Source organism: Saimiri boliviensis, chromosome 14 (genome assembly GCF_048565385.1).
Source record: "Saimiri boliviensis isolate mSaiBol1 chromosome 14, mSaiBol1.pri, whole genome shotgun sequence".
Lineage (NCBI taxonomy): Eukaryota > Metazoa > Chordata > Mammalia > Primates > Cebidae > Saimiri > Saimiri boliviensis.
In genome coordinates, this window is record NC_133462.1 from 73,471,694 (window position 1) to 74,048,409 (window position 576,716).

A 576,716-nucleotide genomic window follows, 5' to 3' on the forward strand; every position below is an offset into this window, starting at 1 on the left:
TTCATAAGCCACCGTCCTTGGCCTCCCAAAGTTCTAGGAGCAACCACACCCCACCATGTTGTTTTTGAGACAACCAGTGAGAAGTGTGAAGTCCACACTTCCCCTCAGTCCTAGATGCTAAATCAGGTACCATCTTTCACATAATGCTTTATAGCAGCAACATTAAGGGTATGGACAGAGATATTGCCTCCCAAAAGCCCAGAAAAGAAGTTAGGGGAAAAGGCATCTCTCTGGTGTTTAGGTTTCAATCAACAGAAGTTAAGATGACTGGTTTTGAACCTGAGACCTTGAGAGCTCAGTTTACAATGTTACCAATGGGAAGGAAAATTGACGTGGTAAATACATTAAGACATTCCTCTCGCTTTGGGTCATGAAACCTCCAGGGCTGTTTTGTATTCTGAACCTGCCTGGCTCATTACAGTGACCAACAGGTCTCTAAATACCATCAGTTTAAAAGAGACTGTTGGAAAAATTCATGATTCATTCGTGCAATGAATCCCCCTTTTTGCTGGATTTACACTGCATGCAAAATAATCTTTTCCCTGCACTGAGCATCACATTGTTTCACTGAGGAACACATTTTACCAGCCATGGGGTGGGGAAAAGCAATATGTTTTTGCATACACATATGATTTCTATATTTTTTTTTTAAACTGAGTTTGACCTAGCTCTCTGATAGCGACAGCCCGATTGAGGATGACAGGCATGCAGAACCCACCTCTGTCCCAGGGCAGGGGAGAGCCTGGGCTTGATTTGTGGTCCTGGAAAGGGGTCTGTGCTGCATGAGGTGGGTTTTTTTACACTCTTCCGCTGTGCTGACTGACCTCTCTCAAGCTGCTTTTCTGACATGCCAACCAACGGCATATGCTTTCAAACTGGGTGGTGAGCTGGAATCCACAGAAAAAATACACATCCGAGGAAAAGTCCCCTCTTTAAAATGGAAGCCAGAAACTTTGCACGCACGAAATGGAGCCAGAGTCCCAGAAGCCTGAGGTGTGTCCCTGTGAGACAGCATGGTGGCCATTGGAGCCTACACGGGCAGGTCACACAGCGGAACCTGACATACACAGCTCCCAGAATCCGGTTCAGAAGGGTTGAGTACACTATGGAGTGCCTCTCCGCCTCTCATCTCCCTCAGCCTCCTGAGCCCTGGGTGGAGACAGGCTATGTATGGAAAGAGGATCCACACACTTGGGAGAAGTTGGGTCAAACTTGGGGAGGCCTGTGCCAGCGCCCCCTTCTGCTGTGCTGCTGCATTGCAATGGGAAAGGGCTGGCTCGGTCCCCCTTTAGACTCGGCAAGACCCTTGAAGAAAACCAGAAACACACCAACATCATGATAGGAATGCTGACAGAAGGTGACTTTTGTTTCCAATGTTAACTTTTAATTCACCACTGATAATTATGGGGAATGATGTTTTGATATATGTTTGTAATGTGGAATGAGTAAAACAGGCTAATTAACAAATCTGCCTCCTCACATACAATTTTTTTGTGGTGAGACGTTTAAATTTTGAAATACAGAATGCATTATTATTTGTGATCATCACCACCTGTGTAATGAATCACCAAAGCTTAGTCCTCCTAACTGAAAATGTGTATCCTTTGACCAAGCCTCCCATTTCCCCTAACCCCCCAGCCTCTAGTAACCACCTTTCTACTCTCTACTTCTGTGAGTTCAACTTTTTTAGATTCCACATAGAAGTGAGATCAGGTGGTATTTGTCTTCCTGTGCCTGGCTTATTTCACTTAGCATAGTGTCCTCCAGTTTTGTATGTGTTGTCGTAGATGACAGATGTCTCCTTGACTCCAGCACCCGCTTGAATTTCCCGCCCTGCTTTCTTGTCCACTACCCACTCTATCAATGGTTCTTTTCCCCCTGTCTGAAATGTTGTTTCCTCCAGATCTGCACACAACAGGCTTCTTCTCATCAGGCAAGTCACACACCCCTCCAGAGAGGCCACCCTCACACACGCCGGCAGACCTCACCCTGTTTCATTTCCTTCATTGCGCTATCCCCATCTGGAAACACTGAGTCCCAGAAAGGCAGGAACCTAATGTGTCTTGTTGACCACTGTACCCCAAGGACTGGCACATGGTAAGCATTTGGTAACTACTTGCTAAACGAGTGAATGAACCCTGAGGTGATTTTCAACGGGACACTATTCCAGTTTCTCTTGAATAATTGGGCCTGCCTTCTCATAGGGCCGTAATTGCGCAGAGCTAAGTAGTAGCTTTCCTGTTTATGATCTCGTTCATAAGGTTTTGTTTTGTTTAATTTAGGATCAACCCAGCCAACTTCAGTCATTCTGGGTGGGCCTTGCCTTGTTTGCTGTCTTTATGTGTTTGTCTCATGCATCACTACCGTCCACATGACTTAGTGCAGCGGCTGCACTTACACAGTGCTTCGATAAGTGAGCACGCTGGGTGTTGACTGTGTTTATGTTCACTAGCACTTTTTCTATGTGAAAACAAAAGAAGTAATGAGAGAAGAGGCTCCAACCAACCAATCTAGCAATGTCATGCCAGCTCTGAAAAATGCTTTAGTGGAATTAAAAGATTAGCCTTACCTTGGACACCATTTTACCATCACCCAAAGATCAAAAGAGGATAGAGGTGCTGAGTGTTCATGCCCCTTCACAGATAATGTGCTTGAAGTGAGATCTCTCACAGCTTTCCCCATGTGCATTCTCAGCATGACATGCTCAGAATCTAGGGTGAAAATTCTGTTCAAGTGAGACAAAGTCATAATACCTATGATCTCATGTGACATAACCAACATAGTACAGGTTTAAAGCATTAAACTCTTTCTGGAGCTTCCTGTGTCACTTCTGTTCCAGCCCACGAGTTCTCCTCCAGGCTGTAGTTTAGGGGAGTCACAGTCCATCTCATTCACCCCTTCTCCCCGTGCCCACTTCTTTATCTGGAGAAGTGAGAACTTTTGCTTCTGACCCTGAATTCTACTCACCTTTGCCTCCAAGTTAAAATCCTTGGCACAGGCAGTGGCCCACCTGGCTCACCTAGATGGGGCTCTCTGTCACTGGGCACCCCCAGTTAGGGCCCGTCTGCCCCTTCCCAGCTCCCGCAGCAAGCTCTGGTTCCCTTCTGTGCTTTCATTCTGTCTCTGAACCACATTTTCTCCACGTAATAAACCCCAGAATGAATCCTTATTCTTCCCTGCTGTGAGTGCTCTGACCTTCTCTCCACCCGCCTCCCCCTAACCCTCCATCTAGCAGCAATATCCCACTTATCGTTAAAAGGAGACAGACTCTTTTTCGGACTATGTACGTTAATAGGGCCTTGGTATCTCCCCAGACCTGACTAAACACCCAGACCCATGATTTCTATGGAGATTCTTTAATCATATATATTTTTTGTTTTTCCTTAAGTAATTTGGAGGGAAAATGGCTAGAATAAAGATGAAGGACTTCATGGATTTTAGTTATACACTTTGCTCCTCTATCCCTAATCATGAAAGATCAAGGGTGGTCTTCACGTATCAGCAATGCTGTGGTCCTGAGAGAGACCCTCTGTCATAATTAGCTTCATCCTCCAGCTGACCTCTGCCACTCTCCATCTCCCAATCCCATTCACACCTCTCAGAACTAGAGCCAATAAGCTCGATTTCAGCCCAGAGAGTGTACCTCTCCATGCATCTGGTTTCTGTTTGGGGTTGGTTAGGGAATTCGCTGTTGGTTGAAAGAGTTTTGTTTTCATTCACAACTTTTCAGGAAACTCTTCAGAGAGTTCAACTCAATGGAGATTCTTTTCCAGGTCCTCTTCTGACCATTTCTTTTGGACAGGATAGAGGAAATACAATGTTGTGATTAAGAAAACAAAACCCAGTTGCTGAATGGTGAGAGGAGGCCAGGAGGCTCTTACACTACCCCAAACAGCATTAAACAGACCTTACCAAGGAAGGGGAGGGGCGCCTTTTTCTGATGGTCCAGGCTACTGTGGAATTGCACTCCTACGCGCCATCTCCTCCTCTCTGCCAGTCCTGGGCAGCAAACAACTGTGGGAACACTTTCTGCCCAGCATGCCTCTTCCTTTAGCTCTAGCCCATTTCTCCCAGCAGTTTGATACGCCACTTGCTTCCCTGAGCATGTTTTTCCCTCTTGTGATCTTGACTTTCTTGAAAGTAAAAGGCCCTTCCCTGTAAGGCTATCAGCACTGCTTGCTTCCCTCAGACACACAGGCCACAGATTTCTGCTGCATGCACACAGCCATGCTGCCACAGTCAAGATTTACTGCTCTGGAAATGCTGCCTCTCTGACAGATTTATTCTTTGAAAACTGAGAGATTCCCCTCCTGGGATGGACCTGAACGGGGTTGATAGGGGAGAGAGAAAGGCCTACATTGCCAGGAAGCCCACCCATGCTCCAGGCATCTGGCAAAAGGTGGCAGGGAAGGTTAAGAAGGGGGCCAATAAAAAGGGGAGAAGCAAATATAAATCGCAGAGGCTGGAGGGCTAGAAAGGCCACTTGTCCTTGTAGAGAGCCAAGGCTTTAGAGCCATTGCAAAGATTCAGATGCTTCAGGGAATTTTTAACATCCGGTCCATCTGCAGGTGGATTTTTAGTACCTAGGTAGAAAAGCTCCTATTTCAAGAAACAGAAGCTGTAGAGCAGTGAATCTCAAGGTAGGGACAATGGCCTAGTAAGTTATCTGGGGAGCTGTACGAACTATATATGCCCAGATTCTAAGAGGCCTGTCAGAATCATCCAGGTCAGCTTGCATAGCTTTAAAAGCTCCCAGTGTTTTCATTATTACTATAGACTATTCCTGGTATATATTTTAATTCTACAACACAGGCTGACATACACAAGTCCATGAAGGAAGAGAGCTGGCTCCGACGCATGCAATATTTGGTTGATATGCAGCTCCAGCTGCCTGAGCAAGAAAATCTTGAGGAAAGAGAGCCCAAAAATCTCCATAGATGTCTGGGAAAGAGTCAGGGCAATGTTTCAGCAGACCCTGAAGAGCTCTAAATCTTCTTGCTACTTATAACTGCAGCCTCTAAAGCTGTCAAAAAGCAAATGCAATCTGGGAGAGCATCGCTGAAGAGTTTGGTATATAACCCAGAAAGCAGTGCAGTTCTGCTGCCCAGGCCCCATCAGACCACCCAGCGATGGAAGCCTGTTGAGTTCTGAGTGCATCTTTGTAAGAGGGATAGTGATGAACTGGAACTCACCCAGAGAACACTGAGCACACTGCAGGTACTGGAGGGCTGTGACATGAACAAAAGAAAAGATCATCAACAAGGAATGTAGAAGGTGGAGAGGAGCAGCACAACAGCCTTCCGAGCACTAAAGGGGCCAGGCTCACGCCTACAGTCCTAGCACTTTGGGAGGCCAAGGCGAGCAGATCACTTGAGATCAGGAGTTCAACACCAGCCTGGCCAGCATGGCAAAACCCTGTCTCTACTAAAAATACAAAAATTAGCCAGGCATGGGGGTACACACCTGTAGTCCCAGCTACTGGAGAGGCTGAGACACAAAAATTCCTTGAACTTGGAAAGCAAAGGTTGCAGTGAGCTGAGATCCTGCCACTGCACTCCAGCCTGGGCAATAGAGCAGGTCTTTGTCAAAAACAAACAAAAAACACCTCTGAAGGGCTGTGCAGGAAAATTGGAGGTTATTCTGTTTAGCTACAAAAAGGAAAAAAGGGGAAAGAAGAGAAAAGCACTATGATAAGCATTTAACAAATGTCACCTGTCAGTCCTCACCACAACCCATGAGGTAAATGCTACCATACCCATTTCTCAGACAGGAAAACTGAGGCTTAAAAATTTAAATCAGACATGGTAGGGCACACCTGTAGTCCCAGCTATTCCAGAGGCTAAGGTGGGACGATTACTTGAGCCTGGGAGTTCAAGTTTAGGCTGGGCAACACAGTGAGACCCCGTATCTAAAAGAATAAGAGTAATATTCTAAAAAAGTTTTTAAGTTAAAGAATTTATCCAAGGCAGCCAGTTTTCAAAGAATAACAATTTGATTCCAGTCTGTATCTAGGTGACTCCCAGGCCTATTCTCCCCATTACTCCATTAAAAAAAAAATGCCCTTGGGAATAAAATTTAGAGAAAAGATGGTGACTCCACATAGGAAAGAACTGTAGTAAATGCATTTTGGTGCCTCACTCTAGCCCCTTTGCCTGGGTTTCCTCTGGCACTGCATCCACCTCCCCCGCAAGTGAGTTAAGAGTGTTGGCTGGTAAACCCTCTCAACCCCATTCTTGGGAGAATACTCATCAAAAGACTAGCTCCCTGCTCACTCCAAACCTCCCCACGCTGCAGACCGTAGCCAGTGACTAGCACAGAGGTACAAAAGGCTGGACCCTCTGCCTCGCAGAGGCACCAGCTCCGTAGTGCACTTCATGCTCCAGAGCCCCCTATGAGATCAGACTGTAGCTAGTGGCCAGCGGCAATCTCATATTACATAGTCATTTCCTTGCCCTGTTCATTCTCCTGAACACACTCCCCTACTTGCAGAAGAATCCTCATCTTGGGCTCTGCTTCTATGGAAACTCTGAGGTGCTCTACCCTCTTTGATTTTACAATTCAAAGAGGATAAGTCACCTTAGAGGTTTCATAGCCTCTTGATTTTACAACTCAAGGTGTCTAAAGGGTCTAAGTTTACAATGAAGAATGAAAAGAAGGAATGGGAGATTGTATTAGTCCATTCTTGTGTCACTACGAAGAAATACCTGAGGCTGAGTAACTTATTAAAGAAAAGAGGTTGAACTGGCACACAGTTCTGCAGGGTGTACAGCAAGCATAGTGCTGGCATCTGTTTGTGGTGAGCACCTCAGGAAACTTACAATCGTGGCAGAAGACAAAGAGGGAGCAGGTGGGTCCCACAACCAGAGAGGGAGCAAGGCAGGAGGCGGTGCTACACAACTTTCAACAACCACATCTCCTGAGAACTCACTATAGTTCACCAAGCCATTCATGAAGGATCTACCGTCATGACCCCAAAACACTGGGGATTACATTTCACTTGAGATCTGGAGGGTACAGATATCCAAACTATATTAGAGATGAATGATAAAGCAGGTTGAGAAAGGGGGAACTCAGACTCCTGCACTGTCCTTGCCCTGCAAAGATGTAATCCTCAAGACTCCTAGAAGAAGTGTGACCAAATGAACCCCCACCCTAGGCCTCACGCCCATGGCCTGAGATGATTTATAGTTACGGCACAACTTTATTTTCAGATAGGGTTTCTACTTAAATTTCAGAGAAAGTTTCAACCTGGGGTTGAAAAAGAGAAAACAATTTTAAAAAGGAATACAGTCAAGGACAACCATTCCTTGTGAATATAAATACCAAATAGAAATTGTCTCCAGTTCCCTTTCTTCCTCTCACTCATGGAGCAACAGAATTTGCTACTAAGCCAAGCCTTAAGTCTATGGTTGTATGCAGTCTGAATATGGAATGGGACTCAGGGTGCACATCAAGATATGCATCTCCAATCCTCCTTCAGTGAAGAACTTACTTCCCCAGCTTCTGGAGGTGCTATTATCATTCTGCTTTATCATTCTGCTATTAGCAGAAAGCCTTGGACTGGCAGTCATCAGGGACTGCCTCAGCTGCAGACAGCTGCTTCACCCAAGGCCAAGTATCTGTCCACGTGGCCCACGTCCAGTGACTGATCCACACAGGGCTATAAAGGCTATCTCAGCCCAACTGGGATTCAGGCCTGTTTGGAATCCCCTGTGGGCTGGAACTAGTAACTTGTTCCTAATAAATAGAATGTTGCACACATGACAGAATGTCATTCCCAGGACTAACTTACAAAAAAGGTGACTGCCATCTTGCCTCCTCTCACCTTCTCTCTTACTGACACTCACTTGCCCTTCTAACAGTTCACTGTGTTGTGCGATGCTCTATGGTGAGGCCTAGATGGCAAGGAACAGAGGGGAACCTCCAGCCAACAGCTTGTAAGGAACTAAGTCTTCCAGCCAATAACCTATGAGGAAATGAAACCTGCCAATGACCACATGGGTGAGCCTGGAACAGATCCTCATAGCCCACAGCTGACACCTTGATTGCAGCCTTGTGTAATCAAGTGCCTGAGACAGAAGGCCCAGCTAGGTTATGCTGATTCCCGACCCACAGAAATAGTGAAGTAACTTTTACAGTAAGTGTTATTCAGCAATAGATAAGTGATACAACCATGAAGAGCCATTTTAGCTCCAGAGGTCCCCAAAGGGTCAGCTGTGGCTGCTGTTGGACCTATATGGGAGTCTGACATCTTCTGACGTTTTCTAACCAAATATGCTCCCTCTCCCCTTCCCTCTGCATGGTGTTGATGCCAAGAGCATTCTGTAAGAAACATCCTGAAAGCCAAACTCCATCTCTGTCTGTTTCCTGGAGACTCCAGCCTGTGACAGAGTTCATCCAATAAACATCTCATGGAATCACTGCAGCCTCCAAACACAATTTCCATTTAATGATAGCATCCCTAAAAGAATGAAACTCAATTCAACAAGTACAGCGATTTATCAAGTACGGCAGTGAACAAGCAGACAGATGTTGTGGGAAGACTGTCATTAAACACATAAAAAGATATGAGCACAAGCCTTCAGCTTCATGAGGGAAGACGACCAAGAGTTAGCATCTCCTCTTTCCATTCCCCTTACCTTTCCCCTCGTACAGCTCAGGACTCGGAACAGGCAACCATCTTTCTCTTTGGTCTCAGATGTCCTTTCTACCATGGCACAGACCTGGGAAGCTTACCTTCTCCCAGGGTCACCCTCCCAGAGTGAGGCTGGAACTTCTACCCTTGACTTGGAGTATACCAGTCAGACTCTTGGTTTGTGGTCAATCTGTGGAAATGCTCCACAAAATTAAATAACACCCTGGCGATAAAGAATCGGTCAATCAACAAGCATGCAAATGGAATTACTGGACCCTGGTGTCAGGGCAAAGTTGAGCATGGCCACCCCCAGAAGGGACACAAAAAAGAGAAGAATGATGAAGAATGTCCCAACCAAAATACCAGAACATAATCCCTTACCATGAACCAAATAAAAGTTATTACCATTTGAGGAACTGTATTGTTCACTATTTTCTTCATTGTTAGTATTCATTTTTTTGTCCATTATATGTATCCCCTTAAATCCTAAGTTTCTTGAGGGCAAGGATTTTGTTTGTCCATATCGAGTGCCTGGAACAATCCTACCTAGTAGGAATTCACTGAGTATTGGTTGAATGAAAGAATTAGTGAAGGAATGAGTGAATTTATTTTGTGTCAGTATTCAGATCCACAGATTCTGCTACACTTTACTAGTGAGAAGCTCTAGAGGAGCAGGGAGAAGGGTGCCCCAAATAACAGGTGTTCAGTCCAAAAGAGGGCAGGGGATGTTTTCATACTCAGCAGTTTTTTTATTTATTACTAAAAACAAACATGAGGAAGTATAATGTTGTCCATTTTGCAGATGAGGAAACTGATGAACAGAGAAGTCAAGAAGCTTCCCTAAAGTCACACAGCCAGAAAGTTGCAGAGTAGGAATTTGAACTCAGATCTCTCTGACACCAAAGTGTCATCTCTTTTCACTTACTCTACAGATATTGCATTTACAGAGACATACCAGTAGTATAATCTATTTGTTTCAACAAATGTTCATTGAGCAGTAAGGGTGCATCAGGACCACAGCCTCTTCAAGAGCAGGGACCAAGTCTGCCTTTACTCACTGTTGATCCCTACACACCTGGAACCATGCCTGGCATAAAGTCAGTGTTCAATAAATATTTGCTGAGTGGAAAAAACAACTGTGCTAGGTGCTCAGACTACGTAAAACAGCCATTGTCCCTGTCCACAGTGTTTAGAGTATGGTGGGATCAAAGCCACATGGAACATACCAGAAAGAATGATAATTATAAGAAAAATTTATTGAGCATTTGCTACATATAAAGTGTTCTTCTAAGCATTTTCCATGGATTAATTTATTTAACACTCCCAAAAACCCTTTGAAGTAGGTACTACTATTATCCTTATTTGAAAAATGAATACACAGAGGCCCAGAAAGGCTAACTTGCCAAAGATCACAAAGCTAGTGAGTGGCAGAACCCAGGCAGTTCAGAGCCTGCGCTCCAATGCGTGATCACTGTTGCCTCTATGTGATAATTATAATCATAACAATCAACATGAATACCTGAATGCTGAAAATCCCTAATGTCGTTTGACAGCATAAACCAGGAAAGGAGTTAAATGACCCTGTTTGAAATATAGCACCACCACAGGCACCTGAACTCCCGGCTTCACATATCCCCAGTGAAAGTTTCCACAAACCCTTGTCAGCCCAGGCACAACCATGAATCAGGAGCCAAGGTCATTTCTCTGTACTGATCTTATCCATCTGCCCCACTGGCCTTCTTCTGAGATCTTCCCACCCAAGGGTCTGGCAATTGGACCACATGGCTCCTTGATCCCACCCACAGCTTTACAAACAGGCCATGTCTTTCTAGAGCCACTGTTCTTATGAAGACTAGGAAGTACTGGTGTTCTGATGGTACCAGGCAGGGGCTGTCTTAACCCCAAGAAGCAGAGGTAACCACTCAGGGCAGAAAGTTTCTGGAGACTCTGCTTCCTCCAGCAGCATCTGCCTGGAGTACCTTACATGAAGGACATATGCTCAGTTTGTAGGCATAGAGATTCTGTTTCAAGTTGATGAAACTCATTCTTAAAAGGCTGGAGAGGGAACTCTTAAGCTGGTTTTCTGTAGAAGTCAGGATATGGTCATGAACTTCTTTGAACATCTCCAAGGTTTAGGTATGGAGGGAGCTGTTCAAGGAAATGAGCTTTGAGAAGTTGTCTATCCTGTGCTCCTGGCCCTCCAATGGTATGGCTCCTACATAGCTCCACAGTAATATAGAACTGCTGGTGTTTGTAAAAAACTTCTAGAAAATGAGAGGGAAGAACACACCACTGGATTTTGGTCACACAATTCTACCCGACAACCAGCAGCCACATCCATCCAGAAGAGTAACACATCCACCCATGACCTACCTGAGGTGCCACCCATAGGACAAACATTTGACCATGAACTGATGGAAGGAGTGGAATATAAGGACCTTTTGTCATTTTCCAGATGGAAATGAGAATTATCTAACAGCACTCTGTGAAATTTAGTTTGCTCATTCTCCCCATCACCCTGTGAAACAACTTTAATTCTGACCAGGAGAACTGTGGATTAAAACTAACACCTCCCAAGAGCCAGCAAGGAGCCACCCCTGCATACAGAGCACAGATGCAATGTGGCCAGCATATATCGCTGCATTGGTGATTCACTCAGTATCTAAGACAACAACCTGCTTTTCACAGCTTCTTTTCTTCTATAATCTCCAAAATCAAATTAAATCCAAATGTGATGTGTTGAAAGAGAGATCTTTAACGAACATGGAGAACGAATAGAAAAATTCAGTCTCTTTTTTAACTGCATTAAAGAGAAGTGCATAATTAGAATAATGAATAACTGAATGTTAATTCTGGGGAGGGGAGGCACCTTCAATAAGGTGTGTAAGTTTGAGAGTCTATGTGACAGTGAAGATTCAGTAAGAAGGGGACTTCTGGCTAGAAAAATTATTTCAAATAACCACAATGGTAAAAAGCACTAAAGCCTCTTTCCCTTCCAAGGCATGGCTTACAGATGGCTTTGTCCTAGACTGTGTGAAAGCCAGGGCTTCACATTTGTCCAAAGAAATGAGTAACATCTTTCTTACCTTTTTTTTTTCTGAGGGGCCTAGAATTCATACAGTTTCAGCATTTGCCAACACCCAAGTCTTCTGACTCCCAATCCTGTTCTCTGTTCTCAGCTCCATATGGTCACTCAGAAAAGGGGAGTGCAGACTTTATGAGTCTTTCCCCACCCTGCAGAGAATATGCCCACTTGGCCAGTCAAAGAGAGGCAGCCACGGAGAGGTACCCCTTGCACATCCCCCTGTACTACTCACACAATACACACACACACACACACACACACACATACAGTTGTAGTCAGAGACATGGAGATAAAAATATAGTTTACTAAGGGGGTCTCCCAGTCCTGGTCCTAAGGTTTTTTAATCTTTCACCTTAAAAATCGTAGGGATAGTGGGTGTTTTAGCAATGCACGTAGCAGAAGTATCGTTTTAGATAGACATGGATAGAAAGCCACCTCAGTGCATATTTTCCCGCCTCTACACTCTCCTACCCCTTATTCTCTTCAGACTCCATACAGAGAGAGAGAAGCAGTTCCAGAATATTTAAGAATATTCTTAGATTTTGTAAAGGTGCATTTTAACAGACGTAATTATGAAACCATGTTTCATGTCTAGTTTTCCTTAAGTATTACAAATCATAATATTTTTCCCACTTTAAGTATAATTGAAAATAAAATTGCATGTATTTAAGGTAAAAAAAAAAAAAAATACCACCCCGGCAGATGGGACCACAATTACACACACACGAACACACACTTCCTCCCCGTCCTCTTACTCATCAGCCTGTCTAGCGAAGTCCCCTGCTGACATCGTAAGTGGCTCTCTCAATGGTTCAGCCTGACCAGCCTCCACACCTAGATCACAGATGGACTGAGACGCAGAAAGTCAGTGCCGCCCACTCCCACCCATCAACACTCAGAACCACCCTTCATGGTGAAGGGACAGCATGGGCCGCAGAGGCTCAGAACAGAACTTAGGGTCAGACGGAGGTGAATTCATACCTCGGTTCTGTCATGCTTCAGGCTACCGCACAGCTCCAGTGAGTACCATTCGCAGTTTCCAGTGAGGGCTATTCACACTTTTACCTCCAGTCATAAGATTCACAGAGAATACAGTATGAATGATTACCCTCTCCCTCAGTGGAGTTGTGGCATGATATGGCCCTATCCACTAGCTATTAGCAATGAATTAATAATATTACTTGAGAAAAAGCTTGTCCATCTTAGTCCTCAGTTCTATTTGTAAAGTGACCATTTAATGTCTACATCTCCATCTTATTCTAAGGTTCAAATCAGATAATATATGAAAAGTGCTCAGCACAGAGCTGACACATTGAAAACATCAATAACTAGTAACAATGATTATTTTGCAAGTCACCAAATCTATGACCATGCTCACACAAGAACCATCGAGGTACTCGCTCTAAGAGCTTCATGGATGTCTGTGACTCAGAAATTCTCTCAACCTTACCTATGAGCCTTACTTTATTTCCCAGCCAACCCCAAATTCAGGTAGCCTCTTACTCTACAAATGCACATGGAAAGGAGTGAATCTGGGGAGAATGAAGCCACTATGAGACACTATGAGAAGTTTCTAATAGAATGATAAGGAGCAAAGAGTTCCTCACAGTGTACCACCCATAACCTGTCCCCATGGACATAGTGTTATACCACCTCATTCTTAGAATAAGGAACCATCAGACCCTCACCCATACTCTCCAGGAAGGGGATTTGTAGATATAATTAACAGTGATTAACAGTTGGATACAAAGGAAAATTAGCCCTTACATTTCTATCATTGCACATGTTGTCAAGTGTGCTACACAATTGATTGTACAGTGGCCTTGTTCAACTGGGATTCCCAGGAGAAAGTTATCCCTAATGCCCTAAGGGAAACGCCTTCATACATATGTTCATGCATATAGTTAATACATGACGAATTAACTCTCTTCTGTGTGTGGTACTATCTATGTACCACCCTTAAGAGAATTGAGAAAATAATCGTTTATATCATTTTCTATGCTTCATGATTCAGATGAGGGACTCAGGAGGTAGAAGGCAGACATCATTACTCTCCATTTACAGAGGAGAAAACCGAGTTAAGAAAGGTGACTCTTCCATGGTGACAAGACAAGTGGCACAGGTGGCACTCAGTGTTCCGACTCTAACTCAAGTACTCCCTTCTCACAAAGAGGTGGGTCTAAGAAGCATCTAAATTTAGCATGTGTATCTTTAATCACATAAGCAGAACACCATCAACTCAGAGACTTTCAAAGAGGAAGGAATTTAAAGTTCAACTACTGCAATACTCTCATTTTACAGATGAGAAAACTCATTTTAATAGATACCATTATACTGTCCACTTCTCCCTAATGAAGTTATTTCCACATTCCACTTAATAGTCCATATTAATATAACATTGCTAATGTAGACACAATAGATTCTGCTAAATAAAAAAAGGTGAAGTGTTAACAGATGGATTCACAAATCCTGTCTCTTCAGTATCATATTTATGTTCAGTACCCCAGCTGGCCACAAACTAGCAGTGTGACCTAAAGAAAGTCACTTCAACCTTTCTGGGCTCAAGTTTTCTCATTTGTATAATGAGAAGATTGGATTAGAGAATTTATCTTCCATTAAGGTCCCTTCCAACTCCAAAACTCTTATCTGTGAAAGTACTTTGCAAGGCCGTCTACTCCAGCCACCACCTCCCTGCTTAGAGATAGCATCTCTCTAAACTATTATTTGCTAAAACCAGTTTTAGTCCCAAACCATCCTGCGTGTCCATCATACTGCAGATGTCTTTGGTGAAGGCATTTATTTAAACTGATTAAAGCTCAAGCAGAGTTAGCTCCAGACAAACCCTTCAGACATGAAAAAGATGTTTCCCATTCTCCAGACCCAGCCCTGAAATACCCCAGAAGCTTTGAGCAAGTAGGAGTGATGTCCACACTCACATATCTACACTCACTGAGCAGAACAGTCTTCCTTAGACACCTAATATTTGCTATGAATTTTGTTCCACTGAACCCATGGCTAGAGTTGCCCCAAAAGCAGTGGCAGTGGAATCCTCACAAAAGAATGCCCCAAACTGTCCTGAGATGGAGTTTGTTTGGATTTCAGAGAAAGCAGCAGTGAACAATAAGGTGATCAATCCAAAGTATTTATTAGGGGAATTTACAGAGGTCTACAGCAATCCTGGCAATGAACACTAAGAGAAAAGTGGTGTTCTATTTAGATATGTCTGCAGCATGGGGTCAGGGTACAGAGTATACATGAGTGTTTAAGGAATTTGGCTCAGGTTCGGGGTCAGAGTCAGGTTTTTCTTCTAGTAAACCTAGACACCTTTATCAGTGCCTGGGAATATTCGAAGCCTTGATTTGGGTTCAAGCCTGCTGGGAAAATTCTGCAGCTGGCTGAGTCACAGAGCAATCAAGACATTCCATGATTTTTGTCAAGACACAAAAAGAAAGCAGGGGCAACTGAGGACTCTATGCTGTTCTAACCTGAGGCAGCCACCTGCCTCGGAGCCTCTCCATCTTCTGGAAAGGAAGCTGGGTGCAAGGCCTTTCCACAAACTCAGTCTTACAGGGCCAAGTCTTCCCAATGCTTGAAATTCCTCTAAAAGACAAAGAATGTCCCAAGAGGTCATTCAAAAACAAGCACAGGAAGGCAAGATATGGAGTCAAATGGATACAGGAAGCTCTAAGAAGGTAACTACAGCAAGTAGCAAGCTGAACAAAACACAATGAATATTTAGGAACACAGTTATGTCATAATTGAGGTTTTCTGTCTTAATTTTTATTTGAGGAAATACAAAAATTTTTACAATTCTTTAACTATATAAGCCATTTTGTTATAAGCGACTCTAAAAGGAAAAAATAAAACAGAATAAAAGATAAAGTGCCTTTATAGGCAATCTCCTGCCTACCTCATTCGCTCGAGACACCCCTGTGTATTCTCACACATACATCCAAGCACACATGCACACACAGGCATCCTTAGTCACAAGACCATTCTCGTGAATTTAGGGTTTAATCTTTCCATTCATTTCACAACTCAGGTTTTCTACATATGTTTACATATCTAGATCAAGTCTATTTAGGGGAGTTTGAAATGCAAGGATAATATGTAGTAACTAATCACAATCTCTTAATTCTTAATGATTTGTGATGTCTCATGAGGATTTTTGTACTTAGACTGCCTTTTGCTTATTCCTAGTAGTTTCCATTATACAAATATATTTGAATATATATCTTATATCTCTGCACTTATCTGATATGCCTACTTGTTCTATTCATAAGGTATTTGCAATCAGAGGCCCACTCACAAATGCCTAGGTACCATGGAAATTTGTTCCTGCACTACTCCTTTTAGCACCTCTTGGGACCTCTGTGTCTGCTACTCCAGGCCAAATAGGCAAGACTCCGCAGTGCCTACTTATATTCATGGCTTGTCCAGCAGAAAAAGGTTACATTAATATTATATAGGGTTTGTAACTGGTTTTAATATTAAATGTATACACTCTTGTCAGCCTTTCAATGTTTCCTTAAGATAGAGGAAGTAGTCCCATTATAAAGATAGGGCCGCTGAGACAGTGAAAGTTTAATGTCATTGTTATAAGTAGGTAAGGGTTGAGAGGTACGAGGTCCAAAATGTTTAAAAAATAAAAATAAAAATACAGTCTGTTCTTGGCTTTAGTCACCAGATGGCCTCCTTTGAAAAGCAAACAATCACACAAACAGGTAAAACACAGTCCCCAGAAGACTCTGCAGGAACTACTTCCGAGTCTCTGAAAACTACTTCCGGCTTTCTGAGAACTGCTTTCACTTCGGGTTTTTAGTGGTGGGGGCCACACGGGGCCAGGAATGTGCCTAACACTGTGGAGGGGAGTAGGAAATACAGTTCCAGAAATGGGGTACTTGACTTTAAAGTCATATGAGGTGAGTAACAGACAGCTGGGAGTTAGCAGCAGATTGCAGCCATAAATCTGAGAGGCGGGGCTTGATTTTCACAATGCTCCATGTAGAAAAATCTTTTCAGCTGTCTCATCAGTAACCTGTGGGAATGAGGAGGAGCCTGGAGTGCTCCAGAGGCTCAACCTCAGACTTCAACGGAAGCAGTTCCACCTTTACCATAGGTTTCAGAGAAGTTTTGTTTGAGAAACTTTTAAAGTATGTGCCAACTTGATCCACTGGTAGTGACTGACTGAAGCACTGTGTTGAAATACTGAGGTCATTTCCAGGCTCTACAAAAAAATTCTGGGATCAATTACCAATGTCTGCCGTTGGCACTGAAGGGGAATGGCATAATGCCATTTATGTGCAAATCCTGTATTAGAAGTAAATATCAAAATAATTTTATATTCCTATTTAATACCAGGCAGTTGGTTTCCTTATGATGTTCTTCAAACTTTCATTCACATGCTCCCTAAAAGATTTTTGAAAATCTTTGTATCCCTTCACTTTTTCAGTTAACATCTAAAATTCTTCATCATAAGTTCCAAGAGTCACAAAGGGTGTAAATTATGGGGTATTATAAATACCAATGTTCTAAAATAACTATTACTCCTTAAGTGTAGATAATAAATTTAAATATCATTTCATACCCACCATTATCCATTTTTAACATAAGCAATTTTTTTTCAGTTATTTGCATATTTATTTAATCAACATTTACTGAGTAGCTTTATTTTCTTGGTGCTAGCAGCATAAGATATGCAGGATGAGTCCTATATATATATATATATATACACACATATATATGTATATATATATCAATTTCAAAAATATGTATCAATATATCAATTTCAAAAACAGGCAAAACTATACTATTTTGTTTAGGGATGACTATGTAGGTAGTAAAATTATATGTGAAAGAAAATGTCTATCATAAAATTCAAGATGATGATTACATTGAGGAAAGGTGAGGGAAACATCACCTTCATCATCATGAGAGGACACACAGCCAGAGGTGTGCAGGCTTGGGCCAGGTAGCCCATCCTTCTACACATTTTTAGACTGCCTGAGTCTCTTTCACACAGAAAAAAGTGACTGCATAGATGTGAACTGAAAACATGCAGGGTGTGCCACAATAGGGGAATTTTTGCACTTGAAGGATGCAAATGATGTGCATTCTTTTTTTAAAACAATGATTTTATATTTGCTTATTGACTAAAGATTTGGTTCTTTTATGTCTTCTTAGATTTCCCTTATGTCATACAAAACGTTATTTTAAGTTCCGGGATACATGTGTAGAATGTGCAGGTCTGTTACATAGGTATACATGTGCCATGGTGGTTTGCTGCACCTATTGACCCATCCTCCAAGTTCCCTCCCCTCATCCTTACCCCCCCACTAGACCCTGATGTGTCCCCTCTCTGTGTCTATGTGTTCTCATTGTTCAAGTCCCACTTATGAGTTACAATATATGGTGTTTGGTTTTCTGTTCCTCTGTTAGTTTGCTGAGGATGATGGCTTCCAGCTTCATCCATGTCCCTGCAAGGGACATAATCTCATTTCTTTTTATGGCTGCATAGTATTCTGTGGCGTGTATGTATCACAATTTCCTTATCCAGTCTATCATTGAGGGCATTTGGGTTGGTTCCATGACTTTGCTATTGTAAATAGTGCAGCAACAAACACACATGTGCATGTATCCTTATATTTACATTCCTTTGGGTATATACCCAGTATTGGAACTGCTGGGTAAAATGGTATTTCTGGTTCTAGATCCTTGAGGGATCACCAAACTGTCTTCCACAATGGTTAAACTAATTTACATTCCCACCAACAGTGTTTAAATGTGTTCCTATTTCTCCATGGCCTCACCAGTTTCTTGACTTTTTAATAATCACTGTTCTGACTGGCATGAGATGGTGTCTCGATGTGGTTTTGATTTGCATTTCTCTAATGATCAGTGATGTGTAGCTTCGTTTTCATATGTTTGTTGGCTGTGTGATATGGTTTGGCTCTGTGTCCCCATTCAAGTCTCATATTGAGCTGTACTCCCATAGTTCCCGTATGCTGTGGGAGGGTCCCAGTAGGAGATAATTTGAATCAAGAGGGCAGTACTCCCCGTATTGTTCTAATGGAAGTGAGTAAGTCTCATGAGATCTGATGGTCTTATCAGGAGTTTTCACTTTTGCATCATCATTTTTCTCTTGCTGCCACAGTATAGGAAGTGCCTTTCACCTCCCACTATGATTCTGAGGCCTCCCCAGCCCTGTGGAACTGTAAGTCCAATTAAACCTCTTTTTCTTCCCAGTCTTGGGTATGTCTTTATCAGCAGTGTGAAAATGGACTAATACAGTAAATTGGTACCAGTAGAGTGGGGCATTGCTGAAAAGATACCCAAAAATGTGGAAGCAACTTTGGAACTGGGTAACAGACAGAGGTCGGAACAACTTGGAGGGCTCAAAAGACGACAGGAAAATATGGGAAAGCTTGGAACTTCCTAGAGACTTCTTGAATGGCTTTGACAAAAATACTTATGATATGGACAATGAAATCCAGGCTGAGGTGGTCTCAGATGGAGATGAGGAACTTGGGAGCTGAAGCAAAGATGACTTTTGTTATGTTTTAGCAAAGAGACTGGTGGCATTTTGCCCCTGTTCTAGAGATTTGTGGAACTTTGAACCTGAGAGAGATGGTTTAGGGTATCTGGCAGAAGAAATTTCTAAACAGCAAAGCATTCAAGGGTGGATTTGGGTGCTGTTAAAAGCATTCAGGTAAACAGAGCATAAAAGTTTGGAAAATTTGCAACCTGACAACTGATAGAAAAGAAAATCCCATTTTCTGAGGAGAAATTCAAGCCAGCTGCAGCTATTTGCATCAGTAACAAAGAAGCAGTTGGAAATCCCCAAGACAATGGGGAAGACATCTCCAGGACATGTCAGAGACTTTAGCAAGCCAACATTCAAATCCAGGAAATACACAGAACATCACAAAGATATTCCTCAAGAAGAACAACCCCAAGGCACATAATCCATCAGATTCACCAGGGTTGAAATAAAGGAAAAAAATGCTAAGGGCAGCCAGAGAGAAAAGTCGAGTTACGCACAAATGGAAGCCCAAACTCACAGCAGATCTCTCGGCAGAAACCCTACAAGCCAGGAGAAAGTGGGGGTCAATATTTAACATTCTTAAAGAAAAGAACTTTCAACGTAGAATTTTATATCCAGCCAAACGAAACTTCATAAGTGAAAGCGAAATAAAATTCTTTACAGACAGAAATTGCTGAGAGATTTCATCACCACCAGGTCTGCCTTACAAAAGCTTGTGAAAGAAGCACTAAACATGGAAAGGAACAACCAGTACCAGCCACTCCAAAAATGTACCAAATGGTAAAGAGCATCAATACAATGAAGAAACTGTATCAACTAACAGGCAAAACAACCAGCTAACATCAAAATGGCAAGATCAAATTCACACATAACAATATTAACCTTAAATGTAAATGGGATAAATGCCCCTATCAAAAGACACAAACTGGCAAACTGGATAGTGTCAAGACCCATCAATGTGCTGTATTCAGGAAACCCATTTCATGTATAAGGACACACGTAGGCTCAAAATAAAGGGATAGAAGAAGACTTACCAAGCAAATGGAGAGGGAAGAAGCAGGAGTTGCAATCCTAGTCTCTGACAAAAAGGACTTTATACCAACAAAGATGAAAAGGGACAAAGAAGGGCATTACATAATGGTAAAAAGATCACTGCCACAAGAAGAGCTAAGGATTATAAATATATATGTAAATATATATATATATGCCCCCAATACAGGAGCACACAAATGCATAAAGCAAGTTCTTAATAACCTACAAAGGCACTTAGACTCCTACACAGTAATAGTGGGAGACTTTAACACTCCACTGTCAATATTAGATCAACAAGACAGAAAATTAACAAGCCAGAGCAATCAGGCAAGAAAAAGAAAGTGTATTCATTTAAGAAAGGAGGAAGTCAAATTGTCTCCATTTGCAGATGACATGATTGTATACTTAAAAGACCCCATAGGCTCAGCCCAAAATCTCCTTAAACTGATAAGCAACTTCAGCAAAGTCCCAGGATAGGAATACTTTTACACTGTTGGTGGGAGCATAAATTATTTCAACCATTGTGGAAAGCAGTGTGGCAATTCCTCAGGGATCTAGAAATAGAAATTCTGTTTGACCCAGGAATCCCATTACTGGGTATATACCCAAAAGATTATAAATCGTTGTATTATAAAGACACATGCACACATATGTTCATTGTGACACTGTTTACAATAGCAAATACCTGGAACCAACCAAAATGCCCGTCGATGATAGACTAGACAAGGAAATGTGGCACACATACACCATGGAATACAATGCAGCCATAAAAAATGATGAGTTCATGTCCTTGTAGGGACATGGATGAATCCGGAAACCATCATTCTCAGCAAACTGACCCAAGAACAGAAAAATCAAACACCGCATGTTCTCACTCATAGGTAGGTGTTGAACAATGAAAATATATGGACACAGAGAGGGGAGCATCACACACTGCCTCCTGAGATTTTGCTGAAGTTGTTTATCATCTTAAGGAGTTTGGGGGCTGAAATGGAGTTTTCTAAATATACAATCATGTCATCTGCAAACAGAGGCCATTTGACTTCCTTTCTTCCTATTTCACAGCGCTTTCTTTCTCTCTCACAATTTCCATGTTATTGTGTGGTTTTGAGTGAGGTTCTTAATCCTGAGTTCTAATTTGATTGCACTGTGGTCTAAGAGACTGTTGTTTATGATTTCAAGTTCTTTTGCATTGAGTGATATAATTTTATAACCGAAAACTTATATCGCTCCTTTTCCTTCTTTTTTTTTTTTTTTTTTTTTTTTTTGAGACGGAGTTTCGCTCCTGTTACCCAGGCTGGAGTGCAATGGCGCGATCTCGGCTCACCGCAACCTCCGCCTCCTGGGCTCAGGCAATTCTCCTGCCTCAGCCTCCTGAGTAGCTGGGATTACAGGCACGTGCCACCATGCCCAGCTAATTTTTTGTATTTTTAGTAGAGACGGGGTTTCACCATGTTGACCGGGATGGTCTCGATCTCTTGACCTCGTGATCCACCCGCCTCGGCCTCCCAAAGTGCTGGGATTACAGGCTTGAGCCACCGCGCCCGACTCCTTTTCCTTCTTGACTAGCTTCTTTCTACTTGTTCACAAGATTTTATCCTAATGTAATTTTATTTGCTTAATTGTCTTCTATTGATCACCTTCTCTGTAATAAAATATGTATATTATTTAAATTATTTTTAAATATTTGGTAACTTTAAGTGTTTAAATTTTTTCTCCAGAGTTGGGTTATCCTTATAATTATTGACATAAAATTTGTCAAAATAAATATACTAAAGTTTTTACCTATTATTAAACAAATGCTTGTTAAAAATAGAAATGGCATCTTGCTACATTGCTCAGGCTAGCCTCAAACTCTTTGGCTCAAACCATCCTCCTGACCGCAGCCTCCCAAGTAGATGGGACTATTGCACCCACTTCATAAATGCAATTTTTAAAAAAGAAACTACATCTCTTAATGAGATTAGTGAAGCTTTTAAATTGCTGAGATTTTAATTTCAATTAGTTCATCTATCTTTGGATAAAAATTACTTATTCCTAGACTAAGACAGTTCAGGAGCTGTTAAGCATATTGTAAAAGACTGTGACATGGGTAAGGAGATTCTTTGGTTTCCTTTGAATGAAAAGCTGGGTGTTGTCTAGCAGGACTCTCCTCCCACCAGCAGGTGTTCTGATTCTATAAGGGTACATGCCTTTGATGGTCTTTGACAGTTTGTTTTATAACTCTGTAAACTGTAGCAAGTTGAAAGTAAAGAAAATTATGCTTGTCCATGAAAATATAAACTAGTTTTGTCTGATAAACAATTGACCCCTGCTCTTCAGAAAACAATTCTAAACATCAGATTTCTTTTCCCTTTAACGACCAGTTCTGCGTCTCTTAGCAGATTCATTTTAGCATTCGTGATTGCCTATATACATGTAATATTTTTCCTTTATGAAAATTATCCTGTAACAATAAATTATGTTTCTACCTTTTATTGTTATAGACAAAAGCACTAAGTAACTTTGTTAAAACATCTGTGGTGATGGGAATGGAAGGGGTTTGGTTACAGTGATGACACAGTTCTTTAACTTTTTAAATTCTAAATTATATGTCAAATTTCATATTAAATAATCTACAATCAAAATTTATAATGATCTTACATCTGAAAATTCAATTTAGTTCTCCTTCAATTTTGAAAGCAAATAATTGGAAACCTTCAAGTCAACAAAGGTGTGTTGAAAAAAAGAATTGGAAGCCATCTGACTCACATCTACTAGCCATTAGTCATTTGCTTTCTCAAAGTCATTATTTTGAAATCTCCCGTTGTTTGGACACTGGAGGTGTTGATATCGTGAGACAATATACCATAGTAAGACCTAAAATTGTGACAAATTCATTTATTTTGTCAAGTGGGAGACGGCTTATTAAAAATAGAGAAGTAGAGAGAAGACCACAAGCTTATTTTAAGAGGGAGAAATTTTAGGAGAGAAAATGTTTGAGTTGAGGATGTGGATACTGATTCCCTTAAAAGTACCCTGGAAAGTCTTTGTCAGCTATCTTGACTGTGTATGCCCAGTGTGAAAAGCATTCCTTTAAGTCGTAAGGGAGAAAAGCCACCCCCTTTAGAAGCAGTTGAATTCAACAGAACCAGTGGAAGAGTTCTCACAACTTGACTATGCTTCCCAGTTCCCAATCCTTTCCTCTTTTCCAGTATCCATTCTGCTGAACTCCAGGTTTCTTCCAGCAATGCCTGTACACAAGCCTTAGCTGCTTTGCCTCTGGGATATGGAGTAACTTGGTTTTTGATTCACTGGTTCCCTGAACTTACCCTGACCCTTTTGGTTTGCCTTTCTGTGCAACCTCCCATTATGCCAGAGAGTTTACAAAATGCTTTTTAAGCTTTGCCCTCCAAAGCTTTTATGGATAAAAACATGGGAAAGTAGAGGTCACAGCCCAAAATACCTCCACAAAGAGCACAAATTTATTAAATCTTATGTTTTAACATACTTTTTCATTTGAACTTTGCATTTTATTTCATCATTTACCAACATTCATCTTAGTTTTCCAGGATATTTTAAGTTAGTTGCCACTGAATAAAATTGATGGAAAAAAGACATGTCAGGATTTTCTGATGCCTTAGCACATTCCTTTGCATTCTACCAGGAAGATTTGTTTAACAAGTGTATAATGAAGACATTTAAAACAATGACCAACACCCACTGGATCAGCCTTAGCAGAAAGCAGGCCCCAAGAGAATAAAGCACAAGTTAGGTAAGTTTTGAAGTTGGGAAGAAGAAAAATAGTAAAGTTGGAAATATACAATCCTGCCCATTCCAAATGGACATTGTAGTGCAGTCCTGAACAGCTATTGGGGAAAACATCCTGCAGCAACAGGTGCTGTAAAAAAGAAAGTACTAGAAAACCATGAAGAAAGAAAAAAAAGCAAAGGGTACAAAAGAGGTATACAAAGGATACACTTCGATTATTCACAATTTTGAACAGCCATCCTCCAGAACTACTGGTTGTTGTAAACAGCACATAAAACAGAGGAGGCAAAGCCAACACTTTGATTCAGACTTCTAAGCAGCGTAATGCTCCTTTGAAATGATAGCTTCACTCAGACAGCCCGAGTCAGTAGAGCTTAGGAGGTAGTAAAAGAAACATTGAGTCTTCCTCACCAAAAAAGACAATGTCAGAGCCAGGCATGATTGTTCACGCCTGTAATCCCAACACTTTGGGAGGCCAATGCAAGAGGATCACTTGAAGCCAGGAGTTCAAGACATTCAAGACAGGCTTGGACAACATAGCAAGACCACATCTCTCCAAAAAAAAAAAAAGAAGACAATGTCAATCTCTCCTTTCTATCACAGGCAGAGATGGAGCCATATGTTCACTGTTTTCATGGTTTCAGAGGGAGAAATAAAAACCAACCTATTATTTTCATATTTCATTTGCATAATGAACAAGCAGAAACACCTAGCCCAAAGGAGAATGGGCATTCTTTTCAGGGCTTGGACAATATAATCTCCTACATCCTTTTAGACCCAGCAGAGTGGGCAGGCATGCTTCCACAGGATCACTTGCAGTGGGTGCCAAGTCCTTGGCCTGCTTTTTTTCAGTCTCTTCTTAAAACCACTAAATCATGGGGCTTCTAAATAATACACTATGAAGAGATGGATTGATCATCCATCAAAAGTTGCCAATTACTGATGCAGGGGCTATCTCAGGTCAACTGGGTGGATGCCACATATGGGTAGGAGGCTCTCTTGCTGCCAAGGGTCTATTTCTAATGCACACAAAATGGCCAACAGCCAAGTTTATCAGATATGGATATGGCACATAGAGGATCAGTCCCTCAGTACTTACTATTTATCTACTGTGCCTCAAGCACCATGCTAGACACTATAAGAGAGACCCAAAGCAGCAAAAAATTTGGGCCCTGCCTTGAAACCATTCACAAACTGCTGTGGGTTAATCCCATTTGCCAAAAGAGACAATTACTGAGCAATAAAGAGTTAAAATGTTCCAGTTGCAGAAGGTTTTATGGGGACAAGAAGATATTTAGCCAAGCCAGGCGGGCAAACAGTATATGGATGGGCCTGAGAGATAAGAAGGCATCCCTCACAAAGTCAGCCTTCTGGGCAGAGGCACTGAGGAAAAAGACACCATAATAGGGATCAAGGGCAGGGAGGGAGAGGTAGGGAGTGGAACAGCAAAGACAGGGTGTTACTGGCAAGAGCAGTCTCAGGAGCATTGGAAAATAAAGCCAGATTAAGGAAAGACAGGCAGAGAAACGTGAAGCTTAACAAGGTAATGGAAAAGAGGTTATAACTGGTTTGAGTTTTCCTTTGAAAAGGGCTTTCAATTTTTTTCCTCATTTTTTATTACATATGTTTAATGTTTACAACATAATATTTTGCTATACATATACATAGTGAAGTGATTACTACAGTCAAGTAAATTAGCATATCCATAATCTCACCTAGTTTTCAGGGGTGTGTGTGTGTGTGTGTGTGTGTGTGTGTGTGTATAGTAAGAGAACCTAAAATCTATACTCTTACCAAATTTCCAGTATATGATACATTAACTATAGTTCTCGTGCTGGACATTTGATCTCTAGACTTACTCATCTGATACAACTGCATCTTTGTATCCTTCAACCTATGTCACCCTATTTTCTCTTTCCCTCCACCCCTGGTAACCACCTTTCTACTTCTGTTTCTGTACAGTTGATTTTTTTCTTTTTAGATTCCACATATAAATAGAGCATGTAGTAATTTTCTTTCTCTATCTGGCTCATTTCACTTAGCATAATGTCCTCTTGTGCATATGTTGTCACAAATGGCAGCATAATCTTATTTAAGACTGAGTAATATTCCATCATATATATATATATGGAAAAACAATTCTTCAATGTGTATGGAACCACAAAAGACCCTGAGTAGCCAAAACAATATTGGGAAAGAAAATGTTGGAGGCATCCCACTACCTGATTTCAAATTAATCACAAAGCAATAGAAATAAAAACAGTATGGTACTGGGCATAAGAACAGACACATTAACCAATGGAACAGAATGCAGAGCCCAGAATGAACCCAAGCATATATGGTCAACTCATCTTTGACAAGGCCACTAAAAAGATACAATCTTTTCTTAAGAAAAAGACATGGAAAAGCAAAGTTCTGGAAAAACTATCTTGAAATAAGCATTTTAATCTAGTTGAATATGAGTTTTATAGATCTGAAAGCCTAATTCAGAGAAAACTCTCAGAGAGGTAGACCCTGAACTCAATTTATAATGCTTACCTCAGTGCTGAATGCAGGGTGGTTGGTGTTAATTCACTCATGCGGTCAGCAAACATTGAGCACCTACTGTGTTTTAGGCACTATGCTTGGGACCAGAACAACAAATACAATGAATGAAATACTGTTCTTGTTATTGAATCTACAAGTATCTCACCCTGGCTCTACTGTATTGAATTATTGGTCACAATTCTTTATTTCCCTGGAGGAAAGTTAAGAATCCTTGTTATGATCTCATAGGACAGGGTATATTCATGACTTTACCAACTTTGGCCTTCGCCATGCGACTTTCTCAGGTAAATGGTATGTTAGTAAACACAACTCAAGCACCAGCTTGAAGTGTGCCTATGCAGTTGGACAAACCCTCCGGGGTTCCTGCCACTGCCAAGGGAAGAGTTGCCCCTAGAGAGCTCCTGTTCCTTCAGCCTGGCCCCCAGCCTGTATGGAGCAGAGCTGCCCAGCCAACTCACAAACCTGCAGCCTGAAGAAGAACCACTGCAACTGACCAGCAGATGTGCAAGAAATACAGGCCTGCTGTTATGTGCCATTAAGGTTTTGTATTTGTTATGCAGCAATAACTAACATACTTGTTCTCAAGGCCTTTCCTGCTCAAACCTGTCTACATTTCTAGTATTCTCTCCCATTCTCCTCTACACATATCTTAGAGTTAAAGCGAAGTGGACTGACTTCTCAGTGTGAGTGTGCCCTCAACCAAAACATGCCTTTGCTTGATACAAATGTAAGTACCTACACATCCTCTCTATCTCTGCCTGTCAAAATCTTGCCTGTCATTTTAAGTGGCATCTCATAAATCTTCTCTCTATAGCTTTTCCTAATCCTAACTGTATAGATATGGAACACCCTGGATTCACACAGCCCTGTCTCCTCACTCCCAGCCTTAGCTACCTGCCTTACTCCCAGGCCAGAAGGACCTTAGTGACAGCTCATGTTGTTTTAATAATCATAAATCCCAAGTCACTGCGGCTCCCACCACAAACAAAAAGGCACCCACAGACACCAACTGACCATCCCTGTGCATGGGACTGACTGGACCAAATGAGGATCTGGCCTCCCCAGAAACCTTCTAGAGGGCTAACACAACTCAAAACTGAAGAAGTCAGTGTCCATGAAGCAGACTTCAATTAATGAGAGACGGGAGAGAGGCAAGAGCCGGCAAACAAAATGCTCCCTCTTCCTTGTCTATGACAGGGAGATAACCATTCCATGCAGTCTCTCTGGAGATGGCCCACGTGACTGAGAAACCATCTGGTTTTATAGGAAGCTGTAATCAGCTTGATGATATACTGCCTTGCATTTTCTCTCCCTTCCTGCCATTTTTTTTTTTTTTTTTTTTTTTTTGGCCTCACTGTTACTTCCTTGATGTTGCACTCCTAGTAAACTATTAGCATGCAGAATTCTGCCTCAGGCTTTTCTCATCATCCAGCTGAAACACCAGGTAAATATGATCTCTTCTTCCTTTGACCCCCAGTGGTTCTTTTAGCACCTCTTATGGATGACACTCACTTATAATGCTCTGTATTAAAGCTGTTCTGCCATCAGAATAGCTCACCCACAGCAACTCCCATGTGCTTTATGCACAAATGCTTTAATTAAATGCAATTGAGTCCGTCTCATTAGATTCAACTCAATAAGTAAAAACAGTCATTCCAATGATCAAAATCTATTTGGCCCATTGGTCCCATGAAATATATTACCACCAAAACTCTAGTCCAATTTCTACTTTTCCCACAAACATCAACACAAACCAGGTTTTTGTTCCACTGTACCTCCCTACAAAGAGGAATACAAATACTTGCAACAATTCTCTGGAGATGCAGAAAGGCAGAGAAAGAAGATGGCTAATTAAGAATCCAGGGGCACAGTCTCTATTTCTGAAGTCTTAGTAGAGTTACCACCCCCTGGCCACCATCATGACAACCTCCTTCTCTCACCCCTGTGTGAAGAGTTTACTTCCAGGCCCTTCTAAATACATTATGTTCTCATAAATCACAGTAGCATTACTGAATCTGCTTAGACTTACAATCTATCACTACAATGATAGCACCAGGGAAAATATTGCAAAATCCAGTACATTATTGATGTCCTCTGTAATGAATGGTCATTCAGTAATTACACTCCCTCCTATTAAAAATGCAGGAATGTGTATGTGGCAAGAATTAAAATGTTTCCTAAAAGCTATAGAAATTAATTTGAGTATTTTCTGATTTGAATGCTTTGTGGCTGTAACAGTGGGAATTCTTACACGAGGATTCTTGCAAGCAGCATTGCCTTAGTGTAAGTAGTGATTCCCTGAATGTTTCTACCCTGTGTAACCTCCTTCCCAGCCTTTCACCACCAAATCCCTGCTTGTGGCCCATCCTCAGCATAGGAAACAGCCAGAGGCTTAGTCCATGACAAAATGAGTAATGGCCAGGTCAAGGTCCCAAATAAGACAAAAATCAGCAAGACTTCCAAAGTGTTGCATGTACCTCTGTGGAAAGAACCATGAACAGAGTAACAGCAATAAGACAACTAATGGACAACAGCCCGTTAACTATTAAAGCTATCTGCCTAGCCAAGAGTGGTCCACTCCAGAAGCCCATGATAACCTTGACTATATTTTGACTATTCCAGCAGAAGCTGGATGACTGTTTATTGGAGGTAATAAGGTTATAAACAAGATTCAAGGGTAAGGAGATCTTTTTCACCTATAAGATGTTCAAATTACCAATATAATTGGAATCCATGCATATTTTGGAAGTCTGTACCTATTTGGCCTTGAAGTACTTGTGCATTCAAGGTATTTGTTAACATAATTGTATTTCTTTGATGTTGTTACTGCTTTTGAGACAGAATCTCGCACTGTCGCCCAGGCTGTAGTACAGTGGCACAATCTCAGGTCACTGCAATATCGGCCTCCTGGGTTCAAGCAATTCTCCTGCCTCAGCCTCCCAAGTAGCTGGGACTACAGCCATGCACCACCATTGCCAGCCAATTTTTTTGTATTTTTAGTAGAGACAGGGTTTCACCATGTTGGCCAGGATGGTCTAGATCTCCTGACTTCGTGATCCACCCACCTCAGCCTCCCAAAGTGCTGGGATTACAGACAGGAGCCACCATGCCCAGCCCAAATTTGTATTTCTTATGTTGTCTTGTTATGCTGGTAGTAGGATAGGTCTGCATTTCCTAAGTCCACAACAATTTGATTTTACAGGAGGAAATGCTGGAATATGCTGCTATTAATGGAAAATGGTATCTGGTTTGCAGATATATAATCAAGTTGAAAAAAGAAAAAAAAAGAAAACCTCTGTATCAGGACACAGGAGACCAAGAGCTGATTCCCCACAGGATGCTGTTTAATCCGTGGTCAGATTGCTTGTATGTCTTCCTCTAACAATTACTTAAAACCAGTCAAGATTATTCTTGGCATTTTTCTGGTTGCTTTTTCCAGCTTTGAAATAAAATGCAATTCGCATTCCTTGAAAATCGAAGCAGTGAGAAAGAGAAACATGTCTTAAAATTAATGAGTTGCATTTAAACGCTGAGCAGAAACTTTTGCATGAGCTCCAAGTCTGATATATCAGGAGGTCTTAGAAGTGAAATTGTTATTCAGAAAGGATGTGTCCTTGGTGGACCCTGGTTGAGGAAAGTCAGTGGGAAAAAAGAAAATTATGAAAACCTATTACTGCAGTTTGTACACCAGGAAGGACTGTATTTGATCCATGAGCAGAATGCCCGAGTACAAATGAAAAAATAATGGCATTAAAGTGGTTTGCCATCATTTTTGCTCATAACTTTTCACAAGTATCAAAGGGCATAGGATGAGAACAAGCGAGGGCAATGGGGTACATGGTAACAGCCAGATATTCCCACTCTAACTGGATATACTGCAATATAATTCAATTCTGAGACTAATCACTCAGAATTGGCACCAGACTTCACAGGTATAAAGCCTCAGTCCTCCACAAGATTGCCCTTTCTTCCTGAGGCAGCCACAAATTCTGGGAATCCTTGGGCCACCCACACTTCTGACGAACTGACCACAAATTCAAGCTTCCCATGATCTTTTCACATTTGATAATTTGCTAGAATGACTCACAAAACTCAGGAAAGTGCTATGCTTATCAATACAGTTTTGTTACAAAGGATTTGGATAGGGTAAGGTCTGGGAAAGAGTGCAGGAATTCCATGTTCTCTTCCTCTGGAATCGGGGCACATCACTCTCGGCCTATCAGTGCATTCATCAACCAGGAAGCTTCATGAGCATTAGTGGCCATGGTTTTCACTGGAGTTTGATTACAAAGGTATGATTGACTAGATCACTGGCCACATGACTGAACTCCATCTTCAGCCCCTTTCCTTCCTCCATGATCAAGCTGTTCCAAAGCTCCAACCTCCTAACACACATTCTAGGTCTTTTTGACTAGTCTCCACCTTAAAGTTATCTAGCACAGAAAAGACATGCCTATCACTCAGGAAACTCTGAAGGTTTCTGAATCTCTATGCCAAAAACTGGGGACAAGAGACAAGGCCAGATACATTTTATTATGTCACTAAGTTTTTCCTCGATCTGATGTAAACAGTTTGGAAATGCCATCCACCTACCTTCACAACATCTTCTACCTTACTAAAAGACAAAGTGGTTGCCATCTGTAGTCATGAAGGGGAAAAAGGCAGAATCACTGAGCCTGAGTTCTGTCATCACCTGTCACTTTAGGCTCAAATGAAGGCAGACCTAGAAATAAAGCCCTGAGTTTATTCTATCTATAGACACGTAGTTCTGACAGAGCTCAAGTGTAGTCATTCCTCTTTATTCATAACTGTAAAAACAACATTTATTGAGCATTTAATATGTGCTAGGCCTCATCCTAAGACCTTACATGTATTAATCTTAAAGCCCCTCAACAATCCTATGAGATGTTAACCCATCCCTCTTGATGGACATGTAGATTGTTTTCAATTTTATTCTTAATAAAACAATATTACAATGAAAGATAAGGGTAAACCCAAAGGTTTGGGTGCCATGAACCAACATCCTGTTCACTCCTCATCTCTCATCTAAGGCATGGTAGAATCACAGTTACCTTTATGATTTTGACCATGAGATAGCATTAAAGATTCTAATCTGGCATTGTTAATGATGTTATGTGAGAAGCTTCCTGGGTCTTGTGTTTCTGTCCAGTGCAGGGGCTCAGACCCCAATCAGGAAGCTGTTCTTCCCACACAAAAAAAAAAGTGGAAGATAAACCTTCACATACTGTAATGAAACAGAGAACACAGAAATGAAACAATCAAGCCATTGGCCAAAACTCAGAATACTTACACTGAGATGAAGTCCAGTATTCTAAGACTTAGCCTGGGCCTTACATAAGGGGAGGAGCATCATGCAGGGATAAAGGTAAGTGTTTCAGAGTCAGAAGCCATATGCAACTCTGCCTTTTACTGGTGGTATGACCTCAGCAAGAGCTTCCACTCCTGATGTGTAAAAGGCAGGCACGTATAATAGTTTGGGACACAGAAAGGAAGAATCCATTTGAAAATATTTCATAAAATACTGTGAAATATCAACTAATTATATCTCCCAAATATTCCCTCTTACATGCCCAAGCAGCCAGAGATGTTAGTTACCATCTTGTCCGCCCAGTAGCTCCTTCATGTGCTTCACGTCTACAATCTGGCTCATGCGTCCTGTTAGAGAGGATGAAGTCCAGGCTAATTATCCTAATTTTACAGGTGGGGAAAGCAAGGTGAAGCAGAGAAATGCACAAAGGATAGATAAGTATAGTTATAGCTTATAATTATATAAGACCCTTGGCAAGGAGAACCAGAATTCTGCTGACTGCCAACTCAAGGCTCTTTCCAGTCATTTACATAATTGTTTTTAAGGTGGTGTGGGCATCATCCAGCAATATAATGCCATGTTCTATCATTTTTGGTCTGGAGTAAAATATGTAGCATTATGTATCATTATCATTATTATCATGTTCCTGTTATTTGTAAATCCATTTTCTCTTTTGCCCATAGTGGCTTCATTTCCCTGAAGTACTGTTTTCATTCTACAATAATTAGCTGCACACACAAAGTCCATGGAGTATAGAACCACAGTAAAGAGTCATAGTAAATGATGCTCCTGTGTTCCTGCCTATTCTGGCCAGGGTAGCTCATGGTTTGCCAGAAACTATACCCCAAGGCAACAGGCTTCACATCAGATCAATGAACCCCTCTCACTGTAACGCGGGGCACAACTGAGGGATGCTCAGTGCTGATGAACTGGATTCTCCATCCAAAGACTATGATCAGCAAGGGAAGAAATAAAGTTGAAGGGTTCCAAAGCATTTTGTAGGATGATTTATCAGCCTTACAAAGCACCTGGCAGGACCCCTGCATTGTTACAATACATACTTCTGATGCAGAATGGTACCACAGTGAAAGAATAGACAGATTTCTAAAAGTTGGTTTCTTTGAAAGCCATGACACTTCCTAGCTGTGAGAACTCAAGCAAGTCTCAATCTCTTTGGGCCACAGTTTATTTATCTGCAAAATGAGGATAAAGGATGCCTAACCTGTCTACCTCTGAGATTATCAGAAGAATCAAACAAGATCACTCACATAATATTGTTTTGTGAACTTTGAAATGAGAAATAAAGTGGTTTCAATGACATGATAATGATAATGATGGATTGACTGATGGATGATGTCCTTCACAGACCTGGCAGTCTCGTTACCATATTTATTTTTAGTGAGCAGAATAATTATGATTAGAACTTTGTGGAACAAATTTACTTCTCTCATGAATTTCTTTTCTGTAAATCAGATTGCAGTGTATGCCCACAGTCAACTCTCATGGTGGGAAGAGACTGGATTCCAGAATCTCCCACTTCAAGGCCTAGTCAAGAGGCAAAAAGGAAGTTAAATGCAACGTTCTGTTTACTAAAGGTTTATGTCTCATCAACTAGTAAAGTTCAGCTAAATTTTCAATTAAAAAGGACTTATAATTAGGACTGTTAGCTCTGAAAGTATGCTTGCTGAACTCAACTCCCTGCACTGATATGCAGCATCTCACAAATTTTAATGTAACTGGAAGAATTAGAAGTATAATTTTATTTCCTGAAATCTATAAAGAAGATGAATACCCTTGTTTTAGAAAACAGTTATAGGCACTATAAATTTTTTAATTGTTCCTCCCTTAACAGAGATACTAGCTCCAAGAGGTTGATGCAATTCTATCTCCTCTGACAGAGTTATATGGGACAAGTTGCCAGGTTGCCGCATTATTCCATTCCTTGGGGCCCAGGATAGGGCTATGGAGGACAGGAGAAAGTGACAGAGGTGAGGCCGACAAGGAGATTCACATTTCTTGTCCTTGGGGTATGGAGGGAGGGTGGTGCCCGGACCCAGCTAGAAATGGATGTCAAACCAGACTGTCAGTCCCGAGGCTTCAGCCAGCAATGGAATAAAGGTTTCAAGCCAAAAACCTGTTACTCATCCAGAATACATCTTCCAGTGTCTGTACCTGTGAGAACATCTGGTCAATTACTAGTATACATTTGCCAATATGAGCCAGGTTTACTTAAGTGGATTAGGACAATATAAATAGTTTACTAGTTGCATGGCCCCAGAAATCTGCTCATTTAAATATTTTTAAATACGTTGTTTAAAATGTGCAGCTTTGCTCTTTAATATGGACTCAACTGGGTACAGTGTGAAACCAGCAGTCACTCTCCCTGCCCAAATGTAAGCTTCCTTCATTCATTCCAAGCATTCATTCCAAGTCCGTCCTCAGAAAGTCCAAAGAAAATGTGCTCACAGCTTTCTGAGGGATTTTCCTAGAAATTGAACTGTGTTTACTGAAGGGGGCGGGGGGGAAAACACTTGTCCTTCCAGAGTTTGTGCTTCCCAGTTCCAGAATCACCAAGCCCATATTCACCTTATTCCACCATTGTGCCTTGATCCCTGCTATATGATTCTAGTGATACCATTCCACGAAGCTTTTCTAATACGGCAAATTTGCTTTTCTTATTTCCAGAGACATCAGAACAGGAATTATACACTTAAAAATGTATTCACTAGAGGCTATGCGAACATTCAGATCTAAACATCACTTAATTTGTTTATCAAGCAAGAAAATGGAAGCTCCTTTGCATCTACGTAGGACAGGTGCACTATTAGAAGTGAAAGCCATGTCACATGCAGTACAGCGGGACATGTGCCATTGCTTAAACCAGGAAGGTGAACAGTAAAGCCCCTTCACAACTTGTAACACAAGAGCTCTTATAAGAAGGCCTAGCACTTAATCTCCCTTTCAGCAGATCACAGACCTTCTGCCAACCACTCTGATGCCTTCTTCTCCAAGCCCTTCTTCAAAGAGCGAGCTAGGGGTACTGCCAAGGGAGCCATTATCTTCCCTGAAAAGTGGATCCCAGTGGCATTTGTGCAATGCTACTAGGATTGGATTATTTCTCTAAGTCAGTTTGAGAGAACTCCTGCAGTGCCAGACTTCTAAAGTGTGTCTTAGAGGAAAGAAACCACTCTCAGCCTCTCAATCACCTTCCTGTCTCCCCAAGACCCTGTCCACACAAACACACACATATACAAAAGCTTGCCAGAATACGTCCTTTAGACATAACCCTAGAGGAAGTCTGGCCCTGTGCACAACACTGCAGAGATACCGTTTGCATTTTGAATTGGTTTTTAAGGCAATAATTTATTAAGAGTTTAGCATACACATATTAAACATCCCTTGCAGGCATTGCCTCTATTGTGCAGATTCATTTATTGAATAGAGTGCTAATAGTACCAGTAGTAGCTAATTGCTGCCATTTATTGGATACCTCCTCTGTATCAGATATTGTTCTTGGTACTTTACATCCATAATTTCCAATCTTCACATCCACGTTTTAACTTGCGTTTTTGCTTTTTGTTCTACCGATGCTGAAATGGAGGTTCAGAGAAGTCTGAACACATGCTCAAGGTCACATTGCTCACCAACAGCACCACAGTCAGAATGTAGGCTCAATTCCATATTGATTCAAAGCCTGAACTCTTCACACTGCACCATCTCCAGCCCCTTTTCACAGTGAGAACAAGGTGGGAAAAGGCACATAGGTTCCAAGTCCAATGTGTCAGTTAGCGAAATCTCCTTAGAAATAATTTATGACCCGGGATACTTAGTTGAAATAGAGTTGGCTTCTTTTATGACTCTATTTTCCTTTGCAGACATTTTGGCTCTCCTCTGTGAGTGCTCCTGTTTTCTTAATTTACATTTAGCAGGTGAATATTTGCACATGCAAATATGAATACTTTCAAATAACTATCAAATATGAATACTGAGAATGCCCCCCGCCATTTACATCCCATCAAGGCACAGTCAAAATCCTCTTGGGTGTACCATTCATCTTTCACTATTTGTTCTCCTCTGCTTTACCAGTCCACGTCTTGTCTTTTGCAATTCAGCCATGTAGAATAAAAAAGCACTTATTCTATAATTGAAAAATGAATCTGGCGAGAAAGGGCTGTCATGCAGTGTGTGAGGAAGACAGGTCCTGGGGACCATTTCCTCTCCTTCCTCACAACAAATGGTTTCATAATCTGTTGTGAATGTAAGTATGTGGAGTGTAGCCCCCAAAAGCCTGCATTACATTTTGAAAATTAAAAATATCATAGGAGGGACTATAAGTGAAGAGGATTACTAAGCTATAGACTATTTTATTTAATAATAGGCTCCACATCTGCAGATTAGCTTTCATTTTATGAACCTAGGCACCTTATAAAACATTCATCTATTGAATGTTCTACTTTATTCTATGCAATAATCCTGTCTCATCACTCTCCTCCCTGCTCTGCCTCTCCCTCCCCTGGTTAACCTCACTCATCTTTGGGGGTTCAAGCTAACTATCTCTTCCCTAAGTCTGACTTAACTCCCAAGTCTGAGTTAGGAGGCCCACTTAGGGGCCCCCAAAGCACTGTGTGCTCCCCATGTCACAGTTCCTTGAGACCTCAGAGTCCTTTTCACTCTTACTCCTAACCAGATCCTAGGAGATAAGCATGTCCGTAAAGATAAATCACTCATGTGATGACCCTTCCAACAATGAGTTCTTGAAATTCACACATCTTCCTAACTATTCACAATAACTCTACTACAGGGATCCCCAGTCCCCAGGCCATGGACTAGTATCCGTCAGTGGCCTGTTAGGAACTGGGCAACACAGCAGGAAGTGAGTGGCAGGCAAGCAAGCAAAGCTTCATCTTTGTTTACAGCCACTCCCCATCACTCGCATTGCCACCTGAGCTCTGCCTGCTGTCAGGTCAGCAGCAGCATTGGATTCTCATAGGAACACGAACCCTATTGTGCACTGTGCATGTGAGGGATCTAGGCTGCATGCTCCTTATGAGAATCTAATGCCTGGTGATCTGTCACTGTCTCCATCACCCCCATATGGGACTGTCTAGTTTCGGGAAAACAAACTCAGGGCTCCCACTGATTCTACATTAAGGTGAGTTGCATAATTATTATATATTACAGTATAATTGTAGAAATAAAATGCACAGTAAATGCAACATTCTTGACTCATCCTGAAACCATCCCCATCCCTAGCTCAAGGAAAAACTGTCTTCCATGAAACCAGTCCCTGGTGCCAAAAAGGTTGGCGGTGCTGCTCTACTGCATTTGGACCATCCCTCATGGCAACATTTTGGCTGGGTTTTGTCATGATCCAACAATCCTGAACCCTGATATTCTACTTCTTGGCCATATTTTCCAGTCTTCTGAGTTTTTTCATTTCCTTATTCCTACCATACTTGCTTCCTGGACTCACAGGGTATTCTAGCTTCTTGGCTCCTCCAATTTCTTTTTCTTTTTTTTTTTTTTTTTTTTTTGTAAGCACCAGCACTTTTTCTTTCCTGCCAATGCTACCTCCCTGGGTGGATTATCTGAACTCTTCTCTGTCTTCTAACTTTAATTATCTTGAATCCCTATTTTCCTACCATATTCCTCAGGAAAATCCCAATCCTGAATCAATGCTCCAATTCTCATCCCTGTATCTATCAGATACACTGCTGAGAAAGACCCAGTAGTTCACAGGATTGGCTCCACTGCATATTCATGGATTCCACGTGCATCTGAGCCCCTGGAATTAACCAACAAGCCTTTGATTTATCCTTGGTCAATACCCTCTTCTAGTCCCCAGAAAAATTTCAAATGTTTACCATCTATTTCCTACTCAGCCTCTAGATTCCTCTGTTTCCATGGATGATCTTGCCTCAAGCTTTATCAACAAAACTGGTATTATAAAATGTGCTCTCCCCTGCCTTTTTTCATGACTATCTATTAACTTATTTAGAGAGTATTAGTCAACTCAAGCTATTATAACAAAGTACCACAGACTGTGTGGCTTAAACAACAGAATTGTTTTCTCGTAGTTCTGGAGGTTGGAAAGTTCAAGATCAAGGTTCTAGCATGGCTGAACTCCTGGTGAGAGCTTGCTTTTAGGCTTTCAGGTAACCACCTTCTCGCTCTGCCCTCACATGGCCTTTCCTCAATGCATGTGCACACACAGAGAGAGCACGATGCTTTGGTGTCACTTCTTATAAGGACATTAATCCTATGAGATAAGAGCCTCACCTTTATGACCTGATTTAGCTTTAATTACTTCCTTACTCCAAATACAACCACACACTAGGGACTAGGGCTTCAACATGAATTTGATGGTGAGGGACACATATATTCAGTCCATAACATACAGCCAAAGCAGTTTTGATTCCTTTCTCCGAACTCAGAAAATCTGGTATTCCTTCTCCCCAGTAATAGTCAACCTTCCATCTGGGACCTTGCTCCCATCTCCCTGAACACCATCTCCTCCAGAAGCCTGCTCCAAAAGTTTTCTCCATGCTATGTCTACTCTATGGAGAACATGGAAGAGGCACAAGGCAGCATCCCAGACCTTAATTGTATATTTGTTTAAAGAGACAAAATTGAGACATTGGGCCAAACATTAAAACAGACAGGCAGGAAGGTAAAATCCTCAGCCTAATATAGCCTGGTGGATCTACCACCTAATAACAAAAAGTCAGTACTGGAAGGGACTGCAAGGTCATCCAATACTCCCATCCCAGGCAGGCAGCCAACTAAATGGGCCAAGAAAGACAGTTGTCTAGCCTTGCATTAAAAACCCCCCGAGAGAAATTCCAACAAGTTTCCATCCCAAATTGGCAGTTGCACTGCCCTTAGGAGCATTCTGAAGGGATATATTTTGATGGTGAGCCAATCCTTTCAATTTTCTCCTCTTTCTTAAAATGCCTTATTCAAAAAGACCATAAGGCAATCAACTAAAATTACTTTGTGGAAATGAATGATGTGAAACTCTGGGAAAGTGCAGTCAGCCCCAGGACTATCAGTGTTCTGACAGCTCAATTTCTTCTTGGAGGACTTGAAGGCCTCTAGGATATAACCATCAGGGACATATACTCTTTTAGAGTAGTGTGGCCTTTGCCTGGTTGCCAAAGGTAACCTGAGCATTTCTAGTGAGGAACACACACACACACACACACACACACACACACACACAGAGAGAGAGAGAGAGAGAAAGAGAGAGAGAGAGAGAGAGAGAGAGACAGACAGACAGACAGACAGACAGACAATTTATTGGCCCAAAAAGAATCTCTGGTATCCCTCCTTCTACCTTTTGTTTTTCTCCCTAAGAGGCACAGTCTGGAGCTTTCAAATTTGCCTGGTCTGCTTGATGGAAGTCATCCAATCCTGTCCAAGTGACTGACAGAGGCTTTGCAACAAGGTCATTAACCCTGAACAGTCAGACAAACCCAACTCAGAAGTCACTAAGCTGATGCTCTCTATTGGCAATGAAGCAACCCTCCTTCTCTTCTAGCCTACAGGATCACAGAGAGATATTGGAGCCTAAAAGTGAAGACCCCTGCACGAGGCAGTCAGAATTCCCAAAGACAACCATTACCAATGAATGTGAGGCCTTCTATAACAATCATTAGGGTAAACTTCCTGCTCATAAATATTTCCCTATGTTATAGCCAAACTTTATGTACAAGATATATTTTCCCCAAATTTTCAACTTTAAAACAGTTTTTCTTCTTGGAAGGATTTGGTCACTAAAATGCATAAAGGCTTGAAGTTATTAGAAAACAGGGAACAAAATTAAAGACAAGACTAAGAACCTAGACTTATCTTCACTACTAATTATACAACAATGAGCACAAGGCTGAGTCGGTTGTATCCATGACCCCAAAATAGAGGAATTAGGAACACAGTGCAGTTCAGTTAAAATAATGCATATATTTATGACATTATTACTATGCTTCTTTTATTAAATTGGTCTATAGGTTTAATAGAATCTAAAATAGTTTATTGATATCGTTGATTCATTTCAAATCATCAGTTTCTCCCATCAACTTTTAGAGCCATAATGGCATGGAAGAAAAGAGTTTTATGGGGAGTCATTTTATCTCATTTGACTAAATGAGAAATTCAAGGCCCAGAAAGATTAAATTACTTACCCAAGATCTCTGTTTTTAAAAGGCTGAGGCCAAACTTCCGCCCAGGTCCTCTGATTCTAAAATATTATTTACTCAGCATAAACCTTACAAGTCACAAGTGATCAGGGTCCTATCTTTAGCCTCCTTAAACAGAATAACTGTCAGCAAAAAATTTTCTATTCAGCAAAACTAGTCTCAAATGAAGGAGAAATCATCCTTCTTCAGACAAGCAAATGCTAAGGGAATTTGTCACTATCACACCAGCCCTACAAGAAGTGATAAAAGGGGTTCTAAAATCTTAGAACAAAAGGTTGATATGCACCACAATAAAACTTTTTGAAAGCATAAAACTCAGAGCCTATAAAGAAATAACACAATGAAAGAAAAAACTAACTAGGTAGCAACATAACTGGAACAGCACCTCATATCTCAATATTAACACTGAATGTAAATGGCCTAAATGCTCTATTTAAAAGATAAAAATTGCTAGAATACAGTTTTAAAAGTCACAAACCAAGTATCTGCTGTCTTCGAGACTCACCTGAGGATTTTTTTTCTTTTTTGTGAATATATATCTTGTATTAATTTTTCAACGTAAAAAAAGTCAAATATACAGTTGAATGGATTTACAAATACTTATTTGCCATTTTTACATAACAAGAGGACACGGATGGGTTCAACTTTCAGCCTCTAAGCCTAGTTATGCTGATCTTGTGGGACTTAATTTTTTTTATCGTACTTTAGGTTCTGGGGTACATGTGCAGATCATGCAGGACTGTTTCATAGGTACATACATGGCAAGGTGGTTTGTTGCCTTCATCCCCCCATCACCTATATCTGGTATTTCTCCCCACATTATCCCTCTCCACCCTTCCCATCCCCCGCTGTCCTTCCCCTAGCCCTCCAGCAACTGACTGCAGTATGTGATGCTCCCCTCCCTGTGTCCACATGTTAATTGTTCAACAACCACCTATGAGTGAGAACATGTTTGGTTTTCTGTTCTTGTGTCAGTTTGCTGAGAATGATGGCCTCCATATTCTTCTTAAAGACTCAAGGTAAAGGAGTAGAAAAAGATATTCCATGCAAATGGAAACTAAAAGCAAGCAGGAGTAGCTATTGTAAGATAAAGCAAACTTTAAAGCAACAATGGTTTAAAAAAAAAAAGACAAAGTCGTTATATAATAAGAGAATTAATGGATTAATTCAACAAGATATTACAATCCTAAATACATATGCAACTAACTCTGGAGCTCCCAAATTCATAAAACAATCACTGCTAGACTCAAGAGAAAGCAACACAATAGTGAGGGATTTCAGCACTAGACTGATCATTGAGTCTAGGGATCCAATGAGAACACTAATCATTGAGGCACAAAGTCAACAAAGAAACACTGAATTTAAACTACACTTAGAACAAGTAAACCTAACAGATATTTCCAGAACATTCTACCCAAGAACTGCAGAATATACATTCTTCTCATCAGCTCATGGAACATTCTCTAAAATAGACCATATGATAGGCCACAAAATTCTCAATAAATTTTTTAAATCGAACTCATATGTAGTATCTTTTCAGACATCAGTGGGGAAAAAAAATAGCAATTAATTCCAAAAGGAACCTCAAAACTACACAAATATATGGAAATTAAACAATCTGCTCCTGAATGATTTTGGGGTCAACAATGAAATCCAGACAGAAATGTAAAATTTTTTTAATGAATGGCAATACTGGCACAAGTTATCAAAACCTCTCAGATACAGCAAAAGCATGCTAAGAGGAAAGTTTATAGCACTAACCGCCTCCATCAAAAATTCTGAAAGATCACAAATTGAAAACCTAAGGTCACACATAAAGGAGCTAGAGAAACAAGAACAAACCAAACCCAAAACTAGCAGAAGAAAAGAAATAACAAGGGTCAGAGCAAACTAAATAAGACTGAAACAAAACAAAACAAAAACAGTGGCTCATGCCTGTAATTCCAGCACTTTAGGAGGCTGAGGTGGGTGGACCACCTGGGGTCAGGAGTTTGAGACCAGCCTGCCCAACACGGTGAAACCTCATCTCTACTAAAAAGACAAAAATTAGCCAGCCATGGTGGTGCATGCCTGTAATCCCAGCTACTTGGGAGGCTGAAGCAGGAGAATCGCTTGAATCCAGAAGGTAGAGATTGCAGTGAGCCAAGATTATGACATCACACTCCAGCCTGGGTGACAGATCTACACTCCCTCTCAAACAAACAAAAGATCAATGAAACCAAAAGTTGTTTTTTTAAAAAGATAAACAAAATTGATAGATCATTAGCTAAGTGAACCAAGAAAAGATGAGATTCAAATAAGTTCCATTAGAAATGAAAATAGAAGCATTAAACCAACAGCACAGAAATACAAAAGATTATTCAAGACTACTATGAACACCTCCATGCCCACAAACTAGAAAAACTTGAGGAGGCCAGGCACATTGGCTCCCATCTGTAATCTCAGCACTTTGGGAGACTGAGACAGGCATATCAGTGAGACCAGGAGTTAAAAGCCAGCCTGGCCAACATAACAAAACCCCATCTCTACTAAAAATACAAAAAAATCAGCTGGGCATGGTGGCACATGTCTGTAATCCTAGCCACTCAGGAGGCTGACACATGAGAATCACTGGAGGTATCATGCATGAGAATCACTAAGGAGGTAGAGGTTGCAATGAGCCAAGATTATGCCATTGCACTCCAGCCTAGGTGACAGAGCAAGACTGCCTAAAAAACTAAAAATAAAAGGAAGAAAAGAAAATCTAGAGGAAATAAATTCCCGAAAGATACAACCCTCCTAGCTTGAATCATGAAGAAATAGAAATACTGAACAGACCAATAGCAAGTAGTGAGATTGAATCAGTAATTTTAAAAATTGCCAACAACAACAAAAAAAACCAGGACCAGATGGATTCACAGCCAAATTGTAGACATTATAGATGACACAAACAAGTGGAAATATATCCCATGCTCATGGACTGAAAGAATCAACATTGTGAAAATGACCATACTGCCCAAAGCAATGTACAGATTCAATGCAATTTCTATCAAAATACCAGTATCATTTATCACAGAATTAGAGAAAATAATCCTAAAATCCATATGAAACCAAAAAATAGCTAAAATAGTAAGCAAAAGCAACAAATCTGGAGGCATCACATTACCTGACTTCAAATTATACTACAAGGTTATAGTAACCAAAAGAGCATGATACTGGTATAAAATTAGATACATAGACCAATGGAACAGAATAGAGAACGCAGAAATAAAGCCAAATACAATCAACTGAGATTCAACAAATCATACAAAAACATCAATTGGAGAAAGAATACCCTATTCAATTAATGGTGCTAGGGAAACTGGATAGCCACATGTAGAAGAATAAAACTGGCTCTCTCACTGTATTAAAAAAAAAATCACCTAAGGATGAATCAAAGACTTAAATCTAAGACCTAAAACAGTAAACATCTCTAGAAGAAAACCTAAGAAAAATTCTTCTGGGTGTTGGTATAGGCGAAGAATTTATGACTAAGGCCCCAAAAGCAAATGCAACAAAATAAGTAAATAAGACCCAATTAAAAGGCTACTGTGTGGCAAAATAATCAGAGTAAACAGATTTCCCACAGAATGGGAGAAAATATTTGCAAGCTATGCATCTGACAAAGGACTAATATCCATAATCTACAAAAACTCAAAGAAATCAGCAAGAAAACGCAAATAATCCCATCAAAAAAAAATTGGCAAATGACATGAATAGACATTTCACAAAAGGTGATACACAAATGGCCAACAAACATGAAAAAATGCTCAAGATCACTAATCTCATCAGGGAAATGCAAATTGAAACCACAATGAGATACTACCTTACCCCAGCCCGAATGGCTATTTTTAAGTCAAAATACAATAGATGTTGGTATAGATATGGTGAAAAGGGAACAATTTTCCACTGTTGGTGAGAATTTGAATTAGTACAACTTCTATGGAAAACAGTATGGAGATTCCTTAAAGAACTAAAAGTAGAGCTGTCATCTGATCCAGCAATCCCACTACTGGCTATCTACCCAAAGAAAAGGAAGTCATTGTATTAAAAAGACACCTGGATGCATATGTTTATTATAGCACAATTCACAATTGCAAATATAGGAAACAAACCTAAATGCCCACCAACCAATCAGTTAATAAAGAAAATGTGGCATATATACACCATGGAATACAACTCAGTCATAAAAGAGAACAAAATAATGTCTTTTGCAGCAACTTGAATGGAGCTGGAGGTCATTATTCTAAGTCAAGTAACACAGGAATGGAAAACCAAATACCATATGTTCTTACTTACAAGTAGGAGCTAAGTTATGGGTACACAAGGACACAGAGAGTGCTATAATAGACACTGGAGACTCAGAATTGGGGAGGAAAAGAGGGAGGTGAGGGATAATAAATTACATGTTGGGTAAAATGTAGACTACTCGGGTGACAGATACACTAAAATCTCAGACTTCACCACTATATCATCCATGTAACAAAAAAAATCACTATGCCCCAAAAGCTATTGAAATAAAAATATATATAATAAATTTCAGTACTTATTTATTCTCCATAAATGGAAGACACTGCTGGTTCTGCATGATTTATCCATGAGACCCACCAGTTAATTGTCCAAGAATACTCTTCAAAATTACTATACCACCTGCCTCTTTTTGCACATATGCTACATTAAATTTAAGTGTCCATGATTTCTCGAAAAAGTGAAAAATTTAACTATTATATGATCCAGTAATCCCACTACTGGGTATTTACCTAAAGGGGGAAAAAAAATCAGTATATCAAAGGGATAGTTGCACCCCCTTGTTTATTGCAGCACTGTTCACAATTTCCAAGACATGAAATCACCCTAAGTGTCCATCAATGAGTGAATGAATAAAGAGACTGTGCTATATAAACACATCAAATATTATTCATCCATAAAAAAGAATAAAACCCTGTGATTTGCAGCAATGTGGAAGGAACTGCAGGCCATTACATTAAGTGAAACAAACTAGGCACAGAAAGACAAATACTGCATGTTCTTACTCATATGTGGAAGCTAAAAAAGTTGATTTCATAAACGTAGAGAGTAGGATGATAGTTACCAAAGGCTGGAAAGGCAGGGCGGGAGGGAGTGAAGAAAAGTTGGTCAATGGACACAAACCTGCAATTAGATAGAAGGAGTAAGTTCTAGTGTTTGATAGCATAGTAGAATGGCTATAGTCAACAATTTGCTGTATATTTCAAAATAGCTAGATCAGATTTGAGATGTTCCTGACACAAATAAATAATGAGTATTAGAGGTGACAGATACCCTAAATACCCTAATTTGATCATTACACATTGTATGCATGTATCAAAATATTACATGTACCCCATAAATATGTATAATTATATTTCAATATTTTTTAAAACCTCCCTGAAGACTGCCATATTCTACCTGTTCTAGCCACGTCCAGTATCTCCAGCCTCAGCACTGAATATAGGTAACTCTACAAAATTATTTACATATAGATAGCTATTCAAAAACAGGACTCAGGGAATTGCTAGTACAACAGGTATAGTTCAGTGTTTTTACTCATAGCTCAAAATGCATATAGGGACCTGGTACAGTGGCTAACACCTGTAATCCTAGTACTTTGGGAGGCCTAGGCAGGTGGATCACTTGAACTCAAGACCAGCCTGGGTAACATGGCAAGACTTTGTCTCTACAAAATATACAAAAATTAGCTGAGCATGGTGGCATGCACCTGTTCCTCAGCCAGGGGGAGGCTGAGGCATGAGAATTGTTGAACTAAGGAGGCAGAGTGTATTAGGCCACTCTCATGCTGCAAATAAAGGCATACCCAAGACTGGGTAATTCATAAAGGAAAGAGATGTAATTGACTCGCAGTTCCACATTACTGGGGAAGCCTAAGGAAACTTACAGTCATGGCAGAAGGCAAAGGAGAAGCAGGCACGTTCTTCACAAGGTGGCAGGACAGAGTGCAAGCGGGGGAAATGCCAGACTCTCACAAAACCATCAGATTTCCTGAGACTCACTCATTATCACTAAAACAGTGTGTGGAAACTGCCCTCATGAGTCACTTACCGCCACCTAGTCCCACCTGACACATGGGGATTATGGGGATTACAATTCAAGGTGAGAATTGGGTGGGATCACAGAGCCAAATCATATCATCACAGAGGTTACAGCGAGCCAAGATCACCACTGCACTCCATCCTGGAGGAGAGAGAGAGACCTTGTCTCAAAAAAAAACAAAGGAAAAAAAATGCAATGAGGAATGTGCTTTTTGCATTAGCTGCGACAGCTTTGGTGTGGTTTTCAAAAACAAATTCTCAATTTTCTAGGCCATGATACTCAGATAAATTTTCCATGGAAAGAGTTTCAAACAAAATACTTTTGCTACAGAAATAGATCACTGATTTACTAATATTTACAAGAAGTTATTAGGAGTATAATGCACCATTATAAAGAATGGATTACAGCAGTGTTGGACCATACAAAATGATGCAGGTAACTTTAAATCTTCTAGTAGCCACGTTTTAAAAATAAAAAGAAATAAGTAAAATCCAGTTTAACAACAATATTGCATTTAACTCAATATATTGAAAATATTCTTTCAACCAATAATCAACATAAAAGCTATCGTCCATTATTTTTTATTTTCACATTAAGCCTAGAGATCAGGATTGGCTATATTTCAAATGCTCAATAGCCACATGCAGCTAGTGGCTACTGCATTGGACATGACAGAGTTAGAGACATCTATTCATTCAGGGATGCCATGGTACATTTTTAGGGGGAAAATGGAAGGTGGAGGATATTATATAGTAAGAGCTCATGTTTATGGGGGAAACCTAGGCATGTATGCTCGTATGGTCCTATATGAGCATGAAGGAGGATGGTGAAATATATACACACTGGGTATTAGAGGGGCCTGGGTACTAGATAGACTATTATTAGCTTTTAAAAATAGGTATCTTTGTACTGTTCCATATGTTAAAGTGGTCAGTAGTAGTTTTGTAATTTTCAGCTGGGTACAGTAGCTCTTGCCTGTAATGTCAGCACTCTGGGAGGCTGAGATGAGAGGATCACCTGAGTCCAGGAGTTCAAGACCAGCCTGGGCAACATAGCAAGACCCCACATCTACAATTTTTAAAAATTAGCAGGGCATGATGGCATGCACCTGTGGGGCCAGTTACACTGGAGACTTAGGCGAGAGGCTAGCCTGAGCCCAAGAGGTCAAGGCTGCAGTGAGCCATGATTTCATCACCACATTCCAGCCTGGGCGAAAGAGTGAGACCCTGTCTCAAAAAAATCAGATTGTAATTTTCCTTTAACCTACTGAATAAGTTATTAGAAGTTTATGAAATTTATTTAAGAAAAGAGATTCAGTTGCTCTAACAGTCAGGTAGAGCACAAGCTTTCCAGAAGAGAAATTAAAGACATTTTGTCTTTTACTCAACACTCATAACAAGTTTAGAAATTACATAGAAAAATAATAAGTTATCTTTCGAATCTTAGAATCAAATATTAAGGAATTAGAAGTCACCTCCTACCCTGCCCCAACTAAAGACTCCTACCTCACCTTGTCTGGTGTCTGAGCTGCATGTCTTCCTGACTCAAGTTCTTCTCTCCATTTTAAATAAAAGCATTAGAACTTAAAGAGTCAATTAATAACAGGACCGAAGTAATAAGACAGAGTCCTAGGCAGACCAAGGCTACAAACTGCTCTGAGGGATGTGTAATAGACAGTAGGGTTTTGATGCAGTTATTCTGAAGGTAGATGAAGGTGCTAGGCCAAACCCACCTACAGCAGAGAGCAGCCAGGAGCAGGTGGGAGAAAAGTTTTCACAAAGGTCTCAAGGGAGATTCTTAAGATCACCTTCACCACCACTCCCTGACCATTCTACTTCCTGTTCCTGCAATTCACCAAATTATGACATAATCTTTGCACAGGATAAAGGGACATACAAACCAGTGTCAACAATCTTGACCAAAATACCTTAAACTTTTGACCAAAATACCTTAAAACACACCAATGATCACCTATATGATTCAGGGAAACTGGAAAAACGAGTTGGCTGAGTAACTGCTTCCCTAGTCCCTGTAGATTAGAAAGCAGTTCCCCAAAAACGAGATGACATAACACAGCCATTTCTTCACTCAGCCGGAGCCCTTGTCCATAGTTTTTTCCTGGAGAATTATGTTTCATTTCCTGATATAATCAACATAAAAGACTTCCATGGACAGATAGATTTGTGTAAAGGCCATATCAATTGGTGAGCTGTTGTTTCACTGGCTGACTCCCATACTAACATATGTGAAAGAAACTCCCACCATGATGAACTCAAGATTCGGGTTCAGAGTTCGGAAAGGAATTAATCAGCAGGCACTGATGATGTTTTTAAGACAGTTGTATGGAATCAAGGTCTAAGAAAAAGAAGCAAAGAAAAAAGGTATGGATAAATACGGCAGGAGAAGTGGGCAGTGAGACAGTAACGAACATGCTGTTCGCTGTGTGCAGTTAGCCACAGCTCTCTGCTGTTATGTGGCTTTCTTCAGGAAGTAAGAAACAAGAGTTCAAGAGAGTGTTTGTACAAACAAAAACACATGTCATTTAGGATACCCACTAAGGGAAAGGGCATCGTAATTTTGGGTCTCCTAATCCATCTCTGCCAGTGTCTCCCTCTGATAGTTCATTGAGGCATTTTAAACCTTCCATGATGTCAAAACTTAATAATGTGATTTATTCTAAATAGCCCTAGATTTCCTTAACAGCCTATTATGAATCCATCAGACATTTTGTTTATCCAAGGTCTTGAACTTTATTATAATTTCAGTGTGTGATACATTTTAGAGAATAAAAGTGCCAAAAAATAAACTTTCTGAAGACTTTCCTTGTATTTGTTCTTAAAACATCTCAGGCTCTAAGGGTTGCCTCTAAATTCGGTTATTGTTTGGTTTGACATTAGGTTAACGCTGGTGCCATCTATTTCCTCCATAATTTTTGTAACGTCTAATGTACCACCCTTCACCTGTATGGAGAATGGCTAGAAAGTTAGATTTCTCTTACTGTTTCTACTTGGGATTTTGTCTTAGTCCATGTGGGTGGCTATTTAAAAAATAACACAAATTAGGTAGCTTATAAAGAACAGAATATCATTTCTCACAGTTTCAGGGGCTGGGAAGTCCAAGATAAAGGTTCTAGCAAATATAGTGTCTAGAGAGGGGCTCCTGCTTCCTGGTTCAAATACCCATGTTCTTGCTGTGTCCTCAGATGGCAGAGGCAAACCAGCTCCCTTAGGACTCTTTTATTAGAGCACTAACGCGCTTCATGAGGCTTTGCCTTCATAACATACTCACCTCCCAAAGTCCCCACTTCCTAATATCATTTCTAAAGCATTACCTCAGGGGTCAGGAATCAACATATTAATTGGAGTGGGGTGGGGCATAGCGGAGGTTTTCACAGTGAATGATTTTTCTACCAGAAATGATTTTAAACACTGTATCACTAGGTGGCCCAGGCTGGAGTGCAGTGGTGCAATCACGGCTCACTGAAGCCTCAATCTCCCAGGCTCCAGTCATCCTTCCACCTCAGCCTCCCGAGCAGCTGGGACTACGGCTGTGCACCTCCACCCATGGCTAATTTTTGTTCCTGCTGCTGTTTGTTGGTTTTATTAAAAGCAGTGGCTCCCTATGTTGCCCAGGCTGAGTTCACACTCCTGACCTCAAGTGATCCTTCTGCCTTGGCCTCCCAAAGGGCTGGAATTGTAGGCATGAGCCATCTCGCCCAGCCTCAATCCTTTTCAGTCATCAACCAGCTGCTCTGCATCAGTAGCTAGAGGAACGTGAACTGAGGGGAGAAAAATCCCTTCAAGGCCCATTAGATGCACCTGAGAAAAGGCTCGTGCTCCACCCACCATGCAGCCCAGAGGATGCACACCTTCCTACGAAAAGTGCTCACTGAAGGATGTCCAGGCCAAAGATGATTTTTTTTCTATTCTTTCCCATGAAATTCTCCTTGCACAGCCACCCTCTTTGCCCCCACTGGCTCCTTCTCCCCAGACCTTGCTCTGCTTCTCTTCACCACTACGTGTAAGATAGAAAAGATTCACTGTAACTTGCATTTGCCCCCCCTTCACCCAGCCCTATAAATACAGTCAATGCTTCAACCTGGGATGCACCCTCCTCAGAAAGCACAACCATCCATCCAAAATAAGGAAGTTGCCCCAGAAACATATTTTTAGGTGGGAGTTTACAGAGGGTAGGGGTCCTGTCCACTTAACCAGCCAGACCAATTCCACGTGCAGTCCACCTCCCGGGCCTCAAATCCGGGAAGACTGACTAAAAGAGATGGCATTTTCTTCCGAGGTTCCTGTGATAATCATCTCTTTCCTCACAAGAGAGAGGGAACCAAGGTCTGAGCACAAACTGTTTTTAAACATCTTTCAATACCTCCTACCAGGAAGACGAAAAATACTACAAATGCTAATTGTCTCAGTCAAGTTTCCACCAGAGAAGCAAAACCAGTAGAAGATACACATATTGGAAGATTTATTACAAGAAATCACTTACACTGTTGTGGAGGCCGGCTAAGCAAGTCTGATATTCCTAGGGCGGGCAGGCAGAAAGGAAGATCTCAGGCCAACGGCAGGAGTACACGCCAAAGTTGTCGTCCAGAAGCGAAATGCCTTCTTTTACCTATGGAAGACTCAGCCCTGTTTTCAAGACCTTCCACCCAATTCAGTCAGGCCCACCCAAGTTATGCTGGGTAATCTCCCCCACTTCAAGTCACCTGGTTAGGAGCACTAATTACATCTGCAAAACACCTTCGGAGTAAGACCTAGGTTACTGTTTGGTTGAATAACTGAGAACTGCAGCCTCACCACTGAAACAAAGAAGCCATCACTATAAATAAGAACCATAAGAACCAGCAGCACTTAGGGAGGTCCCATTCTAAACACTTCACATACGTTAAGTCCTTTACTTTGTACAATCACCCTATATGATATTATCTCTATTATACACAAACTCTTCAGGCTAATTATCGGTTAAGATGCCGTTGGAAGGCAGCAGCCTCTATCTCGATCCATTTTATTTGGTTTATTTTATTTTTATTGAAACAGTGTATCACTTGGTGGCCCAGGCTGGAGTGCAGTGGCGCAATCACGGCTCACTGAAGCCTCAATCTCCCAGGCTCCAGTCATCCTTCCACCTCAGCCTCCCAAGCAGCTGGGACTACGGCTGTGCACCTCCACCCATGGCTAATTTTTGTTGCTGCTGCTGTTTGTTGGTTTTATTAAAAGCAGTGGCTCCCTATGTTGCCCAGGCTGAGTTCACACTCCTGATCTCAAGTGATCCTTCTGCCTTGGCCTCCCAAAGTGCTGAAATTTTAGGCATGAGCCATCTTGCCCAGCCTCAATCCTTTTCAGTCATCAACCAGCTGCTCTGCATTAGTAGCTAGAGGAACGTGAACTGAGGGAAGAAAATTAGAGGAACGTGAGCCGAGGGGAGAAAAATCCCTTCTTCAAGGCCCATTAGATGCACCTGAGAAAAGGCTCGTGCTCCACACACCATGCAGCCCAGAGGGTGCACCTCTTCCTACTAAAAGTGCTCATCGAAGGATGTCCAGGCCAAAGATTTAGTGTAGAGATTGAGCGCAGACCAGTTTCTAGCAGCAATACTATCGACATATGGGACCGAATAATCCTTGTATTTGCCGTTGGGGGCTGTCCTGTGCACTGGTAGGTTTAGCAGCAGCCTGACCAATAACCACTAGACTCCAAGAGCCCCACAACCCCTCCACTAGCAGCAACAAAAATATCTCTAGGTATTGCCACATTTCCCCAGAGGGAAGGGGTGGAAAAGGGGAGAAAGCAGCAGAATTTCCCCAGCTGAAAACCGGGGGAAATTATTTTGAAGCCGTTAGCCTCACATAAAGCTCCAACTCCATGTCAAGGTACAAGGTCCATATGAAACTTCCAACAAGGGAAATATCTAAATAGAAGAGTGATAACAAGCCCGTAGAAACATAGCATCCATTCAACAGGTTGCTTAGTAGACTAAGGGCATTAACCACGTTTCTAGCTCATTAGCTTCTTACCTCCTATTCAGCCTCCAGTTCAAAATAAGGCATCAGTTCAGAAGTCTCCATGACCCCTCGGGTCCAGGTGACATGCTCTCATGGCCCCCACAGCTCCCTCTAACCTGCCTTTTCATCACACCACATTGTCATTGTCTGTTATTTATCTGTATCCCGTTTCCCAAACCAGACCATAATTCCCGTGGCAGCTTGTTTTCAGACACATACCCTGTAACTAGCACAGCCCAGGACAGTGCAAAAACAAGGAGTGCATGAATGAGCTACTTTATCATAAGGAAGCATTTTTCACTGATGAACCAAAACTGTGTAATGAATGTGCCTCCTCAATGGTTTTCTAGGCCACAGGCACCTGGGTCCCACGGGAAGCCTCTATCATACCATACACTTACCTTGCAGCAGGGCTCTACACTTTAATACACACAGAAGTTGATCAAACTTCATAATTTAATAAAAATATTTTAGTGAAGATCACATAGGCACATGGGAAAGAAGGTTTACATTCTTATACCAAAGCAGAGCTTTCTTTAAAATCCCTTGCACACTTTCTATTCTTTCCATGAAATTCCCCTTGCACAGCCACCCTCTTTGCCCCCACAGGCTCCTTTCTCCCCAGACCTTCCTCTGCTTCTCTTTACCACTACATGTAAAATAGAAAAGATCCACTCTAATTTGCATTTGCTCCCTCCTCACCCAGCCCTATAAATACAGTCAATGCTTCAACCTGGGATGCACCCTCCTCAGAAAGCACAACCATCCATCCAAAATAAGAAAGTTGCCCCAGAAACATATTTTTAGGTGGGTGTTTACAGAGGGTAGGGGTCCTGTCCACTTAACCAGCCAGACCAATTCCACGTGCAGTCCACCTCCCGGGCCTCAAATCCGGGAAGACTAAAAGAGATGGCATTTTCTTCCGAGGTTCCTGTGATAATCATCTCTTTCCTCACAAGAGAGAGGGAACCAAGGTCTAAGAACAAACTGTTTTTAAACATTGTTTCAATACCTCCTACCAGGAAGACAAAAAATACTACAAATGCTAATTGTCTCAGTCAAGTTTCCACCAGAAAAGCAAAACCAGTAGGAGATACACATATTGGAAGATTTATTACAAGAAATCACTTACACTGTTGTGGAGGCCGGCTAAGCAAGTCTGATATTCCTAGGGCGGGCAGGCAGAAAGGAAGATCTCAGGCCAACGGCAGGGGTACACGCCAAAGTTGTCGTCCAGAAGCGAAATGCCTTCTTTTACCTATGGAAGACTCAGCCCTGTTTTCAAGACCTTCCACCCAATTCAGTCAGGCCCACCCAAGTTATGCTGGGTAATCTCCCCCACTTTAAGTCACCTGGTTAGGAGCACTAATTACATCTGCAAAACACCTTCGGAGTAAGACCTAGGTTACTGTTTGGTTGAATAACTGAGAACTGTAGCCTCACCATTGAAACAGAAGCCATCACTATAAATAAGAACCATAAGAACCAGCAGCACTTAGGGAGGTCCCATTCTAAACACTTCACATATGTCATGTCCTTTACTTTGTACAATAACCCGATATGATATTACCTCTATTATACACAAACTCTTCAGGCTAATTATTGGTTAAGATGCCGTTGGAAGGCAGCAGCCTCTATCTCGATCCATTTTATTTGGTTTATTTTATTTTTATTGAAACAGTGTATCACTTGGTGGCCCAGGCTGGAGTGCAGTGGCGCAATCACGGCTCACTGAAGCCTCAATCTCCCAGGCTCCAGTCATCCTTCCACCTCAGCCTCCCAAGCAGCTGGGACTACGGCTGTGCACCTCCACCCATGGCTAATTTTTGTTCCTGCTGCTGTTTGTTGGTTTTATTAAAAGCAGTGGCTCCCTATGTTGCCCAGGCTGAGTTCACACTCCTGACCTCAAGTGATCCTTCTGCCTTGGCCTCCCAAAGTGCTGAAATTTTAGGCATGAGCCATCTTGCCCAGCCTCAATCCTTTTCAGTCATCAACCAGCTGCTCTGCATTAGTAGCTAGAGGAACGTGAACTGAGGGAAGAAAATTAGAGGAACGTGAGCCGAGGGGAGAAAAATCCCTTCTTCAAGGCCCATTAGATGCACCTGAGAAAAGGCTCGTGCTCCACACACCATGCAGCCCAGAGGGTGCACCACGTACTTCCTACTAAAAGTGCTCATCGAAGGATGTCCAGGCCAAAGATTTAGTGTAGAGATTGAGCTCAGACCAGAGTTTCCTAGCAGCAATACTATTGACATTTGGGACCAAATAATCCTTGTATTTGCCGTTGGGGGCTGTCCTGTGCACTGGTAGGTTTAGCAGCAGCCTGACCAATAACCACTAGACTCCAAGAGCCCCACAGCCCCTCCACTAGCAGCAACAAAAATGTCTCCAGATATTGCCCTATTTCCCCAGAGGGAAGGGGTGGAAAGGGGGAGAACGCAGCAGAATTTCCCCAGTTGAAAACCACTGGTGTAGACACAGTTCCTCTAAAGGAAAGCATCGGGCTATAGCAGGGTCATTTAGAAACAGAGGGCAGTGGTCTCTCTCCAGGGGAATCACCACTCTTTTGGAATATAATACTCTCTTTCTCACCTTCAGGCAGATGACACACACTCCCTCGGCCACCCCTCCCATTTGCCTAGATACCTATTGGTCCTTCAGATTCCCTGAGCCCCTCGAGGCACTCATCGCATGGTTTTCTTGCCTGTCGCTCACACCAGACCTACGTTCCACGCCAGCACTGAGTCCTGCTCGGCACTCCTGCACCTAATCATAGTGCCGGGACTCTTGGTGAATTCATGCTCTTGTCAAAATAATAAAATCTAGGCCGGAAGCAGTGGCTCACACCTGTAATCCCAGCACTTTGGGAGGCTGAAGCAGGCGGATAATTTGTGGTCAGGAGTTTGAGACCAGCCTGGCCAACATGGTAAAACCCTGTCTCTACTAGAAATACAAAAAATCAGCCAGGTATGGTGGCACATGTCTGTAATCTCAGCTACTTGGGAAGCTGAGGCAGGAGAATCACATAAGCCCGAGAGGCAGAGGATGCAGTGAGCTGAGATCCCGCCACTATTCCAGCCTGGGCAACAGAGTGAGTGAGACTCTGTCTCAAAACAAAAAATAATAATAAAATCTAAATGTTATTGATTGTGTACTATGTGCCAGGCACTATGTAAAGAAAGAATGAGTTAATTATAATTAATAAATGAATAATGTTAAATGAAAACAAGGTAAGCTACATATTATTCATCATGGCCAAAATTATAGTGATTAGCTCAACATTTTGAGTATTCCTAAATATGCAACACAAAGAGTAACAATTTTCAAAGATTTGGCACTCTATGAAATGCATTTTACATTAACACTTTAATCAACATAATTTGTCCATCTGTGGTCCTGCAGAGGCTTGTTTAAGATATTTCTGTGTTGAGGAGTCATTATTAGGAATAGCAGTGATCACATTTCTGCTGGGTGCAGTGCCTCATGCCTGTAATCTTAGCACTTTGGGAGGCCAAGATGGGAGGATTGCTTGAGCCCATGAGTTCAAGAGCAGCCTGGAAAACATAGCAAGAGCCTCTCTCTACTACATATATAGAGAAAATACATATTTTTTAAACTGTCAGATTTCATACCTATGGAAAAGAGTCACACAAGATTCAGTTCTTGTGGACTGAATAACAGATACACAGCCTTTTCTGTGGCACAGACATGGCTTTTACATAAACTCATTCACTTTTGAAGCCCTGAACCATAGTGAAAGGGTTAACAGATTTTCCCTCCCTCAAGAGGCAACTACAGTGGGTCCAAGAAGACATTTCTATTTGATACTTAGCCTGGATTTTACACAAGGGACTAAAATGTTATATTATCTGAGCCAGATCCATCAAAGCTAACGAGCCCTCTGCACTTTATGGTCCTTTCTCTACATCATAGACTATTATCAGTGACCCTGTGAGCCCTTCCCTTCTGAGAGCTGCCCAATGGCTCAGCTGCAAAACTCGGATATCACCAGCTCCTAGTTCCTTCTACAAGCAGCCCTGCATTTCTGTGCAGATGGCCACCTAGGAATCAATTCATCACACGGCTCCAAAGAACTCAATACAATTAAAAATATGCAATCTGGAAAAGTCCCAACCCCAGACCATTGGCCCAGCCCTCTCTGTTCAGGGTCAGCCCTGATCCTCCAGTGGTCAAGGAGTGACCTAGAAGGAGAGCGACAAGCTTGCTCCTGTTCAGCACTCAGTGGCCATTTTGAAATTGCAAGAGAGCAGATGGAGAAGTAACCTCAAATGAATATTCATAAAAAGAAAATCAATTATCCACCTTCTGTGCCACCTGCCCTCTCAACCCAACTTAGCCCGCAGCTGTGAGAGGCAGGGGGGCATTCACCCAAATCATGGCCTTACCTCGAAGGCATCCGCAGAGGCCAAGAGTCCAATGCCAAGCCTGGGACGTGCACACCTGACCTGAAAAGATGGAATGTTTTGTGTTTGTGACCTTTAAAACAGGAACCAAAGCCATAGGAAGATGGCATGGGGTGGTGAAAAGAACAAAACCTTCCGAGTAAGGCTGCTCTGGGCTCAGATCCCAGCACTGAACCTTTTTAACTCCTGTCCCTTAACCTTGATTAAACTGGACAGGTCGCCCACATACTGAGCCTCATTTTCCACACCTGTACCGTACAGAAAAAACTGACCTGCATGGGGGTAGGGTACAGACTGGGCAGAGGAACTAAGATAAGAAATATGAAGACATGAAGCACCCAGCCATGGTAGAAATAAACAGTTTCTCCTGCTCCAACGATACCATGTCACGGGGGAGAGATCAGATTTGCATCAAAACCATTTTAACAGACTGCTTAGTGATGGATGGAGAGAAGTGATTCCTAGAAGTTTTATGACTCATAACATAAGACTTTTCAGGGAGTTAAGATATGTTTAAGGGATTTGCTATTAATATAAAATGTTTCTGAAATATTTTTCAGTTACGTTAAATAATATAGCTCCCTTGCATAAATCCTGTATTCCTGCGTCCAAAGCTGTAACAATGACAAAGCAACCAGGACTTGCCCAGCACTAAAAAATTTTAAAACGTCCCAATTATCAATTGTACTTTTAAAGGGCAGAATGGTAGAAACGAACAGAAGGGAAGGGCCAACGTCAAGGGCAGGGAGGCCCATTTGTCCAAGGGCCTTATTTTAAGCTGAGGGACTGAAGTCCCTCCTCTCCCCAGCCACATACTTAGTTATTAGCTTTCTTTTCCTCCCCTCGCTTATCCCCGCTTCCCAGTGGGAAACAAAGGAACCAATTCTGTCTCTGCTGCCCCCAAGATGGTATTCCCCTAGCCTAGACCAGCTCACCTTTTCCCAGCCTTCTCACAAAACCATCTCAAAAGTGGGACTCCAGCTTCCTACAGTGAAAATTCAGCTTTCAATATAGTCCCTTTAATGTGGAAAGAGGGTGGGGAGGAGGGGCATTGGCAGTCAAGACAGAGAAGAAAATCACTTTTATTCTGAGTGCTTATGATTTGCACCCAGGCTATCTCCTTTCTTGTCTTTTGTTGGTTTTCCAAGTTTGTTCATCTGAATGTGTGTTTGAAAAAGCAGAAGGTGAAAGGAAGCGGAGAATTTGGGCGATCGATCACCCCATTGGATACACAACCTGGGCTCTTGATTTAACCGTGCAGAGAGAGCAGTGAATTATTCTAATCAGGGGCTGCAGAACAGCTTTCCTTGGTCAAACCCTAGCAGGAAGCAAGTTGCTGGAGGCAACTGGGCCTGCCTTTCAGACAGCCAGGTGGCCATCACCATGATACTCCAAGCAAGGACAGACCACAGACAACCCAGAGCCCTGTACAACCTGGGATTCTACTTTCACATCACACCTTCTCACCCACTTCACAGGGAGTGGGACAAAAGCCTGACTCAATGTGGCATGTGACACACCTGCCCTCTCTCCCAGTGGTCAGTGACATTCACGCCACCCCCTTTCAGCAATGGCTGTGGCTGCTCCTCAGTTCCCGGACTCCCCCAGCCCTTCATAACTAGAGACTGACAGCTTGGAAGAGAAAGGACAGGGAAGAGAGCCTCTAACCCATCCTCACCGCCTCTCCTAGCCAGAGTAGAGAAGTGCACTCACTAGCCCATCACCAGAAACCTTAAGTTGTTCACATCAGAAACTCAGCATTGAAATAACAAAACCTCGTGTTTAGGGGTGGAAAACAAACCTGGAGTTAGGCAGGAGTGCCAGAAAGAGTGGGGGCAGAGTAGAAGAGGAGGGAGAGGGAAGGAGGAGAAAAAGAAAAGCTTGGATCGTAGAGCACTGCTGATTTGGGTCAAGCCCCCAGGTGGATCGTTTCTAAAGGTTCATGGCCCTCCTCCTACACTATAGCCTGACTTCTTCTAGGGGCTTTGAAAAGGAGCTCTAAAGGAAAAACTACTTCCTTCCCTACACCTGCTCTCCCGAAGCCCCTGGGATAACATGAAGAGCCTGGCCCTCACCCGTGATGTATATTTCCAGTCTCCTTTCTGCACAGCCACATGGTACCCAAGACCTTTCCTCTCTCCCACCCTTTACTCCCAGGCCCGTGTGCTCATTTGTTCTACTCACCTAGTCATTCTCAATCTATCTCAGCCCCCAGTTCCACCCATCGGAAACACCTGCTCACCCCAACTAGTTCAAAAGTCCCTCCCTTCTAGGAGGATTTGACAAACAGCCTCTATTCAAAGCACATGGAGGAATCCACTAGGCCACAGAGCTGATATTTGTCATCACCATCCCCTGGTTCTCTTGTATAACATTTTTCTACTGTTATTATTCCACAGAAACCCTGATGAAAATCGCTGGGAGTGATTAAGACAAATAGAAAAAAGCAAACAAAGTCCTCATGCATTCTGCTCTGAAGATGCAGAGGCCTTGTACGGCAGGCAGAGCGTCTCATGTGACCTGCGGGCTTAGGCCCAGTATTTATCAGCAGAGCTTCACCCAGCTGGAATGTCAATGAGAGACTGAAGGATTATATAAGGGAAAGACGGATGTGCCCCCAGTGAGTAGTATGGAGGTCAGCAAGTCACCTTAAATCTGTGAGGTGTGACATCTTGGCAGAACTGGAGATCTCCCTTGTTTTCTTTTTGATAGCAACTCTGGACATAGTACAGCATGGGTCGCTGTATATATTCAGGCCCTGACAGCTCCACAGAATGCCTTTCCCCCACACAATGGGGACATTCTCCAGCACAGTCTGCAACCTGAGGCTGGGATAGAGCTGGCATTCAGACCCCAGCAGGAAGGCCACTCAACCACAGCTGAGAAAAGGGCTCACTTGTCTGCCCCAAAGGTTCAGGAAGAAGGAAGGATCCTGCCACCCCCTCCAAGCTGCCTGGTTGGGATGGTGAGTCATCATGTCAATGTACAGCTGCATGAGCCAGTGCCTGCCTTTGTGAAAGGCTGAGCAGAGACCCCATCGACCCTTCCCAAGTGTCATTCCAGGAAAAGAGATTGAGGATGAAATTTTAAATCCCCCACGCCGTACACAAAGCCTAGCCCAGGATACTCTCCCAAAGATAACCTGGTTCTCCTAGGGTGACCCCAGGTGACATCTATGGTAGTAAAGGTATTTGCATGTGCTAAGATGCTTTCCCCTACCCCTTAGTTCATGGCCTGCGGCCTTCCTTTCTCCTTTCCAGTCCCCACTGCCAGCCTGCATTCAGTAGCTAGTGTTTTCCATCTAGGGGAAGCGCCTCTCCAATTTTCACTAGCCATGGAAATCTCCTAATTGCTTTTGCACGCACCATTACCCCTGCCTGGAATGCCCTTCTCTCCCTCCCTGCCCTTTTGTCCACCAAGAAGTTCCCACTTCCATCAGCGGTGACACGGTCTCAGACCCTCACTCCCTGGTCTCACTGACCACCCTCTGCGTTCCCAGTTTGGAAGTCCCTCTCATAAAGCATTTGCTACACGTGTTCTCATGCGTCCTCCCAGAAGGCTAATCTTGAAAACAGGAGTCTTTTATTTTGTTCATCTTTACTTTATTGGTCTCTGAGTCCCAACCAGCACAGCAAGCATCTTAGATAAATTGCATGTGTTGATCAAGGCCAGGGTCTTTCTACTCAATTCTTCAAATCTCTCCCGAGACCAGGATCATTCAGCCAGAGGTGTGTGGTCCTGCTCCGCTTTTCAGAGCACAGACAGAAGTCACGAAGGATGCTTTTCACCCCCTGACTATTCTCTGTGAAACCTCTCATTTAAGATAGGCTTTTATAGCAGGCCACATGAAGGAAACATTTTAAACTGTGAGATGAAGCCAGGTTTGGTGGCAAAGCCCCTTCATGACACCAGGAAGGCCAACAACAGGCTGGGAGGGAGTCAGAAGGATAGAGCATTCCCTGCACTATAGCCAGGACTCTGATCCTGACTTCTTGTGAGTGGTGGTGTCCTCATCTCACAGGCCACAAGCCTGAGAACCGCAGCCCTGTAACAAGCCTCCAAGCCCTGAGGGCCTTTAGGCAGAGGCAGATCTGTGGGGTACCTGAGGGTGGGTGAATACAAACCAGGGCTAGCCACAGGGCATCAGATGCTTCACCAGACACTTTTATCCTGCTGGTTTCTGTGGCAAACTCCTCTTTCATATGAGCAGTGTGATGCCTCCAGCTCTGCTGTTTTTGCTCAGCGTTGCTCTAACTATTCAGGGTCTTCTGTGGGATACATTTCATAACCCACCAGAGCTGCAACAGATGAGAAGGGGGACAACTTGATGAAAGAATTACTCAAAGAGGAAGGATCCTAATAAAGGCCGTGGGCCTCTGTTAATCCATCTAAACATCACCGTGTTCCAGGCCCAAGGGCAGCTGGCTCTTCATCACAACCATTCTCGAGTTTATGGAGCCTGGCTACCTTTCAAGCATTTCTCTTGGCAGAGAGAGATTCCTACAAGCTGGAAGATCTTGACTGCATCCACAGGGAAGAAAAAAAAAAGTATCAAATTTGCACCTGCCTGGCCCTCAAATTAAGTCCCTGAGTGTTTCCCACCCACCCCTTCCTGCCTCCTTGGTTAAAAATGGGAGAGGCATTATGAAGGGTGACATGGTGAAAAGGGAATGTAATTGGAAGTCACACCTTTACCAAGATTCAAATCTCAGCTCCACCACTTGCTAGCTGGGTCACCTTGAACAAGCTCATTGACCTTGCTAAACCTCAGTTTCTTTATCTTTAAAACGGGATGAAAATACATAGCTCAGAAAGCTAATATAAGAACAAAAGAAGATAATGTCTGTAAAGCATCTGGCAGAGTTCCTGAAATGGAAGCAGCTCAGTAAATGCTGACCCCTTCCCTTTAACCCAGGTTCTAAAGTGTAGGTGTAACATGCATTAAAAGAGTTTCATAGTCAAATAAGTTTGGGAAGTACTTGGATAAACAAATGTAAACCTATTTATTCTCTGCAAGACTTCTCAGAGTCTTTAATCTGCTAACATGAGCTGTAAATCTCTAAGCGGTACTACACTTCTCAGGCTTCCCAGGCCACCATGACCACAAAATCCTTATCATGGAACAGCACTCAGGAGTGATTTACCATTTTAAAAAATGATGCTTTAAAATAAAGAGAATATATCAATTAGATGCCACAGCTACTCAAACAATCTCTTCCTCTGGAGTCTATAAATTCAGCCATCATTTCCCTTTAGGAAAACCATCACCAAAAAAAGAGAATCCAAAATCAATTTTCTTCCCAAAAACTACTGCATAAAAGGACCGCTTATCTCAACCCTCACATTCTCCTAGACAGGGACTTCCAAGCTCTAGGCACTGCCCGAGCCTTTGCCACGCACATCCCTGCCGATATTCCTCGGCACTTGCTTCTCTGGAAGGCATTGAAGCCAAAAATAAAAGTAGAGGGGTAAATGGCCAAGCACTTTTTAGGTTTTGTCTGATTCTATGCCCCACATCGGAATTTACACTGCATAGAGATTCCTGGGCCAATTTGTAGCTGCAGAGAAATTTTCAGCCACCTTATTAACTTTGCATGCCCTTGTTCAAAAAAAAAAGCAGACTAAAGATTTCCATCACCAATTGGCAAAGAAAGGAGCAAAGGACCAGAGCTGTTATGCCAGAGAGCAAACTACCATCAGAGGAGGGCACAGCTTCCCCAAGCCTGTAGTTTAGCCCAAAAGTGAATTCTCTGACCATCACTTCTATTCATCCATATGGATCCTGGCCTTTTGTGAAACAGGCCAATACTGCTGGCAAGTGGCTTTTGTTTTGTAGGGGAAGGGAATTAATATGCACACTCAGTCTTTCCAAAACTATCTATCAGGTATGAAGAGCCCTACAGACACTTCTGTCCAATAAAGTCCTGTCTAGAGTCCCGCCTAACAGCTTTACGCTTTCATTTGCAGATTAGATTCAAGGACAGTTTATCCCTTCATGCAGAGGAGAATGTCAGACGGCTCACCTTCACCTCTATGCCCTAAATCCAGGGCACACTTAATCCTGGTGCTGAGTCAGATGCACAGCACAAGTGTGTCGACCTGGAGAGGTGGATGAGCAGGGGAAAGGAGCTTTGAAAATAAGGGTTAATGTTACCAAGGCTCGGCATCAAAAGCCCCCTTGCACGTCTTTGTTCCCCCTGCCAGCTCTCTCCAGCTGCATTCTTTGACTCTTAGTGATTCCCCAGGGTCTAGAGCAATGCCAGTCCTACTAGAGTTGAGAGAACAGGATGCGGGTAGCTGGGGACTCTCTAAGGGACCCCCTCACCAACTTCCTCATAACAATTCCAGGGAGGTGGAAACCAAGCTCTAAGCAAGACTCTGGAGACAAGGGCCCCATCTTCCTTGGGTCACTCACGCCTGAGTCCAGCCCTCTGCACCATGGGACGAGGAATAAAACCACCAGGATCACCTGACCCTTGGCCCATGGAGGTTGAGTGGCGGAAAGTGGCAAGAGTCATGAGGAAACTGTGGCATTCAGACTACAAAAATTGTGATAAATCTGTGTCTGAGTATCTGCCTTTCCCCCAATCACTTCACATGTAGAACATCATACCATCCCAAGCAGACCCTTCAAACTAAATAGTAAATCCACTAACACAACACAACAATCACATGGACCCATCTGTGTTGGTCCATTTTGCATTGCTGTAAAGGAATGTCTGAGGCTGAGGAACTTGCAAAGAAAAAGGGTTTATTTGGGCTCATGGTTTTGCAGGCAGTGCAAGAAGCCCAACGCCCAGCACCTGCTTCTGGTGAGGGCCTCAGGATGCTTAAAATCATGGCAGAAGGTGAAGGGCAAGCAGGTGTGTCACAAGGCAAAAGAGAGAGTAAGACAGAGAGGAGGAGGTGCCAGACAACCAGCTCTTGCATGAACTAATAGAGCAAATCCTCACTCATCACCATGGGGATGGCACTAAGCCATTCATGAGAAAGCCACCTCCATGACCCAACACCTCCCACTACGCCCCACCTCCAACACTGGAGATCACATTTCAACATGAGATTCGGAGGGGACAAATATTCAAACCGTATCACAATCCTTCAATGGCGAGCTCCTCTCTGCAGCCATCTCAGCCTTCCCTCCCTCCTCGTGCCCCCTCATCTGTGTTCCTGAGCTCCCCATACCCACCTCTGGGGCAGCCCTTGCACATGGCAGCATGAGTCATACGTTTATGCATCTATCTTTGCTGCGAAGCTGACTTCCCCCAGGCAGGGTCCAAGCCTCAGGCATGGATAGCGCTCCAATATCTTGCCCTATTCCTGGCATATGGTGGGTCCTCGTGTTGGTGATCACTGCTAAAGCCCAACCATGAAGCCTAATGGAGTGATGTTACCAGACCTTAGATGTCAGAGGTCCTTGAGCCTTGACACAGGTTCGGCCTAGGCTGTTATGTTACATTCCAAATACATGGGACCCTCTTAGGTTCCATTCCCTTTCCCAGACACAAGTCCGTGGATACACAGTGTTGTTCCTGTTGCTTCAGGAACAACCCCACTCCCAAGTTCTGACCTGCAGAAGTATGATGAAGCATTTTCATCTCTGTGGTGAATCTTATGAATACCAGCACACAGATTGGCCTATTCGTCCGTGCACATAAAAAAAACTAGACATGGAAAAGGAAAGACTTGACCATAGGCCAAGGAGTTTGCAGAGCTTATATTTATCCAAATTATTTTGGCATTAACATCATGCTGCAAAGTCTACAAAATCAAAAACGCGGAACTCTGGAAACAAGCAAGGTTAAACTAAGACCCGTTGCTGCAGTTATTTGCAATTACCATTCACTGCCTGAGTCTGCAGTGAGCTGCCCAGCAACAGCCTGTGCTCCCCTGGGATTCTGTCCATGAGGTCCCTGGTGCCACCTGCAGCCTCCCAATGCCATCACCAGCCTCGGAAAGAGAGTGAGCATAGGCATGGGAAGCCTGAACAACGGAGAGGATGCATGCGATAATGAGATCAAAATGGAGGTGAGGCCTTGTGCCTTCAGCTTGGTGGGTCAGGCTGATGACAGCAGGCAGAAGTCTAAGAAGGATGCTTACTCCTTAGCATCAGTCTTCCAACAACATGGCCTAGAGTCGAATCTCAGCTCACCACTCACAAGCTGTGAACATTTGGACAAGTTTCTTATTCTCTCTGGGCCAGTTTCCTTACCCATAAACTTAGAAATCATGGCCCCTGTGTCATAGAACTGTCACAAGGATCAAGTTAACAATATATAAAAGTATGTTTGAACAGGGCCTAGGGCATGACATGTGTTACAAGTTTGTTGTTATCATTATCTGGACTTGCTCCTTCTTTCTAATCACCTCACTAGGTGACATCAAATTTAGTTTTCATTCATTCATTCAATAAACACCTACTGAGTGCACCTAGACCACACTTTCCTCCGCATGGCCAAAATGAAACTCTTTCAAGGCCCACCTCTCCATGACATCTTTCCAGTTATCCTCGGTGGACGTGACTGTCCCCTCGATCACTTCATTTTTTCCTCTCTTTCAGCACTTTATACTTTTGAGTTCAAATCATAGCTTGAAGCTTCCTGGGGACAGAACCAATGTCTGATTCATTTGTACGTTTCCCACAGCATCATCTCTGACACTGAATGTGAAGTCAATAAATAGTGTGGAATAAATGAAGGAAAACTTGGGATGAAAAGCAGGAAAAAGTGACTCTCTGGGCTTCTCAACACCAGAGCCTGTTTTTAAAAGGTAGCTAGGAGACCATAAATTGAATCCCCTACAAAAATTATTTTTTGCTTAATTAATCCACTGCACAAAACAACACAAAATTTTTTTAAATGAGAAAGAGCCAATGTCTTCACCATCAGATCTAATAATCAAGAAAAAGGGAAGAACACAGTGCCCATTTGCAGTCCCAAACTCTGCTCCCCCAGCCCTCCTCCAGGGTCACCAAGATTCTGGGAATCCAAGCACTCAAGTGCCACCAGACTCCCTGTGGCTCTGCTGAGGCCTTCCCACTGCCCGCAGTGCCAGGATCAAACCTGCCTTGCCCTCCCTAAAACTCTCACATTCTCATAAAGCCTACCATCTCACCTCACATTTCACCATGATTTGGGGCCACAAGAATGAATGTTGTCCCCATTTCCTCCACTTTACCCCCCTCCTTTCCCTTCTACCACATCTGAGAAGATCAACCACTCTCCCTTCCAGAGGCCCCCTTTCCTGGGCTCAAGTTACCCACCCCTGGTTCTGACTTCCCCAATCTTGCTTCCTCCCTCCAATGCTTTCCCCTCCTCAACTTGTTAGTCCAGCCTCTACTCCTGGACAAACTTGAGCAGTTTACTTAACCTCAACTATAGAAGCTAATTTTTTTTTTTCGTTTTTTCTTGATTTTCTGGAAAAATAGGCAGGATCTTGCTCTGCTGCACAGGCTGGAGTACAGTGGTGCCATCATGACTCACTGCAGCCTCAAACTCCTGGGTTCAACCAATCCTCCCACCTCGGCCTCCCTGCGGGGAGGGGATTACAGGCATGAGCTGCTGTGGCCAGACAAAAACTAAGATAATGACAAAAACTCATCTCTCAGATCACATGTGAGAAAGGATTTGCAAAGCAAAGGGCTTACAAAAAATGTTAGGCGTTCTCATGTCTTCCCGTGGACAGAGATCACCATTTTTTTTCCTCTTTGGATCATCCACAATGTCTTGCAATGGATATGGCATATAGTAGGAATTCAATAGATGAGGTACACATTGGCTTAATGAGAAAACCCCAGTATGAATGAATCAAAACTCCCACATCAATTTCACTCATCAGTTTAGCTCTAAGCGAAAGTGTTTGGCCTTAACACCTTACTCTTGATCAAGTGAGAAAATTCCTGCTGGGTATATCCACTCTGTCAGAAAAGAGTCTTTTGAGTCAAATTGATCATGAAGTCGTAATCTGAAACAGTTTCACCCCTGAGCTTCTAACATCTCTAGGAGAAAACTCAGCTGTTGGGTATGGCTAAGATTCAAAATGTCATCAATTTGTTGAGAACTTAGATTATGATCAATCATAGAGCTAACTTGTTAGTTGCAGAACACTGTTTGGGGGGCGGATTTTGGTTAGTGGTTTTGTTTTATTGAGACAGTATCCTGCTTTGTCACCCAGGCTGGAGTGCAGTGGCATGATCATGGTTCACTGCAACCTTCTTGGGCTCAAGAGATCCTCCTGCCTCAGCCTCCTGAATAACTGGGACCACAGGTGTGTGCCACCATGACCAGTTAATTTTTTAAATTTTTTTGTTGAGATGGGGGTCTCACTATGTTGCCCAGGCTAGTCTCAAACTCCTGAGCTCAAGTGATATTCCTTCTTCACCTCCCGAAGGATTGGAATTACAGGCGTGACCCACCACGCCCAGCAGAACATTGTTTTAATTCTGTGGCATGCAAATGTGTTGATTTCTTTAGGCAGAATATAAATATTATTTGTTGGTGTAAATCATCTGCTATATGGACTTGTTGGTTTTGCTCATCTGTGTATCCCGGGTCTTCAGAAGCTCTGAGGAGCAGGGTGTCACCGGTACCCAGGCCTCCCCAACATTAAAGGACGCAACACCTTTCCTACCACACACACTACTGCCCCTTGCACTGCTGTCCTCTACCTTGCCTTCTTTCCCTTCTCCACCCCTGTCAGAAGAGCCTGCAATACTCCAATACTGAAACTCCTGCAGTATCATCAGTTCTGCCTCCGCTCAGCTGCATTCATCAATGACCTAATTACCAAATTCGGTGCATTTCATTTGACTTTTCTACAGTGTTTCAAACTGCTAGCCAGCCCATCTTTTCTGAAGCTCTTGCCTTCTTTCCCAAACAAGATAACATCTCTGTGTTTCCACTTGCTCCTCAGCCCCAACCCACACCACATTTCCCCAACTTCACGCCCCAGCTGCTGATCTCCTGGGTCCTAGGGGCTCACCCAGCCTTTGGCTTCAGCCACAACTTTTCTTTTCCTTTTTTTTTTCTTTCTTTCTTTTTTTTGACATGAGGCCTTGCTCTGTCAAGCAGGGTGCAGTGCAGTGGCATAATGTCAGCTCACTGCAACCTCCACCTCCCAGATTCAAGCGATTCTCCTGCTTCAGCCTCCTGAGTAGCTGGAATTACAGGCACGTGCCACCACACCTGGCTAATGTTTGTGTTTTCAGTAGAGATGGGGTTTTGCCATGTTGGCCAGGCTGGTCTCCAACTCCTGACCTCAAGTGATCCCCCTGCCTCAGCCTCCCACAGTGCTGGGATTACAGGCGTGAACCACCACGCCCAGCCCAGCAGCACCTTGATGAGCACTCATATCTCCAACTCAGGCCTCTCCCAGGCTGCAGCCTGGAATGTCCAGTGGCATCTGGGACACCTCCACCTGCGTGTCCTACACAGCTCAGCAGGCCCAACTCGGGATCAGTCCCCAGTTTCCCAAAACAGCTTCTCCCTTCACTCACATTCCTCATCAGGAGCCCTGCCCTGTCCTTTCACATGTCCCACAAGGACAGACTGAGTGCCCACCCTAAGCGGGCATTGCCCGGGTGGGGGGCTGCAGTGATGGGCAGGACAGAGCCCCTGCCCTCATGGATGGAGGAACTCACATAATAAGTCAAAAAATAAACATACAATATCAAGTCAGGGGGTGAAGAGCGCTATGAACAAAACTGCAACAGCTCAGGAGATCATAGCACAGAGGCCTCTGTTTTCTTTTTCTTACAGGTGTAGGAGTTGATAGTGTTTCACACAGATGTTGAATGCTCTGAGTCAACATGAGCACATTCAATAAGGGAACCTGGAGAACAAAAAAGAAGTCGAGGACCTGCCGTTTGGAGACTTGGAGGAGAATGAAACGGCAGCCTGGGCTGGGCGCGGTGGCTCGTGCCTGTAATCCTAGCACTTTGGGAGGCCAAGGTGGGCGGGTCACTTGAGGCCAGGAGTTCGATACCAGCATGGCCAAAATGGTGAAACCCCATCTCTACTACAAACACAAAAATTAGCCAGGTGTGGTGGTACATGCTTGTAGTCCCAGCTACTTAGGAGGCTGAGGCAGCAGAATCGCTTGAACCCGGGAGGCAGTGGTTGCAGTGAGCCGAGATCGTGCCACGGCACTCCAGGGCAGCCAACGGAGCATGACTCTGTCTCCCCACCAAAAAAAACAAAAAGGCAGCCTGGAGACAGAAGGAGCTGCTGCCTGAAAGTTAGAAGAAAATCAGGAGTGCATTTTCCCAGGAGGAAAGCAGAAAAACATCCCAAGAGGAATCAGCCAAGCCCAGGGCCCCAGGGGAGTGAAGACTGAGCATCAGCCATTGGCTTTGGCAACCTGGAGCTCAAAAGAGAGGAGACAACATGAGCTTCAGTGGTCCGTGGGAGGAAACCCATGAGAGAATGAGAGATGAGGGACGAAGCAGAGACAGCAAGAGCACACAGCCCTGCCCAGGAGCTTTGAGAGAAACAGGAGCAGAGAAATGGAGCAGGAGTTAAAACTAAACATAAGGCGTTTACGTTAGGAGATTCCGCATATTTATATGCAGATGAGTATGAGCCAGGGGAGAAGGAAAATGTGAAGATACCAGGGAAAACGAAGTCATTGCAGAAGCAAACCACTTGATTGGAGGCAGGGTTTAGGACCCAGAGCACAGGTCGGGAGTTTGGCTTAGGACAGGCAGAGAGTTCTCTTGAACTCCTCCCTTAGGTGCCCAGTCCCTTACCTCTAAGCTGTACTCGTGATATCTTAAATCTTGAATCAATCACCAAATGTGGTCATTTATCCACTCCATAGTATTGGTCACCTTTTCTCTCTTGATTTTCATTCTCACTGCTGTCACTTGTTAACTAAATTAGCACATCTTGGAGAACCACTTAAACCCGCTTAAACCCGGGAGGCAGAGGTTGCAGTGAGCTGAGATCATCCCACTGCACTCTGGCCTGGGCAACAGAGCAAGACTTTGTCTCAAAAAAAAAAAAATGATAACACATGTTTGCTTTAATTTTCAAACCATAATCACACTGAGCCCTTATCTGCCCAGAGGATAAAGATGACCAGTCTCTCTCCAGAATTCCCCTCTCCAAATACCCTGAGTACAGATACAGTGGCACACATGGTCCATGGATCAGCCCATGAGAGACTCCAATGCTCCCCTTGAAGCTACCATCACTGATGTCCAGACACTGGTCTTGCTGCCTCCTGTCCCTTCTCTGCTAAGGCAAGGGCCTGAGGTCCCTATTAGAGTCCAGAGAAGGAAGCAGGGCAAAGACAAGTCCCCAGCAGCTAGCCACAGCAGTCACCTTGCTCATCAACGTCCAGCAGACAGGGGAAGAGGAGGAGAGATTGCCCAGCGAGATTATGTAAGCCAGGCCTGAAAGGGATTCCCATGGCCACACCTAAAGAACCTGGAATATTTGGTCTAGCTGTGTTCCCAGGAAGAGGAGTAAACACATTTGTTGGATAGTAATGACACAAGAACATGTTATTAACCTGGGATAATACAGATGTCGCACAGGGACTGGCTGAGAATAAGAGATGACAGGTGATACAGAGGTTCTTAGCATATTACTTGGCACTTGCAGGACGGGCAAATGATCAGCTCCCTGAGTCTTGTTTCTTCTTCCCTCCTCCCTAGTCCCTCTTTTCGCCAGTCCTTTCTACCCTTTGTTTCCTCGTTAGCATTTCTTAAAGTTCTGCTTTTCTCAAATCATTACCTACTCCCCACCCCATTCAAAAGAATGCTGGTAGTTCCCCCATTGCCTTCAGAACCAAGTCCAAATTCCAGAAGCTAGCATGAAGGCTCTCACCCCAACTGGATTGCTCTTCACCCCTATTCCCATCACGAAGCTGCTCTGTTCTCAGAACACACCAGGTGGGTTCACAGCAAGGGTAATGTTTCCCGTCTCTGACCCCACCCAAATCTTATTCATGTTTCAACAAGGAATTCATTTCCCACCTTTTCCAGGAGCTTCCTCTGACCACGCAGGCATCCCTTCCTCAGCTGAAGTCCTGTAGCACACATCATCTCTTCTCACTGGACACGGGTGACATGTCTTCATGTTATTCATTAACTTCCATCTGTGTGAATCTTTCTCCCACAATTATTCTGGAGCTCCCTAAGGGTGAGGACCATCGTCTACACTTCCTTGCCTCACACTAGGTTGCCTAGCACAGTTCTTTTTGCAGAAAAGATGATTAAATAAAGGTGTTAAGGCATACATTTCAAGAGTAAGATGTACTAGGAAGAGCTCAGAGCTGAGCTTTAAATCCCAGGTGCAATATTTGCAAGTTGCATGATTAGAAACGAGGTCTCCCTGGAAGACATCTCTAAGTCAGAGCTAACTACAGCTACCTGACAGGGTGGTTCTGAGTATTAAGTGAAATAATGTATATAAGGCACCTGATAAGTACCTGAAGCAAGGTGGGCCCTCAACAAATTCCCTTCTCCTGCCACCCTGCCTGAAACTGACATAGAATGACAAGGGACAAATCTGTTAGGAGACAGGCAAAGATGACAAAGGTACTTACCAGTCCACAATCAGAGACTGTTCCAGGAAGCATCTGTGTTAACAAGATGTGAGGACTCTAACAGAGACTGGAACTCTAAGGGAGACAGTGAGATGCTAATGAGCTGGAAACCAGAGTCATTTCAAGAACCATTTCCACCCCAACAGTCTGACCTAAGAAGGGCACTAGAGACTGCCCACTGCCCTGTGCTGTAGGAAGGTGAGTGCTCAGCCCTAAAGAGGCACTGGTCCAGAAAGCCCAGGTGCAGTATCCCAGTGGCTGGGGTCTGGCCTCTAGCCTGTTCGGACCCAAATGAAGGAAGATGGGGGCATCACTCAGGCCTAGACTAGGAAGCAAGCTCATATCCCCCTTACTTGTTGGCAAATTTCCTAACTGTTCTTTAGAAGAGTCACTCTGTGGAACACCCAGTTGAGTCCATGCTATTAATAACATGATGAATGTATGCAACTCAGGATAAAAATAATGCTCTGTGCCTATGTCAAGGGATGTGCACATAGGCCTGTATGTCCTCTGAAGCATCATTAATGATTGAACAAGAATTCATTGCGCCTCTTTTCCAGAGCAGCCTCTAACACTTCACAATCTGAGAAAAACAGGCAGCACTTCTGCGTCTTAAGTGGAGCAGCTGAGTTTCCTGCCCAACCTTTTTCTCAGATAAACCCGAGTCAGGTTCCCTACTCTCCTGCCCACCCACCCAGGACTTCCCGCAGGGATTTGCCTTCATTTCCTCATCTGTGCTCCGGGGTGATAATACTTAACCTTGCAGGTAGTCGTGAGCGTTTTAATCGAGGAAGCTAATCTTCCTAAAGTGCTGGTACCACGCTTGCTGTTCCAACCCTGATAGGCATCACTATATTATTACAAGTCAAGCTGAATAAATTGTAAGAATGTATTACGCATGGGTAGGGACCAAGTCTGGGCAACCACAAGCAAAAACGAGGAAGGGATTTGCATGGTGGGAATGGCATTTGCCCATCTCTATTTTCGAGGCCTCTCTCTGGGTTCAACAGTTTTTCCAAGATCACGTGTACTTGTCTGGCCACTTTATGTGTAAGCTTTCTCCAAGGGATGTGAACTCATTTCAAGCAGCTCATTGGCAGCCTCCTGCCTATTTTATGCATATTTTCCCGAGGAGAGCTTTGAGGCTTAAGCAAAATGGCATTTGCAAGGTCGCAGGGCTCACTGGTAGCAGAGCTGAGATACAGGACTACTGGAATCAGAGCCCCCCACCCACCCTGCACCTCTCTCTTCTTTCTAAAGCAATGACCCACTGGAGCTTTCACAGTGGGGGCTATAGAATGTGGGGAAAAGTGGCAACGTGATGGTGAACTTGCGTTTGATCCCACGATTCCAAATCCCCTTACCATCGAGGCAGAGACTCTCCCAAAGGGACTGGTGAGCCTGGGACTGGCCCCCATCACCATGACAACACTCCTGTTCCAGCGCCTCAAAGAATCGTCACTGTCTTACCTTCTCACATAGATGGGAAAGGTGCTGTCCTCACCTACCTGTATGGCCGGGGCTCCCATAATTTAAGAGGAGCCAGCTGGATCACTAAAAGGGTCTCCATGCTACATGTTACAATTGCACATCGCAGTACCCAGAGCCTTCACTGGAAAGAGAAAACTGTGCCTGAGTGACTCGTGACTCGACATTCGCTCTGGACGTGTCAGTACAGAGGAACGTGGGCACCGGATCCCAGAGATGCGGCCCAGCCCAGCTGGTTCTCATTCTCTTCTGGGGCCAGGCCTGCTGCGTGGTTTCATTTAATTGAATACTTTGATTGTTTGATTTCTGTAGCCAGAAGCCTGTAGGCAGTAAATGCCCTTTTCCATCAGTTCAAGAAAGAAAATGTACCTGCCGTGGTAGTATTTGCTTCGCTGAGCTGCTGCCTTATTTTAAGAACTAAATCTTTCCTGTGACTCTATTTTTCACTCCGGGACGTGTGCGCTCCAGCACTGACCGTGACTCAGGTCTGGGGCAGAAGCGTCCTCTCGGCGATGACGTAGCGCCACCTACTGACCACTCGCTCCACAGCAGCCGCGTTCGGCAGTTAACGGTGATCTGGACAGACACGAAAATGCTTTGTGCTCTCAAGAAGTCCTACATGCGTTCTTCCCTTCTCACACAGCAGAGCTTGCCTGGCAGAATTGCTCTCCTTTTATTTTTAATATAAATAAGATAACACACGGGGCTTCAGCAAGAAAGCTGAGCAAGTTCTCCGCTTGGCAACTGTTTCATACTTCCCAAGTTTGGAGGCTGTAATTTGTAAGTGATGAGCTCATGAGAGAGGAGGCGAACGCAATCCCCAGGTGCCCAAAACACAAGCGTGGAGAAGGTAGCCCTCCTGTGGGATCTGATGCAACCGTCGTCTGTTTTTAGCCTTTCATGCCGTTGTTTCTAAATTTTGGGTGCAAGATTATCCTCACAGCACCTCTAAGGTGTATAAACCTCAGAGTTATTACTTACAGGTTGCCACAGCAACTTACATATGAAGAGTTGAAAAGTCGTTCCAGAGTAGAGGTGAGCTGTTCGCAACCCCCTAAACACATTGCCCCCCTTGCCACACAAGGGAATAATTGAGAATTGTCATTCTGTTACCACCCAATGGCTCTGACCCTCAAGCTCCCAATTCCTTACAGATACCTACAGCAAAGTCTCTTGACCTTGGCACCACTGGGTCACATGGGTCTTTGTTGTCAGGAGGCTGGCTTCCTGTGCATTGTGAGCATTTAGTGGCATCCTTGGCCTCTGCCCACAAGATGCCCCTGGCACCCACCACTGTCCCCAAACCTCCACCCCTGTTATAATAATCAAAATACCTCTAGACTTTGCCAAATGTTTCCTCGGGGTATAAAATCACCTCTGGTTAAGAACCATTTGTCTGGAAGGCAAATACACGGAATCTAAGAAGAAGAACAACAGTAATAATTACTACTACTGCTCTCATTTAAAAGGTTCAATTGCACCAGCAGCTAATGGATAAGTCACTGGCTTCCTAAAAGGCACGAATTATGTACCGAGACTTTTATGGCCTTATCTTTTTTAATCTTCAACCAGTCTGTGTTGACAAAGCATTCTCATTACAAAGAAGCTGAATTTCAGAGACGCCAAGTAACTTGGCCAAGGGTGCAGAGCTGTCAGTCGTTGAACTGCCATTTGAAACCAGGCTTTCCTGACTCTAAAATCTCAGTCCGTTACCGCCTCCAGATCCTGAGACCACATATCACAGATAGTTCTGGAACAGTCCTCATTCTCAAAAGTCCATCCCACACGCCTATGGTACATGTATGTTGGAAACTTCTACCAAAAGCTGTAAAGAGCAGGGGACATGACAGAAGACAGCTGTGTCCACGGAAAGATTATCTTCTCCTTGGCCTCGTTGAATGCTTGCCCTGTCTGACTTTAATAAGGTTAATTCTAATCTGTGGTTTTTTCCAGAGGTGAGAGAATCACCCCTTTCTGAACATGACTCACTGGCTTCTATTTCAGCTTCCAACGAACAGCGATCATGTCTCACTCAGCAGGTGCCTGAGAGAAGCTTGGCCCTAATGAGCCCCATGTTCTTCATCTTTTTCTATGCCTGTCACCCCTATTTCTACAACAGGAGAGCTTCATGCAGCACTCTAAGATACAACTAACAATAAAAGTAATTTATACCAGTTACTACTCTCCAGATGCCAGGCTCTGCATAAAGTGTTTACACACATCATTTCGTTTATTCTTCACGAGTCCCCAGATGAGATGATATTATAGTGATTATCATCATCATTCCCATTTATAAATGAGGAACCTGAGTTGACTTACTGCCTGTTCCTCTGCCTTAGCGCCGGTCCGCACAGTCCACCCACTATTTGAATAATGTCTGTTTCCCCACCAGTCTGCATGATTGGCAAGAGCAGAGGCCACATCTGGATTGGCTGACCACTTAATTCCAAAACTGGCAGGAGCAAAGCCAAAACAGACACCGGCAGGCTGGCCCTCAGGACCGTGTGTGCTCACCCCCTGCTCTCATGGAAGGTGAGTTTGCAAAGCTGAGAAGTGGGTTCCTGGGAGGTTTGCAGGCCCTCGGGGTATGTATGGGTCAGGAAGGCAGTGAAAGAGAGAGTTTCAAGAGGAAAAGCAGTCACTGGCTTCAAGTGCTGCCAAGACACCAAGGCTTCACACACACAGAGCTTGCCTGGTACCAAGGAGGGTCATTTGGTGGAGCGGTACAGCTAGAAGACACATGGGGCCAGTGGAATGTGTGAAGGGTAAAGGTCAGAGTGAATGTGTAGGGACAATTCCCTGGAGTTGGGGGCAGTTTTTTTTTTTATTATTATTTTATTTTCCCCTAGAGAGACATGGAAGCAGGCAGGAAGGATCCAGCTAAGCATGAGAGGTTGAATGTCCAAGGGATAAAGGGCATAGTGGGTCCCGCAGGGGTCCTTACAGGGAAGAGAGGGCTGTCTTTGGGGACAGGTAAAGCTCCTCTACCATAATCGAAAGTCAGGCAGGAAAGCAGACCCAGCCACATAGGTTCAGGTGTGCAGTCCATGAAGGAAGGCGAGGCTGGCCCTGTGCTGACCTCTTTGCACCCAGCAGCACATTACACCCTGAAAGTGCGTACCCTCCTAGCCCCACTTCCCAGATGAAGAACAAGAGCTTCAGAAGTTAGGTAATTTTCAGAGGCTGGGAACCGGGATGGGGTTGGGGGAGGTGAAGAGAGGTTGGTGATATGGTCTGGTTTTGTGTCCCCACCCAAATGTCATTTGAGTTGTAATCCGAACTGTAATCCCCACATGTTGGGGGCGGGACCTCGTGGGAGGTCACTGAATCATGAGGGTGGTTACCCTAATGCTATTCTTGTAATAGCGAGTGAGTTCTCATGAGATCTGATAGTTTTATCAGGGGCTTTTCCCCCTTTTGCTCAGCACTCCTCCTTCCTGCTGCCATGTGAAGAAGGACGTGTGTGCTTGTTTGCTTCCTCCTCTGCCGTGATTGTAAGTTCCCGAGACCTCCCTCGTCCTGCGGAACTGTGAGTCAATGAAGTCTCTTTCCTTTGTAAATTACCGAGTCTCGGGCAGTTCTTTACATCAGCATCAGGACAGACCAATACAGTTGGTCAGTGGGTACAAACATACAGTTAGATAGAAGGAATAAATTCTAACGTTTGACGGCACAGTAAGGTGACTATAATTATCAATAATGTATTGTATATTTCAAATTAGCTAGTAGAAACGATTAAAACGGTTCCCAGCACATCATTTCACACATGATGGAATGCAAGTTCCTTCTTCTCATGAAGTTGCAGCTTTTTTCTGGCACTAGATAAGCTCAAAGGTTCCTTCTGGCTCTTACATCCTCATGCCCTCTGACCTTGAGTCTGACTTTGGACAGTGCAGTAGAAGATCTGCTCCCAGGAGAAAAGGATGCGCGGGTGACAATGATTCAGAGGACAGCCAGAGAGCCCCTACACCAAGTGGGCAGGAGAGCCGTCCGGGCTGTCTCCTGCTTCTTCACCACCTCAGGGATACCAGGGATTCAGTGGAGAAGGGGAGAGGATGTAGGCAAGGGATAAAGGGGAGAATGAGGGTGACGGAGGTGAGAGAGCAAAGGAAACTATCTTCTTAAAGCAAAACCAAGTCCCTTCAACACAAAAAACAGCTGAAGGTTGTGGCTGGGACAAACCTGGACCCTGAGATGCCTTTCCTCCTGGCAGTGCCAGAAGTTGGACTCTCTCCGCACGGTTTCCTGCTCAGGGTCGACCATAGACCAGAAGTAAATGCAGAACATTCCCTTCCATGTTAGTTTCTGGCACTTCACGGTTTCCTAGTACTCTCAAGTTCACTATTCTGTTGAATGCCTCAAAATGCACTGAAACAGGCCAAAATATCACCTCCACTTTACAGTTTTTATAGGATGTCTACTTTCTGTTTCTTTATTTCATCTTATCATTGAACTTTGTGTCCTTTTTCCTACCTTACAGACATTAGAATTAAAAAGAGGGGAGGTTCCATTTGCCTTATCAAATGCCACCCCTGCTGCCAGATCACTTGCATCAGTACTGGGAACAGGGATGGGGGTGGGGGTGCTGTACCAGGTCAAGGGAGTGGAAGAAAGGAAATTCAAGCTGTGGTCCTGCTTCTGCCTTAACTGAATGCCTGACCTCTTTGTTACAGGCTGAGGTATGTCTCCCCAAAATTCATTGTTGAAGTCCTAACCCCCAGTACCTAAGAATGTGATCTTATCTGGAAAGACTCTTTTCAGAGGTAATCAAGTTAAAGCGAGGTGAGTAGTGTGGGCCCTAACCCAATATGACTGGTGTCCTTATAAAACGGAGGACTTTGGATACAGGCTATACATAGAGGGAAGATGATGGAGGTGAGAAGACACAAGGAGAAAATGGCCATCTACAAGCCTTCACTGCTCTCAGAAGGAACCAACCCTATCAACACCTTGATTTCGTGCTTCCAGCCTCCAGAACCAGAAGATAACACAGTTCTGCTGTTTATGTCACCTAGTGTGAGGTACTTTGTTACAGCAGCCCCAGCAAACTAATACACTCCTCAAAATCACCTCTATGATGCAAAATAAGCCAGCTCTCTAAGGCTCTTCCCAAGACAACATAAGACATTAAAATCAGGCTTAGATGTTAGGTGGAAGGAACCATGTAAGATGAGAGATGAAGGTACCAGCGGGTAGCTGAGAGGGAGGGAAAGTTTGTATATGAAAGATGAAATTGACTGAGTAGTTCGGCTTTTACCCTGAGTACAATGAGAAGGCACTGAAGGTTCCCAGAGCTGAAGAGAGAGGAGAGCCAGGCATTAGGCAATAAATCTCAGAGCAATGGGCTGGGGAAGCAGGACAAGGAGGAAACCGGATAGGCTGCAGAAACGAAGAGTGGTGCAAAATCCCAGCGTGGATGGAGGGGCAGCAGAAGTGAAAATAAGGCAAATTGAGAAGTCAGCTCCCAAAGCACTTCCTGATTTCTCTTCTCTCTTAATTTACTAAATGAACATCATCAGAGATGTCATTCATTTCAACATTTGTTGAGCATCTACTATGTGCCAGACACTATTCTAGGTGCTGGGAAGACAACAGTGAATAAAACAGATCAAAGCACCTGCCCTCAAAGAGCTGATATTCTAACAGGGAGAGATAGACAAAGAATAAAAAAACAGTAAGCACATTATCTACTGCAAAAGAAGTTTAAGCAGTATGGAGTAAAAAGAGCAGGATGAGCAGGATGGTGCCGCTTTGGGGGATCAGGACAGCTGTCACTGAGAGAGTGGATGTAAGCAGACACTTGGAGAGGAGGGGGAGAGGCTGCAGCCCACTTGGTGAGCAAGATCTTCATTCTCTCTTTCACGCAGTAACGGATCATGTTGTGGCCATGACCTCATTCCTTCAGTAAATGGTTCATTAACCAAAAGGGAATGCAGCATAATGATCCCAGCCATTAAAAAAAGAACAGGGGCAGGGTGCGGTGGTGGCTCACGCCGGTAATCCCAGCACTTTGAGAGGCCAAGGCGGGCAGATCGCGAGGTCAGGAGCTCAAGGCCAGCCTGGCCAAGGTAGTAAAACGCCATCTCTACTAAAAATACAAAAAAAAAAAAAAAAAAAGCTGGTAGCGAGCGCCTGTAATCCTGGCTACTCGGAAAGCTGAGGCAGGAGAATCGCTGGAAACCAGGAGGCGGAGGTTGCAGTGAGCCGAGACAGCGCCACTGCACTGCAGCCCAGGCGACAATGCGAGACTCCATCGCAAAAAAAATGCAGAGGCAGAGCTGTGCTTGTTCACTCTGCCTCATCTAGCATTATTTGAGTACTCAATAAATATGTGTTGACGCCATTAATTCGTCCAAAATGAATAACTTAGTTTATGAGAACAAAGACACCCCCGTAACTCCCCACCTCCCTGAAAATATCAAACTTGATACAATGTATCAAGGAAGCAAGATTGAAAGGTGAATTCAGAGTAAACATACCACTGAGAATCTGACCGGAGCACGACTTCATTTCTGCGCTTTCCCTCCCAGCCTTTCTCTGTATGAATAAATTAGGTATGATTTAGTGTATTGTCATCACAAACATAGGATTTGAGGCTTCAGTGTTTTCCACTTGTCGTCATGCTGTAAGCATTTTTCTTTGGCATGTCACAGTCTTTGTAATTACCACTGATAATAGATGCATGGGGTCAAATTCTCAGATCGCCAGGTAAAGCAGTGTTGGCGGTAAGATCTGAGAATTGTAGGAGACATGGCCACACGTGGGCTCCATAGCTCAGTGGTTAGAGCACTGGTCTTGTAAACCAGGGGTCGCGAGTTCGATCCTCGCTGGGGCCTCCTGGGAGCTCGCTTTTATTTTAATTCATAGTATTTAAAAACAGAATAGAGACTCCAAAACGGAAAACGTTGCAGAGGTAAACATTAGTTCTCCTGAAATGCAAATGATGAGCATCCTTAATATGCTTTGGAAGTGACCCGGAAGAGAAAATTCTGGACTCCCCCCTCCCCCCCCCCCCCCCCACCCAACGAGAATCAGGCAAGGGCCGGAGGAGGGGAAACTGGCCCGGCAGCCCCAGTATTACCCGGACCTGCAGGCCGGAGCACCGGAAATGGAGGCTTGAGACTCCATGGGCTTGTATGCAACGCCCTGCGCACAGGCACGGTCCCCTGAGTTAAAACGAAGTGGAGGCGGCGGCCCTGGCTGTGAACTGGGCAGCTGGCGAGCACCGCGGGCCGAGACAGCTCCGCGCCTGCAGTGACGGCACTCGGCCGGCGGGCGGCGCTGGGGCACCACTCCCCGTCGCGTCCCCGGAGGAGGCCGGCGGCTGCGCTTCTCCACGCCCTGCCCGGGCGAGCGCGCGGCCAGCGTGGCCCAGACGCGAGCCGGCTCCGTGGCTGACACGTGGCAGCCCAGGCCCCACAGCCCGGCCTGGCTCCAAGGGCCCGCCCCTTCCGAGGCGACTCCCAGAAATAACTAGCCCCGGGCTGCGTGGGGATCCAGCGTTTGCAGCCTTTCTGACTCTCTGCTTTTTTCCTCAATGCCGCGTGACTACAGAGTCACCAGAGAAAGTGCCAAGAGCCTTTTTTCTGAACACATGAATTTTTCCAACCCAGGATTTATGTTCCCAGATCTGAGGGCCAGAGCTTGATAAAGGACTGTGTGTAAGGAAACCACAAGCCTCATGTGACCGCTGGGTGCCTGAAATGTGGCTAGTCCAAATGGAGATGACCTGAAAGAGTCAAATACACACAGGATTTTAAAGACTTGGAACCAAAACAGGATGCCTTTTTTAATTTTACATGTTGAAATAATATTTTGGATAGATTGGATTATATAAAATATAGTATAATTACAATTAACTTTATCTGTTTTTTAATGTGTCTACTAGAAAATGTTAGATCACATTTGTGGCCCGCTCCCATCTGCAGCTCTCATTATCCTTCTGTCAGATGGTGCAGGTTAGGGAGTGAGAGTCCTCTGACCTTGCCTTTAAGTTAATTCTTAACCTGGCTCACACTAAGTAAACTGTAATAGCCAGAGAATCTCTCTTTCATGTCTTGATTTCTCCAGAGCCAATACAGTGCCTGACAAGCAGTAAACTCAGCCTTCGTTTAGAGAAAATTAAATCTTTTCAGAACAAGCTCTACAAAGCAAGGGAATGTATTCCCTTTTTTAAATTTTTTTGAAAGGGAGGCTCCCTCTGTCACCCAGGGTGGAGTGCAGTGGCGCTGTCTCAGCTCACTGAAACCTCCACCTCCCACGTTCAAGTGACTCTCCTGCCTCAGCCTCCTGAGTGGCTGGGATTACAGACACCCATCACCACGCTCAGCTAATTTTTTGTATTTTTAGTAGTCATGGGATTTCATCATGTTGGCCAGACTGGTCTTGAACTCCTGGCTTCAAGTTATCTGCCCTCTATGGCCTCCCAAAGTGCTGGGATTACAGGTGTGAGCCACTATGGGGAATGTGTTTCTTAATCTGAGTTCGCTTTGGGAGTGATGCAACTGTAACACTTTCTGGTCTGGCTTGCAATATTTCAGATCTAGGAAAACACACTCAGCACCCTCACACTTTGTGACTTGTTTTGGCCGCCTGTGGTCAGGATATCTGCTGCTAGGAACGCTGTGGAGGTGAAGTGCTCACAGTGCCCTGAGGACACACTGGCCCTTTACTAACACGCTGAATGCCTCTTGGCAAAGCCATTTGAGATCCTTGAATAACTCAGTACCAGGACTACTACTCAGACATCAAGTAACAAAGTAGTAAGAAAGAGAAGTTTTGGAAGCGCTCTAACCCCACCTCCCTCCAGTCATTGCCAGTTGTCATCATGCCTCCCCCTTCCCCGACACCAGCTGATCTCTAGAAAGAGCAAGTACCTGCATGTGAGTATTTTTCAACTTTCCTTAGGCTGTAAGGAAGAGGAATACATTTTGGCTTTTCTATGCCCTAGAGATTGTTTTCTAAGAGTCTCAGACCCTTCCAGGAAGGCTCACCGGCATCACCAGGCATCTTTTCAGAAAATAAAGCCACTTGCTACAGAAAAACTCTGTCTCTTCCCCACCTTTCCAGCATTTCAGAGATCCCAGTTTCCCATTCTAGACCCACCCACTACCCTCCAATGCAAAAGTGTCCCAAATGCCTTGAATTTGGTGTGTGCAGCCCTTTATGTTGAAACATGAATTTCTAGCACTTTCCCCAGCTCATTTTCAGTCCAGATTATATTTTTGCCACGTGTTTGAAGAAAGACCATATAAGCAAAGAAAGCAGAGTGGGCTCAAACGTTTAGTCCAGAGGTTAGATCCAGTCTCCTCAAACTGGCCTGGGGTTTTCAGCTCTTTGAACAAATAACTCTGAGTTAATCCCTCCATCTTTATGTTACTCTCTTCATCTGAAAAGAAGCTAAAAGTGTGAAATATCGAGTTGGTTAGAATCTGAAGTTTATTTCAATCTGAGAGAGTATTCATAAGAGCTACAAAGGTGAACAAGGGAAAACTATATGAGAAAGATGAAGAAGACTTAAAGATGATCAAAAAAATGATCTGCAGAAAACAATGAGTAGTGTTTAGCATCTTCAGTAAAGACGGAACAAGAGAAAAACAGAGGTTTGATGGATTCCTTTTAGGTAAGGTTACCTAAAGTAAAAAGATAGAACCTGCTGCTATGAGAGTCTTTTTAAAAATATATTTATCCAGAGTATGTCCAACCCCATCTAAAACAGTGATCACATGACTTTGAAAGTTAATAACCATGGTATTTTATGCTTTTGTTCTCCTTAAACCAAATTGCCTACACTCTTCTGGATGTTTTGCATAATATGAAGAACTTCATGAAAATAGGGACCATTTCCTCTCTTAGTTCTTCATTCCTCAAATACGTAGGTCAGAAGTCACAATCCTTCACTGAGGGCCTCCATGAAGGCAGATTGCAAGGGGGCACTGGTTCTAGTCCCGCTGAACTGTTCCCTGTTCCCTCACTCCACTGCCATCCAGTCACTTAATCTCATAAAGCTTCACTTTTCTCATCTTCAGTGGAGGTTATATGGCAACAGAGAGAGCAGGGCTTTGAGATTTCAAGATAAGTTATAACCTTGGCACATAGCAGGTATTCAAATAAAATGTAGTTAAGTTTATTATGCTATGTGCATGATAAGGCCAAACAGTGGAACTTCCTTTGCAAAGATGATGACGGTGAGAGAAGCCTGGCATGGCAGACTCCCTCTTGCTCCTAGCCTCATGGGCTGGCTGTCCTCACTCATTCCTGACATATGCCAAGCTAACCATGGAAGGAATTTAGTTTACAGTTTAACTTTGAAGCAAGAATGATAACAGTCCCTCCCTAAAATTAACTCCGTCCTTGCTCAGGGACTGAAGCTGCCTTTGTAAAACTGTTGAAAGGCCACTACATTATAGGAGGGATCTGAATTCTGCTAAAATGTAAGCAGAGTTTCTATAATCCCTTACTGCTCAGGAGTCACGTGGTCAGAGGTCACAAGATATGTGACTTCTCCAATTGCTCCTGTAGATAATATCACTATTGTAGCACGTAAGATTGGTCTTTTGAGATGTTTTCAGATGGTTGCATTCTGGCAGCCAACGAACCCTATCCGGATTTGTGATTCATGACTCAACAGGTCCTGTGGCCCCGATTCAGAGGCAGACTCAGCACACAAGGAGTGTTCCTCACACTCCTATGATTTCATCCTCAACCAATCAGCAGCACACATTCCCTAGCCCCTCCCCTATCAAACTATCCATAAAAACTCCAGCCTCTGAGTTCTCTGAGACTGATTTGAGTAGTAACTCCAGTCCTTCTACTTGGCAGGTGTTGTGTTATTAAACTTCATCTCTACTGGAATACTGTGGTCTGGGTGAATTGGTTTTGTCTGTGCACTATACCGGAAGGACCTGTCAGGCAATTACGATAGTAAGTGCTGGAGGTATAGAACTGAACTTGCTCTTGTTCACTTCATGAGCTTTGGGCTGGGGAAAGGAGATAACACAGTTAAACTGTCTTTCCTTGAAAGCTTGTCACAGGCTTCTTCTTAGAACTGGATGAGGCAGGAGGGTGATATATGGTTCTTATGCAAGTGTGGTATACCATGCTAGATTTCCTAATGTCAAACAAACATCCAGGCTATCAAAGGATATGTGTCAGTTTGAGCAAATGTTGATTTATTATCGCAGGTTGCAGGCATTCATAAGACAAAATGGAGATATCCAGTGTGATTCCAAGCAGGCTTATGGACTAGTACACACAATAACCCAGGTGCACCGGCGATCTGGGTACAGTCTCCTGTAGAAGCACTGCATACAGAGTAGGTGCATGTGGTCACTCAGCAGACAGCAAGATTTCCCAAGGAGAGGAAAACCACCCTGCCCCACCTCCACCCTGGCTTTCCAGACTTCTAAGGTGTTTACTCAGCAGTGACTTTCATTTGATGAGGTGGCTCTCCTCTCTCACGTTGCCCCGTCAGCCACCTTAACCAACAGGTCAAGGAAGACTTCTGCCAGCTCGCCTCTGCTCTGCTGACGGCCTCATCCTGCCACCGTGGCTGTTCAGGCTCTTCCTCCTCTTGCCCTGGGGGCCCTGGGGCCCCACTCTGGCTTTCTTCTTTGTACCCAGCCCTCGCAATGTTTCCTTGCCGCTTGCCCGAGAAGCCAGCTTCTTGGAGGAGCCTTTCTCAGACAAACCCTGGGATGGGCCGGAAGCTAAGGCTGCATTGGAAGATTTTCTAGCAGCTTTCTCTGACTGCTCCTTTAGCAAGTCCAAAACTGTCTCTGAGAAATAAGCATTTATTTAGTGAAAAATGTAAGTCCCAGAAAGTAGCTATAAGAGAAGCACCAGTCAGGAAACCTAAAACTGCAATAGAGTTCTTTAATATAAGTTCTTTTTATTAATACTTTTTAATTCCCTAACTGCCCTTGATCTAAATATATCACTTTTTTTTAAAAAGGGTCACTCCAGTGATACATGGCTCTGTAATAGTTTCCTTAAGACAGTATCCTTTCTTGAATAAAAGTGCACAAATTAAAAAGCAAGAAAAAAAATTAAAAAAAAAAAAAAAAAGATAGTATCCTTCGTCTGTAAGTCTTCCCTGACTCCCCACCCTACCCCAAGGAAGCATTCCTCATTTTAAGTGTCCTCTCAGTTCCTGAACCTCCTTCTATACCGGAACCTTAGTGCTACATTTCTCTCTTTATTTGCCTGCACTTCCCATCCTCACTCCTATTTAACTCCGAATTCCTACACATCCGAGACTTTAAGTGTTCATGCTGTATCCCTAGGGACTGGCATAGTTCCTGCCACAAGGTAAGTATGAAATGAATGATGCCAAATGAATGAATACATGAACGATTAAATGAATGAACCAACAAATGAATGAATGAATGACTAGAGGAAACTGGTCACAGTAGAAACAGGTATCCTCGCACTCATAACTCCTCTGTTATACAGAAGAGATGTATAGACCTGGCCAAAAGTACCAGTCCTTATTTAAAAGACCACCCCTCAGGGGGAAACTAAGACTCCACGGTGGGAATTTTAGCTTGCTTGCTGAGGGCACTGCCTTGGCCTCCGCCCAAGGCCTGACCCTAAGACTCAAAGATGGACTTACTGGCGAGTGGTCTGAATGGGATCCGCTTACTCTTGGTTCTCACCGGCACTGGCTTGTATTTGCACTTGCCTGGGGGTGCTCGCCTAAAAACACAGAAAGCGTGAGGATGCAAGACTCTACAGATGCAACCAGAAGATCAAGGTCACCAGAGGGTGTATATTTGCAAGATTTGGGGTCAACTTTTCCTTATCCATGCAGATGGGGTAGATATAATAGGAAATATGCTATGAGTTCAGAAGGAGAAGTAAAAGGGCACAGACGTCACAGGGTACCTCAGGCCTTTGAGAGGCAGTGCAGAGGGAGTTAGGAGTGTGGGTATGGCGGCGGTCAAAACGGGTTCATATCCTGGTAACCAGGGGCAAAAAAAAACCTTGCTAATTCTCAGTCTCGACATTTTTTTTTTTTTTTTTTTTTTGAGACGGAGTTTCACTCTTGTTACCCAGGCTGGAGTGCAATGGCACAATCTCGGCTCACTGCCACCTCCGCCTCCTGGGTTCAGGCAATTCTCCTGCCTCAGCCTCCTGAGTAGCCGGGATTACAGGCACGCGCCACCATGCCCGGCTAATGTTTTGTATTTTTAGTAGAGACGGGGTTTCACCATGTTGACCAGGATGGTCTCGGTCTCTTGACCTTGTGATCCACCCGCCTCAGCCTCCCAAAGTGCTGGGATTACAGGCTTGAGCCACCGCGCCCGGCCTCTCCACATCTATAAAATGCAAAAACTAATAGTACCTACCCATCTTTCAGGGAGATGTGAAGATTAAATGAGAGCTGTGTACCTGACACACTGTGACTGATAAAGAATGAGAGTTTAAAAAAAAAAAACACTTGGAACAGTGCCCAGCACATAACAAGAGCTCAGCAGATGAGGATGATGAGGATGATTCTGCTGCTGCTTCTGATGGTGATGCTCTTGATTTCCTTTAAAGAAAATATTTTCAGAAACTCAAGGCACAGCCCTTAGGCAATGCCAGCTTCTCTGCCTAATAACACATACATTCTTATACTGCTTGTCTCCTGGATGCATCTTGTGAAATAAAAGGAACTTTGAGGACAGAGAGTAATTCCACTGTAGAGAGCAGAGCTGGAACTTCCCAGCCAGTCCCCACTGCCTTCTCTGCCTTGCTCCAACTCTCTCTCTCACCACCATCCTCCCAAGTCCAGGTGGGAAAAATAAAGGTAATTGTATTTATTTAACAAACACTTATGTAGTGCTTAGGCACCATTCTAAATACTTTGCAAATATTAACTCACTGAGTCTTCCTAACAACCCTGTGAAGTAAGTACTATTGTTATTCTCATTTTACAGAGGGGAAACTGAGGCTCACACAGGCTAAGAAACAGGCCCAAGGCCACACAGTTAGTCAGTGACAAAGCCAGGATTCTAAGCCCAGGCTCAAGTCCATGTTCTCAACCATTGTATTTAGTGACCCCTAAAGGAAGGGTAGGAAGAAAAGACGGAGGGGGAAAAGGACACATAATTAATCAGGTGCCCTCAGAATGCTGGGATTGGTGCATTTCGTGCAAAGATAGGCTGAATAAGTGATCAGAGCAGAATCTGGTCCACTTACAGAAGCTTTAAAAAGTCTATGTGATTCAATGTAGTTATAACGGAACAGAGGGGATAGTGCTGAAATGACCAGTCCACAAAGAGAACCGAGTCCCTAGTCCAGGCTCCTCTTACTAGCTGTATCTGGGGCAAGTAATTTAACTTACCTAGCCTTCAGTTTCTTTCTCCATAGAGTGAGGGTGTTAACCTGCCTGGTTGGAATCCTGTCAGCAGTAAATGAAAGCCCACATGCATGGCACTTAGCACAGTGCCTGGCACACAGGAAAAACTCCATAAATGTCAACTTAAAAAAACAAGGTGAACCAGTAAGGTTGTCTTCAGTGTGAAAATGCTTTATGGGTGCTTTCTGTGTGGCTTCTCACAGCTGCTCTTGTGAAAGTGGGGAGTTCAATTATCTCCCAACTAAATCAGAAAACTGCCAAAGGAAAGAAAAATGGATTCCCACAGGAAGCCTGTTAGTGGAAAGAGAACTCCCCACCAAGGCATCATCCACATCAGAAGCACTCTAAAGATGCGGAGCCTGCTCCATCCCAAGCCCAGGAGATGTGCACGAAAGCAGACCTAAAAGTGGAAACGGCCCAGTATTAAATTCGCCCCTCGGCTATCCATGCTCCACCATCCGCAAAGCACCCTGGGCACAGCCTCAAGGACTGAGCCTCTTCCAAGAACTTCCGAGAACATACAAACTGAGAGCCCTGCGGCCAAACGGAAGCTGAGCTAGAGCTGGCCCCTGAGCGCTAACCAGTGGCTGGACCCATAAATGCCTCATGTCTACTGAATGCCAATCCAGATATGAGTAACATAAGCCTCAGGGGGAAGTTTTCCTCTACAGGTCTACCAGTAAGCTAATTCATGGAGAGATTTTCTTGTTTTGGCAAGAATTTTTAGATAAATCTAGAGCACTGGGGCAGGGTGCATGGTGGCTCACGCCTGTAATCTCAGCACTTTGGGAGGTCAAAGCAGGTGGATTGCTTGAGCCTAGGAGTTTGAGACCATCCTGGGCAACATGGCAAAACCCTGCCTCTACTAAAATACAAAAATTAGTTAGGTATAGTGCTGCATGCCTGTAATCCCAGTGATTTGGGAGGCTGAGGCACAAGAATAGCTTGAACCCAGGAGGCAGAGGTTGCAGTGAGCCGAGATCGCATCACTGCAGACCAGCCTGGGAGACAGTGAAACTCTGTCTTAAAAAAAAAAAAAAAAAAAAAAAAATCTAGTGCACTGCCAAGACGCCTCAGGATGGATACAATGCATCACCCTCCCTGGGGCAGACAGCCTGACCCAGATTCAACAACCTCTCAAATGAGAAGTGATATTGCAGCTTTTGCCCACGCTGGTGGAGGTTGGTCAGCCTCTGAGAGAGATGGGCAAGGAAGCAGAAGGAAACAGCATAGAGCCCAGCAAGTGAATAAACACTAAACTCCAGAAAAGATCAGGTGCAGCTACTGAGGAAACTGCCAGTTAAACATATTTGCCAAAGACCTAGAGATCTGTACCAAGCCGAAGGGACAGGGGAGCAGTACTTACTCAGGTGGTCAGAGGTTACACATATTGTTAGATGACCTCACTTCTAGAAGCATATTTTTTTCAAAAAACAAAAAGAGCCAGGCACGGTGGCTCACGCCTGTAATCCCAACACTTTGGGAGGCTGAGGAGGGTGGATCACCTGAGTACAGGAGTTCGGGACCAGCCTGACCAACATGGGGAAACCCTGTCTCTACTAAAAACACAAAATTAGCTGGGCGTGGTGGTGCATGCCTGTAATCCCAGCTACTCGGGAGGCTGAGGCAGGAGAATTGCTTGAACCTAGTAGGCGGAGGTTGTGGCGAGCCAAGATCATGCCATTGCACTCCGACCTGGGCAACAAGAGCGAAACTCCATCTCAAAAAATAAAACAAAAAAAGCCACAGACCTAAACCAACCCTAGAAAGGCTCAAGGTCTTCATGTCCAACTGCAAAGAGACAATTTCCCAAATATTTCATAATTTCTATAGACCCATTGTCCTACACCATTATCTGTCCAAACTGCTTTTTGCCTAGAATGTGGGTTTGATTCATTGATAATTTTTGGTTATTTGAGGGACAGTGAGGACTGTTTTTATGGCCTGCCATTGAGTTAAGAAATGAGAAAAAAAATGGCCAGACATGGTGGCTCATGCCTGTAATCCCAGCATTTTGGGAAGCCGAGGCAGGTGGATCACAAGATCAAGAGTTTGAGACCAGTCTGGCCAACATATTGAAACCTCATCTCTACTTAAAAAAAAAAAAAAAAGAAAGAAAGAAAGAAAAATACAAAAATTAGCTAGGAGTGGTGGCAGACGCCTGTAGTCCCAGCTACTCAGGAGGCTGAGGCAGGGGAATTGCTTGAAAAAGAAAAAAAAGAAATGAGAAAAAATGCATTTGAGAAGAAAATGACATCAAATCTCACCTTGAGGGGTCAACAAATTTGTAAATAGATCCATGTGGCGCATAGGCACTTGGGTAAGAGGTCGCCAGGAAATACAGCTCCCCTAGGCAACAGAAACGGACAAGCAATAATGGGACATTAGGCAGCGCTGAGACACAGAGCAAGATGCACAGAAAACAGTCAAAATGAGTTTATGGCCCTAAAATCCAGCAAGCCCCAAGAACGGAATCCCAGAAACCTGACAGGCATCAGCTTCGCTGGCCTGTGAGCTCATTGAGAAGTGCATCTTTGAACCCCAAAGACTAGCTCAGTGTATGGACGACCAGAGGTAATTTCTCATGTATGTCATGTATGCTTATTTATCAAACCAAACAGGTTTCTCCTGTTTGCAGAAGACCCCTTTTGCTTGGCTCTCATTTTCTCTCTTGTCTGTCACCATGTAAGATGTGCCTTTCACTTTCCACCATGCCCAGCCACATGGAATTATGCGTCCACTTAACCTCTTTTTCTTTATAAATTACCCAGTTTCAGGTATGTTTTTATCAGCAGTGTGAAAATGGAATAAGACACTCTTAGCGCCCTGCTCCTTCCCATTTCTCCCAGTTGGAACTCTGGGAAATGTTCTTTTCTCCTAGTAACTACCTCATTCCACCTTGCTTTCTAGTTATCTATGCTTTTAGTTATCTATGAGGGACAATATGCTATGAAGTCAGGAGCCCCACTGGAGAGTCCCAGAAGTCTGGTTTGAATTCTGATAACACCAGTTCCTCTCTATGCTATCTTAGGAGACCTCTTCTCCTGCACAGCCCTCAAGATATTTATTCACTTGTAAAACGGAGATCACAATGCTCAAATGACTATTAGGTATTCTATTAGAAAGTGTTAGATAAGGTCAGGCGCAGTGGCTCATGGCTATAATCCCAGCACTTTGGGAGGCCAAGGCAGGTGCATTACCTGAGGTTGGGAGTTCGAGACCAGCCTGATCAACATGGAGAAATCCTGTCTCTACTAAAACACAAAAAATTAGCCGGGTATGGTGGCACATGCCTGTGACCCCAGCTACTTGGAAGGCTGAAGTAGGAGAATCCCTTGAACCTGGAAGGTGGAGGTTGCAGTGAGCTGAGATCGCGCCATTGCACTTTAGCCTGGGCAACAAGAGCAAAATTCCATCTCAAAAAAAAAAGAAAAGAAGAAAAAGACAGTGTTAGATAATTGGGCTGGGCATGGTGGCTCATGCCTGTAATCCCGGTACTTTAGGAGGCCGAGGCAGGTGGATCACATGAGGTCAGGAGTTCAAGACCAGCCTGGCCAACATGGCAAAACCCTATCTCTACTAAAAATACAAAAATTGCCAGGCACAGTGGCTTATGCCTATAATCCCAGCACTTTGGGAGGCGGAGGCCAAGGCAGGCGGGTCACAGTGTCAGAAGTTCGAGACCAGCCTGACCAACATGGTGAAACCCCGTCTCTACTAAAAATACAAAAGAATTAGCCAGGTGTGGTGGTGCATGCCTGTAATCCCAGCTACTCAGGAGGCTGAGGCAGGAGAATCACTTGAACCTGGGAGGTGGAGGTTACAGTAAGGTGAGATCGCGCCACTGCACTCCAGCCTGGGCAACAAGAGTGAAACTCTGTCTCAAAAATATATATACATATATCTGGGCATGGTGGCACATGCCTGTAATCCCAGATACTCGGGAGGCTGAGACATAAGAATCACTTGAACCCGGGAGGTGGATGTTGCAGTGAGCCAAGACCATGCCAGTACACTCCAGCCTGGGCAACAGAGCAAGACTCTGTCTCAAAAAAAAAAAAGACAGACAGACAAAGAAAGTGTTTGATAATTGTAGTTAATACTACTTTCTCATCTCTGGCCCAATGTTGGTGCCATTACACTAAATTAAATTCACTTGCTGTTATGTGCCTTATACAACTCTTTCTCAATGTTATGAAAGAAAATGTTTATTAAGTTGCAATTCTGAGAAGCCTAGAGCTTTATACAGCTCTGAGTTACTTAACAACTGATTTTTTTTTTTTTTTTTTGAGACAAGGTCTTGCTTTGTCGCCAACTGGTGTGCAGCGGCACAGTCACAGCTCACTGTAGCCTTAGCCTCCTGGGCTCAAGCAAACCTTCCACCTCAGTCTCTCCAGCAGCTGGGATGACAGGTGCATGCCACTACATCAGGCTAATTTTTTTAACTTTTTATAGAGATGGGGTCTCCCTCTGTTGCTCAGGCTGGTCTCAAACTCCTGCACCTAAGCAATCCTCCCACCTCTGCCTCCCAAAGCAGTAGGATTACAGGCATGAGCCACCACACAACGGCTCTAAACAACTGCTTTTTGTGGAGAACAGAGGCCAGGGTTTGTCTTGTGCCAAGTGTGAGCCTCACGGTCTTTGCATAGCCCCTACACAGGGTAGCAGCTGCCTAACAATCTATGCTTTGTGTACTGGCAAACTAGATTTATAATCTCCCCCATGTAAGAGGTCTAATGAATTAGAACACACCCTCCCTGAGAGTCAGTTTGTTCTGTCTGAATGGAAACCCCAGGGACCATCCAGAGTGATTCTACCATTAGATAAATGTGGTGTCTACCAAAGGTCCACATGTACACAGGTCACTCTCAGGCAGGGGACCCTCGAAACCATGCAAAGGCCTTCCCAGTCTAAAAAGAAAATTGAAAATCCTGCCTATACGAGACTGCAGTTTGTGTAAATTGTATGTCTTCCACATTCCATAGACTTCCCATTGTATTTTTAGGAGAAGACAATGCTAGAGATGAATTTCATCTGTAGCATCCAACTGATAATTCTAATATATGTCTTAGGGGAGAAAAACAAAAAACTAATATATGCCATGCTATACAAATTGACTGCAAACATAATTCATTTGACCAGCCCTCTTGGGAATGTGCTTCATTGACTGACTTTCAGAAATCCCATCAATCAAACCTCAGCATGGGTGGCTCCACACCAGCCATTCGCTCAGCAGCAATTCATACCAGCTATCAACTACTCTCAGGAGTCAGGAGGTGAACTGTAGCCAGAGGTGAGGCAGAACTCAAGTTCCAAGTAAAAGATGACTTACCTAAAGCCAGTGGACTGATAATAAAATAATGAAATTGGCCAGGCACAATGGCTTATGCCTGTAATCCCAGCACTTTGGGAGGCCAAGGCGGGCAGATCATGAGGTCAAGAGATCGAGACCATCCTGGCAAACATGGTGAAACCTCATTTCTACTAAAAATACAAAAATCAGCTGGGCATGGTGGCGCACACCTATAATCCCAGCTACTCAGGAGGCTAAGGCAGGAGAATCGCTTGAACTCAGGAGGCAGAGGTTGCAGTGAGCCAAGATAGCACCACTGCACTCCAGCGTGGCAACAGAGCAGACTCTGTCTCAAAAAATAAATTTAAAAAAAAATGAAATAATACTCAGATCTAAAAATGCCTCTAACACAAAAAGAATATGCCAACAGCAGAAAATATGAATCGGTTTATGCAAAACACAAGAAGCAACTCTGGAAAAAAATAATAACTTGACTCAGGAACAGCCTCATTAGCGTCAGGGCCGCCCTTGGGCAAAGCCTTGGGAAACTTTGCAAGTCTACTTCATAAAATTCAACCAAGGGCGCTGTTTTGTTTGCCAGATGTACCATGACTGTTTTTTTTAACCGTCTGTTTTCTACTGTGAGACGTCTACAAGCACAACAAACCAAGCCACCAAAGCCAGGATTTCTGTGGCCTCCTAAAGAGGAACAAGCCACAGAAGACAGCAACCCAGGCCTGCCTCTGGGGGTCCACCCTGTTGGGTTCCCCCCTTGGGAGCGTTCAGCAGAGGAGAGGCCCCACCACCGCCTGTAGCTTTCACTCACCACTTCCCGCTGGGCATCATGCTGCCCGCCTGTGGTTTCTCTCCTTTTTCATATGTTTGAACTTTCAATTTGGAACTCACATAGACATTTTTCCTGTTAAAAAATACTTGAAGTTTCCAACATTTTTGAAGTTTCCTTTGCTCCTATAAAACATTCATCTCAAACTATCCGTTCATCAGCTAACTGAGAGGAAAGGGTCCAGTAGGTGACTGGGTCTCTTTATATCCCACTCAAGTGAAAGTCCCTGCAGCCACCCCATGGTCCAGAGGAGAAAGAAACCAAATACTTCAGAACCCTTTGAGACTCTGGCTTACACCTATAGAGAATCTTTTTTTTTTTTTCTTTTTTCTTTTGGGGTGTGTGTGCGCGCGTGTGCGCACGCGCGTGTGTGTGTGTGTGTGTGTGTTTTGTTTTGTTTTTGTATTCTGTTGTTTAAATATTATTTTTTTTCCACCTATAGAGAATCTAGATGTGGAAGGACCCTGAGAGGTCACTTTATTCTCTCTGCCTCTAAACATGACTATATCTAGTGCCAAATACTGAAATGTTCACTGTCCTCACATAAAACAAAAAAAAAAAATTAAAATTTGAATATTTTTCTCTTTCTGAGTGAAACATAACTTATGTAAAGCTGAAGCTAAAAATCAGTTTTCTGATTATAAAATTTTTGGAGGCCAGGCACGGTGGCTCACACCTGTAATCCCAGCACTTTGGAAGACTGAGGCAGGCAGATCACCTGAGGTCAGGAGTTCGAAACTAGCCTGGCCAACACAGTGAAACCTTGTCTCTACTAAAACTACAAAAAAAAAAAAAAATTAGCTGGGCATGATGGCATGCAGCTGTAATCCCAGCTACTGGGGAGGCTGAGGCAGGAGGTTGCAGTCAGCCAAGATCGCCTCACTGCACTCCAGCATGGATCACAAAGCAAGACACCATTTAAAAAAAAAAATCAGAACTGTATTAGAGCTGAGTCTTTCCGTCTCTTGCTCATAAGTACATGTGCACATCATGCTTCACGGATGCCCTTAACATGTGCCTCATCTATCTATTGAGTAACCTCCTACCCAGATGTCTACCTTCTTCTCAGATTTCAAAAAAAAAAATTCTGCTTTGCTCACAAACTCTTGGCAAGGTCAGTAAAGAGCCTGGCCCAACCAGCGAGACTCCCACCAGAGGTCCCTTTCCAAGACAGCACCAGCAGAATAAACACCACTGCTTATTTAGTCTGGCCCACTGTTGACCCTTTTCACATTCCTAAAACTGCGGTTCAGGATAGATCTTCCCCTCACAATGAGATGTGTAGTTCAACCAGGAAGGAGCAGGTTGGCATATTCAGTCTGTTCCTTCGTTGGTGAAATGAGTATTATAATTATATCATGGGACTGGGCGAAGAGGCTGACACCTGTAATCCCAGCCCTTTGGGAAGCTGAGGTGGGCGGATCACCTGAGGTCAGGAATTTGAGACCAGCCTGACCAACACAGCAAAACCCTGTCTCTACTAAAAATACAAAAATTAGCCAGGCATGGTGGTGCCCGCCTGTAATTCTAGCTACTTGGGAGGCTGAGGCAGGAGAGTTGCTTGAACTCTGGAAGGAAAGGTTGCAGTGAGCCGAGATCACGCCACTGCTCTCTATCCTGGGTGACAGAGCAAGACTCTGTCTCAAAAAAATAAATAAATAAATAAAACATACTTAAATAATGGGGGTGTTGTGATTACAAAATAAGGTGAAAAATGTGAAGTGCTTAGAACAGTATCCAGTACATCATAAAAGATGACTAAATGATAATGATCCTAGAAGTGATAATTACTATTTAAAATAAATGTTCACTTGATGCCTGTGATTATCCAAGTTCCAGTAAGCAGAAATCAAACAACTGTATACATTTGTTACCTGCTTCATCTTCAGCAAAGGAGATGATGAACTTGCTATGGGTGCTGATCAGCCCAGGGAAGGCACAGGATGTGGTACTGCCCAGGCAAAGATCCTGCTTCTTCCATTTCCTGGTTTTTCTATCTTCCTGCAAAGCCATAAGTCGACTAGATGAAAAGTAAAACCTTATGTTTTAGGAATCCATATATCCACTCTGCAGAATACTTTTTCTCCTAGAATCAGGGACGCATGAGTACTAGGACTGCGTCCCCCATTAAGAGATGAATAACTAGCCTCCCTCCAAGCACCCAAAAAGCTGCTTCAGAGTTACTTCAATCGCCCACTTACCCTAGATGTGGAAGTTCACATTCTACCATAAAAGGAGTTCAGGTCAGGCCCAGTGATTCACACCTGTAATCCCAGCACTTTGGGAGGCCAAGGCAAGCAGATCACTTGAGCTCAGAACTTCAAAACCAGTCTGGCCAACAGGGTGAAACCCTGTCTCTACTAAAAATACAGAAATTAGTGGGACACGGTGGTGCACGCCTGTAGTCCTAGCTACTTGGGAAGCTGAAGCACAAGAATTGCTTGAACCCAGGAGGTGGACATTGCGGTGAGCCAAGATCATGCCACTGCACACTCCAGCCTGTGTGACAGAGTGAGACTTCGTCCCACAAAATAAAAAAATTTAAAAAAAAGAGTTGAGTGCCATGTGGATTGCATAGGCTGCACCACTACAAAAGACTGATCTGATTTTTATTACTTGTGTGACCTTTGGATCGTTGTCCAATATCTCTAAGCTTCAGATTCCTCATCTGTAAAATGGGGAGTGATAACATAATTTACCATAGGGGAGGATTGCAAAGGTTAAATAAAATAATATACATAAAGATATCATCAATGTGTGTGACACATAGTAAGGGCTAAAAAAACTACTAGCTGTTATTATTATTGCTATTATTATTTATGTCTATATAGTAGCAGAAAGATGCTTCATGTCCCTCTATCATTGATCTGAACTAAAAGCAGGTTTTTAGAAGAAAAGGGAAAGGTAGTTAGACCCAAGGTGCTCATCAGAATCACCTGGAAAGTTTTATGGAAACAGAGATCCCAAACCCAGGGGATTTTGATAAGTACACCTCAATTAAGAATCACTGCCCATTGACAGGGTGCAGTGGCTTGTGCCTGTAATCCCAACACTCTGGGAGGCTGAGGCAAGCAGATCACCTGAGACCAGGAGTTTGAGACCAGCCTGGCCAACATAGCAAAACCCCGTCTCTACTGAAAACACAAAAATTAGGCAGGTGTGCTGGTGTGCACCTGTAGTCCCAGGTGCTTGGGAGGCTGAGGCAGAAGAATCGCTTGAATCTGGGAGGCAGAGATTGCAGTGAGCTGAGATTGCACTACTGCACTCCAGCCAGGGTGACAGAGCGAGAATCTACCTCAAAAAAAAAAAAAAAAGAATCACCGCATTTTAACCAAATGATGTGTGTATAGGGGCAGGGTGGTGAGTGGAGGTTGTAGGGAAAAAAAACATAAAGAACAACAAAATCCCAGAGATCTAGTAAGTGATGATAAAGGACCTGAATAGAAATCAATAGCAGTAACTTCACTCCATCTCCATAACCCAGAATTGCAGCATGAAAATAGAACACCTTTTCTAACAGGGACCAGACTTACTCTCCCATCTTAAGCAGTCCAAAACCTGCACAAGGTAGAATAATAATGGCTTAAAAGATTCTGAAGTTCAGGCAGTATAGTAGTGTGCTCTCCGAGAGATAAGAAACAAACAAGGTAAACCCTATGATTGTTCCAACATACTACCTTGAGAGTTTCCAGCACAGGGAGGGAAAATACAGGCCAAGCCCAGCAGGCTCCTTGAGCTGAAAAGACATTGCTAAGAGTCCAGGAAGACCAATGCAGTAAGAGATTGCAGGACAGGTACTGGAGAGAAGGAGTCTGCACAGAGAATGAACGCTGGAGGGCTGCAAAAGGTTCCCTGAAGTAATCATCAGTATACTCGACAGCAGGTACATGTGAGAAAGTATTTTAAAACAAAGGAAAGAATGAGAAGAAAATACTTGGTACTTACTTGGGATCAGGAATAGCATAAGTATCATAGGGCATAGGTGGAATTCAGTAGTGAGGAATAGAAAACTCTAGAAAAGGCACTATCTTCATTCTATTTAGCAAATATTAATAGCAAGACCTGAAAAAATCATGCTACTTCCAGATAACTATGTCTCCAAGAGAAATTCAAAGTCATTTACAGTAATACAAAAATATCCAGTACCTACTGAGTTAACTTAATGATTTCTGGCATCAATCAAAAAATATGAGGCAAGTAAAAAGGGAGAATATAACCCATAATAAAGAGTAAAATCTGTCCATTGAGACTGACACAGAACTGATAAAGATGTTAAAATTAGCACACAAGAACATTCAAACAATGATTCTTAACTATATTCCATATGTTCAAAAAGTTATATAGAGATATGAGAGATGCAAAACAGACCCAAATCCAGTTTCTAGAGGAGAAAAATACATTGAGATTACACACACACACTCAGTGGGATGAATGGCTGGCTAGACATTACAAAAGAAAAGATTCATGAACTAAAGACATAGCAATGGAAACTACCCAAAATTAAACACAGATTAATTTTTTAACATAAATAGATCATCAGTGAACTGTGGAACAACTTTAAGCAGCCCAATATACATGTAATTAGAGCCTCTGAATAAAAGGAGAGAAGGGGTGGGAGACAGAGGAAAACATATTTGAAGATATAATGGCCAAAAATGTTTCAAATTTCATGAAAACTATAAATTCACAGATCCAATAACTTCAACAAACTCCAAGCACAGGAAATATGAAGAACACCAAACTAAGGCACATCTTAATGAAACTGCACAAAACTAATGATAAAGAGAAAATCTTAAAAAGCAGTCATGGGGGAAAAAAATGACATATTACGTATGAGGAAACAAACAAGTCTGACAGCCAATTTCTCATTGGAAATGATGCAGGCCAGAAAATAGTGGGGCAACCTCTAAAGAATCAAAGAAAACAATATGTTAACATAGACTTCTATACCCAGTGAAAATATCTTTCAAAACTGAAGGCAAAATAAAGACTGCAAATGAAAATAATTCATCACTATAGACCCCATTGACAAGAAATGTTACAGGAAGTTCTTCAGACAGAAGAAAAATGATATCAGATAGAAACATGCATCTACCCAAAGGTACTGAGAGCACTAGGAAGGGTAACATTCTTATTGCCACTATAACAACTTTCCACACTACAAATTACCACAACCTTGTGGCTTAAAACAACATACACTTATTCTTTTACAGTTTTGGATGCCAGAACTCTGAAATGGTCCTCACTGAGCCAAGATCAAGGTGTTGGCAGGACTGTGCTCCCTCCAGACACTCTGGAGGACAGTTGGTTTCCTTACTCTTTCCAGCTTCTGAAGGCTGTCCCTACGCCTTGACTCAAGGCCCTCATCTTGTCACCTTTTCTCCCTCTGCCTTTGTTGTCACATCACCTTCTCTCTCTCCCAGCTTCAAATTTCCTCCTACCCTTCTCTTCTAAACACACTTGTGATTTCATTTAGGACCCACCCAGAAAATCCCAAGATAGTCCTCCAAGTCATATACAGTATGTTCTAGGACCACAGTAAATAGAAAATAGAAATCAATAGCAGGAGGATCTCTGGAAAATCTTTAGATATTTGGAAACTAAATAGCACACTTTGGAATAACTCATGGGACAACGAAATCAAAAGGTAAATTAGAAAATGTTTTTAACTGAATAAAAATGAAAACACAATATATCAACACTTACAGGATGCTGCTAAAGTAGTACTTGGGGGTAAATTTATAGCACTAAACACATGTATTAGAAAAGATGAAAGTCTCAGATCAGTTACCTCAGCTTCCATCTTGAGCAACTAGAAATAGAAAAGCAAATTAAACCCAAATCAAGGAGAAGGAAGGAAAAAGAGAACAAATCAATGAAATAAAAAAAAACATTAAAATAACAGGAAAAAAATCAATGAATACAAAAGCTGGTTCTTATAGAAGACCAATAAAATGGATAATCCTCTAACCAACTGTACCTAGAATAAGACAAACAACATCACCATAGTTTCTATAAATATCAAAATAATAAAGGAATATTATAAACAACTGAATGCCAATACACTTGACAACGTAAGTGAACTGGACAAATACCTTGAAAGGCACAGACTACCAAAGCTCACTCAGAAAGAAATAGATAAACTGAACAATTAACTCTAATAAAGAAATTAAATTTGTAATTAAAAGTCTTTTTACATAGAAAACGTCAGGCCCAGATGGTTTTCCTTGGAAGGAAGAACACGTAAGGAAGAAATAATACTATTTTACACAAATTCTTCCAGATAATTGAACAGGAGTACTCATTCTATAAAGCCTGCCTACCCTGATTCCGAAGTCTGACAAACACATTACAAGGAAGAAAAACTATAGTTCACTATTAATTCATGAACATAGATTTTAAAATTTCAAACAACATGTCAGCAAATCAAATCCTTCTATATATAAAAAGGATGGGGCCAGGGCAGTGGCTCATGCCTGTAATCCCAGCACTTTGGGAGGCAAGGTGGGAGGATATCTGGAAGCCAGGAGTTCAAGGCCAGCCTGGGCAACATAGGAAGACTCCGTCTCTACAAAAAAAAATTTTTTTTTAAATTAGCTGGGTGCCACCACCTACTTGGGAGGCTGAGATGGGAGGATCACTTGAGACCAGGAGTTTGAGGCTGTAGTGAGCTATGATCGTGCCATTGCAGTCCAGTCTGGGTTACATAGCAAAACTTGTTTCAAAACATAAGATAATGCATTATGACCAAGTGGTATTTATCCTCAGAATGCAAGACTTCTCTAACAATTTTTAAATCAATCAATAAAATTCACCATATTAAGAAACTAAAATTTTTTTAAACCCACATGATTCAGCAAAAGATGAAAAGAAGCATTTGACAAAATCCAACATCGATATCGAATACAAATTCTCCAAGGACTAGAAATAAAAGAAAACATCCCCAGCCTGATAAAGGGTGTGTAGAAAACACCTGCAGCTGATATCATATTGGTGTGATGTCACACAGTAACATCACACTAATACGATGGTAAAAATGAATGCTTTCCCCGTTTGTATTCAACACTGAACTGAGATTAAGATAGAGCAATAAGCCAGTTAAAAAATAAGAACAGGCTTCCAATTTTTAAAAAAGAAAGTAAAAGTATCTATATTCACAGACCTTCTAATAAAATGACCTTTCACATAGAAAATTCAGTAGAATCTACAAAAAAGCAATCAGAATGAACAAGGAATTCAGGAAGGCTGCCAGATATAAGCTCAATATAAAAAAATTCTATATACTATGAATTATCAATCAGAAACTGAAATTTTACAAAATAACATTTACCATAACGTCAAACACTATGAGATAAGTAAATATGCAAGATCTCTACACTGAAAACTACAAAACACAGTTGCCATGTTATTCACAACATGGCTCTAACTGGGAATAGCCAAAATGTTCATCAGTAACACAGAGAATAGATGAATAAATTGTAGTGTATTCATACAATTGAACATTACGAAGCAATAAAAAAGACGAATTACTGATACATGGAACAACATTGAGGAATCCCACAGACATTACTGAATTTAAAAAAACCACGCACAGAAAGAAGAGTACATACTATAATGATTCCATTTATATATGAAGTCCCAGAAGCAAAATAAGCTGTGGTGAGCATGCTTATCTCTGGCTGACTGGTGTGAGTGTGTGTGTGTGTGTGTGTGTGTGTGTGTGTGTGTGTGTATGTGAGAGAGAGAGAGAGAGAGAGAGAGAGAGACTTCTTTTTGGCCTGGATGGCTATATGTACATATTCACTGGGAATGGGGAACAGGCTGGAGACAGACAGACAGATGTTTGGAAATGCTCAGAACAAGTAAACTAGATGGAAGCTGGGCCCCTGCTCCTTTAAAGTGAGCCCTGGTATGTGAGAGAGAGACAGAGACGGGGGCAATAGGCAAGAAGAAGCCTTCTAGGGTGATGAAGTGTTCTACATCTTGATATGGTTGGTGGCAATATGAGTGCATACATTTGTGAAACATCATACAACTGTGCTCTTACGTGATTGTATTTCACCACATGTAAGTTATACCTCAGTAAAATAAAAAGAGGAAGAAGGGACATCAGTCCTTCCTTACCCACTCATGAAGTCTCCAAAGATATACAGGCCATTGAGGTTTGGGGATTCACAACCCCGATAGACATAACCTCCAGTGACTGACTTCCCCACTGCATGGCCATAAGCATAGATTGGCAGAACATCATCTGTCCAGGAGAGAGGAAAGAGAGTGAATGCCGTGGCCTAAAACTGAAAGCTTCAAGGAGGAAGAAGGGGACTTTTTAACACAGTTGCCTAATTCAGTGAAGAACACTTTGTAGGACAGGCAATTAAGTGAATCATGTTTATTGTTCTCAACAGACTAGCCACAATATTTGCAAGCTTCATATTTAACTGCTATCTGCAGGCAGAGAGGAAGCCAAAAATTTCCTCCATCTATGAGGCAGTGACCTGGAAATCCGCACAGCTAAGTTTTCCCCATAGGTTGATATGGCAGATATCCAGGTTTAAGGATATGGAAAATGTCACAGTCTGTAAGACTGTTTTGTAACTTAGAGGACAAAAAAAGACTAAGAAGTAATGATAGAGTCAGAACAATAGAATTTTGAGCCAGGTGGAGTTTCAAGCATGCCTCGATTATTAGTGTTTAAAAAATGTCCTCGGCCGGATATGGTGGCTCATGCCTATAATCCCAGCACTTTGAGCAGTTGAGGTGGGCAGATCACGAGATCAGGAGATCGAGACCATCCCGGCCAACATGGTGAAACCCCGTCTCTTCTAAAAATACAAAAATTAGCTGGGCGTGGTGGTACGCGCCTGTAGTCCCAGCTACTTAGGAGGCTGAGGCAGGAGAATTGCTTGAACCCAGGAGACGGAGGTTGTGGTGAGCCAAGATCGTGCCATTGCACTCCAGCCTGGGTAACAAGAGCGAAACTCCGTCTCAAAATAATAATAATAATAATAATATGCCTAAAATTAATGTGGGTAACTTATTTAAAATACAGATTCCTGGGTCAATCTCATTCCTCCAATCCACTCAAAATTCAAATCCTTTAGGTCTGAGGCAGAGTCTGGGAATTCACTTTTTTAAAACAGCCACTGCCAAGATGTCTCTGGTGCCAGTGAGTGGCTGGAGGACCACTTGGAGAAGTACTATGCCACAGGACACAAACAAGGCATTATGTAAATGACCTGCAGGGCAGGACATTCAGGTTTTATTCCCCACCTCCACCTCCAACCCACTCAACTCATCCAAGAAATCAGCCACAGAGCTTCTTTCTTACCCAAAGAGGCATTGTGACAAAGTTTTTTGTCGTAACACGCAAATCCTTCCTTTGCTCTCCAGCCATAGTTTCCGCCTTTCACAATGAGGTCAACCTCTTCAAACCTGTTCTGGCCCACATCCCCGCAGAATATCCGGCCTCGGCCCTGGCGCGTGACAGGGTCCCCTCGGTCCACAGCACAGCGCCACATGTTCCTGATCCCATAGGCATAGATGGCAGGGTGGGCCCCTGGCTCAGAAACAAATGGATTGTCCAAGGGGACTCGGTACCGCTTACCATCTGAGCCCGCCCTGTTCACATCGATCCTTAAAACTTTTCCCAGCAGGGAACTTCTGAAAGAGAGAAGGCCCAGAAACAGAATCAGGTAAATGAGGAAAGCCACAGGACTAAAGAGTCCACCCAGAAGGGCCGACTCAGTTGATGCCAAGAGACTGCTGAAGATCACATGGGAAGAGGTGACATCTTATTTTCCTTCTTTTTTTTTTTTTGTATCAGCAAGAATGAGCTTGAAGATTTTCTTTTAAATCTATTAAGATATTTAAGACTGCCCCATGTTTGGCTCAGAAACAACTACTAGGCAAAGTTTGATGTGATCCTGGCCCATGGGACCCTGAGCAAGTTGCAGCTTCCATTCTTATTTTAATGATGAGGACAGCTTCTTATTTTAATGATGAGGACTTGGGCCAATATGACAAATTTTTTTAAAGAAGCTGGTTATATTGTTTGTTCTTTATTTAGCAACATGGTCAGTTAAAAAAATAGAACAGAAGCTTTTGAGAGGCTCTGCCCGTGACTATGGTCTCTGGGGCTGACTTTCCTCATTTGTAAGGCAGAGGAGAGTAACTGATACCCTTATGCCACCACTTCCTGCGAGGATGAGAAATTCCACACTCAAGTCAAGGGTCTGGGATCTAACAGACACACAATAATCAAAGGCTGCTATTATATTTAATGTATTGGCCAGGTATGTGGCTTATGCCTGTAATCGCACATTTTGGGAAGCTGAGGTAGGAGGACAGCTTGAGGCCAAGAGTTCAAGAACAGCCTGGGCAATACAGTGAGACTCCATCTCTATTTAAAATATATAGCTAGATAAATATTATTTACCTTGCAGTGTGGTTGTGATGTAAGGGTTAAGTGTTATTGTGTATACAGCGTTTAATGCAATTCTTGAATCACCGTAGGTATTTGACAAATGTTAGCTTTGTTTTATTTATTTATTTATTTTAAGATGGAGTTTCACTCTTGTTACCCAGGCTGGAGTACAATGATGTTATCTCGGTTCACCACAACCTCCGCCTCCCGGATTCAAGTGATTCTCCTGCCTCAGCCTCCCGAGTAGTTGGGATTACAGGCCTGCGCCACCACGCCCAGTTAATTTTGTATTTTTAGTAGAGACGGGAATTCTCTATGTTGATCAGGTTGGTCTCGAACTCCCAACCTCGGGTGATCCACCTGCCTCAGCTTCCCAAAGTGCTGGGATTTTAGGCACGAGCCACCACACCCAGCTAGATTTGTATTATTATAACCTCAATATTTTTATTACTAGGAACACTAGGGGCCAAGTGCTTACTGGGTGCAAAGAGCAGAAGGACCACATGACCTTTATTTAGGCAACTCATCATCACTGGGCTCTGACGCCATATCATGTGGGTGGGATTTGTTTTTTTCCCACTTAGTCACTGTATGACCTCTGTGCCTCCATTTTCTTGTCTGTAAAATAGATATTATATGTATACTTCATAGGATTCATTCATTCCATGTGTAATTATGGGGTGGCTCCCTTGTGCCAGACACTGTCCTAAGTGCTGGTGATACATCAACTAACAAAATAGATACAAATTCTTGCCCTTGAAGGTTTTTAGAATTACCTTCTCAAATACATGTAAAGTATTTAGACCAGTGTCTGACAAGCTGCAAGCACCCAATACACATCGGCTCTCAGTATTTAATTTCTTATGTGTCTCCAGGGCCTAGTGCAGTGCCTGGAACACAGTGTTCAATATTATTGAGTTGAATTGAATTAAATGATTAATATGGTAAATAATGACCTGCTAATATATATTTAAAATCCTGAATTCTCCTTTACATAACATTCTGACGGTTATATTGAGCATCAGTAAGATTACCAAAATATACTATGTGTGAAAGTTATGCAACAGAAAACCAAATAGTCCTCCCATTGCCCCATCAGAGTGGACCACATCTGGCAGTATGTGATTTGAGTTTGATGCCATCCCTGCAAAAACGTCATAGCAGGGTCTCACTCTAAAGGGACAGGGGCCCAGCCTCCATCCAGCTTACTTGTTCTGAGCATTTCCAAACATGCCAAAGGGATCACCAGCCTGTCCCCCATCCCCAGTGAATATGTACATATAGCCATCCAGGCCAAAAAGAAGTTGTCCACCATTATGGTTTGAGGCTGGTTCTTCGATCTCCAAGATGACCCTGGAAGAGAAAAAAGAAACCATGCATTAGGCTTTGACACAAGCTGAAGCTGCATCATCTTGAGATACCCAAAAATGACTGGCCCAAGCCACCAAAATTTGCCAAGCCAGCAAGACTTGCTTCTGAGTTTTCAAGGATCACAAAGTAGGTAGCTTTGGGGCTCTGAGATGCCCCTTATTTCCCGGTATAACTCTTTCATGGCTCATTTTTGTTTTTCTGTTTTTCTTTTTTTTTTGGAGACAGAGTCTCACCCTGCACCCAAGCTGGAGTACAATGGTACAGTCACAGCTCACTGCAACCTCTCTCTCCAGGTTCGACCAATTCTCTTGCCTCAGCCTTCCTTGTAGCTGGGATTACAGGCACGGGCTGCCATCATGCCTGGATTTTTTGAGACCTTGCTCTGTAGCCCAGGTTGGAATGCAGTGGCGCAATCTCGGCTCACTGCAACCTCTGCCTCCTGAGTTTATGCAATTCTCCTGCTTCGGCCTCCTGAGTAGCTCCTGAGTAGCTGGGGACTACAGGCATGTGCCACCACACCCGGTTAATTTTTGGTAGAGACTGGGTTGGCCAGGCTGGTCTTGAACTCCTGACCTCAAGTGATTCGCCTGCCTCGGCTTCCCAGTGTTGTGATCACAGGCATGAGCCACCATGACCAGCTAATTTTTCTTTTATGCCATGACTTACTGAGCGGTGGACCCGGCCAGGGTAACAGCCATCCTTTTCTAGGGCTTGCCTTTCCTGTCTGCCCTATCAGGTCATTCAAACCCGTCCTTCGAGCAACTTAAGAGGGTTAATCTATCAGTTCTTTATGCTTTTTGCAATCCCCCAACCTGTCTACAACGAGAAAAGAGGCAAGAGAGAAAGGAGAAGGAAAAAAAAAAAAAAAAAAAAAAAAAAAAAAAAAAAGCAGAGCGGTAGAGCAGAAACAGCACGAGCTTTGGATCAGTTACAACAGTCCTCACCTGGCCATGCATGCAACAGCTTGATGGCCTTGTTATCACAGCTTCCAGTGAGAATGAGAAATCCCACATTCAAAGTAAAGGGCCTGGGATCTAATGGCCGCATAATAATCACAGGGTACTATTATGTTTCACAGGTTGATACTATCTATCATCTTTTCTCAGATTCCTATGGCTGCTGGTCCTTGCTTACCCTTCGTTTTTTTTTTTTGTTTGTTTGTTTGTTTGTTTTGTTTTGTTTTGTTTTGTTTTGTTTTGTTTTGTTTTTTTGAGGCGGAGTTTCACTCTTGTTACCCAGGCTGGAGTGCAATGGCGCAATCTTGGCTCACCGCAACCTCCGCCTCCTGGGTTCAGGCAATTCTCCTGCCTCAGCCTCCTGAGTAGCTGGGATCACAGGCACGCGCCACCATGCCCAGCTAATTTTTTGTATTTTTAGTAGAGACGGGGTTTCACCTTGTTGACCAGGATGGTCTTGATCTCTTGACCTCGTGATCCACCCGCCTCGGCCTCCCAAAGTGCTGAGATTACAGGCTTGAGCCACCGCGACCGGCCACCCTTCATAAAGACAGGCAAGCATGGCTTCACTTAGGGTAACTGTAAGGTGACGGCTACACCCCATTAAACAGCCTTGACTCAAGACTCTAACCTGGGCCTCCCGCAATCAGCAGTGACTCCTTTCTCAACAGCTGCAGCTAGTGCTGTAAAACCAGGAAATTGCCGCCTGCTGTCTCACGGGCCTGGCATGACTTCGGAACACAGCACAGCTGCAGGCTCTCGTGAGTATGTCTCACCTCTCTGATTTCAGGTCAGCTTTGTTGGGATCCGCCCGAGAGACCTTCATCTCACTAATCCGGATCTTCTCTACCTTCTTCTTGTCCAGGCACGAATAATAAATGTAGAATTTGCGGTTGTGGCGGAATCTGGGGTGAAAAGCCAACCCCAAGAAGCCTCTCTCGTCCCCGATCCACGGGGTGGTCAACACGATGTTCTTGAGGTCCAGAAAGGGTCGCTCCAGGCGACTGCCATCAGGGAGGTAGACCCACACCACTCCCACCTGCTCGGCCACAAAGAAGCGATGGGTGCCGTCCCCGGCGTGGACCATGGAGACGGGGTTCCTGAGTCCGTTGGCCGCCTCGCTCAGGCAGAGCTGCAGGCAGCCGCGGGGGTCCCGGGCCACCACGCCCAGGTGGCGGTTGAGATGGTCGTTCCTCAGGACGTGGGGGAAGCAGTAGTCCTTGTCGGGAAGGTCCAGGAGGTGGCAGAAGCGGGCGCCGTCCGTCCCGGGGGGCTCCTGGAGGCCGCGGTCGCCGGTCAGCAGGGAGATGGCGGAGTGGCAGTTCGAATGGAAGGCGGAGCAGTAATCCGAGCAGAGGCCCGGGAGGTTCCGGAGCGGCGTCTGCGGGTTCTCGGCGTCGTAGAGGTGCGCGGCGTAGGGCGAGCACTCCTGGAAGGGAACGCGGAGCTCAGGCCGGGCCCCAGACCCGCCGCCCCCGCGCTTCTCGCAAGTGTTAAGCAAGCAGAAAGGAAAGACGGCCCCGGGGGAAGAAAATCAGGATTCTGGAGTTTTTGTTACCAGCTGCTGCTAAATCTCTTCTTGTGATTTTCTGCCCAGTTTGTGCTCCTGGAAGTCAGAAAGCGGGGGAAGTATCTCATATTCACTATATTGTCTCTAACATTTCAGCTTAGTTTTTGATATTTAAAGTTTTATTAAATGATGTATGAATGTTTTTTTCAAAAGGATGTTACTAAATTTCTCAGTCTTTTTTTATTTTTTAAGGTTTATTTTATTTTTCATAGAGACAGCCTCACCAGGTTGCTCAGGCTGATCTCAAACTCCCGGGCTCAAGTGATTCTCCTGCCTCCTCCATCTCCCGAAGTGCTGGGATTACAGACACGAGCCACTGTGCCAGCCCAGCCTCCTTTCCTTATGGATGCTGTATCTACCAAGATTTTATTTCTCTATACAAATCTGAAACAATTGGAAAAAAAAAAATTCACATTGGTTCAAATCCGGTTGTTGGACATACAGTATTATTTTTTCTGTGCTTTTCCATGTTTTTGGAATATTTTACAATGAAAAATATAATTATCCAAATGGACATTGGATGTATCACTCTCAAAGATTAGGTGGCTAGCAATGTCTTCAATTATTTATTTAAAATACTTCAGTGTTTAATATACGCAAAGTACCATGCTGGCACCTATACACATTTGAATTGTGACAATAGGGATATATGGCTGCTCCTTACACAGACATATGAGGACTATTTGCCCAAAGGAGTATCTGCTACTGGGACCTCCCTAGACTCTAACATTTTTTAGGAGGAAAATGTAATATTGTGAGCAGACAAGTGACTCCCAGTAGTGATGAAAGACAGAGGCAACTGAGATTAGGAAGGTAAGAAAGTCCAATTCAAGGCTTGGCACAGTGGCTCATGCCTATAATCCCACCCAGCACTCTGGGAGGCCAAGGCAGGCAGATCACCTGAGGTCAGGAGTTCGAGATCAGCCTGGCCAATATGACAAAACGGCATCTCTACTAAAAATACAAAAATTAGCTGGATGTGGTGGCGGGTGCCTATAATCCCAGATACTCTCAATTGCCGTGAGCTGAGATCACGCCATTGCACTCCAGCCTGGGTAACAAGAGTGAAGCTTCATCTTAAAAAAAAAAAGAAGAAGAAGAAAAGAAGAAAAATCCAATTCAAAGAGTGTTGTTTGGAGCCATGCATTAGATCAGAGTTCACCCATCAGCCCAGGAGCCCCCTTCTGATCACTGAGGACTCTCCTGAGCCAGCCAGCCTCGACTGCTGCAGAGTCGTCTCCTTCACCTCTGTACTCCCATCACTTCACAAAAGGACCAGCAGCATTTTTCATGTATGTGGGAGTTCCCTGTTCTCTCTTACTTCCCCTGACTGTAGATTGCAGAGCCAGCTTTCAGTCATTGTGCAGAGGGGAAGAAGGAGCCCAGAGATTTACAGCAGCTCCCCTACGGCTGTTTCCATTTAAGACACTTATCACAGCAGCTATCGAGGCAACATGACCCGCTCTGAAGTGTCCCCTCGCTGATTCTGTGCACTCTCAGAGAGTGGGGAAAAGAGAGAGGGGAGACTGAAATAAGGATGCAATACTAGAGAATAAAAGGGAGCTGTGGAAAGAGAACCACAACTATGGTACACTCTTCATGCAGCCATTTCGAGTTTGCAAAGTTGCTTCTACTCAATTAGCTCAGTAACTAAGCAGATACTTCCCTACTTTAAAGGGAAGAAAGATCAAAGCCCATAGAGTCTCTAGCCAAGCGCAGTGGTTCACACCTGTAATCTCAGCACTTTGAGGGGCTGAGGCGGGTAGATCACCTGAGGTCAGGAGTTCGAAACCAGCCTGGCCAACATGGTGAAACCCGGTCACTACTAAAAATACAGAAAAATTAGCCAGGAATGGTGGTGCACACCTGTAGTCCCAGGTACTCAGGAGGCTGAGGCAGGAGAATTACTTGAACCTGGGAGGCAGTTGCAGTGAGTCAAGATGTGCCCCTGTACTCCGTCCTGGGCAACAGAGGAAGACTCTGCCTCAAAAAAAAAAAAAAAAAAAAAAAAAAAGAGTCCTCTGTGACTGTCCTGTTGAGTCTCTCCTACATGCCAGGCACTGTTCTCTGCATTGACTGGGATGCAGCAGTGAGTGAAATGCACAAAATATGTCTTCTAATGGAGCATATATTTGGGGGAGCCAGAAAACTGTTAAGTAAACAAGCCAGTGCTGCTGTTCCTATACTTTAGCACGGTGTAATCTAAAGGGTGCAAGACTTGGAGCCTAAGCATCTAGTTCTGTGCCCCAAGACTGTTTTACCTTGGGTAAGTCATCTAAAACTCTTGAGCCCTCACCAGTAAAATGAGGATCGTAACAACTGCCTGCAGAATCATTGTACCCAGCAAGGATTCTACAAGTGTCGAGGAATAAAGAAGACCTTACAAATGTGAACAAATAAACACGTGAAGGATTGCTTGGCTGAAATTGTTATTATTCCTCAAATCCCTAAAACAACTGAGCTGCTGACTTGACTTTCTGAAGCCTCACGCAAGAGGGAAGGGTCAGGTGTAGACAACTTTACCGGGGGAGATCTCAGAAATAAACATTCTCAGTACTGTTCATAAAAGCTCAGCTTCTACCCTAATGGGTATCCTAGAGTTAATTCTCCAGGAAACAGTAGAGGGGTGGTACCTAAGAGTACAGCCCCAGGCGGTGCCACCCAGGTGGCTGAACATTCTGAACCAGGCTCAGCTGTAATTCTCTCCTGGCCTCTGGGAAGCTTGGTTAACCACTCTGCACCCTGTGTGGGAGTTACGGTGGTCAGCAAGTTCGGGAACAGTGGCACCAGGAGTCATGAAGAGATGCCTGTGGATAACCAAGGCATTGCATTGAGAAGCCCAGGAGGGTCTCAGATCAAAAGGCTGCCTGGACTTCCTCCCTCTCCCCCGCATCATCATTAGAGAGGTCCTCCCCATGCCACCTCTTTCATCAGCTTTCCAAATGCTGACCTCTCCCCATTCACCCCCAAACACCCTCTTCTTACAAAGTCTGTGTGTGCAGCCTGCGCCCGTCTTGTTTTCAGGCTGAGCTCAACCAAAACGATGCCTCCCAGGGATGTGGATTTTGGCTGTTGAGCAGCCAGGAGAAGCAGAAACTGTGAGTCACTGCTACTCAGCAGCTTGTATCTCTCTCTCCCAGCTCTGGAGTGTTGGACAGACAGAACTCTGGGGAGAGTCCCCAACCCCTGCCGCTGCCACTGTCACACCAGAGATGACCTGGCACAAATCACCCAGAAGAGAAAGGACTGAACCCCAGCAGATGCCACCACCCCCTCCCTTAATGCACTTGGTAAATGCCATGGGGATAAGTGCCTAACTCTCTGAGCATGGCAGAGGATGCAAATAATTATTTGCCATGCACCGCAGAGGGTGCATGGCAAATAATGGCTACTCTGAGAACTCCAGGAAGAGTATCCCTCTCATTCTCCTGGAGGCTGGGGGAGAATCAAGGCCAGCAGAATTCCAGAGGGAGAGCTTTGGGGAACCCATAGAGATCAAATTCAGCACACCTTCATGTCAGTGTGCCTGTCCAAAGCCGGCAGCTCCAAGGTGAAGCACCCGGCACGTGAACTTCTAAAGGCCTGGGCTCCCAAAGCACCCCTCCCCTCAGTACCCACACCATGCAGCCCAGCACACAAAACCCTGGGGCTGGAAAGCACTTTTACTACCTGGCAAAGGATGTCTTTAATGTAATCTCCACACAGCTCATGTCTCTTCAAATCAAAGTATTCCATGATGTCCCAATACCGGGCAGCGATGCGGCGGTCCTTGTCCTGGTCACAGCAGCCGAAGGACTCATAGTCAGAGCAAAACTCAAGGTGCAGAAGGGGCCGGAAAGGGGGCCCATAATCCAGGCACTGGGGGTGTCCCTGCAGCAAGCCCACCTGGCCCAACAAGAATGTGAGGCAGAGGCAGAGAATGCCAGAAGAGAGCCAGGGGGCCCAGCAACGCAGACCACCATGCACACTAGGAGTGGTCGTTCTCAGCATTTTGGCCTTGGGAACACTCGGGCTGCTGTGTTTGCTCAGGTTGGCTTCCCCGCTCTGCCCAAGGTCCTCCCTCTCCTCCTCCCCCCACTCCACCCCGTTTTCCCTTCCTTCCTCTTCTTCCCCTCCTCTCCCTGCTGAGGTGGTTTCTGAGCAGTGTCCCTTCTGTGGGCTCTCTTTGAAAACAGTGAGAGGTGTCCCTTCCGCCTTAACCCCTCTAAACAGGAAGCCCCACTCTAGGCTGCTAGTGTTATGGGGTCACACATTTGCTTAGCCAAAAGTGCAGTGGTGTCAATGGCAGAGGTGCTTTGATTCCTTAAAACTGCAGAGAATTCCTGCTGTGTGTGGGGAGACTCGGAAATTTACACTTTTTTACTGTTTCTTCACAGGCTGAGGGCCCAGAGTCATCATGAGAACACCATATATTACATCATCCCAGACTTCACACTCTGTGGAAGGAAAGCTTCAAGCATTCCTACAGTGCTGAAGGGCACCAAGGGGGTGGGGGACATGGAGGGACCATGGCAGGAGGCAGGGTGTGCTGCATAGCTCCTCAGATCTGGCAAGGTATGTATTTGGAATGGTAGGAAGAGAGGGCATTTCATGAATCTTGCATCCACAGTAAGGACCAAGGAGAGGAAAGAGGGAGGACACAGTGAAGGAAAAGGAGGGGTCTTAGTCCATGCTGCTGTAACAAAACACCACAGAGTGTAATTTACAAATAATGGAAATGTATTGGTCACAGTCATGGATGCTGAAAAGTCCAGAATCAATATGGCAGTAGGGACTGGGTGTGGTGGCTCATGCCTATAATACCAGCACTTTGGAAGCCTGAGGCAGGAGGATCACTTGAGCCCAGGAGGTTGAGACCAGACTGAAAACTTTGCGAGACCCGATCTCTACAAACGTAAAAAGAAAATTAACCAGGCATGGTGGTGCATACCTGTAGTTCCAGCTACTTGGGAAGCTGAGTCAGGAGATTGCTTGAGCCCAGGAGTTTGAGGCTGTGGTCAGCTATGATCACGCCACTGCACTCCAGCCTGGGCAGCAGAGCAAGACCATATCTAAAAATAAAAAAGAGATGCCAACAGGTTCACTGTCTGGTGAGGGCTCTGTTCTTCATTGATGGTGACTTGTTGCCATATCCTCCCACGGTGGAAGGAACAGAAGGGTTCAAATCCACTCCTTCAAGACCTTTTATTACGACCCGAATCCTACCCATGAGGCCTCTACCCTCAAGACTTAATCACCTACTAAAGGCCCCACTTCTTAATACTATCACATTGGCGATTACATTTCAATACGTGAATCTGAGGTAGGGAGGGACACATTCAGACCATAGGAGAGGGAGGGTGGTCCAGTGAAAAAAAGGAGTCAACAAGGAATGTTTGCGACAATGTCCCCAGGAAGCACAGGACGACTGACTGCCTTCCTTTGCCAAATCTATACCTGCTGTAGGGACCCTCCTCCTCACTTGGTGTATGTTCCACATTACTATTTAAAATTGTGTTTTGTGGCTGGGTGTGGTGGCTCACACCTGTAATCCCAGCACTTTTGGAGGCTGAGGCAGGCAGATCACAAGGTCAGGAGTTCAAGACCAGCGTGACCAGCATGGTAAAACCCCATCTCTACTAAAAATACAAAAAAAATTAGCTAGGCCTGGTGGCACACGCCTGTAGTCCTAGCTACGCCGGAGGCTAAGGCAGGAGAATTGCTTGAATCCAGCAGGTGGAGGTTCCAGTGAGCCAAGAGCGCACCACTGCACTCCAGCCTGAGTGACAGAGAGAGACTGTCTCAAAAAAATAAATAAATAAAATTAGTCAGCCATTGCGGCGGGCGCCTGTAATCCCAGACACTTTGGAGGCTGAGGCAGAATTGTTTGAACCCAGAAGGCAGAGGTTACAGTGAGCCGAGATTGCCCCATTGCACTCCAGCCTGGGCAACAAGAGCAAAACTCCGTTTCAAAAAATAATAATAATAAAATAAAAATGTGTTTTGCTTTGTACACATCCCTTGCACATGACAGGCTTTGATAAATATTTCTTGAATGAATGAATGAATGCAGAACATGGAGTCCCAAACTCACACAGCCCCAAACCCAAACAGGCATGAGCCGGGCATAGGTCCATGGGGACATTTGGCACTTGAGCTAACTCTCCTTTCAGCATTTTCCATGGTTCTGGTCCACCTTGAATTTCCCTACTGGCAAAAGCTTCCGTTTGAAATGCAGATGAAGTCCAAATTTCTTCTTGTTCCAGATGTGCTTTACACAGGGCATCCAACCTGGCTGCCCAACTCATCACCAGGAACAGCATTTGCTGGGATATCATCAAGAAGGGACAGTGAACCTCAGTCTAGCCAAGTCTATATTCACAATGTTCTGGATTATGAAAGCCCCAAATAGCATTTAAAATACAAAAAATTGGCCAGGCGTGGTAGTATTAACTACTGTAATCCCAGGACTTGGGAGACCAAGGCAGGAGGATTACTTGAACCCAAAAGTTTGAGACCAGACTGGGCAACACAGCGAGACCCTGTTGCTATAAAAATTTTTTAAATTAGCTGGGCATGGTGGCATGTACCTGTAGTCCTACTTACTTGGAAGCCTAAGGTGGGAGAATTGCTTGAGCCCAGGAGTTCGAGGCTGTGGTGAGCTGCGATCACACCACTGCACTCCAGACTAGGTAACAGAGTGAGACCCTGTAGGTAGGTAGGTAGGTAGGTAGGTAGGTAGGTAGGTAGGTAGATAGAAGGATAGATAGGTAGGTAGGTAGATAGATGATACATGATAGTAGATAGATAAGAGGCAGTAGTCAGAATGATTATCAGCACAGTCTTGCTTTCTTATTTGTACTGTTCAATATTACACCTAGTTAGCCAGAAGCAGTGGCTCACACCTGTAATCTCTTTGGGAGGCCAAGGCGGGTGGATTACTTGAGGCCAGGAGTTCGAGACCAGCCTGGCCAACATAGGGAACTCTGTCTCTACTAAAAATACACACACACCAAAAAAATTAGCTGAATGTGGTGGCACACACCTGTAATTCCAACTACTCAGGAGGCCAAGGCAGGAGAATTACTTGAAATCAGGGGGTGGAGGCTACAGTGAGCTGAGATCACACCACTGCATTCCAGCCTGGGTGACAGAGTGAAACTTGGTCTCAAAAAAAAAAAAAAAAAAAAAAAAAGCATACCTAGTTGAGTGGTGTTTTTAAAAACATGGATCACACCTATAATCCCAACACTTTGGGAAGCCGAGGTGGGTGGATGGCTTGAGCCCAGAAGTTTGAAACCAGCATGGGCAACATAGTGATACTCTGTCTCTACAAAAAAATAAAAATAAAAAATTAGCCAGATGTGATGGTGCATGGCTGTGGTCCCAGCTACTTGGGAGGCTGAGTACGAGGACTGACTGCTTGAGCCCAGAAGGTCAAGGCTGCAGTGAGTCATTATTGCACCACTGGACTCCAGCCTGGGTGATGGAGTGAGACCCTGTCTCAAAATAAATAAAAAACAAAATAAAATAAATATTGTCCATGATTCACTGGTAACTATGCTATTTCTTCTGGGTTGTTTGCTCAAATGTCACAGAAAGTCATGGTTCTGGAAGCCTTGAGCAGGAGGAGTAACATTGGACTAACTTCAGCCAGTGAATTCACCCCATTGCCTTCTCAGAACCATCTAACCCTGGGATATGTAAGAATGAGTGCATTCTCTCATTCATATGGGACCTGGGAGTGTTTTCTAATCTTCTCATGAAATTCATGTCTCCGTTTTCCCTTTGCCATGAAAAATATGAAAATCTTATTGTTTCGAGCAGAGTCACTGCGAGATTAGCAGGGAAAGATCGGCAGGCAGAATCTGATCAGACATAGTGACAGCATGAGTTTCTGATTATTAAAATATGTAACATTTCAGATGATGCTACATTTTAGATATAATTGTCTAGTATGTATAATTATATAATAATTATGCAATAATTTTGCAAAAGATTTTGTGGTGTTAATTCAGTAAATACATATTATTTTGTCTGAAGAATGCCGGAAGAGAAATGTTTAACAGAAAACTAACATATAAAACATTTTCAAGGAGTTTGTGCTCTGAGAAAAAAGGATTAAAGTATCCAAATAATACAAGGCAGACATAAGATTAAGATAACAGCCAGGAACAAACTGCTATTAGGGATCACGAGGAGGGAGAGATGACATTAGACTGCATGGGGATTAAGAATATTGTAATCAAAGTTGAGTGGGGCTTTTACATAAGGTATGGATGGAAGAGAACAGAAAACACATTTTCACTGAGTGTTAGGTGAGCTTATGAAATAACTCTGAAACTATAAGCTAGGACCAGACGGAGTATCTGAAATCACTCAGCTTCCACTTTTGAAGCAAACATAATCCTCTAAAAAAAATTATTTAGTTTGCTAGGGCTTCTGTAACACAGCCACAGACTTGGTGGCTTAAACAACAGAAATGTATTGCCTCCCAGCTCTGGAGCCCAGACATCTGAGGTTGAGATGCTGGCAGGGTTGGTCCCTCCTGAAGGCCGTCAGCAACACTGCTCCATGCCTGATCTCTAGCTTCGTGGGGTCTGCCAGCAATCTTGCATTCCTGGATTGTGGATGCATCACCCCGAGCTCTGTCTTCATGTTCACATGGTGCTCCTTCTCCCTGTGTGCATTCACATCCAAATTTCCCCTTTTCATCAGGACACCAGTCATACTGGATTACTGCCTACCATAATGACTTCATTTTAACATGATTCTGTAAAAACTATTTCCAAATAAGGTCACATTCTGGGGTATTGTGGGTTAAAACTTCAAACTTCAACAATTCTTTTTTAGGAGACACAATTCAGCCCATAGCAGTAGCACACATTAACATACACACACACACACACACACAGGGAGAGAGAGAGAGAGGAGAGAGAGAGAGAGGAGAGAGAGAGAGGAGAGAGGAGAGAGAGAGAGAGAGAGAGAGAGAGAGATTCACAGAGGGGAGGGGGAGGGAGAGAGAGAGAGAGAGAGAGAGAGAGAGAGATTCACATAGCATGCACATTTGAACTTTTTTCCCCCAAAGACAGGGTCTCACTTACCCAGGCTGGAGTGCAGTGATGCCAGTAAGTGGAACTGCATGTGTGTGCCACCACGCCCAGCTATTTTTTTTTTTTTTTTTTGTAGAGACAGGGGTTATACCATACTGCCCAGGCTGGTCTTGAACTCCTGCGCTCAAGTGATCCACCTGCCTCGGCCTCCCAAAATGCTGGGATTACAGGCGTGAGCCACTGCGCCCGATGCAAGTGCCTTTTAAAAAGTGATATGAGAGTCAGGTGTTTATCCTACATCACGTCATGGAATAGAACAGAGAAAGTGTACACAGAAATGTTCTAGCTCAGTAGCTTCTCGTAGAGCTTACTGATGTAACTATCTATGTGCCTCCAGACATCTCCCTCTCTCAGTCTAAAGATGAATAGATGTACCTGAGATTAGAGAAGGTACAACTCATTTGTACGAAGCACTACAGTTTACAAAGTATTTTCTCACACTGCGTTTCATTTGATCTTCAATTCTCTCAAGACAATTATGTAAGCAACGTAGATATCATATTACCAGTGAGCATGAGTGAATTAAGTCCAGGAGAGGTTCAGTGAAATAGTTTAGGGCCCCAGTTTAGATGAACAGAGATGGCAACACAATTCAGGTATTCTGAATTACAGCCCAGATCTTCTTTTATTCCATCATGATGTACCCAAAAACAATGAAAGTGATCACTTTTACTTGTTTTCATTTAGAAAAATTTGTGTTGGATGCACCCTACTGAAGCGTATTGACTGAGTTCTTGGTATAGGCACGATAGGAATTGTAATAAAACAACTGGCAGTGGTGTTCACAATGGGACTGATGGGCAGAAACAGAGCTGCCTCTACTCACTGAGCTAAAGGCTACCTTCATAACTCTTAAAACAACATACACATCTGCTCTGTATTTTTTGTGGGACTGAGTAGACCCTTATTTGTTGGTAGATTGGTTTCAAAGCATGAATCTTGGATCGACTTATTCAGATGTTAGTCATATTATTTGTAGACCATCCATCAAGGGTCTTGCTTGTTTCCTTTTGGAATATTTAAAATACAGAGATTCTAATTAAATCTGGCAGGAAAAGCCCTTGTGCTGTAAATATGGGTAAATAACTGGGTCCAAAAGGGCACACCTGTTTTTTTCTTAATTTTTGTTGCTTTTCCTTTTTCAAAAATGTTAGTATAGAACAACATTTCTATTTATCAAGAAAAAGCATTTCAGCATTTTATATCAACCTTTCCAGACCATCCCATTTTACAGAATAAAGGTGAGGCCCAGCTAGGTGAGGGGCTTCAGCCACGCTGGAATTTGAAGCCAGGCTTTTCAGACTCCACAAAACATGCTTTTCTTTCTTTTTATGAGGGGAGGTGGGAAGGGAATGGGGTGTAACAGCTTTACAGATGTAATTCACATTCCATATAATTCATCAGCTAAGGGGCTAATAATCCAAAATACACAAAGAACTCATACAACTCAATACCAAAAATATAACTCCATTTAAAAAATGGACAAAGGAACTAAATAGACACTTCTCAAAAGAAATTTGAATAGCTAACAGGTATATGAATAAGTGCTCAGCGGCTCGAGGCACCAGGGAAACGCTAATCAAACCAGGAGGTAACAGCCTCATACCTGGTAGGATGAATAGTATCAGAGGTCAAAGATAAGTACTGGTGAGGATGAAGAGGAAGCACTTGTACACTGCGGGTGGGGATGTAAATATGGAAAACAATATGGAGGTTCCCCTAAAAAAATAGAAAACAGAAATATCTGGATATATACCCAAAGGAATTGAAATCAAGATTATAAAGAGATATCTGCACTCCTATGTTCATTGCAGCATCACTTGTAACAACTGAAACACCTAAATGTCCTTTGACAGATGAATAAATATGTGGCATATAAAAAAATACAATTAAATATTACTTAGCCTTAAAGAAGAAATCCTGCCATTCTCAACATGGAGGACATTATGCTGAGCAAAATTAAAATAAGCAAGACACAGAAAGAGAAATACCACATGATCTCACTTGTATGTGAAATTTAAGAGCCAAATTCACAGAAGCAGAGGGTAAGATGGTTGCTAGGGGCTGAGGGAAAGGGGAAATAGACTGATATTGGTCAAATGGTACAAAGTTTCATTTATACAAGATAAATGATTTCTGGAGAGCCAATGTACAGCATGGTGATCACAGTTCAGTATTATATTACATACGTGTAATTTGTTAAAAAGATAGATCTTTTCATCACACATATATACACAACACAAACACAATGGTAATTATGTAGAGGTAATGAAGATATTAATTAGCTTGATTGTAGTGATCATTTCGCAATGTATATCAAATATGAAGATGTACATCTTAAATACATACATTCAGAGGTTTCAATGAGAAAACAAGACTTTAAATTATCTTTAGTTATTGCTACTTAAAGTGTCTTAAAGTAGTCGTGATGAATGGTTATAAGTAGTAACCACATAAGCGAGCAGTCCTGTCAGACTGCTCCAGCACAGTAGTTTAGCTCACTGCTTATATACAGGTGGTGGAATTCCCTACAGCGCAAAATCACTGCCATCTTGCTCAAAAGCTGCATTCAAACAGAATCTCATCAAGGTTTGGGTCTAAGAGTACATCTGGTTATGGATTACAGAAGCATAATCACTAATCCCATCAGACATTCTCTCATGTGTAGGAAAAGGCAAAGACTGGGGTCATTTAACTTTTAAGGAATGTAGTGACTCAGGCAAAAGGCGTGGGGGTGCCCTGTGCTCTATGCTGTTTTGTTTTTAAGGCATCTTTCCAGAGAGTTGCATGTCATCACAGGGTCAGGGGCTTTGTGAACTGATGCTGGCAAGCAGAAATGAGCAGACCTGGCTTCTGCTGTTTTGTCTCACTCTACCTAGCTCAGTGCTCTGCACGTAGTCAACACCAACTGCACTGGGAGGTCATGCAGCTACCACGTGAGAGTGTGATCTTTGGAACCACACTGATTGGGTTAGGATCCTGGTGCCAACACCTACAAACTGTGACCTTGGCAAGTTACTTCATCTCCAATGACTTCATTTTCTTTATTGGTAAAGTAGGAATAATTCACATAATTGTGGTGGTTATATGATGAAAGGTAAAACCCAAAGTGCTTGATAAATTTTAGCTATTACTATTATTCATGGAAGCAGCTTAAACATCAATGGACCTAAAGAAGTTTCACAGGTGAATTGCACTACTCTTACTGAACAATTAGATAAGAACATTTGATGTAAAAATTTTAAGAGACAGTTTTGTATGGAAACCAAGAATCGGATCTACTCATTTCTTTTATCCTCACCTCCATTTTCTTAGCGATCAAGAGAAATCATCATCCTGTTTTATAGCTTTTGGCTAAAAGTTTCAGGAAGCAGATCTTGGGCTATGCTTTGAGATTTTTTCCACATCATCTGGGAATTTCATTCCTGGAGTGTTGGTCTTATACAGAACTCCTACACAACCCAATCATGGACTCCCAAGAGTAAAGCTAGCCCTATTTATGTGGCAGCTTTTACTTGGTTTATTTTGGTTCTATGGAACACCTACTCATTTTACATATACTTTATAAGTACTTCTTTATTGATAGACCTTTCTTACTAAGTAATATTGAAATATAAACTGTTGACAAAGCACAATTTGTCCACTAATCTTCTTGCAGATGGTTTAAAATCAGTAGGAATATAAGCCAATGGGAAACATATGTGTCTTGCCATCTAAATATCAGACTTGCTCTGAAGTTAGTGAGCCTTCATGGAACCCGATTACTAGTTATCTCAGCAGTGAATGTGTAACAGCCAAAACATTTCTGAAGCAGCACTATTCTACCAATTATCCCATCATGTTACAAAGCTCAGCTCATGTTCCAGGAAAGTTGCTGTTCGCTTCTGGCCAGGCTTTCCCCGTGGGTTTACTGTATGACTCAGGGACAGTTGTCTCCACTGTTTCCACTGGCGGGTTTTCTCCACTGTCCAGCTACATGCTGCTGCATCCTATTTCCAAGAGAAAAAGGAGAGGGGACACGTGAGTTCTAAGCGTAGACTGCTGTGTCAGGCACCAAAAAAGCCAAGAGCCGTTTAAAGTTAGGCCAGTGCCAGCAGAAAAGAGCCAGACTTCTACACTGCTGTGACCCAAATTAGTCTTCTAGAGTCAAAGGTCTCTCTCTAGCAGGAGGATATTTTGCCCCAAACTGTCATGTCTTTATACCAAAAGAGAAAAAGTCTTTTTCTAAATCCTTCCCTCTTTTCAAAATTTCTCAACAGAACTCATCACCAATATATTTCTTCATGGTGGTATACCTAAAATTGATTAATTAGAATAAAAAGAAGAATGCCAATTCATTTCACAGTATCACAAGTTGTATTTTGTTACACAATAGCCAGAGGAAAATTATTTGCAAACAATAACTGCTGTAGAGCTACATTCTGTAGTTAAAATATTTTTTCATTTAAAGAATTATTCCTTAACAAATGTAACATTTAACATTACAAAAAGGAAAACAGACATATTTACAAAGAGCAAAGGCAGTAATATTGTTTCTCTAGCTATAAATAAATTAAAATATATAAAAATAAGTTTTTTAGACTCATATAAGCTTCTTAATACACTACATAAATACATTCAGTAACTACTGTGCTGCTTACTGTGTAGCTACTACTGTGAAATAACTAAAATCCAGCATCAGAGTCTTGGATTTACAATACTGTATTTCTTCACAGATCTCTTCATCCGCTTAATTTTCTTCCCAAAGATTTGGTGATCTTGCTTTAAAATATACCGGAAATATCTACAACCTAAAAAGTAAAGCAAAATAAAAAGTTTGAATACTCATTATTTTTTCTCAAGTATATTTCTACATTTTTAAAATTTTGCTTTAACTTTGGCACACTAATGATTATGAAAATAAATGTGTAGTATCTACACCAGTATGGCCTAAGCATATTCTCAGCTGTGTCCAGTGAAATATATTTCCTCCTATATACAAAGATGTTTCCAATCTACCTAAAGTGCAGACTTTAATTTGTTTTCTACCCTTCCTCCTACACCCTAGCGATGGTGACAGGCATATTACATACAGTCACGTATTAAATGAGCCTTCTCTAGAAGCGCATTTGTATAGATTCCTTCTCAATGTTAGCTTATAAATCAGCCAAAGTTACATTTATAATAGTAAGAAAGTTCTCTGTAGAAATTGGTGTGAAGGATTAGAATAAACAAATCACAGGTGAGAAATGGTCAGACATTATCTATTCATTCTAGCCATGAAGCAAGCAGCAAAGTAGAGATCATGTATCTGACAGAGGGGCCGCATACTCATTAGAAGTTCCACCTGCTCTTCATAGTCTTACAACACAAAGGACTGTCAAGTATTTGTCAAATACTTCAGACAAATGAATCATATTTCTGTAAGAAAAAGTAAACTGGATATTGAGTTCTTTTTAGAGTTGGTAAATGGATGAGACCATAAATCACATATGAAAAATTAATTTCACTACAGTTTCAGCCTGTAGGCAATATCTTCTCGGAGAAAATGCAAGGACATATACTGTACCTATAGTAATCATTTTTACCATTCTGGAAACTAATTAGTATGCCAGAATTGCTAATATTTTGTTTTATTGTTTTTCCTGAGATGGGGCCTCACTATGTGGCACACTCTGGTCTCAAAACTCCTGGGCTCAAGCAATCCTCCCACCTCAGCTTCCCAAGCAGCTAGGATTACAGGAGCACTGCATGCCACTGCACCAAGCTCAGAACTGGTAATGTTTTATTAGCTGAGAAGCAGTGGTGTCTATAGTATTACTAAAAATAATTTGTGTTTCTAAACATATCATACTCACCTTAGCAAAAAACAAAATACTTTGCACACAGAATTTTGCCTCTACCTACACATAAAACTGGGAATAACTTAGTTCCCACCCCAACAGAGAAAAAGCTTAATAAACCTCAAATATTAACTCTCGAGTCCACCGGAGAGCTGGAATCGCAGGGCAACCAAGTAGTTTCAATCCCAACAAGAAAAGGCCCCTCCAAGGAGAAATGAGCCCAGCTTGCTTTTAGCAGGGCATAGGAAGAAAGATAGCCACCATACCCCACACTAAGCACAAAGCAAAGGCAGACCACGACTAGAATTTGAATCCTATAAAGTAAGGTTGGTAACCAGAGCTAGAAGAAAACCCAGCTTAACTAATGAATAGACTGACTCAACCCCACACTAACAGCTTGAGAGGAGATGTGGCTCTTGCAGGAGTAACTGATACCTGATATTTGTAGAGTACTTTAGAAATTATGAAGTACTTTGATGCGATGTTCACATGATACTTACAACAGTAAGATGGGTATTACAATGCCCCTTCACAGAAAAAGCTCCTAAAAGCTAATTGCTTGACCTAAGTTACACAGCAAGTGAGAGAACTGCGAAATTAACCCAGATCTTCCTACTCTGCTCAAAGAGACCTCTAAATAATTGTGCTAGATGCCTCTCTACTCATAAAGTAGTAGAAAATGACAATCCAAATCACCTTTCTGTTCCTTGTCATCAGTGTATTAGAGAATTTTTCTTTTCTTTTTTTTTTTAGAGATGGGGTCTTTCTATGTTGCCCAGGCTGGAGTGCAGTGGCTATTCATAGGTGTAATCCCACTACTGATCAGCACAGGAGTTCTGACCTGCTCTGTTTCCGAGCTGGGCTGGTTCACCCCTCCTTAGGCAATCTGGTGGTCCCCTGCTCCTGGGAGGTCACCATATTGATGCCGAACTTAGGCAGACATCAGATCGGCATAGTGCACTACAGTCCAGAACTCCTGGGCTCAAGCAATCCTCCCACCTCAGCCTCCCGAGTAGCTGGGACTACAGGCACGTACCACTGTGCCCGGCTTATTTTCTTCCTAATCAAATTTTATTACGTTCACTGAGACTACTAATTCCAAAATAATAGAAACCATGCTCAAAAGTGAATTGGACAATCTCCTCAGCACACCTTAAACTCCATAGCACTGGACCACTTACTAGTGGTCACTGAAGATTCACTTTCTTCATTTCTGGACATACTTTGTGGCAGTTTCATTTCAGTACTGGCCACCTTTTCATTTCAGTGGTACAAAGCAGGTAAGAGTTTTAGCACCCAAAATACTCCTTTTCTTTGAAGAAAAAAATCAATATCCCTTTTCTTCGAAGACGACTTTTTTCATATGCTAGTAGGAGCTATTTTTTTCTCTTAAGTGGAGGAAATGTTTCACACTTTTAGGAACAGATAAGTAAATATTAGTATAATATGGGGCTATTAAAGAACTATGAGGTCAATAAATAATATTTTCATACATTTAATAAAGTAAAATATCTCAGTAAACTCTCTATAAAACCAAGGCTAAATGGTCAATTATTGTGGAAAGTCTGTATCACATATCTTAATGCCCCCTAGCAACACTCAAGTCAGAAGGTGAAAACCAATCACAATCAATAATATGAAATCACTGTATTGGATTCATTCTTTCATCAAGCAGTTATTTCTTAAGTGCCTAGTATTTTTAGGTACCATACTAGGTAAGCTCTAAATGAAGGTCATACTTCGTAATTTCAAATTTAGCCAAAAAACTGTGTCTAGATAAAAAGAAAACAAAAATATGTACCTTTTCCTAACAGTAATCCAGCCACAAAGGCTTTCTCACAGGCCAAAGCTGTGTCTTCCTTCCAATCACTTTTTGCCCAAAAGTAGCTGAAATGAAAGCTTGGCCACCAGTTTTTCCTGGAGTTCCACTCTTCTTGAACCCATGCAAGGTGGTTTCTGGAAAAGAAAAATGTGAAAAGAGGTCAATGATGGGAACAAATCTACATTATCAGAATTTAGACTTAATTAGAGTCTATGGAAAGATGACAAGGAAGATGTTTCCAAACTAAATTCTGAATATGGCAAAAGCATAACACATGATTGGTAACAGCAGGAAAGCAAATCCTTTTTTGTTCTCTTCCATCTCCATATCCCATTTTCCATTTCACTAAACAGACACTTTAGTACAGTAGTTACAGAACAGACTCAAAGCCAGAATCCCGGATTCAAATATCAGCTCTTCCATTTATTATCTATGTGATCCTGGGCAAGTTGTTGAACCTCTCTGAGCTTCAGTGTTCTTGAGGACATTAGTGGTACCAATGTCATAGGATTGTTATTAAGACTAAACTATTCCAGTAGTAGGGTATAGCAGGTCTCATATAAAGCTCTTTGCATAGTGTCTGCTACATAGCAAATATTCAATCAATTTTATCCATTACTATTACTTAAGTAAAACCTTACTTAAAATTATATGCTGCTATCAATTATTATCCAAATCAAGATACCATTATTATACATATACATGAACACATAGGTTTAACTGTTAAATGCAGGTAATGCTATGTGTCTGTGAATAATTCTTTCACTGTATATATTTAAGGTATACAACATGTTTTATATACACATAGTTAACTGTTGTGTGTGGTAGGAGCACCTGAACTCTACTCTTAGTAAACTTCCTATATGCAATACAATATTATTAACTATAGTCTGTGATGTACATTAGATCTCTGTAATTTAATTGAACAAGTACTTACTTAACACCCATGTGCCCCCTATGGTAGAACATCTAGAAGTTCAAAAAAACGAACCTCTTTGCTTTTAAGAACCTTATAATCTAGTAGGAGTTTATTCAGTGCTTGAGATTTAGAAAGTGGTTTACAGGGAATGCATCAACATGTAACAGCAAAACCATTTTATAAACAGCACTGTTCCATCAGGACAAGTTAATTCTGAAGCCTGAAACAAGTTCCCACTGATAATGAATTACCTAACAACTAAAATGGATATAATAAATATATGAAACAATTTTGTGATATCCCTTCGTATCACACACTAAGTAAAAATAACAAACTCGTTTTCTTTTACTCAAAATGTGACACTAATAAGATTAAGATCAGAGGCACACTTTTATATACCCAAGTCACAATGGATTTAATGAGTATTTGTTGAATAAACAGGGTATGATGATCTTGTGAGGTCCTAAGAATAGCCACTGAAAATGATCAAACACAGGTAGGAGGAAAGCTGCTTCTCATGTGATCTTCCAAGTTAATGATGCACAAATCACAAAGAGTCTTTAGCAAAGAGTGATCCCTGCTAGTCTTTATTTCTAATGGGAAAACACGTATGTATTCCTTAGCAAACAGTAGTGCTAAGTATAGTATTTATTTCGATAGCATAAAAAAAATTGATAGAATTTTTCTATGTTTTCCTTATGACTGTATTTCTTTGCTTCAGAAGAAAACGTATGCAGAAAACAGCTGGACACAGTTCAAGTGATTAAAAAACATAGGCAAAGATGTTTAAAAATTGATAAATATTAGCTAAAATATTGGGAAATATTATTTATGATGATCTAGTAATAAATATTTCATGTTTCTTACCCCATTAAGGTCTTCTTCAGATATTTTGCCAAGTATTTCCAAGCAGTTATATTCTTAGTGCATCCGGCAAAATCTAAGACTCCAAATAATACCTCCAACCCCAGTTTATGGTGTTCTTCCTTTTCTGTAATGGTTGTAACAGTTCAAGTTTACGTAAGGTATTAAAGTGTACCAAGCTAAAATATACATGTATATATTTTATCAATTGTATCTGTATATAGTTGATAAAATACTGAATCATAAGCCTTCTAACAGTTTTAAAAAATTCATTATGCTCTTACTCCTGCGATGAATCTTAAAAACTCAGTAACTTCATCCATGTTAATGAGGTCATGGTGATGAGTCTGATCCCAATACGAGTTACACTCCTTTACTGAGAACATTTAAAGTATCTGCCCTGTTTGGGCATTTTATACATGTACTCTTACATTCAGAGAGAAACCTAGGCAGTCCTAGGACCAGTTTGGGCTTAGCCAGTTGATTTCCTTCTATGAAGGAGTATACGCTTTTCTACGGTGTGCTAAAATCTAGGAGGGATTAAAATGGAGTGAATTCTATAAATTGAAGCCATTTCTCTTTTGCAAACTGCTGCCTTCATTGTATAACAGGAGTAGGCAAACTTTTTCTGTAAAGGGACAGACAGCAAATATTCTAGGCTTTCCAAGACATACATTCTCTATCATAACTACACAGCTCTGTCACTACAGTGCCAAAGCAGCCACAAACAATACACAAACAAATGGACTCCAACAGAACTTGATTTATAAAATCAGGCAAGGGGTGGATTTGGCCAATGGGCCATAGTTTGCTGGTCCTTGGTCTAGAGCTTGTCTACACAAGGTACAAAACAAACTTTACTTATTACCTGATTTTCTAAGTAATGTATGGAATTCCAACATCAATTTATGAGATGGCACAATTTGATACAAAATCTGAAAGAAAGAACAGTCTTGTAAGTTTTACATACTTGTAAAAGCATTTCTCAAATTTCAGCTACTTTCAAAATAAAGTTCTTACTGTCTAATACACTCTAAGTTTATTAAGTATTTTTAAAATACCTTGCTTTTTATTCTGGCTTCAATCTAAGTATAGAAAAGCATTTTCTGTAAAACTGTTTTTTTTTAAGTTCCGGCTAACAAGATAGGAGAACTGAGGGAAATAGATGGGGACTTACTGTTTGCCCCATATATACATCTATACTGTTTACCATGCTTAAGAACTTAAAATGATTTCTTTCAGAAGCCAGTACTGAAAAAAAAATATAAAGAAAAAATCAATTATCACACAGAAAATATACTTATTTACTTAACAGAAAAATCACAGGACATTTATATAAAGCAAAAAAACTAAAAAAGCTGGAAGGTAATTTCACAGATTGTGCTCAGGAACACAGTTTACTAAGGGTATGTGAGTAAATATTTTAATAACCTTTTACATAATAAAAAATTTAAAGGTTTTTCTTTTTAAAAATAGGAAGGACTATTTTTATGAATATTCAAACACAGAATTTAAAGTAAAACTGTATTCTTCATTTTAACACATTTAATATTAGAAATGAATTCATTCTGTCTGCTTACTGAAGTACTTTGACCTTACATTGAAATAATTTCCAACAAAATTAAAAGTAAATTTTGTTAATTTCTCTTAATCATTTTTAAGAAGATCAATCAAGATCAATACACCAATATCAGAAATATTACTGAAACTGGGTTCCTATGAAAGTTACATATGTCTCATGATTTTACAGAATTCTGAATATAGCTCAATTCACTTAGTTTTTTTATTGAGATACAACATGTCATAGAAATATATACAAATCATGACATCCAATCAGTTAAGTTAAACACTTAGGCAACCAGCACCCAGATCAAATAATAGCACATCGCCAGAACACTAGAAATCCTCCATTCGTTTTGAAAAATTCTTAGCCATCAGCTCTTCAAATATTAGGGTTTTTAAAAAATGTGTTTGCTTCTGTTCTATTCAGAGGTCCTCCATCTGCGACTCCAATGACAAGTATATGTCAGATCTTTTCAGCAATGTACTAGTATGCTCGTTTCTGCACCTCTCATCCTTTTTGTTCTCCATGGTTTGGCCTGATACTTTCCATGCAGCTTATTAATCTTCTATTTTGCTATGTTCCATCTGCTATTAACCCCATGCATTGAGATTTTAATTCCAAATACTATATTTTTTAAATGGAAAAACAGAATTTCTCTAAATCCATCTCGTCTTGAATAAGTATTCGACATAGTTATTTTCTGTAGCATTTAAAAAAATCTTTTCGAAAACACCATTAGTGATTGATAACCTGAGTGAAAGCACAGTCTTGCTTTTGTTGTAACAATCCTTAATATTTTGTAACATAAATGAATCAAAAGTTATCTTAAGAGAGTAAAATAAAAATAACAACTTTAAAAGTATTATTTAGTCCAGCCTGGGCAACATAGCAAAACCCCACCTCTCCAAAAAACACAAAAAAATTAGCCGGGCGTGGTGGTGTGTGCCTGTAGTCCCAGCTACGCAGGAGGCTGAGGTGGCAGAATCACCTGAGCCGGGGAGGTGGGGGCTGCAGTGAGCTGTGATCGTGCCACTGCACTCCAGCCTGGGCCAACAGAGTGGGACCCTGTTTCAAACAATAACAACAAAGGATTGTTTAGTAAAACAAAGTCTGTTGAAAAATTCATAAAACACAGTTTCCACATCTGAAGGTTTGATAATACCAATTTTGATCATGAAAGTATAAAGATAATCAGACTTCTAAAAGAAAACAGAGATAACTTTTCTCTGTCATTTCTTTAGGTTGAAAAAGATGTTTGTCTTTCACTTCTAAAATATCACGATTAAAAACTGAATACAAAATATACAAAGAACTCCTATAACTTAACAACAAAAAACAAAAACCAAACAACCCAATTCAAAAAGGGGCAAAGGACTTGAGTAGACATTTGCCAAAGAAGATATACAAATGGCCAAAAAGCACATGAAAGGATGCACATCACTAGACATTAAGGAAATGCAAACCAAAACCACAATGAAACAGAGATACCAATTCACACCCACTAGGATGGGGGTCCCCAATCTTTATGGCACCAGGGACTGGTTTCATAGAAGACAATTTTTCCGAGCCGGGCGCGGTGGCTCAAGCCTGTAATCCCAGCACTTTGGGAGGCTGAGGCGGGTGGATCACGAGGTCAAGAGATGGAGACCATCCTGGTCAACATGGTGAAACCCCGTCTCTACTAAAAATACAAAAAACTAGCTGGGCGTGGTGGCGCGTGCCTGTAATCCCAGCTACTTAGGAGGCTGAGGCAGGAGAATTGCCTGAGCCCAGGAGGCGGAGGTTGCGGTGAGCCGAGATTGCGCCATTGCACTCCAGCCTGGGTAACAAGAGCGAAACTCCGTCTCAAAAAAAAAAAAAAAAAGAAGACAATTTTTCCATAGACCAGGGCTCTGAGGATGGAGGATGGTTTCGGGATTACATTATTTATGCACTCTACATTTATTGTGCACTTTATATTATTACATTATAATACATAATTAAGTAATCATATAACTCCCCATAATCAGTGAAAGCCCTGTTTTCCTGCACCTAGAAGATCCCATCTGGGGGTAGTAGGAGACAGTGATAGGTCTTCAGGCATTAAATTCTCATAAGAAGCACAACTTAGATCCCTCACATGTGCAGTTCACAATATGGTTCCTGCTCCTATGAGAATCTAATGCCACCACTGATGTGACAGGAAGCAGAGCTCAGGAGTAATGCTCACTTGCCTGCCACTCACCTTCTGCTGTGTGGCCTGGCTGGTCCATACCAATATTGGTCCAGGACTCAGGGTTTTGGGACCCCCTGCACTAGGATATCAATTATCAAAAAAAGGCGATGGAGAATAGAAGGATGTGGAACTGCTGATGAGAATGTAAAATAGTGTAGCTGCTGTGGAAAACAGTTTGAAAAGTTCCTCAAAAAGTTAAAGAATTACCATATAATGCAGGAATTTCATTCCTAGGTATACAAACAAAAGAAGTGAAAGTAAGGACTCAAAGTACACTAATCTTTACAGCAGCATTTTATAATAGCCAAACAACAGACATAACCCAAATGTCTACCAAAAAATGAATGGATAAGCAAAATGTCATAGGTACATAAAATGGATTATTATTCAGCCTTAAATAAAGATGGGCATTTCGATATATGCTACAACATGGATGAACCTTGAAAACATTATGCTAAGTGAAATTAGCAAGACACAAAGGGACGAATGTTGTATGATTCCACTTACATGAGGTACCTAGAACAATCTAATTCACAAAGATGGAAATTAGCATAGAGGTTTTCAGGGGCTGGGAGAAGCGGGTAATGAGGTGTTATTGTTTAATGAATAGTTTCTACTTGGAATAATGAAAACATTCTAGAAATAGACAGTGATGGTGGTTGCAGAAAATTTCAAATGAATGTACTTAATGCCACTAAATTATGTGATTTAAAAATGATCAAAATGGTAACATTTATTTTTCTACATATTTTCCTACAATTTAAAAATTTAAGCAATATTATATACAACCCCCTGAAACAGGGACAAATTTAACAAAATACATATACTAAAAACTAAAAGTTCAGAGAGAAATGAAAAACCTACATAAATGGAGAGAACTACCATGTTTACACTTCAGAAACCTCAATGCTGTTAAGATGTCAATTCTGTCAAACTGGTCTATAGATTCAAACTCTCAGCAAGACCTTTTTGCAGCAACAGATAAGTCCATTATAAAGTATAGATGGAAAGTTAAAGAACCTAGAAAAGCCAAAAACAATTTTGAAAAAGAGCAAATTTGCATAACTTTCATGATAGGATTCCAAGACTTGCTACAAAGCTACAGTAATCATATTAAGGACACATGAGCTATTACTACACAACCACTAGAATGGCAACAACTCAAATTCAAAAGACCTACAGTACCAAGTATTGGCAAGGATGTGGAGAAACTGAATTTTCATATATCGATGTGGAAATATACATCACTAGAACACAAGGGACTTCATATGTGGCCTACTGGTTTTCAACAAACTTCCAAATGTACTAAATGGAGAAAGGAGAGTCTTCAATATAGTGCTGAACAACCATATGGGAAGAATAAACCCTGGCCTTTGCCTCACACTACCCACAAAAAAATAGCTAAAAATCTACCATAGGCCTAAACATAAAACTATACAACACATCTAGAATAAAAAAATAGAAGAGACTCTTCATTAACTTGAGACAGGCAAAGATTTCTTAGACAAAAAGCACTAACCATAAAAGAAAAAAATGTATAAACTGAACATCAAAATTGGAAGTTTCTGCTCTTTGAAAGGTACGACTAAGGAAACCAAAAGGCAAGGCACAGTCAGAGAGAAAATATTCATAATTCATATTCTTCAAAAAGGACTTATATCCAGATCATATAAGAATTTCCAAATCAATAAGAAGACAATTGATCTCCCCAAAAACAGACTAAGTACTTGGACACTTGACAAAAGAAGATATAGGAATGGCCAATAGACATATTAAAAGATCCTCAACATCATCAGTCACTAGGGAAATATAATTTAATGCCACATGAGGAACCACTACATACACCCACAAGAGGTTATTATTCAAAAGACCTCCAATACCAACTGTTGGCACAGATGTGGACAAACTGAATTTTCATATATTGATGTGTGACTGTCAATGGTACAGTCACTTCAGAAAACAGCTGGGCAGTTTCTTAAGAAGTTAAGCATATACTTTCCTTACTACTCTTAGGCAGCAATTCCTCTCTTAGGTAGCTACCCAAGAAATATCAAAATATATGTGTATACAAAGACTTGTACATGAATGTTCTTAGCAGCATAATTCATAACAACCAAAAATTAAAAACTACCCAAATGTCCATCAAGAAGTGAATGTATAAAAATGAAATACTACTCAGCAGTAATAAGGAACAAATTACTAATATACACAATAACATGGGTGAAGCTCTACATCAGGCGTCCCCAAACTATGGCCCGCGGGCTGTATGCAGCCCCCTGAGGCCATTTACCTGGGCCCCCCGCCGCACTTCAGGAAGGGGCACCTCTTTCACTGGTGGTCAGTGAGAGGAGCACAGTATGTGGCGGCCCTCCAACAGTCTGAGGGACAGTGAACTGGCCCCCTGTGTAAAAAGTTTGGGGACGCCTGCTCTACGTTATGCTGAGCAAGAGAAGTCAGATTAAAATGAATACATAAGATTCCATTTATATGAAATTCCAGAAGAGGTAAAAATCTATAGTGACAAAAAGCATATCGATGATTGTGTGGGGCGGGGGTGTGTGGACAGACTGGCTGCAAAGGGAAATGAAAGGCATTCCAAGGGGGACAGAAATGTTCTATATTACCATGGTGATTCATGAATATAATGCATCCAAGAATATACTTAAGTGTTTACTGTCTGAAAATCAACTTTCAATAAAGTTGATTTTCAAAAAATGTCAATGCAGAGCATTCCAACCAGGGTTGCACAAGATTTCTGAAATCCTGATCCTCTCTCTGGAGTCTCAGCTGGGCAGCAGGGGATAGTATGGATGATACTCAGGTGGAGATGGCAGCTGGAGCCAACTTTCTCATTTATCTCAGTGTGCTGTATATTACTGCTATTTTCTGTGGATACTATAAAAGTTAGAAAGCAATAGCCTAAGAATGTTTTAATGTGGATTACCAACCCTGTTCAAACATTGAGATAAAAATCCTGTACCTTAAGCACACTTATCAATTTTGATCTTGGTGCCTTCTGTCTCTTTAGAAAGTTGTATAAGTAGATATGGGCATTTGGATTTGATGGAAACTTTTCATCATATGCATAATTGGTGAGTACCTCTTGGGCTCCATCTCGATCCCCATAGAATTCCAGCATCTATATAAAATAAATCATATATTAGCTGAATTCTGTAAGACAGCTATATGAAAGATAATACACAGCGTAAGTTTACTGACGGATATTTTTTAAAAAGCACAAAACTGACAGGGCTCCCATTTTTTTCCCTGTCTTTTGTTACTATTAATAAAAAATGCAACACCTCAACATAAATACTCTTCCTATAAAAAATAAGAGTCCTCAAAGCAGGGAATACTAATGCTTGAAAATGTGATGCAACTAACCTCAGTGCCCTACATAACTGCAGCCACAAAGGAGTACACAGGAATTATAGTTCATTTCAATCTGTTCCCATCTTTAAACAGGAATTTCCAGGTTATGATTTTGGAGATTATCTTCTGACAACACAATCATCACGTTAGCACTCATTAATTTTCACAAAGCAAATTATTTTGAAGATGTATTCCTCGTGCCTAGCACCAAGGTCCTCAGTCCTTTTACAATGACTCTGTGATGACAGGACATTCTTATGAACCTCCAAAAAGCCATCATTCTTCATCTCATATATTGTGACCTACTTTCAGATTTTTGTCCTCTTTCCTTCTATATCCCACCAAATCATAAAATACCTTACTGCATTTATTTTAAGCTCAACAAGAATAAGATTGAATTAACATCTACAACTATATTGCTATCTATTTTATAGATATTTGGCCACGATGGGTGATAGAGTGGTGAAAATAAATTCAGAACAAAAAATAGATGCCATATTTTTGTTTTCTCCTAAATAATTTTTTCCATTAGTTTCTTTCTGATCAATAAAGATTAGGTATGCAGTCTCTGTACAGGCTTTTGACAAAATAAAACCAATACATTTTATGAAAATTCTACTTACTTCTACATAACTCTTCACAAAAGGGTCCCAAACTCCAGGAATTTTAATCAATGCAGAAATATTTACAGACGTCTTCCAGCTGTGGTTGAACACATCTTGGGCTACTGTGCTGTAAGCATAATCATCTTTATCTGCCCAAAAATAAAAGATCTTTTAACACTAAGTATTGAGAACTTCTATTAACCTAGGAATATAAAAAACTACCCACAAGAAAAACTCAGTTCCTGATAGCTACAATAGTAAATTCCAACAAATATTTAAAGGAAAATACTAATTCTTCACAAATTCTCCAAGAAAAGGACAGATAGGAATACTTCCCAACTTATTCTAAGCCAGTATTACCATGATTCCAAAACCAAAGACAACACAATAAAACTACAAATCAGTCTCTCTTATGAACACAGCTGCAAAAATTTTTAACAAAATACTAGCAAACTCAGTCCAACATATAAAAAGCATTAAATATCATGCCCAAGTGGGATCTATTCTAGGAATGCAAGGTTGGCTTAACATCTGAAAATCAGCTAATGCAAATAATAAAACAGTGATCTATTGATCTAAACCATACTAAAAGAATACAGGACCAAAACGGCATGATCATCACAAGATGCAGAAAAAGCATATGAAAAAAAATACAAGAACCCTTCATGATAAAAACACTCAACAATTTAGGAACAGAAGGAACTTCCTCAATCTGATAAAAGGCATCTATGAAAAACCCATAGCTAACATGGAACTAAATGATAAAAGATTGCATGCTTTCCTCCTAAAATCAGGAAGAAGACAATGATGTTCTTTTTCACTACTTCTGTTCATTATATTGGTGGTTCCAACCAGGACAATTAAGCAAGAACATAACAAAAAGACATCCAAGATTCGAAAGAAAGAATAAAAACTATCTCCATTTGTAGATGACATGTTCTTATACACAGAAAATTCCTAAGAATCCACTAAAAATTTACTGAACTAATAAAATGAGTTCCCAAAGGTTGCAGAGTACACGATCCATAAGGAATAATCAAGTGTATGTCTATATACTTGCAATGAACAATCAGGAAATAAAATTAGGAAAACAATGCCATTTGCAAAAGCATCGAAAGTAACAAAATGGATATAAATTTTACAAAAGAGATGTAAAATTTTACTCTGAAAATAATATGGTTAAGAAAATTTTAAAGACCTAAATGAATGAAAAGACACCCTATACTGTTTAAAAACTTACTATTGTCAAGTTGATCTATAGATACATGTAATTCCTATCAAAAACTCAGTTGGCCTTTTTACATAAGGTGACAGGCTAATTCTATAATTCATATGAAAATGCAAGGGATCAAAGAAGAATAAAGAATCTTTAAAAAGGACAAAGTTGGAGAATGCACACTATGACTTTAAAAGTTACTGTGAAGCTGTAGTAATCAAGACGGTGTGATATGGACAGATGAGAGACATATGTAGATCAATGGAAGATAATTTAGAGTCCAGAAATAAACCTCCACATTTATAGGTAACTGATCTTCTTTTGTGTGTGTGTAAGACAGGGTCTCACTCTATCACCCAAGCTGGACTGCAGTAACGTGATTTCAGCTCACTGCAGCCTCGCTCTACCTCACAGGCTCAAGTGAACCTCACATCTTAGCCACCCAAGTAGCTGGGACTAAAGGCACATGCCACCACACTCGGCTAATTTTAGTAGTTTTTATAGAGAGGCATTTTTGTAGAGAGGCATTTTGTAGAGAGGCTCATGCGATTCACCTATCTTGGCCTCCCAAAGTGCTAGTATTACATTAAAAACATTATGCTTTAATCAAAATTTTTTGTTAGGGAAAAAATAACCATTACGCTAAGTAAAAGAAGCCATTACAGAAGACCACATACTGTATGATTCCATTTGTTTGAAATGTCCAGAACAGGCAAATCTCTAGAGGCAGAAAGTAGATTCGTGGTTGCCTAGGACTGGAGGGGTAGGGAGAAAGGAGAGCGCAGGGTTTCTTTTCAGGGTCACAAAAATATCCTAAAATTGTGGTGATGGTTGCATAACTCTGTCAGTATACTAAAAACCACTGAGTTGTATATTTTAAGTGGGTGAATTTGTATGGTATGTGAATTATATCTTAATTCTCAATAAAGCTATAAAGAAAAAAAAAATGAGAGATCACTACACCCAACAAATTGGCTGCTATGAAAACTCCAACAATGACAAATGTTGAGGAGAATACAACAAAAGAAAACTCTAATTGGATTGACAGTAGAGTACAAATTGGTAACCTAACCTCTTTGGAAAGAGTTTAGTATATTACATACTAAAGTTAAAGACGCACAAAACATATTCTATGCAAATTCTACTCCTAGAAATGCACATTTATGTATACCAGTATACAGAAATTAATAGGGGTTAATTTCAAAGCATTATTTATAATGGCCCAAAATTATAACCTAAATGGCCATCAATAATAGAAGGAATAGTGTGACTATCACAAAATGTTTTATAACCATAAGAATGAATAAATAAGACCTATATCCAATATTACCTTAAATCCAATGTTGAACAAAATATGCAAGGCCTAAAAGAATATATATAGCATGAATACAAATATTGCATTCAGATATAGGCAAAACTAAATCACACTGTTTACAAATGTATACATAAGTTCAAAGAGTATAAAGAAAAACGAGAGAGTGATTACTGTAAGTTAGGAGAGGGATTTCTTTAGAATGGGAGGAAATGCAATTAGGAAGGCACACAGGGAGAGCTTTCAGGTTAGGGTGACAGTATATTGTGTTCCTTATCTGGGTGGTAGTTCTATGAATGTTCATTTTAAATTTATTCATTATACCTCACATTTGTTTCATATGCTTTTTCTGTATCTATTTCTCAATCTTAAAGGTTTACAAGGCAAGTTACTTAAGTCTTTCAAAAACAGTAGCTATTAGAAGCACAAGATACTGCAAACCAGAGAGGCACTGGTATTTTTTTTCCCAGTGATCAATTAAATATATATCAATATGAACTTAGAAATTAGGTGATAAAAAAAGTAGATTAAACATGATACGGAAATTTTTTTTTTTTTTTTAATAAAAGGGCTGGGAATGGTGGTTCATGCCTATCATCTCAGCAGTTTGGAGACAGGATGATTGCTTGATACATGGGTTCAAGACCAGCCAGCCTGAGCAACATAGTGAGATCCATCTTTATAAAAAAAAAATTAGGCATGATGGTGTACACCTGTAGTCCCAGGTCCTTGGGAGCCTGAGGTAGGAGGATCACTTGAGCCCAGGAGGTCAAGGCTGCAGTGAGCCGCAATCACACCACTGCACTCCAGCCTGGGTGACAGCAAGACTCTGTCTCAAAAAGAAACAGGCAGGTCCCTGAGTATAAATTGAGTGTGAATTTATTATAGAAGGAGCGTCCTGGTCATCAAGTGCATAAATCCCAATCACGACAGAGCAATACGTATAGCAGCAAGATAAGTCCCAAGCTGACTCTGAGTACAAGTTCACATGGTAAATGTCTATGAGTCTGGTTTTAAAGAAGTAGTCCTAACTTATATTCTCATTAAATAGACATTTGAGGTAAATGATCATCTAAGAGTTCTACACATTATTCCATCATCAGCTATTGTTGCTACAGAACTGTCAGCTATGGAAAAGTACTGAATCATCTATCCACAGGAGTAACATTACAAATGCCATGTTCCAACAGCTTTAATCATCAAATATTTGCTTGGAGTTTTACCTAACCATGAGTGAGAAGAAAAGTAAATGCTGACTTTAAAACTAATCAACGAGTGAGCATTTTTAAAAAAGAAATATTACACCAGAAAATATGACAAGACTAACAAATAGAGGATAGATATGACATCAAAAATTAGTCTAAATGGAAAGACATCTGGACTAATAAAATACACATGAAAAAACTTAGCACAGTTAGAAAGCAAGAGATGAAGATCCAAATGATTCAGGCTGAACATGCAGCTGATATATTAGGTTTAAGGTGTAAGAATGAGGGGTTTGGACAGGGATCTAATGAGTCTTGAAGGGTAGGAGCATTCTAGATGAGGAAACTCTACAAAGACCTCACAAGATTATTGTGATGAAGAAGGCATTTAAGAGTATCTTGAAAGAAGAGGGAAGGGAATCGAAATTAGTGAAACTACATGCCCAGAGACCAAGGAAATACTACCTTTTTCTTTCTTTTTTTGAGACGGAATCTCGCTTTGTGAAATACTACTTATCACATAAGGATAATAAGGAAATACTGCTTATCACATATGAAGTGATAAATATTAGGGCTAAGATATAGAGAATAAAAACAGAAAGGGGTTAATTCTAGAGAAAACATGGAGAGAACTATACAAGGGAAGCAAATTGCAAAGAATCACACAGCTCCAAAGAATGCAAATCTGGACATAAATGAAGATGGTAACATGCCACTGAAGGTTAACAGAAGGGGTATCAGTTTGAGAACTGAATGGTCAATGTCTGGTGTAGTCAATAAATCAGGAAAATTGTCCATTATAACCTGCGTACAAAAATGAAATGACCATCTTGACCTATTCTTTTTTTTTTTTTTTTTGAGATGGAGTTTCGCTCGTTACCCAGGCTGGAGTGCAATGGCGCAATCTCGGCTCACCGCAACCTCCGCCTCCTGGGTTCAGGCAATTCTCCTGCCTCAGCCTCCTGAGTAGCTGGGATTACAGCCATGCACCACCATGCCCAGCTAATTTTTTTGTATTTTTAGTAGAGACGGGGTTTCACCATGTTGACCAGGATGGTCTCGATCTCTTGACCTTGTGATCCACCCGCCTCAGCCTCCCAAAGTGCTGGGATTACAGGCTTGAGCCACCGCGCCCGGCTTGACCTATTCTTTAAACATTATTCGGAGAAACAACATTACAAAACACGTTAAACTCCATTCTAAGCACAAAGGAAGAAATGTTTATTGTATGTGATAATGACTGCTGAAGAAAATCTGTAGCCTTTCTTAGAAACTGGCAAAGACTTTCTTCCTGACTAAACTCCAGTCAGGCTCCTCTGTGCTCTCTTCTGGACGAGGTCTCACACTTGGCAAATAGAGACTTGAAGAGGCACTAATATAGTTTGTAACAGTTCAAGGCCACACCCCCAGGATGACCCTAGCCCCTCTTGAAATGCTTGCCTGGGAAAACTCCAGAAGAATTTACTGTGGGTTCTGGTTTCTACTTTTTAAGCTCCCTACTCCCACCCTTTACAACCCTAAGTCACCTCCACAGAAACTGGCATGGAGCTTAGTTCTTTCTCCTACTGTTAGCAGTTACTGAATCAAACCTGTCTTCACTGCTCTAATGTCTGGCTGTTTATCCTTGACTAAATCACATTTAAAACAGCAATGAACCTAAAATGATCATGAACTTAATTATGAACCATCTAAGTGTTTTATATATCAGAAATATTATAAAGGATGATCAAGAATTTAAATCCATAAAAAGTCTGTTCTCCGTAATATCTGGTTGAAGTTGATAGGGAAATTACTAGATTACTCCTTAAGATCTCTTAGCCCAGGCGTCCCCAGACTACGGCCCGCGGGCCGCATATGGCCCCCTGAGGCCATTTATCTCCCCCCCCCCCCCCCCCCCGCCGCACTTCAGGAAGGGGCACCTCTTTCATTGGTGGTCAATGAGAGGAGCACAGTATGTGGCGGCCCTCCAACGGTCTGAGGGACAGTGAACTGGCCCCCTGTGTAAAAAGTGTGGGGACGCCTGCCTTAGCCCCTCAGTCTCATCACAAGAAAAATCTACCTGCATTCACTCACCAAGCTTTGACAATTCGCTTTTCTTTTTAGACCAGGTATAATACTGCAAAAGCCCTTTGTAGGCCTGAATAAGGTTGATTAATATTTCCCGGGAAGACGTCTTTTCACCATGTCTCCATGTCTCTGCCTCACTCAGATTTCTCTTTGCATCTTCAAGCATTCCATGATGCAGAAGATATAATGCGTGTTGTAAGGAGATCTGCAAAAATAGTAAGGGCACACTGCCGTTTAAGCCATTACATAGTCAAAAAGCTCAGTAAATAAACAATACATGCTGGGCTAAGACCTTGGTAGGATACAAATAAGCTGACACTGAAAATTTTGATGTTGGGGACAATCTAGCAAAGAAGTAAGACACAGGAAACAATTAACACTATGTAGATTTGAGCTAAATTATGTAAACTTACCAACAGAAGACAATGTGATATAGTGGGGTCAAAAAGGGCTTTGAAGATAGAGTGTCTTGGTTCATACGCCACTTAAAAACTAAACCAGCCAGGCACAAGGGCTCACGCCTGTGATCCCAGCACTTTAGGAGGCTGAGGCGGGCGGATCATGAGGTGAAAAGATTGAGACCATCCTGGTCAACATGGTGAAACCCCGTCTCTACTAAAAATAGAAAAATTAGCTGGGTATAGTGGCATGCACCTGTAATCCCAGCTATTCGGGAGGCTGAGGCAGGAGAATCACTTGAACTCAGGAGGCAGAAGTTGCAGTGAGCCAAGATTGTACCATGGCACTCGAGCCTGGAGACAGAGTGAGACTCTGTCTCAAAAATAAATAAATAAATAAATAAACCAACAAAATAGACCTAGGTAAATTATTCACCCTTTGTGAGTCTCATTTATTTTACAGAATATTATTGGCCCTTCAGAAGGGTGTTTTCAAGATTAAACAATATTTGCAATCCACCTAAAACCTAGTTTGGCCCACAGCAGACATTCAAGAAATATTACTATTTTATACATTTTATATAAGCTTAGAGAAAATATCTTAATAAGGAATGTTGAAGAATGGCTTCAGTTCACATAGAAAGTGTATCCCTGATACAGGAGAAGCAGGAAGAATAATTACACAAAGAATTAGTACTAGAAGAAAGGAAGACATTAAAGAGGAGAATAACGAGAACTACAATTAATCATTTAGGTAAAGCCAAAATACTGCAATAATTTGTAAACTGGCCTCTCCATTCCTGCATCCCTACAATCCATCTTTCAACGGGCTACCAAAGAAATCTCATCTTGTTAGTCATTTACACAAACTCCTTCAATGGCTCCCACTGACTACAGAATTAAAATCCAAGTTCCTTGAGTATGGGATACAGGGCCCAGCCTACTTCCCCTGACCTCTACCCAAGTGATCTTTAGAGCGACTAAAGTATCGGATATAGGGCTACTGAACTCTTTACAACTCCTGCCATGCAGGACTGCCCTTTCCCCTAATCTGCCTCGTGAACACACAATTACTTTTCAAACTAATCTCAAATACTACTTTCATTCTTTTCCTGGTTCTCCAACCCATTAAATCCTAACCCTCTCTAGTTCCAGAGAACTGGCCATTTTCTCCTTCATCTCATTGTGAGTTGTATTTCTACTATGGCACTCATAACACTTCGTTCCATTTACATGATCTTCCTCTACTGTAAGAACCGTATCTAGCACCTGGACTGGTAAACTGCAATAAGTGTTTTTAAAATTATTAACAACAAAAAAATGTTTTATTATCTATCCTAATTATCATTCTCAGACTCTCATGGAGAAATTAGGTTCCCTTTCAGTTTTTTTACTTCAACTGAGTAGATTCTATCAGCCAAAATGGACCTAACCAACAGTCTAAACTTCAGTACTCCCTCCTCCATCAAATGGCTATCCAGTTACTACCTGAAAAAAGAGATGCAGAACACACATCGGGGTAGGCCATTCTCATTTCCAATTGTTTAGTAAGAAAGCTCTTCTTAGGGCCGGGCACAGTGGCTCAAGCCTGTAATCCCAGCACTTTGGGAGGCCGAGGCGGGTGGATCATGAGGTCAAGAGATCGAGACCATCCTGGTCAACATGGTGAAACCCCGTCTCTACCAAAAATACAAAAAATTAGCTGGGCATGGTGGTGCGTACCTGTAATCCCAGCTACTCAGGAGGCTGAGGCAGGAGAATTGCCTGAACCCAGGAGGCGGAGGCTGCGGTGAGCCGAGATCATGCCACTGCACTCCAGCCTGGGTGACAAAGAAAAGAAAAGGGAAAAGGAAAAAAAAGGTCTTCCTTATGTAGAACCGTAAGCTGCCTCCACTTAATTTCCACTCACAGTACACCTGTCTACCACAGAACAAAATCATAAGAGCACTTGGCACATAAGTAGACACTCAAAACATTTTTTTAAAGCAAAGCATTTACAAACTTGTATTAAAAAAGTACTCTTTTCAGACATACAGGAGATACAATATTTTGAAAATGTCTTAATCCTTCTGGATAAGACTTTTACAAAAGAATATATAAACTTGGAGGTAAAGATTCTACCTAAACATTAGGAGCATTAAAATATTTTCATGTGTTTATATTCCCAACTTGTTTAGCTCTTTCCTTTTCCTAAAAATGCCAACTCTAAGCTGTAATGACTTCAACAAACCTTTTCGATTTTGGCCCATCATCATAATGAAACACCACTGCAATCTCTAAATAACTGGTTTTGACATCCAGAAGAAATATACAAATGAAAGGAATTTTTAGTCCGAGAAACAAGGAGGTGACTGAAAACCAGGAAGTAAATGGTTCTCACAACACTCTTTTCTTTCCTTTCCTCTTATTTAACCAGATGTCTTAACCTTGTCCCACATTTTTTTTTAGACGGAGTCTCACTCTGTCGCTGAGGCTGAAGTGCAAAGGCACACTTTCGGCTCATTGCAGCCTTCGCCTCCAGGGTTCAAGCAATTCTGTCTCAGCCTCCCAAGTAGTTGGGATTACAGGTGCATGGCACCATGCCTGGTTAATTTTTGTATTTTCAGTAGCGACAAGGTTTCACCATGTTGGTCAGGCTGGTCTCAAACTCCTGACCTCGTGATCCCCCACCCTTAGTCTCCCAAAGTGCTAGGATTGCAGGTGTGAGCCACCGCACCCAGCCTGTCCCACATTTTTTACATTATCTACCTTATCACTGACATGAGCAATTAAAAAAAAAACAAAACCACAAGCATAAATTCACAAAGCCCATATTCTCACCTTTAAATAATTCATGATGCCAATATTTTTCATCCGGTCAGCAAAAGTATTGAAAGTCTCCACATTGCTTTTGGGATGATAAAATAGAATTTCACTTCCAAGCTTCCAAATAATCTGTCAAACCAGAAATTACTACCAAAATGTAAAATTCTTGCCTTAACCAACTTCTATCTATTTTTTCCTGATTACAACATTAATAATCTGTGATTCCTTTTCCTAGAGACCACTACCATCAACATTTTCTCTACTTTACCCTATAAAATTAATATTACCTTCTTATGTGATAAAAGTTTTAACCTTTTAAATTTCTAATAAAATATCAGATAGTATAATAGTATCATTATTAATTGAGGAGTTTAAAGAAAATAGGCAGTTAAGATACATATTGAATATAAAATATTTAACTGGTATGGAAGGAAGAATATTAAAGTCAGAAAACTTGGTTCTAATTATATTGGCTTCCTCATTGGTCTTAGCCTCATCTTCATCATCTGCAAAATGAGGGCAACAAACTAGATGTTTCCTGAGACCCCATCAATTTCTACAACTATTGACTACATTTATTCTATATTTAGAATGCCAATTTAAGAATTTTCATCAGCTATGGACAAATCTTAATAAAAAAATAATTTATACTTAAATCACCAAAACTTTGGGGACAGAACTTGGAGCTCTTTTTTCATGAGAGCAAATCTCTATTTCTCTAACCTATATTTAAAGTACATCAATAACACCAACTTCAAAGTAAATTAAACTGAACTGTAAATCAATTATTTCTGTGAACATACACACTGGTTATATGTGTATATACACATACTATCACTGGTATAATTATATATGATACACATATTATCATTTGGTATAATGATCCTCATCTTCCCAACTCAGAGATATCAAGATTTCATTTGTAGAATATCACACTGTAGTATTTGGGGAGCTTAAAGAAAACTTAGATTTTGGACCACCTCCCACCAGGAATGGGTAAATGCAGGGGGGAAAAAGCAGGAAAGAAAAAAAAAAAAATTTCAAGATTATTATAGCTATTCTTACACCCAGTTGTACACAAGAATTACATGGGACACCTGTTAACAATAAATATTCTGATTCAATAGGATGGGGGTGAGTACAGGAATGTATACTTTCGATGAAAGCCTGAGGTGATCCAAACAGAGCCAAAGAAGTGCTTAAAAAAAAAAAAAACACTGATCCAATTCCTTTATTCTATGAAACAAAATCTGGACAAGAATCTGTAACTTGTCCAGTGTTTTACTGGTATATGCAACTTTAGTCCAAAAATTAAATTTTCAATCAATGGTTAAACTTGTTTTGTTTTGTTTTGTTGTTTTGTTTTTGCTCTAGAAGATAACTAACAGATGCAATGGTGACTGTATTAGTAAAAGCTATGGGTAAACTTTCTTTTACTGAACAAATAGAGCAGCATGTGCCAGGCACTGTTTTAATCCTGCCCTGTGACATTTACATTGTATGTAGAGAAACAAACAATAACCAAAAAACATAATTAAATTGTCAAGTGTTAGGGGGAAAAAATGGAGCAAAAGATAAGGAGATCAGAAGTGCGATTCTGAAAGTGCAGGTTGCAGGTGAAGTAAGGCAATTGTAATTTTAAATAGTCAAGGTAGGCCTCACCGAAAAGAGGCCTTGAAGGAGAGTGGCTATAGTGACATCTGAAGAGCTTTCCAAGAACTGGTTAAGGCAAAGGCAATCAGTCAGGAATATGCCTGGCCCATTTAAGTAGGAACAAGGAGGCCAGTGAGGATGGAAAAAAAACAAGCAGGAGAATATAAGTTGAGTAACCCTTATCTGAAATCCTTGGGATCAGAAATGTTTCAGACTAGGGATAGGACCAAAGGTTAAACATGAAATTCACTTATGTTTCATATACACCTCTAGACATAGCCTGACAGTAATTTTATACAATATTTGTAAGATTTTGTGCATGAAACAAAATTGCATACACTGAACCATCAGAAAGCAAAGGTGTCAGTATCTCATGTCAGTACTCAAAAAGGTTTGAATTTTGTAGCATTCTGCTTTTCACATTTTTGAATTGAGAATGTTCAACCTGTTACAGGAGATGAGGTCAGAGAGGTCAAACAAGGAAAAGGAGTGAGCACATCACACAGGAATTTACAGGCAATTATGACTTTGCTTTTACTGAATGAAATGGAAAGCCATAACAGTGTTTTTAGCAGAGGAGTGGCATGCTGTGATACGTTTTAGAAAGCTCACTCTGAATCATTAGTCATTAGAGAAACGCAAATCATAGACAGGATGATGCCACTTTACAACCACAAGGATGGCTATTATCAGTAAGACAGGACAGTAACAAAATATTGGCAAGGATTGGACAAATTAGAAGGCTCAGATATTGCTGGTAGGAATATAAACGGTGTGGCCACTTTGGAAAACAGTCTGGCAGTTCCTCAAGAGGCTAAACAAAGTGTTACCACATGACCCAGCAATTCCACTCCCAGGTGTAGACCCAGGAGAAATTAAAACAAACATCCACACAAAAACTTGTACACAAAAGTTCATAGAAGCATTATTTCCAATAACTGAAAAGCAAAAACAACCTAAATGTCTAACAACTGATAAATGGACAAATAAAACATGGTAGTTCCATATAACAGATTATTTGGCAATAAATACATGCCACAACATGGATAAACCATGAAAACATTAGGCCAAGTGAAAGACACCATTTACAAAAGGCCACATATTATATGATACCACTTATATGAAATTCCAGAATAGAAAGTAATAGATTAGGCTGGGCATAGTGGCTCACGCTTGTAATCCCAGCACTTTGGGAGGCCAAAGTAGACAGATCGCTTGAGACCAGGAGTTCAAGACCTGCCTGGCCAATAGAGTGAAAACCTGTCTCCACTAAAAATACAAAAAATTAGCTGGGTGTGGTGGTGCATGCCTCTAATCCCAACCACCCAAGAGGCTGAGATACAAGAATCACTTGAACCCAGGAGCTGGAGGTTGCAGTGACCAGAGATTGTGCCACTGCACTCCAGCCTGGGCAACAGAGTAAGACTCTGCCTCAAAAGAAAAGAAAAAAAGAAAAAGAAAGTAAAGGATTAGTGTCTGCCAGTGTCTGGCAGCTGTGAGGAGGAATGGGGAAAGACTGCAAGGGGGTACAGGGTTTTGGTTTCATGGCGGGAAAAAAAGGCTCTAAATTTAGAGTGTGGTAATGGTTGGTTGCACAATTCTGTGAATATGTGAAAATACATTGAATTGTACAATTTAAATGGATGATGGTGTATTAACAATGTATTGATAAAACTAAAAAAAGGATCACTTTAGTTGGAAAAAGAATAATTCTTTCCAGAAGTTTTGCTGAAACAGAGTAAAACAATGACATGTAGTCTGTAGGGGAAGTTGGGGTCAAGAGATGATTTTAAGATAGAATAACAAAATTTTTATATGATGATGGGAAATATCCATAAGGAGGGGGGAAAAGAAACAATTATTGGAATGAATGAATATTTTAGTCTCCTTTAAAATAACAGGTAAAAAGAAGTATTCAAAAATGATCCCAATACAAACTCTCCGCCCAAAAGTAGTTTTAGTAGCTTTTAGGAAAATAACTGAGATTCCGTAAAAGCGACTGTAGGTGAAGCTGGAGGCAGAAACTCCTGGGAATCTATCATTTCTTCCAGCAAACTCAAACTTTGTTTACCTCAGGTGCAGCCTGTCTTTTGTAGCTATCTGAATCTTCCAAGGTCTGAAAATAACTGTACATGTATCCTGCAGCTTGCTGCCACTGGTGCTTCAGCAGAGCTTCTTGGATAAAACTCAAACAAGCACTTGTTGTCTGAGCAAAATCCTTCTTCCTTTTCCCTCCAATGGCTATAAAAATGAAACAGAAGAGTTTTCTTCCATAGTGACTCCAGTTCAACTTTGACAAAACTTACTTCTAAGTTTTAACAAGTAAACAGTAGGTATTACTTGACCCAGCCCATTCCCAGTATTCACTTGAAACACACCCGTCCACATTAATTATTTTTAGCAAATAAAAAAATATCCAATTTGATGTTTTGGGGCTACTAGAGTGACCAGATCCTTTAAATCTGATTCAATCATCCTTTTATCCTTGTACTAAATAATTTGGGGAAAATCTCTCAAACAGGCCCCCAAAAGCACAGTCCCAAGTATTTAGAATGGATAAAACGCCAAGTTCATTCTAGGCAAACATGGTCTTTATTACCTTCCCATGTTCTGCAAACTCCAAATGGGCTTTTATTTTTTAAGGACCAAATTCCTAGTAACTCAATGATATTAAATACAAATGAGATTAAAACAGTTGTAAAAATTAGCATTTATATCTCTAAAGTATTGGCAATCCCCATGTTAAGAACAGAATGACTAGTTATAGTGTTACCTCCTCTTCTCTTCCCATATAACTTCCGGCCCCCCTCTAGTCCAGCTGGGTAACTGTACCCCGTAAGTACAAAAAGACCAACAGGTACTTTGCTAAGATCCAACTTGCAGATCTTTGATTTCCTTATATACCCTTTCCAAAAGTTAATCTCCTAGACAGCTGTGCCTATATAGTAAAAGCTTCACAATCAAAATCATTACACATTATCTGAAGGTGAAAACGCAGGTGGTGAAAAAGTAAATGACATCTCCTTTTGCAAGTTAGGCAATTCCCAATTCTTTGCTTATCAAAACTGCAGAACAACATAATTTTTTACAATAAGTCACTATATAATTTTTCATGAATAATTTAGAAAAAGTTCAAGGACCCGATACATGGCTATAATTAAATTCCATTCACTGCCATCTACTTACTTGTGTGACTAAAGTTTCTCAAAATTTATGTTAATTAAAACAAAATATAGCAGAATCAATGCTAAATCTTTTCTCATTCTAGAAATACACAAAAGTCACCCATAAATACATACAAAAATTGGGAAAAAGTGATAGGTAACTTTAAACACACAGAGAGAGAGAGAGAGCGAGAGAGAGAGAGAGAGAGAGACTTGCTCTGTCACCCAGGCTGGACTGTAGTAGCACATTCATAGCTCACTGCAGCCTTTACCTCCTGGGTTCAAGTGATTCTTCCTTTTGGCCTCCCAAAGTGCTGGGATTACAAGCATGAGCCATCACACCCAGACAACACCTTGAATACATATGTTATATTGATCAGCTATGTATAACTATTAATGATGATGTCTCAACCTAGAAAAAATTTTAATCCTTAAAACTTACAGGATATAAACAAAAAAAAGTATGTTGATGCATACTTTTATTGCAAGAAGTATAACAAAAAGGAACACAAAATTTCCACTCTATTAAAAGCTTTTTCATGATTTGTTTTTAAATGACAATGCAAGGCATTACAACCCTATGCTATTCCTATGCTATTTGGACTCCATCACATATAAAGTAATACATATTAATTTAAAAATACCAACATCCTGGAAATTATTTCTTGCAAACATTAAACATATAGTAAAATTTTTTCAGATGATACCTTAAAACTGTGCAAGGTAGTAGTCAATTTTTCAAAAAAAAGTAGTGGATACATAAGTGAAAAGTTTGAAGACTACTGACTGCTTCAAACTAGTGTTCTCAGACTTTTGAATGTACATACAAATCACCTGGGGACCTGACCCTTGCTACTCAATGCGTTCCTGGAACATGAAGCACTAGTATCACCTGGAATCTTATTACAGTGTACTATGCCCAGCTCTCTGAATCAGAGGCTACATTTTATAAGTTCTACACCAAAGCTGCTCAAGATCAGTGGCAATACCAGCCAGCTAGCCTAGGAAACTAACAAAACATCTCATCCTTAAAACATCTTTTATCTACCTAAAGGAGAGAACTGTTCTCAGGCTAAGCTCCCTTCTATCTCTTAAGCTTTCACAACTGAGATTACAAATCAACTTTAGACAACTATACCTAAATGCTGGGAAAATACCCTTTTGTCTTCCAACCTGGCCTAGTTACCTCAGGAAAAGTTCTCCTTTCATTTCATTCTTTAATAAGCAAAAAGTAGTCTTACATGAGCCTGATGACTTTAAGAAAAAAAATTGTCAAGGAAAATACATTTTCACATGGAATAGAGATGTATAATAAAGAACCAGTGTCATCAACCTAACTTCTAATATGCTACTGAAAGAATCTGGAAACTTATCAATCTGTCAACAAATATTTTTTGAGCACCTCTGTGTGCCAAGCACTACTCTAGGTACTCATCACACAGCTTCAATCCAGACTTGTCCCGTCTTCAAAGTTTTTATTATAAGGGGCTTGCTGGGCATGCCCTCCAAAATGCCAAAAGGTATCTACCAGCATAAAAAATAACTATGGTAATTGTCAGGCAATTTTGTTTTCCTATTATGGTTAATTACCAGAACAATGTCATTATTACTTCCAAGTATTTTCTCATTGCAGACCAAAAGTATTTTGAGTTTAACAGACTATCTATGACGTGAAATATTTCTAAGCATGTACATTTTGGTCTTTGGTCTTAAACCCATCTGCTTGCAGACTGACTCAGACTCTCTATAGAACACTGCTAACAGAAACATGCCCAAGTATGGCATAGCTACAGGAAATTTAAATTACTTAGTTCCCTGCCAGGGATGAGGTAGCACTATCCCTGATGTATCATTCATTCAGATCTGCCTTAAGCCATGTGCATTAATTTAGCAAAAATAAAATGAGGAGAGGAAAGGCACTATTATTTTTCAACGCTCACTATGCATGAGGTACTATGCTAGGCACTTTAAGTACACTATCTCATTTTTAAAAATATAACTCAGTGGTTAAAAGTATAGTCTTTGAGATCATACAGACCTGGGTTTGACTCCTGATACCACCACTTAAAAGTGTAATGTCTTTTGAGATTCAGTTTCCTCCTACCTAAACTGTCTAGCACAAAAATTATTGAGGATTAACTTACTGAGATCATTAAATGAGATGATAATTAGATTAATATAAAAAAGTAAATGCGAAATTTTAGGAGCCAAGGAATCTTTATCAAGGGGAGAAAAGGCTGGGCAAAAAATACATATTTAAGGGCAATAAGTAAAATGCTGGTTCAAATGTACTCCCAGGACTATACCACTCAACATGGCAGCATACAGATAATTGCTTCTTTTATTTATATTAAATATATTATATTTATTTTATATATATTCTTATAGGAAAATTATCATAGAAAAACATGCTTGCATTTATACTAGATAAAAATGGGGGAAATTTTATCCCATAGAAAAACATGCTTGCATTTACATTAGATAAAAACAGGGAAAATGCTCTTCTATCTAGGCCGGGCACAGTGGCTCATGCCTATAATCCCGGCACTTTGGGAGGCGGAGGTGGGCAGATCACTTGAGGTCAGGAGTTCCAGACCAGCCTGGCCAACATGGTGAAACGCTGTCTCTACTAAAAATACAAAAATTAGCTGGGCGTGGTGGTGGGTACCTGTCATCTCAACTACTCAGGAGGCTGAGGCCAGAGAATCACTTGAATTCAGAAGGCGGAGGTTGCAGTGAGCCAAGATCAGGCCACTGCACTCCAGCCTAGGTGACAGAGTGAGACTTTGTCTCAAAAAATAGATATATATATTACATGACCAAATCTATTAGAAATAATATCAATGCAATTCAACAGTAACTTCTTGAATACTTCCTAGGTATGTTTTCCTCAATGGCAGAGACTGTATCTTCTTCAGCTGTAACTCTCCAATATTTAGTCAATGCCAGAGATTCAGTAAGTATTACTAAAAAACGTGTATCTAGCATAATACAGACTATCTATTATTAATCCGAGGGCAAAGAATTCTAAAAAAAAAAAAGATTTTTTTTTTTTTGGCTTACAGCCTAAAAATTACCCCACATATTCCTATCTTGAAAATTAGACCAGCCTGATTATTCATTTTGTATCTGTATTGAATCTTACCACTTTCCTAAAGTTAAAATGGTTCAATGTTATTACTTTACTTACCCACAGCTTCTATGTATGTTTGAAGCCAAGGAAAATGCATTCCTGCACCAGAGAGCACAGATGTTTCCACTTGTTCATCATCTGTTACAGGCCCTTTTAATTCTTCACTGAAATCACTCATACCTATTACAAACTGAGAATATGAGTTACTTTTTGTACATCTTAACCCAGTCTTCTGAATTGTACAGAAAAACAGCCATCTTTTTATCTAATAAATATAATTAGATCAGCAAAATGCATTATACCTGTGAGCTCTTCTAAAGTAAAAGATAAATTATGTCAGCAACAGCCAAAATAAATGATACATAAAAAAGACCAAACTACCAGTTTCAAGCCCATACAAAGAAAAATAAGATACTGCCCTGTAATTTAAAAAATGTCAAGTCCAGACGAAGAAACAGCAAAACGTGTAATAACAAAACAATATGAGAAGTACAATAACAGTAGTAGTAGCTAATATTTATTAGGCCCTTACTATGTACCAGAAGTATAAATTATCTAATTTAATTCTCACAGCAATCCTGAGGGGCGTATATTACTTTCTTCCACGTTAAGGTTGAAAAAACTCAGGGGCTCAGTGAAATGATGAAACCTGCCTAACGTTACAAAAAAAGGTGATGTTACAAAAAAAAAAAAAAAAAAAGGAAATAGAACACCAAACTACTTGGCCATGACTAGAATTCGGGGTATGTGTGGAGGAGGGGTGCGGAAGGTGAGAAGCGAACCTAGAAAGACAATCATAAGCCAAGCTGAGTTTAGACGTATTCCTAAAAATGCTCAGGGCCCCTCCCTCATTCCCTATATGAAATCGAGTATTGGTGCCTGATACTACCTCCTAAATTTCCCCAGTTTCCCCTGTTCTCTGCAATCTTACAGCACTTCCCTAGTTCAAGACCCCTTACAACAGTGTCTAGATTACTGCGTTAGCTTTCTAAATAACTACCCTGCCTCCGATTCTACTTCTTTGCATTACAGCCAGAGTAAACCTTCTAAAATCAAATTCTGTGGCTAGGAGTATGAGTTATAAGTAACAACTGAATTTAAATTCGACCCATCAAGTATTCTGAGGAGTAGTTACACAAATCCTCCCTTCCCAAATCCTCAAAATTCCAAATTGGTGTCCCGCAGTTGCCACGGCAACCAAAGCTTCTCCATCCCCCTTCTCTCGTTCTCAGACCCCAATAGCTTCAGTATTAGGAGGAAATATCAGAAGAACATGGATGACTTCTGACACACCCCTTCCCGTTCCATTTAAAGGCAGGAACCATGCAGGAACCGCGGCACTTACCCGCCAAAAGTTAGAGCTCCTCAGTAAAGCTAAACACAGACTCCGACTCCGAAACACGTGAAATGTTCACCGGAAAACGGGTTAGGAGAGCTTTATATGAGCATGCGCAAAACCCGCCTTAGGCGTTCAGGGAGCGCGCGGCCCCGCTCCTCCGGCAGCTGCAGACGTCTCATTGGCCTCTCCTCGACCCCGGAAGTGACTTGTGGACGTGACCCGGAAGTGACGGTAAATTGCCGTGCTCCCGTTGGTTTTGGCTGAGTTTTACATTTTTGTCTGTCTCAGCCAGAAAGTGGAAGACTTTCGTTTCAAATGGAAATTGGGGCAAGGGGTCGGCGGCTGGGTGAAGGGACCATTCGAAAGAGTAGAATGTGACTTTACCCGAGAAATTCACTACAATGGGCTCGGCTCCCAGGGGCACTGCACGAGTGAGTGGAGGCGTGGCTAGCGGCTGTGACGAGATAAATCCATGCAGAGCCTTTTTATTGCGAGCTTGAAAGTTCTTTTCCATTACAGTTTTAGCTTTGGGTTTAATTGGTTCGACTGCCTTCACGATTTGGGCGATAATTTCTTTTGCCTTCTCACGAGAGGTTGTTCTGCGGGCCCGTCTGGGGTCAACTTTCCTGAGGGACATGGAGACCAAGGGAAATATGAGTCGACAGTAAATGGTTAAGCCGTGTGAAATGAGAGACATTTGAGGGATTCTAGGGAAGATGACCCCGGAAAAGGACTAGAGGCCCATGGAAACGCAGTGTGCTGCTCCAATATTTAGAGGGCTGATCCGTGAAAGAAAGATCAGATCCTTTTTCATAGCAGCAGAGAACAGAACTAGGACTAATAAGTGAAAGCTAAAGGGAGGCTGCGTTCAAGTCATAGCAAGAAAGAATTTTGTCCACAAATAAGGATGCACGAATAATAGCATAGGCTGCCCCGGGAATCACTGAGTTTCCTCTTTGAAAGTGAACAATTTGAGTAGAATCAGGGTTTGGGGAAGGTGATTAGAGCATTTAGTAAGAGTTCGAGCCCGGGTGGGGTGGTTCATGCCTGTAATCCTGACACTTTGGGAGGCCGAGGCGGGTAGATCGTTTGAGCTCAGGAGTTTGAAACCAGCCTAGGCAACATGACGAAACCCCATCGCTACAAAAAGTAAAAATAATAATAATAAAAAAATAGCTGGGGTGGTGGTGCATGCCTCTAGTCCCAGCTACTCGGGAGGCTGAGGTAGGAGGATCACCTGAGACCGGGGAGGTTGAGGCTGCAGTGAGCTGTGATCATACCACAGCACTCCAGTCTAGAGTAGGGGACAGAATGAGACTCTATTAAAAAAAATAAATAAGTTTGTACATGGATTTCTTAAAATGCTACAAATACTCGATTCTATGTTGTGTTCAGAAACAATATGAAGCAGTTATGGGCTTGCAAGAAAAGTTCTTTCTGCTGCTCTTTCTGTCCTTAGTTCTTGTCCTCACTCAAGCCTGCGCTCTAACTCTACAGGCAGGGCTACCTAAACGATACGTAGTCCAGGAGAGCACACACAAATTAGCACACATAATTATTACCTTCTAATCTAGAGGCTTAGTCCGTCTACTTTTCTCCCTTTGGTCTGAGGTATAAATTCACCAAAACCAACCCAGAAATGATTTTATATGGCCAAAAGTTTATGTTCTCCCAAAAATGAGGAAGAACTTTCTGATTTTCCTTGAGGTTCTCAAACACCTCTACAGAACAGTAGGTAACAATGGGAAAGTTAAGAATAACATAATATACTCTACCTACCATTTTTCTTTCCCGTGCCACAATTCTGAAAGAAAATATGTTGGAGAGAAGGGATTTTTTAAAAATCAACTGTATCACATCCAATAGCATAAGCAAGAAGGAAGGAGGGAAGGTGTGGTGGCAGGCACCTGTAGTCCCAGCACTTCCAAAGATTGCTAAGCTCAAAGGTTTAAAAGTTCAGTGCCATCCTGGACAACATAGAAAGACCATGTTAAAAAAAAAAAAAAAAAGCATGACAAATATGAAAACATAAAGCTTACAAAAGATTTTTGTATGTTTCAATCTATAAGAAAACATATCCTAAGAAAAATGAAAAATATGTTCTTACAATTGCTTTGTGCTAAAACACAACTTAATATGGTGATGAATTATGGTTTTTTTAAAAGTTGCGAACTGTCATTTAAGGAATATTGTTTCCATGAATGCTTCCTGTACGATCTATTAAAGAACAAACCTCACACAGCCAAACAGTTGAAGAGACCTTGTCATAGACTATCCTATATCACAGCTAAGAATGAAAAAGGAATGTGACATGAAAGCATAAAAACAAAACAAAACAAAAATGAAAGCATAAAAACAAAAACATCTCAGATAATAATATGGAGAAAACTAAAATACATGGGCTAGAATTCCACCCCAGGGACTGTATCCTCAAAGACAGCTTTTTTCCTTTTTTCTTTCTTTTTTTTTATGTCAGTACTCTGAGCTGCTACAAAAAGAAGTCCAGCCTATCCTGTTGGAGAGAGTGGCCACATGAAGAAGAGCCCTTGAAGTATGAAGACCACGTGGAAAGAGAGCCACATGGAACCAACAGTCAGCACCCTGGTTTCAAACATATGAAGAAATTCATCTCAGACTGTGCATTCTAAATCAGGCATTTGCTGAATGCAACTACATGAGTGAGCCCAGTTGACAAAACGTGGAGCAGACGTGAGCTGTTCTTGGTGAGCCCTACACAAATTCCTGACTCACAAAATTGTGAGCAACAAAATGGCTGTTATTTTAAGCCACTGAAGTGTGCAGTGATTTCTTATACAGAAATTGATACATGAAACACAGACATAGATCATTTGCATCTTCTGTCTTTTTTTGACTAGTTTTATTAGAGATTGCCGGTTTATTTCTGCCATGGTTAGAAAACAAACCCTGAAATTTTGATACTTAAAAGTTTTTTTGAGACTTCCTCTGCCAAGAATGTAGTCTATTTTGGTAAATGTTCTGTGAGCACTAGACGAGAATGTGCATTCTGTAGTTGTTGAGCATTGTGTTCATCAAGGTCAATGCGGTTAAGGTGGCTAATAGCTTTCTTCAGATCTTCTATATTGTTATTGTTTTGTGTATAGTGTTACTATTAATTATTGAGATAAGAGTGTAAAACCTAAACTATGGCTGTGAATTTGCCGCTTCCTTTAGTTTTGTCACCTTTTGCATTTTTGAAGCTCTGTTATGAGGCATCTAAACATTATGGTTCTTGTGTCTTCCTGATGAATTGACCATTTTATCATTATGAAATGTCTTTATCTCTGATAATATTCCTTATCTTGAAGTCTAATTCATCCGATATTAGTAAAGCCACTACAGCCTTCCTAGCTTACTGTTTACTGGTATATCTTTATCCATCTTTTTACCTTCAACCTGTGTTTTTTAATTTAATGTGCTTCCCTTATAAGCAAAAGATAATTAAGTCTTTTTATTTTTAATCCAATCTGTTTTTGATATGTTTACTCCATTTATAATAATTGATATTGTTGAGTTTAAGTCTATTCTTTTGCTATTTGTTTTTGATTTGTCCCATTAGTTTTGTGTTCCTTATTCTTTACTTCCTGCTTTCTTTTGGGTTAATTAATGTTTTTGTATTTCATCTTAATTCCTCTGTAGGCTCTAACTATATCTTTTTGCATTATTGCTTTACAGTGTTTTGAATTATGTACAGAATTATATACATGCTTAACTTATCACAGCATAGAGTTAAAATTATGATACTTCATGTAAAATAAAAGAGCCTTGCAAGAGTAAAGTTCTACTTCACCTCCCCGAGTTCTTTGTGCTTTGCTGTCATACATGTAACATCTATGCACTTTGTTATTTTTGCCCAAGTCATATGTATTTCAAAAAAATTAAGAGAAGAAACATATATATTGCCTTTTATATATTTACTTACATTTTTCTATTTCCAGTTCTCTTCATTCCTTCCTGTTTGTGACGAATTATCTTTAAAAATACCTGCCAAAAGTATTCACATTCTCGTAGGTGAATGTTGCTTCTCCCTTTAAGAAGTAGAGTCTGTGTTTCCACCCCTTGAATCTAGGCTGGTCTTTTAACTTGCTGTGATGAACAAAATATAGTGAAAAGTGATGCCATACCAATTCTAGGCCTACCCCCTGAGAAGCCATACACCGTTACTTTTATTCTCTAGAAATCTGGCCACAGATAAATAAGTTTAGGCTAGATTACTAAAGAATGAAAAACATTTGGTGAGAGATAGACCTACCTCAACCATTTCAGCCATACAGCTGAGTTACCAGTCATGTGTCTGAAGCTAGTTTGGAAGTTCCAGCCCTGGCTAAGCACTCGGCTGAATGCAGCTGTGAGCCCAGCCAATAATATCCAGACCAGGAGAATCATCCAGGTGAGCAAAGCCATAGAATAGGAAGAAATAACAAATGATTATTATTTTAAATTATTAAATGTATTAGATTGAAAGGATAACTAAAACATTATAGATTTCAGTTTCTATCTCGTATGTCATCTTTCATCCTGAAGCATTTTTTTTTAGCATTGCTTACACTGGAGGTCTATTGGTGTTGAACTTTTTGTTTTCACTTATCTGAAAATGTCTATTCTCCTTTCTATTTTGAAGGATTTTTTTCTGGGTATAGGATTCTGGATTGGCAATTTTTGTCCATTAGCACTTTAAGCCCTCTGTTGATTTTAACCTGTTGTTTTTGATGAGAAGTCAGCTATCACTTTATTATTTTTGTTCATGTGTAATGTATTATGTTTCTCTGACTGCCTGCAAAATTTTTTTTTTCCAATGGTTGGTTATTTGCAGTTTGACTATAATGTGTCTAGGTGTGATTTTCTCTGTCATTAGCCTATTTGATAGCCACTGAGTTTCCTAGATTTGTCCATTTCTTTTTATGTTAATTTGGGATATTTTCAGCCATTGTTGTCTTAATATTTTTTTCTGTGCAGTTATGCTTCTGCTCCCCTCTGTTGGACTCCAATTATATGAATGTAAGACCACTCCATATTGATGGGTAGCAAGGCTTGATTCACTTTTTTCCTGACTGAATACCTTCTATTATCTATCATCACGTTAACTTTTTGTTGTTTTTGCAGTGTCCAATCTACTGATTAGCCCATCTTGTGAATTTTTAAATTCAAATTCTCTACTTCTTAGTTCTTGAAATGTGTCTTTTTAAAAAAATGTTTTCATTTATTTGTTGACATCCCCTGTTTGTTATGACTCTATTCCTTTAAGTCCTTGAAAGTATTTATAAAAGCTAGTTTAAATTTTTTTTTCTGCTATTCTCAACATCTGGATCATCTCATAGACATTTTTTTAATAGATTGCCTTTTCTCTTACAGTTCACATCCTTCTATCTCTGTGCATATCTGATAAAATGTAATTTTATGCTGGACATTTGTAGGTGATAATTATAGGGAATCTGGATTATGTTGGCTTGTTTAAAGGATATTATGTTTTGTGTGGCATGCAGCTTAATTAATGGTGGATTTTTTTGGGTCATGTCAAACTCGGTATTGTTCATTTTCAGTATGAGTCTTATTTGGTTTTAAATCTAGTCTTAGCATATTCCCCTTACTCTTTGTGTGGTTCTTTCTCCTAAAACTTGGTTCCAGATTCTCAATTAAGTGCTCAAGGTATTAGTGAAATTGCTGCATTGCTGGGCTGGAAATCTAATGTCTCTCAGCACTCCATGGCCTTTAGTATCACTCTCCAGCCTTTCCCCTACAGCAGGCAAGCTCTGCTAAGTCTTGCAAGGTTTCACCTAGCACATCTCTAACCTCAGTGAATTTCCATACTGGCTTTTAGTATTACCACCTTCTCTCTCTCTCTCTGTCTCTCTCTTTGTCTCTGTCTCTGTCTCTCTCTCTCCTTTCTCTCCTCTCTTTCTCCCCTGTCTCTTCTGTCTCTCTGTCTCTCTCTCTCTCTCTCTCTATCTCTCTCTCTCTCTCTCTCTCTCTCTCACACACACACACACACACACACAAAGACAGCTCAGATATTCTAGCCTACAAAATTTCAATAATTTCAAAAACGTGAACTCTGATAATTTCCTCCTTAACTCAGCAAGACCACCACTTAATACTTGAGTTTCTCCTTCTTGATTATAGAGTTCACCTGTGTGTTCTGTGCTCATGGACCAGTCACATGCTGCCTGTTTATCAATGCCTTAAACGGTTGCTTTAAGTAGTTTTTTTAGTTTTTCACTCTTTTGTGACAGGAAGGCAAGGCAAATACCAGCTACTCAATCATGGTTCAAAGTGAAAGTACTAACTTCCTTATACACTTTTCCATCATTCATGATGGAGACAATCATTAAACAGGCCAAACTATAGAGAAACTCTGTAGTGTCTCCTTTATCGTCCATATGAAATAAAGACTGTCAAATATCTCATTAACAATTTTTATATTGATAATGTGTTGAAATGATAATATTTTGCATTGATTTGGTTAAATAGAACATATTATTAAAATTAAGATCACCTATTTTGTTTTAACTTTTTAAATGTGACTTCTAGAAAATTCGAATTGCATATGTAGCTAACACATTTCTATTCTACAGCATCGTTCTAGGGAATCAGTGAGAAATAAGCAAAATCAGGTCATGTTTAGATGCTGTATTTAATCATTCTGGTTGGACGTCATTCACTGATCCTCTTACGTATTCCATACCATTTCACATTCCACATGGATTTAGATAGCAGTTAACTTTCATACCAGAATACTCTTACCTTTTCTGTGTCAGTTGCTCAGTATCCACACTTGATATAGTTTTCATAATGGTATTTATGTTCCTGTTTCTAATTTTATACTACATGTATCAATTAAAATACTGACGATATAGGAGGTTTTATCTTAATGTATGATCTATAACAAATCAGCTGTGATTGTATGATATTCTCAGGAAATCTGTATTTTTCCTTCTCAGCTCACAGTGTCTCCTCTAGGAGGCGTTTTCAGTCTTCCAACCACAGCTTGGGAGGCTGTTCTGGTCTTGCTGACCTTAGTAAGAAGAAACCAGTTTCCAGTGAAGTTACTATCTAAAAATGTCTCCTTTTTGTAGAAATCATTGGTTTGCCATCAAACAATTCTTGTTGCATCATCAAACAATTCTTGTTGCATCATCAAACATCTCTTTTGGCTGTAACAGCTTGCGATTTTATTATTTAATTATTTATACAACATAAATGGGCAATCTTTTTAGGTAGTATCTGATTTACTTCTCAAAGAAACACTATGAAGTTTTGACTTTAGCCTCGCTTTTCTAGAAGAGAGATCTGACACTCAGAAAAGCTAATGGCTTGCCTGTAGTCACACAATTAGACTTCTGATTCCTAGCCATTGCTTTTGACTCTATTCCCTGCCTCCACTGTTTTCCTGATAAGGAAGTAATTCATATCTGAAAATTAAATGGACAAAGCCAAACTGCGGAAATTGAGTTGTATAGGCCTCACCCTGGAATCTGTTCTACATTTGTTTCAGAGTACCAAATATTTGACTTCTGAGGAAATGGTGCCAAGGTAAATTAGGTGGAACCGGAAACAGGAACTTACATATATGTCTGTATGTTAGTAGCAATTTCAGATGTTTGAGTTTCTTTCTTTGTACAATAGAAATTGGAATAATATTTGCCAGGACTAGGCAAATAGTACATGCTGGTAGACTTTACATTATAGATGACTCATTCCCAATAGATCATATCCTTTGACATGACTTTTTAATTGTTAGAAGGGATTCTACCCTACCAACCATGCCCAACACAAACTCCTGTTCTTACTGGCTTTCAGAACAAAATACGTGCATAAATTCCCCTGTAGTTATATCATTCCTTTACTTAAAATCTGATAGCTTTCTATATTTTATTCTATTAAATGTAAATTCTCATGCTTGATTTCCAAGGGGTCTTATAATCTGACCCACCCTTGCTGCCCAAACTTGTTTCCCACTTTTCTAATAAAACGCTTTCACTCTAGTATGGTTAGGTCTCCTTGCTGTCCTTTGAACAAATTGCTTTCTGCTATTGCTATGTCTTTTCTTATCTTGTTTTCTTCATTTGCCCTATCCTCTCTGTTTAGAATCTAAATTTTATGTATTCACTAAGGCTCAATTCAAATTCCATCACCATCACTTACTTTCCTCCTTCTTTTAACTCGTTAGTGCTTAGAATTTGTACGAAAACATGTTTGAGCACTTACTGTATGGCAGGACAAGGTTCTTTGTATGCCCCATCCCCTTCTTCTTACTAAGAGAAGTAACTGGTGTTGGCAAGAGAGGCTTGTTTGTCTTTTAGGAGTTACCACTCTGAGGAATATGGATGAGGATCCAGAGTCCTCCTCCACCTTTGGGGATGGAGCCAAATTTGGGCCTCCTTTGGCACAAGTGTAAAGTTGGACCCATCTTCTGACACTTGCCAAATACACACAAAAAGCAAGACTTTCAGAAGAGGGAAGAAAGGAAAGAAGCATCACGACGCTAAGCGGGAAATGAGATTATGCAAGCTGACCTGATAGAGTAAAGAAATATATGTTTGTTATCATTTTTCTGACTCACTGTATTGTGACCAATCATAGTGCTTTTATTATTTATTTATTTATTTATTTATTTTTTAACATAGGGTTTCACCATGTTGGCCAGGCTGGTCTTGAACTCCTGACCTCAGGTGATCCACCCACCTTGGCCTCCCAAAGTGCTAGTATTACAGGTGTGAGCCACCGTGCCCGGCTTTTTTTTTTTTTTTTTTTTTTAAGATGGGGAGTGTTTTTATTTTTACTGACCGTGACCAGGATTTACTTGGTTTGTAATGCTTCAGTTACCTTTAAGGGTAGCTAAATTTTAACTCTTTCTGTCTAACTTACAGATTTTCTCTACGTAAGTTTTTTGACAACTCTACTTCAGTATAAAGGATATTTAAGTATTTAAATTGTATATTTTTATTAGTTTTGACACATGCATATACACCTGAAGCCATGATCACAATCAACAGGGGGAGGATACCAAAATTTCTTTGTATCTGTCTCTTCCTTATCTTGCCACCCTGCCCCTTCACCAGGCAGCAACTGATCTATGTTCTGTCATTATAAATTTATTTGAATTTTCTGGTATTTTATATTAATGGAATTATGTAGTATGTATTGTTTTTGTCTGGTTTATTTCACTTAGCTCGCGGTTTCTAGTATTGATAGTTCTTTATTATTGCTAAGTAGTATTCTAAAATTTATGATCTATTTACTTGTGGATGGGCATCTGGGGTTCTTAGCTATTACAAATGGAGCTACTATGAACATTTCTGTGTACAAGTCTTAGTGTGGACATATACTTTTATTTCTCTGGAGTGGAAAGTCTGGGTTCATATGATAGATGTGGTTTTACTTTTAAAGAAAATGCCAAACTGATTGTACATTTAATTCTAGCTAGCAATATTATGAAACATCAGTTGCCCTTATCCCTGTCAGTCTTTGTTATGATCAGGCTTTTCAATTTTACCCATTCTAGTGGATGCGTAATAATATTGTGGCTTTGATTTGCATTTCACTAATGGCTAATGATGTTGAGTATCTTTTCTTGTTCGTATTTGCCGTATGTATACCTACTTTGGCGAGATGTCTGTTGAAATCTTTTGCCTATTTTCCCAATTGGGTTGTTTTCTTATTGATAAGTTGTAAGAATTATTTATATGCTCTAATATAATTCATTTGTTGAGTAGATGTTTTGCAAATACTTTCTCCTAGTCTATGACTTATCTTTCCATTTTCATAACGGTGAATGGAGAGAGAGCAAAAGTGTTGTTGTTGTTGTTGTTGTTGTTGTTGTTGTTGTTGTTGTTGTCTGAGACAGGGTATCCTTCTGTTGCCCAGGCTGGAGTGCAATGGCACAACCATGGCTCACTGCAGCTTCAACCCCTCAGGACTGAGTGATACTCCTACCTCAGCCTCCTGAATAGCTGGGACCACAGGTATGTGCCACCCTGACCAGCTAACTTTTAAAATCTTTTGTGAAGAGGTGGGGGGTGGATCTCTCTGTGTTGCCAGGATTGATCTCCAACTCTTGGACTCAAGCAATCCTCCTGTCTTGGCCTCCCAAAGAGTGGGATTGCAGGCATGAGCCACTACACCCAGCCGAAGTGTTTCGTTTTATTAAGTCCAATAGATTAATTTACTTCTTGTAGAGATTGTGCTTTTTTGCATGTATTTTAAAATCTTTGCCTATGTTTTATTCTAGAAGTTTTATAGCTTTAGTTCTTACATTTAGGTCTATGATCTATTTTGAGTTAATTTTTTATATCATATGTGGTAAGGATTAAAGTTATTTATTTGTTTTTTACCTATAGCTATGCAGTTGTTTCAGCACCATTTATTGTATAAGTTACCTCTCTCCAGTTGAATTCTCTTGCCATGCTTGTGAAAATCCGTTGTCTATATATGTGTGTGTCAATTTTTAGACTCTCAGTTGTGTTCCATTGACCTGTATGTCTGTGTTTACACCAATACCACATTGTTGTAATTAATAAAACTTCATAATAAATCTTGGTAAAGTTAATTGGTAATCTATTATTAAGTATATACACATTTTAAAATGTATCATCTTGAGTTGACTTCTTTAACATTATGAAATGACTATCTCTGGTAATATTCTTTGCTCTGAAATCTATTTTGTCTGATATTAAAATGGCTACTTTACCTAATTTTGACTAGTGTTAGCTTCGTTTATCTTTTTCTACATTTATTGTATTTGTGTCATTATGTTTCAAGTGTATTTTCTTGTAGACACCATATAGTAGGGTATTTCTTTTTAATTGAATCTAACAATCTTGCCTTTGACCATTTACATTTTATGTGATTATTGATATGACTGATAAAATCTCGGGTCTTGTTATTTGCTTTCTATTTGTCCCATCCGTTTTTTCCCCTTTTTCTCTTTTAACATCTCCTTCTGAAGTAAGCACGTTATCTCTTTTGTGAGCTTACTAGCTATAACTCTGTGCTTTTCTTGTTGGTGCTTCAGGGTTTATAATATATATCTTTAATTTATTACTGTATACTTTCATGGAATATTTTATCACTTCATCTATAGTTTAAGATGTTTATTTCTGTTTCTCCTCTCCTGCTGTTATACTTTTGTTGTCATTCATTTAAATGTACATATATTATATATTTCATGATATATTATTATTAGTTTGCTTTAAATAGTTAATTATCTTTTAAAGAGATTTTTAAAGTAAGAAACATGTTTTTTGTATTTTAAATAGAAAGATATTTTATGTTTGCTCACATATGTACATTTCTGGCATTCTTTATTCTTTTTTGTATATTCAGATTTCCATCTGGTATTTTTTTCTGCCTAAAGGGCTTCAACATTTTTTGAATTGTAGATCTTACAGTGATGAATTATTTTAGCTTTTGTGCATGTGAAAATGTATTTTACCATATTTTGTCTTGCTTTATTTTACATATTTAAAAATTTACTTTTTGACATGAGAGACTTTTCAAGGGGTACAGCTTTATTGACCTACAACTTGCACACCATACAATCCACCCACTTGAAGTGTACAGTTCTATAGTTGTGAGTATAGTCAGAGATGTGCAACCTTCACCACAATTAATTTTAGAATATTTCTGTCATTCCAAAGAGAAACACTGTACAATTCATCTGTCAATCCTTTATTTCCCATCTCTTCCAGCCCTGGGCATCCTACTTTCTGTGTCTATAGATTTTTCTATTCTGAAAATGTCATCTAAATGGAACATACAGTATGTGGCTTTTTATAGCTAAGTTCTTTCATTTAAAATAATGCATTCAAGGGTCACCTATGTTGTAGTGTGTATCATTATTTCATTCCTTTTTAATTGTCATGGTATTGATATACCTACCATATTTTATCTATTAATTTATCAGTTGAATGAACATGTGGGTTGTTTCCATTTTTTACTTTCATGAATAATGCTGTTATGAGCATTGGTGGACAAGGTTTTGTGTGGATAAAAGTTTTCATTGCTCTTGGTTATATATCTGAGGTAGATTTATTGGGTCATATGGTAATTTTTTGTTTATCCTCTTGAGGAACTGCAAGACCATTTTCCAAAGTGCCTGTACTAGTTGATATTCCTACCAGCAACATATGGGGGTTCCATTTCTCCACATTCTTGCCAACACCTGTTATTCTCCTTTATATTATAGCCAACCTAGTAGGTATGAAGTAGTGTCTCATTGTGGCTTTGATTTATACTTCTCTACTAGCTGATGATGTTGAGTATCTTTGCATTTGCTTATGGGCCATTGAATAGTTTCTTTGGAGAAATGTCTATTCAAATCCTTTGCCCATTTTTAAATCAGGCTATTTATCTTTTTGTTATTGAGTTGTAAGTGTTCCTTGTATATTCTAGATACAAGTCCCCTATCAGATAAATGAATTTCAAATATTTTCTTCTGTTCTTTCTGTCTTTTTATTTTTATTTTGACACGGAGTTTCGCTCTTGTTACTCAGGCTGGAGTGCAATGGCGTGATCTCAGCTCACCGTAACCTCCGCCTCCTGAGTTCAAGCAATGCTCCTGCCGTAACCTCCTGAGTAGCTGGGACTACAGGCATGCGCCACCATGCCCAGCTAATTTTTGTATTTTTAGTAGAGACAGGGTTTCACCATGTTGACCAGCGTGGTCTGGATCTCTTGACCTCATGATCCACCCGCCTTGGCCTCGCAGAGTGCTGGGATTATCATTTTTACTTTTTAAAATTTTCTTTTGACGTAATGTTTCTTCATTTTCTTGATGGTAAACTTTGAAGCATAAGAGCTTTATATTTGATAAAGTCTAATTTATCTGTTCTTTTCTTTTGTTCTTTGTGCTCTGGGTATCATAGATGAGAAACCATTGCCTATTCCAGGATTTACCCCTATGCTTTCTTCTAAGAGTCATGGTTTTAACCGTTACATTTAGGTCTGTGAACTACATTGAGTTAATTTTTACATGTAGTATGAAGTAGGATTCAACTTAATTCTTATGCACGTAGATATTTGGTTGTCTTAACATCATTCATTGAAAAGACTTTACCTCATTTTTGAAAGATATTTTCACTTGACATACTAATTCCAGAATGTCAACTTTCTTCTCTTTCAGAATTTAAAAAATATTGATCTACTGTGTTCTGGCTGACATGGTTCTGAAAAGAAGTATACTGTCTTTTTATCTTTGCTTCTTTCTGTATATTATGTTTATTTTCTGTGGATCCTTTTCAAGTTTTTTTCCTTACCATTGGTTTTAGCCAATTTCATGTGCATTGGTGGTGTTTTTTTTGATGTTCCTTGTGCTTGGGGTTTGTTGGGCTTCTTGAATCTGTGAGTTTTCATCAAATTTGGAATACCTTCACTCATTATTTATTAAAAAATATTTTCTGTCTCTTCATCTCCTTCAGAGACCCCAATTACACGTATATTGGACTGGTTGAAGGTATCCACACTGATGGTCTATTCATTTCTTTCAGTCTCTTTACTGTTCGTTTTATTGTTTTATTTTTTTCTTTTCTAAAATTTTTGCTTTTCTTTTTTTGCTTTGTACATCTGTCAGCTCATACCTCATGAAGAGTTTATATTGCTACATTTTCAAGCTCACTAATATTGTCTTCCATAGTATACAATCTTCTGTTAATCCTATCCAGTGTATTTTTTTTATCTTAGACATTGGTTTTTTTCACCTCCCTAAGTTTGAATTCAATTGTTTTTACATCTTCTTTTTTGTCCTTTACATATGTATGTTTTTCTGTAGCATTTTGAACATACGGACTATAACTCTGTTCATATCCTTGTACAGTAATTTCATCATTAGTGTCATTTTTGATCATTTCTATTGATCGATTTCTCTTCATTATGAGTTGCATTTTCTTACTTCTTTGCATACCTTATAGTTTTTCACTGCATTCCAGACATTGTGAATTTACCTTGTTGAGTGTTAGATATTTTTGTATTCTTTTAAATATGCTAGAGCTTTATTCTGGAATGCAGTTAATTTACTTAGAAGCATTTTGATCTTTTCAAGGCTTGCATTCAAATTTTGTTCGGCAGGACCAGGGTAGACTTTAATCTTGGGCTTCTTTTTACACTTTACTGAATACTTGATGCCCTGTTTATTGCAGTTTTCTACTCTGGCTGGTGATAATACAAACTGTTCTGCACTCTAACAGTTGTCTCTTCCATTATTCCCTGGTGTTCTTTTCCTGGCGTCAGCTAGTTCCTCACACACATATGCTTATCGTTACTCAGTTGAAGACTTGAAGGAAATCCTCTGTAGATCCCTGGAGCTCTCTCTGTACAATTCTCTCTTCTCCATGGAGCTTTCTTTTTCTCTCTTGGACTCTGCCCTGAAAATTCTAGCTACACTGGCTCCCTCAAACTCTCAAATCTGTCTCTTTAACTCAAGAAGATTTCCTATTTGAATTTCTCTTTCCTGGCTGTGTCCTGGAAACTCTCCAGGGACTAAGCGAGGGCAATCATAGTACTCATCTCATCTCTCAGCTTTATCTTAGGGATTAATGTTCTGTATTGCTTATTGTTAAAGTCTGAAAACATTTCATATATTTTGCCCAATTTTTTAGATGTTTAATGTAAAAGGGTAAATCCTGTCCCTGTTACTCCATCTTGGATGGCAGCTATAGTCCTCAGTAAATGTTTTACTACATTCTGCAAACACTCAGTGATTTCATCATTGGCAATAGACTAGGTTCTTACTGGTAAATTCAATGTTAAACCTTCTGGATGTTTGCAGTAGGCATCATGGCAGGTTTACAATGATCTATGTTATTATGTTGTCTCCTATTTGTTTCAGATATATTTCTCTTGTTTTCTCATTTAGACTGCAAATTCCCTGAGGTCAAAAACACTCCAATCTTATATTTCTATATATCCTACACCCAAAACTAGACAAATTTATTTTTAACTCTTACTCAATCTTTACGCAGTTAAAACTCCATTTGAGGTGTTACCAAATAATACACATAGGATTAGAGTTTATGTTAAGCCTCAGTGCCGCATATGCAAATTTTATGAGTAAAAACGAATGCTGATTCATCCCCTAATTTTATATATATATATATATATATATACCTACATGCTAGGGGGAAGAACCACCACCACAAGCTTCATTGTGGTCGGCTGAGAACTGTCTTCTGATTGATTATCCACCAGGCTTGTTAATATCTTTTTTAAAAAAAATTTTTTTTCAAAAATGTAGATAAATCAAGACTCTATAAAATCTACACATTTAAGTAGCTAGTTCTTCAGTAATGGAGAGCTCTGACCTGTCATATAAAAGCATATCTAAGGGCTGGGAGTGGTGGCTCACACCTGTAATTCCAGCACTTCAAGAGGATGAGATGGGTGGATCACCTGAGGTCAGGAGTTTGAGACCAGCCTGGCCAACATAGTGAAACCCTGTCTCTACTAAAAGTACAAAAAAGTAGCTGGGCATTGTGGCACGTGCCCGTACTTGGGAGGCTGAGGCAGGAGAATCACCTGAACCCAGGAGGTGGAGGTTGCAGTGAGCCAAGATCGCACCATTGCACTCCATCCACTCCATGGGCAAGAAGAGTGAGATTCCACCTCCAAAAAAAAAAAGCTAATCTAAATATTAGTCAAAGTAGATATTATTTACTTTGTAAAGTAATATTCTATTAGATCATTTTGGAATTTTGTTTTTTCATCAATTAATTATTATTCTAATCTAAGGAGAAATAAGGTAAATTAAAATCATGTTTTAACTCTGCTTTAATATTCTGGTAGTATATAAGGAAAAAGTATGTGCTATTTCATCCATTCCTTTCTCAATAAATACACCCTCATTCAACAGTAAATACATTCCAGGTTCTGTTCTTGGTGTTAAGGATGTTGCTGAAGGGAAGACATCAAATGCCTTGTTTTTTTGGTATATTCCCTCTTGGTATTATTCATATATGGAAGCTTTATTTAGGTTAATAGCATAATATATCTATAATATGTGAAGATTCATGGGTTTATTCAACAAATAATTTGTTGAGTACCTCATATGTTCCAGACATTGTTCTAGGCACCAATATTACAGGAGTGAACAAAACAGACAAATCCCCTCCTTCCATGGAGTTTATATTGGATGTGTGGTGGAGTAAAGTAGATAAACATAAGGCAGGTGGTAAATGCTCTAAAGAAAAAATAAAGCAGGGTAATGAGCCAGCTAGTGATGAGAAGGAACTTTGTTTCATGTAGGGTGATCAGGGGAGGCCTCACTTGTAAGGCATGGCACTGTTACAGAGACATGAAGATGTCAGGAAACTGGTTAGCCAAGCAGAGTATTTGGGGAATTATTCCATGTTGAGGGAAAATTTCAAGTGCAGATACACAGATGCAGGATTAGGCTTGGTGTATTTGACTGGAACCAACAGAGCAAGGGAAGAGTGTTAGGAAATGAGAGTAAAAGGGGAAAGGAGTAAAATTAAATAAGGAAGTGTACTCCATTAAAAAGTAATTGCATTTTGCTTGAAAATGGGAAGACACAGGAAGGTTCTGAGCAGGGGAGAGACATGACCACATTTATATCATAAAACTATTGCTGTAGCTACTATTGAGACGAGACTTTGGAAGGGCTAAGAGCAGAAGCAAGAAAATGACAAATCTGTGCAGTTATTCAGGTCAGAGATGGGTGGCCTGGTCTGCACTGCTGGCACTGGAGATGGGGAGAAGTGATCAGATACTTTTTTAAAATTTATTTTTATTAAGACAGGGTTTCACCACGTTGGCCAGGCTGGTCTCAAACTCCTGACCTCAGGTAATCCGCCCGCCTTGGCCTCCCAAAGTGCTGGGATTACAGGCCGAAGCCACCACACCCAGCCAAAGTGGTTAGATTCTGAATGTATTTCAAATGTTTATGCTGAGAGAGTCAGACAAAAAAAAAATGTATACTGTATGTCCATTTATATCAAATTCTAGAAAATGTAAACCAATCTGCAGTGACAGAAGGTTGTCTGAAGATAGCTGGGAGAAGGGAGGGAGGGATTATAAAGGAGCATGAGAACTCTTTCAGAGGTGATGAATATATTAATTATCTTGATTGTGGTAATGGTCTCGTGGGTGTAGACTTCTGTCAAAAATTATCAAATTGTACACTTTAAATGTGCAATTTATTGTAGGTTAATTATACTTCAATAAACCTATTTAAAAAAAGACATTGGATTGTCTGATGGATTGGACTCAGGTGTGAGAGAAAAGAGGTCAGGATGGTTAGTATGTTTTTGGCTTGAGCACCCAGAAAATAGGAATTAAATTGTCATTCTTATTCCTATCTCAGATAGGGTAGACCGAAAGGAACAGAGTTTGAGCAAAAAAATAAATAAGAGTTTGGTTTTCAACATATTGTTAGAGATGCCTATTAGAGACATCTAACATAGTAAAACAAATAAATGCACAGTAAAAAAGAAGAATGAACGGAACTAGTACTTGAATGGAAAGTGCTTGTCCATGACCTTACCAAATATATATTTTCTCTGGACAGCACTGGAATTACATTGGCCCAATGTCTTACGGCTCCTGCGGACAAAAATGTGTGAGCATCTGTTTACCATTTTTTCCTTATTCAATATAATGGATTGCTCAGACAAGCCACATTGTTTCTTCTTGCTTTTAAGTAATATGATTTGTTTGAGAAACTAGCTGCTGAGTTTGTTGTTCAAGGTTGATGGATAACCTTAGAGATTGCAATGAGAAGCTCCTGGTCACAGACAAATGCTAAGTTCTTCAATCAGGGCTAGAGCATTGTAGCTACTCTTCCCTGGGCTGACCCCACCCCCTTTTTAATCGCACATATAAATAATCCAGTTATAGTATGATTTAAACAAGATTTTCCTCCCCTACGCAGAAAGAAAGTACAAAAATTGCTTGTTGTTTGATGGAGGCTTTACAGAGTTGTGATTAAAAAGGAGCATACTACCTGCCTTTGAATCTTAGCTTCATCACTCCCTAGGTGTTTGAATGCCTTTAGGTAGTCCTGCCTGAAATGGGGATCAAAATAGTACCTACTACTGTAAGGTGCTATTGTTGTGAAGATTAAATTTAATTTATACCTATGAAGACCCTAGAATAACAACTGGGCATAAAGCACTCAATAAATGTTAGCTGCTATTAACTAGTTTTCCCTGCTCTGACATTTATTGTTTAGTCGTTTTCGTGTCAGTTGGTTTTCACTAAGTCGTGGACTTCTTTAGACAAGGCCCTCTCCCACACCACCCTGGATGCTTTATCCAATGTCTGGCACAGGGTTGGGGAGTGCAGCGTTGGGGGACCCAAGAGCGCAGAGAAGGGTGAACAACGAATGGAGTCACGCGGAGGTTCTATGAGGGACTGGGGCAAAGGCAGGTGATTGGGTGTGGGAGAACAAGCAAGAGTTCTGGTTGCCAAGGCAACGACCAGAGGAACAGACTTCAGAGTGAGGACTAGGCTGCCAGTCCTCTTCTTGGAGATCGCCCTCAGCCCTACTGGAGGTCCCCCGTGGGTGGGTGGGGGACCTTAAAGCCCCTGCTGACGTGTCAGTAGGGAACTGCTCAGACCTTCCTGGGCGCCGCCCCTCGGCGGGGCCTGGCTTCTCACCCGCCCCCGGCGCTCCGCCCCCGGCCTCCTCCTCCGCGTCACCGGCTCCCGGAGGTGACCACAACATGGCTGCGGCGCCTGGGCTGCTCTTCTGGCTGCTCGTGCTCGGGCCGCCGTGGCGAGTGCCGGGCCAGCCGGACCCCAGCACTGGCCGGCGCTTCTCGGACCACAAACTCTGTGCCGACGACGAATGCAGCAGTGAGTGAGCCTGCGAGGCGGCTGGCCCGGGGGTTTCTGTGGCGGCGCCGCCCGGGTTCTGCGGGGGCTGGAGCTCGGCAGCCCAGCGGGCCAGCTTGGGGGTCGCAAGCTGGACGGGTGGGACACGGGGGTGGGCTGGCTCTGGATCCCTGTGTCTGTCTTCTCCAGCTCTGCCGGCGCGCAGCCACTCAGGCCTGACCGTGGGGGCTGCACCTCCCACTTGTTGCCAGCATTTTATTTTCCTCTGCTGAGACCGGGGGTTGCTTGCAGTGGTCCCTGGTTTCTCCAGGAGTAGCTCACAGCGTCCCTTCCCCACCAGCCCCATCCGCCTGGGCTCCAAGGGTAGATGCAGTTGCGCGCGCCGCGAGACTGGGCTCCCCATGCCGCAGCCGAACGCTTTCTTGCTCTCGCCGCGGGGACCTCGGCGGGTGCAGTACCCCGGCAGATGCGCTAAGGGCTCGGTGGGCGTTTTCCCAGTGGCAGGTTGATGGTGGGGCTTCTCTGGAAAGGCTCTCTGGAGCTGCCCCTTTGCCCTTCTGCTTCATTGGAATTTGGGCTGATACCGCCTTTTCAACAGGAATTGGGAGTTTAGGTTTGGGATGAGTCTGGAGTTCAAGCACTCATTGTATTCCGAGGTCTCTACCCCGACTTTGATCAATCCTGTCATTTCTGTGCTTGGAAGCCTTTTTGTAGACTGCTAGGCAAGGCAGCAGGAAGACCAAAAGCTTTCGCTCTGCAAAGAGGCCGAGGATCTGCACCGGCCACCTGGGACCGGCAGCCTCCTCTTCTGTGCGCAGGAAGCGGAATTGCTCTTCAGTCCGGGATTGGAGGTGGGCGGTAGGGAGATCTTCAGGCTCAGATGAAGAGGGTTATTACAGGAATGATAATAAATACCCCAAGGGTCTCAAAAGCCAAGTAGGTTTAGACTTAGCCACTTGTGTGTTGAAACCTCTTCTCTATGTGTTCCCCAAACCAGGATCATTCTTAGAGCCTTTCAGCTGGTTCAAACAACCTTGTAACTTAGCCACTGCAAAAACGGTTTTTCATACATTGTTAAGTAATGCCTGTAGAAAAGTATTCATTTTAGAAAGGCCAAGAACCCTATAATTTAGCTATTTATATTCAAATTTGTTATCAAAACCAAATTTCATAATTTGAACTGCCTATATCTCTACAACACTAATCAAGAAAAGAGATCTCTAATGAGCGTGAAGCCATTCCTAGAGGTAACCCTGTGATTGATGTAAATAAGCTGTCAAAAGCAGAACAACTGCCATGATTTTTTCCTTTAGTTTTCTTGGAGCAAAACCTGGCTGTTATCCATTTGCTGTTGGCGATGGCAAGATAGTTGGTATTCTTTGCTTGCAAGCGTGGCCCTGCCTGGGTTCATCAAAACAGGTTACCTGGAGAATCGTTACATCACTGATGCTTCTTCAGTACTGAGGCCTGATGTTAGAAGAGCTCACAGTTGTAACAGAACTTGAGAAATGGTGTGTGTTCAAGCAGAGGAAACCAAATATAACAGGCATCAACAGGAGCAACCTCTGGATGGGTCTGTGTTGTGTTGTATGAAGTGTTTTGTAATATGAGTGTGTACCGTGTCCTTGTGTGCTTTTCAAATAGCTGTTCCACTTTTATGCTGGCCTCTGATATGTTATTATAAATCCTCTATGATCTATTCTAAGGGAGAGCAAAAAAAACACTGCCATTTCCAATTTTGATCTTATTCCCAATCTTAAATTTTCCGTCACCTTAAACCTGGCCTCTCACTCAATAATGTCTGAACTACAAAGTTGACATGTTGGAAAATAATCAGAGTCTAGCTTCAAAAAACAACTCCCTCCAAATCTATATGTTTGTATAGCCATTTAAAGACACGTTTTAAATATATTTTATTGCAAATTGGCTTTTGGAAAAAGTCTTATTTCCATTTTCCTTCATTGTCTCTGCTATTTAAATATAGTTGTTGTCCATTTTGTCTTACATGGGAAACTGTTTATGTGGCCACAGAAAGAAAAGTACTGCTTTACAGTTTCTAGATCAAGCATGATTTAAGCGTGCATTTTAAGCATGAAGGGAATTACTGACCTATTCTCATAGTTTGCTTAGTCCTGGCCACATGAGATGTCGACTTTTGATTTTGTTTATAGAAACATATACATAAGGGTATTTTTTTTGTTGTTTTGAAACTTTCTTAATGTTAGATGCAGTCAACATTATTTACTTTAAGAAAATATTGTCTTGTGATGTAATTGAATCTATAGTAGGGTGTGATAGATATCCTTTTCCATTTATCTATCCAGACACTGTACAGAGAGAAAAACTTGGCTGCCAGTGAAATTGACAGTGTTTACTGCTACATAGTAGCTGTTACAGCCACTTGAAGGTAGAGCATTTTAATGGTTAGTTCAAGTTAATTGGCCTCTTGGAAGTTCCTGGGTACTCTGGTTCCCTATTACCTCTTCACATAGCCATGCTTAAGCTAGTCACCATCTGGGCTTGCGCTTACCAATTTGCAAAAGGAAGCTTTTTATGAATATGAAACGGAAAAGATTGAGGAACTGGAAAGTTAGAGAGGGAATCAAGATTTTCACTTGGCTAAGAAAAGCCATGTGTGGTAGTTGACACATTGCTTTTTGTTTCTCAGTATTGTCTGTAGAGAAAAATAGAGAAGGTTTTCCTTTCCTCTGTCTACTTGCAGAAGATATGATTTATAGCAGTAAAGCTCTAAGGATTTAAGATACTTTGAGCAAATAAAAGAAATTCCGGAGTACTGGAAAAACTTGGTTGTTATTTATATTGGGATTCTTATATTTCCTGATAAATCAATATGGACTGTGAACATTGAATCTTGATAATCTGGCTATTTTTTCCTCTCTCTTTTTATGCAGTGTTAATGTACCAGGGTGAAGCTCTAGAAGACTTCACAGGCCCAGATTGTCGTTTTGTGAATTTTAAAAAAGGTGACCCTGTATACGTCTACTATAAACTGGCAAGAGGATCACCTGAAGTTTGGGCGGGAAGTGTAAGTAAAATTTTGACATACTTTATTTACTTAATTTTTATTAGCTTGTTTAGCACTGTGTATTTAAATGACTGTGTTTTTTTGAGACCTTTGATGGAATTAACCTGTCCTCTCTGCCAGACTGTGTAAAAAGTTGGCCCTGTGTCCCCAGTGGCCTTGGGTCTGCACATAGTAGGGGCTCAGCAGAGCTTTCTGAAATAGAACTGATTCTAGCAAGTTCCCCTCAGTGTCAACCTCTAGGATGCTGCATACATATTAGAAGTTGAAATGGTAAGAGCCGAAATACTCTTTACTTCATTGCTTTAAAAAGGAAGGATTCATGGGAATTACACTTATTCCTGTAAAGTATGTGTGAGAGAGTGTTTAACATTTAAACTTTAAACATGCAAGTTTAAAGTTGATTTTGGCCAGGCGCAGTGGCTCATGCCTGTAATCCCATCACTCTGGGAGGCCAAGGTGGGAGGATTACAAGGTCAGGAGATTGAGACCATTCTGGTCAACATGGGGAAACCCATCTCTACTAAAATACAAAAACTTAGCCAGGTGTGGTGGTACGTGCCTGTAGTCCCTGTTACCTGGGAGGCTGAGGCAGGAGAATCACTTGAACCTGGGAGGTGGAGATTGCAGTGAACCAAGATCAAGCCACTGCACTCCAACCTGGTGACAGAGCAAGACTCCATCTCAAAAGGTTTTTTAAAAAGTTGATTTTATGTGATTTCTTTGTTTATATTAATATTTATGAAAAAGTGACAGTCTTGGGAATAGTTCCCTAATCATCTGTGTTATTATTAGTCTGTAAAAAAGCAAAATGTGTGTTTCCTGTGTGCTTTCTGGTGTGTTTTTTTGTTTGCAGCTTTGGGGTCATCCTTGTCCTGCTTTTCAGACACTGGGTCTGGAGGTTACCCCAGGGGCTCTGTTCCCAGCTGATTTTATGGGTGCCCTGATATCATGGCAATCAATGACTGCATCACGCTTTGGTGTTTTAATGAGATTCACTGGGAGTGACCTCTGGTTGAGAGGCTTGTTTTATGCGTTATTATCCTTTTCTTTTTAGACAGCGTGATGTGTGGATGGTGTCTTTACTTCAAGTAGTAAGGGTCCTCGATGTCTTTAGGATTGTCCCAACTTAGAGAAATACCCATCCCAACTGTGAAAGTTGTCACTCTCAATAAAACACCAAACAAACAAACAAACAAACAGAAAATAGGCTTGAAATCCCCTTGGGAAAACAGACTCATTTTGTTGGCATTCCAGGTTCCCAGGGAATAATCTTGGGAAACAACAACTGTTCAGGTTCATCTTATTTAGAGAGCATCCCAAGTGACTCACTCCATACCAAGACAAATCCATTCTCTTTCTTTCAAGTCTGCCTAAGGAGATTTGTTGGTAGTCTTTACTCTTGGAAATGTTTTTTCATGTATCTAGGCTGAGTTTTTCCTAGAACAGTTAAGGTTTTTTTTTTTTTTGCCATTCCTCATCTTTGAGCATTTGGATGAATGAACTTGACTTAACATTTTCCTCCCACTGCAGTTTTTCTTATAAACGTATTCAGCTCTGGATGTTCTGTCAGTCTTTCTGGGTCGCAGCTCTCATCCTGCCTTCTTAAGGAACACTGCCTTCAGCACCCACCCAGAAGGGATCTTTGCTGCCTGATGATTGTTTGGGTGGCACTCTGTTTGCACTGTTCATGTGGCATTTGCTTTTCTGCTTTGTATGGCAGTTAATTTGTGTACTGTCTTAGCTCACATAAAGTCAAGAGCTCTTTAATGGAAGGGCTCATGCCTTATCTGTCTTCCTTTTTAGTATTTCCTTATGGGGCAATGACATTTATTTATATTTATCCTGATATTAACTTATCCAGAATTTGTTCTCTTAAGGCAATACTCTACTTACCCCCACCCCCCACAAATGAAATCAACAGTACCTTGGCAGAAGAAAGATTACTTCTTGTCATGTGTGGGCCTACAATTCTGCAACATTTTTTTTTTGTTTTTTTTTTTTTTGTCAAATGATAAGAAATGAGATGCCATCTGTGGTCTCAATTGACAAAGATTGAGGAAGGTAAATGTATCGTGTTTTCCTTTCTCTAGATACCGCTGATCTGCTTCCTTTCTCCGGGTTCTCCCTTAGTAAAATAGTCTCCCCTCTAGTTTGATGAACCTTCTTCTTAAGAAATTAAAAACTCTTTCTTCAGCTTCCAAAATGATTCTTGTTTCTGTTTCTTAGTTTTCATTCTGCAGTCTTTTTTGTTTCTTAGCATTTTAGACTCGATCTGCCAATAACACAAAGTTTAATTGCCCTTATCTAATCTTCATGGCAGTATTTTACTACTAATACTGGCTTCCACATAGTTTTCAGATAGAACAAGAACACTCATCAATAGAAGTGTTTTATGAATTAGCGATAAGGTGGCCTTTTTTTCTTTTTGTGCATTTGATTTACATGCCAGCCTCCTCACTTAATGATTGGGAGATCTACCTCTTCCTTTCGGACAGTGGCTAGTAAAAGACTGTGTGTTTCTCAAGAGGGCACATTTTACATACCTTAGCCACTAGTGCTAAAAATGAATGGAATTATTTTCTATAGAGATTTTGGTTTGCATGAAATGAAAGCTTGGTGTGCAGATTAGTGTGTGTTACACTGTAATTTTGTCTCCAGACACCTGTAATGCCATTTTGGAAAATGACAGTATAACACATCATGTCAGCGAATACGGCTGATCCTAGGGCAACACAGGTTTGAACTCTGTGGGTCCACTTATATGCAGATTTCTTTCAATAAATGTATTATAAATTTTCATGGAGGTTTGTGATAATTTGAAAAAAACTCTCTGACTGCATAGCCTAGAAATATTGAAAGAATTAAGAAATAGGTATGTTATTAATATATAAAATATATGTAGATCCTAGTGTATTCTTTACTATCATAAAACATACACAAATCTATATAAAAAGTTAAAATTTATCAAAACGTGCACACACAAACTCAGGTCTTACATGGCACCTTTTGCAGTCAAGAAAAATGTAAAACGTAAAGATAAAATACTAAATTGTAATTGCATAAATTAATTGTACTACATGCTTTACTGTAATATTTCATAACCACATACTCTTGCTATTCTGGTGAGCTCAAGTATTGTGAGTATCCACTTAAAATGCCATGTGACACTAATTATTCCACGTGAGCAATTCATCTCTCCAATAAATTGTATAGTGCTTAAAAAGTGATCTCTTGTGGTTCTCATGTACTTTTTGTGTTTACTGCAATACTGTAAACCTTGAATAACACTCTGAGACCCATACAGAGTGTCACTAGTGATGTTGGAAGTACTCTCAAGTAGCAGAGAAAAGTAATGACATTACAAGAAAAAGTTGAATTGCTTAATAGGTGCCGTGGATTGAGGTTTGCAGCTGTGGTTGCAAGATTAACAAATCTAGCATAAGGACCATTATAAAAAAAAAAAGAAAAGGAAATCCTTGAAGCTGTTATTGCAGCTATGCCAGCAGTCATGAAGATCTTACACTTTTTGTTTTGCAAAATAGCATTTTAGGTACTATTAAAAATATAACTTTTATGTGGTTATAGGCTTGCTGTTAGAAAAGCATACCTATAGATCCTAATGTGATTTAAGTCAAAGCAAAGTCACTGTATAACAACTTAAAGCAAAAGGAAAGTAAAGGATCTAACACTGGAGAATTTAATGACAGCAAAGGATGGTTTGATAATTTTAGCAAGCAGTTTGGCTTAAAGAAAGTCAAACCAACAGCAGAAGCAGCTTCTGCCAACCAGGAGGCAGTGGAATAGTTCCTAGACACCATTAAGAAAATCATTTAGGAGAGCGGCTATATGCCTAAACAGGTTTTTAATGTTGACAGAAGTACCCTATTTTGGGGGGGAAAATGCCATAAAGGACATTTGTTAATAAGGAAAACAAGTGAGCACCAGGATTTAAAAGAAGAAGGGATAAGCCAACTCCATTGTTTCATGCAAATTCAGTCGGGTTTATGATCAGGACTGGCTTCTGCCTTTATCTGTAAATCTGCTAACCCCTGAGTCTGGAAGGGAAAATTGGATACCAGCTGCCAGTCTTTTGGATATACAAGAAGAAGGTCTGGACAATGAGAACCCTTTTTCTGGATTGATTCCATCAATGCTTTGTCCCTGAAGTTAGGAAGTAACTTGCCAGTAAGGAACTGCTTTTTAAAGTTCTTTTGATATCGGACAATGCCCCCAGCCATCCACAACTTTGTGAGTTCAATACCAAAGGAGTTGAAGTGGTCTACTTGCCCTAAACACAGCATCTCTAATTCAGCCTTTAGATTAGGAGGTCATGAGGAACTTTAAGGCTCATTACACACCATACTTTGTGGGAAGGATTGTCAACACTATGGAAGAGAATGCTAATAGAAAGAACATCATGAAATTCTGGTAGGATTATATCATTGAAGATGCCATCATTGTTATAGAAAAGACTGTGAAAGCCATCAAGCCCTAAAAAATAAATTACTGCTGGAGAAAACTGTATCCAGATGTTGTGCTTGATTTCACAGGATTTATGATACGGTCAGTCAAGGAAATCATGGAACAGATTGTGGATATGGCAAAAAAGGTGAGGATGAAGATTTTCAAGATAATGGATCTTGGAGAAATTAAAGAGCTAATAGACACACCAGAGGAATTAACAGGAGACAACTTGATGGAAATGGGTGCTTCAAAACTAGTGCCAGACAGTGAGGAAGAAGACATAAAGGCCAGTAAACAAGTCAGTATCAGACAGTCTGATGGAAGGGTTTCAGTTATTAAAGACTGCTATTAACTTCTGTTATAACATGGATCAATGTCTGATATGGATACTGAAAATAAAGCAAACAGTAGAAGAAGAATTGGTATCATACAGAAACATTTTTAGAGAAATGAAAAAGCAAAAGAAGCTAGACAGAAATTACATTGTATTTCCATAAAGTTACATCAAGTGTGTGTGCCTCCTCTTCTACCTCCTCTGCCTCTGCTACTGCTAAAACAGCAGGACCAACCCCTCCTCTTCTTCCTCTGCTTCAGCCTACCCAGTATGAAGATGATGAGGATGATTATCCACTTCCACTTAATGATGAATATTAAATATGTTTTCTATTTCTTTTGATTTTCTTAATACTTTATCACCCAAGTTTGAATGCAGTGGTGCCATCATGGCTCACTAAAGCCTCACTGTAGCCTGAATCTCCTGGGTTCAAGTCATCCTCCCACCTCAGCCTCCCCAGTAGTTGGGACTACAGGTGCATGGCACTGTGCTCAGCTAGTTTTTTAAAAAATTTTTTTGTAGAGACAAGGTCTCACTATGTCACCAGGCTGGTCTGGAACTCCTGAACTTAAGTGATCTTCCTGCCTCTGCCCAGTGTGATCACAGGCATGATCCACGATGCCTGGCCCTAATAACCTTTTCTTTTCTCTAGCTTACTCTACTGTAAGAATAAAACATATACCTATAACATGTGAAATATGTCTTAATTGACCGTTTATGTTATTGGTAAGGCTTCTAGTCAATAGTAGGCTATTCGTAGTTAAGTTTTTATGGAGTCAGAAGTTATATGCAGATTTTTGACTATGCTCCTAACACCTGTATTGTTTAAGGGTCAGCTGTATTTGCCTTTTGTTGTAGTTGTCACGTGTTTTAGAAACTTTGTATTCTTTTTACTTATGACATGGCTGTTGTTTATTGTTTAAGAAATACTTATAAATCCTGGATTATGACCAGTGCTATGAAATGTGCAGCTACATTTTTGCTAGAGGTTATTTGGAATTGTGTTTATAACTAGCTTTGCTATGCATAGTTTTAATCATATAAAATATACAATAATATTCCCTTACACAGATCTTTTATCTACTTCTAAACACTAACTTTACATGTCCTGCATTTAGAATTAAGCTGAATGTAATTTAAAAAATTCCACAGTTTTAGAAACATTTGCTTAACAATTTTCTGTACTTAAATTTTCAGAGTAATAAGTAATAATCTTGGTGTAATTATAACAGGAACTATGTACCTCTCTTAGTTATATCTACTTACCTATATAGTTGTATATTTTCTACACTACTAAGAAGTCTCTTGTTTATATTTTTGATACAGAATTTGATTGATATTTGTCCCTTTTGCCCATTCTTTTGTATAGGTTGGGCGCCTTTTTGGATATTTTCCAAAAGATTTAATCCAGGTAGTTCATGAATATACCAAAGAAGAGCTACAAGTTCCAACAGATGTAAGTTGTGGTTTCTGCCTTGTTCTCAGTTATAAGTTGACTTATAAGTGACTACCTAGAAAGAAAGAAAAATTTCCAAAGAATTTAAATGAGATTTTATCATAATCTGATAGTTATCTAATATATTGAAATAGATGTTCTTAAATAAGTCGGTGTACTTTTATACAAGGCTTTTCTTTGCTGCTTTGTATGTGAAAAACTAAGAATTCAATAGTTTTATATTTACTTATTAATGTTAGAAGGTAAATAACTTCATTTTATGAGCAAAAGGAGAAGCTGTATTCCAATTTGAAAACTGTTTATTGGATAGCTGTTAGACATGTTAAGGATATAGAAATCAGGTTAAATTAATCAAGCTCTAATTTTATACTGAGCCAGAAATGCAAACTTACAGAGGTTTTCTTATTATTGACTCTTTAGTGATTTAAGGAATTACGGCTATAGATTTGGGAAAGGGAACCTGAGAGTTTCAGGTAAGGTCCAGTCTCAGATCTCTAAAGCACTGACTACACATTCCATAAAGCATTTATCTATGGTACACAATGGTTTTGTACTAAAAGGATTTTGTTTTCTAGAATCCACATTCCATCTGATTATTATTTTTTTGAGATGGAGTCTCACTTGCTGCCCAGGCTGGAGTACAGTGGTGCAGTCTCAGCTCACTGCAGCCTCTGCCTTCAAGGTTCAAGTAATTCTCCTACCTCAGCCTCCGAGCAGCTGGGATTACAGGCCTGCCACCACACCCAGTGAATTTTTTGTATTTTTAGTAGAGATGTGGTTTCACCGTGTTGGCCAGGCTGGTCTCGAACTCCTGACCTCAAGTGATCCACCTGCCTTGGCCTCCCAAAGTGCTAGGATTATGGGCTGCATAATGTATCTATAACACTGTGCCTGGCCCCATCTGATTATTTTCTGAGTTTTAGAATTTATAGTAATTGATGCCTGTCTTCATTCAGAAGTCTGAATAGCTCTTTGGGGTTACTGCAGAGCATGCAAGCTGCTGGGCTAGGGCAATTCTTAGATGAGGTTGGCAGAATGAAGTCACAGAGCTATCACTATGCTTAACATTTCTCGATGCCCTCAGGGGTTACATAGTCAGTTCTATTGCCTGTTTGGCTTCACTCCTGATGAAGAGACTGCTCAGGATATGAGTATGAGACAGCAATTCATTGGTCACAGAGACCTGACCTGTTTTGGATTCTGTATAGTAATTGCAGTTCCCATAGCATGATTCCCTTGATATTAAAAACAATTGGCTCAGAAGTCGGCCTGATGGAAAGAGGGAAATCATTCATCTCTAGTATACTAGACAGGTCTCCCCCAGAAGACTGTGAATGTTTAGTTAGGGGAAGAAAATTATCTTTGATAGTTTTTTAACTTTTCCATGTTTTATGGCTCCTTGTATGTCAATTTACTTACTGGTGGAGGAAAGGAAAAATATAAATTTAGTGATAATCCTGAGAGCAGATCTTAGTGACTGCCTAGAACCCTTATTTGGAGTTAGGTACCTACCTTACTGAATCCTGTTTTCAAGTTGTTATTGTGGCAGTAACAAAATGGGGAGCCCCCTTTACACCATTATTTGTTCTCTTACATTTTTACATCTCCTGCACCTCTATCTCAGTAAGTTCCTTCTGAGGCTGATTTATCTTTCTCAATCCAAGGAAAATATGATCCCCAGATCCCTGTAGACTAGGAGCCTAACAGCCAGGTGATTCTGCCTGTTTCTGACTGGATGAGCAGAGAAATATGGCATATAGGGCACAATATAGAGAAGCTGATGTTCTTTGAGCTCCTTCCAGATGGGTTATTATGAGGTGAATTCCCAGAACATCAGGCATAGATGTTGGGAGTTGGGGAACCCAGTAAATGACACCTCCCTTTCCCCACCTGTGCTCAAAACAAATTGAGAGACCCAGAAGTTGGGCACATAGAAGATCAAAATGACCCCGTTATTTACTGATAAAGCTGTTTGGAGTATGCAGAAATAATGGGCTTTCTAACATTACAGTCTAAATTAAGATGGACTTACCCAGTCACAAACAGAGCTACCCAACTAGGGGTCTCCCCAAGGGGGACTGTCCCTGTAAAACCGACAGCATGGAGGAACAGAATGTGTGTTTTCTCTCCAGCAGGTCCCAAACAGAAAACAGGAATGGGACTGAGCAAACTCGCAAACTCACCAACCACATGAATCATTCCTCCCCCGGGGAAGAGAGAAGGAAGGGAAGCCAGGAGTATTACTCAGATGGGAAAGTGGGTTCCAGCCTCCTATCCACCCACTGCCCAAGAACAGGTGTCCAACATTGGCACAAAAGCTCCTTTAGAGCCAAACGTGCATTTGGGATTATCTCAGTCATTAACATGGATAAGAGGTTGCTCTTGTGACACTTGATTAGTGACACACTAATTTTTTTTTTCTGCAGGAGACGGATTTTGTTTGTTTTGATGGAGGAAGAGATGAATTTGATAATTATAATGTAGAAGAACTTTTAGGGTTCTTGGAACTGTACAATTCTGCAACTAGAGATTCTGAGAAAGCTATAGAAAAAATGTCACAGGATGTGGAAAAAAAACCTGAATTATCTAAGGAAAGGGAACCTGAGCTTGAACCAGTAGAAGCCAACTCAGAGGAAAATGACAGAGTAGTCTCAGAAAAGGCAAAGGATCTTCAGGAACAGTTTACAGCTCAGAAGCACCACCCTCATACAAACAGCCAAGCAGATCATGCTCAGGGAGAGCAGCCTCCATTTGAAGCTTTTGAAGAAATGCTGCAAGATAAACTAAAAGTGCCAGAAAGTGAAAACAACAAAACCAGCAATAGTTCTCAGGTCTCAAATGAACAGGATAAGATTGATGCCTATAAACTTTTGAAAAAAGAAATGACTCTAGACTTGAAAACCAAATTTGGTTCAACAGCTGATGCACTTGTGTCTGATGATGAGACAACCAGACTTGTTACTTCATTAGAAGATGATTTTGATGAGGATTTGGATGCTGAGTATTATGCAGTTGGGAAGGAAGATGAGGAGAACCAAGACTTTGATAAGCTGCCATTACTCACCTTTACAGATGGGGAAGATATCAAAACTCCAGCAAAGTCTGGAGTTGAGAAATATTCAACAGATAAAGAGCAGAATTCAAATGAAGAGGATAAGCTTGAGCTAACTGTGCACCTTGGCATCAAAAATGACGACAAAAATATACTAACAACCTGGGGGGATACTATCTTTTCTCTTGTCACAGGAGGTGAAGAAAAAACAGATACACTGGATTTAGAGAGCTCTAATTCAGAGGAAGAAAAAGATGATGATGCATTAGTCCCAGAGAGCAAACGGGGGAAACCACAGTCCACAGCAGATTATAGTGACCCTGACAATGTAGATGACGGTCTTTTGATTGCAGACATCCCTAAAACAAATAATGACAAAGGCCCAGAAGTAAACACAGAGCATCACATTAAAGGAAAGGGGTGGGAAGTTCAGGAATCCAAGAAGGGCCTGATACAAGATGAGACAGAATTAGAGGATGAAAAGCAAGAAGGGATGACTGTGTACAGCTTTACTCACAGCAATAACCTCAACTCTATGCCAGCTGGTGAAAAGGGCAAAGACACATTAAAATCAGCCTTCGATGATAAAGAAAACGACCTAAAAGGAGCAGCTATTCATATCTCAAAAGGAATGCCCCGCGAAGAAAAGCCTGGAGAGCAGATTTTGGAAGGTGGCTCAGAGAGTGAATCTGCACAGAAAGCTGCAGGGAACGGGATGAATGACAGAAGGATTCAACAGGAATCCTTGGGTACTGCACCAGTCACGGGAGATAACCACCCTAATGCATCCAGAGACAGTGTGGAGGGAGACGCTTCAGTAAATGGAGCCAAACCACACACACTTCCAGTGGAGCATCAGCGTGAAGAATTTAAAGAGGAACTAGTTCTTAAAACTCAAAACCAACCTAAATTCTCCTCTCCAGATGAGATTGGTTTGCCCAGAGAACTGGAAGAAAAGGCTCCCATCCTGGGAAGAAATCTTTCTTGGCAACAAGAAAGAGATGTGGCTGCCACAGTCAATAAGCAAATAAGTGAGAAGATAAGGCTCTCTGAGGGCGAAGCCAAAGAGGACTCCTCGGATGAAGAGGTTTTTCATCACAAGGCAATGCAGGGTGCCCAGGAAGTAGGTCAGACAGATGAATCTGACAGCACAGGAGAACCAGCTCTCCTTTCAGAAGCAGAAGAGGATGATTATCCCCCTGAAGAACTACTGGAGGATGAAAATGCTGTAAGTGCAAAATGGTCTAAAGAAGAAAACCCTGGAATTCAGGGCAGGCAGTTTGATGTTAATCTGCAAGTCCCTGAAAGAGCAGTTTTAGGGACCACTAATCCTGATCCCGAAATTGAAGAAAGCAAGCAAGAAACTAGTAATATTTTGGATAGTGAAAAAAAACGTGAGACTGCAGCCAAAGGAGTCAAGACAGGAGGCAGGGAACCATATACGATGGTGGAAAAAGAACGCCCTCCAGTAGATGAGAAGGCACACAGACCATCTGAAGGAAGTGACTTTTCTGACAGCATGAAAACTCAGACTCCAGAGTTAGGTGAAGTGTTCCAGAATAAAGATTCTGATTATCTGAAGAACGACAACCCTGAGGAACATCTGAAGACCTCAGGGCTTGCAGAGAAGCCTGAGGGAGAACTCTCAAAGGAGGACCATGAGAACACAGAGAAACACATGGGCACAGAAAGCCAGGGGTCTGCTGCTGCAGACCTTGAAGATGACTTGTTCCATTGGACTCCCCATACAACTGTAGAGCCAGAGTACAGTGACAAGTGGGAGAACTTGCCTATCATAAGCAGCTTCTTTAAAGAACAGCAGTCTTTGCAGCGGTTCCAGAAGTACTTTAATGTCCATGAGCTGGAATCCTTGCTGCAAGAAATGTCATCAAAACTGAAGTCAGCACAGCAGGAGAGCCTGCCCTATAATGTGGAAAAGGTTCTAGATAAGGTCTTCCGTGCTTCTGAGTCACAAATTCTAAGCATAGCAGAAAAAATGCTTGATACTCGTGTGGCTGAAAATAGAGATCTTGGAATGAAGGAAAATAACGTATTTGAAGAGGCTGCAGTACTTGATGACATTCAAGACCTCATCTATTTTGTCAGGTACAAGCACTCCACAGCAGAGGAGACAGCCATACTGGTTATGGCACCACCTCTAGACGAAGGCTTGGGTGGAACAATGGAAGGTGAGATACCTATGGCCTTGTAGAATTGGGCTGGAGAAGTAGGTGGAGCAGGGTTCACTGAGGTGCCTTGTATCTTACTTGTAAAGCTCTGTTGAGTTTCCAGTGTGCCTAAAGGAGGGACAACATAGAGAGGCCCACATATTCCTTCCTGCTTTCTTTTAGGCTGGAGCATGGAGGAGGTTTTCTTGCTGTTTCCCTTGGAATAGTTGAGACTGGTTAGCATTTTCAAAAGGAAACTTTATAGAAAGCTAAAGAGAAAGATATAAACCAGAAAGTAATGTACAAAATACAGATGTCATGTAAAATTATGAAAGGATTTTATTGAACACAGTTTTTCAACCATAAGATAACTGCTTTCTAACCATGGATTGACTGGTATAACTTTTAGATCAATGCCTTGTCTGAATTCCTTTGTTCTCTCCAGTTTTCTCTTTTGTGGATGGCTTGTTCTTCCTGTTTTTTGGAAGCACTTACTCCAGTTAAACCCTCCTGGACCCTAAGGTTCTTGGCATTCACATTCATCAAGGTTGGGACAGGGATGGGAAGCCTTCTAATGCAGCACTTGATGCAGGGAAACCATTCAGTTGAATTGATTCCGAGCCAGTATCTTGACATAAGTGTTCTGATTTCTAGTTCCTTGTTCTATTCTCTGTATCCAGGTTTTTCTCTTTCTTTTCTTTCCCTTTTCCTGGCCACCCTCCCTTCCTTCCTCTTTCTCTTTCTTTTTTTTCCTTGAGACGGAATATCACTCTGTCACCCAGGCTGGAGTGCAGTGGCATGATCATAGCTCATTGCTGCTTCCAACTCCTAGGCTCAAGTGAACCTCCCACCTCAGCCTCCTAAGCGGCTAGAACTACAGGCATGCATCACTGTACCCAACTAATTTTTTATTTATTGTAGAGACAGGGTCTCGATATGTTACCCAGGCCAATCTTGCCCTTTTGGCCTCAATTGACCCTCCTACTTTGGCATCTCTGATTACTGAGATTACGGGTGTGAGCTACCGCACCTGGTGTATCCAGGCTTTTCAGACAGATGCATCTGAATCAAGAGTACCAGGGGGACAGAAAGCCAAAGGCAAATGTATTTCCCCCAAGTGCTAATTTTTCCTGAGAGTTGGGGGAGGAGAACTCTTTTTGCATTTAATTAAAACATATATTTTGGATGAGAATGCAAAATTCAGGTGAATTTTCAGGGTAAAATAGGAGGCTACAAAGAAATTCACCTTTGCTGTGGATCACATTGGACTGTCCCCTGAGCCTTTTAGGGAAGGAGATGAGTTCACTTTCTTTGACTCTTAGAGGTACTTTGAAAGTATTCCAAAGACATTTCAGCAAGCTGCCCTGCCGTGGAATGTCCCTGTCTGCACTAGTTCTGTGAGAAAAAGCATGCTGGTGCATGCAAGAGTTCATGTTACTTCTCTGCAGAAGAGATGTTTTACATTTCTGCTCTTAAGTGGAATTCTCTTTTGCACATTTATTTGTGTGGGCATAGGTTAGTTTGCCAAGGAAAGATGTTACTGAAGTCCCTACCATAAATATATTTATTTATGAAATACTCCTCTGTAGATTTTATTATGTAGATTAGTCATCCTTTAAATGGAATAAAAGAAACTGAAACTCTTATTTCCCTGCCCAGTTGTGCTCCATGGGATGCCTGTGCATGGAGGGCAATGTTGAGGTGCCCTGGAGCTGGTACGGTCAGTGGGATTAGCCAAATACACAGTGTTATCAAGCTGTGCTAGCCCAATGCATTCTTCTCACCTGTAGAGATGCAACCACCGCATGAAGATAATGTGTCACAAGAGAACACAGCAGAATTGAATGTGCAGGTTCCTGAAGAGCCCGCCCACTTAGACCAAACTGTGATGAGGAACACTCATGCCTCAGAAGTGTCACCGAAGCCAAATACTGAGAAAGACTTGGACCCAGGTAAAGCTTGCTAATTTTTTTCTACGAAGTGGTGACATCATAAAGAAGGCCTTCTAGGAGATTCATTGTCAGAGGTAGTAGCTAGAGACATGCTGCACTCAAAGGAAAAGTGGATCCCAGAGCTAACTGAGAGAAAAGCAGGCGTTAAGACAGATGGAGATCAAAAATAGGAAAGACACCAGAGACTGTAACTAACCTACAAACCAGTGTTTGGCTGTCACTATCTTGTGTAAATTATTTCAATCTAAAATATTATTCTTCAAAGGCCTTATGCTCTGAAACAGTAGTTTTCAACCAGACCAACAGCATCAGAAACTCTGGGGGTGGGACCAGCAGTCTGTGTTTAACAAAATACTGATTGATTATCCCTCCAGGAAAGACTGACCTGATGCAAATTAGCAGTGGTTGGAGAATCACTGCTCTAAAACTCACAAATTCTCTTTTCCTTCTACTTTACCCCCTCTCTTTCCAAATAGAGTACAGTGCAATGCAGTTCTTTTTTTTTTTTTTTTTTTTTTTTTTTTGATTTGCTATCTGGACATGGTAAATAAAACTTCTTAAAATATAGTGAAGGGGTCCAGGTATGTTTTTACCATAATCTTATAGGAGACAGTACAGACATTGAAGTGTGTAATAGTCAAGGACAGACTGACACAAAGAGTATTTGACCATAGTACCCGGGAAACATCAGGTGAGAGATGGGAAAGTTTACTTTCCAGGCACAGTGCCTAACATTTAGTTGATACTCAATAAGTATTTTTTTTAAATGAGAAATAATTCTTATTCTAAATCACAAAATATCTTTTTCCTCCCAGTTCTAGGGCCAGTTACAACAGAAGACCCTCCTATGTATGCTGTTGAAGCAAACAAGCAACTAGAGATGGTTGCCGAAGAGCCAGCAAGCGTCACACCTTTGGAAAACGCAATCCTTCTTATCTGTTCATTCACGCTTTATTTAACTAAGTTGGTAAGTTTGATACATTGGGCTTTTTTTTTTTTAAGCTAAAATGTTGATTATTACAGTTTCTAAGTTGATTTTGAGCATGAGGTGAATGACTTAAAATGTTTTTATGAAGATGACTCCTGATCCTGTGAAGAGAGATCCTGAAATGAGCCACAGGTTTGTGGCTTTAATGGGCTCTTAGTTCAGTGCATGAGGAGGCTTTACTGCATGCTGGAGCTAGGCACAGGCACATCTGTCAAATGTGGTTCTTCTCTTCAGGATCCTTTTCAGTCTAGCCAGGAAAGAAAGACATTCACTTGAAATGTACTATGATAATAAGCAGAAAGAGAAGTATTTACCTGATGGTAGCACAATCCATGGCATAAATTGGTTCGCTGTGGTGGGAGAGCGATATGAAAGGCCAGAAGTTTGCTGAGAGATGCTTTAAGCACAGTCAAAAGACAGATGGGAGCTTGACTTGGAGTTGTCGAATAGAAGGGCTGGGGAGGGAGATGGGCAGGGGGGCGGGCAGCATGCAGTCAGGCAGAAGAAATAACACATTCAGAGAAGTGAAGGCATGAAGGAAGGGTTATTTGGGGAAGCCAGGGAAGCATGAGTAGTTGGTGTTTTCTTTCTTTTTTCCTTTTTTTTTTGAGACAGGGTTTTGTTCTGTCATCCAGGTTGGACTGCAGTGGCGTGATCTCAGCTCACTGCAACCTCTGCCTCCTGGGCTCAAGTGATCCTCCTGCCCAAGTCCACTTAGTGGCTGGGATCACAAGTGTGCACCACCACGCCTGGCTTTTTTTTTTTTTTTTTTTTCATTTTTAGTAGAGGTGGGGTTCCGTAGTGTCGCCCAGGCTGGTTTCGAAGTCTTTAGCCCATGGGAGCCGTCCACCATGGTCTCCCAAAGTGCTGGAATTACAGGCCTGAGCCACTGTTCTTGACCAGTTGATGCTGTTAAAGTGTGGAATTAAGATTAGCTGGGCATGGTGGTGTGCACCTGTAATCCCAGCTACTTGGGAGGCTGAGGCAGGGGAATTGCTTGAGCCCAAGAGGCAGAGGTTGCAGTTAGCGGAGATTGTGCCACCACACTCCAGCCTGGACAACAGAGCAAGACCCTGTCTCAGAAAAAATACAAATTAAAAAGTATGGAGCTAAGAGGGAGAAGGCCTGTTGGAGGGACGCAGAAGTCAGAAAATTGTGTGCCATGGTGAGTGGTCAGATCATTGTTGGCAGAGATCCTTGGAAGATTTTAAGCAGGAAAGGGGTTGTCGGGTCTGTTTCTTAGAAAGAGTCACTTATGGCAGAATATTTATTCAAATCTTTCTAAGAGAGCCATGCTTGAAATGAGACATTTAACGTCTGGAAGCTTATCTAGGCTTTTTAGGACTTAGCTCCCCCTTGTGGTACTTGCTGAAATTGGACTTTTTTTCTTGGTGACTTGGAGGAATAAGCAAGCTCTGGAAGATGAAGGCCAGCTTGCCCTTAGAGCTACAGAGAAAGTATGCTCCTGGCCAAGGCAGTTTCTCCTAGGTCCTGTTATTTCAAGACTCGAATAGGAAAGAGGGTTTTTGGTGTTTTTCTGTTAAAATGCATGGGTTTCAAGCCAGGATGATTTGCTTTCAAATCCTAAAGTCATTACTTAGAGGTTTAGGGCAAATTACTAAACGTTGAACCTCAACTTTCTCATCTGAAAAAATGTAGATAATACCTACTCCAATTGTTGGTAAGAATTAAATGATTTAATGATGCCAAATGTGTGATATAGCATCTGGCATTTTAAGATCTCATACCTCACCTAATTCTCATTTGGATGGTCAGAGGGCATATAATGACATTGAATACCTGGGGATTTCAGGAGAAAGACCACCAGAATGGAAAACAAGTAGGAAAACCAAACCATTTTTCAGTATTTTCCATGGGCGTGGTGATGAAGATGTGTATTATCTGTACAATTGGGATAATGAAATTTTCAGTGATTAAGACCGTCTCAGAATTCAGAATTTGATTTTCAGAATGAAATTATCACTTGGAAAGTTTAATAGCCCTGGTTATGGAAGGAATTCTTTATTCATTGTATTTCTACAAAGCCACAGAGCCCTCTTCTAGGCTGGGTTGGGGGGATAGGAGTGGTGTGGGATGTGATCTGTGATTAGGGGCTAACAAGGAAAGACAGACATGAATGGCAAGATAGAAGGGCACAGAGTTATAAGATGCTGACTTGAGAGGGATTGTCCAAAGAGCATTTTGAAGGCTAAATGTGTACCAGAAATTGCTAGGCATAAAAGAGTCTAAGAGATATAAAGTGTAATTCCGACTTTTGAAAGGCTTAAAAAAAGGTTTACCAAATATATGTGAAAATTGGAGCAAATGGAAGATACATGAAGTAGTTTATGTGAAGTATCAAGTAGTTTATATATATAATTATTTGATAGGGTTGGGGAGTCCTGGGGTGCTGACTTTATTAAGAAAACTACACCAGAGGTCAGACTCATAGATCAATAGTTGATTAAGAGTTAGTGGAATTTTAGGGTTGGAAGAGACCTTAGAAGCCTACCAGTCTAACTTCTTAGTAATCGTAACAATTCCTTTTTTTTTTTTTTTTCTACAATGCGGTCTCACTCTGTTGCCTAAGCTGAAGTGCAGTGGTGTGATCATGACTCACTGTGTCCTCCACCTCCCTGAGTGCAGGTGATCCTTCTACCTCAGCCTCCTGAGTAGCTGGGACTGTAGATGTGGGCTACCACTCATAGCTACTTTTAAATGCTTTTTTTGTACAGACAGGGTTTTGCCATGTTTCTCAATCTGGTCTCAAAATTCTGGGCTCAAGTAATTTGCCCGCCTCAGCCTCCCTACGTGTTGGGATTACAGATGTGAGCCACCATGCCTGGCCAGTTATTCTTATTGATGATCGATTTCTCCCATTTTTGAATGGACGCCTGTTCAGCTTGTTCCTGGGCCCATTTGACACCCCTAGTGGTCACTGCTACTTTCTGTGCTTTCTATTAATAGTATGACAAGATGTTCCAAGTACATCTTGTACATTTCCTGCCCAAATCTTGAAGGAACTATTTCTCCAAAGACTTTTGTGTCCTTTTAATGAGAGACGCTATTTAGAGATTACATTCTAGGTACTAAGATTGCTTATTGCTTATGAGTTAGCCATGACTTCTAGGACTTTTCAGAGGACAAAGCTAGGAAGTATGTGATGGTTTTTTATGTGAATATTCATCATAATGTCATATGGATAATTCCAGTAGAAAGTAAGGATGCTAGACAAACTTTTCTCACTTCATCTGTCTTAAATTTGTATCTTGCTTCTTCAGTGTTGGAAATCTCCGTTTCACAGCAACATAGTGTTTTTATTTTACAGTATTCATATAGCAGTATTAAAAATACAAATACTAACACTGCCACCAATAATATGTTACTGAAAATATCTTAATGTTTTGCAGTCTTTTTTGTCTTTAAGATAAATCCCACTAGGCTGTGTTTGAACTAATTCCTTTCTGTGGTCCTTCCACCAAGTCAATACATGAGGTATTTTATTTTTTGTTTCAATTTTTAGGGATTGCCTTTTAAGATTTTTTTGTTTTACAATTATCTAACACAGGGGTGTCCAATCTTTTGGCTTCCCTGGGCCACATTAGAAGAAGAAGAATTGCCTTGAACCACACATAAAATACACTAGCTGATGAGCTAAAAAAAAAAAAAAATACTCATAATGTTATAAAAAGGTTTACGAATTTGCATTAGGCTGCATTCAAATCTGTCCTGGGCTGCATGTGGACTGTGGGCTGTGGATTGGACAAGCTTAATCTAACATATTTACAAGATCCAAAGTCAATTTGTAAAACAAGATCTGTTCAGAGAACCCTAGCTTTTGTTTCAGTTCCATCCACCCCGTCATTATCCTCCTCTATAAGAAACTTTATTTAGTTATTTCTCCTACCATTAAGAAATAAGCAAATGATTTGCACATCCATTCATGATGGCTTTATAGGGTCAGCTTTACCCTCCCAACTGAAACAATTTTAAAAAAACAGACAAATGAAACAATATTTTTCAAAACGTTGAACATCAGGCAACAAAGGACAGTAAGTCTTGAAAGATAAGGAACATACACCATGAGCTCTCCAGTTGTCCCAGATTACTCCATTAAGAGAGTTCCCAGGCCATGGCACAGAAGGAGAGAACCCAAGTGGAGCCCAGTGGACACCCTGAGTTGAGGAGATGGTACTGGGAGTCCAAAGAGACCCAGGTAGCTAGAGTTCACAGGACGGAACTCTAGCAAGAAGAGAGAGCTATGCAGAGAGAGAACTCTGGGAGTCTGTGAAGGGTTCCCTGTGAGGATTCGGCAGAATACTGATTGGCACGTGAGTGTAACAGAACTACTCACAGTCAACAGAAATCATCTAAGTGTTCAGAGGGAATGGTTTTTGGCACAGAGCTAGAAGTAGTGCCTGGAAAACCTAATAATTGTGGAGAGATCCAGAGTACTCAGAAGGGTCTTGCCTCTGACTAAATGCTACTAATGTCTTGCTTGACAAATCTTAAGACTGAAAACCAAACTGTTTCCAAGTAATTGAATTGCATCCTAGTGCAAAGCTCAAGGATATGTGTTCATAAGCATGAGATCCATTCAAAGATTATCAGGCATGCAAAGAAGCAAGAAAATATAAACCAGGCTGAGAAGAAAAATCAACCCATCAAAGCCAACCAAGAACTGCCAGAGATGTTAGATTTAGGCAAGGGTATTAAATCAGTGACTATTCCTGTACTTCAAATGTTTAAAAAGTAAGGAGAGGCAGCTGGGCATGGTGGCTCACACCTGTAATCCCAGCACTTTGGGAGGCTGAGGAGGGCAGATCATGAGGTCAGGAGTTCAAGACTAGCCTGGACAACGTGGTGAAATCTTGTCTCTACTAAAAATACAAAAATTAGCCAAGTGTGGTGGTGGACACCTGTAATCCCAGCTACGTGGGAGGCTGAGGCAGGAAAATAGCTTGAACCCAGGAGGCTGAGGTTGCAGTGAGCTGAGATCACACCATTGCACTTCAGCGTGGGCGACAGAGTGAGACTATCTCAAAAAAATAAATACATAAATAAATAAAGAGAGATATGAAAGATTTGGTTTTTTAAAAAGACCCAAATCAGATTACTGGAGATGAAAACTACACGGGGCCTGAGATGATAAATGCACCGGAAGGGATTCATGCCAGAACAGCCATTGTAGATGAAAAGATGAGTGAACTCAAAGATAAGCAATAGAGACTATCCTCAATGAAACCAAATGGGAAAAAGACCCCAAGAAAAATGAACACAGCATCAGTGAGCTATGGGACACTGTCAGGCAGCCTAATAGATGTGTAACTGGAATCTCTGTAGAAGAGGGGAAGAAAGGTGTTTGGAAAAATATTTGAAGAAATAATGGAAATAAATTTTTCCAAAATTTATGAACTGTAAAGCCACAGGTCCAAGAAGCTAAGTGATACCCACAGCACAAGAAGCATGAAGAAAGCCGCTCCAAGGTCTATCGTAATCAAATTGCTCAAAACAGGTGATAAAGAGCAACCTTAAAAGCAACCAGGGCCAGGCACAGTGGCTCATGCCTGTAATTCCAGCCCTTTGGGAGGCTGAGAAGGGCGAATCACGAGGTCAGAAGTTTGAGGCCAGCCTTGCCAAAACAGTGAAACCCTATCTCTACTAAATACAAAAATTTGCCAGATGTGGTAGCATGTGCCTGTAGTCCCAGCTACTCGGGAGGCTGAGGTGGGAAAATCACTTGAACCTGAGAGGCGGAGGTTATAGTGAGCCGAGACCGCACCACTGCGTTCCAGCCTGCAGGGTGAAACTCCAGCTCAAAAAAAAAAAAAAAAAAGACATTTTACATAAAGAGAGAGGAAGCACGACACAAATGACATTAGACTTCAATAATAAGGCATGAGAGCATACAATGGAGTAATAGCTTTAAAATACTTGAAGAGCAATATTGTTAACCTGCAACATCAAACTCAGCAAATATCTTTCAAAACCAAAGGTGAAATGAAGACCTTTTCCAACACTGACATACAAGGGCTGAAAGAATTCACCAATACGTTTGCACCATAAGAAATGTTAAAGGAAGTCTTGTAGGCATATGCAAAAAAGAAAAGAAATAATGGAACTACACAAAGGAATGAAGAATGGCAGGTGATAGAACACTCCACACAAGAAGAGCATTTACCAAAATAAACTATATTCTCAGCCATGAAACAAGTCTTAATGAATATAAGATGATTCAAGTAGTATAAAGTGTGTTTTCTTCACAGTATAATTAGGTTAGAAATCAATAATGGAAAGATCTGGAAAATCCCCAAATATTTGGAAACTAGATGACACACTTCTTTCTGAACATCTTATGAGTTTAAAAGGAAAAGGAGAAATTATTATTTTGAGATAAAGGAAAATGAAAACAGGTGAGGTACAGTGGCTTATGCCTGTCATCTTAGCACTTTGGAAGACTGAGGCAGGAGGATCCCTTGGGCCCAGAACTTCGAGACCAGCCTGAACAACATATTGAAAGCCTATTTCTACAATACACACACACACACACACACATACACACACACACACACACACAAAGTTGGGCATGGTGGCATGTGCCTCTAGTCCCAGCTACTCAGGAGGCTGAAGTGGGAATATTGCTTGAGCCTAGAAAGTTGAGGCTGCAGTGAGCAGAGATTGCACCACTGCAGTCCAGCCTGGGTGACAGAACGAGACTTTGTCTCAAGAAAAGAAAAAAAAAAAGGAAATGAAAACAAATATGTCAAATATGTACAGTGTCGCCAAAGCACTAGTGGGAAATGTATAGCACTACCTATATTAGAAAAAAAAAAAAGGTCTCAAATCAGTGACTTTATTTTCCACCATAAGAGACTAGAAAAAGCAGAGCAAACTAATCCTCAATTAAGCAGAAGAAAAGAAATAATGAAGACAAGAGCATAATTCAATGAAATAGAAAACAAAAGGAAAAGAGAGAAAATCAATGTAACCAAAACCTGGTTCTTTGAGATTAATAGCCAGAGTGAACAGGGAAAGAAGGGATACAGATACTAATAGCAGCAATCACAAAGACATCACCACAGATTCTTCAGATGTTAAAATGATAAGGGAATATTATGAGTAACTTATATCAACTAATTTGACAGTTTAGATGAAGAAATTCTAAGACACAGACTACAAAAGCTCTTTCAGGAAGAAACAGATAACCTTATGACTATTAAATAAATTGCATTTGGCTGGGTGTGGTGGCTCACGCCTGTAATTCCAGCACTTTGGGAGGCCAAGGTGAGTAGATCATGAGGTCAGGAGTTTGAGACCAGCCTGACCAACATGGTGAAACCCCGTCTCTACTAAAAATACAAAAATTAGCCAGGTGTGGTGACACACACCTGTAATCCTAGCTACTCAAGAGGCTGAGGCAGGAGAGTTGCTCAAACCCGGGAGGCAGAAGTTGCAGTGAGCCGAGATCATGCCACTGCACTCTATCCTGAGCGACAGAGCGAGACTCTGTCTCAAAAGGATAAATAAATACATTGGATTTATAGCCAAAAACCTTTCCACAAAGGAAGCCCCAGGCCCAGATGGCTTCACTGCCGAATTGTATTAAACTTATGAGGAAGAAATAACACGAATTCTACACAAACTCTTCTATTAAACTGAAGGGCAGAAAATAACTTCCCAGATCATTTATGAAGCTAATATTACCAGGATATCCAAACAAGGCATAGACAAGACAAATAAGAAGGAAAACCACAGACCAGAATCTCTCGTAAACATTGGTAAAAAAATTCTAAACTTTAGCAAGTCAAATCCAACAACATATAAAAAGAAAATACTCTATGATCAAATAGGGTTTATAACAAGAATACAAAGTTTGTTTAACATTTGAAAATCAGTGTAAAATTAACCGTAATGACAAACTTTAAAAAGACAATCCATATGTTCAGTTCAATTCACTTTAATGAAAAACTGAAAATGAACATCATACTTTGTAGTTAATGATTGATTGTTTTCCCCCAATATCCAGAAGTGAAACGAGTATCTACTCTCATTACATCTGTTCAACATCATAAGGCAGCAGCCAGTGCACTAAGGCAAGAAAAAGAAGTAAAATTCATCCAGATTGGGAAAGAAGTAAAATTGTCTTTTTTTTGCAGCCAACATGCATAAAATCTGGTGGGATGTAGAAACAAATCTAGATGTACTAAGTTTAGTAAGGTTGCTAGATAAAAATTTACATCTAAAAGCAATTGTATTTATATATACTAGCAATGAACAATTGGAAATTGAAGTTAAATTCCATGTACAATAGTATCAAAAATATGAAGTACTTATGGTTAAATGTGGCAAAAAGTGTGTAAGACATATGCATTGAAAATGGTACAATATTGCTAATAGAAATTAAAGAAGACCTAAATACATGGAGAGATATACCTTGTTTATGAGACAGAAGACTATATTGTTAAGCTCCCCAGTTGGCTCACTTGCATCAACATAACCCCAATTAAAATCTCAGAAGGATTTTTTTTAAATGACAAACTAATTCTGCAAATCAGAGAACATAGCATAGCCCAAGCATCATGTAATTTCAAGACTTACTATAAAGCTCTAGTAATTAGGACAGCAGATGATTAGGCCATTGGAACAAAATAGAAAATCCAGAAATAGGTTTATACATGTATGGCAATAGACTTCTGACAAAGGTGCAAAGACAGTTAAATGGAGAAAGTCTTTTCAACAAATGGTACCAAAACTATTAGATATTTATAAGCAAAAAATTGAGCCATACGTCACATCATGTACATAAATTAACTCAAAGCAGGTTGTAAAATGTTGTTTTACATTTTATTTAAATGTAAAACCTAAAACCATAAAACTTCTAGGAAAAATTAGGAGAAAAATTTTATTGAACTTGGATTAGGCAAAGATTTCTTACAGTTGACATCAAAAGTATGATTCATAAAGCAGAAATTTGATAATTTGGACTTAAAAACATATTCTTCAAAATACACTTATACAAATTACACACTGGGAAAGAGTTACTGCAAAGTACATATCTGATAAAAGATTTGTGTTCAGAATACATAAACAACTCTAAAAATTCATCTAAAAATGTAACCCAGTGAAATAATACTTTACCAAGGAAGATACACTGATTGCAAGTAAGCACACTAAAACATGTTCAGCATAATATCAGGGAAACGTCAATTTAAACCATGGTGAGTTACCAGTACACACTTAATATAATGGCTAAAATTTTAAAAACTGATTATACATTATACCATGTGTTGGAGAAGATATGAAGGAACGGGAAGTATCATACACTACTGGTGGGGATAGCTGTGTGAAGTGATACAGCTATCTTGGAAAACAGCTTGTCAGCTTCTTAAGAAGGTAAACCTATACTAGTCGTATGATCTAGCCATTCATCTCCTAAACATTTACCCAAGAGACATTTACCTGAGTGAAAATAAATTATACATGCATAGAAAGACTTGTAGATCAATTTTTTTCACAGTTTATTTTGGCACATTTATTGGCATTAAACATAAGACCCTTCCCTTCGCTGGTATCAGGAAGCCACGCCCAAAGGATGTCCCTCTGCTCCATTTCTGCAACAAACTCTCAGGCCTTAGCAGTAGCCTGAGCTGCCCCCAGGGCTGTGATCTGCTGAATCTTCTGGCTCATCATTTCCATGACAGCCTGTTTCATGGTGTGCTTCTCCTGGAGAGCTGGCTGAATTTTCTCCATCTGCTTGGTTAGGAAGTCTGTCTCTCTCTTGAAGAAGTCCTTGGCTTCTAGCTGCGGCAGATTCATCTCCGTGATAGTCTTGGCAGTTTTATTTATAAAAGCCTAATTTTTATAAATAGTAAAAAAACAAGTATCCATCCACAGGTGACAGATAAACAGATTGTGGTACACCCACGCAATGAAATACTACTCAGCAATAAAAACAAGTGAACCATTATAGATACGTGTAGCAATGTGGGTGAATCTCAAATTATGTTGAATGAGAGAAGCTAGAGAAAATATAACATAATCATGCATTATTACATACATATCCAACTTTACGAAATGCAAACTAATCTACTAGAACAGAAATTCTGCTTGGGGGCAGGGAAGGGTGAAAAGGAGCAGGAGATTACAAAGGGAATAAAGGAGACTTTTGGGAGGTTCACTATGTTGGTTGTGATGATGGTTTCACAGGTGTGTTCATATGCCAAAATGATCAAACTGTGCACTTTAAATACACGTAACTTACTGAATGTCGTATTTCCTTCAAAGCTGTAAAGAAAAAAATCCTTACTTTGTTAGATAAATGTAGACTTATTCAACGTGAAGATAGACCTCTACTTTACCTTTTAAAAAAATGTATTCTGACACCACACCCTAGCAGTATATAAAATTATTTTCTTTTATACCTTCACAGTATACTTCATTGTATTCAATATGTCTTTCATTGATGACCATTTTAGTTGTTTCCAGTCTTTTGTTCTAAGTAATGCTTGAATAATATAGTTTTGTGCATATATTTTTTCCAGCATTTGTTGTTAGATCCCCAGTATCTTTGAGATAGATCTTTAGAAGTGGGATTGTTGAGTCAGTAGGTAAATAAGTTATTTTGGGAGACGTTGCCAAATCATAGGGGTTGTATGATTTTATATAAAAATCAGCAGAGAATGAGAGTGCCTGCTTCCTCCACATTCTCTCACCTACAGAGTGTGTTGTCAAATGTTTGGATCTTGCCAAGATTAGTGAGAAATTATATTTCATTGTAAGGTTCAATTTGTATTTCTTTTATTATGAGTGAGGCAGAGCATGTTTCTATATGTTTTTTAATTATTTGCATTTCTTTTTGTGGGATCTGCTCATTTCCTCAGCCCATTTTTCTCTAGGTTTTGCTGGCCGCCATCTGCTTATTTATAAAGCACTTTATATTTTAGGAATATTAATCCTTCAAAATGTGTTACAAATATTTTTTCTTAGGTTATCATTGCTGACCGCTTATTTTGCAATTTTTGTAAATTGGGGTTGGGCAATTTTTTTGTTTTTCTGTGATCAAATTTACAAATCTTTTCCTTTGTTGCTTTTGGATTTTGATACATAATTAGGAAAGTCTTCCCCACTCACATTGTTCATAGAGACATTCACACAATTTTTTCTACTACTTGTTTTCATTTTTTACATTCAGGTTTCTGATTCACTTGGAATTTATGAATGATAAGAAAAAGATCCAATTTTATCATTTTCCATATTGTTATCTAGATATGTAATACCACTTATTAAAAACTCTGTTTTTCCCCAGCTGACTTGCTGTATCCCAAATTTCCAGTGCAGCTGGGTCTATTTCTGGATTTTTTATTCTGCCCTGTGATCTGTCTGCATTCTTGGGCCAGTACCATTCTGTGATTATAGATCCCACTCTCCTCTCATACTGCACCCCTCATTTCTCAGGGTTTTCCTGTTTCTTCTTGGTTGATTGTTCCTCTGAGTTGACTTTAGGCTTTTTTTCTGTTTTGAGACGGCGTCTTCCTCTGTTGCCAGGCTGGAGGGCAGTGGCTCGATCTTAGCTCACTGCAACCTCCGCCTCTTGGGTTCAAGCAATTCTCCTGCCTCAGCCTCCCGAGTAGCTGGGACTATAGGCATGTGCCACCATGCCAAGCTAATTTTTGTATTTTTAGTAGAGATGGGGTTTCACCATGTTAGGCAGGATGGTCTCCATCGCTTGACCTCGTGGTCTGCCCGCGTCCGCCTCCCAAAATGCTGGGATTACAGGCGTGAACCACCGTGCCTGGCCAAAGATAGACCTTTAAAGGTCTAAGAATGGTTTCTTTATCTACAGATATCATCTGTTTCCCCCACATATCATATGCCCCCAGTTTCTTCAACTTTTGGAATGTGATTTCCATACTATTCATTATCCTTGTCCTTTTCCACAAGCCATATAACCTTAAGATGTGGCCGGCCACTTGTAGTCCCAGCTTCTCAGATGGCTTGAGCCCAGAGTTCGAGTCCAGCCTGGGCAACATAGGGAGACTCCCTCCTCTTCCCCACAGCCACCGTCCAAAATAAAAAGTGGGACCCATAACTGTCCATGTGCATGGTGGGGGGAGGTGACACGATGACATGACTCCTGGGTAAGGCTTTTTAATAGTGTCAGCAAGAATGTAAGAGAGCGTGTGCAATGGAGGCCTGGAGAAGGAACAGTAAGCAGAGGACTGAGTGGGCAGGGCAGAAAGACCACGCAGAGCAATGGCACCACATCTGCATAGTGGCTGGCACGAGAAGCCTGCCTTTCTCCATTTACCCAGTTGCCGCCCACAATCCTCCTCTGGGTAGCTCCCTGGCCTCCTCGCTCCGGGCTTTTAAATTCCCGGTTCCTGGCGGAAGCGCCAATCACCCCCGCCTCTCTTTACTTGGATTCTTCCGCTCCAGCTCTATTTGCTCTTTTACCCCCGCTCCCTCCACAGTTGGTTCCGTCCATTCTAGCCCCGCCCCCACGGACCGGCTCCTTAGGAGCGGTGACGTGCGCCAGGGGGCGGTGGCTGATGACGTGTTTTATAGGCGGCCTAAAGCGAAAGTGCCGGCGGTTGCGGAAGGCGAAGTTCAATCCCAGTGTCCGCCCCCTGAGTTGTGGCCTTTCCGAAGGAGGAAGCTCTGAAACACAGGGGCCCAGTGCCGTTCCGCAGGGAAGTGTCGCTTGCGTTCAGCTGTTCTACACAATGGACTCAGTACCTGCCACTGTATCTTCTCTCCCCGCTACCCCGGGGGACCCGGAACTTCTGGGACCCCTGTCGGTGCTCTACGCAGCCTTCATAGCCAAGCTGCTGGAGGTGACGGTCCCCATTCCCAGGGAGGGACCCCACCTTTGGCAGGCGGGTGGACGAATTCTAAGCAGAGTGGGTGCACTGATTGTCTATGCAAAAGAGAAACGGAGTGTCAGATCCGAGGAAGGCAAGACGTTTTATACTGTTTAGGGAGTCAGGTGGAAGTGTGTTTGAGGTTTCGTCACTTTTTTTTTTTAATTGAATACTTAACGAAATGACAGCACTTTACGTTCTGGTGTACAGTCATGATCAAAACACAGTCTACAGGTCTTTTCACTATAACCCCCGGCTCTGTTGGGGGATGGGGCCAGTATGATAGTGTGCTTGTAGAGGACCGTGAAAACAGCATAGAGCAGACAGGTGTTTAATGTACTTTCTTCAAGGAAACATTTATAATTAAGGCACTAAATTCAAAGCAGTTTATGTAGATCAGTTATCAGGAGCTATCATAATTTACTCAGCATTTGTTGTTTGTTTATGTAAGAGTTGATTTAAGATTGTAAATCTTAGAGGAATAGCACGTTCTTTGTGGTATTCATTATCATAATATTGGTTTTATTTTTAGCCATAAAAAGTTGATCACTTGTATACCTAAGGTTTTTTGTCTTCGATGTTTTCTTAAGCAACAAAAACCAACTTATTCAAGAGAAAAGTATGATCCAGAGAGATTGTAGCCGTGCTTTAGATAAAATATTGTATCAGGGCCTATTGCAAACTAGAAATACATGCTCAATCTAAAGACATTTAGACTCATAATACTTCGAAACACTACAAGCCAAATAATGAGTGTAAGACTCCCAGTGTCCTATTTTTCTTGAAGCAGTGAGAGCTATGGAAGATTTTTGAGGGGATAGGTATCTGACAGTTGTTTTAGAGTTTCTATGGATGAGTCTTTACGACTGCTTTATGTTAAGTTTCTTTAAGGTTTCTCATTATTTCTAACATGCCCTTTTCAGCTAGTTTCTACATTGCCTGATGATGTTCAGCCTGGGCCTGATTTTTATGGACTGCCATGGAAACCTGTACTTATTACTGCCTTCTTGGGAATTGCTTCAGTTGTTGTTTTCTTCTGGAGAACTATCCTTGTTGTGAGTAAATGAATGTATACTATATCTCATAAATTCAACTATGGTTTTATAATCATAGCCCTTTTGTTTCTTTTTTAGTTACTAACATGAACAGAAATTAACGCTTTTAATTCAAGCTAACCCTGTAAAACAATTTGGTGTATTTTTTGTCTTGGTAAATTATCTTTTTTTTTTTTTTTTTTTTTTTTTGAGACAGAGTCTTGCTCAGTCCCCCAGGCAGCTCTTGGCTCACTGCAACCTCCGTCTCCCGGGTTCAAGCAATTCTCTGTCTCAGCCTCCTGAGTAGCTGGGATTATTGGCGCCCACCACCATTCCCAGCTAATTTTTTTTTCGTATTTTTTAGTAGAGACGGGGTTTCACCATTTTGGCCAAGCTGGTCTTGAACTCCTGACCTTGTGATCCACCCGCCTCAACCTCCCAAAGGTGCTAGGATTACAGGATGAGCCACTGCGCTTGGCCCTTGTGTTGATAAATTCTTAAGTAGACAAGATAACATGTATAATCTCGAACGGGAAAATTTCAATTTATATATCCCTTATATCAAAATTTAAATAATAAGAATTAATTGGATCTTTATATCAACTCAAAAAGGAAAAAAACCAAGAATTAGATAGGTCATATGTACACTGTTAGTAGAATTGGGAATTCTTAGAGCTGTCCTGAAAAGTAGTTTCATGATGTGTGTCAGAAGTCTTAAAAATGGTTATCTCCTTTTATGTTGTATTAATATCATGTCTAGTAATCTATCCAAAAGAAATTACTAGTTGGCCAGGCACGGTGACTCGCACCTCTAATCTCAGCACTTTGGGAATCCAAGGCAGGCGGATCACTGAGGCCATGATTTTGAGACCAGTCTGGCTAACATGATGAAACTTCATCTCTACTAAAAATAAAAAAATTAGCCGAATGTCATGGCGCACGCCTATAATTCCAGCTACTCGAGAGGCTGAGGCAGAGAATCACTTGAAACTGGGAGGCGGAGGCTGCAGTGAGGTCCAATGTGCTACTACACTCCAGCCTACGCCACAGAGTGAGACTCCATCTCAAAAAAAAAAAAAAAAGAAAGAAAAGAAAAGAACCAGTCATACATTAAATATCTTGCATGGCTGGGCCTGGTAGCTCACACCTGTAATCCTGCATTTTGGGAGGCCGAGGCGGGTGGATCACATGAGGCTAGGAGTTTGAGAACAGCCTGGGCAACAAGATGAAACCCCATCTCTACTAAAAATACAAAAGTTAGCTGGGTGTGGTGGCAGAAGCTTGTAATCCCAGCTACTCTGGAGGCTGAGGCAGGAGAATTGCTTCAACCGGGAGGCAGATTGTGCCACTGCACTCCAGCCTGGACAACAGAGTGAGAATCTGTATCAAAAAAAAAGTTTTAAGTATCTTACATAAGAGGATTCAATGGAACAGTATTTATTAGAGTGAAAACTTTGCACAACCTACTGTGATTCACAGTAGGAAAATTGTTAAATTATTTTTTGTTCATATAATGGGATATTAGTCTGCTTTATATAATTCAAAAACAGGAGCACAACAAATACTCACAATTTAACATGAAGTAGAAAAAAAGTAGAAACTAAGCCTTTAAGGTTTAGATAAACCATATATCGTAAATATACATACAGAAAATAAATGCTGCAAGAAAATACAGCAAAATGATAAAAATTCTTTTATCTAGATTAAGTTTTCAGTTTTTAAAAGATGTGTGTTTCTGATTTGATTATGTACTATTTTACTCATAATATTTTTTATTTGGAAATACAGATTATATCATGTGCAAAGACACACCATTATTTTTTTTTAATCTTTAGTCTTCTGTGCAGAATTTATCTTTCAGACTTAAACATATGTATGTGTAAGTGTATATACTCATACTTGTACATACTTATGATTATACTGTATTGCATTTAGCTTAACATATTTGGGAGAATATGTTTTTTAACTTAATTGGGAGAAGATTTTTTTGTATAAATGAGCTTTGCAGATACGAAAAGCTTTTGATTGAAATTTAACAGTTAAAATGGCCAAAATTATTGAATGCAAATCTTTCTAAAACTAAGTATTCTTTTTCTGATTTCATAATTATATCACGTATATCATCGTTAATAATTTCTTTGCTTTCACAGTTGATTGTAAAATCACTTAAAAAGAAGGGTTTTTTTCCTGTGAGACTTTCTCGAACCTCACGGGCCTTTTTCTCAGATAAAAAGGGAGAATTGAAAGGTAAATGGAAGGGGAAAAGGTGGAAATATTTTACGTTTCCCACTCTTGTTTCTCCTATTTAATAATAAAAAAAACTAACACCTTTTTTGTTTTTCAGAAAGTTATATAGACTCTCTGTCCTAACTGCTGTTCCTCAGCCGCAGGATTTGAGTTTTAGAACCGTGATCTCTGCTTGCCTGTTAGTTTGGGTGAAATGGAGCACAGGAAGTTTACTCTCATTAGCAAGGCCATTAGAGAGATAGTAATTTCTTCCCATGTTGGAAATTTCTGAATGCATATTCCTATAATAATAGTATTTTAAGTGAGATTTAGATACTGTAACTATTATGTATACAGTATATTAGTTACTATATATAACAGTATTATTATACAGTGTATTATGTAAACCGTATATTAATTTAGTGAGATTATTATGGGTGATTTGTGAACTGGTGTTAGTATCACATCACCACTTATAACATTTGAAAGGGATAAATATGTTCTGGGTTGCAAAGAAATTTAGTAATATTCTTTTTTAAAAATTAGTTACTGCTTGGCTTTTATTGTCCCATAATTTAGTGCTGTCTTTGGGGGATGATTTGGGTTTTGCCTTTTCAGGAAGATGATGGTTGTCATTTCTCTTGTTGCTTGTGCATTTTCCTCTAGCAATCTTCCCTTCCCTGTCAGGTTCATGAGCACTGTTTTTAGTGGTATAAGAAAGTCAAATGATCTACCTTAGTGTTAATAGAATTGTTTCTAAATTCAGCCAGTAGTCAACTTTGAATAGGATTTCTGAGATATTTTCTGGAAAGCAAAAGAGGTGTATCTTAGTAGGAAGATTATACCTTTAATTTTGTTTCCTCAGAGTCTTTTTGAGTAGTCAGTGTTTTTAGATTTCATTCTGGCTCTTTGGAGTTGTCAAATAAGTGACTTTGAGTAAATAAAATGTTAATATATTTATTATAAAAATATTAGCCATTTCTATTATTCAAGTTAAGTGCTCATTTCATAAGACTGGTGTTCATTTAGATACGTAAACATATCTTTAGCTGCAGAGTAAGATATTTATCTTAGTGCTTTATCTGTCAGACTGCAACATATCACTACTGGTTAAATTTGAAATGCTTTTTAACCTTTTTAAATTTTTTAATCTTGTGGATTTATTATGCTAAAGCAAACTGTTATTAAATTCTCATTTGGTTACAATTCCAACTGTTGTGTTAGGAACTATATACACCTATTAATGAAATGTTTGACATAAAATTTAATTTTTATTTCTCTTTTCTAGGTAAAGAGTAAAGTATATCAAGGTAAATCTTTAGGCTTGTTTTGTTATTTGTACTATTCCCTCTATATTGGTGTTTGATAGGGGTTTTATATGTAAGTAGTTTTAGTAACTTCTGATGTCTGACTGACTTACAGCTTCTGAAAACTTTCCTATTCCTAGATTGCTAGCTTGGATGATAGAATAAATGGTGATACTACCAACTGAGATAGGAGATAAGAAGGAACAAATTGCGTAGGGAGAAGATTAGTTTCATTGGGGGCAGATTTACCTTAAACGTTGATGTACTAGTTTATTACACGTGACCAGTTTTTCTGTGCTAATGATTTAGTACATTAAATATTTATTTAAGTAGATAATTTCAGGACTAGAAATATAAATCATGCTTGCATTTTCTGTTTCTCTTTGCAAATGACATATTTGAAGCGATGCCATTTTCTGAGAAGAAAAAAATGTTTCATGCAGGGAGGAATATTGACCTATAACATTTTACTGTGTTTCCCATCTTGGAAATAAATTTAAATTAGACTCTCATTGAAATAAAGGTTCTTATTATGTTTTTCTTAAATTGTAACAATATTTTTACATGCTTATTTCTATTAGCAGATTGCTTTTTGTACTAATCTGTTCTCACACTGCTGTAAAGAGATACCCAAGGCCAGGTGTGATGGCTCATGCCTGTAATACCAACACTTTGAGAGGCTGAGGCAGGAGGATTGCTTGAGCTCAGGAGTTTGAGACCAGCCTGGGCAACATGGAGAAACCCCATCTCTATTTTAAAAAATACAAAAATTAGCCGGGTGTGGTGGCACACACCTGTGGTCTCAGGCACTTGGGGGACTGAGACAGGAGAATTGCTTGAGCTCAGGAGGTGGAGTTTGCAGTGAGCTCAGATTGTGCCACTGAACTCCAGCCTGGGCAACAGACTGAGACCCTGTCTAAAAAAAAAAAAAAAAAAAAAAAAAAAAAAAAAACCTGAGACTGGGTAATTTACGAGAATGAGGTTTAATTAGCTCATAATTCTGTAGGCTATACAGGGAGCATAGTGGCATCTGCTTCTGGGGAGGCCTCAGGGAGCTTTTACCCATAGCAGGAGGCAAAGCAAGAGCAGGCTGTCTTACATGGCAGGAGCAGGAGCAAGAGAGAGTGAGCGGGGAGTTGCTGCACACTTTTAAACAACCAGACTCCACAAGAACTCAGTCACTGTCACAAGAACAGCACCACAAGGGTGGTGATATACCACTCATGAGAAATCACCCCTATGATCCAATCACCTCCCACAGGCCCCACCTCCAACACTGGGGACTATAATTTGACTTGAGATTTGGTGGGGACACAATCCAAACTGTATCACATTTCAAAACCATAATAGCTATGCTAAGAAGTTCTTTTTCCTCATAGTGCCAGATAACATGTCTTTCTGCTGATACATTGGATAATTCAGTTTCATTTAGTGATCATAATAACCTTACATATTTTCTTTTTTCAGTCACCGAACAGCAGATTTCTGAGAAGTTGAAGATTATTATGAAAGAAAATACAGAACTTGTACAGAAATTGTCAAATTATGAACAGAAGGTATAATTATTCTTTTGTTTTTTTTTTTCCCATGGTCTCAGCTTGAATGATTTTCACCTGTCTTATAGTTCAGTTACTATGGTATTTTAAAATAATATTTATTATTCCATTAATTCCTATAAACCATCCGGAGCTTAAGCAATCATGTGTGTAAAGTACTGTTTTCTTCTATAAGAGGTCAGTCACTTCAAAGTAAGTTCCAATAGCACAATACTTTGTATTTCTGGATTCTGAATGCTTTTTTTTTGTAGATCAAGGAATCAAAGAAACATGTTCAAGAAACCAGGAAACAAAATATGATTCTCTCTGATGAAGCAATTAAATTTAAGGTAAAAACGTCTTTTGGGGATTACATTTTAAAACAAAAGTAACAATTAATGAATATAACTAATCTTAATATCTTTTTTGTAGGATAAAATCAAGACACTTGAAAAAAATAATGAAATTCTGGGTGACACAGCTAAAAATCTTCGTGTTATGTTAGAATCTGAGAGAGAACAGAATGTCAAGAATCAGGATTTGGTAAGAGTTGTGCTGCTAAGTGTTACTAATAATTTGGTTTTTGAACTCTGTAGATGGAGTTGAACTTTTTATTTTCCATAGTGTTCTGTAAAGTAAGAGTGCGAGTCAGAGAAGTTGAACCTACTTCTGTCCGTTTTTGTGGGATTTTAAGTACTTACACAAGAAGTTACTCTTATGGGCCTAGGAAGTATTTTGGTTCTCAACCCCAGGTAATTGTTGTATTGCTTGGCTCTGCCCTCCAAAACACGTGGAGCAGCTAAGAAACCACAACCCAGTTGAACAGTCCTTGTGTTGTGTTTTGTTTTGTTTTGTTTTGCAAAGGTTTTTTTTTTTTTTTTTTCCACTATAAGCATTTTACTTTATTAATAGAATAGTTTCAGAATGACATAAAAATTGCAAAGATAGTAAAGAGGGTTCCCATAAATCCCACATCCTATTATTCTTGATGACCTCACTGAGCTTAGTATTGCCAGGTTTCTTCACTGTAAAATTACTTTTTTTTAACTTTTTCATTATTGTACTCTTTGGAAGAAAGTTAGTAACACAGCCCAGAGTTAAAAAGTGAAGGATTATGCTCCATCCCCTTGAGGAGCCAGGATCTTCATAAATTATTTGGAATTCTTGTATATGCATGATCTGCCTTTTCTCACTCTAATTCTACCATTTTTAATTTAGGCAAGAGAATTTTTAAAGTACCTTGGGGATTTTTTTTTCTCTCTTGCCTCAAGGAAAAAAAAACACACATTGATTTGAAGTGGTTAACTTGAAAGTTTTTTCAGTTTCTTTTCTTTCATCTTTTAGTCTCGCCATCTGCCACATTTTATTCTAATAAGGAAGGTTGTGTATGCCATGAAATATTTATGCCTTTGATTATTTTCCTTTACCTCTTTAAGTTCTTGATTTTTCCCTAGGGCAAAACTGAAAAAGCTGCTTTTACCTGAAACACAGGATGGCTCTGGGATATACTTCGTTGATGTTTCCTCTTTTTAGTGTATATCCCGGTGTTTCTACTGAAATCCTAATATGCATTTTGTGTTCTGTTTTTACATGGCAGATATCAGAAAACAAGAAATCTATAGAGAAGTTAAAAGATGTTATTTCCATGAATGCTTCAGAATTTTCAGAGGTAAAGCTGACTATAATTCCTGCAGGATATTAAACCTATATCATAGTTTTGTTGAGGAGCAAAAATTTGACATGCTAAAATGTGCAAAAAATGAAAACTACGTGCTGTTGGGTTGGGAAAGTAACTTTTTTTTGGTTTTCTTTGGAATTTATTCACTAATAGGAGTGTTTTGCATTAGGTTCAAATTGCACTTAATGAAGCTAAGCTTAGTGAAGAGAAAGTCAAGTCTGAATGCCATCGGGTTCAAGAAGAAAATGCTAGGCTTAAGAAGAAAAAAGAGCAGGTAAAGGAAAGTACATGTCCTGGGTCATGTAAAATAGAGAACCCAGTATCATATCACATGAATGCCTTTTTTCAGATCTGTTTTTAAGGTAATGTACATGCAGGATTCTGTTCTTAGATATGCAAAGTTTATACTTCCAAAATTGAATATAGGTATACATTTTCTATCTGTTCTGGATTTTCTGTTCTGTACAATTTATTTTGCCCATCAGAGTGTTTAGTCTTGTTTTGTCAAACACCAATTACTATTAACTTGAGTAGCCTTAAGTGGGTAATAGATTGACTTTTTAGATCTAAGAATTAGATGTTTTATCACCCTCCTTTTAGTAGTTACTGCTTCACTAGCCAAGGGAAAGTTACATGATTAGGAGTCTAGACTTGAGAGATAGTAGGGTGAGCCCTTCAGTTCCTTCTGGAAGTGAATTATTTGAATTGGCTATAATTTTCTGAAGGATGCAATAAACGAGATCAATTTCCTTGTCAGCTCTGATGTTCTCACTACAGCTCTGAGGATTGGGGTCACTCTCTCCTCCCACTAAACCAAGGTCTTAGCCCATAGTGATAGACTAAGGAGAGGCATGGCTCCTTACCTCCCTGTCTCATTCACTTGGTCTTGTCCCCAGTGCAAAAGCCTAACCTGTGGGAATTATGTGTTTTAACCTTTCAGTTGCAGCTGGAAATTGAAGACTGGAGTAAATTACATGCCGAGCTCAGTGAGCAAATCAAATCATTTGAGAAGTCTCAGAAAGATTTGGAAGTAGCTCTTACTCACAAGGATGATAATATTAATGTAAGTACATTCTCACGAGTACAAGCTTAATTCTTGTGAATTATCATGAAATCTGTTGAACTAAAATGGAAAGACTCTTAATGCCTTTTTACTTCTTTTCTAGGCTTTGACTAATTGCATTACACAGTTGAATCGATTAGAGTGTGAATCTGAATCTGAGGGTCAAAATAAAGGAGGAAATGATTCAGATGAATTAGCAAATGGAGAAGTGGCAGGTAAGATCAGTCTCAAGGAGGATGGACCCCTTTTCCCTTCCTATCTTTAAGTACACTAATGCTACTTTTCAGCTGGCTGCATTTCCTCTTAAGCTTTAGAGTTGTTAACATGTATCACTGGATTTGTGTATATGTCTATTTGCATTGGGCAGAGGTGGATTGCTAGGGTATGGTATAGCAGTGAGCATGCAAGGAACACTGACTTGGTTTTTACATCTCATTGAGACTAGAAGGGTGCACGGGAGCTGCACTGGTCATGTCTTACACCTCTACGTATTGAACATATACAGTAGTAGAAACTATATTTCTCAATTTCATGGAGATAACATTTTAAGACTAGTCATCTCAGGAGCTGTTTGGTTTTAAGGCCCACCACTGGTTTTAAGAGTACTAAGGTGATTGGAGGTATAAACTAAGGCCGTGAAAGAAAACCACAACTGGTTTTAAGAGTACTGAGGTGGTTGGATCCAGAAACTAGGGCCATGAGAGTGGAGGCTATAGGGTAGCAGTGTTTACTGATGAGGGACAATGTTTCTAGATGTTGTCTCTCAAGTTGGATGTTGCTTACGTAGTGAGTGTTTTAAACCACACCTGAGAGCAGATTCTGGAGGAGAATAGGAGAGAATCTTTCTGAATGAGACACTTACTAAGCCCAGGTGGAGGTAGATCTGAGATAGAAGACAGAGCTTTATCTTGCATGTTTCGTCTTGCTCAAGAATGGCATGTATAAGATGTTTATTGTGCAAATGGGAATTCACTTTTTGAATCTAGATTTGCAGTTCTCTTAAAAGTCAGTCTAATTCTGTTCCATTTTTGTTTGTTCTTTAAATGTTTGAATTTGATAATTGTTTAGTTTTGCATAAATCAAGAAAATACAGATTTAAAACGCAAGGGAAGAAAAAGCAATGAAAGTCTTTTGTTTTTTAGGTGACCGGAATGAGAAGATGAAAAATCAGATTAAGCAGTTGATGGATGTCTCTCGGGTATAATCCTTTTTTAGAGTCCCATAAGTGCCTGTGAATGCTTTTACTATGTCTCACTTATATGAATACTTCTCTCTTCTGTAATTTTTAGACACAGACTGCAATATCGGTAGTTGAAGAGGATCTAAAACATTTGCAACTTAAGCTAAGAGCCTCGATGTCCACTAAATGTAACCTGGAAGGTAGGTTGCTTCTTGAGAAGAAATTGCTATGTATTGGAAAGATGCAAAATTGCATTAGATAGATAAAGAGTGGTTTCCTGCTTTCAAACTTCTCATTCCTCTCAGCCCCAAACCCCTAACCAAGTTCTCAAGTTCTTGTGCACACACATAGAGCTCAAATGTTTTACGCTTTACAGACCAGATAAAGAAATTGGAAGATGACCGCAACTCACTGCAATCTGCCAAAGATGGACTGGAAGATGAGTGCAGAACCCTGAGGCAGAAGGTGGAGATTCTGAATGAATTGTATCAGCAGAAGGAGATGGCTTTGCAAAAGTAAGATTTTCATCGTTTACTGTTCACTGTCATGTGACTAAATAAAGGTACTAATACAGACAATGTTATCTTTTTTAGGATTATTTATACTTTTTTCCATCTCACATTAGTACAAATTGGTCTTTCTTCCTATCTGCTTTGTTTCTCATAACCTGCATTTTTCTTGGCTTTCTAAGCAGTTGTCAGAAACTGTTGCCTGTAACTCATGTAAGGGGGAGCAGTTGACTGGTCCTGACAGTTACTGCTGTGGAAGTGCTTCTCTTTTGAAGATCTGCCCATGCCTTTTCTGTGGCTCCACCACTTATTTCACTTTCCTTTCTTTGTGGTCAATTATGTAATTTCCTTTAAAAAGTCTGAGTGATTTGTATGACATGTGTTTTAGTAGAATAAAAACTTCGAAAAAGGAAATTTTACTTATTAAAGGTACATTTAGTTTTGCACTTCACAGAGTCAAATATTCAGACTAAACATAATTGTGGCAAAGATGAGGAGTTTTGAATATAGAACTATTTGGTGTACATATTTAGATACTAATCTTCTGAAATACACATCTCAAATTTTGAGCTAGGTATCTTTTGAAAACTAGGTTTTTATAATTCAAGTTTTTTCTCCACAAAATCATCTGAATTCTCTAAAAATAGGTTGTTTGTGGCAGTTACTATTTCTGTTTGCTCCTATATTTTACTCTGTGGTGTATATGGCAGTGTGTGAGACGACCTCTCTTGCTAAGCAAATTTAACCTTTTAAAATGCTTAGTCTGCGACTGCCGTATGCCATTAAACATTAAAAGTATACCGTTAACTTTTTCTCTAATTATTTGCTCACCAAGCAGCCAGTTTAGATTTTCCAGATTTTGCTAAGGCCAGCTCTAAATGCCTGTCCTGCTTCAGAGAGACATTCCTCATTTCATTACTTTTAAAAAAAAGAGCACTTCTCTGCGTCTAGTAGTCATGTGAATTACTTAAATGGCAACTGTTTTTCTTCATGATCCAGTTAACCCATTTATGTGCCACAATATTCATTCAGTCTCCATGTGTGGTTTGTACTCTGCTGTCCACCCCTAAAGTCACTGTGTGTGTTCAGGCCCTTGTCATCTTTTATGCCAGTTCCCTAGCTAATCACCTGTTTATCTTCAGTCTTTCTTATACATCTGCTTCCAAATTCTGATGGTCTCTAAAGCTGCTAGAGTGAACTTCCTAAAATACAAGTCTGTCCGTGTCATTATGTGCTTAAAATCTATCAAGTATGCTCCATTCCCTTGAGGGTCAATTCCATACTCCTTAACAGGTACAGAGGCCACTTTCCCCTCAGCTAGCCCTGAGCTGCCTCTCCAGGTGCACTTCCTGTGGTTTCTTCTGATGCTTCTTGAACTATAGACACTCAACAGTTCCTCCATGCCACTCTAAACTTCTTTGTCTTTATGTATGCTGTTTTTTCTGCAGTAAAAATGTCCTTTATTGTTTCTGCCTGGCAGTCACCTACCTACTCACATGTTCACACTCCTAAAAATCTTTTCTGGAGTGAGTAGCATAAATAAATAGGTAGCTACACAGACTGAGCACTCATTTGCTTCTTAAATGCAATTCCTAAAATATATTTGAGTTTAAATCTACATATTGGTATCTGCTCTTTATTTGATGGCCTTTTCTGTGTTCCTTTTTCCTTTTTTTGAATTGTTAGAGTATTTTAAATTCTTCTGCTCTTCTCTATTTAAGCTTGGTGGTTACAAGTTGTTCTACTTGTCTTCTAATTACCTTAAAGGCCACAGTATGTATCCTGGGCATATTAAAGTCGGACATAAGGGAGTTACCTCTTTCTTCATAGAGGAGTTACGTTTCCTTTTTTTTTTTTTTTTGAGACAGAGTCTCTCTCTGTTGGCAGGCTGGAATGCAGTGGCGCGATCTTGGCTTACTGCAACTTCTGCCTCCTGGGTTCAAGCGATTCTCCTGCCTCCTGGGTTCAAGTGATTCTCCTGCCTCCAGTAGCTGGGACTACAGGTGCCCGCCACCATGCCTGGCTAATTTTTGTATTTTTAGTAGAGATGTATTTTGTTCCAGAGATGGGGTTTCACCATGTTGGCCACGATGGTCGCAATCTTGACCTTCGCCCACCTCAGCTCCCGAAAGTGCTGGGACTACAAGCGTGAACCACCACACCAGGCACCAGGCCGAGGAGTGACCTCTTTCTGGGCTTTAACTTCCTCCTGACTTAAATGTTATTGTGGTAATGTATTGTAATGCTCTATATAGCTCAAACTCCACAAAATGTTTTATGTTTTACAGTGCTATCCTGCTGATACTCAATTCACATACCTATTTATAGTTACTATCATACTTTATTCTCCTACGTCTTCAGTCTTCCATTTGCAATCACGGTCATTCTATATGAAGAATATACCTTAAATCAGGTTCAGTGAGTTTATTTTTGTAAGAAAATGTCTTTATTTTGACTCTATTTTAAAAGGATCTTTTTTTTTTTTTTTTTGAGACAGAGTTTCGCTCTTGTTGCACAGGCTGGAGTGCAATGATGCGATTTCTGCTCATTGCAACCTCCACCTCCCAGATTCAAGTGATTCTCCTGCCTCAGCCTCCCTGGGATTACAGGCATGCACCACCACGCCCAGCTAATTTCGTTTTTTTGTTTTTTGTTTTTTGTTTTTTTAGTGGAAATGGAGTTTCTCCATGTTGGTCAGACTGGTCTCGAACTCCTGACCTCAGGTGATACACCTGCCTCAGGCTCCCAAAGTGCTGGGATTACAGGTGTGAGCCACTGCGCCCAACCTTAAAAGGATCTTTCTACTGGTTATGGAATTTTGATAGTTGTTTAATACCAGCACTTTTAAGATAACCAATTATCTTCCAGTTTTAAAGTTTCTTTGAGGAATCTATTATTATTCTTATTTTCTCTTTTTCAAATACATCGTGCCTTCCCTAGCTGCCTTTAGTCATTTTTCTTTTTGGTTTTTCAGCAATTTTATTGGGAGGTGCCTCATGTAGGGTTTTGTCATCACCCCTCCACCCCTACCCCCCTGCTTTTTCTTTTGCGTTTATGCTGCTTGAGGTTATAAACATTTCTTGAATTTGGGGCCTCTTTTTTCACATATTAATTCCATTTCATTCTCTCTTGTCCTGAGAATCCAATTAAACATAGTAGGATCCCTCATCCCTACCCCTTGCCCAGTGCTCCTACATCCTGAATTTGCTTCATTCTGGATGTTTTCTTCTGACCTATCTTCCAGTGTGCTAAAATCTCACCTCAGTTATCTAATCTGCTGAAATCATTCATTGAGTTCTTTTTGGATTTACTTACTATTTTTTACTTTTATGGTTTCTGATCCTCTGCTGAAATTCATAATCCTGACTTTTACTTCCTTCAATATAGAAGGCACAATTGTTTTAAAATCTATGTGTTAATACTATCATGTGGATCCCTTATGAGTCTGTTTCTCTTGTCTTTTAGATTGCAATCACATTGTCTTGTCTTATGGAATGCCTGGTTGGTTTTGATGGAGTGGTGAACATTGGTTATGAAAATTGTAGGGGAAATTTGAGGTCTCGGATGATGTTATCATCCTACAGAAAAGATTTGAGATTACCTCTAGCAGGTGGTCATCACTTTATTCCAGTTAGCTATTAAGTTCATTGAAACACGGCTTAGTCTGTTTAAAGGACATCATATTGCCTGTTCAGTACTCCAAGTGTGCAGCTCTTTTCTGGTCTCAACCCAAAGCCTAGGGCTTTTTCTCTGGGGCCTTCTCATTGTCAGCCCTGAACTCTACCTCTTGTTTCTCTGAACCCAGGGATCTGTTGAAAGTTCATCTCAACCTTCGTATATGTCTGGCTTGTCTTTAATGTGTGGATGAACCTGGGGGACAATGGCTTAAAATGCCAGACTTCCTTATAATTCTGTGGTTTTTCCTACTGGATTTTCTTCACTGCCTTATTAGCTTTCTGATGCCTTCAAGCACATTCTTTATATTTTTGTCCATCTGTTCTTATTTTCAGTGTTTGCAGACTAACTCATCCATTATTGGAAGCAAAATTCTCTTGAATCTTTCTTTAAGACTTGTTTTTTCAACATCTCCTCCTAAGCCAGAGTCAGCGAGAGATTGTTCTATTCTTATATGCACCTTTTATACATTGAGCTGTGAGCTCTTTTAGTGCAGAGGTGGTACTTACCATACCCAAACCTTTATCTTAGCCTCTTATAAGGTAACTAGTATGTTATAACCACTCACAAAATATTTGCTGAAATACTAAATGAGCAGTTATAAAAGAATACATACACTTTTTTCTCTTTGGTGTTAATAACCTTTTTTAGTGTAGCTCCTCTATTTTTGCTTTCAATTTATAGAAAACTTTCAAGTATCTTTAGTATCGGAACTATGAGTGAAGAAGTACAAGGGTAACTACAAGTAGCACTTTTAAACCAATAAATGTTGCTGCCTTTACAGTCTGTGTTACAGTATGTTGACATCTTGAGCTTGAAAATTATCAGGTTAAAACCAATTTTCAGTACATAGCACCCTGATTACGGGAGTTTGAATTCTTTTTCTGTTCAACAGACATTGGCAATACTCAGATTTGTCTCTCTGCTTAATCATGATTCCTTTGAAATAGGTAGGGGAGCTCCACATCTGAAGTGTGAAAATGTTCTGTGGTTAACTGTACAGTTAGAAGGCATGTTCTAAAAAGCCCTTTCATTGGCTGTCTTTATCATGGTACCAGTCTTGGATTGAGAAACAGCCCATAAGAAAATTAATTAGTGGTTTTTCCATGGTTAAATATAAGAGAAGTAATTATCCCCTGTTTTATCCTAATAAGCTTAACTGTGTTAGGTTGATCAGCCCTGGCTTTCTACATTGAAGAAAAGTGAGCATTTATCATTTCAACACAACAGTCTTTCCCATTGGACACATAGTGGTTTTTTTAATTACATTTACTTACTAGTGAGGAAAGAATTACGAGACATTAGAAAATGCAGGTGATGTATCAACAGGCCACAGTTGGATTTTTATCCTAAAGGACTGTTTGAATTCCTTCCTATGACTTTGTATAGTCTGTGCATTTTTAAGAATAGGATAGGAAGTGACATTTTAATAGAGCATTCAGACAGAACGCCAGGAGGAAAAGAGAAATACTTTCACTGACAACCAGTTTTATCTTAGGAAATTAAGTCAAGAAGAGTATGAGCGGCAAGAAAGAGAGCAGAGGCTGTCAGCTGCCGATGAAAAGGCAGTTTCGGCTGCAGAGGAAGTAAAAACTTACAAGTAAGTTCACCCTCTAAAGATGGTGTCACTGGCTAATGAAACTAGGTTTTTTTTTTTTAGCACAAAAGCATAAATAAATGGTTAGAGGACATGAATACATAAATTCACACAAAAGAAAAACTAAATTTTAAGTTAACAAATGGAAAAATATTAACATATACCCAGTGCTGGCAAAACTGTAAGGGAACTTGGTTCCTGCAAACAGTTCTGGGGGTAGGGGCGGGGAGGGGTGCAGTTTGTTGTATGATGTATCAAAAGCCATTAAAGTGATTTTGCCATTTGATAGACCCAGTAGTCCTAACTTGGGGAAATTTTTCAATGAATAATTAAAGGATGAAAAAAGGAAAGAAAGGTTTATAATGGAAGATAACAGGATTATTTGAGAAGCATATTTAGGAACAGTTAAAAGTAGCTCTATTAGGGTACAATTGTTAGGGTAAGTGTTAACATGGTCATATTTGGGTTTTTATTTGGTTGTGCTGTAACTCATAAAGCCAACTGTAATTCTTAGGCGGAGAATTGAAGAAATGGAAGATGAATTACAGAAAACAGAGCGGTTATTTAAAAACCAGGTAATGATTCTAGTCTCCTATTTAGTGCCCAGAATTCTTTGATAATTAATACAGGCTATTATGATGAATCTGTAAGCATATTTTGTGATGTATTATCTTTTTCAGATAGCTACCCATGAGAAGAAAGCTCATGAAAACTGGGTAAGATTTCTTTCTTCTTTCCTTTATTTGGTACATAGTCTCCTAGAACTTAATTTGAATGTATTTATTCAATAGCTCAAAGCTCGTGCTGCAGAAAGAGCTATAGCTGAAGAGAAAAGGGAAGCTGCCAACCTGCGACACAAGTACGTGATTTTGTTACCTGTGTTTTCAGTGTTACCTCTTAAGGAATTGGTTTCTGTTTCATATTCAAGTCTTTCTTAAATACTCTTTCTCTATATTCAAGATTATTAGAATTAACGCAAAAGATGGCAATGCTGCAAGAAGAACCTGTGATTGTAAAACCAATGCCGGGCAGACCAAATACACAGAACCCTCCCCGGAGAGGTAAGGAGCACCTTGTAAAGGGCAACAATCGATTTTTGGTGTTAAATGTATATAAATGACTTTTGTTTCTGTGTGTAATGGTTATGATACCCTAGGAATAATCCTAAGAACTTAGGGAAAAAAAGGCTATCTTAAAATGGTAACAAGATGCTGTCATCTTTAGGTCCTCTGAGCCAGAATGGCTCTTTCGGCCCATCCCCTGTGAGTGGTGGAGAATGCTCCCCTCCACCGACAGTGGAGCCGCCTGTGAGACCGCTCTCTGCTACTCTCAGTCGAAGAGATATGCCTAGAAGTGAATTTGGTGAGCATTCACATGTTTCCTGGCCATACTGTTTCAGGTGGCTTTTTCCCTTTTATTTGAGGATTCTAATGCAAACAACACTTTAGAATTTGGGTCTGTCCAGTATAGAAAAGAAAATTTCTTTTTTTTTTTTTTTTGAGACAGAATTTCGATCTTGTTACCCAGGCTGGAGTGCAATGGCGCGATCTCGGCTCACCACAACCTCCGCCTCCTGGGTTCAGGCAATTCTCCTGCCTCAGCCTCCTGAGTAGCTGGGATTACAGGCACGCGCCTCCATGCCCAGCTAATTTTTTGTATTTTTAGTAGAGACGGGGTTTCACCATGTTGACCAGGATGGTCTCGATCTCTTGACCTCGTGATCCACCCACGTCGGCCTCCCAAAGTGCTGGGATTACAGGTTTGAGTCACCGCGCCCAACAGAAAAGAAAATTTCTTAATTTGTCTTGGCGGATAAGTATTCAACTGCAAGATTTGTTTTAGAACAAAAAGCATTTATTATTTCCCTTGAGGTCCTTTTATTGTTTCTTTTTAATTTTTTTACTATGAAGTGTTAAGCCTTTATCTTTAGATTAAAGTTCTGTGGGATTCCTCTCCCAAATACAGCTGACCCTTGAACAACACAGGTTTGATTTGTGCAGGTCCGTTTATATGCAGGTTTTTTCAAAAAATACGTTGGGAAATTTTTTGGAACTTTGCAGTAATTTGAAAGAACTTGCAGATGAACCACACAGCCTAGAAGTATTTTTAAAAATTTATGTATGTCATGAATGCATAAAATATATGTAGATACTAGTCTATTTTATCATATACTATTGTAAAATATACAAAAATCTATTTTAAAAAGTTTATCAAAACTTGCACACACAAACATATACATGACACCATTCACAATTGGGAGAAAGTAAACACATGTAAAGACACAGTATTAAATCATAAATGCATAAAATTAGCTGTTGTACACACTGTACTACTACAATAATTTCATAGCCACCTCCTGTTGCTATGGCAGTGAGCTCAAGTGTGGCGAGTATCCGCTTTAAACACCGTGTGATGTTAATCTCCATGTAAACATAATCTCTCACGGTTCTTGTGTATTTTTTATGTTTAGTGCAGTAACATAAACCTTGAATGACACCATGTAATCTATATAAAATGCCGCTAGTGATGCTGGAAGTATTCTCAAGAAGCAAAGTCATGGTATTACTAGAAAAGTTGAATTGCTTTGCTGTATACCTTAGATCGGAGTGTGCAGCAGCAGTTATCTGTCATTTCTGTCAGATGATTCATCTTGTAAACAGATCCTGTACACTTACAGTATAGACAGATACCATACAGTATTGTACATACATTTCCTCTTAGGATTTCAGTAACATTTTCTTTAGCTTACTCTATTAAGGTAAGAATACAGTATACAATATATATATATATAGAATATGTGTTAATCAACTGTTTATGTTATTGGTAAGGCTTCTGGTCAATAGTAGGCTATTTATTAGTAGGTAGGCTTTGGGGAGTCAAAAGTTACTCGTGAGTTTTTGACTGCACAGGGGATCAGCATACCTGACCCCTGCATTATTCAAGAATCAACTGTATTTGCCTTAGTAACTTTATAGTTTATGAGGCATACATGTTTCCACTTCTCATTACTATAGTATGAAATGCTGTTGAGTCTATTTTGAATCCTAAATATGTCTATAATAGTAAGATATGGAAGTCAGATTACAAGTACACTGAACAAAAATCACAATGTAGAATACTGTATATAGAAGTCTGTAGCTGGAAGTATAGACCAGAGCCATTAATGTGCAGAGTTTATTGTTCTTTCAGTGCAAGGCATTTCTAATTTTAATTCTTTAAGTCCGAGCATAAATTATAAATGATTTGCCTTCATGAGTATCGGGAGATCCATTTTTAATGTTGCTTTCCAGATAGACCTGAACCCTAACCTGTCTACAATTTGTTATTTCTTCTGAAAAATACATACAAGGGCTCTGTTGTTTCTTTCACAAGGATCTGTGGACGGGCCTCTGCCTCATCCTCGATGGTCAGCTGAGGCATCTGGGAAACCCTCTCCTTCTGGTAAGGGAGCAAGAGTGTTTAAAGAGTCTAAAACCATGCAGGAAGTGGGGAGAGGATTTCTTTTATCCTCCTCATAGAGTACACAAGTCAGAATAAGCCTATGTCAATTCTCTGGTCTTTAACAGATCCAGGATCTGGTACAGCTGCCATGATGAACAACAGCTCAAGAGGCTCTTCCCCTACCAGGATGATGGATGAAGGCAAGGTAAATGTACTCATTTTGAATAGTTATTTCAAGAACATTTGGCTTTTTCTACAACTCTCTCTTTGCTTCATCTCCTATTTGTGTGTTCTATCTGTACTGTCTCATTTATTTTTCTAAAAAAGCAAACTGTTCTCCAAGAGCCTGAAGCCCCCTCAGTTCCCAGCATTACATCTTCGGCGGAGCATCCAGTAGCAGTAAGTACTGTGTGGACTGAACTGGGCTATAAGTTGCCTGGCGATATTGATCTTACTTTTGTCCTTGACATGGGAGTGTTGCCGAAATCTGACTGATTTGTTGGCCTTTTCTCCTCTCTCCTGTTTGGTTAGACATTTAACCTGTGTAGAGCGTTTGCTTTAACTGTAATTAATTTAAACAAAAGTGAAAAGTCCCCACTCTTCTGTATTTCAGTGTTTAATGCTCTTATGCAAAGTAAATTCATTGTAAATTGTGTAATTCATTATTATGCCTTCATTTGGAAATGTGCTGTTTAAGATTATCTCCAATCATATACTAGGCAAAACCTATTTTGAATGATCTGAAATTACAGATTGATTTAACAGAAGAATGTTTGTTGGAAGTGAAGTACTGAATAGTGGAAGTCTATAATTACTCATTGAGCCAGTTCTCAGCAGTGTCCTTAAATAGTGTTCACATAAGTGTATTCTCTTGTAACTTGTGTAGCTGTTAAGGTTGGTAAGTCCTCTGATCATACCTCACCATGCTTCTCTCTATTGAAATCAAAGTACATTTATTTTAATGATTGAGAGTTTCCAAACCACTTTCCCATAGGAAATGATTAATCAGTGTCTCATAGTAGACAGCATTACTAGTGAATGAAGGTAGATAGAGTGTGCCTGTGTAATTTGTGTATAGAACATTGTTTCTCTTGGAAAATACTTTGGAGTTCCAGCACATGACTCGAGGAATCCACATCTCTTGAGAAATCTTTTTATCCAAGGGCAGCTTGGATAAGACCCAAGACCCCTTTGAAGTAGAAGACTTCAAAGAGAGTAGAGACTACTTTGTTAGAAGTAGAGGTGGAAAAAACATGGCCTTGGAGTTAAACCTGGCATTGAATTCCAGCCCAGCTTCTTACATGCTGTCTGTAATTCTTACTGTCAGCAAATTATCTAATACTCTCTGTGCCTGTGTTCCTGCATATTTAGGACAAAATGGTCCTATTAGAGATTTAGAGATAGGAGACTTCGAGTTAACATATGTCAGGCCTGTTGAAGGTACTCTGAATAATTGCTATTACATGGTAGAGAATGCATTTTTCATTCCCTTTCATTCTCTGCATTCTAAATATGGAAATTATTCTGATGGGAGGGATGTGCAGAGGGAGTGACTGCCTTAGAAATAGTATTAGTCAGGAGCGACTTCCCTGTATAACCTGCTTTCCCTTCCATTTGCAGATATAAGCAATAATACAATTATAGCAGAAGTGTTCACTCCTGTGACATACTTTTAACCTTTCTAAGCTGTCAGTGGGAACAAATGAGAGCGGTAGTTGTTGCACTAATTCTACTCTTTGGACAAGTGCCTGACATCTGCTTCATTGGGTTTTAGTTTTGACTGGTGTTGGTACTTTTGTCTGTCATACCAGAGTATTTCAAAACTTCAATTCTTCTACTCTGCAGGTTAATATGACTCCAAAAGGGCCCCCTCCTTTCCCAGGAGTGCCTCTTATGAGCACTCCCATGGGAGGCCCTGTACCCCCACCCATTCGATATGGACCACCACCTCAGCTCTGTGGACCTTTCGGGCCTCGGCCAATTCCTCCACCCTTTGGTAAGATGATCTGAACAGTAGTAATTAACTTGTAAAGCATAGTCATCCACTCTCTGTATCCCTTGCTAAAACAACTGCAATTGCAGGGCTTTGCAATGCAGCGATGAAGCTGACTGAGTACATTGTAACTTCTCCCCAAGTTTCTTAAGACACAAAGGGTGCTACATTAATGTCCTGTGATTAGATGGGCAATAATTGTCTCTAATAGAACAAGGAAAGGGGCTATGTATAGAAAGCCAGAAATATTCAGCACATGTTTTTTGAACATCTCTGGCTGTGGACTAGGTTCTGCAATGGATAGCAAGGTAGATAAAACACATCCCCTAATTAAGATGTCCTGTAGGGCACAGTATACACAATCTACAACATAAAGCTTCTAATCACCCATAACAGAAGCATAAGCAGTGGGTCACAGAATATTAGAGAGGGAAAGATAAAACCGTCAACCCTCACCTTGGGGAATACAAAGGAGGGAGATATGAAAGAGAAGGTAGAATCTAACTGCTATCTAATGAATGCTGCTGATTTAATTAGATGAAGCTGAAAGACCTTTTCCAGCAGGGCAAGCACCTTCATTTTTATGGCATGTATTACGCACATGTTGAGCTACTACGTAAATTTTTAATATACAGTAGTAAACAATGGAATTTATCAAAATGTTTGTTGCAATGAGGCCATATTTAGTCTATCTTCCTGTTATGGTATATAGTACTTCCAAGTACAAATCTGTCTCAAGATAAAGATGACAGGCCAGGCACAGTGGCTCACACCTTAATTCCAGCACTTTGAGAGGCTGAGGCAGGTGGATCCCTTGAGCCTAGGAGTTTGAGACTAGCCTGGGCAACATGGTGAAACCCTGTCTTTTCAAAAAATACAAAGATTAGCTGGGTATGGTGGTTTGCACCTGTCATCCCAGCTACTCAGAGTCTGAGGAGGGAGGACCGATTGAGCCCAGGACATTGAGGCTGCAGTGAGCCATGATGACTTCACTCCACTCCAGCCTGGCTGACAGTCAAGACCCTGCCTCCAAAAAAAAAAGGATGACAGACTATATTAACATACCTGGCATTGTCTTAATTTAGCTATGTTCCTAGGAATTTACTCGACATAATTTTTGTTTTCCAGGCCCTGGTATGCGTCCACCACTAGGCTTAAGAGAATTTGCACCAGGAAAACGGGACCTGCCACTCCACCCTCGGGAATTTTTACCAGGACACGCACCATTTAGACCTTTAGGTCCTCTTGGCCCAAGAGAGTACTTTATTCCCGGTACTCGATTACCACCCCCAACCCATGTTCCCCAGGATTACCCACCACCACCTGCCGCAAGAGACTTACTGCAGCCAGGCTCTAGAGAGGAGCCTCCTCCTGCCTCTCAGAGCACTAGTCAGGACTGTTCACCGGCTTTAAAGCAGAGCCCGTAACTATGACCTCTGATGTTTCATTGGAGGAAAAATGGACTGCATTATTCATTACAGTAAAGGATTTCATTGGCTTCAAAATCCAAGTTTATTTTAAAAGATCGGTTGTTAGAACTAAGCTGCCTTGGCAGTATGCATTTTTGAGCCAAACAATTCAGAAATGTCATTTCTTCCCTAAATAAAAATCACCTTTTAAGCTATAGCATCCTTACTACTTTGAAATGTGCAATAAAGAATACTTGTGTTTTAGCTAATGTAGCATTGTAATTGCTAAATGATTTAGAATGTCATGAAAAATATGAACATTTCCTGTGGAAATGCTTTAAGAACATGTATTTCCATCATCCTGTTTTTAGTGTACACCAGCTGAATACAGAGCAATGGTGTTTATAAGCATTTTTTTTTTTTTTTAAACTATCTGGTCCCAAAGACTGTTATGCTAAAAATGTTTACTAAAAGATCACTAAACTTTCTCTCCCCTCTTGCTGAAGTTCTTTGTAGTAATAGTTCATAAAAAGTTGTTTATTAATATTTCCCAAGTGTCTGTTGATTCATTGGACTGTTAGGAGGCTTGTGCCATTTGGAAAACATGTAAACTCAGTCTCCCAGAACTGAACATGGTGGCTGGCAGCACACTTCCGGCTGCTCCCCTCAGTCACCTGTGAACTCTACAAGTGATGTCTTTTTATTTCAAAGAAGTTAGTGGGTTCCCACTTGTGTAGCATTCACATGCTTGCTTTATGACACTCATTGTCTATTTGAGAATGGTTTTCGGAGAGTGAGTTTACGTTAGTAGCAAGAGTTGTTTGACCTGATGTTCTGTTGCTTTTACCATTCCTGTAGAAAGGGTGCACAACAGAAAAGTGAAAACGTGTCATGAAAGTACTGAAATCTTTTTAAATTTTTAAAATGTATGGTCTCTTATCTTTCCCATACCTTGCCACTGATTTTCAAGGAATATAATAAAAAGATTGGAAAAGTATAACGCCATGAGAAAGAATGATGTAGCGCTCTGAGGCTTACAACATGCCCTAGGTCAGCAACCAAGGGTTGAAATTCTTTTTTTGGGGGGATGACAGATTCCAAAATCAATATTTAGACATTGGTGCTTTGATTTAAAAATCATTGACTATCTGGAATTGCACCATACTTAAAAGTCTTATCCATTACTACACAGCGTCTTTAAAACAATGTTTCTTTAAAAACTATGTTTCTAAGAACTCTTCACACATTTTAATTACAATAATAATAGCACTCCTTTTAAGGAGTTTAAGATTTAGATTAAAATCATAAAAGGTTGATACTTTCCTTAGTTGCAAGGCTATATTCTTCCATTCTTTAAAGCCCTATGATGTAATATTTTTGAAACTTAGTGTATGACTTGTCACTGTTTTGATATTTAATCAATTAATACCTTATATAAAGGAGCAAAAGCTTTGACGTGAAACAAAATTTTCTCTTTATACTAAATGACTGAAGATAGTTTAGGAAGATAAGGACCTTTGAAAGAGGCAACTCTTTCACAGTTCGTAAGGAATATATGAATTCTTCAGGAAAAGAGAATTCAGTCTGTATTTCTTCTCATTTAATATCAAGAATAAAAATAAGAGGAAAACTCCATAGAAGGCATAGGCCACTTTTAACCATGTAAAATAAGATTAAGTCACAAATACAGCTTTTGAGTTTACCTGTCAATCTCTTTAGAACACAAAACAATGCTGAAGTTAATAGTTTCTAATTATTATTAATACTTTTTTTTAGACGAAGTTTTGCTCTTGTCGCTCAGGCTGGAGTGCAATGGCACGATCTCACCTCAACCTCCGCATCCCAGGTTCAAGTGATTCCCCTGCCTCAGCCCCCTGAGTGACTGGGTACAGGCATATACCACCATGCCCAGCTAATTTTTTGTGTATTTTTAGTAGAGATGGGGTTTCTCCATGTTGGTCAGGCCAGTCTCGAACTGCCAACCTCAGGTGATCTGCCCACCTCGGCCTCCGAAAGTGCTGGGATTACTGGCGTGAGCCATCGGGCCCAGCCAGTTGCTAATTTTAAATGTCATTTAAATGTAGATTATGCCATCTAGGAAGGTAAGTAGGAAAGGTAAATTAAATCCATTTTTAAAATTCAAAATTAGAGTATTTTTCCCCTCTAAAGCCTTTTTTGGTGATTTTTCTGTATCTGATATCATTGAGGAATTGGTAAATTGTAAAGATTCCAGTGTAGCTTATTTGAAAAGTTGTGAACTGGTCCATAATTGCTTCCTCTCACATCCATCTGATTGCACCATTTCTACAGCAAAGCCCAAGCAGGGTACCAATATGCAGATGGTACAGGGAGTATCAACCCTCAGTCAACTTCTCCATCTCTAAAGTTTCATCTCTTTCAGAAGTCATCGCCAACTAATTGTGTCTGGATTTAGTTGCTAAAATTGACTTATTGATGAAGCAGCAATATTCAGCCTAAAAACATTTCTACTATAGTTATAGTATCATCAGTGGCTGATTTTTTTTCATTGGAAAGTAAATTTAAATAATTTGTGGGATGTGGTATATTCTGTGTCAACTTCAAGACAATCCCTCATTTTTGTTACATTCAGGGCTGAATTAAAGTTAAGCTAATCAATCACACAGTGTTAAATTTCAGCTTCTTTAATGTTGATGAAAGTTATTTGTAGTTCATATAAACCATACTTATGTGAAGGATAGCAGATGCTTCATATAAATTATCACATTGATATACATATCTTATGGTTTATGAGAAAAGAGAAGAAATAATACATCGTTTTTGCTACATTTTAATGGGTTTCTTTTAAGGGACTGTTTTTTAGGTCTTGTCAGCAACATCAAACAAAAGGTACTGAGTACTCCACAGGGTACAGAGTGCTGCCAAGCACCTTAGAAAAATCACATGACATGGAGAAAATGCGCTTCTTGCTCCCTGAAGAGCTTACAGTCTAGGGATTTGACAACTCACAGTCTTGAGAACTGAGTGAACAAAGTAAGGCAAATTCTTCATCCCCTAGAGCTATTGTGGACTGAATCATTTTGGGATTTGGAATTAATCCAACCAAGATGAGAAACAAGACGAAATTTGGCTGAGAATTCTTTCAGGCTCACGTAGTTTTTATTAACATCCATCTAGTAAACGGAATGGACCTAACAGACAACTGAAAGTAAAGACTAGATCTCTTGAAGTGCAAGGGCTAAAACAACTTAATTGTGGTTATTTATTTTAAAAAGCAAACATACTGAATGGTATGACTAGGGTGATTACACTAGTTTAAAAATAGGCCAGGTACTGACACTGCATTCCCCTCATGCATTGCTCATTTAAAATAGTGAATATTAAAATATGTGGGCTTCACATCTAACCCACAGAAAGCCCCCCACAAATCTTAATGTTCTGTGTATCAAATATCCACCTCATGTGTACTATGAAAGTTTTCTTTATGCCCCATTAAGTCAAAAGTAAATAGTCAAATTATAGTAAGCTAATGACCTGCATATTTTCATATGGATGAATGTCAGTATATCTGAATAGGAAATAAATGGCGATCCTATCTACCTATATAAAAAAAATAGAGTATCTTTCCAGATTTTGCATACTCCTCACTATAAGAAGAGGTATGCAGGTTTTAAGGTTTCACAATCAGTTGTCAGAAAAACAGCAGTTACGCCTGCAGTATCTTGTTAGCATCTGACTCAATTATTTTTAGATTACATTATTTAGAAGATATTGTAAACCCATCTAAAAATTTGTAATTCTTTTGAGAGGGTTCCAATGTTAACCCTAGAATCATCATCAGAGAGAGTAATAATGTGATGTAGAAGAACGGCTGGCTAATCAACATGACTAAAAATATGCTCACTTTCGGAAAAACAATCTGGTCATCTGGAAACAATCAGAGCTACAACCTAGGGAACACTCCCTTATGGGATACTGATCTGGCCAAGGCACACTTTCTAAGCAGGAAAAACTATCAGATCAGGGTGAATTTAGGCCACTTCGGAGGAGCAGCCTATAAATATCCAGACAGACCTTCCTAGGCAGCAGAACTGGTCCAATTCCTCTCAAAGCAGTATGACACTACCTTACCCACATCAACCCAAAGCTTGAAGTTAAATCAAAAGAGCATACTGGAGCAAAAGTGAACAGATGTGTAAACTCTAGCACATTCTTATTGCTGTATTAAGTCTGAAGATGAGCACATCCCACAACAGTATTGTTCCAGGAAGCAGGGTAGGAATAGTGGTAAATTAGAAAACAGACTATTAATTGCACAATTAATAGAAAAGTAAAAACATGTTTCAAAATCTACAATAGACCTGTATCCGAAGGAGTCTTATACATCAGTGATGTGCTGGACTTTGATTCTGTGGTACAGGTTTGCAAAGGACTCCCTCTGGCCTACTGGTCTGGGTACGGCTTGCTTCCTGCCTGTTGAAGGGTGAACATGCTACACAGAGCTATGATGGTTTCTACTGAGTGGTAAAATTCACAGAAGTTCCAGGTTCTTCATGTCAGGATCATTCCTTATGCAAAGTTTGATGTAGATGAAGATAAAGTGGTTTCTTGGTCAATAATTGCAATTTCTTTCTTTTAAAGTCAGTGGGTTTCTTGTATCTGTAATTACAACAGAAAGACCATTGTTTAAAATACTAAATTATTCCAGGGTTAAATACTGGATATGGGGGATTAAGAGGAAAGATAAACTAGTCACTATCAAATTAGTACTAATTCTATATGCACATCACTTACAGTTCTATTACAATTGGCCCAGGTTTAATTTCATCCATCTCCATGAAAGCAAAACACTTGGTGCTGGTAAACCGTTTTTTGGGCTTGTAGTGTTTGAATTCAAAGAAGATAGCTGCACCTAAGGAATTAAAACAAGCCACATAAACCACTGGTGTGTCAATTCATTTTCTTTGATCACCAGAAGCATATGAACAGCTACGGCTGGCATAATTTAATAAAGCAACTTGTGCCAGTCTCAATGATTTGACAATAACTTAACATGGTTGTCGCCCCAAACTCTTCTGTATCTGAATAGAATGACATGTCTCCTTATCATCCAATTCTACAAACTATAGCAAAACTTCTTTAGCTAGACTGCCTCAAGCATGTATAACAGTTATGTACACAGGTAGAATCGCAAGCTGCTATAAAACATGAAATACCATAGAAGAACAAAGATACTTCAATACCCATAGAAACTCCTTAGGTAGAAAATGCATTTAAAAGAGTTCCTAAAAAAAAAATTAAGCTTGAATCATTTCCCTTACCCCAAAGCAAAAACTCAAAACTCCAATCATGGGGGTATTTTGGATTTCAAACAACATAAATCACATGCTGGTTCAGCTATAAAATGTTATCTCTTTCCTTAATAACTTTTTCAGTATTCAAAGCACTGTTCTGATGTTTTTCCTGGAATTGCATGTTTGTGTTAAGACAGTGCTGTGGAAGACAAAGGTTCAAAGAGCAAGTCTATTTATTCTACCCCTCTCCTCTGATGAGCAAGTGATAATGAGAATTCAGACAGTTCTGGCCTGGCGCGGTGGCTCATGCCTGTAATCCCAGCACTTTGGGACGCCAAGGTGGGCAGATCACTTGAGCCCAGGAGTTTGCCTGGGCAACATGGTAAGACCCCAACCTCTACAAAAAGTTTTTTAAAATAGCCGGGCTTGGTGGTGTATTCCTGTAGTCCCAGCTACTCGGAAGGATCACTTGAGCCAGGAGAGATTAAGGCTGCAGTAAGCCATGATCGTGCCACTGTGCCCCAGCCTGTGTGACAGAGTGAGACACTGTCTCAAAAAAAAAAAAAAAAGAAATTTAGACAGTTCTATGTCCCCAAAGTCCAACAGATAAACTCTTCCCCCAATCCTGCAGAAAAAAGCTAAAAAGAGAGAAATAAATTGCCTCATCAATGTGGCCAAGAAAAATGAATTTCTAAAGAAGGCATGGAAAGTGAAGGAAGGAAATCGGTCTCACTCTTTACTGACTACTTCTAAATAGTGCCTTACCCAGAGGAGTGCAGGAGCTTGGCTTTCAAAGACAACATACATTCAATGCTTTCACTGATGACAACTCACAAGTCACTAGAAGTTTAGCAATGTTCAGAAATGTATGTACAACACTGGCACTTGGGTCCAAATGGAGCATGTCACATGACAAGGAGGGAAAGCAAAACCAACTGCTCAGGAGACCCTGGGATGTGGGTGAGGGAGAGATGGGCATATTCAGCCATCCACTCCCAACACATTCGAAAGGATTACAAGTTAGGTTACTGCTAACACCTCTTCCCTAGGTGTGTGACCTTGTCATTTCTACAAATGGTGGCTTCTCTTCTCCCTCCCACAAGAATCGCAGGCATTCTGTCATTAGAAAACCTCAGAGATTTTTTAAGATAGCAGAGTCTTTTCCGCTAGGAAACCCATCTCCGCCTCATGGCTGTGTCTTGAGGTTTGAATAAATGTGAAGATAAAGTCACGTTTGAAAACAATGCTAAAGTTCAAATATGTTACCATCATTCTGAGGAAGTTAAATTATTAATCTGCATCACCTGTAAATAACATATTTCCTGTGTCCTTCATCATGCTATTTATAAGAAGAAACAAAATATAAAATAAGAATATCCTGGGAAGATTAAGTTAAAATGTTTGTAAACATGAAAGTATGTTCATTAACACTAATATCAGTTAAAACTACAGTAAGTTTGAAGCTAGAGAAAATTGAATAGAGTCAAATTCTGAATCTAGTTCTACTTTTATTATCTGGCGAGCCAAGCCATTAAGAAAGAATGCAGTGTAATAAAACAGAAAAGTTAGCCCACGAAACACTTCACCTTCTCTCCTCCACATCACAAACATTTCTAAGGCAATGGAGTTAAAGAAATGAAACAAATCAATAGTTTTGTTCAGAAGACATACTCATAACTGAAATTTCTTCAACAATATTTAATAAGCACTCCTACATACACAGTCTGCCAACACAGCCACTCTGGAACTTCGGTGTATGTCAGAATCGCCTAGAGGGCTTCCTAAAACAGAGCCCTAGGCCGGTCCCCATGGTTTTGGATTCAGGCAGTCTGGGGTTGGCATCTAACAAGGTTCCAGGTGCTGCTGCTGCTATCCCAGGGGTCATTATTCTGAGGACCACTGTTGTAACAGAAGCACTGAAAGGTCTTTTAGCTGAGGAACAGAGGAGGCAGCAGAACCAGACTTGAGAAGTGAAATATCAAATATTTCAGAAGCTGAGGCAGTCATTTCAAAAGGCACTTGTATATCCTACAGAGCTTGAAAATTTCAGAAACTGCAACTGAACCCTCAGGTGACAAAAGGGATTCTGAAGCCACCTCTTTGGGGAACACTGAAATTCTCACTGGGCGAAAAGCATGGGGAATTATTTAATCCTAAGAACTGCACTTGGAAATGTAATCTCACTATTTCAGAAATTTGTGACCTTTCCTATTTCCTAACAATTAACTGCAAGTCAAGTTATCGTTCTACCAAATACTAGAAATATTCAACACTTAATCATCAGGGAGCCTTAGGTAGCTCCTGCTTCTCCCAGACCTTTAGTGTGTGAAAAACTTTGTTTTCTTGGTAAAGACAATAAAATTCTATTATTAAAGACTGTTTTACTACATAACAGTATTATAGACAAGTAGATAACACAATTCCTAATTCTCACATTTAAAAAATATGTATATTTTATTGAAATCAATAAACACTATGTGACATTTGCTTTTGCCAGATACTAACTATGCTAGGTCCACCATATGTACAAACACAAATAAGATGAGAATTCTGTCCATAAAGAAGCCAATTATTATTTAAGATTACAAACCTTTGGTTAATTTTTCAACATGCTTCTGGAGCTCAATGTCCACATTAAAATGAACATATGTATCTTCTTTTCTTGAAGCCACAGGAGTATCTTGCACAGGAGTTAAGTCTATGCCATTCAGATCTAAAGAGAAAATAAGTTTCTCTTTAGGAACATTCAAATATACAGACTTAAAAACTGTAAACTAGGTAGGGTGCGGTGGCCCATGCCTGTAATCACAGCACTCTGGGAGGCCAAGGCGGGTGGATCACTTGAGGTCAGGAGTTCAAGACCAGCCTGACCAACGTAGTGAAACCCTATCTCTACTAAAAATACAAAAAAATTAACCAGGCATAGTGGCATGCACGCCTGTAATCCCAGCTACTTGGGAGGCTGAGGCAGAAGAATCACTTGAATCTGGGAGGCAGAGGTTGCAGTGAGCCAAGATCTTGCCATTGCACTTCAGCCTGGGCAATAAGAGCAAAACTCCATCTCAAAAAAAAAAAAAAAAAACAAAAAAACACCCTGCGAACTACAAAGGGTACATTTCCTAAGGATGCCTGAAGAAAGCAGAGAGGAAATTCTTGGGCTAACAGAAATTCCCATTTAGCATGAGTAGGTACCTGAAGAGTTGCTGGTGACCACAGAGGCACTGGAGGGGCTGAGTGAGGGATGGGTGACTTTGCAGTGGGAAGGAGGAAGCCTGTCTCAATCAGGTACAAAAGAAAGCTCGTAGAACATAAAATTTGATCTTTATAGGGAAGAACTTTATAGAGATGGTAACTTTTTGTTTTCCTTAGGAAATAGGCCACTCTATTTTTGGCTGCAATAAATACTTAAAATGTAAATAATATGCCTCAATGGGACCTAATTTCCAAACTTGATCAAGTGCATGGTTTGGAAAGGCCTTTATATCTAACATTATCAAAATCCCCCTGCTGTATTCAAGTCAAAGGACCAAAAAATGGACATGAGAATTGCCAATGAAATCCTTCCATTAATGAATACACTTTTACATATTATCTAAATTCTCATTATATTTGTTATAACATAACCTATTTTATACCAACTAGACAAAACACTAAGTTATTGTGTATAGTTTTAATTTCTTGGATCCAGGAATCTACCAGTTTAATCAAATTCAACATGGACTCATTTAATGACTACTCAAGTGTTTACGTGTTATTCAACAGATCTGTCTTAGAGACCTTAAAACAATATAGTACATTTATTTGATTGTTTTAGTTCTTAAAAGATATTTACAAAAACATATTTTAGTTCAACATGTATGCAAAGGTAACTTAACAGCTACTACACTATCATTAAATATCTTTGTTTTACAGTGTACATTCCTAAATGAGATAAGCAGTTCTGTAAATGACCTATCAAACTATAATGTAGAATATTTCAGGTAGGCTGTATATTTGAAAACTGATAACATCAGAAGTAAAAGTTTCACAGCATTAGTGAATAATAATCCCTCTCTGTGGCTCAGTTCCTTTTTATTTTAACTGGTACTAATAAGTTTTGAATCTGAATTTATTTCTATGACTGACAAAAGTTCTCATTTGGTTTCAGCCCCTATCTGTTTCTTTACTGGCTTCAAATTACAGATTAAAGTAAACCACTTGGATTAGCTGTGCAGATGTTTCTGGATAGAAGTATGACAACTTCATTCTCAATTATCCAGTAATTATTTTTAAAAGACTGTTAAGTACCTTATAAATAAAGTATGAATGGCAATAACGAAAGAATTCAACCAATGTGGTTTCCCTCTGAAAGAGTGAAAAGGTTGTTTTTAAGAAATAATGAACTACCACACTAGATAGGAGGAAAAAAAAAAAAAAAAAAATCCTAAGAATAATCATGCTTCCTAACCATAGTGACATAGTGAATGATAAGAAGCACTTCAATTGTTGAACACTCCACAGGATTCACTCAGAGCATGAATGCTATGGATCTGTTCTAGCTCCCTGTCTTCACTGATGAGTTACTTAAGGCCTGATTCTTATCCACCTCTGTAGGACTCTTCGATGTAGAACTCTCTCTTGAACAGGAAGGAGAGGGCCTAATGCAGGAGGAAAGGGGTAACAGAACACTGGGCTTTGCAAACAAACCTACACACCTTTGGAAGGTGAGAAACATTCTGTTAACCTGTATCCTAAAGGATGAGTCTGCTGTTGAAGACAATGTGTATGTCTAGCCAAAACCCTAGACAGAATCTTAAGAATAAAAAGATACACACAAAGAAAAACTCAAAAGCAAAACTGAATGTAAGTTATAAATAAGAAAATAAGTAACTCTCTCAGAAGTATTCAGTGAAGAAGTGACGACCTCTTTTGCCTCATCACAGAATGAACTAAAATGAGTTGTCATACACATAAGACTCCCTGCCCCACCACCAAAAAAAATGGTCCCAAATGAGCATTATAAAATTCACCAGAGGAAAAAAAAGTAAACAGAGTTACTTACCTTTCACACTAACTGTAATATAGGGATCGATGCACTGCCCAGCATCTTTCAAACCAATTTTCTCAATTCTGATAGTGAGTAATGTCATTCCTGGTTCCGATGGCAACCTTGGTAATAAAGTACCTGGCAACAGAGAAAAAGCAATAAAAGCTCCATGTCATTTCAGAGTAAACATTTTAACAAACACAGAGAAGATACAGTGTTGCTCGTAACTGACTTAGTAACTAGCCAGGCATGATTTTGGTTCCCAAACTCCCAAACACTTGGCATTACTCTTTTCAAATATTTACTAACACACAAGAGAAATCTGCACTTCCATTTCTCACAGTCACCATTAAACCAGAAATTATTCAAGTTTGTCAGAAATTCAAGTCACTCTAGGAAGCCCAATTATAAATTACCACATAATTAATAACTCATATATGCATATACTTTGTATATACTCATTTATAGAATATACTTTGCATCTCAATATGAAGTGCTAGAAAAAAGAAAAAACTTTTAAAATATTTGTTATATTATCATAACGTTTTGAGAAATATAACACTAGAGTTGATCAACAAATCCTTTAGTTACTTTGTTTTTTGACACAGGGTCTCACTCTGTCACCAAGGCTGGGGTGCAGTGGCATAATCACAGCTCACTGCGGCCTCGACCTCCCAGGTTCAAGCAATCCTCCCACCTCAGCTTCCAGAGTAGCTGAGACTACAGGCATTTGCCACTAGTTACTACTGATGGAGAAAATCATTTACAACTCAATAATTGTGTATTTAATTGAATAATTATACAGTCTAATTTCCCATTCTTTTCCTTATTAACATTGAGGCAAAAAAAGAAAAACAAACAAAAAAAATAACCTGTTGGAATTGCAGTGAAGTTCAGATGAATTTTAGAAAGAATCACATCTTTAGAAATCGCTTCTTCCGATCCACGAACTTTTTAAAGATTTCTTAATTTTCTCAATAGATTTTATACTTTGCTTCACAAAAGTCTTATACTTATTTTGTTGGGTTTATTATAAGATATTTGGTATTTTCTGATACTATCATAGACATTACAATATTTCATTGAGCACTTATTGCTTAGAGATAGGATTAATTTTTTAATAATATCTCTGCTGGGGGAAGAGTGATTTTTACGTACAGATTTTATACTCAGGAACCCTACTCTCTTAATGCTAATGACTTATCTACAAGTTTTCTTGCATGTTCTAAATACATATTCATAACATCTGCAAATAAAGAGACAGGTTTCCCCCACCAATTTTTGGATTTTATTTCTTTTTCTTATACTAGTACACTGGCCAGAACTTCTAAAGCACTGTTGAGGAAAGGAGATAATAGTAGGCACCCTTGTTTTGTTCCTGATCTGAAAAGGTCAGTTTTCCATTTTATCACTAAATATGACTGAGGCCCTAAATGTCATTATAGTTACCTTTCATCAGATTAAAGATGTTCTATTCTTGGTCTGCTCAGAAATGTTTAAAATCATGAATGAAATTAGAATATAATTGAAAACATTTTCTGCATCTACTGAGAAGATGAGATTTTTCTCCTTAATCGACTAATGTTAATTACCCTGATATATGTATCTTGTTGATTTAACAATATATTCTGAAAAAAAATCACTCAATAGTTGGTGGAGATTTTCCTAATTACTTTCTGTAATATTCCATATATTGGCTACTTATTCAGCCAATCTTCGTATGGCACTTAGGTGGTTTCTAATTTATTACTATCACCAAAAACACCTCAATAGAGAACACTGTATATATGCAAGTATTTTTTAAAAATTGTTTCCAAATTATTGGAGGTGAACCTTCAGAGTAAATTCCTAGGAACAGGATTGCTAAACTAAGAAAAATTGTCTATTTTTGTTGCTGTTGAGCTATTGTTGAACTCTCCTTTAAAGGGACTATCGCCATTTTCTATTCCCACCAGTGATGAATGAGTCCATTTCCCCACTGCCTCAGCAATAGTAGTTTTAATTTGTGTGTCTTTCATCACAGGTGAAGTTGAGTATCTTTTAATATGTTTAAGGGCTATCTGTATATCTTGAGGTGTGTGTACGTGTGTGTGTGTACTATCTATGTTTTTTGCTCAATTTTCTAATGTGTTTGGAGTCTTTATAGTCATAACTTAAAATTTTCTTTACATATTAAAGATATTAGTTCTTTGTCATTTTGACTTTGATTGTGGTGGTTTCTGACAGACAAGAGAGAAGTTCTTTTTATCATATTTTCTCCCAAGTAAACATTAAAAATTCTTCTACCTTTAGATGAATCAGTTTCATAACCTGTAATTGTTTAGATATTTAGTTGAAATGATGAGGCTGACATTTCTTTCCTTCTTACCAACAAACAACTTTTTTTTTTTTTTTCCGAGACGGAGTTTCTCTCTTGTTACCCAGGCTGGAGTGCAATGGCGCGATCTCGGCTCACCGCAACCTCTGCCTCCTGGGTTCAGGAAATTCTCCTGCTTCAGCCTCCTGAGTAGCTGGGATTACAGGCACGTGCCACCATGCCCAGCTAATTTTTTGTATTTTTAGTAGAGACGGGGTTTCACCATGTTGACCAGGATGGTCTTGATCTCTTGACCTCGTGATCCACCCACCTCGGCCTCCCATAGTGCTGGGATTACAGGCTTGAGCCACCGCGCCCGGCCCAACTTTTTTTTTTTTTTTTTTTTTTTTGCCTGAGACTATAATAAGGTTTAATCTAACTACTAAATATATTTCTAATAATGTAATATGAAGGCAGTGATTCCAAGCCGAAAAAATATTCAGTTCTTCCCTAATTTAGGGTAGAACATAAAACATTTCACTCAATTATGAAGGTTCAGTTTGATCCTTACTAACGAACAGCTGAAGTTATATAATTAAGATGACAGATGATATAGAAAAGTGTATTTTTCAGTAGTTTCTCATGTGCTATATCTCTGCCTCGTCAACTCCTGCACTCCTTTTGAGTCTCAGTTCTAGCTAGATTACCTTTGCTAAACTCCCTCGGCCCTTTTTTTGTTCACTCATAATGTACTGTGTCCACCTCTAACCATCATGGTGTACTTTTTTTTGGCTTTGTCTTACATGGTGAGATCCTGAAAGATGGGTATGAGTAACTGTTCATTTTTGTATTGTTTGCACTAGTAATAAAGAGATCTTCATTGCAGAAATGTTTTGCTGAATGAATAAACAAACTTTACAGCTCTAGAGGTTATCATGCTCTAGAAAACATGTAGCCTGAAAACATCTATCAATGCACTGCCTTATATAATATGCATGAAGGAAGATAAAATACTAGGATAAAATACTATACCATTCCTGGGTTAGAGGAGAAAGTTAACTTATTTGTGTATCAAAGATAAAACCACACAGTAATTAGAAATCAAGGCAATGCATTAAAGGCAAGATTTCTAAAAGAAGAATGAATGCATTCACTGTACAGAGAAATATGAGAATAAGTAACTACATTTATAAAACTTGAAGACTGTAACTGGAGTAAGAAAAGAAATCATATGATCCACAAAAAGCTGTGTGTTTCTAGCTTTTTGTGGAAAATCATTTGCTGTTATATGTAAAGCAAGGATCAGAAATAATAAATGTTCTTCCATATGGAAAAGCTGCATAAATAATAAACAGCTAACTTTTATAGAACATGTTAGAATGTTCCAGGCACTGTTCTAATCCTTTCCATGTACTAACTCATTTAATCCTCCCAACAACCCCATAACATAGGTGCTAATGTTAGTCCCATTTTTTCAGAAGTGAAAACTAAGGCACAGAAAAGTTAAGTAATCTGCCTACAATCATATATCAGTTTGGCACCAGAGTCCATGCTTTTAAACACCACACCCCATTTGGTCATTTTTAAATTGTCCATAGAACCTAAACAGGAGCTGCAGGATAACCTCCCAATCTCAAGGTCCTTAACATAATCACATCTGCAAAGTCTCCGTTGCCAAGTAACGTAACAAACATATGCACAGATTCTGAAGATTAGGATGTGGACATCTTTGGGGAGGTGATGCATTATTTCTACCTCACACTTCTAAATATGAAAAGCTCTGTATGGCTACAACTGTCTAAATCAAGATTTCTCAACCTGGGTTCTGTGGAATCTCAGGATGTCCTTGAGCTGTCACTAGGAGCAAGAGAGTGATTTCTATCAATGTACTGCCTTAAAATATGCACTAAAGACAATAAAATACTAGGACAATACTATACCATTTGTAGCTCCTGCAATGGGCTTTGTACGCTGAGCAATGCATATTGACAGTGATGGAAAGAGACTGCAGCCCCCTACAGCAATTTTATTAAAGGTCTTTAAGCCACATATGGCAGTAAGCAGTAAGATTATGTTCACTTGATTTGGTCTATTTTTTTTTTTTTTTTGAGACAGAGTTTCGCTGTTGTTACCCAGGCTGGAGTGCAATGGCACGATCGCGGCTCACCACAACCTCCGCCTCCTGGGTTCAAGCAATTCTCCTGCCTCAGCCTCCTGAGTAGCTGGGACTACAGTTGTGCACCACCACACCCGGCTAATTTATGTATTTTTAGTAGAGACGGGGTTTCACCTTGTTGACCAAGATGGTCTCGATCTCTTGACCTCATGATCCACCCACCTCGGCCTCCCAAAGTGCTGGGATTATAAGCGTGAGCCACCGCGCCCAGCCTATTTTTTTATTTTATAGGCGACAGGGGAAGCCACTGGTAGCTGATGAGCTCTATACAGCAGTCTAATGTTAGCCTCTTCAGATTTACCTGCCCCAAACTTCCCTTATGCACCACCAGCTGAAGCAAACATGCTCTACTTGTATCAAAGAAAACTGGAGGAAATTTTTCAATTCAATGTGATTTCTAAAGTGGTACAAGCTAGGAGAGAAAGATTCTAATCCTAGGCATAGAGACAATTCTGTCTAGGTAAAAACAATGAATTTCAAGCTTCTGAATTATTTCACTGCACTAATGCACTGGGGAACACAAAAAAGTCAATTTAATGATGAGAACTACTTAGTAATAAGGTTGTACTTGGATGGATAATTTCCAAGTTGCATCATCAGTGAAAACAATTTATTAATGCAGTGATGGATCCAACAAAACTGAAAAAGTCACTTAACTGCAAGTCACAGCCACTGATAAGCAAAGAAACTGATTATTTTGAGATCCTAATGGCCATTTAAAATAGAGTAAAGCTTTTTCTTTTTTTTTTTTTTAAGTCATGTTCAGTTAAAAAAAGGCTCAAAAAGCAAACTACTTAGTAGCAAAACTTAATGCCGGGAGAAAGAAGTCACACAGTGGGCAAGGATCTCATAATGCCTGCATGTGAAATTACGTTTTTTTGGACAAGATACAGTATAAGAAATTTAAAAGTCTCCATGACCAAACAGCACAATAAGTGGACAGAGATGACTTTTCATATCCTAAGAGGTTTTGTGACAAATTGCCCAAAAAAACAAAACAAAACAAAAACCTTCTCACTGAGTCTACAAATTTTACCAATAAATGACATGCTATAGCATTTGTAGGTTATAAATAATAGTGAAATCAAGAAAACTTTTTCTGCTGTGAAGCCTCCAAACAAGCAAAGGCCAAGCTGGATTGAATGCCCTGTCCTCATGTGCACCTCTGAAAAAATGTCCTGCCATGTGCACTATGGGGTCCAACAACAGAAAACTCCGGCACTGTCACACTCATGGCTTTCTTTACTGAGGTGCTGCTGTCAAAATTCTCACCAATAAAATAAAAAGAGATTCTAGGCATCCCAGAAATGGCTACGTTTGTTCGACAAAGACCAGTTCACTCAAAAATGTTTTGAAAGTTGGCTGGACATGGTGGCTCTGTTAAGCCACCATTCTTGAGTGAACTGGAAAGGTGTTTGAGACCAGCCTGGCCAACATGGTGAAACTCTGTCTCTACTAAAAATACGAAAATGAGCCGGCATCGTGGTGCATGCCTGTAATTGAAGTTACTCGGGAGGCTGAGGTAGGAGAATTGCTTAAACCCGGGAGGCAGAGGTTGCAGTGAGCTGAAATTGTGCCACCGCACTCCAGCCTGGGCAACAGGGTGAGACTCCATCTCGAAAAAAAGAAAATAAAAAAGAGAATGTTTTGAAAACTGTAAAGGTGTCTAATCTAGCAACAGGGCAGGCTCTAGGAAGAGTGTGTTATAGCCACTGCCACCGTGGGGAGGAGAAGGTGACTGTGCAAGCAAGTCCTCTCTGTCCATGCTGGACATGTGAATCCCCAGATGACCACCAAGGTGCCCAGCAATCAGTATGACTCTCCCTCCTACAGCTGGTACAGAGAAAAGTTGAGGAGCATCTGTGAGCCCTCACTTAGAACTTCTCTGTTCCAAGAGAAAGCTGATAAAAATGGAGATCCTGGCAAGGAATAGGATCTTCTCACACTGACTAGTTCTCTGTGTGTGGCTAAAGATGCTCTGGACAATGGAGATTACGGAGAATCAGACTATGAATGGATCAGGAGTCTGGGGTTGCATGGAAGGAACTTGAAGTCGGTGAAATCCTTTAAGACCCTGTCTTCACATTGAGAAGAGGAAGGCTGTCATTTCCTTTTTTGTCTTATTATTTCTGAATAAGCTAAAAAATTGCTATCGTTTACATCACACAGCACAACAAAAGGAAAATTTTTCTTGTGGTCCAAAAGGGCAAATGGCATGATGGTCTTTGTTCTAAAATAGGAGGATATCATCACTCAGACCAGAACGTAAAAGAGGCAATGCCTTCTCAGAAAATTACTAAGGATCGTATCTTCTGAAAACATTGTGATTTAAATTTGACTATTAAGTTTGACTTTTTAATCTGCTTTTCAATCTTTATTTTTAATAATAATACAATATAAATTTATAATCATTTTCATGTAGTAATTTCATGAATGTTCATAACTTATTTAATGACTATCTTATTGATATATACTTAGATTATTTGCAGTTTTTGATTATAACCAAAATTATAACCAAGCATTCTTATACCTACAGCTTTATCTATTTGCTTTCTATTTCTTTTTTTTTTTTTTTCATTTCCTTTTTTCTTTTTTTTATTGTATTTTAGGTTCTGGGGTACATGTGCAATCATGCCGGATTGCTGCATAGGTACACATGTGGCAATGTGGTTTGCTGCCTCCATCCCCCGTCACCTACATCTGGCATTTCTCCCCATGTTATCCCTCCCTGACCTCCCTACCCACCGCTGTCCCTCCCTTGGCCCCACCAACAGACCCCTGTGTGTGATGCTTCCCTCCCTGTGTCCCTGTGTTTTCATTGTTCAACACTCGCCTATACATGAGAACATGCGGTGTTTGATTTTCTGTTCTTGTGTCAGTTTGCTGAGAATGATGGTTTCCAGGTTCATCCATGTCCCTACAAAGGACACAAACTCATTATTTTTTATGGCTGCATAGTATTCCATGGTGTATATGTGCCACATTTTCTTTATCCAGTCTATCGTCAATGGGCATTTGGGTTGGTTCCAGGTCTTTGCTATTGTAAACAGTGCTGCTATGAACATACCTGTGCATGTGTCTTTATAATAGAACGATTTATAATCCTTTGGGTATATACCCAGTAATGGGATTGCTGGGTCAAATGGAATTTCTATTTCTAGGTCCTTGAGGAATCACCACACTGTCTTCCACAATGGTTGAACTAATTTACATTTCCACCAACAGAGTAAAAGTGTTCCTATTTCTCCACATCCTCTCCAGCATCTGTTGTCTCCAGATTTTTTAATGAATGCCATTCTAATTGCTGTTCAGTGGTATTTCAATGTGGTTTTGATTTGCATTTCTCTAATAATCAGTGATGATAAACATTTTTTCATATGTTTGTTGGCCTCATATATGTCTTCTTTTGAAAAGTATTCATATCCTTCACCCACTTTTGGATAGGTTTGTTTGCTTGTTTGTAAATCTGTTTTAGTTCTTTGTAGACTCTGGATATTAGCCCTTTGTCAGATGGGTAGATTGCAAAAAATTTTTCCCGTTCTGTTGGTTGCTGGTTTACTCTAATGACTGTTTCTTTTGCTGTACAGAGGCTCTGGAGTTTAATTAGGTCCCATTTGTCTATTTTGGCTTTTGTTGCCAATGCTTTTGGTGTTTTAGTCATGAGGTTCTTGCCTATGCCTATGTCCTGAATGGTTTCGCCTAGGTTTTCTTCTAAGGTTTTTATGGTGTTAGGTCTTATGTTTAAGTGTTTAATCCATCTGGAGTTAATTTTAGCATAAGGTGTCAGGAAGGGGTCCAGTTTCTGCTTTCTGCACATGGCTAACCAAGTTTCCCAACACCATTTATTAAACAGGGAATCCTTTCCCCATTGCTTGTTTTTGTCAGGTTTGTCAAAGATCAGATGGTTGTAGATGTGCGGCATTGCCTCCATGGCCTCTGTTCTGTTCTATTGGTCTATATCTCTGTTTTGGTTGTTTGACTTTTTATATGATATTTTACAGATGCTTGTCACAGGCATTGGTACTTCAGTGAGAGTTCAGTCCTTATGTTGACTAGGTGCTTTGAAAATTAAATGTCATGAACAAGGAGTACATAACTTTTTATCCACACTTTTAGGACAGAGTTCAATCAGGTGTCTAAAATGCAAACTCAACAGATAATATATATATATGATAAAATATACACCTATGATAATATAGGCATTGCTAGTTTTCACTGTTTTTAATTTATCATACTTATAATTAAATTTGCATATCTGTTACATATCTGATTTTCTCTGTCATCCAAATATTTTTTGAGCACATATTTCTTTGTGCTGCCAAAATATAATAAAAAAGATATACTTGATAATGCTTTGCATTATTTTGGGATAATTTTTAACACAATTTAAGATAACAATACTTCTCAAACTGGCTACAATATTTGGTAGATGGTAGATAACAAATAAAATGTGTCTTGAAAATCTTTGCAGTTTGCACTGTACATAGATAACAGGTCATGGTGATACCATCTATTTGCTTGAAATGAATTACATTTAGAGGTAGAAATTGTTGTAAAATATTAAAATACATATACAATTTATTTTAGCTATCAATTGATTAGCAGTTGAGGATTAACGGGTTCCTCCAAGCTTTTAAAAGAAAGACTTTGAAATTATAAGTTTGGCCAGGCAAGGTGGCTCACGCCTGTAATCCCAGCACTTTGGGAGGCCAAGGTAAGAGGATCATGAAGTCAGGAGATCGAGACCATCCTGGCCAATATGGTGAAACCCTGTCTCTACTAAAACTACAAAAAAATTAGCTGGGCAAGGTGGTGCATGCCTATAGTCCCAGCTACTCGGGAGGCTGAGGCAGGAGAATTGCTTGAAACCAGGAGGTGAAGATTGAGGTGAGCTGAGATCACGCCGCTGCACTACAGCCTGGGTGACAGTGCGAGACTCCATCTCAAAAAAAAAAAAAATTTTTTTTGAAATTATTTTAAAACTTTGAAAAAATCTTACAGGCCATTACCATCAAAATAATATTATATGTAGGTCTGCTGACTAAATTAAAACTTAACCTGATTAATGTTGTTTGTAATCATAACCATATACTTTAGATGGTATTAACTGCTTGGCCCCTAAACATGTTCCAGATTTCCATAAAAAAGAATGCCTGATATTCATAGGAAAGCAATAAACATTTGCTGCAGTTTTTGACTTTATCACATGTGTGTGGGCATGAAAAGAAATTACTTCATTTCAGCTGAAAATAAAATCCATGTTTCCTTATCTTTCAAGTTCAACTCAGAAGTGAGTAGTTATGTGGCCAAAAACCAATACAGGTTTGACATGAGATAGGTAAATTTCATTCTTTGAGTTTCAAAAATAATATTTTATGCACACATAAGCCTATGTAGGAGATGAAGAACAAGCACCTGTGTACAATAATTCTGAAACTGCTAGGACTATTTGAGCTTGGATCATGTTAGTAAGAAAGTGTTTTTAAAAGTCTGTATAAAGTTGTGTCTTGGCTATTTTTAAATTTGTATTGCTTTGGTTTATCATTTTAGTAGCTTTACTATTCAAGACTATCAATACAGTTTCAGGTTATAAAATAATAGGTTATAAGTTTATACTTCCTATTTAAATAAAATCTACCAAGATTATCTTTAGAAAAATTACCTACTATTTTGGCTAAGCCAATTATATAAAATAAATGTGTTTACCTTACGAAATTTTAACATTTTGAAAAGGAAGGAGATTAATATCAAGAAAGGTAAGTAAGCTTGACTACTTGTTTTTTCTTTTCCTGAAAGGCTGGCTAAAATGTCATTTTAAATTTTAAATCAGAAAAAACTATTCTTGGTCATACCAAATTTACATACCATACCTCATACCTCATACCTCATTAGCTTAACAGTGGTAGTGGTTAGTATAGGAGTTGGTCAAAATTCATTAAAGATACATATTAAGAGTGAATTTCTTTTCTTTTTTTTTTTTGAGATGGAGTCTTGCTGTTGTCAACCTGGGCTGGAGTGCAACGGCCCGATCTCAGCTCACTGCAACCTCTTCCTCCAAGGTTCCAGCAATTCTCCTGCCTCAGCCTTCCGAGTAGCTGAGATTACAGGCACCCACCACCATGCCCGACTCATTTTTGTATTTTTAGTAGAGACAGGGTTTCACCATGTTGGCCAGGCTAGTCTCGAACTCCTGATCTCAGGTGATTCACCCACCTGGGTCTCCCAAAGTGGTGAGTATTACAGGCATGAGCCACTGTGCGCCCAGCCAAGTGAATTTCATATATATAAATATCCCAGTAAATCTGCCTTTAAATCTTGGGTTCCCTTTACGTAACAAGAAAATTTTTCCTGTTCTATCATTAAAAGCTAAAGGCCATCTTGCTATTTTAATGTCACTTTCAATGAATATAATTTCACAAGTTATTTTTCAATAACACAAGCCCTGAACAATATGATCCCAAACCAAATATAGCTAATTAAACTATACCTACTCTCTCTTTCTTTTAGGGGAAAAAAATTCAGGGACTAGAAGGGTTTAGTAAGGCATCTGTATCTCTAAAATGAAATATCACAAAGTTATATCAGAATACAAATTCAGTTTGGGCTTAATCTTACATAGCAAATGGATTTAATTTATGGTAGAAGTTCCTTTTCAACTTAGCAACCTGAACCCCATAAAGATCGTAATTTGCCCATTTCATGATTTACATCATCTGCTTCTTGTTTGCTACAGAAGTACAGTAAGCAGGCAAACAACCAAATCAGATAGGAATTTATAGAACTGGAAGCTACACCAATTACAGTACGTGGTTTGCAAAGGCAATAAAAATTATCGAGTCAGTGAAATGGCAAAATAATTTACCTCACCATCTTGGCAATCTTGAAATACCCTACAAAAGCAAAAAAAAAAAAAAAAAAAAAAAGCTCTCTCTTCATAAAGCAAAGTAGATTAGAAATAATACCCTTGTTCCAAAGAAACATTATTAACAATAAGAGCTACCATGGATAGTGCCTGCAATATTTCCAGTAACCCTGCACTATAGGTACTGCTATCCCCAGGTAGAGGTGATAATAACAGCCACCACTAATAGTCAGCATATGAACAGTACAATGCTAAATGCTTTATACTTAGTATCTTGCTAATCTTCACAGTAACCTTTAGGCACTATCATTATCCCATTTTATAAAGAAACAGAAGTTCAGATTGGTTTAAGACACAGGTGCAAAGTCATTCAACTAGTGATTGTCAGAGCCCAGATTCAAAAGCCCAGTTAGTTACCTATTGGTCCAAGCCTATATTGTTCCTACTCCAAATGACTCCTCCTCAAGAAGTATTCAAAATACTGGAATATTAATTATGAAGAAAGCTCTCCGAACAGCACATAAATTGTATTTAACTATATGAAAAACATCTAGAATCTATTCTAAAATGTGCCACAATATTACAGTAGATTGCCATACTTCCTAAAGTGAACTAGATTATCTGAAATAAAAACTGTACTTTGTAAGAACAGAATAGAGTAAAGCAGTAATTGGGAGAGGCAAGAAATTTATCCAGGCTGTTTGCTGATGTTATTTACAGGGAGGGAAGATACTCATGGAGAGCTTCTGTAAATAAAAAAGGTTTGCCATAAATTCTTTACTTCCCTAAAACAAGATGGGCAAGAAAGGGCAATTGTTCAGTATCCAGTCCCCATGGATCCAGTTTTAACCACCGCAATTTGATTAATTAAAGAAGCACTTATGGGGCTGGGTGCAATGGCTCATGCCTGTAATCCCAGCACTATGGGATGCTGAGGCAGGCAGATCACCTGAGGTCAGGAGTTCCAGACCAGCCTGGCCAACATGGCGAAACCCCATCTCTACTAAAAATACAAAAATTAGCCAGGCAAGGCCGGGCGCGGTGGCTCAAGCCTGTAATCCCAGCACTTTGGGAGGCCGAGGCAGGTGGATCACCAAGTCAAGAGATCGAGACCATCCTGGTCAACATGGTGAAACCCCGTCTCTACTAAAAATACTAAAAATTAGCTGGGCATGGTGGCGTGTGCCTGTAATCCCAGCTACTCAGGAGGCTGAGGCAGGAGAATTGCCTGAACCCAGGAGGCGGAGGTTGCGGTGAGCCGAGATCGTGCCATTGCACTCCAGCCTGGGCGACAAGAGCGAAACTCCGTTTCAAAAAAAAAAAAAAAAATTAGCCAGGCAAATGACACACGCCTGTAATCCCAGCTACTCAGAAGGCTGAGATCTGAGAACTGCTTGAAACCTGGGAAGCGGAGTTTGCAGTGAGCTGAGATCGTGCCACTGTACTCTAGCCTGGGTGACAGAACAAGACTGTCTCAAAAAAAAAAAAAAAAAAAAAAAAAGAAGCACTTATGACAGTATACAGAAAAGAATTAAGATAGCAGGCCTATTATTAGAAAACCTCCTTGCAAGGTCAGCCCATGGCTGGCAGCTGGGATCTTGGATTTGGGGAGGGTTCCCACTATTCCCTGATAAGAATGGTCACCATGCCTAAACTGTGTAAACAATATGGTTTGTGCTAAACACTTTCTTTCCTTCGGTAGTCTGGAATTTTGGTCTGTGCCAGGCAGGAGGTACCCACATAAGTAGTCCCCAATAAAAGCTTTGGGCACTGACTCTAAAGAGCTTCTCTTATAGACAACATTGTGCATTTCACCTATGCTGTCACGACTCGCTGCAGGGGAAATTAAGCACATCTTACGTGACTCTACTGAAAGGGGATTTTTGAAAGCTTGCATCTGGTTTCCTCCAGACTTTGCCCTTGTGCCTCTTCTGTTTGCTGATTTTGTTCTTGTGTTCTCTTGTAATGAATCCTAGCTGTGAATACAACTACATAGTGAGCCTTGTGAGTCATCCAAGTGAATCACTGAACATGGGGATGGTCCTGAGGACCCCTGACACAGACAGTAAGATACCTTCACATTGTATTTATGAAATAGCTACTCCCAACAAAATTTGCCTAAGATTTGCATGGGCTTAGGGTGGTTTTATTGCCCCACTAGCAAATACCAAAGTAAGCTTCAAACACCCTGACTTTTGATGCAGTTAAGTAATGTGTATTTTTAATAAGGGATACCTACCAGGAACTCTAGCAGGAAAAGAATCAGGAGACCCTGCTCCAGCACCACCCTCTTCTTCATCTTCTTCAAATTCCAAATTCTCTTCTTCACCAGGTGCCAAAATTCTTCTACATGAAAAAGGGCAGAAAAAACAGTAAGTTGAAAAACTAAATACACTAGTGATGCCCCACAGCTACTCGTTTCCCAAGTAAGATGCTGATATTAAAAAATGCTGATATACTGTTAACACTGCTGATGTCAATGACATCAATAATACCAAAGTTGATATTTAGGAAAATCCAGAAATATCTAAAAATGAAGTATAAAATAAGAAAACAAATATAAATGTTTATTTTACCTTAATGGGACAGGCTGAACATCAAATGGGAATTCTTTATTATATGTAAGAATATTCTTTAGGACTAGAAGAAGAAGATAAAGAAACATGAATTCTTCCATGAAACTAAATAAAAAATTATATCTTCAATGACTAATTTCTGATCAATTTTATCATGCATATTAATATATATTTTTAAAATCCCAGCCTTACCACCATTTGAGAGCTACACAGTGCATTTGTCCACTGAAGGTCTTAGCAAAATCAAAACATCTATGGTACACTCTGTATCTTTACAGTAATGTCAGATCTCCAAGAAGAGTAAATTCCAGAGTTTCAGAGCCTTCATGGGAAATGAATCCTATCTACAAGGTCCTAAGTGAGACACGGGATAACAGAAAAAGAGAATGCCTCTCCTCCCTATAGCAGTTTAATTAAAAGATCTGAGCCTGAGCAACACAGGGAGACTCTCGTCTCTACAAAAAAAATTTAGAAGTTAGCCAAGCATGGTGGCTCAAGCCTGTGGTCCTAGCTACTCAAGAAGCTGAGGCAGGAGGATCACTTGAGCCCGGGAGGTCAAGCTGCAGTGAACCATGATCACGCCACTGCAATGCAGCCTCAGCAAGAATGATACTCTGTTTCAAAAAAAAAAAAAAAAAAAAAAAAGTTGTATATAAGATGCCCAGTTAGAGATATTTGAGTACATTTTATTCTCTGTCCTGAGAAGATTTCCTCTCAATCCCATCAAACTGATAGTTTGTAGTAGCAAGGTTATAATTCTTATATTTCTTTCATGATAAAATTTATTATACTGAGTCTTAGCATTCTGAGTCTTAAAAAATTATTATTATCAGCCATGTACCACATAATAATGTTTCAGTCAGTGATAGACCACATATGACAGTGGTACCATAAGATTATAATGGAGCTGAAAAATTCCAACTGCCCAGTATATACTATACTATACTTTTTATAGTATATTGTTTACATAGAACTTACCATATTTACTATACTTTTTATCATTATTTTAGAGTATACTTTAGCCTCACTCTGTCACCCAGGCTAGAGTGCAATAGTGTGATTTCACCTCACTGCAACATCCACCTCCCAGGTTCAAGCAATTCTCCTGCCTCAGCCTCCCGAGTAGCTGGGATTCAGGCATGAGCTACCACACTTGGCTAATTTTTTATTTTGAGTAGAGACAGAGTTTCGCCATGTTGGCCAGGCTGGTCTCGAACTCCTGACCTCAGGTGATCTGTCCACCTCAGCCTCCTCCCAAAAAAGCTGATTATAAAACAGCCTCAGGCAGGTCTTTCAGGAGGTATCCAGAAGTTTCATAGGAGATGACAGCTCCATGTGTGTTACTGCCCCAGAAGATCTTCCAGTGGAACAAGATGTGGAGGTGGAAGACAGTGATATTGATGATCCTGACCCTGTGTAGTCCTGGGCTAATGTATATGTTTCTTAGTTCTTGACAAAAAAGTTTAAAAAGTAAAACCAAAAAAAAAAAAAAAAAAATTAAAACTTTTAAAAATAGAAAACATTGATAGAATAAGGACATAAAGAAAAAACATTTTTGTGGCCAGCACGGTGGCACATGCCTGTAATCCCAGCACTTTGGGAGGCTGAGATAGATGGATCACTGGAGGACAGGAGTTCATCCTCCAGTACTATAGTTTTCAGTGGACTGTAGTTTTCAGTGACATGTAGTGTGTAAGTGGGCATCAATGACTAAAGCTTTATATTCCCTACTAGATGCTATGGCAAATGTTTACCAAAATAATTTTGTTTTTATTAAAGTGAATAAGACAAAATAAAGGCTAATACATATTTAGATGAGGAACCACCTCATATATGCTATAACAAAGGTGAACTCCAAAAATAAAAAATTACTATAAATATTATAGAAGTAACAAAAGCACCCCAAAAAAATCACATAGGACTATATATTAACAGAAATAAATTAAATCAGCATCTTTGTTAAATAGGCTTAACATCTATGATAGATTATTTTTCCAAAGGAGTATCACAAAAAAATATAAACATAAACTTACTTGGTTCTAGCTTCTTCAGGTCCTCTAGTTTAAATTCTTCTTGAGACTGTGTGGACTGAATTTAAAATAAGCATATTACATCTTTTCACTACAAAGATTTCACTGCACCCTTTAAAGCAGCAAAAACCAATTATTCTAAAGTAATCCATTTCTTGCTTTCAAGGTAGAAAATAAAAAGTCCCAAACTGGTTTTTGTTTATTTTTGGAACACTCAGGCCAAAAATAAGAGAAAAAGTTGAAGTCATATCTTTTATTTTATAGTTGACAAAGTATGAACTAAAAAAGTATAAATTTAATAAATGTTGTTATAAAACACTTCTGAGACGATACTGCTTTTGGCATGAATGTCTAATGTTTTACCATAATAATGTAGAATAATTTATTTTCCTTGTATTAGAGAGGGGAAAAAAATCCTTACCTGTAAAGCTGCACTTCGCAATTCCAAGCATGTTGCAATTTTGCCTATGGTTTTCTACAGAAGGGGGAAAAAAGCTATAAATACCAAAATTATCATAATTGTTAATTCAAATCAAGTTAATTTTTATTAATACAAGATCCATAATTCTCTTAAATAAGTTACATTTTATTTCTTTCTAGCATCTTTTAGACATTAGAGAAAAGAAATAAAAGGGTTGGGATGAGGGAAAGAAGGTGAATATATATTTTCCTGACCTAATGTGCCACAACTAATTCTAAATCAACTTTGCTTTGATGACAGCTGTAGATATCATTTAAACGGCTGCCTGATATCTGCTACCCTAAGCTTCACCTTTTCTTATCCATAAAGCCTAAAATTAACCTTCTAAAAGACTTAAAAATATCTGAAAGTTAACACAATGGCATAATTTTGACTTAAGTCCAACACCAACTTGTTTAATTAAATACATAGGCAACACTAAGCAAAATTGATATTTGTGATAAACAGTGGTAAATTTTATAGTAAGATCTGTTTTATATCATATGAGCTATAAAATGGATATTAATGATAGGGCATAGATATTCTTTGCCTTTAATAAGCTCATGTTATATTACGAGAGATAAGACACCTTCAGAATCACTATAAAATAAAGCAGACATTTTGATCATATGAGCCTTAGCAAAGTAAGCCATTATATGACCTAAAGAAACAAAACAAGGTCGGTATTAGGAATCAAGCCCCAATGACCAGGAGGATTTCTAAAATTAAAGAGTTTAGAAAATTGTCATGGTTCAAATGTCTAAAGTCTCAAACTGAAAGCAGAGGGAAAAGTAAAGTTGGGAGAAGGGGGCTGTCATTCTGAAGTGGACCTTCGATAACTAGCTGAGGAATCTGTGATTACTTTAGCAGTAAGTTACACAGAAGGCGTTTTGTTTTGTTTTAATAACATAAACACCTCTTTCAGATCTGCCCTTTAAGAAGAATATCATGGCCGGGCACAGTGTCTCCTGCTTGTAATTCCAACACTTTGGGAGGACAAGGCAGGCAGATCACTTGACGTCAGGAGTTCGAGACCAGCCTGGCCAACATGGTGAAACCCATTAGCCAGGCGTGCAGGCATGATTGCACGTGTCTGTAGTCCAGCTACTGGGGAGGCTAAGGCAGGAGAATCACTTGAGCCTGGGAAGCGGAGGTTGCAGTCAGCCGAAATCACACCACTGCACTACAGCTTGGGTAACAGAGACTCTATCTCAAAAAAAAGAAGACTATTGTGATAAAACTATACATAGGTTGAAGTAGAAAAGGGCAAAGACTAAAGGCAAAATCAATCAGGTTATTTCAGTTGTCCAGGTAAATAGTAATCAGAACAAAAATGCAAATAACTAGGGTGGAAATTAAAGGACAGAGATTCATATAAGAAACATATATCAGGGCAGGCAGCTGAATTATGCCCATCAAGCATTTTAAGTCCTTCCAAAAGCGATACTTCTTAAGTTTTTATCAGGAATAAATCCAGATCATAAAAGTATTTATGCACAATGTCTGCAATGCCTGCACAGTGAAATATTCTGGGAAGGAAAAAAAGCATGTTTTTCTAAATGTATTGATAACTGGCAAACGTTTAGTAAATTGGACTTTCTCTCTTGTCAATTTTCTCTGGGAGATAAATAAGGAGAAAAGGAGTAACAAGTGCTGCGCTGGCCCCTAGCACTTACGCAAGTGGGCACTAGACAACTACTGCATCTACAGTACACAGCTGCTACAACTCACAAAACAAACCACTACTGATCAAGATATTACTCGAAGCCAAAGAACAAGTGACAATATTTAACCATCTCCACAATCTTGCAAAATTCTTTTTAATCCCAATATAAGAGAGTTTAGAAGATGCCTAATTTTATTCTGAAAATTTAAAGATTACATTTGAAAATTGCATTTATATTGTAACTGCAAAAGATTTCATGTATTCATAGATTTACTCACTCTGTCAAACAATTGTTGCATAGCAACCAGCAAAAGCTTTTTCTATATAAAATCCAATATCCTCAAATTATTGTTGTTCAAACATGTCACTCAATTCTAAGAAAACTAATAAGTAATTCTAAACACAAATATAATAGTAATAGTAATGGCTAGCAACTACTGAGTACTTATTAAGTGACAGGCTCTCCCAAGTGATTTACAAACATTAATTCATTTAATCCTCACTATAACTCTGTGAGTTAGATACGATCATTTTAAAGGTGTGAAAACTGAAGCCTACAGAGGTTAAGTAACTTCCCTAGACATCAAAATGCTTTCTCCCATCCAAGTACTAACCAGGGCTGACCCTGCTTAGCTTCTGAGATCATAAAAGATGGGGCACACTCAGGGTGCTATGGCGGTAGACCAGCAAAGCCTTCTATGTAAGACACTTATATATACAACAAAACAACACATTTATATCAATACCATTTAGCTATATTTTTATGTTCTTTGAAAACTGATTTTTGAAAAGAATTTTCTCTGTATTGAAATATATCAATTACTAAGTCTTTTAAAACATTAAACATCTTTTCCTTTCTTTACTATAAAATCCATGTGATTTCATGCTTTTAACATTTAAGGTAAAATGTTATAGTTTAATGATTATGAGTCCACTAATAATCTATGTTATATTTAAATATTTCTTGAAGCAGAAGCAACAGCTTTATATACAGAAATCTACTGAACTATGGCAAAATACCTCAATCGGCATTATTCATAACTATTTTAAGGGACCACACCCAACCTCAGTATTAAAAAGGGAGTGGAACACTATCATTTCAGCTATTGCATTAACTTTAAAACATGTAGAATGTATTGATATCAAAATCAAGTGCTTGCTACTCTAATTGTTTCACTTTTCTTAGAAATAGATGACTCAGAAAAATGATTAGGCACAAGTTCACGTGTCAGATAATACGTATTGACAGTTAAGACTTGAAGTATTAGCACTTCACTCAAATTAACTGCTCATATCCAATATGATATAAAAATGGAAAATACTTTTATTCTCAAAATACTGGCTGTTTAATCTTGTCATTGCTAGGAAAATTGACAGCTCAAAAGATCGGTTAAAGGAAAAGATGGGAAAAAATGGACAATTAAAGAGCTAAGTTAATTTTGCTAAAATGTATTCAATCTATATAAGAAAAAAAATAGGTTTAAAAATACAAATAAAGTAGTATATTCTCACTTAATCCAGAATTATTTTTTTAGATTCAAACAGCCAGTAATCTACTGTCTAGCTGGGAGCTGGAAGTGATGGGGGTAGAACTGGGGAGAAGAAAGGGTGGTAAAGGTGGAAAGGGGAGCCTTATAAAATATAAAACAAGCATATAGTGCTGGAATTCTCATTACCACCAAATTGACTCAAAACAAGGAAGCACTTTCTAAGCATCATGAGACAGAATATTCTTTTCTGTCCAGAAACTTACTTGAGAAAATCTACTATACCAAAGTAAGGAATTCAGTGGAATGAAAGCTTTTGGCAGCTATTCGTTGGCTACTAAACTCTGTTGTTATAATGACAAAACTATCAGGAAATGAAATGAAAGCTAATCATATGAAATAATAAAATGAACTAATTATAAAAGAGGATCAAATAAGTATCATGAATTTTATTTTACACCAGAAATCTCTGAGAATATTAAGAATAAAAAATATATGAAGTTTTCATACTGTTTATCATCAATTAATAAAGTTTAGAGATCAGTAGTTATGCTTTAGAGCTCATTAGACTTAAATATTGTGAAAATGAATGTAAGTTATTCTCAAAAATGAGAATTTATCTAAAAAATCAGAATTTTGTCTTACATAACAATCATATGCAAATAAGCATTAATAACCTAAGACACCGAATAGCATTTATTCATAAAAAAAAAAATTTTTTTTTTGAGATGGAGTTTTGCTCTTGTTGCCCAGCCTGGAGTGCAATGGCATGATCCTGGGTCACCGTAACCTCCACCTCCCAGATTCAAGTGATTCTTCTGCCTCAGCCTCCTGAGTAGCTTGGATTACAGGCGTGAGCCACCACGCCCAGCCCATCAAATATTTTTAAGAGCTCACTGTGCACTAGGCAGTAACAAGTTTCATAAATATGGTTGGCTTTTTTAAAAAAAAAAATCTTTCAAAGTTCTACAAACTATTAAATGGCTGGCATAATTCTAAAATTTGTCACTGCTACAAAAACATTAAAAATAGTAAAAGCATAAAAATTACAGTTCAAAATTAAAATCATAAAGAAAAATTTTACTTAGCATAATGTAAAGAACATTCTCCATTTTCCTCTTGAAGAGAAAACAATCGAGTTTCTTCTCCTTTGGCTTGCATGCTAGGTCTGGCATTTAATTAATTTTGCAGATCCACCAGTTTATATCAAAACTTCCCATAATATGTTTCAGAACACTAGACTCAATGAAATGTTCTTTGAAGGGATAGGGAGACTTCCAAAAGCAAATAAATTTTAAAATACTACCTGTCCAAACTCTTTAAAATATTCAACATACACATGCACATACTAAAGGCTCCGAGAAGTCACAAACTCTATCTGTTCAAATAACACCTATTAATTTTTCAGAACCAATGTTCCCTAGAATACACCCAGAACATCTTTGTTTTCTAATAATTTATTAACTTAAAGCCTCTGATAACTTCCTCCTTATGTGACACTGAAATAAGGCCGACATGTCAGTATGACTTTTTTTGGCCTGCTATGAATGTTTTACTTGCATTTTTAAAGAAAATTAAACTTTTAAAGGCATACAACTTGCCTTATATTCACAATGTAGTAAAGAGTGATTTGGGGTTCCTTCTCCAAGCCCAAAGAATAGGCAGGCAAGCACAAGCTCTCTCTGTAGTCACAACTGGCAGCCACAAAATGCCTCCTAGGCAGGTATCATAAATAAGAGATGCCTCAAAAATCAGGCCTCCAGGAAAGAAGGAGGTGCAGAACACTTCACAGTAGAGGATATGAGAAGATTCAGGGGTACTTTGAAAATCACTTAGCATTCTCTAATCCTTCATTTCATACATAAGAAAATTAAGGCCACAGCCAGACAGAGAATGCAAGACTTCCAATCTTCTGACTCCAGATCTCAGCTCTCTCCTCTAGGTCATGCGGCCTCCTGGTCTTTTTGGGGTATGAGATCTGTGGGTCTTTGTAACCAAAGATAAGCTGAAAAAAGACAGTAGCCATGTGGCTGCTAAGGAATAGGTACAAATTTAAAACTAAATATCATTATCAAACACCAGCTTCAGCCTTAGAAAGTTAAAGAAAATTAAGAAAAAGTTAATTTTTTTTTCTCAGTGTAATCATTATATGATAAGGCTCCATGTCTTGATTGTGTGTTTTTTTTTTTTGAGACAGGGTCTTGCTGTGTCACCCAGGCTGGAGTGCAGTGGCATGATCTCAGGTCCACCTGAATTCAGGTGATCCTCCCACCTCAGCCTCTCAAGTAGCTGGGACTCCAGGCTTATCCCACCATGCATAGCTAATGTTTGTACTTTTAGTAGAGATGGGGTTTCACCATGTTGCCCAGGCTGGTCTTGAACTCCTGGACTCAAGCAATCCTCCTGACACGACCTCCTAAAGTGCTAAGATTACAGGCATGTGCCACTGTGCCCAGTAGTATTTTTTTAAATATAATTTGTAGCATGTTTTAGGTCAAATCACTTTATATATTGAGGTCATGTGGCTCAGAAGTCAGCAATATATGTTGAAAACAGGATGCAAGTAACTCAAACAGGTGATTAAACATTAAACATTTTTAAATTCCCTTGTATTTTCATTGTTTCCATATTCATAACACATTCTGTTAGCTATTAATTCATATATGTGGATATCTGAGATTCTGTTTATCAAAATTTAGGTCCTGTAATTTTCTTTTTCTTTTTTTTTTTTTTTTTGAGACGGAGTTTCACTCTTATTACCCAGGCTGGAGTGCAATGGCGCGATATCTTGGCTCACCGCAACCTCTGCCTCCTGGGCTCAGGCAATTCTCCTGCCTCAGCCTCCTGAGTAGCTGGGATTACAGGCACGCACCACCATGCCCAGCTAATTTTTTGTATTTTTAGTAGAGACGGGGTTTCACCATGTTGACCAGGATGGTCTCGATCTCTTGACCTCGTGATCCACCCGCCTCGGCCTCCCAAAGTGCTGGGATTACAGGCTTGAGCCACCGCGCCCGGCCTAGGTCCTGTAATTTTCAATTCTGTGATGCCAGCTGATCATTTCCTAATCAATTCCTAGAGAAATTTCACACATTTTACAGAGGCTCCTTTCCTTAAGCAAATTAGTCATTTCCGCTGTGGTCATTATTTTCCAGCGTTAAAATCCTAAGACTCCTAATGTCTATTATGCCTATTAGGAACTATTAAGAAAAAAATATATATTCTTTTATTCTTTTAAATTTATTTATTTTCGAGATAGAGTCTTGCTTTGTCACTCAGGGTAGAGTGCAGTGGTGCTATCTCAGCTCATTGCGACTTCCATCTTCCGGGTTCAAGTGACTCTCCTGCTTCAGCCTCCCTAGAAGCTGGGATTATAGGCATGTACTACTATGCCCAGCTAATTTTTGTATTTTTTAATACAGATAGGGTTTCACCATGTTGGTCAGGCTGGCCTTGAACATCTGATCTCAAGCGATCCACCTGCTTCGGCCTCCCAAAGTGCTGGGATTATAGGCATGAGCTACCGCGCCCATCCAGAAAAAGTATATATATATATATATATATATATATATATATATATATATTCTTTTAAATTGTAGTAATGTGATTTTTTTTTGAAATGCAAAATTAAAAAGTACATTATGCCAGGCGCGGTGGCTCAAGCCTGTAATCCCAGCACTTTGGGAGGCCGAGGCGGGTGGATCACGAGGTCGAGAGATCGAGACCATCCTGGTCAACATGGTGAAACCCCGTCTCTACTAAAAATATAAAAAATTAGCTGGGCATGGTGGCACGTGCCTGTAATCCCAGCTACTCAGGAGGCTGAGGCAGGAGAATTGCCTGAACCCAGGAGGCAGAGGTTGCGGTGAGCCGAGATTGTGCCATTGCACTCCAGCCTGGGTAACAAGAGCAAAAACTCCGTCTCAAAAAAAAAAAAAAAAGTACATTAGATAAAGTAGATCCTAAATATTTTAAAAATGCAAATATACTAATTTGTGCAAGAAATATGGCTAACCCTAATCTTTGGGGGCTTTTTCTTCCCAAATTCCTATAAATAAGAATAAAATGAACATGGAAGAATAGACTAAAATGAATGTTGTTAGGCTTACTGTAAAAGTGTGCAAAAAATCATTACCACTCCCTTTGTACAGAAAGAATAAGCAAGAGCAAATTAAGTCACCACAGTTTTCACACTGTCTTTTCTTAAGAGATGGGGGATAGATTGACACATTTTTTTTCATTATCTGCAAGATTAAACATTGACTTAATACTGGATACCCTGAGCCAAGAGAAAATGGGAGTTGTTTCCTCCCATTTCTTCTCACTCTTTTAAAACTTCAGTAGCCCGTTTTTCATAATCACTAACAGTCTAAAGAATCAACTTAACACAAAAAAAATTTAATTCAAGGAGAAAAAGCACCATGGAAACATTTTGTGACCTTATGCATTTATTTTGCAGATGGATTTTTATGCCAAATTCTTGACTTGAACAAATTTTTTTCAGTGGAGAGGTGTTTTTGTTTGTCTTGGTCTTTTCTTTTTTGTGAGTATTTGTTTGTTCTGAGAGGAGGTAGATAAGGAGTTATGAAAGCTCAGAGTCAAATAAATGTTGAGGTGAAATACAATTACCCACAATCTTTCTATTTTTCCAAGTGACCCTAGACACACTCTAGTCTCTGGATTTCCCCAATCTTCACCAAAGTGTGGATTGGGTTCTCCCCATCTTCAGGGAAAGCATGGATGGTCTCCACTAAAGTTAAACAAAGCCTAAATGGCTAAGCAAAACCATTTTTTTTTTTTTTTAGTGATAAGTCATATGGTATCTCTAATCATTTAATGTCAGGCAAAGCATAATTAATATCATTATTTTTACTTAAGTATAACAGTTTTTTCTTTTTGTTTTGTTGTTTCCCATTTTGCTTAATGAACTCAAAAGACAAAACACTTTTCATTTGGAATCTGATGTATCTAGAGATTATTTTAAGGTACCTTTTGTTCTTCTGTGAATTCAGAATTATTGTGTTGAGCTTGGGCCTCCTTTTGTAGATGTCTTGCTAATCTGTAAGGAGAATACACATATTCTTTAGAATGGAAGGAAAGCAAACTACTGCAACAAATTGCAACAATTGAAAGCTTTTTAACAATGTGAAGTATAATTATATTTTGTCCAGTTTTTAAAATATAAATCTACATTACTTTAAGACTCAAATGCTTCTCAAAAAACAAAGCAAAACAAAAAAAAACTCTTTATATAATGATGATGAAAATAAGATACAATATTTTCCAAAGCATTTCACTGGGACAAACTTCAGTTCTAGGCAGTAAAAACAGAGCTGGAAAGAATCTCAAAGGGTAGCTAATCCAACTTTCTTTAGTATGCATGACTTTCTTCTATAATAAGCCAGTAAGTAGTTGTCCAGATTCTGCTTAAACACTTCTAGGGCGCACCAATGATAATACCAACCAGAGATACTTTATCAGTCTATCATTAATTTGCTAGTAAAATTAATCCCAATTCAAATTACAGCAATGACAAAATGGTAATAATCCATCCTATTATCAAAATATACTTTTCAAAACATGTTTCCATGGAAAATAAAGAAAATTCTTCACCAATCAGCAACAGAAGTCATTGTCTGTCCAATTATCATTATACTTAAAAATAGCTGCTAGGTGACAAGGCATCGTGGCTCACACCTGTAATCCCAGCACTTTGGGAGGCCAAGGTGGGTGGATCAACTGAGGTCAGGAGTTCAAGACCAGCCTGACCAACATGAAGAAATCCTGTCTCTACTAAAAATACAAAAAATTAGCTGGGTGTGATGGTGCACGCCTGTAATCCTAGCTATTTGGGAGGATGAGGCAGGAGAATCGCTTGAACCCAGGAGGCAACGGTTGCAGTGAGCCGAGATCATGCCATTGAACTTGAGCCTGGGCAACAAGAGCGAAATTCCCGTCTCAAAAAAAAAAAAAAAAAAAAAAAAAAAAAAATTAGCAGCTAAGCCTCGCATGAGTTTTTAATGGATGGATCTATATTATTAGTCCAAGCTCAAGAATGAGGACCCAAAGCTATTTCTGAGACAGCAAAAACTTGTATAGTTTAGTTTGTAAAAGTCAATCCTCTTACAAACTAAACTATAAAACTATGGTTTCAACTATAAAAAGACCAATTTTGGGTAAAGGATTTGAATAGATATTTCTCCAAAGAATACATGAAATGGTCAATAAGCACGTGAAAAGACGATCAAAACACAGATCAAAATCACAATGAGATGTCACTTCATACCTACTAGAATGAGTATAACTTTAAAAAAAAAATGGAACTGCATCCTTATGGCGGGCAGGGGAGAGATACAGAAGATAACAGGTACTGACAGGATGTGAAAAATTGGAACCCTTATATAATGCTAGTGGGAGCTTAAAATGGTACCAGCCACTGTGGAAAACAATGTGGCCGTTACTCAAAAGTCAAATATAGAGTTATTGTACAACCCAGCAATCTCAAAATCCCAGGTATATACCCAAAAGAACTGAAAACGTATGTTTACACAAAAAAACTGTACACAAATTGTACAGACAGAATTGAAAACCACCAAAATGTCTATCAACTGATAAATGGATAAACAAAATGTAGTATATCCATTCAACGGAAAATTATTCAGTCAAAAAGAGGAGTGAAGTACGACTAACATGCTGTAACACAGATGAACCTCAAAAACATCATGCTAAATGAAAAAAGCCAGATGCAAAAGATTACATTCTGTATGATTCCATTTATATGAAACGTCCAGAATAGATCAGTCCACAGAGACAAAAGGCAGACTAGTAGTTGCCAGGAGATGAGGAACTGGGAGTGACTGATACCAGGTACGGGGTTTCTTTAGGGAGTGACAGAAATGTTCAGGAATTAGACAGTGGGAATGGTTGCACAACCCTGTGAATACACTAAAAACCATGGAACTGTACACTTTAAACTGGTGCGTTTCATGTGATGTGATATTTATCTCAATTTTTAAAAGCTGCAGGGAAAAAACTGGCAAAAGAATTTGAAAATAAAATTCCCAAGCATACTTTGTACTATTCTGGGTGGGCGATAAGAACAGGAATACAATGGGTAGCAAGTGCTAGATCTCCTACAAAGCCAACTGCAGAAGATAGTTCGTGTTTCCAAGTAAGAAGTACTAGATAGCATTTCTACACAATCATGTCTTTAAAGATAAGGAATAAAGTACCTTATTCTTGATGGCCTCTATCCAATTTTTGAAAGGTGTTTGCATCCATCCTACTTAACGTAAAGCAAGAATTAGCTACAAAAAAACTTAATATTTGCAAGATAGCTCCACTGTGTTACTGAGTTGAACTGTTTCAATCCATTTATTTCTTTTCTCTCAAAGCTGGAACCCTCATAGCATTTTTCCTAAAACGTCATTCATAGACCCACTTTGTGGATGCTATATAGGAGGAGGTATAAATAGCCATTGTCTTTGTTCTGTTTCTTTTCTAACTCTTACTGGCCTACCACCACCTACATGGTGTACTCCCGAGGAATCCATAGTCTGTATCCTTGGCAACTATACATTCCTGAACTCAGGGAAGTTACAGTGTGGAATGAGTTTCTTTCTTGGAGTAATTCTGCATATAATTTGCCAGTGGTGGCCATCAACCTAAGCAGAGTCACTGTCAGAATAAAGGATGTAACTCTAAACCCCTGTTCAAATGCTAATCAGCAATAGGGAAAGGAAGGATGCTGAATTCAGACAGAATCCTGCTATTAAAAATTACACAAGCCTGGGCACAGTGGCTCATGTCTGTAAGCCCAGCACTTTGGGAGGCCAAGCTATGTGGATCACCTGAGATCAGGAATTCGAGACCAGCCTTGCCAACATGGTGAAACCCCATCTCTACTAAAAACATGAAAATTAGCCGAGTGTGGTGGCAGGCACCTGTAATCTCAGCTACTGGGGAGGCTGAGGCAGAAGAACTGCTTGAACCTGGAGGCAAAGGGTGCAGTGAGCAGAGATCGCACCACTGCACACCAGTCTGAGCAACAAAAGGAAAACTCTGTCTCAAATTTAAAAAAAAAAATCACGCAAAAGGAGGAAATATTTGCAAATCATATATCGGGTAAAAGACTGTATGCAGAATATATACAGAACACTCACAATTCAATAGATAAAAGACAAGAAACTCAAGTTAAAAATGGATAAAAGACAGTTAAAATAAATTACAGAAGGAAAGGAAGCATACAAAAAGACACTCAACCTCATTAGTCACTAAAGAAATGCAGATTAAAACCACAGTGAGGTGTATACTATACACCTACTAGAATGGCTATAATCCAAAAGACAATAATAAATGCTGATGATATTGAGAAACTGGAACCCTTGTACACTGCTGGCATAAATATAAAATGATGCATTCAGTTTGGAGAATTATTTGGCAGTTTCTTAAAAAGTTACACATAAATTTATCATATGATCCAGCAATTCCACTCCTAAGTATCTACCCAAGAGAAATAAAAATATATGTCCATGCAAAGACTTGCATTTGAATGTTCAGGGTAGTATTATTAATAATAGTCCAAAAGTGGAAACAATTCAAATGTCTACCAACTAGTGAAAGGATACACCAAATAAGGCATGTCCATAAAATGTGGTATTATGCATCCATTAAAAAAAAAAAACAAACCAATGACACATGCTATTACATGGATGAAACCTAAAAACATTAAGCTAAATGAAAGAAGCCAGCCATGTGTGACCCAGCACATGGTAGCTCATGCCTGTAATCTCAGTACTTCTGGAGGCTGAGGTTGGAGGATCACTTGAGGTCAGGAGTTTGAGGCCAGCCTGGCCAACATGATGAAACCCTGTCTCTATAAAAAATAAAAAAATCAACCAGGCATGGTAGCGCACACCTGCAATCCCAGTTACTTGGGAACTGAGGCACGAAAATCACGGAGGTTGCAGTGAGCCGAGATCACCCTGCTCCGCTCCACCCGGGGCAACAGAGGAAGACTGCATCTCCAAAAAAAAGGGCAAAAACAAAAGATCACATACTGCATGATTCAAATTATATGAAATGTCTGGAAAAGACAAATCTACAGAGACAAAATGTACATTAGTGGTTGTCTGGGGCTGGAGTGGGAATATGGAGTGACTACAAATGAACACTAGGGATCTTGTGGGGGATGATGGAAATTTCTAAAATCTGTAATGATGATTGCACATCTTGGTAAATTTCACTTAAAAAATCATTAAATTGTACATGTAAAATAGATTAATTTCATGTATATAAATTATACCTAATAAAGTTGTTTATAAAAGAACTTTTTTTTTGAGACAGAAAAAAACAAAAACTTGCCCAGGCTGGAGTGCAGTGGCATGATCTTGGCTCACTGCAACCTCTGTCTCTAGGACAAGCAATCCTCCCACCTCAGCCTCCTCAGTAGCTGGGACCACAGGCATGCACAACCACCCCAGGCTAATTTTTTTAGGTTTTGTAGAGACTGGGTTTCGCCATGTTGTCGAGGCTGGTCTTGAACTTCTGAGCTAAAGCATTCCACCCATCTCAGCCTCCCAAAGTGCTGGGATTACAGGCCTGAGCCACCATACCCAGCCAACATGAAAAATTAATTTTCTATATCCACAAATAAGTATACCATTTTAAGACAAAGTGACACTTGATTTTGTCCACTGAGGGAAATCCCCAAGTTCTCAATGTTAAATGAGCAAATAAAAGTTAACATTCTATTAGTAAAAGTGAAATAAACCTGTCAAATATTCTTCTCTAGATAGTCATCGCACCCTACAAAGGTACCTACAAATAAAATGGGACTATTCTCAAGGGAGAGTTTTAAACATACTTTAAGCACATATACAAGTAACTGCTGGAAACCCCACAGCATTCCGTGACACAGAAACTAGTGCTTCTCAAACCATCTGTAGTGAAGGATCACTTTTCCCCAAAATTTGTTCTAGGCCAATACAATTTCAAAAATATCATGAAGATGTAAAATTGCTAGAAAGTTTCCACATGCTTAATCTCAATTTCTTTCCTCACCTTACTGCAGAGCAGTAAGTTTATAGACTATCACCAACCTGTGGACCACACTTTAAGTAGCAGAGACATAAAGTACACCTAAAATGACAAGTGGAGCCAGGCATGTGGCTCACTCCTGTAATCCCAGCACTTTGGGAGACCAAGGCAGGTGGATCACCTGAGGTCAGATGTTTGAGACCAGCCTTGCCAATATGGTAAAATCCAATCTCTACTAAAAATTTAAAATAAAATAAGCTGAGTGTGGTGGCATGAGCCTGTAGTCCCAGCTACTCGGGAGGCTGAGGCAGGAGAATCGCTTGAACCCAGGAGGTAGAGGTTGCAGTGAGCTGAGATTGTGCCACTGCACTCCAGCCTGGGCAAGAGACTCCATCTCAACAACAAAAAAAGACAAGTGGCCATTATCTAGTCTTCAGATTTTTTGATTTACTTAGCAGATATTTATTTGTTTGTTGTTTGTGTTTTTAAAACAGAGTCTTGCTCCATCACCCAGGCTGGAATGCAGTGGCGCGATCTCCACTCACTGCAACCTCCACCTACCAGGTGCAAGGGATTCTTGTGCCTCAGCCTCCTAAGCAGCTGGGACTACAGGAAAACACCACCATGCCCAGCTAATTTTTTGTAATTTTAGTAGAGAGGAGGTTTCGCCATGTTGGCCAGGATGGTCTCAAACTCCTGACCTCAAGTGATCTGCCCGCCTCGGCCTGGCCAGTTAGCAGATACTTATTGAGTATCCATGTGCTAGATAAATACCTCAGGATTGATCCTGTGAAATGTCTGATTCTGAGCAACAGTCTCTGTACCACTCTACATAAGTTAGTGGCCACATATCCCCAGATAGCTAAATGCAGTTACTTTTCATTGACCATCTAATACTTTGGATGACTATTTTAGTTTTGACAGAATCCATTTAAATCTTCCAATAGTATTTTGGCATCAACTCCTTAATGCTCCCATAGCATACTCCTAAATTCAACCATTCAATAGAATAATTACATAATATCTAAATAATCAATCACATTTGAATAGCCTAGTACTACTCTGTACACTAGGTATACAGTAGAGAACAAAATAGATACTGCCCCATCTCCCCTCCTCACTACCTTGCAACATACACCAACACCCTACCCTCGAAGAGCTTACATTCCAGTGGGGAGAGAGACAGTAAACAAAACAAATACAGAAAATATATTTTCGATTGTGATAAGTACCATGGAAAAAAATGAAAAAATGAAGCAGGGTGGGGGGTAGGGTGTGTGAAACTGAGGTAGAGGCAGTGGGGGTAGACAAGGGACTTTGCAATTTTAAATAGGGTCTCCAGAGAAAACCTCATTGAGTATATTTGAACAAAGACCTGAAGGAGGTGATGAAGTGATCCAAGCAGATAATGGAGAGAAGAGTGTTCCATAAGAAAATACAAGGGCCCTAAGGCAGAACTACAGTTCAGGAAATAGCAAGGAATGTGAGAGAACTTAACTCTTTTCATACTTCTGTAATTGCAACACCCAGTTACTCTAAAATCTTCCATTGGATTTTCAGTGCTTTTGGGGCAGAAATCAAATTTTATTCATCTTTGTATCCCCAATCTTTACTTGAGTAATGAAATTGTTTAAGCTACAGTATTATGACATTATGATAATACAGATATGTACTCTCTCTCCCCCTACATCCCTCCCATAAACCAGCTCCTGTATGTTGTATGGCTATAAAAAGATTGCTGCTTACCCAATTAGAAATCTCAATTATCTTAGATTCTTCTTCCTTCTACACCCTTGATATCCAGTCAGTAACTAAATCCTGTCAATTATTGTTTACATCATTATAGAGGCCCCCCAATTGGCCTCTTTTGCTGCAGCCTTACATCCCGAACAGATATTTCAAATGAAAAAGACAATTTGCATTCATTTCTGGATATATTAAGTAATTTTAACTCTTGGCCTCATTTTATATGTAGCCTATATGTTTACAAAATTTAAGCCAATCATTACATGTTTTCATTGAAATGTGACCCTGGCAGTTTTTATAATAATTTGAGGACTACCACAATTAGGAAGTTCAATGGTGACTACTGAGGTCCAACAATGGATTTGCACGTGCCTATCACCCTCACCTTCATGTTCCTAGAAATTCAATCTAAACAGCTTGCATATTCAATTTTCCTTTGTAATTTCAATTGGACATGGTATTCTTCACTTTTCATTGTGAAGTCAGCAGCCCAGTGTCAACAGCTGCTAGGTCTTACCACATTGCAAGTAAGAGATGGCTTTCTATTTCAAGCTATGCAATTTTAGTTAATATACAGAATGAGTATACACAGGCGCTTACTGTCTAATTGGCTACAGTAAGTAAGGGTGTGTTCTCTGGTAATGAAGAAAATCTTCTAATTTGCCTAATTCACTTACAAAATTACTCTATCAGTGCATCTTAAGCACTATGCAGTAGAGACAGGACTTGGATTTTCTTTTTTAAATCACAGATTTCAGTGGTATCGGCTTGTGACCTGAGTAATCTGTTTAACCTGAGCTTCAGTTTTCCTCATTTTGTAAAATGAGAACAATTATATTCTCACTGGGTAATTGCAACAGCAAATGAAATCATGTGAAAGTGCAAAACAAATGCTAGTAGTTGTTACACATGGCAAAATGGCCCAGAGCATGGTTGTTTTCAGAGCTTTTTGAAACTACAGGTAATTCAAAGTCAGTACCTACACATTTAAATTATCTTAATAGTCAGAGTAAAAAAAAAAAAAAAAAACTATCGTAGGGGAGGATAAGGGTTTAGATCTTCCAAGTACCAAGTGTGTATTCTTTCTAGAAATCATTGTGGTGGGGGTGGGGGTGGGAGTTGGGTTGGGGAGGCCAGGGTTATTCTACTCATACATGGTTTCATACTCAGTGAAATCTCAAACAATAACTTGCTTTAAACAAAGAATAATTAATGGCAAGTTTGCAAACAATAGCATTTTAGCAGACAGTTCTTATGTCCAGTAAAATGTGCAAAAAACTAAGCAAGGTTTTCTCTGTATACAAATCTTGTCTTTTATTTTTGAAGACATCCCTGAAGTTTCCTGGGGAAACCAAAAAGGGCAAGAACTCGGTCTTAGGTGGCTCAAAGAAACTGGTACTCACTTGTACCCTGCGGCTATACATTATACACAGGAAAAGGAGGAGGGACCCAAGGAGGGAGTGGTGCTCCCGAGCGTGGTCCATTAATTCACATTTTGCTCTCTTCTGTTCACATCCTGCAAGGACTCCACCCAAGGCAACCGAGCGAGGGGGTGGGTGGGACTCACAGCCTACCAAATAACAGTCCCAGAAATCGAAACAAAATCGAGGTGGAATTCTGAAAACACAGCTCACCAGAAAGAGGGGTGGAGAAGGAGTGCGAGAGGAGACCCTTCTTTTGGCAGAAGAGGTATCCCTGGCCCTCGCTGCTTCCTGGGGGGCCCCCCTCCCCTCAATCGCAACCAGTTCCCTCCTCTCCCACACATGGAAGGAGGAAGACACACACAGAGCAAGGCCACTCACTCATCCTTGGAACGTGGGCGGAGAACACACAAGTATTCCTCAGAGAATTTCAAAGGGAAATCGAGGAAGGGCAACTTGGAAGAAGAGGAGGAAAGGAGGAGAGGAAACTGGCTGCCGAGCTGGGGACGGTGGAAAGGAACTAAGTAGATAGCCGGCTAGGGCCGGCGCCCCAGTGAAGAAGCGCTACCTGTTGAATGGAACCGGCCCTGCGGAGGCGGAGGGGGAAGAGGGCGAGTCACGCCAGAGAGCGCAGCCGTTGTCCCCGGAGCAGCCTCGCCGGCGCTGGTGGCGAGGGATCTCAGCCCCAGTGCCTGCGGGGCCCCACCCTGAGAAGCCTTGGCTGCAGACACAGTGATGAGAGACACCGACAGAAACAAGGGAGAGGCGCACGACTGGAGCAGGTCTGGCCCGCTCCCGCGGTTAGTCACTCACATCTGATACTCGTCTATCGCCTCCACCAGCTGGCCCCAAGAGTCGAAGTCGGCGCCTCTCCTAAAACTGGCGCCCCAGCGCTGCAGCAGACTCCGGGTCACCTCCGACATGGCCGGTCCCCACCCCGTCCCCTCCCGCCCCTACCCCAGCAAGGCCGGGTTCTAGGGCGCCATCCTCCCCGGGCCTGGCCCCGACATTAACAGGACCAGGAGGAACCGCTACGGCCACCACCGCCACCCGCCGAGGAGCCGCCCAAGCCCATTTGCCGCCACAGCCAAACTTTGCGGCTCCAAAGCGACCGCCCCGCCGAGACCCCGCCCCCGTAGCCCCGCCCCGTGTTAGGTTGAGGCCGCCCCACTCAGCCGGTGGCCGCCATAGCTATTGCGGCATCCTTCCACGGCTCCGGAGGCAGAGCCAAGTTTTCTCTTCCTGTCTAGGAAAAAGACCATAGCTGAAAAGGAAGGCGGAGGGAGGAGAAGTCAGAAAGGGCTGATGAACGGAGCGTTCTGAGGAGACTGCGACGCCGCGGCAGTCCCCGCCTCTGAGCTGAGCTCACTACCGCCTCGGTAGCTGTCATGGCCGCCGGGCCACGTGACTCCGGCTTGGCGCCGGCCTTGTTTCCCGTCACTCTGGTTCTGTAGTCTCGGTTCTCCGACTCCGTCTTTTTCTCGCTTGTGGACTCCGATATTGCCTTTCTTCCCTTAGAAGAACTGCTGTACCGACTCTGAGAAATTTGGTAAGTATGTCAGAGGATGGGTGTTTCCCAGTAATACCCTCCCGGGGTTTTCCCGGAGTCCCAAGCAATAGGATCACCCCCTTTTACATTAGTCTCCATAGACTCCCGGACAGTCGACCAGAAGGCTCCTTCTAATGCCTTGAAACAAACGACAGAAAGAAAACCATATTGGGCCCCACAAATCAGTGGCGTTAACAGCTAGCCCGCCGCATCCTCTCGCCCCGCATCTCCATTGGTCATGAGAGAGCTTATAATGCAAGCTAAGCTGGGGTTCATTCGGCCGCCGTCTGCCCATCTCTCCGGGGTTGACAGTATCGGCTTTCCACCAAAATGCCTGTTTAGAAAGGGGCACTCAAGGGTTGGCGCTTGCGCACAGTCGCCGCCGCCGTCTAGAAAGGGACAGGGCACGGGAGGAAGAGGCTGGGTGGTAAACAGGAAGTGGGTCCTCAGAGCTCGGGGGCGGCGCTCAGGTAGGTTGCTCCGGGGACTCGGGGCCTCCGGAGTGGGGGTCCCTTGTCAGGAACTGGAGTCCTCTTGTGGAAGTGTGTTAGCTAACAGCTTCGATCCGAACGATGTATTGGTGGCCCTAAAGCCACCCTTGTCCCTGTGGGTGGGTGTGTCGTTTTTCCGTCCCACCCTAGGAACTCCCGCAAACTGAAGAGCACCGAGTCGCAGGAGGGGATATGGGGCAGGGGCAGAAACGCACCCTCTTCTTTCTTGAAGTAGTGACATGCGCAACTTAAGACATTTTCATCCAGGAAGTGGGAGGCCGCTTTAAAAGAAATACATCTGTAGAAGATTTGCTTTCGCAGCATCTAGCGTTCCGTGTGACATTAACGCTAAGGTTTTATTTATAGGCACATAGATGTTGTATTAGGCTATCGAGGTTTATGTGGAAGATGTGTAGATGATGATATTTTCTGAAAGAACTCGTTAAATGTTGTGAGTCCTAAATAAACCTGCTCAGTTTTTCGTTGCATTCTGTATTCATTGAATATGGTGCACGTCAAAGCCGGTTTTGTCATGAATAAATAAATTACATAAAGGAAGCACTTAATGTAGGCATTTCATACACTGCACAGCCCACATTATTTTTTAATAATAGAAAAAGTCGATTGTCCGGCTTGTACAGTGCCTTCAAATTAAGTAAACCTTATCAGAATTTCTTCTCTGGTTACTTCCTGGAATCTAATTGCCATGTTTAAGTCTTCGCCTTGGCTTTCTCCATATTATTTGCTGCACTACCTACCTAAGGACATTTAGACAAGACATATGCTGCTTTTTTTTTTTTTTTTTTTTTAACATAGAAGGCGTCAAACTTTTTTTTTTTTAGTTGACATCTGACTTAGGTAGTTTTTCAAGTTTTTTTTTGTTTTTGTTTTTGTTTTTGTTTTTTTTCCTTTTTTGAGACAGGATCTTACCCTGTCGCCCAGACTAGCATGCCGTGGGGAGATCAGGACTCAACTGCAGCCTCTATCTCCCGGGCTCGAGGGAGCCTTCCCCTTCAACCTTCCCAGTAGCTGGAACCACAGCCATGGCTACCATACCCGGCTAATTTTTGTGAAGAGGGAGTCTTACCATGTTACTGAGGCTGGTCTCAAACTTCTGAGCTCAAGCGATCCAACCACCTCGGCCTTCCAAAGTGCTGAGATTACAGGCGTGAGCTACTGCGCCTGGCCCAGCGTTTTCATTTTTATGATAGAATGTATTTGTCAAGTATTATGTTACATTTTTATTTTAAGAATATTCTTTAGCTATTTTTTGGAAAGTACGTTTGATTATAGAACACATGCTATAACCAGTCCACTGTTAGCAATATTTTAGAAATACAGCAGTTCCCTTAAAACTTACTGCAAGTAGCCTTAGCAGTAGAGTCAGGGTTACCATTTGAACCCCTTTTGGAAATTACATTCATCTGATCTTGTTCCCTTTTACTTGCAGTTGTCCAACCAAAACCTAGTACTTTGCAATTCAGAAGTATAGGCTAGGGACCAGCATCATCAGCGTCTCAGGTCCTACCCCATTCTATTGAATTAGAGCCTACATTTGACAAAACCACCCACCCCAGATGATTTTTATGTGTAGAGTTTAAACATTACTACTCCTAAATAGATATGTCAAGATTGAAGTTATTATAGGCAGATTTTCAAATGCTGTTCTGCTTTTTTTAATAGGCCTGATCTGAACATAGACTGCCATAAATAGTTAAACCAAGATTGAGGCTGGGATTGGTAGTTCACGCCTGTAATCCCAGCACTTTGGGAGGCCCTGGAAGATGGATCACTTTAGGTCAAGAGTTTGAGACCAGCCTGGCCAGCATGGTGAAACTCTGTATCTACTAAAAATAGAAAGATTAGCCAGGCATGGTGGCACATGCCTTTAGTCCCGACTACTTAGGAGGCTGAGGCAGGAGAATTGCTTGAACCCAGGAGGTGGAGGTTGCAGTAAGCTGAGAACAAGCCACTGCACTCCAGCCTGGGTGACAGAGGGTGATTCTATCGCAAAAAAGAAAAAACAAGATTGATTGTGACAATGAAGCATTTTATTTGTATATTACATAGGTATTTTATGCATGATAGTTATATATAAAATGTGCATGTACTGTAAACTTTTAGAAATAACTTTATACTATTTACCTTGTTTATTAAATATTTTTAATTTTTGTACATTTTTAACTTTTTTGTCTATAGAAAACATCTGGAGAAAATGACCCATTGGTTTCATAGGAACCCGTTAAAAGCCACAGCTCCTGTGTCTTTTAATTACTATGGTGTAGTCACTGGCCCTTCTGCTTCAAAAATGTGCAAGTAAGTTCATTGATTGAACCACTCTTAGGTGCAAGGTATTTTTTTTTGGTTCCATGGTCAATACGGAAATATGTAACACACTGTTTCTAACTTTAAGTTCCTTATACATTTATAAATGACATGTGAAGAGTTAAATCAGATTATTTAAACTGTGTCAAGTCTTCTAGGCTTGGATCCTTAATTTTAGATCAGTAAATGTGTCCCAGAGAGACTAAAGCAATCAGAGTAAAACAGTTAATCTATGTATTACAACAGTACAGGAGACTCCACAAAGTAGTATGTGGGCATTTTTTTTTTTTTTTTTTTTGAGATGGAGATTTACTCTTGTCAATCAGGCTGGAGTGCAATGGCTCCATCTCAGCTCAATGCAACCTTTGCTTCCCGGGTTCAAGCGATTCTCTTGCCTCGGCCTCCCAAAGTGCTGGGATTACAGGCGTGAGCCACCACGCCCAGCTGTATAGGTACATTTTAAATTGGCCACATAGTTAACTTGCGGAGTTCAGAGCAGGGAGAGAGATCCCTGTGACCTGAAATGGCCTTTAGAGTATTCATATAGGAATAGGCCTTGAATGAATTGTATGGCTTAGACTAGGGGTTGGCAAACTGTGTCCTATGGATTTGGGCCACTGCTTGTTTTTATAAATAAAGTTTTATTGGAACACAGCCAGCCCCACGTTTATTGACATGTTGTCTATGCCTGCCTCTGGCTGCTTTCCTCTACAACGGCAGAATTAAATAGTCCCAATGGATGCCTCATTACCAGAAAAGCCTGAAATGTTTACTATTTGGTGCTTTCCTAAAAAATATTTGGATATTCCTGATTTAGATTATCAGAGGGACAGGGAGAAGATCATTTCTGTCAGGAAAACCTTTGTGCTAGTGATAGTACGTAGAGCAATTTGGCTGAAACAAAAGAGATAAATGCAAAAGATGTTTTGAAGGAGGAGTCAATGGACTGATTGATTAATTTGCCTTGGGAGGTTGAAGAGGATTCAGTCTATATGAGATACAGAACCTAGATGATTAAGACATTAGTGGTACTAATAAAGAAAAATCTGAAGAGTTGCTGCTTTTATGGGAAGAAGTGATTAGAACTAAAGATAGGATAATTGGCTTGTTAATCTAAACTGATGGTCAGCAAACTTTTTTTTAAGCTACATCATACTGATTTTAGGCTTTGTGGGCCACATACAGTCACTATTGCATATTCTTTGCCCATTTTTATAACCCTTTAAAAATGTGAAAACCATTCTTAGTTTGAGGGCTGAACAAAAATAAGCAGTGGGATATACAAAAAACAGTTACAGTTTGTAGTTTGACAACCCTTGATCTAGACTCCTGGAGGCTAGTCCCAGCTTAGCTGTTTTATGTGTACCATTGGGCAAGTCCCTTCACTTCTTTGGGCCTAATTTCTAATCTATAAAATGAACAGCCTAAATTAAATATATCTGTGGTACATTTTTCTCAAATCTATAAGATGAATATAACTATACAAGTTGAGCTGTAGGTGATGATCAGGCATCTATATGGAAATAGCCAGCAGATTATTTGAGTGCAGAATAGGCTTTAAGGATCAAATTTCTTCCTGGTTTAGAAGTTGAATCACATATTTCCAGCTTCTAGATAAATACCTCAAACAATGATTAATTCATAAGATAGTCAGATTTTTAGTCAGCTATTCGTAATTGGTGATACATGCATACTTTCTTAGAATATGCCTCCTTCGAGGTAGTACCAATGAGTAAGTACTACATCTAGACTGTTCAGGATTTAGTCTGTGCACTCTTCTAAACATCTAGAATTGGGAGTGAAAAAGAGACACAGAAAAAAAATATGAAAAGAACTTTAGAGATAAGGGGAGCACCTAGAAAATTTAGTGTTAATTGGAATCAAAGGAGAAAATAATTTCAAGAAGGAAAAGGCGGATCCACAACATTTATTGCTGTAGAGAAGTAGAGGAGAATATAGATGAGGGAGCAGTTTTAAAACAACTGATGGCCACGTGTTTTACATATTCTTGATGTATTATAGAATGCAGTTTCATTTTTAACATATTTTTATGCAGTATATTTTCACATTTGTGTGTTTTATGTCAGATTTAGAAATTTTAAGGTGATATTAAAATGATACACAGGTGTGTTAAATTTTTATTTTTCAAGAAACTTAATTGTGAACTGCTTAGTTTTTTACTCATTCTTAATTCTTTTCCCGCTTCTTAAATGCATGCATTTGTTTGTTTTTTAATTAAAACTTGCTGTATATTTTAACTATGTAATTGTATTCATTATTTGCTCCTTTAATTGGTCTGAGTTTATTTTAGTACGACTTTTAAAGCAGTTGTTATTAGAAATTTTATCTCTAGATTTAGTCCTAATTAAATTCATTTCTGTATGTTTGATAATCCTTTAGATGAGGTAGGGGTGTGTGTGTGTGTGTGTGTGTGTGTGTGTGTGTGTTTTAAAGCTTTTACGTTGAAACCTGGAAGCCACTTTTCTGTAGATTGATTGCATTACTGCTAACTTTAGTGTCTTTCTGTCTCTTGTAAGTGACTTGAGATCATCCAGGGCACGACTCCTTGAACTGTTCACTGATGTGAGCTGTAATCCAGAAATGATGAAGAATGCAGCAGATTCATATTTTTCACTTTTACAAGGTTAGTTATTTATATGAACTTGAGGGGTTTTTTTTTTAACAAAAAGGTCTAGAAGTTTACAACTTTTCAGATTTGATTAGTTTACTCTTCCAGACTATATTCTTTGGAAAAGGGCAAGAAGTTTTATTCAGACACGTGGAAAAGTAATCTGAAAATTTTTCCAAACAGAACACTCAATATTTCTTCTAAAACATAAATGTCTTGTATTTTTGTATAGGTTTTATAAACTCTTTGGATGAATCTACCCAAGAAAGCAAGTTACGATATATTCAAAATTTCAAATGGACCGATACATTACAAGGACAGGTTCCAAGGTAAGCAACATTAAGGTAGTACTAAATTGGAGCCAGTTTTTTTAACTGTTTAGCCAGTGGTTAACTCATAGCCTCTGTGTCTGAAGAAGAAAAATACAGGTCCGCTCAGCATTTTCTCTTACCAGGAAATTAATTAAAAGCATTTGGCCTCAATCCTAGTACATAGTAAATGAAAATGTAATTTGTTTCTCCCAACCAAATCTATTTTCGAGGTAATCAATACAAATGTTAACGACAGTTGAACAGCCTTGACCTTTAATAACACACAAAGGAAGGTCTGAGGATTAAGAATCCAAACTGATATTCCACATGTGCCTACACTGAAGCTGAGCAGAATTTAAGTTTTTCCCTTACTTATCTTTTGCTGATGGATACTTCATTTCTTCCATTAGTCTTTCTCTATCTACTTCTTTCTCTCCAATTTCATGCTCTCGATTCATAGTATATGTTTTCTTCTTTATCTCTCTTCCCTCTTTCTACTCTTTTTAAAAACTTCCCTTCAGAGCTTTTCTTATCACTTACTTGAAACTATTTATAATAAATCTAATTATAACAGGAAACAGATCATAATGGTGCTTATTTTTTACTTACCTACCGTTTTTCAACACCATTTTGTTGTTTAAATGCCCATATATTTTCATCTCAATTTGCTTTAGAATTACTATTTTATAAAAACAGAAAGGAAGGAGTGGAGGTTGCTGAAAGACCAGAGCAGGCTGTACATTATAGTAGAAAGAGTATGGACATTGGGTTTGTACATACTTAGATGCGGTTTCAGGTTTTTTACTGTATGCAGATACGCTTCTTCAACTGCATGTTGGGGCTATACATAAAGTACTTTGTGAGAAGCAAAACAAGAAATTTTTGTTAAGTGACTGATAATGACTCTAGGCTTATAAGACATTCATTAAATGTTCATTTCCTTCTTTCCTTACTTGGGAGTTGGGTGGGAAGTAGGCAATAGGGATTTTTTTCCAAATTTTAATATTCTGGGATACTCGGATTTTCTAAGACCTTGTTTTCTGTTTTTTTAATATGACCCATTTGTTTTTAATCCAAAATTAATGATTTTTTTAAATTAAAAAGACTTTTGTAAAAAATCAAACCTCTGTTATTATTTTGACAGATTCTATAATGTGTATGTTACGTAAATTTGGCACTTTTCCCACTGTGCCACATTGTGATTCTGTGTAATAGTGAGCTAAGGCCAGGTGCGGTGGCTCACACTTGTAATCCCAGCACTTTAGGATGCCAAGGCAGGCGGATCACCTGAGTTCAGGAGTTTGAGACCAGCCTGGCCAACGTGATAAAACCCCATCTCTACTGAAAAATACAAAAATTAGCCATGCATGGTGGAGGGTGCCTGTAATCCTAGCTACTTGGTAGGCTGACAGGAGAATCACTTGAACCCGGGAAGCCAAGGTTGCAGTGAGCTGAGATTGCACCACTATACTCCAGCCTGGGTGACACAGCAAGAATCTATCTTAAAAAAAAACAGAAACAAAAAACAAAGAAAAAAATAATGAGCTACTATTTAACATTTTTTCAGCAATTTTATGAGATAGTGAAGAATTATGTGATGAAGGCCTTAAGTCATACAAAATATTCAGCACAAATGAGACTTCTACGTTACTTTATTCTTGATTGCTAGTCAGTAGAAATAGTGTTGTGAGTACATCTATTCTGAAAAGTATTTTTTCCATTATAGATACTATGACTACTACTTATATGTGGTGTCATAGAAATGGAGTGTTTAGAAACAAGGGATATTGACATAAATGAAGGATTATAAAGGAAGAGAGTTATTCATGAGACTTCACGTAAATTAGCCAATCTGTCCTATTATTTAAAAGTAAAGTTATAAATTAGACATGTTCAGTAGATCTCCAGATGTAATTCATTTGATACCCTCAATGCAGGAAAGAATAAGCTATTAAACTATGTATTAAATTTTTTTCAGGAGGATAAAACTGTTTTGAGAAGTTTGTTCATAACTCACTTTTTGATATTATGATCTATACTAAACAAGACAGTTTAGAAATTACTTTTTAATTACTACATATTTTATAATACTTTTTTTTTTTTTTTTTCATTTAAAAAGTTACTATACCTCCGTTTCTCTTAAGACAGGGGCAACATCTAACTAAAAAATTATTATTTTGTAGTAAGTATATTTAGTAGTATATCCACCTTTTTGTGAAATACTGATTGGCTTGGCAATTCAAAATCTTTTAGTTTGTACAAGTTTTCTACAAGTGTACATTTCATGTGCAATTGTTCCTTTTCCAGGTGTCAGAATTTTAAAAAAAAATTTTTTTTGAGACGTTCTCACTCTCACCCAGGCTGGAGTGCAGTGGTGTGATCATGGCTCATTGCAACTGCCACCTCCTGGGATCAACAAGTAACTAAAAAATAGAAAGTAGAGTGATAATTCTTGTTTCTTCTTTTTGGGTAGCTTTTCTGGTCTTAGTATTACATGTGTAAAATAAGGACATTCTGCTTTCTTCATTAGTTGAGATAAATGAGATCATGTATAAAACATTTTCAGGTTCTTTTAAGAACAATAGTGAATATACATTGATACGAATATCTTATTTGCTTGATATGCTTTTGCCATCTTTATTTCATACTTAGTAATAGAATCTGAAGGAAACAAGGTGTAAAATATACTTGTTCAGGACATTTTTCTGGAATACTGATTGGCTAGGCATTCAAAATTTTGTACAGTTTGTCTTCCAGCTTGCTTATTGCCCTCTTTTCCTTGATTTCTTTTTTACATACCATCTGCTCCAGCCAAGCTCATTGGGTCACTTCTATCAGAAAATTTTTTACACTCTTATGCGTGGATCGCATTGTTTCCTCACCTAAGATGTCCTTTTGCTTCCCTTCTAGTCATCTTTCCAGGGACAGTTCAAATGTTTATGTACCATCAAACCTTCTTAATTATTCTAGCCTGAAACAATCTCTTCTCTGAATTTCGTTTTTCTAAAATAGTGTATAAGAGCCACACTTTTGAGAATCTACTGAGTACTTCTTAAAAATACAGATTCTAAGCCCCATTTCAGACTTTCTGACTCTGGGATTAAGGCCCAGAAATCTGTATTTTAAATGCTACTCTATGTACAGTAAACTTTAGGAACTCCTATTCCCATGCTTATGATGAAGTACATAGTACCTTCTGGACCATTATACTTAGCCATTTGTAGTTAAATACCTGTATGTCTTATCTCTCCATCTATATTAAACACAACCATTTTCCTCATACATACCAGTTAGCATATACTTCTTTGTAATTTTGAGTTGGATGCCCAGTAGGCTTTATGCTGTGATAGCTTGATAATTGACAGGACTTAATGATCATGTTTATAATTCCAGTGCCCAGCAGGATGCTGTTTTTGAATTAATTTCCATGGGATTTAATGTAGCTTTATGGTATACCAAATATGCTTCAAGACTGGCTGGAAAAGAAAAGTAAGTTAAAAGGAGAAGATTATGTGCATCTGCATTATTTTCCAAGTACATAGAGCTTTATTATTTTAAAAATCTGTTGTAAAAAATACCACTTTGGACAAGTGAAGGGTTACCTTATAATGTTAGTATTTTGGGTATCAGAATTACGGCACCTATTGTTAAAAGGTAAAAGAAATTTTAAGTCTTGTCATGTGGAAGGTCTTGCTAAGACCGACCCCAAATTGAAAAACCATAATGTAAAAGCGTGAGCATTAACTACATAAAAGGATCATAAACAGAGTTAAAAAACAAATGGCAATATTGGTCAAAAACATTGCAATTCGTTTGATAAATTGTTTGCTTTTGTAACATACACTCTTACTAAATCAGGAGAGAAAACACTGTCAAATCAACTGAAAAGCGAAGGACATAAACAGGCAATTCACAGAAGACAAATACAGAAGGCTTATATGATGTGAAAAGATGTTTTGAAGGATTAAAGAACTTTCCCTAGTGTGCTTATTCTTTTTTCTCTTTCACCCTTTGGCTTACCTTAAAGGTAAACAAAGGCAATACAATTTTTTAATAGCTGCAGTAGATACAGCAATAGGAACCTGTCAAATTATGGTTAATCCATATATGGGAATAATATGTAACATTTGAAAATGAGGTCATATTGTATGTGCTGATGTAAAATTACCTCTAAAGTAAATTAGGTGATTAAAAAAAGAGCAGAGTAATGATAATAGCTACCATTGTGTATCGGTGTATTTCTTAAGCATGTGTATGCGTTAAGTGTGTAATATTTTGTCTTGTCTTAGATGCACAAATGTCTGTAAGGAAAAATAAGAAGGCTTTGTCCAGATTTTGTTTTGTTTTGTGTTTGTAGAGGCGAGGTGTCACTGTGTCTCCAAGGCTGGTCTCAAACTCCTGGCCTCAGGTGATTCTCCTGCCTTGGCTTTCCAAAGTACTGGGATTACAAGCATGATCTGCCATGCCTGGCTGCAGATTTTACCCCCAGTCAGGGTCTCTCTTTTTTCATTCGTAATATCTTTTGGAGACGTATTGATATGCTTTTGCCATCTTAATGTTATCTTTGTATCATATATTTGTTTTCAAGATCTTTTTATGGAATACTCATTGGCTTGGCATTCAAAATATTTTAGTTTGTACAAATTTTCTACAAATGTACATTTCGTGTGCATTTGTTCCTTTTCTAGATGTCAAAATTAAATTTTTTTCTTTTTTGAAACATTCTCATTCTGTCACCCAGGCTGGAGTGCAGTGGCGTGATCACGGCTCATTGTAACTGCTGCCTCTCAGATTTAAGTGGTTCTCATGACTCAGCCTCCTGAGTAGATGGGATTACAGGTGCCTACCACCATACCCAGCTAATTTTGGTATTTTAGTAGAGACAGGGTTTTGCCATATTGGCCAGGCTTGTCTCGAACTTCTGGCCTCAAGCCATCTGCCCACCTTGGCCTCCCAAAGTCTGAGGATTACAGGCATGAGCCACTGTGCCTGGCCTCAAAGTTAGATTTTTTTAAAAGGAAGAAAACTAGCCGTGAGAAACATAAATGACTGCTTTGGATGTATAATAATGTATTGGTTGTTGTTTTAATACCAGAAATGGAATTCATTCTCTAAGTAATGTAACCCCTATCTTTAAGTATAACAGAAGATGAAGCAAAAGAAGTTCATCGAAGCCTAAAGATTGCAGCTGGGATTTTTAAACATTTAAAGGTAAAACAGACAAAAAAACATTACTTGTTCTTAATGCTTTAATTCTTGAATCATTTTTCTTTTGGGGGCATACAGAGGAAAAATTGTTTCATTATATTAAAAAAGTTAATATGTGTTCTGTCATCCTTATGTTACGTGTGTTATTGATGAGTGCAGCCAGTTACTAAATATTAAATGTCTCCATTTTTGTTTTAAAAAACAGTGACTTTTACAATTAGAAAAATTAAGCTATAGTGCTCTGCTTATTTTTCTGTCCTTGAAAAGATAGAAAAGAAAGCAGAAGCATTGATGGTTCTCACCCACTTCTCTACAGAAGTTACCAGGAGCAGTTCTGACTCTGCAAAACTGAACTTCTAATTGTAGTCTCTGTATCTCACTGAAAACATTAGAGGGACAATGAGTGCACTCTAGTTGTTTTAAATTGCCTGGAGATGTGATGGGAATTAGGAGAAAGAATATTTGTCTTTTAAACAATTTCCCCCACTTCATTCTAATTAAATCACTTTATTGATGGCCTCCTAGAGGCCAGTATTGAGTTTTTTCATGTTATAGTAAGATGCTTTTATAGTGATTAAAAAGCTGTGATCTTGAATTAGGGGTAGAATTATAGTGAGGTTTTTTTTCCTTTATATCTTTTTTTTTTTTTTTTGAGATGGAGTCTCACACTGTCACCTGGGCTGGAGTACAGTGGTGCCATCTTGGCTCACTGCAACCACCGCCTCCCGATTTCAAGCGAGTCTCCTGCCTCAGCTTCCCAGCTATTACGGGCACCTGCCACCACACCCAGCTAATTTTTTGTATTTTTAGTAGAGACGGGGTTTCACCATGTTGGCCAGGATGGTCTTGAGCTTCTGACCTTGTGATTTGCCCTCCTCGGCCTCCAAAGTGCTGGGATTACAGGCATGAGCCACTGCATCTGCCCTCTTTATATCTTTAATTATTAATGTGAATGAACAATTCAGGCTATCCTGCAAAAAGAATTTTGCTTACTATTTCAGTTGACATTTTTCAAAATGATAGTATGACTTGGATATCTCAGCAATCTATCATGACTTAAATTTTGTTCTTGAATTTCTTGTTCTTACAAAAGCTGAGTTTTAGTATACAGGAACTTTTATTCTTTATAAGCTTACCATTGTTAGTTTTTATAGTTTTTGTTTGTACCCTAAATTTCTGCTAAGTCTCCAAATTGAATGTCTCATAACTTCTATTTTCTTAATCTCTAACAACTGGATTTAAATAAAATTTGGCTGCTTTTTGTCTTTTGTTGTTGTTCTCAGGAAAGTCATATCCCAAAACTCATTACACCTGCAGAAAAAGGAAGAGATTTAGAGTCACGACTCATAGAAGCGTATCTTATTCAATGTCAGGCTGAAGCTCAAGAAGGTATCCTAAATATTGTAAGATTGTTTTAAATGAAAGTCTATATTGGCATTTAATTCCTCTTTAAAAATCAGAGGTTGGGCACTATGGCTCACACATGTAGTCCCAGCACCTTGAGAGGCCAAGGTGGGCAGATGACTTAAGGCCAGGAGTTCAAGACCAGCCTGGGCAAGGTGGCAAACCTTATCTCTACAGAAAATTCAAAAATTAGCCGGGCATGGTGGCACGTGCCTGTAGTCCCAGCTTCTCACAAGGCTGAGGTGGGACTGATGGCTTGAACCTGGGAGGTCAAAGCTGCAAGACCACACCACTGCACTTCACCCTGGGCAATAGTGTAAGACCCTGTCTCAAAATAATTAATCAATTTCAATAAAAATCAGAATTATCCAGAATCAGGTTTTTAGATTTTGAGAAATTCTGGAATGAGGAATAAGTTTACCGTTAGCATTTGCCTTCATTCTTAATTAGCAGGAAACAGTCTTATAGTTGAATGGCTCTTTTTAAGAGGATTTTAATTTCACATCATTTCTGACAGTACAACATTAAGTCTTTAATTCATCTTTTCTTTCTCTAGCATGCTCATTCTTTTTTCTCTTTTATCCTTTGGCTTACCTAAAGTCTTCACCTTGCAATGGCAAGTAATAATGATACTAATGTGAAACAATACAGAAACTTTGTAGGCTTTCGTTTTTCTTTATTTCAAACTCTAGTGTTCCTCTGAAAATGGCTGGGATGGTGGCTCATGCCTGTAATCTCAAATCTCAGCACTTTGGGAGGCCGAGGCAGGAGAATTGCCTGAGCCCAGGAGTTTGAGTCCAGCCTGGTTAATATAGCAAGACCTCCATCTCTACAAAAAAATTATTTAAAAAATTAGCCAGGTGCCATAGCATGCACCTGTAGTCCCAGCCACTCAGGAAACTGAGGCAGGAGGATCACTTGAGCCCAGGAGTTTGAGACTTCAGTAAGCCATGATCACGCCACTGCACTCCAGCCTGGGTGACAGCAAGACCCTGTCTCAAAAGAAAAAATAGAGTTTCCTGTTACATCATGCTGTTTTGTAGTAGTGATTCACTGATGATTTATTTAAAGCAGTGGTGTCAAAACCAACAGGCTCAGTGTTTTCTGTTTAACGTTTGCATTTTCTATAACTTTGCATGTTAAAAACATTAAACAAATTGCATTAAAATCCTAGCGAGATTGTCAGACTGTCTTTTGCTATTATAATTGAATTGAGGATGAATGGAGTGAATTTAATTATAGATTCCCTTTATTATGTTTGGTCACAGTAACAATTGCTCGAGCAATTGAACTAAAACATGCTCCTGGACTAATTGCTGCACTGGCGTATGAAACAGCCAATTTCTATCAAAAAGCTGGTAAGCTGCTAATTCTATTGTTACATTTTTAGTCTTCAGATTTTCAGATTTATTTGATCTTTAATTAATGGGGACAAAACAAAAGATTTCTCAGATTCTGTCATTATTTGCAAAACTGGAGTAATAAAATTTACCACATTTAAAATAGAACTGTTCATATTTAATATGTTGCATAACTTCTAGTGGAAGAGAAAACCAGTGATGTCTAATAAAATTATACAGCGCTTGGCTTAAAATTTTCTTTTGGTCTTTATAGCAACCTTATAGTTACTCTTCTTATTTAGACAAGAATCTGAAATCCAGAGAGTTAACATGACTAACCCATAATTTAACTGCTAGAAAGTGGGAGATTGGGACTAGAACACACTACTGTGATAAGCCTGTTAACTCTTCATTGGCTTATTTAGGAAACATGCACATTTTTTTATGGGATGGTTACTATTTTTGTTGCTAAGGAGAGGCAAGTAGAAAGGATTTGCAATTTAGGGAAGGAGACAAATGTAACCTCATTATTATATCTTGAACTAAGATATCACAGCAGTGAATTAGAAATCTTAACAAGCTGGGCGTCCTAGAGAAGGACTCTAGAAGAAGATGCTTTAGCCTTATTGTGAAGTGTAAAGAAAAGTCGTATGGCCCCTAGGAAGCTTTCAAGTTTGGGTGTAGAATTCTTTAGTAAGTACAAAGATAGGAAATAACTTAGTGCATTCTGGAAACTTCAGACAGTTGCTCTTACCGGAAACACAGGATGAGTAGCAGGAGAAAAGGTTGAAAAAGTATGCATGCTTGAGATCAAACATTGGTTTGTAAGCCTTTGACCTTTCATTCTGTAGATATTTGGGACCTGTTAAAAGATTAGAAGGCTGACTGATAGGATTTGAATTTAAGACAGGTCCCTATAGTTGCAGTATTAGAGATGGGCTTTTTACATGAAGGAGTAATAGGCTAGCTAACTTGACTTGGCACTTAAGAAATTCTTATAGTTTATGAAGGAAATGATGAAAGCTTTGACAAATATAGCAAAGTAGCAAATAGAGAGGAAAAAATAGATTTGAAAGATATTTGGTAGAAGGATATGGAGAGGAGAGGAGAGTATTCTATTTCTGACTTGAGTGACTAAATCGCTGTTTGCTTTGCTGTATTATACAAATTTTTTAAATTAGATAATATAGCAGTATAAACAATATTCACTTTGAAGTTCTTGGTGACAGTCTATTTTTATCATTATCTTAAAGTCGTATTAACCATCAAATCAAAGAGCTGCCATGGTATTTAACCAGTCTTGTGTAACTTAAAGTATAGATTTGGGAAAATCACTTCAAGTAAAGGTGTTTTTTTTTAAAAAAAGTTAATTTCTTGAGTCTTAGATGAATGGCATTCTTTCTGCTTTTAGCATCACAACACATGAACTAAAAGTCTTCTAGTGAATCAGGGTGAAATTATATTTTGCTTTTTAAAATGTAACTTTAGATCATACTTTATCCAGTTTGGAGCCTGCATATTCTGCTAAATGGAGAAAATATCTTCACTTGAAGATGTGTTTCTACACGGCTTATGTAAGTATTCATAATGCTAAAAAAATATATATAAATAATTGTCTCTCCAGCCCTTGGAGTGCCAGGTCTCTCATCTCACCAGAGTCTTCATTAGCGTTTTACAAACAATGGACAGCTAACTCTCATAAATGTTTACTGAGAGTCAGTGCAACCATTGTGAACTAAAGTGTGTGGAAAGAGATAATGTAGCATTGTAGAAGTGGACTATAGCAATAGAATTATTGTTTGTTTCAAAACCCACTTTTAGCATGCTTAGTGAAATTCTTTACATTGTCTCATTCTGTGCATTGAGAAACATATTTATTAAGTCTAATATTAAGGCATACCACACAGTGTATCACCTATCTTGGTGAAGAATCATCAGTGAGCATCATTTTGGAAGTTAAGTATCAGTCTGTTATACCTACCAAACTTAATTGTTTTGTTAATTAGAATATCATATGAGAGATCATAAAAACCTTTTTCAGGTCTAAGTAGGTAATATTTCTTATATCTCCTCTTCCTCTGCATTAGCACAATAATTTCCTCCTTTATCTACTATTTCCTAAATTTTAAATACAGATTTCAGCAAATAAGTTTTGCTCAGTACCTGGTTAGAAGGCTATTTTGGCTCAAGACCTGACGTATTTCCATTTTGAACAAAGGTTGGGGAAGAGCTTAATCAAGTAAAGAAATGTAAGAGATTACATTGATACTTCATTGTATGAAGGTATTAGTTGATCTGATCAACACATAGAACAGTAATAGGGGAAAGCATCTTGAAGGGAGAGAATGAATACAAATGTGTTTATTTCTTCAGGCTTACTGTTACCATGGTCAGACTTTATTGGCTAGTGATAAATGCGGTGAAGCAATCAGGTCTCTTCAAGAAGCAGAAAAATGTAAGTATTCCTGCCAAAATACTAAACTCTTTTAAAAAACAAATGACTTTATCATAAAAGGGAATATGTGCTTAAAGAGATTTTGGCTGTGTTTATGAAAGGGAAATGGGAATGGATGAGAAAAGAAAAAAATGTTTCAAAAACCTAGAACCTGTAGAAAATACTCACCTTCTACTTACAGAATTATTATTGGTATTGCTATTATATTAAGAGCAGTAAATGTCTTACTACCTCCAACTTAAAGCCTTGTAGGTATAAACAGGCAGTGTTAATTATAATCAAAGACTATGTCTCTTTCACATGTAGTATATGCAAAGGCAGAAGCACTGTGTAAAGAATATGGAGAAACCAAAGGACCTGGACCAACAGTCAAACCTTCAGGACATCTGTTCTTTAGGAAGCTTGGAAACCTTGTGAAGAACACCCTAGAAAAATGTCAGAGAGAAAATGGGTTTATGTGAGTACAGCTTAATATTATTTTAGTAACAATATATTGATTTATAATTATAGCAAAATACTAATATTTTAGTAGTATCATTTCTGTTAGTCTCTATTCCCAAAAGTTTTATGTTAAATAGCACTTAATGGGCTAGGTGTGGTGGCTCACAACTGTAATCCCAGCACTCTGGGAGGCCAAGGCAGGTGAGTCCCTTGAGCCCAGGAGTTTGAGACCAGCCTGGGCAACATGACAAAACCTGTCTATACAAAAAAATACAAAGAAATTAGCTGGCCGTGGCGCACGCCTGTAGTCCAAGCTACTCAGAAGGGTGAGGTGGGAGAATCATTTGAGCCTGGGATGTCAAGGCTGCAGTGAGCCATGACTGAGCCACTGCACTCCAGCCTGGGCAAGAATGAGACACTGTCTCAAATATATATAGTATTTACATTTCACATTAGTTTTCTCTTTACATTAGTGATAAAGTTCAATTGTGTAGGGCCTTTTATTCTACTTTGCATGATAATATATAAAAGCAGACTTTAAAATTAAAACATTAGTTATTAACGTAGAGTTCATTTCATTAGGACACTCAGACAGTGTCCTGATTTTCTCTTAACTATCCCTGCCATTCTTTCTCCATGTTTTAATGTATCTTCTCAACCTCCTTTGCATATTCATCTCACTCTGGTTTCAGCTCTCAGTTTTTCTTGTTTTGTTTTTCAAGAGGTTTTCCATTATTAAATCAGTGTTTTTCAAACTGTAGATTACCATCTGTGTAGGTGGGTAGATGCAATCTTATTCCTGCTTTTATTTCCTTACATTCTTCCCTTTATTTTCTTCATCTATACGTACTGAGCTTTTCACTTCCTTAAACATGCCTAGTTCACCTTCAGTTATATCCTTTGGAAAGAGTCACTGAACTTAATTCTGGGTTAATTTCCCTTGTCTGCATTCTTACAGCACTCTACATCCATGGTAGCTCCAATACATTGCATTGTAATTGACAAAGTTTCTTGATTTTGTCACTTACTTATCTATATGAGGCAGAAAAACCTCTTATTCATGATTAAAATGTCATTGTCCCAAACAGGACCTTGAACATAGTAGGCTCTCAAATAATGAACAAATGAATGAATTGCTGTTTAAATTACTTTTTGCAGTTACTTTCAAAAAATTCCAACAGAAGCCCCACAGCTGGAACTCAAAGCAAATTATGGTCTTGTAGAGCCTGTACCTTTCGAATTTCCTCCTACAAGTGCTCAGTGGACACCAGAAACATTGGCTGCATTTGATCTCACCAAAAGACCCAAGGATGACAGTGTATGAGATTGGTTTTTGTTTTGTTTTGTTTTTTGCTTTCATTACCAAAAGTTTAAAAGAAAATTCAGAGTTAGCATTTTGATATTTTTCTTTATTTAAATAGATACATATGTTTGTCTAAATGCTAAGTTAGATAGTTATAGTGCTTAGTATAATCTGTGGTAGAACACTTTCAGAGATAAGACCTCTAGGCCTTATGTCTTTTGAATAATGACATTCTTTTCAACACATTATCTTTCCTCTTTACAACTTGTCAGTGCCGCCTTTAAAAGAGTGTGGGAGAAAAGATTATCTGTGTTTATATTGCTATAGCAATACTCTGTTTTTCTTTTAGCAAATTGCAGAGTGTTTGAGGATTTGGCCTAATTACAGTATTCTATGAATCCAGGAATAAAATAAGAATACTTATTATTGCTACCTAAGTACATCTTGGTGTTCTAAATCAAATGATAAATTAAGTGGCAATTTTGAGGTCTAACTGCCAAAAGACTAGGGATCTGTGATGAATGAATGAAAATTATTTTATAGCCATTGCTCCTTCCTTGAAATTGGGTTTTGTTTATATAATTTCCTTCCCATATTAAAATTTATTCCTTAAAATAACTGTCTTTATATTCTGATCAACTATGAAATAATGCCCTAAGAGAGAGCCTATTACTGTCATAAGTTATGTCTAACCTTTAGGGTTCTACATGTATAGATAGATCACTTAGAAAAGAATATGCAGTAGGAGTACCCTTAGCTTGATTTTTGCCTACCAAACTAGGTTTTGATCTTTACTGAAATGTTGCTTTCCGATTACATCTTAAAATGAATTGGTCTGTAGTTATTGGAATAGCGTTGTCAGTATCCGTGTTATATAATTTAATATAGCATATTTTAAAAGTCTGAAGTGGAAGAGATTTAGTGTTTGTTTTCTCAATCTTCGTTTATGTACTTAAACTGGTTTTTTTTTTCTCCCTAGACTAAATCCAAACCAGAAGATGAAGTGAAACCTGTGAAAGAACCAGATATCAAACCTCAAAAGGACACTGGGTGCTACATCTCCTAAAATACAATTTGCACTTAGAATTTCTCTAGCCGTAGATAAGATAAACCACAGAATTGCAGTGCTTATTTCTCAAAATGATTTCTCTGAAGCTTGTAGAATAACTATTGCATTCAGAGGGTATCTGCCTTCAGCTGACTTGTTCTGATTTTTAATACAGGAGGTGTTTCTTGCTTTGTTTTCGGATTCTCCTTTTTAATCAGGACAACATTTGGAAGATTTTATTGTGCCTCTAAAGGGTATATTTGGGGGTTGGGTCTTTTTGTTAAACTCTAGATAGTAATTAGTTTCAAGTCAATATAGTCCCAAATTGTGGTTTTAGGTATGTTTTTTCTTTTCTTCTTCTTCTTCTTTTTTTTTTTTTTTTGAGACAGAGTCTACCTCTGTCGCTAGGCTGGAGTGCAGTGGCATGATCTTGGCTCACTGCAACTTCCACCTCCTGGATTCAAGTGATTCTCTTGCCTCAGCGTCCTGAGTAGCTGGTTTACATGCCACCATGCCCAGCTAATTTTTGTATTTTTAGTAGAGACGAGTTTCACCATGTTGGCCAGGCTGGTCTTAAAGATTTGGCCTAATTTCAGTATTCTGACCTCAGCTGATCCACCCGCCTCCCAAAGTGCTGGGATTACAGGTGTGAGCCACCGCCCCAGCCTCAGGTATGTTTTTCTATTTACACACAGAAAAATTTATTTTTCCTTCCTCTTACTTGATATCAGAAGAATGACAGGAATCAGTTTTTAACAGATAGTTTTTCCACTTTTCCATTGTGTTAATCAGAGCACAGACATGTTCACAGTCATTTATCTTTTCTGGTGGGTGGAAAAATTGTCACTTACAGTTGAAGATCAGAAAACCATCACACCAAGTCCTTTACCTATATTAGAATCAACAATTTACTCAAAAATCAGTGTTTATAGGTATGTTGGGACCTTTAAGAACTTATCCCTATTCCAGTAGCCCTGTGCTTCATTCTGTATCAGTAACCCTGCACTGATTTTTACGAATATCTTTTCTAGTGGGTTTTTTACTTAGAGGACAGAACTTTGTAATAGCTCTTAATGTTTATATATAAGAGAAGACAGAATGGAAAATGTTTTTTGAAGTCAAATATTGCATGATGTAAAGAAAAAAAACTAAAATGAGATAGGTTGTCCTGAATTACACTGTTAACTCTCTACTTCTTTATTAAAGAAGTTACAGTAAAATGCCTTGGTTACCTGATTTCAGTGTACATTTGTTTTTATGTGGTTTTCTGATAATGTCCTGTCAGAATTATATTTCTTTAGGCCAAAGGCCATAGCAAAAACATAGAGAACAAATATAGATACAATATGATCTTAAAAATAGATTGTAACAGTTGAAACAATTAGTTTAGTGTGTATGCGAATTTGGGAAATAGTGGATGCATAATACTTAAACAGAAGTCACACATCTGTAGGCTTAACTTTTGATTATTCTCTTGGGGCATTAGATAATTTTTCTATTATAAGTGACAGATTGATTCACTTAATATAAATAATATAAGTAGCATACACTAAAAGCTTACTGTGTGCCAGATACTGTGCTGGACACTTAACATAGATAAGCCATTGAATCCATAGCAGCCCTGTGAGAAATAAGTAAAATCTGCATAAAGTGTTGAGATAGGAGTATACATTTCATTATAAAAAATGAGTAGATTATGCCTATCTGAATCGATATTGCATTCGAATAAGTGATTACTTTATATATCATAGTTTACATTCCTTAAAAAAAGGTAGATAAATGCAATGAGGTTTTTTCTTAACATATGAAATACTAAATACTGCTTGCAGTATAATATTAATATTTGAAGCTGCAGTTTCCGGAATAAGTGGAGTAACAACTAAACAGACATTTAGTTTTATTTTAATATCTATGGAAAAAATACTCTATTAAATCTCACTGCATTTTCTGTTGTCTTTTTGACAGAATCACTTGTCTGTTTGTTGTGTGCCACTTATTGACAAAACGTTAAACAGTGCTTGATGCCAGCTCTTCACTCTCTGGCTCGTGGGACCCACTTCTCTTAGATACTTGTGCTTCTTTATCTACTTACTACATTTTCACATTGACATTTTTGGGGATGACACTATCGTATATGAAATGGAAAGTTAATATGTTCAGTGCTTCTGTAAAATGAAGCAGTTCTGTTATTACTTTAAATCAGTAGGCATCTTTGACATGAGCAGGTAAATATTTTGTTGACTAAAGTATCCCATGATATATAATGTTTTTTGAAATGTTGGAAATTAATCAAATGTATAGAAATTACATGAAGGTTACAGAGAGATGTAACTATTTGTATTTGCTATTATATGCATTTCGTACTGGGCAGTGACAACTAACATGTTACTTCTACTCAAAGTGTATAATGGGTTATCTATTTATGAAAATAAAAGTAATTTTACTTACAATCTCATCGAGATCTCTTGTTTTTTGATAAATATTTTTATACTTACTAAGCCAGTAACAGTTAAGACAGTGCAAAATCATTCTTCATGGTAATGTTTTAAAATGACAGATAACCAGGCATGGTGGCTCATGCCTATAATCCCAGCACTTCAGGAGGCTGAGGCGGGAGGATTGCTAGAGCCCTAGAGTTGAAACTAGCCTGGAAAACATGGGGAAACCCTGTGTCTGCAAAAATTAAGAAATTAGCTGGGTGTCGTAGCATGTGCAGTGAACCACAATCATGCCCCTGCACCTTAGCCTGGGCGACCGAGTGAGGCACTGTCACACAAAAAAATAAAATGACAGATACATTTGCATCAATTATTTTATGCTTCATGGACTCATTAAATCTTCCGTGTTCCTTGACTTGTTCAGTGTCTACTTATGTTTATTAGTACCTATCCCTTCTTAATCTCAAAGGATTTTGATTGGCCTGTTTATGTCTCGTGCTTAGTAATATCCAACATGATGCAGTATTTGTACTATGGTATGCTGAGCTAGAGACTTATTATCGCTGTACAATAATCTGTAGAAAACTATACCTTACAAACTTGAGGTGTTACTTTTAATGTTGTATAAATGCATGTAGAAATAAAACGGTATTCAGATTTCTTTTAGAATTAGAGTAATCATGCTTTAGAAAATACTGCATTTTACTGTGTAAAGTAAACTTGGAATGTCACTTTGGGTTACCATAACTTTGTATCTAAAGATTTTTATTTGACATTTGAACAATTTGCTTAAAGTTTAAATTTTTATTTAAGAATCTTTTAGTAATAAAGGGATCTAAATAGTTAATCTGGAAGATAAGTTGACAAATTATAAAACAGAAAACTAGCCGGGCGCTGTGGCTCAAGCCTGTAATCCCAGCACTTTGGGAGGCCGAGGCAGGTGGATCATGAGGTCAAGAGATCGAGACCATCCTGGTCAACATGGTGAAACCCCGTCTCTACTAAAAATACAAAAAATTAGCTGGGCATGGTGGCGCGTGCCTGTAATCCCAGCTACTCAGGAGGCTGAGGCAGGAGAATTGCCTGAACCCAGGAGGCGGAGGTTGCGGTGAGCCGAGATCGCGCCATAGCACTTCAGCCTGGGTAACAAGAGCGAAACTCCGTCTCAAAAAATAAAAAAAAATAAAATAATAAAATAAAACAGAAAACTATATTTGATTGTGCTTATCCGAAAAGCCAGAGCTCTCACTTCAGCATTTAATGTATCTAATGCCTGTGATTTGCTTGAGGTCGGTAGAAGCTTATACAGTCACTCTCAGAGCACTCCCCTGAGAAAATGTCAAACTTGAATTTGCTTCTCTAATGCAGAGCTTCTCAAGTAGTTTGTCTCAAGCTATTGATTGAAGCCTTCCGGGTGGCTAACTGGGCAGGACTTAAGGTGGCTGGAGCTCCCAGGCTGGTCGCCTCCAGAATTCCAAACAAAGAATTTTTTCTGATCTTCCATGATGTAAAAAAGGTTGGGAAACACCACAGTGGGACAGGCATGGGCAGACATGCAGGCAGTGGGGTGCATGTATATGGTTTAATACTGCAAATAAAGATACAGCAATCCTGCCAGGTGATGATGCTCTTTAATTCTCAAGGAGCAGCAATGATTTGTTATTTCACATTTTTCCTCACTCTACTCTTCCCTTCTGACACACACACGGCAGGTCACTGATTGGAGCAGGCCAGTTCCCCCAGGTGAAGGGGCCTAGAGAAATGTCAGTGAGTACCGTGCTATGAAGCTCTGCCTCTGAGGTGCGCAGTGGGGCCTTGGCTCTCTCTGCTCTCACCAGGGGTTTGACCTTTCACCCACCTCAGGAAGAAGGAAAGGTGGAAGCAGGAAGGGGGACCAGCAGCTCCGGGCAAGCAACGCTAATTAGCTCCTGTGTCATGACCCAACGTCAGTTCTTAGCTGAATTTCAACATAGTCCATTTGAAAACATTTCTAGATAAATGAAAATGGAAAGAATTCTAGAAAATGTCATGTTATATACTTAAAATAGTATATTTACTTATTGAAGTTAAATGCCAAGATGTAGCACTAATGTGTTATTTCCTTGGTACAGATTATAATGCTTTAACTTTTCAGTGAAGGAGTTAATCAGAATGAAATGATTGGTATATAGATGTAATCAGAAAAATATTAAATGGATAGTCATTTCTAAAGCAGGAAATAAAGACAATTCAAGTTTGTTATTTTTCCAATCTATTATATACCTCCTCCCACCCATTAACATTAACTAAATGTATGATTCATTTGTTAAACAAATACTGAGTTCCAGCTATGTGTAACGCATTGTACTGGCAGAAGATACAGCAGTGAACATAGAGGTAAAAACCCTCCCACTCTGCCAAGGGGTGGGACAGGGAGAAAAGGGAAGACAGAGACACGTGGAATATGGAGTGTTCGGTGTTGGTAAGGGCTAAGGAGAAAAAACGAAACAGGAGGTAAGATGCAAAGGGCAGTGGTGAAGGCAATGGGAGGTTGCTTGAAAGAGGAGCCCAGCATAGTCTCCATTTGAGTTTTAGACTGGAAATGAGCAATGAACTGCCTGGAAAGAAAGACTAATAGAGCAGCCAGCACAGAGCTCTCTGCAGAGACGGACGGAGGACCTGTGTGGTCAAGGAATTGCGGTAAGAAGGCCAGTGTGGTTAGAGTGATGTCAGTCGGGGGAGAGCAGTACAAGATGGCATCATAAAGCTTATAGGGGTTAAATACACAGCCTTGTAGGCCATTGTGAGGACTCTGGCTTTCCTCTAGGAGAGACGAGAACCCACTGGCGAATTTTAAGCAGAGAAATGGCATGATCCGACTTAGGATTTAACAATTCTGGCTCCTTTTTGAGTGTAGACTGGAGGGGGCCAATTAGGACGCCGCTGCAATAATCTAGGTGAGAGATGATAGAGCAGGCTGGTGGCAGTGGAGCAATGAAAACATGATTCCAGAAATATCCAAGAGAATTTCCTGGCAGATTTGATGTGAGGAGTGATTAAAGAAGAACCAAGAATGACTTTAATGTTGTTGGCCTGAGTAACTGGAAGAATAGGTTTGCCATTTATTGAGATGAGAAGGCTGCCAGAAGAGTAGAGGTAAATGCGTGAGTCTGTGCGTGTTGCGGGGATGGAGTGGGAGTTGCACTAAAAACATGAGCAAAGATATAGACAAATCAGGATTGAGATGTCTATTAGACAACTAAGAGATGGCAAGCAGGTAGTTGATCTATGAGATTCAGTGAAAACGTCTGACCTGGAGAATATAAATGTTGCAATCACCTGTGTGTGCATAGTATTTAAAGCCACAGGGCCAAAGGAGATCATCAAGAAAGCAGATAGAAAAGAGAAGAGGTCCGATTACTGAGCCCTGGGCTAATACAGTATACGAAAGGTCAGAGAGATTATATGTTCTGTTAATTACATTATATACTTGGGTACTATCCTTTATATTTGGGGTTAAGAAACAGCCGGGCGTGGTGGCGCATGCCTGTAATCCCAGCAATTTGGGAGGCTGAGGCAGGAGGATTGCTTGACCCCAGAAGTTCAAGAACAGCCTGGGGGAGACACCACCTCTACAAAAACTACAACAACAAAAAAAAAGCTAGAGGTAGTGGCACGTGCCAATGGGAGGTCGAGGTTGAAGTCAACAGAGATCACACCACTGCACCCCATCCTGGGCAAAAGCAAGATCATGTCTAAAAAAAAGAAAAAAAGAAACTGAAGCTAAAATATCACTTACAAAATATCCACATCTGTGTGAAGCTGGCAGTGCTCCCAAGGTTTTTATAAATAAGTTGATTCCAACCTGTTCACTATCGAGACCCCTCTGTGAGACATGCACTGATTATAAACATGAAGTTCGCATAGCATATTCTAAAATGCCCATTAGGTGGCAGAAAAACATTCAGTAAACCAGCTGTGAGCTAGCTACTGCTCGCTCTTGTGCTGGTTCACGCTTTCTCCACTCCCCTCCAGCCTCTCAGAGAGCCCTCTGAACTTAAAGATGTGTATGTCTGTTAATATACAACACCATAATCAAGAAGAACAGAGACTGGTATTTTCTTCAGAGAGCCAACAGATATCATCAGTCTGTAAGATAATACAGGAGGTGAGCCACGTGTACAGGGATTGAGGGTGTGTCTATGTTTCATTAGGTTTGGAAATGTATGAATTTGGACAGTCTTAAGAGGAGTAAATGGACTATAATGACACTATTAGGCCTTATTTTTAAACTTTTGATATTTAAGCTTTTTAGCTTGGGGCAGGGTGAAGAAGTGTTCAGAAAGTAGAATGTAAGAAAGGCCCTTGGGAAAAAAAAGGCAAGGTGTCTTGCAACTAGCCTGATGTTTAAGCTTTCTGCAATAAACCAAATCACTAAGTCATAAATCTCTTTCTGTTTCAGTTTCAAAGTTTCTTCTTGTCCCACTCTCTTTAGGACATTGGTCCCCAAACTTGCCTGAACACTGGGATGACCTGGGCAGCTTCAAAAAATACTAGTGCCTGAGTTCCACCCACAGAGATTGTGATTTAAGTGGTCTGAGGTGTGGCCTGTCTTTGAAATTATTTAAAAGACCCCCAGATGGTTCTCATAACAAAATGATTTTGAGAGCCACTGGGCTTAGCTAATGCTGGATGTGTAAATATAGACCTTCCCACAACTCAAACATGTTCCACCCTGTAAGACATGCAAGAGAACACATCCACGTCAGCATATCCAAGCGCTCTGTACGGCCTCAGCCTACAGAACCCTTAACTCTTTATCATCTACTGAATAATCCCTAACATCAAAATCTGTGCTACTTTCAACACCAAACGTAACTAATGAAAGAAAAATACAGAGGAATTATGTAAGTTACTTTTTGAAAATGTTTTGATTTTCTCTTGCTTGTTGTAGAATGTGTTTTGTTTCTTATGGCACTGATAATATTTATTTGTGCAACAGTATTGTGCTTAACATACTGTTGGTCTTACATACCAAATTAAAATGGGCATTTTTTTTTTCTGCTCTTACCTATTCCTACTTCTTACTGAGGCTTTTCTATGATACACCATCACTAAATCAGGGGAAACCATGTGTAATATTCAGAGGTCCCCGGAGCAGGGCAGATATCATATCACCTTGCTGTGGATGACAAACGTAACCTTTGGCAAGTCTTTTGCAACTCGGACCTTTGACAAAGGCATTAAGCTCAGCATTGCAGCAATAAGATTTGGTGATTTATTTGTGTATGTGTGTGTGTATATATATATATATATATATACATATATATATATATATATACACACACACATACATATATTTGTTCATGTTTGCATTGCCCATAAAATATTTTTTAAATTCAATCTGCTACTCTTCATTTTAATGGATGGCTGACAATCCATTTGCATTTATTATGATTATTGACTTACTTGGAATTATTGCTAATATTTTATTCAGTGTTTCTTTTGATCATGATTTTTCTTTACTGTTGCTTCTTTCTTGCCTTCCATCAGAATGTTTTTCTTTTTTATTTTCTTCCACTAGTTTTGAAGCTACACATTCTAATTCCATTATTTGTCTAGTTACCTTTCAATTGTTAACATGCATACTTAGCAACCTGTCTTATCCAGCCTATTCCAAAACAATACTTGAAGTCTACTCATATTTTTTTATTATCTAATACTTAATACTCTGTTTTGTCTTTATACTGTCCCCACCAAAATAGTGTTTTTAAAAATCAATACTTCCTGACATTTGTCATCCTATTTACTAATTTTTTAACATATATTTGTTGCATCTTTTTTTTTTTTTCTTTTGAGACAGAGTCTCGCTCTGTCATGCAGGCTGGAGTGCAGTAGCACAATGTCAACTCACTGCAACCTCTACCTTCTGGGTTCAAGCAATCCTCCCACCTCAGCATCCCAAGTAGCTGAGACTGCAGGCACATGCCACCATGCCTGGCTAATTTTTTTGTATTTTTTTTAATTAGCCAGGCATGGTGGCATGCACCTGTGGTCCCAGATACTCAGGAGGTTGAGGCAGGAAGATCAATTGAGTCTGGGAGGTCAAGGCTGCAGTGAGCCATGATCATGCCACTGCACCCTAGCCTGGGCAACAGAGCAAGACTCTGTCCCAAAAAATAAAAAATGAAAATTTGGCCAGGTGCAGTAGGTCATGCCTATATCTTAGCACTTCGGAAGGCCAAGGTGGGTGGATCACGAGGTCAGGAGTTTAAGACCAGCCTGGCCAACATAGTGAAACCCTGTCTCTACTAAAAATAGAAAAATTAGCCAGGCGTGGTGGGGCGTGCCTGTAGTCCCAGCCTCTCAAGAGCCTGAGGCAGGAGAATCACTTGAACCCAGGAGGTGGAGGTTATGGTGAGCTGAGATCGCGCCACTGCACTCCAGCCTGAGCAACAGAGTAAGACTCTGACTCAAGAAACAAACAAAAACAAAAAAATAGGCCAGGCACGGCGGCTCACGCCTGTAATCCCAGCACTCTGGGAGGCTGAGGTGGGTGGATTCGTTGACATCAGGAGTTTGAGAACAGCCTGGCCAACATAGTGAAACCCCATCTCTACTAAAACAACAAAAAATTAGCCAGGCATAATGGCGGGTGCCTGTAATCCCAGCTACTCAGGAGGTTAAGGGAGGAGAATCACTTGAACCCAGGAGGCAGAGGTTGCAGTGAGCTAAGATCATGCCATTGCATTCCAGCCCAGGCAACAAGAATTAAACTCCATTTCAAAAAAAAATTTTTTTAGCCATTACAGTGGGTATGTTATGATATCTCATTATGATTTTAATTTACATTTCCCTAATGACTAATGAGATTAGTCATCTGTAAATCTTTGGTAAAATCTCTGCTCAAATATTTTGACCGTATTTTAATTGAATTGTTTACCTTTTACCTAATGAACTGTAACCATTCTTTACATGTTCTGAAAATAAGTCTTTTACCAAATATATACTTTGCACATGTTTTCTCCTGTCTGTGATGTCTATACTCTTAACCATTTCCTACATTGCTTCTCAATATTTATTGAAATAATTGAGCAACTTCTGCAGGGAAGTGACTCCTTCCTACTAGCAATTGTGGGTTTTAAAGTTAACAGAAGGTAGGAAAACCCTGTTGACACTTTTGTTTGAAGACTGAAAGTCCACATTTTCACTGCTTATCAAATCGCCTCCATGTTAGTAGAGAGCAGAACAGTCTTTTCTTGGATTTGAAGAACTGAAGAGGTCACAAGTGTGATTACCTCTGAAATCTCTGTCTTTACTACCCATTGAAGATAACTAGATAATGCTCAGCTGTGAGTAACTTGCCCTAAGGTACCCTGTTTTTAATTTTCTAGTTGTCTTGTTTCATTATGGAGATAGACGGTTTTCAGCAGTTAGACCTAGAGAAGAGTGTACCTTCCAACAAGACTACTCCTAGAAGGATTATCCATTTTGTTGACGGAGACATCATGGAAGAATATAGCACAGAGGAAGAGGAGGAAGAGGAAAAAGAGGAACAAGAGGAACAGAGCATAAATTCAACACTTGACCCTGTAAGCTTAGTATGTCAATATTAGTATGTCAATATGGTGGGGGAGGTGGTAAAGGAACGAGAAATTGTGCCAGACAAGGTTTTTAAAAATAATAGCTTTAAACTAAGTCCTTGGTCTCCTTTTTTGCCTTCTAGATCCATGTGTAGGCAACTTATAATTTTAATCATCTTAGTCTCTTCATCTGTGTGAGAGAAAATGGAACATACTACATAGAGAGAGCATTTTGAAATCTCTACATTAAAACAAATCTGCAGTCACCATTCTTCTTCTTAATTACTCTATGTTGATTTCTCCTTTTTCCAGTCTAAACTTTCCTGGGGGCCCTACCTACGATTTTGGGCAGGACGCCTAGCAAGCACCTCATTTTCTAGTAAGTACTGCTAAGGTTATTTTTTTTCTGTCCTAAATAGGTAGAAATATCGATAGGCCCTCAGAGTTATGTGGGACTTCCAATTGTGTAAGCCACTCCATCGCATCCTGAAGAAGTGAGATCTGGGCTAGGCTTTAATTTCCAAAGGCACACAACCTCACATTCTGAGGCAGACCCTTCATCTTTAACCAGCTCTCATCAGGAAATTCTTTCTTATCTCGGCCCAAATTTTATCTACTTCTAAAGTTCCTACTTTTCTTTCTTAGAACCATACCAAACCAGGCTAGATGCCTCTTTCATAGGCCCAGAGTTTCAAATATTGGAGGACAATAATCGGTCCTCCTTAGTTGACTCTTCATCTGAATAAACTTCCAAATTAAAAAAAATAATTATTGGCTGGGTGTGGTGGCTCATGCCTGTAATCCCAGCACTTTGGGAGGCCGAGGTGGGCAAATCACAAGGTCAAGAGATTGAGACTATCCTGGCCAACATAGTGAAACCCCATCTCTACTAAAAATACAAAAATTAGCTGGGTGTGGTGTGGTGTCTCACACCTGTAGTCCCAGCTACTCAGGAGGCTGAGGCAGAATAATCGCTTGAACCTTGGAGGCAGAAGTTACAGTGAGCCAAGATCGTGCCACTGCACTCCAGCAAGACTCTGTCTCAAAAAAATATATATTGTATGACACAGTTCTAAGTTTCTACTTCCCTCATCATAATTGCTTTATTATAAAAATGAACTTTATTGATCCCTCCTAGAGACATAATGACTGGGCTAAGTGAATATTTATAACAAAATACTAAATCTCATTTTGTTTTACATTCACCAATTTTTTTAAGACATAGTTGACAACATCTAATTACTCATTTCCTTCTAACTTGCACATCTTGTGAATATGATAGAAAGGAAAACGACTTTAAGAATCTGAGAAAATATAAAATGTATTTATAGCTCTTAGAAAGTGATCTTCATTCATTCATTTAAAAAACATTTACTGTCTACTATATGCTCAGCACTGTGCTGGACCCTGGGACACAAAGATGAATGACAGTCTCTGCTTTCAAGGGGCTCATTGTTCAGTGAATCATGTAGATCAGCAAACATGCTCGTAATTATAAGTTGTTTTCACAATTGCCAGAGTAGGAGTGCACAGGGACTATGACCTGGAAGACTCGGGCATGCTGACATATAGAGGAGACACCTTCAGAGAGCTACGACAGTGTGGCTGGCTAAGGCTAGCTTGAGGACCATGAAAGTGACCAGGGAGTCTTTAAATTACAGTAAAAAGTAAAGATGAGGTGATTTAGTCAGATGATATGAACCTTCAAGAAATAAATGCTTTTACACAAGCACAGAGGGTTAGTGATTAAGAAGTTACATTGAAAATCCCAGTGAATACTAACCCTACCCTGACTGTAATATGTTAACAGAAAACAATGCTGTCTTCCAGAAAGCTCTACACTTCAGTTAAGGCAAAGGGTTTAAAAGGATACGTTTCGGGCCGGGCGCGATGGCTCATGACTGTAATCCCAGCACTTTGGGAGGCCGAGGCAAATGGATCATGAGGTCAAGAGTTTGAGACCATCTTGGCCAACACAGTGAAACCCCATCTCTACTAAAAATATAAAAATTAGCTGGGTTGGTGGCATGTGCCTGTAATCCCAGCTACTTGGGAAACTGAGGCAGGAGAATCGCATGAACCCAGGAGGCAGAGGTTGCAGTGAGCCGAGGTCACGCAACTATACTCCAGCCTGGTGACAGAGCAAGACTCTGTCTCAAACAAACAAAACAAAAACAAAAAAAGGGACATGTTTCAGATGGAGGAAATCAGAGAAGATTAGGTCATGTAAAAGAAGCAAAACTCAATATGGGATTGAAAGTACAGAGAAGAGTGATTTGCATGTTGGGTTTTGATTTGAGATTGCAGGGATAGGATGCCTGGCGAGCCTAGCTTTCTTGTGAGTTCCAAACAGAGCTGCAGTGAAAAAATGCTCCTGACCAGAGCTTCAAGGTTGTAGTGGAGGCATAAAGATGCTAGCAGTCAGGACTGTGGTCTCTCTATACAGATTTTGTTTGAATGGAGTTGAAACCCAGATGACACTGGTAATTAATTTTTTCAAGTTAAAATTCTAGTAGGTCATAAACAGGAAACCTCCCTAAGATTTATTTTAATATTTTCAAAAAAACGTTTCTACTACAAATATATAGAACAAAGAGATAGCATATTTTTGAAAAGATAAGACATATTAAAAATAGCGTCCTTTTGATGCCCTATGTGAGCGATATCCTGAGGCAGAATGAATCAAAGGAATCAGAAAGTCCTCTAATTGGGGCATAAGAGAAGGCTGTCAGAAATCCTCTAATTTTAAAGGAAAACATTTCTAGGGGACATCTTCAGGAACCACTTACTATTCATGCTACAACTTTATCCCTGCCTCTAACAAGCCCAGTGCTGAGCCTGCGAGCCACCTTGCTACCGAAGGCAGACAAGGAAGGCCTTTAACGACTTCTGAGGAGTCTGTCTGGATGCATGGAAGAATTCCTGATGTGGGTCTTGGTAACACTCTGAAATGTAAGCCGGTACACATGGGGTTAATGAGCAGTACCTTTTCTGGTTGCTCAGGACCCATGCTGTACCTGTTGTTAAAATATATTGACAATCTCTCCTGATATATACATGTGGAAAAAATAATCCCATATTAAAAAATAATATAATCCCATATAAAGATAGAAGATTTGACAAATTTCCTTTGAATCCTGGAATTTTTGAGAGGCCAAGGCAATTGAAATCTTTTATCAGGCTTCAAGTTAAGTATATTAAGAGATCACTGGCAGAGTAGTTTAAACTTGGCCCTCAGCTGATGCTAAGCTTTAGTTATTAATTCGGTTTACCCAAGTGCTCATTCTTTCCTTTAGCATGTGAATTCCTTGGTGGAAGGTTTGCTGTCTTCTTCGGTCTTACTCAACCCAAATATCAGTATGTGCTAAATGAGTACTACAGGATACAAAGCAAGGTATGTGACACTCTGATGGGGACAAGGGCCTGAAATAGGAATATTGGTTGCTCCAACTTTAGGTCAGTATAGAAAATTATTTTTTCCACCTGGTAATCATGTACTACAATTTCACCAAACTTCCATAGTCAGCCTGGCTTATTTTTCTAGTTCTTCTCACCTTGGGACACTTCTTCATATTTGCCTCACTCCCGCGAAGTTAGGATGTCATGAGCTGTGTTGTAGAAGAAGGTAGTTGGGTGTGAAGCCTGAGATTGCTTAAAGTAGAAGCTTCTTACATGGGCATCTGCACAGTAAGGGGAGTTCAGAGGTCTTTGTTTGTGCAGTCAAACATTTCCTTATTTCTCTCCAAATCAGAAAAGTGACAACAAAAGTGAAGGGAATGGATCAAAGGCCCTGGCAGCTGAGGTTCCTAATGAAAAGTGTCATTTGGAGGCTGGGGACCGAGAGTATGGGACCATACAACAGGATACAGCAGAAGCCATTCCTCAGTGAAGCACGTCATCCAGGGAGGGTCTGGTGGCAGAGCCCAGCTCATGATGGCAGCAAAGACTATAGTTTCCCTGGATCTCTGTTCCTTGGCCATTGGTTACCATAGCAACAGCACCACAGGTAGCACTTCTGAATCAGATCTGATCCTAATCCCCATGTGACTTAGTCTCAAGCATCCAGGAATTACAAGCAATAATAAGTGTAATTTTGGGCACTTTCTCAGTATAATTTTTATGTGCGAGCCAACCCATCTCAACTCCACCCCAGTGATACAAGTCTCATGAGTACTGATATTTGCACGGTAGCATAAATGCCTTAAAGGAACTGTGGGACTGGGAGTTTTGGGCTGAAATTCTCTGTCATGGGACTAGGGTACAGTAAAGGAGCTCTATTCCTCAGAAGAAAATCTGGGCACTGCAAAATCTAAATAAATCCCCTTTCAGGGTTTGCATAGGTGTGTACTTCCAAACAACCGTCCTGGCTTAGTTGGGAATTGTTTTACAATAAGTAAACATTGCTAATAGCTCTGTTATAAGATCATTATCAAGGTCTTTAAGAATTAGGTACGTCCCTCCAAATTAAAATAATCAATAAAGAATCTAAGCTCTAGAAAAAATATTTTAATGGATTATTTTCTTATTCATTTGTCAAGCAATTTTCAAAACCTGAAAAGGTCGAACATGGAAATCATTGTTAGATAACACAGGGTGTGCTGGCCAGAGTAACTGTGATACATTAATGGTAAAAAAAAAAAAAAAAAAAAAAAAAAAAAAAAAAAAGCACAGGCCTGCAGTAATCAGACTTGAGCTGAGTTTCCCTTTTCCCATCTGCTAGTTGTGTGATTTGAGGTGTCCAGATTTCTGAGCTCCAGTCTCCTTTGTAAAATACAGGTGACTTCACTTGCTCCTCATGGGTTATTTTTAAACAGAATTATGAGAAATAATAATTTAGTGTTGTTTTAAGCTTTGGACTGGTTCGTTAGGCAGCCATGTATAACTGAAATTATAGCTCTAAGGGAAGAGGAAGTTGGGATTAATTTAATATGAAATCAAAGACAGAAGTAGGCCTGGAGCATAAGATGTTGTTAGTTAAATGTAGTAGGATAAGATAGATAATGCTAAACAAAGAAACCTCCAAAATCTTGGTGTCCTAAAACAACAAATTTTATTTCTCGTGAGAAGTCCACTGTCAGTTTAGGTGGCTTCCCAGTGTTCTCCATGTGCTAGCTCAGTGTTGGATGCTTCTCTGATCTTATGTTTCCTCCATACTGTGATGTGCTCGTGGGGCCGCTGGAAAAGGAACAGCATGAAGAGTTAAGTACTGGCAATCAATATCTTCACTAAGAATGAATCATGTCACCTCTGTGTATGTTTCTTTCACCAAAGCAAGTCACGTGGCTGTAATTAATTTTATGGGAGTCTGAGCCTCCTAAGACAGCTGAGAAAAGGAAACACTTTCTTCTAATGGCATAGGAGATAAATAATAAGCTCAAGAGTCAATATGATATCGATTTAATCTCAGCTCTGCTGCCCTGTGCCAGTAGCCCTGTGCAAGTTACTCAACTTTTCACTGTTCTCATCTATAGGAAGCAAATATAATTTGAACCAGCTTTATGTGACAAAATAAAAGAATTTTGGGGGAAGTGCACTGAGTTATCAAATGGACCCCAAAGGTAGATTAGTCTCAATAGGATCTGAACAATGTGACAAGCAAGGCCCCAACAGGTACTCTGCCCATCTCTCATCCTTCTTCCACATGAGGAAGATGCTCACTCTATAGCTCTTCATAACTCTTCTGTTCAAGTGACTGGTATACTAGTCTTTAGGCACCATTTCAAAGTACAGTGGAAATAGAATCTGTTTTGCTCCTTTTTTGTCAAATATCACCCTCTAATTCAATCAGCTGTGGCCAGGGAGATGGAGCCCCATAGTAGCAACAGAGTTATGGGACCTATTTCTGGGTAAGGATGGTTCTCAGGAAAAGGAAATTGAAGTGAGCTAGGTAGGTACCCCATGACTCTTCCATGTTAAAATTGAGGAAAGTATGTAAAGCATGTGGCTCTAATTAGGTGCTTAAGTCATAGTATCAATTACAATTATTAATATTTATGATTATGATGGTTAATTCTATGTGTCAACTTGACTGGACCACAGGATGCCCAGATTAGACATTACTTCTGGGTGTATCTGTGGGGTTGTTTCTGGATGACCTTAGCATTTGAATTGTTGTGTTCAGTAGGTGGATTGCCTTCCCAATGAGAATGAGCATCATTCAATCCACTGAGGGCTTGAATAGAGCAAAAGGCCAAGAAAGGAGGAGGAATTTGCTCCTTTTTTCTGTCTCACTGCTTGAACGTGGATATCTCATCTCATCTTCTCCTGCCCAAGGATGGGATTTACTACATTGGCTTCTCTGGCTGGTTTTTAGGCCTTTGAACTCAAACTGATTTACATCACTGGCTTTCCTGGGTCTCCAGTAGGCGAATGGCAGACTGTGGGACTTCTCAGCCACCATAATCATAATACATTCAATTCCTCATAATAAATCTCATTGTATCTATCTATCCAATTATCTATCTACCTATGTCTCTATACATCTATCCTGCTGGTTCTGTTTCACTGGAGAACCCTGACCAGTATAATGTTGAATGAGAATCCTGGTTCCATGGATTCTGAATGGCTTGTCCCCACTGAAGAGTCAGTCTTAGTTGTTTGTCTGACATGTTCTGTTAGTCGAGTTTTAGGGTAAAGTAAATCTGAAGGTTTAATCCAGGCATCCCCAAACTTTTTACACAGGGTGCCAGTTCACTGTCCTCAGACTGTTGGAGGGCCACCACATACTGTGCTCCTCTCACTGACCACCAATGAAAGAGGTGCCCCTTCCTGAAGTGCGGCAGGGGGCCGGATAAATGGCCTCAGGGGGCCGCATGCGGCCCGCAGGCCGTAGTTTGGGGACTCCTGGTTTAATCATTTTGCAGAAGAAGTGACCAAGTCTAGCAGTTAAGCATTGGTTACTTCAGTCTTAGGTGTCCAATCATACTAAAAATCTATGCCTAATTTACTATTTCGCTTACAAGAGCACTAGTGATGGACTTTTTTTTTACTATTCCACTTTTAAAAAAAATTATCCACTTCTTGAATACCCACTTATTGATGATTCTGAGGAACTAGGTAGGCTTTTCCCTTTCAGACACCCCTCTCTCTCACAAGCAAAAGAGGGCTGCTCTCCTTTCTCTTTCTTTTGCCAGTTAAACCTCTGTTCCTGTGGCTCACAACTGTAATCCCAGCACTTTGGGAGGCCGAGGTGGATCACGAGTTCAGAAGCTCGAGACCATCCTGGCCAACATGGTGAAATCCCATCTCGAATAAAAATACAAAAATTAGCTGGGCATGGTGGCACATGCCTGTAGTCCCAGCTACTCAGGAAGCTGAGGCAGGAGAATTGCTTGAACCTGGGAGGTGGAGGTTGCCGTGAGCCAAGATCACACCACTGCACTCCAGCCTGGTGACAGAGCAAGACTCTGTCTTAATTTTAAAAAATTTAAAAATAAGCCGGGCACGGTGGCTCAAGCCTGTAATCCCAGCACTCTGGGAGGCCGAGGCGGGCGGATCACGAGGTCAAGAGATCGAGACCATCCTGGTCAACATGGTGAAACCCCGTCTCTACTAAAAATACAAAACATTAGCTGGGCATGGTGGCACATGCCTGTAATCCCAGCTACTCAGGAGGTTGAGGCAGAAGAATTGTCTGAACCAAGGAGGCGGAGGTTGTGGTGAGCCGAGATCGCGCCATTGCATTCCAGCCTGGGTAACAAGAGTGAAACTCCATCTGAAAAAAAAAAAAAAAAAAAAAAAAAAAGGTTAAAAATAAAATAAAAATAAACCTCTGCTCCTAAACTCAAAAAGAAAAAAAGAAGAAGAAGAACTAGGCAAAACAAAGTGTGATATTCGAATTGAAGAAGTGGATTTTTATCTAGCAAATATTATACTCTCAATTTAATTTTATTTTCCACTAAGAGACCTATTCCTCCCAGGAGGCATCTCTGCCACGTGTAAATTTATGAATGCCAAACAATATGTCTAGAAAAGACATTGTCCTGTTCTACCTGGCAGCTTCGAAGATTCAATGATATATTGGGAAAGGGGTAACTCTCTTCTCCTTCCAATAACATGTAAGCCCTAGATTCCTGCCAAGCCAAAAATATCCCTGATTAAACAAATTATGTAGCAGAAAGTCTCTGAATTAATAAACTAAATTTGAATGATTATCTGATTCTTGATGTTTTTATTTATTTATTATGACCATACTTCATTGTATGTAATGTGGGTAAATGAAAGTTAATTTTATTATTTCTCTTTCTAATGATGGAGTCATATAAACCTTAACCTTCAGAGTGGAAATTCAGGGAGTCTCGTGATTAGAGAAGCTCTTTAGCAAATGCACCCAGGCAACCACCCCTTTATCTTCGTACATACATTATTCAGTGTTATTCCCTGAATGGGCAGTCCTGCCAAGAATTGTCTGGGTCTTTTTCATCTTTGTTGGTGAGGTGGTTCTTCAATTATCCCTAAAATGTTTCTATCCTCTGCCAAATTGCACCACCGTCAACTGCAAGATGTAATTATTTTCTCTACCTACAGCAAAATGAAGCCAAGTATACCTTGAAACATTTTCATTCTCAGGTACCTTATGTAGGTTTGCCAAGAGCCAGGAAACCCAGTGGGCAGCTTTTCAGGCAAAAGTGGTGAAAGCTCTTTAGGGAAAATCTCTGTAAGTTTTCATTTAAACTGGGACCGAGAGGGGAGCAGCATGGTTCTAGCAATCTGAATTTATTTGGCGGGGGGGGGAGGGGGGAAGTATTTTACTGAGAAAAAGTAAATGAAGGGCCCCCAACAAATTACTCAAAAGGACTCAGATATTATTTTCCTGGAACATTTACTTTATCTGTCATCTTCAAGCCTACCCTCAGGCTGACTGGCTATATAAATCAAGACAAAGTGGCAGAAACAAAATTCTCTTCAGAATTGAGTGAATTTCTGTAGAAAATGTGTCCTAAGATAAGCATTTTATGATGGTCTTTGGTGTCTTGGGGAAAAAATTTGTTTCAGTGACAGAGCAAGATGACCCCAAGGGCAAGACAGCTCCCAAGAATGTGGTGATAGGGAGAGGAACTACTTCTCTTCAAACTGTAAGAAGGTAGTTCTTGAAACCTTATTTATACAATTATTCATGCCAATTTTAAGGGACTGCTCAAAATATCAACTTTTCCTCATTGGCTGATGTGATGGCTAGTTTCCTATGTCAATTTGGCTAGGCTCTAGTACCCGGTAACTTAATGAAACATTAATCTAGGTGTAGAGGTATTTCACAGTTAACATCTACAATCAGTTGACTTTAAATAAAGGAGATGATGCTAAATAATGTGGGTGGGGCCCCATCCAGGTAGTTGAAGGCCTTTAAGAGCAAAACCAATGTTTTCTGAAGAGAAAGAAATTCTGCCTCAAGACTATAGCATCAGCTGGGCATGATGGCTCTTAACTGTAATCTCAGTGATTTGGGAGGCCAAGGCGGGAGGATTGGTTGAGGCCAGGAGTTGGAGATTAGCCTAGGCAACAGAGCGAGATCCGATCTCTACAGTCAGAAATTAGCCTTGCGTGGTGGCACAAACCTGTAGTCCCATCTACTCAGGAGGCTGAGGTGGGAGGATCGCTGGAGCCCAGGAGATTGAGGCTGCAGGGAGCCACGATGGTGCCACTGCACTACAGCTAGGGTGATAGAACAAAATCTTGTCTCAACAAAAACAAAAACAACCCCCCAACACCAAAAAAATCCCTACATCCTCAAGTCTTATATGAGTTTCCAGCCTGCTGGCCTGCCCTATGGATTTCAGACTTGCCAGCCCCCATAAGTACATAAGCCAATCCCTTGAAATAAATCTCTTTGATTCTGTTTCTCTTGAGAACTCTGATAAAGCTGCTATCCAACACGCATTTAGGAAGTTACCACTACCATACTTAGTTAACCATTAGGTGGGCCAGTAGCCAATATATTACCATCATGGAGTGTGCAGGACAGCTGTCTTCTCTGCTTCATCTTAGTTCACACAGTCCAAATTTAAACATGTTTACACTCTTACATTTTTATGCAAAAACCTTTCAAACGACGTTTAACATCCTAATATTTACGAAGAAGTACCTGGGCCTGTGTTCGCTCTTTTTACAAATTAATTGCGATCACAGAACTGCGTAACTGAGAACTAAAGCCTTTCCGTCCAGCTGGCTGTGGGACAGCGAGTAGATAAAAGACAGGCCTAGCAGTTCCCACCAGAGACGGAACATGAATGCCTAGAATCTGAGAAGGGAACTTGGAGATTAAAAGAAAAGCATAGGGAGCATTCAAGAGCCAAGAAACCTAGATTTTTAACTCCAGGGGCTCTAGTCATTAGACCCATACACAGTCCAAGCATCAGGCTTGTCCTCAAAATGAGGATAATAAAAAACCAATGTCCCTAAGAAAGGTAAGAATTAATTGAGATCCTACGTGTGAAAGCACTAATCAAAGCTCTATTCCAATGGGACATCAGTGTTACCTTATCTCCTTTGGTCTCATCAACCCCTATCAATAATATCTAGAAATAGAAAACTGGACAATGAGAACATGTGCTAGAGATTATTCCTATGCCCTTCTCTGCTTTAATTACCACAGGAGATGTGATTTTATGGAAAACGAAATATGTTATATTCACCCCCTCTACCCCATGTTTAGACACAGTTATAAACGGTTCAATTTAGTCTCTATCTACTGAGACATGTCATTGTGTAGGAAACATGTATAATAATATACTCTTCACCATAGGCCAGGCGTGGTGGCTCACACCTGTAATCCCAGCACTTTGGGAGGCCAAGGCGGGCAGATCACGAGGTTAGGAGTTCGAGACCAGCCTGGCCAACACAGTGAAACCCGTCTCTACTAAAAATACAAAAAAAAAAAAAAAAAAAATTGGCAAGGCATGGTGGCAGGCACCTGTAATCCCAGCTACTCAGGAGACTGAGGCTAGGAGAATCGCTTGAACCTGGGAGGTGGAGGTTGCAGTGAGCCGAGATTGCGTCACTGCGCTCCAGCCTGGGTGACAGTGTAAAACTCCATCTCAAAAATAGTAATATACTCTTCACCATATAATAAGCTCTTCATCAACCTTAGGGGCTTGAGGGAGCTTCTTGCCCAGGGTAGAAGTGAGGGAAGAGGGAAGGATAAGGCAAATGGAGTCTTAAACGCTTCGGCTGATAGCAGTTTAGGAAAGAGACACCTATCATCATCTTCATAGCAATTGGAAAATTAGAGAGGTGGGAAGAATGCTGGATAATGAGTCATGAAAATTAGATTTAGCCCTGACTCTGCCACTGAAATGTTATACAACTTTAGAAAAATGTACTGTCTCTGGGCTTGGTTTTCTAATCTATGAAATGAAGGGGGTTGCAACTAAATTAGCTTTACCTGAAGTAGGTTCTTCTGAATATTAATAAATTTTTTGTTTTGTTTTGTTTTGTTTTTTTTGAGACAGGGCCTTGCTTTCTTGCCCAAGCTGGAGTGCAGTGGCACAAAATGGCTCACTGCAGCCTCCAGTTCATAGGCTTAACCCATCCTCCCACCTTGGCTTCCCAAGTAGCTGGAACTACAGGTGCACCATGGCCCTCTACTTTTTTGGTGGGGGTGGGGTTGGGATTTTGCCATGTTGCCCAGGCTGGTCTTGAACTCCTGGGCTGAAGTGATCCACCTGCCATGGCCCCCCAAAGTACTTGGATTACAGATGTGAGTCATTGCAGCAGCCAAGTAAGTTTTACATAAAAATGAAGATCTGGGGAGGCCGAGGTGGGTGGATCACGAGGTCCAGAGATCGAGACCGTCCTGGTCAACATGGTGAAACCTCGTCTCTACTAAAAATACAAAAAATTAGCTGGGCATGGTGGCACGTGCCTGTAAGCCCAGCTGCTTGGGAGGCTGAGGCAGGAGAATTGCCTGAGCCCAGGAGGCGGAAGTTGCGGTGAGCCGAGACTGCGCCATTGCACTCCAGCCTGGGTAACAAGAGCAAAACTCTGTCTCAAAAAACAAACAAACAAACAAAAAAATGAGGATCTGATAAACTTTATTTTGGGGAGGAATTTGGTTAAGCAAAACAAAACAAAAAGTATCATTTGCCTCAGAGCTTTTCCAGGGTATTAATAAACTAATGTGCCTTGTTAAGCTCCAAAAGGCAGATAGTCCCAGCTACTTGGGAGGCTGAAGTGGGAAGATCGCGTGACCCCTGGAGCTCCAGGCTTCAGTGAGCATGTTCCTGCGACTGCATTCCAGCCTGGGCGACAGAGGGAGCCCTGTCTCAAAAAACAAAACAAAACAAAACAAAAATACATACTATACAATGTTTCCCAATGTATTTGGTCATGAAATCACTTGTGCATGGAGTATTTCCAGAAGCAGCAGTCTGAGGAACTTACTTTGAGAAACATGAACCTAAAAAAAATCTATAAAGTGCCTTTTAATTCTAATGTTCTTATTTTATAAAGCTGGGATGGTGCCAAGAAAGTGGACATTTCCCAGTTGTATGAATGAGTAGAGTCGAAAATAGTTTTTATTTTACCAGCATCTCCTTTAAACTTTCTCCTCTTTATTTATTTATTTATTTATTTATTTATTTATTTATGTTTTATTTTTGAGATGGAGTCTTACTCTGTTACCAGGCTGGAGCACAGTGGCAAAATCTCAGCTCACTGCTACCTCTACCTCTCAGGTTCAAGTGATTCTCCTGCCTCAACCTCCCAAGTAACTGGGATTACAGGCATGAGCCATCATACCCACTAATTTTTGTAGTTTTAGTAGAGACAAGGTTTTTTAAAAATAAAATCTACCAGTAGTTTAAAAGTGAGATTTTAATGTCTGTCATCATTCTGCCCCTCTTTGCCTTTAAAAGTTACAAAAATACGTGATTGTTACTTGAGAAAGTGAGAAAGCATGTTTAAAAATTGCAGATGAGAAATATTGTTGTTAGTAATTATGTGCTATCTTAATGTGGGCACTTCATTTGTTAGTATAATATTAGATTATAGCAGCCTAGTTCTTTAGGATTTGATGATTCAATTTTATTTTGTTTTGTTTTATTTTATTTTCTGAGATGGAGTCTCGCTCTGTCACCCAGGCTGGACTGTGGTGGTGCAATTTCAGCTCACTGCAACCTCTGCCTCCCTGATTCAAGCGATTCTCCTGTCTCAGCCTACTGAATAGCTGGGACTACAGGCGTGTGCCACCACACCTGGCTAATTTTTTGTATTTAGCCAGGATGGTCTTGATCTTTTGATCTCGTGATCCACCCACCTCAGCCTCCCAAGGTGCTGGGATAACAGGGGTAAGCCACCACATCCGGCCTCAAATATGTTTTTCAAAAATATCATTATCTTCCTGAGATTTTTAAAGTTATTTTGCTCAAGTGCTTAAGTAGTTTGGCTCAAGGAGTTTGTTTACAATTAAAATGGATATTATAGCATTTAATAGAAGAAATGGTTATGGATTATCAGAAAAGAATATCAGCATGACCTGGCGTAGACTTAAAAGACTACATGTTTGTGAATATTTTATAATGTGGAATGATCATTGAAATATCAAGAATTCTAGTAATTGTATTTCCTGAATAAACGTATGTTTATGAATTTTCTAACTTACATTTTGTTGTGTCTTCTGCCAACAATCTGGTTTTATAATTTTTGTCTAAAGTTTGCTAGTAGTGTTTCTTCAAAGGTTATTCCAGTTATGGTTAAGTAGTGGGGAAAATAAATTATTAATTTTCAAGAACTTTCAGACTAATTTGTATTGACTTGGCTTTTAAAAATACTGGCAAATGCTGGGCTTCTACTTTTAAAATTTGTGGTAATACCCAGAATGTATGTAAAATAACACTTTTTCAATAGATGACTTCATTTATCAATTTAATTCTGATTTTAAGGCTTATTTAAAATAAATTTGTATGAGTTATGTCCTTATTCTTTGGATTTGAAAAATGTTGATGTAACTACACAATAGATAATGTTTGTGAAAGCTATGTATAAAATAACTTTACATAAGATAAAAGGGTAATTCATGGTGGCTGCTGAAATGAAACTTTGAATTTCTGTATCTTGCTTTGTCTTTCATAAAATTTAACTTAAGAAAAAAAAAAAGTAGAGACAAGTTTTCTTGTCTCTACCATGTTGGCCAGGATGGTCTCGATCTCCTGACCTTGTGATCTACCCACCTTGGCCTCCCAAAGTGCTGGGATTACAGGCATGAGCCACCGTGCTCGGCCACTTTTTCGTCTTTTTAATGGCATCACTATTCTTGCTGTCAACCAAGCTGGAAACTTCAGTACTTTAGAGGCCACTTTGACTCTCGGCCATCGATCTATCCATTGCTAAATCCTGACAATTCATCCTTTACGGTGTCTCTGAAACTCATTTCTATGTCACTAATCCAGTTTCCAGGCATTACCAATGAATCTGTATTTTGATTGTTGCTTTTGCTGATGGAAACACTGAAAATTTCTCTGGCAAAGACATGAAAACTCTCCTTTCTGCCCATCTACCCTTTACCTTCATGCCAGAGGTTTTTCTTCCAAACCATAAATCAAATCAGGTTACTCCTGTTCTCAAACAATTTTCAAAGATTCTACACTGTCACAGAACAAAATTTAAAATTCTTCGAAGTCATTCATGGTCTAGGCCTAACTTTCCTTTCTTATCTCTCTAAGCCAAGCTCCCTGCTCCTTAAAGATACATTATTTCATGCTCTTTCATCTCTTTTCACATAACTTTCCGTCCTTGAGATTCCTCCCCCACTTACCTTTTATTAAAACACTTGTCTTCAGCAAAAACATTTGTATCATTCAAGACCCAGCTATAATGCAAACTCATTTTTTTTTTTTCTTTTTTGAAACGGAGTCTCACTCTGTTGCCCAGGCTGGAGTGCAGTGCTGCAATCTTGGCTCACTGCAACCTCCATCACCTGGGTTCAAGCAATTCTTCTGCCTCAGACTCCCGAGTAGCTGGGATTACAGACGCTCACTACCATGCCTGGCTAATTTTTTTATTTTTTAGTAGAGATGAGGTTTCACCATGTTGGCCAGGCTGGCCTTAAACTCCTGACCTCAGGAGATCTGCACCCCTCAGCCTCCTGAAGTGCTGGGATAACAAGCGTGAGCCACAGCGCCCAGCCAACCTCTTCTTTGAAACCTTCCCTTGCACCTTTTTTTAGATGTGCGCTCTCCCTTCTCTGTACTTGGCTAGTAGCTTTCTCATCTAATATTCCCCCTCCTGGTATTATGATGATCTATAAAGTCGTGCTAATCATTCTTTAGATAATAATTTTATTGAACACAGGGGTAAAGTGAATGATTAGACTAGGCACAAAAACTGAAGCTAATTCAATCACATCTGCTCTCATTCATTCAATCAGTCATTCAGCAACTATTTACTATGCACTAGGCACTGGGGAACATGAACATGGTTAAGACCTTACCGTCACCCTTTGGTTGCCCTAGTCTGGTTCCTAGTCATCTCCTGCAGGAGAGGCCCCATTGCAAGTCCATCCCAAATCACTCACATTCTTCTCGAGCCAGTTCACAGTTCACACTCTGTTCACACAGTAACTGCACAAGCCCCAAATGCCACTGCTGAGTGTTCTTTTTGTCCAGGTGGTAAGTGTTCTCTCATTTGAGATCCTTAATGTTTCTTAAAAACTCAACATTAAAAGACACCTGTCCTTTGATCAAACCTCCAAAGCTTCATTTTCAGATTCATCCTATTAAGGCTCTGGAACAAGCCTGCACTAAACCCTCCACAAATCCTGGTTTACTTAGTTGAGTATTATTTACTGTAACCTTCATGAATGTGCAGTAAACACACAGAAGTTCCCAGCTCTGAAAGCTGGAAAGACGTGGCAGGATGATAAATAAGCTTTGATGATGATTTCAATGGATGGTAATTTCTTGCTTCCACAGAGACTCCACAAACACAGCTGTCAGAAGTGCATTGTGTAAATCAGATGCTAATTAAATTAAATTCCCACTGGAATTAAGGCAGCAAAGTATTTTGTCTTGTTTTCTTGCAAACTAGGCCTCTCAATCAAGACAGCTGGAGCACTGGCATTTCAGGTATGTGGAAGCAACAGCTGCAGTGAAGCAAAGCAACTGCTTTCATGATTAAATTGCCATCAGTAAGAGGAAAATAGATGCCATTTTTGACATTAGTAATGCTAAAAATTCAAACAATCTAGCAGAAGCAGAGCTGGACTAGAAAAGAAGAGATTTGGGTTCTGATGTTAGTTTTGGCAAAATCATTTTATGACGCTAAGCTTCAGTTCCCAGCTTCTTCTCCCCTCTTTCCTCCCTTTCCTCCTTCTTTCTCTTCTTCTGCTAAATATTAATTGAATGCCAACTACTGCTAGGCAATGTACTGGGTCCTGAAGACCCAAATGCATAGAACATTTTTTTTTGTTCTCTCGGTGTTCCTGATCTTTTTGAATAACCAGGAGGTGGGACTCTATGATCTTGGCACCTTCTGGGAGTTAGAGTTCTATCACTATACATAAACTTTTTTACAACCAGCATTTAGGTGATATTGACTTCACCCCACTTCTCTGTTGAGGAATACGGAAGATACATCCCCATCCCTGCCCCTGCCTTTAGCTTTTAGTCTAGTGAAAAACCAAAGCACACGTGACCGAAACAACATTTGATATTTCACAGCCAGAAATAAGTGGGTATAAAAAAAGTTGCCTAAATTATGTAGAGAAGTATCGAAGCAGAAGCCTGAGTAAAGAAGCCATTGAATGAATGCTTGTTTTCATTCATTCAATACTTCATGAAACATTTACTAAATACTTACTACAGGCAAGGTTCTGTGCTGTGTGCTGGGGATACCAAGGAGGCAGTCTGCTATCAAGGAGCCTCCAGTTAATTGGACAGGCAAATATATAAAATGTTAATTACAGTAAAATATGGTTACAGCAATGTTAGAATCGTTAGACATTATTACAATAGGACACATGGTGCAGGAAGAGGTTTACTTTAAAAAGGAACTCAAAACACTACTGGAAGTATTCTATTTCATTCATTCTTTCAATTGTCTCTAGAGTTTGAAAACAAATCACTCCCTATTTATTTATTTATTGAGGCAGAGTCTCACTCCGACACCCAGGCTGGAATGCAGTGGTACAATCTCAGCTCACTGCAACCTCCGCTTCCTGGGTTCAGGTGATTCTTCTGCTTTAGCTTCCCAAGTATATGGGATTATAGGTCTGTGCCACCATGCCCTGCTAATTTGTGTGCTTTAGTCTCAATGGGGTTTCACCATGTTGGTCAGGCTGGTCTGGAACTCCTGAACTGAAGTGATCTGCCCACCTCACCCTATCAAAGTGCTTGGATAATGGGTGTGAGCCACCACAGCTGACCTCATTAATATCTCAAGACTTAAAATCCTAGAGGAAAGTAACTGGGTGTTGTGTATTTTCAAAGTAGATCCCAGTATAGGGTAGCAGTATCTCTCACAAATACAGTCTGATGCTAATGATTATTTACTCAAGAGTACATGATGTTATAATTAGAAAAAACGGAAGACAAACTGGCATATTGATAAAATGGAATACAACCCAACAATAAAAAGGAGTGGGCCATGAATATGTATACACTAACAAGAAAAAAATATCAAAAACATTATACTGAGTATACTGAGTGAAAGAAGACTTAAATAAAAGTACATGCTATAGGACTCCATTAACATGAAGTTCTAGGATAGGCAAAACTAATTTATAATAAAAAAATTAAAACAGTGATTTCCTGTGGGAAGTAGGAGAGGGGACTGATTGGATAGTGGCATGAGGGAACTCTCTGGGGTCGTGGTATTGTCTATCTTGTTAGCAGTTTAGATTACAAAGATATACACATTGGGTTACACAATGCATCCTTAAGATTTGTGCATTTTGTTTAATATAAATGTTACCCCAAATGAAATTTTAAAGAGGTATTAAACTCCAGTTAATTGTATGCTGAAGCATTTAGAAGGAAATACACTGATGTCTGAAATTTACTTTCAAATGCATCGAAAATAAGATGGACTCATGGATAGACAGGAGGATGAATAGATGGATAGATATATCATAAAGCAAGTATAGTAAAAAAAATTTTTTTTTGAGACAGTCTCGCTCTGTTGCCCATGCTGGAGTGCAGTGGTGTGATCTCAAGGGACAGTAAGATATTAATGGTAGAATCAAGATGCTATGGATATAAGGGTGTTCGCTATCATATTCTTCCAATTTGGCTGAATTTCATAATAAAATTTGGGGGTGGAAAACACGATGGCCCCAAATTGCTGGAACGTACACCTGTTGGGTGCCCTCTTCCAGAAATCGCGCATCTTCTAAGTCCTAGTGTAAGACAGAGTGCCTGGGATCCTGTGTGGCAGCAGTTCCTAATAACAGGTGCATGTAAGAATCTCTGGCTGAATATGTTGGCTCACGCCTGTAATCCCAGCACTTTGGGAGGACAAGGCAGGAGGATCACTTGAGCCCAGGAGTTTGCAACCAGCCTGGGCAACATAGTGAGACCTCATCTCTCTCTCTCTCAAAAAAAATTAATTAGCTGGGCATGGTGGTGCGTGCCTGTAGTCCCAGCTACTTGAAGGTGGGGGTGGGCTGAGGTGGGAGGATCACTTGAGCCCAGAAGGTGGAGGCTGCAGTGAGCTGTGATTGCGCCACTGCACTTCACTCCAACCTGAGCAAGAGAATAAAGAACTTGTCTTAAAAAAAAAGTCTCCTCCAAGAGTTTTTAAAAATTCACATATCACAGAGACATCCTTGGAGATCTCGATTTCAAGAGGCTTGGAATGGGAATCTGGATATTTGTGTCTGTAAAAGCATTCCTAGTAAGTAAGTTTTATATGAATCCCTGATATGATCTCCTACCACAAGGAATGAAATTCTCTGACTATCAAATGGGCTTTAAATTAAAAAAAAAAAAAAAGCCTCCAACAACAGGATTGTTGAACACCCTCTGGAATCTCTCCTTAGTTTGTAAGCAAAATGATCTAGGTGATGGTGTGACAGCCTCCTCCAGCAGGGCCATCATAGCAGCTTGGGCACATCATTTATACCCAGCAAGGGAAGGGAGGTTAAAAGCACCATGATACTGTGGTGTATCTCTCTTCTCAGAAGCTCTAATACCAGATGAAAGAAAGTACCTAGGCTGTGGATGAAAAGCGGGTGGGAGACTTGGGTGGGAAGTGGTGAACCAGGTACCTAGGCTGTGGATGAAAAGCGGGTGGAAGAGTTGGGTGGGAAGTGGTGAACCAGGCTCCAGGTTTTGGGCAGCTTCTTTCTACCCCCTGGCTTCTAAATGGAAGTAGGATTTTCTCAATTCCCACTTCTTGCCTTTCATTTCTCCTTTCCCCTGCCCTCTTCTCACATCTCCTGACAGCTTTCTCACTTTAAAATGCAAATATGAAGATAATACATATATGGCTTTGTCTAATCAGCTTTCTGCCCCTTTCCCTCCCACTCGGGCTCTGGAAGGCCATTCTGTTCTGTACATTTGCGGTATCCATTACACCTAGCATAGGACCTATGCACATGGAAGGCACACCAATGAATTTAAATATAAAGATAAGGGCAAGATTAGAGGTGAAAGGTGGGTGGAGTCTTTTTTTTTTTTTTTTTTTTTACCTAATCTAAAGAACAAATAAATTTTTTGACATTTCTCCACAGCTCTGAATGTACTATCATAAGTCAATTCTTTGTCATCAGTAGCTATTTTTTTCCTATGTCACAGAGTTTTGAAGGTATAACAATTCAGAAGTTAACTAGTAGTGATATTTAGTGAGCTGACTTTAATTACTATGTGAAGTTGTCAGTTTTTCATAGTCTTTCTTAGTTTCCAACACAGCTGAAGAAAAACATTGTTCCAAGTTGATATTTCTGTAGGGAGAAACTTAAAATTGCCCATATTACTCCAAAGGAAAAAACATTGCACCAATCTGTATATGAAACCTAATGGAGCAAGCCATTTTCAATGGTTAGGCCATTACTGCTCTCCCCAGTCCACTTAAAAAGTATGTTATAATGTTTGTCTTTGCCTAGGCCTCAACCTACAAAAATATTACACTCCATTTCACTGGAAGCTGCTATAGACTGATTCCTGTGGTGAACATCTGGAAATGTGCCCTAAAGTAGGGGAAAAAAGAAAAAGAAAAGAAAAACCTTCCATTTGCCACTGTAGAAACAAAGATTTAAAAACTTAGACTAGAGAGCCATAAATTAGAGAATAAACAATAAGGTAGTGTAAAGGGACAAAAAAGTAGATTTAAAGAAAGGTGAGCAACTTCCAAGAAAGAGACAAATAATTGGTTCCCAAATTAGTAGAAACAACTACTAAGTCAGCATTTCCTATAGTGTGATCCTTAGAATACCAGTCCCACATACACGCGCACACACATCACCATAGTCAAATAAAATTGGGAAATGCTACATATCACAATCCCTTCTTGTAGATTTACAATATCTTTTTTACCTCTGAGATGTCCTGCAGTAGAAAATCCTGTTTCACTTTGCTTAACTCAGAGTGTCGTAAACCTCTCTGATCACCGATTAACAGCCATTCATAGCCCATGGAACTAGTGTTCTAAAGCATTAGTCTCAGGACTGCTGCATCAGTTTGGGTCCAAACGGCAGAGAGAAACCACATGGCGATGTAAACAAGGAATGTTTACTATAAAGAATTATTACTATATCATGGGATTGGCTATTAAGAAGTACAGAGAACGCTAAAGAATATTAAAATAGCAGATACGAGGAGCATCCTCTAATTTCCCTAGGACCGACATCGAGTATACAAAGAAAGAGCTCTCATAATTCAGGGCTTAGATCCAAACCTTATGGGAGAAGGCAAGGCCCTAGGTCACTGGATGGCAGAGAAATTACTATGGTTAATCTTGGTGGAACTTGGGGAAACTTGCTCTCTGAAATTGCTGGAGGATTGCCCTTTAGGGTGCTGGGAAAAGCTGTCCGTGGAAAGGTGTCTCAGTGGAGGCATTCTGTTACAAGACCACCTGGGGGCAGGAATGTTGGGGACACTGCTGTCTACCGGGTGCTGCTGGGGGCACATCGGGTGCAGCTGGGTGCTGTCTGTGCTGCAGGAGTTAGGTGGTAGAGAAGCCACGTGTATGCTGCAGGAGCCACTGGAGATACTATGAACCAGGAAGGAAAACATCCTCCTTATTCAATGTCTCTCTAGCTCCCTTTACTGACAAAGGTTACTACCAACTTAGAAAAGGGAAAAAACTTAAAGGATCCATCTTCATAGAGCAGACAAGAAAGGGCAAATATGGAAATGAGAGGCAACTGATAATTAGCATGGTTGCAACAATTTGAAATTATGTATTCGTATATGACTTAGTAGCTAATGTTCATTGATCATTTTTCATGTGCCAGGCATCATGCTAACTATGTCAATTGTTTAATCCACACAAATCTTTAAAAAGTACTGCTAGTATCCTACCACCATTTTACATATGACACAACCAAGGAATATAAAAATTAAACTTGTTCAGTGTCATAGAGCCAGGAAGTGACATATCTAAGAATCAAACCCAGGTATGTGAATTCAGTCGCTCTCTCACCTGAGATGAGGGAGCAGTTTTGCTTTGTGCGATACTGCGTCTGCTTTGCCTACACAAAGAAAACATTCATAAACATTTATTGAGTGTGTGGTTCAGTGTTTCCCAGCCTTTACGCATCATTGTCTCCTAAGGAATCTTTTCAGGCATCTTTTCTAAATTGTCCCCCACCGTGGAATTTTAATACCGTACATACACTTTATATGTGTACTGCATGTATACATATACTTTACACATAAAAAGAGCGAGAATCCTGCCACCAATCCTGAACCTATTTTTGCTTCCTTGCAGGGAATATCACTGCTGTTGAATATGCTTTTAAAAAATGATAGCTGTACAAGTGGCATGGATTTCCTGATATGCAGATCAGGAAAGGTATGCATGGACTAAGGAATATGAACTTGGGTGGGTCACTTCACCTCTTGGCTTCAATTTCCAGGACTAACAGAGTATTGGTTCAAATATCTACATGGTCTAAGTTTGTCACATAAATATGTTAATTAGGCCAGTGTAACAATAATATGTGGGAGAGACCATGGAAAACTAGAGACACTAAGCCTGGTTAGAGCCATTTGCATTAAATTTTTTAATAACACTGTGCCTGCCAAGCAAAACATTTCTGTAGGCTGGGTTTGTCCCCAAAGGCTGCCAGTTTGAAGTCTTTGGACTAAAGCCCCATTTCAACTCTAAGATTCTTTGTCTGTAATTAAGTAAATACATGGCTCGTGGTACTTCTTTGTTTCTATGAAGGTTGGAGAAGTTGCAGGGCTTCCAGCTTTTTCGTTTTGAACAGTATTGCCAAAACCATTCTTGTACGCATTCCCTGATGTTCTTATGTAAGAATTTCTCTCGGATGGTGTCAGTTGGTCTTAGGAAGTCACCACTAACACAGAGTTTGAAATCCAGGAGATTTCTTGGGGGTAACATACGTGAAAGAGGAGGGGTGTAGGGAGCAGGGAGGCAGGGAGAACCTTCAGACCATGGTTCTAGCCTCACCTGTGAAAGAGGTGTAGGGAAGAGGCTGGGTAGGAAGAGGCTTAGATATTCCTGCAGTGCAGCTCTAAGAAAGTCCTAGCCCAATGAGGAGCTCTAGAACAAAGATTGCCCACGGAGGAGTCCCTTGTTGATGAAAAGTGACAGTTCTCTGGACCAGTTTTTGGCTGGGACTGCCCAGGAAGCACACAGCCTTGGCTTGAAAACTGAGGCAGACCAGGTGCGATGGCTCCGCCTATAATCCCAGCACTTTGGGAGGCCAAGCTGGGCAGACAACTTGAGGTCAGGAGTTCGAAACCAGCCTGGGCAACATGGCAAAACCCCGTCTCTACTAAAACACAAAAAAATGGCCAGGCGCGGTAGCTCATGCCTGTAATCCTAGCACTTTGGGAGGCTGAGGTGGGTGGATCGCCTGATATCAGGAGTTCGAGACTAGTCTGACCAACATGGTGAAACCCTGTCTCTACTAAAAATACAAACATTAGCCAGGTGTGGTGGCAGGTGCCTGTAATCACAACTACTCAGGAGGCTGAGGCAGGAGAATCCCTTCAACCCAGGAGGTGGAGATTGCAGTGAGCTGAGATCACACCACTACAATACAGCCTGGGCAACAGAGCAGGACTCCATCTCAAAAAATAAAATAGTCATTTTTTGTGGTGGTGGGCATGGTGGCAGGCATAGTGGCCGGTGCTTGTAGTCCCAGCTGCTTGGGAGGCTGAGACAGGAAAATTGCTTGAACACAGGCGGCAGAGGTTGCGGTGAGCCAACATTGCACCACTGCACTTCAGCCTGGGGGACAAAGTGAAAGCCTTTCTGGAAAAAAAAAAAAAAAAAAAAAAAAAAAAAGAGAGAGAGAGAGAGACAGCTGAGGCAGCTCCTAGAGACACTCACAGCTGAAGGCTGTCAGTCAGCTGCATTCCCTGTGGTACATCTCTCTTGAAAAGAGTGATGAGCAGCACATCTGCACATCTTTGCGGCTGCCATATGGGTATACAGCTAGGAGTGAATTATGTCTTTTTGGTTCTCTTACTATTAAAAAAAAGTACGTGTATTATATTGTTGAAAAATAATGTAACTTTAAACAGCAACTAAAAAAACAAGCATTTAAATAGTTTTTACAGGAGGACAGGAGACTGAACGTAAGTCCCCGATACTGTCCTGCTCCACTCCAGCTACCAACCAGCTCTCCTGAGTGGATCATCTGAGAGGGCAGCAGGCAGGTGCATTCTGGAGGATAGGGACAAGGCCTGGGGCTCTGCCACAGCAGGGGCATAAAAGCCTTGAAAGAACTCTGTTCCCCTCTGGATCCTACCAGATGTTAAGGATCTGCAGCAAAGCTCTGGGCCAGAGATTAGAGTGTGTGAATTATGGGTTTTCTTAGAGGAAGGGGAGCCACAGCCTGTGTAAGTGTTCTTGGGGGGATCTTTTGGTTTCCTTGGCCCCTAGGTGGGGAGCATGGAGGGAACTGGAGAAGCAGGCTGGGTCCTTCCTATTCCTGAGGCTGGCAGAGCACATCCCTACAGCTGAGGAGACTGGAAGTTAAAGGGTTTCTTTATTGACAAGGAGCTACAACTTACCAGCTGTATGTGTCCTCCTCCCCCTTCTCCTCCTCCCCCTTCTCCTCCTCCTCCTCCTCTCCCTCCTCCTCTCCCTCCTCCTCCTCCCCTTCTTCCCCTTCTCCATCTCCTTCTCCTTTTTCTTCTTCATTTTTTGTTGATTCAGAGTCTTGCTCTGTCACCCAGGCTGGAGTGCAGTGGTGCCATCTCGGCTCACTTCAACCTCTGCCTCCTGTTCAAGACATTCTCCTACCTCAACCTCCTGAGTAGCTGGGATTACAGGTGTGCATCACCAAACCTGGGTAATTTTCTTTTTTTTTTTTTTTAGTAGAGATAGCAGTTTCACCATATTGATCAGTCTGGTCTCGAACTCCTGACCTCAACTGATTTGCCTGCCTTGGCATCCCAAAGTGCTGAGATTACAGGCATGAGCCATCGCATCCAGTTATGTGTGTGTGTGTGTGTGTGTGTGTGTGTGTTGTGTTTTTTGCTTGCTTATTTTTTTGTTTTTTGGAGAGAGAGTCTTACTCTTACCATCTAGGCTGGAGTGCAGTGGCACAATCTCAGCTCACTGCAACCTCCACCTCCCAGAGTCATGCAATTCTTGTGCCTCAGCCTTCGAAGTAGATGGAACTGCAGGTACCTGCCACACCTGGCTAATTTTTGTATTTTTAGTAGAGATAGGATTTTGCCATGTTGGCCAGGCTGGTCTCAAACTCTTGACCTCCGGTTACCCACCTGCCTCAGCCTCCCAATGTGCTGGGATTACAGGCGTGAGCCACTGCACCCAGACGTATGTGTCTTCTTTTAGCTCACTGAATGGCTGCTGCTGAAAGCACACTAAGGGTGTAGATCTGGGTCCCAAGGGCAAATAAAGCCATAGGCAGTTATATAACATTGCACTTACGAACACTGGCAACCAGATAGAAACAACAAGCAAAATACACGGAACAGGAAGCTTCTAGGAAACAGAACCTGAGCAAAAGATGACAGCAAAGTACTTTCTGGAACTAAAAATAAGACCTCTTAAATTCAAAAATTTCGTAGATAAATTGAAGGGAAAAGATAGTTACTGTTGAAAACCTAATTAGTTCCCCAAAAGCTCAAATAGAAGCAGAATCTCAAAGCACAGGGCAAAAAATATAGAGAAGGAAATGTGGTGCAGAAAATAAAAACAGACGGCTTGCTTGAGGCCAGGAGTTCGAGAGCAGCCTGGCCAACATGGCAAAACCCCGTCTCTACTAAAAATTAGCCGAGCATGGTGGCACACACCTGTCAGCCCAGCTTCTTGGAAGGCAGACATGAGAATTGCTTGAACACAGGAGGTGGGGGCTGCAGTGAGCTGAGTTTTTATGCCACCGCACTCCAGTCTGGGCAGCAGAACAAGACTCTGTCTCAAAAATCAATAAAATAACATAATAAAAATAAAATATTGGGATGACAAATCCAAAATATCTTACATGTGAAAAATAGTAGTGGGAAAGAGGGATCAATGGGGAACATAGCGCATTTTTAGAACAGGAAAACTAGTCTGTATGATACTATCACGGTAGATACATGCCATTAAACCCTTGTCCAGACCCAAGAGTGTGTCCTAAAATATGGACTTAGGGTGATAATGGTGTGACTGTGTAGGCTCATTGATGACAACACATGCATCACTGTGGTAGGGGTGTGCAGTGGGGGAGGTCGGGACAGGAGGTCTATGGGAAATTTTTGTACCTTCCAACTCAATTTTGCTGTGCACATAAAACCACTCTAAAAATAGAGTATATTAATAAAAATAAAGGATAGGTAAAGGGATAGATGGGAAAAAGACAGCAATTAAACATCTGCAGAGTAAAGAAGCTACAATTGTCCTATTCTTTTCCATTTTAGTGTTTTATTTCTCCATCAGAAAGATGCGTCTGAAAAGGTAGTACTCTCTTTCAGAGTTCCTCAACCTCAGGGTCAGAACCAAAACATTCTGAAATTGACTAAGTAAGTCTCAAACAGCAATTTGAAAAAATGAAGTGGAATAAAAAAGAAAGTATCAGAAAGCAGGTGGTACAATAGTTTTATGGAATTTTTGTTTTGATTTTATAGATGTGTGTATGTACTGCGGAATACTGCAGAAATGTATTTCTTTCTCTAGGTAAAGGTTAAAAAGTTTGAAGAGCCCTGACTGACAAATTTCACTGCACTGAAATGTACAATGGTTTACATCCAGTGGAAATATGGGGAGTGAATTTTGTGTCATAACATCTTATTAGAAAAAGAGGTCGTGCTCTGTTTCTTTAGGAATATTGCCAAACACGGTCACAGAAAAAATAGATGGTAAAAGATAAGTAGATTGAAAGATTTCCGATCAGATTGAGTTTTCCTAAAAAACCACTTCCCTGAAGATTGCATATCGTGTACCACTTGTTGAAGCTCACTGTTCAAGCATATAGCTAATTATACCTATTCTCATGTCATTTATTTCATTCACTAGTTATAAGTCATTTTCTTCTTCTCTCCAAGGAACCCCTTGCTGTATTTCTTAAGTCTGTATGCAATCAAGTAAAAACACACTTTATAAATCTCTGGAGTGAGGAATATAGTGGGAACAGATAATACAGTTGTGCCTGAATTATTTAAGGCAGCACACATCGTAAGTGCCTAAAATGAGAATTCAATTGGTAGTTTAAAACCAAAATCCCAAGAAAGGTGTAACATAAGCAATGATACATTCTTTGTATTTTGTGTCTGGTATTTTAAAAACAAATACTGACTAGGTTGTTTGTGTAAATCCTTTGCCAACACGAAAAGCAACAGAATCTTCAGAGCATGCAAAACAATTTCTTAGTCTTTTAGTAGGCGTGTTTTGATTTTGAGAAAGGAAAGAAATAGTATTTTTGCAACTTCAAAACAGATTTTCAAGATCTTATGTACCCTGGAAGCTCCAAAGTGCTGAAGTGACCCTGCCATCAGTAAACTGGGTTGAAGATCGTGCACTGCCATCATCTCAAAGAAATGGACAGGAAACCTGAGGTCTGAGAACTGAATTGTGCCAGACACTTGACAGTCTTTTTTCTCTTCTTCCCCCAATTTTTTATTTTCAAACATGTCAAACCGACACAACAGTTAAAAGAATAGCACAGTAAACATCTATAGAGGTGTCTTCTATTTCAGGGCACCAATTGTTAACATTTTGTCACATTTGTTTTCATATATATGTATATATGTATGCATGTGTATAGATATATTAATAGTTGTATGTGTGTATGTGTGTATATATATGAGTGTGTGTGTGTGTGTGTGTGTGTGTGTGTGTGTAAGTTGCAGATATCATGACTGGGTCACAGGGTAACCAATTAGCCATTTCCCAAAGAGATGAATCCCGGCAGTGCAAAGCTACTTAGGTAATCAATCCCTAGATGTTCAAGCCCATCAACATTTATTGTGTACTATAATATACAAGGCACTCTGCTCAGTGCCCGTGGTGGGAGTGTGAAGATGAAGAAGCCATGATGCCTGCATCAAAGAGACAAAAATATAGTAAACAGAAACTCTACCTAAGTAAGATGATGTTGTAACACCTCTAAAAATGGTTCAGACACAGTGCTATTGGTGAACAGAAAAAGGAAAATTTTATTCCACATGGAAGGACTGGCAAAGGCTTATTGAGGCAGGGAGAATGTTCCCAGAACGTTGAAAAGTAGATAGGGTTTTGACAGATAGATAGGCTGGAAAAAGATATTAAGGCTGCTGGAATCTTGGCTGTCAAACTAATTAGCTGTGTGACCTTAGGAAAATCACTTAACCTCTCTGAGTTTTAATTATCTCTTGCTTAAAATTAGGACAATGATGACACAAAATGCTATGGTCTGAATGTTTGTGTCCCTTGATAAATTTGTATGTTGAAATCCCAACCCCCAAGGTGATAATATCAGAACGTGGAGCTTTTGGGGAGGTGATTAGGTCCCTGGGGTAGAGCCCTGTGAATGGGATCAATGCTCTTACAATAGAGGCCGAAGAGAACTTCCTTGCCCCGTTCATCATGACACACAGTCAGGAGGTGCTGTTCTGTGAATCAGAAGGCAGGTCCTCAACAGACACCAAATCTGCCACTCCTTGATGTTGGACTTCTAGTCTCTGGAACTGCAAGGAATAAAGTTCTGTTTTTAAGCCACCTAGTTTACGGCATATTGTGAAAATAGACCAAACAGACTAAGACACAAGGTCGCTCTGAGTAAGAAATGAAACAACATGCATGAGAGCACTTACCTCTGTGTCCAGCACATAACAGGTACACCTAGTCACCTGTTCTGCTGTTCCTACGTAAGAGGAGGAAATAGGGTGAGCAGGTTGAACACTGTGGGGAGAATGGGAAGAGGTCTCATCTGAGAGGAAGGTAGGACAAATAAAGATTGTGGCTGGAAAGCTGGTCTGGGGCCAAGTGGGAGTGGCCCAGTGCATGAGAAGCCCTCAAGTGATGTACTGAAGAGTCTGCCCTTGGTTTGCCATGTAATCGTGGACACAGCTATCAGAAACCAATCAGAATACTGTAAATTATTCCTCAAGTCCAGTTATAATGCAATTTGAATACTCTATAAATATTAGTTTGTAAAGTTTACCTCCCACAAAATTAATCTCCAACGAAGACCAACCACAACTGTTGTTTTAAGAGCAGTGACTTAATACAAATGTTAAATCGGTATTAGAGAACTAAAAATAACTATGGTATCACAAAGGAAGCAGCTTCAGGGAGAAGCTTTGTTCTCTAGGGCTTAGGAAACAAATAGAAGAATACAGAGTTATTAAAACTTGGAAGTATAGAGCAGTATGGCAGTTTCTGAAAAAGATTTATAATAGAATTACATAGGATGTAGCAATTCCCCTGCTAGGTATATATTCCAAAGAACCGTAAGCAGGGACTCGGACATATTTGTACACACATTGTATTCTCACACTGCTATGAAGAACTACCTGAGACTGGGTCATTTATGAAGAAAAGAGGTTTAATTGACTCACAGTACTGCATGGCTAGGGAGAGCTCAGGAAACTTACAATCATAGTGGAAGGCAAAGGGGAAGCAAGATAGGTCTTGACATGGTGGTAGGAGAGACAGAGAAGAGGGGCGTGCCATACTTTTAAACCATCAGATTTTGTGAGAACATACTCACTATGATGAGAACAGCAAGGGGGAAATCCACACCCATGATCCAATCACCTCCCACAAGGCCCCTCTCCTGACACATGAATATTACAATTCAACATGAGATTTGGGTGGTAACACAGAACCAAACTATGTCACCCACGTTCACAGAGGCATTATTTTCAAGAGCCGAAAGGTGGAAGTAACCCAAGTGTACATCAATGAGTGCATAGATAAAATGTTTTCATTACCTACAATTCAACATTATTCAACTCCAAAAGCGAGGAAATTAGGACATCTACTTTAATGTAGATGAACCTTGAGGACATTACACTAAGTGAAATAAGCCAGTCACAAATAGGCAAATATTGTATGGTTCAACTTACGTCAGGTACTTAGAGTGGTCAAAATCATAGAAACAGAAAATAGAAATGGTGATTGCCAGGGGCCTGTGGGGGTAATATGGTTTGGCTCTGTGTCCCCACCCAAATGTCATTTCCAACTGTAATCCCCAGGTGTGGAGGAGGGACCTGGTGGGAGGTGAGTGGATCATGGGGGCAGTTTCCCCCATACTGTTCTTGTGACAGTGAGTTAACACAAGCTCTGATGGTTTTCTAAGTGGCGGTTTCCCCTGCTCTCCTTCCTCATCTGCTGCCATGTAAGATGTGTCTGCTTTCTCTTCCACCATGATAGTAAGTTTCCTGAAGCCTCCCCAGCCATGCAGAACTGTGAGTCAATGAAACTTTTTATTTTTGTAAATAAATTACCCAGTCTCAAGCAGTTCTTTACAGCAGTGTGAAAATGGACTAATATGAGGAGAAGAGGCAACGAGGAGTAATTACTTAATGGGTATGGGGTTTCCGTTTTGCAAGGTGAGGAGAGTTCTGGATGTTGGATGCACCACAGTGTGGATATAATTAACACCACTGAACTGCACGCTAAAAATGGTTAATGTGGTAAGTTTCATGTTACATATTTGCCAATATTGTAACAAAACAAAAACACTTATAAGTTTGGAAGAAGAACCTTGCAGAGATAAAACTCGGTCTTTGGAGCGGTGGTGACTCTGAGCTCAAAGGAAAGGTCCTGTGGGGCTGTGACCTGGACCTCTGGGCATGGTGAGGACGGACCGGCTGGTACCGGTGTCTCTGAAGGAGGCACAATGATCAGGCTGGCTCTGTAAGTGGAACCAAATGCTGGTACTGGGACTAAATGAATTGCTGCTGTTTGGTGAAGAAGAATTACTAGGGTGAGACTGACAGGAAGCAGAAAGAAATTCCTTCGTTCTTCCCCAGCCTTGCAGTCTCCCTCTACCAACCTCTCTTGGCAGAGTCTAGCTTGGAGCCAGCTGGCAAGCAAAGTGGTTTGCAAAGTCCTAATCCCAGCAGCACCAAGCTAAGTATAGAAGAGGGGTTTGAAAATGAGACAGTGGCTGATACAGTGGGCCACTGAACATTTATGAACAAGGCAATGGCATAATCAGAGTGATAGAATGCTAACTCTGGTGACAGAGTGAGAAAGAATTGAGAAAAGAGAGAGACTTAGAAGACTGTCAAATCTATCCAGGAAAGATGCAGTGGGAGCCCAGCCCTGGGTTTGCTCCAATTCTAACTTCAAAGTTTCTGTACTGTTCCCGAATCCTGAGTCATTTTACCCATGTTATCCTTAGTTCTTTTAAGTGGATCCCTTTCCAATTTCCGTTGCTATGCCTGACTTTTTAGCCTACCCAAGACTGCCCATTCACAAGCTGGGGACATCTGAGAACTAGACTGGACAGCCTGCCTGGGTCCCTTAATATGACCTGCTTTAAACAGCAGCATGTTCCAGGAAACTATTTAGATATCCTGCTATTCCTCCAAAATCTCTGAAGCTTACTGTTTACCTAGTCCTACTATGTGCCATACCTAAGTGTCAGCGTTTCAGAGATGAATGATATTCCATACTCAATGGGCCAGGCATGGTGGCTCACACCATGCCTGTAATCCTAACATTTTGGGAGGCCAAGGCAGGAGGATCATTTGAACTCAGGAGCTAGAAACCAGCCAACCTGGCCAACATAGTGAGACCTCATCTCTTAAAAAAAAAAAAGAAAAGAAAAGAAAAGAAAAAAAGAAAAAAGCAACTGAAGTTCAAGGAAAAAGACATAAAATGTAAATAAATAATTAGAATATAATGATAGAAAAATAATTGCTAACACTCATAGGATAGGATAGGCATTTTTAAGTGCTTAAAATATATTAACTCATTTAAACCTCACGACAAACCTAGGAGGCAGGTTCTGTTATTACTCCCATTTTTTACATGGTGAAACTCAGACGCAGAGAGATTAAGTGACTTGTTCAAGGTCAGGCAGTAAGGAAGTATTGGAACTGGGATTCAAACCCTGAAGTAATCAGGCTCTGCAGATCAGGATTCAAGGACTGAGAGTAGGAAAATTTTAAAAGGTTACTGAAGTTCAAATGGAAATCAACAGAGGGGCTGACAAACTGGATTAAGTTTTCCCCTGTGGGTAGAGGGGGAAAGTTTGTGTGTGTGTGTGTGTGTGTGTGTGTGTGTGTGTGTGCGCGCGCGCGTGCGTGCGTGTGCATGAGCGTGAATATATATGTATATATGTGTTTGTATTCGTGTGTGTGTACCTGCATGGCTCTCCTTACAGATACTTCTTTAAATCCCCCTTTTCTTGCCTACCACTGCTTATAACCCACCAATTCTGCAACAAAAGGCAGAGATGGGGGACCTGTGTACACTCTATCATAAATTATTGGAGTAAAACCTGTTCAGAAATCAAACCTTCCTCTTTGGCTGCCCACCACTGTGCTGGATTCAATCACAAGAAGCAGCCCAGACCCCAACCGTCTTCTCTACATCAACCTCAACTTTATTCTACAACAATATTCATCTGTTACCAAATGAGATGAAGTATAGGAGAGCATTTTATAAATTATTAAGTGTCATACAAATATTAGTTATCATCATTACTACCACCTGCAAAACTGGTCAATTTTGATAACTTTTCTTTTTTGCATATCTGAATTCAACAAAAAACTTCACTAAAAAAACTCATTGAAAAATCCTCATGTTGTTTTCAGAACTGATCACTAGGTGTTGCTATTTGATAACACATTATCAGCACCCCGCCCTCCCCCGCCTCCCCCCCCACCACCAAATGCCTGTATTTTTTGCAGAGGTACAGAGATTGATTTTTTTCTCTATTCGATTTTGAGAATTACCTGTTGTATTTCATATAATTTGCAGTGAAATAATTGGAAGTCAAGTAGGACTCAATTGGCCTTATCGCTCAGTTCCCTTTCTTCTCCCCGTTCATGCCCTTGATTTTAACAACCATCTCTTTCACTGCAGTGCCTGCAATGCAGATCACTCCTCAATCCCTATTTCATCTATTCAACAAATATTTATTGAACATTATGTATGTGGCAGACATTGACTAGGAGCTGAGTATACAGGAGTGAATAAAACAAAGCTTTGGCCACCATGCAGCTTACTCTTACGGCTCTTTCTTGGACAACAGACCCACATTTTCAACTTTCTATTGCAACAGGAACTAAACTAACTCACTTGTCTTTTTGTCTCCCAGGGAGCATCCACGTAGCTGAACTGCTCAAACTCATCATATTCATCCTGAGCGCCACCTTTTGACTTGAATGGAAACATCACTGTTTCTCTAAAGTCATAAAGCTCAAAAATCTCAGTTATACTAAGTGAAATAAGCCAGACACAAAAGTCAAATACTGGGCAATCTCACTTATATGTGGAATCTAAAAAAGTAAATTTCATAGAAACAATGAGCAGAAAGATGGTTATGGTTACCACAGGCTGGTGGTGGAGAGAGGTATGGGAAAAGGGAAGGGATGTTGATCAAAGGGTGCAAAGTTTCAGTTTAGACTGAAGGAATAAGTTTCAGTGATCTATAATAACGTATTGTGTATTTCAAAACTGTTAAAATAATAGATTTTTAACATCTCACAAAAAAAGACAAATTGCTGAGGTGATAGATATGTTAGCTTGATTTAATCTTTCTACACTGTGTACATGGATCAAAACATCACATTGTACCTCGTGAAAACACCCAATTAGTTTTGTTAATTAAAAATCAATACATTAAATTTAAAAACCCAAACCTCAGGGGTTTCTTTTGTTTGCTTGTTTGTTTTACTGCTTCTCCTTTGCTTCCATTCCTAATCAGTTGTCACATCCAAGCTTTTGAACAAGTCTTCAGTGCCCCTGGCCTGGGCCTCAGTGACAGACTTTCCTGCCTCCTTTTCCTCTTACCTCCAACAAATCCTCTACGTTGCTGAAAGGGTAATTCTCTTGAAAAGTACTTCTCACTATACAGCCCCACCCTCATTCTTTATTCTAAGCATTTAGACTCCTATATTTAGCATCTAAATCTCTCCATCACCTGACTTCAACCTCCATAGTCTGCACTCTCCCTCTAAATCAACAAAAAGTGGAGGAAGAAATGTTTAGTACCAAGCATTGGACTGAGGCACATGGAGCAGAGATATGAACGAAATCAGATCCTTTCCCTCATGATAAGCAGAAGGTTACTAAATAACTGTTGTGGACTGAATTGTGTCCATCCCCAATTCATATGTTGACGTCCTACCCACCAGTACCTTAGAATGTTTTAGGAGATAGGGCCTTTACAGAGGTAAAGAGGTTAAATGAGGTCATGAGGGCAGGACACTAATCCAGAAGGACTGATGCCCTTGTAAAAGGAGAGAGATACACCAGGGATGCATGCACACAGAGGACAGGTGACGTAAGGACGCAGAGACAAAGAGGACAGCCATCTGTAAGCCCGGAAAGAGATCTCAGGAGAAACCAAACCTGCCAACACTTTGATCTTGGACTTCCAGTTGAGGGCAGTGGCAGGCCATTTGGAGTGACTGCCACCATCACGCTAGCTGCAGCAGGGAGGTGCAGTCAGGATCTGCATGCTCCATGTAGCCAGCAGGAGCCAGGGGCACATGGGAACCCCACCCCTTCTGAGTTGGGGCAGGAGCTTCCTGGATGCTGCTGTAGCCACCCAAGCCACAGCTGCAGACCCAGGCATCCTGTGCTCTTGGGGCCCCAACCTCTGGTGCACAGCTGCAGCTGCCCAAACCCGGGCAGCAAACCCAGGCCCGTTACCAAATTCTCTATAAAGGTTTTCCTTTGTTCCAAACTTGATTTTTTCAGTCTTTTCTCTTGGTTCCCTTGCCACTTTTTTTGTGTGTGTGCATGCCTTTCTGATAGTCCTCATTTTCTGCAGGTTTAATTATGATTCTTTGTGGGTTTTTTGGTTTGTTTTTTGTTTTTTTTCGAGATGGAGTTTCACTTCGCTCTTGCTGCCCAGGCTGGAATGCAATGGTGCAATCTCTGCTCACTGCAACCTCTGCATCCTGGGTTCAAGCAATTCTCCTGCCTTAGCCTCCCAAGTAGCTGGGATTACAGGCATGTGCCACCATGCCCAGCTAATTTTGAATTTTTAGTAGAGATGGGGTTTCACCATGTTGGTCAGGCAGGTCTCAAACTCCTAACCTCAGGTGATCCACCCACCTCAGCTTCCCAGAGTGCTGGGATTACAGGCATGAACCACTATGCCTGGCCAGATTCTTTGTATTTTTAACTCACCTATTTACCCAATTTTAAGTGCCTCAGTAGAGGGAAATGTCTCTCACCCGTTTATATGTACTTATAGTACCTATTACTAGGAATTACGCACAATAGATGCTCAATAAGTATTTATTTAATTTGAACAAAGGGAAACTCCTGCAAGAATACAGAGAATTATACATTTTTGCTGACATTTTAATGAGAATATATTGTTTGTTCTTTTCTAAAAAAGGAATGATGGGGTTATTTTCCATTCTCTTGTGCATTATGGACTTAAAAGAGGTAACTAGAAGAAGCTGGCCATCCAAGTTTCTAAGCCAAGTGTTAGTTTATCCACATCTAGAGGTTTGGGTTAAACAGACATATTCAGAGCTAATCTCTAGCACACTTCTCTGTCTGTATGAAAACAGTTGGGATTGAAGAGTTATTGGAAATTTAACTTCTAGAGAATGGGAACTCAGAAGTTTAACTCCTTTTTCTCCTGTCCCCTAAGTTACGGCATCAGCTTCTGAAGATCTTTCTTCTATAACTTTTGCTAAACTTTATTAATATCTACTATTTACCTTAAAACTTCAGGGGGCTCATAGAACAGCTTCAGGATTCCCCTACTAACTCTCAATACAAACAAGTACTTTTAACCCTAAATGCTGTTTTTTTGTTTGTTTGTTTTTGTTTTTGTTTTAGTTAAACCTTAATTTTAAAAGTGCAAAGACAATATTTCTGACTGGGTGCAATGGCTTATGCCTGTAATTTCAGTACTTTGGGAGGCCAAGGTAGGAGGATTGCTTGCGCTCAGGAGTTCAAGCCCAGCCTGGCAGACATGGCAAAACTCTGTCTCTACTAAAAATACAAAAACTAGCTGGGTGTGGTGGCTTGTGCCTGTAGTCCCAGCTACTTCAGAGGCTGAGGTGAGAGGATCATCTGAGCCCAAGATGGGGAGGCTGCAGTGAGCCATAATTGTGCCATTGGCACTGCCACTGCCGCCCTCCAGCGTTGGCAACAGAGCAAGACCATGTCTCAAAAAAAAAAAAAAAAAAAAAAGGTCTAAAGAACTTCAGCAACTCAAACATGAGTCATGCTTGAATTAAACAGAAAAAAACCTGTGTTGCTCTGTTGAGCTGTTAACACAATAGTCTTCGTATAAACCTAAGCTAGGAAATCCTCTTTTCATTTGCTCAGTGGAATTCTACACAGTAATGAAAAAAAGTAATGTGGAATGAATGAAGCTCCTCAAAAGAATACACACCCTTTCTTTATTACAAAGCTTGAGAATGAGCAAAATTAATATCTAGTTATTGTGAGGATTAAATGAGTATATTAATGAAAAGCCCTTGAAAGAGTAGATTAATTGAAACTAATCGGTAAGTGTGAGCCACTTTTATCACCATGAGGGTTGCTCACTGAAACTCCTCTGAAATAATTGTACTATTAAGTGGTCTTTTTTTTTGACACAGAGTCTCACTCTGTCACCCAGTCTGAAGTGCGGTGCTGCAATCTCGGCTCACTGCAAACTTTGCCTCCCACATTCAATAAATTCTCCTGCTTCAGCCTCCCAACTACAGGTGCACACCACCATGCCCAGTTAATTTTTGTATTTTTAGTAGAGACAGAGTTTCACCATGTTGGCCAGGCTGGTCTCAAACTCCTGACCTCAGGTGATCTGCCCGCCTTGGCCTCCCGAAGTGCTGGGATTACAGACATGAGCCACCGTGCCTGGCCACCGTGCCTGGCCACTCTCCCTGGCCACATTAAGGGTCTTAATGAAGAACCTTAAGCTGCCCTGATGACATGGTGATGAAACCTCCGGTAAGCTAACTCCACTCAGAAGACTGGTCACCTGCATCAGGACTTGTAGGTAGAGGTGATGCTGGCAGTAAAATGAGGCTCACTGAAGGGCAGGAAGCAGAGAAGGGTGTGGCAATAAAGAACAACAGGAGTCACTGCCTGGCTCAGGCAAGAGATCCAGGGAAGGGTGGCCAGCAAGGTATTTCTCAGAGGAGCATGGGGAGGGTGGGAGTAGCAGGTATAATAGAAGCTCCAGAGTGGGGCTTTAATGACACCGCCCCATACAACCGCTTCCGTCACCCTTCCTCAAGCTATCCCAAATAAGTGCAATCTATGGGCAGTACTCTTTATAAGTCAAGAGAAAACCATGGGCTCACTTTCGAAACAGCTTCAGGAGGTGCTCTTTAGCCCTGCTCTTAACCAGATCACTGCAAGGACCTCCCTCCTTTAATACCAAATCTGGAGCAGCCCCTGGGTCCTTGGTCCCTTAATTCCCTAAGACAAGCAGTCCATTCATCCTACCATAAAGCTCCAATGAGGCAGCTGTGAGGGCCAGGAATTCATCACTTCTCTGGTTCCAGAGTTATGTCCCACAGTGGTATTCTTCATTGTACTCTGTCTGGCTACAAGTTGAACCTGCAAAGATGTTGTTAAAACTCTATTTAATGCTCAGTAGTAAGAATGTATGCATGCTCAAAAATGTTGAATGACAGAAATGCCACTTTAAAAATATTTTTTAGTTTACTTTAAGTTCTGGGGTACATGTGCAGATCTTGCAGGATTGTTACATAGGTATACACAGGCCATGGCGGTTTGCTGCCTCCATCCCCCAGTCACCTACATTAGGTATTTCTCCTAATATTATTTTAATGTTATCAATCTCCTAATGTTATCAATGTCCCCACCCCCTGCTATCCCTCCTCTAGCCCCCCACCTCCCAACAGACCCCAATGTGTTTGTGTTTCCCTCCCTGTGTCTATGTGTTCTCACTGTTCAACACCCACTTATGAGTGAGAACATGCAGTGTTTGGTTTTCTGTTCTTGTGTCAGTTTTTTGAGAATCGTGGTTTCCAGATTCATCCATGTCCCTGCAAAGGACATGAACTCATTCTTTTTTATGGCTGCATGGTATTCCATGGTGTATATGTGCCACATATTCTTTATCCAGTCTATCTTTAATGGTCATTTGAGTTGGTTCCAAGTCTTTGATATTGTAAACAGTGCCACAGTGAATATATTTACAATATATTGATTTATAATCCTTTGGGTATACACCCAGTAATGAGATTGCTGGGTCAAATGGAACTTCTTTTTCTAGATCCTTGAATCACCACACTGTCTTCCACAGGTTGAACTAATTTGCCTAATTTGCACTCCCACCAACAGTGTAAAAGTGTTCCTATTGTTCCACATCCTCTGCAACATCTGTCATCTCCAGATTTTTTAATGGTGGCCATTCTAACTGGTGTCAGATGGTATCTCAATGTGATTTTGATTTGCATTTCTCTAATGACCAGTGATGATGAGCCAGAAATGCCGCTTTTTAAAAATTGTAGCATTTCTGTTTATTTCTCTCCTTTTCCATCTATTCTCCTTTTACTCAGAAATTTGCAGATTCAAAGTAACTTAACTAGAAGTTTGGGGTTTTATAATAGATTTTGTCAAGAAGGCTTAGAAAGTACTTTAAAATACTATATTCCTTATATTTCAATCTATAAATGTAAAAATGTCTCCACAAAGAGCCAAACCACTCTTAAACTGTCATTGTCAAATTCAGGGACATTCATAATCCAAAATTAATCATAATCCTCAGTAATTATAATGACACCATTAAGTTCTTCACATCTCAGGATTTGTTCTACATGAGAATGATCTTAACTTGATTATACTTCAACAACCTGAGTTCTCACACAATTTATCTCTGAAACATGAATGGTGACACCACAGGTATTTAACAAATGCTACTGGATTTTCTTATCCTGATCATGTTTCCTTTTTTCCTCACCTCCAAAAACAAAATGATGTAAGGAAGGTACAGGCATGGAAAAGGAAATATAAACTATTCATGACATTTTTCAAAAGAAATGGTAATTCAAACTATGTTTTGGATAATAGAAAAATGGAGGCTTAGGCAAAAGTTAAAGACTAGTTGGCATTCCTCTAGCTACAATAAGAGAAGCCTGAATCTTTGACTCTATACATCTTGAAAGTATCCTAAGGTGAGCAGATTTTGGATTAGTTTAGACAGTGTGGTTTTCTCAAGAAGAGTCCCGCAGGATAGTTGTGATGGCTCAAGCCTGTAATCCCAGCCCTTTGGAAGGCCAAGGCAGGGGGACCATATAAGGTCAGGAGTTTTCGACCAGCCTGGCCAACATGGCAAAAACCCTGTCTCTACTAAAAACACAAAAACTAGCCAGGTGTGATGGTTTGCACCTGTAATCTGATCTACTTAGAAGGCTGAGGCATGGGAATTGCTTGAACCTGGGAGGCAGAGATTGCAGTGAGCTGAGGTTGTACCACTGCACTCCAGCCTGGGCAACAGAGAGAGACCCTGTCTCAAAAAAAAAAAAAAAGTGTCCCACAAACTTTGCTCCCTAATGAACTTAATCTATTATTTTTGCCTAAGGCTTCATTTTTCTGTTATCCAAAACATAATTTGAATTACCATTTCTTTTGAAAAATGTCATGAATAGTTTATATTTCCTTTTCCATGCCTGTACCTTCCCTACATCATTTTGTTTTTAGAGGTGAGGAAAAAAGGAAATCATTATTGGCTTACATGTGCCTTCATAAATGCAGGGTATGCTTTGTTGCTAATAGATTGTGTAATACTTTGCCTATGTAATTCATCAAAGTTTCCCAAGATAAGGGATCATGGACCCAACAGGATCATCCATGAGCATACTGAAATTGTAAGTAAAATTGTGTATGTGAGCTTGTGCTTTTTTTCCTGAGAGAATCGGTGCATATTGTGGATCATATTTTCAGAAGGGAAAACTTCTGAAATAAGGGCAAGAAGCACTGACCTCTGGGTGAGGGCTGGAAAAAATAAACAAGGAGTCCAAAAGCAAAGTCTAATGCTGGTGGTACAAGAAAGCTGCAGGGCCAGGTGCAGGGAAGGGCACAGGCAATGGTTCTGAAGCATCAAACTAGAAAATAGCTGTCCAAGAACGGAAAGCCATCCATCCCCAAACAATAGGGTTTATTTATTGTGAATAGTCTGAATTCATTTGCCAGCATTGAATTTTTTGAGGCAGGCTCACACAAATCATTCAGGTCAAAAGACTCTCCAGCCAAGCTGTAACGGACAGAGGAAAGATGTCTGATGTGAATGGTCGGTGGGTAACTACTTCAGCAAACATGCAGGGGTTTGATGAGGAGGAGGGAGTAGACTGGCTGAATTCACCTTAACTGAGGACCAGATAAAGAGCTCATTATTTACGTTGATCCTTTCAGGTCTTTTCAGTTAGTTGATGATTTGGCCAGAGGTAATTTTTCTCCAAAGTAGCACATCTGTTTTTATTCATTCACTCTCAGGTAGGAATTCAGGACATATGGTGACACTGGAGCTGTTGCAGGGACATGGAGGAGGTGGGAAGGGAGAGGAGGACACAAGGAGAAGAGCACATGGGCAAAGGGACACGGCGGTTCTGCAGGGCTTCACACCTCCCAGGAGGAAGAGTGGAAGGGCCTGGGACCGTAGCACTGTGCTGGTAAACTGAGGCCCTCCTGTTCCATATATCAATCCACGTTAAATTAATGCTTTGTTAAATTAATTCTTAAAGGCTTTTAAAAAAAAATGATTATTTTCCAAGAAAATAAAAGAATACTCCTGGGAGGATCAATGCTTAAGACCTGTTCAGCTTCCACCTCAATTTTTAGTTAATACCGTAACAAGGGGTGGGAACACGGAGGAAATATGAGAGGGCTGATGATTATGTTCCATAATTTTGTCTAAGGAGCCTACCTTTTTCAGTATTTCTGTCTCAGCAGTATTTAAAGTCATTATTGGCTTACATGTCAAAGGTTCAGAGATCATATTTTTGAAATAAAACTTTCCTTAAGTGAACTGAAAAGTATAAATATACTTTCATGGATAATAGGCTAGGATACCTGAGATTATGATGAGCTTTAGTCAAAGGTGGCTGCCTCCCATTTCACTTATGAATTACACCCTTCCCAATCTGCAGTTAGATCTGCTGGCTGGATGCCACATGGAATGTAGGGCAAATTTTTCTTCCCCTTAAAACTTGTAGAAAAATTACTGGTCTAAAGCTTTGGGTAATACTATACTTTTTATCTGGACACTTTGGTTTAAAGACTTTTATTATTTAAAACTCTATTTTATTATCATATGTATGACTGTCAAGAAAAGGTTATTATCAACCATAACAAATTTATTTGGTCAACTAGGGCTGAACTATTCAAAAGCCCCATGGTAGATAGCTTTTGATGTTTTGAAGGATGTGCAAATGTGGGCATTCTGGGAGTGTTTGAGGGAAATTCAGCTTTTAAGACAAACTGATGCTTAGAAAGTATAGGAAGAATATTATCTACCTTTGTAAACTGAGATCTATTTGGGACCTTAAAAAAAACAAGAAAGTTACCTTTCCCTTTAGACTACCAACACAGGAAGAGGAAGGTGAACACTGAGTTGGTTGAGTAATGGAATATTTTAAGTGTTTCATGTTGATTTGGCCAAAACAATTATTTTTGTTATTTAAAAACTACATTTATCAAGACTGAATGATTTTAATATTTCAAACACGTATTTATTTTGTTAAAGTAACAGGAAGTGATTTTATTTTCAGGCTTATTCTTTCACTTCTGTTTCTGTGAAATGATTTATGTTACACTGACATGTAAAGTACTCAAACCTGCACTAGGGAGAATTTTCTTCAACGAAAAGAGGTATTTTTCTAGCTATGTATGCTGCATATTTGTCAAGGAAAAACGTAGTGGTTTTGCTGCTCGACGTTTTCCATTTCATATATTGTTTAAATAAACACATTAATTTTGGATTTGAAACTGTTTGGACAGTTAGCTTTCCTGAGTCATCTAAGACCACTCTCTGTTCACCTTACTGTCAATTATTTTTTTTTTTCGTAGTCCCACTGGCAGTTCTTTAACTTTCTCCTTATAGCACCTGCCTTTCTTAACTCACCATTTTATCATTCTTATTTCTCTATATTTGACTTTCTTTTAGAATAGGAACAAGTCAAATTTGCATTTTTCAAATTGTCCAAATTGAAGGATGACCCTTTATATACAATACAAGTGAAGGTGAGTGAACTTCTGTGAACTTTTCCTTCTTCTGTGAACTTTTGTGCCATTCCTGGGCCAGAGAACCAATTTTTGATGTATTATATATACTGTGAGTGTGTGTATTTAAATACATCTTCTTCATTTAAAAATTGAATGTTATAAAGTAAAATGATAACATTAGAGTCCAATTTGAGTTTATTTATATTATTTATATTAAGCAAAGTACACTAACACATATACACAAACTTTATTCCAGATTCTGTTAGAATTTTAGAGTCAGAAATTAGGTCATCTGGTCCAAACTCTCGCCCACTTGTCATTAAAGCAATGATGGAAGATCATTATTCACTTCTGTGTGGAGATCTCAAATAATAGACAATTCTTTCTGCCTGTTTTGAACGGCTTTTTTCTCCCCGTTGATTCATGTGTTGATTTGTTTATTTCTTTCCCATTTATCAGACACAAACAATGTCAATCACTGGAAAGCATAGTCAGTCACCTTTTTGAGTATATTTCCTGCCCTCCAGAAATGTAAATTACTGTGGGAAGAGACAGCTATGTAAATGTGTAAATTATAGCATAGAATATGGTCATTAACACTGCAGAGATATGAAGTCTCACATGAACCTAGAGGATGAGCCTCATTACCTCCTCCTGGAGGGCATTGGGAGGCTTCATAGGGTCACATTTGTGATGGTCCTGAAGGTTGAGTTGGAGTGTATCAGTTGAAGAGGCAGAATGAAGACATTCCAGGTGCAAAGAAACTCAGTAAGAAGTGACTGGAAAGACAGGGTTGTTGGAGGTCTGTTTCATGGAAGCTCTTAAGAGAAAACTAGATTTTGTCAGAAAAGGCGAGAAGATTGGTAATTTGGGGGAGAGGTAGCAAGGGAAAAGATAGAGGATGAGTCTGGAAAGATAACTGGCGGTTCTGAGTAGGAAAACTCACATCTGTTAAGAAATTGGATTTTATCCCATGAGCAACATGAAGCCAACTAGTGCTTCCAACTGTAATAATAATAGCTATCACTTATATTGCAGTTTCAATGTGGTGGGCACTGTCCTAAATATTTTAGGTATATCAACTTATTTAGACTTTGTACCAACCGTATGAGGTAAGGACTGTTATCATCCCCATTGTGAGATGATGAAACTGAGTCACAGAGAGGTTAGGCAAGTTACTTAAGATCACACAGATAGTAACAGACAAAACTGTGATTTGAACTAAGTAAGGGAGTTTTAGAAAAATAGATGATAGCAACATAGAGTGTGGCCCAGAGCTAGTGGCAAGAAGTCCAGTCTGGAGGCTGTTATAATAATCCAAACAGGAGAGTTTGTATTGAGACAGATGGAAAAGCACATCAAAAAACACAGTCTCAAAATTTTCTCTCTTATTTGTTTGCTATGGGATGCAAAGCATTCTGAAGTCTCAAGAATGATTTCATCATAAATCAGAACTTTGATAAAGAGTGGCAATAGAATAATATAGCAAATATTTATCGCATGCTCATGCATGCAAGGTTCTGTGCAAACTCTTTCTACTTTCAAGTATCATTGATTCATTTTTATTATAACTAAATTTTTTAGTAGAAATATAATCTAGTATTTAAAACGGGGTATGGTATTTCCTTCATGCACAGGTATTCCCAAAGAGATGTTCTTTTATATTTTCTGACCAACGAAAATAAGCCACTCAGTGTCTTGCTATGAATCCCTGTCAGAACGTGGCTCATGTTTTGCCAGAGTTTGGATGGGCAGTGGGCCAATCTCTAATGATTTGAGTAAATCATTTGAACCCAAACACTCTCTTCTTGTTTTAAACTCTCCGGGGACTAATGGTAGCCTGCCTAAGGACGTGGTTGTTCTGCCTGCATTCTCTGTGTGTTCTCTCTTGACCGACACAGACTCCCTCTGTGTGGTTGATGGGAGTGAGGGGTGGAGATTGCTGCTCGTATCAAGGCCCTGACAAGCAATTTTCTGAATACTTAATGGGAAGGTTGGAGTTGGGTGTTAAGTGTCCAGGAAATTTACTTTGCCTGTAAGCAGATATGACATTTGTTCACTATTTATTCAACAAATCTTTATTGAGCTCTATCGTATGCTAGATTTCATTCTAACTGCTTGGAGTAAGAGACAAAACATCATTTGTGACTTCAGGAAGGTTACCTTCTAGCTCCTTGCATCAACAAAAAGAAACCACATTAGTTATCGTAACAAGGCCAGGCGCTGTGGCTCAAGCCTGTAATTCCAGCACTTTGGGAGGCTGAGGCGGGTTGATCACGAGGTCAAGAGATTGAGACCATCCTGGTCAACATGGTGAAACCCCGTCTGTACTCAAAATACAAAAAATTAGCTGGGCATGGTGGCGCACACCTGTAGTCCCAGCTACTCGGGAGGCTGAGGCAGGAGAATTGCTTGAACCCAGGAGGCAGAGGTTGCGGTGAGCCGAGATCGCGCCATTGCACTCCAGCCTGGGTAACAAGAGCAAAAACTCAGTCTCAAATAATAATAATATTATTATTATTATTATCGTGACAGAGTGAATTCAGTATTGGGAATTAGCAATGTGGGTGATGGATAACTGAAAAGGCAAGAGACCGAGCGATGCAGGTAGCATGGCTGGGTCCAAATCGGAAACCCTTAGAACCAGTGAAGTCAATGGCCTCTCAATCTGAGGCCAAAGGCGTGAGAACCCAGGGAGCTGCTGGAGCAAGTCTCAGCATCTACAGGCCAGAGAACCTGGAGTTCTGATGTTCCAGGGCAGTAAAAGAAGGATATCCCAGCTTCGGAAGAGAGAGTGAACTCACCTTTGCTCTGCCTTTTTGCCTCTCTCTAGGCCCCCAAAGGATTTGATGGTACCTGCATATGTTGAGGGGGGATCTTCACCACTCACAGACACATCTAAAAAATGCTTTACCAGCTCTTTAGGTATTTCTCAATCAAGTTGATACCTAAAATTAACCATCACAGCAATAATTGTTATCTCTCTTTTTTTTTTTCTTTTAAGACAGAGTCTCGTTCTGTTGCCCAGGCTGGAGTGCAGTGGTGTGATCTCTGCTTACTGCAACCTCCTCCTCCTGAGTTCAAGCAATTCTTCTGCCTCAGCCTCCTGAGTAGCTGGGATTACAGGCACACACCATCATGCCTGGCTAATTTTTGTAGTTTTAGTAGAGACGGGGTTTCACCATGTTGGTCAGGCTGGTCTTGAACTGCTGACCTCATGATCTGCTGGCCTCAGCCTCCCAAAGTGCTGGGATTACAGGCGTGAGCCACTGCACCTGGCCTGTTGTCTCTTTTGTTCACCAATGTATCCCCAGCATCTAGAACGGTAGACACTCTTGGAATGCTTGTTAAATGACCAGATGGATGAGCTGTTGCTTAGTTGAAGAAGAATAAGAACGTTCTTTTGGGCAACAGGTTAATAAAGCTAATAAGGATAATATGGTGTCTGTTTTTGATTATTGATCTCTCTCCCATATAGAGAGAGGCTGCAGGAAGAAATTGAAGGAGGTGTTTTAACAAAGAGAATTTGGGGGAATTGGCTTTCAGTAGTGACCCTTTGTGTTTAGTTGAAAAAGTATGACCTGGGTAGAGAAAGGACATTTGCAAAGACCTTCACTTTGAGGTCTCAAGAGTTGGAAGCATGGAGGACATATGTAGGCAAGACTTTGCCCCAGGGCAGCAGTGATGTCTCAGAAACTATACTCAGTTTGGCTTTGCTGGAGTGAACATTGATGAGGGTGTGGAGAGAAAAGTCATCAATCTCTCCATGTTTATTTGTAAATGTAATCTCAATCTTCCATTTTTCATCAATGACACACAAATCCCTCCAACATTATTTGGGTTGTACTCCTCCAATACCAAAATTCTTATTTGACTGCCATCAGAAAAAAAAATTGATAAAAAGAAGACATGACTTTAAAAATCTACAGAATAGCAGGCTGGGCGCGGTGGCTCAAGCCTGTAATCCCAGCACTTTGAGAGGCCGAGGCGGGTGGAGCATGAGGTCAAGAGATCAAGACCATCCTGGTCAACACGGTGAAACCCTGTCTCTACTAAAAATACAAAAATTAGCTGAGCATGGTGGCACGTGCCTGTAGTCCCAGCTACTCAGGAGGCTGAGGCAGGAGAATTGCTTGAACCCGGGAGGCGGAGGTTGCGGTGAGCCGAGATCGCGCCATTGCACTCCAGCCTGGGTAACTCCGTCTCAAAAAAAAAAAAAAAAAAAAAAAAAAAAAATCTACAGAATAGTACTTCAAGAGTAATTACATGAAGATATTAGTTTGGTTCAATGGCATTTATCCACTCAGAAAGCAAAGTCCTAGACTACCGTACTAAATAACACCCGATCCATAAGTTACTAATCTTATAGCCATATGGAAATCAGATCAGTTTCTCTGATTCAGTCTTACACACTTTCTGTTTAATTCTTAATACTCACCACAGACTTTGGTCTTGCTTCTGTTTATTTTATTACAAAATAATAAAAGTATACAATGCCAGGTAGTTATATAGTATATTGACAGTCCAATGTTCTTTTCACACTTTTGGTGGGGTTATGGGAATTGTATTAATCATATTTAAGGAAACTTTCCTTTAGAAATATTTAAAGAACCTTACTTGTGTGTAAGTAGGGTTTGGCCAGGTTGAGCAAATAAAAATGCAGGACACCCAGTTAAATATAATTTCAGATAAGCAATGAGTAATTTCTTACTATAAGTATATCCCATGTGATGTTTGGGACATACGCTACAAAATAATCTGAAATTCAAATTTAACTGAGAATCCTACATTTTATCTGGTAACTCTATGTGCAGGGCATTTTTTTTCTGGGCTGCTAGTATTTGCAATGTGGAGAAGGTCCCTCTCAGGCCAAAAATACACAGGAATCAGAAATAACCTGCTGTGGTTCTACCATGTCTACTCAAGGCAAATATAATCAACCTGTGTTTTATCGTTTGATTTTAAAAGTTTTTAAGATAATGTTAAAAATAAAAGAAATTTCTCACCAACTAATCAGCATGTAGAGAAGGTGTATCCCCCTTTAAGGCATGCATCCACTGTTTTTACAGGAAGTTTTGCCTCAACATTCCCAGAGTAGTTAATTCTGTTTTAGGAAATATGTTCCTTGTCACTGAGACCCAGAACTGAAAATTCATTCTGTTACTTACCTACTGGTGAGATTTCCAAGTTAGGATTAGAGCTGTGGGTCTATGTTAGTTACTAACCATGGAGTGAAATTTTTACTGAAAAACAAAGGCTTGTTTTATTAGTCACTGTGGAATTTAGCAGGTGAAGCTTTCTCTAGCAGGAGTATCTCTGCTTAGTTTTGATTTTCCTGGGAAGAAAACAAAGAGAGGCTTGTGCACCAATCAAACACATGGAACACTCATTGCTTTTGCAGAGAAACAAGGAGGACTGGAGTTCAAATGTATTGCCTTGTATAAAAATCCTTACACATCCACCTAGATTTTTAGTATCATGCCAAGTCTCCCTGTTACGTTTCTTTTACACATGGAATTTCCATTGGTTTAGCTCTTAAAGTGGTCTGAAGCAGAAATGCATCCCTGTGAAAATCATATATTTTATTTGGATTCTACAGGAGAAAATAGCTAAATAAGGCACAATATTATTTCAATTAGAAATTTATTTACCTCAAGAAGATATTAATCAGTGCTAAAATATTTTTGTAGGATATACAAACATAAAATTAGATCAAAATCCTGAGGGAAGAAGGAAATGAGTAATTACTGTTTAATGAATACAAAGTATCATTTTGGGAAGATTAAAAATTTCTGGGTTGGGTGTGGTGGCTCACACCTGTAATCCCAACATTTTGGGAGGCTGGGGCAAGAGGATCGCTTGACCCCAGGAATTTGAGACTAGCCTGGGCAACATAAGGAGACCCCCATCTCTTAAAAAAATTATATATATATATATATATATATATATATATATATATATATATAGGAATTAGCCAGGCATGGTGGTGCATGCCTGTAGTCCCAGCTACTTGGGAGGCTGAGGTGGGAGAACAGCTTGAGCCCAGGAGGTAGAGATTGCAGTGAGCCCAGATAGCACCACTGCACTCCAGCCTGGGCAACAGTACCAAATTTCGGGAGATGATGATGGTGAGTAAGACTTGCACATCATTAGGAAGGAAATGGCACTGTAAATTTAGTAATTAATTTTTCACTTTAAGAGATGTTAAGAAATTTATAGAAAATATCTTGCCTTTAATAAGCTGCAGAAGAGTTAGTAATTATTAATTGAAGATCCTTGGCTGACCTTATTTATCATTCAATTTATAATCTGTAATTAATGCAAGTTTACACCAAATGGTTAATATAGCAGGGAGTATGCTATTATGATTGCTCCCAAGTATAGACTCGTTGATTTTGCCACAAATTTCTATATTACAGGATTTGGTAGTAATTTAGTAAATTGGCACTAAATTATAAAGTATGAGGATATGGTTTTAGATACAACTGCTAATGATATTGATGCTTATGTTGGTGGTAAAAAAAATAAGGAAATGACAAATACCCATGTATGAACTAAAGAGAATGCAGAAAGTGTAAATAAACTTTATGAATAACTAACCTTATTAGCTCTGTTAATTAACCCATCTACCTGTCTGAGCCAGTTGGTGAGTATGGAAAAAAAAAAGTAGGACAATTTTCCTTAAAGTTTTCTCTCCTGATTCAGATTAGCTTGCCCATGATCTACTGTCACTCACAAATGGATTCTGAATAGCTCTCAGAGTTCTGCAGTCAGGCTGATGCCATTTATGTGGGTAAACTCCAAAGATCAGGAGCTGAGTGAGAGAAGACTGAATAGTGCACTTTCGGGGATTTCACAGTAGTTTTCTTAGGTGTTGCACTCTTTCTACACTCAAAGGTCAGTTAGCTAACTGGGAAGATCAGGACTGGGAGAGAGGAGATTTTCAACTAGTCCTGTCTCTGGGACTACTGAGCTATTTGGCCTTAGGAAAATCACTATGCCTAGCTGGAAAGACATTTAGACCCTTCCTCTGTTGACACCCATGGTTACCAAAGTCTCCTTCTAGCTTTAGACTCTGATTGCATGATTCTCCCCACCTGTGTGATGTTAATAGTAAAGTCATCAAACCCATGTTAATTGTGAGAGTTTCCCTGGATGGACCACACAGCCATGGAGGTATGCAAATCCTTCTCCTCTTCTTGAAACTGAGGAGAGAAAGTGGCTCCAGAGCTCTGGCAGATGCTATAGAATGAGCAGGCAACCTTGTTTCTTGTGAATTGATGTCTTAGGGTTTGATTGCTAGCAGGGGAAACCTACTAAAATGATTCTTAGCAAAATGGGGGATTTACTGGAAGGACACAGAATTTTCATAGAACTTAAGGGCAAAACATTTAGCTGGATCTCATAACAGACTGGGGAATCAAAAACTGAAAAGAAGGGAACTAAGATGATCACCTCTCAGATAAGTCTTCTCTTTTTCCATCTTTCTCTCCTTATCCTGATTTCCTTTTCATCATTCCTGTTGCTCTCCCTTTTTTCCTATCAGTTTTGAACAACTTATTCATGCCTAACCTAATTCTAGGTTTAGACAACATTTTAATTAAGCATGTAAGAGTGGAGTCCTGTAAGTGCATTGCAAAATACATGCATGTGAGACTTTCTAGACCTGTTTGAGTTTAGTGTTCACACCTGGTCTTGTTTGCTGTGGCAATGAGTATGCTTCATTAAGCTCAGTGCCCATTCAGAAGGGGCTCTGGGAGCACATTACCTTATACAGGGATTGGACATAAATACCCTCCTTAAGATTATTTTGGTTGCAAGCAGCAGCAATTGTCTTTGACTAGCCAAAAAAGAAAAAGTTTTGGAATTATACAGGGATATCTCCTGTAACCAAAGGAAACAGGGCCGGTCCTGGGTCTTTGGCAAAGGGTGTTAATAGGTCTTTTCTATAGGGAACTGGTCATTTGTGTGACTCAGTTCTAATGAGTAACTATATTCTCTTTGTGTTTCTGCCTCATTTAAAATTTCTGGGGCAAAGAGTCTAAATGGTCTGGTTTAGGATATGCCCTCGTCTGAATTAATCTGTTATGTAGACAGGGGACATAATAGTGCAACCAGCTTGTCTCAGTTTTCCCAAAATGATCCCAGTTTAAGCACAAAAATGTCCGGCATCCTGGTATCCCCCTCAGCCTTTAGCAAACCAGAGTAGCTGGTCACACTAGGACATGGTCACTTGTGCATATGTGACCCATAAAAGGGCTTCCTTCTTCCACAGCCATTCCTACAAAAAAAGAAAAAAGGAATTGTGGGAAGCTATAAGGAAACATTTCACAGAGCGTCTACTATATTCTACTTCTTGGCATCCATCGTGGACACACACACACATACACACACACACCCCACACACATCACACCACATACACACTCTTTTCTTCCCATCCTTTCAAAAATATACCTCGCCACTGTGTGATTCAGCTATTTCACGTACCACCACAAAAGGTTATTTCACGTATTAACCTTCTCAATGGGAGAAAACCCAAAACTGTGGCATTTTACCTCACTTAGAGTTGACGTTCTGTCCTTTAAGTACAGAATTTCTACATGATAGCCATTCCTCATTTTCTACTATAATCCTATATCCATATGTTGCAATGTAGGCCTTTTGCTGTCAAAAGGACAAAAAAAAAAAAAAAAAAAAGAAAGAAAGAAGAAGGGAAATTTATGTATTATAGCATTCCTTTTTAAAATGGCAAAGAAAGGGCTTGGTGTGCAAGAGAGTATTAAACACTAGTACCAAGCAAAACAAACAATAAATGCAACAGTCCTCTTTACTGTAGCTGGTATTGATGCTTCCTTCTTGGGCCCATTCCATAGTTCCCTGTGACTTCAGTTAGCATATCAGTTGGTTAGGGTGATTTGCTCAATGGGGCAACCTGAAGGGTATGAACCCTTGTGGTCCTGCCTTTATAGGGTTGTGGTAGCCATCTATTGCCTTTACATCTGGGTATGGCAGTTCGAGAAAGCACCCTCAAGGATAAATCATGCCATTCATAATCTATTGTTTTTCTTTGATGACTGGGACAATCCCCGTAGTCATTATTTTCTTTGATGACTAGGACAATCCCCCCGTGACTCATTGTTTTGTCTATTCCCTTAGATGATCCCACTAATTCCGTTGCAAGGAGTCTCTGAAGTCCAAAATTTTAAGCACAAGGTACAACATTTTTCATGATCCGGTCTTGTCTCTTTATCTGACACTTTGCTAAACTCCTGGCCAGCTACCTGTGCAAGCCACGCTCTCACTCCATAGCATCCTTCTCCTCTGCACGCCCTTCTCCACCTTGCCTGTCCTTTAACTCTTATTCATCATTTACTTCAGTCTCAATTGAAGAGTCATTCTTTCTAGAAAGCCTTCTCTGTCGCGCTCCGTACACCGCACCATTCCCTACAGCATCACCAGAGTGCCTCTAACCCTTGATGGTTTCATTGCTTTTCTATCTGTGTTTCTGTGCATAACCTTCCAGAGGGAGCGGCTGCTGTTTGATTTATTCTATAGCTAGTTCCTCGCCCCGAGTGTAAGCTCCACGAGAGCTGGGGCTGTCCTCTGTTCATTCTATCCCCAGCCCCTACAGCAGTGCCGGGTTGTTCGCAGGCCATATACAGCAGGTGATCATAATCTGAATGACGAAAGAAGATAAACACTGTCTTGCGGCGTGATTTGCTTCTGTTTTTACTTCTGCCACCCTTCGGCTAGATTGTGAGGGCAGAGGTCAGTGTCTGAGTCATCTTGTGCCTCACTGGGCTTGAGCAGAATAGACGCCAGGTCAAGCATTTGCACACCGGTGGATGGATACACTAGAAACAGCAGGAGCGCCCGAGGGGATTCTTTTGGCGCCTACCTCGCCCTTTCAGGCCAAGCCCCCCGCCCGCATCCCTTGCCCGCTGCCCGTCGGCCGTCGCCCGCTGCCGGGCGCTGGCGATCCCTCTCCCGCGTAGCACTCGTCCTGCCAGGCCGGCGGGCCCGGAGCGGGCGGGGGGCGGGACTTCCGGTTCCGCTCGCGACGCGGACCGCGCCAGGCGGAAGCCCGGCTCTGGGCCAGGATTCGAGAGTCCGGACTGGAGGTGAGTTCCCAGCCGGAGCGTTGCAGGCACTTGTTTCCTCAGTGGATGCCTTTCGGCGCGCTGCCGCCGGGCGCCGCGGGCCTGGGAGACCGGGTAGGGACGGGAGAGTCGGCACCTCCGGCGCGTGTGGAGGGAGAGCCGGGACCCCAGGCTCGGGAGAAGGGCCAGGACTGAAAACGGGGAACCAGGAGAGCCCTGAGGGCAGCCGTGAGGGGCTGGGGAGGGAGGCACCGGGAACCCCGAGGCCAGAGAGGCCCTGAGACAGGAGGCTGCGGATGACACGGGGCAGAGCTGCATCTCCGAGGAAAGCAGTCATTCGTGGGGGCGTGTCCCGGGTCCCGGCGGATTGTCTGGGAGAGTGGCATGAGATGGTCAAGGCTGGCTTCCAGGGAGAGGGTCGAGAGGAGGGAGGCAGGTCTCTGAAGGTCCTAGGTGAGAAGGGCGTCTTGACCTGACGAACCAGAAAGATGACCAGCCACCAATGGGATGCTGAACTCCTATTGCTTCAGTTGCAATTGATGCTGGTTTTTACAATTTATTTTTATTTACTTATTTATTTATTTTTAAGAAACGTATCCCGCTCCGCGCGTGTGGATTTCAGAAAAATATTGTACATTCCTAGGGACCGCTTGAACTCTTGCTTCACCCAGATTCTGCGTTTCTTTGTCAAACTGATAGTAGTTGAAAGCCCTCTTCACCCAAGAAAGCCAACCAGTTTTCCTTTTGGACTCTTCTCTACCCTGCAGAGTTTAGCTTGTCTTATTTCCTTTGTCATGGGTTGAACTAAATGCGTTTAGAATTATGGTGATGATCTCATGGAAAGCCAGTGCTGTCAGTGTTTGCAGTTGCAGCTCATTGTTTTTCTGCCTAACTTTCTAACACATTTTTTCTAAAAGTTATTTTGTTGGGTTCATTCTTTTAGTTTAACCAGTAAGGGCAATTTTACATCAGGGTGCAGCAAATTATTAGCAGTTCTTAAGATTTTACTGTTCCTTTTTGTTTCTGCAACAAGGGAAATATATATATATATATATATATATATATGTAAAACATATATATAAGTATTTGCCATTGTCAGTTTTTTAAAAATATTGATAACCCAAGATCTGTTGTTACACACACATTTAGTTTTCCCTAGTGGCCAGTGTTTAGTATGTGGGCTCATTTTTATTACCAAGGGTAATTATTAATTTAGTTATTATTTACATTGTATTTATGTGGATGTGATTAATAAGTGCTTCCTTATCTACATCATATAGTGCCTCACTCAGTGTAATTACAAAGACTCACTTAGCTTTTAAGTAGATGGTAAGTGAATTGAATTTTTGCAACAAAGAGGGCAGCGTACCTAGGAAGAATTGTAACACTGTCTTTGGTGGATCGTGAGATGTGATGATTGCTTTGCTTGTTTCAGATGTTTCACATTTCAAATGTTAGACGATTTTGTTTTAAAAATCACCGTATTAATACAGGTTACTTTTAGGTATGATTTGGCAGTCTGACTTGAACGAATTCAGGAAAAGTAGAATATTTTGTATTTATTGGACTACAGTGACTTGTGAGCTTATAAATTATTGGTGGCCTTTAATATCTACGCTTGAGTGAAATACACGGTTAGTGTCCTTATGTTTAGGAGGACTGCTGGTATTTACAAGTGTAAAACAAGACCTAAACATAAACAGTGCCTTAACATGTAAACAAGCATATTGAATAATTTTTCAAATTACAAAATGAAGAGATGACACTGACCTCTAAAGTAATTAACTGCCATGTTAATTTCTATATATGTCTTAATTTAATCTTATTTCTTTAAGTAGGCAATACTGTTTATCTGATAAGGCTTGATTTTATTTTTCTCCCACCTTTTCCCATGGTTTTTGAGAAATAAAGCACTTGAGAATGCATGCAAGTCTTTAGACTCTAGTTGATGGTTGAAGGAAATGCTCGTTGTTGAAATACAAGTGCACCTGCCTTCTTGGGCAAGTTGGGCTACTTATGCATATGAGTGGTGTGTCGACGTTTGATTGCCCTGTGTTCCGAAAAATCTTTGGAATTATATTCTTTCTTCTAATTGTTTGGTAAATTTAGCTTTCTCTTTATATAAATTATTTTTTGTTATTCCATAGGCTTTAGATGTATTTTACAGTTTAACCAATAATGGCAGTTTTCCATTATGTACAGTGAATTACTGGTTATTCTTATAGATTCACTATTTATTTCTGCTACTGAGAAATATGTACTGTGTCTGTATTAGAAGAACTATCAAAATAGTCGTAACCAAAACACTCTCTTAATATACACATACTAAGACATTTGTCTTCCTTAATCACCAGTTTGTAAAATATGAAGTAATTTGCTAAATTGAACTTGTTGGTTCTATGCCCTTTGGTTATCGATTTTCTTATTGTATAGTACATTCTCAGCTATCTTCATACCCTAGTTAGAAAGCCATTTCCTGCCACTTGATAGAATCAAGAAAATTTGTTACAGCTGGAAAATACAGCTTTTGGGCAAGGAACTACCAAAGAGCGTTGATCCGCTAACTCAGGCGTCCCCAAACTACGGCCCGCGGGCCGCATGCAGCCCCCTGAGGCCATTTATTCGCTCCCCCCCACCCCCGCCACACTTTAGGAAGGGGCATCTCTTTCATTGGTGGTCAGTGAGAGGAGCACAGTATGTGGCGGCACTCCAATGGTCTGAGGGACAGTGAACCGGCACCCTTTGTAAAAAGTTTGGGGACGCCTGCGCTAACTTATGGTCCAGCTGCCGCACTGCCTCTGATGAAGAGCATAGCCCTTAGCAAGGTTGACTCACACAGGGTTGACTGCTTTTAGTATAATTTTCTGTCCTTTTCCTCTGGTGAGTTAGACCTTTTCTCCAATAGTGACCAAAGATGACTAGGACCTCAGAGTGATTCAAAAGCGGATGAGTCACTGCAGTCCTGTTAGTAGGGCTCTCTCCATTCTGCCGAATCTGATCCCATAAATCTTGGCAAATTTTCCAGTCTCTAGGCATGCAATTATGACTGTGAACCTCTTGTTTAGATTATTATTTTAAAAATTCTTTTAATACTAAATAATAATTTGTTGGATTATATAAATAGACTCAGTTTTGCTTTGAGTGAGGCATCATATTACATTATAGATAAACTTTTCTATTAAAGTGATAGGTTATAAATCACAATGGAAAATATTGTAGAAAGCATACCAATTGCCCTTAACCAGGCATCCCCAAACTTTTTACACAGGGGGCCAGTTCACTGTCCTTCAGACCGTTGGAGGGCCGCCGCATACTGTGCTCTTCTCACTGACCACCAATGAAAGAGGTACCCCTTCCCGAAGTGCGTGGCGGTGGCGGTGGGGGGGGGGCAGATAAATGCCTTCAGGGGGCCGCAGTTTGGGGATGCCTGCCCTTAACCTTTGTTGTTATTATTAGTTTTATTTTTGATTTTGAGAACCTAAGGAATAGAAGAACTATTGAATAAATGATTTGCATGGGGGTGGGGGAAGTGGACCACTAGCAGTGACCTACTAGGGGTCTTGATGGCGGGAGCTGTCTGTTATAGTTGGAAAGAGTATTTTAGCACTGAGATTTCGAATTGCCAGCTCTTGGTGATAATACAGCAGAAAGACTTTTAGTTGGTTTTATTATAGTTTTTAAATTCCGCACAGATGATGCACTCCTTTGTTACCTGCAGGGGGCTAGGAAAGGAATCCCTCTCACCTCTTGTGTGAATGACCTGGAGGAGCTTCTTGAAGCAAAATAGTACCAGTTTGATTTTCACTGTGTTAGTGTATAATTATGGTTCTCCAGAGAAACTGAACCAATATCACATATACGTACTGTATATATATTTTTAAAGAGATTTATTTTAAGAAATTGGCTCATGTAATTGTGGGAGTTGGCAAGTACAAGATTTGTAGGTCAGACCAGCAGGCTGGAAATTTAGGCAGAAGTTGATTCTGTAGTTTTGAGGTAGAATTCTTTCTTCTTCGAGAAACCTCAGGTTTTGTTCTTAAGGCCTTCAGCTGATTAGATGAGTTCTAACATTATGGAAGGTAATCTCCTTTACTTAAGTCAACTGATTGTGGACATTAACTGCGTCTACAAAATATGCTTATAGCAACACCTAAATTGGCGTTTGATTAAATACCTGGGTGCTATAACCTAAGCATGTTGACACATAAGGCTATCTATCACAGCATTTAAAATACTTTTAGTGTATTAAACTAATATGTGGCATATACAATATTGTGTAGTGAATAGGAGAATATTGATATTATTTGGCTCTGTGTCCCCACCCAAATCTCATGTCAAATTGTAATTCTCAGTGTTGGAGGTGGAGTCTGGTGGGAGATGATTGGATCATGGGGGTGGAATCTTATGGTTTAGCACCATCCCTCTAGTGCTGTCTCATGATAGGGTTCTCACGAGATGTGGTTGTTTAAAAGTGTGTAGCACCTCCCACTGTGCTCGTCCTTCCTCCTGCTGCAGCCACGTAGGACACACCAACTTCCTCTTTGCCTTCTGCCATGAATGTAAGTTTCCTGAGGCTTCCCCAACTATGCTTCCTGTACAGGCTGTGGAACCATGAACCAATTAAACCTCTTTTCTTTATGAATTACCCATTCAGGTAGTTCTTTAAAGCTGTGTGAGAATGGACTGATAAAAGTATTGAAATTCATAGCCCAGTTACTTTTTAAGGGATTTAAAAACAGTGAAAACCTGGGTTTTCATTCATCTCAAATAAAGAATGGAAAATGGACTATTTAATGGCCCTTCCACTCTCTGAAATTAAAAGTTTCTTTTTGTGGTTTTAATATAATTATATGCACATCTGTATATATACACATCTGTATCTATATAAAATACGCTGTGTGTGTGTGAACCTTTTTTTTTTTTTTTTTTTTTTTTTTTTTTTTTTTTTTTTTTTTTTTTTTTTTTTGAGACCGAATCTTGACCTGTTGCCTAGGCTAGAGTGCAATGGCACGATCTCAGCTCACTGAAACGTCTGCCTCCCAGGTTCAAACGATTCTTCTGCCTTAGCCTCCTGGAGTAGCTGAGATTACAGGCACCCGCCACCGTGCCTGACTAATTTTTGTGTTTTTAGCAGAGATGTGGTTTAACCATGTTGGCCAGGCTGGTCTTGAACTCTTGACCTCAAATGAGCCACTTGCCTCAGCCTCCCAAAGTGCTGGGATTAGAGGTGTGAGCGACTACACCCAGCTAAATGTTGTATATATTTTTTAAATTTAAGTTATCTAAAAATTTTTTCAAGTTTGTAACTTTTTTTTTTTGCTGTTTTTAAAAGTTTATTCTCTTGCTAATGTTTTTGCTTAAATATTTATATCTGGGAATTAGTTTTGTGCTTATTAGTCTGATTCCTCTCACTTATGATCACCAAAAGGGTCCCAGAAAAGTGAAGTGATTTACCGAAGTACCGTAGTTAGTAAAAGAACCAGAATTTGAGGCCAGATCTCCTTGTTTCCAAAAAAGTAGTTATAGTTAAGTGAAGCTAATGAAGGGCAGATTTTCTATAGAGAGAGTGATTTTGAGTCTATTTAAGAGAGTATGAATTGATCGTTATGAGAATGGAAGTGATATTCGGGCTATTCAGTTACATTAGGGGAAGGATGAGCAGAGAGTAGACATATCATAAAATATCTAAATAGACTACATAACTACTTGGGGCACATAGTGATGTGTGATACCCATGGGGCTGGAAGGGATTTTGCAAGTTAGCACAAGCTAGCCATTGGGTGATTCATAGAGGATATTTCAAAAGACCTTAAGGATAGGGAACACGTGGACCAAGAGACATTACTGAGAAGGCTTCCTTTCTGGAGGAAGTTAAAGATAGAAAACCATGGTACTTTTGGAACCTAAGTGCTTGGAAACCCTCCAGCAGAGAATTTTAAGGACTCTTTGGGGGATAGAACATTATAGGACATAAATGGATATTCTAGAAGGTTGCCAGATTTCAGGCATTCATTTGAGCTGAATTGTGGTAATAATAATAACTGTCATTTGTTGCTCACTTGCCATCTCAGCGCAGTTGAGAGAGACCTTAGGCAAGTTACTGAATTTTATGCTTTACCTGCAAAATATGCATAGTAATAACTATAGTACATAGTCATTACAGGAAATACAAGATAATGTGTATAGTGTGCTTAGCATAATACCTGCCACATAGTACTCAAGAAATTATAGCATTTGTTATACTATATCATGGCAACTGGCTGAGGATGTTATTAGAAGATATCACTAGAATGCGATCCCCTTTTCCCCCTTCTCTGTCTGTTATTCCAGCAGCTTTGTGTTACTCCCATAGGTTTTTTATATTTTCATTTTTTAAAATTTATTTTATTTTTTTGTGAGTGCAGAAATACGCTTATTCATCCCACGGGTCTTTGGCATGCTTTTGCCTTCAAGTTTATCATTTCTAAGCAGGTACATATCTCTGGCCATGTATGGAGTACTTCTCTACCTCTGTAATCAGCAGGCCTATTGTATTTGAATGAACTATGCACCTTTTGGCTGTATTACATTGCAGATTCCATCTCTTCAAACTGAAATGATATTCTTAACTACAATGCTATCTCCAATTAATTGTATTACTCTTCCTGCTCTTTTTTTTTTGGTTTGTTTTGGAATATAACTATTCAGATGGGAAGGGGAGTGGAAAGCAGAAGCATTTGAAGTAACTTTTCTCTTTAAAGGGTTCTTCCCTTCAGGTTTTGGGTTAAAAAAAAAGCTATTTGAATAAAAATAAACTATTTTGTCAGATGTCGGCTCTAAAGATAATTGGTTAGAGAAGACATTTTCTGGGATGATGCATCTTAAGTTGTGAAAGCACTTAAGGATTTGATATGGTTTGGCTTTATGTCTCCACCCAAATCTCATCTCGAATTGTAATCCCCATGTGTCACATTCCACCCCCTGGTGGAAGGTGATTGAATCATGAGAGCAGTTTCCCCTATGTTCTTTTTGTGATAGTGAAGTTCTCTTGAGAGCTGATGGTTTAAAAGTGGTAGCACTTTTTGGCTAGGTGCAGTGTCTTATGCCTGTAATTGCAGCACTTGGGGAGGCTGAGGTGGGCAGATCACTTGAGATCTGGAGTTCAATATCAGCCTGGCCAACATGGTGAAACCCTATCTCTGTTAAAAATAATACAAAAATTAGCCAGGCATGGTGGTGGGCACCTGTAATCCCAGCTACTCAGGAGGCTGAGACAGGAGAGTTGCTTGAACCTGGGAGGCAGAGCCTTCAGTGAGCCAGGCTCAAACCATTGTGCTCCAGCCTGGGTGACAGAATGAGATGGCATCTCAAAAAAAAAAAAAGTTGCAATTTTCCCTGAGTTCTCTCTCTTTTCTGCCAGCATGTCACTATGTAAGATATGCCTTGCTTCCCCTTCACCTTCCACCATGATTGTAAGTTTCCTGGGGCTCTCCCTGTCATGAAGAACTGTCAGTCAGTTAAAACTCTTGTTTATAAATTACCCAATCCCAGGTAGTATCTTTATAGCAGTGTGAAAAGGGACTGTACAGGATTGAATGACCTATTTGGGCTCAAGATCCAGTAATGAGATTACTAGATATGATGCATAGATGCATAGAGTATCTGCCTCAGTTTTGTAGTATAATTATTTCTGAACCAGACCTGGAAACCATTTCACTTGTGAAGGTTGTTGGTAGAATTTGCATTAGACCCAGAGTAACTTGGTGTGTTCACCTGTCATTCTCAGGGGCCTTTGCAGTGCTTGAAGATGTATTAGGAAGGGTTCTTTCTGGAACACTTCAAGCTTGACAAAACCTCTCTATATCATTTTGTATACTAGGTTTGCTAGGTTTTAAGTTTAAGTTGAGAAATTCATGTATTTCTACTTTTTTTTTTTTTTTTTTTTGAGATGGAGTCTCACTCTGTTGCCCAGACTGGAGTGCAGTGGCAAGATCTTGGCTTACCGCAACCTCCGTCTCCCAGGTTCAAGCAATTCTCTGCTTTAGGCTCCTGAGTAGCTGGGATTACAGGTGCCTGCCACCATGCCTGGCTAATTTTTTTGTATTTTTAGTAGAGATGGGGGTTTCATCCTGTTGGCCAGGCTGGTCTTGAACTCCTGACCTTGTGATCTACCCTCCTCGGCTTCCCAAAGTGCTGGGATTACAGGCATGAGCCACCATGCCGGGCTGTATTTTCACATTTATAAGCAAAAAAAGTTCAGCAAAGCTTGACAGAGGCTTTCAGGGGAAGAAAGTTTGAATGTTTTCCTTGTAATTCCAACTGGTTTTTTAAAGATATAATTATATAAACATTGAATTTTCGATGATAATGATTTTTATAAAATACAGTTTGATCATGAGATAGAAGAGCTTCATACATACAGACCTCAGTGTTTCAAATCATAATGTTTTCTGTTTCACAATTCTACAGTTGGTAAGTTTTGGTAATCTACAGTAGCATTTGATTTTCAATGAGACATGCTGGCAAATTATTGCCTCTAAAATATCAGAGTGAGTGGAGTGTTGATCATTATATTTGTTCCATAGTCTTTGGTACCTTCTTAAAATCTCCTTTTCCCTGCTCTATTATTTTTTCCTTGGATAATGATGTTTTCTCATCTCCTAAGTGCCCGTGCATTAAAATCATCCACTTATCTTTCTTTTTTCCCTTAACCTCTCTCCCAAAGGAGATCTGTTTCTCTCATAACTGTTAGCTAGTCTGAATTATCTAAGTTAATTCAGAATAAATTGTGGAATGACTGATAGACCTAATCCCAAAGTAGATTAGGATGCAGAGAAAAGGGAACACTTACATATAAATTAGTACAAACTCTGTGGAAGACAATATGGAGATTTCTCAGAACTAAAAGTAGAACTACCACTTGATTCAGCAATCCCAATACTGAGTATGTATCCAAAGGAAAATAAGTCATTATATCAAGAAGATACCTGCACTCAGTATGTTTATTGCAGCACTATTGACAATAGCAAAGATACGGACTCAACCTAAGCATCCATCATGGATGACTAAAGAAAATGTGGTGTACACACACACACACGCGAATACCGTGCAGCTTTAAAAAGAATGCAGTCATGTCTTTTGCAGCAACATAGCTGGAACTGGAGGTCATTATCTTAAGTGAAAGAACTTAGAAAGTCAAATACTACATGTTCTCGCTTATAAGTGCTAAATAACACATACACGTGGAAGTAGAATGTGGAATAATAGTCACTGAAGACTGGAAAGGGTGAGAGGGTGATGGATGAGAAATTGCATAATGGATACAATGTACATTCCTTGGGTGATGGTTACACGAAAAGGCCAGATATCACCATTACACAATATATCCATGTAACAAAACTGCACTTGGACCCCTTAAATTTATGCAAATAAAAATTAAAAAGTAAACAGCAAAAAAGTATATGTATTTCAAAGTGAAGCTTGTAAAACTACAAAGTCCTGTTCCCCTAAAGAATTAGGGAAGTGTTTTAATATATGTAGATTTCTTCCTTGTTTACCTTGTTACTTCACATTTTTTTCTTTCCTTTTTTTTTTTTTTGGACTCCCAGTATCTGAGAACATATTTCTTCCCTATAGGAGTTGAGAAGAGGAGGAAGAAAAATGGGAGGAGACAGGATCTTTTTCAACTTGACAAATAGGTATAGCTACTTCTTGTATTTTTTTCCCCTCTCCAGGTCCTCAGTAATCTCATTACATTTTTTTTGTTTGCTTAAGTCCTCTCTGATGAATGTTATATGCCTCTTAGTTGCAGTTTTCCATCCCCCAACTTGTTATAAGATAAATACTTCTAATTTATATGTTAAGTTACATATTCATTTATGAAACTTATTTTACATTGTTTTTCAGAACAGTAACAAGTTTTATTGACATGATACATTTTTTTCAACAAGGAGGAAAAGTCACCAGTAAATGTGTCCTACTTGTTGAAAGTGCCTCTAATGATACTGGCGTCTATTTATTAATCATATATGCCAGACACTGCACTGGGCATTTAATTTATTACCCATTTCTTACAACAACCCTTATATAATGTAGATGTTTATATTTCACTTTTGGAGAGATTAAGTAATTTGTCTAAGCTTGTGTTACTTGTAAATGGTGGAACATATTTTAAAGCCCTTCTGCTTCTGCTTATACAATGTTTTCTTCTACATTTCAAAAGCACCTTTAATGATTTGGTGCCTATACCTAAAGTACTTTTTAGAGAGGGTAAGCAGCATGTTGTTTCTACATTTTTTTTTTGTATATCTGCATACTTCTAAAAGTGTTTTATTTTCCATTTGTTCCACTTTAAGCATTTGTTAAGTGTAACTCACTAATTTTTTTTCAAGGATGGTACCATAATTAATGTAGCATCTCGCGTAGTTGAAAGTAGCAGATACTTTAAAAATATTTGCTGCATCAATTCAAAACAATAACAAAAAGAGAGGTGGCAGTTGATGGAGGGGGCTGTTCACATAAAATTCATTTCTGTTGGAATGTGAGGCTGGAACCTTTCTCATATTACAGCATGCTTCAGGGCAGGGCTAGAATCCAAGCTTTGATTAAAATCACCCAAACTCTTTTTTCTTTGCTTTACAACCACAAGTTATTGCCAGCTGAAAAGGATAATGGAGGGTAATGATGAATGCATTTCCATCTGCTGCTGCTGCAAAAAATTTTTTTTAGTTTCATTCTTTTTAAACCTAGATAAAAAGGCTGCTTTGAAATGAAGAGTAAATTAGTGGCTACCAAATGAGTAGTTATTAGATTGCTGCCCTAGAAGCCTGTTCAGGTGATGCTGATGGTGGTTGCTGCCAGTTAACAGTTCGGTCTCAAATAGTTTCTTCCCAGGGGTGGGGAATGTAGGGGTGTGGGGGTGGTATAAGAATTCAAGCATTCTTGAGAGTCTTTCCTTTTCATTCCCAGTGGAGGTTTTAGACATGGATGTTACTTTCCCAGAAACTGCCTAGATTTTCATAGGTTGTCAAGGTCAAATATATTGATTTAGCCATTTCATAATGTATACATATATGGAAATATTATATACCATAAATATATACAATTTATATTGTCAACTAATAAATATTTAAAAAGGAAGTCAAATGAAAACTGAACTTTAATAATTTTCTGCAATAGATACTTTTTTACTCACTGGAACCTGAAAGAATCAAGCCATTTGGAATAGCTTGTATCCCCCTTTTTTTTCTTTTGTTTTTGAGGTGGAGCCTCATTCTGTTACCTAGGCTGGAGTGCAATGGTGCAATCTCAGCTCACTGCAACCTCTGCCTCCAGGTTCAAGCGATTCTCATGCCTCAGCCTCCTGAGTAGCTGGGATTACAGGTGCCCACCACCACATTTGGCTAATTATTTTGTGCATTTGGTAGAGACAGGTTTCACCATGTTGACTAGGCTGGTCTCAAACTCCTGGCCTCAAGCCATCTGCAGGCCTCAGCCTCCCAAAGTGCTGGGATTGTAGGCGTGAGCCACCACTGTGCCCAGCTAAATAACCTGTATCTCTAATACATTGTTATCCCAGCCTCCTCACCCCCTCAGCAGTTAAACTATGTGTGATCATATTGAATTGCTTTGCTTATCAAATAGTTGATTTGTTTGTTTTTGAGACTGGGTCTTGGTCTGTCGCCCAGGCTGGAGTGCAGTGGTGAGATCATAGCCCACTATAGCCTTGACTTCCTGGGCTTAGGCAATCCTCCTGCCTTACCCTCTCAAGTAGCTGGGACTGTAGGTGTGTGTCACCACACATGGCTAATTTAAAAATTGTTTTGTAGAGACAGAGGTCTTGTTTCATTGCCTACATCAGTCTCAAACTCCTGGGCTCAAGCTGTCCTCCTGCCTTGGCCTCCCAAAGTGTTGAGATTACAGGCTTCAGCCACCATGCCCAGGCTGGGTTTTTCTTCTTACTATGGTTGATTATTCCTCGTGGTTGCCTCTCAAGATCACTTCAGCAGTGGTATATTATAGAAATATTCCATTAGTCCTTTAAGACCGTAACTTGATTATTAGTCATTAGAGCTCTGGGCTCAATTGCACAGATTAGTAGTCTCCTATACTTTAATACGTTGTTGTTGTTGTTGTTGTTGTTGTTGTTGTTGTTGTTGTTTGAGACAGGGTCTTACTCTGTCACCTGGGCTGGAGTTCAGTGGCATGATTACTGCTCATTGCAGCCTCAACCTCCTGGGCTCAAGTTATCCTCCCACCTCAGCCTCCTGAGTAGCTTGACTATAGGTGTGTGCCACCGTGCTCAGCTAATTTTTTTTTTTTTTTAACTTCTTATAGAGATGGAAGTTATACTTTGCTGCCCAGGCTGGTCTCAATCTCCTGGTTCAAATGAGCCAGCCTCATTTGGAAGGCCTCAGCCTCCCAAAGTGCTGGTATTATAGGCGTGAGCCACTGCACCTGGCCTATACTTTAAGAATTTTTTTAACGATTTGTGATTGTCTGGTATTGGCCTTTAGGTTATTATATCTGCTGAATGCTGTGTGATGGGTATTGAGATTATCCACTCCTATTAGGGGGCTACTAACTAAAATATAGTATCTTTAACCATTGAATTTGGACATTCTGACTTCAGAGTTTTAGCTCTTAACTCCTTTACTATAACGCTGATGCCTCCTGTTTTATAAATAATACAGCCCTTATTTAAGATTCTACATATAACATTCCCCGTGTCATTTTCTATTAGAGTATGTGTATATATGCAAGGTTTTCCACTTCTACTCTAATAGAACTTTCATCTTTATTTTTAGTGGTTGCCAGTTGGTTTCTTGCAAGACATTTTCTGCTTTCAGCATTTGTATTTCAGGTAAAAGGATTGTGTTACCTTGATGGCTTTTTGGCATATATGCTCTAAAGTTAGTCCTCTGTACCAGTAGAGACAAATAGTTAAAGCATGACCAGTATTTCTTTTGGATTATATTATAATTTGGGGGACAGATTTGCCATTTGAAGTTTGTCTTAGATACATAATTTTTATTCTGTAAATTTACAGATGGTGGAATTCTGGAAACATCCTGTGTTGAAGAGAAAAATTCCACTCAGAATTTAAAATTGGCCTTGGAGAATTATAAAAAGGGGTAGGGGAATGGATCATCCATATGTGGGTTATTGAATTAAATTTTTCACATTTTTTTGTTCTTAGAGTCAACTTTTATAACACTGTTACTGGGAATACTTGACTTACTCAGCTTTCACTGAACACTTTAATTTTGGTAGTACAATTTCTAAACTCATGAAATAATCTTCATGCAAGAAGATGTTATTTTATCAAATTTTGATTACATGCTCATTCTTAACTTTGACAGATTTTAATTAACAGAGGTGAGTTATATATCTTTAAGTTTATATAATTAATAATCATTCTTTTATTTCTGGAACTGGGTTCAGGGGTAGTTAGCTATCTAATAAAGTAGCAACTGGGTTTTATATGCATTGTTAATTTTGGTATTTTGGTACGGAAGGGACATTTGTGTTAGATTTAACTTAATCTTTCTTGTGAAAATCTAAACATATTTAAGCATAGTTTAGGAATAATAAACTTGAGGTACTACATATAATTTGATTTAGAAGCTTTTTAATCCTGAATAAGGAAGGAATACATAGAAAGTCAAGGAAAAATTCTATGTAATAGCTGTGATATGCAAGATGAAAATAGTGTGATCCAGCAGCTTCAAACAATGACCTCCTCACTAGTTGAGTATACTTCAGTGTCATGAAATGAAGAGAATGGGAAGACGTGTCTGTGCATCTTTGTTTTAAGACTGTATTGCATGTTAACTCAAATACTAGACTAAAAAGTTTATATTATTATTCCTTGTATAAAGATGAGGAAACTGAAATTTTAAAAGTAGGTTACTTGTCTGTGGTTAGAAGAAATACATGCAGAATTGTGATTTGAGCCCAGAATGTCTGACTCTAAGACCTAAATTCTTTCTACCATATCATATACTTCTAGTTATCTTTTGTTTGATTTTTTTATTCCATTTCCCCCACTTTGAACTGTTTTGAAAGTTTTCTGTTCGATTTCTTTTTTTCTCTGTGGTTACCACAGAAATGTTAATATGCATACTTAACAAAGTCTAAGTGTAAATGCAATTTTTATCCTTATCCTGAACTCCTTCTGACAAGAACTATTTTTTATCAGATATTATAGTTTTGGGATTTGATCTTTCAGCCCCAGAAATAACACAGTGTTTACAATTGCCCATATGCATTTAACCTTTTTTCCCCTGACCATTCCTTCATGTATATCAGTTGTAAGATGAATTGTTGGTTGTAAGATGAATTGTTTTTTAATTTACCCCCCTCAGGAACTTTATGTGAGAGGGTCTTTGCTCAGGCTGTCCATTTTGTGTAGCCCCTCAAGTTTTGCTGCCGATTACCCTGTTTTCTATAGCTCCCCTCCCACATCAGGTTCATTCCACCAGGGCTCTGTAGATTCCCCAGGGGCACTAACTCACCTCTCTAGACTTGTACTTTTTAAAAAATTATTTCTGCCCTTGGAACATTTTTCTTACTTTATTGTTGGCTCTTCTGTACATTAAAAAAATTTTTTTAGGCACTTAATACAACATTTTTAGGTGATCTCCAGCCATGGGGCTGCATTGCCAGAAATAAAAGTCCAGATTGCCATTGTGCTTGATGGGAGTATTTTGTATTGAACCTGTGGGGTGGGGAAATGGGGAGAGGATTTTTTTAAAAATGTATTTTAGGCCGGGCGCGGTGGCTCATGCCTGTAATCCCAGCACTTTGGGAGGCTGAGGCGGGTGGATCACGAGGTCAAGAGATCGAGACCATCCTGGTCAACATGGTGAAACCCCGTCTCTACTAAAAATACAAACATTAGCTGGGCATGGTGGCGCGTGCCTGTAATCCCAGCTACTCGGGAGGCTGAGGCTGGAGAATTGCCTGAACCCAGGAGGCAGAGGTTGCGGTGAGCTGAGATCGCGCCATTGCACTCCAGCCTGGGTAACAAGAGGGAAACTCTGTCTTAAAAAAAAAATGTATTTTAAAATAAATTCCTAGTAACTGATAAAACTCATTCATTTAGAGTCATAAGAAATAAACTGTTTGATGAAGAAGCAAAAGATGACCTCCAAAAGCACTTTTGAAAACTCTCCTTACTGAAGGTTTATATTGACTGCCCTCTTGAGGAAGAAGATAATCTGAGAACAGATTTTTAATGTGACATTAAGTATTGTCTTCCCTTGCCCTTGTACCTTTTTCTATGATAAACAAGAACCAAGGATTACTTGCTCTGTGCATGAGATGCCATGTTGTAAAGTTTAGGTAGCAGATGCTCTATGAAAATTTATAACATTAAGGCTGAAATTACCATGAAAATGACAAAACATATTTGTTTTGGAATTTTACAAAATTTATTCTTAGGACTTAGCTTCTTAATGGATATCAGTAGTTTTCAAAGAGATAGTAACCTTACTTCATCAGTTTTCTTTGAATGGGTTTGTTTGTTTGTTTGTTTGTTTGTTTTTGAGATGAAGTCTGACTCTGTTGCCCAGGCTGGAGTTCAGTGGCTTGATCTCGGCTCAGTGCAATCTCTGCCCCCCAGGTTCAAGCGATTCTCCTGCCTCCTGAGTAGCTGGGATTACAGGTGTGCACCACCACGCCCGGCTAATTTTTTTTTGTATTTTTAATAGAGATGGGAGTCTCACCATTTTGGCTAGCCTGATCTCAAACTCCTGACCTTAGGTGATCTGCCCACCTGGGCCTCCCAAAGTGCTTGGATTATAGTCATGAGCCATTGTGCCAAGCCTGAGTGGGGTTTTTAGTTTGTTTCTAGAAACGTCTTGGGCCTAAAATGGTTCTTCCTTTTTTATAAAAAATAATTTGTACAGGAGAGAGTTTTTTTTATTTGTGTTTTAATTCATTTGTAAGTGAAGAAATCATTATACATTATTTACATTATTAAAAGTGGTACCTATACTATTTTTTTCTTTCTTTTCATTTAGCAATAAATATTAGGAGAGCATTCAGAAATAGAAAATAACTACATATAAATATAAATATATATATGTGTATATATATATATATATTTTTTTTTTTTTTTTGAGACAGCGTCTTACTCTGTTGTCTAGGCTGAAGTGCAGGGGCACAATCTTGGCCCAGTGCAACCTTCACCTGCTGGGTTCAAGCAATTCTCCTGGCTCAGTCTCCCAACTAGCTGGGACTACTGGTGCCTACCACTGTGCCCAGCCAATTTTTGTATTTTTAGTAGAGACAGGGTTTTACCATGTTGGCCAAACTGGTCTTGAACTCCTGACCTCAGGTGATCCACCCACCTTGGCCTCCCAAAGTGCTGGTATTACAGGCATGAGCCATAGTGCCCAGCCAAGAAATAGAAAATAATTTTAGAGCAGTATTTTCTATATTCTATATTTTTAAAATATGCTCTTATATGAATACCTACATAGGATATATGTGTTTTGCTTTGCTTACCTGATAAACACTGTTAAAAATAATATTTTAATTGAAAAGATGCTTAACCCATATTTAATGGGTTAAGTTTAATGTTTTGAGGGTTTTTTTTAAGCAGGTGGTATTGATTTAGTGTTTTTGGAAATAATTTTGTTAGCACTGATAGAAACGATGAGGATTTGAAAGGAAACAATTGCTTGCTTTGTAAGTGGTGATGTGCAGTCATGACTAAGTGCATTCATTTGCACAGCCAGTATAAACTCCAGATGATGTTTTCCCTGCCTGTTCCTTAAGTGGGTCATGTGATTTGGTGTTTATCATTGCCTTGAATATCTTCAAGTTTTACAAACCACATAACTTGACCATGAAATCAAGCAGCACTTTCAAAGAACTCTTTGAAAGTAGATTTTATTTTTATTTTTGGGGTCATTTCAATGAAAAGAAGATTGTGCAGTTTGTGTAAGGATTTTGGAACTTTTTCTGCTTCCTTTCCTTCTTTTTATTCCCTCATTCTTTCCTTCCTTCTTTCTTCCTTCTGTCCTTCCTTCCATCTTCTTTGTTTTTGGAAACATCATGTCACCCAGGCTGGAGTGCAGTGATGCAATCTTGGCTCCCAGCAGCCTCCACCTGCCAGGTTCAAGTGACTCTCCTTTCTCAGCCTCCTGATTAGCTGGGACTATAGGTGTGTGTCACCATGCCCAGCTAATTTTTTGTATTTTTAGTAGAGACAGGGTTTAGCCATGTTGGCCAGGCTGGTCTCAGACTCCTGACCTCAAGTGATCCATCTGCCTTGGCCTCCCAAAGTGCTGAAATGACAGGCATGAGCCTGTCACCCCAATGGAGAGATTTCTATGGTACTTTTTGGCTCGTCTTCCCAACACAGTCTCTGCCATTAGCAGTTCACTTTTAGCTGAGACTGATAGGCCATTCATTTATTTTATAAAATCATTTAGTATGAATGGTATTTGGTGGCTGTCTTTCAGAGATGACAGTGACTTAAGTGTCAGTGAGATTGTGACTGCTGCATTTGTTTAGAGCTGGCCTCTTTTTGTTTTAGGGATAATGGGAAAGGCGCCTAGTCCACAAAGAATTGTATCTAAATTTGTGTAGAAACTACCTAAATTGTTATGGTGGCACATATGACTAATGGATCTTTTGGAATGAATGCTTGGAACGTTTTAAATATATGATTACTATTAAAATTGTTCCTGGGTTCTTTCTTCTGCAGGGTATGTGTATGTATTAGTTGTACAGGACCATTAATATGCTGACCTTTGTGCAAATGTGAAATACTTCTTTAATGGTTCTTGCAAAAATTGGGTTCTATCAATATTGAGAATTTCAGCGTTATTATCTGATAAGAGCTACTACCCTATTTTAACTATTGCATAGTTTGGCATTATATGTATGCACACATACATATGTGGAATCATAGATTAGACAATGGTACATAAAAAATGAGGAGATTATTTCAGAGCCAGTAGGTTTATTTTTGGGTAAGTTTATCTTAAATTCAGTAAATTAAATATATGATAAATGCCCATGATGTATAAGGAACTATGTTTGATGCTAGGTAGATTTAGAAATAGCTGTAAGTTCTTATTTCTTATAGAATAAGGAACTGTGCATAAAGACCCTACAGCTTAGTATTGTTGAATTTAATAAGCTTTATACTACGTTTTTGTCATAACTTTTAATGGTAAAAACTACAGTTAGTTTTGCATCAACCTAATAGTAGTTCATATGAAAGACATCATCACAAGACAAAGAGATTAGAGAAAACTTTATACATAATGACTTGGGGCTGGGACTTAAAGAGGATTTGTAGAGGCGTAGAGGTGTAGGGGACAAAGTACCCAGTACAGGAAGAGTGAGGCAGGATGGGAAGTTGCAGCATGTGTTTGAGGGACCAGTTTGGTTATAGTATATGGGATGCATTTTAGAGAGTAGGGGAAGATAAGATTGGGGCTAGGACATATAGGACCTTGAGTACCATCTTGAAAAAACTCTAAAGTTTGTGAAACAGGTGATTGATGATTATTCTTTTGGTAACGAATTGAATATCAGTTGTGTGTCAGGTACCAATTAGGCAGAAAAGTAGAGTGGGTAAGAATCACAAAGCAGCCGGGCGTGGTGGCTCATGTCTGTAATCCTAGCACTTAGAGAGGCTGAGGTGGGTGGATCACTTGAGGTCAGGAGTTCTAGACCAGCCTGGCCCACATGGTAAAACCCTGTCTCTACTGAAATTGAAAAAAAAAAAAAAAAAAAAAAAAAGGCACCTGTAATTCCAGCTACTTGGAAGGCTGAGGCAGGAGAATTAATTGTATCCGGGAGGTGGAGATTGCAGTGAGCCAAGATCGAACTACCGTACTGCAGCCTGGGGGACAGAGTGAGACTCCGTGTGGGAAAAAAAAAAAAAAAAAAAAAGAATCACAGGCACTGGGGCAACTAAACTTCCAAGTTGAAGTCCCGATTTACTACTTGTTGGCTTAATGACCTTGTGTAAGTTTTTTAACCCTCTCCGACAGGTCTATGTCTGTGATGATAAATTTGTCAAATCATCAAGTCATTAATTTTTATAAAAATTTCTAATGCTAAGGTCTAAGAAATTTTTATAAGAACTTTGAGTTTTGGTTACTGATCATAAGAGATAGAGAACTATTTTATCATTAGTATAAAAAATTTTAGTATTTCACATAGAAGTTTTTTAGTTGAAACCTTTTAAAATGCAGGATTACTTGAGCTAATTTGACTTCTTTTGGCTATTGTTGAATTTAATTTTAAGTCAAATTTAAAATTAAAATGAAGGCTGGGTACGGTGGCTCACACCTGTAATCCCAGCACTTTGGGAGCCCGAGGCAGGCGGATCACCTGAGGTCAGTCAGGAGTTTGAGACTAGCCTGACCAACATGGTGAAACCCCAGCTCTACTAAAAATGCAAAAATATCAGCTGGGCGGGCATGGTGGCTCCTGCCTGTAGTCCCAGTTATGTGGGAGGCTGAGACACAAGACTCTCTTGAACCTGGGAGGTGGAAGTTGTAGTAGTTGTAGTGAGTCGAGATCGCACCTCTGCACTCCAGCCTGGGTGACAGAGTGAGACTGTCTCAAAAAAAGAAAAAAAAAAAGAAAAGAAAAAAGAAAGAAAATAAATGTAAGTCAAATTAGATTATATATTTCAAATTTAAATTTAAATAAATTGAAAATTAAAATTCAAATGCACCTTAAAAACCACAATCCAAACGGTCTCGTACCCATCTCTTCAGCTGGAGGAGGGAATTGAAGCAATGGGGTTTCTGTGTTTGGGTAGATGTTTATTTGTTGTTGCTACTGATGTTTTAATCAGAAAAGAAGTTTGGAAATACATACTGAGTAGTCAGAATTATAGCTTCCACAGTCTGTAATAGACAGATTGGGATAGATCTCTGATTGTCTTTGAGAATAGACTTTTAACAAAGTAGTAAGAGTTCATATCAGTGTAGCAAAAGTGTAGGTAGTAAGTAGGTTCTTCTGCATACTCTACTTTTTGTTTAAAGACATTTCTGTGGGTTCTGATCAATGGTATTTAGTGGTATTAAATATTTGTATGCCCCACAACCACCCTCTAGAACGCTACATATTTATTACTATAAACTAATATTTGAGCTTTCATACTGTTGAATAGTTTAGTTATATATTCAAACTGCATGGCAAGACTTGCAATGGAGAGTATAGGAAATGAGGTTTAGCTTGAAGAGAAGGGAGTAGGAAAGGCCTGGTGCTGTGCCTTATTCTTTAGAATTAAGATCCATTTAATTGCTTTCCTGCTATGACCATTGCTTTGTCATGACTGTGTAAAATATGATATCAGGTATGGGTTATGAGGTGTTCACTTCAGATGTTATGCACTGAGCTCTAATTAACTTGACAGAAGCCAGATTCATTTTTATGCAGAGACTTTTAGTATAGTAGATTTGGAGCTAGAAGACCTAGGCTTGAACCTTGGCTCTTTCTCTTATTATTTGTGTCATACTGAGAAAGAAATGTAGGTTTTTCTTAATCTATTTTCTTACTAGTAAAGAGGAAATAGTAATTTCTGTTATAGCTTGTTGCAAGGTTGTTGCAATAAGGCTTAAATGAGATGCCAAGAAAGCATTTTATAAAATTCTGAAGAGCTACTTAAATGCCCAGTGTCCTTGGTACGGTCTTAAGTATCATTTGGAGCAACTACAACACTAAGGCACAGATTTTTAAGTTGTAAGCTCTGTGAGTACAAGACTTTGTCTATTTTGTACTCCTGCATCTGCAGCACCTCATAGAATGGTATTTATTTATTTATTTCTAAGTTTCAAAACTTCAAAACGTTTTTCTTCTGCTTACCTCCTTTCCTTACAAGTTTGATGATTCTTTTTCATCTTAAAAAAAAAAAAAAAAAAAAAAAAAAAGGTATAAATGGAGCATAGCACCCTGTCCTGTCCTGCAGTTGGATAGATAAGCTAACTCTTCGTGGGCTGGTTCCTAAAAGTAAAGAGGGAGGGAGGTTGCAATGGGATTCTCTTTTAGTTGTATTTCTGCCACATATAAAAAGAAACAAGATAATAGATGGGACCCTGAAAAGAAAAATGTTTCAGTAAAACTTGGACAGATAGGGAGGAATTTAGGAACTGCAGTCGAATGGAGAAGCCAGAATAGGAATTTGGGTTGGGTCCAGAAAAAGATGATCTAGACCATGAAAGAGTACACAAGGTCTTACTGCTGAGACATTCAGCCACAGCAAGGTAGGGCACACTAAGCTTATACGTGAAAATTCAGAGTGCTTTAAAAAATAGTACCCTGTTTATATTTTCATGTATATAAATCAGCATTCCTGTGATGATAGATGATAGATAAGATTATATTTTCAGATAGTATCCCTATAATTCTTTTTAGTAGATTAAATATACCTTTCAAATTACTTTTCCTGTTAGTGAATTATTTGATTCATCCAGGCTCTGTTACACATGAGCTGTGAGACATTGGGCAAGTTACCCAACTTATTTGACTTTTTTTTTCTAAGCTGTAAAGAAGAATAATACTTACCTTGCAGAGTTGTTGTTAGGATGCAAAATAATGCATGTGAAGTACCTAGTGCAGCACCAAGTGCAGAGTAGGGATTCAGTTAATGGTGGGTATTTATATTTTTTGATCTAGGCTTAATGTATAATTATTTGTATATAATTTGACAGTAAGTACCATTGATATGATATGAACATTCCAAATGTTGTTGGTCTTGTGGATTTCAGTGTTTGTTTTTAGACTAAATATATATTATGTTTTCCTTTTATAGATTTCTGAGAGAGCAGACACCATCTTATTTCTTTTGAATTATATTTAGTAACTCAAAAGGCATATACCAAGCTGTCAGAGCAGCTTCATTTAAAAGGTAATTTCAAGTTTTAAAAGGGCCATTTACTCTTTAATTTTATTTGGATTATATTTGTATACTTGACATAATTAATGGTTCTCTTACACTAAATTTGATTCATTCAGGCTGTAAGACAACCCTATTATATCATATTCACTCTGCATTGAGGTTTTCTTTTTCTTTTTTTTTTTTTTTTAAAGTCTTTGGTAATACAGTTGATTTTCCAATCTTGATGAGCACTACTATGCTATATGATATGGACACAGTGACTAATTACATTAGTCTAATAAGTATGCTATATGATATGGACACAGCGACTAATTACATTAGTCTAATAAGTATGTTACATGATATGGACAATGTGAATAATTTGTTTCTTTAGAAATACTTAAATTTTTTTACCAAATGATTTTAAATGTATTTTGTATAAAAGCAAAATAGCAGGTTGCATTTGAAATCATCTCAGTAGGGAATTTGTTTCAGAGTAGGAAGGAGATAAGCTGGAAAGAAGTTGTGTGCAATGATGAATTTTCATACTACTTTTAGGCAACCTTGGCATTGACTTAAATATTAGTTCAACAGACTTTCTAGATCTCTATTTTGTATTTAAGATAGTAGTAGCAAATAGAGCTTGAGGTGGAATATGAATAATTTTGACTTTGAGACAGGAGGAATAAATTGTTTCATTTTCTGAGGGCACACTTGGTACCAGAATCTTTTAGTGACCACGAAATGAAGGTAAACATAATTGGAGTGAAAAAAAACAGGCTTAAATTCTTTTACTCTCATGATGTTTGTAAGTGAGCATGCTAGGTTTTAGAGACACACAGAGAAACTACTGTGACTGTGAAAGTTTCTTCCTGTAGCTTTATGTTAGTCCAAATATAACATTACTTGATGAATTCTCAGTAAATGTACAGAAGTAGTCATGTGTGAGACCAAACTTTAATGTCCACTTGGAACTAGTGCTTTCTTATCGTTTGGAAGAAAAAATTATTTTAAACCATTTAACATCTGGGAATGACTATAATTATGACAGGACAAACTTTATTTTCACTGGAAGATAGAATACGATAGTGAAAAGAGCACTGGAATAAAAATCAGGAACCTAGGATCTCTACTTGCCCTTTTTTTCAGTAACTAGCTGTGGGACCTTAAACAATTTATTTAATCTCTGAGTTTTAGATACTTTTTGTATAAAATGAGAGAGTTAGAATTAAATATAAAGGTCCCTTCCACCTAAGGGAAGGACAATTTGTAATAAATTTTACATATATATATATGTAAAATCTTGCTCAATCATCCAGTTGAACAAGAAAGTAAAAAAGAATATATATATGTATATACACACACGTATATATAGTCATATATTCATTTATATATATATGTGTGTGTATATACATATATATTCTTTTTTAATTTATATATAGTGTGTATATACATATATATAGTATGTATATACATATATATTCTTTTAAAATTATATATATATAATATATATGTATATTCCTTTTGTGATGCCTAAACCCCTGTAAATTACTGCATAAAGGAAGTTCCCAGGTGGCTCAGAGGCTAGGAGTTGGCCTGATTGGGGATGCAGGGGACTACAAGGCTGTGATGGAAGGACTATGGGATGAGGGTGAAACCTGCCAAGGCCTGGAGCTGACTTTATTCTGGACTTGCCTGTTTTATGTGTTCAGTTTGGATTTGGACCTAGGTCCAGATCCTGAAATAAACGATGCTTGCAATGTGACTCCTTTCTACTCCTATACTGTATTTAAATGATGGGACTGGGTTTTGTTGCAAATAAATCATTCTTTTGCTGTTGAAAAACAAAACAAAACAAACAAACAAAAATATATATATATATATATATATATATATATATATATATATATATATATATATATAGTTACTCAGCAATAGTATGGGATCCAGAGACAGAAGATGGAGTTGAATCCTGCCTTAATCATTACTGGCTATGTGGCATTAGGCAAGTAACCCTGATTTTCAATTTTCTTATCTTTAATAGGGATTATACTACCTACCTATGACAGAGACTGCCAAATACACTCCAGTAGCCATTCTGCTTTTCTTCTTTTCAGAAATAAAATTTCTAGTCCTGTCTGAAGTTTAAGCTAGCCGGTGACTACCCAAGTGCAACTGTATATCCCAGGTAGATGCTGGTAGATTGAGCCCAATAAGTTTGGGCCATTGAGATGTGAAAGGAAGAGATGTGGGCAACTTTTTGGGTCATCTTAAAGAAAAAGCCATTTGTCCTGGATGTCCTCTTTTCTTTCTTTGGCTGGGAAATGACAAGAATTAAAGCAGCAGCCTCGGAGCCAGAGATGGACGCCAAATGATGAAGACGGCAGAACTGACTGACTTGTCTGGGTTCCCTGGAGCAGAGCTGTCTCTCCCTACCCTAGGTTATCCACTTACTCTTGCACTGTTATGTGAGAGAGAAATAAATTTCTATCTTATTTAAGCCGTTGGTTTTTTTTGTATTTATTTGTTACAGCTGGATTAGTCTACTTAGTGGCCTAAACAAAACACTACCTTAAAGAGTTGCAAATACTAGAGATTATAAATTGCCCAGTTTAACAGGTGGCACATTAAATATCACTCTAGCAGTGTTATCTACCATTTGTTAAATATTTACTTTCTGTCATTATGGGTGGGGTGCAATGCCAAATGTAATGATCATCAAAATAGTCTCTATTATCAGCATTTACACATTTGTTTCCTAAAATTCCATCATATCAGCTGTTCTTACCAGGCTTTAATAGACCCCATGTGTTGAGGTTCCCTTAATTTCCTTTTTGCTTCCTTTGTTTCTTTTTATTCCTTTGTGATACAAGAAAGCATGGTAGCATCACCTCATTTTATAGGAATGGGGAGATAAGGTTGAAGGTTAAGTGGCTTGTATAAGGAGTGAAAGAAATAAGGCTTTCAAGTGTAACTTAGAAAATAGGAGTTTGGTATTTTTATGGGAAAAAATAATGTCTAATTTAGCAGACTTTCTGAATTAAACTTTTTATACTTGATTGTACACTTAAGTATTAAATCTTTCAAGTATTATCTGTATCAGTACTGACTAATCTGCCTTTAGTTATGTAATAGATAGCCGATCCAGCCTTTCCTTTTAAGAAAATCCTTGATGTATTAGACCATTAGAACAAATTCTAACATTTGGTGTTCATTAGTGTTGTAACCAAAACAAAAACATTTTAATGGTTAATCCCAGAGTATTTTGAAGTTAGTGTAATTTTGCTGGAAAGGTATTTAAGCTTTAGTATCAATTACAAATAGGCCACGATCCAATTTTCAAAGCTGTTTCTAAGTAAGACATTGAGTTTTTCTGAATGCAAAAAATGCATTATGCAGCATTGAGCCATGTGACAAGGAAACAGAATGGAACAATTACAATGAGATTTGTATTGATAATTGTACTTCTGTGTGAGTAGTATAAGATACTGTGAAGCAAAGTGAGGTTTCGAGTAACTCCCCAGCATCTTTAACAATTGCTTCAATTTAGTTGTAGACCATAAAGAGGTATTTTCAGTATAAAAAAAGGATAGAAATTGCTGGGTAACAATTGAAACTTCAAATTCAACAGTTAGGGTTTAGCCAATTGACTTTAATAAAATGGAATGCTTTAACTTTTTGACTCTAAATTTCAGGAAAATTGCTAGTTGTCATTTATTAAGGTAAAATGACTTTTTGTTATGTAGTGTTAAAAAGGTCAAATCTCCACTTAACATACTAGGTTGGTGCAAACATAATTGTGTTTTTTGCCATTGCTAGTTTTTGGCAGTGCTGAAGAGTTTAGCAAAAATGATTTTTCTTCTAAAGAATATTCAAATTAATTTACTTTGCTCTTGGTAAATGCTGAAGAAAGGAACAGTGAAGTATTGTAAGTGCATTCCAAATGGATTCTTCAATTCATTTGTCACCCTAAAGCAAAACAAGAAGTGGAAGACAATAATTACATGGATAGTAAATATAATCTAATGATTTGTATGTTGTTTTGACATGTAACCATAGATACTATTGCTTTAAAGGACTCTTTAAAAAAAAATCTTAGCATATTTTTTATTCAAAGTTGTTTTGACATAGGTACTTTTTCCATGTAAGAGACAAAAATTTCACAAATATTAGATCTATTTCAAAAAGTGCTTTGGAAACACTATGTAGATTTTGCAATGCAGTTTACATTAGCACAATAAATATTTCTTAATCCTGTGCTTTGTGAGTTTCTGGATATTTGAACAATATGTTGAGGTCATTTTGAATTATTTTTATTATTGTGAACTGATTTGTTTATGTGTAGGTATTGTGTGTTTTGGTTCTATCTGTACTTCAACAAGACAGTTTAATTAATATCACCTCTATCACAAGATAATTTACTTTTTTCCCCCTCTATGATAACTTTTTGGGTAGAAATTTGTTTTGGAGTTTAATTTTTGGAAATATATTAGTCACTTGACATACTTTAACATTCAAAATAATTCACAGTGAATCTGGATTTTTTAGTGACTAGTTAATGTCCTTGGCAACATTTTTGTTTCAATGAAGTTCATTTTATCAGTTGTTATTCTTGCAAGGCTTGTGCTTTTTGTATGATAAAAAAATCTTTGCCCAGCTTAAGGTCTTGAAGGTTTCTTTCTAGATTTTATTCTGGAAATTTGATAGTTTTTAGCTTTTTCATTTATGTCTCTAATCCATTTTGAGTTAATTTTTATGTATGTTGACTATGGATTTTATCTGTGTTTTGAAAATGTTTGTATGGAAAGACAACTTTAGTGACAGTGTGGAGGTTACAATGAAAAGAGTGAAAAGACAGGGAATATGAGTTGATAATGACTAGAAGTAGGATAGCAGTTCTGCATATCAAAAAAGGGAAGAGGAGAGTTTTGATGGCATTTTAGAGACAGAATGAATTGGATGGGGAGGGAGCATGGAGGTAGAAGTAAAGATGAATCTAAGGCTTATGGTTCCACCAGAACTGGAATACAGGACAGAGGGAAGTTTTATTATTCTCCATTGTGATGAATGGAGTTCTGTTTTCAAACTCTTGAGTTTATGTGATAGGACTTTCAGTCCTTGTCCACATGTATACATGTTGAAGAATAGCCAGATTCTTAGTTAAAACATCTTTTCTTTAATTCATTATAATTTTTTATGTTATTACAAAGTTTCCGTTGTGTTAATTTTTGTAGCTTTTCAACAGTATTTATAGAGCGAAACTATTGTATCTACTATGTAAAATAATGATTAAAAAAATAATGCCACTAAAGTGATTTCTGCTGTATTTCCCTCCCCTGTTTCCAATACAACTTGACCACTAATAAGGATATTCTGTCAGTCTTTGTCTAGGTATGCAGACATCTCATCTCATTCTTTCCACAGAGGTAAAACTGTATTATCCTTACTCATTTTGGTGCTCATGTTATCCCAGGCATGGCCAGTGGAAATGACACACATTAAGCTAACTATTGTGTCCTTTTGACGTGTCTTATAGTTATTTGAGAACGTTCTTAAATTCTGTTATAATAAGATATTCTAGGTACATCTTATACTCTCCCTGATCTAGCCCTGTACTCAGCCATTTCACTCTGGGGTGCTGGTTATTTTTAGTGGAAAATGATAGAAACAAAGATGTGAATACTAGATGTGCTCATTGCTATGAAGACATCATTTCTTTTAGGTTTTGTCAGTGGACAGAGCTTATATTTACACATATAAAAATGTGTATGTGCATATGCACACAGGAATGTAGATAGTACACGTGATTTTTTAGATCAAACCATCTTTATAAATAACAATAAGTTTACACCTAGACCTCCAATTCCAATCCAGTCCAGTAGATTATTTCTTTTCTGGCCTTTTCCCTTTCCATGTTTGCAATTACCTCCTCTTGCAGTGGAAACCTGGCTTCCATTAAGTCAATATATTTACTTATTTGCTCCATTTATTTGTATGTAACGAATCTCCTGCCTCCACCTGGCCCGAAATTCTTGCTCCAAGACACACCAACTCCCATCCCCAAAAGCCTTGTGCAACCCAGGCAGAAGGGAAAAGGATGAAAGGGAAGGGAGAAGCAGGAAGTTTCACCCAAGAATTTTTTTTTTTTTTTAAATTAGCCCCATGGTTTAAAAAAGAGAAGAAAGGAAAGAGCTATGAAGAATTTTAAACTCATGAATAGTCAGTTTTGTCCATCTTTCTCTTTTTTAATGGTTTCTGACTTTTTTTTTGGTCACAAATAAAGGTTATGAAAGTATAGCTTCTTAGTACTTTTTATGGCTTTTGTTATTTTTTTCTTTTTTTCCCCCTGGTTTCTGTGAACCGATTGTCTTTTTGCATTTTAATTTTTAGTACACCTGAGATTTATTTGGAGAGTATTTTAGGATCTAATTATATTTTATTTTTCTGAATGGATAACTAGTTATTCCAACATTATTTTGACTAATTTATCCTTTCTCCACTGATTTGGAATACCATCTCCATTGTATCCTGTTCTCTGTTGTTCTGTTACTGTACTCTTCTGTTCCACTTATCTGTTTGTTTTTTAAATTGCATGCCTGATAGAGGGACAGTGTAGTATTTATTGCCTAGAGTGGTTGTGAGCATTAAATGAGATTGCACATAAAATAGTCAGTGTGGTACCAGTCATGTAGTATAAAATGGTCAACATGCATTTGCGACTATTAGTATCTCAGGGTAAAAGGAATCAACTTTATAAACAATAGGAGAGTAAATTACAAAAAAGTAAAAATTATAGTAAGTGGTGGCTTTAAAAAAAAAAGACGTGTAGGATATTTTTATACTCTGCGGATGGAGTGGCAAAAGTTTACATGCTTTATATACAGATAAATTATGTTTTAAAATGTGTCCTATATTAGATAAAGTTAAGCTGTTTAGACTTATAGATGCTCTAGATTGCAAGCTCTTTGAGGGCAGAGACTGTCTTATTTCATTTAACAAATAACTTATTTAGCACCTCACTGTGCCAGGGTTTGAGCATAGAATAGGATATAATATCTACTGTGAGCAGCTCACAGACTGTTTGGGGAAACACACATATAAACAAATAAATATAAATAACATGCAAAGGGCTAATATATGTATACCAGTGTACTTAGTTGTCTTCCATTAATGTGGAAATATTTATATCAGAGCTCTACACATTCACTGAGGCATTTTTCTAAATATAGGGATGGGATGAGAATACTTAAATAGTGTTTTTATGCTGACTTCCCATGAACTATGTCCCAAAGTGCTTGTTGGTACCTCACCAAATCCTTATATAATACTAACCACGAAGAAGGCAAAAAATCACATTTTTGGAGTGCATCTTTTTGTATATTTTCTGCTTTTAATATGTATTCCATCTGTAGTCCTCAATAGTGAATATGTTTATACTGCATATTAATGTAATCATGGTCATTTCAGCACTAATATTCTAGTGTTATTTTCTCTGAATGTGTCTTTCAGTTCTTTGACTGCCATCAGGTAATGAATTTATATTTTTATAAGATCAAATTAGTGCATTTTTAATCCAAGCATCTGTTCTCTATTTGTTCCACATCTGTGACAAGATTATTTCAACCATTCACTTATAAAAGAGAAACACATTGTCAAGGGGCAGTCCCGCTTTGGAGCATACATTGTATTTTTTGCACAAGTAACCATGTGAAAAATACCAATTACTGAAAATCTGAGAAGAACGAAGTTACTTCTAAACCTAGTATTCGTACAAAAAAAAAGAGGCTGTCTAAATGAAAACCACGCTGAAGTGCAATAGACCAAATCTGTGTAACATAAACCTTTCAAGATCAATGTAGCTTAAAAAAATGTATCCATGATTTGGGACGGCAGCTTTAACAAAACAGTATTGTAAAAAGTAACTAAAACAAAACAGCTGGCAACCAATCTGACAAACATGTACCTTAGCAGGAGGCTGTGGAATTTGAAGTAGTGAGTATTAGCAAATACTAGTGGACTGTTACAGGCCATATTTCTGTGTATACTTTTGAAAATATTCTAATGTACATGTACATTAAATATTTTGACAAGTGAAATTATGAAATTTCTAAAAATTAAAAACCCAAATAAAGGTACCATTTCAGTTGGAATGAAGATCATAACAGTTTTGGATCTCAATCCGAGTGTAATTTACATTCTGGTACCATATCTATTAAGAAATACAATTTATTCTAGTGTTGCCTTCCTTATCAGCAAATCGTCTTCAGAAGGAACGCAAACAGGAGAGATCTAGAGATGCTTTTTAGAATGTTAGAAAGGCAGGATGTATAGTGGATATGGCTAATAAAGACTGAGAGGCTAGCTTTGTTTAAATCCTAACTCTGTCACTTTTTAGGCTATTGAGCAGTATTTTAAACATTTCTCTGGCTCAGTTTCTTAAGCTGTAAAATGTTAGGCCTCATAAGGTTTCTGTGAAATTTAAGTTTGTTACATAAAAAATGCTTAGCATGTTATTAGCACACAAGAAACTCTTAATAAATGCTGGCAGTAAAGTTCAACATAAGTAGATTTTTTCCTTGTGCATTTTCCCTCCATTTTTCTCTCCTGCTAATCCTGTTTATTAGGATTATTATTGTTTTTGCCTTTCTCTTTAGTTTTTTAACCATTCTATTTTTTTTGTTTCACTAACTCTGTTGTTCTCTCTTTTTAAACCCTCTGTTTTCTCCACTTTACCCCATGTTGTTGTTATTCTTTTAAAATTTTCCGTCTTCTAACTCCTATTCTTTTTTTCCACTGTATTTTAATTTTTTTTAATTTTAGATTTGGGGGTACATGTGATCTGTTACATAGGTAAACGTGTCACGAGGGTTGGTTGTATATATTATTTCTTCACTCAGACATTAAGCCTAGTGTCCAATAGTGATCTTTTCTGCCCCCTTCTCTTCCCCTACCCTCCCCCATCAAGTAGATCCCAGTGTCTATTGTTTCCTTCTTGGTGTTCATAAGTTCTTGTCATTTAGCTCCCTCTTAAAAGTGAGAGTATGCAATGTTTGTTTTTTTGTTCCTGTGTTTGCTAAGGATAATGGCCTTCCGCTCCATCCATGTACCCTCAGAAGACATGATCTCATTCTTTTTTATGGCTGTATAGTATTCCATGAGGTATATGTACCCCTTTTTCTTTATCCAGTCTGTCATTGACGGACATTTAGGTTGATTCCATGTCTCTGCTATCTTGAATAGTGCCGACTCCTATTCTTTTATCTGACGGGCCCAATGGCCACTCTTTATTTCATGTGCCTATATCTCTGTATTTCTGCCACAGGGGCTCTTAACCTGAGATCTCTAATGTCCTTCAGAGGACCTACTAATTTCTGAAATGATACAAAATTTTATGACTATGCATTTTAATTAATTTATTTATTTTGAGACAGAGTTTCTGCTCTTGTTGTCTGGGCTGGAGTGCAATGGTGCAGTCTCAGCTCACTGCAACCTCTGCCTCCCAGGTTCAAGTGATTCTCCTGCCTCAGTCTTCCAAGTGCTGGGATCACAGGCATGCGCCACCACGCCTGGCTAATTTTCTATTTTTAGTAGAGATGGAGTTCTACTAAACTCCATGCCTTGTGATCCAAGCATTTTGGGAGGTGGAGGCGGGTGCATCACCTGAGCCCTCCCAAAGTGCTTACATCACAAGGCATGAGCCAGCATGCCTGGCCGAATGTGCGTTTTTGAAAGGAGAGGTTCCATAGTTCTTTACAGGGTTCCAGAGAATTTCACTAATTCTATGAGTTCAAGAACCATTGCTTGATAGGAGGTAGCAAACCTTCCCTCCCAGCTGATTTGTTGAGCCTCTATGCCATTCACCTTATTGGTATTAGGGAACTTTTCTATACAAGAAAAAGTGTTACTCAGCATATACACTGGATTTGTATCATAATATTAGATTACGGTGTTATGTTTTAATATTTATAAGCAACAACTTTGTTTTTAAAACTTTTTTTGTAATGTGCATTCCCTAAAAGTTCTTTTTCCCAGTTTCAGATATTCATTAACAAATGGCTAGCTCAATTTAAAACAAGGTAGGGAGTTGGGAAGAGATAGCATGGGGAGAAATGCCAGATATAGGTGATAGGGAGGAAGGCAGCAAATCACACTGCCACGTGTGTACCTATGCAACAATCTTGCGTGTTCTTCACATGTACCCTAAGACCTAAAATGCAATAAAATAAATAAATAAATAAATAAATAAAATAAAACAAGGTAAATATTTCTTGTTTTATTTTTTTTCCCATTTCTATGTGAAATGCCCAAGCCATCATGGAACCAAAGCATTCAGTATTTTAGAAGCTAATTATCTAGTAGAAAAATAATGTTTTAAAGTTAGTTATAAATTTACTAGAAAAAGATTCCAAATTGACAGCATTTGGGTTTTTTTTTTTTTTTTAAAGCCTTCTATAACAGAACAGTCATTAGACTTTTAGTATATACTTTTCTAGTTGGTCAAAGAGCCACAGTTGTTTTTTGTTTGTTTTATGGGGTTTTTAAGAAATTATTTTTAAAATTTTTTTGGTAGAGACTGGGTTTCACCATGCTGTTGCCCAGGCTGATCTTGCTGCTGCACTCCACTCAAGTGATCCACTTACCTTGGCCTCCCAATGTGCTGGGATTATAGGCATGAGCCATCGTGCCTGGCACCAAAGTTGTTTTCTTAACTAAAATCATCATTCAGATGAATCATCATGACAGCCTGAAAAACGTAGAACTCCTCTAGGAAAAGGAAATAACCCAGGAAGTCATTCTTTACACATCTTGTTCATGTTTAAATGTCTAAAGAAGGAAACTATTCCTTTGAAAATAGCACTGCTTTAATCTTTGCACTGATAATTCTGACCTCAAAAATAAAATGCCCATTTTTAAGACCTTGGCTCTACAGTAGAATAATCAAACCAAATGAGCAAACACAAACCTTGTGTATTCCCCTTTCCTTTTTTTAACCACTAGTGATGAACCTTGGGTTAGCATGTAGAGCATAGATAACACAATGCCAAATACATATTTAACGAAAGTGAACTGAGTGCCTAGCATGTGCTGGGCGTTGGGTGTACAATAGCAAATAATGACTATTTGAGAAAAACAAATATATTTGTGTATATATACCAAATGTATTCATATGCAAATAATGGTATGCGCAATGAAGAAATAAATGAAGTCTGTGGAAACAGTAAATTTTGCTTTAGAATGCCATTAGTTATTTCATAGAAAAAAGAGAGCATTTTATTTAGTCTCTGTTAATTTGTTTTCTGTGTTTTAATAATGAAGTTGGTGGAAGGCCATGATTTTTGGCTGTTCAGAAAAGAACTGCCAGGTTCACATTGGAGGTATCATCCCATCCATTAGGATGGCTATTAAGAAAAAGATAAAAAATAGCAAATGCTGGTGGAGATGTGGATAAAAAGAACTTACATGTTAATGTGAATGTAAACCAGTACAGCTACTAAGGAGAACAGTATGGAGTTTCCTTAAAAACAAACAAACAAACAAAAAACTACAAATAGATCTACCATATGATCCAGTGATTGTACTACTGGGAATTTATCCAAAGGAAAGGAAATGTTATATCACTGAGACATCTGCACCCCCATGTTTATTGCAGCATTATTCACAATAGCCAAAACAGGGAATCAACCTAGGTGTCCAACAGCAGATGAATGAATAAAGAAAGTGCATTATATATACACCATGGAATACTATTTGGCCATAAAAAACAGTGAAATCCTGTCATTCACAACAACATGGATGGAGCTGGAGGACGTTATGTTAAGTGAAATAAGCCAGGAACAGTAAATTAAACACTGCATATTCCCACTCATTTGTGGAAGCTAAAAAAGTTGATTTCACAGAAGTAAAAAGTATAACACAGAATACCAAAGGGTGGGAAGGATAGGGGAAAGGGAGGGATAGGGAAAGGTTTGTTAAGGGATACAAAATCACAGCTAGATGGGGGGAATAAGGTCTAGTGTTCTCTATTGCTGTAGGATGATTATAGTTAACAATAATATATAGTTTCAAATAGCTAGAAGGAGGATATTGAGCATTCTTAACACAAAGAAATGATAAATGTTAGAGATGATGGCTATGCTAACTACCCTTATCTGATCGCTATATATTATATGTATCAAAACATTACTGTGTACTCCATGAATATCTACACTTTTGTCAATTAATAAAAAAAAGAAAAGAAACTCTCATCAAAATTTTTGTGCCTTGAAACATAAAATTTGCTCTGGAAGGAAAACACCATGGCAAGATGTTGCCCACAGACTATAAAGGGGAAAAGCTACAAGAGCTTTATTTTTCATAACTCTGTTTCCTTGATTCACAGACCTCTTTACAAGGCTGAATCATAGAAGCTAGATGTATTAGTTCATTCTCATGCTGCTGTAAAGAACTTCCTGAGACTAGGTAATTTATAAAGAAAAGAGGTTAGTTCTGGATGGCTGCGGAGGCCTCAGGAAACTTACAATCATGGTGGAAGGCATTTCTTCACAGGGTGGCAGGAGAGAGAATGAGTGCAAGCAGGTGAAATGCCACATGCTTGTAAAGCCATCAGATCTTGTGAGACTTACCCTATCACGAGAACAGCACGGGGGAAACTGCCCCCATGATCCAATTACTTCCACTTGGTCCCACCCTTGCATCTTGGTGATGATTACAATTCAAGGTGAGATTTGGGTGGGGACACATAGCCAAACCATCCCTAGGGCTCTTGAGTGGCTGTTTTGGAGATAGTTCTGAATTCTGAGTACTAATGGATACCATTTGGACACTGATCCTTTTATTTTAAAGTTGGTAAACTGGTGAGTTTCAGTGTCCTTCTTTCAGTTGGTTAATTGGGAATCCTATAGTCGAGCCTAAATTTTCAGTGTTTTGCTTTTTTTCCATCAAAAATGGCAGATACTATGTCCACCCAGAATACGGTGCTTTGAAACCCAAATGTTAAGGAGGTAAATGGGTATTCCTAACTGCTTGGGATGAACAAGATTCTGGGGAACAGTGAAGTGGCTCCCTTAGAGACCTAACAGTTTTTTTTTATGTTGCCTGGGGAAGTGGGATAGTTCATTCTGAATCATTTTCAAATTTGTCTAGGGAGCTCTGGGGCTCCTCAGGAATCTCAATACTACTAGTGGGAATAAGGTTGCCAAGAAGGACGGGGGTCTCATCCCCATATCCTTTTAACTAGGAAACTTCTACTAGACACAAAGGAAAGCAAAGAACTTTGAAGACAATAAACTAGCTTTTACTTGTCATAGAATCTTCCTGAGTTAGTGTTTGCGTACCACCTCTTGAGGGTCCCGTCATATGTGACGAGGAGCCATGTCAAGACCTTTCACTTGTGCTCTCTTATTCTTTTCTTCTGCCATTCCCTCTGCCCCTCTCCTCACAGAAACATTTTTGTAGAAAGGAAAGCAGGGACAAGTAACACTTGAGTTCCAGGCCTTGGGAGCTAGTTAAGATATGTTAGAAAAGAAAGATTTAAACAATATTTGAAAGCCCTGAAAATTATGTTCCTAAATGGAAATACTTATTATCTTCATTAGGAAGAATATATATCTAAGCAACGAACTGAACTAGTTAGAAAGCAGCATATTTTAGCCAATAATAAGTCTTAACCTTTGCAGGGTCAGCATATGGAAACCGTTATTATGTACTAGCAGATAACAGCTATGTCATCGTACTTCTTATGTGAAGGACCAATTCTTCATTATTCCAGTGCTTTCTGATTTTCACAGTTCATCTAATTTGGTTTCTAAATGCTTACATGCTTAGTGAAATGAAATTTGAAGAGTTGACTAGCTTAATTTTTGCAGTGTGAAGTGCTTCCCTCCTCTTTATTTTAAAATTTTTTTCTTCCCAAATTTTGAAGATAATTTGACCAATTCTAATTTCACATAATTTTAAGAGTACTATAATTTATAAGCTATAGTTGAATGCTTCCTCTCTAATGCAACTGGAATTTTTCTCCAATTATAAGAGAGCCAAGACCATCATTCTCCAGTTTCAAAAACAAAAGAAGCAGCTGCTTGCAAGAGCTAAACTAACAGAACATTTAATATTTTGAAAAAAATGTGTCCTGGAGGAAAAGATTCTTCTATTCAGAAAGATATTAAATTATTTAGCTTGGCAGCCCCAGGGTGTGAATATTTTGAGCTTGTATCACTGTCATTTATTTTTTATCGAGTTCAAATGGAAATACTGAGAACTTTATTTTGACATGTAGTCCTTTATTAGATATATAAACCTTTAGCTGCAAGGGACTACGTGTTACTGTGAATTACATAGGCACATTCTATTTTTAGTGGATCAATGTTTAATTTTAAAAATTCTCAGCAAATAGCAGAGCTGCAGCCAAAAATTCCTGTTTTAAGAGTCTTTCCGGCCCAGATGAAACTAATAGTTCCAGGCTGTGTTGCTGTCATTCATTACTAATCCAGGTATGGGTGCTTACTGTTTTTCATTTTCCTTTTCTGAACTTGAAGGCAGCGTTTGTCTTTTCCCACAAGAAATTAGTGATAATGTGCCTGAGCAAGTGGAGATAGTTGGCCTTTTCCACACTGAGACAACTAGACTTTATTTTAGGGCTGGTATAGATAGGAGCTCGATGTTAAACATACAACAGTGGGATACAGGCACATAGTAGGGTATTAAGGAAAAACAAAATAAAATTTGCCCCTAAATTTTAGAAGTTGGTGTCATGGAAACCAACTGTTCCCTGCCATACAATATCCATTGATTGCACTTGATTTTGGGCAAAAATATTAAATTAAGTGGACAATATGTTTTTATATTTATTATAATTCTTTTTTCTTTTTGAGACAGAGTCTCACTCTGTCACCCAGACTGTAGTGTAGTGGCACAATCTTGGCTCACTGCAATCTCCGCCTCCTGAGTTCAAGCAGTCCTCCTGCGTCAGCCTTCCGAGTAACTGGGATTGCAGGCGTATGCCACCATGCCTGGCTAATTTTTGTATTTTAAGTAGAGATGGGGTTTCACCATGTTGGCCAGGCTGGTCTTGAACTGCTGACCTTATGTGATCTGCCTGCCTCAGTTTCCCAAAGTGCTGAGATTATGGTGTGAGCCACCATGCCAGGCCTGTATTAGTAATAGAACTTTCAGAAACATTCAAAACGTTATCACCAGTTATCATTCTATTCAAATCAGACCAGATTGGAGTCATTTTGCATTTTAAACGGTCTTAACTGATACTTAAAAACAGCGTGAATTTCAGGTAGTTATGAGGCTGAGGTGGGAGGATCCCTTAAGCCTGGAGTTTGAGGCCATAGTACACCACAATCACATCTGTAAATAGCTACTGCATGCAGCTTGGGCAACATAGTGAGACTACCTATCTGAAAAAAAAATGAAGAAGAGAAAAACTGTGATATAGAATGAAGAATTAAGAATATAGACTTTGGAATTGGACAAAGGCTAAAAGCATTCCCCTTGAAATCTGGCACAAGACAAGGATGCCATCCCACAACACTCCTATTGAACATAGAATTGGAAGTTCTGGCCAGGGAATCAAGCAAGAGAAAAAATAAGAGTATTCAGATAGGAAGAGAGGAAGTCAAACTGTCTCTGTTTGCAGATAACATGATGCTATATCTAGAAAACCCCATCATCTCAGCCCAGAAACTTCTTAAGCTGATAAGCAACTTCAGCATTGTCTCAAGATACAAAAATCAGTGTGCAAAAATCACAAGCATTTCTACACACTAACAGTAGATAAGCAGAGAGCCAAATAATGAATGAACTCCCATTCACAATTACTACAAAAGAATAAGATATCTAGGAATATAGCTAAGAAGGGAAGTAAAAGACCTCTTCAAGGAGAACTACAAACCACCGCTCAAGGAAATGAGAGGACACAAACAAATGGAAAACCATTCCATGCATATGGACAGGAAGAATCAATATCATGAAAATGGCCATACTGCCCAAAATAATATATAGATTCAATGCTATTCCCATTAAACAACCATTGACATTCTTCACAGAATTAGAAGAAACTATTTAAACATTTATATGGAACCAAAAAAGAGCTTGTGTAGCCAAGACAAACCTAAGCAAAAAAAACAAAGCTGGAAGCATCTGCTACCAGACTTCAGATTTCAAACTATACTACAAGGCTACAATAACCAAAACAGCATGGTACTGGTACAAAAACAGACACATAGACCAGTGGAACAGAATAGAGAACTCAGAAATAAGACTGCACATCTACAACCATCTGATTTACAGACCTGACAAAAATAAGCAACAGTGAAAGGATTCCCTATTTAATAAATGGTACTGGGAGAACTATTATCTATAGTATCTATACTGGCCCCAAAAGAGTGTCTAGTTGTATTTTATATGCAGAAAGTGGACAGTTAAAATTGATACTTTTTAAGGTATAAGGACCCCTTCCTTATATTTTATACAAAAAATTAACTCAAGATGGATTAAAGACTTAAATATGAAACCAAAAACCGTAACACCCTAGAAGAAAATCTAGGCAATACCATTCAGGACATAGGCACAGGCAAAGATTTCATTCACCAAAAGCAATTGTAACAGAAGCAAAAATTGACAAATGGGATCTAATTAAATGAAAGAACTTTTGAACAGCAAAAGAAACTGTCATCAAGTGAACAGAAACCTATAGAGTGGGAAAAAGTTTTTGGAATCTATACATCTGATAAAGGACTAATACCCAGAATTTACGAGGAACTTAAACAAATGCACAAGAAAAAAACCAACCCCATTAAAAAATGGGTAAAAGGCATGAACAGGTAATTCCCCAAAGGAGACATTCATGTGGCCAACAAATTATGAAAAAAGGCTTAATATCACTGATCATTAAAAAAATGCAAATCAAAACCACAATGAGATACCATCTCACACCATTCAGAATAATGATTATTAAAAAGTCAAGACATAACAGATGCTGGCAAGATTGTGGAGAAATAGGGACACTTTTACACTGTTGGGGGGAATGTAAATTAATTCAACCATTGTAGAAAATGGCATGGTGATTCCTCAGAGATCTAGAACCAAAAATACCATTTGACCCAGCAATCCCATTACTAGGTATATACCCAAAGGAATATAAATCATTCTGTTACAGAGATACATGCACATGTATGTTCATTGCAGCACTGTTCACAATAGCAAAGACATGGAATCAACCCAAATGTCCATCAATGATAGACTGGATAAAGAAAATGTGATGCATATATACCATGGAATACTATGCAGCCATAAAAAGGAATGAGATCATGTCTTTTGCAGAGACATGGATGGAGCTGGAAGCCATTTTTCTCAGCAAACTAACGCAGGAACAGAAAACCAAACACCGCATGTTCTCACTTATAAGTGGGAGCTGAACAATGAGAACACAAGGACACAGAGAGGGGAACAACACATACTGGGGCCTGTCGGGAGGTTGGGTAGTGGGCAGGAGAGCATTAGGAAGAATAGCTAATACATACTGGGCCCAATACCTAGGTGTTGGGTTAATAGGTACAACAAACCACCATGGCACACGTTTACCTATGTAACAAACCTGCACATGTACCCCAGAACTTAAAATTTAAAAAAAGCTGTAATTAAAATTCTCAGAAATAAGAGAAGATATTGTATCTACAAAAGAATAACAGGATACTTTAGATGGGATCATTCAAAGAATAAATAAAGGCTTTGGATATTTCAATAATTGTTAATTCTGTGGAAGGGTTGGGAGATAAATTTGAGACTATCTTCTCAAAAGTAGATTTTAAAAGACTAAGAAATAGAAAATAAAATGGAGATGTAAGATAAAATACAATTAGAGGAAAAGTATGCTCTTCAATGTTTGACTAGTAGAAAGAGTTCCAGATAGTTTGGGATAAATTAATTCTCCTAGTTGATTCTATGACTTAGACTGTAAATTTTGGGATGTTGGGGAATATGTTGTTGGTCTTGTTCACTATGTATTCAGTGTCTATCACAGTCTGTGCACATAGTAGGTCTTCAGACATTGCAACTGAAATTATCCTTTTGTCTTGTTGAGAAGAGGCATAGAAAAACTAAGCTAATTTTGAAAAAGAGGCAGCTAATCAGAAGGAAACTTTTCTTCAATAAAGGAAATGTACTTATTCTTTATTTTTTTGAGTGCAGTGACATGATCTGAGCTCACTGAAACCTCTGCTTCCTGGGTTCAAGTGAGTCTCCTGCCTCAGCCTCCCAAGTAGCTGGGATTACAGGCATGCACCACCATGCCTGGCTAATTTTGTATTTTTAGTAGAGATGGGGTTCCTCCATGTTGGTCAGCCTGGTCCCAAACTCCCAACCTTAGGTGATTGACATGCCTTGGCCTCCCAAAGTGTTGGGAATATAGGCGTGACCCAGCATGCCTGGCCCCATTTATTCTTTAAGTGATTCACTTGGGAATAATATTTAGATAGTCATAATAATGTAAAACATTAAGTATTGGTTTAATCACACAACAATCGTAGTGTGACTACATTGAGAAAGCAGGGAAGATGAATACTACAGGAGAGCTAAATCCACATCATCTATAGTAGAAAGCCAATACCTAATGCCTGAGATATTAAATTTTAAAAAGCAGTTGCAGGCATGTTAGAGATAGCTGAAATAGTTGAAAGTGATTGCTAGAAAAAAGTGGGGCAGAGGACCACTTTTTGTCCCCATTATATGCCTTGTAGAACTGTAAATGAATTGTTTTGATAAAAATAGAAATTTAAGATATTTAATGGCACCAGGCCACATAATTTTCTACATTAAGGCCATACTTAACAATTAATCAGAATATGGCTATCCTAGGGCCAGGGTATCTTCTCTTTGGGATGATTCTTCTCTTTTTCTGTTTCCTTTGCCGACTCACCTCTCTTTGGAATTGATGTGTTCTTCAGACATAACCATGTGGCTTAGAATATTTAGCCTATAAGTTCTCTTGTCTATTTTGTGGTGACTTCCTGTTTTAACTGAGTCTCTTTCTATGAGATTTTTAAGTCATTTGTGGTTACAGTTACTTTATTGCAACCTCTTCAGTGTTGTTCCAGTCAGTTACATATTCTAGACTCTAAATTCTATGAAGTCAGGGATTATTGGTTTTGTTACTATTTATTCAGTGGCTATCTAGTATGTGCACATGATTGAGATTATCCTCATATTTCTTTGAGAAGGAGATTATCTAATGTTTAAGAACATGGCTTTTAGGTTAGACAAACCTGGACTTGAATCCCTTTGCTATCACTTGCTAACCATGTCACTTAACCTCTTTTCTGAAACCCTCTTTTCTAAGTATTATCATCTTTGTTTCAAATTAACACCTAAAGGACCTCTGCCTAACAAACATTTTCACCTTTCATCATTTGTTATTTCTGATCATTAGCATCTTTCAAATCAGCACAATAAATTATTAAACTTGCATTTTAAAATAATATGTAATATAAAGCAAGTTATACTTTTTTAATGAATGCTGTAGTAATGTTATTACACTATAGACCATACTAACAACTCATTTTTTTAAAAGCAAAAACATGTTTCTCAGAAGATAGATTCATTTATTTTTAGGGATGTTTATTGTATAGCTTCTGGTACAGTGGGGAAAATGTTTACTACTTCATGAGAAAAATGTGTTTTTTTTTAATAACACATTAAAAGAGGGTAGTAATAAGATAATTTTGCAACTGGCTTTTCAGAAAGGCTAAGTAACCCTTTTAAGACTGGGATGTCATCAAGAGTAGGAATCTGTGTTCTGCTTACCATCTCTTTGTCCATTGTCTGGCATGCAGTAAAGTCTTAACTGTTGACTGAATGACTGCATGCATGAATGACTTAACTGTAGTGTTGCTTTATTTGTTTGTAACTTTTATTTTCATATAGATTAAAATTTAAGAGTTACAAGATTAGTACAAGGAAATCCCATATACTGTTAACCCAGATTTATCAATTGTTAACCAAATTTAGAGTTTTTATATTCATATGTTTTCCAGAGTCATTTGAGAATAAGTTGTTGACATTATACCCTTTTAGCTCTAAACACTTTAGTATGTAGTTCCTAAGAGCAAGAACATTCTCTTCTATAATCTGTCCATTATCTCAATAGTTTTTTGTTTTTGTTTTTGTTTTTGTTTTTTGTTTTGATACAGGACTTCATTCTGTTGCCCAGGCTGGAGTACAGTGGGCTATCATGACTAACTGCAGCCTTCACCTCCCAGGCTTTAGTGATCCTCCCACCTCAGCCTCCTAAGTAGGTGGGACTATAGGTGTGTGCCACCATGCTTGGCTCATTTTAAATTTTTTTTTGTAGAAATACAGTCTCCCTATGTTGCCCAGGTTGGTCTTCAACTCATGGGCTCAAGCAGCCCCCTGCCTTGGCCTCCCAAAGTGCAGGGATTATAGTGTTAGCCACTGTACCCAGCCTCAATCATATCTTTTGCAGTTATTTTTTTCCTCAGTCTGGTATCTAATCTAGGGCCACATATTCCATTTTATTTTCATGTTTCATTATCCTTCTTTAATCTGGAGCAGTACTCTAGTTTTTATCCTTCTTTCTTGACTTCAACATTTTTTAGAAGAGTTTAAAAAATAATTTTGAAGAATATTCCTAGTTTGGGTTTGCATAATATATCCTCCTGATTAGATTGAGGTTTTGCAGTTTTGGCAGGAAAACCACGGAAGAGATGCTGTGCTGTTCTCAGTACATCATATCTTTAGGCACATGATGCCACTTTGTACAAATAACAATTCATCACTGGGTTAAGTTGTATCCACAGGGTATTTCCATTGGAAAGTTGCCATATTTTCCTTGGTGTAATTTGTGGGGAGAGGGCTGGGTGTGGTGGCTCATACCTGTAATCTCAGTACTTTGGGAGGCCAAGGTGGGCCGATTGCTCGAGCTCAGGAGTTCAAGAACAGCCTGGCAATATGGTGAAACCTTGTCTCTCCAAAAAATACAAAAATTAGCTGGACATAGTGGCATGTGCTTATGGTCCCAGTTACTTGAAAGGAAGGCTGAGGTGCGAGAATCACTGGAGCCTGGGGGCAGGGCAGGGCTGGGGGGAACTCAAGACTGCAGTGAGCCATGATGCCACCACTGTACTCCAGCATGGGTGACAGAATGAGGCTCTATGTCAAAAAAAAAAAAAAATCTGTGGAGAGATACTTTGAAACTAAATATTTCATCCTTCATTTATGAAACTATACTCAATAATTTCAGCATCTATCATTCGAGTCTTCTACATTTATTAGTTGGCATTTCACTATAAGAAAGACCTTCCCTTTTTAATTTTTTATTTATATTAGTTTGAATTCATAGATTCTTATTTTATTCAGTGAGTTATAATCCATTACTGTCATTAATTATTTTGATGCTTAAGGTTTTCCAGATTTGGTCAGTGGGAGTCCCTACAAACTGTTCCTTTATCCTTTTGCTTTGTCTTCAACATTCTTTGAGAATTTTAATCTTTTTTGGTGTAATAAGATATTCTAGGTCCTTCCTGTACTTTTCCTTGTCCCAACCCTGGAGTCAGCTTTTCTTCTGTGATGCCCTGGTTCCTTTTAATGGAGAATAGTATTTTAAAACCAAGATCTAGGTGCTTAGTATGCTCATTGCTATGAATAGCATTTTCTTTAGACCCTCTCAGATCTCTCAGGGACCAAGCTCAGAAATGTGTGTATGTCTAAATTAAAGTTTTATAGCTAAACTGAAAGTTCATATTGACTATTCCAGTTCAAATCCAGCACTCCACGGTTCATTCTGGTCTCTCTCCATATTCATAACTCCCATTTCCAACAGTGAGAAACCTGGCTATATGGTATTGTTTTGTATCCCTAGTATCTTGTCCAAGCCTTGGCATTAAGTAATTGATATGCGTTTTAAGCATTTGAATGAATGAGTGAATACATAGTTATGGCATTATCTTAGTATATATTCTCACTGCTGTGGCCAATGCTTTGCATTAGGTATTAGTAGATGTTGAATAAAATTTTGCTGAGTAAATAGCTCTCTTCTTGCCAATATATTTATTATACATTTTTGAACCACATGAGAAATGACTCTATGAAATACTCTCATTTTTTCATCATTTAAATATGAATTCTGATAAATTCAGTTAATATGAATAGTCGATCCTTTTTTCAATAAGAAAAAATAGTAAGTAATGATAAAATTGATCTATTAAAATAATTCCTTTGTTTTTTTTTTTAAAAAAACTTTGATATGGGCAGAACCATTGAAAAGATTTCAGCATTTCTAATTATGAAAACTGTAGCTTGCAGAGTTTGGCACATTTTTCACATTTGTCAGCTCCAGCAATGTGAAATATGTTCTTCATTTGAATTCTCTTCCTATACCTCCTGCTGTCAGGCAAAAAGAATTTCTACTTTGCTGCTGCTTGTTATTAAGCTGCTATAAACAATAATGCTTGAAGGTAACTTATGAGCAAATGACTAGAAATTTCTGATAACCTTAAGACTCAGTCCCAAATTATATTATTAACTCTGTGAGTAATCTGGGGAAAAACAGTAGGATTTCATTCACCCATACCCTCCAAGGTTATAGATTTACAATTTAGTATAGATATTAATGACGCTAACTCTTGAGATAGTTTTGTTTGGTTGTTTTTTGTTTTTGCCTTTTAAACCTCAGGAAGCATGGTCAATTTTTCTCTCTGATATAATTAAAACTAACAAGTCCTTGCTCATAAACTGTTATTTTATTCCTAGAAACTTGCTTTAAAAGGGCTGTATCCTTTTCTGTCTTTGCTTTTTCTAGTTACCTAAATTATATTAAATGTATCATATGCATTATAAGTTATGGTATAGAATTCAAAATGTATAAGTTGTCAGGAATCATACTAGCAGAGAAGCAGAAAAAGTTGGAAAAGGGGTTAGTTTTATATTAGTAAGACTTTTCCACAAAACTGGCTGGGAATTGATTACTTTTTGTTTTAAAGAAAATGTTCTCCAGCATGACATCTTTAACCCTGTATAGAAACATTTAAGTTGCCCCTTCCCGTACTTATAAGAGGGAGTGGGTCTTTAAAAATTAATAGAAAAATCAAACATTTAAAGCACTTCGATCTTAAAAGCCTTTCCTATTTAAAGAAAAACTGAAATGCTGCAGTTTATACAAAGTCTTCTTTTCCTAGATTAAAATTTTAAAAGCAAAGTTCTATATATATAAGCAAAGATATACTCTGCATCTTTTAAGTGTAGACATTTAAAGGTAAAATCTAAAAATTATTGTTTAAAAAGTACTTTTCTATGGGCAAAGTGGTTTTGTCATATCTTAGATTCCCTGTTCCCTATTTTGGTTTATCTCTATAAATAGAATTTATTCTAACATCAGTCTACTACTACTGATTTTTATATATACACAGAATATTAACTATAAGAGATGGGTATATTTGGCATATCTCTCAAATTGTCTTTGTACTTTTAGCCAGTTATGTTTTTGTTTTCCTTGAATTTTCCCTTAGGGGCTGGCCCCCTGTTGGGTTTTACAGTCATGTGGTATCTTCTTGTAGGAGTACAGACACAACAACCCAAATAACAGTTGGTAAAAGTAGCTAAGGGAAAGGAAACTGGCCACCTCAGGTAACTGAGGGTCAGTGTTGACCTCAGTAGGTAGATGTCTGGCTCTCCCTGCTTACTCTTTTCCTCCTTTGAAAATAAATGAATGTTGGGCAGAGGGTGAGCAGAGGAACTGTTGGGGCACTTTTTCCAGTTCTTTTGGCTGGAGCAAATGCCATTTCTTTTCCATCACTCCCTTTATCCTCACCCTCAGCCTTTTGTGTGGCTTCTTTTATTTTCCCTCTTGCCTTTTACAGGAGAATTGGGCCTCAGAAATATGATCAATACATGATATTCCTGGGATAGTTTTATATTTCTTTCTTCTTTGTATGTTTTTAAGATAAAGATGAAGCAAATTAAAATCCAGGTATATTTTAGTAACACATATAACCTAAAGGTAATTATGGATATTAAATAACTTATTGCCACTCATTCCTATAAAGTTACAGTTTGGCAAGCTTCTTTGCCACTTGAAGTGAAAACTAATACTCTCTTCTCTCTTTAAGAATGCAGCAGAATATTTGCACAAAAATCCATGAATCTTTTTTAAAAGACATATAGTAAAATTTAATTAAATTCGGTCCAGTGAGGAGGAGGACCAGTTTAGATTAGAGAACCATCTGAAGTGCAGAATGGTTTAGAATTATACCAACCCAGCAATGCCTAGGGTGGTGTTCATGTTTCTTTTTCACAATTGTATTCCTAGTACAGAGCATCTATTGTGTGCAACTGGCACATTTTAAATGCTTGGTGAAGATCTATTGAACAAATCAATGAATCTTAGAGGCTTTCGGTTTACTTCTTAATTTTAGAGATGAAGAAACTTAATCTAGAGACTGAACGGCTTAGGCAGAAGCAGAGCCCACTTACTTGATGGTGGTTGAACATTTACTACATTTTTATAAGAAATCATTTTTATTATTTTCAAGACGTAATAATTGGAACTAAGTCAAATATATATAATAGTGAGATTTCTAGACATGCTGCTTCAATAAATTGACTATTATAGTTGTGATTAGCATATTCTTTGTAAATAGGTAATTACAGTGTTCTTGTGGAGGTACTTAAGTGGCTTGCTTTCTTAGTTGTTAAAATACTTTTTCTTTAATATTGTTTATGTGGTTAATTTGTTAGGAACCCTTTGTTGCAAGTTACACAAAGGTTCTTTTAGTAGACTCCCCTTTCTGGGCTATCATAAAGTCTGCATTTGTTAAACAATATATTATCATTGACTTCAGTGTGGAGGGACTTTAGAAAGTATCTAGTTCAAGCAATGTATTGTTCAGAGGAGGAAATGGACCTCCAGTTAAGTAACTTGTCAACGTCACATCAATAGTGACAAAGCTAGAAATAGAGCCTGGGTTTTATGGTTCTCTGTCAGTGTATCTTTGTTGTAAATAATTCACTTCTTACTGCCATGTAATATGTCAATCTCTTGATATAGATTTATCTAGGCAATGATATATATTAAAATATAGGGCTTTGAGGGGCAGCCTTAAATATGAAATTGGTTAAACTAAGCTTTTCTCTATTTCCTAATGCTCAGGCCAGTTGGTCGTTGAGAGGGAGTTTCAAAGAGAAAGGGGAATTTTAACAGTGTCAGGTTTGGAGCAAACACCTGGAAAGGGTCTGAACCTCTGTCAAGAGGAGGATGAATGATTAGGAGGAGACTAAATTATATTGTGTCTATACCGAGTAATGTTTTTGCAGGTATTAAGAAAAACTGGATTAACCAGGCATGGTAGTATTTGACTGTAGTCCCAGCTACTTGGGAGGCTGAGGCAGGAGAATTCTTTGAGCCCAGGTGTTTGAGGCCAGCCTGGGCAACATAGTGAGACCCTCATCTCTTAAAAAAAAAAAAAAGGCCGGGCGCGGTGGCTCAAGCCTGTAATCCCAGCACTTTGGGAGGCCGAGGCGGGTGGATCACGAAGTCGAGAGATCGAGACCATCCTGGTCAACATGGTGAAACCCCGTCTCTACTAAAAATACAAAAAACTAGCTGGGTGTGGTGGCGCGTGCCTGTAATCCCAGCTACTCAGGAGGCTGAGGCAGGAGAATTGCCTGAACCCAGGAGGCGGAGGTTGCAGTGAGCCGAGATCACGCCATTGCACTCCAGCCTGGGTAACAAGAGTGAAACTCCGTCTCAAAAAAAAAAAAAAAAAAAAAAAAAGGACTCAAGTAGCTCTGTATTTACTGATTGAAGGCATAGCCATGACAGAAGTGAAAAAGGCAAGTTGCAGAGTAACGTGTTATCTCATGAAAAAATAAAACAAAATTCTACATATGTGTGTGTGTGTGTGTATGTTTTTATGTATGTATATGTTTATGGATGTGATATTTGTATATATTTGAGTGAACCTAGAGAAATAACCAGGCTAATAACATTCATTATATCATGAAGTAGAATTTGGGAGAGGAATTATTAACTTTTCCTTCATTTATTGTTGTATTATTTAATTTGTTACATGAAGCATCTTTTTTTTTGTTAAAGAGATTTAATAAATTTATTTATAGCTTTTTGTATTCATGATTTTTTAGAAATGAACTTATGACAGTGATGTCAGTTAGTAGAATTTCCCATAGAAGAAAAATACAGATGATCCGGCTGTGAATTGACTCTACTCTGATCATTTCTAATATACTAAAATTCTTCAGTAATAACAGAGATACAGAAAGGAACATATTGAAGCTAAAGTTTAGAGGTGCTTTCCCTGGGATCAAAATTTTCAATTGCCTATATTCTTGATTCACATAATGTTAAAGATTTTTTTATTTTAGAATTCTTCTTTTAAATGATTCGTATATCTATATATTTGCAAATATATTTAGCAGCAAGCTAATTACAGTTAATATATTCACCAATTCAAGATAAATATTGTTTCCATGCAAAAACAAAGTTAAGAAATTCTCATAATGCCCTTGATTAAGACTTGAACCTTTCTTTTGCCAAGATATGAATTGCTTAGTTTAATTACAATTTTTATGTAAAAGAGGAAAAAATAAACTTCTGCATTTTGTGAATTTTTAAGACTTTTGCATTTTGTGAAGTTGTAAGGCTGTTGAGCCTTCAGTAACCCCAAATAAGTGTAAATGCTCCTGTAATTTTCCAACATTGGGGATGTCTGTGGTTTTAAGAGGCTATTTATTTGTTTTAGATCACAGGTACTAATAAAAGAAAAATATTTTTGGATGTAAATATTTACTAGAAGCCTATTAGTCATAGGTTTCACATAGCACTAACAAAGTTGTTCTTTATATAAAATTTAAATAGCAGTCATTTAAAAAACTGTGAAAAAAATACCAGTAAGAATTTGAGTGTCTTCGGAATGGAGAAAACAAAATACTAGCCCTTTTCTCAGTTTAGGTGTGTGTGTTAAAGTCAGCTGTTCTTGTTATAAACTTCTGTTTTTTTCATTATGGCACTACCAGATTAATATCTTTTGTAACCAAGACCTGATTCAAGCACCACATTTTAACAAGGGAATTCTTTCACTCTGAGGAGCTAGCAAAGCTTGGAGAAACCATGAGCAACTGATCTAAAAGCTGATGATAAATTTAAGGATTAGTTGATTCAGGTTACAAAAGAACAAAATAAATTGTAGATGATGAGATAATTATAAAGAAAAATAGAAGGATTTTATTTTCTTAATCTTTTCTAGCTTTTAAAATGAGACTGTTAAAGAATTCATGAAGAATTCTTACCACCTCTTAATACCTACTATTATTACAACTCTTAAGTGAAAATTAGATAATTATTAGGTCAAAGGAAACCATTACTTTACCAGTTTGGGGGAGGAGGTAAGTAGAGGATGAACATGAGAGAGAATTCGGGGCTTATAATGGGATGGAGTAGGTGAGTCATTTAGCTTGGGCCTTAAATTCATGATGTGCCTTAAATTTAGATTTTTACCTGTAATCCTGGGAGGCTGAGGCAGGAGAATCACTTGAACCCAGGAGGTGGAGGTTGTAGTGAGCCAGAATTGTGCCACTGTACTTCAGCCTGGGCAATAGAGCAAGACTCCATTTCAAAAAAACAGTAAAAAAAAATTTAAATATTATCCCCAATTCAGTTTTTATATATACTTGTACTTTTTGTATGTGTATTAAAGACATTAAACTGTAAAATATATTACAAATTATTATAACTCTTATTTTGGCTTTTCTACCCTTCCTCTTATATATGGAGAATCAGAGCCTCCTCTTGACCTCTAAGAGGGACAAAGAGAATTTTAGACAGAAAATAGCATCAGAAAGTCCAGGCATGGTGGCTCATGCCTGTAATCCCAGCACTTTGGAAGGCTAAGGTGGGCAGATCATGAGGTCAGGCGTTGGAGACCAGCCTGGCCAATGTGTTGAAAACCTGTCTCTACTAAATACAAAAAAGAAAAAAGAAAAAAATTAGCTGATCATGGTGGCATATGCTTGTAATCCCAGCTACTTGGTAGGCTGAAGGCAGGAGAATTGCTTGAATTTGGGAGGTGGAGGTTGTAGGGAGCCGAGATTGTGCATTTCACTCCAGCCTGCGCAACAAGAGGAAAATTACGTCTCAAAAGAAAGAAAGAAAGAAAGAAAATATCATCAGAAAACATTTATTAGATACATGTTACGAATTAACATTAAATGAGTTTTAACTCTTGCCACTATTGTATTTTAAGATATGTACATGATTCTAAAGTTTTCCTGGAAGAAAAAAAAAATATGTACAAACAGCCAGGGAAATTCTGAGAAGGAGAGTTGCTAAGGGAAACTTGATCTATCAGATGACAAAATGCAGGTAATAATAGTATCTGCTTCTTATGGTTGTCATGAGGCTTAAATGATATTATTTATTGAAAATTCTTAGGACGTCTGCCACAGAAAAATGTTTAATAAATTTTTAACTGCTATTTTTTGCTTCCCTGATTTGGATATTCATTTTACTTCATTAATTGTGTGTGGTCAGGTATGGCTGTGGTCAATCATGGTGGAGGAAAAGGAGAGTAAGATTCAGTTTCTGGACTATATACTGTGATATATCTCTTAAATCTTCAAAAAAGATAAATGTAAAATATAAATGAGGCTAGAGTAGCAACACTTTGGTGAAGTTTTGCATTTTCAGTGCACATATCCTTCTTCCCAGAAATTTCACTTCTTTGTGAAATACAGGGGAGTCATTCCTACATATGTACAAGAAGACAGAAAGGTTCACTGCAGCACTGTCTATAATTGTAAAATATCAAGACTACCTAAATGCCCATCAAAAAAGAAGAGGCAAAGAAATGTTAATGTCTTCATACTGTGGAATAAAATTGGGCAGTTCAAAAGAACAGAGTAGAGCTGTATATGAACATAAATCTCAAAAACATGAGCAAAAAAGTTGCGGACTTATAGATATGGTCTGATACTGTTTGTATAGAGTTGGAAGACATGCAAAATGTTACAGCATTGTTTATGGATACACATGTAGTCATAGTGTAAGACATTTGTGGAATGAAAATTAAAATTTGGGATAATGATAAACTATTTAGAAGAAAGAAAGGGGATAGGATTCCAGAACATTCCTTTTGTCTGGTTCTTCGTTTCTTTTGATCAGTTAGAGTCTGTCCTATAATACATTAGGGGCTTTAACACTTTTACCTTATACTGAAACTGGAGCATAACATAAAAGAAAAAAACTTTATAATATGGATAAAAACTCCACTTTGAGGACTCTTTAGGAAACTATAAATATGTAAAAAAAAGTCTTACATCAAAGGTATTACCATTCATGATAATACATGACTGAAGTACTTTTTTATGATAAAAATCAGAAGCAATCAAAATGTTTAATCATAGGGGGAATGTTTATATAAATTATGAGATATCTGTACCCATTACAAATTATACTTATGGAGATTAAATTAACTTGAGAAAGTGATTGTTATGATATTAAGTGGAGAAAAAGCAGGATGTACAGTCTCGGTTATATCTTAAAAAGAGAAACAGACATGGGCATATTAAAAAGTTTGGAAATATATATACAAAAATGTTAAGAGGGTATTTTGGAGATTGAGATCGTGGGTGGTTGTTATTTCATTGTTTGTGTTTTTCTATATGGTCTAATTTTTCTTCAGTTGTATGTGCTACTTTTGTAATCAGAAAGCAAAGGAATATTATATAAATCACTTCTAGAGCTGTGATCACACTGCTACACTTCAGTCTGGATGACAGTGAGACCCCTCTCAAAAAATAAAATAATAAAAATAAAATAAAATCACTTCTACAATGACCTTTTGTTGCTAGGGAATGCAGTCCGCACAGGCCTTTGCAGCAGGTTCCTATTCATGGAAGGCTGTTTGTCACAGGTAAGAATTTAGTCTTTCAAAGAGTAGGCAACATTTTTCTTTTTGAATGAATCACCTAAGAATAAAGGTGGTTCTGGTGGAAAGTGTTGATTTCCTGTGTGGAGAGAGAAGACTACATGTAACTTGGTAGTCAGTCATCTTAAAATACCTGGGCCAGACATGGTGACTCATGCTTGTAATTCTCGTGCTTTGGGAGGCTGAGGCAGGAGGATTACTTGAGGCTAGGAATTCAAGACCAGCCTGGGCAACATGGCAAAACTTTGTCTCTGTAACCAATGTAAATATTAGCTGAGTGTGGTGGTGTGTGCCTCTGGTCCTAGCTACTCTGGTGGCTGAGGCAGGAAGATCACCTGAACTCAGGAGTTCAAGGCTGCAGTGAGCTGTATGTAATTGCACCACTATACTCCAGCCCGAGCAATAGAGGAAGACCCTGTCTCCAAAAAAACAAAGGTCTGGAAGAGCTTTAGAAAAGTGTTATATGTAGGAAAATTAATTTTAACTTCGACAGGCAGACTATATATCTCTAAAGCAGAACTTGTCAATATCTTTTAGAATTGTTGATAAAGTAGCACTTCAGTTGCTGACACTAATAGATTTTAAGGAAGTATTAATAACAAGATGTTCAGATGGGTGTTTTAATTTTTTTCTTTCTTCAGTTCTCTCTGCATTGTGAGAGAAGAGCCACACTTTTGGCTTTATAATGGATTCACTGGCAAGGGCCTACTGGCATCAGGTAGAGTTTGAGTTTGTAAAATTAGCAACATAATATTTTCAGTTGTTTCAGTTTCTTGAAGGTTTTTATGGGTCATTTATGCCTTTAGTTCTGGTTTAAAGGAGACTGAGACCACAGTGAAACCCTGTCTCTACTAAAAATACAAAGATTAGCTGGGTGTGATGGTGCACGCCTGTAGTCTTAGCTACTCTGGAGGCTGAAACAGAATTACTTAAACTCGGGAGGTGGAGGTTGCAGTGAGTCGAGATTGTGCCACTGCACTGCAGCCTGGCTACAGAGCAAGACTCCATCTATCCATCTATCCATCCATCCATAAACAAATAAATAAAATTGCTTTGACACAACTGTTCAAGAATTGTAAGAAAGAGTTGCAAAGGCATAAGCATATACAGGGTTGTTAATTACACACATATGGTTGTAAGCATGCTTGCAAAAAGATCTGTTAAAATACATACTAGCCTCTGAAAGTGTGCTCTGTGTACACTCTATACTTTAAGCAAGGAAAACTGACAGTATACTGTGTTTGCTTAAATAGCCAAAATACACCTGTACAAAAATAGAAGGCATTCCATTTACATTTTATAAGGTGAGAGGGGCTCTGATTTTAAGGAAAGCTACTAGACTGACAGCTCTTTGAAGACCAGGACCCATCTTTCCTTATTCATCTTGGTAGCCTAATAGAGTGCCTGTCCTATAATTGACTCTCAGTAGATAATTACTGTTTGGATCTGTTACTCTCTTCTTTAACCACTACTGCTCAATAAGTTTCCCAAACTCCTGCCAGATGACTGAATTTTAATCACTTGGGCTGTCTTTCCTGAAATTCTTATTCCTTCACCTGGGCCCAGGGACTCTTTTTTAAAAAATCTTTTTGTTTTGAAATAGTTTTAAATTTTCAGAAAACTTACATAGAGTTCTTGTGTTCCCAGCTTTTCTTCATGTTATTATATAACCATAGCACAATTATTAAAACAAGGAAACTAACATTATTATGATATTTCTATTAATTTAAATTTTGCCAGTTTTTTCACTTATATCCTTTCTCTGGCCCAGATCCAGTCCTGATCCCAACTATACTAAATTGTCATTTCTCCTTAGTCTCTTCCAATCTGTTAATGTGTGATAGTTTTCAAGTCTGTCTTTATTTTTCATGACCCTGGCAATTTGGAAGAGCATTTTTCAGGTTTCTGTTGCAAAATGTTCCTCAATTTGGGTAAAGCTTATGTTTTCTCATATTTAGATAGAGGCTATGTATTTTTGGCTGTGCAGCCTATGGAAGGGATGCTGTGTAAGTCTCAGTGCATCATATTGGGGGAATGTGGTGTCTATATGTCGTATTGGTGATGTTAACTTTGACCACTTCGTCAAGGTGTCTGCCCAGTTTTTACTCTGTAAAGTTACTGTTTTTCCTTTCATAAGCAGTGCGTATCTTTTGCTCACTGATTTTAGCATCAATTGATGATTCTTGCCTACAATAATTACTATGGTATTTGTCTAATGATGACTTTTAAATTTCTATATTTTTCTACATTCAATAATTGGAAAGCTACTGTAAGGAAGAACCATTTCTTTTTCCTCCTTTATTTATGTAAGTAGGGCCTCATGAATATTTATTTATTTTATTCCATGAGTTATAATCTAATACTATTATTGATTTATGTTTTTGTTTAAATTGTTCCATCTTTGGCCATTGGGAGTTCCTTTTAATTGGCTTTGGTGTCCTTTTCACATGTTTTTGAGCATTTCCATACTTTGAAGTACCCCAAAATATTCCAGGCTTATCTTATGTTTTTCCTGTACCCACCCTAGAGCTCCAAGAATCTCTGATTTCTTTTCTTTTTTCTTTCTTTCTTCCCTTTTTTTTTTTTTCGAGAAAAGATCTCACTCTGTCACCCAGCTGGGGTGCAGTGGTGCAATCACAGCTTATTGCAGCTTCTTGGGCTCAAGTGATCATCCTGCCTTGAGTCCCCAGTAGCTGGGACTACAGGTGCAAGCCACAATACTTGGCTAATTTTCTAATTTTTGGTAGAGGCAGGGTCTTGCTATTGCCTGGGATTCTGGTTTCTTTTATTGAAGAATCATGTTTAGAAACCAAGTCTGAGTGCTAGGTGTGCTTCCTACTCCTTGGTGTCATTGCTTCTGGGTTTTTTGAGTGGGCAAAGCAAGGAAATATGCGTATATACTAATATGTTCATATATATATATTTGGTTTTTGTGGGTGTATGTATGCACACCATTTCAGAATTACTAGCCTGTATCTCTGTGAGAAATAAGTTTACTAACTACAGGATAATATTTGTGTATAGTTCTTTTTTCTTTCATTTTATTTCATTTTATTTTTTTATTTTTTATTTTTAAAAGCCAGTCATCTTTCATTTTATAGTATCGTCAAACACTGTTATCCAGAGTTAATTAGGGCTGGTTATTTCTTTATCCACCTCTACAGTATGGCTGGGTTCTTCACTTGTGATACAGTTGGGATCATTTGTATTGCTTGTATCTAGCTGTGGGTTCATCCTGGTTTTACTTTTTTGCTTATTTTGTGAGTATGTGAAACATCATGGCGTTGAGTCAGAGCAGTAAAAAAAACTGTACTCAGAAAAGTGGGAAGCTCTATTTTAAAAGCTTTTCAGATGCTTCTGACATTTTACCTATTCTCAGAACACTGAGAACTACCCAGGGGCTTAGGAGCCATTCAGCCCTGAATTTAAATTTAGCCTCTTATCAGGTATGTAATGTCGGCTAAGCTACTTTCCCTCTCTGAGCTTCTGATTCCTACCTCTAGGGATTGTTGTGAGGATGAGAAAAAATATATATGAAATGTTTATCACAATGCCTGCACAAAGTGGGAGCCAATTGTATTCATTCATATACTCATTTAGCAAATATTAATTGCATTGCTACTATGTACAGAGGCACTGTACTCTTTCCTAATGATTTAAAACAACTAAGACATAGTTCATGCCATTGAATAGTTCATATTTTGGGGGCATGTAGCAGTTTTGTAGAAAATACATGACAATTTCTTACATTGAAATGCAACATAAGAGGCTAAGATGATAATAAATCATAATTTTTTGAAAGCTTTTGTATAGAAAGCTTAACTGGTACAGGCTGTATCTCTCTAGTGAACTATTACAATTTAAAAAAATCTAAGGAAAGAAATGTACGTCTCTGTCTCTCTCAAATATAAGGCATTTTTTGCTTTTAAAAGTGTCTAGATCTCAGACCATTTGAAGTTGAATTTTCTAGTGTGTGCCTGTAAACATGCATTTAGTATTGTTACATACTAGACATTCAGGTGATGCATGTATACGGTATATACAGTCATCCCTTGGTATCTGTGTACGATTGGTTCCAGGACCTCTCTGGGATATCAAAGTCTGCAGATGCTAAAGGCCCTCATATAAAGTGGCATAGTATTTGCATATAATACTGAGGATGCTATACAAATCCTCCTGTATACTTTAATCTTTAGATTACTTACAATACCTAATGTAATGTAAATCTTATGTAAATAATTGTTATATCATATTGTTCAGGGAATAATGATAAGAAAGAAGTCTGTACATGTTCAGTACAGATGCATTTTTTTTCAATTGTTTTTTATCTGGGTTTGTTAAATACATGGATTTGGAATCCACAGATACAGAGGGGAGCCTGTATACATATGTCCTAGAACAGTGCTTTTTGATTGCAATGTGCATGTGAATCATCTGGGAATTTTATTAAAAAGCAGATTTGGAGTCAGTAGATCCTGGAGAGGAAACTGAGAATCTGCATTCATAGCACTCCCAGCAGGTGCAGTGGTTGTGGACCACACTTTGAGAGTAGTAAGCGTCTTTATTGTACTGACTGAAATCGTACTTTCTGCCTTTCAGTCCCCGTTCTCCCACTTATGAAATATGTGCTCATTATTAATGATTAATTTCACTCAATGTGCATATTGTACCTTGAAGTGCTATTGAAGTCACCACTAATAGCAGTTGAAACATTTTAAATTAACAATTAGCACATGAAGACAAACCTCATGACTTAGCAATACAGCTAAAGATGTGTTGCTTCTGCTTCTGTTTTGGATCTATATGTTATTTGTGAGTTTTTTTTTTTCCATTGTGACAGCCACTAAAACTAAGTACCTAAATAAACTGAAATTAGAACCAAACTTGCAAAGCACGTCATCATTAAGGGTTAGAACAAGATTTAAAAAGAAGACTAAGAGCAGTCATTTATGCCTGTAATCCTAGCACTTTGGGAGGCTGAGGCAGGAGGATCTCCTGAGCCCGGGAATTTGAGACCCAGCCTAGGCAACATGGCAAAAACTCATCTTTACAGAAAATAAAAGACTAGCTGGGTATGGTGGTGCATGACTATAGTCCCAGCTCCTTGAGGGGCTGAGGTGAGAGGATCACATGAGTTGGGGAGATCATGGCTACAGTGAGCTCTAATTGCACCACTGCACTCCAGTCTGGACAACAGAACAAGACCTTGTCTCAAAAAACAAAAAACAAAAAAAAAAAGAAAGAAAAAATGTGTAATAACATTGCTCTCACTACGCTACTACAGAAATAATTAACAAATAATGTTTTATTAAACGTTTTGGAAACTTTAATAAATTATAAAATATTATTTGCTTCACCCATCTAACCTTTTAAAATTTCTAATTTGTGTGTACATTTGAATTTACCTAATTTTTCGATATAGAGGTACATTTCTATAACATATATTTGGGGTATGTGCTCAGGAATACTTTGTTCCTGAAGGAAAGAAAACAAAAGTTTAGATTCTGCTACTATGTAGCATAGAAATGATGACTTTCTTTTGGGAAAAAAATGTTGAGGGCAGATGTTGATAGTTCTCTACCTTGACTAAATAAAAATGTGTTTTTCAGGATATCTGATATTTAGAAGCTTTGTGAATATCCAGTATGGTTTAGCTTGAATTGGAGGCCCTTCATTTGGGATTAAGTATCTATGGCAACAAAAGATCCCCACTTCCCCTCAACATCAGAATGTAAGGGAGCTCAAACTTTAAGTGATTAATTAGTATATTACATTAAGTAAATTGATCTAGTTCCAATTAATAAAAGATCTGGTCTTCAAAATATATTTTAAAAAATTATTATAGCGATGTTGCTCTAAGCATAAGTGATTAACTCACCCAGGCACTGCAGGACTGTGGGCTGCTTAGGTGTCACTCTAGGCCCACATCCAGGAGTCTCACCTATGCTGCATCTCTGTGGCTTTGCTAGTATCATCCTTTCAGTCTTCTAGTAATTTCAGCCTTCCTAAGCCAGGGGTTTGCAACTTTCTTGGTTTGTAGAAAGAACCATTAACACATACTCTTAAAGTTGATTGAGGGCCTCATAGAGCTTTTGTTTATGATGTATCTATCTATCTATCTATCTATCTATCTATCTATACATATAGATAGATAGATATATGTCTATCTTTACAATAATAGAAATTAAAATAGAATTTTTAATATTTTTGAGACAGAGTTTTGCTGTGCCACCCAGGCTGGAGTATAGTGGCACAATCAGAGCTCACTACACCCTCTGCCTCCTGGGCTCAAGTGATCCTCCAACTTCAGCCTCCCAAGTACTTGGGACTACAGGCACATGCCACCACATGAGGCTAATTTTTTGCATTTTTGATAGAGATAGAGTTTTCCCATGTTGCCCATGCTGGCCTCAAACTCCTGAGTTTAAGTGGTCTGCCTGCTTCAGCCTCCCAAAGTGCTGGGATTACAGCTGTGTGCCACTGCACCCAACCAAAACAGAATTTTTAAAAAGCACATTTATCGATTTATAAAAATATGATCAACCTATTGCACATTAACATAAATAACATTTGATGAAAAATGACTGTGTTTTCCAAAATAAAAACGTTTAGAATAGTGATATTGCTTTGCATTGTTTGCAGATCTCTTTGCTGTCTGATTTAATAGAAGATTTTTCTATCTGCTTTTATGTTCAATCTGTTGTAATATCATACATAATGTAGCCTATGGAAAATTTCAGTGAATGCTTGTGAGAGAATGAGAGTGAAAAAAAAGGCACCTAATGACTTTATATTGTTATGAAAATATTTTTTACCTTGTACATCCTCTGAAATGGTCTCTAGAGTGTCTGGGAGAGTTTCTTTCTTCCTAAGCTAAGGAAGAAGGGGTTGCCATGGCTGTTCATGGCCTCCAGAATGCTTCTCCACAGACAGTTGGTAGGAGAACACTTAAGGGCTGTGTTTAGGGTGCAGCTGCCTCTCTCCTTTATTCTTCCTGATTATGTCATAGCTGTGATTCCCAAATTAAGCATCTATGCACTGTCGTATCCCATAAGCTGCCTTGGTTGTGTTTCTGCTAATTCCAGTAAAGGTAATTTTTTCCAAGTTGACTGAAAAATAAATTAGATGGATAGAATTTGCTCAATTTTAGTTTTTCTCTTATAAATTGTTCATATCTGTTGTTACTTTCTGTTAGTAAACATCAATAGGAAGACAAACAATTACATCATATTGTTATTGATGGAAGACCTTGAAATGATTGTATGCAATTATAAGATTGTCTTTTGTTGTAATACACACACCCTTGGTTCCCTTGGTTGAAGTTTTTGTTTTTAGATACACACGTACACACACACACACACACACACACACACACACATCAATAACAATACAATATAATATGTGTACATACACACACACACACACACACACATATATATATATATATATATATATATATATATATACACACTTACCTGCACACAGAGTAATACTTTCCCCTACTGAGATTATTCCTAATTTGTATGACAGAATTAAATGTAAAGAGCATCATGATTGTCTGGTGCTTTGCCATGTGAATAAGCTTGAAAACTCCTTCACAGGGCAATTTGGAAGGAGACATATAGGCTTAAACTGATGTATATAATATAGCATTCAGAGTCCCTCCGTATCAGCCATGGGGAGACAAGGAGATGAGGGAAAAGACCTTTCAGTGACACCTTTCCAACTCAGATAATGGAAGTCATACACAAATTTCTTTTATACTTCTCTTCTACATTTTTCTGATGCTAATGGCACAGAGAGGTAGGCTATAGAAAGTCTGAACAGTGAGTGCTGAGAGAATGGCAGAGACAGCAAGAGAAGCAATGTTTTGAGGTTTATTAGGCAGTAATACCAATGATAGGAGCAGCTACCACACCTGTTAGTTTGCGCTTGTTTCATATGCTGTCAGATTCAGACATTCTTGTAGTCATGAAATGTTTATATTGATCATCTACTGTGTGCTTTAAAATCACATTGCAAAAACCAGCCAAAGCCTCAAACTTATTTTCGGATAAAGCTCCACTGACTCTGTGAAGATAAAGTTTAGATCTCCCTGCTAAGAGTACCTACATTTCTTTCTTAAGGAGGATTAACTTGCTATAGAAGACAACTGAGCACAAATGTGCCTGGCTAGGTGCCAGCTCTTTGAAGTTCCTTAACTTGCATAGACTAACCCTGTCAATTCTGAAGGTATAGGAAGCCAGATCATACTTTGATGTCAGGACTGTTTTGAGAGACCATTTACGTTGTATTTCCTTTGAGTGATTCAAGGCAATCTTTGCCTACATAGGGCCAGTGATTTGACCTAGGAAGCCTAGAAACAAAAATCCTTTGCCAAAAAAGAGCTGAAAGTAGCTACAAGTGATTTGAAACATCATGTTTACTTAAGAGTTTCCAGATAGATCATTTGGAATTAATCTGGTTTACCTAGAGGCAGAGGATTAGTTGCTCAGAATGATTCCTTGTGGGAATTTCTGGTTCGATGTAATGCATCTCTCAGAATTCTTTGGACACTGGCATGTTTAACTGCAGTCGTTTCTGGGGAAGGTTTGTTTATAGAGAAATGCACAGCTTTACATAAACACAAAGTATGTAGGTGAGACATTTTTTAAAACCATCTAAAAAGGATTTTGAGTGGGGGAAAATAATCATAGAAGCTGAAGGTTCAGTTTCAGAGATACCAAGTTATCAGGTTTCTTTCTTGATGTCCGGTTAGTGGGAAATTGGAAACTGAAAGCTGATGTATGTTATCCTCTTAAAATGTTGTTTGTTAAGGCAGGCACATTTTTTAAATACTTGTTTGAATACCTGAAGTACAAGCCCTTATTTTCCTGCCTATTTGTCGTCTTTCTGATTGGCTGTTCTGATTGTAGCCAGAATATCTGGGCATTTTTTAGGCAGTTGAGATTAAAGAAACTTGTCAGCATTTTCTTCTTCATTACTCTTAAATTCATAGTTCAACATATTTATGTTAGTTTTAAGCATAATATTCCCTGAATTAGGTAATTTATAAGTATCACATTGTTTTGGTTTTTAATATTTTTGTATTCAAAATGTTGATGTCTTTGAGAATGGTAACAGATCTTTTGTCCTAATTTGGCAGATTGGAACAGGGTAGAGAGGTCACATTAGCAGACAAGTGACACTGCTGAACCATTATCATTTCATTATTTCAGTCACTGATATTAAATCTGGATTCAGATAGGGACCCTTCTGGGTTCTTGGCTTCACATCTCTAAAATGTTGACTGTAGAGGTTTCAGTTCACAATTTTGGGTAGATTTTCAAAATTGATCTGCCTGACTGTTAGGAGCAGGTTGCATTTCATAATAGTTGCTTCATTTAAGAACATTTCTAGGAGATGGCTTAGCTTTATAAAATTATCTGAAATATCACAACGTAGCCCTACTTGAGTTTCCTGAGTTCACTTCTAAGTGATCGGTATGTAATGGAAAGAAAGGCTTGCTAGTAATTTGTAATTTTAGATGTACTATCCAATTATAATGAGCATCACATATGAAATATAGGCTGGCTACTGACTGCATGGATGTGAATAAGACAGAGCAAATCCCTAAATACATTATATATATTGAACAAACCATCTTTTAAAAAGTTAAAAATTTCAAGCTATTACATAAATTGAAGACGCCAATCTTAACAAAAAGATTTTTTTAAAGTAAAATTTCTTTGATATTTGTATTGAGTGAAAGGGGTAAAAAGTTTTACTTTAAGTAAATTTTTTTTTCTGGAGCAAGGGAATGCTGAGGGTAGGGTGGCATAAAAATTGTGAAATTAGAATGCCCAAAGTAATGGGAGAGGCTATTTTAAATTTTGAGTTACGTAGTGTATTTATCAGAATGTATCCTGATGCACGTTGAAGATAACAGACAAACCAGAAAGTATTTAGAAAATTCTTATTTTCTCCCATATACTGAGAGAGTAACTAAATCTTCTTAAATGTCAACAATATCACCTTTTACAGAACAAGTAAAATGCAAGGTTTCTTTTTGTTATTTTAGTGACAACTTTATCTTGAGTAACTGGTTATGTCATTTTTGTGTGTGTGGTGTTTTTCTTTTTTTTAATTTAAAAGGCTCTGAAGAGATTTCTTAGTTTATTTAGATGTTTACTTTTTTCTCTTCAGAAATTTTTTTAAATGGACAAATAATATTTGTACATATCCATTGGGTACCTAGTGATATTTCTATACACATAATGTACAATGATCAATCCAAGTACTTGGCATATCCATCACCTCAAACATTTATCATTTTTTTGTGTGTTGGGAACGTTGCCTTGAAACATTTAAGATAAATTTTTTTCCCTTTAGATTGTAACTCTTTAAAAATATACTTTATAATTTGGGTGGAATACATTTTATATTTTTTATTACAGTATATGGCATATTTTGGGAAAAGGTGTTGGGATTCTTTTGAGTCAATGTGTTTTATGTCAAGAACAGGGGAAGAAAAAGCCCTCAAAATCTAAGCAGGCTAGTATTAAATAAATTGATGTTTAATCCTTTCAAATCCAGGATTTTGTTTGGTATCTAGTTACCTTGTACACCTTGTCTGTTGAACTGATTGATGATAGGTGATTCTGTTTTCCTCCAGTAAGTACTTTTTCTTAGTTCCTTAAGACTCCTGTTTAAAGAGAACTCTTTCAAGAGATTTTCTGATTAAAGGTGAGAGAATGTAAACAGAAGTGCTTGGGATAATATCTTTTGGCTTCTGTGACACAGTTTTTCTTCCAAATATAAATTTTTCATTGGTTTGGTTTATCATTTTCCCCATGCCACTATTTTTTTTTTCATCGAGCCACGTTTTAGTAAAACTACATGAACTATGTATGCCTTGGGATAGAGACTACATGAAACATAGAAACGGGAAATGCCTGTTAGGTTAAGAGACATGGGATAATGGATAAAAATAGCTTTTAAAAATTACTTAATGTTGCCAGCATTACTGCAGCAATGTATAATAAAATGAAGATAATTTCTGATTTCATTATCTTGAAAAAACTTCTTTTACACTTGTACTTTTTCATTTTGTTGTTTCAGAGCAGACACCTTAACCAAAGAAGTAATGAAAAGTTTTGTATCTTTATTCTGTGAAGTTAAATCATTCTGAAATCAGTCATAACTTAAAGCTGAGCCTTTCAAGTTGTTTTGTTGGCATATGTTTCGAAATATTAAATATCAACTGGAAAGTAGAAGTGAATTGATGTAACTAAAACAGATTTAGTTTAGCATATGGAAGGTTATAATCTCCAAACTGTTAATATTTACAAGTGATTTTTTTAAAGTGATAAGCTTCCTTATAATGAAATATTTGTCATTATCAAATAGGGTCATTTATTCAACATGTATAATTATTTATTGCTTTCTATATGACCAGCTTTCTATATGTTAAGAACTGGGTATATAATCATTAGTGAGCAAAACAGACTTGGGTTCTTCTATTGGAGTTTATGCATTAGTTCATTTGATAGATAATTATTGAACACCAACTGTGTGCCAGGCACTGTTCTATAATCTAGAGTTATGCTCTGTGGAGGGAGAGACAAGTAATAAATACAATAAGTGCTTAAATAAATGATTAACATCACTTCAGATAGGGATCAGTACTTCAAAGACAGTAATACAGGGAGAACTAATCAAGTACCTGAGCTGATCTACTTTACAGACTAGTAGAGGAGATAAGTATTAGTATAATTAATTACATGATATGATAAATGCTGTAAATGAAAGTGATGAGTGTTTATGAGAGCTGATAAATGAAGGAGGTAAGAGATAGTTCATTTTGGGGGAATTGGGGAAGACTTTCTGGAGCAAGTAACATTTGAGCTTAAATCTGAGCTGCAACTAGGTGTTAGTTTGCTAGGGCTGCCGTAACAAGTATGACAAACTGGGTGGTTTAAACAACAGAAATTTATTGTCTGTCAGTTCTGGAGGCTAGAAGTCCAAGATCAAGGTGTATCCTGGGTTGGTTCCTTCTGAGAGCTATGAAGGTGAAGCTGTTCCATGCCTCTCTCTTAATCTTCTGGTGGTTTATTGGAAATCTTTGGTGTTACTTGGTTTGTAGACACATTAGGTAATCTCTGCCTTCACATTCACATTGTGTTCTCCCCATATGCTTGTCTGTGTCCAGATTTCCTCTTTTTATAAGGACAACAGTCATATGGGATTAGGGACCCACTCTACTCCAGTACGAACTCATTTTAACGAATTACATCTACAGCAGCTTTTATTTCTAAGTAAGGTCACATTCTGAGGTACTGAGGGTTAAGACTTCAGTATATGAATTTGAGTTGGACATAATCCAACTCATAATACCAGGGGTTAGCTAGGTGAAGAGAAGAGGGGGAACGACTTTTCAGGAAGAGAGAACAGCATGTGTGAAGGTAATGCATTGAAGAAGCATGACTCATTGAAGAAATGAAGTGTAGCTGAAGCATAGAAAATCAGAGGAAGAGTGAGTGAGACAATTCCAGAGACGTTTTGAAGGTAGAATAGATAGATGGGGCCTTATGACCAGCTGAACATGATGTGAAGGAAAGAATAATCAAAGATAATTTTCTGCCTATAGCTGTGATGAAAGTATTTTCACCATTTTTAGGTAGAAAATCCAGTAGAAAGATAGAAATTCTTTCTGTAGATCAAGGGAAAGGTTGAGGCTGGAAATAAGGATTTGGAAGTAAACTATATTATATGTCCGAAGTTAGCTAAAATTACTCAAGGAGAGGCTAGTAAGATTAAAACGAGTAAAATACAGGTAGTTTACTTCTTAAAATCATCAGATATATTTCCTTATTAATATTAACCAGTAGAATTGAGATTGAGTATAGTACAGTGGTTAAGAATTTAGGCTGTAGATTCAGACTGTCTAGGTTTGGATGTCAATTCTATCACTTTCTCATTGTATAACTAGGGACAACTTTTTTAGGCCTTAATTTCCTTATCGATAAAAAGAGGATAATCATAGTACTTGCCTCTTTTGCTACGAATGAGGATTCAAATGAAACAATGTATGTGAAATGATTTATTTCATACATACCCACTCACATGATACAGTGAATTTGGATTGTCTATGTCAGTAGATGAGATACATAAAAAAGGAAATCTAGTTGATGAGTAGTTTTGACATTACTGCATATTTAATTTGTTGATTTTCACATAAAAAAGAAAATCTAGTTGATGAGTAGTTTTGACATTACCGCTTATTTAATTTGTTGATTTTCAGTGCTTCTGTTTTTTGTTTGTTTTGTTTTCTGTTGGAGATCCTATTGAGTAATGGATTAATTCCGACGTGTAAAAGTAATGATCCTAAACAAATTTGTAAACTGTATACTTGGATAGTCTGAAAGACTGAAACTTAACTGTACTTAGGCTTGAAATTAAAATAGCAACAACCAAAATACCCAGAACAGATTTTAAGGCAGGTTGATAACTCATCTAAGAAATTAGAGATAGGAGATCAAGAGGAAGGTAATGAAGTCAGTGATGTTTTCAGTTGATTGCAGTATGATCCCCATCAAGTTAACTGTTATCTTTATTAATACATGAACAGAGTGATGAGCAGGAGCTAAAGTTAGGTACGTTGTGGGGAAATCTATCTACTATTTCTAGGGAGCTGTAGGACTGAGAAAGGTATTTTACTTGTTTTATGTTATTTTTAAAATGGGAAAAATAAAAGCGTATTTGTATGCTGTTGGGAGTGATCCAACAGAGACGGAGAATGAGAAAAACGAGAATTATTTGATGGTCTTCTTGAGTAGATGAGAGGAGTGAAATACAGTACACAAATGGAGGGATTATTCTTAGAAGTGAGGACAGTTTATCTCTAAAAACATGCAGGATTGCAGAAAACTAACCTACGAACAGATGCTGGTAGGTGAATAGTGCTGATGGTGATAAGTTGTGGAAGCTCTCTTCTGATTGCTTGTATATTCTTACTGTATTCTTAGTGAAGTAGGTAATGAGCCAAACTTGAAGATGAAGGATTTGTGACAGGTTTGAGGAGCCAAGAAATGGTGATATCTGAAAGAAAAAAAGAAAGTATTAGCAGTGACTAGAGATAAAAGAGGTTTTTCTACCAAGAATGAAAATGAAGATTGACAATGGACTTCTAATAGATGACAGAAGACAATGGAATAATATCTTTAAAGTACTGAGGGAAATAATTTAAGAGTAAGAGTGAAAAAAAAAAAGATATTTGGGGACCTGCTGAGACTGAGGGTGTATAATACTTACTGATTTTTTTTTTTGTTTTTTATTGTTTTTGAGACGGCATTTCACTCACTATGTCTCCTGGGCTAGTGTGCAGTGGCACGATCTCTGCTGAGGTGCAGTGGCATAATCTCTGCTTAGTGCAACCTCCACCTCCTGGGTTCAAGTAATTCTCATGCCTCAGCTTCCTGAGTAGCTGGGATTACAGGCATCCACCACCACACCTGGCTAATTTTTGTATTTTTACTAGAGACAGGGTTTCACCATATTGGCCAGACTGGTCTGGAACTCCTGACCTCCAGTCATCCACCCGCCTTGGCCTCCCAAAGTGCAGGGATTAATGAGCATGAGCCACTGGCCAGTAGTCATAGATTTTTGTTGGCTAATTTTTGTATTTTTAGTAAAGACAGGGTTTCACCATATTGGCCAGACTGGTCTGGAACTCCTGACCTCCAGTGATCCACCCGCCTTGGCCTCCCAAAGTGCAGGGATTAATGAGCATGAGCCACTGGCCAGTACTCATAGATTTTTGTCAGAAATACTATAAAAGCATGTACTTCATTAAAAGGAAATTTAACCCAGAAGGAAAGTGTGAGATACAAGAATCAAAATGAGCAAAGAAATGGGTATTTTGGTATGTCTCAATAAGTATTATAAAAAGTAAGTATTAAATTTATAAATGTAAATATATTTACTAGGATATTGAATAACTTGGGATATCTGTTTTAATATAACAAATTGCCTATTTTTTTTTCCTTTGCAATGAGAGGGAAAACTGAAAGCTAGGCAGACTGTTTGTAAAGAGCTCATGTTGTTTAAGCTGAGTTTGTGATCACTGTTTAAGAACTTTAGATGCAGTGTGACCTTAATCTACACTATGTAAAATTAGATGGTATCATAGATATTTGACATTGCCTTCCAAGTATAGTAAAGATTAGTAGTCTAAATTCTTTATATAGGAGATACCTAAGCCATTCCCAGTTTCTGAGATGTTTGCTCAGAGGCTAGGGAAGAGAACTACCTGTGTGCATTGGAAGACTTATGTTTAGGTGTTTCTTCAGAAGGAGGCAAGAGTGCATAAACATTACATTTGTGCTTAAATACATTTTATTTTTATTTTAATCTGCTTTGGTGTTTGTGTGTCATCCTTACTTAGATCAAATAAAACCTAGCATATGAATTGTGTACTCCTACCACTCAAATTCCTTTTATGGAAAAGAAAAATAGTCTTCTTATTAATTTCCCTAGTCGGGAAAGGTGAAGCTAATAGATATTGGACAAAAGCTGAAAAGGTACTCTCCTGTCTATTATGTAAAGGTTTAGACATCTTTTAAAACCAGTGCCTGCCAATGTGAGGTTTTTAATGTAGTTTATATTTCCAGAATTAAAAGATAATCTCCAAGACTGTCTGAATTACTTGTTAGACAGAAAATTTGTGTGAGCTTCCTAAGCCTCTGCTCTTAAGTAGTAATTCAGTCTTCACTATTACATCATAAGTCGTTACTAAGCCATTTGTTCTGAACTATACCAAAGGTGTTATTTATATAGGAACATATTTATAGATGTTTTCAGTAGCATTTAGTACATTAGTATTCATGATGTTAGAAAGAAACTAAAGTTTGTTTCTGACAGCGTTTCTCTTAATATGATACTTTACATAAATTTAGAAAGGATAATTTATCTTTAGTTTATTCAGAGACTCATATTTTAACAAATAATTTCTAGTCATTTGATTATATTTTTGTATATATTTACTTTCAAAAACTGTATTTGTTACTAGAAAGACATAAAAACTCATGTTGCAAATATGCGTGCTGGTAAATACAAATCAGATAATTTCAGGACTGATTTTATTGACTTTTTAAGTGAGGATTCTATTATTAACAGATCTAAAATAAGAAAAAGTAACTATCATAAAACCATTTAAGAACAAGGTGGAGCATAAAAACACAAAATGTAAGATGGATTATGATGTATTACGTGTTTTGGGGTTAAAATACTTTACAAATAGTTAAAATATTTCTTAAGACAAATTTCTTCCCTTAAATGTTAGTTCTAAATCAGACTAGTCTCAGATGTGTATTAGTAATGCTCAGAATGGAAAACATACACCTGGGGGAAAAGAATATGTCATGGTAAATATGTTTATACAGCTGTGTGGTAATGTTAGTTATTACAGAGTACATTTGCAGAATCATGTAATGAGCCTCATTTTCAAACAGCCATTAACTTTGGCTTAGAAGAATAAATTCATTTTTCAAATGCAGACTGTACAAACAATATATAGCATCACTGTAGCTGTCTTCTTAACTGAATGTATAAATTTGATTGTAAGTATATGTTGGCTAATTTTGAGGAAATTCAGAATTCTTATAATACTATTTCTTATTTATAATTTATACTTTCATTGCATGTAATGCCTACTCTTTTAGTACCAGACTGAGTTTCCATTAAACTTTATTGCACTTACATGGACTCTTCTGTCAAACTTTAATAAAATTATAAAATTGACTTAATTGGGTCTATCTGAAAACTTCCTTTATCATTAATAAATTTCATTTATTCTATGAGGTTATTAGTCTTGGATAACTTGTATGACTTCATTCAAGCTTGTTCTAGAATATGAATAAATATTATTTAAAAATTAAGCATGAGTAAAAGCAAATTTAAAAATATTTTCATAGGACTTTGAGGATTTACTTGAGTACATAAAATGTTACCATTAACTATGTATTGCTATAGTGCCATCTGTAAAAATATGTTATCTAAAAAATTTAACAAACAGTGAGTGGTTTCATCCATTTATCTAACTTTTGAGCACCTGCTAGGTAAACTCCAGAAATACCAAGAAGGAAGGCTTATTTCCTGCCCGCAAATATTTTTGTTTCCTTCTACTTAGAATCAACTAATTACCAGCAATTACTCTTTTTAAAACTTGAGAGGAAGATACTGCAAATATATTCAACATATATACAGTGGCATCTTTATTAGACCCTTAACTATTTTTAGAGCTCTCTAAAATGGATACTAAGTTATAAGAAGACAAGGAAGGAAAATATAACAGATTCAGGCATATTTATTTCCACTCCTGGAAAAAACAGGTTGATGTGCTTTGGGGTACTTCTTCCTTGTTTAAACTATTTAACTTCTAGTGTGAATACAAAGTTGTCAGAGACGTTTGAACCAGAGCGACTCCATCTTAAATAGAGGCTGGGTAAAATAAGGCTAACATCTGTTGAACTGCATTCCCAGGAGGTTGAGGCATTCTTAGTCACAGGATAAGACAGGAGGTGAGCAAAAGATACAGGTCATAAAGATCTTGCTGATAAAACAGGCTGGAGTAAAGAAGCTGGCCCAAACCCACCAAAACCAAGATGGCAATGAGAGTGACCTCTGGTCGTCCTCACTGCTACACTCCCACTAGCACCATGACATTTACAAATGCCATGGTAACATCAGGAAGTTGCCTTATACGGTCTAAAGAGGGGAGGCATGAATAATCTACCACTTGTTTCATATATAATCAAGAAATGACCATAAAAAGGGGCAACCAGCAGCCCTCTGGGCTCCTCTGCCTTTGGAGTAGCTATTCTTTTATTCCTTAATAAACTTGCTTTCTTAATAAAATTGCTTTCACTTTATGGATTCACATCTAATTCTTTCTTACTCAGACCCAAGAACCATCTCTTGGGGTCTAGATCAAGTACATTAGTATCCATGATGTTAAAAAGAAACTAAAATTTGTTTCTGACAGCTTTTCTCTTAATATGGTACTTTACATAAATTTAGAAAGGATAATTTATCTTTAGTTTATTCAGAAACTCATATTTTAACAAATAATTTCTAGTCATTTGATTATATTTTTGAATATATTTACTTTCAAAGCAAAAGTAAATATTATTTTTGAATATATTTTTGAATATATTTATTTTGAGTAAGAGTCATGAGGTGTTTGGAGTTGATTTAAGGTTAATCATGGAAGATGTTGACCTTGGTCTTTTTTCACACCACTTAGCATGGTGACTAACACCTACCAAGTACTTCATAAATATTTATTGAATGAATGAATGAGTACATAAATAGGGACTGATAAAGAAAATAGTGGCCATGGGTTTGCAGAAAAGGAGAGCCTTCTAGCAGAGGAAGAACTGAGGCAGGATTGTTGTGGAGGCAAGAATTGTGAATGGGTTTGCTAGGTTGGCCAAGAGATGAGCTCAGGATAAATGAGGACTCTCAGAGAGGCTTCCATGTTAAACTCAGTAGTGTTAGCTTTAGTATGAGAGCCCTAGGTCATGATAGTCTAAGTAGAATGAGTTTTATTAACTCTAACAGGATGCAGCAAAAGGAGAAAGAAACTAGAGCAGAGATTCTTGAAGTGTGTGGAGAGAAGGGAGACTCAGCAACCTGTGTTTTAGTGGGCCCTTCAAGGGATTCTAATATCCTTAGGCTAACATTTAAGAACGACTGGGCTGGAGGAGGAAAATCAGGTAGCAGGTAAAAGCAGTGAGAGTAAAGATTCTATGGAAAAGATGACTACCAAGGTTATTTCCAACTGTAAACAGAATGATTTAAAGATTTGATTATGGCCAGACACAGTGGTTCACTTCTATAATCCTAGCACTTTGAAAGGTCAAGGTGGGCAGATCACAAGGTCAGGAGTTTGAAACCAGCCTGGTCAACATGGTATAACTCCGTCTCTACTAAACATACAAAAATTAGCTGGGTGTAGTGTCACACGCCTGTAATCACAGCTACCTGGGAGGCTGAGGCAGGAGAATGGCTTGAACCCGGGAGGTAGGGGTTGCAGTAAGCTGTAATTGTGCCATTGCTCTCCAGCCTGGGTGACAAAGCAAGACTCCATCTCAAAATAATAATAATAATAATAAAAAAATACAATTAAATAAAGATTTGATTATTTAGTATGGCTTTGCAGGGATGATTAATCATTGGATATACAGAGTTTTTTAAAAAATAGAGATGTTTGTGCTTTGGTGGAATAATGTTAGGCTTTCAGCTTCGTAGGTGGAAGAACTCATTTCTACCAGTTTACCCAAAAGTAACTGGAAAGTACAAAGTCAATTTATTGTGTATAGTAGGTAAAAAAAAAAAAAAAAAAAACCGGCTCAAATCATAACAGTACACTTTCATTTGGTATGTTGAGTCTCTTAGAAGATAAAGTTATCGCCGGGCGCGGTGGCTCAAGCCTGTAATCCCAGCACTTTGGGAGGCCGAGGCGGGTGGATCACGAGGTCAAGAGATCGACACCATCCTGGTCAACATAGTGAAACCCCGTCTCTACTAAAAATAGAAAAAAATTAGCTGGGCATGGTGGCGCGTGCCTGTAATCCCAGCTACTCAGGAGGCCGAGACAGGAGAATTGCCCGAGCCCAGGAGGCGGAGGTTGCGGTGAGCCAAGATCGCGCCATTGCACCACTCCAGCCTGGGTAACAAGAGCGAAACTCCGTCTCAAAAAAAAAAAAAAAAAAAAAAAAAAAAAAAAAAAAAAAAAAAAAAAAAGAAGATAAAGTTATCAATCAAAGAGGTTGTGTGTGGAAGGATCACTTGAACACAGTTTTGAAGTTACAATGAGCTATGATCATGCCACTGCACTCTAGCCTAGATGACAGAGTGAGACCCTGTCTGTAAAGAACATTTTTTAAAAAAAGAGGTTGTGTGAGATTTATAATTAAATCAAAGGCAGTTGGATGTTCTTTTTCTTTGTTTGTTTTTGAGATGCCTGTAATTCCAGCACTTTGGAGACCAAGGTGGAAGGATTGCTTGAGAGCAAGAGTTCAAGACCAGCCTGGGTAACATGGCAGTACCCTGCCTCTATAAAAAATACAAAAATTAGCAGATGTGGTGGTGTGTACCTGTAGTCCCAGCTACTCAGAAGGCTGAGGCGGGAGAACCTGAGCTGGAGAAATCAAGGCTACAGTCAGTCATGGATCGCATTATGGCACTCCAGCCTGGGGTCAGAGTAAGACCCTGTCTCCAGAAAAAAAAAAAGGAATGAGGGCAAAATTAAGACATTTTTAAATATGTAGAATAAGAGTGTAAGAGGATTTACCATTCACATAACCTTTCTAAAACAAATACTAAATGGTGCACTCAGTAGGAAAAAATGTCCCAAAGGAAAGGTATGGTGAGCTTAGAAAATATAGAGAAATTGATTGAAATGTTAGAGGTGTAAGTAGTCATTTCTTGTTTTTGAGAATGCGTGAACACAATTTGTTCAATTATAGCCTTAATTTAACTACAAAAAAAAGCTCTTAAGATACTGCGAATGTCCAATATATCCAGTAGTACCCAGTTGTTAGGTAACCAAAAGAGAGAATGACTTCTGAGTCAAAGTAGTCTAAGCAATGGAAAGGAAATTTAGGTGTACCTTGAAGAGATGTCTAGGATTCAGCTTTGTCACTCTCACAGGAGATTGTGCAGTGAAAAGGAGCAATGTGAGCAAATTGTATTTAGGCACTGATGTATATGACTCATTTTGAGGGTAGTTGGGCCAGGGTTTATGTAAGAGGGTGACTGGGGAGGTTATTTTGAACCTTTTTGGAATCCTTCTAATAGGCACTGGGATATCTGTATTGAGATAAATGAGATAGTATCCTTTCAGGCTGACTTTTTTTTCCTAGGCAAGCTCTAGTATTTGTTTTCTTTAAATGAGCAACATATGTATCTTTAAGAAATTCACAGTAATTGTCTTCAGGGCTTTCTTTTCTTGGTAAAATGCCATATTCTCAAGTTGTGTTTTCTTTTTTTTCCTGATGATTAGCTTAGATAATTTGAAAGGCTCTATCACTTTGTGTTATATCAGCTTTAGTTAAAACCTGTTTCTCACTTTCTTCCTTGGTTGATCCTTAGACTGAATGAAGGCCAATTGTATATTAGTATAAAGTAAGTGATATCATAGCACCAGAGAGAATCTTCTGTAAACCAAAGCCTGTTGCTGCTTCCACTTTGTATTGTCTAGGGAACAGAGGTATCTTTGCACCAAAGAGACTGGGATAAGTTGGGATTTACTTTGCTTCAAGTATAAAACTGTGTAGAGCAAGGGTTAAGGAACTCTTAAAGGAAGGGTACCTTCTAGTACCCTTCTTTTTTCTTTTATAGATGGAAGAGATTATTTTTTAAATTTTTAAATATTTTTTTTCTTTTGAGACATAGTTTTGCTCTTTTGTGCAGGCTGGATTGCAGTGGTGCAATCAAAGATCACTGCAGCCTCAAACTCTCAGGAATTTCCAGGGATCATGCAAAGAATCCTCCTGCCTCAGCCTCCCAAATAGCTGAGCCTTCAAGTGCATGCCACTACATCCAGCTAAGTGTGTGTGTGTGTGTGTGTGTGTGTGTGTGTGTGTGTATTTTTTGTAGAGACAGGGTCTTGCTATGTTTCCAAGACTGATTTCCAACTCCTGGCCTCAAGTGATCCTCCTGCCTTGGCCTCCCAGAGCACTAGGGTTATTGGCATGAGCCACTGTTCCTCATCCATTTGTTTTCATGTCAGACTGATAATGTGCCAACATAGTAACAAGGTTTGAGGAAGGCATATTTCATACACCAGCATGAAAACCAAATCATCTTGCTTATGTACTATAAGTGGACTAGGAAGAGATGATTTTAATGAGGGAGTGAGATGGTGGATGCTAACTTAAAGAATAGCAAGGAATTGAGTATGTGATTGCAGCAGCTACCACTCATGTGATCTTTGACCATGGGCCAAAGGCATCTGACTCTTGCCTCTGGAATTCCCAGAAGTGGTTTATTTTTCATAAGCTCTTACTAATGTGCTTTAACCGAGTTGCTGTGTGTCCAGAATTATAATGAATGTTTTGAGGTTATAAGAAAAAAAATAAGTTGCAACTTAAAGAATAACCACTGCTTGCAAGAGGGCTTAATCGTATCTTCCTATCTTTGCAATTAATCTGTAGGTTTGCATCGAGTAGCAATTTGCTCCATTTATGTATTTTTTCTCACTAAATTGTTTTAGAAGCCACATTACTTTGCAGCATAAATCATCTACTTTTTCTTCCGACTTACCTGTTTTCAGTGTTGTATTTTGTCCTCTCCCCTCAGTTTCCTACTTTTCCCTCAGATTGCCTTAGTTTCTGCTTTGCTTATGTTCTTCCCGTTATTCGATGTGCATGTCATACATTTATCACCTTGATACCTGATATCAGCTTGTGGCTGTTTTCCTTTTTCCACATTTCCTTTACTGTCTGCCTTCTATTACTTCCTTTCTTCATGCTTTTCTCCTCTGTTTCTATTTGCCTTGGTTTCCTTGTTTGTTGAAATCTTTTTCTTAAATGGGTTTCTTAAAGGTTAATTGTAGGGGGTTGACTCTTGGATTAATCAAAGTGTTTCTTTTTAACTTGAGTTTATCGTCAGGCCGAATTAGCCAGCAGAATAATAAAGCAAATCATAGTACATTCTTAAGTTTAAGTAAACTTTTGTTGAACTTATTTGGTTACTTGAGGTTTTACTAAAGAATGTGAGCTAGAAAAATGGCAGAGTGATAGGGAGGTGCTTTCATGTCTGAGTATTGACGTGTGATGTCGTGGGAGCAAGAATGAAGAATAGTTGCCCAAAGCAGTGATGTGATCTTGGATATGAGGCAATTTGCACTCTCAACCTGTATGACTAGGGATTTATAGCAGAAATGCTAACATGAAAACAAAATCAAGAAATATGTACTTGAAAAAACTTCTCATTATACTTTAAAGTTTGGACTAGAGTAAAACAGTAGTGACTAAACTTAGTAAATTAGATTTATTTGATGTGAGAAGTACGGCCTGTACCCCACCTTCTTGGCACTCTTGGTAGTTGTTTATATTCTCTTTAAAGATTTACTGATACAATAGTTAGAAATGAAATATGATGTTAAGACTGAATTATTTTATAGAATATTTACAAATTAAGCAAATAGTTTTATTTTATAGATAAGACTGTTAGCTTTTATATATATCAGAATGCTAGCTTGTTTGTATCAATATAGAGATGGTACTATTAGACCCAAATGATCTAGAATATGAACTTCCAAGTTAGAGTTTATTTTAAAAAGAAGTTGAATCATAAAATATCTAAATTACTTGAACTATTTTTCCCTTGTAATAATTCTATTAGCTTAGCAATAAGATGTTACCTGTGATGGGCTTCCTTTTTCTCTTTACTCTCTGCTTTTACTACTTATCTTTATGTCTTAAAAAAAAGTAGCAGGCCAGGCACAGTGGCTCACACCTGTAATCTCAACACTTTGGGAGGCCGAGGCAGGAGGATCACTGGAGGTCAGGAGTTCAAGACCAGGCTGGCTAGCATGGCGAAACTCCCGTCTCTACTAAAAATACAAAAATTAGCTGGGTGTGATGGCACATGCCTGTAATCCCAGCTCAGGAGGCTGAGGCAGGAGAATCACTTGAACCCGGGAATCAGAGATTACAGTGAGCTGAGATTGCACCATTATACTTCAGCCTGGGTGATGGACCAAGACTCCATCTCAAAAAAATTAAGTTGCAAAGTATTAGCACTAAACATTCATTCAGTAAAGGAGTAGGTGAGGCTGGGCATGGTGTCCCACACCTATAATACCAGCACTTTGGGAGGCCAAGATGGAAGGATCTCTTGAGACCAGGAGTTTGAAATAAGCCTTGGTAACATAGCAAGACTACGTCTCTACATAAAAGAAAAAAAAATGAAGTAAATAAAATATAAAACAGGAATCTCTAATTAGTATTTATCTTTGCAATGACTTTTATAAAATTTGAGATTTAAACTCTTTGATACACTCTAAATCCAAGTGGTGATAACTTGTTTTATTTCCAAATTTGTACTTACGTGTAGTAATAGTTCATCTTTTTCAAATACATTCTAAATTTTAAAAAATATGTAGGGTCTACTTATATAACTTATATAACTTACATATACTGTTTTATTTTGTTGGTTTTTTTTTAAACCCAAGCTTGCATAGGTTTTCTCTAATGCTAGGTGATCCGAAGGAGATCAGTAAAATCTTTGGGTTGTTTGAAATTCCTTGCTTCTCTGTTTGAAGTTAGTCTGGATGAAAGGGACCAGGATTTAAGTTTTTAAAAGAAACTTTTTAAAAATAAAAACTCTTTTAGGGAGACTTATACAAATGCTCAGTTGAACTTTTCAAATATAATACTTAAATCCAGAAATAAATGTGTATATTACTATATACAAATTTAATTGCCTTCCAAAATATATTACACCTAAGGGATATTAATTTTATGCTTTGAAGTTGGGTTCAGAAAATTTTTTTTGTGTGTGACCTGGTGATGTCTGTACATTATTATTAATTCAGATTGTAAGTTTTCTTTGGAACGGTTCAAGGGGCTTTGTCTTTAGAAATAAGATGACGTGTTACCGTGACTTTACCTCCTTTTTCATTTTTCTTGCCTCCCTCTTTTTTTTCCACTTATCCTCTTGAAAAGATTATAGTCATTTCTCATTGTGAGAATAGGCACTGCAAATACTGTTATGGATATGAGACCATTATCCGCCCTTCCCTCCCTCCCCCCATTCCCCAGAGATACAGTGAGAGATCTTGTGAACTTTAGTTTTTGGCACTGTCAAAAGGTGTGAATAAGTAAGAATCATAGGCCAGGTGTGATAACTCACACCTATAATCCCAGCAATTTGGGAGACCAAGGCAGAAGGATCTCTTGAGCCCAAGAAGTTCAAGACCAGCCTGGGCAACACAGCATGACCTCATCCCTGCTAAAAATTAAAATTAAAATAATGAGTCAGGTATGGTGGTGTGCCCCTGTAGTCCCAGGTACTCAGAAAGCTGAGTCGGGAGGAGTGCTTGAGCCCAGGGGTTTGAGGCTGCAGTATACCATGATTGTACCACTGCACTCCAGCTTGGGTGACAGAGCAAGACTCTGCCATTCATTCATTCATTCATTCATTAAAAAGGAAGGAAGAAAAGGATAAAAAAGATCATAATAACAATGACCGAGCATTTTTTATATGCTCCTGGCTTTCTAAAATCTGAGTTCAGCTGTGGTTGTCCTGGACACTGTCTCTGAGTAGCTACTGTCAGTGTATCAGTATCAACAGTAACTATCATTGCATTATAATTAGAGATTAGGAAAAGCAGTTGTTTCCAAAAGTTATGCTTTTTTTGATCTAAATAAATGGTACATTTTAGCTTTATGCAAGATTAGGGATTATTTTAGAGACTTGTGATAATACCATATTTTTCTATATAGGGCATATGAGCTTGATTCTTGACGTTGGATTTGACTAGCTCCTTGCAAAGCCAGCAGGGTGTAGATGTGTATTACCAAGCCATTACAGTTGGCAAAGGAAGGAATGAATGCTCATTGCCTAATATCCCATAGGGATGGGAAGGAGGAGTGCATAACATTCCTTAAGTGTGATTGAGGGCTCTCTTGACTGTATGAGTAAGGGAATGTGACTTGAAGATATTAAGAAGAGTCCATACTTAGGTTATAAGAACTCTTGGCCATTGACCAAGATATCTAGGAAAGCAAATAGTGTTGGGTGATTAAACTAGGCAGATGCCTTAATTTAGGAATGCAACAAAGAACTTACTAGTTCTTCATTTTTTCAGCTCTTCAACTTTTTCTTTCATTTTTCATTCTCTTGTAGTATAAGACATTGTTGGTGACAGATCTTTGCAAAGTCTATGTACTGAATATTACTAACAGCATGGTGATAAATGTCTCCTCTGTTTCTTTTTAAGGCACAAGTCATCTTGTTGCTAACATAACCCAGAACTCTGATACAATGACCTGCTTAGTAAATAAAGTACTTTTCTGCTCTCAGTAGTTGTGTATGCTTGCTTTTTTGTTGTCATTGATGCTTTGTAGCCAAAGTATTAGAATGCCCATCTCCTTTGGTGTTTCTTTACAAATTCAGTGCCTGAACCAACACTTGAAACCTATTTGTCATGGCAATTTTCATTATAAGATTAGATAGTGAGTTTTGTTGTATAGGAATAGAATGTTAGAATACACTTTAAATATTTACCCCCTTCATTTTTGCCTAAAGCGTAATGATCCTAGGTTGAGTGCCTGGGAACAGGCTAATCTTTGGATTTTTCTTCTCTAAAATATTTAAGATTAAAGGTGCCTCTGATGACTGCTGCAGGTTTTATCTAGCCCCAGTTACAGCATTCCAAGTCTTTTGGGTATGCCACAACATAGTAGCATACTTTATGGCAGACATATGGTTGCTTGATATGGCATTGGGACAGCTGCCTTCTTGTGTTCACACTTCACAACACGAACTGGAGCATTTACTGATCCACACCCAGGAGGTTCATTCTGGCTAACAGCCCAGGAAAGCCTACCATTTAGGGATGGTAATGGTCAGCTAGGACTTGTCTAGGCTTTCAGCATTGGAGTTTGCAATAAATATGACAAAGGAGCCTTAGTCTTGAAGAGCCTGATTGTGGAGCACGCCAATCAGTTTTGTTTCAGTCTTTTTGAAATGGCATTTGCTGAGCTTAATGACATGTTGCCCTTAAATATGGTAGGATACCCTTTTGCCTTCTACAACTTACTTGTAGTTTCTAATATATGCCATTTATAAATGTACTTTTTCAGCCATGCTTAAGTTTTGAGCCTAACAACACATCTGTATCGGTATATTTTCAAGGGTTTTTTAGGAGACCTAAGTAACATATTCTAGCATATTTCTCATACTCTTAAATTCTGATACAGATAAATCTCCGTACTCCTGCCCATTTGCCATTACCTTATTTCTTATCTTTTTACATCCGTCTTGCAGAATTTTATTTTGTATAAACAAATTTCTGAACTAGACATGGCATGACGTAATTTTGAACTGTTTGAACTTCTGAATAACTAATGCACGTGTTTTCAACATATAAAACTACTCCCTCTATATTAGTGGAATATGTAACCCTACTAACCCTAAGACTTTCTATATTAGAGTTTGGGTAGTTTAAGCTTCTTTCCTTGCCAAAAATATTACCACATATTACAGAAAGTATAAATAAAATGGGATTTGATTTTTCATTTCTCTTTTTTCTATACACGTTCATTTTATTTTGGGGAATGTGAGGTGTAATTTTCTTAATGTTACTATAATCTAAGTTATAGTTAATCTTTTAGCAATGATGACGGGTGTTTGTATGCAGGTGATATTTATATTCCTACAAAGTTTAACTTTTGGAAAATTAACCTGCAAGTATTTTTATTTCATGACATGAAGTAAATATAACCTTCTCTAAATATTTGATATCTTACAGAAAATTTCAGTTTATTAGTTATAACCTTTCTTAATATATGCATACCACATTCATGTAGATTCATTTAGAGTTTGGTAACAAAATACAACTGAAAATGTTAAAGAGAATATTCTGATTAGATTAAAGATATAGTGATCTTCATTCAAGGAGTAGATCTCCTGCCAAGAGTCTCTATCGTAAAAGTAAAGTATTATATTTTGAAATGCTGTATCACAAACCAAAAATATTTTGGAAACTCTCCAGAGCCCATGGATTTATTGTGCTTTGCTTTTAAATTATAGTGAAGCACAGATTATGTTTTTAGATGATCTACAGTCTACTTATTTTGTTATGGCTGAAGTGATTCAGCTTGTTTTTGATATAAAACTATCAAATATGAGCCTTCTGGCCTCTAAAACATAACACTATACTTTGTGTGGGAGAAGAGCTCTTGTTAAAGACAAAATGTTCCCCTAAATTCCAATGTGAAATCTGTAATAAACTAACCTGCTTGATTTAGTTTTCACATTTAAAAAGTTTTCTTAATATAATTTTTTGCTTGGGTTAAGGAGGGTTGGAATTTTTGCCTATTTTTAAGCAATAAATAGACTTTTTTATTCACAGAAAAATGAAAAACTACCTTTTCTCTGAAATGTACTGACCTCTATAATTTTTGATTTAGAATATGTACCCCAGTTTCTGATCTCTATTAAAATTTTTGGTAGCATATAAATTAATATTGTGAATTTCATTCTAGGTGACCAAAATACTTTCTGTATTAGTGATAAAATACATATGGTTTTCTAGTCTATAATCAAATGAAGAAAGATCATAATGAATAAAAACTATGATTTCCCAGATTCACTTGTTTCTAGGACACTTTATCACAGAAAACATGTTTGCTACTATAAGATTAATTGGACAGGGCATGGTGGCTCACACCTGTGATCTCAGCACTTTGAGAGGCCAAGGTGGGCGAATCTCCTGAGCTCAGGAGTTCGAGACCACCCTGGGCAACATGGTGAAACCCTGTCTCTACTAAAAATACAAAACTTAGTCAGGCCTATAGTCCCAGCTACTTGGGAGAATGAGGCACAAGAACTGCTTGAGCCCTGGAGGCGGAGGTTGCAGTGAGCCATGATCATGCCACTGCACTCCAGCCTGGGTTACAGCCAGAGACTCTTGTCTCACAAAAAAATTAATTGGCAATTAAGCTACAGACTTATATTTAATGGCTCACCATAGGTAAAAAACTCTTTTTTCCCTTGTTTAAAAATATTTCTACTGATGCCATGGAAAAAATTCTACCTTCAAAACAAAAAATAAAATTTTAAAAGCTATCCAAGAATATGCTTGCATATTAGCTTCTAGAGCAACCTCTACGGGTTTGGAGAAAAGGGTGAAAAGCTAAATATTATCATTCCTTATTATTCATTAGCTGTTTAGTATTCAGAATTTAAGAGCTGAGAGGCCGGGCGCGGTGGCTCAAGCCTGTAATCCCAGCACTTTCGGAGGCCGAGGCGGGTGGATCACGAGGTCAAGAGATCGAGACCATCCTGGTCAACATGGTGAAACCCCGTCTCTACTAGAAATACAAAAATTAGCTGGGCATGGTGGCGCGTGCCTGTAATCCCAGCTACTCAGGAGGCTGAGGCAGGAGAATTGCCTGAACCCAGGAGGCGGAGGTTGCGGTGAGCCGAGATCGCGCCATTGCACTCCAGCCTGGGTAGCAAGAGCGAAACTCCGTCTCGGGGAAAAAAAAAAAAAAAAAATAGAATTTAAGAGCTGAGAATAGTGCAACATATTGTGGGGCCCATATAAATCAGCAGTAAGATAGGATTTTATATGCTGAATATTATTTTGCAGGCTACATTTCAATACTGTATTTATTCTGCTTAATAAAGGATATATGTAATAACTAGTAATAAAATGTCACTTATTCAATAAACATGTGTTGAGTATAAATATTTGAGCTAATACATGTATAATACACTTTATACCTTTTCTGAACGGGCATAAAAATGTTAATAATAGAACCTGTCCCTTTACAGATAGATTAAGAGGGTAAAAGTGATATATAAATGACCAGGATTTAAAAAGACATGTGCTAAGAACATAAGAGAGATCTCAGGTCATATATACAACTTAGAATAGAAAGAGAATTTCTGGCTTAGGTGATCAGAGAAGATTTCATGTTGTTTGCTGTGTGTTATGAAGAATAGATAGGATTATGGAAGTTGGAAATGTGAACAAAAGCCATTGCTGGTAGAAAGACTAGCACAAGTACTGAGGGTGTGAGGGTGTGTGTGAAAGCCTTGTTTGGAGTAAAGCAAATTCTGTTTGGCAAGGGCAGTGAGTGGGAGGGGAAAGGCCCCAGATAATGGAAAATCTTGTGTGCCAGCTAAGATGTTTAAACTAATGGGGAGCCATGAGTGTTTTTTGGACTGAAGAGCAGCTCGATCAGCTCTATCTCCTATATGATGTACCTAGAAGCTCTACGTTGCTTAGATAAGATAGAAAAGGTAGGAGACCATAGACAGGTCACATCTATTAGGCTGTTGTAGTAATTCTCGGGAGAGTTAATCTAAGAAAGTGGCAGAGGCAATGGAAAGAATGGTCATATGTGACAACGGCTAGGACTTGGAAATGAATGAACAAGGATTTACAGTGATGTAAAGGTCAAAGATGACTCCTGCCCTAGCTCAGGATGCAGCACAGATCTGGTGTTCAATAAATTAATATTTAAGTGAAAATTTGGGGCTTAAATGACTGAAAGGGTGGATAGAAATAGGAAAATCAAGAAGTTGTTTGAGATTATTTTTAAAATTATTGAGTTAGAGCTGCTGGCAGGATACATACATTGAAATGTCCTTAAAGAGTAGAAGCTGCAGAAATGGAACTTAAAATAGAAATTGAGCCTGACAGTATAGGCAGGAATCCATAAAGCAGAAAGTTCAAAGGACAAGACCACTGGATATTGCTCAAAATTTAGAATAACAGAATTAAGAGGAACTGTCAAGAAAACGTAATAGTGGTTAAAGAGGTAGAGAATGTTAGAATAATGGAAACTGAGTAAAGAGAAAAGAATATTTACCAACAAAATTGGTAAATGAAGAAATGTAAAGAAAATGAATATTGAGAAAGGACCACTAGGTTTTGCTTTTGAAGAAACAGTTATATTAAATGGTAGGTAAGATTATAGGAAGTGAAGGAATAAGATGGGGCAAGGCTTAAGTATTGTCTGGCAAAGGAAAGGAAAAGATAGGTAAGTAGCCTGAGGACTAGCAGGCCAAGGGAAGGAATTTTCAGGTTAGGGAAAACTAAACATTGTTTGTAAGTAATTAACAAGTTGACAAAGACAGAAAAATGAAGATGAACTTGGAGACAGGGTGAGACAGAGTAAAGAAACATGGTAGTCAAGATCTGGAGCATCTGTGTCCAGTAAAACTGTCTGTAGTGATGAAAATATTCTCTATTTGTACTGCCCGATTCAGAAGCCGTGAACCGCATATGATGGTTGAGCACTTGAAATGTGACGCCTGGTACAACTGGAACACTGAGATTTTTAAATTTCATGTAATGTGAATCAATTTAAAATTAAGTCACCACATATGGCTTGTGGCTACCTTATGAGAAGCAAAGTTACAGTGTATAAATACAGCAATTAATAAGCAGGAAAGAGAGTTGGACACTGAGAGATAAGAGACAAGTTTCAGAAAAAGTTTGAAGTACAGGTGGTAGTGTTTAAAGGAACTCCTAGTCAGATAGTTTCATTCTTCCCCATAAAATAGGTGGCATCATTTGCTGAGAAGGTTAAGGTAGGGAGCATGGGAAAGATTTTTGGCCATCCCTATGGGGATTTCCAGCGGAGAACCTGTGATACATGGGATGAATCACAGCCACACTGTAAGCCCTCCAGAGTTGAGAGTGTGCATTTGTTTTAGGTCTCTGCTTCCTTGTCTGGTGACTTTTTTCAGTAACATTTCTAAACCTAAGAGAGAAAGAAAAAAGAAGAAGGGCAGGGAGAGCAAGTTTAGTGGAGCTCTTTGAAAGGCTGGAATGCTGATGAAGTAAATAAATGCTGAGGATGAGATCTTAACTAAGCACAAAGCAAGTAAAAATAGGAAAAGACATGGATAAAGACTCTAGAGCCAGGAGGTCATCATAGGGTGAAGATGTCAGACTATGGAAGACGAGCAAGGTCATAAAGTTTTCCTTTGTAAAAAGCGTAGATTTTAGAGGTAGAATTTTCAACAGGAAACGAGATAAGAAAGAAGCCTAAGAAATCTCTGTCTTTGGGTAAGAGAAATATATAAGACAGATGTACATATTTCCAAATTCTTGGGGAGGAATTTTAGCATTCCTTGATTTTTTTTCCCTCCAATTTGCTTGCAATATGGTCTTTGCTCCAGACTTACTAATTCAACTTTGAATGCTGGGCTTTTCTTAAATGATCCAGATTTGAGTAGTAAAATTAGGGTTTATCTTATCTATTTGCAGTATTATCCAAATTCATAAAAACTGAATTCAGAGCCAGCAGGGACCTATGAATGGTTTGGGGAGCATAATGCTCTGGTCGGAAGTTTTCAGAGAGTATGGAACAATTTGCACTCTGGAAACATCAAAATACGATATAGAATATTATCCTCAGAACTTTCGTGTGATTAGTTCTTCAGAAACTGCACTTCCAAATTGCTAAACTATTGATTTGACCATACTAAAGAAAAATCCTGCTGAAGCAGTGTCTACAATATACCACAATTTACTTATTCATAATTGTTCAACACTTAATGCTAAGAAAAAAAGATAAATTGACAAGAATTTTATATGTTAATAAATGTAACAGAATCCGGAATTGCATTTTTGACCAGGTGCCGCTGGGAAAGAGTTTGTTAATCAGCAGATGTTTTATCACTTTTTAAAAAGTACCACATGTGGTGGGTGCCTCTCCTGCTGGCTCTGGTCTCCTTCTCCCTCCCCCATACCCTTGTCTTCCTAATAATGAAGACAGGTGCTGAAATAGTATGGTCTAAGGAAAAAAGGATACCGTTTTCAGAAAATATTAGAACACTATAAGGTCACTAGCACTTTTCTTTTCACTCTAAATAATATATTGAGAAACATATTGAAGTAATTGGGAATAATCTTTATCACTTATGAAATAATTGTGTCCCATGTGACAACAATACCAAAAGTATACTTTAAATTGTCTGTTTTTACATGGACCCCAAATGCCTAAATGAAGTGATTAGACATACAAATCTGTAATTTTGCCAAAAATGTAAATAAGAATTTACATGTTTTTGAGTTAGAGATTACAGGTCTTTGGTTTTTGTGACACTTTATTTAAGGGATTTCTTTATAGGATCAACAACTCTAGAACCTTTGTTTGCGTTTTTTGAAAGGACAAGCACGGTGAAATAGGATTAGCTGCTTTAATAAAGTGAACCAAAATACTGGTCAGATGATCAAAGAATCTTAAAATACCTTCATTTTTGTTTTAATTCTTGAATTCCTTTTTGTCATGGAAATTTTTTGTATTACAGCATTTGGCATACATATGACATGAAATCAGCATACCCTAAGATTTTAGGGACTGACTCCTTTAATATATTTCCTCAAGTAACTGTTTTTGTCCTTTTCACTCTTCCTTTTCCCAGTCCTTTTCCTTCCAAGATTGGCTCTGTTTTAGGTGACTTTAGGAGATACAGAGATGAAAGTTACCTTTCCTACCCTCTAGTAGCTCAGACATACAGTGGTTCTCAGAACTTGGGTCCCAGAACAGCAGTAGCCACATCACCCTGAGGACTTACTCGAAAAGCAAATTCTCAAGCCCTACCCCAGAGCTTCAGTATCAGAATTCTGGGGGATGGGACTCAGGAATCTCTGTTTTCACCAGCCCTCCAGGGAATTCTGATGCACACTCAAGTTAAGAACCACTGGTCTAATGACTGAAACTTTATGCCTTCTTTTTAAAATTAAGATATAAGTCACATACCTAAAAATTTACCACTTTAAAGTATACGTTTCAGTGTAGTGTATTCACAAGATTGTGCAAACATCACCATTATCTAATTCTTTAACAATTTTCATCATCCAAAAATAAAGTCCATATCTATTAGCAGCCACTCCCCATCCTCTGTCTCCACCCCTCAGCTCCTGGCCACCACTAACCTACATTTTGTCTCTATGGATCTGCCTCTCCTGGATATTTCATATAAATGGAATCATAAAATATGTGGCCTTTTGTTTCTGTTTTTCACTTAGTGCAGTGTTTTCAAGGTTCATCCATGTTGCAGCATGTATCAGTGCTTCATTATTTTTATAGCTGAATCACATTCCGTTGAACAGATTGACACACGTTGTTTGTTCACTCATCAGTTAATGGACATTTAGGTTGTCTCTACTTTTGGCAGTTATGAAGAAGAATTCCTGTACAGGTTTTTGTATGCACGTAGTTTCTCTCAGATATATACAGTCACTTCTCATTATTTGTGGTAGTTCTGTTCATAAAGTCACTGCAAACACTGCACTAGTCAATACTGACTTACTGGTTTTAGGAGAAATGCAGGATTCGTTTCCTGTAAACCTCTGGTCACATTTTCATCAATTGATTAATATACAACCTTGTTTTATGTGTGTTTCTTTTTAAAGACATCTTATATTTATGGCAGATTCATTAGCATGGAGTGCATGTCTAACAGCGCCGTAACTCATTCCTGAACAAAGCAGTTTACCTAACGAGGTATATTTTCTCCACAAGGCCTGTCACAGCCTTCTTGCACTTAGAAAGAGTAAGGCAGCACTTCAGCGTTATGCTTGGGGGCTATTTGAAACAGTGAAATCACCAAAAAAAAAAAAAAAAAAAAAAAAAGCACAAAATGTGAAAAATGTGGCACTAAATAGACTGCAAAAGGGAGACTTGCTTACAGTATGAGAGCCGAACACAAGAGGGTAGGCTTGTTTGGGTGACTCATGTTTTTCACCACTGCCAATTCACACGTCTGAATGACTCTGAAAGCACCGTGGGGATTATTTGGGGGTAACAAATAATTTACAGTGAATAGTCATATTCGCAAATACAGAATCCACAAATAATGAGGATCAAGTGTACCGGGAGTGGAATTGCTGGGTCATATGGTAGTTCTACGTTTAATATTTTGAGGAATGCCAAGCTGTTTTTTGCAGAAGCTAAAGCATTTTGCATTCCTGCTAGCAGTATTTAAGGGTTCCAGTTTCTCCATGTCCTTGACAACACTTGTTATTTTCTGTTTGTTTGAAATAGAATGGTGGATGTGAAGTGGTATCTAATAAGATATCGCTTATAAGTGGTTTTGATTTGTAGTTCCCTAAATCACTAATTACTATGTGCATGTTGGCCATTTGTATATCTTCTTTAGAAAAGTGTCTATTCAAACCCTTTACCTCTTTTAAATTGGATTATTTGTCTTTTTATTGTTGGGTTGTAAGAGCTTTTAAATATATATTCTGAATACTAGACTCTTAAGATATATGACTTGCAAATATTTTCTCCCATTCTGTGAGTGTTTTCATTTTCTTGATAATGTCTTTTGATCTTCAAAAGTTTATTTTGATGAAGTCCAATTTTATGTTTTTTTCTTTGTTTATGCTTTTGAAATACTTGAAACTGTTCTCTTCATATTTAATCAGTATATCCTACTAAAAGAATTGGATACACATTTTTATTACCAAAGTCATGAAGAGTTAGATTTCATGGTTAGAATTCACAATAAATTATCATGGTTTCAGTAAATTATCACTTTTTTGCTCAGGGATGTCATTTGTAAAATTAAAACATTTGTTTGCAGGTATTTAAGAGATTTTTATGTTGTGGTTGTGGGTTTTAAATACTGACATCATGAAGGCCATATGTTTATAAAAAGTAGTGTCAAATTGATTTAACTGCTGCTTTTGTTTAAGAACATTGAAGAAAAACACTTATAACGGCTCTAACATTTTAAAAGAAGATTCTGGCTCTTTTTAAAACCATAAACTTTCTGTCTTAAAAGTAGGATTTTGAGCCATTTTGTGAAAGAACACAAGAATCCCTGGAACTTGGAAATAAATGCAGATTGGTGTTTATTTGTGTTATTTTAAATGTAGTAGCACTGTGTGTTAGAAAACTGAATCTGTAACACCTAAGTCAGGCTAAGCAAGCAAATAATATCAGCTAACATGGCTTTAATCTACTAAGTAACTTAAAATCCAAAAGATCAAAGGACGTTATAACTAAAAACAGTCCTTCATGCAATTTCCCTGTGGAAGCAGGAAAAGGCTAGAAATTACATGTCACCTTCATATCCTGGCTTGCTGACCTTGGGCTCAGATCAAGCCCCTCTGCATGCCAGCTGTTACCATTATTAAGACCTCGCCCCAAGGGGTTAAGTAGGAGAAAAACTCTCCTGTCCTATTGGAGAACAAACACTGAAAGTTTCAGCCCCTAACATGCCTAATTCAAAGCAATGTGCATGTGCTTGTCATTCAGTCTGTCCTGCCCCTCTGTGGAGCTGCTCCTGCCAACTCATTGCTTTCTGCTGTGCTGTTACCGCTGCTGCTACTGCAATCATTTGCACCAAACTGAGCCAGAGAAGTTCCCTCTTTTAACATAAAAAGGTAATACATTTACTCTTGGTGTGTGAATATGTGTGTGAGAAATATGTGTGAATTTGTTATTTTAGGAAAATTTATTTAAATCTGAACTTTGTTTCTAGGATTATATTTAAAATTCTAGCTCACCGTTTTTTTCAGTGTCAACTTTGAACAGCATTTGGCATTTAACACATTAAAATCTTGTGAAGTTTATTTAAATTATATTCTAGCACAGTAAGGTGAGGTCAGCTATTTCTTAAGTTAATTAAAATGTCATGTCTTTGTGAAGTTGGAAGGAAACCTAAGCTTTAAAGAAGTTTGTTGTTTTGTACTTTGAGATTCTTGTTTAACTACTGTCTAAATCAGAAAATTTTGAAAATATGTGCTGGCTATTACCAGGTGACAGAAAAATAAAGGTAGAGTTGTAGGAATCCCACGAGCCACTTTTGTGAATTAAGTATTAAAAGAAAACAGAAAATTATTAGCATCTTCCCTCCTATAAAGAAAGTAGTTTGGTGAAGATACTCTCTTATGAACTACACTTCAACAGCAAGTAATTCTTACCAAAGTTCATTTCAGATACACAGCTTGGTACAGGACTTCAAGTTATATTTTAGTTGTTTAAATGTTTCATGCATTATATGGTAACTACAATAGTGACTACATTATGATTGGATTTACCACTAAAGTTCAAGTCAAAATATATTTACTGTAATGACTTTTGCTTAAAATGAGAATGGATAATTTATTTGCAACTGGTAGAAAAATTCAAAATAGTTTAACTTGTGAAATATCTTTATGTTTGGTAATGCATTTAAAAATTAAACAGAGAAATTTAGTGAAAACTGAGATATTTCATGCACATTACTGACCATAAATGCCTTTATTCAATCATAATGCAAGAAACAGAGAACATACTTTACAATTTTGCTAAAAATTTTTACAAATAGGTATTCTTGTTGAAAGAAAAAGAATGAAATATGTCCTTTTTACCCATAAGAAGGTTAATTTAGATCATAATATTTATAATTAAGAAAACTGTAGTTCCCTTTGATGGCTGGGAAATCACCAAACTATGTAAATAAGCTCTAAATTTATGAGTGTTTCACTTTTAGGTAGTGAGTTTTCTACTTTCCACGGTTTTAATATCTGGTGACACAGTTCTACTTGCTAAAATATTAAAACAGTCTTACTGTGTTATTTTATGTATTTTTTAGTCTTGCATCTCATAGATTATGTTAGATTGCTTTCATTACCAAAGTATCCAATATTGGGATATATTATTCATTTTACATTATTTGGAACTTTTTGTTTTAGTATTAAAAAAGATATTTTTATGCTTCATATAGCTCACATCTTAGACCTGAATTTTAGAAATGTGATCATGAACTGTTGCATTGATTATGAAAAAATGTGTAATGTTTAAGTGTCTGAAATGATTGACTTACAAAGTAGTTTAGAAAACAAATGTTTACCTTGCTTCAGTCTGGGAAATACGTGTTATCAAATGGATTCATCTAAAATTTAAATCTAATCTTACTTGCCTTTGTAGTTTATATTGAACCAGTTAAGCCTTTTGGGGAAATCTGCTTTTCAGTGTTTGCTATACATCACTTCTTTACCTTCTGTTCTAACTGCTTTGAGTTCTGGGACTGGATCCGAGAATTCTTGCTGAATGATTCTTATATCTCAGTGTGGCTGATGGACAGCCTTGACTTATACATGATATGAACATTTTTTAATTTTTGAAAAAATACAATTCCTGATTACATTCTTACACAGGAAGCAAAACTGAGTTGTTTAGGATCAAGACACATGACCTCCTTAGCCTGTCAGCCTTTGGAAAAGAATGTAAGACAGAGCAACTAAAATAAATTAGAAAAGCTAGACTTGGAGTAGAGGGTGGCTTTTTGTTCTCTCCGTCTTGATTTCTATTCTCTTATTTTAATCATCATTAAACAGGCTTATGTATTACAGGCTCATACATTCCAAGAAAACTGTTTATAAGGAACACAGTAGCTGCTTACTAAAATGATTGCTAAATAAGGACGTTTAACTGAAGAATATAATTTAATAACTTTTTAAGTGAACAAGAATTACATCCATAATAAATGTAATTTCAGTTCATCTAATATGTACAAGAAAGCAAACAGCAGAATTTATGAGCATTTATAGTAATCATTTAAAGCATAGAGAAAGATTTATAAAAGTTGCATGTAGGCTCTTCTTAAGAGTTAATTTACTGATTCAATTCAAGTAAGAATAAAGTCTTTATAAATTTGATGTTTTTCTAAGCTTGAAGCAAATCTCAGAGTTCTTTACATAAAAGGACATCTTTAATTGTGTTTTATACAAATACCTTGAATGATGTTTCCCAGGTTGCTCAGTAGACTAAAGGATACTCATAAGACATTATTTGCTAGGCTCTGCAGGGAAGAACCCATCTGGGGAGCTGCTCTAGGAAATTTGATTTGCTACTTCTCAAACTTCACAAGACAGCAGGGAGTGGGGCCTGGTATTAGATACTCAACATTTGTGGGAAACGTTTAGATAATTCTAAGTGTGGTATTAAAAAACAACACACTACCATCTAAATCAAACAACTTTTAAGTGCTTTATGGTGATTGATCTCAGTTTTTGGCTTTATGAAGGACATTTTTTAAATTCTCTCACATTCTTTTGCCTAACAATGTGTGGGAGTAAAATTTTCTTAGTTTGATTTACCTCTGTGATTTTTTTTTTCCTTTGGGCTGCTAAGTTTTGAGGTTTTGAGATGTGTGTAGTATTAAACATTCATGGTATCTTTTAGACATGCGTGTGATGTGTTCAACATTTGTTAAGCTCAGTAATATGATCCTGTTTCTACTGGGGAAGAGCTATAGGGATACAGATAGGTTGCTCAGTTGTAAAACCGCCCATTTTGTGATTTTAGTTGAGACAAAATAGTTTCAAAGGAAATCTCATGGCCTAAAGACACACCTATCACATCTTAAGGATCCTGTTTATTAACAAACCATCTTGTAATTCTTATTTGGTGGGGATGTGAGGCTAAATAACAATCCTGGTATCCGGAGGCTGTCTAACCCTAGAATTGGAAAGTTTAAGATGCTTAAAATGCCACCAGAAATCTGTTTCTTGCCTGGCATGGAACTTTAAGGAACACTCTTTTATTGGAGGATCTTGAGCCTTCATTTTAGAGACTGACCAGACATTGAGGATGTACTTTTCCTTGAGTGTTAAATAAACTCATTGGTCAAGTTAGCTACTTCCCACATTCGCTTCAAAAGATAAAAAACGTAAGCGCTATATTGCAGCTTGTTTCACATTTCCACAACATTGTTCTACGTAAAGTCTGCACTGTTGTCTTGCTTATGCCAGTATCTTATTAAGACTTTCTCCTTGCTGCACCCTTGTCCCCACCCTCCCAACTTAAGGAGTACTGCAGATGAAATCTCTTCATCGTAACAACAATAAAAAAAAAAAGTAAAGATAGTTTAAACTTAGAGTACCAGGTCCGACTGTTTTCTAATATGCAGCAATATTCTGCATTTCAAGCAGTATTTTTGGAATATTAAATATTTTGTGTGGCAGTTGCTTGCTCTTATAAATTGATCAGGATTAATTATATAAAGTATAAATCAGTGGCTCTCAGCTCTGATTGCATGTTAAAATCACCCAGGATGCTTTAAGAAATGCTAATGCCCACACTTCACTACAATAAGAATTAAATCAGGACCTCTAGGGCCAGGACCCTTTTACTACATTTTTTTTTTTTAATATTACCAAAGTGATTCTAATGTGCAGCCAGGGATGAGACTGCTGTGATAGCCTTGTAATTTTATGAATATTCATCATATTTAATGCATACATTAAGACTTGTGGCAGAGTCTAGACAAATGTTTTAGCTGGTTTTGGGGTTAGATAACTACTTACATAGAAGAACTTTGTAGAATTTTTTTTTTAAATGGCCATTGGTTGACATCCCTGATTATAGAAAGTTTCTCTAGTTTTATTTTGTATATTTTTGGTTATACAATTTCACATAATTCTCCAAACTTAGGGTTCAAAAGAAATTAGTACAGCTTAATGGAATTTAAACTCACCTGAAATTGAAATGCAAAGATATAAGAAGCCTCCCCTACCTCTTTCTTTCTAGCATTGATGCTTATGGGTATAGTACTTATGAGTGTGGAGAGAATTGGTGAATATTGCATGGAATGATAATTTTTGTGGATGAACCTGGAAAAGAGATCTGTGAAAAGTGCTTTAATAATTGCAGTACTGTGAGAGTGCTCTTGAAATATGGAAGATAAGTGTTCATGCTAAATGGAGGATATCACTGATATCATTTACCTGAGATTGAAAGAGGTAAACTTTATTTTATACCCACATTTCTGTTCCCACTTAAACCAAAGGAACGTTGGATGTGAAACAAAATGAGAAAAATGAAATTCATGTTTCTACAACCCTGAAATTTCTATCACTCACCCCTACATATGTAAATTTCTGCTTTTACAACCTAATTCATTTCTAGCAGTAATACCTCTTTCCAAATATAGGGCTATGGCAGATATACTGTAATATCATTAAAATTATTTTACATTCATTTTTTTTTGTTATTGTAACTCTGGGGGAAATTTTAATTTTTCTTCTGTATCATTAAGCTGTTTGTAAATACCATAAATATTGAAACAAAACATTTACAGTTTATCCAATATCTTAGTGCCTCTATCAATATATATCATGTATGCAATCATATTAACAGAGGTTATCTAAAAATGTTAGATGTATTTCATTTTCAAAGGTGGTGCTCATCATCACAAGTTGAAACTACCTACTTAATATAATATAAATTGAATAATAATAATATAAATTGAATATTAAGAACAGTATGTTCTCATTGTAAAAGAATAGTAATCCTTCATTTTCATATTCCCTGGAAATCAGTTTGCTTTCTCATAGTGTGGCATGCTCATCATCATAAGTTGAAACTACCTACTTAATATAATATAAATTGAATAATAATAATATAAATTGAATATTAAGAACAGTATGTTCTCATTGTAAAAGAATAGTAATCCTTCATTTTCATATTCCCTGGAAATCAGTTTGCTTTCTCATAGTGTGGCAGAAAGCTAACTAATACCTAGTAGGCTCTTATGAAATATATATTTCGTGGTATAGATCTTCAAATGTATAATGTTATTTGTTTCTTTGTGAAAATGGCTTTCAACTTATCGCAGTTTATGCTTAAGGGGAATACTAGAATTAACAACTTATTTTTGTGTAGTCCTTTGCAACATATAAAATGTTTGTAAGTGATTTGGTGAAGCTATTTATAAGTACTCTCATGAAGGAGAGCTTAATAGTAGAAAGTTTAAGAACTTAAAGAAAAATAGGAAAATGTAATTTGTCTCAGAGGGGAAGAAGATTCTAGTTCTTTATTTAAGATCATCCTTCTAGTTCCTTCAAAGTGTCTGATTCTTTCATTAAAGATACAGATTTTTCCATCAGGTCACATTGGTATTATTGTTAAATAGTATACTATATGACAACAAAGATCAATCCATTGCTTTGCTTTTACAAGTCTGCAAAATATGACATATGAATGAATAACACCTTTCCTTAATTGAGTGAATGATGTCTCTGACGCTTTTGAATGCTGAATTGTAACTTTTAAAGCTATCTTGGGAAATATCAAATTCATAGGCTATTTTTCATGCGGACCTTCAGACAGAATTTTATATCAGTAGTCTCTAGTGGTCCTATAAAAGCTAGTTGGACTTGGCATTGCTCTAGAGACATCTTGAGGTAGTGGAAAAGCCTTACATTTAGAGTCATACTGGTGTGATGTTGAATCATGTGATTCGGATTACTTTAAACATGTTACTTGAATATTTTTGACTCTCAGTTTTCTCTGTAATGGGTTTAATAATATTATTCATAGGGGTATTGTGAAAAAAGTGGCTTAACATAGTGAGATGATTTTACAAAGACATATTAATAGCCCTTTGAAGGGACAGATATTCTTAGAGACAAAACTTACCTGATTTGGCTTTTATTTTTTATTTTTTTGAGATGGAGTTTCGCTCTTGTTACCCAGGCTGGAGTGCAATGACGCGGTCTCAGCTCACCACAACCTCCGCCTCCTGGGTTCAGGCAATTCTCCTGCCTCAGCCTCCTGAGTAGCTGGGATTACAGGCACGCGCCACCATGCCCGGCTAGTTTTGTATTTTTAGTAGAGACAGGGTTTCACCATGTTGACCAGGATGGTCTCGATCTCTTGACCTCGTGATCCACCCGCCTCGGCCTCCCAAAGTGCTGGGTTTACAGGCGTGAGCCACTGCGCCTGGCCTCTGATTTGGCTTTTATATAGCCCCATTGCAGAAATGCTTATAGTTCTTTATCAATTTCTGTTGGCATTTAGAGCACCTATTTATTTCTCTGACCATAGCACTAAAATTTTTTTTCCTTTTTTTTTTTTTCTTTTTTTTTGAGACAGAGTCTCTCTCTGTTGCCCAAGCTGGAGTGCAGTTGCATGATCTTGGCTCACTGCAACCTCCACTTCCCAGGTTCAAGTGATTCTCCTGCCTCAGCCTCCTGAGTAGCTGGGATTATAGGCATGTGCCACCATGCCTGGCTAATTTTTGTATTTTTAGTAGAGACAGTGTTTCACTATGTTGGCCAGGCTGGTCTTGAACTCCTGACCTCATGATCCACCACCTCAGCTTCCCAAATATTAATATTAATAGGCCAACATCATACCAGTAATCATAAATTAGTCCGTAATTTTAGGATAAGCATGAAGAAATTGTAGAGGAACCATTTCATATTAAAACAGGTTTGGTAAATAATGGATACAAGTCCTGCCTTTATACCTGATGAGAAAAAAGACTTAAGGTCTCTTTATATACCTGTCTTTTGATATCTAGTACCACTTGAGAGGGGAAAAGAAAATGTGTCTCAGTTAACTAGGCAGAGTGCTTCAGTCTGATTATGAGTTACACTAAAAAGATAAAAAATCTTAACAGCTGTTGTTTGCATGCACAAAACAGTTTGGGAGTCATGATATAAGCCATAATTAAATATGATTACCAATTAGAACCTCTGTTGTTAAATTTGTTCCATTTTTCTGCCTTAAATAGAAAAATGGGCCTTTATTTCTGTCAACTGTTATCATTTCCCTCCTTATTTTTGTTCATTCTGCTTTAATTGTGCGTATCTTGGCACAAACAAGGCATATTCTCTTGTAGTCCCCCCACCTAGTTTGTGGTTTTGTCTTGCTATGCAAAGTGTGTTCCAGGTATTGGAAGTATGGGCACGTTGTTGGAGGCTTGTTGCCCCACCCCTGATGTACTGTATGAAATCTGCCTTCTAACTGCATCTCCAGATGAACCTTGTATTTGGAAGCATGGTTGGCTACAACAAGGGATCTTATTTGTGATACCGTCTTGCCATTTATTCTTGAGTTTGGTATTAGGAATCTGGTGAAGCAAAGAGTTACTCTAAAATACATCATCGGAGCCTACAGAATGCAGTTTATCAGAAAGCTCTCAAAACCTTGGCATCATGCTTCCTGGCTTCCCCATTTGTCATCAGTATGTGACTTTGAGCACCTCAGAATCTCTTTGTTGTTTTCTCTTACAAAATGGGGTGGTAATGCCTGCCACCCCTGTTTTTCCAGAGGGCTATTAGGAGGATCAACTCAAGTGAGATCATTTGTGAGAAAGTGCTTTGGAAATACCAGAGGCATACAATTCTAACAGTTAATGGAGATGAAAATGATGTTCATTCAGGCTATATGAGCCCTGTGTTTGTTAAGGATAGTGATGGCTTTGCGAAGTGGTTACTGTGGTAATTGGAACAGGTCTGTGAATTCTCTTCAACAGTACATTTATATTTTACCTTGGCAGTTTTCTGGCCATACTAGCAGTTCTGACCGCCAATTCCAAGTAGCTGCTATGAGATTTTCTTAAGGCTGTTTGTATTCTGGGTGCCATCTAGTTAGATTGCATCCTTTGTACAAATTGTGTGTCATTAACATGTTTTGGTGTATGATACAGTCATGTGCCACATAAGGACATTTTGGTCAGTGACAGACCACATATACCATATTGGTCCCATAAGATTATAATGAAGCTGAAAAACTCCTATGGCCTAGCCATGGTAACACTGTAGAACAACACATTACCTTTTTTATGTTTAGATATGTTTATCATAATTTTTATTATTTATGTTTACGTATGTGTAGTAGACAAATACTTACCTGCATTGCCGTTGTCTACAGTATTTAGTATAGTAACGTGCAGTATAGGTTTGTAACCTAGGAGCAATAGACTATATACCATATAGCCTAGCTGTGGCTACAGTATCTAGGTTTATGTAAGTGTGCAGTGACCACACAGTGGTGAAATCACCTGATGATGCATGTCTCAGGACATATTTCTATCCTTAGGTTATATATGATTGTCTGTTGACAAAATGAAATTATCATAATCCTGATAGTATTTTCAATGAGATGCAACTTTTTGTCTGAAGCATTATTATTTCCATTTAATTCCTAGGTGTATTAATTCCAAGTTCCAAACAAGAGTCAGATGTCATTATTTAGAACCATCTAGTCACATGAACTCTGATGACACTTTTCTCTTTACATTTCAGTACGATTGAATTGTCTCTATATTTCTTCTCTGTATGTCTGTGTTAATGATTACAGGATTAGTCATGGATTTTTGGTTCATAGATACCTTTGGGCTAACAAATAATCGTTTGTCTTTTAAAAACTGTGGAGATAAGATATACGAAACCCTTTGTCCAAATAGTTTGTGTTCATCTATTCTTGCTTCTTAGCTCCCTTTCTTTCCTGCTTTATCCGGTTATTTGATTATTGTGTAGGGCATCATTGTAAAATAGCAGTTCTATATCAAAAGATAAACAACTTAAAATGTATCCAGTGAATTTTTAGTTATCTTTTAAGGTAAAATAACTTTGTCTTTCATTTTACATGTTAGTAATAATTACATTTAGTAATAATTACCTTTTGTTCACTCAGTCACCTTTATATGTTGTTTTAGTAATATTTAATTATCGTAAAAAAGGAAACATATGTAATAAAAGTTGCAAGCAGTACAGAGAGTAAAATGTGAAAGTCTTCACCACTCTTTTAAGTGGCCCAGTCCAACTCTCCAGCAGGAAACAATGTCAGCATTTTCTTATGTCCCCCTAGAAATTGCGTATGTGTACAGTGTTATGTATATAAGGGTATTACAAGGGTGTGTGTGTGTGTGTGTGTGTGTGTGTGTGTGTGTGTGTGTATACATACATAGTGTTATATATACAAGGGTATTAGCAATCTCTTATGTGTGTGTATAGTGTTTCATATATACACACACAGACACACACACACACACACCCCTAATTCTATATATTATTAACCAGATGGATTTCTATCATATAGATTGTTCTGCAGCTAAGTTTTATTTACACATAATGATGCTCTTTGGACATCTTTTCAGAGCAGTACCTCCAGACCTAGTTCATTTATTTTTGTTGTGCAGAATACTCAAATATGGGTATGATGAAATATAAGTTCCCTCTTGATAACAAATTGTTTCTAGTTTTTGCTGTTACAAACAGTGCTGCAGTCAACATCTTTACACATTGTTCAAGTATATCCAAAGGATAGATTCCTAGTAGAACTGTGGGTTAAAACATAAAGGTACCTTAAATTTTTATAAGTAGTACCCTATTGCTCTCTTAAAATTGCATTAATTTGCATTTCAAACAAACTTAACTCTAAGAAGAAACCAAGACTTAGAGTGAGAGTTTAAGTAATTTGATATAGGTTCTCAAAGTTAGTAACTATTATAGTCAACTTTCAAACTCAGACCTACCCATGCTGTTTCTTCTAAGCTACAAATATCTGTTTCCATTTAAAAGCGTAATTATGGTTTTAAAATAAGAAGCATCATTCCACATGTTTTTATATTCTCGTTACTCAATCAAGCAGTGATGATAAAACTCTTTTATTATAAATATGTAGCCCATTATGGTTTTCAAAACATTTTTACATTCTCATAGTAATCCTATGAAATGTATACTTTTAAATTTAATCAAAGGATGGTTTTTGGTCAAAGACTTTGTAGCCCCAAAACTGCTAAATCATTCTGGACATTAAAATGCTGGCCAAAAAGGTAAAATAGGGGATATGAGATTAGAGGCTTTGAGTTTATTGATAATGGTATGTTATATTCATGAACAGCAGGAAATGCACTAAAATATCTTGGTGTGGGCCCATCACATCTCAAGCCAGTATTTCAATAATAGCTTTTTTTTTTTTTTTGCATTCCCCTATGTGTTGTGGCCCTGGGTGGGAGAACAGGTGATTTCAACATAGCTATATTATTTTTTTCTTTTCTGAGACAGGATCTCACTCTATCAACCAGGTTGGAGTGCAGTGGTGTGCTCTCAGCTCACTGCAACCTCTACCTCCTGGGCTCAAGCGATCCTCCCATCTCAGCCTCCCAAATAGCTGGGCCTACAGGCAAGCAACACTACTCTCAGCTAATTTTTAATTTTTTTTTTAGAGACAAGATATCACTATATTTTCAGGCTTGTTTTAAACTCCTGGGTTCAAGCAGTCCTCCTGCCTCAGCTTCCCAAAGTGCTGGGATGACAGGCATGAACCACTGTGCCCAGCCTCGACATAGCTATCTTTTAAGGTTACTCATTATATTTTATCCAAAACCGATTTTAAACTGTCACCATAAATATTACTGTCACTGCATTCATAATCATATACCATTATACTTAGCACAATAGTTTGACAAATGTGAGGGTATTAACACCTCTTTCAGGAACTGCTTATTCCATTCCTTTTTGTTATACTTCCTCTATCTTGTGTTCTTTCCCGTTAGTTCCCTCCATCCTAGGTTCACACTGGATTTTTTCCTCATTTGTCTCAGTTCTAAAGAAAAAGGAGACTGAGCATGGTTGCTCATCCTGTTATCCTAGCACTTTGGGCGGCTGAGGCAGGAGGATCTCTTGAGCTCAGGGGTTCGAGACCAGCCTGGGCAACATAGGAGACCCCATTTCTACAAAAAAAATTAAAAATTAGCATGACATGATGGTACATGTCTGTGGTCCCAGCTACTTAGGAGGCTGAGGCAGGAGGATTGCATGGGCCCAAGAGGTTTAGGCTGCAGGGAGCCGTGATCACACCACTGCACTCTAGCCTAGGTAACAGAGCAAGACCTTGTCTTAAAAAAAAAAAAAAAGGGAAGGGAAAAAGGGACGAAAGGGATGATCCTCAGGGTCAACTCTTGACATCAGAGTAAAATACTTTCCTATTCTGCTGGTCACCTGAACTTCTACCCAAATACATCCATTGAACTTAAATAATCCATAGACATTTTATAAAATATTTTTTCTTTTTTTCCTTCTTAATATTTTTACTTGTAGTTTTTACTAATTTTTGAGGTCAAATTGATTGGTCCCATGTTAGGATTAAAGAAATGGAATCAGAGAACACTCATGTGACTTGCTTCAAATACAAGCCAAAGTCAGAGTTCAAATTATTCTTTATTAGTTCCTACTTCATTACAAGAAGTCTCCCAAGTTACAAAATAGGTTGTGTTCCAAAAATTCATTTGTAAGTCAGCTTTTTGGCATTTGAACTGCATTTTACCAAGTGGAAAAAATATGTTATAAATGATGATTAGGTCCCTGGCTGGCATATAAGAATCTGTTTAACTCTTGTATAACTACAAAATGATACATTTGTAATAAATATAAAAGACAACGATAGTTGTGATTCTGGTTACAAAGAAAAAATTTTTTTTCTTGAGGATAAACAGATTTAATTAGAAGATAGGGAAACATGAATATTGAGGCGGATCTAGGGGGGATTTCAGGGATCTTTGAAGAAAGTTAGAGGTTAATGGGATTCTGTCTGAAGGCCAGTGTATTCAGTTCTTACACTACCATAAAGATATACCTGGGCTGGGCACGGTGGCTCACGCCTGTAATCCCAGCACTTTGAGAGGTTGAGGCTGGCAGATCACTTGAGGTCAGGAGTTCGAGACCAGCCTGGCCAACATGGTGAAACCCTGTCTCTACCAAAAAAATACAAAAATTAGCCAGGCGTGGTGGCACATACCTGTGGTCCTAGCTACTCAGGAGGCTGAGGTGGGAGAATCTCTTGAACCTGGGATGCAGAAGTCACAGTGAGCCAAGATTATACCACTTCACTACAGCCTGGGCAATAGATCGAGACCCTGTCCCCCCAAAAAAAAGAAAGAAAGAAAAGAAAAGAAATACCTGAGGCTGGGTAATTTATAAAGAAAAGTGGTTTAATTGGCTCATGGTTCTGCTGGCTACACAGGAAATATGGCAGCACCTGTTTAGCTTCTGGGGAAGCCTTAGGAAACTTAGAATCATGGCAGAAAGTAAAAGGGAAACTGGCCAGAGAAAGAAGAAGTTGGGGTGGGGGAGGGTGGACATGTGCCACACACTTTTAAATGACCAGATCTCACAAGAACCCACTCACTATCATGAGAACAGCACCACGAGGCAAATCTATCCCCACGATCCAATCACCTCCAACCAGGCCCCACCTCCAACACTGGGGATTACAGTTCGACATGCGATTTGGGCAGGACACAGATCCAAACCATATCAGCCAGTTTCACTTAAGTCATTTATTGTTGTTAGATGCTCTCACTAGCATAACTTACCGAACATCTGTGATCAGAATCAGTAGGATTGATTGAATTAAATACTTAGGAAAAAGTAGACTATTTGAGGTGATATATTAACCAACCTAGGATGGTAAAAAAAACCCAACAAATTAGAATTATTTCTTCCTTTCACCTTCCTTATGGAAAGGGCAGGAAGAGTTGTTGACTTTCCCATTTAACCCAGCAGATTCCATCAGCTGTGACAGCTTAGCTGAGGTACAGGTGGAGGTTGGAGAAAAGCGTGTGTCTTCAGTGATTTCTTTGAATGGAGTGCTTGTACAATGAAGAGTTTCTAATTCTGGGAAATAATGGCATTGATCTCATCAATGATTGTTTCCTACATTATCTAACACACAATTAAACCTCTTAAATTTCAATTAACTTTTTTTAAAAAGTCCAATACTTCTTTAAATGTCCTTTATTTTTTTCATAACATTTGCATATGGCTTTTTCTTTTGTTAACAAAAGAAAGGTTATATTCTTCAGTAAACTGAAGTGTAAATGAGCAGATCTTGCTCAGATGGCACATTTAGAAAATGATGGGATGAGTAGAGTTCTTGCCTCCTGGATGAGGTTAATGCTCTTTCCAGTCGGTATATCTACCCCACCTCCCTGCTAGTTTAGATAATACATTTACCTACTATTACTCTGTGTTGAGTGTATTATTTGAATGTTTTACACTGGATATTTGTTTTACATTGGATACATTGGGAAGTGATTTAATGAAGGAGAAAGCAACTGTATTTACTACAATTCAGAATCCATTATCAATGGTCATTATTAAAGGAGGTTTGAGATTGCCAAGCCATTTTCAAAAGTGGTGTAAGGCTGATGAAGGAAGTAACATCTACTTGATTATTTATATTTTTAGATGTTTTTAAATGCTTTGTCTTTCCTCTAAGCAATTTATGAAGAAATTCCTGTTGCATGATGTTTAACTGAATTTGTGTTGAGGGGGTGGGGAGTTTGAGGAATTTTGTCTGAAGGTAAATATGCTAAATTTACATCCTAGTATGGGCATGCTTTGCTCACAAATGCCCCTGCTGAGTAGTTTACACACTGGGTGAAAATGTACATGAGAATCCTCATGGGAGATCCAGGTTTGCTAGTGAGATTACCATGTACTCAGACTGAAAAAGATGATTTCTTCTGGTTACCTGTGTGTCTGCCAGAGGTGGGGAAGGACTGGAGAGAGATTCCTCCAGAAGCTGTTTTGTCTACTTAGAGAATGGCAAGTCAGAATGGTTAGTGAGCCAAATTACAGTTTTCTTTTTTTATTGTTGGCTTTCATGTGTGTGTTGAATAGACTAATAGCATTTGATAACCAATTTGTTTTTTACTGTGAATTTCCAGATTTTGTGTGTATGTTGCTCAGAGGGTGGTGCGGTGGGCAAGGAGATAGGGAGGTTGTCTCTTTTTGTTTTGTGGGTTGATTGAACACACTTGTACTGGTAATTTGGGCATCTCGGGATCTTCCTTTATATTGAAGGCATCAACCCTTTGGTGGAAGGAAAAAAAAGTAAGAAAAAAATCTCATTTGAAGCAAATCCCACCCATAGTATTATTTTTCTAATGTGCAAGCAATGTTACCTGTAGTATATTACGTAGAATTTTACATGTGCTATTTTGGTTGCTAGAATTCTTAGCTTTCCTGACTGGTTTTAATTTATTATTCTCAGACTTGAAGAACTAAGAGGAAAAATCATATATACTTGAGATTTTTCTAAGATATAAAACATTCTTAAGATTATTCAAATTATTTTAACCTTGTACAACTAATTGCCCTCAGAATGGCCCTTCATTTTTCCTGTCACTCCTAAATCAGAATATGCAAGCCAAGCATGATATTGCTGAAAAGCTGAAGGATGCTCTTTGTATCCTCTCCCCTCCCCTATGCAAAATTGTCTAGTTCTTAACTGATTACTTGTGCATCTAGGATGGGGTGAGAAGAAAGGCACTGAAAGGAGAGGTGGGCAGGAGAAAAGTGATCAATGGGAATAGAAGAGGGTTCTTAAGGTGCATAAAACAGCTGGAGGAAGGAAGAGGAGGGCCACTGTGTTGCTAGTTCCATCACAGATGCTGCCGAATTTCCACTGCTGTCTCACAACTCTGCAAGAACCCTCATTTTCAAAGAGCTATTTTTAAATATCGTACTTGTCTTTTCTACACATTTACCTGCCTGACTATAACTGGGGAATTTTATACGATTTTCTTTCTTAGGGTCAAGAAATTGGAGCATGGCTATGAGCAATGGAAACAATGATTTTGTGGTTCTGAGTAATAGCAGCATCACAACCAGTGCTGCCAACCCGAATCCTCTCACCCTCTGTGATGGAGACCATGCAGCCCAGCAGCTCACACCCAAAGAAGCAACAAGAACAAAAGTGAGTCCAAATGGATGCCTGCAACTTAACGGCACAGTTAAATCATCCTTACTGCCTTTAGACAACCAAAGAACGCCTCAGATGTTATCCCAATGCTGCCATCCTTGCCCGTACCATCACCCTTTGACTAGCCATAGCAGTCACCAAGAGTGCCATCCCGAGGCTGGCCCTGCAGCACCCTCTGCTTTGGCCTCGTGTTGCATGCAGCCACACTCCGAGTATTCCGCATCTCTTTGTCCAAATCATTCACCTGTGTATCAGACCACGTGTTGTCTTCAGCCCTCTCCATCCTTCTGCCTGCATCATCCGTGGCCTGACCATTTTCAGCATCAGCCTGTGCAACAGCACATAGCCAACATAAGGTAAGTGGTCTGAAAGTTTTGCTTTTAGCATTCAACTAATTCCACATGAGCATGACTGCTTGCATTTATTTTTCTGAAAGGAGAGGAGAAAAATGTGGCACAGAAAGAAACCCAATGAAAATGCCTATTTTGTGGATTGTATGATGCCAACAAAAAATGCAAATAAAATAATACAGCATATCTGTTTTATCCACTGACTTCTTAGTCAAATCCTCCCTTCTGCTTTCGCTTCTGCAAACTGGTTAGGAACTCCTGCTAGACCTTGAGTTATAAAATTTAACAAAAAGTTTCATTGTTAGCAATTTCTGTTATTGTGTGTGGGAAGGATATTTATGATGAGACGACCTAAGTGACAGTCCTTTATTTACTGTTATTGATAGCGGTGAACATTTATGAGAAAGAAGTAAAAAAAAAAAAAAAAAAAAAAAAACAACCCTTGCTTCTTTGTGGTGCCTCATGGCTGTACTCGACAATTTCTATTCATATGTTTTGGTGACTATGTAGTACGCTGAGATCAAATGAAAGTAGCAGTTCCCTTCATAGCAGATGAAACTGGTAAATTGTAGCATGGGACTTCTAAAAATATTTTTGTAAAGCATTTTTAGATCTGGTAGATTGAAAAGTACTGGAAAAATGGATAATGTTGCCAGTGCTTATTTCCACCTCAGCCCATAGTTTCTTATATACGTGATTTTCAGCTGTTTTTTTCCATGGGTAAGTTAAGTTGCATTCAGTACAGGTGAGCAGTAATAATTTAGTATTTTTAGTAAAAAACTTAGTATTTTAGAAACTACTAAGTACTTTGTAGAAACAAAGTCTTATTTCATATTTTTAAGTAATAAAGTTTGATTAGCTAGAAAAAGAGCATTCTCTTTAAAATTAGGGTATAATTTACATACAGGGAAATGTACAGATCTTAATTATTCGGTTTGATCAGTGTTGACAAATGTACACAAAAGTGTAATTCACACTTTGGTCTGATGTAGAACATTTCTGTCACCCCAGAAGGTCAGTTCCTTCATGCCCCTTCTCAGTTATTCCCTCTGTCTTCACCAGAAGCAATCACTGCTGAGTTCTATCACTATAGATTTGTTTTACCTACTCCTAGAACTTCATGTAAGTGGAATCATACAGTGTGTACTCTTTCGTGTTTGGCAGTTTTTGCTCAGCATGATGTTTTTGAGTTTCACCTAATTGTTGTATGTATTTGTTTTTCCATTTATTGCTGAGTAGCAATCTACTGTATGCATGTAGCAAATTCACTTTTGATTAAAGAGTCAGGGCTGGGTGCTGCAGCTCACGGCTGCAGGGATTACAGAATCCCAGTACTTTGGGAGGTTGAGGTGGGAGGATTGCTTGAGCCCAGGACTTCACGGCCAGCCTGGACAACATGGCAAGACTCTGTCTCTACAAAAAAAGTTAAAAAAAAAAAAAGTCAGATCCAGAAAGGGATTAAGTGATAAATACTTTTCACCTTTATCAGGTTTTGAACAATGTTGAGATTATCTGGTTTCACTCTTTTTAAAGAGAGGAAGAGAAACATGCTAATACAGCAGAAAGAGTGGGGAGGGGAAAAGAGGAGAGTTCTTCACAGCATGTTTGTGCAATTTCTGGATACATTTTCCATTTTGGATTTGAGAGTTTGAGAGTCTTTAGTTATAGGGATACGATAAATTCACCACATTTACTAAAGCCCTTTCTTAGAATACTTGTCCTGACAACATTGTGCTACATGACTGGTTTTAAGACTTTCCATTTTGAATCAAACTGTGTGAACAGTTGATTTTTAAATTATTATAAATATTGATGTTTCAAATAAATTATATGGTTGCAAAGTATGAAATAAGAGATATTTCTGCATTTTGAAGCTGATACCTGCTTTTAAAAAATCAGAACATAATAAAACTATGAACAAATAACCAATTCTTTCAATATGGAAGGTTGTGGCAAGATTTTCACGATTTTGACTTGGCATTTCTCAGTGACCTCATTTGAAAGCAGTGAGATCCTTATGTACACTTTAAATAGAATGACATTGAAAACAAACTGATATGCAGGGCTGAGCTTGTCACTACCCTTAGTGTGGGGTCGTTGTTGGAACCAGAGTCTTTGCAATCACGGTGGACTTCCTTCAGATTGTGTGTGACCACTGGGTGCATAGACTTGTCCTTACAGGCTTTGTCTTTATATGTTATCTAAAGAGAAAGAATGATGAAAAGCTAACTGCCTTCTGGAAAAAGAGTATGTTATTTAAAAGGAAATTGAGACCCATGGAGAAGTTGCTTGGAAGTAAAGGCTGTGGCTGAACTATACAATGTTTACATTTTAAAAGTTATGAGATAAATAAAAACACTTTCATATTTAATTTGAAAAACACTGACTTAAAAATTGCCAAAATTGACCCTCAAAAAGAGTTGTAGAAGAAGGTAGAATAGTATGAAGGAAATTTTTTCTATTTAGAATTTTATCTCAAGAATTTGAGCCCTTTGGTTATTTGTTTGTAATAGGCATAAAATATTTTAAAGATGCCTGCAGAGGAATGGTATGTGTCCAGTTGTGTGTGTTACATACCTTATTGTGCCTCAATGATTGCTTTCCTATTTTCTACATTTACTTATATAATCCACAATGTTTACTGAATACTTATATGTGCCAGGTGCTAAGAATGTAATTCCAGACAAGTTGAGACATTCTTTTACCTTCATAGAGCTTTAAACTAGTAGGAAGGGAGACACTAAAGCAAATAGCAGCTACAGTATTGTGGTAAGTACTATCAAGAAGGAATGCACAGAGCTGAAGACGAAGAAGTTACAAATGGAGAGGACTGAAGAGGCTTGTCTTTTAGATAGAGGGAACAGTTTACGTAAATACTTTTATAAGGTGGTGTGAGCTCAGCTCCAGCATAGGTCAATACGGCTGGACCCTAGTGGAAGAGAGAATGGTAGCAAGAGGAGAGGTATACTAGGACTAAGTCCTGAAGTGTATTGTAAACGACATCAATGCAATCACTAGACTTCATCCTGAGGTTAATGAGGACCCATTATAGATTTGTGATTTTTTTTTGTGTGATCTTTTTTTGTTATGGTGAAATATATATAACATAAAATTTAATATTGTAATAATTTTTAAATATAGAGTTTAGTGACATTAAATACATTCACACTGTTGTACAACCATCACTACCACCTTTGTCCTGAACTATTTCATCTTTCCAAACTGAAACTCCATACTCATTAAATTATACTCCACCTGCCCCTGACAGCCATCATTCTAGTTTTTGTCTCTGTGAATTTGACTTCTCTATACCCCTCAAATAAGTGGAATCATACAGTATTTGTCTTTTTTTGTCTGGCTTATTTCACTCAGCATAGTGTCTTCAAGGTTCATTCATGTTGCAGCATGTGTCAGAATTTCCTTTCTTTTTAAGGCTCAAAAATACTCCATTGTATATTTATGTATTATATTTTATCAATTTATTCATTGATGGACACTTCCATCTTTTGGGCATTGTGGCTATTGTGAATAATGCTGCTATGAACTTGTCTTTTGTTCAAGTCCCTGCTTTTAGTTCTTTTGGGTATATGCCCAGACCAGAAGTAGAATTGCTGGAGCATATGATAATTCTGTTTTTAGCTTTTTGAGGAGCTGTTTTCCATAGTGGCTGTACCATTTTATGCCAGCAGTGCAAAAAGTTCCGAGGTTTCCAGATCCTTGCCACTTGTTATCTTATCTGATTTTTTTTAAGAGTAGGCATCCTAATTGATGTAAGATTATAAATTTTAAAGCAGAAAAGAAACAGAAACATTTTAGGAGGTTTCATCATTTGCGTTGTGAAGAGTAGATTGAATTGGGTCAGGACAGTTGTAGATATGAAGACCACTAGAAGGCTTATTACAGTAGTTCAGGTGAGAAATGTGGTAACTTGAACCATGATTTAGAAATACATTCATTCTAGAGAGATTTAGGAGGTGGAATCTACTAGATCTGGTGGATAACTGGATATCGGAGGGGCGAAGAGAGGAAGAATCACAACTGATTTTCAGTTTCCTGGCTTGAGCAACAGTTTGGGTTGATGTGTAATGCCATTCACTAAAGTGGGGAAGAAGGGAACTAAGTAAACAGAGCTGAGACATTGAGCTTCCAGAGAGTACTACAGAGTATCAGTACCGGTGAAAGAGTGATATCCCTTGAGCTTTGAAAGAATGAGGTCGCTGGGTAATACATGACAATGCATTGAGGACAATACTGGTGAGGGTTATATTAGAATGAACACTGAAGCACTTAGACTCAGGCCAGCAGACATTATATTTGCAAAATTGTGCTACAGGCAAGGCACTAAGTGAGATACTATTTCATCCTTTCCCCAACCAGTAAAATATCCGTAGAAGCAAATGTGCTCTTGGATAGAGCTGTTGTGTATGGGAGAACAGGACAGTTTCAGAAAGTCTGCGCACGATGTCCTTGGTAAGGAGTTCTGAAAATGAAGACGTCGGACAATGCTTTCCCACCTTTCATTTTCTACACAACACTTTCAGGAACTTACTGTAACAAAGGTTCTAGAGGTTGATCTCTACCAGGAACTTTAAGTCCTTTTAGTTTTCTTTATTGTGGTTTATTGCTATGTAATTTTAAAGTTTTTTCTAAATTGATAACATCAAGTAAGTACTTAATGAAATATTATTCAATTAATATTTAAGATGTATTTATGACTTCACATTACTTTAAAGGGCATCTTAAACATTGCCTTAGGGTAAAATTACATAGTGATGGAAGATCCTAAGTGCTATCAATTTTTATTGCTGTTTGCACCTATACCACAAATGGGCCCACCTGTTTGTATTTGAAAGTGTTTTTTAAAGTTTTTCTTTGTTTATGAAGCACTTAAGCCATCGAGAATATTTTAAAGAATCAATCAGATGCAAAACATAATTTTAACCTAGGCCATTTGCTACGTAGAGTGGACTCCATTACATCCTCTCTTGACTCTTAAGCTCAAATAAATCTTTCTAAAAGATTCATTATGTCAACTATTGTGTGTGTTTTTTTAAATTATTTTTTAGTCTTTCGATGAATAAAATTAAAGCAGGGTGCAGTGGGTCACACTTGTAATCCCAGCACTTTGGGAAGCCAAGATGAGCTGAGCACTTGAGGTCAAGAGTTCGAGACCAGCCTGGTCAGTAATGGTGAAACTACAAATACAAAAATTGCTAAAAATACAAAAATTGGCCAGGCGTGGTGGCACGCATCTGTAGTCCCAGCTTCGGAGGCTGAGGCAGGAGAATCACTTGAACCCGGGAGGTAGAGGTTGCAGTAAGCGGGGATTGCGTCCAGTCTGGGAGACAGAGGAAGACTGTCTTAAAGAAAGAAAAGTAAAATAAAATGGAATTAAGATTATTGCAAGGATCACATTTAATATGTCTGTTTTGATTATTGCCAAATATTAAGTAGCTTAAATAGATTTTATTTCAAAGCTTTAGATTTCATTTTAAAGGTTCAGGCTTTTGTATTTGTAGATTCCTGTCCTTATATACATTACTCAGCCATTAATTAACATGTCTAATTGAAAAAAATAAGGAATTTTATTTTATTTTGTTTGTTCGTTTGTTTATTTTGAGACAGAGTCTCTCTGTCGTCCACGCTGGAGTGCAGTGGCATGATCTCAGCTTACTGCAACCTCCGCCTCCCATGTTTAAGCGATTCTCCTGCCTCAGCTTTCCAAGCAGCTGGGATTACAGGCACACACTATCATGCCCAGCTAATTTTTGTATTTTTAATAGAGACGGGGTTTCACCACGTTGGCCAGGCAGGTCTCGAACTCCTGGCCTCAAGTGTTCTGCCCACCTCTGCCCCTCAAAATCCTGGGATTACAGGCATGAGACATTACTCCTGGCCACAATAAGGAATTTTAAAAGGCAGACAATAGTCTCTCCTCACCATGAGGCAAGACCTATACTAACAAATCCTAAACCTAGCTGATCATCTTTGGAATCACTTGGGAGTTAAAAAATAAAATAAGTAGAATAATAATAATAAGACATTTCTTTTGCAGTAGAAACAATAAATAACTCTAACAGTTGAGAGGTCAGAAGGATCCCCTGGAAGGATCCCTGTAGGTTACTGACATTAGGGACTGAGAAGAATAGAACATGAGTGGCCCTTGAAAGATGACTAAAAATTAATGAAGGGACTCAAGGAGGCAAAACATGGGAAGTGGAGGAAAGTCGTGAAGGGAAAGCTTTCAAAAACAAAAGCCTTAAAATATTTTTTAAAGCATGTAAGAAAGGTAAAGAGAACAAGATTGCGGGAGCAGAGGGTCACTGTGGGTGTCGCCAGTCTACATCCTGAACACAGTCCATTTGATGATCTGTTCTTTATACTCCAGAGAGCTAGAAAATGCCTCTCAAAAAGCCAGTCACATTCCACGTGTGCTAGTTGAAGCAAGTTTTGAGTTACTCATTTGGGATCCTCTTACTGCCATATTAAAGTGAAAGAGTAATGGTATTACTGCACAATAAATAAAAAGTTCTGCATCCAAAAATAGCACACAAGAGTTCTAATCTAAACTATACTTACTTTTTAATTTGGTGTTGCAAAGAAATATTCATGATTGTAGCAGAGGACTCCATAAATGACAGTTGGCAATGCTACAGACTCATTATCATGACAGGGAACCTGTGATATTTTTGGGTTCCTGCCAAATGCATTTTTATTTATCCAAGGTGATTTCATAGACAGATGGCCATTTTGAATGTTTCTTGTGACGCACTAGAGGAATTAGAGCTATATGGAGTTAAGAATGCTTGGCATAGAGGGGACTGTAGAACCCTGGGACTAGCTTAGCCCCTTAAGGTTAACTAAATATTGTCCCAGCCACCCCCATATGTTATGACTGTATAATTTTTGTAACTTACATTTCTTTTCCTCTTTATTTCTTCATTCATTTTCTAATTTCTGACTTACTTTTCTTAGAGGTTTTCTGTTGGTTTCCCCTTAAGACATTAGTTATTTTCTGTGAAGGAGCCTCTTTTAAAATGAAAGAAAAGTAAGAAATGAGAATTTTTGAATTATATTAAAAAAACAAGAATTCTATCACCAGAATTCTTGTTTCTTTGTATATGCTGTATCATGACATCCAGGGGTAAAATCATAGCTCTGAGCATCATCTCCCAAAGTGTCTTACTTCGCTACACATGGCCTATGGTGACTCACCCTTTCCCTTTTCCTTAGCCCTGTTGATTGTATTATTTTGTTAGCGAGAAAATTTAAGCCACAAATCACTCTGAACACTTCATCAACACTGGGGCATGACCCCTGAGCATTCACACAGATCCCACAGTCTCTGCTTTACCCAGATCGCCCAGAGTCCATTCAAATGCTTCTCTAAGATGTGGCAGCAACGAATGGAGAAATTCAGAGTTAGTGAGTCACCTACTTAGCAAGTGCTTAATAAGTGTTAGGTGCTGGAGACAGGTGGAAACTGCAAAGTCTGGTTCCTAACTTCAGAGATGTGGGAGTAGCGTGGACAGGTAGGACACTTAGATTTTAGCATCGGGTGACCATAGATAGATTGTCATCTTTGATGGGTATTTACAGAATAGCTGTTGTATTCGCTGGAGCACAGAAGTTAAATACCAGTACTTTTACAGAGGCACAGGCAAGTTTTATATATTAATACAAAAAGAGAACCAGACTATATAGTTTTACAAATTCATATTCTTCTCTTTTCCTCTCTTAGCATTGAAAGATTACTAATACTGAAACAATCGTTTCTCTTTATTTTTTACATAAATTATTACCTCTCTAGAATTTCTGGGTAAGTGTCTTTTGCAAGAAGGAATAGCTCAACTGCATTCTTTAGACATTTGCTTTTCAATAAACCCCAATAAAATCAAAAATTTGCTTATTTGGTTATACTGGTCACATTTTCAGTACTCTGTAGCCACATGTGGCTAGTAGCTACCATATTGGACAGCATCGATGGAGAACGTTTCCATCATTGCAGAAAGTTTTATTGAACAGGATTACCTTTCTTGGCTCTGTTAAAGCAACTGAGGTCCCTTTTCAACATTCATGGCAGCAAGTGAAACTTATATGATATAGAAAAACAGCAGTATTTGACAGTGAGTACTTTTTTTGTTGACATAATTCTACTTAGGATTTGCTTGTATTTTGTTTACTAAATAACAAAGAAATGACAAAATATCTCTTCAAAAATCTGAAGGACTAAAAGTCCTGTATTAGCAAAAAAATTGTGTAACAAGTAGGCAATATCCTTCAAAATCTTCTATAGGCCACAATTACATTTCACAAAAGCCACTGTATATCTTTATGAGTCAAAAAGTATCATCTTACATAGTTTATAGTTGCAACTGTAAGTAGATCTAAAATATAAATGGAAAAAACGTAGTTTTTCTCCAGGATAGAGAAGTATAGCTAGCCTCTAGAAACAATCATTATTGCTACACTATAATTCATTTCTCTTTTTTCAATTCCCTCTCCATTCCTCATTGTACAACATGAAGTAGTAAGAACATCTGTGTAAAATGAGAGTAGCAGTAGCTATCTTGCACTTAGCACAGTGCCTGATACCAAATGTTAATCTCCCTTTTGTTCTCCATTTTTGGTGCTTTCACTTTCTCTTCAGCTTTGTTGTTGTTGTTGTTGTTGTTGTTATTGTTGCATGCCTTGCTTAATCCTGTTGGTATTTTTTAGAAATGAAGTTATTACTGAATCCTGGTTTGTATAAAGACATGATGTGTTCCTTTTCATTCTTATTTATGAATGACATACCTCACATGACCAACCTATAGGAAAGAGCAAGTGGAAAAAAATGGTCACTTTGCCTTCTGGAGGAGGAAAAGGGGTTGTTAAGAATAAATGGGCCTCTTTAGCCCCCAAAACTCAGAGCCTTCATGCTTTACACTGAGTATATAATCTGATTATGATATTTGCTTTTAGAAGAAGTCTGGTAAGATTTAATTTTGATTTCACTGAAACCAGGATTTATTTTCATATTCCTTAAAGTAGTCAAATTAACTTTTTAAAAAGGGATAATGTTTATAAAATTTTAAATGTTCCAGGCTTGCTTGCCAAAGTCAGTCAGCTTGGCAGTCAGACGGAATGAAGGTCTATTTTTTAGAAGGACTTCTTTGAGAGAGTTCTTCTTTTATTATAAATGAAGAGATTTTAGAGTATGCTGTGCCTGAAGGAATGCATTGTACATTCTGTAATACGTTTCAGAATATGAGCCTTGGTCATTTTTTTTTACCTTAATAATGAATGTCAGAAAACAATGCCTTCTTTATTTCATAAAATTAATAATATAACATTTTGGAATGAAGCAAATATATTCTTTAATTATCCCCTTTCCATATTAGTGCCAGTTGTTTAGCAGATAGTATGGAGAGTAAAGGGGGAAAAAAAGAAATGGTTTAGGTTTTCTCTTTTTCTTTTTGGAAAAAAAAAATTTCGAAGATTGTAAAACATTTGGCAAACAATGAGACTTTAAAAAAAAACATTGTTATGGATCAGTTACATGTCTAATTCCAGGAAAAAGGCACTTGTGATCTATTGCATCTTGTTTCCAAACTTAAGTGGATTGTTATTTAAAGGAATTTATAAAACTTAACATTTAAATGAGAGTTTTGATTGCTATAATATTTTGTGTTCTTTTCAGCAAAATTGACTCTACACAATTATTATTATTATTATTATTATTATTTTAAACACAAACCAGATATTCAACTGATTACTTGGTATTTTGGAGTTTGAAATACAGCCTAGGGCCTGGGACCCATTCACAGTTCAATAAATATTTGTTGAATGAATGAATGATTACAAAAAAAAAAGTTCTCAAGATATGTCTTTTGTAAAAAGTTAACAAAACTTAACAACAACAAAAAACTCGTTAAGTTAGATTGGTCACTGCCATCAAACAGCTTAGGCTCTAGAAGGTGAAGGATGATATCAGCAAAAATAACCAAACTCTCCAAATGCCAAAATCAGGGTTTATAGGGTCATGTGAGTCCTAAAAAGGGGGATGGAGTCATAGGAGAGCTAAGAGAAAGTGTCACGGGAGATGGGAGGGGCTTTTCAAAAATGAATGAGAGGCCAGGCCAGGCTGGGTCCCGTTTGTCATCCCAGCACTTGAAGAGGCTGAGGCAGGAGGATCACTTGAGCCCAGGAGTTAAAGATTAGCCTGGGAACACAGTGAGACCCTGTTTATACTAAAAATACAAAAATAAAAATAAAATAAATGAACAAGCATGCAACTGCCCGAAATGTGGGAACAGGAGGCCTGGAGGTGCCAGGAACATGGCAATAAGTGGTGGGGGTGGGGGGTGGGGGCTGGGGAATGCAGGCAGTCCCCTTTGTCTGGAGAAGGGCCGGAGAAGGCATCACAATACACCGTAGTTAGTTCAAGAAGATTGCTCCCCTAAAATGAATTCTGAGTGCTGTGTAATCATTGTGAAGCTTTTTTTTTTTTTTTTTTTTTGAAACAGAGCCTCACTCTGTCACCCAGGATGGAGTGTAGTGGTACAATCTCAGCTCACTGCAACCTCCACCTCCGGGTTCATGCAATTATCCTGCCTCAGCCTCTTGAGTAGCTGGGACTACAGACACACACCACCATGCCCAGCTAATTTTTTTATTTTATCAGGACAGGGTTTTACCATGTTGGCCAGGCTGGTCTCAAACTCCCAACCTCAGGTGATCTGCCCACCTCAAGGTCCCAAAATGCTGGCATGAACCACAGCACCCAGCCTAAAGCATTTATTAAATACAGATAGTCTGTGACTTATGTTTTGGGTTATGATTTTTTTGCTATTACAATGGTGCAGAAACAATATGCATTCAGTAGAAACTGTACTTCAGATTTTGAATTTTGATCTTTTCCTGGGCTCAGGCCCAGTGTGCTTTCAGCTGTGTATGTAGATGGCAAGTACCCATACAACCATTCTGTTCTCACTTTCAGTACAGTATTCAATAAATTGCATGAGATATTCAATACTTTAGGGGAACATGGAGAGGTGCCAGGGACAGTCTCCTGCAGGGAGAGCCAGCAAGGAAATAACCTTTCTGTTTGCTGAACTCAGACCACCTCCAGGACATTGACCAATCTAGTGTAAGTGACTGTAAAGCAGTCAGTAGATTTTAAACTGGTGGATAAATGCTCATTTCCTAAATAAGACTTGTGTCTTTTCTTTGTTCTTATGCATTTTTTTGAATTTAGAAAGCAGAATACAATGAAAGAATCTAAGAGCAAATTTGATATGTTTATTCTATGTAAATTTGCTGAGTTAGTTTAGTGAAATCAGTTTCTTTTCCCTATTTGAATGGTATAGGATTCTAATAGTTACCAGATACTTTGAGATTCAAATGTAATGCTTTCTACAGGAATGTAAGCAATTTACTGTTTCCAAGCACTATTTTGTTGTGTCTAGTGAGAAGCAAGGATGGACAGTTAGTACATTCATTCCTTCCGACCCCATTTGTGTGTCTGTGGTCACTCGGGCCTGCCCACCTCTCTTTTCCTAAAACATTGCTTTCATTGTGTCACTCCTCTGCTCAGAAATCTTCCAGTTTCCCCAAATTCCTTGACCTGGCATTGAAAGTTTCCCTTTGAGGGATGGAGTATGTGTTGTGGGGGAGGAAAGGCTACTTCATGGAGGAAGAGTCCCCTAGCCCTGGACAGGAAGGAACAAGGTGACAGGTCTCAGTGCATATTACTGTGATGGAGTTTCTCCCCAGCACATTGGACAGAAATCTGACTAATGACTCTGTCTTTGTTTCCACTTATACATAACGAGGAACTATAACAAGGTTATATATTCTGGGTCTTTTTTTTAAGGTATTAGTCTAGAACTTTGTTTGGTTTTGTTTTTGGTTGGTTTCTTTGTTGCTGTCAGCCATACCATAAAGTTACCAGAAACCAAAACTACTTCATTATAAAGCAATCCCTAGTAAAGATTTATTTATTAAGTATTATTTGATTGTTGACATGTTTCTCCCTAATGCATAGGGTTAAACTCTACACTGAGCTCCAAATTATATTGATTTCTTTTAACCCTAATCTGACCTCTTTCTCCCAAAGCTTAAAATTCTTACTGAGCAACATCAGTGTTTGGTGAGTGTTTGGGCTTGAGGATTGCAGACTTCATTCCAGTATTCCATGCTCTTAAGTTAGTTAAGTTTAATAAGATTTTTCTGGCTTTCTTATGGGCTTTTCTTGGATCTCATATTAACGATTATTATTCACATCTTATTAAGAAAACTATATATTATGTTCTTATTAAGCATGTTTTGTACAGGGCTCACAGCAATAGTCTGGCATGAAAAGGGTTGAGTTTAAGGGTAAGTACTTTATAATTTAGTGTAACTTTAAAATGTAACACATGGGACTGTGCTTTATAACCTCCAACTAAACCATGCGAATGTAACTTCATAGGCTAACGGAGAATGTTTCTTTTTAACCAAAGCTACTTTTCAACCATTTAAAAATATTTTTAATTAACCTATCATCCTTTTCAGATTTCTAATTGCTCTAAACTATTCTTTTTTACAGTTGTTAAAAAAAAAAAAGGGCATTCTTAGATTCCTTTTTTGGGGTGTGCGTTGTATAGGAGGACCAGAGCCATGTTATATTTTAACCTTTGGAACTGCCCTTTTCTCTCCTGATAAGTGGCAGATAAAAATGTGTTTAAAAATGAATTTCCCAGCCCAGGTGTAGTGGCTCACACCTGTAATCCCAGCTCTTTGGGAGGCTAAGGCGGACAGATTGCCTGAGATCAGGAGTTCAAGACCAGCCTGGCCAACATGGCGAAACCCCGTCTCTACTAAAAATACAAAAATTAGCCAGATATGGCAGTGGACGCCTCTAATTCCAGCTACTCAGGAGGCTGAGGCAGGAGGATCACTTGAACCCAGGAGGTAAAGATTGCAGTGAGCCAAGATCGTACCACTGCACTCCAGCCTGGGAGACAGAGTAAGACTCTGTCTAAATAAAAAATAAAAACAAAAATGTATTTCCCACACCCTGCTTCTTTCACCTTTCAACAAATAGCATAATAGTTGCCCTTTAACTAGTGATCTGCTAGGCCTTGGAACTCATCTTAAGAAGAAATAATTAATAAGAGGAAATGACACCTCAAGATCTCTCCCCGATTCCTGCCCAGTTTTGTATTACACAATTTCTTTCTTGCTAACTGAAATAACAAATAGCATCATTTCTTGCCTGCTACTTAGGAACAGAATGTAGTAAGAGAAAAGTTTCTTTTTAACCTAAGTTGGAACTGAAGCTGTTACATGAAAGTCTGATTTGTTCCAGCTCGGGCTTGTTCCAATTTATAGGATTTTGAGTTCATATGAGATAGGCAGAGACCATGTACATTATGCACAAAATCTATTTTTGAAGGTAGCATCACATAGAAATGCTTTCTTCAGTTTCTAATGAAGATAACTATTCAGCGATCCAATGAGTGTGTGTTTGTGCTCTGTGGCATTTCCATCAGACAGACACATTTATTTTTCTTTTACCAAAAAGTTTTGGTTGAGTTGGCACTGGGATTGATAAATATATGCACACAGCACATTTCTGTCATTGTTCACTGCAGTCTTTTAACACATCTTCTCAGAAATATTCTTAATGTTTCCAGGGTGAAAACTGCAAATTATTTACCCACTGAATTTGATCAGTAGCCATTGAATGCTTAAATGGGCTTTAAAGTAGACGAAAGTAAAAGAGAGCAAAGAAAATTAAGCAGTAAGAGTGCCCATAATCCAGACGTTTGAGCAGCCACTTTAGTCATTTTGAAACACATGCTTGATTTTTTCCTTAGACTGGCACATTCCTGTCATTTATAAAAAGAATATACATTTGTAAATTTAAGGTGTAGATATTCATTATTTAAGGTAGAAATGGTCCTAATCATTAGGTGTCTAGATATATCTGAAGAGAAGTAAATTCAACATGGTTTTAAGTATGATTTTGTATTGCATAATTTAGAGATTAAATATTTTAATTTTCTTTAGTTAAACTAAGAGATTCTGTTTAAAAATTATTATTGAAAAGAAAAGCAATTCTTCATCTTTGTGAATTGTCTTTAAAATTTAGCTTATATTATGGACTGTGCTTAGCCAGAATATTGTAAGATATTTAACAAGAAGAGCTAACCATTCTAAATATATGTGTACCCAGTACAGGAGCACCCAGATTCATAAAACAAGTTCTTAGAGAGCTATAAAGAGACTTAGACTCCCACACAATAATAATGGAGACTTTAATACCCCACTGTTAATATTAATCAACAAGATAGAAAATTAACAATGATATTCAGGACTTGAACTCAGCTCTGGATCAAGTGGACCTAATATACATCGACAGAACTCTCCACCCCAAATCAACAGAATATACATTCTTCTCAGTGCCCCCACATGTCACTTATTCTGAAATCAACCACATAATCAGAAGTAAAACGCTCCTCAGCAAATGCGAAAGAACTGAAATCCTAACAGTCTCTCAGACCACACAGCAATCAAATTAGAACTCAGGATTCAGCAACTCACTCAAAACCACACAATGACATGGAAATTGAATAACCTGCTCCTGGTTGACTCCTGGGTAAATAATGAAATTAAGACAGAAATCAAGAAGTTCTTTGAAACTAATGAGAACAGAGAGACAACATGCCAGAATCTCTGAGACACAGCTAAAGCAGTGTTAAGAGGGAAATTTATAGCACTAAATGCCCACATCAGGAAGCTAGAAAGATCTCAAATTGACACCCTAACACTGCAATTCAAAGAGCTAGGGAGGCAAGCACAAATTAATCCAAAGGCTAACAGAAGACAAGAAATAACTAAGATTAGAGCAAAATTGAAGAAGACAGAGACATGAAAAACTCTCCCAAAAAATCAGTGAATCCAGGAGCTGGTTTTTTGAAAAAAATTAACAAAATAGACTGCTAGCTGGACTAATAAAGAGAAGAAAGAAGACTCAAATAGACACAATAAAAAAATGATAGGATATCACTACTGACTCCACAGAAATGCAAACTACCATGAGACAATACTATAAACACCTCTACAGAAATAAACTAGGAAATCTAGAAGAAATGGATAATTTCTTGGATGCATACATCCTCCCAAGACTAAACCAGGAAGAAGTTGAATCCTTGAATAGACCAGTAAGAAGTTCTGAAATTACTAAGAGGCAGTCGTTAGTAGCCTACCAGCCAAAAAAAGCCCAAGACCAGACTGATTTCACAGTCGAATTCTACCAGAGGTACAAAGAGGGGAGGAGCTGATACTATTCCTTCTAAAACTATTCCAAACAATTGAAAAGGAGGGACTCCTCCCTAACTCATTTTATGAAACCAGCATCATCCTGTTACCAAAACCGGAAAGAGACACAGCAAAAAAAGAAAACTTCAAGCCAGTATTCCTGATGAACATCAATGTGAAAATCCTCAATAAAGTACTGGCAAACCAGCAGCACATCAAAAAGCTTATCCACCATGATCAAGTCGGCTTCATTCCTGGTATGCAAGAGTTCAACATACACAAATCGATAAATGTAATCTATCACATAAACAGAACCAAAAACAAAAGCCACATGATTATCTTAATAGATGCAGAAAAGGGCTTTGATAAAATTCAACATCTCTTCATGTTAAAACTCTCAATAAACTAAGTATTGATGGAACATGTCTCAAAATAATAAAAGCTATTCATGACAAACCGACAGCCAGTACACTAAATGGGCAAAAGCTGGTAGCATTCCCTTTGAAAACCAGTACAAGACAAGGATGCCCTCTCTCACCACTCCTGTTCAACGTGATATTGGAAGTTCTGCCAGGGCAAGCAGTCAACAGAAACAAATAAAGTGTATTCAAATAGGAAGAGAGGCAATCAAATTGTATCTGTTTGCAGATGACATGACTTTATATTTAGAAAACCCCATCATCTCAGCCCAGAAACTCTTTAAACTGATAAGCAACTTTAGCAAAGGCTCAGGATACAAAATCAATGTGCAGAAATCACAAGCATTTTTACACCAAGAATAGACAAGCAGAAAACCAATTCATGAATGAACTCCTATTCACAATTGCTACAAAGAGAATAAAATATATAGGAATATAGCTAACAAGGATGTGAAGGACCTCTTAAAGGAACTACAAATCACTGCTCAAGGAAATAAGAGCAGATACAAACAAATGAAAAAACATTCCATCCTCACAGACAGGAAGAATCAATATGAAAATGGCCATACTGGCCAAAGTAATTTATAGATTCAATGCTATTCCCATCAAATTACCATTGACATTCTTCACAGAATTAGAAAAAGCTACTTTAAATTTCATATGGAATCAAAGAAGACCCTATATAGCCAAGACAATCCTAAGCAAAAAGAACAAAGCTGGAGTCATCATGCTCCCTGACTTCAGACTATACTACAAGGCTACAGTAACCAAAACAACATGATACTGCTACCAAAACAGAAATATAGGCCGATAGAACAGAACAGAGACCCCAGAAATAACACTACACATCTACAATCATGTGATCTTCAACTAATCTGACAAAAACAAGCAATGGGGAAAAGATCTTCTATTCAATAAATGGTGCTGGGAAAACTGGCTAGCCATGTGTAGAACACTGAAACTGAACCCCTTCCTTATTCCTTATACAAAAATTAACTCAAGATGGATTAAAAATTTAAATGTAAAACCCAAAACCATGAAAACTCTAGAAGGAAACCTAGGAGGCCAGCTGCGGTGGCTCGCATCTATAATCCCAACACTTTGGGAGGCCGAGGCAGCCGGATCACGTGAGGTAAGGAGTTTGAGACTAGCCTGACCAATGTGATGAAACCCCATCTCTACTAAAAATACAAAAATTAGCTGGGTGTGATTGTGGTTGCCTGTAGTCCCTAGCTACTCAGGAGGTTGAGACAGGAGAATTACTTAAATCCAGGAAGCAGAGGTTGCAGTGAGCTGAGATAGTGCTACTGCACTCCAGCCTGGGCAACAGAGAGAGACTCCGTCTCAAAAAAAAAAAAAGAAAGAAAGAAAAAAGAAAACCTAGGTAGTACCATTCAGGACATAGGCATGGGCAAAGACTTCATGATGAAAACACCAAAAACAATTACAACAAAAGCCAAAATTAACAAATGGAATCTAGTGAAACTAAAATGCTTCTGCACAGCAAAAGAACCTGTCATTAGGGTGAACAGGCAACCTACAGAATGGGAGAAAATTTTTGCGATCTACCCATCTGACAAAGTTCTAATATCCAGAATCTACAAGGAACTTAAACAAATTCACAAGAAAAAAAACAACCCCATCAAAGAATGGGCAAAGGATGTGAACAGACAGTTCTCAAAAGAAGGAAGTTATGCAGCTAAGAAACATATGAAAAAAAAGCTCAACATCACTGATTATTAGAGAAATGCAAATCAAAACCACAATGAAATACTATCTCATGCCAATCAGAATGCAGATTATTAAAAAGTCAAGAAACAATAGATGCTGATGAGGCTGTGGAGAAATAGCAACACATTTATACTTCCACTGTTTGTGGGAGTCTAAATTAGTTCAACCTTTGTGGAAGACAGTATGGCTATTCCTCAAGGATCTAGAAGCAGAAATACCCTTTGACCCAGCAATCCCATTACTGGGTAATATACCCAAAGGAATATAAATCATTTTGCTGTAAAGACACATGCTCATGTATGTTTATTGTAGCACTATTTACAATAGCACAGTCATGGAATCAAACCAAATGCCCATCAGTGATAGACTGGATAAGGAAAATGTGATACATATACATACACCATGGAATGGTGTATGCAGCCATAAAAAGGAACAAGATCATGTCTTTTGCAGAGACATAGATGAAGCTGGAAGCCATTATCCTCAGCAAACTAACGCAGGAACAGAAAACCAAACACCACGTTTTCACTAATAAGTGGGAGCTGAACAATGAGAACACATGAACACAGGGAGGGTAACAACACACACCAGGACATACTGAGGGTTGAGGGGGGTGAAGGGAGGGAACTTAGAGGATGGGCAAACCACGTGACACACATATACCTATGTAAAAAACTGGCATGTTCTGCAGGTATATCCTGGAACTTAAAGTAAATTTTTAAAAAAGAAAAAAAAAGCAGTTTAAAGCTTTGTGAAACTCAAAAGAATTCTTAGAATCTCATTTACAAGTTAATTTGGGTATTGTCTCTTTTAGGTCCTTTGTCTAAATAAAATTATCTTGATTTTTTTAAAAAAAGAGTCAGGCGCAGTGGCTCACACCTGTAATCTCAGCACTTTGGGAGGCCAAGGTAGGTGGATCACAAGGTCAGCAGTTCAAACCAGCCTGGCCAATATGGTGAAACCCCATGCCTACTAAAAATACAAAAATTAGCTGGGTGTGGTGGCAGGCACCTGTAATCCCAGATACTTGGGAGCCTGAGGCAGGAGAATCACTTGAACCCGGGAGGCGGTAGTTGCGGTAAGCCAAGATCGTGCCGTTGCACTCCAGCCTGGGCAACAGAGCGAGACTCCGTCTCAAACAAACAAACAAACAGTGTTTAGAAGATTAATTAAAAAGTTAATAATAAGTGGTAGAACCTGGAATAGGTTTCCAAGTGTGTCAGATTTGAAGCCTTCTTCTTACCACTCTATGCTGTGCAAACACTAGAGAATGAAATATTTTTTGTGTTTTCTTACTATAATTTTTTTTTAGTTTCAGTAGTGGTTTGAGAAACAGTTATCAGGTGTTTACTACATAGTAAGTGCTGTGCAGGTTCAGTCTTGAGATCGTAGAACTGAAATCACACAGATCACACAAATAATCATGAGGGCGTAAGTGATGTGTCATAGGCTGCCCTCATCATCTTTAGATCATAAAAACAACGTCTTCACAGTGCTGCCTTGCACAGAACCTGAGGAAGAATTCCACCTAATTTCTCCAGCCTGTTTATATCATGTTGTACGTAAACACCTTACCTGGTGCAGGATACGCAGTGAGTTTTTCAGTAGGTTCTCAGAAATGCTAGTAGTAATTGCAGAAATTATTTGCAATTAGTTTAGATGTTAAAGCTCTGTGCTGTCATCTCCAGGAATTTTGATGCCTTTGCTCCAGCTCCCAGGCTAACAAGCAGTGCTTGCTGGAAGAAAATGGAAAGTGTGCAGACTTTACCTCTTCTGATTTCATGCTTCTGTCACAACTTCGTCCTCATGGCTAACTCCCAAGCACACTTCTTTCAGTAGCTTTGTTTCAAGTTTTTTTCATCTCTTGTTGACTCAAATCATAGTTTACTCTCTAAACTCCCATACTAGGGCAGCAGCACCTTCTGCTTTATGAGAATCATAGAAATTTTTGCTACAGTATAGCCTAGTTGTTAAGAATGTAGGCGCTCGAGTAGGCTGCCTGGGTTTGAATCCTGCCTCTTTATGTGGATTTGGGTGACTTATTTAATCTCTCTGTGCTTTATTTCTCCATCTATAAAATCTATGCCTACCTCATAGGGTTATTTTAAGAATTTTAAAATGTTGTAATATATATCAAGTGCTTAGGGCAGTGTTTGGTGCATAGTAAAATCTGTAAATGTTCACTGTTGTTATTTTAAATACCTTGACTTCATATGGTCTTTTTCTTCCTGGTGCCTTGCAGTCTAACTTCTATCATCATTACTTTCCTTCTATCATCATTACAATGCCAGGTCAGTGACACCTTTGACAAACTCACTTGATTTCTTCTGTTTAGTTCGAGAGCATGCAATTCCTGTTTACCACCTCTTCTTAAATAGTTTTCTTTCTTTTTCATTCCATGATCTTATGTGATTTTTTTTTGTTCTTTGTTTTTTGTTTTTTTGTTTTTGAGATGGAGTCTCTCTGTGTTTTCCAGGCTGGAGTGCAGTGGCGCTATCTTGCCTCACAGCAACCTCTGCCTCCCAGGTTCAAGCAGTTCTCTGCCTCAGCCTCCCTAGTAGCTGGAATTACAGGCACCCACCACCACACTCAGCTAATTTTTTTTTTTTTTGTATTTTTAGTAGAGATGGGGTTTCACCATTTTGGCCAGGCTAGTTTTGAACTCCTGACCTGGTGATCTACCCACCTGGGCCTCCCAAAGTTCTGGGATTACAGGCATGAGCCACCACGCCCGGCCTGCTTTTCTTTCTTTTTATTCTGTGTACTGTGACCATTTCTGCCCTCTTTCACAATTAACAGAATCTCCTCTTCTACTGTTTTACATGACTGTCATTTCCATAATATCACTCAGTTTTTTTCTTATCCCCATCAACTTTTTAAAATTTCAGATCTTTATTTCTTATCTACATTTATCACTATTATGGTTATTTTTATATTCACAATAGCCTGCAGAAGAGCTTTATTTAAATATTCTATCAAGCCAGAACAGCATAGTGAGACCCCATCTCTTAAAAAAAAATTAGCTGGGCATTGTAGTGCATGCCTGTGGTGCCAACTACTTGGGAGGCTGAGCAGGGAGGATCACTTGAGCCTAAGAGGTTGAGGCTGCAGTGAGTGAGCCCAGATTGGGCCACTGCACTCCTAGGAAACAGAGCATGATCCTGTCTCTAAATAAATAAATAAATGGATGGAAGGATGATGGATGGATGATGGATGGAAGGATGGTTGGTTGGATGGAAGGATGGATAGAGAGATGGATAGATACATAGATATATAGAGATATTCTGTCAAACCAAAGTATCAGAGTTAAAGATTATACTTTGTAATTTTTACACTGAAACGTTTCTTTGTTTATTACATCTAAGTAAGCATAGCTAGATATTGTTGACCCAGGCAAGAACTCAAACTTGGAAAGAAACTAAAATGTAGGGAGGCAGAATAGTATGGATTTTAAAAAATATTAGCCCAGTAAAAGTGGGCTAATGCCAAATAACAGTGCTGGTAGTGGTTTTGCTGTAGATCAGTGGAGTTTTGTTGCTCATCAGAGTCCTTCTGTAGGTCACATAAGATCTATACTTTTTAAGTCATTGGAAAAGGTATTTCTGAAACTTCAGGAGAAAAAAATTAATTCAATCTCATCTAAGAGTCACTCATTAGTAGGACTAAAACATTACTAGGACTTCCTTTTTCTGTATTTTTATAAACTTGAGTTAACCTGAATTTTAACTATGTAAGGTTTTGCTTAAACTTTTGTCTTCGGATGTCTTTAAAAGGCGATTCTTTAGGCAAAACTAATCTGTGGTGATAAAGGCCTGAACGTTGATTGCCTCTGGGGACAGGGTATGATTACTGATTGGGAAGAGGCACAGGTGAGCCTTTGGGGTGCTGGGAGAGGTTGTATCTCATGATCTGAGTGGTGGTTACATAGATGTGTACATATGTAAAAATGCATCAAACTCTTAATAGTTTAACTTAGTGCCTTTCACTGAAGACTTGAGTGAAATCAGAATGGTTTAAAAGAATGACATGAGGGATTTAAGAAATCCCCCGACCACCAAGCTTAAAGCTTCCTTCACCTTCTTGGCCAGTGTATGTATACTTGGAAGGCAGGGACAATACTATTAATTTTTGTATTCCTGGTATGGCATAGGAGGAAGGAGATATGCAGTTGGACGAAGAGGGAGATGATTTCCCTTCAGGTCTGCTCTTACTAGAGTTTCTTAATAAACCCAGTTCCACTCTGGGTTGCCACCTCACCATCTTCAAAATGTTGCCATCTTCAAAGCAAGGGGAAATAGATATATATGTAGAAATATTCCCCCATGCTTTGAAGATGGCAACAGTAAGCAGCATTTTGATTTCAGAATCTGAGAAGGGCAGTATTTTGTGACACGATCACAGTGTTGCACCCATCTTCCCTTGTTTGCTTTCCCAGTTGCATCTCTGTGAGCCTCTCATCTTCCTATTTTAGTACTTAAGAGTAGAAATTTTATCTTTTATATTTTACTGTTCAAAAAGTACTTAGTGAATTGAAATTTTAGGGTGGAGAAGAGATGACAAAAGGAATGATTTAATAATGCTGAGAAAATAAAGGGCTGTCCTTAGGTAACCCTTCTTAGGAAAGGTAGTAACACATCTTCTCCAACTCTCTGTCAGAGATGGTATGCTAGAAGCAAGCCAAGATTATAGAAAGATTTAAGTTTTCCATATGAAAGAGCCAGATTTAAGCCAGGAAGAAGGAATAGAAAGGGTGATTTGACCATTTATGACAAGAGAGAGCCCTTGGATTCTACATATATGAGGCTTTTTCCTCCAAAATACTTCAGCCTGTGACTTAAGTTAGGTTCCAGGAAAACTTAGTAAGCTCAGTTGATTTGGCATTGAATGTGAGTTTGCTTTGTAAGAAAGATCTATATGCACAAGGAAAGCATATGGGAGTCTTGGTTTCTTGCATTTGCCCTGTTATGAAGTTGTTCTGAGTGAACCGAAAGGCTTTTGAAAGCCTTTGTTCTAGACTATAATTTTACTTGTGCCTACCATAGAGAATTAAAGTTCTTATATTTTGTTTGGGGCCCATTTAATCCTCCAGTCTTTCACTGGCTGGAATTGTTTTCAAGCTACAGATGCAAGAATAACACTGTAAACCCATTCTCGAAAAGAGAATTAGGTTTTCCTGAATGTATTCTGCCCTGGGACTTGCCTATTTTGAAGCCAAAATAAAAAACAATGTGATTCTTCGAAAAGAATTGGTAGACGCATCAATGGATACACTAGGACAAATGAAACAGACCACATAGTACATATAAAACTTTCATAAAGTAAAACCGCTTGATAACTTAGTGGGCTCCTGACTTCCACTTAGTTCCCATTCTCAAATGGGGTCAGACTAAAATTCTTTTCTTCTTAAAAGCCAGAAACCACATGCGACTCCCCTTCAGGAAATGAGGAAACAAAATAGATCCCCATTTTCCCATTATTCTCGTAGCCCAGCTTCCCAAAACCTGGCTGACAAAATGGGCACCAATTAACTGAGAGATTTCTGTAACCACTGTTGTAGTTCTAGAAAGACCATTCGACTCAGAATCTATATTCATCCCCACTGTTAATTAAACCTCAGTGAACAACTGTTACTAGATGGCATGAAACTATATAGCCTGTACCAAGACCAATTTGGATGGTTCAGCCAGACTCTGGAAATTCAATCCCATAGCTGCACAAGTGTGCCGTGATTAGCTGTTATTCTCACAATACTGGATGCTGTATATTTTGTGAAAATTAACTTTTAGATTCTATTTTCTCCTTAAAACAGAGTTTCGGCTGGGCATGGTGGCTCACACCTGTAATCATAGCACTTTGGGAGGCCGAGGCAGGTGGATCACCTAAGGTCAGGAGTTCGAGACCAGCCTGGCCACTCCGTCTCTACTAAAAATACAAAATTAGCTGGACATGGTGTTGCATACCTGTAATTCCAGCTACTTAGGAGACTGAGGCAGCAGAATCGCTTGAACCTGGGAGGTGGAGGTTGCAGTGAGCCAAGATTGCACCAGTGCACTCCAGCCTGAGTGACGAGAGTAAAGCTCCACCTCTCGTCACCAAAGATGACAAATTGAAGCAGCAGACAGTAATAGAGCTGACCTAGATTATTAAGTAAGTGAAACTGGGAAAAACTAACATCTGGATCAAGGATGACTCTTTAATTGTGAAAGCAGTCATAGAAATTACAAAGAAAAATTACAAGAATGGAAAAAAATTGTAATGCCTATCTGAAAATTATCTTAAAAAATACCACAAACTGTCTGGGTGGGGTAGCTCATGCCTGTAATCCCAGCACTTTGGGAGGCCGAGGTGGGCAGATCACAAGGTAAAGAGAGTGAGACCATCCTGGCCAACATGGTAAAACCCTGTCTCTACTAAAAACACAAAAATTAGCTGGGTCTAATGGCACATGCCTGTAATCCCAGCTACTGGGAAGGCTGAGGCAGAATTGCTTGAACCAGGGACTCAGAGGTTACAGTGAGCCAAGATCGCACCACTGCCCTCCAGCCGGGATGACAGAGCGAGACTGTGTCTCAAGAAAAGAAGAAGAAAATACCACAAACTGGGAAAAATGTTTGCCACAATTGTGGATGTTTCTTAGCTTTAATTCAAGACTCTTATAAATAAATGAGAAACAAGTTGAGATCTAATGTAATGTAGTATGGGTGCGATTGTGTGATGCGTAAGTAATGACAAATATAATGGAACATTATATGGCCACTGAAAATCATGTTTTCAGAAGATTTTAATTACACAGAAGATACTAATCCAAAGTGATAATACCTTGTGCATCTAATATGATCCTAATTCTTTTTATATTAGATTTCTATATTTAGGCAAAAAGGAGAAAATATTCAAAGAAAATAGATCACAAAGAGTTACGGTGTTTTATCCGTGTAGTGAGAATATGGGTGACTGTTTTTTCATTTGTAATTATCTGCATTTTTTTTATACTTCAGGAAAATGAATGTTAGTTTTATCATCAGAAAACAAAACCAACATTAAAACAGAAAATATATTCCTCATTAAAGCTTTCCTCTTCCTTTAAAAATTAAATATTTTAGAATGGACAAAACATTAAGTGAAAAAGCCTACCATAGGAAAAATTTTTAGAATGAAAAAAGAGGTGTGTACCTTGCCTTTCTGAGAGAGTAAATCAGAAACTCAGGAAAAGTACTTTAGGAAATTTTTTAATAGCCCCTTTGACTTCAGCATTCTTTTCTGTTTGTTCTTCTGATAAAACTCACTTGGTTGATAAACTAAATGATTCCCAAGCAATGTCAACGTGAGCATCTTTAGTAACCTGGCATTATTTCCTACAGTGTGACATGTGCCAACACGGATGTGTTATTGGTGTCACCCCGTTCATCAGTCTGCACCTTCATCTAAAGCAGACAGATGGGGAATTCTACCCTGTCCTCCTAGCAAGCATTTTTTGAGCACTTTTTTAAAAGCCGTTTATCTAGTCATTTAAAAAGTCTGTCCCTAGCCGTTCATATAAAGAGCCAGCATTATTTTTTCAAAGCAATTTAAAATACTAGTTCTTGCCTACCTTATGGGAGGGATCACTTTTATTGCCTATTCACGTGAAATATTTTAACATAGAATTTTGATTAAAGGAACCTGGCTCACCAGTTTTAGCCATGCCAGAGTGTTGAAATACTTCCCAGGAGGCTAAAATATGTGGTGACTTGAATTATCTAAAATTCCACAGGAAAATACAATAGAATTTCACAGCAGGAAAGAACCTTAGAAATAATTTAATCCAACTCTCCTTATTTTACAAAGGAGATTGGAGCCAAAGAGGTTAAAACCCAAGATTAACACCCAGTTTGAAACAGGTCCTCTGATTTCTCATTGCGGTCTTTTAAAAAATACATTATTCTTGGAATTTGTTCCTAAAAGTTGTCACATAGTATTTGAGTGTCACTGGCATATATAATAGATCCTGGAGTTGCAAACAGAATCTATACCGTGACAGACTGAATACAATGAATTTAAAGTTTTCCCTGGTTGCCCTAGTGCCAAAGTGTAACAAGAACATTACTACAGTTTGAGATCATGCAGCCCAGCATGCTGAGGATTTCCCTGGTTTTGTTTTGTTTTCAGAAAAGTCTTGTTATTTCCTCAGTTTAATTATTTTAAGTTTAGTTTATTATTTTTTCTAATCTCAGATTTTGAGAAGAAATTTTTTTCCTAAATCAGTATTATTTGTATTAACACTGATTGTTAAGAGTTTTGCTTTGACCTTTATTAAAGCTTTTCACAATGATTGGAGTTACAAAACTTTAAATTTTAAGTTAGAGATTAAGCATGAGAAAGTTTAGATCAGGAAGAAAAATCAATTTCCTGTATATTTTTGTCCTTAAAAGCATCACTAAAGAATGTCTATAGAAGTTTGAGGGAAATGTCTCTCCTCCTGGTCTGTAAAATGAAGATATCACAACAGCTGCAAGGTATTGGTTACACTGTGGAATTCAGTTTGATACCATGGATTTTTTTATTATTTTTTAACCCCCATCCAAGTTTTTTTTTTTTTTTTTTTTTTGATAGCAGGTGTGACTTTTAACCTTCCAAACTCAACCTTATACAATACTGAGTAATTTTATAGTGACAAAATGATCCAAGATATGTGGGAAGTGAACTTAAGAAAGATTAAAAATGTTTCTTTTAATTTTGAGCTAAAATAATAGTTCTTGCATTGAACACAATGTAGACAAACTAAAAATGGAAACAAAGCAAATGTTGGAGGAAATAAATTTGCACATTTATGAATTATGATTGTGTTTATGCTTGTGATCTCTGGTCTCAATGATGACGACCTAGTCCTGTGAATAAATGAGCAAATTTGAGATGGGATCTTAGATATAAGATACATAATTTGAACTTACTTTCAGAAATGCAAATATGTCATCACTGAGGTTATAATTAACACACAAACTCTTTATGCAATTTTTATAGCTTATAGTGAAAATGCAGAAAGGTTTTAGTATTTTATGTAAGATCCATAATATTTTGAAAGTACGAAATTTGTGTTTATCTTTCTCATCTTAATGAAAGTAATAAAATATGTTTGTTGAATTAGGCTTAATGTAAGTCACAAAATGTACATATAAAACTGTATCCTCAACCTGTAGACTAATCTTTTGAACAACTTATTTGTCTCGTAACTCAAATTATCACTCACTTCACTTCAGTAGGCACTGATATTATTTTTAATTAATTATAGTTCTAGGCACTTCTAATTGTACTTACATAATTTTAGAAAAATAAAATGTCACCAGAATTATTTTCTTATAATACCATATATATTTATGACAATAGATGCTTATAATTTCCTTAACATATTGATAAGATTCTCAGAGGCTTTCTGAATTATTACAAGATTAAGTATTTTCCTTTTTTCTCTCTATTTATTCTAGACGGGTCACTGCAGTGGCTCCTAACCCGCTCTCCTTCCCTTTAGCGTTTCCCCTAACCAGTTCATCCTGCACATTACTACCGAATCAGTCCTCCAAAAATAGTGTTGTTATCCTATCAGTTGTTACTCAAAAAACTTTAGCTGCTTCCTATTTCTATTACCCACTTCAGTCTCTTCCTTCCCTCAAGCAACTTCTAATCCAGTAACTTGTCATCCCTACTACTCCGTCACGGTAAAGCCTCACTCACTTTACTCCTACGTGTTGACGCAAGGTTCGTTTTCTTTTCCTTTGTTTCTTATGCCAAGTTTCAGGGGCTAGACTTTGGACTGCTCTGGTCCAATATTATCTTCCCATTCCCCATTCACTTAATGTTTGTACTATACCTGTATGTTATAATTACCTTCTTGTAATTGTTCTCTAATTATTTCTTGTCTGGAGATATATATTCCTGGCAAATTGTCCAAGACAGTGGTTCAAGCTCTGACTGTGTAGTCTCTATTTCGAGACCTACTGAACCAGATCCCTGGGGAGGGGGCTGGAAATCTCTAGTTTTAGGAAGCTACCTAGGTGATTCCAGTGTTCATCAAATTACTTGGTGTCACTTAAACTGGCAGTGAATTAAAAAGTATGAACTATAGATTGTATTAAATGTATTTTAAGTTTTTGGAAATTTAAGATCTTTGTATAATATTCTTTTCATCTAGATTAGAGTTAGCCAAGATGTCCCATTCCCCCAAATTATGTAGCAGTGAGAAATTTTGAAATAAAATGTTTCTATCATATGTACATAAATGAATACAAATGCAATTACCCTTTATAAAAATTCAATTCACTTTTTAATTATACAACTAATTTATGAACATGTGCTTGTGAGGAATTCAAAAATACAAAATGAAACTCCTTCTTGATTCTTTCCTAAACCTTTTCTTTCCTCTCTGGTAAAAAGCTCTATTAATTTGCCAAGTTCCCTTCTGAGCTTCTAAAATATTTAGTGTTTTTTTCATATGAATGCAGTATGAGTTGTTTTGAAACTTATTACTTTAAAATTCTTTCCGTATCAGTATATGTGTATGTATATGTTTGTATGTGCATATGTATTCATTCTGTGTAGTCCCCTACTGCGTCAATGTGCTGCCATTTATTTAAGAATCTTCTTACTAGTAAGTGAACATTGAGGTTGCTCTCACTTACTTTCCTTATCGTAAGCCACTTCAGTGGACATCCTCTTGTGCACATGGGCCATTTGCTTTCGATGAGGAAGCTCTTCCCATTTCTGCCTTCCTTTTCCTTTTTAGTTCACAAGCAATACCTGCTAGTCTGCATCGGTGTGCGACTTTTCTTTTTCAGTGTGTGGCCAATAAAGTGCAGGACCAAGTCAAATATTTGGATTCTAGACCTGGCTCTGCCGCTGACTTGCTCTATGACCTTGGACCCCTTTCTCCTTCGTGTCATGAAGGTGTTAAGTGGGATGACTTTTAGGGTTTCTTACAGTTCTGACAATCTCTTATTGTAATGAGGCTTGTGGGTGTGACAACATGGATTTTTATGTTATATTCAGCTAGTAGCAAGAATCAGTTGATCCTGTTAAGTAAATCATAAAGGTGTACAATGCTGACGAAGAAAGGGACCTTGTGCTTTACATGAGTCTTTTGCATTACTCCTAATTGATGTTCAAATGACATTTTTGGATGAAAAAATAATAATGTGGTAGTAGGGCCTTTTTTCTTTTGGATAATTCTCAACAGTTTACAGAAAACTATTACCCACACCAGCTCATTTTAAAGTATTATCTCTTTCTCACAAATCCTGAGTAATTAAAGGAATTACTCAAGATTATTCAGCTAATGAGTTTCAGGGTCCAGACTTTAACTTCACATCTTTTGATTTCTAAGTTTGCCGCTGTCTTAAAGAGAAAGAAATATTTTTCTCATACTCAAAATAGCTATTCAATATATGCAAAATTTCTTTGTTTAGCATTTATAAAGTGCATAGTATTTATAAAGTGCTCTTTACCTGTTAGTCTCACCACTCCACCTTTCTCTGGTGCCTCCTCGTTTATTTTGTATAGAAGCTGGCACTTTGTTCAGTTTTAACAGTTCTAGACATCAAGATGACCAACACTTTTGAGTCAGCAGCTCTTAAGCGTTTAGGAAATGCGTCACACAAGTAGTTGTGGTTATTGTTATCCTTAAAATCACTTGACACGGATCATAAACATTTAGCCCTGGTACATGAAAAATGGGTTAGAGGTCAAGCTTAGCTTGTCTGCAGGGTATCTGTTTCATCTTCATGATGGAACCCAAGTGTGCCAGGGATGTTTCATGGAAATACTTAATATGAAGAATGGCTTTGTTTTTGTTGGGAATCCAGAATGGTCATCAAAGTATGGATTTTTTTTTTTAATTTTCAAATACTTTCTTTCTAACTTACCAATGCTGAACCAAAGTTTCTACTTGCAGAATAGCCTCTTACAAAAAAACAGTATGACACAATCCACTGTGACTTTTGAGGTTAAAATGTTACTTTCAGCTCTGTTTTGCTTAAAAATTTGGTTACTACCATAAAGCTGAAAGCATGTTTTCTTCATGGTGTGATCTTGCCTCACAGCAGCACTGACCTCCTGTGGGCTCACAAATGCTCCCTCCCTCCTCAGCCTCCTGAGTAGCTGGGAATACAGGTGAATTCCACCACGCCAGCTAATTTTTTTATTTTTTGTAGAGATAAGGTCTCATTATCATACCCAGGCTGGTCTTGAACTCCTGGGCTCAAGCGATCCTCCTGCCTGGGCCTCCCAAAGTGCTGACATTTACAGGCATGCGCCTCGCGCCTGAGACTCTCCGTTTCTAAGTTGTGATGTTAATTCTGCAGTTACGTCTAGGATAGAATTCTCTAGACTGATGGAAAAGTTATTGTGTTTCGTTATTCTCACTTCTTGACTCTACAAGCTCCCTTCTCTTTCCAAAAATTATTAAAAGAAAGAAAATGTGAGCAAAACAAAGAAACAGGCGATTTGTAGCTTTTCCACACTTTTTCTGTTTCTTAACTTTACCCCTTTCAAACTTCTTTTTTTCTATTACTTTTTCAAGAAATTTCCCTTGCCTCTGTATCTACCCCTATTATCTTGATTATTTCACTTGGTACTTCCCACTCTCCCTCCCTCTGAAAACTTTTCAGTCTCATTGACCAATGTATGTACACATATCACGGCTCACCGGTCATCAGTACTATCACCCAAGGTTCTCAACTGCTGTTACAGTTCTCCAGTGCGAAGTGCCAAGGGCAATTTATTCCCAGTTATGAGTACCCCGGTTTTTACATGCTTTGCTTTTTTAAAAAACGGATTTGAGCTTAGCCCTAAAATAATGTCACTGTCAGTCACTTGCATACAGAAATGCTTTCTTGATGGGAGAGAAAGAATGACATTGCAGCTTGTGGACTCTGGGGACCCAGGCTTATCTACACCGCAGCCTGTGGGAGCGTGTGGCTGGACATGCAAATGTCATCTTTCCTTGGGCCTTTCCCAGCAGAATAAAAGGCTAAAAATCTAATCCAAGAACAGGAAACTATTCCCACTGAAGATTATTACTGCTTGCTTGGGTTTGTTTTTATTAAAAGGTGAATGCTGGAAAAAGATAGTTTTTCTCTCTCGGAGGTTGGATTTGTTTGTTTTTACTAGTTACTTGTCAACACAAGACTAAAGTTAGAGTGAAAGTCATCTGCAGGTTTTATTAGGTAGATATTAAAAGTAACAATCACAAAGGATTTTACAAATGGAGGAAGACTACTATTGTTCTATGAAAGTATGTGGTAGATTCCCTTGCTTGCCTTTCACAGGTGTTTCTATTAAGAGATTGAAAAAGCAGAATTAAAGAAGGCAACACTGGAAATCAAACAGGTTTCAAGTTTTACCTGTAGTGTGGTTTGGGTGTTCCCATCATCTGTTTGTCACGCCCATTAGTATAGAAACTTCAGAGGGATCTAATGTTTTCCCAGGAGGTTTCTTTGTGGTAACCTCAATTTTCCTTTTCCAACAAATGTTGACAATTTCTACTTACTGTCTCAAATTTAACATAACATGAAATCTTTACTCAAGCAGAAAGACTATGATGAATCTATAGTTGTTTCTCTCAAAAGAGTAAATTAGTCATAGATCGATGGATTTCTATTTAGTTGAAAGAAAAAGTTAGTGGCAGGGGGTAAGTTGGGGAAAGAGTGTTTACATTTGTTACAACCCAAAATACCATTTCTTTGCTCAGTATGATATGTTCCAGAATTATGACTGTGAGGATCATTTTAGGCCTAAAGAGAACAAAATCTCTTAATTTCTCTTGGAAATTCAAGATGTACTTTTAAGGATGTGTAAGCAGAAAACGGAATGAAAAATTAAGATTTTTGTATATAAGGAATTGTTCAGTGCCTTACTTTCTGGAAAAATAAGTTTGTTTTCATAGTTCATTAATAGTTTAATCACTGGTGTTCAGATAGCATATTCTTTTAAAATCAATGTATAAGCTGGGCACAGTGGCTCATGTCTATAATCTCAGCACTTTGGGAGGCTGGGAGAGAGGATCACTTGAGCCCAGGAGTTTAGGACCAGCCTAGGCAACGTAGGGAGACCCTATATCTACAAATAAAAAATTTAAAAAATTAATTGGGTGTGGTGGCACACACCTGTGGTCCCAACTACTCAGGAGGTTGAGATAGGAGGATTGCTTGAACCCAGGAAATTGAGACTGTAGTGAGCTGTCCCACTGTACTCAAGCCTGAGTGACAGAGCAAGAGCTTGTCTCAAAAAAAAGTAATAATTTGCCAGCCGTGGTGGCTCAGGCCTGTAATCCCAGCACTTTGGGAGGCCGAGGTGGGCAGATCACTTGAGGTCAGGAGTTTGAGACCAGCCTGACCAACATGGAGAAACCCCGTCTCTACTAAAAATATAAAATTAGCCGGGCATGGTGGCACATGCCTGTAATCCAAGCTACTTGGGAGGCTGAGGCAGGAGAATTGCTTGAACCCAAGAGGTGGAGGTTGCAGTGAGCCAAGATCGTGCCATTATACTCCAGCCTGGACAACAAGAGCGAAACTCCGTCTCAAAAAATAAATAAATAAATAAATAAAAATAAAATAAAATAAAATGGTTAAAGAAATGAACAACTAAAAGAAAATTTTTAATTAAAAAATTTAAAATCAATGTATAGTTGTGACTGAATATTTTCAGACTGAATAATTGAATTACCTAACTACATACTCTTTCCTAGCATAACTCATGAAGATACTAAAAACCATGGAATTGTACACTTTAAATGGGTGAATTATATGGTATATAAATTATATCTCAATAAAACTCATATTGAAAAATCAATATGTATTTGTATTTGAAAATACAGGTTTTAGGGGTTTTGAGTCTTTTTGTAGATTCACCAAAACAACTAAATGTGCTTCATGGCTTCTTCAGATGTGACTGTGTTCACTGAAAGCCCACTCTGTGTAAAGCTGCTGAGCTCATACCAGCTCACTGGAGTTGCCCTATGCTCCGTCTCTCCATGCATGCTTGGATGGCCCTGGCCAGCTGAGTGCTGCAGGTCAGGCGGCTGCTGTCTCCTACAGCCACCCCCTCTGCCCCCAGCATTTGACAAGTGTGCTTACCAAACCCATGCATGCCAGTTGGCTTGTTTTGGTAATTAGGTCATCTGTTTCAATTTTTTAGTTCATTTATATATCGGTGCTAAAAGATAAAGTTATTTTCATGAAAAGAAAATTGTAGCCTTAGGAAACCTAGATAAAAGTTAATTGCTACAAAAAATTTTACTGTTGAATTAGGCATGGAAGAAAAAATTGCAAAAGATTTTGGAAAAAAAAATCATCAAAATTTAGATGTGTATTACAGTCAGTATAGCCAGGATACGCACAAGTATTCTAAGTCCTGAAACACTCAAGTCATAGACGATGTAGCATGTCTACGGTTTATGTAACAACAGATTGACATTTATGTTTAAGTTACTATTATTTAATGAATGTTTATAGAATTTCAAAAAATGTTTCTCTTTAATTAAGCTTTCTGATTAACCAACAAACTAATGGCTCCTGCAGCATTGAATCAGAGAGCCTATATTACAGGATACAGAGGCACAAAGAGAAACTTAGAGAGTTTAGTAAAATGTTGAAAGAGTTTAGCATTGACAGATAGGAATGGGCTGAAGTAATGAAGAGAGAGAAAGAGAGAGAGAGAGAGAGAAATTCAGAAAGAGAAACAAAATAAAATTTACCTATGTTAATACTTATGTCCTCAGCTTCCTGCTTTTTTTTTTAATTCATTGTCTACTTACTTCAAAGCTGCTGAATGTGAGAAAAGCAATGAAAGATTACCATTCATTAAACCAGCATGTACTGAACTGACATCCACAAAAAAACCATACAGTATACTAGTTATAAAGATAGGAATACAAATAAGATATAGTTCCTTTTTATGTATCGAACATCTTTTTTAGATTTTTTAAAATGAATGATTTTACCGTACATATATAAAAATAATGCATTTTTGTTATCCTTTATAATGCTATAAATATTCAATCTCATCTTTTTTCTTAAAGCAGCATATTCTCTTACGCTGTGCTTAGTGGAAACTCAGACTTTAAGTTCCACATCTGCCAAAAGAAAAGATAATTCTTTTCTGTATAAGAGATTAATACTTTATCTTTTTTTTGTGAGATGGAGTTTCGCTCTCGTTACCCAGGCCGGAGTGCAATGGCGCGATCTCGGCTCACCGGGTTCAGGCAATTCTCCTGGGTTCAGGCAATTCTCCTGCCTCAGCCTCCTGAGTAGCTGGGATTACAGGCATGCGCCACCATGCCCAGCTAATTTTTTGTATTTTTAGTAGAGATGGGGTTTCTCCATGTTGACCAGAATGGTCTCGATCTGTTGATCTCGTGATCCACCCGCCTCGGCCTCCCAAAGTGCTGGGATTACAGGCTTGAGCCACTGCGCCCGGCCTAATACTTTATCTTTGCCCTGTGGACTTTTCTTCCTTGGTTTTACAATCTTCACAGGACAGAGAAAGTAAATTAGGCATCAAGAGACTTGAGTTCTCGCTACAGCTCCACTATTAAGACACTGAGAGACCAAAGGCAAACTGAGGCTCATCTCTAAATATGAAGCTGCAATGGAATTGGAATATATAGTCCCTAAAATTCTTTTCAGTGCTTGCAACTTCTGAGATTGTTCCATCTCCTTGGTTTTGATATTTTAATGGGCTTAGAATCCATAACGAGGGCATGTAAGTAAAGCTTGAAATTTAGAACGCATGCATCTTTCATATCAACATTTTAACGCAAAGTGCATTCTAGAATGTTAGCTCTGTGTAGTTGTGAATCTTTTTGTCTCGTTCATGGATATACTAGGAATTAGATAAATGTTTCTTTTTAAGAATGGATACGTGTATCTGAGTGAGAGATGTAAACCGAGAGAGAAAATAGGAAAGAGAACTTTAAATCTTCAAGAAATTCCAGGGTAGGGTTCCAATTATTGAAAGAGTAATAGTTTAAAGAAGAACGTGTAGACGACAGGTTTTTACATTTTGTTTTGTTTCCTCCAAGTGTAGTATAGTCTGGTGAAAGATTTCATGTTAAGAAAGACTATGTAGCTAGGTAATTCAATTATTCAGTCAGCAAACATTTATATATCCTCAATATATTAGCGTAGTGGTTCTTAAACATTGGGTCACACGACCCCTTTACAGTTTCAAAAATTGTTGAGAACCTTCAGAGAGCTTTTGTTCATGTGTTATAGCTGATATGTAGCATCTTGGAATCAGAACTGACAAATATTAAATTATGAAACTCATTAAAAATAATAAGCCCATTGCATGTTAACATGAATAACCTTTTTTGTGAAAAATAATTATATTTTTCAAAACAAAAAAACTTTGGCAAGATAAGTATCATTGTTTCACATTTTTGCAAATCTCTTTGACATGTGGCTTACTAGAAGATAGCGGGATTCTCATATTTGCTTGTGTCATCTATGGCAATATGCCATTTGATTGAAATATATGAAGTATATGAAGAAAATCTGGCTTTACAGAGATCTATAGTTGGGAAAGGGAGGTTTCACAGACCCCATGAAAGGGTCTCAGGAACTCCCAGGTGTCTTTAGACCACACTGTGATAACCAGTGTACTTTTATTTGTTCAACAAATATTTGTTAAATTCTCTCCGGTAAATAGGAAAAAACAAATCTGGTGGGAATACAGAGTTTGGAGGTTGAGACTGAGTTTGGAGTTTTTTTAGCATGCTTATCCTGTATCTGGGAGGCGAGGTATAGAGGATGAGAGGGAATAATAAAATGAACTATGGGAAAGAGCTAATTGGAAATACAAGCCCTTATCTGTTGAAGTGGATTGTGAAGTTAGATATTAAGAAATTGAAAAATGGAGAAGCAGCTGGTATCTTGAAGAGGGAATAGAATATTTCTAGTACAAGAAGGTATTAATGTCCTATTTTTTTTAAGTGTTAGAATCTTTGCTACATAAGGAAGCAGCTTAGATTGGAGACTTAGGGATGTGGATTTCTGTTATGAGAGAGAAGACTGAATCTGGTAGCTATAGATCTCAGAGAAGAATATTGTACAATGTAGCTATGATTCCATCAGGAGAGGGTGATATGGAGTCTGGGAAGGTTCTGCCTCCTGACTAGCCACTAGAGCTCTCTCTGCTAGTATGTAAAATGGCCAATTCCTTGTTTAAAATCTCTCAAATAGATTGTCTTTTTAAACACTTCCAGGATTCTTTGTAATAGAGATAAGTAAAATGTTCAGCACATATGTAAAGCCTTTGTTTATGTTATGATGCTTTGTTTTTGATCATTTTTCCTTTGCTTTTTTTTTCAGACCATCCAGACCTTTCAAGTTACCAAAAAGGTAAAGTAATCTGGGTTATCTTATTAAATAATAAACTTACCTGCATGCTTTTTCCCATCTAGTATTTTCTCCATATTTTGCTGTTCTTTCCACTTTCCTCATTCATATTTTTATGAAAGAAAAATAAATTTCCCATGAGTTGGCTACCTGAGGAATTCCATATCTCCAAAAGTGGTTTTAATCTTAAGGTAGATTTCTAACCCTATTAAGTTCTTTTTGTGTCTAGGGCTGGTGCAATGTTTCATGCTTATAATACCAGCACTTTGAGAGGCTGAGGTGGGTGGGTCAACTGAGGTCAGGAGTTCGGGACCAGCCTGGCTAACATGGCAAAACCCCATCTCTACCAAAAATCCAAAATTAGCCAGGCATGGTGGCACGTACCTGTAGTTCCAGCTACTCGGGAGGCTGAAGCAGGAGAATCACTTGAACCTGGGAGGTGGCAGTTGCAGTAACCCAAGATTATGCTACTGTACTCCAGCCTGGAGTACACTGAGACTCTGTCTCAAAAAAGTAATAATAATAAAATAAAATCAATTTGTGTGTAAACATTTATATTTGTCTAGTTATTTTGCATTCCTTCCTGCAGCAGATTGGCTTCTCAGTGGCTTTCTTAGTGAGGAAAGAGATACTGTCCTGCCAACTACCATGACTTGAATTCATGGCGGTTTATTTCAGAGAAGTTGTCTTTTTTTAAAAAAAAATCTTGTTACCAATGGAAGTATTCTTTTATGTGGAAATGTTTAAGGCTTATCTTTCAACAGAGAAAATTTTAAATAGATGAGTTCCTGAAAAGAAGCATTTTCTCATCAGATGTTCTTACACCTTGTAATTCCAGATATGTCATTACATTTAAGAATTCTACGTGAGTTGGGCACAGTGGCTCATGTCTGTAATCCCAGCACTTTGGGAGGCCGAGGTGGGCAGATCACCTGAGGTCAGGAATTCAAGACCAGCCTGACCAACATGGAGAAACCCTGTCTCTACAAAAATACAAAAATTAGCTGGGCATGATGGCAGGTGCCTGTAATCCCAGCTACTTGGGAGTCTGAGGTGGGAGAATCACTTGAACCTGGGAGGCTGAGGTTACAGTGAGCCAAGATTGTGCCCTTGCACTCCAGCCTGGGGGACAGAGTGAGACTCTGTTTTATTTAAAAAAAAAAAAAAAAAAAGCAAAATTCTAGGTGATCTTTGAAATTCAGTTGCCAAAGAAGCTCAGATGCTGATAACACTGAAGCCTGCCTCAAGAGAGTTATCCTCTCTTGAAGTGAGAGTACTACATAAATATTAATTAGTAAATTCTCCTATTAAAAAAATTATTTTAAAAATTGTGATAAAATATACAAATAGGCCAGATGCTGTGGCTCACGCCTGTAATCCCAGCACTTTGGAAGGCTGAAGCAGGCAGATCACTTGAGGTCAAGAGTTTGAGACCAGCCAGGGCAACCTGAGGATACCTGTTTCTACAAAAAAATACAAAAAGTTAGCCAGGCATGGTGGTTTGTGCCTGTAGTCCCAGCTACTTGGAAGGCTGTGGTAGGAGGATCTCTTAAGCCCAGGAAGCAGAGTTTGTACATAGCTGAAATACACCACTGTACTCCAGCCTGGGTGCCAGAGCCAGACCCTGTCTCAAAAAAAAAAAAAAAAAATATATATATATATATATATATATATAGAGAGAGAGAGAGAGAGAGAGAGCACTCATATATATAATATGTATAATAGGGTTATATGTTATATGTAACATAGGTTTATATGTTATATAACAGGTTTTTTTTTTTTTTTTTTTTTTTTTTTGAGACGGAGTTTCGCTCTTGTTACCCAGGCTGGAGTCCAATGTCACGATCTCGGCTCACCGCAACCTCCGCCTCCTGGGTTCAGGCAATTCTCCTGCCTCAGCCTCCTGAGTAGCTGGGATTACAGGCACGCACCACCATGCCCAGCTATTTTTTTTTGTATTTTTAGTAGAGACGGGGTTTCACCATGTTGACCAAGATGGTCTCGATCTCTTGACCTTGTGATCCACCCGCCTCGGCCTCCCAAAGTGCTGGGATTACAGGCTTGAGCCACCGCGCCCGGCCTATATAACAGGTTTATATGATACATAGTTATAACATGTTGATATGCTTTAAATGTTATGTTTATATGTGTTTATACATTGTATATATAACATGTTTATATGTGTTGCATATATAACATATAAGTTGCCTTTTAACCATTTTTAAGAGTACAGTTCATTGGCGTTATGTACATTCACATTGTTGTATAACCATCACCGCCATCCATTTCCAGAACGTTTTTCTCTTGTAAAACTGAAATTCTATACCCATTAGACATTAACTCCCCATTTTCCCCTACCCCCAGCCCCTAGCAACTGTCATTCTGCTTTCTGCCTCAGTGGGTTTGACTGCTCTAAGTACCTTGTATCAGTAGAATTCTACAGTATTTCTCCTTTTGTGACTGGCTTATTTCATTTAGTATAATGTCTTCCAGGTTCATTCATGTTGTAGCATGTATTAGAATCTCCTTTTTAAGGCTGAATAATATTCCATTGTATATATATATATCATATTTTATCCAATTCCCTTTTCATTTTTGCAAAAATAAATAAAGGAAAAAAAAAGGGAAAGAGGTATGCAAGTAAATATGGCACATTAAGAAAATGAATTTTGCCAGGTGCATTGGCTCACGCCTGTAATCCCAGCACTTTGGGAGGCCAAGGCGGGTGGATCACAAGGTCAAGAGATCGAGACCATCCTGGTCAACATGGTGAAACCCCGTCTCTACTAAAAATACAAAAAATTGGCTGGGCATGGTGGTGCATGCCTGTAATCCCAGCTACTCAGGAGGCTGAGGCAGGAGAATTGCCTGAACCCAGGAGGTAGAGGTTGTGGTGAGCCGAGATCGTGCCATTGCACTCCAGCCTGGGTAACGAGCAAAACTCCGTCTCAAAAAAAAAAAAAAGAAAGAAAATGAATTTCTACTTTTCTGTAAGTAATAGGGCTTTTGCAAATAACTAAAAATTTTACTTTGAAAAGATTCATTCTCTGTTATTAACTTGGTATTATTAAGCAAAGTTCTAATATCTTTTAAGTATATATGCATATATATACAACATCTTCAGCAAAGCCTTTCCTGATTCCCCTTTTGCACCTTGGCTGGAACTTATTGCTTCCCTTGTTGAATTCACAAAACATTTCATCTGTACCCCTCTAAAAACAATGTATTTTTTTTTACCTGTCTTGTAGATACTTGTGTGCCTGTTTTATTTTCTGTATTAGGCTGTAAATTTCCTGAGGGCAACATCCAAGTCTGCCATCTGTGTATTCCCAGAATGTCTTGCATCCTTACTATTTAATACTAACTGTTGGATGAATTTGTTACTTCACAAGAATAAAAGAGTTGCATATTCTTTTTTTTTAAATTTTCAAACCTCAGTCACTCTTCCCACTAAGTTGATAGTTGGTGCCACTGGAAGAGTTATGACTTAATAACACTTTGAAATGCCTATCTTTAAGGGACAAGAGGAATAAGAGTTATTAAAGGAAACAGAAAGGAATAAACCAAAGGGGAAAGGATTTTGAAAGAAAGATGTAGCTAACAGTGTTAAATACTGCTCAGGTCAAGGAATATAAAAGCCAAGAATAGTTAGTTGACTTGGGCAATTCAGAAGAGTCATGAGAGCAAAAGCCAGACTGTAAGGGATTGAAGATCCAGTGGTTGTTGAGGAAAAGGAAGCCTCTAGTATGGGGCACTGACTTACACCATCTGAAACACAGTTTTCTGTTCAGAGGGAAGAGAAGAAAGAAGGCAGCAAAGAACAAAGGAAACAAATATTTGTAAGCTAAGAGGAAAATTTATTATATGGGGTATGTTACTGTAATATAAATAACCCACTTAAAATTGGCCCCCATTTTAATGTCACTTGAGCATAAGTTGGCTCTATAAGATACTTTATTTGTTTTAACAGTTATTTCTGATCTATTTCCAGAATAAATCCAATAATAAGGTGACTGAAAATCTCTGACTGTATTTGAGGGACTTCCATTGAGTACTAGTGAAAACTCCAGCGTGGCAGTAACACCTGGACCAGGGTACCAGGCAGCATGCCTGCTAACTCAGATCCACAGTTCACCCGCGAACGCGTTTCATTGCCTCTGTTATTTCTGTTTCTTCTTCTGTAAAAGGAGAATGAGCCCTTCAGATCTGTCTCCTATTTGAGACTTAACCTATTGAGGAAATGATGGGAACTTTTATACAGCAATGCCCTGCAAAGAGTGGGCCCTATCCTCAGCAGCTAGTACAGCAGCAGGGCCTCCAGGAAAACTGTTGCCTGGTCTTTCACTGGAAAATGACTACCTGCTATAAGCCAGGTGTTACAGAGATGGGCTGCATTTACCATTATATTGTGGTGTCTAAAGATTTTCAATATTAGAGCAGGCAGACGAAAGACAAGGATTTGATATGCAGAAGAATACAATATAGTTAAAAGAATGGTTCCTTTGAAAATTCTTCTGCACATGTGGTTCACTTTTCAAAGACAATAATGTACAGGATATATATATATATATATATATATATATAGCATCATCAAATATATATACATATATATATGTTTGTGAGATTTATAGGCCATTTTTAATTTCCTTTACTTCTCCAATTTTCCTACTTTATTAGATTTTTATCTTGATATTACAACCATTGTCTGGATTTCACATTGCACATGCAAGTCTGTTTCCCAGGTGGTACCCACAGCTACGCTATATATATACTTCACATAGATAGCAGGAGGAGTAGAATTAGCCTCAGCAATTTTGTGGTGTTGAGGAGAAACACTTGTTTGAGGAACACTTACTCAGAATGACTGGGCTTTCCCCCATGGTGTTTTATATACTCAGATGGTGATCCCATTTCTTGAGTGCAAACAGTTATCTCTAGGAAGGATTAGCGTGTGAAACATCCGCTGTGTAAGGAAGTAGAATTGTAATATAGTAAGGTTAAACAGGTTTGGAAGAAATGTGCTGAAATCACTAATACCATAAAGTTTCCATACGTAGTCAGTGCACGTATATGGTGTGTAGCAGTGCTGTAAAATCAAAACTGAATGTTTTCAAAGGAAAGAAAGCAATTATTGAATGGGGTTTTGAAGGTCGCTATACATGTGTGTGCAGATTTTTCAAGAACACAAAATAAAAAGTCATTATATGGGTAAATTAAACCACAGTATGAATATGAAGCAATTTGGGGCCTACTGCCCTCTATTGATAACATGTTAATGGGTAAAAATGCATAACTTCGGATTCATTTGAGAGAAAATAGATCCATTTAAAATAAAATGTAATGAATAACCATGTAAGCCAGGGGCCATTTTCATTTCACAGGGCTGATATTTTAATGATCTAAAATGTAAAGGACTCTTTTTAAGTCTGAAGCAATGAATGTAGTCTCAAATGTACTATCGAGACAGAGGACTTTATTGCTTCAAAACTAGTTACTTTCATCTTAGTTTGCATTTGGTGGAAGAGGAAATAAAGTGAAGAGAATATTATTGCACAGGGTGTGTTCTAGATGTGTGAAAGCTTCTAGCCACTTGGTGTTTACATTTGAACAACCACAATCAACTTATTGTCATTTATGTGTCTTTTTTATATCCAGAATTATTCTAAAAAGTTATTCTGCCTTATCTAGCATCATTTTTCCTGAATGAGTTTTTAAATCAAAAATTTGCAATATAGTGAATAATGTTCAAACTTGGAAGCTGTATGATTTTGCATAGAGAAATCAACTACTAGTAGGGCTGGGAATTTTTCATCATAAGTGTTAGGAAGCAGACATCTGTGGCAAGTGTAGTTATTCCTAATGTTTCTAGTTACTGTTGTGTCTAAAGAAAGAAGCGACAACACAGAGATTAAAAGGCCTGACTCTAGAACCAGACTATCTAGGTTCCTAGTTTTGTGACATCGAATAAGTTCTATAACTTGTCTATGCCTCAGTTTCATCTCAAAGGGTGGTTGTGAGAATTGAATGAGATGATAATTTATGTAAAGCACAAGAGAAACTGGTATTCTGAATAAGGGCATCCTTGTATGTATGTGTATATGTGTTTATTTATTTTTATAAGATTTATTTTTCTTTCTTTCTCTTTCTTTCTTTCTTTCTTTCTCTTTCTTTCTTTCTTTTTTTTTTTTTTTTTTTTTTTTTTTTTTGTGAGACAGAATGTTGCTCACCCAGGAATGCAGTGATGTGATCTCTGCTCACTGCAACTTCCATCTCCTGGGTTCAGGTAATTCTTCTGCCTCAGCCTCCCAAGTAGCTGAGACTACAGGCATGTGCCATCACTCACAGCTAATTTTTGTATTTTTGTAGAGACGGAGTTTCACCATGTTGGCCAGGCTGGTATTGAATTCATGACCTCAGGTGATCCACCTGCCTCAGCCTCCCAAAGTTTTGGGATTACGGGTGTGAGCAACCCAGTCTGGCCTTATAAGATTACTTTAAAAGAGCAGCAGTGAAAAACGCCTGTCCACATGCTCCCTTAAAGCATAATTATGCTGTATTTTAATATCCTTATTAGAATTATAATTTGAAGCAAAAGCCAGATCTATACAGTTAAGACAGCAGATTATAAAAATTGGCAAGCTGCCTGGGCAATAAAGCAACACTTCCGTTCTCTCTCCCTCTTCCTCTTCCTCTTTCTTTCTCTTTTATTCTTTATTTTTCTTCCTCTCTTTCTTTTTTTAAATAAAAATTAAAAAAATACAAAAATTAAAAAAAAATTGGCAAGCTATTCTTAGAGACATATAGTAGCTTTTATTCAGACTGATATTTAGAGCCACCAGAATTATTTGTAACTACTAGCATGATTTTGAAGAAATAACTCAGAAATATATGAGTAAGAATCCTATTTCAGGTGAGCCAGAAATAGCCATTGCAGCAGCCAAATGAGCTAACATTGTTGAGAATTTGACAGTAGTGGTCCACAAGTTAAGTATTTTGTCTTGCTTTTCTTCTTCTAATAAAGATTCACGAAACCAGAAGTTTGCAGGATGCATTTTGAATTTCAGAGAAAGTTTAGTTTAGTCAGCTTCTGTTGGGTACTCAGTTCATATTAAGACTTGGAAGTGTCGGCCAGGTGCAGTGGCTCACGCCTGAAATCCCAGCACTTTGGGAGGCCGAGGTGAGCGGATCACAAGGTCAGGAGTTCGAGACCAGCCTGGTCAACATGGTGAAACCCCGTCCCTACTAAAAATATAAAAATTAGCCAGGTGTGGTGGTGGGTGCCTGTAATCCCAGCTACTCGGGAGGCTGAGGCAGGGGAATCACTTGAACCTGGAAGGCCAAGGTTGCAGAGAGCCAAGATCGTGCCATTGCATTCCAGCCTGGGCAACAGAGCAAGACTCTGTCTCCAAAAAAAAAAAAAAAAAAAAGATCTGGAAGTGTTCAAAATAATAACATGTGATCCAGGACCTTATGGAAGGGATACAGGAACAGGTCTTTCAATGTGAGGTAACAATGAGGGTGTGGGAAGCGCATCTGGAAGAAAGGGCCCAGTGGTAGGATTTGGTAACAGAGACAGTTCTCCACATGTGGAAAGAGATAAAACCAGATTGTAGTAGCTAGAGAGTACAAGCACCAGGTGTTTGTTTATTTGGTCAATAGGTAGTTATTGATCACCTTCTAAAAGGTTCTAAAAGATAATACACTCAATGAATCAGATGAATTTCTGCCCTCATGGAACTCACATATCTGGTAGATAGATTCACTGCAGTTTTAGCTGGAAGGAAAGTTACAGGTTTATGGGAAGTGTTTGGTTTGGTTATTTTAAGATTTGCACTACATGAACCTGTATATAGACTGAGTTCTTTAAGAACTGAGAGTGAAGGTGTGGAGAAAGGGAATAACTAGAGAAACAAAAGTTCTGGAAGAGACTGCAAAGAGAATGGAGCTTCTGTTAAAATTTTCTGTCCACTAATGAAGTGTATATTTTATATCTACTTCACAGGCATAGATGTAGATACAAAATGTTACTTGTCATGTATGAACTTTATTCTGACTCTCAGTAGCCTGGGGCATAAAGTGCTACTTTATCACAGAAAAGAGGAGACAATGATCTTGTAACTTTCTACTGCAATTACATACAAATACTTATAATCCCATTAGATATTTTATTGATAAATACCTGTATTTGGGCTAAAATACAAAGATTTTACTAATTGCTCTCTTGGTAGCTAAAATGTTTCTGCAAAGGGCCTTCCTTGTGACTTCTTTGTGTTCTGTAGTTATGCAGCCCTGATAGCCGACTGGCCGGTGGGGGTCCTAGGCATGTGCACCATGTTTATCGTGGTCTGTGCCTTGGTTGGAATATTAGTCCCAGAGCTTCCTGACTTCTCTGATCCATTGCTGGTAAGTAGCATTTATGTTTTCTTTAGTCTAAAATCATCTCCAAAAATTATGTATTTTAATACATGTTGCATTATGTTGTTTAGTAACCCATTCCTTTAAAAACCTCAAGCTGTCAGTAAGCAGACAATTCTCTTTCTGAAAAGTAAAGTCAGTACTTTATCTGTATTATCAGCTTCTTCAAAGGTCAAGGAACTTGCTTAACCTCAAAAATCGGGAGGGTTTCTTTCTTGGTCCCCATGTTTAAGCTAAAAAGCAGTAAGTTGGAGAATTTGCCTTCTATAAAAATATTCTTGTAGTGTCTTTAACACTATCTCTGTTTTCTGCCAGAGAATTTAAAGGAATTTCAGTATTACTAACAGATAGCAGAGTCTGTTTTTAAGTAAATGTTTCTCTGGATTGGAATAATGAAAAAAATATGATCCAGGATAATGATACACTCTTTGTAAAAATACTAACAATGCGTAACATGATTTAATTTGATCATAATTTTCATAAGATAAAAATAAGTATTTACTAAATGCCTAGGCATAAGTTGGAAAGTTAAACTTCTGATACTTTTTTCCTCTTTCCTTAGACATGTAACATACCAAAGAATCAAACTGTTTTGTCACAGCAAATAGGTGATCATTATCATGTCAAGGCATCTTGTTTTAACGCAGTCACCGCTGGAGGAATTATGAGGAACAGCTGTATTTTCTGTTGAAAGCTATACATCACTTTGACATTGCTTTCCCAAGCTTTTATTGTAACTATACTTAGTCTGAAATGAATTACACTAATGAGAGCTTGTAATTTTGCCTTAGGGTTTTGAACCAAGAGGAACAGCAATAGGCCAGAGATTGGTCACATGGAATAATATGGTGAATAATACAGGATACAAAGCAACATTAGCAAATTATCCCTTTAAATATGCAGATGAACAAGCCAAAAGGTAATGGATCATTTATTTTTATATAACTTTTAGACAAAACATTGCTTAATGAATTCCTCTTCAAATACTGCTGGAACAAAAAGTTTAAATGTAAAATGTATGGCTCAAAAATCTTTGCCACTGAGTTTGACTTTTCATTGTGTTTTAAGGTTTTGTGTAGTAGGATGAAAAGGTAAGATTTTCTTTCTTTTTTTTTTTTTTTTAAGAAATGAGAAAATTAATGTTGGTTGCTTTTAATCCTTCCAACTTAATATCAAGGAATAAGTAGGTCATAGCTTTGAGGAAGTTCTGTTTTCAGTATGCTTGTCAGCCTTGCAATGGCTCGAACTTTATCAAAGATCAAATTGTTGTTCCATTTCAGCCATCGGGATGATAGATGGTCAGATGATCATTATGAAAGAGAGAAAAGAGAAGTTGACTGGAACTTCCACAAAGACAGCTTTTTCTGCGACGTTCCAAGTGAGTGGCATCATAGATGAACAAACCGCTCAGTGGTTTCTTAGCAGTTGCAATTGAACGTGATCATAGTCTCGACTGATAGTCATGTGTGGCTAGTCACGCAGCTTTACTGTTGGTGTTGAACCTAAAGAAATTTTAGCTAGTTAACTTTTACTTCTCTAGTTTAGTCAATTACTAGTCTGAATTTATGTATTATATTATTAAAATTAATGAAAAAAGTAATGATTGAGTTTTCTCATTTTAAGGAAGATATAAATATAATGAAATTCTTGACCTTGCCCAGCATTTCAAGTCTTTTTAAAAATTCCTTGTACTATTTATTTCTAGATCAAATACATGTACATGTTTTTGGATTAAACCTTGAAATAATCTGTTGAATTATTTCAAAATTATTTAAAGTTCTGATTCATTCAAAAATGATTCAGAAAATGATTTTAAGTTCTGATTCATTCAAAAAGCATATACTATATTAAGAGCCTTCTGTATGCTTCTTTATCACTAGGCAGTAGAGATAGAGAGACAAAAAAAATAAAGTCCAGAAGTTCAAAGTTTGAATGCCTCAGGGGCCTGGCTTATAATACAAGTGAATAAAGCTAGCTAGGTATGACAAGAGAAGTGATGGTGCTTGTGGAACACTAAGGAACATCTACCACAAAGAAAGAAGTCAGCTGCTACCTAGCTGCAGCAAAAGATGGTCTTCTAGAAATGAGGGCCCAAATGTTGCAAGAACTTGCCAGAGGTCAGAAATCCAGATTATAATGTGGAATCATCCGATCTCTAAATATTGGCAGCAAATTCACTACCCAAAATTTGCCGTAACATCAAGTCAGCCTGATTACTCTGCAGCTGCCAGGAAAGAAGGAAGGCACAGCCTAGAAGAAGTGAATAGAAGTCTGTAAGCCGTTGATTAGCTGTAGTGATTAGGATTGAGGAATTGTGGATATCGTAATTTTTAATTAAGTGAATATTAACATTAAAGTTCTTTTGATTTCAGCTTTTGCTGTTGTTGAAAATCCTTGTTAAATGTATGTTTTCCTGTCTTATTCAAACACCTAATCAAACACTAGATGACCTGATTGGATCGTTGATGTTTCTGGAGCTTACCAAGTCTCAGGGTCTTCATTTTGACCACTTACTCTGTATAGTAATAGATAGTAGATTAGGCAGAATCTTATGCTGATCCCGGCAAGCAATACATGTTTCGTTTTTTGTCTCTTCTCTTAAAAAAAAAAAATTAGGGGCCGGGCGCGGTGGCTCAAGCCTGTAATCCCAGCACTTTGGGAGGCCGAGGCGGGTGGATCACGAGGTCGAGAGACCGAGACCAACCATGGTCAACATGGTGAAACCCCGTCTCTACTAAAAATACAAAAAATTAGCTGGGCATGGTGGTGCGTGCCTATAATCCCAGCTACTCAGGAGGCTGAGGCAGGAGAATTGCCTGAACCCAGGAGGCGGAGGTTGCAGTGAGCCGAGATCGCGCCATTGCACTCCAGCCTGGGTAACAAGAGCGAAACTCCGTCTCAAAAAAAAAAAAAAAAAAAAAAAAAAAAAAAAAAAAAAAAAAAAATTAGGAAGTTATACTCTGGTTACTTGCATGTTCTGGCTGGTTTATTTCTCTCAATCAAAGTGATACTATATATTATTGCTTAACCAACATCTGTTAGTTATGATCTTAACCAGGAAAAACATTACCAAATTCATGAAGGACAGTCTTGTTTACATTTCAATAGTCAACACTAAATATTGTCTCATAAGTATATTCCACCATGACTAAAGCCATTATCAGCTCTATGTAAATGAAATGTTTCCATTTCTACCAGGCAGATTTTGCTCTCCAAAATCAGTCAACGTAAGACAATAGCCAAAACTTCATAATCATAAATAAAACCTTTTGTAATAAAGCTTTATTCATAAATTTACCAGCTGATTTGTTAGCACAATTAGGCATTTTAATTAATATAAAATTAATCTTTGTTTTATGTGGTTCATATTTTTTAATATGTGATGCGTATTGTTTTTGTTCTGAGGATGCAGAAACAATATTGTTGGGCACCTATTATTATCTCATTTAATTATCACAAGTATTTGAGACAGATATTGCTGTCTCCATTTTACAAATGGGGAACCACGGCTCAAAGAAGTTGTTAGTTGCCTAAGGTCACATAGCTAGTAAATGACAGGACCTGGCTATTCCCTAATCTGAGTTTACAGACTATGCATGCTCTTTCTGGTATAACATAAAACCTCCCTTATTCAGAAACATATTTTGTGTTAATCTGATTTTCAGAATATTTTTTCTAGACTCTAGTATACCAGAGAGACTATGTACTCAACCAGAATATGGCCAGCATTCTGAACTTAGATGACTGTTTTTAGTGCTTTTAAATTCGTCACCCACCATCTCTCCTCTCGAGTTAACTGCCAGGGAGAACATCCCTATAATCCATTCTTGGTATTCCTAGTGCATCTTTTTTTATTATGCTGATGTGTTGTGAAATTAAGAGGGATATATTCAATTAGTTTCCTGTTGTAAATTCTTATGGATTTACCTTCCTAATTATAGTCTGACCAAAAATAGATTTGCCATATAATTCATACAATTTTAACTTGTAGTGAGTAGACAAAGGTTTTGCACTAAGACAATATTATGGCATTGCTTTTAAATCTTTCTTTTAATGTTTTCTCCTGGAATTTGTCAAAGGAAAGAATTTCCTGCTGCTAATGAACTGTCCATGTGGTTTCCCAGTTTGAATTATTTCTGAATCCTGAGTCATATGAAATAAATACATAAACCTTTTTCTTTCCTTTTTTTCATCTCACCAGGTGACCGATATTCCAGAATGGTATTTACTTCATCTGGAGGGGAGACATTATGGAATTTACCTGCAATTAAATCAATGTGCAATGTAGATAATTCCAGGGTATGTAAAATAAAACTAAAATCTCCTTAGCACAAATAAGTTGTATTATTGAAGCTCCTTTGTCTGATCGGATGAAGTACTTAAGAGGCTTACCTACTGAGGAGGAAACTCCCAGCAGGCCAGCTTCACGTTCTCTCAGATCCCAGGATCAAAGCATCCATGTTTCCTTCCTCAACTTTAAAACATACCATCTTGGCCGGGCGCGGTGGCTCACACCTGTAATCCCAGCACTTTGGGAGGCCGAGGTGGGTGGATCACGAGGTCAAGAGATCGAGACCATCCTGGTCAACATGGTGAAACCCCGTCTCTACTAAAAATACAAAAATTAGCTGGGCGCGGTGGCGCGTGCCTGCAGTCCCAGCTACTCAGGAGGCTGAGGCAGGAGAATTGCCTGAACCCAGGAGACGGAGGTTGCAGGGAGCTGAGATTGCACCATTGCACTCCAGCCTGGGTAACAAGAGCAAAACTCCGTCTCAAAAAAAAAATACCATCTTCCTTTTTCTTCCCAATTCATGGTCCCTGGCTGTTGATAGTGTTTTCTGTTATTTCACAGAATATTTCTTTTCAGTATAGTATTTAAGACTGTTTTTATTCTTTCCTTGTATTGTTGATTTCCTAACCTAGTTTCATTGTTCCCTATTTCCCGCCCTGAGGCAGTTGTCAGCATCTTAATTATGCAATTAAATGCCTGCCTCTCTGGCAATTCAATGGGTCATTTGGGCCAGTGACCTCAAAGGGAAATTTAGGGAGCAGGCTGGGAAATGGGACATCAAAGAGCATAAATACAGTATCTACGTAACTGGCGAGAGTAATCCAATCCAGAGTGCCCTGAATGCCAAACACCTTGCTGCTTTGGGAGACACCAGGATTCAAGAAAACAGGTGCTCTGTCTCTCAGTCTTCTCTAGAGCCAAAAACATGTCAGCACCAGAAAATGTAGGGAGCTTCTGGGTTTGGAAGAGCTGTCAATTTTATATGTTCAGGGTTGATTTCTCTAAATAGAAACTGCTATCTGATGTCACTAATGAACTTGTCCGAGCATAGCAACCAGCATAAAAGGAACTCTTTGTGTTCTCAGCATAACGCTAAAATGTAAAATAACTGGTTAGTTAAAAATCAAATCTTGTGCCCTGTTGAGAGCTAGCCTGACAACCTGATGCAGTCACCTGTTCTATCAACAGGGAAATTTCTTTATGAAATAAGTGGTAGAAAGGAAAGAAGAGATTACCCAAACCAACAGTATCATTGTACTAACATGAGTACCTTCTAAGAACTAAGTATCTTAACCAGGTAACCTAGTTAGATGGTCCCAGATCACCTAGATGTACCCCATCCGTCATTCTAAGAGGCTGTTTGCACATTTCGACAATGACTTTCCAGTCAATTAAGGTATTAGGATTTTCTGTCAGTGCCATCTTCCTTTCTTTATTTTTTGCAGAAATGATAAATTTTTTTAAATTGCATTTTAGGTTTTGGGGTACATGTGAAGAACATGCAAGATTGTTGCATAGGTGCACACGTGGCAGTGTGATTTGCTGCCTTCCTCCCCATCACCTATATCTGGCATTTCTCCCCATGCTCTCTCTCCCCAACTCCCCACCCCCTGCTGTCCCTCCCCTATTTCCCCCCAACAGACCCCAGTGTGTGATGCTCCGCTCCCTGCGTCCATGTGTTCTCATTGTTCAACACCCACCTGTGAGTGATAACATGCGGTGTTTGATTTTCTGTTCTTGTGTCAGTTTGCTGAGAATGATGGTTTCCAGGTTCATCCATGTCCCTACAAAGGACACGAACTCATCGTTTTTGGCCATCTTCCTTTCACGTAGACCAAAGCCACAGACAATCTATCAACAGACTGAAGTTTCTTAATTGGTGATCAGTTTTTATTTGTCCTATTTCTCTTCTACAGCTATCAGTTCCTTATTCGAAGGCTGTGAACCTATTTCTCCTTGTCATGCATGAGTATACTTCTTATACAAAAATTTAACTCTCAAGTTGTAAATGTGTAGTGATATTTACCATGTGCAAGACTTTATGCTAGGTACTTGTACATCACTCACAATGGACCTGTCACCTTGGAATTTATAATGCATTTTCACAGATGATAAATTAAGCTTAGAGAAGCTAAGCCAGCCTGGTTATAGACCTTGGATGAGTGTAGTTCATTAACTTCTGTTCCTTCTTGTCTTCATTATTCTACCTTTGGTTGATTTTCAGACCTTCCGTTTCCTGAAGACTCTGAGTGACTGAATTCACTCAGTTAATTAACAGCTGATATTTAGTGAGTATTTACTGGGTGCCAGGAAGTGTTCTAAATACTTTAATAGGGTATTTCATTTAATCCTCATGACAGTGTTAATGAATTAAACACTAAATAGCCAATTTTCTAGTTGAGGAGAGTTCACATTTGTGGTTAGGGGCACATCTAGGATTGGAACCCAGCCAAGTTGAACTCCGGAGCCTGCCTTTATCCACTCTGCTTTATGCTTCCAGTGAGGAAGGTACTTCCTCCATTTTTTTTGTTTTCTGTATATGCCATTTCCCACACAAATGAAGCTTAAAAAGTCATTGTGGTTGGAATAGTATCCTTTTTCTCTTAAAGAGGTAGCAGTTTATTCCATGAGTACATGTTAGACTCTGAGATTCAAAAGCCAGTAAGCAATACTATGCCATGATAGCTTTCATAAATAAAAGTAGTACATACTTTCATCTCTCTCTATATATATGTATGTATATATATTTGTAAACTACCTCAACATGATGATTTAGATAGATAGATAGATGATAAAAATCACCATGTTGAGGTAGTTTACAAAAAAGCATATGCAAAGATAAGATAAATAAGTTAAATGAATCACATGAAGGGAAAACAATTGGATGAAAATAATAAAGCTAAGGATGAGATTTAGCATGTAATAATACAAACCCACAATCTTGTACATTTGCTCATGGGAACCGCAAACTTATCTCTAACCTCCCAGCAGCCAGAACAAAAAGAATTTCACAATCAGCAACAAAAGTCATATAAAGAAGGTAACAAATTTGTTTTTTTAGAAACCCAGTTTTTCCTCCTGCTGAGGTGGGAGGAGACAGTTCCCCCACAGTCTTCATAAAAGAAATGTGGGTCCGGGTATGGTGGTTCACTCCTGTGATCCCAGCACTTTGGGAGGCCGAGTCAGTGGATTACCCAAGGTCAGGAGTTCAAGACCAGGCTGGCCAACATAGTGAAATCCCATCTCTACTAAAAATATAAAAATTAGCCAGACATGATGGCATGTGCCTGTAATCCCAGGTACTCGAGAGGCTGAGGCAGGAGAATCTCTTGAACCCAGGAAGCAGTGTTTGCAATGAGCTGAGGTCATGCCATTGCACTCCAGCCTGGGTGTTGCAGTGAGACTCTATCTCAGAAAAAGAAAAAGTATGATGCTGTGTACAAAATTCTTAACAGTGCGCTTAGAAGAGATAGAATATTAACATTCAGCTGATTTGTAAAACATACGTAGGCTGGTAGCAAGAAAACATAGCAACATCATTTCTATAACAGATCAAAGCAATGAAATCTAAGTATGTGGCTTTCTAGTGGTTTAGCTTGCTGCATGTGCATAGTTTAGACTATCTAAAGGAATAGATGTGTTCTGCTTGTCTAAGTCTGTCTTTCTACCGAGTTGATGATAAGGATCGGGCAGCTGTGAGTTTAAGTTTGTAATCCCTGGCAAGATCAGTACAACTACATGTTTTTAGTAGGTATTTTCTGAGTCATCAACTAAGAGCATTATCTCTATACTTTGGCAGTTAATTAGGAAGAGAGTAGTACTGTGGTCCTCTTGTGAGAATTTGAGAAACAGACTCAAGACACATGTCAAAATGAATGGTTGGTATGGCAAGTTATAGATCCATACCAACAAATGAATAAATAGGTGATCAAAGCCCCAAAAGTCTACCTTAAAGATTATGGTATCATGTTAACTTGTTAAATACCATTTTTACCAATTATAAACACCTTTGTATTCTAGTCTCACACTCTGCTATGAACCTGGAATAATAAATCTTTCTTATAGAGATAATATGTTCATCTGATAACTTAAGTAACAACTGTTGGTTAATATTTCAGCTTTCAGATTATTACTGTACCGTTTTTTGAGTCTCCCAGTTCAAGACGCTGTTAGGGTTTTTAGTTGTTACAGTGGTTCGAGCAGACTTGTCCGAAGGCTACTTGGCGGTTGTTTCTCTCCACCAACCCCCAAATCCTGGTTGTTGTACTGAATTACTTGATTATTAACAACTATGAAGTTAAATGGGGCATAACCAAGTGATAGAGAGCAGGCGACCTTAATTGTTGGTGGGTTGACTCAAGAGAATGTCTGGTAATTAGTATAATATCTCAGTGAGAGCAGATGTTTCAATTGTTGCCTGCCTGTGTTTATAGCACATTTAGTTCAAACTCCAGATTTTGTTTAAATTACGTGCCATTTATACTCATAATTCAGACAGCACTGGTTTGCAAAAGTGATAGCTTCTGTTTCTGATCCTGTTGTCTGCCTCCTAACAGAAATGCTTGTTTTCTTACACACTTTCCAAAGGAGCTTCAGTTGGTTTCCCTACTCTTCTTCATTACCTCTTTCTGCCTTTTGATGGTGTCATTAGTAACCAGAAGTGAGTCTCTCTAATCTTGACTCTGCTGGAAACCATTTACTTGTTCCACAGTCTATGTACATTGTAGAAGTCGGAGCTCTGAGGACTCAGCTTATAAAGGGATTTGAAATTTGTTGTCAGAGACTCTGTTTACTAGGGTAACATTTGTGGACAGCTGGAAAACCCCTGAAGCTTAGAAGATTCGAGAAACTTATTTTCCCATTCTTGTTTTAAAGAAGAGGGCAGAGCCCTTGCTTTTTCTTTTCTCTCTAGGCTCCCCTTAAACATTTAATACATAAGGAGTTTTCTTACGTGGGGAAGGAGAGTCCAGCAGTCAATTGAACCTGGTATTAAGAGTTTAATTTTTCTCCCTTTTATTCTTTTCTCAGCTTCTTAAAATATCTCCAACTCAGCCAATAGTTTTAAAAGCTAAGATACCATTTAAAACTCTCTGCTGTCTTCTTCTTTTTCTCTCTTCTCTTTCTTTACCTTCTATTTTAAGTCAACTCCACTCCTGCCACTATCTAACTAGGGAAGTATACAAAGACATTTTATAACCACAAAAACACAATGATTCCCTTAAACATCCATTTGTGAATAACTAGAATTAGAAGGCTATATTCCTCATGAGAGTAGTAAGAAGTTGCTTCTACTAACTCCATTTTTATTTTTACAAACTTCAAAGATTTTGAAATTATTCCTACAAATCCTTTTTCGAAAAATATGGCAAAATATGTGTGTTCTGTATGAAGACATACCTGCTTTCCAGTCTCTTTAAGCCCCATAGTGTAATACATGCTTCTGTGTTTCTTTATCTCAGTCACGTGTGACTAAGTTAGTGCCATTGCCACATCACACTTAAAGACTTGGGTACTTTCTCTGTAGGTCACCATAAGCCCTTACATATAATACCATACTGCTTACTTTGAATTACAGTTATTTATTCTTGTGTCTGATTTCCCTACCACACTGTAAACAATTTGAGAGGAAGAACAACTGTGCCTTATTCATCTTGTGTAGATGCTCAGTAAATTTTTTTTTGAATGGATGAATAGACCAAGAACATATGACTTTACTCTCAAAAAGTATAGATAATTCCTTGAACTCCATTCCTTTAAATTCAGGGTACTGGCATCTAACTCAGGGTAGAGAAAACCAGTCATGATGTCTTTTCTCTGTCCTTTCTTCTTAGCCCATATGAGTTCTCAAAACTGGTTTCCCAAAGGTTGAGCATCAGTCAGTACCACCTTTGAACTGGAGGACTGGTTCCCCAGTGACTTACTAGCACTGGTTTTTAATAGCAGCCATCAAAACAGTATGTAGTCTGTGTTTATAGTGTCCAACTTCTTTTATTTTGAGATGGAGTTTCGCTCTTGTTGCCCAGGCTAGAGTGCAGTGGCACAATCTCAGCTCATTGCAATCTCCACCTCCCGGGTTCAAGCAATTCTCCTGCCTCAGCCTCCCGAGGAGCTGGGATCACAGGCATGCACCACCACGCCCAGCTAATTTTGTATTTTCAGTAGAGACAGGGTTTCTCCATGTTGGTCTGGCTGGTCTCGAACTCCCGACCTCAGGTGATCCTCTCACCGTGGCCTCCCAAAGTGTTGGGAATACAGGTGTGAGTCACCATGCCCGGTCTATACTGTCTAACTTCTTAATCTTTGGTCAACTATACACATTTTAAAATGTGCTATTATTTGAGAAGGTTATTCAAGGACAGAATTCTGTGCTTTCTCTCCCAGTTTTAGTTGGCAATTCCATGTCCGTTATCTTTGGCATTTGCAAAGATATTTGCAACTACAGGTATTTTCTTTCTAGCTGATAATGAATTTCACAATGGATACAGTTCATTTTCTTCCATCTGAAAACTGTCAGACATTGGGGTTGCACTACCTTTCATTCAGTTCATCAAGGTGACTAGTGATTTGTATGTTACTTCTTTGTAGGGTGAAACTGGTAATCTGCCATCAAAACCAGTGAGGTGCCATTCCGGGTTTCCTGTTATTAGGTGGCTCAGTTTTCCCTACGTTAGAATATGTGAATGTTTTTACCTGGAAACTGTCAAGTATGAATTAATCCAGTTTATGGAATGTTTACGATTGCTCCCAAAAATGAGCTTTAAAATGAAGCCTTTGTAAAAGTAAATATTATCGTAGTACATTTGAACAACAACCTTTTCGGTTCATTTTACTTTACCCTCAATAGAGTATCTTTAGAAAACCAAACAACTTTTTATTATGGAAACTCTCCAGCATATACAAAAGTAGAGAAATAGTATAATGAACTGTTGAAGTAGGTCACCCAGCTTCCAGAGTTCTCCACACATGGCCAGTCCTGTTTCATCTACACCCCACCCCCACAGGATTAGTCCCAGGAAAGTCTCTTGACAAACAGAGTTCAGGGAGCATAGGTAACTTGGTTCTTGGGTGAGTCCAAGTTCTAAAGAGGTGATTCATGCCAGCTTCTCTCCTTTGAGAAGACATTTCAATGCATGATTGATAAAGCCTGGTTTAATCAAGGTAAAGAGTGTTTTTAATTCTACTAGAAAAAAAAATATTCACTCCCTCTTTGAACTTTGGAGTTTCTTCCCTGGAGCAGCCTTTGGTAAATAGAGATGAGAGAAACGGATAGGACCAGGTCATCTTTAGTTCTGGTACTCCTAAAGAGAAGTCTCTGGTGAGGCTCAGGAGAAGAGGAATATTTATTATTCTCACCTCAGAGAAGAGGGGCTACTTGTCTAATATACAGGATGAATGGTATAGACTTCATCATAATCTAGCAAACCAGTGATGGAACAATTTTTCAGTTTTTTATAACACCAGCCATAAGATGGAAAGCCTTCTCTAGGAATAGTATTTTAAATGAAATACTGTCCACACTAAATCCACAATTATCATACTTGCTAATGTGCAGTAGGCCCTCAGTTACCAAAAGAGAAAGTTCTCAAAAGAAGGATTTTTATCAATTTGAATAAACTGTATGGAAGAAATAATTAAATTCTTAAGCATTTATTTTATTGTATATACCAATTTTTAAAAATCAGATATAAATCATACTTTAGAAACATTTCCCTCTTCTACTCATATTTCAGGAAACAATTTTATTCCAAACTTTTATGCTTCTTAACATCAGCACTTTTGATATTACTGGGGTCACTTTTTGATTTACCAGACAGTTTTTGTCTTAGTCTGTTTGGGCTTCTATAACAAAATTCCTCAGACTGGGTAATTTATAAACAATAAAAATTTATTTCTTACACTTCTAGAGGCCGGTAAGTTCAAGATCAAGAAATAAGCAGATTCAGTCTGGTGAGGACCTGTTCCTCATAGATGGGACATTCTGTGTCATCTGGCCTCTTATAAAAGCACGAATCCCATTCATGAGGGCTCCTCCCTTTGATTTAGTCATCTCCCAAAAAGCCACACCTCCTAACACTAACACTGGGAATTAGGTTTCAACTTGAATTTTGGAGGAGCACAAACATTCAGACCAAAGCAGTTCTCTAGGGAATATCATCTTTGCCTCTAACTGTGTTGATTGAAATGTAGTACTTTAGTCACCAACAATTTCATGATGATAACCAGAATTTTAGGCAAAACCACAAATTTGTTTCATGTATCAATTGTACGGTTGTTTTCTTAATCCTTTACATGTATATACTTAAGCTTCACAACCTACCCACTTTATGGCTTTTTAAAGTGACTTTGAAAAGAGTTGTTGACTAAAGTAGGTGTTAATTTGATCTCCTTTGAAACTAGCTTTGGTTCAAGTTGTTTCATACTTGCGTGTCATCCCCAAACAGTAGTTTTTAATCAGAAGAAAGTAACCTAAAGGGTATCCTGTGACATGAGACCATTTGGGGGAAGTAGCTCACCCTGCATTCAAACTGATTCCTAATTTAAGAGGATACTTGTTTAGCTTTCGTAACTTTCCCTGTCCCTCAAGGTCACCTCAGTTGAGACCTTTCCGGTTTGAACGATGGCGAACCAATTTAAGTTGAAGTCCTTCTGCTTGTCTCCATCTCTACAGATCAGATCTCATCCCCAGTTTGGCGATCTTTGCCAGAGGACCACTGCTGCCTCCTGCTGCCCCAGCTGGACGCTGGGGAACTACATCGCCATTCTGAACAACAGATCGTCCTGTCAGAAAATAGTCGAGCGAGACGTTTCTCATACCTTGAAGCTGCTTCGGACTTGTGCCAAACACTACCAAAATGGCACTCTGGGACCAGACTGCTGGGACATGGCAGCCAGAAGAAAGGACCAGCTCAAGTGCACCAATGTGCCCCGCAAATGTACCAAGTACAATGCCGTGTACCAGATCCTCCATTACTTGGTGGACAAAGACTTTATAACCCCAAAGACGGCTGACTATGCCACACCAGCTTTAAAATACAGCATGCTCTTCTCTCCCACAGAGAAAGGGGAGAGCATGATGAACATTTACTTGGACAACTTCGAAAACTGGAACTCTTCTGACGGCGTGACCACCATCACCGGGATTGAGTTTGGTATCAAACACAGTTTGTTTCAGGATTATCTTCTAATGGATACTGTGTATCCTGCCATAGCTATTGTGATTGTCCTTTTAGTCATGTGCGTCTACACCAAGTCCATGTTTATCACGCTGATGACAATGTTTGCAATAATCAGTTCTTTGATTGTTTCCTATTTTCTCTATCGTGTAGTATTTCACTTCGAATTTTTTCCTTTTATGAACCTCACTGCCCTCATTATTTTGGTTGGAATTGGAGCGGACGATGCTTTTGTCCTGTGCGATGTTTGGAACTACACCAAATTTGATAAGCCTCATGCAGAAACCTCAGAAACAGTAAGCATCACCTTGCAGCACGCTGCCCTCTCCATGTTTGTCACCAGTTTTACCACTGCCGCTGCCTTTTACGCTAACTATGTTAGCAACATTACAGCAATCAGATGCTTTGGGGTGTATGCAGGGACAGCTATATTGGTGAATTATGTTTTGATGGTCACGTGGCTTCCAGCAGTTGTTGTGCTGCATGAACGGTATCTTCTTAATATATTCACTTGCTTCAAAAAGCCCCAGCAGCAAATATGTGATAACAAAAGCTGCTGGACCGTGGCTTGCCGGAAGTGCCACAAAGTACTGTTTGCCGTTTCAGAAGCATCTCGGATTTTTTTTGAAAAAGTGTTGCCATGCATTGTCATTAAGTTTCGCTACCTTTGGCTGTTTTGGTTCCTTGCCTTAACTGTAGGTGGGGCCTACATTGTATGTATAAATCCAAAGATGAAACTGCCCTCACTGGAGTTATCCGAGTTCCAGGTATTCAGGTCGTCTCATCCTTTTGAGCGTTACGATGCGGAATACAAAAAGCTTTTCATGTTTGAACGTGTTCACCATGGCGAGGAGCTCCACATGCCCATCACAGTAATCTGGGGCGTGTCCCCAGAAGACAATGGCAATCCACTAAATCCCAAGAACAAAGGGAAGCTGACGTTAGATAGCAGCTTTAACATTGCCAGCCCTGCTTCCCAGGCCTGGATTTTGCACTTCTGTCAAAAACTGAGAAACCAAACATTCTTTTACCAGACTGATGAACAGGACTTCACCAGCTGCTTCATTGAGACATTCAAACAGTGGATGGAGAACCAGGACTGTGATGAGCCTGCCCTGTACCCGTGCTGCAGCCACTGGAGCTTCCCCTATAAGCAAGAGATTTTTGAGCTGTGCATCAAGAGAGCCATCATGGAGCTGGAAAGGAGTACAGGGTACCATTTGTATAAGAAAACCCCAGGGCCAAGGTTTGATATCAATGATACTATCAGGGCAGTGGTGTTAGAGTTCCAGAGTACCTACCTCTTCACACTGGCTTATGAAAAGATGCATCAGTTTTATAAAGAGGTGGACTCATGGATATCCAATGAGCTGAGTTCGGCCCCTGAAGGCCTCAGCAATGGTTGGTTTGTCAGCAATCTGGAGTTCTATGACCTCCAGGATAGCCTCTCGGATGGCACCCTCATTGCCATGGGGCTGTCAGTTGCTGTTGCATTTAGCGTGATGCTGCTGACAACTTGGAACATCGTCATAAGCCTTTACGCCATCATTTCGATTGCTGGAACCATCTTTGTCACTGTCGGTTCTCTCGTCCTGCTGGGTTGGGAGCTAAATGTGTTGGAATCTGTCACCATTTCAGTTGCCGTTGGCTTGTCCGTAGACTTTGCCGTCCATTATGGGGTTGCCTACCGCTTGGCCCCCGATCCCGACCGAGAAGGCAAGGTGATCTTCTCTCTGAGCCGCATGGGCTCTGCAATCGCCATGGCTGCCCTGACCACCTTTGTGGCTGGGGCCATGATGATGCCCTCCACCGTTCTAGCTTACACCCAGCTAGGCACCTTCATGATGCTCATCATGTGCATCAGTTGGGCCTTTGCCACCTTCTTCTTCCAGTGCATGTGTCGGTGCCTTGGACCGCAGGGTACCTGTGGTCAAATTCCTTTACCTAGAAAACTACAGCGCAGTGCCTTTTCCCAAGCCTTGTCTGCAAGTCCTAGTGACAAGGGACAGAGCAAAACACACACCATAAATGCGTATCATTTAGATCCCAGGAGCCCAAAGTCGGAACTGGAGCATGAGTTTTATGAATTAGAACCTCTGGCTTCCCACAGCTCCACTGCCTCTGAGAAGACCACTTATGAAGAAACCCACATCTGCTCTGAATTTTTCAACAGCCAAGCAAAGAATTTAGGGATGCCTGTGCACGCAGCTTACAACAGTGAACTCAGCCAAAGCACCAAAAATGACCCTGGCTCTGCATTGCTGCAGCCCTCTCTCGAACAGCACACCATGTGTCACTTCTTCTCTCTGAATCAGAGATGTAGCTGCCCAAATGCCTACAAATGCTTGAAATATGGCCCACACTCTTGCCAGCAGATGGGAGAGTGCTTGTGCCACCAGTGTGCTCCTACCGCTAGCAGCTTTGTCCAGCTCCAAAACGGCGTGGCATCTCTGAAGGTCACACCCCAAGCCGCCGAGGGCTTTGTGCACCCCCTCACACACATCCACCCCTGTCCCTGCCTGCAGGGCAGAGTAAAGCCAGCTGGGATGCAGAATTCTCTGTCTACGAACATTTTCCTCCACCCAGCGCAGCAAATTCAGGCCCAAGAAAGAATTGGCAAGACCAATGTACACAGTCTTCAGAGCACAGAAGAGCATCTTCCAAAGATGGCAGCACCATCGTCATTTGTCTGCAGAAGCACTGGGTCGTTACTCAAAACATGTTGCGACCCCGAGAATAAACAAAGGGAACACTGTAAAAATAGAGACGTGGGAAAGGAGAGCGGTGGAGAGACAGAAAACAAGCCAGGAGGGAAAGTGGAGCTGAGCTTGTCACAGATGGATGCAAGTGTGAACTCAGAACATTTAAATCAGAATGAACCAAAAGTCATATTTAATCATTTAATGGGAGAGGCTGGTTGTAGGTCCTGTCCAAACAATTCACAAAGTTGTGACAGAATTGTGAGAATGAAGTGCAATTCTGCGGACTGTCAAATGCCAAACATTGAAGCCAATGTGCCTGCTGTATTAACACACTCAGAACTTTCTGGTGAAAGTTTGTTAATAAAAACACTATAATAAATACGGCATTCAGTTCAGAACCAGTGCCTCAATTATTCTTTTTAAATGGAAGTAAAATCCAGAGGCTTAGAAAAGAAGCCCAAAAATACAGCAACAAGCGTCTTTCACGCTAACAATGATAGAATACTTTTATATTTTGTAGGAACAAACGAACTTACAAATCTGCTGAGTGCATTAGGTTGTCGGCTTGAATGATGATTGGATTTTATATTTTCAAAAGTATTGTTGTTTTTTACATTTGTGCCCAGCTTGAAAAATAATTGTCTCTCTTTCTACCCTCCCACTGCTGTGAATCAGAGATTTAAAGTTTGAATTTCGTAGACGTTTCAGTTCTTCCCGGCCACCATATTAACCTGATGTACTCATTCTAGAGTATTTGGTGGCAGTAATCGGGACTTTCGATTGCTCAGCATGAATACTAGGAATTGCTCTAATTTTAATAGAGCCACTTCAGTTGGGATTCAAGAACTAAAAAACATTAAAATTTACATTTTTGGTGAAGCCTCATGTAAAAAAGCAATTGCCAAGCACCTTAATAACGCATCCCATGTGCCTGCTTGAGTAGACTTCACATGAAGCCAAGAGCACACTTACATCCACATCAGTGTCTTTTCTACTTTAGCCAAAAGGTACAGTTGTTCAGTTATTAAAGCTATTAACTCAGGAGCCACGAGCATCATCTGTGTCAGGCCACAATTCTGTTAGAGGCACAGAAGGAAAGGCATGAATGAAGAGATGTGATCACGCAAAATAGTGCTGTTCTTCACAAGATACATTGCATGATGACAAAGATAGATCCAGGTCGGGTGAGCATTCAGAGCAAGGGAACTTGTATGAAGTTTTACTTCCAACTCTGCCCCTAAGGGGCCATGTTTAGAAGGCTTCTTTCTCCTTTGTTAAAGAGTGTCTCAAGACATGTGAGGGTTATTTTCTTATGCAGCTAACACCTGGAAATGCTAAGCCTTCAGGCAGCATCTTAAATGACACTTGGGTATCTCATGTTAGATCAGTCTACAGTAATTGAGCTGTTGGATCGTGCTTTCTGGATAATGCTTCAGATGACGGCCCTCATCACAGGGTGTCATCCGATCCTTCCTGCATTCCAGCCCCGTCCTGGAAGTGTTCCTCTGCATTCCGCTTCCCTCTGGAATTCTACCTCCAATTTGGTCCTCTGAAGAAAACAGTGGAAATATTTGTAAATACAATGTTCCCTCCAAAAGTTATACTTGTTATTTTCTAGGAATAGTTTTCCAAATTAGATCTGCCTATTATTCTAGGGCCTGAAGAAAAGCTGTCAGGAGCAGGAAGGGAGCTTATGGGCCATTGACTCCAGCACACAATCACTAAACCTCATTTTTCTTAAGTAACTTTCCAGCTTTTGCTTCAGTGACCAGAAAGTAGCTTACTACATGTCTACCTTGGTTGAACCAGAATCTGTTGTCCTGTAGTTTTTCTGCCAGTTTGTCCTCATTCTGTTCTCTCAAGTGAAAACAAACATCTCTAATCTTTCTGCCACATGGTATCTTTCAGATACTTGAAAACAGGAATCATGTCCTCCCAGTAACATTTGCAGTTCACGGAATTGTTCTTCCCGTGAACACGGATGGAGCCTCTATGCCCTGTGCAGTTGTAGTACCCAAACAGACTCTGATTACATAGCGAGGAGGAGGACTAGCCCCCAGGAGCCTGCATGGCACTCCCACTAGTTCACATAGAGATGGAAATAACTTTTGCTCAAGTATGACAGCTAACTCTGAGGCAGCGTACGGGGAACTAACCCTCACACGTGTTATGTTTCTCACATATTTTGCTGCTAAGCTGCCTCTTCAAACCAGTTAATTTTTTAAACTCTGACATTCAGGAGCTTGTGTCCATTCCCATTGCACTTAATTCTGTTAGATAAATAAAGGGACATATGGAGGAGAAGGAACAGTTGAAAACAGGACTCACAATACTCAACACTAGAGTCTTTGTTTTCCCTCTGAAATGTGTAACCATAAAGTTATGTGAAAATTTAGTGGCCCAAAATCACTTTTTGCTGGGCACGCACACAGATTGAATTTAAAGGCAATTTAAAAAATGCCAATTTCTTTATGGATGATCTAACCTGAAGGCTTTCAGGTAAGCTAAGTGTCACATGAGATGAAAATGAAGACTAGAGGGAGGAGGGGGAACATCCTATGTCTCCTCCCTGGGTTCCATCAGGGAGACATGGTTACCGTGCATGGTGCCTGCTCTGGCTCCAGGAGGCTGGAGGGGCCTTCCCCTTCCCCCAGCCCCCACCTCTGATTAATTACCCTGAAACTTGAATGCAGCAGTGAACCCTTTTCACATTTATTTCATCTCCAGATTTAGGACTTTGAATTGACTAAGTTTTTCACAAATGGATTTCTTTTTTTAAAAAGTATTTATTTGCTAGGGCTAGAAAGCTTTAAATTTTTCTTTTTTTCTTTTTAGCTCATTACTGGGCAGCAAAGGGTCACTATTTCTAGTACTGTTTCACAAAAAATTTCATCCAGTCTTCTAGGTAATTTGCAAAGCAGATACATAGGGAAAAGAGCTCTTTCCTCTGTCTGTGAAATACTTGTAACTTGGAAACTATTTGATTATGGAAAGAATTCACAGACTGTTACTACAGCAAAGCACATCTTTAAGGTTTGAGTCCAAGTTATCAAATTTGTTCCCGACTTCCCCCTTCAAGGTTACTTTTTAAATCCCGATTTTATTGAAAAGTGGAATAGGCCAAGAGCAAGAAATTTTTCAGAGACAAGCTGTTTTTTTAAATAACTACACAGCTTCATGTGTGTATTCATTTCTTGTTTATAATTGCTGTAAAATGCACATACGTCTAGAACAATATTCTTTAAAGGTATGCTAAGCTGCTATTAAATGTTACTGTAGTAATCTATGCCCCAGCTTCAATTATTCTAAAATTTTAAACTTTTGCATGGGGTGATGTGAAGAGCAGTTTACAAATGTGATTTTACAGGAGATTAGGAAATGTTCCCAGTTCCCATTGTCTCACATAGAAACCATCTTTCTGCCAGCAGTTAGGATAGTTTGTGAATGAAATATCAGGAAACAGTGTCTTTGAAAACAGCTGCATCTTTTCACTTTAATTAGGAGAGTCGTTTTAGAAGGGAAAAAAAATTAAACCTGTGTTTTAAGAAAATCCAGACTCAACTGGCATTTTTTCATAAGGTTCAAACATAACCACAAAAATAGAAATTTGTTGAAATCACAAGGGGATTATTTTTTATGTAGAAGAAACGATCACATCCAGATATCCTGTATGCCATAGTGGATCATTCTGAAATGTTTGCTGGCATTTAGTTTATCTCCAATTATTGTTACATTAACCTACAACTTTTTTTGTTAGACATTTTCATTATGTTTGGTTTTGTACACTAAGATTTCATATCTTCACATTAAATATAAAGCAAAAATGTAAGTAATGAATATTCAAGGTTGACGAGTGGAATCTTGTGCCCTTTTCTTAACAGTGTTTTAATTGCCATTATTTTGGATTTGTGTGTGTGTGTGTGTGTGTGTGTATGTATGTAAAGAAAAGATGTCACTTCTTGTTAGCTTTGTAAACCAGAGGGTGCTCACACAAAAACAATTAAGTAACCAGGATCAACAACAGTTTCCACCAGATCCTCTAAACCATCAATTAGAACATGAAGTTGACAATAGCAGTGCCAACTAGGACACAGTTCACTAACTTAGCAGAGCCTGATGGGCATTTGTTGCACATAAATATGCTTTCCTGAGATTCTGGGGACGTAAGTGCTGTTTTAAGTTTTGGTGGGGGGGGACATGCAATTCAGCAGTAATTGTCTGTATTCAGAAGTCAATTCAAGAAGGAGCTCTTTCTAGCTTGCCTGTTCTTACGGTTTTAGGTAACCTTGAGAATTACATAGTTTTTATTTCGAGTAAGAAGATAAATCGGTGGCCAAAATTATTCAGCTTAATGCTGTAGAAAACAGGTTCCCTTCTTAAGGGATTTAAGCCAACATTTGAATACCAGTCAACACCTCTGCTGCTCTCACCTGACCCCTAAAATGACTACACTTTGTGCTGCCTTTAATGACTGTGATATTCACAACCCTGTGACGATCATGTTGAAATAGTTCAATTCCATCTTTTTAACTGGAATAGCTAAACTTCAACATTTACCCTTTCAAATCTTTTTTTTAATATATAACTTTCTGTAATGTAATCTACATCTTCCTAAAAAATTAAGGGCAGATTATTTTTAGCAAGAAATATTTTTATTTGGCACGGTGGCTCACACCTGTAATCCCAGCAATTTGGGAGGCTGAGGCAGGCAGGTGGATTACTTAAGGTCAGATGTTTGAGACTGGCCTGGCCAACATGGTGAAACACTGTCTCTACTAAAAATATAAAAATTAGCCGGGCATGATGCTGGGTGCCTGTAATCCCAGTTACTCAGGAGGCTGAGGCAGGAGAATCACTTGAACATGGGAGGAGGAGATTGCAGTGAGCCGAGATTGCACCACTGCACTCCAGCCTGGGTGACAGAATGAGACTCCATCTCAAAAAAAAAAGAAAAGAAAAATATTTTTCTTTGGAACCCAGTAAGTTCTTATTGGGTTCTTATAAGAGCTGGTTTTAATTTGAGACAAAGTGACAGAATAAAATTGGCTTAATCTCTATCCCCTAATTGGCCATTTTTGATCAATGCATTGGATTTTTAACTTTCCACTATTTAAAGGGGAAAGGATTTGCTAAGCAAACCGATAATATAAACAAGATTATGAAGAGTCTGTTTAGCCTGCCTAAGAAAACAAAGCTCTAAAGTTTAAAAAACTATAGTGTTATTGTGTTTGCAACATAGTATGATCATTACAAATCTTGTTAATTTTTTTTAAAAACGGTCCAATGGGATCATCTCTAGTGAGAACTTTACCAGATGTCTTAAATACTAAGTGAGAATGGGAAAATAGTAAGTATTTTCAAATGGTCCTCAATGGGGTCTTTCTGATTCCCACTAGCTGTATTATTCTATCTTGGGAAGCTCTCTCACCTGCAGGGTGACATATTTCTCTCTATTGTGGCCGCAATCAAGTGCTTAATTCAATGTACCTTTAACCGATGGGGGGGCGCGGTGTGAAGCCACAAGCTTTCCTCTCCCTCCAGTAAGGTTTGTTTATAAAGAGATCTGAGGAACGGCTTTGAGAAAGAAGCAAATCTCTGACGATATCCTCACTCAGACTGAAGATCACCAGTGTTCGTTCTTTTTGAGAGCTTTCTCTTTACTTTTAGTTTCCTGAATAGTGCATGTGTTACTCGTCAAAATGTGGGATGGAACTAAATATATACCGAACAATCTTGAATTGCTGAATAATTTTGTCACAGATCCCAACTTGAATTTCTTTGCCTTGCCCTGCCCTGAAAAGGACCCTGGGCTCTGATTGGCAGATAAAGGGGAATTTCCTTCAATGAGTGGCTTCCATGCCAATCATGACAAATTACACACCTCTGCATGATGCCAACCGAGAGGAAGCAGAGGTCAGAAAAGCCAATTTGAAACAAAACTTTAATCCTTCCTCTCAGTCACTGTGATTCAGAAAACTAATTTAGGCCCATATCCTATCCTGGAAACAAAAACTGATTTTTCTCATCTGTAGGTTGATTATTACAAACCACATGGGAGTGGGGGAATTTACCTTCAGCCCCACAGAGGTGGAGGGACAGTTTTCTATTCTCTGTATTTTCGTTTTGCTTTGTTTTTTGAGACACGGTTTCACTCTTGTTGCCTAGGCTGGAGTGCAGTGGCAGAATCTCAGCTCACTGCAACCTCTGCCTCTGGGATATAAACGGTTCTCCTGCCTCAGCCTCCTGGGATTGCAGGCATGCTCCACCAATGCCCAGCTAATTTTGTAGTTTTAGTAGAGACGGGGCTTCTCCATGTTGGTCAGGCTGGTTTCAAACTCCCAACCTCAGGTGATCCACCCACCTTGGCCTTCCAAAGTGCTGGGATTTACAGGCATGAGCCACCACACCCGGCCTATTCTCTCTGTTTTGATGTCATATTTGGGTCTTGGGAGAACTGGGCTGATGAGTTTTTTTTTTTTTCAAAGCAGTTTGGACCATCCTGAAGCAAACAACGGGTAATTTCACCTGCTTGCATGCCACAATTCCCTTAGAGTAAGGAGCAGATAAATTATCTGGGTTTTTGCTGCAACACCAGGTTTCACCATCAGCATCTGTTGTCCCAGATGATAATTGTCCGATGATGTATCTGTCTCCCTCACTAGACTTAACTCTTAGAGAGCAGGCATTCTTCGTCAGCACTTTGTTACACTGAAGAGACAAAATTCAACTGAAAGTCATTGCATTCAGGGCACAAAGGCAGGGCCTCTGTTGACCAAGAGCCTTTGCCTTCAAGAAAACTACTGTCTTGAAAAAGCTAAATCAGTGCTCTCCAAAAAGAAAGGATTTACAAAGCACATAATTGCACAAGTAAGACTTTTTAAAAATAAGAGGCAAATGTGTTGAAACTAGGACTCATGGCTGGGTACTGCGACTTATGCCTATAATCCCAGCATTTTGGGAGGCTGAGGCAGAAGGATTGGTTGGAGCTAGGAGTTCAAGACCAGCATAGGCAGCAAAATGAGACCCTCATTTTTACATAACAGCAACAACAAAAGTAAAAACACTAAAACAAAACTAGGATTCAGATAGTCCTAAGCATTTTACAATCACTCCTGTTTGCAACACCAAGGTCTTTAAAAAATTGAGGGATTAAAAAATAAAAACAACTTTGTTTTTGACAACAAAGACCTGGGTTGGAGATCAAGACCAGCCATCTATTTTCTAATACCTCATCTGTAATATTTATGATACCTACCTCATGGGGTTGCAAAGGTTAAATGAGATATGACACATTAAAAAGTATGCTGTGTAACTATTACTATCCAATAGCTTTTATGCTCATCATCACATCATTCAATTCTACTCATTAAAACTCATCCTGCAAACATTCAAGCAGGTCATTTTTCTCAGCTGATTCCCTGTCACATAGATGCTATGTATATGTTTGCCTATATTGCAAATACTGTATATATTATATAGTATATAAATGTGTGTACATACATGTTTTCAATGTATAGATTTGCTGCAAATACTTCAATATAATAAAAACTGTATTCTCCAGTCTGTGTCACTGTGACCTCTGATAATAAAATATAATAAAAACTGTATTCTACTCCAGTCTGTCTCACTGTGTTTTAAATAAGATGTTTTTATTTATGTTCCAAAAGCTGTATCAGTATATCCGTTGGGGTATACATTTTGGGGGTACCATAGAGGTATTTTCCACTCTGACTTTATAAGCTAAATAATTTTAAGAATATCCTTCATATTATGGTTGTAGCATATTTTTTACAGTGTGCAAGTCACCTTTCCATACATACTTACCTAAATTAAATGTCTTTGGCCAGGCAGGGTGACTCATGCCTATAATCTCAGCACTTTATCACCTGAGCTCGGGAGTTTAAGATCCAGGTGTTGCACACCCTGGGCAACATGGTGAAACCTTGTCTCTACTAAAATACAAAAAAATTAGCCGGGTGTGGTGGTGCATGCCTGCAGTCCCAGCTATTCAGGAGGCTGAGGCACGAGAATCTCTTGCACCCGGGAGGCAGAGGTTGCAGTGAACCAAGATTTTGCCACTGCACTCCAGCTTGGGCGATAGAGTGAGACTGCGTCTTGGAAATAAATAAATACATTAATTAAACCAGTCTTCACTGTAAGTTGTCTGCCAAAAAATTTTGAAGAAATGAACGAGTAAATGGCTGAAAGGATAGACAGATTGTTGAAGATGTCGAGGCAGATAGGTTTCCCTTGTTTACAGATGATGAGCTTGAGGTTAAGGGACTTGATCACTTGCCTGAGTTTTACAGTAGGAGTCCAGAGTTTTTTCCACAATATAAACCTACTATGATGAAGTCATTACAAAAAGTGCCTCATGATTCCTTGATATCACTTTAATTTTAACCATCCATATGACCCCTCATCTGATATAATTACTCACTAGCATATTTCTCTTTATTTAGTTCTGATTCAAGGTAGATACTTAGTTTTCTAGTTTTTTAAAATCTGGTACTTATGGGTTTTGTCAGATAATATGTTTCATGTTTATTTTGAGGGTCTCATAATACTCAGAAATTGAAAAGCAAAATCCAAGATCTGCAGTGGTTTCTGCTACAGTAAGCTGAACTTCACATGAAACTTTGAGAAAATGGATAGACACAATTGACATTTTCCAGAATACACGTTTTATTTTAAAATCCCCTAACTCAGTGTTTTTGCTAATGGACACTGACGTTCCCTTGATTTATCTGCCGTCCATGTATAGATTCACGCATTAATCCAACAGACACTGCTGAGAGCCTGCAATAAGCCAGCTACTGCCTCAGTTACTAGAGCCTGAATAAGACACGGCCCCTGCCTTCCAAGAGTGCAGACTAGTAAACAAATCATTACAAGATAAATGACTACTTGGAAGAACAATCTATTTTACAACACCTTTCACAAACAAAGGATTACTATCTCTATCATACAAATGTAAAAGAAAAGAGGGCCAATAGAAAAATGGGCAAATGAAATAAACAGGCACTCGATAGAAGGAGGGATACAAATGGAAAATCTATTCTCTAGATGACTTATCATTTTAACTTATATGGTTGTCTAGAATTTTAGATAGATGGCCTCCAGTGTCGGAAAGGATGTGGGGGAAAGAGGTCCTGTTTGGATGGATGAAGATCAACACAGTATTTTGAAAGGGCAGTTTCTGACAACACTGTGGATGTTTATAGTCTGTGATGGAAGAGTCTCATTTCTAGAAGTCTCCTCTCCAGAAACGACGGCATATGTGTGTACCATGTGTACATATGGGAGTGCTCATCACAAGAATTCGAAACAAGCGCTGTCCACCAGAAGAGCCCTGGTTAAATAACACTATGAAATATGTGGTAGATTTTTAAAAGAATGATGTAGATTTTTATGAAGTCACCTGTAAAGATATTCATGGTACGTTGTTAACGGGAAAAAAATAAGTTGCAAATAAATGAGAATGATGTAACACAACGGTCAGCAAGGTTTCCTCTAGGAAACAGAGTCAGATACAAGACTACTTGCAAATGAACGAGTAATTTTAACATTATTTAATAATTTTTTCAATGTGCTTGGAAAATAGGTGATTTTAGCTTTCCTTTGTTTTCCAATATTGTATTTTATGTATTTTTTTACATTGCAGGAAAGCAACGGGCCACACAGCAGAGAAGGGGCTGTCTGCCTGATGTTTTAAAAATAGGTAAATGTCCAAACGGCACAGTTTAGTGTAAGTATTGTAACACAGGAGTGTACAAAACATCATTAGAAAGGAGAAGGGCCAGGTGTGGTGGCTCACGCCTGTAATCCAAGCACTTTGGAGGCCAAGGCAGGCGCATCACCTGAGGTCGGGAGTTCAAGACCTGCCTGACCAACATGGTGAAACCCCGTCTTTAAAAAAAAAAAAAAAAAAAAGAAAGGAGAAGGGACAGAATCCTGAGGGTTTACCATCTATGTGGTCCCTTTTTATCTATTACCCATTTACTCCCTGGACAACCTAGGAAGTCAGTAATATGACCCTATTTTACAGATGCATAAACTGAGGATAAGAAAACTTAGGTAACGCCTCGAAGATCACACAGCTGTGTAGCGGCAGAGATAGATTTTAGCCAATGCCTGTTAAGCAAGCTCGCACCTGAACGTTTGGGCCAGGTGTTATAGATGCGACCAGAGGAGAGAGCTGCAAACTGCAGATAAAAGTCAGAGCCTTCCAAGAATTTCGCCCCTCAGGTCACGAAGTTTCTAACAACAGGGAGAAGTTGCAACTGGAATAAGAAACAATATAAGAATGCCTCGGGTGAGTTAGCCACCGCAGGGCTTGCCTGTTCTTCCATTTTTCATGATCTTCCAGCTACTTCAGGTTTTCTAATTCCGGAAGGCCCTCCGGAGGTGCGTACCTGTGGGTCATGGGGGTGGTCATAGCATCTATGGCGCCGTCAGTCAGCCTAAAATAACTTACAAAGACCATAAAAGAGTCTTCAAGTCACATCAAAATTAAAATCTCTTTTCTATAGGTTTCTTCATCTGCTCTAAAACTAAGGCCTTGAACAGGGGCCTCCAGAAAGAAGGCAGATTTGAATCTAGACTTTCTGTCTCACACAGTGATTCGTGGAAAGGGGAATTCTCTGTGTGTGGCAGACTGTGATCATTCCTGCGTACCCTCACATTTTAATAGCCTCTCCCTATTTCAAAGGCTTCCCCCGTGTTGTGGATCTACCTTCCCAGCATGGCGGCCAGACACGGATTTCCGGACTTGCTGGCGGCAAGGCTGCAGGCACGTGACTTAGTTTCTACCAATTAGATGGACTTTGGTTTGAAAGCGGTGAAACAAGCAGGGACCAGGGTTCTTACTTGCAAATGCATGTGATTTGGGGGTTGTCAGTGTCAGCAGCTCCCTTCCCAGGACCATTCTTCAATGTGGTGTTGCAAGTTGTTCCTAGAAGCTTGGGTGCCTCCAGTCCTTGCAACATTTCAGTGAGTTTTCTAATGTCCTTAATAAATGTCCTTCTGCTGAAAACCAGCTAGATAGATTCTATTGTCTGCAACTGAGAACCATGACCAATATAACACAGGGACTGAGCGGAGAGGAAGAGCTATCCTAACACCCTGCTGGTCTTAGCTTCAAATAAGGAACGGAGAAAGCTATGAAATAAAGTGTGCTGGCCTCTTTGCTAACACTGTGTCTTCACTTCCTTAAGGTTAATGAGTTCTAATCATGTTCAGAATTTCCCTTAAGAGTTTTAAATTCTGCCCCAAGGCAATTACATCTTCCATTCGTTTGTAAATACCTAGTAATAATGTCTTGACCTCATAGCCTCTGAAACATTCACTTTCCCAGCAAATGCTAACCATGGAAACAACTCAGACAAAATGCATAATTGATGGGAGAGAGGCAGCGGCTGTGCCTAACTCCCCCAGGGAGTTCCCTGGGAGGCGGGCCCATCTGAAAAGAAGACTGTGAACCCAGGGGAGGGAAGGGAGACAGTGAGAAGACAGCTTTCAAGTCCTTCAATTTTTTTTTTCTTTTAGACAGAGTCTTGTTCTGTCACCCAGGCTAGAGTGCAGTGGGGCCATCTTGGCTCACTTCAACATCTGCTCCCCAGTTCAAGCATTTCTTCTGCCTCAGCCTCCCAAGTAGCTGGAATTACAGGCGTGTGCCACCACATCCGGCTAATTTTTGTATTTTTAGTAGAGACGAGGTTTCTCTATGTGGGCCAGGCTGGTCTTGAACTCCTGACCTCAGGTGATTCGCCCACATCGGCTTCTCAAAGTGCTGGGATAACAGGCGTGAGTGACCACACCTGGCCTCAAGTCCTTTGATTTCTTAAGAGAAGATGATCTGTTAATGCAGGAGCTGGGGAAGAACATTTCCGGGAAGTTTGGCTGGAGTGCACGCAGCCTGCTGGGCTGGTCCTAGACTCTTTTCCCACTCAAATAACGGGAGACGGATTCAGAGGCCTAAACATACAACGAGGCCCTCGTGCACGTTATTGTGCATTAGAGGAGTCACATCTTAAGGAGAAAGGCCTGGGAGAACTTCCCATCTGCCCAGGAGAATTTAGGAGAGCTGGGCCTTCCTGCTGGAGACAAGCGTGGGAGTCAGTGGGGGGAGCCTGGTGTGGGGATTTTCTCACTGAGGCCAGGTGGGGCCAGTGTTATGGGTTAATAATGATTTCCTAGATCTCTGCCATCTTTGGAGATGATGTAGCGATCTTTCATTTTATCTCTACAAAAATAAAGACTAAGAGACAAACAAATGGATGCTGGGTAGGGAAGTTTTCCTGCCTAACAGGGATTGTACCCATCTGGAGCTGAGGTTGGTGGAAGAGAAATGAGGTAGGCTTTTAAGCCCACGAGGTGTGCCCTGTTTCTTTGGAAACAAGGCTGTCTGATGACATTGGGTTTGCTGAGGAGGCAGGCACTGGGCTGGCTGGAGAAAGTTTGCTGTTCATGGGCAGACCCTATGGTGCTCACCACCAGGTCTTGGTGCCTCCAGGGGGAGCCAGCCCTTCAGATCTGCCCAGTGCTGGCGGGCCAGGTGGCCAGTGGGATCGGTCTGCTTCTTGTGCGGCTCTGCTTCTGGCTTTCCATCAGGTGCAGGGGCAAGGGGGTCATGGCTGGAGAGAAGCAGCCAGTCTTCTGTGGAAAGCCAAGGAGCTTTCTGTGTGTGCTAGAGGGAAGGGCCATGCACAGCCCACCGCAGGCCGGCCAGGGCCCCTTCCTGCCACCTCCCTACCTGCTGGTATTTCTCCAGAGCTCCATCTCCCGTCCTTTCTCACAAGCTGAAGAGCCTGTGGCCTCCACCCCTGCCCCTGGGAAAAAGCCTGGCTAGGAAGCAGTTGCCTGGAGTCCAGCAGGAAACACGCACTGGTGTGACGGAGAGAATGGGTGGCTCTTCCTTATCTCCCAGGACGGAGCAGGCCGAGGGGTAAACAGGAGGTGGTCCCAGCACCGGGAATTCCTGGATGAGGTATTCCTCTTTAACTGGAAGGAAGGGATATCCTGTGTATTAGTCCATTTTCACATGGCTGATAAAGACATCCCCGAGACTGGGAAGAAAAAGAGTTTTAGTTGGGCTTATAGTTCCTTATGGCTGGGGAGGCCTCAGAATCATGGCGGAAGGCAAAAGTCACTTCTTACGTGGTGGTGGCAAGAGAAAAATGAGGAAGACGCAAAGCAGAAACCCCTGATAAACCTATCAGATCTCATGACACTTACTCACTATCACGAGAATAGCATGAGAAAGACCAGCCCCCATGATTCAGTGACCTCCCCAGGGTCCCTCCCACAACATGTGGGAATTCTGGGAGATACAATTCAAGTTGCGATTTTGGTGGGGACACAGCGAAACAGTGTCATCCTAACACTGATCATCAAGGTGGTCTTGACCAGGAATCCTTCCAGACTCACAGTGGGAAGAAGGGGTAAGATACCCGTTTGATCCTGGGGACCCGTGGCCAGGATGCTCTCAGAATTGGAGCCAGGCCCTGAGACCCCTCGAGGCCAGGCTTTGGGAGACAAAGAAGAGAGAAATCAGGGTCCTAGGAGCACTGGCTGAGGATCAGCTAGGCCTGGATTCAAATTCAGACTCACCCTTCACCAGCGTGAACTAAGCCCACTCCTTAGCCCCTCTGAATCTCACCTGTGGACAGGGCTGCCTGTGACGGTGTGCATACCTTCCACTCACCACATGGGGACCCCAGGTGGACATTTGCTAGGAAACTGCACAGCCTGGTTCCGCTTGGTCATTCTGAAGCCACAGCTTTCCTGTGTGGGTGGGGACAAGAATAAGAGATGACCTTGCCCAAAGTACTTAGTCTCCAACACTGGTCCCTGTTCTGCAGAGACCTCACAGGGCAGGGCCTAAGGAAATGTAGTGGCCACTCAAACCACCCTCTCTGTAGGTGATCAGCAACCACAGGTCCAGGTTGGGGCTCAGGTGGAGCTGGGGAGACAGTTGGGAGTCTGGCCCACATTACTGTTAGATGCATGGAAGACTCCCCCCAAATCCACAGTCACCAGGCCTGTGCTGACCCTCCGAGGATGCAGAGAGAATTACCTGATGTGGGGCACTTTTAAGGATGGGGCAGATACCCCTTCCTATGTCCAGGCAATAGGGGGAGAGCTGGGAATCAACACCTTACGTGGATGGCAGGGCCCGATAGCTCCCAGCTGCATGTGCCTATTGAGCACTTAACATGGGGCTTCCTGTGAGGGAGAAAGTGAATCTTTAATTTTAGCTTATTCCCATTTAAATGGCCACACACAGGTGTTGGCTGCTGCCTTGGCTAGCCCAGTCTAGACTGCAGTGGTTCCCAAACTTTCATATAAGAATCACCCAAGGAGCTTGTTGAAAAGTAGACTCAGAGATTCCGCTTCAGCAGGTGAAAGGTCAGGGAGAGGCCCTGGAGTCACACCTTAATAAGCTGTCCACACTCTGATTTAGGGGCCACCTGGCCATCTGTTCCCACCACCTCCTCCTCCTCCTGTCTTTCTTCCCAGCCCAGCTTTCTCTTTGACTGTCTTGTTATTCTGCGCCTTTGCCTCCATCGTTTTATTTCCATTCTATTCCATCTATCTACAATTCGGTGTCACTTCACGACAGGGGTACATTCTAAGAAATGCATCATTAGGTAATTTTGATATTGTTGTAAATCAAAAATAAAATTATAAGGCCCCACCAACCATCTGAATAGACTCCTATGCTCAGCCAAGGGCATTCCAAAGTTAACCTAAAAAACTAGTTCAGGTCTTGAAGGGAAGTGGGAGCAAGGCACACCTCATCATTCCCTCCTGCCTTTTGGAATTACTGATAGGACAGTCTTTGTGTCTGATAAGAAATATTTACAATCTGGTCTCTCTGAAGCCTGCTACCTGGAGGCTTCATCTGCCTGATCAAACCTTAGCATCCACAACCCCTTATCTTAACCCAGACATTCCTTTCTATTGATAATAACTCAACCAATTGCCAATCCAAAAATCCTTAAATTTGTTACAACTTACAGATTTAAGTTGTGGTAAATATTGTGGATCTAAATATAGAAAGAGTAATGGGTTGTGCTGTGGCATCTTTAGGTGATAGGGATTTTTTGGTTCCATTATAATCTCATGGGGTCACCGTCACATAAGAGGTCAGTCATTGACAGAAATGCCGCTGTGTGGCACATGACTGTTTGTAAATCTTATTGAATGGCTGAGTGAGTGCTGCAAACCTCAGTGGGAGGCTGACGGTGGGGGCTGAGGTGGGGAGGCCAGACCCGGGCATGTCTGCCTATGGTGGTAGTGTAGAACACACAGTGAGTGTCGACATATCACTCAATTCTTTAAGCTTTGGTTTCCTCATCTGAAAAGGAATGCGGTAATGCTTTATAAGACAACTTTGGGGATTAAATGGAATTCAGCAGGAATCCAACAAAGGTGAGTTCCTGTCTGCATTCCTCAAATCCTCACTCCCTCCTGTTCCCTTCCAGTGAACCAGCACCTAGAGACAAGGCCGGCACACAGCCCACCCCCTCATCTCTGTGATGGGACCACAGCTCCACCAGCATCCTCTTTTCCTTCCTTATAAACACGACTTCTATTTGTCCCTCAACATCTTTGAATTCTGAACTTTTGGGGTTCTCATAAGAAAGTAATTGGCCAGTAAACCGAGGTTTGAGCTGGGAAAATCCTGACCAGGGGTCGAGGGTAAGGTACCCCTACACCCCTGGTCAGGATTTGATCGTGGTGGATCAAAAGAGCCAGAAGTAGCCCAAAGACCTTTGGGAGGCCCAGTCGTTCAGGCACTTAACATGGTTATCGTGGGGGAATCAGGGATGACAAAGGTCCTCAGAGCACCCCCAGAAGCCATCTGGAGCTCCAGGACCTCAGAGACAGCCGCTGCGGCTTACGAGCTATCCTGGAACAAGTCTGGATCCAGCATGGTGGGAACAGAAACTCTTGAAGTCCCGCAGCCCTCTGTCCTCGCCAACAGACCCATGCTCCTTCCGTGAGAGAGGGTCACTCTGCTGGGGGGAGGTGACTCTTTCATCTCAGCATCTTCCCCACCCCCTGGGAATAAGTGGAGAGGGCTAGTGGTTCCTGTCTCCAAGCTCTTCTTCATAAATTACAGGCTTCTCAGTTTTCTGTGACGGATCTGATTACCTCTGGCATGCTTCAGGTTCAAATAGTGTTGTCTACCTTTCCCAGAAACTGGATACTGGGCTGTTCCCTGGCCAAATGCAATTGCTCCCTGATATCAGGAAGGAGCCGGGGTGGGAGCAGCAGGTCTCATTGCCCAAAAGCTCCTCTGATGGCCGGGAGCAGTGCTGGGGCCAATGGGCCAGACGAAGTATAGATTCCTGAAGGAAGGAGCAGCCTGTAGACCTCACAGGATCCACAGATGCCCCAGCCCACGTCAGGACCAAAGTCAAGGTCAATCTGTGATCTTTGTGCTCCCATCAGCTCCCAGGACTCCTTGGAGACAGACGAAGCACCATCCAGGCTGGACATGCCTGGTTCTGACCTGGCCTCTGGGCTCAGGACTATCCCGCGATCTGGCCTTGGCCACCCCCATGAACGAACCTTATTTGAATGATAGCTTTTTTATTTTTATTTTTATTTTTTGAGACAGAGTCTTGCTCTGTCTCCTAGGCTGGAGTGCGATGGCGAGATTTCAGCTCACTGCAATTCCTGCCTCCTAGGTTCAAGTGATTCTCCTGCCTCAGCCTCCCAAGTAGCTGAGATTACAGGCACGCATTACCACACCCAGCTAATTTTTGTATTTGTAGTTGAGATTGGGTTTCATCATGTTGGCCAGGCTGGTCTCAATCTCCTGACCTCAGGTGAACTGCCTGCCTCAGCCTCCTAAAGTGCTGGGATTATAGGCTTGAACCACTACACTCAGCCCTGAATGATGGACTTTTATGGAACAGAAGCTAGCTTGGTCTATTTTAAGTAGAGTAAAAAGATTTTTGTGAGAAGAATTGCGGTGCCTCATGAAACCCATGGGCAGGCTGCCTAAGGGGCTGGAAGCAAGAAATCTCTCCCTTGGTCTGTGTCTCTGCTGTCTCTCTGTCTCTGTGTCCACTTTCTCCTCTCTCTCTCTCTCCTCTCTCTCTCTCTGGATTGGCTTCCTCTGCTCAGTTTGCACTTGGCCCATTGGGGCTACTCCAAAATGATACCCTGAGCCCTGGGTCCGCATCACCCAGTGCCAGCAGCAAACTGACCCAGGCTTTTAGTCTCAGTTGCAAATTTCAAGAGTGGCAATCAGATTGGGCCAGTCTGGCCTCTGGGTCAGTTCCCCAGGGTCAGGTCTCTGCAGAAGGAGGAGCAGAGCTACGAGAACATCACTCAGGCAGCAGAAGGAAGGTGGAGAAGATATCTCGAAAAGGCATGTGTCGCAGGTTGACGACGACATCTCCCACAGCTCTGGGGCCGAACAGCGCCTCCCTACCTTTACCTGTCAGTGCACTGGCAGGGCCTGAGGTGAGATAGATGAAAGTGCAGGTTGGCCGGGTCCTGGCTCTCTTTACAGGCAGCAGGAGCGGATCTTGCCCCAGCCTGCTGCTGTCTCAGTCCCACCCAGGTCCCTCCCTATTCAAGGAGTGAATTCCAGAGAAGGTAACAGGATCCCCAGGCTCTGCACAGTGCCACAGTTAGACACTGGTGCCAGCAGGCACTTCCCCAACACCTCTGGCCCCAGGCGCTTCCTCCCTGCGAGCAATTCCATCTGGGTTCATGACCCAGCCCGGCTAATGTGCCCGGTAATCCCTCTGAAGCCGTCTTTGTTCATCTCCTCTGGGTAATCCAGCCCCAGCAACTGAGCTGCCCCCAGCTGATTCCCTGGCCTGTGGCTTAGGCCTGGCTGGGGTTTGTCTCTGGCTGACTCCCCCAGGGTCGCAGTTTCCCAGGGAGGCAGCTGCTCCTGCCCATCCCCTGCCTGCCTGGTTTGCATCCCAGAGGCCCGGAGACACTCACAGGGGCAGGAAGGCAGAACTGGAGGTCCCCAGGGGCAGCAATGGGGCCATCCACCCCACAGCCACGGTAGCAGCTGGGCTAGAGAGACCAGGCCAGGTTCCCCACGGGTGTCCCTCCAGCCTGTGGTGTCTCCCCACCACTTTGCAGGGGTTAGCCCCCAACTCTGCGGCCTCTCGAGGCTGCATCCTCAGCATGGGGTCTTCTCTCTGTGACAGGCTAGAACTGGGGCTTGATATGAAAAACAGCTGGAGCCTGAGACATTCACACTTGCTCAGATTTCACACTGTTGTGATTTAGGATTAGCAGGAAGGAGAGGCAGATCAGATGTTGCCGTCATTAGAGGCCTTTCTCCCCTGGGGCCAGCCCTCCTGCCCTGCCCTCTCCTCCTCCCCCAGCCTAACCTTCCAGTCTTCTCTCCTCTCCCATCTGGGCTGGGTGGCCCCACCCTTCCTTAGGAAGCTTCAGTCAGCCTCCACTGGTTTCTATTTCAGTCCAGGATGTACCTTTCTGACTTCTGAGTCTCTAAGCTCCTGGCCTCATGTGGTCAGCAGCTCAGGCATCAGCCAGGTAGGCTCTGGGCTGTCCCCGGGAGAGCATGTTGGGTACAGTCCACAAGCAATAGGCACTTGGGTCTGTTTGGACTGGGAGCATTTAACAGACCATGTTTTGGGACATTTTGAAATTCATTCTATTTATTTAATCACTTCATGCTTGCATGCAGTAATGGAACACTACCTTGTGCTATCAACCTGGCACACAGTGGGTGGGGAGCCAGAAAGGATCCTTGCTCTCAGTCTAGTGGGAGGTTAATCAAGCAACCACAAAATGTGTGAGAAGGCCAAGATGGGGTGGTATGCAGGGCAGCTCCAAAAAGTTCCAAGTAATCTAGCACCTGGTTACTCAAAGTGAGGCCTGTGGGACCAGCAGCAGCACCCCCACCTGGGCGCTTGTTTGCAGTGTAGAATCTCAGCTCCATTTCCTCCCTGCAGAATCACAATCTTCCCTTCAACAGGATCGGTGTGGGGCTTACACACAGAGTAATGTTGGGGCAGTGTCACTGCTCAACAGGGTCTTCCTGCTCGCTGCACAAATAAAGACCACGGCATTGCAGTGTGAACCCCGAATAGCCGAGACAGGTCCCAATCAATGTAGAAAGCTTATTTGGCCAAGGTTAAGGACATGGTGTTCAATGAACAGCTTGGTTTTATACCTTTTAGGGAGACATGAGGCATCAATATATTTAAGATGAGCATCAATTTGGTAGGGAAAGGCAGGACAACTGAAAGTAAAGGAAGTGGGGAGGGAGCCTCCAAGTCATAGGTAGGTGAGAGACAAATGGCTGCATTCTTTTGAGTTTTGAATTAGCCTTTCCAAAAGAGGCAATCAGATACAGATTCGGGTATCTATCTCAGTGAGTAGAGAGATAACTGAATAGATTGGGAGGCAGTTTTGCCTTAAGCAGCTCCCAGCTTGACTTTTCCCTTTAGCTTCATGGCTTGGGCATCCCAAGGTTTATTTTTCTGTCACAGCGGTAAAGAGGAGATTAATAGACAAGAGTCTGGCCACCATGCATGGGAGATGGAGGTAGTGCTCAAATCAGTCCTCGTCCAAAATTTGTAGGTCAGGGGTTTTTCAAAGGCAGTGTGGGACAGAGGTGGGGGCGGCTAGCTTGCTACTGATTGGTTGGGGCAGAGATGAAATCACGGCAGGTAGAAGCTGTCTTCCTGACCGGAATCACTCCTGGATGAGGCCACAAGAGCAGTTTGGTAAGTTCAGGTGCGATCATCAGTGTCATACATGCAAAACACTTGAAAAGATATCACAAAAGGCTAATCTACAGTAGTGGTGTTATCTGCAGGAATGGTTGGAAATTTATGTCTGTATCTTAGCAGGAACAGGCTCCTCTTTGCCCACCTTACCTTTCATTAGCTTTACAAAGGTGGTTGAATTTAGGGGAAGGACTATTATCACTGAAACTATAACCCAAATGTCTTTCAATGTTAGCTTAGCCCCAAAGCCCAGGAATAATTAAGGGAAGGGCCAGATGGGGAGTAGGTTAGCTCAGCCCACTGTTACAATCTTTCTCACTGATACACTTTTTGCAAAGGTGGTTTCAAAATCAGAGTCCATGTGCTGCTTATCAGCTTTGGCTGGGGAACACACTGTTGCCTGGGTCCCTCCCCCATGGATTTTGATATAATGGGTCAGGATGTGCCCCAGGCATCAGGGTTTTTGAAAGTCCAGGGGTGATGCAGGCAAGGAAAGAACCACTGGTCTAGAGGAGAGGATGCCATCGAAGCTCATTGGCTCACATGTTCCCTCACTCACTCTTTCGTGTAAATACCACCACCGATGAAGCTTTTAGAGGAGGCAGGGAGATCAGAACACTTTAAGCATTTACTTCTCATGCATATTCAACAGCATAACAGAAACAACTAGAGAACAGAAGCAACCCATGTTATGGCACAGCTCACAGAAATAGTCAAACCCTCAAAGCAATGCAGTGGCCTCTGTGGATTGACAGTGAGTTGGGTGGTGGTAGGGCGGGGGGGACTCTGCCTTGAAGCAAAAAGGGAGGTGGTAGATGTAGGAGCTGAGAGGCTGCAGGCTGCTTGGAGTAGATGGATAACTGCTCCTTCTGGGCTGTGGTGAATGGGAAATGGGCACTGGAGATGAGTTTTATTATTACTCAAACCAGCCTTCCCCAAAATTCAGAGGTTAAGGTTATCGAAGGATTCTTTGGCAGGCAGTGGGTGAGGGAAGGGGAAGGCTGACTCATTGGGGAAGGAATCAGGGGTGTGGAAAACCGCCCTTGTGAGCCCTGAGCCACTTCTGGGTGGAAGCCATGGAGAAGGGGCTGGTCCAGGTGAGGCCATCAGCAAAAACTTGAAAAGACATCTCAAAAGGCCAGTCTTTAGTTCTACAATAGTGATGTTATCTGCAGGAGTAATTGGACGAGTTGCAAATGTCGTGCTTCTGGAATAACGGTTGGTAATTATTTAACTACATCTGTATTTTAGCAGAATTCAAGCCCCTCTCATCCCCTAACCTGGTTTCCTTTTATTAGTTTCACAAAGGCAGTTAATTTTGGAAAGGACTATTATCATTTAAACTATAAACTAAATTTCTCAACAAGTTAACTTGGTTCATGCCCAGGAATGACCAAGGGCCGTTTGAAGGTTAAAGGCAAGATGGAGTTGGTTAGATCAGATCTCTTTCACTGTCATAATTTTCTCACTGTTAAAATTTTTGCAAAAGTGGTTTTATGATCGTTCCACTGCCCTTCAGCCTGGGTGACAGAGTGGGCCCTGTCTCTCAAAAAAAGTAAAACAAAATAAGTAAAAGTGATTGGTGTCCTCTGTAGCACCTGATGTGATCTCGTTCCCTAAGAAAGTCTCAGTTACCTTGCAGCCCATGGCAGCTGTTTGTCCCCACCAAACCTTGGCAGTCACTGTGACATAGCCTTGGGTTCTGGCCTCTGTGGCAGGTGCTGGCAGTGGCGTGCTAGTCAGTGGCCCTCTGGAATACACACAGGACCAGTTCACAGCATCTGCCAATTTCCATGGTGTAAATATTTCTACCAAGGCTATTTCAGGTCACCAGCATGACAGTACTGACCTGGGTTGGGACAGGATACTCACATTCTGCTCTCACAAGTCTGTGCCAGCTAAAGATGCCATCCTGGGAATCACATCTCTTTCCCTAGGAATTCAGTGGGATCCCCGCACTGCTCTCCTTGCCCATATGGGAGGCCACCCCAGGTTGTCCTATGGTCCTAGTGAAGCAGTTTTGTTGCCTGGGGTAAATACCCAAGATTTGTTGTCTCACGACCATGGAAATCTAGGACATGGACACCCAAGGGGTGAGCTTCAGAGTGGAAGTTTAATAAGTGAAAGAAAAAGAAAAGTGCTCTCCTGTAGAGAGAAGGGTCCCTAGCAGGTTTTCTGGTCTGTGGCAAAATGCAAGGGGTTTTATAGATGAGCTTGAGGAGGTGGTGTCTGATTTACACAGGGCATGAAAGATTTGCTGGACCAGGCATGCATTTACCTAAGGTGCAAAAAACTGGTTAGAACTAGGCATGTATTTGCATAGCGCATGAAAAAGCTGGCTGCCCCACCCTAATCTTTCATTATGCAGATGATTCTCTACCTGGCAGGCGCCATGTGGCCTGCTTCTTTACTGTACACGTGGTGATCAAGAAAAGAGAAGATGGAGCCTCCATGTGGAACACACCCAGCTTCCAGGCAGCCCTTTTCTATTGGCACGGCTGCTGGCACTCACCTGTGCAAGCTTCCAGCTTGCTTATCTATGTCTGCAGCTCGATTTTTCAGGCTGCTTTTTGTTAGAAAAGAAATAATTTTGGGGCTGCTTTTTGTTAAAAGGGAAATTCCGCCAAGGAGTCTTTCACCCTCACTGTCTGCCTCAATAATTTCTTTCTAGCTCCTCTCTCACTAGGGCTCAATGCCAGGTATCTAAACCAACAGGAATGAAGGGATTGGTAAGTGGCACCGTGTGAAGTTGCTCTAGTGCACGCTTTCGTTAGATTTTCTCCCACTCAGCCGTGTGGTAGAAGCACAGAGAAAGCCACTTGCACAGAGGCTGGGACAGAGCATCTAACTCCCTGGAGAACATCAAATCTAGTCCAGGCTGGTTGGGGATCTTAGGATTGTTCTCATCAAGAGAAGGCTTGTTACATGGGGTGAAAATGGAAGGGGGGTGTGTGTGTGTGTGTGCGCGCGCACAGGACTGACTGATGTCCCAGAGTAGGAATAGTGGGACTGAGGGTACAGGACAAGGAGGAGATGGGAATTGTGTTCAGAACCCAGAGAATGATGTTTTAGTTTTGGAGAAGTCATTGGTGGCCCTGGCAAGTCATGACATGATCTGGGGCGTGTTCAGGGGACAATGTGGCCAAGATGGAATGGGACTGTCATTAGTCAGGAGGAAGTCAAGGGCAAGGGGAGGGCCGTGTGTGGTCCCACAGGCAAGAGACTCAAGGCATAACATAACGTGACCAGGAGACCTAGAACTTTTTAAAAAATGAGATTTTTGAATGAAGGTAAAGGAAATGTTCTGAAAAAGGAAATTAAACAGTAAAGGGCCAACCCTGCTTCAAGCACTTTGGCCTGGCGGGCTTTGGGGGCAAAAGTGGCTTTGTACTGTTCGGGGAGTAGGGTGCCCAGGGAAAAACATGGGTCAGAGACAGCAGACATGAAGGCAGACGCGCACTTCAGCCCCCGCCATGCCTGCCACCCTCAGCCTTTCAGGCAAGTCAGCATGCCCTTGTTTCCCAGCAGGCACGCTCTCCCAGGTGGAGTCTTGGGGCTGAACACGTCTCCTGAACCCATGTGGACTTTCCAGGACCCAAGTTCATGTCACTAATTGCTGGTTTATCTTCTCCTCCAGGGAAATTCATATGGCTGGGAAGATTCCCTTCAATATTTTAGAACATAATAATTAAGTATTTTAAGGGGAGGAGGCTTGTGGAAGTTCAAATTAGATACTATATGGGGAAATTATAGCTGCTGCCACCAAGAAGCCGCAGCAAGAAAGGCTGTCAGCGAGAGAAGCCGTGCGCAACGGAGACAGGAATGGGCCACCTTGGATCAGCAGGGCCCGGGTGTGGCCCCTTCCTGCACCTGCTCATTCCACCTCAGGTCCAGGCGCTGCCCAAGGGCCAACAGACCAGAGAGCAGCTGGGTTCTCTTCTCCCAAAACCACGCGAGAAGTCCTGGCCTTCTCACATAGTGGGCATGAAGGGGCATCCCCCCTTCCCCCCAGTGTCTACCACACCAGGAAATCATGGGCAAGGAGGGCCGTGGGACTGCGGGAAATGGGAGAGTTCCCTGATTCCCCTCGAAGGACGTGCGATAGGGGTGTTGCCTGCTTGGTCACTCTACAGATCAAACCCCGAGGGGGAGCATGCAGAGGCAGACGGGCAGGCCCAGAGGCCAGGCCAGTGCTTTGGGCTCCTGGCCCACAGCAGCATCTAGGGGTGGATGTCGGTGCCTCCCGAAGCCCAGTGGTCCTGTGTTACAGGCTCTTTCAGATTTGCCGTCTGCAGATGGCTTATGTATTAGCTCAATGGACAAAGGGTGGCTACTTTCTGTGTCTGGAGGTCTTGTCTAGTATACCAGAAAAATCAGATCACACGTGGTCTCAAAGAATGAGCGCAAGGTTTTATTGAGTGGTGGAGGTGCCTCTCAGCAAGATGGATGGGGAGCTGGGAGGAGGGATGGAGCGGGAAGGTTGTCTTCCCCTGAAGTCCAGCCGTTCTCGGCCCCCATCCTTCTCTGCCATGCTGCCCCGCTACTCTCTGTCACTCCGTTCCTCTGCTCCTCCGTGTTCAGCCGCTTGTGTGTCTGAGCCTGCTAAGATCTGGGGTTTATATGGGCACAGGATGGGGATGTGACAGGCCAGAGTGGTCTCGGAAAATGCAACATTTGGGCGCAAAACTGGAGTGCTTGTTCTCACTTAGGTCCGCAGGCACAAGCCTGAGGGTAGAGCCCTCACCAGCGACCCCGCCCTGCTCTCTCCAGCACTTTCCTGCCCTGGTGTTCGCATCACTGGCTCTTCCCCCTGAGCTGTTCAGCTGTTTGCAGGAGCCAGTGGTGACAAATTCCAAAGTGGGAAGATAGTGCCTCCTCCCTCCTCCCAGGCCTCCAGACGGCCGCCCTCCAGGACAGAGGATGGAGAAGGGGAGATTCCTGGGGGTGTGTGGGCTCAGAGGTGGGCCCAGGAATTCATGCCATCCAAAAGAGGAGGACCCAGGAGTTCTGTTGGCCTCACACCTTCTGTCCAGAGAAGCAGTTCTGGGGACAGAGAGGTTCCCTGGGCGCAGGGTGTGCGAGGCTGTGTGTCCACATCTCATCACTCTGGACTGTCCAGATTGGCCATTGGTGACCTTACCTCCTGTCTCGCTGTGCCAGCAAAGGTGAAGCCCACACCCTGGGGCAGAACAGCTCTTGCTCAGGGAGGGCTCACTCGGGCCTGGCTGGGCTCCATGCCTGAGTCTCCCTACCGCCCCCACTCGTGGGCCTCCTCCTCACAGACATAGTCTCTGCAGTGTTTAAAGGGGGAATCACATGTTTTGCTCAGTGGCTTTGGACTGGGTGTTTCTCCTCTCAAACAAAATTTCCTGTAACCAGGCAAACCCATTTGCAGATTCGAAGAGGATGGCAGCCCGCCTGTGTAAATGCCGTGGTCGCCTCACCTGACGTGGGTTGGCACGGGGACTGGCACACAGCCCCGGGCCCTGCTTGGCGTCAGCTGCCCTGAGCTGCTTGCTTTCTTTGGCATTCACAGAGGGGCCTTTGTACCGTTAGCAGCCTGCACAGAGCTCTTAGGCTGTGACCGTGATGGAGCCGGGTCTGAGCAGGGGCTCAGAAGCAGCAGCAAGGCCCAGTCCCCGGGACACAGAGGAATGTGTGGAGCCTGGCAGCACTCTGTGAAGTCCAGGTTGCTTAGTACAGACCACGCAGGGGACACAGGAATCCAGATGGCAAGATCTCAGGGTCAGATGAAGCGGCAGGTGGTGGGGAAATCGGACCAGGCAGACCAAGTCAGTGTCTGCCATCCCATCAGACAGGGGGCCCTGGAGAGGCTGTCTCAGCCCAGCACGTAGGAGACTGTGCTCCCAGCACCCCTGGGAAGAATGTCTCAGGCCTGACACATTCTGTGGTCGGGCCGAGATTAGGGTGAAGCGAATGAGGCACAGAGATGTCACCTCTAAGGAGGCCTCACTCCTGGGGCCGGCCTGCCCTTGCATGACCCTGAGACCTGGGAGAGGAGCCTCTTTCAATTCCGCACCTCGCCACCTCGCTCACCTCCCCTCAACCCTAGCCCTACAGGTTGTGCCTTCACTGCCCCAGCTGGCTGCCCCTTTGCTTCCACATAACAGCACCGATGGGCTGAGTTCATGGACTCTGGGGTTGGCTGGAGTCTCTACCTGGGTTTAGGCACCTTTCCTAGTGGGATCTCTCAACAGGTTCTTGACAGCTACTTCCCCGGGTCAGGGAAGGGCATCCACTCACTCAGTTGCCCAAACAGATCCTTGTGACTCGGTTCCTCTTCTTTCCTTCCCACCGGGACAGCTGGGCCAGGTTCCTAACTGGTCTCCCTGTCTCCAGTCCTGCCCCTTGAATCCATTCCTGGCCTTCCTAATATCATCTCCCCCATGCGTCTTGGAGGGGTGAAAAGGGGTTACAGTCCTTTATCGAATATAGCTTAGTTTTCTGACTCTAAAATTAATAAATGGGAAACACAAGGAAAAGCAGAAAAACAGACAGAGATGGATTATTCATTTAGGCTCTATGAGGCCAGATGCAGCCGCAAGACTGGCGTGGCCAATGAACATTCAGTGGAGGTGATGGGTGTCGCTCCACTGGACAGAAGCTTCCAGAGCCAGTGGGTGATTTTCTGTGCACTATTTTCCCCCGCTCTGAGAGTATGCCTGTGTTTGACATAAGCAAGACCTCTCACCAGCAAAACTGCCCTGCATGGAAGCGACTCAGCCACAGCCCCTGATGAGCCTCCTGGCTGGGCCAGCTAACTTTGTACAGCAGGTGCAAAGCTCACTCCAGCAGAGACGCTGATCCTGGTCCAGCAGCAAGAGGATGCGGATGGCTTCAATCATGCCGCTTCCACTTCTGGAAAGACAACTCATTCATTGGTAGCATTTCCATGTGACCAGGCAGCATCCCAGCTGTCGAGGACACAAAGTGGACAAGACAGGAGACCAGTTAGGGTACAGCTCTTTTGGAGCCTACCTCCTCGGGGGACCCAGACATGCACGTAAATAAATAATGTGTTAGGTGCAGATGGTGCTGAGTGCTTTGATGAAAACAGCTGGGCAATGCATATGGAGGGGCAACTGGAGGCCAGAGGGGTGTCAAGAGCCTCTCCTGAGCTGAGAATGGGATGAGGATAAGGAGCCAGCTAGGTGAGGAGGGAGAACACCCCAGGGCTGAGACATATCTGGCATACTTGAGGGACAGAAAGGGGTCTTGTGTGTTGCTGCAGAGTCGTGGGCAAGGGGCAGGGGAGGGGCAAGGTTTGAGGGAGCAGCAAGGAACAATCATGGGGACCACATACTTAGCTGGGGCTGGGGTGGCTTCTGAGTGCTGCTGGGAAGTTCTTTGCCTTTTTTTTTTTTTTTGAGACAGAGTCTCGCTGTGTCACCTAGGCTGGAATGCAGTGCAACCTCGGCTCACTGCAACCTCCGCCTTCCAAGTTAAGCGCTTCTGGGATTATAGGCACACACCACCATGCCTGGCTACTTTTTGTATTTTTAGTAGAGATGGGGTTTCACCATGTTGTCCAGGCTGGTCTCAAACTCCTGACCTCAAGAGATCTTCCTGCCTTGGCCTCCCGAAGTGCTGGGATTACAGGCATGAGCCATGTTGACAAGTTTTTAGGGGCTTGTAGCACACGGTGACCTCCTCTGATTACCCGCTGGTTGTTGGTAGAATTGATTATAGGACTGAGAGAGAGAGAGGTGACTTTGACTGGGGCTGTGGCAGTGAAAGGGAGAGATGTAAACACATTCGGGAAGCACTTTGGATGTAGCCCCAATGAGACTTGAAGAGGAATTGCTTGTTGAAGGTGAGGCCAGAGCAATCAAGGATGACTCCTGTGCTTTCACCCTGAGAAAGTCCAAATGCCATGAAAAGCCAGACAGCAATGGAATCTCCAAATGGAAATAACAAGAGATTTTGTTCATTCTCAGTTTTTCTAAGAGGTCTTTCTTCATGAAGTCAGGTGGGGCACAGGGCCGTGAGGCTCTTTTCCGCCATCACTACTCTCTTTTCTTTTGACTGGAGAAGTGTCCACATGAGTCTGTAGGAGGCCAAGCTTGGGGGTTGGGGAAGAGGAGGAGACGGAGTGCTCACCTGTCTGCACGTGCCCAGGGGCTGCGGTTTGTGACTGCTGGTTTTGACAGTCTTTCCTGGCATCTGATCAAGCTGGAGAAGATCAAGGGGTTAATTTTGCCCTGAAGGCAGGCATTATGGCTCGCATCTATGCAAGAATTTAGAGCATGTTGGGAGCTCTCTGATGTCTAGTTCTGAGTGGAAAGGCTCCTGAGGCTACACTGGAAATAGGACCTGCCCTGGCCTCAAAGTCATTGGACACCCCACCAGTTGACCAACTGGGGCAAAGGGGGCTCTTAGAAGTTCCTAAAGCCCCCAGTGAGGTATTTGTCTAGGCAGAGCTTTGAGGAGCCCAGCAGCTGCACCTGGCTTGCTCCCCAAGGACATAGGGCTAGGTCTGCGTTCAGGTTCCTCTTTGCCAAGAGGGAAAATATCTGTTCTTACTCCTGTTCTCAAGACCTTGTGGGGAGGATGATGAAAGAACTAATACAATGATAGATAAAGATGCTGGGGCAGAGAGGGGCAGGCTTGAGTAGGAGCATGGGTAAGAGGTGTTCTGCCAAGATGCATTAAAATTGTTCGTTTGGTACCACTTCCTATATTTGGCTGCTGGCTTTGAATGTGGGAAGCAACAATACATGACATAGTGTAAACTGGTCTTCTTTGTTTATTCTCTTACCTTATTATGTATAAACAAACAAACAAATAAAAACCCCTAGGTTAAACTACTTGGTTTCATTACCTAGAGTTAATTACCAGTAACAAAAGCATTCTTCTAGACATTTTTCATGGATAAACAATCATAGCTGTCAGGTGCGGTGGCTCATGCCTTTAATCCCAGCACTTTGGGAGGCCGAGGCAGGAGGATCACTTGAGGCCAGGAGTTTCAGACTAGCCTGGACTACTTGGTGAAACCCTGTCTCTACTAAAAATATAAAAGTCATTCAGGTGTGCTGGCACATGCCTGTAATCCCAGCTACTTGGGAGACTAAGGCACAAGGATCGCTCGAACCTGGGAGGTGGAGGTTGCAGTAAGCCAAGATCACACCACGGCACTTCAGCCCGGGCGACAAGAGAAAGACCCTGTCTCAAAAAAAAATCATAGTTTATGCATAATTAAATATACACATACATATATGTATGATAAATATTTAAAAATGAAGATGTCAGTGAATTATAAGGCTCTTTTGCATCTTTTTTTTTTTTTTTACATAACTTTTTAGAATGTTTTATATCAACATATATAGATCACCTTTCTTTTCAGTAACTGACTAGTATGGATGTACTATTATTGTCTTATCTAGTTCCCTACAATGAATAGTTAGGTTATTTCTAGTTCTCTGATGCTTTAAGAATCAAGTTAATGAACACACACAAAACCACACATATTTAAAGGTTAAAAAGTAAAATGGGTTGCCGGGCGCGGTGGCTCACGCCTATAATCCCAGCACTTTGGGAGGCCGAGGCGGGTGGATCACGAGGTCAAGAGATCGAGACCATCTTGGTCAGCAAGGTGAAACCCCGTCTCTACTAAAAATACAAAAATTAGCCGGGCATGGTGGTGCATGCCTGTAATCCCAGCTATTTGGGAGGCTGAGGCAGGAGAATTGCCTGAACCCAGGAGGCGGAGGTTGCGGTGAGCCGAGATTGTGCCATTGCACTCCAGCCTGGGTAACAAGAGCGAAACTCCATCTCAAAAAAAAAAAAAAAAAAAAAAGTAAAATGGGCTGGGTTCGGTGGCTCATACCTGTAATCCCAGCACCTTGGGAGGCAGAGGTGGACAGATCATTTGAGGTCAGGAGTTTGAGACCAGTCTGGCCAACATGGTGAAACCCCATATTTACTAAAAATACAAAAATTATCCGGGAGTGGTGGGCATCTGTAACCCCAGCAACTCTGGTGGCTGAGGCTGGGGGATCACTTGAACCAGGAGATAGAGGTTGCAGTCAGCCGAGATCTTGCCACTGCACTCCACCTTGGGCGACAGAGCAAGACTCAGTCTCAAAAAAATAAAAATGTAAAAAAAAAAAAAAAAAAAGTCAAATGAATAAAGATTCTGTTTCACTCATTAATAAATGAGAGAACCAGTGGCCTTGCAACCTCTAAGAACAAAAACTAAAAGATGAACAGTGGTTGGCAATCTCTTGGGGTGCCTGACAGAAACAGACTGAAATCCCCTCCTACAGGTGATGATTTTACCCCAGGCCAGGAGTCCCCCCATAAGCCTATAAAAATGAACTCACCAGCCCGAGCAACATGGCGAAACCCAGTCTCTACCAAAAATACAAGAAATTAGCCTGGTGGTTTGTGCCTGTGGTCCCAACTACTCAGGAGGCTGAGGCAGGAGAATCACTTGAGCCCAGGAGACAGAAGTTGCACTGAGCCGAGATGGCACCACTGCACTCCAGCCTGGGAAACCATGGTGAGACCCCATATCAAAAAAATATATATCAGCTCAAAATTTCAAATGACAAAAATAAGCCACTAAGAGCAAGAATCAGCAAAAACAACAACTAAAAATTAAATTCCCAAGAAAATCAAATATTCAAATTATCAAATGGAGATTATAAAATAGATATGCCTAAACTTATTACAGAAACTTTAAAGTTGAAAATACGAGAAAAGTATAAGCTTACTATATTAAAAAAAAATCAATTGAAAAATAAAATACTTCTAAAAATTAAAAAAAAAAAATAGCCAGAGGAATTTAAAAACACAACAGAAAGAGTAAATAACAGAAGAGACACTTAATTGCCTGGATGATAGATCTGAAAACATTACTCAAAACTTGGTGCAAAGAAGGAAGGAGACATGGCTGGTGCAGTGGCTGTGCTGGTAATCCCAGCACTTTGGGAGGCTGAGGTGAGTGGATCACTTGAGTCCAGGAGTTTGAGTCCAGCCTGGGCAACATGGCAAAACCCTGTCTCTACCAAAAAAAAAAAAAAAAAAAAAAATTAGTTGGACATGGTGCTATGTAGCTGTAGCCTGGGTTCCTTCCTCTGTTGTGGGAGGAACCCAGGAGGAGGTAATTGAATCATGGGAATGGGTTTTTCCTGTGCTGTTCTTGTGATAGTGAATAAGTCTCACAAGATCTGATGGTTTTAGAAAAGGGAGTTCCCCTGCACAGGCTCTCTTGCCTGCCTCCATGTAGAACATGCTTTTGCTGCTCCTTGGGAAGATCCCTTGAGACTAGGAGGTCGAGGCTGTAGTGAGCCATGATCATGCCACTGCACTTCAGCCTGGGCAACAGAGTAAGATCCTGTTTTTTTTTTTTTTTTTTTTTTTTTTTTTTTTTTTTTTTAAAGCAAAGAAAAAAAGAAAAAGAAAGGAAATGGAAAATATGAAAAAGAAATTAAAACATGGTAGATATTATAGAATGATCAAACATATGTATAACTGCAGTACCATAAAGAGACAACGGAAAAAAAAAAAAAGATAAAAGACAACGGAGTTTGGGAGAGGGACAGTGTTCAATGATACTTTTGCTTTTTCTGAAAATGCTCCCAAATTGATGAAAGACATGAATTCTGAGATTCAGGAAGTAATGAATCATCAGCAGGATAAATACAAGTAAGTTTACATAAGATGCTCTGGGTGGAGCACTATGGAGGTCTGTGAAATGCCAGCCAAGGACCCCTCCGCCTGACTCATGTCCTTTTAAATTCTTGTGCTAAATTCAGTAGCAGCAGCAACAACAAGGGTACCTATTTTCATTTAGCATTTTATGTTGTTTGAAGCCTTTTATAGTCATATAAATATGCCAAAGGTAAGACCTTTGACAGATGAGGGGATGCATGTCAAAGATTAGACCTCGTTCGAGGCCAACTCACTTGGCAGCAGATGAAAGCACCAGTGCTTGGTCTGCTAACTGGGACCCTTCCCGCTTTGTGCTCCCACGAGCAAGTTTCTGAGTTCCTCGGAAGCCACCTCTAATAATAGAGACAGTTGCACATTAGGGGTTACTAAGTAGGGTCTGGGAAAGAGACAATTTCCTGATATGGGAAAGGTCCCAGGCTGCAAGGCAGATTATATCAGAACTTGCCCTCAGTTCCAGGAAACTGGAGCTGCCTCCTGCCTTTGATAGAAAGAGCTGCCTGTTGGGTTGGGGAAGGACACTGGAGCTGTAGGAGAACCTCCTTAGCTTGAGGAAGAACTCAGCCAGTGAGTCAGTGTTTTTTTTGTTTGTTTGTTTGTTTGTTTTTTGTTTTTTTTTTTTTGAGATGAAGTCTCGCTCTGTTGCCAGGCTGGAGTGTAATGGCACGACCTTGGCTCACTGCAACCTCCATCTCCCGGGTTCAAGAGATTTTCCTGCCTCAGCCTTTCGAGTAGCCAGCACAGCCATGTGCCACCACACCAAGCTAATTTTTGTATTTGTAGTGGAGACAGAGTTTTCACCATGTTGGCCAGGATGGTGTCAATCTCTTGACCTCGTGATCTGCCCACCTTGACCTCTCAAAGTACTGGGATTCCAGGCATGAAGCACCGCACCCAGCCTGAATCAGTTTTATAGCTCTTTCACTCTTACTTTCCTGTCTCTGAGAGATGTTGCTGTGGCTGTGGTTTCTGCCATTGGCTGTGGCATGAAAGGTCAGTGGGCAGAAACAGCAGTTCTGGGTCAGGTCCTGGTTTTGCCCTTGGTTTCTGGGCTTTGATTACTTAAGAGACAGGTTGCTTCTAGCAGGAGCAGAGTGTGTCCTTGAAGGGGGCGGAGGTTAAAGTTTGCAAAAGTGGACTAGGAGAAGACTTCCAAGTTACTATTGAGGTTGTCACTGAATCCCTTAACATTTCTCTTAAAAAATGAAAAGAAGGTATGAGCTTTTCTGATTGTCAAAATGGGACATGGGTGAGAAAAGGTTAAAAAAACACAGAGCAGGAAGCTCTTGTTGGTGGGCGTATTAGTTTGTTCTCACACTGCTGATAAACACACACCCAGTTCCACATGATTAGGAAAGCCTCACAATCATGGCAGAAGGTGAAGAAGGAGCAAAGCCATGTCCTACCTGGCAGCAGGCAAGAGAGCCTGGGCTTTTATAAAAGGGGAACTCCCTTTTATAAAACCATCACAGCAAGGGAAAAACCCATCCCTGTGATTCAATTACCTCCGACTGGGTTCCTCCCACAACACATGAGAATTATGGGAACTACAATTCAAGATGAGAGTTGAGTAGGGACACAGACAAACCATATCAGTGGGTCGAAATAATACACTGGAGTTCTAACCCTCAGTACCTCAAAATGTGACCTTACTGGAAATAGAGTCATTGCAGATGTAGTTAGCTATATTAAGATGAAGACATACCGGATTAGAGTGGACCTATGTCCTTACAAGAAGACACCATGTGAAGACAGACACATGGGGAGAACCATCTCTGAAGACGAAGATGGAGTGATGCTGCTACAAGCCAAGGGAGGTCAAAGCTGCCAGTAAACCACCAGAAAACGGGAAGAGGAAAGGGAGGGTTGCCCTATAGGTATCAGAGGAAGTGTGGCCCTGTTGACACCTGAATTTTGCACCTAAGAATTGTGAGATGATACATTTCTTTGGTTTTGGTTTAAGTACCTGGTTTGTGGTACCTAGTTATGGCAGCCTTCGGAAATGAATACAGTGGGCATTTGTGACTTTGGCTGTCTCCCATCTGAGCCTCTATCATGTATGGGGGAATTCCTAAGGTTTGGGAGATGACTCTACTGATCCTTACAGGATCAATGGGACTTGTATTAGGGTTCTCCAGAGAGACAGAACTAGTAGGTTATGTGAATATATGAATGGGAGTTTATTAGGGAGAACTGGCTCACATGATCACTAGGCGAAGTCTCGTGGTAGGCTGTCTGCAAGCTGGGGAAGAAAGAAGCCACTAGTGGCTCAGTGTGAATCCAAAAGCTTCGAAAGCAGAGAGGCTGACAGTGCAGCCTTCAGTCTGTGGCTGAAGGCCCGAGAGCCCCCGGCAAACTACTGTTGCAAGTCCACAAGTCCAAAGGCCAAAGAACCTGGAGGCTGATGCTCCAGGGCAGGAGGAGCAGGAGGAAGCATCCAGCACTGGAGAGAGAAGGCAGCCAGGAGACCCAGCAAGCCAGCCTATCTCACCTTCTTCTGCCTGCTCTGTTCTAGTTGTGATAGCAGCACACCGGATGGTGCCCACCCTTACTGAGGGCGGCTCTGCCTCTCCCAGTGCACTGACTCAAATGTCAGTCTCCTCTGGCGACACCCTCATGGACACACCCCGAAACAATACTTTACCAGCTATCCAGGCATTCTTCAATCCAATCAAGCTGACACCTAACAGTAACCACCCAGGACTAGATATCTTTTCCCAACTCCAGGCAGCTAGACTAGGAGGATGTCCCCTAAACACAGCCAACTGGACATTCCTGACACGATTTCTGAATTTAGAAGAAGTAAACCAAGCCACCAGGTTAGAGACTTCTTAAAACGATGGTTGTGGCCAAGTGGAGGGTGTGATGACTCAGCAGCTGGTGCCCTGCAGTGTCAAGGCAAGCATCCCGGGACAGTTAGCATGGTCCCGTTGGCTGCTGTGGCGACATTCTGGCTGACACCATTCCCCCGCTCCCAACTATTTCCTGCGTCGGCATGTTTTCTGTGAGCTACTGACCTTTCGCTATTATGTTCACAGAGCCAATTTCTGTTCTTTGGAACACAGAACACTGACTAGTGCTTTACAATCTGTAAGGAAGAACACTCTCCACACTTTTTATTTTTATTTGTTTTTCTTTTCTTTTCTTTTCTTTTGAGACAGAGTCTCACTCTGTTGCCCAGGCTGGAGTGCAGTGGCTCCACCTTGGCTCACCACAACCTCCGCCTCCTGGGTTTAAGCGATTTTCCTGCCTCAGCCTCCCAAATAGCTGGGATTACAGGTGCACGCCACCATGCCCAGCTAAATTTTGTATTTTTAGTAGAGACGGGTTTCACCATTTTAGTCAGGCTGGTCTCGAAAGTTGGAAGGAACATCGGATAGAAAACTTCCAGACCTCTGTGTGTCTAAGAAAGGCTCCTTGAGGCTATCCGGAGCCCGGGGCAAATCATCAGAAGAGCTTTAAGTCTCCTGACTTTTCCTGGAATTCCTTGGCACTGCTCTCTTTCTGTATTTTTTGTTTGTTTGTTTGTTTGTTTGTTTGTTTGTTTGAGATGGCCTCTCGCTGTTTCGCCCATGCTGGAGTGCAGTGGCACCATCTCGGCTCACCACAACTTCCACCTCCCGGATCCATATGTGTCTCTTGCCTCAGCCTCCCAAGTAGCTGGGACTGCAGGCACGTGCCACCATACCTGGCTAAATTTTGTATTTTTAGTAGAGGCAGAGTTTTACTATGTTTGCCAGGCTGGTCTGGAACTCCTGACCTTGTGATCCACCTGCCTCGGCCTCCCGAAGTGCTGGGAGTACAGGGGTGAGCCACCGTGCCCGGCCAGGAACTGCTCTCTTTCCTTTGTCTGCAGCCCTCCCTACGATGGGACTTGAATAGGTCTCTGCCCTGTGGAAGGGGGGCTCTGGGAATGGTCACAAGGCTGTGGGTGTGGACCATGCTTTCTGACCATGATATGGCACTGCCTCAGGTTAAGCCTCACAGATCTTGCCCCCTTCCAGACTAGAGAGTCTATTTCTGAGGCCACAGGAGTGTGACTATGGTCTGGGTAACTCATGTTGAGAGAGACTAGCAGGGACAAAGACCCGGGGTCTTGCTCTGCTTCTTAGCCTGAAGGATCCGTGATGGACTCCAGGCATCGCCAGCCTGTGTCAATCAATGAAAATCCCTTTGGTGCTTTTAAGTCCCTTGGATAGACCTCAAGAACATTCCAGAACCCCCAACATCTTGACTAGGCAGCTTCCTGTGCATTAGGAACAGAATCTTTCTTCCCTGAGGAATCTTAGGTCCCAAATGCTGTGAGAGGAAGGATATTGCCCGCGGGGTGGGTCAGGGACCTCCATTGATTTCCATGTCTGTTCCTTCACCAAGGAGGCCCTCAGCCTAGCGGCACAGGGAGGACAAGAACCTTCCTGAGATGCCCACTGCCTGTGAGAGAGAAAGACTAAGAAGCCACCGGAGGGCTGGGCGAGCCGTGCTCTGAACCAGAGAGGGGCGTCTGAAAGAGGTGACATTTCAGCTGGCTCAGGAAGGACAGATAGGAAGTGGCCTGTGAAGGAGCAGGAGCAGAGGACCGACAGGGGGACCGTGGGAGGAAGAGGGGACGGGACATTTGTGGGGAACACTAGGTGGGTATAGGTGGAAAGTGAGGGGTGAATGTGAGGAGACAAGGAGGATGGAAAGGGTCCTGAATGCCATACCAAAGCATGTCACCTGGAAGCCAGGGCCTCGAAGTGTTCTGAGCACACGATGACACCGTCAGGTCTGCATCTGCTCTGGTCACACGCTAATCTGCCTTCCCGTAGGTTGCACTTCGAGTGAGCTTGTGGAGTAACCAGTGCAAAGGGCTGGCCTGAGAAGGACTCCGTGCTTCTATCTTTGAGTCCTTGTGGACCAACTTAATAGGCAGACGAGATTGAGAACCTAACTAAGGAGCTTGCGCCGGTAACAGCTGCTGAGTTGTGGCCAATCCCAGCAGCCATACTTCAACCACTCATACACCGAAAGTGTTCCAACCGTGTTCAAATAAGGCAAATATCCACCTGTAACCAACCCAGCTGTTTCTGCACTTCACCTCTGATTTCTGTCTATAAATTTGTTCTGACCACGAGGCATCCCTGGAGTCTCTCTGAATCTGCTGTGATTCTGGGGCTGTCTGATTTGTGAATCATTCATGTACTCAACTAAACTCCTTTAAATTTAATTTGGCTAAAGTTTTTCTTTTAGCAGAGGGTTGCTGCTGACTCTCTAGAAACAGCCCTACTTTTACTCATTTCTAGCAGACTTTTTCTACACTGTGGGATTCAGGGCAAGGGCTCACAGAGGGGCCCCCGTACCATGTATCTAAATATTTAAAAGTTATAAGAAGTCAACAAACCATTAAATATAATGTGTTCTATTCTCCATTCTTCATGATACACTTTTTTTTTTTTAAAACAGGGTCTTGCTCTGTTGCCCAGGCTGGATTGCAGTGGTGAGATCATGACTTACTGCAGCCTCGAACTCCTGAGCTCATGCGATCCCCGCACCTCAGCCTCCTGAGTAGCTGGAACTATAGGAGCATGCCTATAGTTTTAAAAAAATTTTTAATTAATTAATAATTAATTTTTTTAATATTTGAATTTTTTCTTTTGTTGAGATGGAGTCTCACTATGTTGCCCAGGCTGGTCTTGAACCTCTGGCCTCAAGCAATCCTCTGATGTTGGCCTCTGAAATCTCTGGGATTACAAACACAAATCCCAGAGCAAATCTCTGGGAAGCGCAAAAATGCTTTTTCTTTTGAGACGGAGTCTTGCTCTGTTGCCCAGGCTGGAGTGCAGTAGCACAATCTCAGCTCACTGCAACCTCCGCCTCCAGGGTTCGAGCCATTCTCCTACCTCAGCCTCCCTAGTAGCTGGGATTACAGGCACCCACCATTGTGCCTGGCTAATTTTTGTATTTTTCTAGGGACAGTTTTCACCATGTGGCCAGGCTGGTCTTGAACTCCTGACCTCAGGTAATCTGCCTGCCTCAGCCTCCCACAGTGCTGGGATTACAGGTGTGAGCCACCATGCCCGGGCTCAAATATGCTTTTGTAACAACCTGGAAAGCCAGGTTGGAGCTTAGACTTGTCCATTCTCTGGAGTTGTGTCAGAAGCCATAGGCACAGGGAACACTGGCCACAGCCCCCCTTTCTCTTCCCAGCTTCTCTTTCCAGCACCCTGGGTCCACATGTCTCAGCTCTGCTCACATCCACACAAATACTACTTTCTGGCCATCCCTTGGGAGAGACAGACCTGGAGAAGAGTCTCATGCGGGGCCTGGAAGCTGACTTAGGGCCCTTTGGGTAGAGAATGCGGGGGTCCTGGGTCCACCAAACATGGTCTAGATTATAGAAGGCAGCACCTGGGTTCTAGCAGGAACATCTCGTTGGTCCTATGGACTCTTGGCCTGGGGAGAAGGACTGTGGCCTGAGGAGGACCAGGGAGAGTCTTCTGGAGCATGGGTCTCAGGCAGAAACGCCTCTTGTGTAAGGGTGGAAGGCCCCCTAGGCCTCTTGCAGCACAAGGAGAAAGTGGGAGTGACCTGTATGGGCAGTGGCCTAGGGTCTCGGTAGAGTTTTTCCATCGGAGGCAGGGCAGAGCCCCCAGTTGGGGTCCCGTACAATTCTTCCACTTCCACCTCAAGTCGCCTGGCTGGTGGTCCACCTCTTCACAAATCTTTCACATGCTGTCGGGACTGTGAGACCCCAGTCTAGCTCCCAGCGATGAGTGCTGTCTGGGCCCTGTGAGGGGGGACCTGGAGGGGGAGGAAGTCACCGCACAGCAGCCACCTTCCTAGGGCCACCTGTTCTCTCCCACGTTTCTCTTTAAAATTTGTTTATGTGTGTTCCTACATTTGTCTTCTTCCTTTCACGGGCCTGGCAGGTTCTGTTTTTGAAGGTCTGGGCAGAGACCAAGGCTGGCCCGTGCAGCGGAGTGACAGCTTCTCCTGCCTTCCCTGGCCTCGATCACTGCCGACCCTCCTGCTCCCTCCTGGAAGAATGGGCCCTGTCTTCAGGCCCTGGGCATCTCACCAGAGAGACAGACGGAGAAGTGGAGGCTGAGAGCAAGAAGAACTCTGCTGGGTCTTGGAAACAGAGAGATTTATTCCATCTCTCCTAAATTTGAAATATTTTTCCTGGGTTCTCTCCTCGTGAACGCTTACGCGTAGGATTAATTTATGACTAGATTCCAAACGAAAACAGTCCCTAGCCCAACACCCAATAAAGTCCCCATTGAATTTCTTCTCACACTTCCTCCCCACCTGGCAGGTGAGGCCGCTGGCTCTGGTGTGTGTTCTGAGCTGGCGGCAGGCTGGCCCCTCTCTGGGGCTCCTCTTCTGTCCTGCGCCTGGCTGGTGTCCACAGCACAGCCCTCAGCATCTGCCCCAGCGTCCTTCCTTGCTCACAAATGCTCGTTTGCTGCCTGTTCTTAATTTATAAACTGATTCTCAAACTTGGTGGCTGTGGGCTTTGATCCTGGGGCCGTGAGTCCCAGGCGGCCAGGCACCAGGCATCCACGGAAGCAGGCTGTGTCCACAGTACCCAAACAGGCTGGTCCTGGAACTCACTGGCTTGGAAAATCAGAACTGAAAGGACCTTGAAAATCACCTCATTTTACAGAGAAGGAAACTGGGAGAAGGGAGTTGTCCATCGTCACACTTAAAACCAGGTTATAATACTGGATTTCTGCTGTTTTTATGCCAGTCAACCTCAGAAGCACTGAGTAATGGAATCTTCTCTGGTTAACTCAATGCTGGTGTGAGAGGTTTTTGGTGAGGAGACGTGGCCTTGAGTCAGGCTCCCGACCCATGCTCCCAGGAGCAGCTGCCTGCGGCTCAAGACCACCAGGGAAGTCAGTGGCTTGGCTGTGCCCCGAAATCTCATCTTCAACTTAATCCCCAAACTCCCCATGTGTTAAGGGAGAGACCAGGTGGAAGTAATTGAATCATGGGGGCAGTTTCCTCCTATTCTCGTGATAGTGAGTGAGTTCTCGCGAGATCTGATGGTTTTATAAGGGGTCCTCCCACCTTTGCTTGGCTCGGCTTCTTCCTGCCACCTTGTGAGGAAGGTATCTTGCTTCCCCTTCACCATCCACCATGATTTTAAGTTTCCTGAGACCTCCCCAGCCACACTGAACTGTAAGTCAATTAAGCCTCTTTACAAATTACCTAGTCTCAGGTATTTCCTTACAGCAATGTGAGAATGGACTAATACAGGAGGATTGCCTGGCATTCTCCCAGGCATGAGGGGAATGGAGGGGGAGCTGCAGGAATGCGGGTGGCACGGGAGGTGAAGCCTGGTGGGGTTCGGGAAGGTCTGTAAGCCCAAGAGGGGGCAGGGGCTTGGGGGTCCTATCAGGGTCGCTGGGAATGTCCTGTTGCTTCCTAGGCCAGATTCTGGGAATGGAGCCTGCTCAGGACTTCAGAGGGCAGTGGCTCCCAGGACTTCCCTCAGCCGGGGACTCTTGTCCGCATAAACACTGCACGGTCCCTTATCTGACTGCATCTCCCACACTCCCAGCATGGTGCCTTCTGGGAATCACCATGCAGCACTCCCCAAATCCCAGATGTTCTTCCCTGGGCAGTCCCTTTGTCTCCTTGCTTTGATGGAAACCTGCTCTCCCCCAAGATCACCGGTTCCCTAAAACCCCCTCACAAGGTGAATCTTTTCTACCCAATGGGATCGTCCCACTAAACCTAGAGGAAAGATGGGGGTTTTCTTTTCTCCGCTGTGCTGCTGCTTCTCCCTAAAACACCTTTCAGAAGTTAAACTCGTGTCGTTAGATAGACTTTCTAAGATGCCCCCCGACAGTCGTTTACAGATGCCCTGAGCTTTTCCCTTTCATTCCCTGATGTTTAGTACCTAGATTACCATCAATCTCAATGCCACTCTTGAATGAGCACTGGGAGGATTTTTCTTAGACCCTGACCCTTCCCTTCCTTGAACGTCTCTTCTCACTCATGTTGGCCTCCACTGAGCTTCAGTCCCGTGCCCCAGTGGGCATATCCTAGACCCTGGCATTCATTACCACTTAAAGCACCCTCTCCATAATCTCAACCGAATCTCAGCTGAAAGTTGTATCTCTCTCCAACCACTTTCCTGATAACTCCGTCTGGTACCTACTCTTTGCAGCTGCACGGGGATTACAGTCTGTTCCTTCTACCATCTTTTCACAGCTGCCACCCACATTTGTGTTCAGTAACCTCCTTTTCCAGCTCAGGCTCCATGGTCCATCAGTAGAATCCCTCATTTCTGAACACCTGAGCCTCCCTTGCTCCCTTGTGTGTTAGTCACCTGGTTAAAGCCAAATCCCAGCCTACTCTGCAGCAACTGCACATGGCAGAAGCGGGCACCCACCACGTGGAGCAGTCTCATCTCAGGGTCATGACCATTACCCTCAGGCGGACCCTGAGTGCTGCCTAGCAAGCCCAGTCCATTCACTTTCCCACTCCCAGAGCGTTATGTCACACCTCTGCTCTGTCATTCCTTCACGCCTCCTTCACCATGCTTGCTCTCAGCAGACAGTTTACTGTCTGTATTAACAATTGAGAAATAAGAAACAATCAGGAGAAGATACCACATGCTCTCACCATCCTGTCTAGACCCCTCCTTCGTGTATGCCCTACTTTGCAGCCTTCCCTCCTGTGGCTATGGAGGAACTCTCCGTCAAAGGCCAAGAGCTGCATTTCTCTACTCGGTTCCCTACTCAGCCATTGTACCACTCTGTTCTTTATAATCAATATCTCCTCTTCCAAAACATTCCAATTGCACAGAAACATGTTGGAATAGCTCCCATGTTCATCAGCTTTCCCTTTACCTTACATCTTCTCGAGCCTCTGACCCATTTCCTTGCTCTCCCTTACAGCAAAACTCTTCAAGAGAGCCTTTACTTGCCACCTCCCATTTGTCTCCCCCACTTCTCTTTCCTGTTTCTTTTTCTGATTTTTTTTAATAGTCACACACATACAGTAAAGTGCATGATTCCTAAGAACACAGCTCAATGACATTTTACAGATGTATACTCCCACATAGTCATCACCCAGATCAAGACATCCAACAATGCCAGCTCCCAAGAAAACTCCCACTTGCCCTTCCTAGTCAATACCCTGCTCATCCCCACCCTCAAAGGCAACTACTCTTCTGGACCCCAGATGAACACTTAGGGGAGTGGCAGCATAGTGGACAGTCAGCAGGTGTCCCACAGATGCAGAAGGTGACCACTCATCCGCAGATGAGAAATCATGTGGCCCAGTGCCCCTGGTGGGATCCCAGCCTAGTCAGATGTGTGAATGGATGGACCTCATGTGCCCTGAAGACACCCTGAAGGAAAGATGTCTGAATGGGAGCACTGACTATTTATGGGTGGTGGAACTCACAGAGACGTTAGTTTATTTGGTGCTTTCCAGCTGTGGATATGTTTTCCTATTTCTTGTGCCAGCAAAGGAACACTTTTAGTTTATTGGATTTTCCTTCATATGCAGTTTTTCCAAAATGTACATTTTGGAGCCTACCTTGGATTAATCCTTGAAATCTAATAAGCACACCATATTGTTTGGGGAGTATATTAGGTAATTTGGTGTTGAAATGAAAATCACATGTTCTTTGATTCATGGTCCGTTCGTTCTACATTTAGTAGAATAAACTCTTCTAAACATTTTACACCCTTGCCTCTGTAATTAAGGAAATTCCACTCAGCCTGCTGTTACCATTCCAAATGCTCTATTTATTTGTCTATAATCTGTGTATTTCCTTATTTTTCTATCATTCTTATTTTTTCTTTATGCTGCTTCTTTTAAGGGTTCTTTCTTACCAGGTATGTTAGACATTCTAACGCTATTTTTACAGTTAGCCGTGCCTACCCGTAGTTTATTATCTTTACAATACGCCATTTCTTTATCCATTTTGTGTTTACTTTTCTATATATTGGAAGATATCCTCTATTTACTCTTTGAAATGTTACTTTTCCAGTGTAAAACTTTTTGAGTCCTTGCTTATCTAATGTTTTTAATTTCTATAAGAATGGTCTTGCGGGGAGCAGTGTGGCTCACGCTTGTAATCCCAGCAGTTTGGGAGGCCAACATGGCCGGATCACCTGAGGTCAGGAGTTTGAGACCAGCCTGACCAACATGGAGAAACCCTGTCTCTCCTAAAAAATATAAAATTAGCCAGGCCTGGTGGCGCATGCCTGTAATCCCAGCTACTTAAGAGGCTGAGGCAGGAGAATCGCTTGAACTGGGAGGTGGAGGTTGTGGTGCGCACCATTGCACTCCAGCCTGGGCAACAAGATTGAAATTCCATCTCAAAAAATAAAAACAAAAAAAGGCCAGGCATGGTGGCTCACCCCTATAATCCCAGCACTCTAGGAGGCTAAGGCCGGTGGATCACCTGAGGTGGGAGTTTGTGACCTGCTTGACCAACATGGAGAAACTCTGTCTCTAGTAAAAGTATGAAATTAGCCAGACGTGGTGGCGCATGCGTGTAATCCCAGCTACTCGGGAGGCTGAGGCAGGAGAATCACTTGAACCCGGGAAGTGGAGGTTGTGGTGAGCCAAGCTCAAGCCATTGCACTCCAGCCTGGGCAACAAGAGTAAAACTCCATTTCAAAAATAAAAAATAAAAAAAAGAATGATCTTTTGCTAGGTGTTGAACTCTGGGGAATTCAATTTTCCCAAGAAATTGTAAAGACTGATTATATTACTGTCCCATCTTAAAGACAGGAAATCTTCTGCCAGTAAGTTTCTGGGTTTTTTTGTGGTGTACTTCTTGTTATGTTTTTGTTTTCTTCTTGAAAACCCCTCAGGGTTTTTTCTTTTTCAATGGCGTCCAGAAATATGTTAAAAGAAAACCTCAGCTGAATTAAATTTAAAGGAGTTTAATCAAGCAATGAACGATTCACCAATTGGGCAGCCTTCAGAATCACAGCCCATTCACATAGACTACAGGATGCCTCATAGTCAGAACAAATCTATAGACAAAAACGGGGAAGCGACATACAGAAATCGGAGGTGAGGTACAGAAACAGCTAGGTTAGTTACAGGTCGATGTTTGCCTTATTTGAACACGGTTTGAACACTCAGCAGGCTATGATTGGTTGAAGCATGGCTGCTGGGATTGGTCAAGACTCAGTCATTGTTACGGGCACGTACTCCTAAGTTAGGGTTTCGATCTCATCTGCCTGTTAAGTTAGGTTGCAGTTCATTCACGAAGACTCAAACATAGAAGTACAGAGTCCTTCCCAGGCCATATTTAGTTTGCTTTAGCAATTTCCCCCTTTTGGTCATTTTCTCCATTTTGAGAGATTGACCAAAACTTTAGTCCTTGATGTTACTATCACCATCGTAAATGTACTTGTTTGGTCCTGAAACCCTCTGGTAAACAGTCGAACAGTGAGTTGTGCAAATGTAGGAAAAAGGACTGCGGAGAGGGTAGCTCCTTATGCTGGAACGTCCTGTTTATAGGAGAAAAAAAAATCCGGTCTGTTCTGGTGTAGGGTCTATGTGTTTCCTTAAAGTCTTAGTTTGATTATGTCATTTTTAGTATGAGTGACCCTAGTTTTGTTTGGTTTGGTCTATTGAGGCCTAGTGCATGAGCTCAGTCCAAAACAATGGCCTCCTATTATTTTATTTTTAAAAACGCCCCCTGTTTTGGCCAGGTTCTCACTTAGGTGAGATGGCAACCAAAACTTAGGGCTTTAGTGCCACTCAAATGCCACCATTTTGGGTTTCCGGCCTCAGCGTGTCATTCACAGGTTACAGTATCCTCCTGGTCACACATTTCTTTCAGCTTTTGTCATTCCAGTTGAATAGAGACCATTTAACATTCTAGAGATGGCTGCATGCAAACATTAAAACCTTTGAGAGAATACAGTGCACCAGGAAGGCGATTATTGTGACTATCTGGAGGATAATACCAAGAGTTTGGAGTATGCTCCTTTCTCAGGGTTCCCATAAACCAAACCACCTAAAATCAAATAGATCAAAGCCATGAGTTAAAGAGTCTACTTGCTTAACTAAGTGATCTTTTCATTAATTCCCTGCAACTGAATCTCTATAATACCTGTTGTATTTCTCCCTACGCCAGAAGTGCCAGCAGATACACAGACACTTTTCTGTTTAGCCAGTTCTATGATTTAGCTTAACTTTCATAAGAGAATTGAAAGTCTTTTGTGTAAATACAGCCTTCACAATAGACTCTGCCATACAGCCTACCATAAGGGATACATCTCTGATCATTGCCTCATTTACTCCAAAACATGGAAGAAGGACCTAATAAGAGTGAAGACCTCCTGGCAATGTTCCCTTTAATCCATGATATGGGTTATGAGGAGTGAACCAGTGTACTGTTTCTGACTATGAGGCAACGTATGTATCGTTAAAGTTTCTCACCTACATTGGGCCTTCATCTTTTGTCGGTCAAAGTGTAAGGTTATCCATGTATAAGTCTGGCTGCAAAATCCTTCACAGATAAAAGTATACCCCATAAGTGCATGCAGCAGACCCCCTTTTTGTTTCTATTGTTCATTGAGGCATAAGCAAGGAAAAAATATTCAAAGATAAGAGTCTTACGACAGTCGAAGTCTTCATCCATGATCTTAGGAAAAGCTATTCACATCAAGGATGCCATATTTGTCTGAGGAGAGATTTCCTTGGTTAGCTTTACCTTCAGGTTTCCAGTAGGTATACAGTTCCAAGAGTGTAAAGGAACCCTTCTCAGCTGTGAGATTATGAACCCAAGTTTCAAGATGCCAAAGTTTTGTTGCAGTGTGGATGGCAAGGAGTCTTTCTCCTGATGTTTTCAGAAGATCCAGTCTTCAGGGTCCAGATTATGAAGAGGTTGACTGTCCTCAGTGAACCCCTATTACATCTGATTATTATTGTATTATTACGCCACATACATGTAGCATAATAATCTGTTACATAACATCAGGCTTCTTGCATGGAAGAGCTTTTATACAATCAGAAAACATGCATTGAAAATGACAATTAAATAAAATCCTTTTATAAAATGTTTAAATGGCCCATCAGGTAACCAAACATACCTCAAGCTTTCATTGTTTTCCCAGGAATATGGATTTGACAAACCAAATTGGTTATAAACTATTTTAGCAATTTATAGGTTATCACACCAATATATTTAATTGAGATTTTTTTAATCCTTTCCATGATGAGTCATAGAACCCAGAACTTTTAGGAACAAAAGCTTTAAGGACTCAGGAAGAACAAAGTGGCTGTCCTGGTTCTCCATGAGTCTACGCTTAATTACCATTAGACTTACGTCCTTTCGAATACCAGTTGTTTCTCCAAATTAGGTGCATTGCACTGATAATTGATGGATTATCATAGGTAATTTGACTTAGACCATGGATTTCATTCAGATTTCATCAGGACAGAGGATGGAACTCAGAGACGAGAGGGTTGGGACTCCGGATGCTTCCTTTGGAAAGCTGCAGGCAGTGAGTGGTCCTCTGTGTACGTGTTGGGGAGACTGGAGACTGTGCAGGGCTTGGGGTAACCATTAGGCTCCCATGGACTTATGTACTCCCCTCTGCAATGTCAGGAAGCCACTGTTGGCCCAGAGTCTATGTGGCCAGCAGCCCTGCTATTTAAGTCCTACTACCATAGTTTTGTATTTGTAGGAATGCTTGTGAGTGCTGAAGGGTCTGTAGGAAAGATGGACTCTATCAGATTAATACAAAATTTACAGGATGTACCCCAGCTAATAGTAAGGGAATCCTTTACTCAATATGGTTACTCATGAAATGGATTAGAAAACCAAAAACAAATGCTATGATAAACACCAAATCATGCCTTGCTCCTATGTCTCTTCCTGTATTTTTCACTGTTCCTTCTAAGAGGCTCATGCAATGCTTTCTTTGTAGAATTTCATGGCGGGAAATTTCATCTTTCCTAAAGAACTTGTAGGCTTCCTGCAACAACCATGGAAACGTGTCCACTGGATCTCCCTCCAAGAAGGGGCTTGCCAATCAGCCACAAGAAGTGCAGTGAGCTGTCATTTCCTCAGGGGCAGTATTTAGCTGAGGTCAGGCTCTTCCCAGGAATATCCCGGCCAAGGACAGAACAGGATAGGGGTCTTAGTGCCTGGCTCTTTCCATCCAACTTGGGACTCCACTAATGGCAGTTTTTTGTTGGAGTTTCCCCTTGGGCTGGCCGAGACTTTCTTGGGGTTGCATCTGAATCTGGCTTTTCCTACGCAATCCTCCTTTCTTCCCCATCTCCTCCCTACATCACACTCTGCACCTTTTGCAGGCATTACCCAGGGAATTGTTGCATTTCTAACTTCATCTTAGAGTCTGCCTCCCAGAGGGACCCAACTGACACACTAACAAAATAATGAGTCCCCTGATTTCTTGAAATCTGAGTTATACTTGTAATCATAGTATCATCATCATCTCCAAAACCATGTTCTGCAGAACAACTGTGTTACACATGCTCTGAGAGACCAGATAGCACCAGGAAGCTTTGCCTACTCCCTCTTTTCCTATGATAGTTTACAAAAATGTGAATGTAAAAAAACTCTGAGAATTCTTGCAACAATTTTCCCCCTAACTTATTCAGACATGGCCTTCCTTTCACCTGATGTGCCTAATAACTTCCTATGCAGCGTGAGAATGGCTTAAGACACTGTGTGGGAAGGCTAATTCAGGAAGTAGGCTTTTTTGTTTTTTTTTTTACATTTATTCTTATTATGATTTGCTTTTTGTTGAGGTAGAATGTATTTTATTGAGGTGTAGTATATATACAGTAAAGTGTAGAAAGTGCCCATATCCTAAGTGAACAGCCCGAGTGTTTGCATATATTTACTTCAGTGTAGCTACCGCCCAGATCAAGATTTAGAGCCCTTCACCTTAGAATAATGTCCCCTTCCCATTGTCAGTAAATTTACTCCGTCCTGCATTAGAACTCTTTTTAAAAAAATGAATTTGCTTGCCATCTTAGTATTGAGTTTTAGTCATTCTTCCTATCTTTTGGATATAAATGTTTCATTAATTATGCATATATCTTCTTCCAGTCTGTGGTTTGCATTTTCATACTCCTGGTAGTGCATTTGATGAGGAGAAGTTTTTAATTTTATTTAATTTATTTATTCATTTATTTTTGAGACAGAGCCTTGCTCTGTCACCAAGGCTGGAGTTCAATGGCACGATCATGGCTCACTGTAGCCTCGACCTCCCTGGCTCAAGCAATCCTCCCACCTCAGCTTCCCAAGTAGCTGGGATCACAACTATGCGCCACCACACCCAGCTAATGTTTTAAATTTTTTGTAGAGATGTGTCCTTACTGTGTTGCCCAGGCTAGTCTCAAACTCCTGGGCTCAGGCAATCCACCTGCCTTGTCCTCTCAAAGTACTGGGATTACAGCTGTGAGCCATATGCCTGGTCTCAGAAGTTCTTTTTTTTTTTTTTTTTTTTTGAGACAGAGACATTACCCAGGCTGTAATGCAGTGGTGTGATCTCAGCTCACTGCAACCTCCACCTCCCAGGTTCAAGTGATTCTCATGCCTCAGCCTCCCTAGTAACTAAGATTACAGGTGCATGCCACCACACCCGGCTAATTTTTATACTTTTAGTAGAGAAAATGTTTCACCATGTTGACCAGTATGGTCTCAAACTCCTGATCTCAGGTGATACACCTGCCTTGGCCTCCCAAAGTGCTGGGATTACAGGCATGAGCCACCACGCCTGGCCAGAAGTTCTTAATTTTAATGAAGTTTAATTTATTAAGCATTCTTTTGTGATTAAGCATTTTGTGTTTGATTTAAGAAAACTTTGCCAGTGGCATCCGCTATTTAAATTTCTTTCTTCTTCTCTTTTTGGGCATCATATAAATGGAAACATCTAAAATGTATTTTGTGTTTGATTTAAGAAAACTTTGCCAGTGGCATCCGCTATTTAAATTTCTTTCTTCTTCTCTTTTTGGGCATCATATAAATGGAAACATCTAAAATGTACCTTTTTGTGTCTGGATTTTGCTCAAGATAATGTCTCTGAAATTCATCCATGTCATGTATATTAGTAGTTTTTAATTGCTGAGTAGTATTCCATTGTGTGAACATACTACCTATTTTTTATCCATTTACCTGTTGATGGACAATTACATTGTTTTCAATTTTGGGGTATTGTGAATAAGGCTATTATGAATATTCTTAAACTTTCTTCTTCGGTGGTCATATGCGTGTGTTTCTCTTTGTTATGTACCTAGGAGTCACATTGCCAAGTCACAGTGCACGTGTGTTTAACTTTCTTTGATATTGACAGGTAGTTTTCCAAAAAGTTTGCATTTACTAATTTACACTTTCATTAGCAATAGATAAGAGTTTCTGTTGCTCCACATTCCTTGCAAACTGTTAGTACTGTTAATCCTTTTAACTTTAGCCATTCCAACTGGGATGTGTTGATACTTTACTGTGGTTTTAGTTTGCATTTCTCCAACTAAGTAATTATATAGGGCACTTTTTGTATTGTCATTGACTCTGAATATTTTGTAAAATGTATATTCAAACGACTTGCTCATCTTTAAATTAGTTTGGTTTTTTATTTGGTATTGATATTGATTTTTAGGATTACTTTGTATATTTTGGATACGGGTGCATTATCAGTTGCCTGTATTGAGACTATCTTTCCCCAGTCTGTGGTTTGTTTTTTCATCCTCTTAGTAGTACTTTTGATGAGCAGAAGTTCTTGATTTTAAAGAATTTCAATTTACAAATTGGTCTTTCTTCAAGAATAATCATTTTGTCTAATTTAGGAAATCTTTGCCTACTTAAAAGCATAAAGATATATATTCATATTTTCTTCTAGAAGTTTTATTTGTTTCTTTGACATTGGGCCTATGAGTAATCTTAAATTGTTTTTTGCATATAATGTGAAGTAGAGGTTAAGGCTCCTGTGTTTTCTTGCAAATACCCAATTGCCTTGACACTATATATTGGAAAGACCATCCTTTTCCCCTACTGAGTTACGGTCATCAACCAAGATATCATATGTATTTTTGGGCTCTGCCTCCTGTTCCATCGGTCTGTATGTCTGCCCTTACACCAATACCATACTCTCTTTAACTATTATAGCTTTGAAATTAATTACTTTGAAATTTAGTAATTCATGCCTTCCAAATTTGTTCCTCTTCAAAACATTCTTGGTTAATCCTTTGTGCTTCTATGTAAATTTTAAAATCAGCTTCTCAAAGTTCTCAAAAAATCTGTTAGAAAACTTCTCAAAGTTTTCAAAAAATCTGTTAGAATCTTTATATGATTGTATTGGCTCTATAGATCTATTTAGGGAGCGTTAACATATTAAAAGAATTACATCTTCCATAAACATGGTATGTATCTCTATTTAGGTCTTTAATTTTTTTTCAGTAATGTTTTGCAGATTTTTAGCATAGAGGTCTTGTACATCTTTTATTGGACATATTCCTAGATATTTGATGGGCTTTTTTGATGTTATTGTAAATGACTTTAAATGTTTTTTAATTTTCAAGTTCTTTGTTGCTAGTATATAGAGATACAATTAATTCTTATATTAACCTTCTTTCCAATAACCTTGTTAAATTCACTTATCAATTTTAATAGTTTGTGGATTTTCTGGACTTTCTGCATATATAACCATGTCATATGCTAATAGAAACTGTTTTATTTTTCCTGTGTCTTCTAGTACAATGTTAAACAGAGGTAATGGCAGTGGGCATTCTTGCCTTTTTATAATGGTTAGGAAATGCTTTGAAAATGAAAGCACTTCTCTTGTGCAAGGTAAGATAATTGCATCTGACCCCATGCAATCCTGTCTTTCCTGTATTGAGACAGCAATTGAATCAGCATTGTTAAATTCCCTGCTAAACATTGCAATAGTGTCTTGGGTATAGCTGGGGCCTTTGTCTCCCAGCAAGGGAGGAAAGGGAAGATAATGTTACTACAATTATAGATGGAGAAACTGAGTCACAGCATTAAATCAAAACAGACCTAGGACTAGAATCTAAATATCCTGCCTGCTGACCTGCTGCTCATTTCCCTGGCCCAGGCAGTGCTGAGACCATATGGGTAGGACTGGGCTGGGTTTTTGCTTGGATTCAGGCCTAATCTGTAAACAGAACTTTTGAGTTGAAGTGGTCTGCCTTTTGTGGCAGTCACCATTTCGGAGTCTCTCAAAAGTTCTCTTCACAGAGTATTGTCTTCAGCACCCCTAGGAGGAATGCAGAGGCTACTCAGCCTCTCCGACTGCATGGCAGGATGGAAACATCAACTTTTGGCCTGGGTCCTTTGCAGTAATTTTTTGCTATTAGATCCCCAGGTGGGCTTCTAGCTGGTTCTTGACTGAACTCAGGGAGCAAACTTGTTTGCAGTATGATGGTACTCATACCTTTGTTTCTGCTGTGATTTAATAGATGGCTTATGAAATTTAATAAAAATGAGACATTTCATCACTGACATCTTTCCAGAGCGTCACATTGGCCTCACTCATGATAACAGGAACTGATCTTGCTGTAGGAAGAAGAACTAAGTCAAGAGACTGACTCTGTTTTTATGTCTTCTGTCCCTTTCTAGACTAAATAAAGAGCAAGTCTTAAAGCCATTCATTTTGTCATCTGTTGGCTCTACCTTTGACTCAAGTACCAGCCTCTCATCTCTCTCCTGGATTCCTGTTCTACCTTCTCAGCTTCTGCTGTCATTTCCCTCCACACACAGTCAGCATGAGTGACTGCAAAATTAAAGCCCTGAGCTGGTCTCCCACTCACTCAAAGGCGCTGCAGGAGAGTGTCCCCTGTGGTGCCACAGCCACACTGGCCTCTTGGCTGTCCCTCATATATCTCATGTATGCTGCCACCTTGAACATTTGCTGGTTTATCTGCCTGACTCAATGCTTTTCGCCCAACATGTATCCACATGGCCCCATCTGCAAGGTTCTCAAGTTTCTGCTCAGAGTCACCTCATCAGGTTGGTGACCATCTTATTTAAAATGGCTCCTCTTCTCTGTATCTCATTCTCTGGCTTCATTTTCATCATAGCAGCCTTATTAACTTGCTTTGTTACTTATTGTGTGTCTCACTATTCTAGACTATAAGCTCCTCGAGGACAGGGACTTGTTTGACTAGTCTCCATCAGAGTGTCAGGACAGGACATATGTAGGTACTTGATAAATATACGTGAGTAAATGGACAATGACTCATGGATGATGTGAAGGGGGCAGCAGTGATTGCCAGTCATAGGAAATACGGCTTTTTGTTTTATGAGATTTTTATACACATGGGGTGATATTATTATTACTTTTGAGACAGGATCTTGCTCTGTCACCCAGGCCGGAGTGCAGGGGCATGATCTTGGCTGACTACAGCTTAGACTTTCTAGTCACACAATCTTCCCACCTCAGCCTCCCAAGGAGCTGGGACTACAGGCACGCGCCACCATGCCTGGTTAATTTTTTTTTGTTTTGGTAGGGCTAGGGCTTCACTATGTTGCCCAGGCAGGTCTCAAACTCCCAGGCTCAAGTGATCTTTCTGCCTCGGCCTCCCAAAGTGCTGGGATTACAGGCATGAGCCACAACGCCCCACCAATACTATTATTTTTTAATTGGTTTTTTGTTGCTTCATGATACATTTTAGAGCTCTTTTATGTTACTTAAATGGAAAACTACCTCATTCTTTTTGGCTGCTATATACCATTCCTCAGTATGAGTGTACTATGGTGTAACCATCCCCTCATTAGTAGTCCTTGTTTGCAATTTTTCTATTTTATTTCATTGCAAATAGAGCTCTAGGAAATACATTTGCACATGTGATTTTGGGGACATGTGTTATCATTTCTTTCAGGTTGAACAACTTCAAGTGAAATTTCCAGGTGTATGGCAGAGCTGTGCATAGCTTTCTACAATGAGGGAAGTGTTCTGTTCTGTACTACTCAATGTGGTAGCTCCTAGCCACATATGACTTTTGAGTATTTGAAATGTAGCTAGTGCAACTGAAGAACTGAAATTTTAATTTTGTTTTGATCCTAATTAATTTATATTTAAATAGCCACACATGGCTACCAGCTACTATGTTGAACAGCACAGGTCTAAGTGAACATATATTTTAAATTTTAATAAGCACGGCTAAAATATGGCTGGCTGTGGTGACTCATGCCTGTAATCTCAGCACTTTGGGAGGCTGAGGTGGGAGGATCACTTGAGGCCAGGAGTTTGAGACCAGCTTGGGCAATATAGTGAGACACCATCTATACAAAGAAATTTAAAAATCAGCCAGGTAGGTGGCACTCCTCTATGGTCTCGGCTGTCTGAAAGGCAAAGGTAGGAGAATCACTTGAGCCCAGCAGTTTGAGGTTACAGTAAGCCATGATTGTACCACTGCACACCAGCCTGAACAACAGAGCAAGACCCTGCCCATTTAAAAAAACAAAAAACAAAAAACTGTCCGGGTACAGTGGCTCACGCCTGTAATTCCAGCACTTTGGGAAGCCAAGGCAGGTGGAGCTTGAGGTCAAGAGATAAAGACCATCCTGGCCAACATGGTAAAACCCCATTTCTACTAAAAACACAAAAATTAGCTGGGTATAGTGGCGTGCGTCTGTTGTCCTAGCTACTTGGGAAGCTGAGGCAGGAGAATCACTTGAACTCGGGAGGTGGAGGTTGCAGTGAGATAAGACTGTGCCACTGTACTCCAGCCTGGAGACAGAGCGAGACTCCATCTCAAAAAACAAAACAAAAAAAACCCACCCCCCTCGACACACACACACATACACACACAACCAAATATACACATACAATATACACATACAGCACAATATACTCTAAAAGGTCTGTATTAGCTAGCATGCATTCTCAAACAGTGCCTGTTTTTCTACATTCTCACCAATACCTTTTGATTTTTGCCAACGGATGAGTAATAATAACTAATTGTTCTTTTAATTCTTTTTGCATATAGGAAAAGTTGAGCACATTTTCCTGCCATTTGTTTTTCCTCTTCTGTGACTTGCTTATCACATCTTTGGTTTTTTATTCCACGGGATTAGCTCTCTCTTGTTGATTTCTTTTTTTTTTTTTTTTGAGACAGAATCTTGCTCTGCCACCCAGCCTGGAGTGCAGTGGTGTGATCTCGGCTCACTGCAACCTCTGCCTCCTGGGTTCAAGCGATTCTCCTGTCTCAACCTCCTGAATAGCTGAGATTACAGACGCACGCCATCATGCCTGGTTAATTCTTGTATTTTTAGTAGAGATGGGGTTTCACCATGTTTGGCCAGGCTTGTCTCAAACTCTTGACCTCAAGTGATCTGCCTGCCTTGACCTCACAAAGTGCTGGGATTACAGGGGTGGGGCACCGCACCTGGCCTCTTTCTATCTGGTCAGTATGTATACGGTCCTGCTATACATGTTGCAGACATGTCCTCCGTCTGTCACAGGAGCCACACACCCCTCATGCCCCATTCACTGCAGGGGCCATTTGGAAGCAAACCAGTGAGCCTCCCTCAGCATCCCTCTCATAAGAGGCACGGTGGCATTTTTGGCAGAGTCTTTGATGCCTGTCCTCTCATTCTCCTGGAGCTTTGCAGTCAGGTCCAAGCCTTTGAATGACTCAGTTAGCTTAGATTCAAGTGGAGCTCCTGTTCCTGATGAATGCATGAGGACAAGTGCTGTATCATGAGTGCTATCCCAAAGCGGTGTGTGCTGTCTTGGTGGGCAACTCTACCAGGACTAGAATGCCTAAGCAAAGATCACTGGGTGATGCCTCTCAGCCCAGGGCCCAGGAGATTTCTGCTGGGTGGGGTGGCTTAGGCGGCCTTAGAAGACCTTTCTAATTCCAACACCAAATCCACATCCTTCCTTGCTTTGTCTCAGAAGAGTGCTGGGGTGACCAGTAAACTTGAATTTGTCTCCAGTTAAGAACTGCATGACCTTGGAAAGTGCTCTGAGTCTGATTTTTTTATTGCTAATATGGGCTTATCAATATATGCATGATCATAACCCTCCTAGGGTTGTTGTGAGGTGTACATGATACTGGAAAGGGCCTAGCCAACCCCAGGTACTGTCCTGAGTTCTAAGGGCCATCTGTCCCCAGGCCTGGCTCATATGCCAGGAATCTGGCTCTGTCTCCACGTAGCATTAGAACCACTGGAGGCTCACCTTGCAGTTGGGCCATTTTCTTCCTGTTTTCACAAGGGGTTTCCAAGAACTAATGTGTTCCTCCATTTTTTTTTTTTTTTTTTTTTTTTTTTAGCTCCCCAGCGGCTCACTAGAGATGGCTGATCCCTCTTTCACTAAGTGGGGACCAACTGAGTGTGTGGTTTGGAGCCTCTCCCATCCCCATTCCTGCCATTTCCAGGTACGGAGGTTTCTTCCATGAAGGTAAATGATTCTGTGACTTTCAATTGGATCGTAAATGAGCCATCCCTTGGCAGCTTGGGGCCTGGAGACAAGGAGAGCCCCTGCTTGTCATGCTGTTTTACTGCTGTCTCTAGACATTTCTCAGAGCAGGGGAACGGCTGTTTTCACACATTCTCAGACCCTCCCCTCAAAAGACACATTTCCTTTAACTTTCCCTCTTACTTCCCCAGATAGCCTGGTTCTTTATCCTTTTGCTCAGAGTTGGATATAAGATTCCTTTGTGGAGTAAGCTCTGATTTTAATGTCACATATATTTGGTTTAAAAAGCTAAGACATGCCACTCTCCAGTGGGAGGACCCGGTCAAGTTGCTTAACCTCTCTGACCCTTAGATTTTCTCATCTTTGAAATGGAGCTGTTGATTCTCATGGACAATGATTGTCCATGGAAGTAAATGTGATCATTAATGCAAACATGCCTGGCACTTGGGGAGTTGTCATCTTTTCCTTGCTAATGTAATTATTATTGCACAACAAAGATTTATCGAGTGGTTGATGTGAAGATGAATAACACATTTTCTGCTGTTCAGAGGCTCATGATCTAGGTGGAGACGAAACACCAGCATTGACAATTTGAGTATGAACACAAGAGAAAAATGTTCCTTCTGGTTTTCCAGGCAGCAGGGCAGCTGTGGGAAAAGGCCCTCATCCAGGCTGTTGCTGTGGCTTATGTCACAGCAGGCCCAGTCACAGGGCAACTTCTGGCTGGGGGAGTAAAACAATAGGACCAGGTCAGTTCCCATCCTGCTCATCTGCCCATAACGTACCCCATAAAGGGCCTGGAGGTCCCCCTAGACTTCAAGTCCCTCTCCGGATGTGCCTCCAACTCATCCTCCAGAGCTGACTGGATGGGTTGAGGCTCCACGCTGGATTGGGTGTTTTACCCCCAGCTACATCCTTCAAAGCTGAAACTAGAACTCCTATTGGTTCTCAGGTTCTCCACCATAAGCCCCAGCCCCAGCTCCCTGAGTCATCACCAAAGGTTAGGCTGGCCCCACCTGAACCTTGATTCAGGCAGGAACAGCAGCCTCACTTGTCTGGGAAAGGACACTACAGAGGAATGTAGATGCTGGGGCGTAGTGCTGCACTCACGGTGCACAAGAAGCACCTCCTAGGTTTCCATGCCAACTCCTAGCAGGCATGAGAGATCAGGGTCAGGCTGTAGATGGATGAATTCCTTAGCTTTATCTTTGTCATGCAGACATGGGTTGTTCAGTCTTGCCACTATATAACATACCATTATGAAAATAAGTGGGCCAGGAGCAGTGGCTCATGCCTGTAATTCCAGCGCTTTGGGAGGCCAAGGCGGTCGCTTATACCCAGAAGTTTGAGACCAGCCCAGGCAACATGGCAAAATTCCAGCTCTACCAAATTACAAAAATTAGCTGGGCAAGCTGGTGTGTGTCTGTAGTCCCAGCTACTTAGGAAGCTGAGGTGGGAGGCTTGCTTGAGCTGGGGAGGTTGAGGCTTCTGTGTGCTGTGATCGCGCCACTGCACTCCAGCCTGGATGACAGAGCAAGATCTTGTCTCTGTTTAAAAAGAGAAAAAGACAAAGAAGAGGAAAAATAGCAGCATTTTCAAGAGACCAGATGGCCCCAGGATTCAGTCTCACCTCCTCTCTGGCATCATTTACCTCTTGACGGAAGAGAATCTGTGATGTGGGCTTAAGTTGGACCTGGGCTGAGAGGAGAGTCAGTGGGAGAGGGTGAAGCTCCAAGGAGATGGAGAAGACCTTAGAAGAAGTAAATGTAATTAACATTTATAGAACTCTGCACTTTAAATATACAAAATATACACTCTTATCAGTACCACATCATATCAACTTAGAAGTTTAAAAGAAATCTTGGTTGGCTCCTTGTCTGCTATTCTCTTCCCTCATTTTCTTTCATGTCTCCATTATTAAGGACAATTATAGGCATACCCATATTTAGACTGCATTCTAGCCCGGGCAATAAAGCAATACCCCCATCCTCTCTCTTTCTTCCTCTTTCTCTTTCTTCCTCTTCTTTATTCTTTAAAAAAATAAAAAATAAAAAAAAAATTAAAAAAAAAAAAAAGGTTTTGCATAAGAAATGGAATTTCCAACTGGGCGCAGTGGCTCACACCTGCAACCCCAACAGGCATGAGCCACCGCGAGCAGATCACCTGAGGTCAGGAGTTCGAGACCAGTCTGACCAGCATGGTAAAACTCTCTCTCTACTACAAATACAAAAATTAGCCAGGTGTGGTGGTGGATGCCTGTAACTTCAGTTACTTCGGAGGCTGAGACAGGAGAATCACTTGAACCTGGGAGGCGGAGGTTGTAGTAAATGAGATTGTGTCAGTGTACTCCAGCCTGGACAACAAAGAGTAAAACTCTGTCTCAAAAAAATAAAAGAAAAGAAATGGAACTTCCTTAAAAGGATGATTTTTAAAAATTACTTAAACCTAGAGTCTGGCTAAACTCCAAGCACTGGCTAAGATCAACATTAGCCCATTAGTGAGCAGACTCAGAGAAACAGACAGAACATTGTGATGCTGTTGTACTGAATTAGCATCACTGGATATCGGCACATTGTATATGGATGACCCATCTGTAAGCAAGGCTGCATGGAAACTCAGTACCTTCTCCTGTACCTCCTCACACTTTATTTATTTATTTTTTTGCTCAGTCTTTGTCTGATATTTTATTTCTTAGAATAAATTAATTATTGTAAAACTCTCTAGATTGAGCTAATAGAGAGGTAGAAGTAATCGAATTAAAACACTTTTATTGAGTACAAAAACAGTGAGACTGATTAATTGTCTTGCACTCACTGTTTTCAAGTCATTGAAACCATGTTCTCCTTTTAATTAACCTTCTGGGTTTTTTTTTTTTTTTTTTTTAAAAAGCTCTAAATCAGGCATTTATCAGTGCTTTGCTCATGAACAAACATCTCTTCAGTACCTTCAGAGTTGAGGCCAGAGCCAAGCAGGTCCAATCCATCAGTGTGTGAAGGCTCTGAGGTCTGTCTGTGCACATTAATGAGCATGCCCCACAGTGATCTGTGTGTTTCCTCATAGTCCTGAGACTACTGTGATCAGTTTGTGGAGGTACAAAGTGAAGAGGAAGGATGAACTCAAGGAAGGTCCACAGGGGCCTCTTCTCAATGAATCTGATAATTCCACTTTGTACCTTTCAGCCTCATATAAAAAGAAACTTGCTGTTAGCACACCAAGAATATCTCTATCTTTTGAGGCAGAATCACATTAACCAAGCTCATGGAAGTTGATGTATAGACCAGAATGAAACCCTTAAGGATTGAGAAGTCTGAAGAGTTCTCTCTCTACAGTCATGTCAGAGGCATTTCAACAAGAGCAACTCCATCTTGAATAGGAGCTGGATAAAATAAGGCTAAGACTTGCTGGGCCGCACTCCTAGCCACTTAGGCATTCTCAGTCACAGGATGAGCTAGAAGGTCGGCATAAGACACAGGTCATAAAGACCTTGCTGATGAAACAACTTGCAGTAAAAAAGTCACTAAAACCCACCAAAACCAAGATGGCCATGAGAGTGACCTCAGTCATCCTCACTGCTACACCCCCATCAGCGCCAGGACAGTTTACAAATGCCATGGCAACATCAGGAAGTTACCCTATATGGTCTAAAAGGAAGAAGCATGAATACTCCACCCCTTGTTTAGCATATGATCAAGAAAAAAACATAAATAATCCAAAACAAGGTCATGTCACTGAGTGGCTTGCTGCTATTCTGGAGCAGTCCAGTTTTATTCTAACTGAAGCAACCTCTCTGAGACCAAAGCAAAGGGATACATGGACCTAGAGCTGGTTTGATTCATTCTTCAACCCATTCCTATCATCTCAAGTGAGGGACAGTCCTCAGGGGAGTGATGGTGTCTCCACAAAGGGGAAAGCCCTGTCTTTCTCATCTTGCCCCAACCATCCATAAAGAAGGAAAAATGTCCTCATCCTATTTCCCGAGAACAGGCCGTGCAGGCCTGGTGAGTGCACCGTTGCATTAATTCAGCCAACAGGCATTTCTCTAGCATCCAGCATGTCCTAGGTACTATGACACGAAGGAGTGGTGCTTTTTCTGGCCCCCTGAGTTCTGGTCCTGGGCTACTTACTATAGCATTTGGCAAGTCGCTCCATCTCTCCAGTCCTCCCTTTCTCCATCTGTAAAATAAAGTTCTTTAAATTCTCTATAACTCATTTTTTAACTGGAGGCAGTTTTATTCCCCTAAGAGACATTTAGTCATGCCTGGAGACATTTTCTGGTTGTCACAACTAAGGGGAAGCAGGTGCTTCTGTAGGTCACAGGTAGAGGCTAAATACGCTGTTAAACATGTAGGACGCCCTCAACATCAAAGAGTTATCCAGCCCCAATGTCAATAGGCTGAAGATGAAAAACCTTACTCTTAGCTCTAAAATTCTATGATTCTTGCTGAGCAGAAAATAAGTCAATCTGAATCTGGGATGAAATACTTGATTTTATAAACTTGGCTAGTGGTACTTCTAATGCAAAGGTTCTTCCATTAGACTTCCCTGAGGTTGTTGTAGGGACCTGTCAGTGGTAACATGTGTCACCCACACAGCAGCCATGTTAGAGAAGTGACCAGAAATTCTTCTAAATGTCTAGCTTAAGTCCCTCTTGATTCAATTCATCCTGACTTGACGTGGTTTATGGAACTACAGCAAGCATGTGAAGATGGTTTGCTTGAGGTTTTGGTCAGAAGGAGGAGGTAGACTTTTACCCCTTAAGTCTTGGTAGAGGGGGTGCTTGGCATAGATCTGTTCCCATTCTTTCCCTTTGTGCCATGTCTGAGGACAATACAGCTGTGAGATGGAGTCACAGGAGTGCTCTATGTCCACCCATTTCATCACCCATCCACTCATTCATTCAACATTTATTGAACACCCACTATGAGCTTAATCCATAATCCAGGTACTCTGTTCCTCGTGCTGGCCACAGAGCAGTCAGTCAGACAAACATCCCTGGGTCACTGGAAACCACACATAGGTTGGGGAACGGGTAATAAACAAGTAATCATGGTACAATTTACTTCTACAGTCTAGAGCCCTCTCTCTAGGGAAAGTAGTCTATTCATTCATTTATTTTCTTTTTAATATTTATTATTTAGAGACAGAGTCTCACTCTGTTGCCCAGGCTGGAGAAGAGCGGTGTGATCTCGGCTCACTGCAACCTCCGCTTCCCGGGTTCAAACAATTCTCTGCCTCAGCCTGTAGCTTGGATTACAGGCACCCACCACCACACCTGGCTAATTTTTGTAGTTTTAGTAGAGACTGAGTTTCTTGGCCAGGCTGGTCTTGAACTCCTGACCTCGAGATCCACCTGCCTCAGCCTCCCAAAGTGCTGGGATTATAGGCATGAACCTGTCATTTTATTTATTTATTTATTTATTTATTTATTTATTTATTTATTTATTTTGAGACAGACCAGAGTCTTGTTCTGTCGCCCAGGCTGGAGTGCAGTGGTGTGATCTCAGCTCACTGCAACCTCTGCCTCCTGGGTTCAAGTGCTTCTCCTGCCTCAGCCTCCGGGGTAGCTGGGATTACAGGTGCCTGCCACCATGTCTGGCTAATTTTTGTATTTTTAGTAGAAACGGGATTTTGTCATGTTGACCAGGCCGGTCTCAAACTCTTGACCTCAAGTGATCCACGTGTTCCAGCCTCCCAAAGTGCTGGGATTACATGCATAAGCCACCACACCCAGCTAAGAAGGCAGTTTATTTTGCCCTAATATTGGCTAAGAGAATCTTCCTAGATATTCTAGCCGAGGAGATTACAGACCTTACACTTTTGCTGCAGAAAATCACAACATTTTTAGACTCTCCCTGGAAAGCTTACGGCTACTGCCTTGCTCCTCCCACCTGTCCCCTTTCTGCAGCCCACCTGCTGCCCCAGAGTGCTGCACATTCCTTGTCCTGCTGCACGTTCCATCCTGGGGACCCGGAGGAAAAGGGGCTTTGTGGGGAGAGGAGGAAAGTGCTAAGGCCCAGCCAATTCCTCCCAGGCTTGTAAAATTCCAGGGCTGAGTCCAAGCTCCCAAAATAGAAGTGAAGGGAGAGCAAACTTCCTGGCTTTGGTGGAGCCCCTGATGTATTGAATGAAGCTGTTGGTTTGCAGGGTCTGGAGGGTGTGTGTGGGAGATGGGGCGTCAGGGGGTGGTGGAGAGGAGCCTGAGTGACCAGAGCTGACCAAGATCCTGGGGCACAGACAGCACCTGGAGTGGTGACCACAGCTGCAGAAGCAGCAAGACTCCAGTACCCCATGCTTGGCGGTCACGTCTTTCTTTAGAAAGAGATATTTTGCTTTCTGTGGGCTTGAGAAGGCAGCAAATGACAGCACAGTCATGGGCTGTGCAGGGCCAGTGTGACACGTTTGTCCTGTGGGAGCAGCGAGTATTTGTGGATATGGGTGGGGGTGCGATGCTTCGTGTCCACTGGCAGCCTGCAAATGAGGAGTGTGCGCCTGGGTGAATGTCTCTGCTCCAAACTCAACTGCTTGTTTATTCAACTGTCCTTGTTAAAAAGGCTCTTGTTTCATCAGCAGCGTGTTAAAAATTTATAGTTCAACAATGAGTTTTTGTTCAGATATATTGTTTTGCAGTTTCTTAGGTTCAGTAAATTTTCGGTGTCTTAATTGTCTCATGAGGTTATCAGACAAAGTTAAATAAAAACAAGTGTTAGATTAAAAAGCCACGTAACTGGCCAACAGGTTCACCTTACCTGCTGCCTCAACTGAGCCAATTTATCAAGACAGGGGAATGGCAACAGAGAAAGAGTAATTTATGTAGAGCTGGCTATGCACAAGAACAGAGTTTTATTATTACTCAAATCAGTCTACCTGAAAACTTGGGGATCCAAGTTTTCAAGGATAATTTGGTGGGTAGGGGGCCAGTGAATTGGGAGTACTGATTGTTTGGCTCCAGGATAAAATCACAGGGCATCGAAGCTATTCTCTTCTGCTGAGTCAGTTCCTGGGTGGGGGTCACAGAACTGGCTGGCAGGACCAGGTGGGGCCATCCAGTCGTTAGAAATGAACCTGAAAAGTCATCTCAAAAGGCCAATCTTAGATTCACAATAGTGATGTTACCTCCAAAAGTAATTGGGGGAGTTGCAAATCTTATGACCTCTGGAATAATGGCTGGTAATATTTAGAATTCCAGCCCTCCTCTTCCTTACTTGGTGGCTGGTGGCCTTTCATTTGTTTTATAAGAGTAGTTTAGCCTTTGGGGAAGGGCTATTATTTAAACTATAAAATAAATTCCTTCTCAAAGCTGGTTTGGCCTATGTCCAGGAATGAACAAGGACCGTTTAGAGGTTAGAAGCAAGATGGGATCAGTTAGGTCCACTATCTTTCACTCATAATTTTCCACTATGATTTTTGCAAAGGCAGTTTCAGCCAAGGCAGCCCTGCAGAACGAATGGACAGGAGACATGCCTGAATCAGTTGGCCATTGACAAGCTCTCTAAGTTCATGCTCAGATTTGTAAATTGCTTGCTGTGCGAATTTGGGTCAGTCTTCCTCCCAGTGTGCCTCAGTTTCATTTCATTTCATTTCTTTTTTTTTTTTTTTGGAGACAGAGTCTTGCTCTGTCACCCAGGTTGGAGTGCAGTGTCACAGTCTCGGCTCACTGCAACCTCTACCTCCCGGGTCCAAGTGATTCTCAGCCTCCCAAGTAGCTGGGACTACAGGTGCATGCTGCCACGCCTGGCTAATTTTTTGTATTTTAAGAGAGATGAGGTTTCACCTTGTTGTCCAGGCTGGTCTCGAACTGCTGAGCTCAGGCAATCCACCCGTCTCGGCCTCCCAAAGTGCTAGGATTACAGGCATGAGCCACCACACCTGGCCTCAGTTTCCTTCTTTATTGGTTCATTTTATAAACATGGTATCAGTTGAAACATGCTAAAAGAACTGAAAAAAAGAAAAACAACCGAACTGTCTGTGCACAACGCTAACACCCTGGAGGTGCCTTCTGGTACTTAACTAGCAGTCCCTCGGGGGTACTGTTAAATGCAAGTGAAATGACAGCTCTCCACAGATAAGGAATAGCTGATAGATTGTTCCTCCCAGCCAGGCTGGATTCCCTGGAGCCACTCACAGTCTCTTTTCCTCCTTCCTTTGGAATATACGGACACAGGCCTAGCACGCTGCCTGGTGTGGAGCCTGCTCTTGGCTAACATGTCCGAGTGAAGCTGCATTGGGCACACACCCACATGGGGCTGTGTGAGGCTGGCACTGCAGGCCACCCCGGGCAGACACCTTCCTGCTGGCACTGACTGAAGGCCTCAGGGATTCTCTGGGCAAAGCCAGGGAATCAAATGGCCCCTATATGAGATATTTTCCTCCACTGGAAACTAAGTCATTTTGTCATTTGTTGTCCCAACCTTCCTCTTCTCATCTTAAATACAGCTTGTGCCTTTGGCCTATGTGCTTCTTTGCATTGGCTCGGCATGGCTCATAAATGTCCAAGGGTAGGGGACACCTGTGTCAGGCATGCTACTAGCTTCTCATTTCCACAGAGCTCCAGTATGAGCTGGAGATAACCTCCCTCTTGGTAACAAGGAGGCTGAAACAGAGGAGTCATGAAGCTAGTTCAAGGTCCAACAGCTGTCAGGAGCTGGGGAATAGAGCCTGGGCAGAGAGCGAAGCGCACGCGCATCCTGCTGTTTCATGCTACTTTCTCCTTCTGCCTGCAGTCATGTTCCC

The 576,716-nt window shown here is 39.8% G+C and overlaps 7 protein-coding genes and 2 non-coding genes across 23 annotated transcripts; 5 read left to right on the forward strand and 4 right to left on the reverse strand.

Moving 5' to 3' along the window:
* The first annotated feature begins 79,444 nt into the window (after positions 1–79,444).
* Positions 79,445–79,517, forward strand: TRNAT-UGU (transfer RNA threonine (anticodon UGU)). The gene has a single exon. It is a non-coding gene; the product is annotated as a tRNA-Thr (tRNA).
* Positions 79,518–83,503: 3,986 nt separating this feature from the next.
* On the reverse strand, positions 83,504–111,498 carry HHIPL2 (HHIP like 2). The gene is made up of 9 exons (XM_039463459.2): positions 111,152–111,498; positions 106,689–107,341; positions 104,795–104,938; positions 102,491–102,822; positions 101,287–101,413; positions 95,037–95,182; positions 89,293–89,374; positions 85,295–85,377; positions 83,504–84,458 (listed from the first exon to the last, which is right to left on the reverse strand). Exons 1-9 carry the CDS (start codon positions 111,470–111,472, stop codon positions 84,172–84,174), a joined length of 2,175 nt encoding a protein of 724 aa, XP_039319393.1. The 5' UTR covers positions 111,473–111,498; the 3' UTR covers positions 83,504–84,171.
* Positions 111,499–117,173: 5,675 nt separating this feature from the next.
* Positions 117,174–152,224, reverse strand: TAF1A (TATA-box binding protein associated factor, RNA polymerase I subunit A). Of its 2 annotated transcripts, none has more exons than XM_010340926.3 (12): positions 152,056–152,223; positions 150,768–150,900; positions 146,485–146,654; positions 142,776–142,889; positions 139,564–139,762; positions 133,776–133,906; positions 132,761–132,919; positions 126,870–126,936; positions 126,005–126,128; positions 124,198–124,352; positions 121,215–121,364; positions 117,174–120,563 (listed from the first exon to the last, which is right to left on the reverse strand). In XM_010340926.3, the coding sequence occupies exons 2-11, from the start codon at positions 150,886–150,888 to the stop codon at positions 121,252–121,254; spliced, it is 1,353 nt and encodes a 450-aa protein (XP_010339228.1). In that variant the 5' UTR covers positions 150,889–150,900; positions 152,056–152,223; the 3' UTR covers positions 117,174–120,563; positions 121,215–121,251. The 2 variants fall into 2 exon arrangements, with proteins under 2 accessions (XP_010339228.1, XP_010339229.1); XM_010340927.3 differs by having other exon boundaries at positions 118,575–120,563; positions 150,768–150,890; positions 152,056–152,224.
* A 112-nt stretch (positions 152,225–152,336) lies between these two features.
* MIA3 (MIA SH3 domain ER export factor 3) lies at positions 152,337–224,363 on the forward strand. 5 transcript variants are annotated; one of them, XM_074385230.1, is made up of 30 exons: positions 152,337–152,480; positions 154,526–154,772; positions 173,763–173,896; positions 180,064–180,150; positions 182,577–185,391; positions 187,161–187,322; positions 188,138–188,289; positions 202,094–202,225; positions 205,719–205,740; positions 207,205–207,293; positions 207,545–207,622; positions 207,705–207,815; positions 208,870–208,941; positions 209,120–209,224; positions 209,891–210,013; positions 210,117–210,228; positions 211,156–211,211; positions 211,303–211,393; positions 211,570–211,708; positions 216,876–216,977; positions 217,489–217,549; positions 217,655–217,690; positions 217,766–217,833; positions 217,935–218,035; positions 218,199–218,336; positions 220,347–220,415; positions 220,541–220,620; positions 220,743–220,814; positions 222,261–222,411; positions 223,537–224,363. In XM_074385230.1, the coding sequence occupies exons 3-30, from the start codon at positions 173,768–173,770 to the stop codon at positions 223,833–223,835; spliced, it is 5,652 nt and encodes a 1,883-aa protein (XP_074241331.1). In that variant the 5' UTR covers positions 152,337–152,480; positions 154,526–154,772; positions 173,763–173,767; the 3' UTR covers positions 223,836–224,363. The 5 variants fall into 5 exon arrangements, with proteins under 5 accessions (XP_074241331.1, XP_074241329.1, XP_074241330.1 ...); XM_074385228.1 differs by lacking the exons at positions 152,337–152,480; positions 154,526–154,772 and adding an exon at positions 170,704–170,871; XM_074385229.1 differs by lacking the exons at positions 152,337–152,480; positions 154,526–154,772; positions 220,743–220,814 and adding an exon at positions 170,704–170,871.
* Positions 224,364–226,459: 2,096 nt separating this feature from the next.
* On the reverse strand, positions 226,460–267,972 carry AIDA (axin interactor, dorsalization associated). The gene is made up of 10 exons (XM_003930327.4): positions 267,688–267,972; positions 258,659–258,728; positions 250,478–250,531; positions 250,060–250,114; positions 248,027–248,090; positions 247,690–247,796; positions 234,132–234,254; positions 231,681–231,803; positions 228,591–228,708; positions 226,460–228,455 (listed from the first exon to the last, which is right to left on the reverse strand). The coding sequence occupies exons 1-10, from the start codon at positions 267,795–267,797 to the stop codon at positions 228,359–228,361; spliced, it is 921 nt and encodes a 306-aa protein (XP_003930376.2). The 5' UTR covers positions 267,798–267,972; the 3' UTR covers positions 226,460–228,358.
* A 60-nt stretch (positions 267,973–268,032) lies between these two features.
* BROX (BRO1 domain and CAAX motif containing) lies at positions 268,033–289,833 on the forward strand. 4 transcript variants are annotated; one of them, XM_003930324.4, is made up of 13 exons: positions 268,033–268,423; positions 271,114–271,230; positions 273,777–273,883; positions 274,101–274,197; positions 277,573–277,668; positions 279,318–279,390; positions 280,671–280,776; positions 282,060–282,149; positions 283,620–283,705; positions 284,505–284,586; positions 284,893–285,043; positions 286,186–286,345; positions 287,310–289,833. In XM_003930324.4, exons 2-13 carry the CDS (start codon positions 271,130–271,132, stop codon positions 287,394–287,396), a joined length of 1,236 nt encoding a protein of 411 aa, XP_003930373.1. In that variant the 5' UTR covers positions 268,033–268,423; positions 271,114–271,129; the 3' UTR covers positions 287,397–289,833. The 4 variants fall into 4 exon arrangements, with proteins under 4 accessions (XP_003930373.1, XP_003930374.1, XP_010339223.1 ...); XM_010340921.3 differs by lacking the exon at positions 268,033–268,423 and adding an exon at positions 268,796–268,893; XM_003930325.4 differs by lacking the exon at positions 277,573–277,668.
* Positions 289,834–289,939: 106 nt separating this feature from the next.
* FAM177B (family with sequence similarity 177 member B) lies at positions 289,940–305,488 on the forward strand. 2 transcript variants are annotated; one of them, XM_074385233.1, is made up of 5 exons: positions 289,940–292,495; positions 297,190–297,387; positions 297,691–297,757; positions 300,675–300,772; positions 301,130–305,488. In XM_074385233.1, exons 2-5 carry the CDS (start codon positions 297,205–297,207, stop codon positions 301,265–301,267), a joined length of 486 nt encoding a protein of 161 aa, XP_074241334.1. In that variant the 5' UTR covers positions 289,940–292,495; positions 297,190–297,204; the 3' UTR covers positions 301,268–305,488. The 2 variants fall into 2 exon arrangements, with proteins under 2 accessions (XP_074241334.1, XP_039319403.1); XM_039463469.2 differs by lacking the exon at positions 289,940–292,495 and adding an exon at positions 294,552–294,702.
* A 43,846-nt stretch (positions 305,489–349,334) lies between these two features.
* DISP1 (dispatched RND transporter family member 1) lies at positions 349,335–521,673 on the forward strand. Of its 6 annotated transcripts, none has more exons than XM_010340918.3 (9): positions 349,369–349,407; positions 359,002–359,063; positions 452,254–452,779; positions 488,550–488,579; positions 496,856–496,979; positions 497,783–497,910; positions 498,272–498,369; positions 501,193–501,290; positions 509,951–521,673. In XM_010340918.3, the coding sequence occupies exons 3-9, from the start codon at positions 452,271–452,273 to the stop codon at positions 513,530–513,532; spliced, it is 4,569 nt and encodes a 1,522-aa protein (XP_010339220.1). In that variant the 5' UTR covers positions 349,369–349,407; positions 359,002–359,063; positions 452,254–452,270; the 3' UTR covers positions 513,533–521,673. The 6 variants fall into 6 exon arrangements, with proteins under 6 accessions (XP_074241335.1, XP_010339220.1, XP_039319418.1 ...); XM_074385235.1 differs by lacking the exon at positions 349,369–349,407 and adding an exon at positions 371,159–371,254 and having other exon boundaries at positions 352,802–359,063; XM_074385234.1 differs by lacking the exon at positions 359,002–359,063 and having other exon boundaries at positions 349,335–349,407.
* LOC120361619 (small nucleolar RNA U13) lies at positions 422,951–423,054 on the reverse strand. Its single transcript, XR_005577786.1, has one exon. It is a non-coding gene; the product is annotated as a small nucleolar RNA U13 (small nucleolar RNA).
* Positions 521,674–576,716: the final 55,043 nt, after the last annotated feature.

Excerpts from the sequence above, each read along its gene's own strand:
- HHIPL2 (XM_039463459.2), bottom strand. The coding sequence starts at position 111,472 with ATGCTGAGAACGACCACTCCTAGTGTGCATGGTGGTCTGCGTTGCTGG. Across the intron at positions 104,939-106,688 it reads GCTGACCTGAAATCAGAGAG|GGTCATCTTGGAGATCGAAG; the intron begins GTGAGACATACT and ends TTTCTCTTCCAG. Across the intron at positions 95,183-101,286 it reads TTTGGAGACTTCATGAGTGG|TCGACTTATGGCTTTGCAGG; the intron begins GTAAGGAAGGAC and ends CTTTTCATCTAG.
- TAF1A (XM_010340926.3), bottom strand. The coding sequence starts at position 150,888 with ATGAGTGATTTCAGTGAAGAATTAAAAGGGCCTGTAACAGATGATGAA. Across the intron at positions 132,920-133,775 it reads TTGTGAAGAGTTATGTAGAA|ATGCTGGAATTCTATGGGGA; the intron begins GTAAGTAGAATT and ends TATTTTATATAG. Across the intron at positions 124,353-126,004 it reads CTGAAGAAGACCTTAATGGG|AAACCACCTTGCATGGGTTC; the intron begins GTAAGAAACATG and ends TTTCTTTTCCAG.
- MIA3 (XM_074385228.1), top strand. The coding sequence starts at position 170,739 with ATGGCTGCGGCGCCTGGGCTGCTCTTCTGGCTGCTCGTGCTCGGGCCG. Across the intron at positions 173,897-180,063 it reads CTGAAGTTTGGGCGGGAAGT|GTTGGGCGCCTTTTTGGATA; the intron begins GTAAGTAAAATT and ends TCTTTTGTATAG. Across the intron at positions 217,834-217,934 it reads GCTGCCAACCTGCGACACAA|ATTATTAGAATTAACGCAAA; the intron begins GTACGTGATTTT and ends TCTATATTCAAG.
- AIDA (XM_003930327.4), bottom strand. The coding sequence starts at position 267,797 with ATGTCGGAGGTGACCCGGAGTCTGCTGCAGCGCTGGGGCGCCAGTTTT. Across the intron at positions 234,255-247,689 it reads TTTTCCTGCTAGAGTTCCTG|GTACTTTATTACCAAGGTTG; the intron begins GTAGGTATCCCT and ends CTCTGTTGCCAG. Across the intron at positions 228,456-228,590 it reads GGGCCAATTGTAATAGAACT|ATACAAGAAACCCACTGACT; the intron begins GTAAGTGATGTG and ends TTGTAATTACAG.
- BROX (XM_003930324.4), top strand. The coding sequence starts at position 271,130 with ATGACCCATTGGTTTCATAGGAACCCGTTAAAAGCCACAGCTCCTGTG. Across the intron at positions 279,391-280,670 it reads GGATTTTTAAACATTTAAAG|GAAAGTCATATCCCAAAACT; the intron begins GTAAAACAGACA and ends TGTTGTTCTCAG. Across the intron at positions 280,777-282,059 it reads TCAGGCTGAAGCTCAAGAAG|TAACAATTGCTCGAGCAATT; the intron begins GTATCCTAAATA and ends GTTTGGTCACAG.
- FAM177B (XM_074385233.1), top strand. The coding sequence starts at position 297,205 with ATGGAGATAGACGGTTTTCAGCAGTTAGACCTAGAGAAGAGTGTACCT. Across the intron at positions 297,758-300,674 it reads AGCAAGCACCTCATTTTCTA|CATGTGAATTCCTTGGTGGA; the intron begins GTAAGTACTGCT and ends TCTTTCCTTTAG. Across the intron at positions 300,773-301,129 it reads ACTACAGGATACAAAGCAAG|AAAAGTGACAACAAAAGTGA; the intron begins GTATGTGACACT and ends TCTCCAAATCAG.
- DISP1 (XM_074385234.1), top strand. The coding sequence starts at position 452,271 with ATGGCTATGAGCAATGGAAACAATGATTTTGTGGTTCTGAGTAATAGC. Across the intron at positions 452,780-488,549 it reads CAGCACATAGCCAACATAAG|ACCATCCAGACCTTTCAAGT; the intron begins GTAAGTGGTCTG and ends TTTTTTTTTCAG. Across the intron at positions 497,911-498,271 it reads GCAGATGAACAAGCCAAAAG|CCATCGGGATGATAGATGGT; the intron begins GTAATGGATCAT and ends GTTCCATTTCAG.